This window comes from Lissotriton helveticus, chromosome 2_2 (genome assembly GCF_964261635.1).
Source record: "Lissotriton helveticus chromosome 2_2, aLisHel1.1, whole genome shotgun sequence".
Classification (NCBI taxonomy): Eukaryota; Metazoa; Chordata; class Amphibia; order Caudata; family Salamandridae; genus Lissotriton; species Lissotriton helveticus.
In genome coordinates, this window is record NC_136060.1 from 288,990,118 (window position 1) to 289,512,938 (window position 522,821).

At 46.8% G+C, this 522,821-nt stretch overlaps 1 protein-coding gene across 1 annotated transcript; it reads right to left on the bottom strand.

Annotated features, from left to right (window-relative positions):
- Positions 1-550: 550 nt before the first annotated feature.
- On the bottom strand, positions 551-453,724 carry NCAPG (non-SMC condensin I complex subunit G). Its single transcript, XM_078678420.1, has 22 exons — positions 453,617-453,724; positions 434,820-434,935; positions 388,991-389,215; positions 386,027-386,255; positions 340,877-341,022; positions 309,054-309,138; positions 300,724-300,916; positions 295,905-296,054; positions 268,769-268,909; positions 231,313-231,436; positions 222,265-222,354; positions 212,753-212,932; positions 212,027-212,137; positions 194,472-194,591; positions 185,633-185,878; positions 158,571-158,752; positions 127,995-128,169; positions 109,882-110,043; positions 88,526-88,667; positions 47,149-47,244; positions 46,063-46,141; positions 551-865 (listed from the first exon to the last, which is right to left on the bottom strand). The coding sequence occupies exons 1-22, from the start codon at positions 453,696-453,698 to the stop codon at positions 733-735; spliced, it is 3,207 nt and encodes a 1,068-aa protein (XP_078534546.1). The 5' UTR covers positions 453,699-453,724; the 3' UTR covers positions 551-732.
- Between the last annotated feature and the right edge of the window lie 69,097 nt (positions 453,725-522,821).

Genomic DNA, 522,821 nt, shown 5'->3' on the forward strand with positions numbered 1-522,821 from the left:
ATTATGCGATTTAATCTGTGTAAATTACATTTCGCCAGGGCCAAATGTCGGTTTGCATGCGTGTAAAGTGCATGCTCAGCAGATACTGTTGGGCATTGATAGATGCTGGTGTTGAGTCAACAGACAACACTGATATTACCACACAGGGCCTTTGTCCATCTTTGGACCCAGATGGGAAATAGGTTTTCAGATCCTCCATTCTAACTATTTGCTTTCCAGGAGCCGAATTTGATGTACTCGATAACATGAATTGGACTTCAAAGGGAAATGCTGACCTATTGCTTAGGTTATATCTGCTAGGGGGAGAGGAATACAATGTCTTCTGAAACATTTCTCCTAAAACTAAAGCTCATATATAAAAAGCTTTTAATTTTTAGGACTTCCAAGCGGTTGAAATACCAGAAAATTCCAGTATTTTTTTTCAATTCCTGAGGAATTCACATATAATAAAGGGTTGAACTGATTGATAGAATGACCGGAAAAAAGCAAGAGAAGTCCCTAATCGAACATCATATTATGTATCTATATTATAAGAATGGAACACTTGGAATTCAAGAGTGACTATTCGCTTTTATTATACAAATATAAAACATAGAAACAATGTACATTTATTTAGCATCTGTACACACCATACGAAAAATAAAAACAAGGTGTTAAAAATAAGACGACATTGGACAAGTAGATTCAAAGGTTCACCGTTTACAAAAGGCCATTTGTAACACAACGTTGGTTTTATTCACTATCTACTGCTTTATTCAAAAGAGGATTCAAATCCATTTTCGTTTTCGCAAGTGCTGCTGTTTTAGCTCTTCTTGAAGGTCTGGCATTCACCACTGGAGCAGGTTTATCATCTTCTTGATAATCACTATGAAAAAAAGGAACCATCCTTAGTTACACAATTAAATTGAAAAGAAAAGCAAAAATAAGAAGCACGTACATGTATACAAACTAAGAATGTTGATTACTGGATTTCCTACTACTACTTAATTTGCCTATGGGACTTTCTTCCCCGCCGTCGAGGTGGGAGTCCCACAGTAATTATAATTAGTAGTAAAAAAAAATACTCTAAAGTACTAGATAATAATATCAAACCCCATGAGATTGTATACCAATCCACATAATTCAAAATGCTAAATGTGCACATAAAGAATTCTATAAAATACTCAATGAATTTCGTAAACCAAATTGCCTAGAAGGAACTCATCACGTTACTCAATATTTCACAGACAACTGGCAAATCATTACACCGACAAAGCAGACACGTAGGACTCGTACTTAAAACAGAGGCAAATCACCAGCACTAACCCTTTTACAAAACAACAATCCAATAATACTCTAACTCAGCCTCTGCGTTCCTTCCAACACATTTCACACAATGAATTTATGGACCTGGTCAAAGCAAGCAGGCCTGCCGGCAGCCTTTCTGACCCGTGTCCACCGTAAACTTTCAAGACAATACTTGTAACAACCTCTGCTGCCACTCTAGTAAGAAGAATCATCAACGATTCCTTAACTACCGTAATATTTCCAGAAGACCTCAGAAAGTCATACATACGCCCTTTACTGAAGAAAACAAACTTGGACCCGCTGAACCCTGACTACTACAGACCCATTACAAATGGACCTCTCCTGTGCAAACTGATAGAAAGAGCAGTGTTCGCCCAGATGTCACAATTCATTGAAGACCATGCCATACTTTCAGACTTCCAAACAGGATTCTGTCTGGGAAGAGGCACAGAATCTGCCCTCCTTGCCATCTGGGATGACCTGAGGAACACAGTTGATGCAACAGGGTTGCTGCGCTTCTCCTCTTGGCTGTCTTTGACACGGTTGACCATGACACTCTGATACAAAGACTCTAGAGAGGACAGCTTTAGACTGGATCACGTCCTACCTCCGAAACTGAACTAATGTCATCCATACCAGACCTTTCTAGTCAAAACCATACTCCACAAAAGCTGGGTTCCCTCAAGGCTCGGTCATCTCGCCCATGCTTTTCAACATCTACATGAAGTCATTACCGGTACTGATCAATCAATTTCAACTCACGTGCTATAACTATGCAGATGACATGCAAATACTCCTTTAACTGGAATGCCCCAAAGACATTGAAAACTCGCCAATTTTCAGTTGTCTCAATGGATGACTTGGATCCATCTCAAATTGAATGCTTCCAAAACAGAAATACTCACGTGTGGCGATTGGAAACATTATGACCCGCTTGCCGCCTGATGAACTGGGATCACCGCCTAAAGTATTGACCTCGGAATGTCCATGGACTCCAAGCTATGAATCCCCAAGTGGACAAACTAGCAAGATCAAGCGTGGTTACTATAAAAGCACTGCGACAAATCTTCCCCCATTTTGGATTTCCACACAAGGTCCAAGCTACCATCTCCCTTGTTCTGTCCAAACTCGATTACGCCAATAGCCTCCACCACGGATCACCTTTAACGACTATGAAAAGAATACAACAGATTCAGAACTCAGCTGCCAGACTACTCTTCCATATCAAACAGCGAGATCACATCTCCCCTGCCTTGAAAACCCTGCATTGGTTACCGATTGCCAGAAGATCTACGTTCAAGCTGCTTTGTATCACCTACAAAGCCATACCCGGAATTGGACCGCTCTTCATCAGGAATAAAATCAACAAACACATTAATCATAGGAACCTCCTCTCTAGAGTGGCACCTAGCCTCAAAATCCCAAGATACAAGAAAAAAAACATGGGTGGCACATGCTTCTCTGTTCAAGCAGCCAAAATATGGAACTCTTTACCCCCCTACACAAGATCAACCGACAACCACCTTATCTTCAGAAAACTCCTCAAGAATTGGTTCTTCCTCACATAAGCACCATACTCAAACAGTAATATACAGCATATCCTGACTCTTCCCCTCCACATCCATTTGTACTCATCAAAAGCCTCCCACTACTGCTGACCTCCCCCCCCCCCCAAAAAGTCTAAATCCTTCACTCTTCTATCCCTCCACTATTCTTTTCAATCAAAATAACAGACTAATATGCCCACTTCTCAAATTTCGTATTTCACTATACTAATTCACCACTAATTCTTTATGGGTTCCGGAGTAGCGTGCTACTCGTCAAAAAAGCACAAGTGGTAAGCAGCGCTAAATAAATGCAAACCTTCTCCCTCTTCTATCCCTCTCAATACAAATTACTGATCAATATCCAACACTCAAATGCACAAGTTACTTACCTTCAGTAACGATATATCTGTAAGAAACAGTAGTTAGTGTTAGATTCCTTACCTTAGATTATCCCCAGGCGTCAGGCTAGATCCGGAGAGTTTTTGTCTATACACTATAGGTGTGGCAGGGTATACTCAGACATGAGTCCCTTTCTCACTGCTCCATCAGGATTCAAGCAAGCCGGGCCGAAGAGGCTGAAATGCCAGAAACCGGTCCCCGGTAGCTTGTCTCCTTTCTGGTGAAGAATTGGCTTGGTAGTTTGGTCTGCCCTGTTCCCATGATGCACTGGGCCAGGGACAGACTAATTTGCATATAGCCAGGTTCTGAGCTGGGATGGGGCAGTGAGATAAATAACGGTGATGGATCAAGCCCTGATCTTTGGACTGGGTAAGAGTGGTCTGCTTAATTCAGACACTCTGTTCATCACCACCCCCTTTTCTGTATCGGAGAGTTTTTGTCAGCAGTACCCTTGCGCGACAGTAGGCATAGTCTGCGGCTCCGCGTCCGTCCTCGTGATCGCCGGGATGATGTCATCGGATTACTTAGACGCCGCCCTCGCGCGCTGACGTCAGTTCTGTACATAGCTTTCGCGCCAGGAACTCAGAGCCATGATAGAAACCGACACTGGTGCCAAGAAACTAGGGCCCTCAAGGGAGATTCCTTAACCCTAGATATCGGTTCGCAGCACGGGGAGGATGGGTGGGGCGGTAAGAAAACTAACACTAAATACTGTTTCTTACAGATATATCGTTACTGAAGGTAAGTAACTTGTGCATCTGAAAGAAACCGGTTAGTTTTCGATTCTTTAGCTTAGAATAGATACCCCAGCAATACCAACCCCGGTGGAGGGTCTGAAAACCAAGATCACACCCGAAAGTCCTGGCGAACGGAACGTCCGAAAAAGCCATCTCTCCGGACATGGCTGTCCAGACAGTAGTGCCTAGCGAACATGTGCAGCGAGGCCCACGTAGCTGCCTGACAGATGTCCTGCAAGGGGACTCCCCGACCCAGGGCAGTAGTAGCTGCCGTGGCCCGAGTGGAATGAGCGCGCAGCCCCACAGGAGGCACCTTTTTCGCCAAGGAATAACAGACCTTGATGCACAAAACGATGGACTGAGAGATGGTCCGCTTGGGCACCGCCAGTCACTTCTTAGAGCTCACGTAAATAACAAAGAGCTGGTCGTCCACCTGGAACTGGCGTGTGCGGCCTAGATAGAAGGAGAGTGCAGGTTTTGGGTCCAGACGGTGGAGCCTCTCTTCCTCTTTCGAGGGATGCTGAGGCGGAAAGAAGGTGGGCAAGGTGATGGACTGCCCGATTTGCACGGCTGTAACCACCTTGAGCAGGAAAGAAGGATGAGTCCTCAGAACAATCTTGTCCGGATGGACAAAGAGGAAAGGAGGTTTAGAAGATAGAGCCTGGAGCTCACCCACTCTTCTGGCAGAGGTGATGGCAACCAGGAATGCAGTCTTAAGAGTCAGAAGACGTAGAGGACAGTTATGAAGTGGCTCAAAGGGAGCGCACATCAGATAAATCAGTACAAGGTTCAAGTCTCACTGAGGCATCACAAAAGGAACAGGAGGAAACATGTGCATGATGTCTTTCAAGAATCTATTTACAACAGGGGACTTGAAAAGAGAAGGCTGATCAGGAAGCCTCAAGAAGGCTGATATGGCAGAGAGGTAGCCCTTCATAGTGCCCAGAGCAGAGCCCTGCTGGGCAAGAGAAAGAAGAAAGAGGATAACCTCTGAAAGGGGGCAGAGAGTGGATCCACAGCCTTTGCTGTGCACCATGCAACAAATTTGTTCTACCTGCAGGCATATACCGATTTTGTGGAGGGACGTCTGGCTGCCAGAATCACATCACAGCCTCAGGAGGCAAGTCAAATGGCCTCAACTGTCGCCGCTCAATCTCCACGCATGTAGGTGGAGACTGGACAGGGTCGGGTGGAGGACCTTCCCCCTGCTGCTGCGATGGAAGGTCCTCCTGAAGAGGCAGACGAATCGGGGGATCGACTGACATGCTGAGTAGCTCGGGATACCAGTATCTTCGTGCCCAGTCCGGAGCCACAAGGATGACTTGGGCCCGGTCGCGCCAAATCTTCTTCAACACTCTGGGCATAAGTGGTATAGGCGGCAAGGCGTACAACGGACTGCAGCTCCACTCGTGACGAAAAGCGTCTCGGAGCGAGTGCCGCCTTGGAAATTCTAACACGCAGAACTGATGACATTGCGCGTTCTCTTCGGTAGTGAATAGATCTAACCAAGGCTCTCCCCACTGCCGAAAGAGACCATGCGCCACTTCTGAGTTCAGACGCCATTTGTGAACCATCATGCACCGGCGGCTGAGTTCGTCCGCCCTGGCGTTTAGGGAACCTGCCAGGTGTTGAACCACCAGGGTGACGCCCTGGTGTTCCAGCCATGTCCAGAGGCGCAGAGCCTCCTGACATAGGGTCCACGACTCCACCCGCACGGTAAACTGAAAGTGCTTGTGGCCTACCTTGAACCGCAGGTAGCGCCAGTAGGACGGGGATGTGGAAATATGCGTCCTGCAAGTCCAACTCTACCATCCAGTCGCCAGGGTCTAGGGCAGCTTTGTATCGCTTTGTTCGCCCTAAGTGTGGCAGGGTATGCTCAGACGTGAGTCCCTTGCTCACTTGGCCACTGGATTCAAGATAGCCTGGCTGATGAGGATTATGAATCCGAAACCGGTCCCAGGATGCTTGTTTCCGATCCAGGGAAGACGTGGCTTGGCAGTTCGGGCTGGACTGTTTCCATGAGGCACAGGGTCAGACTGATTTGCAGATGGCCATGTCTGAACTGGGGTGGCTGAGTGAGCTAAAGAATGGTGATGGATTAAACCCAGATCAGTTGACTGGGGGTGAGTGTTTGATTTGCTCAGACGCTCCGTCCATCATCCCCTTTTGTATCGCTCTAGGGCAGCTAGGACCTGAGCTAAAGTCAGCATCTTGAACTTCTCCTTCCGGAGGAAGCCGTTGACGCTCCGGAGGTCCAAGATAGGGCGTAGGCCCCCGTTGCCCTTCTTGGGTACCAGAAAGTAGTGGGAGTAGCAACCACATCCTACTTCTGGCCCAGGAAAGCGCTCAATGGCCCCCTTGGCCAAGAGGGCCATAACTTCCTCCTGCAGAAGTTGCAAGTGATCCCCCGACATGCGGTGGCATGGCTGGAGGGGTCACCTCGAAGGGGAGGGAGTAGCCCCTTCGGACAATTTTCAGCACCCACCTGTCCGACGTGATGGAGCGCCAGTGGAGGAGGTGATGTCGGACCCTGCTCCCCCCCTCCCCCCCTGCATCGAATGGGCCTGAAAGGTCGGACTAAGAAGGCTTTGAGGCAGATGATGCTGTGGCCTGACCTTGCCGTTGTCCCCCAGCACCGCCACGGCGGTTACCATGTCTGCGGCTGCGTTGAGGCTGGTTCTGCAGCCTGTGGCTGCAGGACATGTGGGGGTGCCCCTTCCTTGGCCACGAAAGGGGCAAAAAGCCGTAGCCCTGGAGTCCTTGAAACGCTCAAGCGCACTATCTGCTTTGTCGCCAAAGAGGCGACGGCCATTGAAGGGAATGTCCATGAGCGTGGCTTGGACATCACCCGAGAAACTGGGGGACCTCAGCCAGGCATGGCGGCAAACCGCCACTGTCGTGGAAATCGCCCTTCCTAGCGAGTCCGTGATATCCAGTCCACACCTGATGGAATAACGCGCTGCATCCAGGCCCTCGGCAAGGGCTTGGGCGAGCCGGGCCTCCTCCGGGCACTGGGGCAGCATGTCCGCAACCGTGTCCCACAAGGAGTGGGTATAACGGCCCAAAAGGCAAGCGGTGTTTATAGACCGCAACCCCAAACTCAATGAGGCGAACACTTTCTTCCCAAACTGATCAAACCTTTTGGATTCCTGATCCGGGTGAGCGGTTGGGAATGCGGTCTGTGACGTAGAAGCCTGGATTACCAGGCTCTCGGGGGAGGGGTGCATGGACAGGAAGCTAGGGTCGCCCGGAGCCGGAGTCGGACCACGTTCCGATCCACAGGGGACACTGTGGAGGGCATGGACCAGGTGCCCAACAGAACGTCTGTGAGGGCCTCATTGAACGTCAGTAGAGGCTCTGAGGAGCTTACTGGCGGCTGAAGCACCCCAGTGAGGAGGTTAGTCCTCACAGCCGCAGCAGGGAGCTTAAGACCCAAGGCCTTGGCTGCCCTGCGCAACACCGCACCATAAGTGGCACCCTCCTCCGTAGCCACGGAGGGAGGAGAGATGAATCCAGTGCCGGGCGATGTGTCCAGACCACTTGCCTCCCCTAGCTCGTCTGCCCAGTCCTGGCTCAACTGGCACTGCTGTGCCAGAGGATCCTCAGACCCCTCCCAGTCCTCCCCTTCATCCGTGTTCTGGTAAACAGGCTGGAATGACGGAGCCGGGTCGTGGATGAAGGCCTCATCCATCGGCGCCGAGTGGTGCCGTTCTGACGCCGGACTGAAAATGAGGCCGTCGTCGTCAGAGGACGGCGCCGGGAGCGACAACGTGGGGGTCGGTGCCAGCGGAGGGGTCGTAAGGTCAACTGGTGTCGACTGGGATCCAGGCACGCATCCCACGGGGGCCGGCGGCATCGGGACCAAAGTTGATGACGGCACCGGGGCCGAAGCACCCAACGGCGCTGGAGCCGGAGCCACCGGCCCGCCTAGGCCCTAAGTAGGGTCTGCGGGGCCCGAAGGCGCGCCAGTAGGCCTCAACGGAGGGGAGTCAGTCCTCATGGCATTGAGGAAATCACGAATCTCCTCCGGCGTCGCTCGTAGGCCAGGGACCGGAGGGTATGGGCCTCGAGGCGGCGGCTGTGACGGAGCAGCGCGGGCAGTGTCGCCCGAACCCTCAGCCATGTCGCGCGAGGGTTCGGGTGACACTGCGAGGGGAGTCTGAAGTGCGATATCGCCTCTTCGATGATTTCTTGGAGTGCCTCGACTTACCGGAGGACTTGGAGCCCGACGAGCGCTGGCGATGACTCAACGAGCGACGACTGCGGCTCCGCGACCAGTCCTTCGACCTCCTCCTCGACCAGCACGGAGCCGACTGCCGAATCTCGAGTAGCTTGCGGGACCGCTCCCGCCTAGCTTTCAAAGTCAAGGCTCGGCAGTCGGGGCACAACTTGTCGTCGTGGTCGGCACGAGGCAGTAGACACACCGATGGTGGGAGGCTGCCACCGACATCAGGCGGTGACAGGAGTCGCACGGCTTGAAGCCAGGCATCCCTACGGCACCAGGAGTCGAAGTCGACTCGAAAAAGATCCAAAATAGATCAAAAGTTAGTCCAAAAATGACTAAGAGTACTGCTCTCCCCGGATCTGCACTAGCTGGCGCGGAAAAAAGAAGAACTGACGTCAGCGCACGATGGCAGCGTCTAAGTATTCCAACGTCATCCCAGCGATCACAACGCCGACGACAGACGCAGAGCCGCAGAAGACGCCTGCCGACGCGCACGGGTACTGCTGACGAAAACTTTCCGGATCGATCCTGACGCCTGGGGATATTCTAAGGTAAGGAATCTAACACTAACCTGTTTCTTTCAGATTACTTTCGTATTTCACTATACTAATTCACCACAAATCCCTACGGGTTCCGGAGCCCCCAGCTTCTAGGCAAGAAAGTGCTTCAACACCCCATTAAGGGTAACAAGTGCTATATAAATGCAAACCTTTGTTCTCTCTTCTATACCTCCGCTATCCTTCTCAATCCAAATAACAGACTGATATCCACCACTCCAATTACTTTCATATTTCACTATTATAGTCCAACACTAATCCTTCATGGGTTCCGGAGAAGTGTGCTACTCGCTGAAAAAAGCGCTTCAACGCCTCGTCAAGGGTAGTAAGCGCTATATGAATGCAATTACAATACAATACATCATTTGAGTACAACCAAACTTCAAACAATCAGAGAGAAGCCCCTGCCTCATTCCTCTCCTACAAGCCACCACACCTCAGATTTCATAGCAGGAATGCATTAAATACAGCATACTAGTATGTCCATCAATCAATGTGGTGAGCGCCTGGAGGTGAGAGGGCAGCAGGGCAAGAAAACCTATAAAAAAATAATACATTTTGGTTGGGAGGGGTTCAGAGAGCAGCATGGGCTCTCATGCCCCTCTAGTGTTTAGCTCCCGGGTGGGCCAGGTACTGCGGCTTGCACCATCGATATATAAAATAATGGGGGGGTGTCCTTTCCATGGGGACCGCCACTTCTCTATGGCTAATCAAAAAGATATTGTTTTCTGCCCTGGGGGTGGCCCCCACCCGGGTCTGGCTCCTACTATGTCCCGGAGTGCCCATCTCTGGAACATTGTGGTTTGCTGTGGATTCGCGGGAGCTTTACCGCTCCCGCCAAGCCACAGCAAATGCTCAATTTCCAGCAAGCAACATCAGTGATAATTGCTCTACCTTGCTGGAAATGGAGGATTGCTTTCAGACAGAGGGAGCTGCATGTTCAGCAGCTCCCTATGTCTGAAATCAATGCCAGGTCACACAGGAGGCAGGCAGGGACTGGGTGCTCTGGGTGGGATCAGGACTCTCAGAATAAAGGCTGGACCACAGATCAAATTTTTCCCAGGGAGAGGAGCCTCGCAGCCTCCCCCCCCATCCCCCGGGCCAAAATCTGCCCAGGGAAGGAGGAGCCACGCATCCCCCTTCCCTAAATAAAAAAGAAATAAGTGAAAAACACCTGCTGGAGGCCCTACCCCTTTCTCCACCACTCTGCAAACGCAACTACTAGCTATAAAAACATTGAAATGCACTTAAAAAAACCAAAGGTTACAGGGACGTTATAGTTAGGCTCAGATTTCACTCGTACAAAACCATAGAAATTCAGCAGTTCTAGTTACCAAACTATAACTTACTTGATGTCACTGACCCTGTCATGAGTGATGTGATATGTGAGATCATAAGCAGCACATTGCGAAGGCTTAAGTTACAGTTAGCTTCGGTAACTATACTGCTGAATTTCTATGGTTTTGTACAAGTGAAATTTGAGCCTAAGTGTAACGTCCCTGTAACCATTGTTTTACCAGTGAATATATATAAATTGCAGTCAAGAACAATAACCATATATCAAGTTATACCACTAGCTCACCTCACTGAAATAAGCTACGAAGAACTGCTTAACCAACAGCAGAGTCTTGGTATGCGGTTGCATCTAGACAATAGTGCCTGGTAAATGTATGTCTGTTTGTCCATGCGGCTGCTCTGCAGATGTCGGGTAATGATACACCAGCAATAAGAGCTGTAGAGGCCACTATGCTTCTTTGTTGAATGAAAACGTACTCTAGATGCAAGTGATCTTCCTGCTTTTTCATGGTAGAACGTAATGGCTGCTGACATTCATTTCGCTACACCACTTCGTGACACAGCTTGCCCGTTTTGTGCTCCTGAGCCCCGGGGACCACCACTTCCCAGAAGCTGATCAGAATGTTTGTAAGTGTTAGTTCTTAAAAAATAAAATTTCAAGCACGTCTAGACATCCAATGAGTGAAGTGCCCTTTCTGCTCCATTTGAAGGATTCTGAAAGTGTTACTTTAAGACAATAGGTACAGTAAGGTGAAAATCTGTTGGAACCTTGGATATGAAATGAGGATTAGTACGTAAAATAACTCTGCCCAATTAAAATTGCAAGTATAGTCTTTGCACTGTAAAAGCCTATATTTCGCCGATTTTTCTAGTCACTGTAAGGGCTATGAGAAGAGCGGTCTTCCATGAAAGATACTTGATATTGTCTTATGTAAAGGCTCAAAAGGCCCTCACAATTGACCCAATACTGTTCAGCTCACAAGGAAATTGAGTTTTCTTTTTGGTTTTATTGAAGGATGGGTTCTAAATAGCCCTTTTAGAAATTCTTTTATTACCCTGTCTGACTCTAAATACTTTGGGTTCCTAGATCTCCTGAATCTCAATACTGCTGCAAGATTAAATCGGACCTATGAGATAATCCAGAGCGAGGTAAGATGTGTAGGTAAGGTAATATCTGTCCAGATGCCGAGAAAAAGGATGACAATTATTTGAAGTGCACAAATTGGAAAATCTTAGCCACTTTGCCTAATATGATTTATTTGTGCAATCGTCTCTGGCTCTTGCCAGTAGGTCTCTGCATTGTTGAGAGAACTTTAACTGATGGAACTTGTGTTCAGGAGCCAGGCCACTAAATGGAGTGATTCCTGATTTGGATGTATTACTTGGCCATTGTTCATGGGGAGCAATCCTGGGGCTGGTTTGAGTGGAATAAGTTGCTTTTCTGATATTAGTATGAGTTCTGTACACCAAAATTGTCTGGCCAGGCCGGGGCTATTAGGATAATTAAACAAGGTTTTCTTTTCAGTTTGTCTATAATCCGGGTGATCCGAGGCGGAAAGGTGAATGCCAAATTACCAGCCCAGGAGATAAGGAACACATTCCCCTGGCATCCCGTGTAAGAATCTGTTTGCATAACGTTGTCATTTCCGATTTAGTGGAGCAGCGAAAAAGTCCAGGGTCGGTTTCCCCTATTTGCCGAACATTCTGGATAGCTGTGTTTGTGACACTTGCCATTCATGGCATTCTTTAAAAGATCTGCTTAGATCGCCTGCTCACAGTTTTTTTTTGGCAGAGTTACGTGCTCCTCTCTCATAGAAACCTTGTGGAGCAAATACAACCCCAAATGTCATGTGCTTCCTTGGACAATAGATGTCATCTCATTCCTCCATGCTTGTTTAAATAAAACGTTGTAGTCATGTTGTCAGTTTGGGACTATACCTGTGATCCGTTCATTCTTGGCTAAAAAGCATGAAGCCCTAGAGCCATGGCTCTCGGTACTAGAAAATGTATGTGCCTCTTTTTCCTCTTTGGTTGACCATACTTCCAAATATTGGAGATGTGCTTTCCGACCCTTTATGGATGCATCTATTGGCATGACGTAACTTGGTGGTTTGCTGAGAAAAGTTAGACCCATTTCATAGCCTTTACCATTTTTGGCATTATATGGAGAATGTTGTCTAATTAACCCATCTCCCGTGTCCACTGTTTGTCCGCTTTCTCCTGTAGTGATCTTATGAACAGGCAACCGTTGGGGAACAGAGGAATGCAGGATGAAATCATTCCCAGGAACTATTTGTACTGCCTGACTGAAATGGACATTTTTTTCTTCAGAGGGTAGACACCAGTCTCATTATCTTGGCAACACACTCTTTTGTAGGAAAAATCCTTGCAGAGTTTTGTGTCTAGGATTGCCCCAAGGAATGTGATTCTTGTGTCTGGAATCAGGCAATGTATCTCCCCGTTTAGTCTGAGACTTAAATTCTTGATAATGTAAGGCATGCCTTTGTGGAAATTACTGCAGCCTGGTATGAAGTTGCTTTTATTAGCATGGGAATATCTGATGTGCGTTTCTCCTTAGGCAATCTGCTACAGGTGCCATCCACCTGGTGAATATTCTTGGGGCAGACTTTAACCCAAGAGGTAGGACTTTGACAACTAGCCACTTCGAATCGGAGATGCCTCTGTTTGAAATGGATGGGAATATGGACATAGGCATCCTATAGATCTATGATGCCATATGATCCCCTGGGTTTATCAGCTGAATGATATACTGCAGCATAACAAGTCTGAATGATTGTTTTTTGAGGTACTTGTTGACCTGTCTCCATTTGCCTTCTACAGTAGGAAGGAATTGGAGTAGAAACCTGTGCTCCTGCAAGCTTGTCGGACATCTTCTATTGCTCTCTTCAGCATAAGGGACTTTATTTCCTCTCTTAGCAAAGTTATTGATGCGGCCTACTACAAAGTAGTTTTAGAATAAATTCAAGGGTGTGTCCATGGTGGATGATATCCGACACCCAACTGTCTGAAGAGATGGTTTTAAAGTTTTTGTAAAAGTTGCCGAGTGTCTTTTACATGCAAGGAAGTTAACGGAAGAGAGTCGACCTATGTTATGATTTTGTCATTGCCTCCTAGAGTACTCCTGCCACAGCCGATATTCCCTTATTTGGTTGTCTAGATAAGGCTGTTGTTGGTAGAGGTCGATATTGCTGAGAGAATTGTTGGAGATATTCCTTTTGTTGATGTATATAGGTTTGATATTTTTTTTAGACTGATAGCCTCCTCTGAAGGAGAATTGGCTACTACCCGTAGCGCCACAAAATGACTGAAACTGTTGTTGTTGAGGCACTCCAAATGATCTTGCTGTCTCTGTATCGGCATTTATTTATTGAAGAGGATCTGCGATATGCTTCCCAAAAACAGCCTCTCCATTATATGGCATATTGAATTTATTTTAATGTACTTCAGGTCTAAACAACGTCACTTTTAGACTTCCCTTCTTAAAACTGCTGCTCTTGCCATTTGTCTAAATACAGTCAAGGCCAAATCCATCAGACTATCTATAATCTTTGAGGATGCCCTTTTCTCCCTCTTGACGAATCGATTTTGCCTCCGGTTTATATGCTTTCTGACATAAACAAACCTGATAAAGTATGTTAAATTTGACCACATTGGACGGTCATACCTGCCCAGTATGGCTAATGCATTGGATGCCCTTACAGTCATCACTGCCATAGCAAACAATTGCTTTCCAATAGTATCCATCCTCCTACTTTCGTTATCAGGAGGAGCTGAACATAGTGTTGTTGGTTTTTTTTGACTGACGTTATACTGCCAGCATAACCACCGAATTTGGTTTCGGGTGACCTATCATAGAAGCTGGAAAGTTGTATTTCTTGTCAAGTCTGGGTATTACTGCTGCCCCATAGCAGGATTTTTCATTACTATGGCCCTCGGCCCAAATATACTCTAAAATGAGTATAGATCGCACAGATTTTCTTGTTTCTTTGAAGTCATACAGGAAACAGTCGGTTCGCTGAACAGATACTGGGAAATCGAACCTTTTGCCAACTCTAAGAAAGCATGGAAGCCCCTGTTATCGTTTGGTGGCGAACTATGCGCTGAAGCAGTAGGAGGGGCAGATATTAGTGCAACAATGTACTATTTATTTCCTGTATTTGTGGCCAGATCATGGGGTATTTCCCCTTCGTCAGGTTCTTCTTCATCATCCTGATACACAATCATAGTGAATAGTATTTGGGCCTGGTGGCAGAGGGTAAACTTTGTTTGCTGAGGTTTGGTCTGCTCTTAATAATGGTTCAGCAATGGCCTTTAACAGAGCTGTCTATGAGGATAATACCTGGATGGTGAGGTCAAAGATGTATCTATCGACGCCGGCACAGACGGTTCGTCCATCAACAGTCAACGGAGCAGCTGTCTTCAGTGATGATGATGATGCAGTCTTGGAGGGTCAAGTCAACAGCGAATACATCTTCAATATTAGTCTTGATTACGCTGATGAAACCTCAGAAGTTGCAGACATCTTATCTGTTGACGGTTTTGTCATCAACATGTTTGATCTGATAGAAGGATCTGAGGTAGTTTTTCTTTTTTCAATATCTGCAGAGGCTAATGTCACCTCAAAAAGAGTGGAAGATTCAGACCCTGATTTCTTTTGTTGAGATGAGTCTTGAGTTGTTGTATGGCTCAACTTCTCCTGATCTGGCCTCTTTATCTTTAATCTTAAGTAATTTCTTAGGAGGTTCTCCACTCAACTCCTTACTATATTTTTCTCTTTACGTTCTTTGTCTCAGAAGGTAGGGATCCTTCATCTACACAGACTGGAGTTTCAGGTGTTTTCTTCTTTTGATGCCATAATAGAAGCCTTCTTTCTCTGTCTTTCAGTGTCTTGGCAGAAAACATTCTACAGTATTTGCAGTCTTTAGGCTTATGATCAGAATACAGACACTTCTGAAAATAGTCTCATCTTACCACAGGTCTTACAAGGTGTGAGAAGTTGGCCTGGTATATGATAATCACTATTCTAGTGATCCCCTTGCACCAGTCCAAATAACCCTTATGGTGATGGTTGTAAGTCAACCTTATAGACCAGCTATCCTAGTGGTAGGGTGGACAGAACAGTCTTAGGCTAAAAGACTCTAGAGGGCGTGTAAAACCAGCTGTTTTACCATATGTAACCCCTTGAATATCAAATGAAAGGACACCACACAGGATATATATATATAAAATATATATGTATTTATTTCTAACACACTCCTCTGAACTCTTTAGGAGGTCAGAGGCCAAAGCACATAACAAGACAGTTATTATACGTTAAGTTGCACAAATTACGGTTAGGCCCTAGGGGCGAAGCAAACCATATACTAAGAAAGTGGTATATGTACCAGGTCACGAGAAAAGGAAAGGCCTAGGACATCGCTGGGGCTACACTATCTGAACAGTAGTTTAGAAGTAGGAGGCCCACAGGCGGCGCGTGCAGTGTCTTTACACACACGCGAGAGTCAATGCAAAGTCAATGGGAACTTAGAAGTTAGATATAGAAGGATTTAGGACACTTCTGGTTGAGTTAGGAGGAAAAAACTAGAGACTTAGACACTTGGATAGTCAATACCCTTGGGAGCACCGAAGTACTCGCGTTACCTCACCCACGGACGGCGGGTGCATAGGTGTGAAGATGTGTCGGGTTTCGCCGTTGAGTCCAATGGAGACCTGAAGAAAGATGCTGCAGGCGACCAGGAGGAAGATGTCCGGGTGGATCCAAGGGCGGATCGAGGATGAAGAGGACCTGAAAGCAGAGGGGACAGAGTCTGTGTCACTAGCCAGTGACCGGGTGGAACCAGGAAGGAACCAGACGACGTTGAGGAGCAATCAGGTGCTGTCTTGAAGCTTGTCTTGGCAGCCACGTGGACCAGGAGGCGTCGATGACGACCAGGTGCTGGAGTCAGGCTGTCCCACGAAGGATCTCGCAGATGGAGGGGTCGACTTCCGGATTGGAGTCGACAAGCCTTGGCAAAGGCAACCCACGCAGGATATAACAAAGGCTTCTGGTGCAGACCAGCAAGGTCTGGGGTGCCTCACCTTTGCAGGGAAGCAAGGGCCAGTCTGGAGCACCCAGCCCAGCAAGGAGGTTCAAAAGGATTGTCGTCACAGAGGCTACTAGCCAACGGGCCAGCAACCGGACGAGTCAAGCAGAACAAAAGCAGAAGGGCCCCACGCAGAACTCGTGGAGTGTGGGGGGCTGATCTTCGTCGCAGATGGAGCTCAGGAAGGGGGCTTCTCAATCCCCAGTGCACAGCTTCGAGGGTGCCTCAGGAGCAGCACAGGTAGCAAGTTGCAGGCTTTTCAAGATGTCCGGTCCCACGTGTCTCGTCGCCTCCACGGATCCCAGCTATGCTGCAGTCGTGAAGAGAGGGTCAGAGAGGTCTGGAAGTCTGGGTCTTGTCAGGCTCTGTGCTCGGGTTCCGGCGGGAACGTCGACAAAGCAAGCCGTTGATTTGCTGGATGGTGCCTGGTTGCCCAGGGTGGTCACTCCCTGGCCACATGGGAGATTCTTCAGTCTTCAGCTTCAGCAGAACGTCGAAGGTCCAGAGTTTCGTGTCAATTTTCAATTCAGGATTAATCTAAAGTCTCAGGACTCAGCTCCTACCTTTATACAACTAAAAGGGGCTGGATTACTTTCTAGGTCCCTCCTATGGGTGGGACCAGAAAGGGGGTGGTTACACCCCCTTTCCTTTGTCCAGTTTCACGCCAGAGATGGGGCTGGAGTGCCCCAGCAACCGGTTTGAACTGGGGTATGCAAGGAGCACCTAGTGTGCCCCAGGCAGTGTCTCATTCTATTCAGCCCTCCCTGTCCCAAAACACAAAGTCCTGTCTGGGGTGGTGCTTGCACCTCCCCAGGCAGGAAACCTATTGTCCAAACCTCCGTGACTGGAAGGACTCCCAGCAGCAGGAGGTCAGACTTGTGTTGGTGGCAGGAGCGTCCATTTTGTGACGCTGGGGCTCTGGTTAACTTTAACCGGGATAGTCAGCAACAACATGTCTTCTCCCTCTAGAAGGGTGGAATGCTACCCCCATCGCCAGAATTGGCGAGGGGGTAGTATTCCAAAGCGTATGACACCTTACACAACATGTTTGGATAAAGCCAAACCAAAGTTAGCATTAACCGCGAGGATTATAATGCACTTAAGAGTATATGGTATGGCGATATCATAGAACAGCTATAAGGACATGGTTCCGAAAGCTGCAGACAGGCTCAGCTCATTCCAGAGCACCATCTCACACATAACCAAGCACTCTGCCGCCAGGATTGTTAAGACCTGCCATATGAGTGACTCACAGGTTACTATGTGTCTATATATAAGTAGGTATAGAAATACTATACCTAAGCAAGGGGTGATTACACGACCTTGCCCCAGCTGAGTGATCAGCCAGTTGTGTCTATTTGAGTGGCCAGCCAGGGGTGGCATAATACATGCTGCAGCCCCTGGTAGGCCTTGGTTACACCTATGCCCTGAGTACCTAGGGTACACTTCTACACGGGCTGACAAGGTGAACCAATTCCCAATTGTGGATGCACCTAGAGTACATGGTGTAAATTTAGAGAGAGTGCATCTGTGCTGTGGGTCTGATTAGCAGAAAAACTGCTAGCAAAAACTGAGCATCAGTCAGGGAAACTCCCTTTCACACGATGTTCAGTTAGAAATCTGAGGTGTGGTGGTTCTGGAAGAGAGGATTGAGACTGCTCTCTGATTGGTTGAAGTTGGTTCTCCTTAAAATGATGTGGATTGGTACACAGTCCAATGGGGTTTGACTTTCATGTCTAGTGCTTTTGAATTGTTACTGCTAATTATAATTACTGTGGGACTCATCGTTGACGAAACGGATGATTCAAGCATGTTAATCTATGAAATATGCAGTACTGGAGAACTTCATTTATGCATATTCTCGATGTTGCACTCCAAAGAAGAATTGACAGTCAATAGGTTTTGCTTTCATAGAGTGTCGAGCTATTGTCTTTGCCTATGCTTGTATGTAAAGTATTGCTTAAAAACAGAAAAAAGTGAAGGAAAATCAAACATCTCAATACATCTCCAAATTATAAACTGAATTCAATATTTTCAGCCTTTTTAAAAGTCATGTTCTATTTTTCACTAAAAACTGAACATGATTTGAAAAGAATAAGGAAGTTTGAATAAAAACACACCTACATCACTCTGCTCCTGAAAACAAACGAATCCAGATCCAGAGGTCATGTCCAACCACAGATCAATCTACGGGCTTCCATGCAATGCCACGGCTCCAACATTAGTGGTCACATCATTACTTTTTCCCCCCCATCTAAAACCAGGTTCTTACAGAGTGACTTCCAGCCTGTTTGTGCCTCCCCCACATGGTAAGGAAACTGCCATCTTAAACATCACATAAGAGGTGCCCACAGGAAGGGATAAATGAGAAGCGTGAGCATGGATACTCCTACACCTTCAGATGCATTTAATACAGTCAATCATAAAAACATCCTTGACTTGTTCATAACATGTGCAAAAGGGGGACCAGAGTCCTCACTTTCTCCAATTGTGTTCAATTCTACATACCTTCAATAGGACACCTACTGCATGATCACAATGTTGGCTCTTGTATGTATTCAAATAATAAAATAATCAGCAAAAGAGGATGTAGCCTTACGGCTAGAGTGGTCGACCTTGAAGCTGGGGAACCGGGTTCGAGTCTCGGCAACGAGGCTCAACGTGCTGCAATTGTGGGCAAATCACTTAATCTCCCCGTGCCTAACAAACTAATGTGGCCATCTGTAACGAAACTTGTGCTCATGTAAAGCGCTCTGATACCTGATGCGTTAGTTCTAGTTTGCGCTACATAAAAATCTAAAAAATAAAAATACCCAGTTTTATTTCAAACTGGAACAAAGCAGAGGGTCCCACCCTCAGATTGTCTGACTGAAGTATGCCAAACAAAAAAAGCAATAGATGGAATGCTGGAATTAATCTCACCCTCTAGTAATTAATCGCGCCACATTCCAGTCCATCCTTATTTTGCAATCCATGCCACATCAATGTGAATCCAGCCATATGCAAATGAGTCTCGTGCCTGTTCCCATATAAATTGTCCAGCCCACACACTACCAGGCCAGGTCCTCCCTGAACCAGAAAACAATCAACCAAAGACCAGTTTCACCCTCATTAGGGCTCACCAGGGAGGTACAGTTTGGTTCCAGTGGCACATTGCGAACGGAACCCATGTTTAGGCAGGTCCGTCCCACTTAGGGCACCACAATGAAGTATACAAAAAAGTTATAGATGGAATGCTTACATTAATTTCAATTCAGAAAAGGGGGTGGTGATGAACAGAGTGTCTGAATTAAGCAGACCACTCTTACCCAGTCCAAAGATCAGGGCTTGATCCATCACCGTTATTTAGCTCACTGCCCCATCCCAGCTCAGAACCTGGCTATATGCAAATTAGTCTGTCCCTGGCCCAGTGCATCATGGGAACAGGGCAGACCAAACTACCAAGCCAATTCTTCACCAGAAAGGATACAAGCTACCGGGGACCGGTTTCTGGCATTTCAGCCTCGTCGGCCCGGCTTGCTTGAATCCTGATGGAGCAGTGAGCAAGGGACTCATGTCTGAGTATACCCTGCCACACCTGTAGTGGCCAAAAACGATTCAGAAAAGGGGGTGGTGATGAACAGAGTGTCTGAATTAAGCAGACCACTCTTACCCAGTCCAAAGATCAGGGCTTGATCCATCACCGTTATTTAGCTCACTGCCCTATCCCAGCTCAGAACCTGGCTATATGCAAATTAGTCTGTCCCTGGCCCAGTGCATCATGGGAACAGGGCAGACCAAACTACCAAGCCAATTCTTCACCAGAAAGGATACAAGCTACCGGGGACCGGTTTCTGGCATTTCAGCCTCGTCGGCCCGGCTTGCTTGAATCCTGATGGAGCAGTGAGCAAGGGACTCATGTCTGAGTATACCCTGCCACACCTATAGTGGCCAAAAACGATTCAGAAAAGGGGGTGGTGATGAACAGAGTGTCTGAATTAAGCAGACCACTCTTACCCAGTCCAAAGATCAGGGCTTGATCCATCACTGTTATTTAGCTCACTGCCCCATCCCAGCTCAGAACCTGGCTATATGCAATTTAGTCTGTCCCTGGCCCAGTGCATCATGGGAACAGGGCAGACCAAACTACCAAGCCAATTCTTCACCAGAAAGGATACAAGCTACCGGGGACCGGTTTCTGGCATTTCAGCCTCGTCATCAGGATTCAAGCAAGCCGGGCCGACGACGCCTGAAATGGCAGAAACCGGTCCCCGGAAGCTTGTTTCCTTCCCAGTATAAGAATTGGCTTGGTAGTTTGGTTTGCCCTGTTCCCATCATGCACTGGGACAGGAACGGACTAATTTGCATATAGCCAAGTTCTGAGCTGGGATGGTGCAGTGAGCTAAAAAACGGTGATGGATCAAGCCCTGATCTTTGGACTGGGTAAGAGTGGTCTGCTTAATTCAGGCACTCTGTTCATCACCACCCCCTTTTCTGAATCATTTTGTCCACCATAAGCGTGGAAGGGTATACTCAGATGTGAGTCCCTTGCTCATTGCACCATCAGGATTCAAGCAAGCCGGGCCGACGACGCCTGAAATGGCAGAAACCGGTCCCCGGAAGCTTGTTTCCTTCCCAGTAGAAGAATTGGCTTGGTAGTTTGGTTTGCCCTGTTCCCATCATGCACTGGGACAGGAACGGACTAATTTGCATATAGCCAAGTTCTGAGCTGGGATGGTGCAGTGAGCTAAAAAACGGTAATGGATCAAGCCCTGATCTTTGGATTGGGTAAGAGTGGTCTGCTTAATTCAGGCACTCTGTTCATCACCACCCCCTTTTCTGTTACATTAATTTCAGTCACAATCAAGCCTTCTCCTACATCGTTCCTAAAATGTGGGACGACCTGCTGCTACACACGAGACTCCTCTTCACTTCTTTGACTCCAAACTGAGGACCAGGCCTGTCGAATAGTCCTACTGGGGCCTACCTGCTCAGTGACCAGATACCATTCTGGGCGACAGTGGACTCTACAAATAAGAATTTGGACCAGAAAGTAGCAGGAATAGCAACCATAACCTTCTTCTGATGCCAGCACCTTCTCAAGGGCTCTTTTGCCACAGGAGCTAGCACTTTCGGTCGCAAGATCAAAAGGAGGTGCTCTATCAATCGATATGGGGACAGTGGCTAAAGCTGCGGGGTCTGTAGGAAAGGTAGGGCGTAACACTGCTTGACTATCTGAAGCACTCATTTTTCGGATGTTATCTTGAATTTCTGCATGTTGATGAGTTTGTTAAGCACCTGTAGGTCAGGTTTAGGATGAGTCTGGGTTGCTTGTCCAGTTCTAGAACTAGAAAGCAAACTGAATAAACCCTGTGATTCTTCCTCCCAGTTAGTACCTTTTCTATAGCCTCTTTCTGCAATAAGTCTTTGACTTTTTGTTGAAGATGGATGATTTCCTGCTTGCACATCTCTGCCTCTGGACGGATCATTGGGAGTTTTTATAACGATTCTATAGTCATGTTGGAAACGTTACTTACATTTATAGGGAGTATTCTTTCAGAAGGGCCTCAACCCTCTGCTCCTGAACCAAGGAGGTAGGGTTAGTACCCATGGGATCTTTTTTCCATGTGAAGTCCTGATGAAAGATGGGGTAATAATTAATTTAATTATTTTTCGGCTGAAACATGTCGGCGTTTGTTTGCTGAGTGGAGGGGTAGGTGGCTCATTATAGTTGTCTAAACCACCATCCACAGGTCTAGTATTTGACCTTTCCTTTTAATTTGGACAGGGAGTCCATTAATAAAGTTAAATTGAGGACATCCTGTCTCCATTTTTAGATCACAGCTTCTGCACCTTTTCTTTCACATACGATCCCGTCCTATGTACACTTCATGTGTTGTATTGTCTTCCCTCCCTATTGCTCCACCTCCAGCGTTGGCTAGCGCAGAGGTGTGTTAGCAGCCCTATGATGAAGCATGCCACAGCGTGCTGTCTGTGAGGGCAGTTTTAGACATCTGGGTATCTTCCCCGGTACCTATTAGATTATAGCGATCTGATAGTATGAGTCCCATTTTCTCTGTGTCTAGTTTATTGTTGGAGGTCAAAGTGGGACACATATTCCTCTACCCTTTCATTTTGAGTGGTGAGTTGAGGGTACCTGCCAGGTGTTGAACCCCCAGTGATATACCCTAATGTTCCAGGAATGTCCAAAGGTGAAAAGCCTATTGACATACAGTCCATGACATCATCCCACCCTGTTTGTTGCATTATCACATAGCAGTAGTGTTGTCCATGAACACCTGTATCAGCCTTTCCTTTACTGACGATAAATAGGCTTTCAGTGCCAATTGATTGCCCGAAGCTCCAACAGATATGGAGCATGGCTTCTGCCGGAGACCAAAGTCCTGTGATCTCCACCTCCCCCAGATGGCCACCCCATCCCAGAATAGACGCATCCTTCACAACTGTAAGGTCTGGGTGGAGAAGGGAGAGGGGTCTGCCCTTGATCCAATCGCGGTCTGTTAGAAACCACTGCAGGTCTTTCGCAGTGCCCTTCGAAATCTGAACCAGGTCGGTGAGATTTTCAAGATCTCGTGCCCACTGGAACATCAGGTCCCACTGCAGAACCTACATGGTTCACAAGCAGGATGCAGGAGGCGAGCCCGCCTGTAACAACCAGTCGTCTAGATAGGGGAAGACTGGAACCCCTGATCTCTGCAGATTGACTGCAACCACCACCACCACCTTTGTGAACCCCCGAGGGGAGCTGGTGAGGCCATAGGAGAGCACTGCAGCACAAGTTACTTACCTTCGGTAACAATATATCTGTAAGAAACAGTAGTTAGGATTAGATTCCTTACCGTAGAATATCCCCAGGCGTTATACTGGATCCGGAAAATTTTGCGTAGCAGTACCCCTGCGCGTCGGTAGGCGTTGTCTGCGGCTCCGCGTCCGTCGTCGTTGGCACCGGGATGACGTCGGAGTACTTAGACGCCGCCCTCACGCGCTGACGTCAGTTCTTATACACAGCTTTTACGCGCCAGAAAACGCAGAGCCATGATAAATACCAACACTGGTGCCATAAAACTAGGGCCCTGAAAGTGGATGACCTTAACCCTAGATATTGGTTTGCAGAACGGGGAGGATGGCTGGGGCGGAAAGGAATCTAATACTAACTACTGTTTCTTACAGATATATCGTTACCGAAGGTAACTTGTGCATCTGAAAGAAACAGGTCAGTATTAGATTCCTTACCTTAGAATAGATACCCCAGCAATACCAACCCCGGTGGTGGGTCTGCAAACCAATGATCACACCAGAAAGTCCGAATAAGCCATCTCTCCGGACTTGGCTGTCCAGGCAGTAGTGTCTTGCGAACGTGTGCAGCGAGGCCCACGTAGCTGCCTGACAGATGTCCTGCAAAGGGACTCCACGACCCAGGGTAGTGGTAGCCGCCGTGGCCCGAGTAGAATGGGCCCTCAGCCCAACAGGAGGCTCCTTCCTCGCCCAAGAGTAGCAAATCTTGATGCAAAAGACCGAGAGATGGCTCGGGTGTGCACCGCCGACCCTTCTTAGCGCCCACGTAACCAACAAAGAGTTGGTCATCCACCCGGAACTGGCGTGTGCGATCCAGATAGAATGAGAGCGCACGTTTTGGGTCCAGACGGTGGAGCCTCTCTTCCTCTTTCGAGGGATGCGGAGGCGGAAAGAAGGTCGGCAAGGTGATGGACTGCCCGATGTAGAAGGCTGTGACTACCTTGGGCAGGAAAGAGGGTCGCGTCCGCAACACAACTTTGTCCGGATGGACAGAAAGGAAAGGAGGTTTAGAAGAAAGAGCCTGGAGCTCACTCATTCTCCTGGCAGAGGTGATGGCAACCAGGAATGTAGTCTTAAGGGTAAGAAGACGAAGAGGACAGTTATGAAGTGGCTCGAAGGGAGCACACATCAGATAAGTCAGAACAAGGTTCAAGTCCCACTGAGGCATCACGAAAGGAACAGGAGGGAACTTATGAACGATGCCCTTCAAGAACCTATTTACAACTGGGGACTTGAACAAAGAGGGCTGATCAGGTAGCCTTAAGAAGGCGGGAATGGCAGAGAGGTAGCCCTTGATAGTGCCCAGAGCAGAAACCTGCTGGGCAAGAGTAAGAAGAAAGAGGAGAACCTCAGAAGAAGGGGCAGAGAGTGGATCCACAGCCTTTGCTGTGCACCATGCCACAAATTTGTTCCACCTGCAGGTGTATACTGATTTCAGTGGAGGGACGCCTGGCTGCCAGAATCACATCACAGACTTCAGGAGGCAAGTCAAATGACCTCAACTGTCGCCGCTCAATCTCCACGCATGGAGGTGGAGGCTGGAAAGGTTCGGGTTGAGGACAATCCCTTGCTGTTGCGACAGAAGGTCCTCCTGAAGAGGCAGACGAATCGGGGGGTCGACTGACATGCTGAGTAGCTCGGGATACCAGTATCTTTGTGCCCAGTCCGGAGCCACAAGGATGACTTGGGTCTGGTCGCGCCTGATCTTCAGCACTCTGGGCAGAAGTGGTATAGGCGGAAAGGCGTACAACAGACCGCAACTCCACTCGCGACGAAAAGCGTCTCCGAGCAAGTGCTGCGTTCTCTTCTGTGGCGAATAGCTCTAACCAAGGCTCTCCCCACTGCTGAAAGAGACCTTGCGCCACGTCCAAGTTCAGACGCCATTCGTGATCCATCATGCACCGATGGTTGAGTTTGTCCGCCCTGGCGTTCAGGGAACCTGCCAGGTGTTGAACCACCAGGGTCACGCCCTGATGATCTAGCCACTGCCAGAGGCGTAGAGCCTCCTGGAATAGGGTCCACGACCCCACCCCGCCCTGTTTGTTGGAGTACCACATGGTGGTGGTGTTGTCCGTGAACACCTGCACTACACTCCCCCGGACAGAGGGGAGGAATGCTTTCAGTGCAAGCCAGATCGCCCGCAGCTCCAGAAGGTTGATATGCAGCCGGAACTCCGCCGGAGACCAGAGTCCTCTGATCTCCGCCTCTCCCATGTGGCCCCCTCAGCCCTGGAGGGACGCGTCCATCACAACTACGTGCTCCGGTTGGGGTAGGGAGTGGGATCTGCCGCTGACCCAATCGCGGTCCGTGAGCCACCACTGGAACTGTCTTGCAGTGCCCTCCGAGATCAATACGTGGTCGGACAAGTTGCCCTGATGCTGGGCCCACTGAAACTTCAGGTCCCACTGCAGAGCCCACATCCGCCACCGGGCGTGATGCACCAGAAGGATGCAGGAGGCCATAATCCCCAGAAGCCGCAGCGCCAACCTGACAGACACGGGATAACGGCTGAAAGATCGGAATCAGAGCCTGAATATCAATGTAAATGTAAAGGTATTTGTAGAGCGCACTGCCATCATGCGGTTTCCTGGCGCCATTACTCATACCGCTTTGAAACCCTTCCTGGCTTTCCCTGTGAAGTGTCCACTCCTGGGCACCCCCAGGGTGAAGCCAGGCATCCTAGCGCTGTTGGGGCCGGTGTGGAGGTTAAGCAAGCTATTGCCCAGAGTTGCAGCGTGGGGCCCATGATTAGAATAGGCACCGAGGCGAGAATTGTCAGGTCCGAGGAAATTGGGCCCAAGACCCGCCGAGGTGGGAATTGAACCCTGGTCCCGGGCCAGAACTCTGCATCAGGGTCTGCCGCTCTAACCATTGAGCCACACTCCTCCACCCGCTGTTCGGGAGGATAAACCTGAAACTGCGCCGAGTCTAGAACCGCTCCGATGAAGAGGAGCTTCTGGGAGGGACACAGGTGCGACTTCGGCACATTGATGGAGAACCCCGGCATGTGCAGGAGGTCGGCTGTAGTCTGGAGGTGGCTGACTACTGTCTGGGGCAAGCCTGCCTTCAACAACCAGTCGTCGAGGTAGGGGAAGACTGAATCCCCTAACCTGCGCAGATGAGCTGCGACCACCGCCATCACTTTCGCGAACACCCGTGGGGCGCTGGTAAGGCCGAAGGGGAGCACAGTAAACTTTAAGTGCTCGTGGCCTACCGTGAACTGCAGGTAACGCCGGTGGGCCGGCAGGACAGGGTTGTGGAAATATGCGTCCTGCAAGTCCAACGCTACCATCCAGTCTCCGGGGTCCAGGGCAGCCAAGACCTGAGCCAGAGTCAGCATCTTGAACTTCTCCTTCCGGAGGAAGCCGTTGACGTTCCTTAGGTCCAAGATAGGGCGTAGGCCCCCTTTGCCCTTCTTGGGTACCAGAAAGTAGTGGGAATAGCAACCACACCCTACTTCTGGCCCAGGAACGTGCTCAATGGCCCTCTTGGCCAAGAGGGCCGACACTTCCTCTTGCAGAAGTTGCATGTGATCCCCTGACACGCGGTGGTACTGCGGTGGCATGGCTGGAGGGGTCGCCTCGAAGGGGAGGGAGTAGCCCCTTCGGACGATTTGCAGCACACACCTGTCCGAAGTGATGGTACGCCAATGAAGGAGGTAATGGCAGACCCTGCCCCCCACTGGCATTAAATGGGCCTGAAAGCTCGGACTAGGAGGGCTTTGAGGCGGATGCTGCGGGAGTAGATGTGGACTGGCCGCACCGTTGTCCCCTGGCACCGCCACGGCGGTTACCACGCCCACCTGGATGTTAGATTGCGGCCCGTGGCTGGTAGGACGTGAAGGGGCGCCCCTTCCTTGGCCATGAAAGGAGCGAAAAGCAGACTGCTGCTGACGCTGCCCCGAGAGGCCCAAGGCCTTGGCAGTAGCCCTGGAGTCCTTGAAACGTTCAAGCGCATGATGTGCCTTGCCACCAAAGAGGTGGCTGCCATCAAACGGCATGTCCATGAGGGTGTTCTGGACATCGGCCGAGAAGTTGGCGGACCTCAGCCAGGCGTGGCGGCGAACCGCCACCGTCGTGGACATCTACCTGCCCAGCGAGTCCATGGTATCCAGTCCACATCGTATAGAGTACCGAGCTGCGTCTCGTCCCTACACGAGGGCTTGAGCAAGTTATGCCCGGGCCCCCTCCGGACACTCTGGCAGCACGGCTGCAACTGTGTCCCACAGAGTGGGTATAACGGCCCAAGAGGCAAGCGGTGCTGACTGACCGCAGTCCGCAGCTAAGGGACGAGATCAGCTTCTTACCAAACTGTTCATACCTCTTGGATTCCCGATCAGGGGGAGCAGTCGGGAATGCGGATTGGGAAGTAGAGACCTGGATAACCAGACTCTCGGGAGTAGGGTGGGTGGACAGGAAGCTAGGGTCGTCCGGAGCTGAGCGGTGGTGCCTGGCGACGTTGCTATCTACAGAGGGGCCTGTAGCGGGCCTGGACCAGGTGCCTAACAGGACGTCCATGACAGCATCCTTAAATGGCAGTAAAGGCTCCGGAGCGCCAGTCTGCGGTTTAAGGACCTCAGTGAGGATGTTAGACCTCACAGTAGCGACGGGCAGCGTAAGCGCCAAGGCGTTTGCTGCCCGCGTCAGCACCACACTATAAGCAGCCCCCTCCTCCGTAGCCACGGTAGGAGGGGAGACAAAGCCAGTGTCAGGGGAGGTATCAAGACCACTGGCCTCCCCTAGCTCCTCGGTCCAGTCCTGGAAGGACTGACACTCACGTGTCAGAGCGTCTTCAGACCCCTCCCAATCCCCTTCGTCCTCCATCTCCTGAAACTCGGGATCAAAGGATGGAGCCGGATCAAAGAAGAAAGGTTCTTCAGCCGACGTCGAATGCGGCGCCGGTCGACGCCGGATCCGGACCAAGAGTGGGATCAGGGACGGCGTCGTGCGGAGACGGCGTCGGGGGCAACACCCTGGGGGTCGACGCCGGCGGGGACGTGAGGTCGACCAGCAGCGATCCGGATCCAGTGCCGTCGGGACCGAAGTCGCCAACGGCGCCGAAGCACCCGGCCCGCTTGGACTCCCAGTCGGGGCCGCGGGGCCCGGAGGCAGAGGAGAGAGGGACCTCATGGCCTCGATCTCCTCCGGCGTCACGTTCAGCCCAGGGACCGGCGGGTATGGAGCTGGCCACGGCGCCTTCGGCTCCAGCGGAGTCGGTGTCGCCAGAGTGCCGGGGGGGGGGGGGGATGGGGGGGGGGGGTGGGGGGGGAAGAGTTCGAGAGAGTCAGTCAGAAGAGCGATGTCGTCTCTTCGACTTCTTGAGCCTCTTACCTGAGGACTTGGAGCCCGACGAATGGTGTTGACTCGTCTAGCTTTGATGACTGTGGCCCCGCGACCGGTCCCTCGACCCCCTCCTGGTCCGGGACCTCGAGCGGCACGGGCCGACTGCCGGAGCTCGAGGCGCTTGCGGGAGCCTTCGACGTCAAGGCCCGGCAGCCAGGCCATGACCGGTCGTCAAGGTCGGCCCCAAGGCAATACAGGCACCGGCGGTGGGGATCGGTAACCAATATCAGTCGGTTGCACTCAGTACAGGGCTTGAACCCAGGCATTCCCTACCGGCATCGAGAGTCGTGAAGAGATCAAAAAGATAAAAAAAAGTTTAGGTCAGTCAAAAAATGACTAAGGTACTGCTTTCTCCAGACCTGCGCCAGCTGGCGCGGAAAAAAGAAGAACTGATGTCAGCGCGCGAGGGCGGCGTCTAAGTACTCAGACGACGTCATCCCGGCACCAACGATGCCGACGACGGACGCGGAGCCGCAGACGACGCCTACCGACGCGCAGAGGTACTGCTATGCAAAATTTTCCAGATCTAGTCTGATGCCTGGGGATATTCTAAGGCAAGGAATCTAACCCTAACCTGTTTCTTTCAGATAATTGAAATTACTCATGGCCTACCGCAAACCAAAGGCAGTGATAATGGGCAGCCAGGACGGGACTATGAAAATAGGCGTCCTGCAAGTCCAGCACTACCAATCAGTCTCTTAGATCCAAGGCAGACCGAACCTGAGCTAGGGTGAGCATCTTGAACTTTTTTAAGAAAGTAGTTGAGGACTCTGAGGTCAAAGGCCTCCATCGATCTTTGGGGCCATAAAATAGCGGGAATAACAACCACAGCCCACTAATGGAAGCCTCTCTATAGCTCCCTTGGCCAGGAGAGTCTTGACTTACTCATAGAGCACGGCAAGGTGATCCTCCATCAGCCGATTGTATAGTGGAGGCATGGATGGAGGGATAGTCTCGAGGGGAAGGGACACAGCAGACAGGTGCAACACCCACCAGTCTGCTGTGATGTCCTGTGAGTGGAGATGATGGCGTATTCTGCCACCAAGTGGCTGTAAATGATCCTGGAGGATCGGACCAAGAAGGTTTTGCAGTGGAGGAGGGAATCGTGGTTTGGGTCGACTTCTGGCTCCCCCGATCCACGGGATCGGTATGACCACATCCAAGAGGCTACGTAGCTTGCCCTCTGGCCGTAATAGGGTTGGCGAGGTTGGTAGCCCCTTCTGTAACCAAAAAAGGAGCAAAATGCAGATGCCGGCTGGGAAGCTACGGTGAGGCCAAAGGACTTAGCAGTGGCCAGTGAGTCCTTTGGCCGCTCAAGGGCTGCATCTGCCTCGTCTCCAAAAAGTCGGGAGCCATCAAATGGCGTGTCCATAAGGTGAGCGTGAACATCCCACGAAAATCCAGATGTTCTCAGCCAGGCGTGGCGACAGACATCCACCATCGTGGAAATGGCTCTGCCCAGCAAGTCTGACGTGTCCAAGACCCATCTGATGACGAACTTTGCTGTCGCTCTTTCCCGTCTAAAATTGCTTGGGAGAGTAGAGCCCGGTCCTCCTAAATGACCCCGGGCAGCACCTGCGCAACCGTATCCCATATAGAATGGGACCAAAAGGCATGCAGTGTTCCCCGACAGCAATGCAAGACTGGCAGAAGAAAAATATTTCTTTCCAAAACTCTCCAGTGTCTTGGATTCTCTGTCTGGGGCTGCAGAAGAGAACACACCACGGGAAGTGGAAGCTTGAATCACGCTTTGTGGGGTAGGGTGGTTGATGAGGAAAAGTGGGTTGCTCAGAGCAGGGCGATGACGGCGGGCAATCATCCTATTCACAAGACCCCCTGTGCTGCGTTTGGACCAGGTACCCAGAAGGAGTTCCATTAAGGCCTCATTAAAAGGCAGCAAGGGTTCTGAGCTGGAGTCCCCAGGTTGCAGGACCAGGGCCTCTGCAGTCCTACACACCACCATAGAAAATGATGCCCCCTCCTCTGTAGGTGGAGATAGCATATCAGAATATGGGGAGGTGTCCAAACCATTGGCATCACCCAGTTCCTCATACCAGTCAATCTCTTGTGGGTGCTGGATTTCTAAGAGATCTTGCTCCCCCTCCTAATCCTCCTCATCCATCCCTAAAACTTCAGAATAGGGCTGGGTAAACGACATGACACCGTACGGCTCCATCAGCGCTGGTCTCTGCATCTGAGGATTCCCGACCTGCTCCATGTCGTTGGATATGAGCATTGCGGAGGCTCCGTCGGTGGGTGCCTTCGGGGTCGAGGACCTAGGCACTGGATGCAGTGCATGCGGGAGGTTGCTGTGGAGGTCCAATCGGAGGCTGTGACACTGGGGCCAGAGCCGCAGGAGCGGAACCCATGAGGACTCCTCCATTATCTGAGCCTGTGGGGCCCGAAGGCATGCTGTCAGGGTTAGACTGCCCAAATATGGCGCACATGGTGTCCTAAAAGGCTTTAAGCTGAACAGGGTCACTACCGGACCCAGAAAGGCAGGAAAGCATGGAGCCGAACGAGACACCCGCTCTGCAGAGCGAGGCCTCAAATACTGAAGTTCTTTCGGCAAGACGTGAGACGGATTGGGGTGAAGTTGAAGCACGCTTCGACTTCTTGTATTTTTTATGGTGCCTCTTACCTGACTTTGACGAAGAGGACTTCGATTCACCCGAGCAGTGCTCGGACCTTCCTCTTGACCAAGACCTGGACTGGGATCGAGACCGATGAGGTGACCTCCGCAGTACCGGGGTAAGTCCAGCTTTAGGGACCTCTCCTTCAAAGCCTTCGGCTCCATGGCTTCGTGCTCGAGGCACCAGAGACCCACTTAATGGGGGTCCGTAACCGATATGGCGCAGTGACAGGCACCACATGGCTTGAACCCCGAAGTCTTCTTACTTGAAATGACTCCTTACACACCAAAAGAGGTTGAAGAAAGTAACAAGCATTGGAAATGCAATAGGTCTCGCACCATTAGAGTTAGTGCTTTTAGAATTGTTTATGGGGTTTTTTTGTCAATGTTTAGCATTTTTGTTTCCTGTAGCCAATGCTAAAGTATTACAAATAAAAAAAGCCATAAACATTTCTAAAAGCTCTAACTGAAATGGTCTGAGAACTATTGCACTGTGTGAGGGTGAGTGAGGGTGAGTGAGGGTGAGTGAGGGTGAGGGGTTGAGGGTGAGTGAGAGTGAGGGTGAGTGAGGGTGAGTGAGGGTGAGGGGTTGAGGTTGAGGGTGAGGTGTTGAGGGTGAGTGAGGGTGAGGGTGGGTGAGGGTGAGTGAGGTGTTGAGGGTGAGGGTGAGTGAGGGTGAGGGGTTTTGGGTGAGTGAGGGGGAGTAGTTGAGGCTGAGTGAGGGTGAGTGAGAGTGAGGGTGAGTGAGGGGGTGAGGGGTTGAGGGTGAGTGAGTGAGGGTGAGGGGTTGAGGGTGAGTGAGGGTGAGGGGTTGAGGGTGAGGGGTTGAGGGTGAGTGAGGGTGAGGGGTTTTGGGTGAGTGAGGGGGAGTAGTTGAGGCTGAGTGAGGGTGAGTGAGAGTGAGGGTGAGTGAGGGGGTGAGGGGTTGAGGGTGAGTGAGGATGAGTGAGAGTGAGGGTGAGTGAGGGGTTGAGGGTGAGGGGTTGAGGGTGAGTGAGGGTTTGAGGGTGAGGGGTTGAGGGTGAGTGAGGGTGAGTGAGGGTGAGGGTGAGGGGTTGAGGGGGAGGGGTCGAGGGGGAGGGGTTGAGGGTGAGTGAGGGTGAATGAGTGAGGGTGAGGGGTTGAGGGTGAGTGAGGGTGAGGGTGAGTGAGGGTGAGGGTGAGTGAGGGTGAGGGGTTGAGGGTGAGTGAGGGTGAGGGTGAGGCTGAGGGGTTGAGGGTGAGTGAGAGTGAGTGTTGTGAGAGAGGGGTGATGAAGCCTGGTTGTTGTGAGAGAGGGGTGATGAGTCCTGGTTGTTTTGAGGTACAGCTGATGAGGCCTGGTTGTTGTGCGCTCTGTGTATTTTCACATGGCGTTCTACATTCTTAATGGAGTGCCTGTAACTGTATATTCCACTCAGTTATCTCCAGTTGCATCTGGAGATCAACCTGGGCGGACGCCTTAGCTGTGCTGCAATAAACCTGCTTGTCTTCTTATCGTGGATTTGGCATCATTGTAATAAAGTCGTTCACTAAAAGAATTACATGAAATTACATTGGGAGATGAGGGTTGGAGGCGAGCTAGTGAGAGAAAGAAGAGGGCCGGCTTTCTGTGTGGAAATGAACACAGAACTGCAGCGGCTCCACTGTGGCGTCTGATAACAAATATTAAACATTATTTATCAGCATTGGGAGCCATTGAGAATGTAACCAGTGATTAGTGCTTATCTACTTCCATCGGATTTCCATTGTCTGCTGCGCAGCGCTCCTAGAGCAATGTTTTGTGCAGCAGGCGCTTAACAACCCCCTTCCCCATGTGTAAATGCACACGCACTATAACTCACTGCAAAGCGTTAAATGTCGCTTCGCCCAACAAATATTCATGACTTGCTGATTGTAGCGAATAAAGCAGATATAAGGCTGGAGACATTGTAGGCGGTGTGAAAAAGCTATGCTGCTTTCTGCCACGCCTATTCCTAATGCTGACATGACATTTTTCGATTACGGCCCCAGGAACGTTTTGGAACTTTGTTTCCTGTGACCGCAAAAACGCAACAGGCTGTTGAACAGCGGCCACCACTGACAGCTTCTGAATGACAGCAAAGTAAATAAAGAGATGGGCGAGCCGCGCAGAACAAAAGAAAGGCATGCTACCGCCATTATTAAAGATGAATAAAGGCACGCGCCGCCATTGTTAATGATGAAGCTACCCAACAAAAAAAAAAATGCAGTAAAACTTTCATTGAATAATTAAAATGTATCAACACATAAAAATGATCATCACTCCCCTAATTGTGCTACTAGATTGCATTAACCAGTTTCGCTGTCGGTGCCCCTCAGCTGAGATTTCAGGGAGAGTGTGTACCCACTGAAAGAACCTCCAGTAACCTCTTTCTTGTTCGTTCTCTGAGGTTCACGGCACAGGAGGACGTTAGTTACGAAGAAGCTGTGGCATGCAGTTACTGTGATTGGAACCTCTGTGCGGAGGAGCATGCGTGGGCTGCTAAAGGGGGCTGGTGGTGTGAAGGTGGCTTAATAGTCTGAAGCAGTAAGGTTAGGAACACGGATGTAAAGGGTACAGCTACAGGAACGTGAAAGCCAGCAGCATGCTTGCCTGAGCCAGAGAAACACTCACAAAGGGAGGAGAGCAAGCATCTGTATACATTAAAGTAAGGCACCCATGAATTGGGTGCCGCTCTAAGCCAGGGAAACGCTCATTCAAATAAACAAGCGAAAGGATCGGAGACACGGCGGGTAAAATAAACAAAAAAAAAAACGAAGCCGGAGGGAAGAGAGGGGAGGGGGGAGGAGAAATGCGACACGGTGGGAAGGGGAGGGGGCGGAGCGGGTCAAATCAACAAACAAGCCGAAGGGAAGAGAGGGGAGGGGGGAGGAGAAATGCGATACTAGATTGCATTAACCAGTTTCGCTGTCGGTGCCCCTCAGCTGAGATTTCAGGGAGAGTGTGTACCCACTGAAAGAACCTCCAGTAACCTCTTTCTTGTTCGTTCTCTGAGGTTCACGGCACAGGAGGACGTTAGTTACGAAGAAGCTGTGGCATGCAGTTACTGTGATTGGAACCTCTGTGCGGAGGAGCATGCGTGGGCTGCTAAAGGGGGCTGGTGGTGTGAAGGTGGCTTAATAGTCTGAAGCAGTAAGGTTAGGAACACGGATGTAAAGGGTACAGCTACAGGAACGTGAAAGCCAGCAGCATGCTTGCCTGAGCCAGAGAAACACTCACAAAGGGAGGAGAGCAAGCATCTGTATACATTAAAGTAAGGCACCCATGAATTGGGTGCCGCTCTAAGCCAGGGAAACGCTCATTCAAATAAACAAGCGAAAGGATCGGAGACACGGCGGGTAAAATAAACAAAAAAAAAAACGAAGCCGGAGGGAAGAGAGGGGCGGGGGGAGGAGAAATGCGACACGGTGGGAAGGGGAGGGGGCGGAGCGGGTCAAATCAACAAACAAGCCGAAGGGAAGAGAGGGGAGGGGGGAGGAGAAATGCGACACGGTAAACAAAGACGGACATGCACGCGCCCGTGACTTTTAAGGTCAATGCGCATGCGCATAAGCTTAATGCGCATGCGCATTGACCTTAAAAGTCACGGGCACTGCAAGGAATCGCCACGATTCCTTGCAGTGTGGATAAAGAGTGGATAACTCGCAATACTCTCGCCTTGCTCGATGCGCATGCGCATCGACAGGCGAGACCTAAAAAGGGGGGTTGCTTTCTTTCACGTATCGGTGCTGGCTGGCACGGAAAGAAAAGAACTAACGTCAGCTCGCCGGTTATATTGAGGACGCAGGTGTCACCCCGACGATCATTACTCAGATGACGACGTCACAGAGTCGACAGACGCCACCTACAGGCGCGTAGGGGTACTGCTAAGAACAATCTTCTGGATCCAGCCTGACACCTGGAAGTTCAAAGGTAAGGAATGTGAGGCAAGATGAATTATGTTTAAGATCAATTAGTCAGAGATTATCACTCTCCACTCCTGGAAAATCCCTGTAAGGTCCCTGCTCCAACAATCTCTCTCTCAAATTTGAATATCTCTTCCTCCTATCTTTTTTTTCGTTCTGGTGTTAACGGGTGCTCAAGTTCTGCTTGTACCTAATCACAGGTTTAAGAGGAATTTGATTCTTCTCCTGAGCTTCTCCTGAGAGCATTCATTTTGACATTGATACATTGTTTTTGAAATCTGGAGCATTATGATTGGCATCAAAGCCTTCCTTCCACACCAATGAAATGAAATTAACGGTTTTGATGCAAGTACTTTTTTGTGGGAGTTGGTATTCTGGGGTTAGAACCAGGGTTTCCCCAGCCACACTAGGGCGGCCGGGTGCAGAGCACTGAGGCCCAATGTTATCCAATGGGGGACCTCCGGTTGGTGGCTGCTCACGAGCAGGCCACAGGTTGTAGGAGCAAAGCTCTTGGTGCACAAGTTACTACATGTGGAACAATATATCTGAAAGAGACATTAGTTAGTGATAGATTCCTTACCTTAGAATATCCCAAGGCATCAGACTGGATTCGGAAAGTTATTTCGTCAGCAGTACCCCAGCGTGTTGGTAGGTGGCGTTGTGCAGCTCCGCGTCCGTCGCTGGCTACGTAAGCGCCGAGATGACCTCACGGAGACTACTTAGACGCCACCCATGCGCGCGGACATCAGTTCTGTACACGACTTTCCGCGCCAGGAACGCAGAGCCATGCAAGAAACGGACCACTGGTGCCATGAAACTAGGGCCCTGAAAGGGATGACCTTAACCCTAGAAATCAGTTTGCAGAACTGGGAGGATGGGTGGGGCGGTAAGGAATCTATCGCTATTAATGTCTAATGTCTCTTACAGATATATCGTTACATAAGTAGTAACTTGTGCATCTGAAAGAGACACGTTAGTGATAGATTCCTTACCTTAGAATAGAATACCCCAGCAATACCAACCCCGGTGGTGGGTCTGCGAACAAGATTACACCAGAAAGTCACGGAGAACAGAACGGCCAAAGAAGCAGTCTCTCCGGACTTGACTGTCAAGGCAGTAATGCTTGGTAAACATGTGCAGCGACGCCCACATAGCTGCCTGACCAATATCCTGCAAGGGAACGACGCGTCCCAAGGCAGTAGTGGCTGCCGTCGCCCTGGTAGAATGGGCACGTAGCCCCACAGGAGGCTCCTTCTTAGCCAATGAGTAACATGCTTTGATAAACAGAACGACCCATCGAGAGATGGTCCGTTTGTGCACGGCCCAATTCTGGCGCACAAGTAGCCAACAAAGAGCTGGTTATCCACCCGGAACGGTCGTGTTCGCTTAAGATAGAACGAGAGCGCACGTTTTGGGTCCAGGCGGTGGAGCCTCTCTTCCTCTTTTGAAGGATGCGGAAAGAAGGTGGGCAAAGTGATGGTCTGCGCGATGTGGAAGGGCGTGGAAAGAAGGACGGGCCCTTAAAACCAACTTGTCCGGATGAACAGAAAGGAAAGGATGTTTGGAAGAAAGAGCCTGGAGCTCACTCACTCTTCTGGCAGAGGTGATAGCTACCAGGAAAGCCGTCTTGAGAATGAGAAGGCACAAAGGACAGTTATGAAGGGGCTCAAAGGGAGCACACATCAGATACGTCAAGACAAAGTTTAAGTCCCATTGAGGCAGTGTGATTGACATGGGAGGAAACGTGTGCGTAATGCCTTTCAGGATGTTGTTAACAACCGGGGACTTAAAAAGAGAAGGCTGATCTGGAAGCCGCAGAAAGGCGGAGATGGCCGAAAGATAACCTTTGATGGTGCCCAGAGCAGAGCCCTGCAGGGCCAAAGAAAGAAGGAACAGAAGAACCTCGGAAAGAGAGGCAGAAAGGGGATCCACAGCCTTCGCTGTGCACCATGCCACAAACTTGTTCCACCTGCAGGCGTATACTGTTTTATTGGAGGAACGCCTGGCTGCCAGAATGACATCCCATACTTCGGGAGGAAGATCGAAGGATGTCAACTGTTGCTGCTCAATCTCCACGCATGGAGTTGGAGGCTGGACAGGTTCGGGTGGAGAACCGTCCCCTGCTGCTGCTACAAAAGATCCTCCCTTAGAGGCAGTTGGATCGGGGGATCGATCACCATGTTGAGTAGCTCCGGATACCAGTATCTTCGTGCCTAATCCGGAGCCACAAGGATGACTTGGGCCCGGTCACACCAAATCTTCTTCAGCACTCTGGGCAGAAGTGGTATAGGCGGAAAGGCGTACAACAGACCGCAGGTCCACTCGCGACGAGTGTTGCCTTGGAAATTCCAATGCGCAGAACTGATGACATTGTGCCTTCTCTTAGGTGCTGAATAGATGTAACATAGGCTCTCCCCACTGCAGAAAGACCTTGCGCCGCTTCAGAGTTCAGACGCCATTTGTGATCCATCAAGCACCGGCGGCTGAGTTCAGACGCCCTGGTGTTCAGAGAACCTGCCAGGTGTTGAACTACCAAGGTGATGCCTTGATGTTATAGCCATGTCCAGAAGCGCAGAGCCTCCTATAAGAGGGTCTACGACCCCACCCCGCCCTGTTTGTTGCAATACCACATGGCGGTGGTGTTGTCCGTGAACACCTGCACCACACTTCTCTGGACAGAGGGAAGGAATGCCTTCAGTGCAAGTCGGATCGCCCGAAACTCCAAAAGGTTGATATGGAGCCAGGATTCCGTCGGAGACCAGAGGCCTCAGATCTCCCCAACCCAGGAGGGACGCATCAGTCACCAGTGTGTGCTCCGGTTGGGGAAGGGAGAGGGATCTGCCATTGACCCAATCGCGATTCGTGAGCCACCACTGCAATTGTCGTGCAGTGCCCTCCAAGATCTGGACGTGATCGGACAGGTTGCCCTGATGCTGCGCCCACTGGAACTTCAGGTCTCACTGCAGAGCCAGCATATGCCATCTAGCATGTTGCACTAGCAGGATGCAGGAGGCCATCAGGCCCAGGAGCCAGAGGGTCATCCTGACTGAAACCCGGGATAAAGGCTGAAAGATCGGAATCATAGCCTGACTCGCTGCTCGGAAGGATAAACCCGAAACCTCGGTGAAACCATAACCGCTCCGATGAAGGGGAGCTTCTGAGAGGTGCGACTTCGGCACGTTGATGAGGAACGCCAGCAAATGCAGTAGGTCGGCCATATTCTGAAGTTGGGTGACAACTGCCTGGGGTGAGCCCGCCTTAAACAACCAGTCGTCGACCACTGCCATCCCTTTAGTGAACAACCGAGGGGCGCTGGTAAGGCCGAAAGGGAGCACGGAAAACTGAAAATGCTCCTGGCCTACCGTGATCCGCAGGTAATGCCGGTGGGCCGACAGGACGGGGATGTGAAAATATGGGTCCTTCAAGTCCAACGCTACCATCCAGGCTTCAGGGTCGAGGGCAGCCAAGACCTGAGCCATGTCAACATCTTGAACTTCCACCTTTGTCCTTCTTGGGGACCAGAAAGTAATGGGAACAACAACCACGTCCTACTTCTGGCCCAGGAACGCGCTCAATGGCCCCATTGGCCAAGAGGGCCATTGTTGGAGAAGCGCAAAGTGATACCCCGACATGCGGTGGAACTTAGGTGGCATGGCTGGGGGGTAGACTTGAAGGGGAGGGAGTAACTCTTCCGGACGAGTTGCAGCACCCACTTGTCGGAAGTGACAGAACGAGCTGGCAGGCAGGGGCGACCCTTCCATGGCCATGAAAGGAATGAAAGGTAGACGTGGCCGGGTGCGTGGTGGAGACCCAAGGACTTGGCCGTAGCCCGAGAGTCCTTAAAACGCTCCAGCGCACTGTCGGCTTTATCGCCAAACAGGCGAGTGCCATCAAAGGGCATGTCCATGAGTGAGCTTTGGACATCTGGCGAGAAACCCGGTAGATCTCAACCAGGCATGGCGAAAAAAGCGCCACAGTCGTAGAAATTGCACTACCTAGTGAGTCCGCGGTGTCCAAACCACACCGAATGCGAACTTAGCCGCATCTTTACCGTCGGGAACAGCTTGGGACAGCACAGCTTGGACCTCTTCAGGACACTGAGGCAACACCTGTGCAACTGTATCCCACACCGCGTGGGAATAGCGGCCCAATAGGCATGCGGTGTTCACCGACCGCAGCCCTAAGCCAGCCGAAGAGAATAACCACTTGCTCCAGCTTCTTAGAGTCCTTATCCGGCGGAGCTGTGAGAAAGGCACTCTGGGATGTCGAAGCTTGGATGACCAGGCTCTCGGGCGTAGGATGAGTAGTCAGAAAGTCAGGGTCACCTGGCACCGGGCGATGACGCCTGGCGATGTTCTTATCCATAGGGGTTCCTATAGCTGGCCGCGACCAAGTGTCCAGTAAGACGTCAGTGAGGGCGTCATTAAATGGCTGCATGGGCTCCGACAAAGTGAACGCCGTCTAGAGCACCTCAGTGAGGAGATTAGTTTTCAGAGCCACCGTAGGGAGATCAAGGTTGAGAACCTCAGCTGCCCGACGGAGCACCAACGTGTAAGAAGCGCCCTCCTCCATAATGGAAGAGGGAGTGGCAAACCCCGGGTTAGAGGAGACATCAAGGCCGCCGGCCTCATCTAAGTTGTCTGCCCAGTCCTGCTCAGAGTCATACTGACGAGCAAGAGGGTCCTCAGACCCCCCCGCCACCCCAGTCGTCCTCCACCTCCGCCGTATGTGGTACAGACCGCGGCGGCAGGGACCGGGGAAGGAACAAACTGCCCAATGTAGATCCCAGGAAGGGACAAAATTGTCCTGGAACCGGGGGTGGCGCTGGGGCTGGAGCCGGCAGCGTGGGACCTTGTGGCTCCGGAGCCGGCAGCGCAGGTTCCTGCGGTGCCAGGGCCACCGACGGCTTGACAGGATCCGGACACCGGACCGCGGGGCCCAAGGGCGCACTGGCAGGAACCCGAGGCCTAAACAGGCTGTCCATAGTAGCAAGAAATTCTAGCACCTGTGCGGGAGTCGCCGACTGACTCTGATAAGGTGGGTAGGCCCCGGGACTCTCGGTCTCTGAAGGAGCTGCAGGGGCAGAACCCCTGTCCCCCTCGTCCGCATCCAGGGACCGAAGGTGCGACGTCGGAGAGCGACAATGCTTCTTCGAATTCTTTTTGTGTCGTCTCTTACCCAAATCCGAGGGTGAAGACTTGAAGCCCGAGGAGCGATGACAAAACGTTCAACTCTCTCTCCTCTCTGTTTTTAACCTTGCTAGTCTCCACCCCTCCACTACACCTGCAATTAATTGCACATCCAGCAAGGAGTCGAGAGGCTGCTTACACGGACGGTCTTGAAAGGTAAAGGATTAGAATAAATACATAGTAATGAGGGGTGCTAGCTAATTCTTAAGTGGAAGGTGATTGAATAGCATAGTAGAAGGGGTACAGCATTGAAATGGAGGAGGGTTAGGAGAGTATAAATGTAGGGTGAAGGGAGTTTTTTGTGGGTAGCCATCACATGGGAATGTTGAATTATGATTGCTAGCGGGAAAAACGTTGTTTTCGGAGTAATGTCACAAAAGGTGATTTTGAGATAAACTCGCAATCTAATTGATGTATTTTGCATTTGTAGAAAACCCCAGACAAAGGGCCGGAAAACAGGCCCGAAATGCATTGGCAAATACAAGATTTATGACCGTGGATTAATTGATGTATACAGTCGTGTTGCAGGCTAAGGCCTGAATGGGCATTTCTGTAATAATAAGAGCTAAGTGAAAACATAAATGCCTCTCTTGTGATGTGTGTGAAAAATGTAAAGACTGTAAAATTTGGATTACGTTGGAAAAAAGAAATAATAAACATGGAAAAGAAATTACTTTGTGCATTTGTTAAATGCAATTTAAAGCACGCTGTGCATCCGGATTGGGGTGACTACCCGCTCCAGGTTTTTGGGACACAGGGATATGTGCCATGTCAACTCTTCACTTTGTTCGACACCCACAAAAGCAGCCTGAAATGGCAGTGTGTATAAAGGTACATGGCCTCAAAGGGTTGCACAATAAGTGATGCAGCCCTTAGAGGCCTCCCTGGCCACAGTGCCCTTGGTAGCTATGGTACCATTTACAGGGGACTGACATGTGGCCAAAGCGTGCCAATTGGGTTTTGTTTCAATGCAGTTTACAGAAACATTGGTCCACGGTACCTGGTTGGCAAGAACACAGGGCACACTAAGTACATCTACAGTTTGGAAAACAATGGGGGCAACCATGCAAAAAGAGGGCCCTTTCTTACACCAGACACTTCTTGAAGCCAGTATCCTTTGACAACTACTTCCTTGGTATTTTCATTCTCTCCACCTTGATGGTTTACTCTGCACCTGAGCCTTATTTCTTTATTTATTATTTAATCTTGTAGAGCACGACAGCTACCCAAAAAGCGTTTCCCAGTGCTGGACAGGTAGGGTGCTATAAATGTCAACCGTCACATAGTTTTAATGGACAGGTGTGTGCTGATTACTGGTTAAAAAGCCAGGTCTTAGTGTTTTTACGAAATCGGGCATAGTTGGTTTCCGTCCGCAAGTGCAGAGGCAATGAGTTCCACAGTGTCGGGCCCAGGTAGGCAAAGGACCGGCCATCCATTCTGGCGAGTCTAATTCTCGGTACACAGAAATACTCCATAGAAGATGAACGGAGTTTACGCGGAGGGTTGTAGGGATTAACAAGGGCTTGAAGGTACTGGGGAGCTGTGCCTGCTTTGATCTTAAACATGTAGCTCAGGGTCTTGAATTTGATACGACTCTCAACCCTGAGCCAGTGAAGATCGCGAAGGGGACCAGAGATGTGACGGGATGTTGTTCAACAATCTGGCCGCGGCATTCTGGACCAGTTTAAGACGTCTGGTCACTGTTTTGTTTGTCCCTAGGTAGAGCACGTTGCCGTAGTCCACCCGGGACGTGATCAGGGCATGGATAACGGTTCTTTTGGTATCGGTGGACAGCATCCAAATAATTTTCTTAAGCCAGCGCAAAATTGTGAAGCAGATGGCCTTGTTGACTTGGTGTTGCATGGTCAAGGTGTTCTCAATAGTGAATCCTAAATTTCTGACAGATTCGGATGGCAGGGGGATGGGGCCCATCTCAGGAGGCCAATGTTTGGAGCTCCATAGATCGTTTTTTTGGCCTAAAATTAAAATTTTGGTTTTGCTTCCGTTCAGTTTCAAGAGGTTCTGGTTCATCCAGTCCGCAATTTTTCTCAGACCTGACCGAAGGGGGGATGTTAAGCCTTGGGTGGGATCTGAAAGGGAAAAAGCGATTTGGCAATTATCCGCATAAGTGAAAAGAATAAGGCCTTCTTGTTCCGCTATTAGGGCTAATGGTTTCACATAAAGATTGAAGAGAAAGGGGCTGAGTATCGAGCCCTGGGGCACCCCATAGGGAGACTTATGGGTATTTGAGGTTGATGAGTTAGAGAAGATCTGGAAGGTCCAATGTGAGAGAAAAGAGGCCAGCTAACTACGTGCAGCTTCACCTATACCTATGGCGGTCAATGTTTCTATGAGTATAGTGTGGGAGATGGTGTTGAATGCGGCACTGAGATCGAGTAAAATCAGTGCCACTGTGTCTTCTTTATCTAGTAGCTGGCGTACGTTTTCTGTGACTCCCAGCAGAGTTGTCTCAGTGGAGAAACCAGGACGGAACCCTGATTGTGAAGAGTGGAGTATAAGGTTGTCCTCCACAAACTGAGCGAGATGGGAATGAACATGTTTTTCCAGTATCTTGGAAAAGGCCGGCAGGAGCGAGATAGGCCGGAAATTGGAGAGGATCTTAGAGTCGGCTGTAGGCTTCTTCAGAAGAGGAGATACCATAGCATGCTTCCATCTGGCCGGGACGATAGAATCCCGTAAGGACAGATTAAGGGTTTTACAAATAATGGACAAATGGTCAGAGTCAAGCTGTTTTAAGACAGACATGGGAAGTGGGTCATTGGGTGAACCTGATTTTAAACTTCCTAACTTTTTAGTAAGTGAATCCAGATTGAGACTAGGCCATGTGTTCAGAATTGAGTCGTATCGGTAGATGAAAAACAGGTCGCTAGGTTCAGCTTCGGGGATTGTGTATGTTGGGTTCTATTGCACTGCTGAAGGGCTATATCTTGATAAATGGCTTCAATTTTTTGCGTAAAGAATAGGGCTATTTCTTCGCATTGATTATTGTTCAGTGTGGGGGGTTTGGCTGCCGTTTCCGAGCCCCCAAGCTCTTTTACCAGAGAAAACAATGTTTTGGATTTATTTGTGGCCTCTGAAATGGTTTTGGAGACATGGTTGGCCCTGGCAGTGGCACAAGCCTTATGATAGCTTTTTAATTCTTATTTGTAGATGACTGCACGTTCCGGGGAGTAATTATTTCTCCAGCTACGTTCCAATCTTTTGCATTTGGTTTTGCTACTTTAAGCGATTCATTAAACCAAGGGGCTGGGATCTTATGCATGTTGTATTTTTTCTTGAACAAGGGGAGACTGGCGTTAATGGCATCGGAGAGCCAGACGTCAGTCCTAGCTGATGCGCTTTCGACATCCTCCGTTGTGGGTAAATCTGGGGGAAGGAGTGCATCCAAGGTCAGCTTAAAAATATACATGTCTAATTTTTTCCAGTCTCTTTTTAAAGTGCTTGCTGTAGTCCTTGCGTTGGGAGTGCTTGCTGGGGAAGTGATGTTAAAATTAGCAAGGAAGTGATCAGACCAGTGAAGTGGGAGCGCAGGGGCGCAGTAAATGTGGAGAAGGTTGGAAAAAATAGGGTCAAGAAGATGACCAGCTTTGTGCGTGGGTCCTGAATTGCAGAGCAGAATATTCATGGCAGCTAGGTCAGCTATGAAATTCCTACTTGTCGAGTATAGGGGGTCTTCTAGATGCAAATTCAGGTGCCCTAGAATGGAAAAATTTGGGGCGTTCATGAGTATTGGGGCCACAAGGTTGGGGAATTGTAGGGCCCACTCATTCGAGGGCCCCGGTGGTCTGTACACTAATAGTTCTGAAAGAGTGAAATGCGAATGTAACGAAAGTTTGAATAGCGCCGCCTCGCAATTAGATGAGTTAAGTGGATCAAACTTACATTGAAATGTGTTTTTGAAAACTACTGCTATGCCTCCTCCTGTCCTGTTATTAGGTCTGTCTGCTCTGACAATCGCATAATTGGAGGGTAGAGCATCCACAATGTCAGGGCCTGAGCTGTCATGTAGCCATGTCTCCGTAAGGAACAGGGCGTCGGGTACTTCATTCGTTAGCAGGTCGAAGATGTCCCTTTTATGTTTGGCTAGGGAACGGCAGTTGAGGCTAAGAAAGGAGAAATTTAAGTCGGGTTTAATTTCTGGGAGAAACCGGCGGTACCTTTGAGAAGGACCCAAGAGAAATTTGCAAGAATTGCAGACTTTAGAGCACAAGGAGTCCGGATGGAAAATGTTGCAGTCAGGGTTATCCTTTAGCCTCAGTGTATGGAGTTCGACTGAGGAGTAGATGGTGGATTTAGTAGGGAAATGGGCAGGGGTCTTAGCCCCTAGGCCTGGTAAGGCGCAGACGGGCTTGCCTTCGGCGCGCCCGCTGCGCGGGCGCTTGTTCTGGGCTCTAAGTAGTCTAGCGGCCCCCAGAGACTGCAGCGCTGACCCCGACATCCGCCGGAAGTGTAGGGATTAGTGAGAGGATTCCTGTGCCAGCCCTCCGATCAAGCGGCACAAGCCGTGTCGGACCGGGGCTGCGGGAGAGTGTGCAAAGGATGAGGTAAGCACAGAGTCACGAAGTATTAAAATCACAGCCTTCCTCCAGTGTTAGCTATTTACTCTGTTTTCTTCATTGCCTGAGGTCTTTAAACAAGGCATGTTTCTGTGCTTGTGCCATGGTGGATTACGCACACCTTTTTTTCTCCCCAATCTTCGGTGTCCTTCGCTGAAACTCTGCATACAAATCACACCACTATGAGATGTGGTCCTTTGGCAAACAGAGGTTGCAGACTTCATGACTGTCCTTCTGGAGGAACTTGTAGTGGCACTTCAGACATGACCTAAAGATGGTAGGCTCCATACCAGTTTTTGCATTCTCCGATCCACTTGGTTAATACTTTTTCATTAAGAAAACCTTCATCTTCGGTGTACTTTGGTAGATTTGTTTTTTCCTCTAAGTCTGTGGCTATGCTGTCATCTCCCATTATCTGATTAGTTTTGGGTATTTTCGTTGGGAAAAATAAAAAAAATTCTCCAGAACTCTTGGCTATGCTTCCAGACCCAATGGTAGAAAAAGAATCTGAAACTGGTGCCCAAGCTGACGGGCTTCTAGAGCATACATCTGATGTGATCTGAGGAGAGATATAGCACTAAATAGTCGACAACGGGCTCCAGGAAAAAAAGGACTAAGACCATTCCAGACATAACCAGTAAAGGTGGAATAATGCACACCATATGAATCTAGAAAAGATTCACATTGCAAACCCAAGGATGTAAGACTTAAATTTGTCTAGGGAAAAAAACTGAAATCCAAACAGGTGGAAAGAAAAGACACCTATCAAAGACACTTAAGCAATGGGCAACACCTTTAGAGCTGACAGCCCAAAGATCAGATCTTTGCCTATTATAGAAGAGCGCATCACAAGGCGCCAAGTAAGGCAACAGTATACATAAAAAAAGTGTTTAAGTTTGAAAGCAATGGCCCATTTTTGGACGAAATGCAATATTTCTGCTAAAAGACTGCTTCATCAGATTGGGTAGTGAAGGGGTTAGGAAAAACTCACATCATCCGGTTCCACTTCCAATCTAATAAGTATTGACGTTGTGACTAAGATCCTTCACGGATTTAAAGTGGAACCTTTCGCTCTTTTCCATTCTTTGGTTTTTCAAGGTGTTGTAATACCACATGAGAAGTAGCACTACGGAAAATTACAACAGCATACAGGGAGTGGTAACTTGAACTACAAGCCTTTGTGCTGTTATCAGCCCCAATACCACAAGCACCAAGGTGTAGTCCCTTCCGCGCCATGTGTTCTGTACACTCCCAGTAAGGCTCAAAGCCATAAAGGGAAGCACTGATTTTACCCATAAGTCAGTAAGAACGTGAAAGAAAGTTCGAAAATAAAGACAGTGGCACACAGCAGAAAACACAGAACAATAAAGGGGCACAAATAGCTCTTCTGTGGATGTCCCCTTTTCACTTTTGAAGACTCACCTCTACCCCATGTCCACCACCCCAAATTAGTACAATATAAGACATACCTTCCTGAGTCTGAGTCAACTGGCTTGTATGTTTTTCTCTTATTTGCAGATCTAAGAGCGGCAGGTGTTTTCTTTTGCCCTAAAACATAAAACCATCAGAATGACTAACAAATTCAAAGGTAACTAAAACATAAAACATGCTCTGCAATAGAGTCAATTATGTTATCCAGGTCAGGATTGCCCTAGCTAAGAAATATAGATTCAAGGAGGAACTGATTAGTCCAGGTCAGAATTTCTATTATGCTGGAGTAATTTAGTTAAATCAGCATTACACTTTGGTGTGGAATTACAGATAATTATGTGATTACTCCTGCTTGCGTAATTAAGAATAATTTGGAGCGAAAAATCCTACCACATGACCATATTTAGCAAGAGCCGGCTCGCTATTCGTGCTCTGCTGCATTTAGTGCGGTTTCTTAGCACAAAATGCATCCTCACGTCTATTTTAGAGGCAAGGTAGCCTTTTGTGCTAAGAAGATAGTGCTAACTGCTGGTAGTAAATTGGGAGAAAATCGAACTCCAAGAGCACATTTAGGGAACTTGAGCAGTTGCTCGTGCTCACTATTCATGTTCTGTTTCATTTAGTGTTTTTTCTTAGCGCAAATGCATCCTTTTCTATTTTAGATGCTAAGGTACTTTTGTACAATAAGAAATAGTGGTAGAACTACTCTTCTTGTATAATATCGCTGAGTTCTTAGGTAGTTCCATGGGATTAAACTACACAGAATTACAAGAGTTACGTCCACCTTTAAAACTGATATGAATTGGAGGGCAAAGTAAATTTAGTACATTACTGAAAAACAAGATGTCTATTTAAACCTTTACATTAAAACAGAGAATGGCTACCTCTGACAAATCTGTCATTTTCACATTTCCTAGTAAGCAATGTTCCCATAAAGAATATAACTAAGGTCCTAAACTGTTGAATAAACTACACAATCTTAAGTCTTGGTAGCAAGAAACAGGTGCATCAGCATATAGGTATTAAACACAATTTACTTTTTGTGCATATTTTCGTGAAGTAGTGTAGATATGGACTGCGTTTAAATCATTGCTGCAAGAAGAAACCAAAAAAGTGGAGCATACCTGCACTTGACTTGGCTTTCGCAGATTTGTTTTTTCCGGTTTCATTATTTTGTCCTTGAGAAACATCAACTGAAGGATCGGCTTCGATATTTGTGTCTAGTAGTCAAAAACAAAACCATTTAGACAACAATATCCTTACAAATAAGAAAGGCAGTTTTAGTGATGTAGCACAGAACTTTCCTGGGGAGTTAATTTTAATTAAGCCTCCTTGATAATGGTTTCATACATGATTTACCCTTTGTGAACTCCTCGATTCATAACCAGATCAGGTCAATGCATCATTACATGTAGGCCCCCATATCTGTAGGAAGCTGGCTTTCTATGTAATGCACCAAAATGAGTAAACTATGCAGAAAGTCCAGACGACTCTTATTGGGTTACAGGGATTAAATTAATAATTCCCAAAGCTCTCTTTTGTGGTAGAATGAGCAAGCAGTTTAGGCTTATCAGCGGGTATTGTTAAGCATTTGCTGTACAGAGAGTCAATAAATGAGACACACTCAAGAAGAAACTAGAGAAAAATTAACAGATTGTTTAATATATTTTTAGACATCAAGAACTTTGGGGTCAGGTAAGTACTTTTATAGATTGAAGATTTTTACAGGCAAACAGTAGAAAATCACAGCGGTCAGATTTGAGGCATGAGCCTCGAACGTGGTAATGTTATCCTAAGGGAGAAACATTCACTGCATAGTGTCACTCACAATTGACTTATAGGACTGTTCTTTTGGACGGGAGGTAAATAGGGGCCAAGGTCCTTAGAACCGCCAGCAGTTTCAGTCTACCTGTCCTGGAGTGTCCAGGTGCAGAACTGCTGGTCGCAAGGGTAGTCCCGAACGCTATCGCTGAAGTCAATGGAGGAAAAGTACCTGTAAGAAATGGTTGCAAGGGATGATTGGGGTACCAGTCCAGGAGAAACCAATGGGGGTACGGTTCTTAGGGATCTTTGGGGGGCACCCTTGGTTTCCGTGGACTCGGGCTGTGGGTGCATAGGTGTTTTGTCTGGCGTTGTTCCATTTTCAGAGACTACCACTTCTTGGGTCCGACCCGAGCCTGGCAGGGTTTGGCGCTAATCTTTGGAGCAGGTCCTCTGTTTTCCTTCTTCAGTTCCCAAAAGTTATATCTTGACTTGATCTGTTTTCCTGGTGTCAGGGGGCCACCTAAATACTCAATTTGGGGGTGTTAAGGGGAGTGTATGGAAGTAGCCGCTGGACTACTTAACCCTATACTCCCTAGATTACCACTAACTGTGAGGAGTGGGCATCACCCTGTCCCAGAGTTCCTAATTTCACCACAACCAAGATGGTGAAATCCTTTCTTGGCAGTCCACTTCAGGCTGCCGACCCTAGGGGTGTGTCCAGCTGGATAGTGAACACGCCACCTGATTATCTAATTTCTCGCCTGGCGCCAAATGGGCCTAAGGGCAAGGGGTGCATCTCCCAGGTCTGTGGGAAGCAGAGGTTGTATCTCAAAGGCAGCAGAGCCCTCGAAGTCTCTGGCCTTGGTATGCAGATTCACTAGCCATCCTGCTGAAGGCGGTGATGACACCTCCTGCGAGAGCATGCATTGTTCCTAACCCTGTGAGAGCGCGGGCTCTCATCCTCCAGGGGGTCAGAAACTAGTTTGTGGTGGCAGGCTGGATGATACCAGCACACTAGAAGACTAGTAGGTTTCAGGGGGCACCTCTAAGGTGCCCTCTGGGCGCCTGTCATAATAAATAGTTTCAAGTTTCAAGTTCAGTGATTTGTATAGCGCACTACTCAGCCAGAGGGTCTCAAGGCGCTTGAGGTGGGGTGGGGGGGTGCTTTACTGATCGAATATCCAGGTTTTTAGTTGCTTTCTAAAGGAGAGGTGGTTCTGTGTAAGGCGGAGGTGAGTGGGGAGAGAATTCCAGGTTTTGGCCGCTAAGTAGGAGAAGGATCTTCCTCCCATGGTGGATTTATGGATGCGCGGAATAGCGGCGAGGGCTTGATTGGACGATCGTAGTTGGCGGGAGGGGGTGTAGAAGGACAGTCGCGTGTTGAGGCATTCGGGTCCTAGGTCGTAGAGGGTTTTGTGTGCGTGGGTGAGGAGGCGGAATGTTATTCTCTTGTTGACGGGGAGCCAGTGGAGGTTTTTCAGGTGACCGGAAATGTGGGCTTGTCGGGGGATGTTTTGGATGCGTTGGAGTTTTTTCTGTAGTTTGGCTGTGGTTCCAGCGTAGAGGGTGTTTCCGTAATCCAGTCGGCTGGTGACCAGTGCGTGGGTGACCGTCTTTCTTGTTTCGGTGGGGATCCAACGGAAGATTTTTTTGAGCATTCAAAGTATGTTGAAGCATGATGATGAGACGGAGTTGGCTTGTCTGGTCTTCGAGAGGGAGGGGTCCAGGATGAAGCCCAGGTTACGTTGGTGATCCGTAGGTATGGGTGCGGTTCCCAGGGCCGGTGGCCACCATGAGTCGTCCCAGGCAGAGGAGGATGGTCCTAGGATGAGGACTTCCGTTTTGTCAGAGTTTAGTTTCAAACGGCTGTTCTTCATCCAATTGGCTACTTCTTTCATTCCTTCGTGTAAGTAGGATTTGGCGGTGTTTGGGTCTTTGGTGAGGGAGAGGATCAGCTGGGTGTCGTCTGCGTATGAGATGATGTTGAGGTTGTGTTGGCGTTCGATGGATGCGAGGGGGCTCATGTATACGTTGAAGAGGGTGGGACTGAGTGACTGGCAACAGTACAGATTTATAAACAATTATTTTCAGTGAAGCCATTATGTAGCTAGGTAACTCATAAGGACCAGTGCCCAGTACATATTCTTAAGATGGCTTCCCTGTTCACTTGCAACATCTGGTAACAGAACTAGACATCCCAGTTGCATATTTGCTCATGCAGATATGTCCTCTCATGTATTATAATGCACCCTGCCTTAGGACACTTAAGGCCTGATGTAGCGGGGACTTTTCTATAATATATATGCAGTGTGAGAGCATTGCACACAGGGAGTGAGCAACATTGTTTTTCTGAAGGGCTTGCACCCTTTCATGCATCCAGCAGTGGCAGTTTGCATGTACTTTTTATGTAGGTCCCTTAGGGTTGCATTAGACATGCTGCAGCCCTTAGGAACCCTCTTTAGTACCCCTGCCCTGGGTAGCATTTCCTAGGGACTTATAAGGGTGCTAAAAGTCCTTGCCAGCATGTCAGTTAGTCCACTGGAGCCTGGTTAGCAGGCTTCAATGCACTGTAAGAGTCGAAAACCCAACATCTGGTAGGGTTTTTGACAAAATGGGGGCAAAAAGGGGGGTGGGGGGCATCTGCAAAGAAGTTCAGCTTCCTACAGTATCTATGGCCAAATCATGGTCAATGTGTTTCTCAGGGCAATAACGTAATCTTTAACAGTTAAGCTTAGCCATATGGTAGAGCTGTGAACATGGGTTGCCTCTGAAGAAGCTGCCATATTGTAAGAATAATAAAGGAAACTTTCTGGATTATCTTTATGCCACGCAAGTCTGTGCTAGATGAGATCACTATGTCCTTATCTTCGTTCCAGGTTGAAATCCCTTAGAAAGATGGTGATAGTATATAATGGAGTGTACTGTAATTGTTTCCATTAGTTTTTGGGAAAAATCGGATTATTCCCTGGTAGGTAGCAGATGAGGTGTAATTTTGCTGATGATCTGCCTACTGTGATGATTTCGACTCGTATGTAATCACAGGGAAGGGATTATTAACCAGGAAATGTCAGTGAATGACAGTAATGCTACTGCCTTGTCACAGCGGACAATGCACAAGTTACTACTTGTGTAACAATATATCTGTAAGCGACATTAGTTAGTATTAGATTCCTTACCTTAGAATATCCCCAGGCGTCAGACTGGATCCGTAAATTTTTGCGTAGCAGTACCCTTGCGCGTCGGTAGGCGTCGTCTGCGGCTCCACGTCCGTCGTCGGTGTCGTGGGCGCCGTGATGACGTCGTCGGAGTACTTAGACGCCGCCTCCGCGTGCTGACGTCAGTTCTTAGACACAGCTTTTCCGCGCCAGAAACGCAGAGCCATGTTAAAAACCCACACTGGTGCCATTGAAACTAGGGCCCTGAAAGGGGTAACCCTAACCCTAGATATCGGTTCGCAGAACGGGGAGGATGGGTGGGTCGGTAAGGAATCTAATACTAACTAATGTCTCTTACAGATATATCGTTACACAAGTAGTAACTTGTGCATCTGAAAGAGACACGTTAGTATTAGATTCCTTACCTTAGAATAGATACCCCAGCAATACCAACCCCGGTGGTGGGTCTGCGAACCAATAATCACACCAGAAAGTCCTGGAGGACAGAACGGCCAAAGAAGCCATCCCTCCGGACTTGGCTGTCCAGGCAGTAGTGTCTTGCAAACGTGTGCAGCGATGCCCACGTAGCTGCCTGACAGATGTCTTGTAAGGGCACTCCCCGGCCCAGGGCAGTTGTAGTAGCCGTGGCTCGGGTAGAGTGAGCCCGCAATCCAACAGGGGGCTCCTTTTTAGCCAAGGAGTAGCATGCCTGGATACACAAGATGATCCACCGGGAGATGGTCCTCTTGTGCACCGTTTTCCCCTTCTTAGCGCCCACGTAGCCAACAAAGAGTTGGTCATCCACCCGGAACTGGCGTGTGCGATCCAAGTAGAAAGAGAGCGCACGTTTTGGGTCCAGACGGTGGAGCCGCTCTTCCTCTTTAGAGGGATGCGGTGGCGGAAAGAAGGTTGGCAAGGTGATAGACTGCCCGATGTGGAAGGCCGTGACAACCTTGGGCAGGAAAGATGGCTTAGTACGCAACACCACTTTGTCCGGATGGACAGAAAGGAAAGGTGGAGTACAAGAAAGGGCCTGGAGCTCACTCACTCTCCTGGCAGAGGTGATGGCAACCAGGAAAGCAGTCTTCAAAGTAAGAAGGCAGAGAGGACAGTTGTGAAGTGGCTCAAAGGGAGCGCACATCAGAAACGTAAGAACCAGGTTCAAGTCCCACTGAGGCATCACAAACGGAACAGGAGGGAATGTGTGTGTGTGATGCCCTTTAGAAATCTATTTACAATAGGGGACTTGATCAAAGAAGGTTGATCAGGCAGCCTTAGAAAGACTGAAAGGGCAGAAAGGTAGCCCTTGATAGTGCCCAGAGCAGAGCTCTGCTGGGCAAGAGAAAGAAGGAAGATAAGAACCTCAGAAAGAGGGGCAGCAAGAGGATTCACAGCCTTTGCTGTGCACATGCCACAAATCTGTTCCACCTGCAGGCGTATACCGACTTTGTGGAGGGACGCTTAATCTCCAAGCATGGAGATGGAGACTGGACAGGTTCGGGTGGAGGACCGTCCCCTGCTGCTGCGACAGAAGGTCCTCCTGAAGAGGCAGACGAACCGGGGGATCGACTGACATACTGAGTAGCTCTGGATACCAGTACCTTCGAGCCCAGTCCGGAGCCACAAGGATGACTTGGGCCCGGTCGTGCTTGATCTTCTTCAGCACTCTGGGCAGAAGTGGTATAGGCGGAAAGGCGTACAGTAGACCGCAGCTCCACTCGCGACGAAAAGCGTCTCCGAGCGAGTGCTGCCTTGGAAATTCCAACGCGCAGAACTGATGACATTGCGCATTCTCTTCGTTGGCGAATAGATCTAACCAAGGCTCTCCCCATTGCTGAAAGAGGCCTTGCGCCACGTCCGAGTTCAGACGCCATTCGTTGATCCATCATGCACCAACGGCTGAGCTCGTCCGCCCTGGCGTTCAGAGAACCTGCCAGGTGTTGAGCCACCAGGGTCACGCCCTGGCGTTCCAGCCATTGCCAGAGGCGCAGAGCCTCCTGGCAAAGGGTCCACGACCCCACCCCGCCCTGTTTGTTGCAGTACCACATGGCGGTGGTGTTGTCCGAGAACACCTGCACTACACTCCCCGGACAGAGGGGAGGAATGCTTTCAGTGCTAGACGAATCGCCCGTAACTCCAACAGGTTGATGTGGAGCCGGGCCTCCGCCGGAGACCAGAGGCCTCTGATCTCTGCCTCTCCCATGTGGCCGCCCCAGCCCTGGAGGGACGCATCCGTCACAACTACGTGCTCCGGTTGGGGAAGGGAGAGGGATCTGCCGCTGACCCAATCGCGGTCCGTGAGCCACCACTGCAGCTGTCTCGCAGTGCCCTCCGAGATCAGGACGTGGTCGGACAGGTTGCCCTGATGCTGGGCCCACTGAAACTTCAGGTCCCACTGCAGAGCCCGCATCCGCCACATGGCGTGATGCACCAGAAGGATGCAGGAGGCCATCAGCCCCAGCGTCAACCTGACCGAGACCCGGGATAACGGCTGAAAGATGGGAATCAGAGCCTGAATATCCCGGACCCGCTGTTCGGGAGGATAAACCCAAAACCGCGCCGAGTCGAGAACCGCTCAGATGAAAAGGAGCTTCAGAGAGGGGCACAGGTGTGACTTCGGCACATTGATGGAGAACCCCAGCCTGTGCAGGAGATATGCTGTAGTCTGGAGGTGGCTGACGACTGTCTGGGGCGAGCCCGCCTTCAACAACCAGTCGTCGAGGTAGGGGAAGACTGAAACCCCTAACCTGCGCAGATGAGCTGCGACCACCGCCATCACCTTGGGGCGCTGGTAAGGCCGAAGGGGAGCACGGTATACTGAAAGTGCTCGTGGCCAACCGTGAACCGCAGGTAGCGCCGGTGGGCCGGCAGGACGGGGATGTGGAAATAAGCGTCCTGCAAGTCCAACGCTACCATCCAGTCTCCTGGGTCCAGGGCAGCTAGGACCTGAGCCAGTGTCAGCATCTTGAACTTCTCCTTCCGGAGGAGGCCGTTGACGTTCCTTAGGTCCAAGATAGGGCGTAGGCCCCCTTTGCCCTTCTTGGGTACCAGAAAGTAGTGGGAGTAGCAACCACACCCTACTTCTGGCCCAGGTACCCGCTCGATGGCCCCCTTGGCCAAGAGGGCCGTAACTTCCTCCTGCAGAAGTCTCAAATGATCCCCCGATACACGGTGGTTCTGTGGTGGCATGGCTGAAGGAGTCGCCTCGGAGGGGAGGGAGTAGCCCCTTCGGACGATCTGCAGCACCCACCTGTCCGAAGTGACGGTGCGCCAGTGGAGCTGGTGATGGCGAACCCTGCACCCCACTGGCGTCACATGGGCCTGAAAGCACGGACTAGGAGGGTTTTGAGGCGAATGCTGCGGGGGAAGGTGTGGATTGACCTCGCCGTTGTCCCCGACCGCCGGGACAGCGGTTCCCACGGCCGCCACCGCGTTGGGTATGACCCTGCGGAGCGTGGCTGGCAGCACGTGTGGGTACACCCCTTCCGTGGCCACAAAAGGAATGCAAGGCAGCCGATTGCTGGTGCGGGGCCGAGAGGCCCAAGGACTTGGCGTAGCCCTGGAGTCCTTAAAGCGCTCGAGCGCATGGTCTGCCTTGTCGCCAAAGAGGCGACGGCCATCAAACGGCATGCCCATCAAGGTGTTCTGGACATCGGCCGCAAAGTTGGCGGACCTCAACCAGGCGTGACGTCTGACCGCCACCGTCGTTGCCATCGCTCTACCCAGTGAGTCGGTGGTATCCAGCCCACACCGTATAGATTATTTGGCTGCATCCCGGCCCTCCACAAGGGCTTGGCCGAGTTTTGCCCGTACCTCCAATGGACACTCTGGCAGCACTTCCGCAACCGTATCCCACAGAGAGTGGGTATAGTGGCTCAAGAGGCATGCGGTGTTGGAAGATCGCAGTCCCAGACTAAGGGACGAGAAGATCTTTTTGCCGTACTGCTCGTACCTCTTGGATTCCCTGTCCGGCGGTGCAGACGGGAATGCGGTCTGGGAATTGGAGGCCTGGATGACCAGGCTCTCGGGGGTAGGGTGGGTGGACAGGAAACATGGGTCGCCCGGTGCTGGCGTCTGGCCACGTTCCTATCTACGGGCGAACGCGTAGCGGGCTTGGACCAAGTGCCCAGAAGAACGTCGGTCAAGGCCTCATTAAAGGGCAGCAGAGGCTCGGCGGAGCTTGACTGCGGTTTAAGGACCTCAGTGAGGAGATTAGTCCTCACGGCCGCGACGGGGAGCTCAAGGCCCAAGGCCTTGGCAGCCCTCATCAACACCACACTGTAGGTTGCCCCCTCCTCCGAAGCCACGGTAGGAGGGGAGACAAAACCAGTGTCTGGAGAGGTGTCAAGGCCACTGGCCTCCCCAAGGTCTCCTGCCCAGTCCTCATGAGACTGACACTCTCGGGTCAGAGGGTCCTCAGACCCCTCCCAATCCCCATCACCCATCTCCTGAAACTCAGGGTTCTCAACCAATGGGGCCTGCTCATAGAAGTGAAACTCCCCAAACGACGTCTGGAGCGGTGCCCATTGGGACCGTCCCGACGTCGGAACAGGAATGAAGGGGGCATCGGGGACGGCGCCGCCCGAGGACGGCGCCTGAGGAGACACCTGGTGGTCTGACGCCGGGGAGGTCGTAAGGTCCACCGGCGACGATCCAGATCCCGAAGAAGGTCTAGCGGCGTCCCGCGGCGCCGGGCCCGAAGGCGTCGGGCCGAAGCACCCGACGGCGTCGGGGCCGAAATCCCCGACCCGCTAGAGGCCCCAGATGGGTCCGCTGGGCCCAAAGGCGCCGAGGAGCCCGTCGGAGGAGAGAGTTTCCTCATGGCCATGAGGAAGCGCTCGATCTCCGGCGTCGCGTTGAGACCAGGGACCGGAGGGTGTGGAGCTGTACGCGGCGCCCGCGACTCAGACGGAGCCGCGTGGGCGGTGTCACCCGAACCCCCGGCCGCGTCGGGGGGAGTACGCAGAGCGATGACGCCTCTTGGACTTCTTGTGCTTCTTACCTGACGACGACTTCGACCCGGAGGAGTGAGGCCTACTCTCGGAGCTGTAGTGGCTCCGAGCCCGCGACCTGTCCCTCGACCTCCCGTGGGACCGAGGCCTCTCGCGGCGCGGGACCGACTGCCGGAGTTAGAGTCGCCTGCGGGACCGCTCCCGCCTGACTTTCGTAGAGAGGGCCAGGCAGTCGGAGCAGGCCTTGTCGTCGTGATCGACGCCTAGACAAGTTAAACACAGGCGGTGAGGATCCGTGACCGACATCGTGCGGTCGCAATCCTCGCAGTGCTTAAAGCCGGGCATCCCTACGGCACCAATCGGAGTCGATGACTCGAGAAATGATCAAAAAACAATCAAAAAGTTAGTCAAAAATTGACTAGGGTTACTGCTTTTTCCAGATCTGCGCTTGCTGGCGCGGTAAAAAGAAGAACTGACGTCAGCACGCGGAGGCGGCGTCTAAGTACTCCGACGACGTCATCACGGCGCCCACGACGCCGACGACGGACGCAGAGCCGCAGACGACGCCTACCGACAAGCAAGGGTACTGCTACGCAAAAATTTCCGGATCCAGTCTGACGCCTGGGGATATTCCAAGGTAAGGAATCTAATACGAACGTGTCTCTTTCAGATATATTTGTTTTATGATGAAGCTTAGGAATATCCATAAAGGGCGACGGATGAGATATTTAATAACACCGGTCAGGAATACCATTCCTAGCTTGTGTAATAGCACTGCTTGTCCTAGGTCTGTGGCATGCTTGGCCACGGATCTGCAGTTGTGTAACTGTTGTAGACCATTCTCTGGTGCTATGGGCGTGAGTGATCTAGTCTGGGATAAGCTAGACCAAAATCAATTTCTCATGGTTTACACACTATGCATCAACTGTGGTTTTCCTGTGATGGTGTTAGTTATCCATAATCACCTGTTCTCTAATAATTTCTATTAGGACATCTGTGGTAATGTTGAAATCAGTGGTCTCTACTGTAGCAGGGTTTCTGTTCTCCCACCGAACTGTGCACAGAGGATTGGAACCTCAGCGAATTAGGGTGACCCAAAACTCACCTTAGTACCCAGCAAACCCCTTACCGAGCTAGCTACAGTGTCTCATTGGTCATAACAAACTCCCAATGTTTAGACAAACCAGAACATGAGCTTACAATTCCTCAGGTTACGTGGAACACATGAGCACTCTTTCGTTATACAATCATTTCAAACCAGAACGTGGAGTAAATGAGGACACCTGGACATTTGAAATATTTATTTACTAATGCCGTCTTCTCAGGCGCAGTATCTTAGATAATACAAGGAAACATATTATCAGAAGCAAAGTTATCAGCATAGTTACTAGTCCATAGAAAGCAAATGGTGACAGCATGTTAACATGCTGTAATGAATAAGGGTCAACAACACTTATTTCTCACCCTCCCTAACACACATTATATTAATAGCTAAGAAGGTCTCTTTGGGTTTTAGCAGGGCGGGCCCATACCTCAGGATCCTAGAATGAAGAGATCACATCAGCATACACCAGCTCTCTCTGCATGCGAACAGCATCAAGTGTGTTTGTGTGCTTCAAGCAAAGCAATATAAAACCCGCCTAAAGCCCAAAGTTGGCAGAAGCTGCACTTATGTTATGTCTATGAAGGCGCGAAGATCAGACCTCATAACAATTCTATATCGTGTTATTCCTGAAGCTTCAGCACTCTCTGTACCGACATAGTTTATTAAGCCTTAGCCGATATCAGAGTAATAACATATTATTCTCATGTAAACCACAACGAACTACTAGGTTGAAAGCTAAATCAACAATTAAGTGTCGTGTGCAGAAGCAGCAAAAGGAAAAAATGGCGTTTAAACATGTAATGAGCCTATGCTAACTTAACGCATTATAAAGATATACAGCAGCTATATGACACCCCCCATGATCCGAGGACGGATAAGATAAGATAAGGGCAACTTCATGAAAGCAGAGTTCAAGAACTATGAACAACGTTATAATTATAAAAAACTACAGTAATCAAATCAATAGGACTGGGAGGTGAAAAAATGCAAAAAAAAGTGGGGCATCATCATCATAAACCAATAAGGTTCATCAAGGCAATACCGAATATGCAAAATATGCAGCAACAGCCTCCAACAGGAAATCACCGTCTTCATCCGAAAACAGTTCAGCCATCCCATTCAAAAGAGGAAAAGAACAAACGTGTTCTCCCAATACTGGAGCCTCTATTACCATCAGAGGACAACTCGGTGGGTTTTCAAGAAAGCTCATTGCCAAGAAATCCTGCGCTGCTGTAAAAATGTTCCAAGGACCCATTAGTCCATGCATCGCTGCTACGGCCATAATCCTGTCGCCAGTACAAACCAACTCGTGAGTAACGATGGGACTCATCAGCTGATTAAAGTCGACTTCAGGAGAAACCGGTCCGCAGAGACACAAATCAATGGCCCAGTCAAAATCACAGCTTAGGCAATGAAACACAGGCTGGGCACAGGTGAAGTAGGAAAATCGAAACGATAATCCATATGCCGTGCTTAAAATCGCAAGCGGCAGCGTGCCATAATATTCAAGCATCCGGTTGCGAAACAGCGCCAGGAGGGGCTGGGCGGCTCCTTCCACATGTGGGGCATCCATATTTAAGGAAGCAAACAACTACTAGAACGGCTGCCGCTAGTGCCAGAATAACCGGGAATCCACCAAACAAACTCGAAAAAATGGAATGGAAGAAAGCAGGGATGACTCCAAAGATTTTTTCAAATGAAGTTACAAGACCACTGCTAACAGACTTAAAAAAATGCGCCAGCCCAGTTGTGGAGGACGCGTTAAAGATAGAATGTACCATCTCGCTGAAATGCAATGGTAAATCAGTATTTAAAAGGGCCTGAACCTCGGTACGGGTATTAGCTATATGAAGAACGAAAGCTTCCCTAGCCGAACTCAAGGCCACTTCTTTCTGGGACAATAGAGCCCTTATTCTGCTCATGCCGCTGAATTCTGCTTTCAAGGTTGGGATGCGTGGCCAGATGGAAACATCCCTATTTTCATGTATGGGTGGGTACAGGACATTTCTGCAGCAAACTACACGCTCAGTTACGGTTACCACATAAGCTACACCTTTAATTAACCCGCAACAATCTTCATTATTTAAAAGCAAATAACTTCCGTTTCCCAACAAGGTAAAAGTCGGGGTGATTGCAGGTATTGGAGTCCCTTTTAAAACACAGGCTAAGTTAGGCCGGTCTTGGTTACAAGAACCGTGCAATTGTATATGCCTACACATTAGCGAATGGTCCGGTGTTTCTGTACACTCCTCCCCATTCAGATAAACCTCCTGTCCGTCTTTCAAAACTCTATAAGTGAAAGGGAGGGACGAGACTTCATGGAGAAACGCACTACCTAAGGGCTCATAGCGACCTATGGCAACATATCTCATACAATTTGTAAATTTATACAAAGCAAAAGGTAATGTTATCAAACCGTGGATAAGCCACGTTGCATCGTTGGCCTCTGCCACAGAAAAAGGCAAGGACTCCAATCTCTCAATATGTAACATAGAAAACGAAGCATCTCGCACGGAAAGCAAGCGCTGCTTGTCAGTCAAATTAAAGGGGGCAAAGAGAGAAGAAACATTCATGTAGGTTCATGGCACCTTGCCAGCTTTCAACGTTTGAAGGGTCCATGCAAATTGAATGATAGAACGTAATTGATTCTGACCATGGTACAACACAGACACTTCATCATGCACAATATCCACTACAGAAGACACAATATTATCTAAAGTGTAAATGCGGGAAGAAAGCATGTTAATACTATTATCTACCACAGCAAGCACCTTTTCTAGATTGGCTTGATCTATAGCTCTAAGGCGTGTCGCAGCCTCAACCTGTGATGTCTTCCAGATTTCATTGTAAACAGCATATATCCATCTTTTTGATCTACCACTAGCCGGGCCCTTTATGAAATCATTTAAATCCACATCATCATTCAGCTTTGCAAGATGTAATTTAACCGCAGACAATGTTGAATGTTTCAGCCAATTTTGACATAATTTACCCACAGAGTAAGTTGTGACAGAACGCTCGGTTTCAAAACGTGGATCAGGTCTGACCTGTGTAAAGCCATCAGATAAACCTAGAAAACGGCGCTGGCATGAATCAGCACTTCTGTGCCACATCAGTCAACCTTTCGGATCCATACTGGATATGTTAAAGGATGAATTCAGCAATAGGGTTTGCAAGTCCCTAATCGAAAACTGAGTATAATTACTCCAGCCTGAATATTCTTCTAACTCTGGGATGGTCGGAGAATTTAATTTTTTAGAAGTAGCCAATCCAAAGCACGTCGTTTGTGAAATAGAGGAATTCAAAAACAAAATTTGATTCGGGATGATACAAGCACGGTGCAAAGCCTCAATAGTTTCCTTCCATAATTCATAGCCGCCAACAGCCAGCTGATCAAGAAAGAACTTCGAATACAACAATTTGGTATCGGTAAGTCTAACCTTGGACATAGGCTTCTGTGTCATTTTGAAATAAAAGGACTCGGGATTAGACTGATTGAAGTCAGTAAAATAAGTGTACTTTTTCAAAAAAGTACTTGAACTGCCTTGTTTAGGAGCTGGGCAATGCTCCCACTGTGTATAATTTACAGTATTCCTTCTGGACGCTGTTTTATGTAAGAAGTGATTGCCAAAATGTTGAAAGCAAAACAAATCACCATAATTAGCAGATTCTAAGTACAAATCTTCCGCATCAAAGGCAGCATAGTATTTCAAATTAGAAAACAAAGACTCTACAGCCTTAACATCCCAATCATCAGAACGTATGTTTTGTTTCACTACATCCCCCATGTTAACTCTAAGCACATTGGGGACATTAACAACCTCGGTAGGGCCATGAATTTGAAACCTAACGGCATCCCACACTATCCCATCAAGGACAGGCCAAGCAGTGATGTTAACAAATGTCAAGTCTCTTTTCAATCTGTGTGCAGAATGCGATGAGGAAAGGGGGGCCAAAGTTCCATTAAGATGTCGAATGCATGTTCTTTCTTCGACATAGTGTCCATTCATAAGTCGGAAAAAATAAAACACAAACCCAATTGACATAAAAAGGTAAATTGAAAAAAGCACCAGCCAAATATATGTCCAAGGGGGAATTAAAAAATGTTTTTAAATAAGCTGGCATAAACTGCAAAACGTGAGGGTACTTTCGAGGCATTGGAACCAGTGTCAAATGAAAATCTGGATTCTGTGGCCAAACGGGCTTGCAGGTCAGGCATGGACAAGTCAGTGGGGTAAGTATAGTCTATTTCAGCAAGGTCTGTACCGGGCAAAGTACTTAATAAAGGACTGGAAATAGCAGGCAACTCGATTGCCACTTCAGTTTCAAGATTAGAAGCGGTGGGAAAAACTTAATTTCTCACAATGGAAGGACAGGAAACAGCCGGTGTCATGCTAAGAAGAATCGGCCACTCTGTGTATCTTGACATTGTCAATTGAGATAAACCTGTTTTCCTTACGACCAGGAAATGGTGGTAAAATGACTGTTCTTGTGCCCTTCACTCCAAGCACTGGAACCGGAGCTCGATAGGAAGGACCAAACTCTTTCTTGTTATCGATCTTCTCTCGAACCAGTTCTCCAACTTGGGGTAGCCAGCCGACTACCGGGATCTGCAGCGCAACATCCTGACGTGGAGGGCAAATGTTCCTTTGCAAGACTGTCTCTGGTCTTTTGTAGATCCTGTAAAACATTACAATGTTCATCTACGTCAAAGGTTGTGGCGCGAGCCACGCAGTCTAGACCGTCAAGGTTAGGCACGTACATCTTGATGCCAAAGAGCATTTCGTATGGGGTCCGCCCACCCAGAGACCTTCTAGGGAGATTATTAAGAGCACGCTGCACGCCATTGAGGTGGGTCAGCCAGTTTCTGCCAGTGCCTATAACTCGAGCTGTCAAAGATTGCTTTAAATCACGGTTCATTCGCTCCACTACACTATTACTCTCAGGTCTGTAGGGAGACGAAAACTTGACTTGGACCCCCATCGAAGTCATGGCATCCTTATACGCCTTAGAGGCAAAAGCCGGACCCTGATGCGAATGGAAGGTACCACAGGCAAAAATCCCAACAAAGATGCGCAAATCTCTAATGACAGTCCGTGAATCAGCGCTGGGATGGGGCCAGCCCACACAAAGCGTGTGCATGAATCAACTGCTACACTAAGATGTACTTATACGCAGTATCAGAAGAAAAAGGACCGCAGTGATCTAAATAAACACAACCTAGCGGTTTATTAGAAATGTACAACTGTGTCTGTGGCGGACGCGCAGCAGTCGAAGGTTTAATCTGCTGACAAATGTCACAAAGAAGGACATAATCACGCGTCTGTTTGTACAGTCCCCGCCACCAGAAACGTTGTTGTAATTGAGTTACAGTGGCCGAGACGCCCGCATGCGCAGACGCCACACCTTCATGAGCCGCAGTAATCAAGTCAGCCCTGCGATCCGAGTTGGGAATCAAACGTTCCCCAACTTCAGGAATTTTCACAAAAGGAACCTTCTCGGGACTTAAGTGGTACGTGTACTTCGTAGGGAACCCCGTAGGATGTTTACCTCCCTTCTCAGTGGCAGCAACAGCCGCCAAGATGTCACTATCAATCTTACTTTTGGACCGAGTAACTGCTGCAACTAAGTATGTAGACACCGCTGATTTCGCTGCTTCATCAGCAAGCGAGTTACAGACAGCGTGGACTCCAACACGCTGGTGGCCAAGAGTATGAATTACAAAAACGAGCAGCAACGTAGCCTTAAGCTCCGCCACTCGAACCCAGATCATCTTATGTTTTATTGTGCTACCCTTGGAATCACGAAAGTCATTCTGAATCCAAAAGAACAAGTTTTCATTGTAAGACTGGACACAGTAGTAAGAATCACTCACAATAAGAGTAGTAACACTAGGATCAGCGTACTCCAACGCTAGTAGGAGAGCACGAAGCTCTGCCAGTTGTGCGGTGCAATCTCCCAGAGGCAGCGTGTGCACCTCCCTGGATATGAACTCATTGTTCAACATGGCACTGACCACAATGGCGCACGCGGAAACGTAGGCATGTTTAGAGCCATGCGCAACCTGCGCCGAACCATCAGTGTAAATGATGCAATGGAAGTCCTCCAACGGTCGCATAGCTAGAGGGGCAGGATGAACAAACTCATACTGCAAGTACTCTTGCGACCGCAACGAGGCGTCAAAAATAAACGTGACATCCGTGGACGTCAAGGACGCAGCCCACTGAATCCACCGAGGGTGCAAAGCTTTTGAATTTGGTACACTGGCTTTCGTGACTGCCTCCAAATGAGGACAGGGTGTAACAACCAACATGCGTTTCCCCTGTGACAGAGCTCGTTCCTTAAGAATAGCCATCTGCACAGCTGATAAAACCTGTTCCACAGTGGGAAACCGCATCTCAGCCGAAGTGTACAAGTGTGACTTGTAAGCAATAGGTACTGTGTCTCCTTCATTAAAAGTGAGGTACGTGAAACCCACTGTCCCCGGTATTATTCTTATCACCAGGTTGGTATGGTTATCACGAGTCAGTAAGAACTTAGAAGCGAGCAGATCAGCCTGCAAGGACTGCAAGGTGGCTGAGTGCTCAGGCAGCCAGCATGATTTAGAAAAGGTTGGTTGTATCAAAGCATACAAAGGCTTGATACGCTGGGCATATTCCGGAATGTATGTCCTCCCGAAATTTAAAAAGCCCTGTAAAGACTGTAATTTTTTCAGTGTTGTAGGAGCGCGCAACTGTGCGCATTTCTCCAAGAAGTGAGGAGCCAAACCTCTACCTTCATTGTTGAGCTCATAGCCCAGGAACAACACCGTGTACTCAGCAATGTGCGATTTTGCAAAGTTAAATTTGTAACCCATATCTGCAAAGTTACAAATAATTGAATTTACACGACACAGATGCTCCCAAATTTCGTCGTCTGAGATATATGTCATCCACATACGAACAAGCATCTGGGTCGATTCTCTCCAAAAGAGAGACTATGCGTGCGGTAAATATACCAGGACTATTCTTATAGCCCATTGGGAGACGCCGGAATTGTTTTTCGACCCCAGCGCATGTAAAACTGGTCCATTGGGAGCTAAAGCTGTCCAATCTGTGGGCATAGAAACCGTTGGATATGTCAAGCGTTGTTTTAAAACGCTTACGCACTAGACTATCCACTAGGGCAGAGCCGTGAGTATTCTGTACTGCACAGTTACGGCAATGCGAGTTCAAATGCCGGTAATCCAATACCAAACGATACGATCCGTCAGGCTTGGTCACAGTAAAAAGAGGATTATTCATCGGTGACACACACGTTTCAATAACTCCCTGATATTCTAATTGTTCAAGGATCTCCGCGACAGAAGCTTTTGCCTCACGCCGAATGGGATATTGAGGTTGAGGCTGCGGCTGAGACCGCAAGGGAATTTCGTGGCAAGGGGACAATTTATCCCAACCACATTGGTTACGGTACAGAGCCGGTGCGAGAGCCCGAGCCCACTCTTCTGCAAAATGCTGCGCATGCTCTTTCGAGACAGTGTTCGCGAAACTGGGGAGGATTACCTCCTCCCCTCGCGGCGCGCGAGCACAAAAGGTGGGGGCCAGTCAGCCTCCGAAAGCAAAATATCATACGTAGAAGAAAGATTTTCCCAAAATACCCCTTTGATGGTACGCTGTATGTCACCTTCAATTAACAGGACAATTTCATAAAGTCTTTCAGGGGGAGCAAGTCTTGTATCGGCTGTTTCAATTACAACGTAGACATCAGTCGCTGTCACCCTCAGTAGTGGACGCAGCGCCTCTCTCACTATGGTAATCTCCGCCGCGCTGTTCAGCAAGGTCAGAGCCCACGTCAGATTCCGAAGCCGCGTTCTCACTATCAGTGGCATATCGATGCGCTGTTAAGGCTGCGACTTTCTTTTTCGCAAACTGCGGTCTCTTTGGCGTAGAATCCTCCTGCTTCGCTGCGCCGTCTGTCTGGCAGGACTGGCCAAGTCCTTGTTGGCCACCACGTCCCCTACCGCCTCCTCCTCCACCGGTCTTCGGGGCCGATGAGTCCTGAAAGGAACGAGGAGAGCGTTGATCAGAAACCTGAAATCGATCAGGTGATTTAATCATCGCGCGATCGCGCAAATCATAAACTCTCTGTCGGCGCAGGAACTTGTGGCGCAGGATAAGAATCCTGAGTCTGCTGTTGTTGCTTCCCCTGTTTCTGTTTTTGAGGCCAATTTTGTTTTTTGGACTTGGGCTGGACATCTGCCGTAGCAGGCTGCCCTTGTGGTTGTTTTTTCTCCTTGATAGGAAAATATTTCAGACCTTTACTTGTGCGACCTATAGTTTTATATGCGGCCACAACAATCTTCGCTAACTGTCGGGGTTTTTCGGCATCGGGTAGAGCAGCCAAAGCATTCGACACCTGAAAGTTCACCGCATCTCCCTTTATATTGGAGAGGATGAGATCGCTAACAATCTCAAAAGAACCACACATGCGCATACCCAATTCAACCGCTGCTTCCGGTCCGTGATCATCCTGAACACGCTTAACGATCGTAGGCAGTACGGACATAGACAGGGTGCCGAAACACCTCGTATAAATGGCCGCAAAAGTTTTCCCCCAACTTTCACAGTCAACGAGTTCAGGAGTTAAATCCTTAGGCAAAGTAATCGTCAACATTCTATGTTTATCAGTAGGAGTTGAATTCGGAAACACAGCCTCCAGTTGGTCAAATTTCTCGGCAAGCCAGAAAGGGAAATCATCTTTTTCATCGAGGCGCTTACCAAAAACCGAATTGACCATAACCGGATTGAGCCTTAAACCGCCATGTTCCGTTTGAACGGCCGGACCCCCCGGGGGACCACCCGGGAGATGACGACCAATGTATTGCACTAATGCACGAATCACGGCAATCGAGACAACATGTAGTCTGCGAATATCCACAAGGGGACAAGCGCCGTGATTCGGGTGCGGGGTGAATCCACCCAATGCAGGCCAATTTGTGCCTGGAATGGACAAAGGACCCAACCTCGCAGCGGACAAAGAGTGGGGTAGGGCGCCATCAAACCAAACGCAATGCTGCCAATGATCAATAGGTATTTCCAGTGCCCTGTACGGTGTATATTCAGCCGGTACAGGTGAGGGTGTGTAGGTGTGGAACACACCAGAATTTGCGTCCACTTCCGGAAACGTTACTCACGAATAAAACAGTTCGAAAGGGTACGCCGGATCTGCACACACCACTAAAATCACAGCCAAGCCATCTAACGGGACTTGGAAAGCTTGTAAATGGTTGCGCACCGCAATGCGACTATGCTGCGGGATGGCCACAGCCTGCGCCATGATTACACCGGAATTACTGAAAAACAAAGGAAACTTTGTAGCACAACTGGGTAGTAATTCAAAGAAACCGTTTTAGATAGATTCAAGCTTGAAAAGACCTATTTCAAAAAATAGGTAGGTTTCACCGACACCACCGTTTTCCGGAAACGACAGTGAAGGGGTTAAGGTTTGAACGATATACTACTCGAGTGTCATGATATAAGTCCACCAACGTATGGGCACCATGTAGCAGGGTTTCTGTTATCCCACAGAACTGTGCACAGAGGATTGGAACCTCAGCGAATTAGGGTGACCCAAAACTCACCTTAGTACCCAACAAACCTCTTACCGAGCTAGCTACAGTGTCTCATTGGTCATAACAAACTCCCAATGTTTAGACAAACCAGAACATGAGCTTACAATACCTCAGGTTACATGTAACACATGAGCACTCTTTCTTTATACAATCATTTCAAACCAGAACGTGGAGTAAATGAGGACACGTGGACATTTGAAATATTTATTTACTAATGCCGTCTTCTCAGGCGCAGTATCTTAGATAATACAAGGAAACATTATCAGAAGCAAAGTTATCAGCATAGCTACTAGTCCATAGAAAGCAAATGGTGACAGCATGTTAACATGCTGTAATGAATAAGGGTTAACAACACTTATTTCTCACCCTCCCTAACACACATATTATATTAATAGCTAAGAAGGTCTCTTTGGGTTTTAGCAGGGCGGGCCCATACCTCAGGATCCTAGAATGAAAAGATCACATCAGCATACACCAGCTCTCTCTGCATGCGAACAGCATCAAGTGTGTTTGTGTGCTTCAAGCAAAGCAATATAAAACCCGCCTAAAGCCCAAAGTTGGCAGAAGCTGCACTTATGTTATGTCTATGAAGGCGCGAAGATCAGACCTCATAACAATTCTATATCGTGTTATTCCTGAAGCTTCAGCACTTTCTGTACAGACATAGTTTATTAAGCAAAGCTGATATCAGAGTAATAACATATTATTCTCATGTAAACCACAACGAACTACTAGGTTGAAAGCTAAATCAACAATTAAGTGTCGTGTGCAGAAGCAGCAAAAGGAAAAAATGGCGTTTAAACATGTAATGAGCCTATGCTAACTTAACGCATTATAAAGATATACAGCAGCTATATGACACTACAGGTCGCATGTCTGCCAATGTTTCAGGCAAATGAATCCAATGGTCTTGAAGATGTCCTAAAGGAAAGCCTGTTAATTTTACGAAATTACCAATATTTGCACCAAAAACAAATCTTGGAGGAAAATTATGTATTCTGTTGCTTTTTAACAATAAAGGCATAGAAGTAGTCAGAAAAGAGTGCAAATTTGTAAGAGCATGCATTCAACATGAATATAATTGCATTAAATATTGTGGCAATAGCCTTCTGTCCTTAGAATGGGATGAGTATGTTGGACTGTTTCTGTAGTACGTTTTAGGTCTGACTTAAGGCAGGATATTTTGATTTTACTAAAATTATTTGTTTAAAGAAATTACTTATAAGCGACCCTGGTCATCTATTGGTCTGTTATCGAGTCGTTCACATTTTTGATCTACCCAGTACAGCATGGGGCAATGGGTCAGCCAACTCCAGTCATTGGCTCACTTTCGTGTGAGTAATAGTGTGCTACTTCACGAGGAGCACATACACAAACACTAAGTACTTTCTTGAAATGTCAGGGGATACTATGGCAATGTGTGTTATTTTAGATCACTTTATTTTGCTTTTAACCAATTTTTTTTCTTTTCTTTAATGGCAGCAACACCAGATCTATTGGTTTTGCCAGTGCAAAACCTAGCCTCATTCCCGGTTAACTGCCATTAAATATAAAAATACTTGAGACCTAGGTGCTAGGTTGACTTGTTGATGGCTAAACCGCATTATTGAAACACTCATCGTTCCTACTGTATGTTCCATAGTAGAGTCACTTTCCTGGCCTTCTGTAGGAAACTGAACTATAAGTGCTCGCGACTAACCTTGTATCACAGATAGCGTTTGTGGGCCGGCAGGACAGTGATGTGGAAATAGACATCGGGTGGCGAGAAGTTTGGCGTCTTCGGGTGCATAGCGCAGCAGTATTCAAACAGCTTGGAGTTCTGTCCCAGCTCCAGGTACCACAAATACACCAAGTGGGGGTTTGTCACCGACATCTGCCTATGATATGCCCCACATGGCTTGAAACCAGCCGGTTTCTTGGATGACTTCCTCACACCAGGAGATGAAATCTCACAAACAAGGGTGACAAAAAGTCAAAAAATGCCTGATGGTTAGCTCATTCCGTTAGTGCTTTTGAATAGCCTCCATTTCGGCTTGTATCGCTCCGGCACCTGGAATGGGAGGGGGTACGGAGGAGATGACCGATTCCCGGCAGATCGCACGAAGAACAGGTGCCAGCGTCGCCGGTATGGGAGGAAGACCTCCTGGACTTATGCTTGAGTTTACCCGCCTTCGAATGACGTCTACGGGAACGACCTCGGGAGTGGGCTCGATCCCGAGAGGTAAATGTATGTAAATGTATTGCGACTTATATAGCGCACGTATCACCCGAAGGCATCAAGGCGCTTGCTTAGGGAACCCGTCCTGGTATTCCCCTGTGAGATACCCCGACAGGGTATCCACAAGGTGAAAGCCAGGCATCCCGCCGCGAGGGGCCGTAGTGAAGATTAAGCAAGCTATTGCCCAGAGTCGCAGAGTGTGACCCCGTGAGTCGAGTAGGCACCGGAGCGAGAATTGTCGAGTCCGTGGAATTTTTTTGAGCCCGAGACCCGCCGAGGCGGGGAATCGAACCCTGGTCCACGGCCGATCTCAGCTTCCGGGTCTGCCGCCTCTAACCACTGAGCCACGCTTCTCCACTGAGAGGGAGAGCGGCGACGCGAAGGTGCAGGACCGGACAGCCGTGCGGCCAGCAATTTCAAATGGTGCTCCCTTAAGGACTTCGGTTTCATCCGCTGACAATCGTCTCACTCTTTGGAGTCGTGGTGCACCTCGAGACACCACAAAAATATGGCGTGCGGGTCTGTTACCGACATCTGACATGCACAGGTCTCACACGCTTTAAAGCCCGAAGGCATTGCAAACTGTTCTGGGACGCCGAAGGCATCGAGAACAACCAAAAAACAGGTCAAGGTACCGCTGGTTTTCCAGGATCCGTGTTGGGATGCGGAAAAGGAGAAAATTGACATCAGCTAGGGCGGAGCCGTGTGGTGCCGCAATCGGCGCCAGAGGTGCTGCTGTGGAAAGTTTTCCGGATCCAGTCTGACGCCTGGGGATATTCCAAGTTAAGGAATCTGCGGCTAGATGTCTCTATCAGATGTCAGTGTGCAGAGGTGGCCCAAATCTAGGGAGCATGCATGTCGTTTCTGGCACTGATGATGCAGAGCTGAATGGCGCCACCAAAGGCGTGCAGGGGTACTGTTTGAAAATATTCCAGATCCAGACTGATGCGTGGATATTCAAAGGTAAGGAATCTGCAGCTAGAAATATGTTGCACTGGTGTCTGCCCCAGCAGTATGCCTGGGTTTTTTGTTTTTCTGATTACCCGGTTTTTGGACATTTCACTGTAAGTGAGCCTCACTACCAGTCTCTCACCCAATGTAATCTCATGGTAAACATACTGCACATGTTTACCGCCAATGCCCGCATTTTAAGATAAGGCTTAATTTCTCCCCAGGGTGGACTGGGGGATGGTGCAAGAACAATGGATTTATCTTGAGGGGAGAGTCCCCTCCCTGTGTTCCTGTCTCTCCTGGCCGGATTTATGACAAAGGGTGCCAGGACCCAATCCCCGGAATACCACCAATGCAAGAATGTGGGGAAGAATGTGCTTCTTCCACTGAGCCAGGAGGGGTTCAGGCCCAGGATGCTGCTGGAGGCGGACTCAACAACTAACATCAGCCAGCTGGAGCAGGCAGACACACAGAAGCCCTGGCGGCTCCCACGGAAGCACGCGGTTGTGCTGCCAGAAGAGGGAGCGGGTGAGGGTAGGTGGGGTGGGCTCCCGTGCTGCCCTCCAACGACAGCAAGCTCTTGGGTGCCCTGGTAGGACTGAACACCTCCCCCATAAAAAAAGGTATGTGTGACGCAAGGCTGCATTATCGGTGAAAAACAAAGGAAAATCTCATTGTGGTACAGCAGGAGTCCCTGCTATCATAATCACTGCTTTACGGAGACTCGCCCCATTATGCTTTGCAGGCCCTTTTATTCAAAATATATTTTTGCTCATAACAGCCTGTGGTGGTCCTAGGACGACAGAACCACCATCAAACTGTTCAGCACAATGTACTCTTGCTTTGCAGGTCATCTTCTGGGTTCTCGCCTCAAGCTGGGAGTGGGGGGAACCCAGTGGTCAAGGCATTTTCAAGCTCCCCCAGGGCCAGAGCTTTTGCTCTACAGCTGGGAGTATTTCACTCTCTACGTGCTTTGTGTATGGCAACATTTTAAAAGGCAAAAAAATGTATAATGCACTTTTCATGTGGTTACTCCATTTAGGGACTGACAATATTGTTGCAATACAATGTTTTCTCACAATGCTATTTCACTGTGATGCTTAGCAGTTGTTCTGATCTCTACAGGTTAATATCAAATATATAAAAAGAAACCACAAACACAAAGTTGAATTTTGATAAATGTTTTATTGGGTTTTCATGATGATTGCATATGTCTTATTGCTACATCATTATCGCAATTATGACACTAATGTATGTCAAAGTAATAGAGTTACTACACAATGACTGTTGAAACTCACTTGATATGTTTGGGTGACCCTTCTAGGGGGGGTCACAAATAATCGCACAATGTCATCTATTGTATCTTTCATATGCCAATGTAGATTTATAAATTACAGCATAGTATTTAGTAGTGTGTGTAATAAGTGTACTTCTTTTTCTAAAGAAAGAGTACTGACAGGACAATCATTGATTGAGTGGTATTATTGCATGCCAGGGATTGGTGATTACTACCTCTCACCACCTCCCTTGAGTAGGCCTTGGACTGCTCTACTTCGCTACTCTGTGAGAGTCAATCGCTACAATGGGGTGTTTGGTTCCCGCCGAGGACAATTGTGGAGTTGTTACTTACAAGCGCCACACAAATAACAGCCCAATTTACAACAAAGTCTCGATCAGATTCTTATGTTATTACACTGCGAAGTTAAAATGGTTACTTTTTCCTGGAGAAACACCTTGCTCTGCAGGTCTGTCATCCTGTTAGTGACAGCAGAGGATGCTGCTTCCAGTATTCTTCGTAACCCTCAGGAGTGGCCAGCATGTCCACTGAAGGGACCTCCTGCCGGTCACTTCACGATAGACTACCTGCCTTGGAAGATTCAGATAACCAGTCCTAAAGTTTAAAATCTTAAAGTGATTTTTAAAACATCTACTGCAGTATATAGTGGAGGGGATCTGAAGTGGGACTTGATGAAAATATAAAACTTTCATTTGGGAAATATTAGACAGGTGCATATTCATGGCCACCCAAGTTTGAGACTCCTGGCAGTTGTTTGCCACTCAACTGGACGCTATCTCCCCCATTGGTAATGCTCTTACGGATGGACTCTAAACTCACATCAAAATGGGGAGCTGGAGTTTGTTGGCAAATGTGGAGTAACTGTCCTTTCTGCCAGAATGTAGTGTTCAAGTGTATGTTTTGAGTATGAGCTCCATCCAAGTGGAAGTCGAACATATCTGTAATAAGACCTGGCAAATAAGCTTCAGAGTAACCTTTCTAAAGAAAGACGCCCCCATAGGGCTACTAGTGGCTAGATATGGTACCCGTATACAACAGCCTTTTGGTCTCCAGGAGTAGGTGCATAACCTTACCAGGAATATCAGCTCTTCTGCATCATAGAGCTCATTTGGCTGGTGTCAGTACTTTTCTAAAAGCTCTTGTAGTTAAGCACTGACTGTGTAGGTGCCCTCAATGGCAATACATAAGCAAATGTTGAGCGAGACTGACTGTGAATGGTGGCTGGATGTTAAGCAAGGGCCCAAACTTATAACCAGATGACAGTGTTTATGATACCTTTGTCCTTTGGGTCCCTAAGTGGTTCTGACAAAGCCAAATAAAAGGGAGTGGAAAAAGTCAATAGCCCCTCTTTAAACCCAAACTCTCTCTCGATGGGATGGATATAGCCCTAAGAAGCTGCAGGTGAACTTCAAGTTGAACATAAGCAACATACAGGTGCCCACTGTGCGACCATATAGCTTAAGGATCCATTTGGAAGCCCTAATTGAATCAGCTCGAGTTGTACAGAGTGTCAGTGGTGTGGGATATTGACTGACATTCAATTTTTACTTTGACTATGGGGCCACAAATATAACATTTTTAAGGAACAATTGTAGGAAGCTGGTATTTTTTTATAATATACCAAAACAAGGTATATTGTGTAGAGAGTGCAGGTATTACTTGCTTTAACAATCCTAAGGTGCTTTTTTAGGTTTTGCCTGGCGAAAAGATGCGCTCTGCGCATCTTTTTCGCGCAGGCGAAAACCTGATGAGAACTGTAGTGTGGCTTGGGTCGGCCCTCGTCATTCATTGGCTGGCTCCATAAATGGAGCCTAGCCATTGGACGAGGGGCCTGTCCGTCAATGCCGGACCAGATTCGGGGGCGTTCCCGAGATTCTTTGGCTTTTGCCGACGTCACGCGACGTCAGCCGAAAGCCGGGAACGCCCCCGAATCTGGTCCGGCATTAGAAACACCGGAAGAAGATGTCCGGCCCGCCGCCTGGTTGTGGGCGGGGCCGGGTGGACGTGGTTTCGCTTCCCCCTTCCTTGGGGAAGCCATTTCCTGCCTTGCCGGTCTCCCGTGTTGTGAGGGAGACCGGAGATGCTGCCCGAAGCGAGATCCGGCCCGAAGGAAGCAGCCGTGTGCCTCGCATTAGAAACACCGGAAGAAGATGTCCGGCCCGCCGCCTGGTTGTGGGCGGGGCCGGGAGGACGTGGTTTCGCTTCCCCCTTCCTTGGGGAAGCCATTTCCTGCCTTGCCGGTCTCCCGTGTTGAGGGAGACCGGAGATGCTGCCCGCAGCGAGATCCGGCCCGAAGGAAGCAGCCGTGTGCCTCCAGCCAGGGCCGCGCTGGGATTGGCCCAGCCGGCCGAGCCTCCGCTAGCTGGGTGTCCCTTTAACTGTTTGAGGTACCGTAAAGTTTCTGGTTAGGGGGGTTGCCTTTATCGGTGTCAGTTGACCCTGGCAGAGGCATAACTCATTTGTAATAAACTATTCACCGGCACGCTTGTTTTTTTTCTGGAGAGAGGCCTGGAAGAGGGCTATGGAGAACTAGTGCTCGTTTGTTCAAACAGAAAACAATTCATTAAAAGCGAGAGGGGCGTAACTGCTCACTTGAACAGGTTTATCTTTAAATTGTGATTCCTCGTAGTAGTAGAAAATAGTTAATTTAATTTGGTCTGAATTAGTAGAGCTGGCGGTTGGGGAGCCCCCGAAAGCTGAAGCCCAGCTGTCGGAATCTCGAGTTTTTATGCGGCTTCTGCTTTTCTCCCTCGCTCCACCCAGGATGTGTGATCTTGGGGCCAGAGCTGCCGACTCTGGAGCCGGGGGACCAGGTTCAATCTCGGCGTCGGCTCCACATCCTGTGACTCCCAGGAAAGCCTTCATCTCACCCGTGTATACGCAATGAATGTGACCTAATGTAACGTGTTCATGTGAAGAGCTCTAAACTCGCTCTAAATGAAACCTCCAGAAACCAGCATGGCGGTAAAAGCAAAGCCTTAACATAATGAAATCAAATGCATACCGATTGACTGGCCGCTTTGTACAAAGCGAAACCAGAAAACATGCTTAATTATGTGATCTTGTGCACAATGTTCATTATCGCACGCATATGAAAGCACTTTGAAAGGTGGGCTGACTACAAGTTGTACGAATACCTGTTTGATTTGATACAAGTGTGGTTGCTGTATAATCTGGGCCCAGAACAGGGCGTAAACGAGTGACCCTATTTAAACTTGCACCATTAGAGAACTATCACTCTTGATACATTCTTATTGATGCGGTGTCATGTGCTTTATTTCAAAACCTTTCCATGTTGAAGAAATATACGAATTGAGTTTTGAATAGACTTTATCATGCTCATGATACTGAGTGATGGTAGTTGTATGATTTACTTAGCAAACCTTTTCAGGGTTCGTGCTCTGAGATCCGAGCCTGACCCTTGACTCGGCTCTGCCTGTTAATTTGTTGGCTCACCTGTGTCTGTTAGACGCAGCTGCCAAGTTTCTCCAGGCTGGCAACTCGTTTTGGGCTTTTAGCCAATGGGATCGTGAGCGCGCAATAAACCACATCTTCATGTTCATAGTCGTGTTTGTGACACTCCGGTCAGTTTCAGGCACATTGGGCTTTAAGGGGCGTTGGGTTGCAGTCTCCGCAGGTGACTGTAAGTTAATGTAACTGTTCTAATAGTCCTGTGTGGCTAATAGTTTATCCGATATTTTGCCAGTCAATGGCCAATTTGAAGTGTTTCTTTTTGACCTTCCCTCTGCTGCTAGGCACTTTCTGTGAAGTTGGTCTGGTCTTGCTCCTTAATAAACACGTTCCCATCGCGCTCATCCATGGGAGAGTACTGATTAGATACGTCATCCATGGGAGCGTACTGATTAGATACGTCACAAGTGTGGCTTTTCCCTATTGACTTATTCAAAGACAATAGATTGGTGAGCCCCACTATTATTCAACGTATTGAGGAGTGCAGAATACACTGACCCCCTGCTTCTTGGTCTAACTCAGTCATTGCCCTATTTTCATGTTGATCCCCAGTGTGTGTGGGGGGGTCTCGCAGTGTGTGGGGGGGTCTCGCAGTGTGTGGGGAGGGCTTGCAGTGTGTGGGGGGGGCTCTGTGTGGGGGGGCTCTGTGTGGCTGTGTGTGTGAGGCTCTGTGTGGGTGTGTGTGTGGGGGGCTCTGTGTGGGTGTGTGTGGGGGGGCTCTGTGTGTGGGGGGGGGCTCTCTGTGGGTGTTTGTGTGTGGCATTTGCGAGAGATTAAGCTATTGGCATTGTAAATGACAATGCCATTTATTTATGTTAGAAAAAACATAAATAAAAATAATGTCAAGAGCAATGCCAATAGCTCTAACTTTAACAAAGGCAAAACCATTGCATTGTAAATGCTTGTTCTGTGGTAGTTTGGTCGAGCAGCCTTAGGCTTATCAAAGAGCGTTAGACATTTAATGCATACACAGTCAAAACACAATACCCATTGAATACGGAGAGCCACACCGATTTAGCAAAACAGCACATATTTTTATATCATTTTTTACCTCAACATCGTTTTTGGGTAAGCACTTTTTAAAATAGCACTTTTGAAGAAAACAGGTAAATATACTTGTATTGTCTCTATTGCAGTAATGTTATCCTATGAGAAAAAACACATATACTGCATACGGGTACTTAGCAGCGACTTACAGGACCTAACTTGTGGAGTTATGGTAAGTATGGAACAAGGTCCAAGGCAGCACTAACAGGTCACCTCAGTAGGCACTGGGGCGTCCCTCTGCAGAGGTGCTTTTTGGCATCAGGTGCCCGCTAGTTCCAATGGAAACGGTCCTGGGGAAAAGAGGCTGCAAGCTGAGACTGGGTGGCCAGTCCTGTTGAACCCACAGGGGGACTCTGTTCTCAAGATGCTCGGGCACGTACGGACACCGTTGGTCCACTTCTCTGGCTGTGGGGCTCAAGTGCAGTGATGCTTTTAGGCATCAGGTCCCTGCTGCAGGAGACCCTCGCTGTTGAGTGTGCCTGCACAAAGAGCTACAGGCAGCGACTGGGAGTCAATTCCAGGCAAACCCAAGGTGGAGTTCGACTCTTGAGTGTCTCAAGACCTTGCTGGCCCACTTCAACTCAGGCTAGGGGCATGGGTGCAGTGAGGCTTTCCGGTGTTGAATTTTCGCAGTCCAGAGTCATCACGGCTCTTCTTCGGTGCCTGCAGGGAAGTTCTCCGGGGCTTTAGGAGGCAGAGCAGCTGCAGGACGAGTTGTTTTTGGTGTAACCGTCAGGGACAGCAGGCAGGCCAGCAGGGTTGCTGCTCCTCAGTTCTTGCTCTTCGTGGCTCTTCACGGTCCTCCTTCTCCGTAGGTCAACAGAATTTGCTTTTCTGGTGCCAGGGGCTCTCCAAAATACTAGATTTAGGAATGTTAAGGGGAGTCCAAAGTGGTAGCCAAGGGGCTGCTAACCCTTGGGGTCACGACACCCCCTATATGACCACTTCCTGTGGGGAGTGGGCATAACTCTGTCCCAGAGTTCCTAATTCTGCCTTCACCAAGATGGCGGAATTTCATAAGGTGGGGGAGGGGGCTAAGGTGAGCTGCTCATCTGGCAGCTCACCTTAGGGGTGTGACTGGCTTGATAGTGCACTACACCTCCCTGCATATCTAATTTCCCACCTGTCCTGGTGCCAAATGGGCCCAGGGCAGGAGATTAGGACTTCCCAAGTCTGGGGAAGCCGTGATCGCATATCAAAGGTGGCAGAGGCCTTTGAAGCCTTCTGCTTATTACTTAACCATCCTGCTTGGAGGAGGGGACAAAACCTCCGGCCAGAGCAGACACTGTTTTTGCACTGAGAGAGCGTAGGCTCTCACCTGAAGGAGGTCAGAAAGCAGTCAGTCTGTGGTGGCAGGCTGGTCAACACCAGTCAGCTAGCACACTAGAGGCTGGTAGGTTTTCAGGGAGCACCTCTAAGGTGCCCTCTTGGTACATGTATTAAAAGATACACCACTGGAATCAGGGTGAGTTTATTGATACCAGCTGTTTGACACCAAACACCATAGATTTCATTTAAGTGATCATGTAGCTGGGGGAACTAATTTTTACCAGTGTCAAGCACATGTCCTTAAAATGGCTTCCCTCCCTACTTCTGATATCTAAGAATTAACTGACATCACAGGGGCATATTTGTTCATGCAGATATGCGCACACATGTAGTATAGTGCACCCTGCCTTAGGACTGTAAGGCCTGCTGTAGGGGTGGCTTGCCTATGCCGAATTCAATGTCTGCAGACATGGCACACAGCCCTTAGAGGCCCTTTTTAGCCTCCTTGCCCTAGGCACCAAGGGTACCAATTATTAGGAACCTACAGGGGGTGCTAAAGGTATTGGCAATTGGAGAAACAATTGTACACATTAGGGAATGATCTTCACTGGGGACCAGGTTAGTAGAAACCCAGAGCACTTCTGTCAAAATTGCATCAGATACCAGGCAAAAAGTGGGGTTGACCATGTAAAAAAGGGGCACATTCCTACAACAACATTAATCCAAGTCATAAGTGAAAATGTCAGTCATTTAGCATCCTCAGCATGTGGTAATGAACAAGTTACTTACCTTCGGTAACGCTTTTTCTGGTAGATACAATATCTGCCTGTGGATTCCTCACCTTGTGAATATCCCCTTGCGCCAGCAACATTCGGAAATTCTTTTCGTAGCTTTGCGCCGACGTGGACGTCATAGAGGCACGGCACCGCTCGCGACTCCACTGACGTCACCGACGCCTATAATAGGCCCACGCCGGCGTGATGACATCAGTTCCGCCCTTTTTTCCGTGCCTTCGAGGCACACGGGTGGACCAATGACAGTAGACATATACCCAGTATACGCAGTACAAATATCAAGGTAACACACACAGTGTGAAGCAAATGCAACAAAACATTTGAAATAAACAACCCCTTGAAAATAAAACAAATACATAATAGAAACTCTGGCATAGAAGAGTGGACAACGGGGAGGCGGGTGGGTCAGTGAGGAATCCACAGGCAGATATTGTATCTACCAGAAAAAGCGTTAACGAAGGTAAGTAACTTGTTCTTCTGATAGATACATCTGCCGTGTGGATTCCTCACCTTGTGAATAGAGTCCCACAGCAGTCCCCACTCCCGGAGGAGGGTGTCCACTCTTCTAGACCAGGAAATCCTGAAGGACAGAGCGTGCAAAATGACCGTCCCTCCTCACTTCGGAATCCAAGCAGTAATGCTTCGCGAATGTGTGGAGGGAAGACCAAGTTGCCGCTCCACAAATATCCTCTACAGGCACACCTCTAGCCAATGCTGAGGTCGAAGACTTAGCTCTAGTAGAATGAGCCCTTATACCCTCTGGTGGTTCCTTACCGGCCAAAGAGTAGCAGATCTTTATACAGAAGACGATCCATCTTGATAAAGTCCTCATATGGACCGCTCTTACTCTCTTGCAGCCAGCAAAGCCAATGAAGAGCTGGTCATCCAACCGACAGTCTTTAGTTCTGTCCAGGTAAAAAGACACCGCCCTCTTGGGGTCCAGACAGTGTAACCTCTCCTCCTCCTTGGAAGGGTGTGGGGGAGGATAAAAGGTAGGAAGGGTAATGGATTGACCAAGGTGGAAAGGAGTCACCACCTTAGGCAGAAAAGCAGCCCTGGTCCTAAGAACCATTCGATCAGCATGAATGGTCAAGAATGGGGGCTTGGAACTAAGAGCTTGAAGCTCACTTACCCTCCTTGCTGAGGTTATTGCAACGAGGAAGACTGTCTTAAGAGTCAAAAGCCTCATAGGACATTTGTGAAGAGGCTCAAAGGGAGCATCCATCAGAAAGGTCAAAACAAGAATTAAGTCCCACTGAGGCACAATAAAAGGAGTAGGAGGGAACTTATTTGAGAGGCCCTTCAAAAACCTTAAGACTACAGGAGATTTAAAAAGAGAGGGCTGGTCAGGCAAACAGATAAAAGCCGACAGCGCTGAAAGATAGCCCTTCACTGTGGCAACAGCAAGCCCCTGCCGTGCCAGAGAAAGGGCAAACTGGAGAACATCAGATAAATGGGCCTTCAAAGGGTCTATAGACTTCTCCCTGCACCAAGTAACAAATTTTGACCACCTATAAGAATAGATGGACTTAGTGGAGTCACACCTGGCTGACAAGATGACATCCACTACATCAGAAAAAGAACTCAGGTTGCCCCGTTCAATCTCCAGGCATGAAGGTGTAAGGTCTGGAGGTGGGGGTGTAGAACCTGCCCCTCCATCTGGGAGAGGAGATCTGCCCTGTGAGGGAGACGGAGCGGCGGGTGAGAGGAAAGGTGGAGAAGGTCTGAGTACCACACCCTTTTTGGCCAATCCGGGGCGATCAATATAACTTGGGCCTGGTCTTGACGAATTTTCCTCAGAACCCGAGGAATCAAAGGTATGGGAGGAAACGCGTAAAGGAGTTGTGAGCTCCAACTCAACTGAAACGCGTCCCCCAAGGCTCCTTGCATCGGATACTGGAGACTGCAGAATAACGGGCAGTGAGCATTCTCTTGAGTGGCAAAAAGGTCCACCTGAGGAGTTCCCCACGTCCGAAAGACGTGACGAACTACCTCCGGATGAAGCCTCCACTCGTGGTCGGCAGAGAACTGCCGACTGAGACTGTCTGCACGAACGTTCTGAACACCGGCCAGATGATTTGCCATCAGACAAATCTGGTGGTCCTGAACCCAGGACCAGAGACGCAGAGCCTCTCTGCAGAGACACTGCGACCCCACTCCTCCCTGATTGTTGATGTACCACATCGCGGTCGTGTTGTCTGTTAGGACCTGGACCGACCGACCGCGAAGGGAGGAAGGCCTTGAGCGCCAAACGTATCGCCCACAATTCTAGAAGGTTGATATGAAGCAACCTTTCCTCTGGAGACCAAAGACCCTTGACCTCCAGATCCCCCAGATGAGCACCCGACCCTAGAGTGGATGCATCCGTTATTACTGTGGCCACCGGAGGAGGCAGCTGAAAAGGCTTCCCCTGAGACAGGTTGCCTTCCACGCCCCACCAAGACAGATCCGCCGCAGCTTCTCTGGAGATCCTCACTGACTCCATGAGATCTCCGTTGTGTTGATACCACTTCCTGCGGAGGCACCACTGGAGCGCCCTCATGTGCCAGCGTGCATGGTTGACCAATAGAATGCAAGAAGCCATCAGACCGAGCAGGCGAAGGACCTTCAGGACTGGAACAACCGCTCCATTGAAGAATAAAGGAATCATTTCCTGTATGTCGCGAATCCTTTGAGGAGGAGGGAATGCACGACATACAGTAGTGTCCAGTACCGCACCTATGAACAGGTTGCGCTGGGAGGGCACCAGGTGAGACTTGGGTACATTTATCGAAAAACCCAACCTGTGCAACAAATGAGTTGTCTCTTGCAGATGATGGAGCACCTTCTCGGGCGACTCCGCTTTGATCAGCCAGTCGTCCAGATACGGGAATACAGGAATCCCTGACCTCCTGAGATGTGCTGCCACCACTACCATCACCTTGGTGAAGACTCGAGGCGCAGTAGTAAGACCAAACGGAAGGACCGCAAACTGGTAGTGTTGCGACTCAACCGTAAAACGGAGATACTTTCTGTGCGACTTCAAGACGGGAATATGAAAATACGCATCCTGTAAGTCGAGCGACACCATCCAGTCTTCTTCCAGCAGCGCTAGAAGAACATGTGCAAGAGTGGGCATCTTGAACTTTTCCTGTTTCAGGTAAAGGTTCAAGATCCTGAGATCTAGGATTGGCCGAAGTCTGCCATCCTTCTTGGGGATCAGAAAATACCGGGAGTAGCATCCCTGACCCCTCTCCTGCTCCGGAACCACCTCTATCGCACCCTTTCTGAACAGTGCCAGGACTTCTTCCTGCAGGAGAAGCAGGTGGTCCTCTGAACAAAAACCCTGGCAAGGAGGGTAATTTGGGGGAAACTCCCGAAATGGAAGAGCATACCCATTCCCCACGAGATTGAGAACCCAAAGATCCGATGTTATCAATTCCCAATCTCGTAGGAAATGGGTAAGCCGGCCCCCCACTGGGACCACATGATCTGGAATGGCGGATCTAGGGCTGCTTTGCTGCGTTGGCAGGGGGCTGGGAAGGGGAAGAAGAGGAGGAGGAGGAAGCTTGACGGACTCTAGGACGGGCTCTTTGCCTGCCCCTGTATGATTTGTACAGCGTATTTTGCTGTTGCTGTGGCTGCTGCTGAGATGGTCTGTAGGAACGAAAGGAAGATCTGCCAAATCCTCTGAAGCGCCTTCCAGTAGTACCCCTGGACTGAAGGCCCAAAGATTTCGCAGTGGCCCTACTGTCTTTAAAATGTTCCAAGGCCGCATCAGCCTTCTTGCCAAACAATCCTGAGCCATCAAAAGGCAAGTCCATCAAAACAGACTGAACATCTGTAGAGAACTCCGACGTTTTAAGCCACGCGGCTCTCCTAGTGGCCACGGAAGAGCCCATGACCCTCGCCACCGAATCAGCAGTGTCCAACCCACTCTGAATCACCTGCCTCGCAGCAGCCTGAGTGTCCGATATCACCTCCTGAAAATCCTTTCTATCCTCCTCAGGGATTTTCGGAACCAACTGCTTAACAGAATCCATCAAGGCATGGACATACCACCCCATCAGACAAGTTGCGTTGGTTGACTTTAACACCATACTGGCTGAGGAGAAGACCTTCTTGGCAGCCTGATCCTGCTTTCTAGACTCCTTATCCCCAGGAACCTGTGGAAAAGCACCAGCAGACCTCTTCGAGCAGGCAGCCTGCACAACCAAACTCTCAGGCAGGGGGTGCGTTGACAAAAAATCAGGGTCACCAGGCGCAACCCTGTACCTCCTCGCCACTGCCCTAGAAACCGCTGGAGTAGACAAAGGCTTCTTCCAAACTTCATGGATGGGTTCAGCTAACGCATCATTAAAGGGCAGCATTGGCTCAATAGAAGAGGAGGGTGAGTGAATAACTTCAGTTAGAAGATTTGACTTATACTCAGCAGTGGGCAGAGTAATGTTCAATAAATTTGCCGCCTTTTTGATAACAGTGTGATAAGGCACCACATCCTTTGAAGGCACATTCAACACCGAAACCAAATCCCACTCAGGAGACAGTTCAAGCCCACTGGCCTCTCCCAGGTCCTCAATAGGATCTTCAGACTCCTGCAACTCTCCTTCCTCCATATCAGCATACCGATATTGTTCTTCCTCCAGAAGTCTCTGGGCTTCTCTCCGTGACCTTTCCTTCACGATAGAAGTCGAAGGATCCGGAACCGACTCAGACGGGGCCGGCATCGAACCCGAAGTCGGATGAGGTAGTTTCACACGAGGTCGAACAGAATCCTGCCTCGGAGTCGTAGGCACCGGCGTCGATGGAACCGGCGTCGACGGAGTCGGCGTCGTACGCTTCGGCGTCGACGACCCAGGCGGTGTCGGAAAATGCCAATGCGGTGGTAGAGCTGGCATAAAAGGCATGAAGGGCGCAGGAGCATAAGCTTGGGGAACACCCAAGTTAAAAGACATAGGACCCGTGGGACCAACAGGTGCACCAGACGGGTACATCGCCCTGGAATAAACACCAAACATGGCGTTCAGGAATTGGGATGGATCCTGACCCGGAGCCGGAAAATCTGGATACGGTCCTCCGGGCTGTTCCCGAGGAGGCGGAGTCGACACGAAGTCGACCTCTTCCCCGAGTCCCGGAACCGGGGTCAACGAACCCGCAGGCACCGGAACCTCGGCCTCACCAACCTTCTGCACCTCACCTTCATCCTCCTGACCAGAAGGATTGGACGGATATGGAGAAGGGACAGCCAACTGCTTCGGCGACTCGGGCGAATTCGGATGCGAAGCTTCACCAACAGAGTCCTGATCCTCCGACGCCGAAACCTCCGCTTCTTTATTAAGAAGTTTGACCTGTGACTTCGGCCTCGAACCAGAGTCCTTCCCTGAGTGATGACGTGACTCATGGCTCCTCTTCTTATGCTTTTTCCTTGAGGATCTTGAAACATGAGCTGAAGACGATTCCGAGCGCGACTTCGATCGAGACCTCGACCTCGAACGCCGAGATCGAGACTTCGAAGTCTTTTTAATCTTCTTACTCTTCAGTTTTGCCACGAGGAGTTTCGTCTCCCTTTCCCGCAGGGCCTTTGGGGTCATCTTCTTACAACAAGGGCAATCCTCGACGTCATGGTCGGAACTCAGGCACCAGACGCAGCACTCATGCAGGTCAGTAATAGACATTGTCTTGCCACATTCTCCGCAAGCCTTAAAGCCAGTCTTCTTCGACGACATCTCGAAGAAAACAGAAACAGCAATAATAGAACAAGAGTAACAAAGTCACCAGGAAGATACAGTACGATCCCAGAAAACCGTTAGCGTCGACGACGCAGAAAAAAGGGAACTGATGTCATCACGCCGGCGTGGGCCTATTATAGGCGTCGGTGACGTCAGCGGAGTCGCGAGCGGTGCCGTGCTTCTATGACGTCCAAGTCCACGTCAGCGCGAAGCCATTGAAAAGAATTTCCGAATGTTGCTGGCGCAAGGGGATATTCACAAGGTGAGGAATCCACACGGCAGATGTATCTATCAGAAAAAGAAAATTATGCTGAAAGTGCATATGGCACCTCAAAGAATTTGGAGTCCTTTGATGAAATTCCAAGGCCTGCTACTCGAGAGGAAAAATCAGCTGAAAGCATGTTAGAGAACAATTTTCAGAGCACCATCAACTCGTTTGAAGGTGTTACAAATGGAAGGTTATTAATGCAAAATATGACAAATATACTCATTTGAAGGGGTAAACAACCTCTTTCATGCCAGTGTTGGCAAGGGAATGACCTCTACATTGTAATGGACGTGCACCCCTTGTCCTGAATGCAACAACTGTACTGATATCTGGACCTGAACTGGTGAGACATCTATTGATCATGATCTTGTTGATTCTTCACAGTTTAGCTTTAGTGGCGATCACTATACAGAATCTGCATTCGTTGCAGCGACAGATGACATCAGAATGATAGTGGACGGAGGTGGAAGGGCAGCCATGGTTATGTTAGATCTTTCAGCAGCGTTTAACAGAAGGTTGGTACCAACTTTCAGAATTGTATGCATGAATTAGGACTTTGGATGACAAAAAACTGCCTCAAACTAATTGTGGAAAAAAAAGTAATCCTCTTTGGCAAGAAGTTATCTTTTTGGACGCCCAGATGGTGGCAAAGTGTGCTAGGAGTTCTGCCACCCCCCACTAAGGCAGTATGGATCTCAGGTATGATATTTAATGACAAATCGACTTCTCCGCACAGATCATCTAGACTCCCTAAACAGGTTTCCATATAATTCCAACACTTAGAAAGTGCTTTCCCTTTATTCCGATCTCAAATCAGTAACAGGTTTACTAACACAAAGTTCCTCTCACATTGATTATTGCAATGCACTTTACCGTAACATCAACCAGCAGTCAATAAATAAGATTCAGACAGTTCAGACTGCAGCAGCACACCTTATTCTTAATTTACCGAAATTAAAAATGGTGTTGCAGGAACTACTGAAGTTACACTGGCTCCCCCTTAGGAAGCAAATTATTTTAACGATGCTGTACATCACTTACAAGGCCTTGCATACCTGTGGTCCAGCCCATTTGAAAGCAAAATTCCATTGGTATCTACCTAAGCAAAACTTGTGCTCCTTAGAGAACAAAAATGTTATTCCAAGGGTAAAGAACCACAGATGGCAGAAGAAATTTCTCTCGGATAGCTTGAAATAGTGGAATGCTCCATTACTAGGTATAACATTTTTATCTTAATATATAAAATTTAGGAAGACATTGAAAGCCTTCTTAATGCGGTTCTCTTCGTGTGCTGTTCTTATTTATTCTCAATCGACTGCAAAGACTCCTTTGGGTATTCGTATTGTTTAGAAATGTGTTAATTCATCTCAAATGCTGATTTTTGGTGTACTAAACAAACACAGATCATGTGTGCGCCCCATTACATATGCCTGTCTCACAGACTTCGGTCTTCTTGGACCAGGAGGCGTTCATAGTAGTGAAAAACAACTGCCTTCACCAGGAATTAAGGAGCACGTGCGCAGTGGTGGCAGCATACAGTGAGTGATCAGTAGGACTGAAGAAGTCCAGTTTCGTCACTGGAGTGAGGCCTACGGGCTCCCGCATTCAAAGTTCCGTTGCTTTGTGCTTAACTGACCCCTTGGTCTACATCGGTTTAAGTGGTGTGCTGTACAGCGTATGAGTGGTGCATCTGCGCTGGGTGTGTGTGTCTGGGAAGGGTACAATACAGGGATAATGCACTAGTGCATAGTGCCTGCTGGTTAAATGAACATACTGGGTGTATGTGTGTCTGTGAGTGGTACAGTACACGAAGGATATAGTGATGTGCAGTGCGTTCATGTTAAATGCATGTGCTGGGTGTATGTGTACCTGTGCATGGTACAGTACATGAAGGAGACAGTGCTGTATAGTGCATGTATGCCAAAAACACATGCTTGGTATGTGTGTGCAGGTTATGGGTTACATTTTGGGAGACCTACGGCTGCATGGTGGAATGTGAAGAAAAGAGAGGAATCTCCCAGACAGACTTGTGTATTGCTGCATTTCTGTAAGCTAGGTAGGATACACTGGAGAAGGGAGAGCCATGTTTCCCCGATACACTTCAAAAGGGTGCTTTTTGATGCAGACAGAGGTTCATAATGAAGTGGCCTGGCCACATCCCAGGAAGGAGATGGGGCTGATAAGAGAATCAAAAAAGCAGGACTGGGACCCTTGCCTAACCTTTTGATAAACATCACTGTGGCAGACATCCAGGCATGAATTCTAGTTTCTCCCATGACCTGTATTGGGCTGTCAGCTGTGGAGTCACTCCTGTTGTGACAGACTGCTTTCAAGAGGAAGAAAGTGCAGAGGAGTGGGCCCTGCAAAAGGAAGCAGACCCCTAGTATAAACTACTAGAACAACTCAGACTCTAAATCACATTTGGTATATGTAAATGGAATATAAGAAGGGGAGCTTGAAAACTCCAAAGGTGCCAAGAACCCAGTTGGGCTGTGCAAGGAGGAGAAGCTCTGTAAAACCTCTGCCTCTGACCAGGAGTGGAGACAAGGGCTTGCTAGTTTCCCTGCTGTGTGAGGGGATATCAACCAGGGAATCTAAGACCTCCTGCCCTGGAACACCAGCACCTGCCTGATTGCCAAGACTAGTGAGCCCTGTGAGCAAGAGAAGAGCATTGGTGGGAGAGAGGCCCAGTGGGGAATTCTGTTGAGTGGGTTCCCTGAGCGAGGTGCGAGGAAACTGCTGTTGCACCAATTGGGTAGTTGCCCATGTGCATGACAGAGTCAGTGACCTCCGTATGCTAGAGGAGGTCTGCTGTGGATATGGCTGTGCCGATCTAGTTGAAGCTCGTATGCAGTAAGGGATCAGCAACCCCGATTGCCAGGAGGGATCGCTGTACAAGCATCTGCTATGTCGATAGTGTTGGTGCCAGCGTACAGTGGAGGTACGGTGACCCTTTGTGCCAGAGAGAGGGGTCACTGAGAGTAGCAAGCAGTGTGATCCGACCAATAGCATCACAGGAGTGAGGCGACGTAGGAAACCCACACCTACACTGGAACAAGAGATCAGCATCAAGAACTTTGTAATATCCCCCACCCCCTTCCCCACCATTTTGAGACAGACCAAAGACTCACCTTGCCAGGAGGAGCAGCATGTAACCTCTGGTCGCTCCTAGAGCATGAGCTAAGAACTCTGGAAGCATCAAGTATAGCCCATCTGGGCTGTGTAGTGAACTCACCTGAACCAGCCACTATCGCCACAGTACCCAAAGAGGGGATGCATTCAGGAAACCCGGATGCTCCAATTCTGAATGTAAGTCTGAATTTGGACCTATCAGTCAAAGTGGACTCTTGAGAAGCAGCCTTCTAGTGGGGGTTGCCATGGATGTTGCCTAAAGTGAATGAGGAATAACCACAAAGCACTAGAACGAGGACGGAGTGGGACAGAGAATGGCCTATGAAACTCTGATCTCAGGGGGCTGTGTAGCTGTTTGTGAATGTGTTTCTCCTTATGTTGTTGGTGCGAAAATAAAATACTCTCATCATAAAAAGGAGTATTTGGCAGGACAATAGTTAATTGTTGCTAAGCCACGTATTTAGAGTTATAGGCCTGAGGTCACCCCCCCCCCTGTATCCACCTCCCCCAAAGGAGCATTGGACTGCTTAGACTACGCTATTCCTGAGAGTCACGTGCTGAGGGAATACTTGGCTCAGTTGCTCAGGAACCATAGTAGGTCTAGCTCCGGGGCATCAGAAGTAAAAGACCTCAACCCTCCACGGTGGGGTGCAGTAACTCCTGAATGCCCCCTGGCCCTATGAACAGGGTTCTGATAGCCACGTTATGTTTATTTGCTTCCAAGGAAGCCGATCAACATTCTGCTTACTTGGTGACTTGTTGGTAGGATGTTCTTATAAAGCTGCATGGACTGTTTGCATAAGGAGATTTACTCGTAAAGGTTCTTTCTTACCCATCGATCCTCTAGGAACAAAATGACACTTGAGGTTTTGAACAAAACTCACAAAGAATGGTATTTAGGCAGGGTCATTTTGATTTTTGCACAGTCAGTAATCTCCTCAGGGATATCATTTGCACTTGCAGCATATTACACAAACTGCTATGTTGCTATGACATCAGGATGGCATTGAAACCCTTCCTCTCTTTCAATTCTTGGCCTCAGAAGAATTATGCTCATTTCCCCAGGTGGCAGACTCAACAATGGTTAATAGGAGTAGTTTTCTGCACACAAAATAGTAAAGAAAAGAAGTCCTATGATCCCGAGGGAGATTACCTCCTTGTTTTGCAAACTGCTGCATGAAGTGTTTTGGACTGCTGCATTTAGTAAACATTTTATTTTATACAGTGTATCACCTATCAAAGAGACATTGCAATATACTGAATGCAAGCAAGAGGACCAGTGCTTGTTCTTTGAATCAATGATATGAGCAAGTGGTCGAGAGCCAACAAGATACCAATAATTGCTGCTCAAACTGATCCAAAGTTAAGGGATGATTTGGGAAGCCAGAGAGGCAAGTATAAGAATTGATGTGCAACCGGCCGTTCCGGATGGTTCAACCTGATGGAACAGCCTACCAACTATCTTTGAGGATGGTACACTTTCGTTGATGGCCCCTGCCCACCCTACTAGCAGATGCAAAATAAATGATTTCACAATGATTGTTACCAACTCAGACTATGTTTTATTTGTACTGTCCTAAATAAAAAAATTTAAAAAACACATTTAATGGGTCAAGATTTAAACATGCGCATATTTCATAATGTACAATAAGCAGCATGAAAAAGTATGTCTAAAAATCGCTTTTCTCTTTGTTAAAGGCATTTTAAATTAGGACACTAAACACATTTGCATCAACTTCACATATAATCGATGTTACCTTCTCCATTTTGTTCAACTTGCTCAGACGTTGGGGTCTCCATCTCTGCTGTTTCAATCTGGTTTTTATTTAGGCAGTTACCTTTGCTGAGTTGTACCTTAATTTTCTCAATGGCCCGTTGACAAGTTTTATCTTTAACCTCCTGCAGAAAAGAATAAAGTAAACAGAGCTTGAGCATTACTGTCTTAAAGATTGCAATGTTGGATCCTTAAAGCTTCTTGAGATCGCAGGCATGTCGCACCTAGGCCAATTTTGCTCAAATGGTGAGGAAATAAGGAACCAGCTTTGGCAATGCCATTAGATCTAGCTTATAACTCAATGAGCCTCTTCGGTCACTGGTGAGTTTAGGCACTTGATAAACAAGTTACTTTTCTTTGGTAAAGGCATATCTGATGTAGACTATCTGGCCGCAGATTCTTTACCTTAGAATTATCCCTAGGCATCAGACATGAGCCAGAAATTATTTGAAGCAGTACCCTTGCAACCGGTAAGTGACGTCACACTGCTCTGCCACTCCATCTCACATACATCATTTTTTTCTGGTGATTTTCCACGCCAGGAGCACGGATCCACTAAGAACACTGACTACTGGTGAGGAATACTAAGGCCCTGAAAGAGGAACGCCCTGGCCCTAGAAATGCTTTCACAGAACAGTGTGGATGGGTGTGTCGGTAAAGAATCTGCAGCTAGATAAACTACCAGATAAGGAATTACCGAAGGTAAGTAACATGCTCATCTGAGAATTCCAGCTGCAGATTCCTTATCCAAGAATAGATACCCGAGCAATACCTCTCCATATGTGGGTCTGCAACACAAGTGCACAATAAAATGTTGTGCAGGACCGACCGGGCAAAGTGCCCGTCCTGACTGTCCAGACAGTAATGTTTTGTGAACGTGTGCAGAAAGGCCCTTGTTGCTGCATGGCAGATGTCTAGGACCAGGACTCTTCAAGCAAATGTAGTGGTTGCAGCCTTGGCTCTGATGGAATGAGCACGCAAGCCCTCAGGGGGGTGCTTCTTGGCCAATGCGTAGTAGGTCTAAATGGAGAGATCGCTCCATCGGGAGATGGTCTGCTTCCGCATAGCCTTTCCCTTCTTCACTCCGACATACCCTGTAAAGAGTTTGTCGTCCACCCGGAAATCTGTCATGCGGTCAAGGTAGAATAACAATGCTCTAACTAATTAGTGAAAGGACCTACTCATTGTAAAGGCCATCTTGTGGACCCTATGTTTTCAAATATTCCTGATCTTTTGGTTAAGGATCCTATTCCAGTGCCTTAGACTGACCATTTTCGAATTCCATTTTCCTGGATAGTACAGGATGTAATTGCTCCAGCCATGAAAAACAGTAAATTGGTGCAGGTCTGGTAGAAATTGTCCACGAAATCCTGAGTGACTATCTTGGAAGAAATGCGTTACTTACCTGTAACTGCAGTTATCCAGTATTAGTGTCTTTCATAGATTCACATGCCTGAATCATTCCCCGTCGTCGAGACGGGAGCCTCCGGTATATAAAAAAGTAATGTCCTAGAGACATACGTAGAAAAGAATAGGCCTAAGGGTCTCACCTTAGTAGCCTATCCACGTCCTTTTGCAGGAAGGACCAAACAGAGCAGGCCCCAAGGGTCCCACCTTGGTGGCCTATCTGGGTCCTTTTGTAAAAAGGACCAAATAAAGAAAAACAGCCAATCAGCTACTACCTCCTTCTAGAACCTTCCTGCCAGGAGCCCAAGTCTCTCAGATTTTCGTACGCACCAAGCTAGTTAGGCGTAAGCACATTAGAGAGAAAGGTGAGCCCTGCCAGGGGAGGCGGGGGGGGGTGCATGTGAATCTATGAAAGACACTAATACTGGATAACTGCAGTTACAGGTAAGTAACGCATTTCTTATCCAGTATTTGGGTGTCTTTCATAGATTCACATGCTTGAATCAGAGTAGCGAGCAATACATTATGCACATTCTGTATGGAACATCAGGTATGAGTATGTAGATAATACATATCACGTGACTATAAAGCACAAAATGCAATGGCATATAAATACAGCAAGAGAATGTGCATACCAGTAAAGGATGGAGGGATGTAGGAAGGCTCACCTCACTGAAATAGATGGCGAAGCACTGCTCGGCCCACTGCTGCATCCTTCATCAGCTCAGTATCCAGGCAGTAGTGCCTGGTGAAGGTGTGCGGGGACTTCCAGGTCGCCGCTCTGCAGATGTCCAGTATCGGCACTCCGGCGAACAGCGCCGCAGACGTGGACACGGCTCTTGTCGAATGAGCTTTGGCTCGTGACAAAAGGTGATCGCAGAAGAGATCCATCTTGAGATACTCTGCTTTGTCAGGGGCATGCCTAGCCGTGGTCTACTAAAGGCAATAAAGAGTTGGGATGACTTCTGGAAGTGTTGTGTCTTATCGATGTAGAATTTAAGACATCTCTTCAGATCTAGTGAATGCAGTGTTCGCTCGGCTGCAGTGGTAGGATTTGGGAAGAATGATCTAAGCACCACTGGTTCGTTAAGGTGGAAGTCCGAGGGGACTTTTGGAATGAAACGAGGGTTAGTCCGCAGAATGACTCTGTCTTCCCTGAATTGCAGAAAGGGATCTTGGATGGAGAGAGCCTGCAACTCACTGACCCTTCTGGCAGAGGTTAATGCCAGGAGGAGGGCCGTTTTCCAAGAGAGAAACTTGATCTCCGCCTTATGAATGGGTTCGAAGGGATGCTTCATCAGCTGATGAAGAACCACATTGAGGTGCCACGATGGAGGAATTGGTTGTGGTCGTGGAAAGGACCTGAATAGGCCTTTTAGGAATTGTTTGATGAGTCTGTCCGCCCACAGAGATGGTCCCGTAGCCGTCCTTGTGAACCTTGAAATTGCCGCTAGATGCACTTTGATAGATGCATGTGCAAGGCCTGATTGCGCAAGATGAAAAAGGTATGGCAGCAGCTGCTGTGGAGTGGCATGGAAGGGGTGCAAGCCATTATCCACACACCAGGAACAGAATCGCTTCCATTTTAGTGAGTAGGTTTTGTTAGTGCTGTCAGCTCTAGCTTTCGCAAGGACATCTCTGCACTCCTGCGGGATGTTCAGGTGGCTGAATTCGCGGTATTCAGGAGCCAGGCTGACAACTTCAGAGAGCTCAGATTCTGGTGGAGGACCTGCCCTTGGGACATCGTGATCAGGGCCCGAAACTGCTGCAGGCGAAGAGGGGGCCGGGCAGAGAGGCGATGAAGCTCCGTGAACCAGTGCTGCCTCGGCGAGGATGGAGCAATCAGGATCAGAGTGCAGGGTTCTGATTTCATCTTCCTGAGAACCCTGGGTATCAGTGGGAATGGCGGAAAGGCGTACGCAAATACGTTGCGCCATGCGATGGAAAATGCATTCCCGAGGGTTCCTGAGTGGTGATGCCTGCTTGCGAAGCTTGGGCATTTGGCGTTCTCCCTGGTGGCAAAGAGGTCCATTTTCTGGGTGCCCCACTCCTCGAAGATACGGTCCAGCACCTCCATGTCCAGTTCCCATTCGTGGGAAGGAGATCTCTCCCTGCTCAGTGCTTCCGCCAAGACGTTGTCCTTGCCCGGGACATACTCCGCTTTCAACGTTATTCCATGTTCCAGAAGCCAGTTCCAGACTCTTTGCGATTCTCGAGATAACGAGATCGAACGTGTCCCCCCTGTTTGTTCAGGTAGTGCATCGTCGTGGTGTTGTCCGTCCTGACGAGCACTGGGGAGTTTCGAATGCGTGGTAGAAACTCCTGTAGACCCAGGAAGACCGCTCTTAACTCCAACAGATTGATATGGAGCTTGGTTTCCTGTGTCGTCCATTTGCCATTGATCTGGAGTTCCTGGAGGACTGCTCCCCAACCTTCCAGGGATGCGTCCGTAGTTATTACGTGTGGTTCTGCAGGGAGCAGGAACGGTAGACCCCTTGACAGATGGTTGAGTGATGTCCACCATTGTAAGTGGTTGATAATGGGTCGAGTGACTCGTATGCGCTCCTCGAAAGAACCTGCGGCTTGTGTCCATTGCTTTGTCAGTTCCTCTTGGAGTGGACGCATTTTCAGGCGGCAGTGGGGAATGAGCAGTATGCATGAAGACATCATGCCGAGGAGGGACATGAACGTGCGGACCGGAAGAGTCTTCCGCGAAGCCACTGCCTTGGCCAAGGAGATGAGTTTGACCTTTCTCTCCTGAGAGGGGAAAGCTTTGACACGCTCCGTGTCCAGAGTCGCTCCAAGGAACGTGATGACCTTGGTGGGTTCCAGAGTTGACTTTTCGGTGTTGAGGGTCAGTCCCAGGCGGTGGAAAATATCCAGACAGGCGCTGGAGGATGAGGCTGCGGCGGCCGCTGTTGGTGCCTTTACCAACCAGTCGTCCAGGTATGGAAACACCTGGTGGCCTTGCTGACGAAGGAATGCTGCCACGGGTGATAGGCATTTGGTAAATATCCTCGGGGCAGATTTGAGGCCAAATGGAAGGACACGAAATTGGTAGTGTTGTCCTGCCACCGTAAACCTGAGGAACTTCCTGTGCCCTTTGAGAATAGATATATGGTAGTAGGCGTCCTGAAGGTCTAAGGACGTCATGTAGTCCCCTTTCTCCAGAAGACCAAGGATTTCTTGTAGAGTCACCATACGGAACGATTGTTTCTTTAGGAACACGTTGAGTGCCCTGAGGTCCAGGATTGGCCGCCACTTCTTTCCTTTTTTGTGGATTAGGAAGAAGTGAGAGTAGAAGCCTTGTCCCTTGCGGGCCCGTGGAACTCTCTCTATCGCTCCCTTCTTTAGCATGGAAGCTATTTCCTGAAGAAGTAACCGTAGGTGCCTGTGGGATCGTTGGCAAGGTGGTGTCGTTGGGGGGATTGAGGTGAATTCTAGGGAATGTCCAAATCGAATGAGTTGGAGTACCCACCGATCCGTCGTTATAGTTTGCCAATTTTTTAGGAAGTATGTTAGCTTTCCTTCAAGTCGTAAAGAATGTAGTGGTGGAGGGGCTAGCCGGGGAGACAAGTCATTGTCTGTTGCCAGCAGGTCGTTTTTGGCCCTTTCCTCGGTAATTGGATTTGCCGTAGGAAGACTGGCGTCCCTGTTGTGGTTGCCGCTGTTGAAATTGCGGTTTGGACTGTGAATATGAGTAGGAAGACCGATTTTGATAGGAACCTCTGTACGCAGGTTGGCCTCTTCCCCTGTTGCCACGAAAGGACTGGGTCCGGAATTGTAGAGTACCCAGAGCCTTGGCGGTGTCCGTGTCCTTTTTAATGGTGGTGAGGGCCGCGTCGATCTGTTCACCAAAGAGGTGCTGGCCATCGTAAGGCATATCTAATATCCTGGTTTGCACCTCCTGGCGGAAAGTGGTGGCCTTGAGCCAACCCTGTCGTCTCAGGACTGCAGCCCCTGCCAGTTGCCGGAAACCAGTCATGGCGGCGTCAATGGCACAGTCGATGAGCTCTGAAGCAGAGGTCTGGCCTTCTAAGAGAAGTGAATGTGCTTCCTCTCTGAGATCTTCCGGCAGATTCGAAAGATAGGGCGCAATGTCTGCCCAGAGTTGGCGATTGTAACGGCCCAGTAGAGCAATTGAATTAGCCACTTTCACCGTCATGGCCGACGTGGTAGTTAAGCGTTTGCCAACGGCATCCAGTTTCCTGCACTCCTTGTCAGGTGGCGTCGACAGAGGTGAGGCTGGATTTCGTGAGTTCTTCTGCGCCGCTTGAGTCACCACGGAATCTGCTTTGGGGTGACCGGTCAGGCATGCTGGTGCCGATGAGGTTGCCTTGTATTTTGTATCAAGCCTGGGCACTACCACCTGAATAGAAGCAGGAGTTTGCATGAGTTGTTTGCCCTGCTTCCATATAAAGTCAATGATTGGGATTGACCTTGTGGACTTCTTAGTGGGCTCCTTGAAATCGTAAAGGAAGCATTCAGTTTCCTCAGTTTCCATGGACATATGGAACCTCTTGGCAGCCCGCTCAATGATGTTGTGGAATCCACCGATGTCTGCGGGTGGAGACTCCGAGGTCTGTGGATCCGGAGAGGCTGGAGAATGTGCCACATAGTCCTGGTCTGCATCCGGGTCCGACTGGTCGTCATCGACTTCACCTTCCTCCTGTTCCCTCTCCTCTTCATCAGATGAGGGAGCGTCCTGAATTGGTACCTGTGCCTTTTCAATGACCAGGGGAGCTGGCTTATGGCGAGATGAAGGAGCTGGCGCCTGTGCAGCTGGAAGTGCAGGCGTAGAGGGTTTCTCCGGGAACCTTTCCTTATAATCCTTTATGAGGAATTGTAGGTCTGAGACGATGGATGCGGGGAGACACACCATAGGAGTAACCTGTGTCTGGGTTGGAGGTTGGACCGGTTGTTGTACAAGGTCTTCCTCCTCTTCCGGCTCCTCGTCTGTGGTTTGGCACTTCAGTACCAGGTCTGATGGACTAGTAGCTTGCGTAAAGGAGTCCACGTCCGACTCCTGACCTTGCAATAGACAGGCCGGAGGTAGTTGTTGTACCCTACCGGGCGACGTCTGAAGTGGCGTAATAGGGCGTTTAGTAATTTTGACCGTGACATGGCTCACTTGCGGTGGAAAGGCATCCATGGCGTGTGATAAGAGTGCAGACTCCTTCCATGGTCCTGTAGACGTCGACGCTGGAGTCGACGGCGCCGTGGCAGGTATTTTCGCCGACTGTAATTTACTCGTCGTCGACGGTGGTTGCGACGACGGTGTCTTCGTCGACGTCATTTTCGTCGACGGCAAGGTCCCCGCCGTCGACGGCGTACCCGTCGTCGACGGCTTTCCCACCGTCGACGGGATGTTCCTCGTCGACGAGGTAGACTTAGTCGACGGCGTTGTTGAACAAGTTACTTACCTTCGGTAACGATATATCTGTAAGAAACAGTAGTTAGTATTAGATTCCTTACCTTAGAATATCCCCAGGCGTCAGTCTGGATCCGGAAACTTTTGCGTAGCAGTACCCCTGCGCGTCGGTAGGCGTCGTCTGCAGGCGTCCCCTGCGGCTCCGCGTCGTCGGCGTCGTGCGCCGTGATGACGTCGCTGGAGTATATAGACGCCGCCTCCGCGCGCTGACGTCAGTTCTTTGCACACAGCTTTTCCGCGCCAGAACACGCAGAGCCATGTGAGAACTAACACTGGTGCCATTTGAAACTAGGGCCCTGAAAGGGATGTCCTTAACCCTAGGTATCAGTTCGCAGAACGGGGAGGATGGGTGGGGCGGTAAGGAATCTAATACTAACTACTGTTTCTTACAGATATATCGTTACCGAAGGTAAGTAACTTGTTCATCTGAAAGAAACAGGTTAGTATTAGATTCCTTACCTTAGAATAGATACCCCAGCAATACCAACCCCGGTGGTGGGTCTGCGAACCAATACAACCTACACCAGAAAGTCCTGGAGGACCGAACGGCCAAAGAAGCCGTCCCTCCGGACTTGACTGTCCAGGCAGTAGTGCCTCGCAAAGGTGTGCAGCGAGGCCCACGTGGCCGCCTGGCAAATGTCCTGCAAAGGGACACCCCGGCCCAGGGCAGTAGTAGCCGCCGTGGCCCGAGTGGAATGGGCCCTCAGCCCAACAGGAGGCTCCTTCCGAGCCAAAGAGTAGCATGCTTTGATGCACAGGACGACCCACCGAGAGATGGTCCGTTTCTGTACCGCCCTTCCCTTCTTCTCACCCACGTAGCCAACAAATAGTTGGTCATCCACCCGGAACTGGCGGGTGCGATCCATATAGAATGAAAGCGCACGTTTTGGGTCCAGACGATGGAGCCGCTCTTCATCCTTTGAAGGATGCGGAGGCGGGAAGAAGGAGGGCAAGGTGATGGACTGCCCAATGTGAAAAGCAGAGACTACCTTGGGCAGGAAAGAAGGCCGAGTCCGAAGAACCACCTTATCAGGATGAACAGACAAGAAAGGAGGTTGAATAGAAAGAGCCTGGAGCTCACTCACTCTCCTGGCAGAGGTGATGGCTACCAGGAAGGCCGTCTTTAAGGTGAGAAGACGGAGAGGACAGGAATGAAGGGGCTCAAAGGGAGCGCACATCAGGAAAGTCAAAACCAAGTTCAAGTCCCACTGAGGCATCACGAACGGAGTTGGAGGATACATGTGCGTGATGCCCTTCAAGAATCTTAACACAATAGGGGACTTGAACAAAGATGGCTGATCAGGTAGCCTCAAGAAGGCGGAAAGGGCAGAAAGATAGCCCTTGATAGTGCCCAGAGCAGAGCCCTGCTGGGCAAGGGAAAGGAGGAAGAGGAGAACCTCAGACAGAGGGGCAGAAAGGGGATCCACAGCCTTTGCTGTGCACCATGCCACAAATCTGTTCCACCGGCAGGCGTATACCGACTTTGTGGAGGGACGCCTGGCTGCCAGAATGACATCACAGACTTCAGGAGGCAAGTCAAATGGCCTCAACTGTCGCCGCTCAATCTCCACGCATGGAGGTGGAGACTGGACAGGTTCGGGTGGAGGACCGTCCCCTGCTGCTGCGACAGAAGGTCCTCCCGAAGGGGCAGGCAGATCGAGGGACCGACTGTCATGCTGAGTAGCTCGGGATACCAGTACCTTCGAGCCCAGTCCGGAGCCACAAGGATAACTTGGGCCCGGTCGCGCCTGATCTTCTTCAGCACTCTGGGCAGAAGTGGTATAGGCGGAAAGGCGTACAACAGACCGCAACTCCACTCGCGCCGAAAGGCGTCGCCGAGCGAGTGCCGTCTTGGAAACTCCAACGCGCAGAACTGATGACATTGCGCGTTCTCTTCTGTGGCGAATAGATCTAACCAAGGCTCTCCCCATTGCTGAAAGAGGCCTCTCGCCACATCTGAGTTCAGACGCCATTCGTGATCCACCGAGCACCGACGGCTGAGTTCGTCCGCCCTGGCGTTCAGAGAACCTGCCAGGTGTTGAACCGTCAGAGTCACGCCCTGACGTTCCAGCCATTGCCAGAGGCGCAGAGCCTCCTGGCAAAGGGTCCACGACCCCACACCGCCCTGTTTGTTGCAGTACCACATGGCGGTGGTGTTGTCCGTGAACACCTGCACCACACTCCCGTTGACAAAGGGGAGGAATGCCTTCAGTGCTAGGCGAATCGCCCGCAGCTCCAACATGTTGATATGGAGCCGGGATTCCGCCGGAGACCAGAGGCCTCTGATCTCCGCCTCTCCCAAGTGGCCACCCCAGCCTTGGAGGGACGCGTCCGTCACAACCACGTGCTCCGGTTGGGGAAGGGAGAGGGATCTGCCCCTGACCCAATCGCGGTCCGTAAGCCACCACTGCAACTGTCTCGCAGTGCCCTCCGAGATCAGGACATGGTCGGATAGGTTGCCCTGATGCTGGGCCCACTGAAACTTCAGGTCCCACTGCAGAGCCCGCATCCGCCACCTGGCGTGATGCACCAGAAGGATGCAGGAGGCCATCAGCCCCAGAAGCCGCAGCGTCAACCTGACCGAAACCCGGGATAACGGCTGAAAGATGGGAATCAGAGCCTGAATATCCCGGACCCGCCGTTCCGGAGGATAAACCCGAAACTGCGCCGAGTCGAGAACCGCTCCGATGAAAAGGAGCTTTTGAGAGGGACACAGGTGTGATTTCGGCACATTGATGGAAAACCCCAGCTCGTGCAGGAGGTCTGCCGTCATCTGAAGGTGGTGGACGACTGTCTGGGGCGAGCCCGCCTTCAACAGCCAGTCGTCGAGGTAGGGGAAGACTGAAACCCCTAACCGGCGCAGATGAGCTGCGACCACCGCCATCACTTTCGTGAACACCCGTGGGGCGCTGGTAAGGCCGAATGGGAGCACGATAAACTGAAAGTGCTCGTGGCCTACCGTGAACCGCAGGTAACGCCGGTGGGCCGGCAGGACGGGGATGTGAAAATACGCATCCTGCAAGTCCAACGCTACCATCCAGTCTTGTGGGTCTAGAGCAGCCAAGACCTGAGCCAAAGTCAACATCTTGAACTTCTCCTTCCGGAGGAAGCCGTTGACGTTCCGTAGATCCAAGATAGGACGCAGGCCTCCCTTGTCCTTCTTGGGTACCAGAAAGTAGTGGGAGTAGCAACCACACCCTACTTCTGGCCCAGGAACGCGCTCGATGGCCCCCTTGGCCAAGAGGGCCGTAACTTCCTCCCGCAGAAGTGTCAAGTGGTCCCCCGACACACGGTGGTTCTGCGGTGGCATGGCTGGAGGAGTGGACTCGAAGGGGAGGGCATAGCCCCTTCGGACAAGCTGCAGCACCCACCTGTCCGATGTTATCGCGCGCCAGCGGGAGTGGTGATGGCGAACCCTGCCACCCACTGGCGTCACGTGAGCCCGAAAGCTCGGACTAGGAAGGCTTGGATGCAGCAGCGGAGGGAGGCGTGGACTGACCACGCCGCTGGCCTCTACCGCCACCACGGCGGAAACCACGGCCGCCACCGCGCTGGGGAGCGTTCTGCGTCGCGTGGCTGGCAGCACGTGCGGGACCTCCCCTCCCTTGGCCACGAAAGGGCCGAAACGAACCCGTCTGCTGGCGCTGGGTCGAAAGACCCAAGGACTTGGCCGTGACCCTGGAGTCCTTGAAGCGCTCCAGCGCGTGGTCCGCTTTGTCACCAAACAGGCGACTGCCATCAAATGGCATGTCCATGAGCGTATTTTGGACGTCTGGCGAGAAGTTGGCAGATCTCAGCCAGGCATGGCGACGAATCGCCACCGTAGTGGACATGGCCCGTCCCAGTGAGTCTGTTGTGTCCAGACCACAACGGATCGAGTACCGCGCCGCATCCCGGCCTTCAACCAAGGCCCGGGTGAGCTTGTCCCGCACTTCCTGGGGGCATTGCGGCAAACACTCTTCGACCGTATCCCACAGGGAGTGGGTGTAACGACCCAAGAGGCACGCGGTGTTACAAGACCGCAGCCCAGCGCTCAAAGAGGAAAACACTTTTTTACCAAATTGGTCGTACCTCTTTGATTCCCGGTCGGGCGGAGCCGACGGGAATGCGGACTGTGAAGTGGAGGCCTGGATCACCAGACTCTCCGGGGAGGGATGGGTGGAGAGGAAGGCAGGGTCGTCCGAACACGGACGGTGACGCCTGGCAACGTTCCGGTCAACCGGCGCACCAGAAGCGGGCCTGGACCAGGTGCCCAGAAGGACATCCGTCAGGGCCTCATTAAACGGCAGCAGAGGCTCCTGGGGGCATGACTGCGGTTTAAACACTTCCGTCAGAATATTCGGTTTGACATTCGCGACGGGGAGCTCAAGGTGTAAGGCCTTGGCAGCCCTCATCAGGACCACCGAATAGGCAGCACCTGCCTCAGACGCCACAGGGGACGGAGAGACAAACCCAGGGTTGGGCGACTCGTCCAGGCCACTGGCATCACCCAGATCACCTACCCAGTCCACATCGTACTGGCAGGCACGGGATAGAGGGTCCTCAGACCCCTCCCAACCCTCTCCATACTCCTCCTCGTCATACCCATATTCTGGGTCGACGATATAGACATCGGGGTCAACGGGCCCCATCGGCGTCGGATCCGGCGCCGATCGACGCCGGTCCGGCTCCGCGTCCGGAGTCGGGGAGGAAAGGGGGGTGGCGCCGCGCGGCGTCGGCGCAGGTGACCCGACGCCGGCCGGAGCCGACGGCGGAGTCGCTGCACCACGCGGGGGCGGTACCACGGGTTGTCCCACAGGAACCGACGCCGGAGAGGCCGGGAGACCAGCCGGCGACGAACCAGAGGGAACCAGCGGCGCCGGGGCCGGAGCCACCGGCGGCGCCGGGGCAGGAGCACCCGAACCGCTCGGGCCCCCAGACGGGACCGACGGGCCCGCAGGCGCCGAAGGCCCCGCCGGAGAAGACCTCGCCCTCATAGCAATGAGGAAGGCCTCGATCTCCTCACGCGACGCGCCTTCCCCAGGGACCGACGGGTGTGGGGTAGACGGCGTCGGCGACCCATGCGGGACCGCGGGGGTGGGGTCACCCGAGCCCCCGGCCGCAGCACGCGGGCGTCGGGGGGAGTCGGGGGTGCGATGGCGACGCCCCGACTTCTTGTGCTTACCTGACGAGCCGGAGGAATGGTGGCGACTCCCGGAGCGCCCATGGCGGCTCCGCGATCGTTCCCTCGACCGCTCCCTCGACCTCCGACCGGACCGGGACCGCTCTCGACGCGGGGCCGACACCCGGAGCTCGAGAAGCTTGCGGGACCGCTCCCGCCTAGCTTTTCCAGTCAAGGCCCGACAGTCGACGCAGGACTCCACGTCGTGGTCCGCGCCCAGACACCGGAGGCAGAGTCGATGGTGGTCGGTGACCGACATCATGCGGTCGCACTCGTCGCAGCTCTTAAACCCAGGCATCCTACCGGCACCGTAGAAGATTAAGTTAAACAAACACTAGGTCAAAAGACCGGAGTACTGCTCTTCGGATCTGCGCTAACTGGCGCGGAAAAAAGAAGAACTGACGTCAGCGCGCGGAGGCGGCGTCTATATACTCCAGCGACGTCATCACGGCGCACGACGCCGACGACGCGGAGCCGCAGGGGACGCCTGCAGACGACGCCTACCGACGCGCAGGGGTACTGCTACGCAAAAGTTTCCGGATCCAGACTGACGCCTGGGGATATTCTAAGGTAAGGAATCTAATACTAACCTGTTTCTTTCAGATTTCGTCGACGGTGTCGTCGGTGTCTTCGACGATGGTCTCGTCGTCGACGACGATATCTTCGTCGTCGATGGAGTGACCGGGATGGTCGACGGCGTAGGTCTACTCGCCGACGATGAAGGCGTCGTCCTCGTCGTCGAGGAGGAAGCCGACGATGCCGTTGTCGTCGACACTGTCGTCGTCGACGTCGAGACAGTTTTCTGCGCTGAATGAACCATCGACGCTGTCGTCGTCGTCAGGACCAGCGGCTGCTTCCTGGGGACAGGAAGGTCCATGCCAGACACAGATGTCTTGCCCTCTGAGGACTTTTTAGAAGTCTTCATAGGAGGGGTGTCTGTGGGGCTAGGGGAAGAAACCCTTGGCCTCTTCAAGGAAAAATGCGAAGGTCCAGACACACTCTCACCTTCCGACACAAAGTCATCTGTCTTGGTCTTGAGTCTGTTGAGCCATAGTAGTAGTCGTCCTTCTCGGTCCTTGAGGGTCTTGTTCGAGAAGGTCCGACATATTTTGCAGCATCAACACCAGGCGAACCGCCGCATTCTGTATACGCTGTAGCCTCTGGATACACCTAACATTTGCTGCCAGATAGAGGGCGTTAAAAAGTCCATCCTCGATGTAACTAAGGCATGGACCAAGGATTTCCTGGCTGTAGTAGGTAATAGGTCCAGGGTCTTCCTGAGACCCCGCAGAATGCCAAAGCAGGTGCCTGCAACTCTTCTTGTGCGGTACTCGAACAAGATCTTAAAATCAAGCCATACTCCCAAATTTCTGACCTGTTCACTAGGTGAGGGTAGAGGGCCCAGCATCTGAAGCCACCAAGCCGAAGTCCACACCGACGGTGCCTTCCCGACAATCAGCACCTCGGTTTTATTACCGTTTAATTTGAGGCCGTTATTGGCCATCCAGACTGCCAGTTCTTGCAAACAAGAGGTGAAATTACTGGCTGCCCTCTCATCTGGTTGTGTCAAAGCCAAGACCGGCTGAGTGTCGTCTGCATATGACACAACTTCCACCCCAAATCTTTCGGTAATCTCCGCCACTGGGTGATAGATTCCTTGAGGATAGATCTTTTGTTGTTTTTGAAGAAGGAATTATCTCCAAACAAATGCCCCTTACGTACCTTCGGTAACGATGTATCTGGTAGAGACGGTGTCTAGCCGCAGATTCCATAACTTAGAATATCCCCAGGCGTCAGACTGGATCCAGAATTATTTTGCAGCAGCATCTCTGCGCGCCGGGGGACGGCGCCACACGACCCCGCCCTGACATCGTCCACGTACTTGACTTCAGCGAGGTCATATAAGTCCCTCCTGGCACACTGACGTCAGTTTTGTTTGGAGAAACTTTTAAGCGGCACAACGCGGAGCCGCCGACAAAAAAAACTGAAAATATGGGAACAGTGTGCGAGGGATGAAAAATCTGTGAATAATGAAGGTGGATGGTACAAGACAACATCGTTAAAGACAGAAGTAGACACTGCCTACATATAAGTGAAAAAGCTGTGGGAAAGAGCCCCGCAAGCTACGTGTAGACCCTTCCCCAAGTGCAACAAGGGAAGAATATCTCAACAGACAGAAATAAACTATCATTACCATGTGTAAATGTGTCGTCCAGCAAGAACGGAGTACAGCAAGAACAGTCCACTGTAGGAAGGTATGAAAAGATTGGTACTGCCCCTATTGTAATTGAGGTCTGAATCAGAGGTCAAAAGATCCCAAAGAAGACTACTGTAGAGAAGATCAGAACCCTGAGACAATAGAGAAAGTAAAAGGGAGGGAAGGCATTAGAAGAAAGAAGATCAATCTCCCAGTGAAGGTGAATCAGAAGGCACCATTTACAGGAAAGAAACCCCTTGGAGGGAGTCCACTGTATATGGCAATCTCAAAGGGATGCAACAATATGAGCACCAGTGAGTGAAAAACCAAATGTAACTGAAAGAGGCCAGTGGAGAACCTCACTTGGCAAGGTCCTCGTAGAACGGGAAGGCTGGGTGGACGGTAAGGAATCTGCGGCTAGACAACGTCTCTACCAGATACATTGTTACCGAAGATAAGTAACTCGTACAGCTGATAGAGACATCTAGCTGCAGATTCCTTAACTTAGCATAGATACCACAGTCATACCCGACGGGGAGGGGTGGGGGGGGGGGGGAAGGTTGTTAACAGGACAACAGAAAGCGCCAAGCACTTGAGCCGGCAATAGAGTGATGGACAATGGGGGAGGGTGTGGCAGAACAGCCAGCCAGCAACCTTCTAGCTCGCAAGAGGAAAAAAATAACAGGATGCAAGACATCCTAAAAATTCCACACCCAGTCCCAAAAGGGGGAACAGGGGCGAGCAGTAGCAATCTGAAGCACGCAGACGGGGGCCACCACAGAAACATGCAAAGAGCCAACAGCCACAGGGACCATAAGACTGCTCGACCAGGCAGCTTGAAGACTAAGGTGTGAACCAACACACGAAATACAGTTTTGCAGCGTGAATATTTCTGGATTCACTATTCTGTCCATTATTCCGCCATTTAGTGGTTGGGTCCGGAATTGTAGTCTTTTTTTCTCTTTTTTATCGTGGCCCAGGTGGGCGTCAACATACCACCATTTGGTGTCCTTCGTGAAGTCGACGAGCTTCCTCTGGAAGCTCCCACCTTTGGCCGCCATCTTCGGATTCTTTTTACTTTTCTTGTGTTATTCTTGTTTTTCCTTTATTTTTTAAGTCTTGTTCATTCTTAATCCCTTTCCTCCTGTCCTATCTTTCTGGCGGAGGAGGGTGGGTTTGCTAGTGAATCCAGAAAGTCTTCAAGCTGCAAAACTACACTGACAGGAAAGAAACTATACGTTTTCCAGCGTGAATCTTTCTGGACTCACTATGCTGCGCATAGACTTTGTAGTGGTTTGTCCTTATTGTGGTGGCTGGGTGGAAGCTGAGCACCGGTTACCGAATGCGTTGTACGACCTTCTGTCCCACTTGCGCTTCTTTGTTTATTTGGATATCCACACAGTAGTGCTTAGTTAATATGTGCACTGAAGACCATGTTGCTGCTTGGCAAATGTCTTGAATCAGTGTGTTAGCTAGAAATGCAATTGTAGCTCCTTTTTTTCTTTGTTGAGTGAGCATGAGCTGCTCCTTATAACTGTTGCCCAGCTTGTTTGTGGCAAAGTTGAATGGTTTGTGCAATCCATCGTGCAATGGTATTTTTGGTAACTGGTTGTCCCAAAAAACTGCTTGTGAAGGAAACAGAGTTGCTTTGTCTTTCTGCACTCCTTTGTCCTCTCTATATAGTGCACCACCACCCTTTTGGTGTCCAGTGTGAGCAGCTCCCAAGGAGGAGAGTGAGGCAAATAAGCAAGATGATCCATGACGTATACAAGATGACGCCAAGGCACAACATTGAACACCGTACAACGGCAGATAAGAGCACCAGGTGTCGCACAGAGCCCAAGGGATCTGTAGGCCCAGTTGACATGAAGCAGAGCTATATAATAGCATACAAGTACCCCACACGGAGTATGCACACCCCAACAACGGGGAACACCTCTTAGGAGAAGCCATAGTCAGAGGACCAGACACAACAATCTGTGGAACACTGCCACAGTAGGCTAACTGCCAGATCAAAACACATAATGCATCCAAAGGATGCCATGAAAGGGTATCTATCCCTGACCATGCGAAAGTAAGATCTGAGGCTTAACGCCAGCCTAAAACATATTCGGCTTGCTTCCGGGGATCCGGTGGCTCGTTCTGTCTTGCACCACCACCGTCCTGCTCCACACGACCATGCATTTATAACGCTATCCTGGTACCTAGAGACCACAAGATAGCACCACTGTTTTTACCTAGTCCTAGACCCATATTTAATTAAATGCATTTCTTACGGGTTCTGGTGCCTATTTTAAGTCACTTTCTGCACACCACTATCCCCTACTCATATTGCCCACGTGCACCCACCACATACGGCATACTCAGATCTAAAGAACTCTGCTAAAGTAGCCACCAGGCCTGTCAGACATTGAAGCGCCAGTCTAACGAGGAGCACTCTCTGATGAAGCACGACACCTAACAGGTGTGGGAGGCCATCACGATCTGAAATTCAGATCTCCCAGTGACACATACACCGGCCAGATAGCACCTATTAGTGCATCTGCCCGGTAGAGGAACTACCTACTTTGTGTGATGTATCTGATGCTAGTGGAGGAGCTCAGGAGTAGGACCTCTAAATAACTTGCTCTTCCGTCCCCCTCTTTGATTTAAGATACATCAAAGGGACACCAGGACACCCTGAATAGGGGGAATATTCTAAGGCTGCTGCAAGCAATTCCAACTCCCACTAATCTGAGCTCAACTGACCTACTCTCAATAGAATTCATTCATCCCAAAAAACCCTCAATGCCAGAGGCCACCAAGGCCACATGGAAATCAATACTAGTTGCCTAGAAAGTTTTAGCTGAACACTGCACCTTCAAAGCCTGGGGGATAGACATCGCACCGTATCTTATTCCAGCATACCCTTCACATTTCTCACCCCCATTTTGAGGCCAGCACTTAGAAAACCACAAGGGTGTCTAAATTCAGTGCTCAGAAGGGCTCTTGGCCAATCACCTCAACGGGGTCCTACTTGATGACAGATAGACAAAACAGATCTTGGGCATCACCTGCCCTAAGGAGCGGATCTCATGACTTTAGGTCAATCACTCGGAAAATATCCACCTCTGCTGGAAGGCAATGACGACCAACACAACCAATCTAGAGTTGGAGCAAACATCAACCCACTCCGCCTATGCTCGTGGAATATCAACGGCCTGTCAACAAAAATTATGGATCAGGAATTCCTGCAATACCTCAAACCTTTCGACATAATTATGTTGCAGGAAATATGGCTCCCTCTACCGCAGCACATCCAAGGTTACATGTGTTTTTCCACATCGGCCACAAATAGCGGTTTGACACCACTCTGGAGGGTTGGCAACCTACGTTTACCCTTACAGTGCTCTGTTCTTGTTAACATAAGCGGAGAGACAGTTGCTTCTCACTATAAGTGCATGCCAAGTGTTTCTGCACTTTTGTATGAGAGCGGAGTCAGGTGGGAGAAGAACCTAGTACCCACATAGCCTTCTAGTTGGATGTAGCATTTTCTGTATTTTAACAGCCTCTGGCAAGAGCCTTCTTTGCACTTAAATGGCACCAAGCTGCTAATCATGGCTGTGAGCCACCCAAACAGTAAATGCATCTCATTCTGCTTGTCCACACCACTACATGTCTTAGCTGACTGAATAGACTGTGCATCTAAACGTTGCAAGCAATTACAGAAGTTGCTTTATTAGTGGCCATCTGCTTCATATTACATTACACTCCTGCCTGTCATTTATAACTTTGAAACGCAAAGCACAGTTATTGGACCAATGGATGAATTCTACTCAGAGGGCTGAATTTTTAGAAACTCAGACAGCAAGTCTGCAAGTGGTGCATCCTGTTCTGGGCTATCTGTGTTGTGAGATTTACTGGTGTGCATGAGTTGCCTTGTTTTCCTTTTCACTCTCACCTCTGTAAAGGGACTTCACTGGAAGAACTGCAGGCTGCTCGATTTTGATTCCTTACTGGGCCATTCCACATGGGAAGGGAGTTCTCCATGGGCATCTTTTAGCTCCCATGTAGAGTGTCAAAAGAGGGTGTGTGAAAAGATTGCAAACTGCTGCAAAGACGGTTCCTGCTGTTTGTAATTGTCTTGATAGGACACTTCCTACCCAAGGTAACAAGGCACTTGAAGAACAAACCCAAAGCTCCACATTTACTGCTTACTTATTATCGTTTCCTCCACTGACATACTGTAATTTTCATTACGGTCTCTGCAGTCCTGTTAGTTAAGCTCGACCCTCACAAGCAAGGCCATAAACTCAGTCAGCTATAGATGTAATGGATTAATTAAATGTACGTGCTATCCACTGCGCATACGCGTTGAGCCCAGGCTAATGAAATAACTAAATGCGTGCCAATTTTCAACCGATCTGCTGTGTGCCCAGGTTAATGAAGTAAGCTCCAAGCAATCACTGTTCCAGCTGCACGAAACTTGCTTCATTCAAGCCTCTATGCCAACTTGTCTTAGCATGTTCTGTGTTGCCTGTGATAACCTGAAAATGCCGCTTCTCCGTCTTTCGTGCTGTCCTCCTGCTTACTGCGGCTTCACGTACAGCTGCAGGATGAGTGATCAGCCCTATTGCAAACCACACTGCAGGTGATTAGAAGTTCAGGGGCAAGAGGGACATCTACAATAGTATGCTTTGTTTTTCTAATACCCTCCTTTTGGTAGCGAGAATTGGTTTTCACACTGTCATAGAACATTACTTCTCTCTCCTTTGTGCAGAGTGACGTATAAGAGCATTTACCTTCGTCCCATAGGAATCAGCTCTTGTCCTAAGGCACTCACTCATTGTGTCCTGACACTCCTACACTAACTGAGACTTTCCTTCTCTCACCACTCAGTGAATTTTCTCACTGCTTGTTCTGTCTCATGATTTACTCCTCTTTCTGCTGAACATAAATTCATGTTTATTGACCTCCTAGATCACGATCTATTAATACTTAACCCTGGTCTCACAACAAGTGTCCACTATATCACATCATTCCCGGGAACTATTCCTCTATCAGACAGTGTCATTTTCATTCCACTCATCCCCAAACTCACATCCCCTATCTCACAGCACTAGCACCCAATCTCGTTTCCTGGCATCACACAACACTTGCTCTTTATTTCACTGTATTGTTGTTAGTCAAATGCACCTACTTGTCTTATGAATATCACACCCTGTTTCACAGCTGCTCTCATTTGCATCACACCTTTCACACTAAGTCCAATTACACTTATTCACTTCTCTCATGCTACTTAACCGGTCTAACACGCTCTCTTTGCCTTGGAGCACTCATCCTGCATCTCTCAAGAAGATCTACCAGACATACACCTGGGCTGAGACATGCTGCTAGGGGGGGCTCAGAAGTGTTGCCTGGGGGACATATCAATGCATCCGCAACCTGGGAGCACAAGGGCTCGGACATGTACCCGTGAGGTCAAATCAATGCACCTGCTTCTTACTTTAGTGTCCTGTATTATTACTAAAGCAGCTTTTAATGCTTCCATCAACTTTGCCCAAACCCGATAATCGTTGAGGCAAGAAGGCGCTATTAAAAACCAATACGATTTAGATATAATACCGCATCTGTGCAAAATTTGATCACGCTTTTAAACTCTCCCCAGACGAATTTGTAGTTCATAATTTGTTTACATTTTTAAAATCTTTTTTAAACCTGTATTGATTGTTTTATGTGTATAGTAACAGAAACTGTTTTATATGGAATTTGTTGTTCTCAGTAGAGGACTAAATCAAATCAAATTGAACTTGAACTTCCATCAACCCCTTAGAATAGATACATAACAGCTCCTTGTCGACTACCTCCCTGCATGCAACCCCAAGAGGCAAAAACATGACTTACAAAAAAAAACAGGTTATTATTAACATAGGCGAAACCTAATGCATTTACCAATGCTTATTAAAATTGACATCAACTGTCAAACTAAACTCTAACCTGAAGTCTTAAACGTCTAAACTAAATCAAAAGACTAAGGGCCCGATGTAGGTAGGACTTATTTACCGATTTTTAATTACCGAATTTTACCGATTCGGTAATTAAGAATCGGTAAATAAGAAGGGGGGGTATGTAGGAACATCCAGATGTTCCATTTACCGAATCGGTAAATATCTGTATTAACCGATTCGGTAAATACCGACCGGTAATGCTCCATTCATTCCTATGGGCTTTGAAGCCCATAGGAATGAATGGGGCAATACCGGTCGGTATTTACCGAATCGGTAAATACCGATTTTGACAAGGGTGCAGGGGGTGACACTTTGACACCCTCTAGCACCCCCAAAAAAGGTTCGGGGCCATGTGGCAGGTCTGCCTGTCATATGGCACAGGTGTGCATGCACACCTGAATCGGTATTTTAACATCAAATTGAATTTGATGCTAAAATACCGAATCGGTAAGGCTTGTGGGACTCAGAAGAGTCCCACCTACATACCAAATTTACCTAATCGGTAGAAATACCGATTCGGTATTTTACAGAATCGGTAAATTTACCAATCGGTAAATTTACCGATTCTGTAAAATATGTGTCCCTACATACCAAAGCTCAAATACCGGTCGGTAACGGCCGAAAATACCGATTTTCGGCCGTTACCGACCGACCTACATCGGGCCCTAAATCCCTAGTGTTGTGCTTTTCCATGGACTTTGGCATCGCTCATGCCACCAAATCAGCTCAAGCAGCTCTTTTCGCTCTAAAACATCTCAGACCTATCCTCAATAAATACATCTAACTTTTGTTCCATTATAGAAGTCATTGTAATCTTAAAAACAGACTACAAAAATGCTCATTGGCACCGCCTTCATTCAAATTGCGCTCTCTGGTAGGCGCGACCCAAAATTACCCTTACTCAGTAAACATGAATAACTGATGTAGGTAGCAAGCAAACATCTTCAGTAATCATGTCTGAAGTGCGATGTCAGTACATTCTGCGGGCACCCACATAAAGCTATCCTCCATTTTGCATTACATCTTGAAACTTTATAAATGGCATTTAGTAAACCCCCTTTTTAGTCTCAGATTTATAATTTGGCATACTGTATTTACTACAATTAATAGGGAAATTTATATGCACTTCAAATATATTGGTTCCGACATTACTTACCTCAAGAATTTCATCCAAGAGAGGTAGAACATCCTTTGCTTGATCTTTACTCATTTCTAAGGTGCTCAATGTCTTTGCATAAAGGCGAACATCTGGAGCACTTGGGTCCCGCAGGATTTCATTGCTGATTTTTAATGCCATGGTATCATGAACTGTAAAACTCTGAAAAAATAACATTTTCAAAAACAGTATGTTAAAATATCAAGCCCTTTATACCTACCTTCAGGATCAACTGGTCACAAAGCATATAATGCAAAACGTATATTTTCTGCCTACAACTTCTTTGCATTCATACAAAATTAGGAACCTTATGTATTAGTGTTCTATGAACAGTATCGATATGCACTGGTTTTATCTGATAAATTGGGAGTTTTATCTTTGCATTTGATTTTATACGGCAACTACCCCAAAACCGGATTAAAGTGAATGTTCTAGTGTAACTTGCACAGTAATAAGATGCAGCTCCAGTACTGCAGTATCCAGGCGATTGCTAGAGAAGGGGGCAGCTGGGGTAGAGTTTCCCATGGGAAAACTACAATGAAAAGTTCCAGGAGGAGAGAAGGGCTGACGCACAACATACTACTTGTGTAACCATATATCTGTAAGAGACATTAGTCATAGAATCCTTACTTTAGAACATCCCCAGGCGTCAGACTGGATCCGGAAAATTTTGCTTAGCAGTACCGCGTCCGTCGATGGCGTTGTATGCACCAAGATGACATAACGGAGACTACTTAGGCGCCACCCATGCGCACTGGCGTCAGTTCTGTATACGACTTTCCGCGCCAGGAACGCAGATTCATGCAATATACTGACCACTGGTACATTGAAAATCAGAGCACTGAAAGGGACGACCTTAACCCCAGTAATCAGTTCGCAGAACGGGGAGAATGGGAGGGGCGGTAAGGAATCTATCACTAAATAATGTCTCTTACAGATATATCGTTACACAAGTAGTAACTTGTGCATCTGAAAGAGACACGTTAGTGATAGAGTCCTTACCTTAGAATAGATACCCCAGCAACACTAACCCCGGTGGTGGGTCTGCGAACAAGATTACACCAGAAAGTCACGGAGAACAGAACAGCCAAAGAAGCCATCTCTCCGGACTTGACTGTCAAGGCAGTAATGCCTGGTAAACGTGTGCAGCGAGGCCCACGTAGCTGCCTGACAAATGTCCTGCAAGGGAACGCCGCATCCCAAGGCAGTAGTGGCTGCCGTTGCCCTGGTAGAATGGGCACGCAGCCCCACAGGAGGCTCCTTCTTAGCCAACGAGTAACAGGCCTTGATGCAGAGAACAACCCACCTTTTTTGGCGCACACGTAGCCAACAAAGAGCGGGTCATCTACCCGAAACTGTTGTATGCGCTTCAGATAGAACGGCAGCACACATTTTGGGTCCAGACGGTGGAGCCTCTCTTCCTCTTTAGAAGGATGCGGAGGCGGAAAGAAGGTGGTCAAAGTGATGGTCTGCCCGATGTGGAAGGGTGTGACAACCCTGGGCAGGAAAGAAGGACGGGTCCTTAAAACCACCTTGTCCGGATGAACAGAAAGGAAAGGAGGTTGGAAGAAAGAGCCTGGAGCTCACACACTCTTCTGGCAGAGGTGATAGCTACCAGGAAAGGCCGTCTTGAGAGTGAGAAGACGCAAAGGACAGTTATGAAGGGGCTCGAAGGGAACGCACATCAGAAACGTCAAGACAAGGTTCAAGTCCCATTGAGGCACGATGAACGGCACGGGAGGGAACGTGTACGTAATGCAGTTCAGAAAACAGTTAACAAACGGGGACTTAAAAAGAGAAGGCTGGGGTGCGTGGTCTCGCAGCTAATGGAGTGAGATGCGCGCCATCTCCGCTCCGGGCCGCTGCCACAGAATTTAGCAAATTATAATACGGCAGCAGCAATAAAAGTTCACCGACTAGGGAGATCTCGATACCAGAGTGGTTGGGGCAACCTCAGAAGGGTGTGAAACATTTCGGCAGTGGCGGACGGCAGAGAAACGAACCGCATGAGCAGGGCGGGCTGAGGCGAGACGGTGCGCCCGCCATTTTAACGGCCCGGAACCCGCGCAGCTGCCGCCTCGAGTGGCGTTTGAGGGCTGTGGGGACACGTCGGAGCCTCATGAAGTAAGATAGGTCATTGGCGGCAAACCTACACTGTTGGATAGTGGCCGCCCCTGCCCGGGTGCCTAGCGACACACCCTGGGAAGCAACCACCATTTTGGCCACCCGGCCTTTACGGAGCCCTGACGGAGGCCTTTGGAAGGGGCCTAGAAGAGATCGCATGCACTGCGATTGAAGCGGGGGAGCAGGAACAGCCCAGATGTCGCCCTCGTTAACGGGCCGCAGCTTCGTGGTGCCCAGGGAGACAGCAGACTACATCAGCGGGAGGGAGCGAAGCCCTTTGGGGACGCCGCCATTTTTGTCAGTGGCTCGACATCCAGAAGACTGCACCGGGGGCCTCTCGAGCTGTTGAGGTGAGGTCTTGGGAGTTACAGACAGGAGAGGAAGTCATCAGCGAGCCCATTTATCCAACAGCTGGGGGCCGGAGGAGGTGGAAAATCGCCACTGGAGAGAGGGACTAGTTGCCATCTTGCTACGTTGGGGAGCTACAGGCCTGGACAGCGCTGACTCATCACTGGCAGAGGGGCCCTGAGGCGTGGGTCCCATACAGGTACGGGGCAGGGGGCCGCTGCTACCACCGCTGGGGGGGCATCACTTGCGCTTTGAGCTGCCCGTGATTTTGTTTAACTGCCGCCCCCTTGGAGCCTAGAGCGCACCCCGGTGGCGGCGCTCCTGCCCTCTGCATCTTCACCAGCTGCGGCGCTACACGGACTAGGCCAGCCTAGTGCCGGCTACCTGAGTGCAGCCTGCCGCTCTGCCACCAGCGCTTGTGCCCTACGTGGAGGCCTCCTGCATGCTGGCAACCCCCCCTCCTGGGTCTCCCACTGAGATTTAATTGCGCACTGGCCGGCTGGCGTGGGAGGCCATTCACACTAGCAGACGGCCACTTGGTGGGCTCGAGGTGACTCCTTCCCTTAGGGAGGACTAGTGGACTGTGGCGACGAGGAGAGGTGTTGAACTGCTGCCCAGGCCCTCTGCTCATCCATTCAGCAGGGGCGACACGGGGTCTAATGCTGTACTGTACTGTCCAACCGCGCCAACTATTGCACCTCCCTCCCTGCAGAGACGTGGGCACTGTGGCCGCTCACAATTAAAGTACTGATCCTTTGGTCGGAGGGCCTGCAGACCCACATTGCCTTTTCCCTGGCCCCTGAGTGACTGCCGCATCCCGCCTTATCCCGGGGGCTAATTGATAGCTAGTAGACTCCTAGGAACACCTAGGCCCTGCATCCCCTGGAGGGTAGTGTCGCAGCTCGGCTGGTTTAGCCTCTACTCTCTTTGCGCCCCAGACGCCCTGGAAACTGGAGGCTCCTTCAGGGTACTCGGAACAGTGCTGCATTTCAACCCGGTCGTGGGTCTAGTATTCCTCAGCTACAGTCCAAGTATTGCCCCCAGGGTCCGGTAGCCGAGGGCTGGGGCAAGCCTGGAAGTCGACAGCTGCCAGTGGGTCAGTGCCTCCCCGGTGATCTACAGCGTAAGCTACCGCCAATTCATGAGCATGACCGGCTCTAAATCCGGGAAGGATCCCTCTGCAGCCCCCAAGGACGCTACGGTCATGGCCCTGTGGAACAAGCCGAGTTAGGCCCCGACACCTGAGACGACGCTGGTGGCGCGAGGACAAGCGGAGCCGGTTAGGCAATCCTTCATGGCCCTCTTCATGCAGTCCGAAATAGGATCGCTACTCACTAAAGTCCAGGCTTATGTAAAGGATCTCTTGAAGGATGTGGGGGAGTTGGGTGAACAAGTGGACGATCTTGAAAGGACCCTCAACAGCCGTACAGAAGACCAAGAACATCTATTGCAGCGGCTGGCCACCCTAGAAGATCACTGTAATAAACACAGTTGATGGACAGAATGTAGAACAATGTCATACATTCACCCCAGTACAAGGATCTGGGCCTAAATCCATCTTTTTTTTGCACTCCACACCACCCTGGGTTAGACACTGGCTATATGCAAATCAGCTCTGACCCTGTGCCTCATGGGAACAGTCCAGTCCGAACTACCAAGCCATGTCTTTCCCAGACCGGAATCAGGCATCCAAGGACCGGTTTCTGGCTTTCAGCCTTCATCAGCCTGGATAGCTTGACTCCAGTGGTGTGGAGAGCCTGGGACTCACGTCTGAGCATAACCAGCCCACTCGGGGTGAAAATTGCAAAAAACACAGTTGATGGACAGAATGTAGAACAATGTCATACATTCACCCCAGTACAAGGATCTGGGCCTAAATCCATCGTTTTTTTGCACTCCACACCACCCTGGGTTAGACACTGGCTATATGCAAATCAGCTCAGACCCTGTGCCTCATGGGAACAGTCCAGTCCGAACTACCAAGCCATGTCTTTCCCAGACCGGAATCAGGCATCCAAGGACCGGTTTCTGGCTTTCAGCCTTCATCAGCCTGGATAGCTTGACTCCAGTGGTGTGGAGAGCCTGGGACTCACGTCTGAGCATAACCAGCCCACTCGGGGTGAAAATTGCAAAAAACACAGTTGATGGACAGAATGTAGAACAATGTCATACATTCACCCCAGTACAAGGATCTGGGCCTAAATCCATCGTTTTTTTTGCACTCCACACCACCCTGGGTTTCGGAAGCTTATTTACGGTCCAGGGAAGGCATGGCTTGGCAGTTCGGGCTGGACTGTTCCCATGAGGCACAGGATCAGACTGATTTGCATATAGCCATGTCTGAACTGGGGTGGCAGAGTGGGCTAAAGAACGGTGATGGATCAAACCCAGATCTTTTGACTGGGTGTGAGTGTTTGATTGGTTCAGATGCTCCGTCCATCACCACCCCCTTTTGTACCACCCTAGAAGATCAAGCAGAAAGATTTGGAAAATAGGGGATGCCGAAACAACATACATATACGGGGAGTCCCCACTGGGGCTGAAGGAGCCGATATAATGAACTTTGTTGCTGAGCTACTTCACATTAGGGGAGATGATGATGCCTTGCCACCTGCCTTGGACCGTGCACACACAGTATCTAGACCGCCCGGAAGACCTGGTCTTATTCCCGATATCCAGACCCGGGTTCACTTTTTCACCGAAAAAGAGGCCATTCTCAAAGCGGCTAGAGACAAACCGGAGGTCCGGTTCAATGGCATGCCCATCTAGTTATTCCAGGATCTGGCCCCCACGACACTCAGACGCCGGAGGGACTTCCGATCAATAACAGATAAGCTCCGGGAGCTTAACATCCGCTATCAATGGGGGCACCCCATTGCTCTCATATTCCAATGGGAGTCCAAGAGTCGTGTACGGAGATCTTTCAGGGAAGCAGCCCAACTACTCCAAATCTCGGATACTCCCCCGGCAAGCCCTGCGCACATACCTCCAAAGGCTCGAGTCCAGCTGAAGCCGCAGTGGACCACAGTGCCTCATGCCTGACATCCATCCTCACGTGATGGCAGCAACTCATCCCAAGAAAAGCAGGACATAATCCAGCACATACGATCTCTAGAAGGAGGCCCGTCGCCCTCAGGTTCGCAAGCTTGCGCCACCAAATAACTCGCCAAAGTATGTGTTGATACGCTGGATATACATTATTTGTCTCTGGGGTGGGGGGTCTCCTGCCCACAACTTTGAAGCCGCTTTGCTCTTCCTTTTCTCGAATGTGGTGTGCTAGGGCCCGGCGGAGAGGTGGCCCGGCTGCTGTACTTCCCAGATACTCCTCCAGCGTGCCTTACACGAGAGCTTCTAAAACTCCAAGTCCCGCTGAAACTACAGTGGAATGCGGTGCGCCATGCCGGACACTCATCCTCATACGAGTGCGACAGGTCGCTCCAAGAACAACAGGATATACTACAAAATGCAAGATCCTTTGAAGGAGGATCATCGCCTCCAGACTTACAAGCGTCTGCCATCAATTGAATTGCCTCAACCTTGGTCGACATGCCGGATGCTAACCCCATACATGGGGACAGGCTCTGGACCACCAATCTGTAGCCGTCACACCCCTCTTTCCTTCACTCCGCAAGTTGCACTGGCGGACGCCTCGCCTATACTACAACAGTGGCGGTCTGGGGCTACATCCCAGTGATTCTGATTTACTACTCAGCACGATGATCGACCCCACTCCTATTCCTGCGAGAGTGACATCTCCGGGACAGCCTGTGCCAGAGTGCCTGGCTACTCCCTGGACTGGATTAGGAAATATGGGCCATTACAGTATTTGAGTGGTTTTATCCACACCTAGCCTTCCACCCTCTTTCCTTTTCTCGCCCATCCACCTGGCGGGGGTGGGGGGGGCACCAGATCACCTGGGAGAGCGCCCAGTGGATGGGAAAGCCCCACAGTTTCTTTGTTTGAGACAGCAACCCTACCCGACAATAGGTGAATAGGTCCTCCATACCTTGTTTGACTGTTATTTCCCTTAACGTGAAGGGAATCAATTCCCCCTACAAACGGCGCCAAATATGGAGGTTCCTCCTGTTGCAAAACCCCAACATAATTTTCTTGCAATAGACTCATCTCCTCAGGGCTAATGTAAAGCGCACGTCTCACCCACGTTTCCCTCACCAGTTCTGCTCATCAGCAGCTACTAAGACTGCGGGTGTAGCCATCTTTTGCTGGGTGGGAATCTCCCAGGGTGATACCAAGGTGGTTCGGGACACTGAGGGCAGACTTCTTAAAGGTGGAGGTCAGGAGAGGGCATCGCACACTCACTCTTTGCAACGTGTATGCACCAAATCAGGGTCAAGACGCCTTCCTGCATAGGATCCTACGAGAGCATGTAGTACCTGGGAGTACAGACCTCATAGTGGGGCAGAGACTTTAAATTGGTATGGGATGATGAGCTAGATCGCAGTGGGGGTGCGTTCCATGGGGTGGGTGCTATGTCGGCAGCAAAGAAAAAATCTCTTACTGCTTTAAACCTTGTAGACGCCTGGTGTTACCACTCCCCTGAGATTCGCGACTTCACCTACTACTCCCACGCGCACCGCTCCTACTCTCGCATTGACTTCCTCTTCGTGTCACATTCCCTGGTTAAGTACACCCTCTCCGCATCTACCTCCGATATATCGGTCTCCGATCATGCACACGTGGAATTACTCCTTCACAAGCGCTTCTCCCATCCCAAGCTGCCTACTAGATGGCGATTTCAGCTCCACATTCTTAGGGACCCGGTGGATAGGGAAGAACACCAACCTCCCATTTCATCCTATTTCGAAACTAGGGATCTTCCGGAAACACATCTGCATGTTTTATTGGATGCGTTTAAAGCTACGATCCGCGGTGCCCTTACGTCCATCGCTATTGCTAGGTCGCGAGAAGCTTGCTCACATGAGACCAAACTCACACGCAAAATCAAAACGCTGGAGAAATTAGATCAGGAGAGCCCTTTGGCGATACACAAAAGGCGTCTGGCTGTGCTCAGAGGACAGCTTCGGGCGCATAGAACAAACAAGGCTGAATGCGCATTACTTGCGTTGTGACAGCGCTATGACGGAGGGGACAGGGTAGGTACTGTTTTAGCATATCGCCTGAGAACTCGGGCAGCCAAAGCCCACATCGTGAAACTAAAGTTGGGGGACGGATCTTGAGCCAACACAGAATCCGACAAACTTCAAACGTTTCAAGACTACTATGCGTCTCTCTATGCTCATGATCCGACCGCCCCATATCTGATATCAACCACCTTAGACGTTTGCGCCTGGGAACCCCTGAGCGAGTATCACTCCAAGCTCTTAGAAGAACCCATCACTCTAGAGGAGCTCGCTAGTGTCTTAAAAGAACTCCCACTTGGTAAAATGCCAGGCCCCGATGGGCTCCCAGTCTTGTTTTATCGCACCTTCCTGCCGCAACTCCAAACATATATGTTACGTCTTTTCAACTCCTTCACCGACGCAGTAGGGCCTTCCCCGGACATGGCGATGGCGGAAATAGCCCTCATCCCAAAGCCTGGGAAATATCACACGCTCTGCTCTTCTTTTCGCCCCATTGTCCTATTAAATACAAATCTCAAATTATACACCAACCTTCTTGCTAAAAGACTTAGCGTGCACCTACCCAATCTCGTCAAGCCGGATCAGGTAGGCTTTATCCAACAACGCCAAGGAGCAGGCAATGTGCGCCGAGTCGCGCACGTTGTTGGAAAGGCGCGGCACTGGAAGATACTGGCCTACCTGCTCTCACTGGACGCTGAAAAGGCGTTTGATCTGGTGGACTGGGTGTTTCTCCGTGCCGTCTTACAGAAAGTAGGCCTAGGTCCGCGGATGATCGCGCACATCATGGCTCCTTACTTCTCATCCCTCGCCAGGGTGCGTGTAAATGGTCAACTCACGCAGCCCATCTCCATCCTTAGGGGTACCAGATATGGCTGCCCCCTGTCACCCATATTGTTCGCACTTGCAGTGGAGCCACTCGCTATTATGATATGCCGGTCGCCTGACATTCGTGGTATTACACTTGGGGGCATTGAACATAAGATTGACCTCTTTGCAGACGACCGACTTCTTACCCTATCTGATCCGTTACTCTCACTTCCAGAGGTGCATACCCTGCTCCAGACTTATGAGCAAGCCTCATGGCTTAAAATGAACCATACGAAATCCAGGGCCCTTAACCTCACGAACCCAGTTGATGAGATGGCGACCTTACAAGCCCTTGTTCCCTACCAATGGGCGACCAGCTCTGTAAGAGATCTTGGCCTTAATTTAACGTCAGACTTCGCTACCTGGTCCCAAGCCAATTGGCACGAATACAAGCATGGAAAGCATTGCCACTTTCCTGGTTGGGATGCCTCAATACAGTTAAAAGGACCATCCTACCGAAGATTCTTTACCTATTCCAAACTTTGCAGACGCCCATCCCAGAGCACCAGATTCAGGGGCTACAACGCGAATTGACCGCCTTCATATGGGGGGGGGGGGCATTTTTAATGCTCCTGCGTGATAAAGGTGGGCTTGCCTGTCCTAATCTGATAGAATACTATTGGGTGTCCCATCTTCGCGTTATACCAGAGTGTAAGGCATGGGAGAGCGAGAAGGTGTGGTTCCACATGGACAGGGCGGTTACTTGTCGCCCTCTCTGGGATGCATGGTTGCCTCGGGAAGCGCGTCATCGCAGCACCTACATGGCAGTTCCTACTAAAACGGTACTGGAGATCTGGGACAAAGTGGCGGTACATAGGGGCCTCACTTCCTTCCCGTCCCCGCATACCCCAATTGGTCGCAACCTGCAGTTCCCCCCTGCGTGTCGTCCACCTTATTTTGCAAACTGGACAGACAAGGATTGTGGGGCCGAGCTGGTGCCGGTTCCCAATACGTATCCCAGGTGGGGACAAATCCCTCCGGGAACCGGGGCAGAGGCGGAACCAGCGGTATCCACTGTGGCGCCCCGGGCGGAGCCGGCACTTGACACCTCTTGGCGCCGGGGCGCAGGATCCTGCGGCGCTGGAGTCGCTGGCCGCGCTGGGGCTGGATCCGCCGAAGGAGTCGACGGACCAGCAGGACCGTGGGGCCCGAAGGCGCACCGGCGGGAGCCCAAGGCCTAAACAGGTGGTCCATGGCAGCAAGGAATTCTTGCATATATGTGGGAGTCGCTGACGGACCCGGGTAAGGCGCGTAGGTCGCGGGACTCCCAGGCTCCAAAGGAGCCGCAGGGGTGGAGACCCTGTCCCCCTCATCCGCATCCAGGGACCGATGGGGGGACATTGGAGAGCAAAAACGCTTCTTCGACTTTTGTTTTACCGTTTCTTACCCGAATCTGAAGGGGAAGAGGAGTGGTGGTGACGACTCTGCGAGCGGTCACAGGAACGACCCCTGGATCTCAAAAGATGCGGGGACGAGAGCCAAACTTCCAACAACTTCCGGCGCCGCTCCCTCAGGGCCTTCGGGGCCATAGCATCAGTCCATACAGGACCGGGAGTCATGGTCGCGCTCCAGGCAGTAGAGACAGAAGTCATGAAGGTCCGCCGCCGACATATTGCGACGGCAGGTCCTGTAAGACTTAAAACCAGGCATACCTACAGCACCAGAGAAAACCAACACGAGACAAAAGTCTCAAAAAGGTAGTCAAAAAAAGGACTAGGGTACGTGCTCTGCGCTTACTGGCGTGGAAAAAGAAAGTACTTACGCCAGTGCGCATGGTTGGCGACTAAGTAGTCTCTGTGACGTCATCTCGGCGCATACGATGCCAGCAACTGACGCCGAGCCGCAGGAAGCCACCTACTGGCGCGCAGGGGTACTGCTAAGTAAAACTTTCCGGACGCATGGGGATATTCTAAGGTAAGGAATCTATCACTAATGTGTCTCTTTCAGATTCATGTGTACAAAACCCTGACTGAGGTGACGGATATAATTTGGCCTAAGGTGAAACTAATTTAATTTTTTATTTATTTTATTTTGAAAGTTTTATATAGCCCGAACAAGATCTTTGCAGATATCAGAGCGCTTTACAGAGCAGGGATACAAACAGGAGCGTGAATAACAGGCCATTAGGCAAAGCGTAGTTGCAGGTAATAAGTGGGGTGGGGTAGGTACATGAGGGAGCATAGTAAAACCGGTACATGATAAAAATGATAATAGTACAAATAAGTGGGAGCATAGACAGTCAGGTAAGTCAATAATACAAGTAATACAAATAATCAAAGGGATCGAACAGATAATACAGATCGATGCAGAGTCTTTAAAAAATCCACAGTAATAGTTCAAGTATATTTAGCCATGAGGATAGCTTTTACTTCTTTCTTAAAAAGTGTAGTGGAGGAGATGAGCCTGGTTTCAGGAGGGAGTGAGTTCCAGATCCTGGGTGCCATTCCTGAGAAGGAGCGTTTATAAGTTTTTTCCTTCCGGAATCTTCGAGGTTTCAGCAGAAGATTGTTTGTGCCTCTAGTATTTCTAGAGCCGCCAGAGATTGTCAGCTTCTGGGTGAGGTATCCGGGTGAGCTCAGGTGTATAGCCTTGTGTGTCATGCAGGCGATTTTCAGATGTATTCTGGCTTCAAATGGCAGCCAGTTCAGGGATTTCAAGTCAGGGGAAATATGCGAGTGTTTTTTCGACCCAGTGATGAGTCTCGCTGCAGCGTTTAGAGAGGCTCTTAAGGGTGCAGTAGTAGTTAGGGGGAGACCGCAGAGGGCGATGCTGCCGTATTCTATTCGAGGGATGACTAGTGCTTGTACTGCATTTTGGAAGTTTTTGGCTGGGAGGAAGGGTTTAAGTTTCCTCAGGGTATTGATTTGGTAGTTCGCTCCCTTAGTTGCCTTGCTGATATGTTGTTGCATGTTGAGATTGGTGTCTAATGTTATGCCTAAAGATTTTGCTGAGTCCACGATGGTGGGTTGGATATTGAGTGCAGTTAGGTGCTTAAGCCAAATTTGAGTGGTAGAGATCTTCGCGGGAGGTGAGATCAAAAGGAACTCTGTTTTCAGAGCATTGAGTTTGAGATGATTATCGGCAAGCCAGGATTGGGTGCTTCTGATCGTTGAGTTCAGGAGCAAAATGTCTTTGGGGGATTGTAATTTGAGATGTAGTTGGGTGTCATCGGCGTACATGTGAAAGTGTACATTGGATGCTTGTAGCAAGGTGGTGAGAGGTTCCATAACTAGGTTGAACAAAGTTGGGGATAGGGAGGATCCTTGGGGGACGCCTAACGATACAGGTATTGGCGAGGACATCAAGTTGTTGCTCTTGAATTTCTGCGACCTGTTGTGTAGAAAGGAAGTGAACCACTTGAGTACAGTCCCAGATAGACCCATTCTTGTGTTTAATAGTTCGAGTAAATTCTCATGTTTAACGGTGTCGAATGCTGAGGAGAGATCAAGAAGGATGAGGAGGCAGGTATCGTTTTGATCTAGGATTTGAAAGGCGTCGTCAATTATGTGAGTCATAGCAGTTTCTGTACTGTGTCCTGCTCGGAAGCCTGATTGATGAGGGTTGAGGAGATCAAACTGATCAATGTGTTTAGTCAATTGTAGTTGTGCGCATTTTTCTAACAGTTTGGCGAGAGTGGGAATATTGGTAATGGGACGGTAATTGTTTAGATCAGAGGGGTCGGCTGTAGGTTTCTTTAGTAAAGGCGTGACTTGTCCAACTTTGAGGGAGTCAGGGATGGTTCCTTGTTGAAGTGAGCTGTTGATAATTTTAGTCCAGAGTGGAAGGAGCAAAGGGGTGAAGTCTTTGACAGCGTTAGCAGGGAGGGGGTCCGTGAGGTGATTGGATGGTTTCAAGGTGCTGAGCAGATTGCCAATTTCTTCTTCCGAGTAGGTGCCAAAGGATGACCATGTAGCATTGTTTTTTGGTTCAGTGAGTGCTATGCAGTGTGGTTTGGAGTAAAGGCTTGCGTCAATGAGGAGATCGATCTTTATGTTGTCAGTTTTTTGGATAAAGAAAGCGGCGAAGTCTTCACAGGAGAGTGCTTCGCGCATAGTGCTGAGTGGTTGGGGTTGTTCCTTGGATTGTGTTCTGATTAGCTCAAACAGTTTTCTCGGACGGTTTTTTGCTTGGTCGAGCTGGAGGCTGAAGAAGTCTGATTTTGAACGTTTTATTTTCCTGAAATAGGCGTTTCTCTTTTTCTTCAGGGTTTTTAGGTGCAGTGCAGAGGGAGCTTATCTCCAGGTGCGCTCTGCCATTCGCATGGCTCGTCTATCCTCATTGAGACTCCCGTCGTACCAAGGATTGGAGATTTTAGCGGCGACTCTTTTTAGCTGCATGGGTGCAGCCTCAATTATTGAGGTCATGGCGTTGAGATAGTGGTCAGTCAGGGATTGGACGTCCGTAGCGCCGGTAGGAGGAAGTAGGAGGTTGCAGCTGTTAGGGGGTAAGGAGTTTGGGTTGAGTTTTTTCAGATCTCTTTTCCAGACTTTAGGCTTGGAGGATTGAACCGGGTTGAATTTGACTATTTCATTGATGAAGAATGTGACAATATGGTGATCTGACCAGTCACAGGGTTGGATAGACTCGAGTTGGATAGAGTCCTCTTTGGAGATGATAAGGTCGAGGATAGAGCCTTTCTCGTGGGTCGGGCTGTTGCATATTTGGGTGAGGTCAAGGGCGCTGAGGAAATTTTTAAGACTATTTACCACCGCGTCATTGTGATCGTTCTAGTGGAGGTTGAAGTCACCAAGGTATATTTGGGTGAGCTGTCGTCCGGAATTGGTTGAGATCATATCCATGATTTGTTGGGCGAAGGTGAGGTTGTCCCCGGGTGGGTGGTAAATGCCGTGAAGAGAGCATATCGGTTTGCCCTCACTAGTAATATTGAGGCAGATGTATTCACAGGAAGTTGGGGAGGGTAGGGAAGGGGCAGTGACTTTCAGAACAGAAAGGTTGTTCCTGTATATGCATGCGATTCCACCACCAATTTTGCCAGACCTGTCAAGTCTAATAATGTGGTAATTGGGGGGAACCAGAATGTCCATTATAGGTGTATAGGATTCGGTTAGCCAGGTTTCAGTCATGATGATTAGGTCAAGGTCCAATGTTAAGATGAGGTCAGCGATGGCGGAGGAGTGTCTAGAGGCCGATCTGCAGTTGAGGAGAGTGCATTTGAGACGGGGTGTGTTGAGGGAGGTAGAGGGTTCTAGAGAGAGGGGGACTTTTCTAAGGTTATTAGGGATGGAGATTCTGTTTAGTGTGGGGGGTCTACGGGGATTTGAGTATATCGTGGGAATGGAGAGGTGTGTGGTGGTTGTGTGGTTTATGGGAGCTAGGTCGTAGGAGCGGAGGAGGGTGAGTGTGTCGAGGTCCGAAAGAGGGTTGCATGGGCGACGAGGGCGGTTGTTGCGATTGTGGACAGGGATCGCGGTCCAGTGTGGGGGGTGTAGAGTGGGAGAGTCATCCGGAAGGTTGCATGGGCGACGAGGGCGGTTGTTGCGATTGTGGACAGGGATCGCGGTCCAGTGTGGGGGGTGTAGAGTGGGAGAGTCATCCAGAAGGGTGGGGGACATGTTGGGAGGAGGGGGGGTGGTGAGTGAGGGGTGTCTGGGGTGTGTGAAGAGTAGTTCTTTGATGGTGTGAATGTCTTTGAGCTGGAGGAGGGTGGCCATATTCTTGTCCAGCGTGGGATAGGTGTTGGTGTTGGGGATGGAAATCAGGGGTGAGTGACTGACCTGGGAATTGGCGTGTGGGTGAGGGGGTGGGTTGGTGTTCGTGCAGGGCTCCGTGGCGTCGGTGTACGGGTTGGTGTTAGGGAGGAGAGAGGGTTTGGGAGAGATGGGTGTGGATGAAGTAGGGAGGAGGTTGGTGGAGTAGGTGAGGGCATTGGTGGTAAGCGGAGAGAGCAGGGTGGAGGTTGAGTGTATGTTAGTGGTGATGGGGGAGCAGGTAAGGTAGTGGGGGCTGAGAGTGGGGGGGGAAATGGGATTGGAGATGGTCCTGTTGTGGGGAGGGGGAGTTAGATTAGTAGATGTGGTGTGCTCTGCGTGATTAGTTAGAGGGTGGTAGTGGGGACTGAGAACGGGGGGATAAAGGGTGGGATTTGTCGTTGTGCGTGTCGCTCTGGTGCTGAACTAGGCTGTGGTGTCAGGGGTGAAAGGAATGGGAGGTGGGGGGGCGGCTGGTGTATGAGGGGGAGAGATCTGTGTCTGTGATTGAGGAGTGTGGGGTGGTTACAGCAGGTGGGTGATTGACTAGGGTGCTGGGGGTAGAGGAGAGGTGCGTGTCGTTCTGGTGCTGAACTAGGTTAGAAGGGTTGTGGGTGGGGGCTGTGAAGTCAGGGGTGATAGTACTGGAGGTCCGAAGATTGGAGAGGTGCTCTTTGAATGTGGGGAACAGGTTGTCGAGTGGTTCCAGGTTCCTGTCTGTGGATTGAATTAGGACAATCCCGTTATTGTAGATAGTAATGGTGGTTCTGCCTGGGAAGAGTTGGGATGGTGTGATGGAGAGTGTTAGGCCATGAGCGGATTTCCTGGTGGTGGAGACGGTGAGTAAGGTGAGGAACGCTTTTCTCCATTGAGCTCTGCGTGTGGTGTGGAAGATGATATCGGTGTTCAAGGATCCATTGACCGGTGAGAAGTAGGTGTCGGCAAAGGGGGTTTCAGGGTGGGACCTCAGGAAGTTGTGTTTAAAGCGTTTAGCGGCTTTTTTGGTGAGTGCGGGTGGGTAGTTGATTTTATATGTGTGCTTGCCGATGGGATCTATGTTGGGATGGCGGTATAGGTGGGTGCGGGAGGGTGAACAGTAGAGACATACAAGGGCAAAGACAAATGCAAACAATAAGTTACATGGGACAAAAGTGACACTAGTGAGTGATCAAAATATATGAGGTAGCAATCGGTGCATTACAGGAATAAAAAGTGAAATGGGTGCAGTTTACAAAAATGTACATAAATATATGAGGTAGCAATAGGTGCATTACAGGAATAAAAAGTGAAATGGGTGCAGCTTACACAAATGTACAGTAAACAAGTAGAAGTATAATAATGATGATATACTGGAACAAAATACAGATGCCAACAAAAAGTTAATGAGTCAAAAGTGCCACTAGTGAGCAGCCAGAAATATATGAGGTAGCGATCGGTGCAAAAAAGTGAAATGGGTGCAGTTTACAAAAAATATACAAAGTAAAAGCAGAAGTATAATACTGCAATAAAAGGCCGACACTCTATCACAAGAAGGTGTAGATACAGAGCTATGTAAAGTGCGCGGTAGTTGAGATTAGTCTAGAAAAGTCCAGTTCTTAGGGTATGGTCAGATAGTGAGAATGACTAGTCCATGATGGCCGCCAAAGAGAGAGACCAGTCTAAAATGGTAGCCAAATAGGGGAGATAGAGACAGTAGTCCTCTGTTTGTTGTTGTTCCTTTGAGAACAGGGAAGGGTAGTTTCACTTTCTATTTGAGCAAGCTCAGTTCCTAGCTTGCTGGGAGGGAGTCTTATCTCTATTTTGGTGGTCTTGTGTGGAGGAGTTCAGTTGAGGAGCCTCGTGGGCATCGGAGGTACAGGAGGGGATTTATTGCTACAGTTTTATGACCCTAGCCATTTTGAACAAAGGAGGTTTAAAAAAAGGAGGTTTAACAAATGTGAACAAGCGAGTGGGGTGAAGTAAATACCTTTTTGTAATTTCTGCTCAGGAAGTACGTTGATGTAGACAGCAGAGTTTTGCAGTTATCGAGGGTCTAGCCAGAATGTGCACAGCTGCAGTGTGCAACGACTTCTGGCAGGTTGAAGGCTAATCTTCGTGCGCGGCCAGAGCAACTGAGCTGTAGCCCCTCCCACTTCGATAGGAGATGTTGTGTGTTTCCCGTCTGCCTCAGGGCTCCACTCCGGCAGCTCCCCTGGGCGACGGCACAACACTTCTGATCGTATCCAGCTCCCGGTGCAGATGGGGGCAAGCTCCAGTCGTCCGTCGTCCTTCCAGATCCCGTATGCCTCAGGGCTCCACTCCGGCAGCTCCCCTGGGCGGCGGCACAACACTTCTGATCGTATCCAGCTCCTGGTGCAGATGGGGGCAAGCTCCAGTCGTCCGTCGTCCTTCCAGATCCCGTATGCCTCAGGGCTCCACTCCGGGAGTTCCCCTGGGCGGCGGCGCCACACTTCTGATCGTATCCAGCTCCCGGTGCAGCTGGGGGCAAGCTCCAGTCGTCCGTCGTCCTTCCAGATCCCGACTATATATCTCCGATGCCGCAGGAGTCCGGGCCAGAAATCCGACCACTGCAGCCGGTGGCGGTGCTTACAGGCGTACCGGACGCCTCTGATGGCTAGAACCGCTCGGTCCTCTCGTGCGACGGTCTCAGCCTCCGTGGGGCGATCAGGGACCCCTAGAAGGCTCCAGGCAGCGCTACAGCAGGCTCCAGGCAGCCAAACGTCCAACCCAGGTTCCGCCGATGGCCAGGGGCAGCCCGGTGTCCGGAGAAGGCGGGGGCGACTCGGTCCTCTCCCGCGATCACAGCCTCCGTGTAGATGAGGGACCCTCAGAATACTCCAGCCACCGCCAGCCAGGTAAGGGTGATGCAAATGTTCCAGTTACTTGATGCAAATGTTCCAGTTACTTGAGGTAGTTATGTTGCAGTTGCGTTGCTCGAAATGCCCGGGATGCTGGGTGCTAACAGGGATTAAATCCAAAAAATGGAATCCCAAGCACTCGGAGCACTAACCTAGAGCTCCTACCAGGCGGCCATCTTGACAGTGCTTAATGATCAAATTGTGTGGTAACTGCGTATATAATATCTTTGAATAATTTGTTTTTTATTTTTTTATTTATGCCTTAGCATTTTCTTATCTTAATCTCATTTTAGTGAAAGAATACTTCAATGGAACAAGTCACGATGAAAATCTTTAGAACAAACATACTGAAAACATAACAGATGAAAAATATAACAGAACATTTTTCAGCCCTCTACCTTACCCTGACATCAAATGTGATCAAATATATCAATGTATAATCTTTTGGAAAACATCGCAGTGAAACTATTTGAGTCCCCTCCAAGCAGGCTTGGTGAGGAAGTAAAAGAAACTAAAGATACCTATAAAGTAATCATGTGTTTGATATAGTCACCTAAAGTCAGGAAGAGGTTCGGGTGACCTTACAAACTACAAAGTTTCAGACAGATGAAATATGACTGGAACCCAGAGATAGAATGATTAGACATACTGACGACCATTTTGATAACACTGTGTAAAATACATAATACCAAGTGCATCATAGCTTGACATGAAAACAAGTCATACTCAGACTTCTTAACCTCAGGAAACCTCTCAGTTCTGGCCCCCTGATTATAATGGAACACCATCACTGTTTCCTGGTAAAGGATGCCTTTAACTAGAGGTAATGTAACCCGCTGGGTTGACAAGCTTTGTAGGACTGTCACATAATTTAATAATTCAACTAAGACATCTCTCCCAAAAATAAAAACGTCCGCGCAAGAAGGCGTGACTTCAGAGCATACATGAAAAACACATTTAGAAGACCTTATTTTCTCATTAGCAGATGAACTGATGGCTTAAATCAGTTAGCTTAAAAGCCCAGGACCCAAAGCAATAGCAAGATGTTTTCCATAATACAATCCAGTGTGAAATGAAACAATGCACTTTAGTCACATCAAACTTACTTGGTACTCCACTGATTTTCCTTCCTGGTTTATCAAACCACTTGGTCTCGTAAGATCCACAAATAACTCAGCAACATTTGCAATATCAACATCAGCCAAAGGAGATGAAGCAGGGGCGTTGAATAAAGTGTGCAATGTTGGTAAGAACGCTTCTTCAAAAATTTCCTGATTATTTCTAATTAATACAAAAAAACATGCAAACAAAATTAAACTGCTACTGCAGTGCATTTTTTTAACAAAAAAGAGCTACCTCAAAGTGCCATTTTCAAACCTGCTCAAACATGACAACTGGGCAACTTTCAACCCTTCTCCCTGCTCCACAGTACCCAGCCAAAGTGAATGAGAACATCAAGAAGCAACTTACAACCCACCTCGAACTACACCATCTTCTAGACAAACTCAATCAGGATTCAGAAATAACCTCAGCACCGAAACAGAACTCATTGCGGCCACAGATGACATTCAAATCATCCTGGTCTGAGGAGAAGCAGTGGTCTCATCCTGCACAACCTCTCTGCAGTCTTCAACACGGTCTCCCACAACACCCTCATTAGAAGACTCCACAGGACTGGCATAGAAGTTCTCAAATGGATCTGTTCCTTCCTCACTGGAAGAACCCAAAGGGTCCGGCTGCTAACCTTCACATCAGAGACTTAGAAACTGATATGCGGAGTCCCACAGGGATCGTCCCTCAGCACCACCCTTTTCAACATCTACGTGACACCGCATGTCCACATCATACGATCACAAGACATCGTCATCATCTCCTATGCCGATGACACTCAACTTATCCTCTCTCTGAAGGATAAGACATCCACCACCAATACCAACTTCACCAAATGCATGACCATGGTACCACACTGGATGCACACTAACTGCCTAACGATCAATTCCGACAAGAAGGAATTACTAGAAATTTGCAACAAGACCTCCCAATGGAACTCTACCTGGTGGCAGTCTGAGCTACGATTAAAACCCACAGACCACGGAAGAAATCTAGGGATCATCCTAGACGACAAGCTCAACACGACGCCTTAAGTCGAGGTGTGCACCTCCTGCTTCCACATCCCACTTACATATCCGATACATGCTTTGAAAGATTTTCAAATGGTGCCCCAGAACACCAGACAGACAGTTACGCAAACACTCATCCCCCGCAGGCTGAACACTCTCTATGCCAAAATTTCCCAACAACTCCTACACAGACTCCAGACTAGCCAGAACACCGCTGCATGATTCATTCTCTAACTTCCACGCCACACCCACAGGAAGCTTAACTGGCTCCCCATTCGCAAGCCTAGCCAATCAAAACTTTGAACACACACATACAAAGCCCTACACAACACAGGACCAAAATATAGCCTCATACACTTTTACCAACCCACCAAACATTTACGCTCTTGCCTCACTTGCACATTCTCAACGTCAGCAAATGCAAAACTGGAGGTTGCTCATTCTCCTACATCGCACCCAAGACATGGAACAAACTCCCTCAACATATCAGAGCCTCCTGTTTACTTCCTAAGTTCTGCAAGAACCTGAAGACCTGGCTCTTCGTATAAGCACTTTGGGGACCACACTGCTACACACCAGCACAAGCTCCTGCATACACTCTCAGGTGATTAGTGCGCTATATAAATCAATATATTATGAAGTACAGACAATACCTTTAGAAAACATTGTTGTTCATGTAATAAAACTAGAAAAATTAATTTAATTTGTTTGAAGGGGATGTACAGGTAGCAGAATAACTGGGTAATTAGTTTGGAGAGTTGACAAAGGGGCATGGGAGGGAGCACAGGACAGGCCGGGGTTATGTGGGCAAAACTGTTGAACTGGGGTATTTTGCCTTTGGTCCTAATTCAGAGCAAGTACAGCACTAGCCTATCTGAGTGTCAGGGTAGTGAGGGCAAGCAATTCAAGGGGTTTGAGAGGTAAACATGGGTATTAGAGACTCAGAACTCAAGAAATCAAACACTTTAATCACCCACAGCTCAATACTATACATAAGCAATATGCAGCACTACCTGGGAGGGTATTCTATGGATGCTATTGTGGTTACTACACAAGTGAGTAGGCAGTTCTCTTAAGCGCAATGCAATAATCTTAAAACCCCATTAAATTTCTATTGTCACGTTTTCATTCAATCTTCTGTGCAAGTTTTACTTGAGATGATGAGGATTTGGGAAACTCAAAGCAGTCTTCAACCGTATGGAGCAAGCAATCATACTTGAGGTGGCAGGAGTTTGCTCAAGCAGTCACACCATTTTGTCTAAGCATTGGGCAGAAGAAAACAGGAGCAGCACAGGCAAAGGCACACCGATTGGGTAAGTCGGGCACTCAAAACAGAGGGATTCTTTCCTGTAGTGCATGGTGCCGTGCCACATGCTTGGGGTGCAGCAGAGTAAGCACCGGAACTGATCCATTGGGGAGTGAGTCTATCTATTCTGGTTTCGTTTTTTTTTTTAGACGTTGGGTGAACATGGGGTGAGTACCAAACGCAGCTGAGTGGTGGAGCAGGATGTCATCAGTGGCAGTAATGAGGGTGGTCTAGGTACTGTGCTTAGGCCAGATTCCAGATTTAGAGGGGTCCATGAGTGGTTGTCGTTAAGGTGGTCAGCCAGTCATTGGTTGATGAGTTTTTCCAGGACGTTAGCTGGGTAGGGCAGGAAGGAGAGCAGTCTGTAGTTTGCCAGAATGTTTGGGTCTGCTGAGGGTCTCTACAGAAGGGGTATGACAGCATGTTTCAAGGTGTTAGGGAAGGTGGCGGAAGCGAAGGAATCATTGAGTAGCTGGCTGAGATTGGTGCAGATTGGGTTGAGTCCTTTGGTCAAGATGAAGAACGGGCATAGATCCAATGGGGCTCCTGAGTGCATGGTAGTGGCAGTTTCTTCCACAGTGCTGGTGGGCCACCAGGTTATAGTAGTTTCCAGTGTGTTTGTCTCGTCATGTTGGAGGGAGACGAGGGTGTATAGGTCAAGTTGGGGAGCAAAGCTGTTGTATAAGGTGCTGATAGTTGGAAAGCTGGGTGAAGAGAACCTATGATGGGTTGGTAATCGGGGAGCTGGTAGTGGAGGAGGTGAAGTTCTTTACTACGGAGAAATATTATTTGGCTTTGTTGGAGCAGTTCTCAATGTATTTGTTCAGAGCTGAACATTTTGTGGATTGGAGTTTCTGATGGTAGAACCAGTGGGCTGATCTGTAGGTCTGTCTCCACAGGGATTCTAGCTACTTGCAGTTTGGAGAATGCCATATCTTCTGAGTACATGCTAGCTTGGGGACTGGTCTTTGACATGGTGATGGTTAGGGAGTCTGCAAGGGAGGTGACATGGGTGAGGAAGTTATGATTGATATGGAGAAGTTATCTTGGTGTGGTAGGCAGATGGCTTGGAGCTCTGTGGCCAAGGTTTCCTCCGGGATCATGCTCGAGCTGCTTCGGGTGGTTTTGGCGGGTAGTGTTCCCCACTGGTGGTGGTCGAAGCAGGAGAGGGAGTGGTTGGTGAAATCTGGGTCTAAGAGAAGTCCTGTGCTGTGTGTAGTGTCCTTTATTCGTTAGGTGAGAAAGAGTGTTCAGGGCTTCCAGGAGGTTGTTGGTGTTCAAGTTTGTGAGGTAGTCCAGATGGAAGTTGAAGCTAGAGATGAGAATGAAGGAGTTGGAAATAAGCACCAGGGAGGCGGTGAGGTCTGTGATGGTCATTACAAAGCTGGATCTTGTCCGGGGGATTGTCTGTAGAGTAAGGCTTCTCCCAGCATGGTGTTTCAGGAGATATGGAGTTTGAAGTCCTAGTGTTCTAGTAAGTCGCTGGAGTTGGCGGCAGTGATGGAGCAGTGGATGCTTTCTTTGTTATGTTATGTTATTGGGGTTGCTTATATAGCGCACGGCTACTCCAGGGAGTGTCCCGGCGCTTTCTGACCCCAAACTGAGAAAGAAGATGGAAGAAAACACAAACATAACAAGTTACTGCTTGTAAAGCCAGGTTTTCAGGGCCTTTCTGAAGGCAAGCAGATTAGAAGTACGGCGCAGATCCACAGGCAAGGAATTCCATAGTTTTGGGGCAAGATATGTAAAGGAACGACCACCTATCCTGACCCTTCTAATGGGAGGAACCATTGCCAGGCCAAGACATTCAGATCGGAGAGATCTGGTGGGTTTATAGAAAAGAAGCCGTTTCTGAATGTACGAGGCCCCTACCAAATGGAGTGCCTTGTGGGCTAAAGTGAGAGCCTTGAAAGTAATACGCTTCTTAACTGGGAGCCAATGAAGGGAAGAAAGCAGCTCTGAAGCCCGAGCTTGTCGAGGTAGGCCAAAGATCGCCCTTGCTGCGGAGTTTTGAACTACCTGAAGTTGGTGCAGGAGGTAGTCCGGTAAACCCAGGTAGAGGACATTTGAGTAATCAATCCTGGAGCAAATCAAAGCCTGTACCGTCAGCTTCCTGTGGACTAAAGGGAGCAGAGGAAGAAATTTTCACAGCATTTTTAACAGACCAAAACAGGTGTTGGAGAGACCTGTGATCTGTGTTTTCAGCGAAAGGGTGTTATCAATTTTGATCCCGAAGTTTTTTGCAACCACAGAGGAGGAGGAAGGGGGTGACATACACACCGGCCACCATTCCTGCCACGGTGGATCTGCTTGACAGCCGAAGAAAAGCACCTCAGATTTATCAGGGTTGCATTTGAGGCTGCTTCGCTGAAACCAGTCGAAGACAGCCCCAAGGCAACCCCGGATGTTCTCCCCGTCAAACTCCATGCCCTTCTTGCAGGTGAAGAGAAGCTGGGTGTCGTCAGCGTATGATATGATCTGGGCACCCATGGACTCCGCAAGTACCGCCAGTGGAGTCATGAAGATGTTAAAAAGGGTCGGGCTAAGCACCGACCCTTGTGGGACTCCAACATCCATAGGCGGCACCTCTGCGGATTACGGCGGGGCCCAGACCACTTGTCGACGACTCGCTAGGTAAGATCTCAACCAGCTCAACACCGTTCCACGGAGACCAATCTCGTGAAGTCTTCTCAAGAGGGCCTCATGCGGGACGGTGTCGAAGGCCGCCGACAGATCCAACATCACCAGCATAGCTCTTCCCCCTGCGTCGAGAACTTCCTTAATGGCTTCGTTTACTTCCAAAAGAGCGGTCTCGGTGCTCAAATTGGAGCGGAAGCCAGATTGGGTAGGGTGGAGTAACCCCTGGTCTTCCAAGAAGGAGGAAAGCACAGAGTGGACGTGCTTCTCGACGATCTTAGCCAGACTGGGCAGGAGAGATATGGGCCTATAGTTCGCATGTATCTCTGGGTCAAGGCCTGGTTTTTTTAGAAGGGGAACAACCATTGCCTTCTTCCATGCTGGCGGAACCATGCCACTGGACAAGGATGAATTCAAGATAGGGCAAATCAGGGAATTGAAAATCTTGGCATTCCTAGCTAGAAAACTCGCCGGACAAGGGTCAAGCGGAGAGCCTGATTTAATTCTGAGTAGGAGATCCAAAGAAGTAGATTCCGATAAAGGTGGGAACTCCGATAGAGTGGGGCACGTATCAGATGGAAAAGACAACAAATTTGAATCAATCATAGGTACATTGGGGACAGCTGGAGGAAAGGAGTCTTGGATGAGTTTGATTTTCATATTAAAAAAAGATAGCCAGCTCCTTTACCCAGGATTCAGAGAACTTATGCTGGACTGAACTCGATTTAGGAGAAACAAACTCTTTGACAATGGAGAAAATTTCTTTACACGAGTTTGACGCAGCTTCAATTCTGTTGGCGAAATAATTCTTTTTGGCCTCTAGAATGGCCGCATGATAAGATTTAATAGATGCTTTGTAGGCGGACTTAGCATCCTTATCGTACTGTTTCCGCCAAAGTCTTTCGGCTAACTTACAATTTCGCCTAGCAAGAATCAGTGATTTGGAGAACCAAGGAGCCGAGCTACGCTTAGTGGATGAGCGAGGCGTAGAAAGAGGAGCAAGATCATCAAGCCTATCCGTAAGCCATTTCTGAAAAGTTTCAAGGTCTCTTTCGAGATGGCCGGATAGGATGCAAGGATGTTCTTGATACGCTTGAACAAGGCTCTCCTGAGTAATTTTATGAAAGGGTCTACTGGGGTGCCTCAGTTGGTCAGAGTTATTACAAGAGATTTTACTTCTGCCTTGAATTAAAAAGCTGATCAGGGAGTGGTCAGACCACAAAACAGGAGTGGAACGGGACATAATGAGGGGAATAGTGGAGAACACTTGGTCAAGGGTGTGACCCTTATCATGAGTTGCACTAGAGATGTAGGGAGTTAGACCAAGGGGAGCAGTGATATCCGTGATTTTAATAGCTTCACTGTCCGATTCGACATCCATGTGAATGTTAAAATCCCCGAGCATTATGCAGTGTTCCACCTTCAGGCATAGAGTGGAAATAGCTGATTGAAGCTCCTCGAAGAAGGCACCACGCAGACCAGGAGGTCTATAAACTAGGAGCCCTGAGAAAGATTGGTGTGGGGTAAGTGTAATAGAGAAGGCGAGGGATTCGCAGCCGGAGATCGGTGAAGAAGGAATGATTGCACAAGCAAAAGATCTTTGAACTGCAAGAGCCACACCCCCACCTTTACCCAGTGCCCTATCCATTCTATAGACTATATAGTCGGGAGGAATGGCTGCCGCAATATCAGGGTTAGAAGACTCATTGAGCCAGGTTTCTGTAAGCATTAGACAAAGTGGTTTCTCAACGGTCAATAGCTCAAAAATGTCCAGAGCGTGTCTATGCAAAGAACGGGTATTTAACAGTAAACACTTAAAATTATTTACGGGGAGTAAGTGGGGTCCCTCAGATACCCGGTAGATGTTAGGGTACCAACCACAACCAGGACAGCGACATTTACCTTTGTAACGGCCTGGAAAGACAGGCCGACAGGACGTAATATTCAGGGCATAGGATAATAAATCCGTTGCAGAGTAGGTAAGCCTATGGCCAGAGTCTGCCGCCACGCCGGTCGCAGCCGTGACGCGGACGGGCGCAGACAGGCAGGACTCTGGCACGACTCCGGCACAGATACGGCGCTTCCGCTGCCCGCGTCCGCTGCGCGGAGACATCCCTGCCCGTTTTTATGACGCTGCCAATCGCGTCACGACCAACTACCCGACCCAAGATGGCCGCCAAAACCGGTGCTCTGCTCTCGGCGTCAATACTCGGCCGAGAGCAGGACCGGAGCAAGAGGGGAGGGGGTGGAAGGGATCTGAAGCGCTACTGAGCGCAGGGGGACACGGCACAACAAATATTGCTCAGATGTAGTCACAGAGAAAAATACACAATTCGATTTTTAAAAACAGCTAAAATAGCTAAAATAAAGTGGAAAGGCAAGAGACCTCCCGGCTTCCGCCTCAGGAGGGGGAAAAGTGCGTTTGCTGTCAGAAATCACCAGCGCTCACCCTAGCGTCCCTTTTATGACGCTGCCAATCGCGTCACGACCAACTACCCGACCCAAGATGGCCGCCAAAACCGGTGCTCTGCTCTCGGCGTCAATACTCGGCCGAGAGCAGGACCGGAGCAAGAGGGGAGGGGGTGGAAGGGATCTGAAGCGCTACTGAGCGCAGGGGGACACGGCACAACAAATATTGCTCAGATGTAGTCACAGAGAAAAATACACAATTCGATTTTTAAAAACAGCTAAAATAGCTAAAATAAAGTGGAAAAGCAAGAGACCTCCCGGCTTCCGCCTCAGGAGGGGGAAAAGTGCGTTTGCTGTCAGAAATCACCAGCGCTCACCCTAGCGTCCCTTTTATGACGCTGCCAATCGCGTCACGACCAACTACCCGACCCAAGATGGCCGCCAAAACCGGTGCTCTGCTCTCGGCGTCAATACTCGGCCGAGAGCAGGACCGGAGCAAGAGGGGAGGGGGTGGAAGGGATCTGAAGCGCTACTGAGCGCAGGGGGACACGGCACAACAAATATTGCTCAGATGTAGTCACAGAGAAAAATACACAATTCGATTTTTAAAAACAGCTAAAATAGCTAAAATAAAGTGGAAAGGCAAGAGACCTCCCGGCTTCCGCCTCAGGAGGGGGAAAAGTGCGTTTGCTGTCAGAAATCACCAGCGCTCACCCTAGCGTCCCTTTTATGACGCTGCCAATCGCGTCACGACCAACTACCCGACCCAAGATGGCCGCCAAAACCGGTGCTCTGCTCTCGGCGTCAATACTCGGCCGAGAGCAGGACCGGAGCAAGAGGGGAGGGGGTGGAAGGGATCTGAAGCGCTACTGAGCGCAGGGGGACACGGCACAACAAATATTGCTCAGATGTAGTCACAGAGAAAAATACACAATTCGATTTTTAAAAACAGCTAAAATAGCTAAAATAAAGTGGAAAGGCAAGAGACCTCCCGGCTTCCGCCTCAGGAGGGGGAAAAGTGCGTTTGCTGTCAGAAATCACCAGCGCTCACCCTAGCGTCCCTTTTATGACGCTGCCAATCGCGTCACGACCAACTACCCGACCCAAGATGGCCGCCAAAACCGGTGCTCTGCTCTCGGCGTCAATACTCGGCCGAGAGCAGGACCGGAGCAAGAGGGGAGGGGGTGGAAGGGATCTGAAGCGCTACTGAGCGCAGGGGGACACGGCACAACAAATATTGCTCAGATGTAGTCACAGAGAAAAATACACAATTCGATTTTTAAAAACAGCTAAAATAGCTAAAATAAAGTGGAAAGGCAAGAGACCTCCCGGCTTCCGCCTCAGGAGGGGGAAAAGTGCGTTTGCTGTCAGAAATCACCAGCGCTCACCCTAGCGTCCCTTTTATGACGCTGCCAATCGCGTCACGACCAACTACCCGACCCAAGATGGCCGCCAAAACCGGTGCTCTGCTCTCGGCGTCAATACTCGGCCGAGAGCAGGACCGGAGCAAGAGGGGAGGGGGTGGAAGGGATCTGAAGCACTACTGAGCGCAGGGGGACACGGCACAACAAATATTGCTCAGATGTAGTCACAGAGAAAAATACACAATTCGATTTTTAAAAACAGCTAAAATAGCTAAAATAAAGTGGAAAGGCAAGAGACCTCCCGGCTTCCGCCTCAGGAGGGGGAAAAGTGCGTTTGCTGTCAGAAAATGTAGAAGATTACCATTTGTCCTCTGGGTGTGGGGGTTATATCCTGTCTTGCAATCTTGAACCCGATGGGGATAGGGCCTGCCATGTCAAACACCAAAGTCAGGGTGTACCAGATTTCTGTCAGGAAAAGAAAGCACACAGGAGGTCCCAGATTTCGATGGCATGCATGATGAGGGAGTGAGAGTTGAGGAGAAGGTAAGTTAGGATGGGGTGTGTGTGTGTTGTGCATAGTGTGGTTACATGCTCGGGCTGAGTCTTGCGTGGGGGTGTTGTGCAGAGGGTACAGAGTAGCCCCATCTTAAGCAATGAAAATATTAAGCCGAGTAAGTGTGAAGCTCCGCAACTGCCTGAAATTTGCCTTCCTGGATGAGACACGCCAGAGGAGGACAACTGGACCAGGCTCCGGTTAGACACTTCTCTCCCTATAACAGCTCAATCTGCTGATTGGCCCCTATTTTCCCACCATCATTCAAACGGCAGTGCTCAGGAAAGTCTAATCAGCAATCTCCTGCTGAAACGTTTATAGCATAATTTCTAAAGGCAGCCTAATTACCATGCCATCACTCCAGAGCTACACAATCCAACTCAGAAATGCCTGTAGTTTACTTCTACTGTCTGGGGAGACATGTCTGTGCCATGTCAAACTAGGGACAGTCCAAAGAGCATCCCACTGGCTTCAGCATCCACAAAATCAAACAACACCGAGCCCAAATACTATTCACTATACATACACCTGCATTCCACATACACAGATGGATGTCAGTGCAGGGACTTGGTATGACACGTAGGCAGTCCTTTACATCTAATAGATTATAGGCATTAAGTTCTCACTTTGAATCAGGTAAAAAGGCCTGTCCAGTACTTTGGATTAAAAAAATACCACGTGGCCACCACAGCTCACAGCCCATGTTCCAAATGTAACATTGTCGGCTACAGAGTATATGTTTAGTGCGCCCCCAGACCTCAGAGGCAGGGTTTTGGGATTCAAGGTAAATTTTATGCATAGGCGTCCAGGCTGGATTGCGCATGTGCAGGGCCAACAAATAAAAATAAGGACCCCAGTTTCACCAAGGGCAGGTGTGCACATCGGTTTACTATGCAGGGGCTAGTCATGTGTTAATAACCAAAGTAAATCTGCATTGCACTGATGTGTCTATTTCAATAGACCAGAGGCTTCCTAACATCTGCATTGTCCCAGACATTCATGAGGCCTATACCTTGTCTCCAAGTGATAGAAGCATGATAAGTACATACGTTGTGAGTAGCCTCTGGGATCACATGCTAGGAGGGTTCCCACTGTATGTATTAGGCAATGGCTGTTTTACCAGTCGAACATTAAGGTGGGTTTCTTTGGCTTAGGTATTAATATAGCATCTAATAAATTGGAGTTGGTGTGGTTATCCCTTATTGTTATTGGTAAGGTCTGTTAATAATAAACCCACGATTATATCTCAAGACCGGATGAAGTACTGAGATATAACTTCAAAAAGGAACACCATATGGAATACAAACATTCTGACCTGTGCACCTGTCTATATAGGATATCTATTCCAATCCACCTATACGTTTTTAGACCTGGCTATAGACGGATTTGGCTGTTTTCATGAGCTTTTACAAACAAAACTACAACAAATACATGGGAAAATAATAATAATAATAATGAAGAAGAACTTAGAAAGGGGCCTTGGGTCAGTCCTCTGAGCCCCATGATTTTCTGAAATGTCAATCGCAATTCGAAATAACCCTCAAAACAGCCATTGAACAGTGAAAGTGTCAGTCAATTATGTTATGTTGTAATGCCTATGGAAGCTAGGACTGGGTAGCCACTGAATGAGTTTGCCAGGAGTTGATCTACAGGTAAACTTTCTTCTGTGGGTGATAATGTTGTGTCCTTTTTCTCTGTCCCATCTTCCAGTCTTCTCTTGATCACCCTTATTTCTCTCTTCTGGCTGTCACTCTAAAGACCACCTCCTCCTATTTCTCTCTGTGGTGTCTTTCTACAGTGTTTCCTTTCCATATTTTTCTCCCCTATCTTTGTAGATCTTCCATCTACATGCAGCTTCCCTCCCTTTCTCTTATCCCGTTAATATCTTCAACCCTATCTTCCATGCCTTGTTCTTTTCCCCCATGAAAGTCTCTCTATCCATATCTCTAACTCTACCCTCGTCCCCCTCAAACTCTGTTCCATTCCCCATTCCACTTCTCATAGATCTCCCAGTATTTCTCCTATGCTCTCCATGGTTACGTCTGCATGTGAATCCAGAACTGCTTCAAGCTGCAAAACGATTACAGCTATATAACTTTTTCCTTTGCTGCACAAATATTTTCTGGAGTCATGTGTTGTTTAAGGAATATGTAGCAGTTGTAATGGTTTTGAGGGAAATGCAATGATGTGTAGTTGCAAAAAGGTGGCTAAAAACCTTCTGAACCACTTGTTCACACCAGTGTGCATAGATAGCACTACAACAATGTTTTGAGAAAGTATGGATTGATGATCATGCGGTAGCCATGCATATGCCAATGGAGACATTTGCTTGAAAGGAAACTATTGAATCTTTTCAAAAGGTGGAATGTGTACTAGGTTTGTTATAGAGTGTTTTACCCGCCAAGGATAACATGTTTAAACGATCTCCACTAACTATCTTGCAAATATGTCCTTTGACACGGAGCAAACCCTAATTGCAATTACATGTGCGATAATAAAAATTTTAAAAACTTTTCCCTAGTAGATTTGCCTCTAGTAATTAATGCATTACCAATCTCCCCATGTTTAGCTTATGTAGTTTTCGGCATGTGTTTTTGTATACTTGAAAAAGAGAGGTGACTGGATTGATTGGTTCAAATGAAAATGTTATATAATCTTTGGAATTAAGTGCAGGATAGATCTCATGACCACTCTACTCTTGTGTGCCTGTAGTTGGGATTCACAGATAATGGAGGCCCGCACTCCACTTACTCTTCATAAGAATGTGATTGTGATCAAGAGGGCCATTTTAAGGGATCAACAATTCCAGGTGTAAGCAACAAATGGAAGTAGGCACACATGACTGATTTGGCTAGCCCTACATGGTCTGTGGCTATAGCTGAGTGATTAACTCTTATAGAAACATAGGAGTTTCTATTCATGTGAATGCATCAAGAATTTGATAACTATTGTGCCCCCTGTTACGTTATCTAATGGATTTCTTTCAAACACCAAGTATAAAGCTCTTCCCTTTAGCTCTATAGCATCTCCATGTGGTAGGTAGCCTTACGTCACTTCTATGCACTTATCGGATAGGCCAAGGTGCCAAAACACTTGTTTTCAGGAGTGAGGCACTATGCGAAGGCTGGCAGGCTTCAAATGACACACCTTCCCCTTTTGAAGAGTTAAGAGGTTTGGAAAAGGAAAATGCTACTTACCAGTATGCATATGTTCTTGGCATGTAGAGCTGCAGATTCTTACATTGTGCATAAGATCGCCACCTGGTGTTGGGCTCGGATGATTGCATGTTGTTGTCGTCTTGGAAGAAGTCTTTGTAGTCACGATATAGGCGACTCCTCCCTTGGACGATTGTGCGCATGGGCATCGGCTCCATCCATAGATTGTTTTTCGCCATGATGGCAAATTATGGAGTTTGTAGAAATAAAGAAGGGATGTCCATGCGTGTATATCTAATTAAGATAGAACTGGAACAGATACAGGCTCCGGGGAGGCGGGAGGGCATGTAAGAATCTGCCAAGAATAGATGTATACTGGTAAGTAGCAATTTCCGTTCGAGGCATATGAGCTGCAGATCTTACACTGTGCATTGTACAGCAGTGTCTCCTCTAGCGGTGGTCACCTGTATCTGTTGCAGTAGTTGAAAGAGGGGTTTGAGGACAGCTTGGCCTACTGCAGCTTGCACATCAACACAATAGTGTTTAGTGAAGGTGTGTGTTGTAGACCATGTTGCAGCCTTGCAGACGTCTTCTAGGGGAATGTTCCCTAAGAAAGCCAAGGAGACTCCTAGTTTGCGTGTGGAGTGCGCTCTAGGAGGAACTGTTAATGTGCGTTTTGCCTTGTAATAGCATATTTGTATACATTTAGCATTCCACCTTGCAATTCCTGATTTAGAAATGGGCTTGCCTTTATGTGGTGGCGAGAAAGCTACAAACAGTTGCTTTTTTTTACGAAAGGATTTGGTCCTATCAATGTAATAGAGAAGAGCTCTTTTTACATCTAGTGTGTGTAGAGCTCCTTCTTCTACAGAGTCTGGGTTTTGAAAAAACACTGGTAACTCTACTGATTAATTTAGATGAAAAGGAGTAATTACTTCAGGAAGGAATTCAGGATTAGTCCGTAGAACCACCTTGTTACGGTGTAATTGTAAAAATGGTGCTTGTATAGTGAAAGCTTGAATCTCACTAACTCTTCTAAGTGAGGTAATAGCAATAAGGAAAGCGGTTTTCCATGTGAGAAATTGCAGTTCACACTTATGTAAAGGTTCAAAAGGGGGCCCCATGACTTTTGTAAGCACAATGTTTAGGTTCCACACAGGAGATGGTGGTAACCTAGGAGGAATGATTCTCTTTAATCCTTCCATAAAAGCTTTGATTGCAGGTACTCTAAATAACGACATATGTTGTCTGTTTTGTAGATATGCTGCAATGGCTGCAAGATGTAAACGTATAGATGAATATGCCAGATTACATCTTTGTAAATGGAGAAGGTAACAGATGATATTTTGGATAGATGGATCAATGTGCTTGTTAGTGCAGTAAATGGCGTAAATGGCAAATCTCTTCCATTTTGCAGCTTAGCAAGCTCTAGTAGTAGGTCTTCTGGCTTCTTTAATGATATTCATACAGTCTGGTGGCAGGTTAAGGTAACCAAACTCTAAGACTTCAGGAGCCAGATCGCCAGATTCAGTTGACTTGGATCTGGATGCCTGATGTCTCCATGGTTCTGCGTTAGCATTGATGTGTCAGAGACAGTCTTTGGTGTGGAACTAGAGAGAGTTCTAGCAGTGTGGTGAACCACGGTTGGTGTGCCCATGTGGGAGCTACCAGGATCAGTTCGAGAGACTGATGTCTGAGCTTGCGTACCACTAGTGGTATTAGTGGGTTTGGTGGAAAAGCGTACGCAAATCTGCCTGACCAGTTCATCCATATCGCATTGCCCTTGGACAACGGGTGTGGGAACCTGGCGGCGAAGGTTGGGCATTTTGCGTTTTCGTGTGTGGCAAACAGGTCTATGTCTAGATGACCCCACTTGTGAAAGAATGGTTGAAGAACTTGCAGATGTAGTTCCCATTCGTGAATCTGTTGTGTCTGTCGACTTAACAGATCGGCTATCTGATTTTGAACTCCTGGAAGGTGTTCTGCAAGCAGATATACGTTTTGAGGAATGGCCCATCTCCAAATGTTTTGTGCGAGGTGGGATAGTGGCAGTGAATGTATGCCTCCTTGTTTCTGTATGTAGTACATGGCTGTCATGTTGTCCATCCGGATCAAGACAGCTTTGCTTTATATGTGTACTTGGAAGGACTTTAGTGCCAGGAAAATCACCAGCAACTCTAGGTGATGGATGTGAAGCACCTTTTGTTGAGCAGTCCATCGTCCCCGAGTTGTGTGGTGGAGCAGATGTGCTCCCCATCCTGTCAGGGATGCGTCCGTTGTCAGTACTATTTGTGGAACAGGTTCGAGGAACGGCCGCCCTCTGGACAAGTTTTTGGTGTTCCACCACTGCAGAGAGCGATGTGTGCGGCTGTCCACCAACACCAGGCCCGTCAGTTGTCCTTGTGCCCGATTCCACTGCTGTGCTCGACATTCCTGCGATGGACGCATTTGCAGTCTTGCATATGGCACAATCAAAATGCAAGATGCCATCATGCGTATTAGTTGCATGAACACACTGGCTGGGAGAGAGTGTTGGCTTTGAAACCTTGTGATTAAGGCTTGAATGCTCTGTATCCTGGCTGGACTGGGATAAGCTAGAACTGTATTGGTGTTTATGGTAGCCCCTAGGTATTGATGTACATGAGAGGGCTGTAGATGTGACTTGGTGTGGTTTATTGTAAACCCCAAGTTGTGCAGTGTCTGAATTATGTGAGATGTATGTTGAACACGCTGGTTGAATGACTTGGCTTTTATGAGCCAATCGGTTAAGTATGGGAAGACAAGGATCTGTTGCCTTCTGAGATGTTCTGCTACTACTGCTAAGCACTTTGTGAACACTCTGGGTGCTGTTGTTACCCCGAATGGAAGGACTTTGAATTGATAGTGTTGTCCTTCTAGCACAAACCTGAGATACTTCCTGTGAGAAGGATGGATGGGAATGTGAAAGTAGGCGTCTTTGAGGTCTAGTTTAGTGAGGATTCGCCTTGTTGCAATAATGGGAGCACTTGTTGTAAAGTGATCATGTGAAAATGATCTGAGTGTATATAGAGATTGAGAGGCCTTAAATCTAGAATTGGTCATGGTGTCCCATCCTTTTTGGGTATTAGGAAGTAGAGTGAGAAGACCCCTGTTCCTTGATGTTGCAATGAAACTAGCTCTATTGCATCTTTTTGTGGCAATGAGAGAACCTCTTGTTGGAGCAGCATTAGACATTCTGTGGACATTGGACGCTGTCTGGGTGGTATATTTGGAGGGGTAGCTGTAAGCTCTAGGCAGTAACCATTCTGGATAATCTGTCTTACCCACTTGTCTGTTGTGATGGAATTCCAGACAGGTAGGAACGGTGTTAATCTCCCCCCTACAGGAGTGGTATGCTGTTGGGGGCGCAGAAAGAAGTCACTGTTTAGTGGTGGAAGAGGATTGATTGTTGTTGTTACCTCGCCCTCTTCCCTTATTGTTATTACCTCTGTAGCCTCCTCTAAAGTATCCTTTATTAGAGGATGCTTGTGTATTAGTTTTTAAGGAAGCTGAATTGCCTGCTCCCGCTTTTTTGGAGCATCCTCTGTAAAAGGAGCGACGAAAGGAGCCTCTTGCTTGGATGGACTGCAAAGCTCCCATAGTCTTGGCTGTATCAGTGTCTTTTTTCATTTTTTCCAGAGCTGTATCTACTTCTGGACCAAACAACTGTTGTTGGTTGAATGGTTGATTTAAGATAGTAGTCTGTACCTCTTGCTTGAATCCTGAAATGCGTACCCACCCGTGACGTCTAAGAAGGACACTGGTGTTTATAGCCATGGATGCGGTGTCTGCTACATCTAGTGCGCATTTAATGGAGGCATTAGATATAAGCTTACCCTCTTGTATGAGGTCATCTGCTTGTGCCTTATATTGATCAGGTAGATGTTGTAAGAGCTTCTCTAGCTGATCATGGTGAGCCCTGTCATATCTTGCTATGAGGGCCTGTTTGTTAGCAATGTGCCATGCATTACTAGCTTGGGCAGCTATTCTTTTCCCTGAAGCATCTATGATTTTTTATTTTTTATCAGGAGGTGGTGCATATCCTGATGTTTGTGAGTTTGCTCTTTTCCTAGCGTTTGAAACTACTAGGGAGTCTAAGGGTAGCTGTCCCTTAATATAAGCAGGATCCCCAGGAGCTGGTCTGTACTTTTTTTCTATCCTTGGGTTTATGATTGTAGCCCATACAGGACCTTTAAACACCTCTGGGGCAGGTTTAATAAGTCCTTTAATCATTGGCAGTATTTGCACAGATTCTTGGGAATGTTCAAAAGTCTAGTAAAAAATCCTCTTATGCCTCATCTAAATGCATGGTGACATTGTGATAGATGGCAGCCCTATTAATTAAGTGTCCAAACCCAATATTGTCTTCTGGAGGAGAAGGTTTAGATGGATATATGTGTGGGTCAGGAATATCTGGTATATCCTGTGGGTTTGGATACACCCAGTCTGGTGAACCTGTTGGGTAGGGAAAGGGGTCATGTGGGTCTTTCCCTCCCCCCATGCTATACTGATCATCAGCAAACTGAGGAGGTGTATGTTGTGGAGAATGAAGAGGAGAAAGTTGAGGTGAAATGTTTAAAGGGAGAACAGGAGAGGGAGATACAGGAGAAGAAGGGTGCATAGGAGATGTGGCAGAGTCCTTCTTCTTGACAGGCACTGGAGGTGTAGGTGCTGTATCGGACTTCCTCTTCCTGTATGGTGTGGTGGAAACATGTCCTGTTTGTAGGTCTATGTATATCCTCTTTTGCAGCGGATCAGGTCTGAAATGCTCTTCTTCAGAAATTGCTTTCGGTGCCGATTTGTTCGCCTTCGGGCCTGGTTTTTGTTTGTCTTTAGCCTTAGGAGTTGTTGTATAGTCCTGTGGCGTACTTTTTGGAACCCGAGATATTCTTTTCGAAGTCGAGGCCTGGTTCGAGGGCTTGGAGGCATCGTAAACCGGCTATGTGAGTTTCGGCACCGAAGATTTCGGGTTGGAAGCAGGTTTCATTGGTTTCGGTGCCGTATTGTCTTTAAGAGTCAACGGTTTCTGGGTCTTTTTCGGAACCGGGACTTCTTTCGGTGTCGGTGCCGAGGGAGCTGGTCATATCGGCACGTGCGGTTTGTTTGGGAAAGGAGCTACCGGAAGGCTTTAATATTTTCTTCGGAGCCGGGCTCGATGGCGGGGCTTTCGAAGCAATGTCTCAGTCTCGACTGGCCCGAAGGCGGAGTTTTGACCTTAACCTTTGGTTTAGTGTTTGGGCCGGGGTAGGGGCAGTCGTACTCACGCGTTGACCTGATGGTATGGAGTCATCGGAGTCGTCTGCCTCAGATACGATCTGGAAATCATCTGAATCTTCCTCGGGGACACATGGACCTTCGCCGAAGATATCCACTGGTTCCGGAGCTGATCTCTGCATGTCGCGTCGACGGGCCCTCCGATCTTGAATGGTCTTCTTGGATCGAAAGGACACACAAGCTGTGCAGTTCGACTCGTCGTGTTCAGGTGATAAACACAGGTTACACACCTCGTGATGGTCGCTGTGTGTCAATTTTGCCCAACACCCGGGGCATTTTTTGAATGGTGTCCTTTCCATGAGGTGTAGGCCTCACCGCGTGGATAGGCCCAACGGCACCCGCGTTGACGACCGGAATCAAAGTGATGAGGTCGAGTCTATGTATATTGAAGTTAAAGTTTGTTTTTGAAAGTTTTGCGCGTCAAAGTCTTTGAATAGTGAATTTTCGAACCGGAGTGGAAAAATTGCATCTGAACCCAGTGGCGGAAAAAACAGTCTAAGGATGGAGCTGATGCCCATGCGAACTATCGTCCAAGGGAGGAGTCACCTATCTCGTGACTACAAAGACTTCTTCCAAGACGACAACAACATGCAATCATCTGAGCCCAACATCAGGTGGCGATCTAATGCACAGTGTAAGATCTGCAGCTCATATGCCTCAAACACTGTTTATCATTTTGTTGTCTGTCATTGCCTTCAGGTCCGACTGCCATTCTTGGCGTACCCAGTGTGGGTCTATTGGAATCAAAGTCATGTGTGCCTGCTTGCATTTGATGATCACCTACCATTGCAAGGACAACTCTTCCTTACCAGTCTACAACACTGCATTCTCATTTTTGAGGGATAGGTGGTGGGGGTACCTGGATGTAAAGTCATACCATTTTGCATTTACATTTGTGGTGAATAGGTCCAATTGTGTTGTTCCCCATGTTAGGAAGATTATATCTACCTTCCCTTGGTCTAGCCTCTACACATGTGAGATTCCTTCTTGCCTGCTTGATCTGTCTGCCTCCATGTTTAACTGTCCAAACAGATGTATCACCACTATGAGAATCCTTCTGTAGACTGCCCATCTCCACATGGCCTGTGCCATGTGGAGATGGGCAGAGATGGACACAGGGTGTGTGATTTTGTGCACCTGGATTGCTTTTATAGAATTGTGGTGGTATCTTTCTGGATCTGTTCTAATTTTCCTATAATCACTCCATGAAAAGCTTTTAGTGCTCAAAAATGTTTCTTCACTTCCAACACACTTATGTTTATTACTTCTTCTCGTGTCCACTGGCTCGATTTTAGATTCCCCATGTGTGCATCCTATGTGAAAAGCATTTGTGGTGTTGGTGACTGATTTTTATAGAGTAGAAATCATCTGGGCCCATGGGTCTCATTCCTAGGCCCCTTTTCCGCTGTTTTGACTGTATTCTGTATGAGTCATTGAACTCCTACTTTTGCAGCAGTTCTCCGATTTCTGCCTCAAGATGCATTTTTTTCTCTTGAACTTAAGCGCCTTTCATTTGAGGTCAATCACAGTCTCACACTCTCTTTATACGGGTAACACGCTCTTTTCAGTGGGTTGCTCTTTTTACTTCCACCAATCGTGATCCCATTTCGGAGTAGAGACACAATGCAAAGGTTTGCCCCCTCTGGTGTGTTTGGATTTCGAACCATGGGGCTTTTTGGTGTTGAATAAACTGCTGAATGCCTCGATATGGAAGGCTGTTAATGCGTTTTAAAGTCCAATGTTTTCAGTGTGGACACAACACAGCATTGTGGGTGTACACTTTTTCCGTGTGGACAGGTTCTTTCACTGCAATTTTCAACTTTCAAGGACACGGATACCAAATCCTTTAATGATGATCCTTGCTTTCCCCTGGACCTCTTCTGCATCATTTAAGATGTGCTTGTATGACAGACCCAGGTCTTTCAGATATATTTGATTTGCTTGGGAAATTGTGAAGTGCACGCTGGGTTATTTTTCTTTGACCTTTAATGTTCTTGGAAAGAAGTCCTTGTACGCCTTACAACCTTCGGACTTATGGCTCTTATGTAGGCACAGATTACAAATGTTATGAACATTCTGTGCTAATTCATGAGTGCAATTCAGACAAAACTTAAGGGAAGTCTCTTCCATCACTTGCAACTGTATTCAGAAGAGATACAGAAGTAGCCAACATCCCCCCCCCAGCTATGCATTCTCCAGCCCTATATGCTCGAAGGTCAACAACAAAATGGGTCTACTTTAACTTTTCAGATGGTTCTACTTTCCTCAACATCTGCTTGATTTGTTATTGATAATTTGTCTCCATCACCCGCTCTGAATCTCAGTGTCTCCTCCAACTCTTTCTTGACAACCGTAGACCTAAATCTCTGATCACGGCTTCTGAACTCAGCAGCAGAGAAAAGAATGTCTACAACATTCTGGGGCTTTGTGGGCTTACAATCAACATCATGGAGGCTGGTACACTTCTGGGCGATGCTTCTACACGCCCCAAACAACAAGTATTATCAAATCCAATAGGTCTTGCGTTTATAATGTGAGTGCCAAGCTGTTTGCAAAGTACTGATTCAAAAACGTAAAAGGAAATAAACATGTCAAAATAATGGCGGAAAAACAAACATCTTGCATCAGAAATTGTTAAATGGAATTCAATGTTTTCAATCTTTATAAATCATGTGGTCCATTTTCAAATACTTTTCTCAAACCTCACCACCTTGACCATCCGACAAACCCACAGCACCCTCTTGGGTGACTTCAACCTCCCAGACAATTGAACATCAAGAGGTACCCTCTCCAACCTAATCAACACACTCAACGTAGTACAGTATCGCACACAACCAACACCTTCCAAAGGCAACATCCTAGACCTTATCTTAACATCACCAAAAATCCACTGCAAGCCATTAATTTCCCTGGACTAGACCGACAACTTTGCCACCCCTATCTCCCTGCTGAGCGTTCTACCAATAAACCAATGTCAATAAAAAAAGAGAAAACTAAACATTCAGATACTTCAGACTTCTTTATAGACAAACTAATGTTTGAACTCATCTCTCACCCCAATCAACTTCATGTCTGACTCCAACAACTTCTAAACAACTTCAAACACTATATGAACATCCATGCTCCAACTGAAACATGCAAGTGCAAGCCGAAGTCTTCAACACCCTGGTACTCCAAATACCTTGCTGACGAACAATCCATCCCCAAGCAGAAAAGGAAATGGAAGATAAACAAAACTTCTGATAACCTCATGATACAAAGTATCTTTGCTTTTGATGAAATAAAGAGCTATCTGGGTGCTGCACAAAGTTGTATGCTAACACCATCAATTCAACCATCAACAGATGCAGAACACTTCAAGACAAAGCATTGCATCACCCTCCTGCCAGACTTACTACTCACTCCATAGAAGAGGGCAATGCCATCAATCTCTTCATCAGTGAAAAAATACAGATCTGACAGCGCAGATAGCACCAAGCCAGCTTTATCTCTTACACACACCCCATTCCCTTAGAATACCGCAATGGTCAGCCTTTAAAGGCCTATCTATCGCAGATCTTGCTGAGATATTCATCTCCCTCAAAATCATTTGTTATGAAGATGATGTCTTACCCTTGTTGGTTATCAAATCTCCCTCTCTGGGTATGCCGGGTCACCCCTACTCAACACTGTCAAAACCTTCCTCACTCAGGGCATCTTTCCAGCAGTCCTATCAGTCACCTACCATTCATCAGCAAGCTCATTCAAACAGAAGTATATGCAAGATAATATCAATGATAACCATCTGTTGCACGACTACCGGGCTGGCTTCAGATCACATGGATACCACCACCCTACATACTGTAGACTATAGCCTCCTGACCACATTGTAAGATGACACCTACCTTCTGATATTGCTATACCTCTCAGTAGCCTTCAACACAGTCAACCATTCTCACACTCATACGCATCCTGGTGTCTCAAATGGGATTCACCAGCAATGTCCTTCACTGGGTCTCCTCCTACCCTTCAAACCAACACCAGTTGGATCACATGGGTACCTCCAAGTCCCAAAAGATAACACCTGCAGAGTTCCCCAGTGTTCTACATAGAGCCACTTGCTGTTCTTTTGACAGACAACAGAATCAAAAGTCACCAATATACAGAGGAGAGACAACTCTACTTAAAATCTCCTCTGCTTCAGATATCCAACACCACAAACACTGCCTGTACATCATTCAGACCTGGATGTCCAGTGAAGCTCAACACCACAAAGAAAGAACTACTGTTATTTGCAAAGAACAAGCAAGAAACAGTACAACTTGGCTAAACTGCACAAACCTTCAGTTTCAAATCCCAATTTTCACCAAATGCCAAGTCACTTAGATTCGCCATGGACTCCTGCCTGACCCGGAAGTAGCACATTGTAAAAAACAGATGCCTTTTATTCCTATAAAAAATTAATCTGTTTCTCCAGAAAGCGTGCATACTCTCGCCAGTGGATGATAACCCCATTCTTCATGGCCTTGATGGCTCGACATTGGCACCAGTTTGAGGCACCCTACACGTTGCAGCACTTCTTATCCGGAACCTGAAGAAATGCATCACATCACTCCCATCCTGATGGCACTCCACTGACTCCCTTTGCCAGCCTGAACCATCTTCAAAACCAGCTGCATAATTTACAAAGCCATCACGACCAACACCCTGCTTATCTTTGTAAAAAAAAAGGTCACCATCTCTGCTGGTGCTCAGCCCACTCGTAGCCAGGCTATCATCAGACTGAAGACTAAGAAGTGTAAAAAACAAACAGAACAAGTCAGAGGGCAGCCCCCTTCCCCACCCCCCATACATATCCATCAGGAATGCCCAAAATGCTACTCTATTTTAGGAAAACATTGACTAAATTCTTTAAAGAACACTACATCACAATGCAATAACTGTCTATAACCCAGCTATCGCTCCAATTACTCACTGCCTTTATACTGGTCATAGTACTACACTCTGCTGTCTTTTCTAGGTGTGCACTATAGAAATGCAAGACAAATTTATACTTTTAACCTGGAAACTCTGAGCAGAATTTAGATGGAATATGGAAAAGTAATAATTTCACACGGACGCCGTTTCCTTGCTGCTGCCGTCTCTCTGCTGGTGCCCACGGACTTTGCTCTACACCTAGTGGAACCCGCTTCGCGGGTCCCACGTCGCTTGAGGGGGTAACCCGAGGCTGTGCTCTGCTTTGCTGCTGGGCGGTGAGTGTGCGACAGGGCTGCGAGCAGCAACCCGGACTCAGTATCCCAGGAGTCCCGGGTTGCCCAGGCCGTTTCCAGCTGGCCCGCTCTCCCTGACCGCCCCGCCCAGCCCCACCTGATTCAAAAGCGGCAGTGTTTCCCTTCAGCCTTGGGATTCACACGGACGCCGTTTCCTTGCTGCTGCCGTCTCTCTGCTGGTGCCCACGGACTTTGCTCTACACCTAGTGGAACCCGCTTCGCGGGTCCCACGTCGCTTGAGGGGGTAACCCGAGGCTGTGCTCTGCTTTGCTGCTGGGCGGTGAGTGTGCGACAGGGCTGCGAGCAGCAACCCGGACTCAGTATCCCAGGAGTCCCGGGTTGCCCAGGCCGTTTCCAGCTGGCCCGCTCTCCCTGACCGCCCCGCCCAGCCCCACCTGATTCAAAAGCGGCAGTGTTTCCCTTCAGCCTTGGGATTCACACGGACGCCGTTTCCTTGCTGCTGCCGTCTCTCTGCTGGTGCCCACGGACTTTGCTCTACACCTAGTGGAACCCGCTTCGCGGGTCCCACGTCGCTTGAGGGGGTAACCCGAGGCTGTGCTCTGCTTTGCTGCTGGGCGGTGAGTGTGCGACAGGGCTGCGAGCAGCAACCCGGACTCAGTATCCCAGGAGTCCCGGGTTGCCCAGGCCGTTTCCAGCTGGCCCGCTCTCCCTGACCGCCCCGCCCAGCCCCACCTGATTCAAAAGCGGCAGTGTTTCCCTTCAGCCTTGGGATTCACACGGACGCCGTTTCCTTGCTGCTGCCGTCTCTCTGCTGGTGCCCACGGACTTTGCTCTACACCTAGTGGAACCCGCTTCGCGGGTCCCACGTCGCTTGAGGGGGTAACCCGAGGCTGTGCTCTGCTTTGCTGCTGGGCGGTGAGTGTGCGACAGGGCTGCGAGCAGCAACCCGGACTCAGTATCCCAGGAGTCCCGGGTTGCCCAGGCCGTTTCCAGCTGGCCCGCTCTCCCTGACCGCCCCGCCCAGCCCCACCTGATTCAAAAGCGGCAGTGTTTCCCTTCAGCCTTGGGATTCACACGGACGCCGTTTCCTTGCTGCTGCCGTCTCTCTGCTGGTGCCCACGGACTTTGCTCTACACCTAGTGGAACCCGCTTCGCGGGTCCCACGTCGCTTGAGGGGGTAACCCGAGGCTGTGCTCTGCTTTGCTGCTGGGCGGTGAGTGTGCGACAGGGCTGCGAGCAGCAACCCGGACTCAGTATCCCAGGAGTCCCGGGTTGCCCAGGCCGTTTCCAGCTGGCCCGCTCTCCCTGACCGCCCCGCCCAGCCCCACCTGACGTTCGACGGCTCCTCCCCCTTACCTCCAGACAGTATATTTTGAGCCAAGTGCTCAGCCGCGCGGGAGCGCGCCGGGAGAAGCCCGGGACAAGGGCGGGACCGTTTGAGGCCGTTCGAGGACGGAGAGGACTGGACTGGGCCACCCTCTATCGCTTTTATCGTACTGGCAATCTTCCCTTGTCCCACAAGATATGAGTACCAGGGCCACTCGGAGTAAAGCCTCTAAGGCAGCATCGCAATCTAGCGGCCCTATGGACGATTTTATCACCCGCACCAATATAGCTATTGACAATGAAATATCTAAATTGCAAACCCGGGTGTCATTAGAATTAGGTGCTGCCAGAAGACTGTCGCAAGTGATAGCGCTCTCAAAAAAATCCTCCCTAGGCCATATAGCCACTGCGGTTACACCGGAACGCCCTGCCATCCCTCCATGTGTAGTTACACAGGCTGATGTCCATCGGACCTCTACCAACTCCATTGCCTCTCCGTCGCTAGAGCGACATTCTAATGTAGATGAAGCCAACTTTCCAGCTCCATTTTGCGCCCAGAACTTGACCCCCAACCCTCAGTTATCCCCAAACTCCACTACTGGTAACCCACCTAAAAGGAAGCGTCGAACAGGTACTGCCTATGCTCGCAAAAAAGCGAAAATTGGTCTTCCCCAAAACTTGAACTCCACAAGAGTACTGTCACCTAATGCGATTCAAGGAAAAAGCATAGGGTCTCAACCCCTTAGGGATGGAGGTACTGTGGACTCCGACGCCACCCCACCTAGCATCGACCAAAAGATCGAGGGATTGCAGTCTGAAGGGTTGGGCAACAATGAAAGCGAATTCATAGATCTGGTTTGGTTAACCTTAAAAAAACTTCTTTCCCCTCTTGACCTTAGACTCTCGAGAATAGAGAATAACCTGCTCGAGATGGAAAAAAGTATTATTGCCCTGGCCACTCTTGGGTTGAGAACTCTTGAAAACCAGGGCCACCCTGTACTGGATGTAACACCACCAATTCCTACCATTCCAGTGCAGGATGTCCCACTCTCAGCCCCAGCTACTTTACGGCCAATCCCCAAGCCAAGATCTGTGGCGGTGGACCAAATTCCCCTTGCCACTAAACCCAAGGTTTCCGAACGAGCCCCAAACACCCAATCAGGAAAGTCCAAATCCGGCGCTCAGTCCAAATCGACCTTGAGTACCGTGCAGGATCCTCCTACAAAGGATAACTTTAGAGGGGGGTACATTGACCTTCCCCCTGAGGCCAACGATTATGTGGTGGTACTAACGGGTGTTCCCCAGATTGGTGTAGACCAGCATGAGAACCACTGGTCGCTGGAAAACAAAATAATGTATTGGCTAAATATAAATAGACCTATCCCCAATGGCCGGAGAAGCAGAGTCCTGATGGTTCGAAGAACCCGCTGGGTGGGCCCAACAAAGAAATCCAGTCCAGGGGACTGTATAGTGGTGACCTTCGAGGACCCACATACGGCACAATTTATCTGCTCCTGGCCTGGTTCTGAAGGGTCCTCAGTTATACCCAGACCTCTGTCTTTCTTTTATCCACCACGTGTCCAGCATACCCCGGTGGATGAATGGTCCTTAGTTCAGCGCCAACCTTGGAAGAGCAATCCTAAAACTTATAATCAATTCCAACCACTTTGGAACGGCTTTCCAACTTCAAACAGATATGGCGGTCTGGAGGAGGTGGATTGACTTTTTAGCCAGTACACTCAACATAACCCTGGAAAATCTTTCTCCCTGCATACACGAAGGCCAGCTGAGCACGCACCCCCAGACTATCCATCGGGCCTAGTAGGAATTACAAATAGCGTAGACATTAAGGAAGGGTTGGTGCCTCCTGATATTCTTGGCCCACTTGTTTTGGAAGTTTTACCTAGTACAACTTCTCAACCATTAATCCGATGGGGCGCAGTAGAGGTGAACCATACTGATACAACCAAGGCTCTATCACCGCAACATTCTGTTTCATGTGTAAATGTTCCCAGAGGGGCTGCACCCGATTTTTCCCTACCTACTCACCCCTTCTCACAGCCCACCACTGGTGCACCGGTAATAAAGATCCTGAGTTGGAATGTGGCTGGGCTTGCCCGCAATTTTGAGAATCCAGATTGGATTGCCTTTCTAGAACCCTATAGCATCTGCCTTTTACAGGAAACCTGGTGCCAAGAACCAAAGCACAGAGTGGGGTTTACGTCCTACTTTGTTCCAGCCGTACAACAAGTTGGCTCTAAAGGTCGTCCTTCAGGCGGTCTACTGATTTGGATTAGCATTGCCTTAAGGCTAGGTGTTACCCAAAGGTCTACTAAATCACCTGACTTACAATGGCTATCACTGCATCGTAAGGGAGGGAGGACCCTAGAAGTCTTCAACATCTACCTGAGGGGCTCTAATGTTGGGGCCTCACGTTTATCATCAACAGGCCTAAGCAGCGAACTAGCCTCTTGTAACATCGATTCTTATGTCCTTCTTGCGGGGGATTTTAACTGTTGCTTTGAGCCATTGTCCAGGGAAGACATTCTGGATACCTTTGACGAGGACTCCAGGAGAGGTATTCCTATTTTAACTATTGATCCGATCCCTAAATGGACGCAAAGCGCAATAGATATCAATGCCCTTTGTCTGGAACACAATTTGAGACCAGCCAACGGCCGCTCCAAATCGGACCTTATGGGAGCCCATACATACAACAGAACGGGGCGAACTTCCAGAATTGACTTTGTCATGCTCAATTTTAATCTTTGGCCCTTCCACCAAGACATGGAGGTCATTGTATCTTGTGACAGTGACCATAACCCACTCTCCCTTTCGATCACCTTCCCATGGCAAGATGGGACTCATGTTAGCCCAGACCACAAGTGGAAAACCTCACGTGAAATCGCTCCCTCTAACTGTAGTAGGCGCTTGAAGTGGGCAAGAGTCTCGGCGGACGAAGAGAGGCTAACACAAGCTGGGTCTATTTTGCTAGAGGCTGATTCCAAGCTCGATACACTAAGCCCCACTGGTAAAAAGATCTTACCATTGTTTACAGAGACCATAGAGGCTTTGAGTGATTTGTTTACTATCTCTCAATCGAGCAACAAGGTGGGTCCAAAAGGTGCTTCCACGTCCAGAACTAAGTGGTATTCCTCGAAATGCCGGGCAGCGAAGGGGGCTCTTATCTCTGCAGTTAAAGATAATGAGCCAGATAAAGTAAGAGCTGCAAGGAAGATTTATAAAAGAGCTGTGACCGAAGCAAAAGAGGCATACGATCTAAATTTCTGGCGGGACTTGGCCGAAGCAAGTAAAAGGAAAAACGCCAAAGAGTTTTGGGATCTGTTAAGAGCCAGGGAAAAGCCCATTGATCGGCAGATAACTTGCAATATACCTGGTGCTGTATGGTTGGAACATTTCGCCAAGCTGTATTCCATCCCACTGGGGGCTTGCCACCACATCTTGGCTCCTTTACCTCGCCCTACAACTGTCCTCACAAGTAGTGATGGTCCATTTTCTAGGCAGGAGGTAGAAAATGCAATTAAGGGCATTGTTTCCAACAAAGCTGCTGGCCCTGACGGGATTCCGGGCGACTTGCTAAAAACCTATCCGGCGCGGTGGAGCAGATTGATCACTTCCCTCCTAAACGAGGCCCTGCTGGGATGGTCTTTCCCCGATTCTTGGAGGGGAGCGGAAGTGGTCCCCATTTTCAAGAAAGGCTCCAGAGACGACCCGGCAAACTATCGTCCCATCAGCTTGCTGGACTCTACTCAAAAGGTGGCGGGTAAAGTTGTCCTGACCAGGTTATTGCAGTGGGCAGAGGAAAATCAGATACTGTCCAATTATCAAGCAGGCTTTAGAACAGGATCTGGCACCATCGAGCAGACATTTCGCCTCCTTATGCTCTATTGGAAAGTTGTGGTGTTGGGGGGGGGGCAGCTTGTACTTGGTCTTCATAGACCTACGCACAGCGTTTGATTTGGTCCCACGAACTTTATTGTGGAATGTTCTTAATGAGTTAGGCTTACCACCTTACCTGTTAGCCTTACTGATCAAATTCCATGATAGCAATTTTGCCCAAATTAGATGGGGTTCACAGGGCGAAAAAACACCTCGCATTCCGGTGAACAGGGGCGTCCGCCAGGGTTGTGTGCTTGCCCCCACTCTGTTTTCTCTTTATGTTAACGGAGTGGTGGAGCATCTCTTACAAGATCCATCTGATGCACCGACCCTGGCGGGGAAGAAAATTCCGACGCTCCTGTTCGCGGATGACACCCTTCTAATTTCTAAGTCTCCAGTGGGTATCCAAAAATTGCTATCTAGTTTTAAGTCCTTCTGCGATGATAAAGGCCTGGCCATAAATATAGGTAAGACCAAGTTCCTTGTCCTCAACCCCCCAAAAAAAACAGTTGTTCCTCCTGTTCTAGACTCTGTCCATTTAGAGAGAGTCAAGGAATTTGACTACCTGGGCATACGATTATCCGACTCTATGAGCTGGAGGGCACACCATCAGAAGGTGTTTCTTGCTCACAAGAGGGTAGCTGGAGCCCTGCTTAAACAGCAGCGAGCATCGCCATTGAAACCCATCGGGGCGGTCCTAGATATTTATAGGGCAAAGGTTGTAAGCGCAGCACTATACGGCGCAGAACTGTGGGGCTCCCAGAAAACTGATACCCTGGTCTCCCTTGACAATTTTCATAAAGATCTTATGAGACTGCCCCACAGCACTCCTACAATCCCCATTTTTCTAGATGCGGGCTCCGCCCAATATGTGACCAAGCAAAATTACGACCTCTTTTATTATGGTCTAGAATCTGGAATGTCCCTGAACTCCACAGCTATGCAGATGCTCTGGAAGACCTTCTGTCCCTTCCAGGATGCTACAAAATTACCTGGCTTAGGGATGTTAAGTGCCTTCTTTATAAACTGGGGCTAGGTGATGCTTGGGATAATAAATCAGCTCCGTCAAAACAAGTACTAAAAAAGGCATACTGGTCGTGGGTGGACAACGAAAGAATGTCCAATACTAATCACTGTAAATCTGTCGCCCAGTTTTTGTTAACTAAAGAACTCCCTTTTAGGGAACCCTATTTGGATTCTATCCACAACTCAGGTGACAGAGCACTGTACATTAAATTCAGGTTAGGTGTACTCCCTCTTGGCCAATTTACCTCAACCTGGAAACCGCCCTTACAAACTGTGCCATTTTGTCCCTTTTGCGAATTGAGGGTTGAATCTGTTGCACACCTCTTGTTTGAATGCAACACCTATGTAGCACCTAGAAAGTTGTGGCTGAGACCCTTATGCAGGAGTCTGGGAACAAGATCCCATTCAGAAGCTCTGCGTATATTGTGCACTGACGCGAGACCCTTTTTTGCCTGCTGTATGGCAAAATTCCTAGGCTGGGCCTGGCGCTTAAGAACTGCAAAAAAACTGTTGATACAGTAGTATGCTTTCCTATATTTCTTAAAAACTATTTTTGACTGTTTTATATTGTATACTGCTAAATATGTTGCTCATTGTACTGCAAGTGCCATTTATGTTTTTATTGTTGTGAAGTGCAGCTTTTATGATATGTTTTTATATCGAAATAAAGCTTACAATTACATAATTTCAACGGAAACACTTCAAGGCCTAACTTACTTACCATATGAATCACTTATTTGGTCCTCTACAGTACTCCAGAGAGCATATTTACGGGCCTTAGGCCTTTGTGTGCCAAAGTGTGTGCTTTCATGCAATATGTGGAACGCACGACATAAACAGCTCTTAAAACCAGCACTTCAGCTACACCCCAGAAAAAGATGTCTGCTGCCCTGCGTTTCCCATCAGTGGTGAGGCGCAACACAAAGTGGGGACATGAGGAAGCGAGGTAGAACGCATGCATTCAGCCAGTAGATACAGAATAATCTGGACGGTGGCTATTTGAAAAGCAAGAGGGTGCCCCAGCTTACACTTAAATTGAAGAACTGTTTACACGTATGTGTGGTTTTGATTGCTATGTTTAATACCTATGCTTCCCAAAGATCTTTTCCTCTGCCAGACATGCACTTTATTAGTTAGCTGAACACAGGCTGTACTGTAATCATGATTCATATAAATCGGTCAGTAATACTTTATCAAATTAGATAAAAAAATGATTGCCAATACTCTAATGAACTTTCTAGGTTTTTACCGCATCTAAAAAAAATGTAAACATTAAGAAAATCTTAAGTATTTACTATATATGCTTTTAATAAATTCACAACCACACTTTTAGGAGCGTTTGAAACAATAGAAAATATTCTGGCAAAATAAAGAAAATCATTACCTATTTGCATACGCATAAAGGGGGAAAAATACTCCCAAACAATGCCTGAGCCGTGTGTCATCTTCTGTCACGGGATTATACCACAGTAATACAAGGCGCTGTAGCAGTTTGGCACTTATAAGCCTTCCTGAGAACATCAATTTTGCCAGCCCTTCTGCAGCTTCCGTCCTGAGTTCCGAAACCTTAGGAGACAGTCAAAGAGCAAAACAGAACTTTTATTAACATTCACTTTAACACTAGCGTATCACTGTACCAAAAAAGAAATACATCGGCATCACGTATTAATAAGTGACTGTTGATTTCGTCACAAGCCCATGTGAAGTATGTGCGTCAATGAGAAAAATGGATAATGAACAATGAATGGAGTGGAAAGTACCTAATTGTCTTGCAGTTTGCCTTGCAGCTTACCCAGGTAGGTTATGATGATCTCTAGAGGGCAGAGAGTAAGCATTTCCCCCTTATTTCCACCGGTTTCTTTTTTTATTTATCCATATACAAGGCAAATATTTAACTATACAAAATGTACAAAATCAGGAGGAATGGCGTGCTTCTAGATGGCGGCGAGCTTTCAGCATGCACTCTGGACCAAAACAGCCAGCTATACCCAATTTAAGACTTTCACAGGGTAAAGGTGTCTGAAACCGGCAGGAGTCCTCTCCAGAACTCCAAGACCCAAGAAAGCCAGGTAGGACACGCAGCCAAAATGGCAGCATGCACCCAAATCTTCGGCATGACCTGTTGCGCACTTTGACGCTCCTGCAGCACAAAACCATAGGGCAGGGGCGTTTGAGGCCGGAGGGAGCCGCCTATTACATGGCTGATCCCTGAACAGCCTTTCTCCTGCAGTGGCAAAGTAGTGAAACAAGCCAGACGATTGCGGGAGTGCAGGACAAAATAGCACCCGGAGCGAAAGTACAATGCTCTGATAAACAACGACGGACAAAACCTGACCGCTCCTGGGCAGCAGTGAGTGCAAGGTCGCTTAGGAAGGCTAAGCAACGCCTGTACAAGTCATATGGCAAAAACAGTCATATGGGGAATAAGCAGGTGTTCTTAACTGCTGTTCACTCAGCTACCTTCCAGCAAGTGATATGATGAAGAAAGCCCAAAGGCTGATGCTGTCCAAATTACAACCACCCACTGCAGCCCTCATACTACCACACCTCTCAGCATCCTTCAACATCATCTCCCGCCATACCTCCGCTCAGCCTCCATGACGCCGGTTAGCAGGGGACTGCCTTTGACTGGATTTGATCTTTTCTCTCAGGCAGAACACAAAAAATAAGACTCCAGCCCTTCCTCTTGGAGCTCACAGAGATCAGATGCAGAGTACCCCAAGGATTCTCCCTCAGCCCCACGCTCTTCAACATCTACATGGCTCGCCTTGCCACCATCGTCAGAAAACACTGACTCAACATAGTATCTTACGCCGATGACACCCAGATCACCCTCTCCCTCACCAAGGAACCCAACATCACCAGACATAGTTTTCAAGAAGGAATGAAGGACGTTGCATCCTGGATGAGCAGCAGCTGCCTGAAGCTCAACTCTGAGAAAACTGAAGTCTTCATCCTCGGGTCCACCCCTCCTCATGGGGTGACACCTCATGGACCTCTGCCCTTGGAAACCCACCCACCCCTACGGACCACGCCTGCAACCTCGGCATCCTACTAGAGTCCTCACTCACCATGAACCAACAGATCAATGCTGTGTCCTCCACATGCTTCAACACCCTCTGTATACTCCGCAAGACCTTCAAATGGATCCCCACTCCCGACTCCAGGATGACAGTCTCCCACTCACTCCTCACCAGCAGACCGGACTGCAGAAATGCACTCTATACCGGAAACAAAACATTCCTTCACAAACTCTAGACCGTCCAGAACGCCGCAGCCAGACTCGTCCTCAACAACCCACGGCAGGACCACATCTCTCAGCACCTCTGTGACCTCCACTGGCTCCCTGTCGAAAAAAGAATAACCTTCAAACTGCTCTCACATGCCTACAAAGCCCTCCTTAACACCGGACCTCAATAATTCAACAAAAGAATCTCCTTACACACCCCAAAGAGAAACCTCCGCTCTGCTAACCTAGCCCTAGGCACGGTCCCCCAGAACGGTGGCAGATCCTTCTCCTACATCGCGGCCAAGACTTAGAAGAAACTCCCCTTCAGCATCAGACGAAGCCAGACACTGCACCTATTCAGAAAGGACCTCAAGACCTGGCTCTTCAGATGACCACAGAGCTGCCGCACAACCCACCTGGCCTTGAGACCCTGACAGGTGAGTAGTGCACTTTACAAACCAGATTGATCGAGATATCGGTTGAATAAAACACGACACCCTCCTTCCGCCCCTGCACTTTGCTCACCACAACTAGCACCGCCTACATCAGTGAAAACAATACGCGATTAATCTTTCGCAGTGTACTTGGCCGCAAAGCCAGCTATACGGCCAGTTATTATACTGCAATCTGGAGCTCACCCTATGAACACGGTCACTCCACCCAAGTCAGTGGATTCAATAATTGCAGGCTCCGTACTAACAAAAACTTATTTCTGCACATCCCATAGACACTGATATTGGCTCAAGTGTTGTTCCGTTATGTCCTGGATCTATATCCCAAAACCACGTCTACAAACTCCACGCTCTACCGAATAAACATTAGCACGCGACCAATCCAACACGCTAAAAGCTTACATGCCTCCTACGGACATCTGCAATGGCCAACTCAAGGAAGTAAACATGAAAGAGAAATAAACCAAAGCGAACCATAAAAGCTCTAAACAATCTCCCCCCCCATTCCAGAGTCCCCAATGAAAGAATTGGGACACTTCGTCCACACTAAACATCATCTTAAAAAAAGTGAACATGATCTAGCCCAAAGCAACAAGACAAACACTGATCTTCTACAGATTGAAGTTGCTGGAATACGCAATGACTTTAAAGACTTAACATGAAAATCAAATGCTGAATCAAGAATTAGCTCAGTGGAAGACTAGAACAGGCAATCCAAAAGCATTCAAGGACTAGAAAGTGCAATGTCATATCTTAAATGTGAAATAACTGAACTTGAAGACCACAATCGGAGGAGCAGCTTGGTATTTTTGGACTACCAGAAGAATCGAGAATTCATCTACAACAACGGCAGACTTCTTAATCTGGTGGATTACCAAAGCTCTTCAAATTTCTTTCACCAAAGATTTTGGGATCAAAAAAGCTCGTAGAGTCTCAGCTTTTAAACCTAAAACATGTCTTCCCCACGACCTATGATCTTTAAGCTGCTGCAACACTAACACACTAAACAGATTTTAGCTCACATGAGAATTAGAGCGACAAAATATCAAAATATCAATATCTTACGACTAGGCAAAGAAATGGTTATCCGTTTAATAGGATTCCTAGCCCTAGGGAAAACGGAGACATGGAGATCCCATACTCATTCACTGGCCCATTGAAATTTAGAAACATCTCTAAAGGTCAAACGAGAATCTTCATAGATAGGCTGTCAAGCACTTCGTAAAAAGCTCAAAGCTGGGCAGTGGAAGGTCCGTCTCTGGGAAAGGGAGGGAAGCGCGGAGCCGTTCCAGGAGCGTGCTCCGAAGAAGGAGCTGGAGAGGGATGACGCTGTCGTCCTGCATCACGTTGGCCGACGGACGGGGAGAAGGCAAAGAGCGACGATGCTTCTTCGTCTTCTTTTTGTGCTTCGACTTACCCGATGAGTACGAAGACTTCGGAAAAGAGTGGTGGTGGTAGCTCCCCGACCGGTCCAGAGACCTTCCTCTCGCCTAGGACCTTGAACGACGCAGAGCAGACTGCCGAACCTTGAAGAGCTTTCGGGACCGCTCCCGCAAAGACTTCGGATTTATGGCCTGGTAGCCGGAGCACGAGTTCGCGTTGTGGTCGAGCTCCAGACACCAGAGGCACACAAGGTGGGGATCGGTGACTGACATCAGCTTGTGACAGGACATCCCTTGCGCACTAGGAGTCAAAGACTCAAAAAAGAGGTTGACAAAAGTCTAAAAAGTGTAGTCAAAAAATGACTAGGGGGCATGCTCTCTACAGATCTGCACTGGCTGACGCGGAAAAGGAAAACTTACATCTGCACGCAGGAGTGGCGTTTAAGTAGACACCGTGACGTCATCCTAGCTACCACGACGTGTCAACGGACACAGAGTCAACCGACGCCACCTACCGACACGCAGGGGTACTGCTACGAAAACATTCTCTGGATCCAGTCTGACGTCCGGGGGTAATTCTAAATGTAAGGAATCTAGAACTACATATGGCTCCGACTCACATAGGCTGCAATGGCAGGTCTGTAGTCACATTTTGAGTGGTCTCTAATGGGTGGCATAATACATGCTACAGCTCATTGGAGACCCCTAGTGTAATTATATCCTGGGTAGCGTGGTACCATATACTAGGGACTTAGAAGGGTACACCACCATTCAATTAGGAAGGTACCAAAGTACTTACTATAGTCAAATTTAGGTAGAAAGTACAGAGATTGGAGTTCTGATTAGCAGGATCCGTCAGACTAGTCCAAAACACACTGACCCCAGGTAAAAGTGGGGGTAACCATGCTATAAGGATCCTACCTTCCTACAGCACCCCTGCACCTGAAGCCCCTGGGCCTACGTGAGCTGGACAGATGGTGCCCCCTACACCTCTACTTACCTCTGCTGTGGTTGGTCTCCCTCCTGCAACCTCTGATGCGACGCCTGCAGCTGGTTTGTCAAAAGAAGAAACTATTGAAAAGTATTGGGGCCCAACTGTTAATATGCACCCTGAATCCGGCCGCCCCAGTGCCGCTGGTGGGGTATGTGGTGTGGTGCTGCTCTGTTCCCCCATGCTGGTCCTAACCCCTAAAGCTTGGCCCCTGCAACTGATCTACTTTCCAGTGTGGCTCTGGTATCCCCAGTCTCCATTGAAAGTCATTGGGCCGAACCCCGAATTTGACCTCGGCACCCGGCTGCAGCTGTTGGTGCAGTTCTGGTACTCACCTGACCCTTTGTACTTGCTGACCTTTGGTCCTGAAGACTGGAAATGTAAGTGTGATACTTACCTGTTTAACCGCAATACTGTTTTCCGATAGGATAACATTGAACTGTCCTGAAAATATTTTGTGTTAACTTTTGAAAGTGCAAAGTATTTTTATTCAAAAACACACTTACTTTATTGAGAAGATATTTGTCTTAAAATGAAATACAAAATATATTTTCCTAACATTGGTTTGGATCTCCTTTTTCAGTTGTGTGTCCATTATTGATCAATGTTGTGCAATACATTTCTTACACTCCTCTGTGTTGGGCCTAAATAGGTTTGCTCACACTACCACTAGTGGAGCACTTTGGGTTTTACATTGAGCCATGTACACTTTCAGAGAGCCCCTGGACTCTGTGAACAGTATTACCACATAGTGACAATATCATATACAGAGCCAGCTCCTTACAGTCGGCATCCTGAAACACAAGTCAAACAAGCATTTGCAATGCAATAGGTCTCGCATTTGCGAGAGTTTAAGCTGTTGGCATTGTAAATGACAATGCCTTTTATTTATCTGTTTTGTTATCCAATATACAAATAAATAGCATTGTCATTTATAATGCTAATGGCTCAAACTTTCACAAATGCGAGATCTCACTCCAAGGACACTGAGTGGGGTGGAGGAGGGCAATGCTGCCGGGTTGGTGGTGGGGTGGAATATAGTTCTCATCCTATAAGCACTGCAATGACAGGGGAGAGGTGGGCTGCCCGAAAATGCCGTAATGACCCAGCCCAGCAGTTTTTCTGTCACCACGTGTAGACTTCTACAAAGAAGTGTAGGACTATACCTCTCAGTTCAGCGACACTTCATTTATTAGCAGCTTTATAAAGTATTGCATGCATGTCACCACGTTTCAGTTAGTACAGAGCACTCAACGGAAAGAAAGTACTGCAAAACAGAGCTGCTCCAGCAACAGGAAGGAGGGGGCCACTCAAGGTTAGGGCGACCAGAAACAAAGAGCAAGTCCGCGAAGCTTTTATCAGCACCGCACGCCTCTCTGCAGACTCCCCCTGCATTCCAGAGAGGCGCGCGTCACGATCCGGTCTGCCATGCCATGCTGTGGAGACAAGACCTGGCCGCGCGCACAACGTTATCCTATGGGGAAACGCTGCGCGCGGCCAGGTCTTGTCTCACTTCGTCGTTCTCAGACTGCTGAGACGCCGACTATAGTTCTCGCAGCGAGAACGCGCTTTCAGCGCGTTCGGCGTAGCGAGACCTAACAAAAACCAGAGGTAGTGTGCAGATCTCGAATTTGGGACCTTTATAAACAAAAAAAGAGAATTTCACAGAATGAGAAGGCGGGAGGGTGGGGAGGAATCTGAGGTTAGAATATCCAACAGAAAGAGGCTTACAGAAAGTTAGTAACTTATTATAAGGGGTACTTCTAACCACAGATTCCCCAACTTTGGAATAGATACCAAAGCAGTACCACTTTAAGGGGGTGGGTCTGTGGAATGGCTCATACCAAAAGGTATTGCTGGAATGAACAGGCAAATGCTGTTCGCCGTCCTGTTCGACCTGGCTGTTAAGGCAGTAGTGCTTTGCGAAAGTGTGTACTGACTACTACATCACTGCCTGACAGAGGTCAAGGACAGCCACTCCAAATGCCAGCACTGTGGTAGCAGCCTTTGCCCTGGTGGAAGGGGGCTTCACCTCTTTCAGAGGATGCTTCTTGGACATTGCGTAGCAGATCTTGCAAGTAGAGGACTATCCACCTTGACCAAGACCTTTTTTGCACTGCCTTGCCTTTCTTTGCCTCAAAGAACCCCACAAACCGCTTATCATTCACCCAATGGTCTTTGGTACGATCAATGTAAAAGCTTAAAGCCTTTTGGGATGTTGGACTTGGCCATCTCAGCAGGGTAACCTCTAAACCTTCACCTCCACACCCTCGTTTCCTGAACTCGTTTTTGGCGACCTCAGTACTCCGTGCTCTTCACTTCTAATTAGTGCTAAAGTGCTAGTGCTCGCTCCATAAAACATGGTCAAATTGGATTACACCGGATTGGTCTATTTAGTTTATAAGTCTCTGGTAAAGTGGTAAACCATATACCAAGGGCGAGTACATCAGATGCTACTAGTGAATCTGCAGCACTTATTGTGCCACCCATCTTAAAATATATCTCAGACCTACCATTGCAGCCTGTGAGTAGTTTTAAACCGCCAATTTGACTTGCTAAAATAAACCTTTTGCAAGCCTAAATCTCCATTACATATAAGACACCCCTATGGTCGGCCCTAAAAAACCCATAGGGCAGGGTGCATTATATTTAAAAAGTTGGACATGTAAACTTAACTTTTACATGTACTGGTGAAAACAATCACAAATTTGTTTTTGACAACTGTGGGGCCTAATTCTTCCATAAGAAACACTGGGATACATTATTACATTTAATAAGTGAAAACGTTTGTTTGGGAGCAGGTAGAAAAGTCACATAGGGTGTCTAGGGAATTGGGATTTAAAATAAATCCTCTTTAATGGTAAAGTCAGATTTTGTGTCACAATTCTGAAAACGCCACTGTGCGAAAATTGGCACTTCCATATCCTAGCCATTCGGTTTCTGCAGTTTTCCTTGAATCACATGACTAGGTACAGTTGGCCTTTGTGTATGCCTCCCAGACAGCCACACAATAAAGAGCCTGGGTGTTTGTAGGATGGACCATCCAAGGCAGGATTGGGGGCAGAGGCGGGGGGTTTGGGTGGGTCACTAACCCACTTATATTTCAAAGTCACTGCTTCAGCTCACATTCAAAGATCTATACACTAGCCTATCATGCCTGGTGACAGACTGGGAGCAGGGATGGGAGGCAGGAAATTCTAGACACTACTGTAGGGAGAAAACTCTAGAAGTTTCTTCCACCAGGTATAAACATGGGACTCACAGACCCATATTTTAGTTTACTCATAGACCTGTGGAAGGACTCCCAGAGGACTGCCCTGCTGCATGTACCCTGCTGTGTACTTCAGTGGATTGCTCTTGTGCTTAACACCTGCTTTCCTACAGAACTCAATAATTCCAGAGTAAATCCAAGGGCAAGTTGGCTGGCATCCTGATCAGAGCCTTGGAGACAGAGAAGGCTCCAACCATCCTGAACCCGTACTTGGACCCAACTTGATTGAGTTCAGGCACTCCAAGTGGTGCTCCTCCAGCCCTGTACCCTCGGACATTGTGTTAAGGTGCCCAGATAGCTCAAATACAAAACTTGGGACTTGGAACATTTTCTGCTATAAAGTGCTATGAGAACCTAGAAACCCTATCTGCTCGCCAAACTGGCCAAGGTGCATTGGCAGTCAGCCTGACTTCGTGGCAGCTACCATTACGTTATCCTCCGTAGCAACAAATACTGTTCAGCGGCTCCTCGCAGGAAGGCTATCCAGCCTCATGGAACGCTCATTGTTACAGCTTTCCATTTCCTCCCACTGGAGATATTTGACTTCTAACATAAGAGACTAAGTCCGAATGAACAATTCTACAACACAACTTTGTCTAGCATCTCCCAGAAGAGAACGCCTCCTCCTCAAACACCACCAGCTACTTTATGTTACAGAACTTTACCTACTCCAATATTTTTCTTTAAAAATTCTTCAAAGTCCAACGGTAAGTAGAGACCAGGCCTAATTCACTTTGTGTATCCGACCCAGAGTCCATCGCAGTGTGCCATAATTTTCGACTTTGCCCCAGGTCTTGCACAAATAGATGTCCACAGTTGGCACTTTGATCTTTTAGGCGCCATTTTCCTCTTTAAACTTTGAACATTCATAACTCTGGTGCCACCGATTGGGTTTTTGTTGTTTTGTTGTCACATAATTTGGTAAAACGTACTCTAATTTTCTAAATTAGTGCAGGATTTTTCAAGTGTTGTGGTTTCACTTTATTACTGTTTGTGCTGCATAAATATTTCATACTTTGCCTCCAAGCTAAGCCTGACTTCCTGTGTGCCAAGCTACCGGAGGGTTAAGCACAGGTTAATTCAGTGACTTTTTGAAGTTCACACTGACTAGGATTGCGGGTGATGCTCGAGTAGGATTTCACCCCCCTCAACCAACAACCAAATTTCTCACATGGGGTCTAGCAAATGGTGGTCCCTCCCCCACTCTCAAGAGGCAAGGGAGAGCAAAGAACATTGGGAGAGCGACTTTTGCCAAAAAGGCTGCCTTGGTCCACAATATCCTTTTGACTGGGAGAAAAGTGGTATAAGGCACCTGCACCAGGAGAGCTTGAAGTTCACTCATGCAACAAGTCAAAATCCCCAAGACCAGAACGAGTCATCAGTCAGTAGATAGAGGGAATAGCTGTGCATTGGTTCAAATGGCATACACGTGAGGAAACCGAGGACCAATTGAGGATCCCACGGTAGCATTAAAAGGATTTGGCAGGAAACAAATGAGTCAAACCTCTTCGAAACCTCATCACACCATGTGATTTGGAAAAGAGCAGCTGGTCCATGTAGGCAAAGTGGGTTACTGTTGCAGAACACCCCCAGCTTTTTGCCACATTTCCGATGCTCTTTGTCTGGATGTGCTTTAGGTCCCAGCCAATCAGGTTCCCAGGGCCTGTGTCCTTTTCCAAAACTGTACCATTATTTTCACAATTGGCACATCGCTGGCCAATATACAAGTCTCTCGTAAAAGGTACCACTGGTATCACGGGCCTTGCGACCAGAGTGTCTCTGAGGGCTGCAGCATGTATTGTGCAACCCTCATAGACCCCCTCACCTAGCACATACACCCTGCCATTGCAAACAGTTTTTTGGTGCAGGCAAAACGTAAGAGTCGACATGGCACACAGCCCACAAACCACTGCCTGTGGCATATGTAAGTCACCCCTCTAGCAGGCCTTACAGCCCTACGGCAGGGTGCACTATACAACAGGTGAGGGCATAGGTGCATGAGCAATATGCCCCTACAGTGTTCATGCCATTCACAGACATTCTAAGTGAAGTGGAGCCATATTGAGTACATGGGCTGGGAGTTTGTCATTACGTACTCCAAGGCTCCATGATGGCTTTACTGAATGCTACGGAGTTTGGTACCAAATTCAGAACCTTAATCCTCAGATTTCTGTAACCTAAGAAGACCGAAGAAGATGCCGTGCAGCCCAGATAACGGCTCTAGCTCTCAGTCTTACCGGCCTGTCTCCCGCTGCCCGAGCTTGCAACGAAGACTCCTGTCCCATGGTCCGCAACTTCCAAAAACCACAGGAAGGCCAGTCTTCATTAAAGACCAAGATCTCCAGAGAATAGCAGCCCTGTCCAGAAAAACCTCCAAATTCAAGTACTCCCGATCCAGGCAGTTTCACGACCCTGCCCACTCTTCACCAGATGCCCGCAACCATGTCTGAGTGGCTTATCTGTCCAGTGATATCTCCCCAGCGATCCTGACCTTGTCTCCATCGGTGGTTAACCTCTCCTGGACCCCACAAAGTCATCTGCAGCCTCAACTCAAAAGGTGCCTGTGACCAGCTCCAACAAAGAAACCAGACACCAAAAGGTAATCCTGCATCCTCAGCCCTTGGCCGTGGGGAGCCCAACCAACAGTGTCTTCACCTCCCCCAACACTCCAACTTACCTGCCCAGCCGGTGGTCACCTTCGTCCAGCCTCCTGGACCAAGCCTGCAGCCTCTGTGCAACTGAGATTCCCCATTTAAATACATTGAGTGCCCGATGCAGATTGGCACCATGCACCCGGCTGCTTTGGTGCCACTGGTGGGGTAGTTTTGGTGCTGTCTTGTGGCCCCCCTTGTGCTGATATTAACCCCTGGGGCCTGTGCCCTGAAACCATGGGTACTTACCTGCAAACCGTACTTCTCCTAGGTGGCCCTAGTCTCCATTGATTTACATTGGGCCCAGTGACCTCTGCACCCGCCTGTCCTAGAGCTGCTGGTGGTGGTGCAGTACTTACTTGAATCAGGTCGTTGCCCAGTGTTGAGCTAAACCGCTGGAGACTGGAACTGTAAGGCAAGTACTTACCTGCAAACACATAACCCTGCTTTCCTTCCATTGGCTTATATTGCATTTCTTGTCCTATTACAAAAGTCTAACTTGCACTATTGCAAAGTCTATCGTTTCTAATTCAATACAAAAGTATTTTCATTCACTGTAAAGCATTGTTTAAAGCCTTGCAAACCAAGTCAAACTGTGTTTAAAAAGTATTGCTGCTTTTTGAAAAGGTTATTTACCTTCAACAGAGTTTCACTTGGTTCTAGAAATAAAACAACAAAGTATAACTCTTTATACAAACAATTGGTCTGGAATCAGTCTTCCAGTGTTTGCTATCATGTCTGCCTCAGTGTGTCTAATAAATGCGGGGCCAAGGCAAATTCAGTTCGGAGTCAGAAAGGACTACTGGGGCAGGGCCGTACTCTAACTGTGTCTGGCCGGCATTAAAGTCAAAGGGGCCAGCATGGATTTTGGTGCAAGATAGAAGTCAGCCTTGCCATCAGAGCAGAACCAGAGGCAGGCCCAGGAGACATAGGCGGGCCAAGTGAAAACAACAGGCCTCCATGAATCCTTGGATAACGAAATTAGGCCAGTAGAAGCAAGAAGGGTGCCAAAAACACAGAACATGGCCTTTTTACCGGAATAAATCTGTTGCAATGTTGTAGATGGCCCTGGAATGAGACCAAGAGGCAACCTGATGTTGTCATGACTTCTCAGGCTGAGACTGAAATGAGCACCGCTTGGTGTTCTTGTGCTTCTGCTTCGACTCTCTGGAAGACTTGGAACACAATGAAAACCTGTCACGGGAACGGGTCCACACCCACAACTTTGAGCAGAACTTCAGTGACTTTCTTCAGTGTGCAGCTTTGCTTCACGTTCCCATATAGGCTTCAGATTCATAAGGGCATTCTCCTTGCAGAACGAATAGTTTCTTACCTTTCGGTGTAGTTTTGCAGCTTGAATATATTTATGGATTCACTATGCTGTGCATTATTCCGCGGTCTAGTGGTTTGGTCTGGAATCGTAGTCTTCTTTCTTTTTTCTTTTTTCGTAGCCCAGTAGGCGTCAACGTCCCACCTTCTGGTGTAATTCCTGTGACGTCGGCACGCTTCCTGCGGAAGCTCCCACCTTTGGGGGCCATCTTCGGATTCTTTTTTTCTTGTTTTTGTGTTCTGTTAGTGTATCTTTGGCAATGTTTTAAAGTTCTTCTAAATGATTTTTAACTTTGTCTCTTAAAGTGTCTGTTTGTATTTTATCCCTTGTATTTCCACCTTCTTCTCCTGCCTCATCTTTCTGGTGGAGGTGGGTGGGTTCGCTAGTGGATCCAGAAAGATCTTCAAGCTGCAAAACTACATCGGCAGGTAAGAAACTATTCGTTTTGCAGCGTGAATCTTTCTGGATTCACTATGCTGTGCATAGACTTTGTAGCGGTTTGTTACATTTGTGGCGGCTGGGTGGAAGAGGAGCGTTGGTTGTTGAATATATGTTGAAGCACTTTCTGTCCTACTTGTGCTTCCATGTTCATCTGTATATCCACGCAGTAGTGCTTAGTGAACGTGTGCACTGAAGCCCATGTTGCCGCCAGGCATATGTCTTGAATGGGTGTATTTGCCAGGAAGGCTATTGTTGCTCCCTTCTTCCTGGTAGAGTGGGCTTGTGCCCCCTTTGTAAGTTCTTGACCTGCCTACTTGTGGCAGAATTGTATCGTTTGAGCGATCCAGCGTGCAATGGTGCCCTTTGTTACTGGTCTACCCAGGAAACTGCTTGCGAAGGACACAAAGAACTGTTTTGTTTTCCTGTGCTCTTTAGTTCTTTCCATGTAATGCATTACTGCCCTTCTAGCGTCCAGAGTGTGCAGTGCCCTCTCTGTGCTTGTGGATGGTTTCTGAAAGAAGCTTGGTATTTGTATTGTCTGGTTCATGTGAAACCGTGACACCACCTTTGGCATAAACTGTGGGTCAGTTCTCCTAACCACCCTATCATTGTGTATTTGAATGTAGGGTTCTTGCAGTGTTAGCGCTTGCAGTTCGCTTACCCTGCATAGTGAGGTGATTGCCACTAGAAAGGCTGTCTTCATTGTGAGCATTTGTAGTAATGCCTTATGAATGGGTTCGAAAGGTGCCTTCATAAGCTCTGTTAGGAGTGAATTAAGGTTCCATGCCGGCGGTGGCATCCTTTTTGGTTGTGCTATTCTTTTAGCCCCTTCCAGGAATCTTTTTACTACTTGTTATGTAAAGAAGCCCTTTCCTGTCTCTCCTCTTGTGTAGGCTACTATCGCTGGTAGGTGTACCCTCAGCGAGGTGGGACTTAGGTTTGATTTGAGTAGGTGCGTTACATTTTTTTTATTTATTTTGAAAGTTTTATATAGCGCGAACAAGATCTTTGGAGATATCAGAGCGCTTTACAAAGAAGGGGTACGAACAGGAAAGTAAATAACAGGCCATTGGGCATAGCGTAGTTGTAGGTAATAAGTGGGGTGGGGTAGGTACATGAGGGAGCATAGTCAAACAGGTACGTCAATAGAGCAATAGTACAAACAAGTGGGAGCATAGACCATCAGGTAAGTCGATAATACAAGTAATACAAAAAGGCAAAGGGATCGAACAAGTAGTACAGATCGGTGCAGAGTCTTTAAAGAGTCCAAGATAATAGTTCAAGTGTATTTAGCCATGAGGATAGCTTTTACTTCTTTCTTAAAAAGTGTAGTGGAGGAGATGAGCCTGGTTTCAGGAGTGAGTGAGTTACAGATCCTGGGTGCCATTCCTGAGAAGGAGCGTTTATAGGTTTTTTCCTTCCGGAATCTTCGAGGCTTCAGCAGAAGATTGTTTGTGCCTCTAGTGATTCTAGAGCCGCCAGAGATTGTCAGCTTCTGAGTGAGGTAGCCGGGTGAGCTCAGGTGTACAGCCTTGTGCGTCATGCAGGCGATTTTCAGATGTATTCTGGCTTCAAAAGGCAGCCAGTTCAGGGATTTCAAGTCAGGGGAAATATGTGAGTGTTTTTTTGACCCAGTGATGAGTCTCGCTGCAGCGTTTAGAGAAGCTCTTAGGGGTGCGGTGGTAGTTAGGGGGAGTCCGCAGAGGGCGATGCTGCCATATTCTATTCGAGGGATGACTAGTGCTTGTACTGCAGTTTGGAAGTCTTTGGCTGGGAGGAAGGGTTTAAGTTTCCTCAGGGTATTGATTTGGTAGTTCGCTCCCTTAGTTGCCTTGCTGATATGTTGCAGCATGTTGAGATTGGTGTCAAGTGTTATGCCTAAAGATTTTGCTGAGTCCACGATGGTGGGTTGGACATTGAGTGCAGTTAGGTGTTTAAGCCAAATTTGAGTGGTAGAGATCTTCGCGGGAGGTGAGATCAGAAGGAACTCTGTTTTCAGAGCATTGAGTTTGAGATGATTATCGGCAAGCCAGGATTGGGTGCTTCTGATCGTTGAGTTCAGGAGCAAAATGTCTTTGGGGGATTGTAATTTGAGATGTAGTTGGGTGTCATCGGCGTACATGTGAAAGTGTACATTGGATGCTTGTAACAAGGTGGTGAGAGGTTCCATAACTAGGTTGAACAAAGTTGGGGATAGGGAGGATCCTTGGGGGACGCCTAACGATACAGGTATTGGCGAGGACATCAGGTTGTTGCTCTTGAATTTCTGCGACCTGTTGTGTAGAAAGGAGGTGAACCACTTGAGAACAGTCCCAGATAGACCCATTCTTGTGTTTAGTAGTTTGAGTAAATTCTCATGTTTAACGGTGTCGAATGCTGAAGAGAGAGCAAGAAGGTATCGTTTTGATCTAGGATTTGAAGGGCGTCGTCAATTATGTGAGTCATAGCAGTTTCCGTACTGTGTCCTGCTCGGAAGCCTGATTGATGAGGGTTGAGGAGATCAAACTGATCAATGTGTTTCGTCAGTTGTAGTTGTGTGCATTTTTCCAACAGTTTGGCGAGAGTGGGAATATTGGTAATGGGACGGTAATTGTTTAGATTTGAGGGGTCGGCTGTAGGTTTCTTTAGTAAAGGTGTGACTTGTCCAACTTTGAGGGAGTCAGGTATGGTTCATTGTTGAAGTTAGCTGTTGATAATTTTAGTCCAGAGTGGGAGGAGCAAAGGGGTAAAGTCTTTTACAGCGTTAGCAGGAAGGGGGTCCGTGAGGTGATTGGATGGTTTCAAGGTGCTGAGCAGTTTGCCAATTTCTTCTTCAGAGTAGGCGCCAAAGGATGACCATGTAGCATTGTTTTTTGGTTCAGTGGGTGTTATGCAGTGGGGTTTGGAGTAGAGGCTTGCGTCAATGAGGAGATCGCTCTTTATGTTGTCAGTTTTTTGGATAAAGAAAGCGGAGAAGTCTTCACAGGAGGGTGCTTCGCGCATAGTGCTGAGTGGTTGGGGTTGTTCCTTGGATTGTGATCTGATTAGCTCAAACAGTTTTCTCGGACGGTTTTTTGCTTGGTCGAGCTGGAGGCTGAAGAAATCTGATTTTGAGCGTTTTATTTTCCTGAAGTAGGCGTTTCTCTTTTTCTTCAGTGTTTTTAAGTGCAGTGCAGAGGGAGCTGATCTCCAGGTGCGCTCTGCCATTCGCATGGCTCGTCTATCCTCATTGAAACTCCCGTCGTACCATGGATTGGAGATTTTAGTGGAGACTCTTTTTAGCTGCATAGGTGCAGCCTCATTAATTGAGGTCATAGCGTTGAGATAGTGGTCAGTCAAGGATTGAACGTCTGTAGCGCCGGTAGGGGGAAGTAGGAGATTGCAGCTGTTAGGGGGTAAAGAGTTTGGGTTGAGTTTTTTCAGGTCTCTTTTCCAGACTTTGGGCTTGGAGGGTTGAACCGAGTTAAATTTAACTTTTTCATTGATGAAGAATGTGACAATATGATGATCTGACCAGTCACAGGGTTGGATAGACTCGAGTTGGATAGAGTCCTCTTTGGAGATGATAAGGTCGAGGATAGAGCCTTTCTCGTGGGTCGGGGTGTTGCATATTTGGGTGAGGTCAAGGGCATTGAGGACATTTTTATGACTATTCACCACCGCGTCATTGCGATCGTTCCAGTGGAGGTTGAAGTCATCAAGGTATATTTGGGTGAGCTGCCGTCCGGAATTGGTTGAGATCATATCCATGATTTGTTGGGAGAAGGTGAGGTTGTCACCGGGTGGGTGGTAAATGCTGTGAAGAGAGCATATCGGTTTGCCCTCACTGATGATATCGAGGCAGATGTATTCACAGGAAGTTGGGGAGGGTAGGGAGGGGGAGGTGACTTTCAGAACAGAGAGGTTGTTCCTGTAAATGCATGCGATTCCACCACCTATTTTGCCAGGCCTGTCAAGTCTAATGATGTGGTAGTTGGGAGGAACCAGAATGTCCATTATAGGTGTAGAAGATTCAGTTAGCCAGGTTTCAGTCATGATGATTAGGTCAAGGTCCAGTGTTAAGATGAGATCAGCGGTGGCGGAGGAGTGTCTAGAGGCCGATCTGCAGTTGAGGAGAATGCATTTGAGACGGGGTGTGTCGAGGGTGGTAAAGGGTTCTAGAGAGAGGGGGACTTTTCTAAGGTTATTAGGGATGGAGATTCTGTTTATTGTGGGGGGTCTAAGGGGATTTGAGTGTATCGTGGGAATGGCGGGGTGTGTGGTGGATGTGTGGTTTAGGGGAGCTGGGTCGTAGGAGCGGAGGAGGGTGTGTGTGTGTCGAGATCCGAAAGAGGGTTGCAGGGTCGACGGGGGCGGTTGTTGCGATTGCGAACATGGATTGAAGTCCGGTGTGGGGAGTGTTGAGTGAGAGAGTCATCCGGAAGGGTGGGGGACATATTGGGGCGGGGGGGGGGGAGGTGGTGGTGGGTGAGGGGTGTCTTGGGTGTGTGAAGAGTAGTTCTTTGATGATGTGAATGTCTTCTTTGACCTGGAGGAGGGTGGCCAAAGAAGACATTCACATCATCAAAGAAATATAAATATTTTAGCACCGTTGATTTCCTTGTCATCTTCTTGTGCAGTTTCTCCTTGACACGCTATTGTGTGAATCTTTTTCATTTTGCCACATAGCACCTTCATGTGGTAGGCCTTGTTGCCTCTCGTAGCACCCGCAGTGTGCTCTCCAGCAGTTTCAGATGTGCAAACTATGTCTTCAGGAGCCATGCCGCTAGGCAGAGGTTCTCTGGCTCGAGTAACGCTCCGTAGTGCATGGAGAGTAAGTCTTTTCTTATCCCGAATTTGTGAGGCGGTCCCTGTGCCATCTCCACTATTTGTGAGAACCATGACTGCCTGGCCCACTGTGGTGCCACCAGAATCAGCATCATGTTACTGGTTCTGCATTTGCTGATTACCCTGTGCATCAGTGGTATCGGGAGAAAAGCGTAGGTAAATGTTTTCAACCAGCTTATCCATAGGGCATTCCCTTGTGATTGTTCCCCTGGTTGCCTGGATGCGAAGTATCGGCATTTTGCATTCTGGTGTGTTGCAAATGGATCTTTTGATGGAGTCCCCCACTTCTTGAATAGCCTTTGTGTTTCTTGTGCATTGAGCTCCCACTCGTGGAATGCCGATGTCTGTCTGCTGAGCCAGTCTGCCTCCACGTTGTCCTTCCCTGGTAGGTGTATAGCTAGGAGGTCTATTTTGAGTGGGATAGCCCATCTCCATATGTCCTGTGCTAGGTTGGATAGTGTGACTGATTGTGTTCCTCCCTATTTGTTGATGTAGAGCATAGTGGTGTTGTCGGTCTGTATCAACACTCTTTGCCCGTACAGTTGTTTCTGGAAGGCTTTTAGGGCGAGGAACACGGTCTTTAGTTCCAGGTAGTTGATGTGCCTGATCACATCTGTTGGAGTCCACAGGCCCCGCACCTTGAGTTGGTTCATGTGTGCTCCCCATTCCGTCTGGGATGAGTCTGTGGTGATGGTCACAGTTGGGTTTCGTGGTGTCAAAGGCTTCCCCTCTGTTATGTTCTCCTTGTTCCACCACGCTATCTCCTCTTGCACTGTGTGCGTTACAACCACTTGATTTTCCCAACTCCCTGTAGCTTGTGACCATTGTTGTTGCAGCCATTCCTGGAATTGTCTCATGTGTAGCCGTATATTGGGGACTAGGTGTATGCAGGACGCCATCATCCCCATGATCTTGCTCGCTGTCCTCACTGTCAGAGCTTGTCCCTTCTGGTACGGACGTGTCTCCTTCAGCAGGGCAAGTGTTCTCTTGTCGCTGGGGGACACTTTGCTCTGTATGGTGTTGATCTGTGCGCCTAGGAAGATCTTCACTTGCTCTGGTTCCATTGAGGATTTCCCCCAGTGTATTGAGAACCCCAGTTCAGTTAGCTTTTTTTTGACCCGTTGTGCATGTTTCTTGCATTGTTTGTAGGAACTTGCTTTTATGAGCCAGTTGTCAAGGTAGTGGTATACATGGATCCCTTCCTTCCTCATGTGCGCTGCCACAGCAGCGAGGCACTTGGTGAAGACCCTTGGTGCGGATTTTAGTCCGAAGGCCAGGGTGGTGAACTGGTAGTGTGCTTTGTTGAAGGCAAATCTCAGTAGATGTTTGTGCTGTCTGTTCATGGGAATGTGTAGGTAAGCGTCCATTAGGTCTATGGTGGACAAAGTCTCCGTCCCTTATCTGAGGAATGACTTCTTGAAGAGATGTCATCTTGAATTTTTGTGTTCTTATGTATTGGTTTAGGAACCGTAGGTCCAGGATGGGTCTTAGTGTTTCGTCTATCTTTGGTACGAGGAAGTAGTTAGAGTACACTCCCTTGTTTCTTTCTTTGAATGGTACTGTTTCTATGGCTTCTTTGTGGAGGAGTTCTTGAGCTTCCTCTGAGTAGCGCTAGTTCCTTTGCTGAGTGCGTTTTTTCTTTTCGGTTTACTGTTTAGTGGTTTCTTTTCCAGTTCCATGCAGTATCCGAACTGTATGATGTTCAGTATCCATTTGTCAGTTGTTATTTGCTTCCATTCCTCGAAGAAGTGTTTTAGTCTGCCTCCTACTGGTGTTACATGTGCGTTGATCTTTTGTTCGTGTGACCCTTTTTTGCTGACTTTGTTGTGCCCCTCCCCAAGAGGTGTTGTGTGGGTGGGCACGGTTGGTGGTGCGGAGTCACTTTGCAGTGGGTTGCTGGCCCCCCCTTCTTGTTTGTCCTCGCCCATTCACCCTCCCACGAAAGGACTGGCCCCGAGGCTGGTATTGCCAGGTTTGTTTTTGCTGGCCCTGCTGTGCTTGGTTGTCGCCCTGGTAGCCCTGCTGGGATGTCTGATGTGAAGTTCCCGGCTGGTTTCCCCCTCTACCGTTTGGCCTCCGTGTCAGTGTGCCTCTCCTCATTCCTCTGAATTGCAAGGCCCCCATGGACCTTGCATTTTCATTTTCCTTTTTGAATTGGGTGAGTGTCTCATCCACTAGTGCTCCGAACAGGGTTTCACCATTGAAGGGGATGTTCAGGATGTTATTCTGTACTTCCGGCTTGAAGCCTGATATTCTCAGCCAGGCATGCCTTCTCTCTGTGACCCCGATCATCATGAGCCTACTGGACAGGTCTGTCGCATCCAGGGCTGATTTTAGGCATGAGTTGGCTATATTCTTGCCTTACTCCACCAGGTGTGTTGCCCTCTGTTGGTATTGCTCAGGGAGGTGTTTGAGCAGTTGTCCGACCTCATTCCAATGCTGGTACGTATGCCTTTTGAGTAGGGCATTAGAGTTGGCAATGCGCCAGTGTACTTCTACCTTCCTCTCTAGCTTCCTTCCAGTGAGGTCTATCCTCTTACTCTCCTTGTCAGGTGGTGGGCCTGAGTTTGTGGGAACGTTGGCCCTTTTTCTGGCTGTTGCTGCAATTATAGAGTCAGCTGTGACGGATCCCTGGATGTAGGGAGGATCCTTAGAGGAGTGTTTGTATTTTTTCTCTGTCCTGGGTGTGACACACCTGCAGCTTGCTGGTTCTTTGAATGCCTCTCTCCCCTGGTCCAGGATGCTTGGTAGCATGGGGAGGAATTGACTCCTGGTTTGAGTGGGGAGCAGGGTCTCTAGGAGGAAGCAGGCTTTTGGTTTTTCTTCCTCCAGTTTCACTCCATAAGCTGTTGCCGCGTTCCTGATGACTATGTTGTAGATCTCAATGTCATCTGGCGGCGAAGGACTCGATGGATACGTCTCCACGGCCTCTTCCAGGCTTTCGGCGTCGAGGTCCTGCCAATCCAGGTCCTGCGCCACCGAGGATGCCGAGTGCAAACTTGTGCGCTGGTCTACTTTGCCTTCCTCGAAATAGTATAGGCCCTCTTCCTCTTGGTGTTCCTGGGGCTCGGGAGTTTTCGGCGGCTCTTCGGCATCGAACTCCTCCTCGACTTCGACGATAGTCGTCGCCGGCTTCAACGGGATGGTGAACCTCTTCATACGCTCGCCGAATTCTCTTTTCCTTTGCAGGATGTTATCCATTTCGGCCTCGAGCCTTCTCTTTCCATCTCGGCGGCCTGTTCGGCGTCGAGTGTTTCGGACGATCTCTTCGACGTAGACTTCAAAGAAGCCTTCGAGTCCTTTTCCTTCGGCGTCGAGTGCTCCTTTTCGGGGGCGTGCTTCAACGACCTAGGCTTTTCGTGTGTTTTCGCCGCCTGAGAGTCCTTTTCTAAGGATCCGCTGGGCTGTTTGTCCCTGGATGCAGCTGCGGCCGTCGAAATATTCGGCGCCAGTGCTACTTTCATGGACTGACTGTTTTTCTTGAGTCTGATTCAGGCTTTCGAGAGTCTGTCGGGGCTTATGGGGTCGACGTCTCTCCTACCTCTTTTGTAGATTTCTTATCGGTCTCTAAGACCGTGAAGTCATCTGGTCCCTCGGCGATGTTGTCCTCTTCGTCACTGGAGAGGCCCAAGTCCCGAAGCGACGGAGGTTGGCCTTTTCCTTGCATGCTGTGGTTGGCTATCCTCTGCCTCTCTCTAATCCTGAGGGTCTTCGGAGTGAAGACGGAGCAGGCGTTGCAATCCTTGCTTTCGCGGTCGACTGGCAGGCAGAGGTTGCAAACCGGGTGCTGGTCGTTCTGCGCGTACTTGTGGTGGCAGTTGCGGCAGAATTTGAACGGAGTCTTGTCCATTCCTGCGCTCAGGGGGCCCCTTGTGTGCGCATATTCCATTGTATCAAAAACACAGGGGGGAGGTAGAGCCAATCGTTGGATTTGTGCTCCAATGATATGCAAATAAACAAAAGAAATCCAACTTGTGCTGGGGAGGTTGAGTGATCAAATGGATAATGAAGCACTCATTGTTTGTGAAAATACCCCTCACACACCAACAGGCCCCTTGGTGTCATGCTTCATCATCGGGGTCTTCGCACCCCTCTATCGGGATGCGGCGTGCTGCGACCAACGGCTACGCGGGAGCACTACAGGTGTTGGCTATGTGTGGTGTACAGTGTGTGGGTTATGTTTATAAGTGAGTAGGGTGTGCGGTGAAAGTTAAAAAGTACCTGGCGCTAGAGTGAAAAAGAAAAAAAAAATTTATTCTGTGCTCTGGCTGGTACTGTTAAAAGAAAGTGCAGGGCGAGGTCAGACCTGTTATATTGATGAACAGGACCTCTAGTGTGCTTTTTGTGTCGACATGTTTCGGAGACAGGCTCCTTCTTCAGGACAGGGGCACAAACTCCCTTCCCTACTCACGTCTTCTTTTACATAAAAAGTGTATTTACATAAAAAGTGAAAATTTTAATCGGCTAAGTGTGCCTACAGCGGTCTGCTAGAGGCACAATGACCTGTAGAAAGACAAAAAGACAAAAATATGTCACCTAATGGTTACCCATGTAGCGGGTAGTTCATGCAGGTGCAGTCACCTGGAACCTCACCATTTTGCTTATATTAAGCTTTGAAACATAAACGACTCACAACACAAACAACATAAAACACATAGGATACTAGGTTTTTACTGTAAGTTTTTTCATACTTCTGAAGCTTGATTTGTTGGCTTCATGAGCAAATGGGACGTCGGGGTGTTGCATCAATGGCTATCTGCAGTGAAGAATGAGGCTTTTACAATTCATTCTGTTACACTTACTTATTTAGATGGTTTCAGGTTCTCGTGGCCTAATGGTGTTTCATCGCTATTGATACTCACAGAATCAGGACGCTCTGGTCACCGTCTTACCCCGCACGCTGCTCCGCTGATGTGGAGACAGGTAGCGGTGATCGTTTATTTATAGCCCATTTCGTTAATTAGGCGGAAGGAAAGAGCGTCCCATGTATGGGTATTCCGCTCTGTGGCCATACAGGGCGTCTGTATGTTACAGGCGAGGTAGCATAGGATCAGTGTCTGCGAGTGCCGCTGGTCGTTTGTGAGCATGCGCAACCACTTTCCACTGATCTAAAGTACATGCTTACTCCGAAGCTGTCTATGCTTCGCGCATGCGCAGCTCGTATGCGCACGCCAAGCTCCGTGGCTACAGTGCGCGTGTGAGGTCTGCAGAGTCCCGATCTAATCACGGCCTGGACGGAGAGACTAGTGTGACGTACTATTGGCATTATACTGATTGATAGAATCCTAGTTTCTGGGGTCGAAAAAGCAATGCCCTAATAAGCAGACTACCATTGATGTTTCTAGTGTGCGTGCTATGATTAGGATTATGGTGGCATGGTTGTGGTCCAAGGCTGGACGATCGGTTAGATTAATATATACCTATACAATGGACCATATGTATGATTTCAGAGTCTCAGATACTTGGAAAAACGTGGTCCTATTATATCTAACCCACCGAACATCATTGTTTAGAGTGGACAGTCATTATTCAGTGGTCTCTTATACCGACAATTGACTCCATGGGACGTCATCGTTAAGCCCATGCAGATGGGTGCCCAGACGGAACACCCAACGTTGTTCCTTTTGAAAGAGGCCCACATCAGAGGGTAACTGTTCAATGATGGTCCATTTTAGATCGTTTACGCAATGCTGGGAGGTCAGGAAATGAGCAGCCATTTTAGTAGTACTTTTTTTACAACGCACATTACTCTTATGTTCATTCATTCGCGTTTTCATGGCTCGTGTGGTCATGCCCACATATTCCAGATTACATGGGCATTTTATAAGATAGATCACATTTCTTGAATTACAATTTGTGAACCTCCTTTGTTCCCATGTTGAGCCATTGCTGAAGTTGAGTCTGGTACTTTTCGTGGTGAGATGACAGCTGCTGCAATTCCCGCATGGGTAATGTCCATGGATACTCATTGTTGGTTGTGTGGGTACCATTGTTGTTTTCGGTCGGGTGTTAACCAAAATGTCTTTCTGTGAGTATCAATAGCGATGAAACACCATTAGGCCACGAGAACCTGAAACCATCTAAATAAGTAAGTGTAACAGAATGAATTGTAAAAGCCTCATTCTTCACTGAAGATAGCCATTGATGCAACACCCCGACGTCCCATTTGCTCATGAAGCCAACAAATCAAGCTTCAGAAGAAAAAACTTACAGTAAAAACCTAGTATCCTATGTGTTTTATGTTGTTTGTGTTGTGAGTCGTTTATGTTTCAAAGCTTAATATAAGCAAAATGGTGAGGTTCCAGGTGACTGCACCTGCATGAACTACCCGCTACATGGGTAACCATTAGGTGACATATTTTTGTCTTTTTGTCTTTCTACAGGTCATTGTGCCTCTAGCAGACCGCTGTAGGCACACTTAGCCGATTAAAATTTTCACTTTTTATGTAAATACACTTTTTATGTAAAAGAAGACGTGAGTAGGGAAGGGAGTTTGTGCCCCTGTCCTGAAGAAGGAGCCTGTCTCCGAAACATGTCGACACAAAAAGCACACTAGAGGTCCTGTTCATCAATATAACAGGTCTGACCTCGCCCTGCACTTTCTTTTAACAGTACCAGCCAGAGCACAGAATAAAAAATTTTTTTCTTTTTCACTCTAGCGCCAGGTACTTTTTAACTTTCACCACACACCCTACTCACTTATAAACATAACCCACACACTGTACACCACACATAGCCAACACCTGTAGTGCTCCCGCGTAGCCGTTGGTCGCAGCACGACGCATCCCCATAGAGGGGTGCGAAGACCCCGATGATGAAGCATGACACCAAGGGGCCTGTTGGTGTGTGAGGGGTATTTTCACAAACAATGAGTGCTTCATTATCCATTTGATCACTCAACCTCCCCAGCACAAGTTGGATTTCTTTTGTTTATTCGCATATTCCATTGGACGTCGAAGTATTCGAAGTTCTCCTCCTTCTTCGTCGTCCCGGCGGTCTTGTTCCTGGATGTATTCTCCAAACTTTTTTGGTAGATTTCAGCTTTTTCCTCCTCCTTTTCTCCAAAAACTCTGGAACCTCTCGGTGACGATCCAGACCCAATGGCGGAAAAAAGAAACCGAAGATTGCTCCCAAAGGTGGGAGCTTCCGCAGGAAGCGTGCAGACGTCACAGGAAGTACACCAGAAGGTGGGAAGTCGGCGCCCACCTGGGCTACAAAACAAAAAAGAAAAAAAAAAAAAGACTACGATTCCGGACCCAACCACAAGACAGCGGAATAATGCACAGCATAGTGAATCCAGAAAGATTCACGCTGCAAAACTTGGAGTCGTGCCCTGAATCCCAACACCAGAACGACACCTTGTGGTGGTTTGTCACTGACATTTGTTTGCACCAGTCACCACAATGCTTAAACCCTGTAGTTTTGGAGGAGACATTGTTCCCTTGCAAATTGGGGGAAAAAGAGAATTTTTAGCACAAAAAAGCCACCACATCATCTAATGAGGATAGGTTGGAAATAAGATTCAGATCTGTGTACAAAGGCATGAAAAAAAGGAACCGACGTCGACACACAGGGGTGGCACATCTATGCAGCTCCATCTTCACTTCTGGGGCGGAACAAAGACAACGTGGAGAAGCACGGCACTACCTACCAGTGCATGGAAGGAATACTGTTAAAATCTTCTGTATTCAGTCTGAAGCCCGGAGATATTGTAACAATGCAGAATCTGTAGTTAGATGTATTAGAAGAAATAAAATACTGCCTCTATGTAGGATGTTTGTTATAATATAATTTTAAAAATAAGCAATTTCACCATTTAAAAAGCTTGCATACAGGTGGGATATTCTAATGATTGGGAATTTAAAGAAGATTCATGTTGTTGTGCAAGGGATTCAAATATTCCACCTATTTAACACCATTTCATTTTTTAGTGGATGTAGTGCACTGCACAAAATAGTTGGAATGGTTTGGCAGATTAAAAGCAAGACAAAGTCAACCCAAAATCTTGTAAATTGAGTGGATGTTGCTACTGTAAGATAAATTGTAAAAAAAAAAAAAAGAACACTTTTTTATGAATTGAAGGAGTTCCTTTCAAAGTCATTAGGACCATTTCGGCAGAGAATAGTCCTTTTAAATTACATCTACATTGCCAGGATAGGTTCTCTTGAATTGACCCATTTTGTTTTATAATAAATAAAATATATTTTTAGGCATTGTGGGGCAGTGTGAGGCTTGGTAGAGACTAAATAAAAATGCATTTTCAACTTGACAGTAAAATCTTTTTGTTAATGTTAGCAAGGCATCTAGGTAACATTCTGGCTGCAGGGATCTTAGAGATGTCTCTGCACAACGGTATTCTGAGTCTAGTAGATGGTGGCAAACTCCTTCATCAAGAACCTGTGTCTGTAGAAGAAAAACTTCCAAAGGTTACTTTGACTCACTCGAAAAATCAACAGATTATCTTGGGTTAAAAAGATCTAGTCATCCTTTGTCACATCGAGACTAGGCTAAAGATCAGCGTCTGTGAAATCAGATTAAAAAACAGTTTAGTGAGATGTACTGAAAACTGTTCGCTCTGTCGCTTACTAATTGTAAGAAAATTACTTTTTGAATGGTCACCCCTATTCCTATTTATACTGATGCTGCTATTTTTTTTTACTCTAAACACTGCTAACAAGGCCCCCATTGCATGTGCTCGGACTTCTAAAAGATATTGAAATTGGCTACACTCCTGATTAAAGCGACAATGCATGCCTCCAAGCCCGCATCTGCAGTCTAGGTGTGCAGTTGTAAAACTGTCAATTGGACCTGTCAAAATAACTTTTTTGCCAGGCCTAAACCTTCCTTTTTAATATTTATAAAACCATTCCTAAGGTAGGCCCTAAATGCCCATAGGGAAGGTTGCATGGTATTTTACCTCTTGCCTGCTGATGACGAGCCCAGCTCGTCATAACGGCCGCGCCACTCCACCGTGCTGCGAATTCCACGCCTGTGCGGACGTTCTACGGGAGTGGGCGGAGTCATGACGAGCCCGGCTCGTCATGAGCACAGCTGCAATGTGCCTCATGACGAGCTGGGTGCGCCACGGCTCCGCGCACGGCCCCTCCCGCCCTGCACCGCAGGGGAATTACCCCCGCGGTGAAGGGGTTAAAAAGTAAGGCAGGTATATTTTATGTTTTGTATGTTCTGGCACAGAAAAACCTCCAAAGACATTTTTCACTGTGGCAAGTCCGGCTCTCACATAGGAAAGCACAGGGTTACATTAAAACACCTTATAGTGCTTAACTTCAGTTTGGGAGCAACTAGAAAAATAGTAATTTAATAGTAATCTAAAACCTTAAAACTTAATGGCCAGGTCTGATTTTATATTACTATTTTGAAAATGACACTTCAAAAAGTTGCAGTTCTCCTGCATAAGCCAAATGTGCTTTCTGCGAGTACTCATTGTCATGTGACTACTGATGGCTCCCCTGCAGTGAGATATGTATTGTAAAGTAATTCTATGAATTTCATCCATAGCAATACTGAGCATTGTGAGTAAAATATGCAATTGAGTAGGAACTATAAGTATTGAGAGTGTTTTTCCTGCTCTGTTTCCACTTACTTTTAGACACAACTTATTAGACAGAATATCTCTCATACAAACTGTCTCACATAACTAGCAACTAAACTATTGAAAACCAAAGGGATATAAGGATTTAATATCAGGATACAAGGTAAACAACCTGCAAGGTTTTTCCGTGCAAGCACCTCTAACAACCTGTCCTGGACACCACCCTGTGCACTCTAACACGCCCATCACCAGAATCATTAAGTAATATAAAGTGAAGTAACATTAACATATACTTGTAATAAAATAATCAATATGGTAATATACCATTTACATACAATACCTCACTGTCTAGAAAACCGGACAGAAGCTGCAATATGTTATTTGCAGTAGCGGTCTCTTCTTCAGCTTCTTTACTTTGATCCTCTTTCTCTTCAGAGTCTTCATTTGTGTTCTCAGTCGCTTCACTTTCAGTGTCATCAGAACCCACTTTTTTAGCTTTGAAAGTTTCCATTCCAAACAGCATCAGCTGGTCGAAGACTGCTTTGAGTGCACTGATCTTTACCTTGACTTCATCAATTTGAGATATCTAAATTGAAAGGAAACAGACGTGCACACTAGGCTGAGCAATCAAAGCGGATGACTTTGAGGAAGTAAGAAACATAGCATAAAACGTCCTTTCTTTAAATATTTTCCAAACTAAATATGGCATTAACAAACAAGTAACTTGCCTCTTTCTAGTAGAGACCATCTACCTGCAGAGTTCTCACCTTTTGAATATTCCCCAGGTGTCAGATTGAATCCAGAATATCAAGCAGTACTCCTGAGCACCGACAGGCGTCACCATGGGGCTTCCTGCTGCGGTTGCTCTGCTCCGAAGTGACAAGTGGGGCCCTATTTAAGTGCCACCTATGAATGCAGACATCAGTTGCCTTCTCAACCGTCCGCACCCTTAGACCCAGAATCCATTCTCCAAACTGGTAGTTACCAGTATGCAGATCTGTAATGGGGACCTTTTTAAATGAAAATAATACAATTCAAAGAATGGGGATGATGGAAGTACCTTGTTCTGAAACGTCTAATCTGATCCTTACATTGTGAATAAATAGCAAAGAAGTACCTCCCAGGTGGTGGGTCTATGAACTGACTCAAACTAAAAAGTCCTAAAGGACTGAGTGGGTGAACTGCCCTCTCGACAGGCCTGGCTGCCCAGACAGTTGTGCTTCATGAACATGTGGGGGGACACCCATGTAGCCACCTGGCAAATGTCCAGACCAGGTACCCCGGGTTCTGATTTTTTTCTGAACTCGGGGCAGGAGAGGTATCAGCAGAAAGGCAAACAGGAGTTCTGAGTTCTATTCTATGCGGACCGCATCTCTGAGCGATACGCCTTAGAAACTCCATTGTGCAAAAGAGCAGACATCGGGCATTCTTGGTGGTTGTGGAAAAATCAAGCCAAGATTCACCTTATTTGCGGAAAAGTCCTGTAGCAGCTCCAGATGTTAATGCCATTTGTGATGTGCAAGACATCGATGGCTGAGTTGGTCTGTCCTGGTGTTCAGAGATCCCGCAAGGTGGCAGACCATCAGGAAACTTTCCTGGTGTTCCATCGTGTCCAGAGGCACAGAGCCTCCTGGCACAGGGCCCATGAGCCAACCCGACCTGTTGCAGTACCACATGGCAGTGGTGTTGTCCAAAAGCACCTGCATCTCCTCTTTACTGGAAGGAAGAAAAGCACCAAGCAGATGGCTCTGAGCTACAACAGACCAATATGAATTCAAGCGTCCACTGGAGACAGGAGACCTTGGATCTCCGCTTTCCCTATGTGGCCACCCCAACCAAGATTGATGCATCGGTCACCACTGCTAGCTCTGGATGGGGCAAACAGAGGAGCCTGCCACTGACCCAATTGTGCTTCTGCAGCCACCACTGTTGGTCTTTTGCAGACTTCTCCAAAATCTGGACCTGATCAAAGAAAACCCCCTGGTGCTGAGCCCACTGGGACTTTTGATCCCACTGCAGAGACCGCATATGCCATCTGGCATGCTTGACAAGCAGGATGCCAGAGGTCATCACCCCTGCAGCCACAGAGTCATCGTCCGAATGTCCTAACTCTCTGCTCTGGGGGATAGGCGCAAACCTGTACAGTGTCTAGAATGGCTATGAAAAAGGAAGGTATCTGCACATGAGTCAGGTGTGACTTCGGCATGTCAACAGTGAACCTCAACGATGTCAGGAGGTTTACCTTAGCCTGTAGGTGGGTGAAGACTGCCTGTGGAGAGACTACCCTCCACAGGCAGTTGTCGAGATAGGGAAAGACTAGGATCCGGACCTCCAAAGATGTGTTCCAAAAACCACCATCACTTTTGTAAACAACCGAGGGATACAGGTGAAGCCGAAAGGGAGCAGAGTGAACGAAAAATGCTTGTGGCTTACTTTGAATTGCAAGTAATGCTGGTGAGCCTGCAGGACATGGATGTGGAAATTAACAGCATGCAGGTCTAATGCTAGAAGTCAGTCTCCAGGGTAGGGGCAGACAAGACAAAGGGGTCAGAGTGAGCATCTTGAATTTAAATTTCCACATGAGGCACTGAGAGGGCGCGCATCTAAGATGGGATAGAGACCTCCATCTTTTTTTGGCACCAAGTAGCAGCTGGAGCAACAACTGCAACCAACTTATGGCACCGGCACCGTCTCTATGCCTTCTTTCGACAAAAAATCCTGCACTTCCTACTTCACTAGGGTGATATGACCCTCAATGAGCCATTCTGAGGATGGTGGAAGGTGTCAAGAGGTTGCAAAGAATGGTAAGGAGTAATCCCACTCAACAATTTGCAGAACCCACTTGTCGCCTGCAACCCTGGCAGAAAATGCTCCATCCTGCAAAGAGGGTGCCTGTATGCCATAAAGGACACACTAAAGCGGCTTCGGGTTGCAGCAGCTGGAGGAGCAGAAATTTAGGCTGCACGCTGCCCCTGTTTTGAACTACTGCTGGGCCAAAAGGGCTGGTGGGATTGCTGGCTGTTTGGGAAACCCCTACCATAGGTCATGGAGGGGGCAAAACTGGTGAGGAGTGGAGTGATGGACCAGACGGGCCATGGAAGTAAGCTGTGACCCTTCTAGCTTTAAAGCGCTCTATGCCAAGTCTGCTTTATCCCTGAAAAGAAGAGAACCACGGAAGGGCAATATCCACGAGGCCGATCTGGACATCACCCGAAAAACCAGTGTGCCACTTCCAGGCATACCTACAAAGTGCCACATTGGGGCCTATGGCTCTACCACGAAGGTATGTGGTATCTAGCCCATAACCAATTCTGAATATGGTTGGATTACAACCATCCTGTATGGCTGAGAGAGGATAGTACTCATTTCCTAATGTACTACAGGGAACATCTGGGCTACAGAGTGCCATGAAGTGTGAGAATAGCGGTGAAAAAGATAACTTGCACTCACAAAGCAAAGGGTCAGAACTTGCTGATGAGAACATCCAAAACACTCAGAACCCGAAGGGGGAGGGGAGGCGTAAGTATGGATGTATATATGTACGTATGTATGTAAAATAATTTGGCTTTAACTTCCAGAGCAGAGAGTTGAGGGTCAAGGTCCACTGCTGCCATCCACAAACAACCATCGCAAGGGAGGCACTTTCCTCTATTGCAAGGCTCAGAAGCAAGATCAACACAGTGCCTGGGAAAGTATCCAAACCACTGGTATTCTGGGGTCTTCATACCATTTTCCCTCACGGTACAGCAGGGAAAGGTCATCCTCAGCTTCATTGACAGAGTTATTTAAATCTGCGACTAACAAATCATGCAAGACATGAGCCCTTCAAAGGGCACAGAATTGGATTAGAAGAATGGCCAGTAGGTTCCAGCTCCATTAAAGCAGCGTGTGGCCTCTGTTGATGTGGCGCAGTGTCTGCATCAGACAGCACTATGGGTTGGCCACAGTCATCTGGTGTTAATGGTGCCAGTGGATAGCACACCAGCATGGGTTGCGGCACTGGAGAGTTAGCTGATACTGAAGTAGGTCTGAAACCCAAGGTGAAACCCAAGGACTTGACTGGCACTGAAGGCAGGCCTGCTGGCAGAATCCCATTTCGGAGGCATCTTTGATCTCTGGGCCCGAAGGCACGTAAGAGGGAGCAGAAAATATAGCAAAGAGACGCAGCATGGATTAACGTAATTCTTCAATTTTCTGCACCACCACCAATGACCCCGTAAGTTCGGGTTGCTACAGTACAAGCATCGAAATCAACTCCAAAAGGGAGCTGCTTTGGGCGAGAGACCCGGGGGCACAGTGATGCCCTTGTGCCTTCTCAAGAGATCGAGAATGGCGGAAAGGGGCTAAGTCCTGCTTGACTTACCCAAATATTTCAACTTTGGCAACAATCTGTTGTGGGAGCAACCTCAGAAGCAGGACCCGAACCTCCCCATGGACCTCACCCAGTCACGACGTGGCGTCTTTCAGTGTTTTGCAGCAAAAATCTTCACTTACCGATCCCAGGTGGTCTTGAGGCGCATCAACTGCAGGCCTTGGAGTAGTGGTCCAACAGGTAAAGTAGGTGCAGCTACAGATATTTGTTAGCAACAATCCTCATAATGCTTAAACTCTGTAAATTTGAGAGGCAACATTTTCTTTTTTATACATATTTTTAAATATAGGGGGGAATCGAAAATGTAAGTCTCGAATGAGACCAGGGGTAGCTGCAGATAAGAATGTCAGTGCGGAAAGAAAGGAGCTTAAGCCGCAGCACATGGGCTGTATCTATATAGGGCCTTGTGCGTCACTTCTGTTGCGGAGCGACGTTAGCTGCATGGCGCCAACTATGGGAAACGGAGGTAGTACTTAAGATTTTCCTAATCCAGTCTAACGCCTAGAGGACTACTCAAAAGGTTTAGAACCTGCAGTTAAAGTCTCTATCAGAATGTAAAATTTAATCTCAGGATTATGTACTACAAATCAGGTAGCATAATGTTCCAATGAGTACGATTTTCTTTGGTTTTCCCAAGATAACTAATTTCTAGCTATTTCAAATAAAAAGATATTGAATTGTATTGTGTTAGTATTCACACACCTTTTTACAGTGCTGTTGTATTGTTTGAGTACTTAAATGCTACTAGTAGTGTTGTCATCTATGCTGGTACTGGCTGATTATATTTCTCTCATGTAATGTGCACTCTTGTTATGCTCTTAAGATTCCAGATTCTGCCTGTTAAGCCTGGGCCTGTACACCTGTCTCTGTAATAAACATAGAGACTTCTCTAATTTGGTGTACCATTATTGTATTACAAAAAGATTAGCCAAGAGTGGGTCTACTATGGACACACACTACCATTTACTTTAAGGCAATGTGCAGTTTGCCTTAAGCCATTACTTAACCTATTTAAGTTGTCTTGTGTGCTGATTGATTAATATATTATAGGGGCTCCAGGCTCATTTGAAATGTTACCCTTGAGAAGCAGATTTCGGTTTATTGGAAATCCTGGCACACTGTAGGTGCAAGTGCGGTATTACCCTTCCTTCTTCATTACAAGGAGAGGACAGCCTGTCTGTCTTCACTCCCTGCTCCCGCCACCCCAGTCAAATAGGATTCATCTAGGGCTTGTAGATTGGTCAGTGATGCTACAGCATACTTAGATCAGCAAATACCACAATCTGCTTGAACTCAGTTTTCCTCAACCCCGCGCTTACAGCCACTAGTCTGACTGGCATGGTCGGTACAGCACAGGCAATATAAGTATCCTCTGGCACAACGAATGTGTGTGTCCCCGGGGTACTCTGGTATTAAAAAAAGGGCCCCTTCTGTAATACTGAAATGACAGGTGCGCATGTATCTCCAGTGCTATCCTGAGGTGACGTTTCCTCCTTTGCATTAGAAATGCAAATGAGGTAATACTTTGCCTCTGAGCTAGCACCAGACATGGATGCAGAGGCAGACATGCCCTTATGAGGCACACTAACAGTGCACCTCAAGTAGGTGACAGTGTGCCATTGGCAGACATGGATCACACCCAAACCTGCCTCATCTTTTGTCTTTAGAGCCAACCTGTCTTCAAACCCTGTGGGAGAGGAAGCTACCCCAGAACTGGTTTAGTGTGACCACAAAGGAGGGTTAGTCCATTATCATACCACACTTCTCAGTGGGCATAGGGAGCTCTGCACAGGGGACGAAATATCCTGCCATCTTGGTTTAGGTAAAGGGCACTATGGGATAGTTCACAGACAATGCTGCAAAAGTGGGTAGGTGCATCACTGGAAACCTTTATCACATTGGTTAAGAAATGGTCAAGAGTTTCCCTCACCCACAGGCTGGATCAGGGCATAACTGTGGTACGCCTAGAACACTTTCCAGACACCACTGAAGTATTGAAGACAGAAGATGGACTGCACTTACTGTTGTGACCTGTGATGAGGCCACGTGGTCCGGACCTGCTCCCACTTGTACCCAGGACTGAGAAGTAGTCTCCAAGGGTCAGTTGGCTGATAAGCTACAGGGACACAAAAACTGCAATAATTCCCCTTTTCTAAAGGTCCCAGCTGACCAGTTCTAACTGGATCTGCCATGGATCCTGCTGGTGGCTTAGCATGGAGCGAGTCCTGATCTCTAAAATGTGTCCCTAAGCTCTGAAGACCCTTAGATAAATGTCAGAGTACGCCTCCTGCCTAACCCTAGCATTTCTGCTTAGAGAAATGACAGAGGCCCGAGACCTACATGTCAGCTACATGACAGCTATTGAGAAGCATAAAACACATTGAGGTGACAAGTCAAGTCTTGCTACCTCCTAATGCCACAACCTCAGCTTTTGAAGGCACTAGGATTGATCCTCTGTAGGTTCTTGTAGTTTTAAATTAGATTACTTCAAATGCTAAACTATAAAAGAAAGTTTACACTGTGCAGAAGGGCATAAATGGTTTTAGTATGGTTGCACTAGGCAGATTTTTACTTATTAGACCTGGGAATAAGAGGTCTGAATCACTAGTTAAACAGTGTTCCAAGTAAGAATGGATGCCAAAAGGTTAGGAACAATGTGGAACTTTGTGCACATTATGAAGTTAAAGACCTATTGGGTATCTGTCAAAACAAACCTGGGAAGGTTCAACAGAATTGCACAAGGAGAGCTGTTGACTGTACAGCAAGGCGTGATGACACCGGGGGATGCTAGACCTTATGGTTTTACTTAAGAATTCTGGCCACAAAGAAATTTGGTAAAATAAGTCTTTGTATACATTTAAGGAGTTTAAACCATGCCTTATGAAGATCCTATCATGGTCATCCAAGCCAAATAATTTACAACATTAGACCTTTGTGCAGTGTACTATCAGTTGGAACTTGATTCAGAGTCTCACCATCTTTCGGCTTTCATAACACCTGATGGTACATTTCGATTTTGCCACACACCTTTTGGATTGGCCTCGATCTTCTTTGTCTACTATGTTCAAGAGCATACAGTATGCAGTTGCTTTTCAGCTTGGCATTTCCATGTTCACAAAAAATGGAGGCTGAGCACAACACTGCTGTGTAAAAGGTCTTGTTCATCCTTAAAGATAGAGGAATACACTTAGGAAAGGACAAATGTATCTTCAAGATATGGAAATTGATCAGATGTGGCCTATTATCTAGGGAGTTTGTCAGATTTAAGCTTTGGTTAGTTGATGACTTTATCATAGCTTCACACCCCAAAGAACGAGACCAGTTGCATCCATTTTAGGATTATTCAAGTTTTAATATAAACTTCTGAGAGACTTCACATATTTGACCGAATGTTATGTAAGCTTGTTCGGAAAGAACAATGACTAACTGGTCCAAGAAATATCAAATTTGAACTTCTCAAAAGAATCCTAGATTGAACACTCACTCTGCAGACCTTTGTGCATGGTTATGTAACCTATGTCAAATAACCCTAGATCCTATGGTTTAAGCGCATCTCTTTCCCATCTGTATGTAATTAATGAGGTTATGACTATTTTTTCAATAAGAAATCCAAAGGATGTAGAGAGATATTATTCATGTTTGCCTTGCGGTTGTTTTTTAAGCCCACTTATAGCATACTTGTTTTTTCTACACTTATGTGCTCGTTATCATTTATATAGATTAACAGTCTAACTGTATAACAATGTTTTCTTATAAATTGTTAGTGTATCAATAGCTTATATGTCATGTATATGTAATAGCATATTAGGAGATTAAAAAAACAGCAGCTTCAGAAGAATATGCAAGCTATTTCACATGTTTTTTTTGTTGTTCATGTTCAACTTCATACACCCTAAATCACAGATCAGGGGAGTAATTTATTTTAATGATAACGCTGAGGAATATTATTTAAAGTGGTGCGAGACTCTCTGGGAGAGAGAAGCTAAAGACATTTCAGAAGGAGCATCTATTACATTCTGTATCAAGGCTGCATACTGGCACTAAATATAGAGTTCCCTTCAGAATACTCACAAGCACCCGAGCAGGCTAAAGACTAAAAAACAACAACAACAAAAAAGCATTATGAGCAGGTTTAGAGTGTATACAAGTTAGGGAGCTCCTTTTTGACAAGCAAGATTTTGGTGCTAAATGTAAACATAAGTGTTTGAACTAGAGAAGAAGGATATTGATTTTATCAAAGATCGTCATTCACCATCTTGACAATTTTTAGATTATTTTCATGTATTGCCACCTTTATTTTTCTTTACACAACAGAATTACAATTAAAAATCCAGAGCGGATGTTTTTTTGCATGTGTGGACATCCTTTGGGGATGTGTAAATGCATGTATGCATGCACGGTACACGGTAACGCATGACCATGGTCTGAATAATAAATTTGGAGTCCAGTGCCAGCTCTGCGCAAGATGCCACAGTACTCCATACTCCAAAAGTTTACAAATATCCTATGACTGAGGGCAATTCATCTAATTATAAAAGTATTTAGGTAGTGTTAAGCAAACAAAATGGATAGCAAAGGATTTAACAATATAGTTCAATGACAATAGCAGTTTAAGAAAAGTTCTCATTAAGTGTATGTACAGTTTAATCCATAGGTTCCCACTTCAGCACTGTAACTATTTATACGTAATCCTTCATGAATTTAAGTACACTAGCTTGCATTTGAAAATATTTTTCCCCATCAATGGAAATCGTAGTTTGTTCCATTTGTAACCAAACATTACTTAAAAAAATAAATGAACACTAACCTGTAACAACAATGCTAGATGTTGTCTTGCAAAGTCCTTGTTCTGTAAGGCACTGCAACCCAAACATAAAACAGCCATGTTTCTCACTGATGGCTGGATGTTTGCAATCCCTGGCAAAATCTAGAGGCACAAAATTAACAACATCAGTTTCATTAAATGCATTTACTAGCGATCATAATCTAAAGATCATTCGAGCACTAGATGCTGCTAGTGTAACAGTGAAACAAACTTTCAAACAGCATTCGGTACATTGGCTCGCTACTTCTACTACTAAAAGAACTTACTTCAAATCTTTCGGTCTAGATAATGCCCCCTTTCAATTCCTTATAATAAAGTTGCCACTATCAAATCCATTGCCGGAGTAGTCAAGATTGAAATATCTGTGCTAGTAAAATAAGGGAGCACGATCTTGCATGCAAAGCCATGATTGCAGACAATCGTACTTTCCCATCCCACCCAGAGTTGTCTAAGACTGTTGAGCACAGGACAAGTACAGATGCACTTCCATCTGGAGAGTATAGGGTCAGCTCAACTGTGTCAGATGCTGCTGTTCATTATTCAGCGATGGATATGCCTACTTAATCGTATAATCTCAGGAGAAACTGGGACAAAGTCTAAGGCTTACATCAATGGCTAGAGTATGCGCTGCACAAATGGCATTCCAAAATGCAAGCACCAGTCTTAGTGAGCCAAAGGCAGGACAGACTTCTCAGTTTGACATTTCACCGAACATTGCTAATATCAGAGCATTAATTGATTAGCCGAATATCATGCCAAACACAAAGTGCAATGGTGGCCACTGCATAACGTACATATATTCTAATAGCAGACCATTTGAGCAACAAATAAGGGTTCATCTTTCATATGGTTCATACTCCTTTGAAAGAAGAAATGAATGAATGTGTATTTTAAGGATTGGAAAGTAGTTGAAATAAGTTTACTTTACTTTTGAATTTCTAGTTTCCGTTTAATTTCAAGTTAATGTTTGAACTATACGTCTTGATCTAAATGTGCTGTGATATCTTATTAAAAAGCCTCCCTTCTAGAAAATCATCGGATTTACAACCCAGACTGCGAAAACTATGCTTCACAGGCCATCTAAATGAGGCACCGATGTACATCTAGACTTATCAAGCATGCAACAAGCCATACTGATGTACAATTGTGTTTTTTTTGTTATTAAGGACAAATATTCACTCAACAAGCATCTTGGCACTAAACAAAACTAAGAGAAAGTCATCAAAAATCACACAAGCCGGAGGGGCGTGGCCAACACTACTGGGACATGGCCGCACACTAGTTGAGCTCCCGTGAAGCCGAGCCTTTTCCCTCCAAAGTCCTCTACATAAATCAGTCGAAGTGGAGCCAGCGAGGTCCGTTTCCCGACAGACGTCTCCGGTGGTACTGTTATCAACCGCAAAGGCCTGGGCATGCCCGGGAGCCCGGTGCGAAGCGCTGAAGGCGGGGCACCCGGCGGTGAGCAGGCCTGATCGAGCTGAAGCCGGGGCGGTGGGGGGTGCGGGCACCTGTGAGGCTCCATTGATGGAGCTGTGTTAAGTACTGCGACGAGGCTTTGTTGACACGAAGTTTTTAAATATCTGCACAGCGAGATAAAAGCGTGCCTGGCCGCTATGAGCATAGGGGGTTGACTGGGTCCCCAGAGGCATTGTAGGGACCGTGGGAGGGACTCTGCCTCTGAGAGGGCCATAAGGTTAACTGAATTGAAGGTCCAGAATAAATAGTGCCCACGGACTCTGCACCCTGCAGGGTGTACCGGTGGTACAGAAGTCATCCGTGAGGAGCTGGGAAGCTGTAATTGGCGACTGAGACAAGAAGATATCGAGGCCCCAACAAATAAGATCTGGTGACACGGAGTACAGCGAACAACATAATTGAGAGGAAAAGAACTGTATCTCGCCGGCAGCAAAGGAGAGAACAGAGAGCAGATTAATAGGAAGGACTGCCCCTTCGCCCCTGTGCAGCTGTGGGGTGAGCACTAGAGCAATGTAACATATCAAACCTGTGCCACTCTCTTTCTTCTGACCTAGTCAAGCTAATACACGCCGAGCAACGCCCACACAAAACGCAATAACCAAGACGCCGCACAGATAATCCAGGCCTTCCCTCCACAGGGACAACTGACAGGCCGTGGCGAACGTTCACCAAGCGGGCTGTGGGGAGTACCCAGGTAGAGGAGCCTTTGGACAAACGTCTCAAATGACACCGGTCTACACCAACCATGTGGGCAACAAAGGAGGGAGTGGGACACATCAAACTAAGCTAGACAAGTGTGCCCTACATAAAAGTATAGAAGAAGTGCATAACCAATCCAACCGCCCCATAGAAAAGGAGGAACCGACATTAAATAACGTCAGGGCGGCGATCAATAAAGTACAAACTCTATTGGAAGCACATATAATTCGGTGTCCACTGAGGTCTCGTTAATAAGAGCCGATCTGCACAACTTGGGAGACCGGGTACAAGAAGTCGAAGTCGTGACAAACTCATTGAAAGTGGACTCCAAGACTCTTCAACAACAAGTTCAACGATTGCAAAACACTAGAAACTAAGTTGGATTATGACCAAGGCCGCCCCAGAAAGAACATAAGAATTATTGGGCTGCTGGCACGGGCAGAGGGGCTAGCAGAAGATCTTTGTAGAAGAATTAATACCACAATACCTGCAACCCCTAGGACTGCAAATTACTCTTCTGCCGAAAGGGCACAGAGTCACAGGAGGAAAGCCCAGACCAGGAGCCCCGCTAAGACCGATCCTTGCCCGGATATTTAATTTCCGCGACCATGACATCATACTGCAAACAGCCCGTACAACTTCACAAGTACGATACGAAAGTGCATCAATTGCATTCTTCCAAGACCTCACACCCAATGTGCAATGGCAAAGGCGCAACTTCCTTGAAGTGAAAAAGGTGCTCAGAGACAACAAACTAAAGTACATAATGCTGATCCAAATTGAGGGTGGAGGCACAAGGTACAATTTGGTTCTTTTCCACTCCTGATGACACTTGGGAATGGCTAGAAGAATGGTGCACAGTGGGCAGGCCTAAGCCCTCGGACGACAAGTCAGGGAAGAGTGCAAACCGGATGACTACAACTGATGCAATGCCAGAAAGCCCCAGGAAATCAAATGAAGGATCGGACAAACATGAGTGAGCAGCTAACCGTAAGATTACATTCTTTAGTTCCAATATTAAAACAATCTGTTGTAGCCACAGAGGCGAATTGTATGTAGTACTATGGGGTCTGAAGCAAAAGGTCCTGCACTAATGTCATGGTAATTAACACAAAAATGAACTGCTAACTCCTCTGCGCTATTTCATGGAACAAGAAGAAAGCGGGAAAAGTATACAGAACTGTGAAATTGGCACCACGCAGTATTCATCATTGGGAGGAGTATGGGTGGGGACATCGGCTTGTGGGGGGCCTAGATTCCCCCGAAGTTTAATGGGGAGGGACCACAGGCACTCTGCAACGTTAGAGAGGCGGGCAGTTCCAGAACCGTCATGCAGGGAGGGGGATAAAACATTTCCTTTTCACAACAGTTAGTATTATTGTTTTAATACAGCAAGTTGGGGTAGCTGTAGCGTAACAGATAGATTAGCAGAAGTAGCACACTCCACATAGTTTCGAAACAGATTTACACTCAAGATCAGCTTAGCACAGGAAGCGACATACACAGCGCAACACCGCAAACATCAAGCCACATCTTCTGACAATGGGGAGAAAAGTCCAGAAGTACCTATTACCACAACAAGCATGACCTCGAGTAAGACCGATTCCACCCTCAGGTTACTCTCCTGGATCGTCAATAGGCTGGGGGACAAATTGAAAAGAGGAATAGCCCTAAAATATTTCAGACGTCATACACCTGTCGAAGTACTACTGCAGGAAACCCACTTGGTGGGCAATACATGTAAACTCTCTCTCTTAACCCCGGGTACTTAAAACTCTCACATATACAAGATGACTTAGTTCAAACTACAGAAATCTATTTGAAAGAAAACACAGACTGTTTCCTCCTCCCAGACACTTTGGGAAGCATTCAAAACTGTAATTAAAGGGCAGGCGACCTCCCTGATGATCAGACATAAAAAAGACCGAAAAAAGACCTTTTAGAGTTAGAAACGGAGATTCTACAGAAGGAAGCGCATGCTGCCCAAACGGACAGCGCCAAGGCTGCTCATGCGCTGGATATGAAAAGACAGGAATATAAAAATAGGTTAACTGAGGAAGCCAAAATTAAAAGACTGACTGTACTCCCCAAAATATATGAAAGGGTGAATTATTGGCTTGGTTTGATAGACGCGAACAAGCAAACAGATGGGTAGCATGTCTGAAATCCTAGAATGGAGCAATGATAAATGACCCACAGGGAATAGTGGAGGCATTTGCAACACATTTTAGACAGATACACTGTGGAAAATGATTATTTCTCGTAGGTTATGTCCCATCATACACCCTTTTCAGTCACGTCCCCGAGCCCATCATGCCGGAACACGAGCACACGAACAAGAACCGATCACGCGCTCACAAAGTTGCACACGCACTCTCCTTCCCCAAAAATTCAAAGGTACATCCTTATGGTCAAAGCGATTCCGAGAACCAGCTTCCTCACTCAAACCGTACATTTCTGTGGTCAAGCCGATGCCGAGAACAAGACCCCCCCCCATTTGTAACCATTTCCCTATAATCGGGCCGATTCCGAGAAATGGGCCCCATTCTGTTAAACCACGACAACCAATTCCGAGAAGAAGAACCCCCGAATGCTGAAACACGACAAACAGACATCCTGTCACGACCACCTCTCCCTTATCTAAGGAACCAGCCTAGTGTTACTTCTCCACATTTCTGCTTCTCTTGTGCTTCCTCATTCTAATCATGACTCAGCTTCATCTCCTCTGCCATGTTTCCTCTTTTCATGACACAGCCTCTTTCCTAGTCATGACTTCTGTTTTATTGCAACATATGATCCGGGCCTGCATTAAAGGGAAGCTCCTTCCTCTATTCTGTGTATAAATACATTGTGTTCTGATAATAAAGTTAGAGATTCTTCCGATCCTCCTCAGGTGACGGAGCTCTCCCTTAACTCGAGTTACTGAATAAAGACCCTGAATTCGAACCACCACGGACTCTGCTCTTCATACTTAACCTTATTGATATAGAAATTCTGATCAAGGTAAATTACTAAAATATTTACCACAGCAAATTGGCGCCCGAATAGGAACTTCCCTTTCTCCCCACACGCCGGTGATGCGGACCTAGACCGGTCTCTTCAAGACATCGACGGACTTCTACGTGCACACTGCAGGGTGTTCCTGCATGAACTCCTTCGTGTCCAAGAGAGGCTGTACCAAGATCTGAGCATCCATACGAGGCGGTGAGGACGACAGCGGAAGTCTCGACCCAGAGCCCGAAACCTGTGAAGATTGCCGAGTCCGAGGTCGTCTGAAACCCGACCAGTCCCTGTCCACGAGCGCTGCGTAATCAAGTGTCCAGATCTTCAAGATCTTCAAGTTCTCTGCACCTCGGTGAGTACTGCTGGGGGTGTATCAAGACGGGTTCTGATTTTCAGAGCACGGTCAAGACGGGTTCTGATATTTTCAGAGCACGGTAAAGACGGGTTCTAGGTTTCTAGAAAACGGTATGTTTGTACTCTGATACTCAGAGTATATCAAGTTTTTTCAAGTGTATATTTTATTTGTATCTAATACAATGCCTTTGTTCTCTAAACTGTGTAAACTGGGTACCCGGAAGGGGTTACTGGAACAATCTGTACCAGTCCCCCCCGAAGGATACTCCTGGTTACTTCATGTATACGAAGTATGGAATTGGCGCCATCTTGTATTTGGATCTTTGGGAAGGTTACACTAAAGATTTAGAGATAGCGATTAGATGGCCAAAGTGTGGTACATGGGATTTGAATTGTATTATGGCAATCGAGAAAAAATGTTTGGAAAAGAAAGCAAGATCCTCAATGTTAGAAAGTGTAGAACTATGGCGAAAAGAAGCACATCGAAAGGAACAGAAAGAACAAGGGAAAGTGGAGAAAGCAAAGAGAATGTCAGAAGAAAGTAAGATGAAAAAGTTACAGGATCAGAATGATATTTGTTTTGAACAAAAGAAAAGGGAGGTCTCGGCCTTAGTGACGGGTATGTATCCTGTCCTCTCACCAAAAACAGGGTCCGAGGTTAGCTCAGACTCTAGTACCCCTACGGCACCTCCACGTCCTAAGGTTCCTTCTGTACCCGACGATTTTATTACTACTTACTTAATGGAACCTCCTCCTGCTTATACTACTCAGATAACAGCCAGACGAATAGTTACTCAGACGGAACCCATCCCTGACACTTCGGGTGGTGATCTACCTATGTTAGAATGTGAATATGACCCAACCCCAGGGGAAGGTTCACAAGCAGATATCTCCCTCTGCCTAAGAGAGGCTCTAGAAGGTATACGGGAGGTTCCGAATGTCACAAATTGCCTAAACAAAATTTACGAGGCTCTCCGAACAGGAGAAAATTTAGAAGCCCTACAGGAAGCTATTAAAAATAGACCCATAGCACATAGAAAATGCCTCTCACGATTCATGATCACTTGTTTTATCAGAATGATAGCTAGCGCAGGAAAAAGAGTTCCTGATGATTTACTACAACTAGATCAGGCAGTGGTCACAGGAAATTACAATAAAATAAAAGAAATAGATCTCTTTATTCCACTCTTCACGAGCAAGGTTTCTGATTCCCATCAAAAAGATGCCCCTACCCAGGAAACTGAGAATGAGAGTACAAACGAAGACAGGGAAGAAGGAACTGCTTTTCACGGTGCCGTACGCTCCCGTATCCCTCGTTCTCAGAATAATGAACAATTCAAACTTAAAACTAAGAAATGGTCAGCCCCTACAGATAGGTTGTTCCAACGAACACAAGAAGCTCTAGATGATTGGATGGACGACGAGCCTCCACTCACCACACAAGAAAAAGAACTCACTAGATCAAGCACCCATTGGGTATCTCAATACTCTATATATGGCCCTGATATAGTTGCTCAAATGTTTTTATCGATCCCTCTGGCATCTCAAAGGCTAGCTAGCATCTATATGGTTCAACACCTCATTACAATGTACCAAGATACTGGTTGCCCACCCAAAAAGTTACATCCTCTCTTACGAGACTGTTTAGAAGGGAGGTGGGTGGCCAGGGGACAAGAATTCCTTAATATCTTCCTTGAACTACGACAGCGATATATTCAATACTTTACAGACAGTTACGAGACAAATCCCCATCACTATGACCGAGGACAGTTCCCGCTCCGAGAAGTACACCCCGTTGTAGATTCCGCAGGAAAGTTGCAACAAACGTTTGTTTACACTTCCTTGACAAAACTAGAAATACTAGAGATGAAGAAAATGGTCCCTTCCCATGAGAAAGACCCTTCGGGTTTCCATAGGGAACTCAAGGATATTCTTCAAATGGGTTCCTTTACTTATAAGGACCTCAATATTCTCCTCAAAGTCCTGCTACCTCAAGGAACGTATGACAAGCTAAAGGGAAAGGATTGGGAGGTTGAAGGGAAATAGGTAGCATGGGCAGATTTAGAGAAAGAAGACACTACTCGTGATCCTGGACAAGGCTTGGGACCTCTAGTTCAGGAACTCCCTCGCCTTCTCCCTAAAATACTATCCCAGTTGCTGACCACTAAGAAAGAAGATTGGGATGCTATCTCTGCATGCAAACAGAAACCAGATGAGGATATAGGAGACTATTATACAAGGTTAGAGAAATGTTTTCTCATCAACAGCGGCCTCTCCTCAGGTGGAGACGCCTATAGTCGATTATTTGTCTCCAAATTCGTAGAAAATGCCTTGCCCACGATCAGAAATAGAGTACTGAAGGTAGAGAGTACTTGGCAAGCAAGCTCCTCTTCACAAGCGCTTCAGATGCTCCAATATCACCAAAATAGAATTAGGGACGAACAAGAATAAGAAAAGGACAAAAGATACTAAAATGAAGGTATTGGTAGCACAAACTAATACGATCCAACAGACCCCTAAACAACCCCAATTGTCACAGGAAAAAGTTACTTGTAATTATTGTAAAAAGCCAGGTCATTTTGTGCGTGACTGTCCAGTATTACAACATAATATTGCCACTGGGAATACAACCTCGTAACTATCCCCCTCGACCTTCTGCTCCCACATCAGCTCCTCCAACTGATGCTAAACTTGCCACCCAACTCTACCAGTACCCAGTGTCATCCTATCCTGAATTCCCCACAATTTCATGAGACAGCTGGGAGGAACACGATAGTCGTCCACTGATCCCAGTCCTGGTTGACCAAGAGGGTCTCTATGTACATGCTAAACTCCTAGGTAAAGAAGCAAAATTTCTGATTGACACCGGGGCTAGTAGGACGACAGTACAGCACAACGAAGTTCCCAAGGTACCCCTCTCTGGCTCAAATAGTATTTCCTTGGGTTTTTCAGGTACACCTGTCATCAACAAAGTTTCTGAACCAATATCACTTCAAGTTGGTCCTCTTACAACTTCCACCGATTCCACCGATTTGGTGCTTACAAAGTCCTGTCCCGAAAATCTCCTTGGCATCCAGACACTAAAAGAACTAGGTGCTATAATATGTTGTTCCCCGGAAGGAGTCCGACTATTCCTCCGAGATTTCAAAGGTCATTTCACCACACGAGAACTAGATGCAAGACTAAGAGACATTCCTGTTACACTATGGGCTACTGATCCAACAATTGTAGGATGCATTGATATTCATTGATTCATTGATATTACACCACACCTAGTGACATTGAAGAAACGCGTTGTCCTACCTTGTGTCCGTCAATACAAATTACCTCCAGATGCAGAACAAGCCCTTATTCAGATTATCGATAATTTGATAATAAAAGGAGTAGTTAGAGTAGTTAGAGAAGTACCTTCCAACGTATGTAACTCGCCAGTTCTGCCAGTCCGAAAGAAAACTGATGATGCTGCGCAACCAGTCTACAGACTCGTGGTTGACTTACGTGAACTCAATAAATGTGTAGTACCACAATACCCCGTGGTCTCAGACATCAGTACTCTGTTAACAGCTATAGATCCTGAGGCCACACACTTTACAGTTATTGACCTTAAAAACGCATTTTTCAGTATACCAATTCACCCAGACAGTCGGTACCTATTCGGATTCTCCCTACAGGGTCGCAGTTTCTGTTTCATAAGAGCTCTCCAAGGTTACACAGAAAGCCCCAGTATCTACAGTCAGGCACTTAAAAGACAGTTAGACGACATTGTTCTGCCCGCCAATACGACATTGTTACAATATGTCGATGAGTTACTGATCACCGCACGCTCCGAACCAGAATGTGAGCAAGCATCACAAATTGTCCTAATGTTCCTTGCACAGCATGGCCACAAGGTGTCACCCTCGAAATTACAATTGTGTTTACAGCAGGTGGCCTACCTAGGACACCTGCTTTTAAAGGAGGGTAGGGAACTCACACCTGAAAGAATTCAACTCATTTTTAACATTCCTGTCCCCAAGACACAGAAAGAAGTCCGTGCCTTTATTGGCCTCACGTCCTACTGTAGACAATGGATTCCCCAGTTTGCATATTTGGCCAAACCCCTGATACAGCTAACGACCACAACCTCTTACAACCATTGCATCTGACCTCGGCCTGCCAGTGGCTATTTAAGCCCAAACCTTTTGTCCTCTTTGTCACAGAACGGGAAGGTACAGCCTTGTCAGTACTCACACAAACACAAGCCAACAAACATCGTCCCTGTGCTTATATTTCTAGCACTCTTGACCCTGTTGCACAAGGTTTGCCTGCCTGTTTGAAATCTGTCGCAGCTACAGCTCTAGCAATATGACAAAGTGATTCCATAGTACTAGGACACTCTCTTGAAGTACAAGTTCCACATGCAGTGGATCTACTCTTGAATAGGACACAGACACAACACTTGACCATTGCTCGCCTCACCGGTTATGTCACTCTTTTCCAACCCCACATCATCATCAAAAGATGCAATATCCTTAACCCAACTACGCTACTGCCTACTGTTCCAGTTGACAATCAGATTCATGACTGCTTAGAGGTAGTCGAACTAGTCACAAAACCCCGGTCTGATCTTACAGATGTCCCTCTAAGTACACCAGAACACACACTGTTTGTAGACGGTTCCTGTATGCGCCTCCAATCAGGCGAACTTTCAGCAGCCTATGCTGTCACTACAGAAAACACAGTCTTTTTAGCAGCCAGAATATCCGTACATTCAGCACAAGCAGCAGAACTAATAGCTCTTACCCAAGCATGTGAATGGTCCAAAGGAAAACGAGTCAATATCTACACCGATTCGCAGTACGCGTTCGGGGTAGTCCACAACTTTGGCATCCTTTGGAGGGAGAGAGGTTTCCTAACTTCTCATGGAACCAAGATCCAACATGGAGATCTTATCCTCCAGCTACTAGAATCAATACACAGACCCACAGAAGTAGCCATACTAAAATGTAAAGCACACACCAAGGTCATAGACTCTATCACTAGAGGTAATGCTCTGGCAGACGCTACAGCTAAACATGCTGCTCAGACAGAGACACTAAACACCGAAACCACCATTAGAACTATCTGTCCAGTTATCGATCCCACCAAAGATGTAGTAGACATCCAAAACCAAACCACAGAGACCGAAAAGAGAAAATGGGAGGAGGGAGGGAGGTTCACACACTGATCAAGATTGGGTAACAAAGGACAAGTCCAAATGGTTTCTCCCTGACCTAATGGTTCCTGTAATGATAGAAACTGCCCATGGTCCTGCAAACCTAGGAGAAAAAGGAATGTTAGACAGTCTGAATTTGATATGGCACAACAAGCATCTGCGTGCAGCAGCCAAACAAAAAGTACGAACCTGTATGATTTGCTGTCAGTTCAATCCAGGGAAAAGTGTCTCGGTTGAAAAAGGAGGGTTCCATCCTCCAGATCACCCCTTCAAAGTCCTACAAATGGACTACATACAGATGGAAAGATGTCGGGGACATAAGTATGTCCTCGTAGTAGTCTGTACCTTGACTCGATGGACTGAAGCATACCCTGTCCCAGACTATGGTGCCCAAATGACTGCCAAGCAATTAGTAAGGGAATTTTTCCCTCGCTATGGGTTGCCAAGAGTCATATACTCTGACAACGGACAACCATTCTCCTCTAGATTGATGGAGGCTGTCTCCTTACTGTTAGGATACACCTGGAAATTTCACTGTGTTAGGCATCCCCAAGCAGCAGGCCTAGTCGAACGACATAACCAGACATTAAAAACGAAGTTAGCAAAAATATGCGCAAATAGACTGGGTTACAGCCCTTCCGGTTGCCCTTTTCTACATGAGAATGGTGGCACATTCCCGGACGGGTCTGTCCCCTTATGAGATCACATTTGGGAGGCCTCTGAATATCTGGGGTGTCCCATCTCCTAAAAAGCTCATTGACATTGATGCAAATGTACTGACAGATTACTTGGCTTCTTTGATGTCTGCACTACGTTCTTGCCGTTCACAGGTGGCTGCAGCCTTTCCAGACAAGACCACGCCCGATGAGCACTCCCTTCAACCTGGCCAATGGGTGCTCATCAGAAACTTTGACCGAACCAGCCCTCTGGAAAGAAGGTGGACGTCTCCCAAGCTGGTGCTGCTTACAACGAGGACCGCCGTCAAAGTCGAGGGACGGAAAGGGTGGCTCCACGTGTCCCATTGTAAACCCTTCTACGGACCAACTCCTTCAGACGCAGTTGCTGATCCCGAGATCAGAGACACTAAAAAAATCAGACTTTAAAGACACTGAAACGACAGACTTTATTTCACCCCTTCCAGAACTCTTGCCCAAAGAAGAGTACAAATCGCGGCTGCGATCCTATCCAAAACAGACTTGAGGCATTGCATCTGACCTCGGCCTGCCAGTGGCTATTTAAGCCCAAGACGGACGCTTGGTGAAGCGGTTGCTGGGAAGTGTCCGGTCACTGGTGCATATTTTACTCAGACTAAGCAGCCGAAATCATGAAGATAAAGACTCATTGTGCGAAATTGTTACAGAACAAAGTTTCCATTTTCCTTTCTATCATGATTCTTATTTTCTGCATCATGGCTTGTCTAGGTTGGTTCCTTCATCTAGCTTTCCCACCGTCTTCCCCCACGCCTTTGAACAACACCGCTATGCATTCACACGTAGATCTTCCTCCACATCTCAAGAGCAGAAGAAAAGAGTTCTTCAATAACACGTTCATCTCCACACTCCACCAACACCAATTGGTGATTAACAAGACCAATTGTTGGGTCTGTGGCTTAATGCCACACTCCGTACACGGAGGAATGCCTTTTATTCCTCTCCCTTTTGGCTATGCTGGATCTACCTATGCACTCTCTATGATATTTTCCACCTCTGTTAGAAACATTCCTGAGACCCAGATCAAGAACGCTAGTACCTGGAACGAGATAAAAACAAAAACAGTACGAGCCGTCGAAAGGATGGTAACTTTCACAGCAACATGGGGACGAGCAGACATTAGTGAAAACACCAGTTATTCCCTCTTTAATGACACTACCTCCTTTAGGGAGACGTTCTCTGTCCAGAAGAGACTGACAGACCAGGGAGGATGGGCCGTGCCCCACAAGGGCCTATTCTGCGTAAGAGGAAAAGGCAAGGGTCAGAAAATGGGAGATAGTGAATGTAACAAGACATACACCCTACCTGATCCAAATTTCCCAACGATGGCCACTGCCCCCAACACCTACTTTATCTGTGGACCTCACGCACGCACTTGGCTACCTCAAGGCTGGTCCGGAAAATACTACATTGCATTTCTCCTCCCCCCTACCTACACCGCCCCAGCAGATTACCATCTCAGTGACATTCCGACCGTAATTAATAGACGGCGAAGGGGGGCCATAGACGCTGAAGATACAGCGGACCAAGAGGCCGGCGATTTCTTTAAAGGAGTCATCCCATTCTGGGGGCCTATGATCAACAGCCGCCACATAAGACAACTGACTCGTGTAGTCCAGGGAGCCATAAACGAAACAGCTGGTGCATTAAGTAACATCACCGCTGAAATGGCTGCCGACAGACTCATGACGTTACAGAACCGTATGGTCCTGGATATCATATTGGCTGACCGTGGTGGTGTATGTGAACTGATCGGGTCCAGCTGCTGTATATTTATCCCAGATAATGCACCCTCTGTGTATTCCGCTATTTCCCGCCTTCATACACTTTCCAGAAAACGAGATGTAGACACCGGTGCCTGGTCCCTGACGGGTTGGCTCTGGGGCCTCCTGTCCTCATGGGGATGGAAGGCGCTTACAGTTATAGGTCTTGCTCTAGCCATTCTTTTCACCTGCTGCCTCTGTATTCAGTGCGGTCCAGCACTCTGTAGTTTCTGTATCACTACCTGCATTCCCAAAACCCAGTCCAGAAAGTAAGAAAAGGAAAGAATCATGTTACAGGAACAAGTAAACAGCCTAATGAGTATAGAAGTGGATTAGAAAAGGAAAAATAATTTTAGAAGGGTATATTATGGGACAAGGAGGGAATGTGGAAAATGATTATTTCTCGTAGGTTATGTCCCATCATACACCCTTTTCAGTCACGTCCCCGAGCCCATCATGCCGGAACACGAGCACACGAACAAGAACCGATCACGCGCTCACAAAGTTGCACACGCACTCTCCTTCCCCAAAAATTCAAAGGTACATCCTTATGGTCAAAGCGATTCCGAGAACCAGCTTCCTCACTCAAACCGTACATTTCTGTGGTCAAGCCGATGCCGCGAACAAGACCCCCCCATTTGTAACCATTTCCCTATAAATCGGGCAGATTCCGAGAAATGGGCCCCATTCTGTTAAACCACGACAACCAATTCCGAGAAGAGCCCCCGAATGCTGAAACACGACAGACATCCTGTCACGACCACCTCTCCCTTATCTAAGGAACCAGCCTAGTGTTACTTCTCATTTCTGCTTCTCTTGTGCTTCCTCATTCTAATCATGACTCAGCTTCATCTCCTCTGCCATGTTTCCTCTTTTCATGATGCAGCCTCTTTCCTAGTCATGACTTCTGTTTTATTGCAACATATGATCCGGGCCTGCATTAAAGGGAAGCTCCTTCCTCTATTCTGTGTATAAATACAATGTGTTCTGATAATCAAGTTAGAGATTCTTCCGATCCTCCTCAGGTGACGGAGCTCTCCCTTAACTCGAGTTACTGAATAAAGACCCTGAATTCGAACCACCACGGACTCTGCTCTTCATACTTAACCTTATTGATATAGAAATTCTGATCAAGGTAAATTACTAAAATATTTACCACAGCAAATCCACTGCCCGGCCACTTCAGAAGACTCTAGAGTCTTACTTGCAGAAATGTGAATTCCCTCCCTAGCAGCAGATGACATTACTCTACTAGATAGTGACATTACAGACTAAGAAATCACAGGGGCTATTAATAGACTACAATCCGGGAAAGCAATGGGACATAATGGGCTCTCTAATGAACTATACAAATTGATCGCCACAAAAATCGCACGCCATCTAAAAGAAATGTATGAAAAAAGCATGCAACAGTTTTACTTACCCAGAGACCAAAGACTAGCTTCCATTGTAGTGATACATAAACAGGCTAAGCCAACTGAACTTTGTGACTAATACCGACCCATTCCGCTTCTCAATGCAGAAGCCACATTATTGGCAAAACTGCTGGCCAATAGACTGATGCCAGTGATCACAAAACTTGTACATCCCGATCAATCCGGCTTTATAACGGGGCACAACACAGCACTAAATTTTAGACGGCTACACAGAGTGCTGGGAAGAAATAACACCATTAAGGAAGCAGCAGCAATTCCATCTCTTGAAGCTAGAATGACGTTCGTCACCATCGAATGGCCGTACTTATTTGAAGTGCTAGACAGACTGTGTTGCGGCCCCAAATACATAACCAGGAACAAGCTATTACATGCACAGCACCTGGCTCACGTTAGTCTAAATAGACACATATCGAATCCCTTCCCCCTCAAACGTGTAACACGACAGGGGTGCCCCCTTTTGCCCCTGATTTGTGCCTTGATGCTGGAGCCCCTAGCGGCTTGGATTAGGGAGACCCTATAATCAGAGGCCTGCGCAGGACAGAGGAATGGTAGGACAGAATCTCCCGATATGCTGACAATATCCTCCTTTACATGGCGTCACCCCACTCATCAATAAGGAGAATTATGCAAATTTTCCCTAACTTTTGTAAATATTCTGGGTACACTTATCAATTGCTCCAAATCAATATTATTTATCCTTCCCAAAGTTACCGTTGGACTGCACAGTGACGGTGACAGAGGAAGGATTACGCTATTTGGGGATCTAGGTTACAAGATATCCCTCACTCTTCTACACACGTAATCTCATCAGTCCCTTAAAACGACTACAAGACGATACCCGACATTGGAGAATACTGCAGCTGTCCCCCATGGGCACTTTTTAAAATGATAGCACTACCAAGGTTTTTGCATGTTCTGCAAAACACACCACTCCCCATAGCAGATACATATTTTTCCTAAATTGAGAATGAAGTCAGAACATTGCTATGGGAGTGGGAAACCCCAGATGACAGCCGCAAGTAAACTAGTTAAGGGCTGGTACGACGTTGGTATAACCCTCTCAGATATCCGGTTGTATTATCGGGCAACTCAACTCGTAGTAATCAATCAATGGATATAAGGCCCACACTCGAACCCTGCATACCAAATGGACAAATTCCTAATGGGTCCCAGAGGTTACAGATGGGAACTATACACTAATCCCAAACGACAGGTGTTAACGGGGCCAACACTACAAATTGTCCATCTCTGGCATAGGGTGACAAAACAGCTAGGATGGGAAATTAAAATAAGTCAGATGGGACTCTGTGGTACTCTGAGAACTGATCACACAGCCAAGATTTGATAAATGGAATTTGATCGGTATTTCAATAGTGAGGAGCTTGTGGGCAAAAGGCAAAATTAAGCCTTTCGGGGCGTTGAGGGAGAAATTAGAGATGGCGACATCCAAGAATTACTGGTACTTAAAAATTAGACATGCAATAATGTCGGTTCATCTGTCAAGCTCAGCTCTCCCAGAATCAACCCCGTTAAAGGATAGACTATTATGTGACCAAATTGATGGTAAAGCCATATAAAAAAATCTACCAAAAGTTAGTGAACGTCATTACAGACCCCCTTACAAAACTGGGGGAACAATGGCAGTGTAATTTATGTGAATTAGAAGAAGGACTGGCAGCACGCTCTTGCTTCACCCAAAGTTGCCATAAGCTTCAGACCGCAACTAATACAACTCAACGTTCTACACCTGCAACATTATGACAAAAATGACACGAAAAGAGGACGCTATATGCAGACGACAATGTGTGGAGGAGGGTACATTCTTCAACATCATGTGGAGTTGCTCTCCCATTCAGAGATACTGGAGCGCAATAGAGACACCGCTACAGACGGTGCTAGGCAAATAACTACAACAAACACCACAACTATGTCTGCTCAATATATGGGGATTGACATCTCACTAGTAAGGAGCGTCTTTTCGTCACACTCAGTTGTGCAATAGGCTAACGAAACATCGCTAGGATGGGGGATTGGAGACAGCGCCCACCATGGCGGAATGGGAGAGAGATATGCACTGAGCAATGGTGGCAGAAAAGTCAGTCTATGAAAAAAGGGGATGCCCCGAGAAATTGGAACAAATCTGGAACAAGTGGAAAATTTACAGAGGACAAATATGTACCCCAACTGTCCTCTGGATGGGGAGATCCTATGATAGAAATCTAGCAGGAGCGTGTAACGAACTGTAAACTAATGATGTACTCTTGCTTGTCAACTGAAAGGATGACCCAATGGTGTTGATGGGATGTGGTTTACAATAACTGTTGTAATTAACTGTGTGCAACTTTAACAATAAAGAGTTGTACAAAAAAAAAACACAAGCGGGCCAATAAGAAATAACAGTATAGCAAGGACTTAAGATCTTTTAGAAGGGTAAGTGTTCTTTATAGCTTCCTTAGAGTTGTGCCCCCCTCTTATACTTTGTCATCCTGTTCAGTTTCTATAGCATTCCTACAAGCAGCACTTTTTACCTTTTGTATGCAAAGGTCTAAACGACAGAATGAGAAATAAAGTAAAGCTATCTCACAGAACAGGTAGTCTGTTTAAGACTGTATACCCTAAACATCTGACAGAACAATCACCTAAGCATATTAGTCATATTCAAGATACCAAGTCGTAAAATATTCACTATTCCCATCAATGTTTTAGGTTAAGACAAAAACATTGAAATGTATTATATTTGGAAACACTGGCATTTCTTGTCATGCCAATTGAGTTTCCAATTTTAAAAATGAGATTAATAATCGGACATTCAGATTTATAGCACCAGTGTACCACCCCTCGTCAGTAACATGCAAAAGCGACACTGTACAAAAGGAATGAACACCCATTTAGAAATACTTACTAGAGATTCAATAATTCCATTCATTGTTGCACCAATCCCCTTTGAAAGGGACATCTGCTTTAAAAGTTCATAACACATTGTCAGACATTTCAGCAGAGTGTCGGGGTCATTCTAAAAAAGAGAACATTTATTAAACAATTTAGTTGTTTTTGATCAACACAATTTTTCCCCATCAGTTATGAAAAAACACAAAATGGCAAAAAATTAGCATACATCCACTGGTCTGATAATTTACCACAAAATGTGTATTGTGGCACATTTAAAAGTTCCGAATATTGATGAAGAAATAAACTTCACAAGACGTATAATATAACAGAACTTTACCATCCATAACTACTTAAGGACAACCCATAATGCAGCACAATTCTACATTTCCATGTATATTTGAGTTTCAGGACAAGGACTACGTTTTCAAATGATTTTCATAAACACCACTAGAAGTGCATGTGACAAACTAAAATACATTAGAAAGGCTATCCTGCTTCAGTTGTACTCTCCACACAGCTGTGTGATCGTAAAGTTAGGGGGGGGTAATTTTAAACCTTCTACTTAACAAATCCTTGGGTAAGCGGACAAGTACGTCTAAAAAGCTAGTTGAATAAGTAAACAAAAGTCTATAGTAATTATAAAGCTAAATGACAAACCTCTTCTTACCAGCCAAGATCCTGAGGGGTCAACATAAATTTTAAGTGATTGCAATGAGGTGAGTAGTGAGAGCAAACAAACCTTTTCTACGCGTACTTCTTTAATTTCAGGCTCTTCTTCTTCTTTCAAAAGTTGTGCTTTTATCTTTTCGAGATCTGCTACTTTTTCCTTTAATTCAGACGCACGGCCAAATTCCTGCGAAGCAATGCATTCCTCCAACTCCTGTTTTGCTTCGTTAAGCTTAACTTTAACTTCTGCGATCTAAATATGAAATAGAGCAAGACGATTAAATTAAACATTTGTAAATACACAATACAATTCTGCCAGTGTGAATGATAACGGAGAATCATAGGCTAAGATGGCTTAAAACATGGAAGACTAGGCCTCTAACCAAATTGTGAAGGAGTAACGGACACAACAAGGCATGTAATGAACCAAACTTTGCGCGCTATAAAACCAGGTAATGGTAAGGTAATATTTTATTTGTATATGATTAATTAAAATCTTTACAAAAGTATAAAAGCCATATAACAATAAAAAGTAATGTAACTTTTTTTTTTTTTTTTTATAAATGCAACAGTTACTGTGGTCAATTCAAGCTTGTTACTAAGTCCCAATGAGTCTTTCAAGTGTGATTGAGTCTTTCCTTTGTTAGGTCAAAGAACTTCACAACCTGGCAGTTCAGTTTGATGTTGCTGGTGGTGAAACACAGTTTAACTGCCTGCCTACAGGTCCGAGCAGCATGTGATCTAAAAAATGGTAGCAGTAGGTTGTGCCTCAGATCCCTTAATCTCGGGCATATACATATCACGTGGACAATGTCCTCCTTGCCCGATTTACACAGGCGACACAAGTCCGAGACATGAGATCTCTTCCATGGAGGCAGGTGCGTTAATATCGGGATAGCCCCAAGGCGCAGTTTTAGAAACTTTTCTTTAACTTTTATTTTCATCCCGATGTTAAGATAGGCTTGTGGCCGTATTTTACCGTAATCTCCCACCGTTATCCATCCATGCGCTTTGTTGGCTAGATCTTTCTTGTCTTCTAATGTTGAGATTATCCGTGCAGACTTTTTGGCCAATTTTTTGAAGGACTGAAGGTCTATGGCTGTTTCCCAAATTTCAGATAAACCTAGCACTTCAAGAGATCCAAATAAGTAGTCCCTAGGCAATGAAGTGCGCTATAAAACCAGATAATCTTGTAGTTTAGTCTCAAAATCTGGAGAGACAACTCACTTATTACTTTAATCTTCTGACCTTCTGAACAGGGCATTCCGCAGCGGCACTCCATAGCTCACATTATTCAAGGTCGGGTAGAGTAAACACTATTAAAATGGCCAACAGGCACAAAAACTGGTGTATTGCCACCATATATAGACAGAAAACTTAACATAATGATCCATCAAAAACAGCGCCCCAGCAATGCCAATTGGTCTCAATTTGCCAGTGCTTGTTAGTTGTCAGCATTGGATTTGCTAAAGTAACAAGTATTGGCAAAGCAAATATCTGCAGTCAGCCGTCTTGGAATAGTATTTTATATACTTTCAAAATGGCTGACAAGATGTATGTTTGGGGTTTAACAAAAGTCAAAGGCCCAACAAGTAGAAGGGTTCCCTGGGTCAACCTGAGCCCGAGCGAAGAAAGTTGGCCACATCTAAAATGTAGCTCATAAGTGTTAGATCATTGTTTGGGACAGTATTTTGGCACATGGAAAACAGTGGAGAAAAGCAAGACTAGGAACCAAATATACAGGGTTACAATTATCTTAACTTCAAAGAGATAGAGCTGGGAGAGTTCCTTCCCCTTCTACAACTCACACTACTGGAAAGAGAACGCCTAATTTTCTCTTTAAATACTCAAAAAGAGAGAAAAGGAAGGTACGGCATGTGCTCAAAGCGAAAGTCTTTGTGTGTGAATATGAGCAAGAACTAAGAGTGGCAGATTGTTACGTTAAATGCTATTCATATAGTACGCATTAAAAAAAAGAAAGTTGACACAGGTTATGGCTCGAGACGTTTCCATTTGTAGAGCCTAAACATTGTACAGCCAAAATAATATATTGCTCTATAGAGTTATAGAGGTCTACTGTTTTAGCTTATTTAAGTAAAAAAATGCAACTAAGATATGGCTTGGAAAGTGATCTGGATAGAGGATGACTTAAGCAATGGTCAAAAGACCACACATTTCAATTCAATGGGCGGGAGAGAGAGGGCAGACTGACCTAAAAACCAACTAACCAGCCTACAAAGCTAATTTGTGATAACTATCTAAATATTTAATCAATTTAGACTAACGAGAACCACAATGTAAACCTGTTGATTGACTGGATTCAGTGCATTAATAATTTATTCAAGACGTACCTCTTTAAAGAACACTACACTATGTATTAATAATCCAAACTATCTACCTCTCTCCTGTCAAGTGTTGACTTTTAGCTCGTCTTTGACACTGTACATTGCTCAACTCCCTTTTAGCTACATTTGCACTACAGAAATACCATGGACACACATACAAGGTGGCCAACTTACTCCGAGCCGCTGGAATTATGTGATTCTGTAGCGTAGAGTTTTACACATAATTTCAAAAATAGTTACTATCTCAAATGGCTCATAGGTTACTAAAATCGCTACCACATGTTGCCAAGCAGGGGCAGGACTTTTGTTGCGTGGTGGAATATCACATTACAGTTGCTGATAGCTATAAATAGGTATTAAACTTTTATTAATGAGGTGAAACCCTTTCTTACACAGTATTCATTTGTAAAAAAAAAAAAAAAAGGTAAATACTACTTAAAAATGTACTGCATTGCAGCCCACAATTTGCCTTTTCTTAGCTTATAATTTATAAATCTATGCCCACTGCTGCATAATTCCTGTGGGCGTAGACTTTCTTGAATTCGGATGTAGGTCACTCGTGTCTTAATGCTGGTCCTCAATTGCATTTTTTTAATCTTGTTGACAGTTAGTGGAATCTATTGATGCATCTAGTTTTCTGTAAATGCACTCAATGTCCATTAATAAGCTGAACTGGCAACTGCAGGAGATAATGATTCTCGGTACGCCACAGAGTGCAGGGAGTTAGTAAACATCTGTTTGTGCACATGTAAGTACAAATCCAGGAACAAGGTCTCCATCAAGACAGTTTTGAGACTGATCCAAAGGGATGTATATTCTGTTCCTCTGGATCATTGGCATGTGCAGGTAAGCATCATTTTAAGACCATGGTGGCCATGTAGTCTCCTTTCCTCAGGAGTGGGATTATGCCTTGCAGAGTTGTCATTTTGAAGTGTTGTGCTCAAATGAATTTGTAAAGCTAACAGATCAAATATTGGCCTTGGATCCTGTTTAGGTACTAGGAAGTAGTACGCTGAGTAAATGCCTATTCTGGTCTGCCACTGCGGGACTGTTTCCATGGCTCGTTTATTGATGAGCTTCACAACTTTCTGCCGCAGTTGTGCTTATTCTTGAACCCTCTATGGCTATATGTTCTGCTCTTGGGAGAACAGGAGGCAGTTTCTCGATGAGTTCAATGCAGTAACTGTATATTATGTTTAGCATCCAATTTTCTGGGGTGATCCTCCTACTCTTCCCTCCCACTGGTGTTCTGTGGTGGAGCTGTGGGCACGGAGATTCAGTTGCTTGACTGACACTCCTGAACTCCTTAAAAGTTGGCCTCTTCCTCTCTTGGCCTCCCAAGAAAGGGTTGTCTTGCCAGGTGTTGACTTGCTGGCGGTGGGCCTGGTGTGTCGCCAGAAGCCTTGATGTGGACGTTGTTGGAGGGATGGTGAGAAACAACCTCTTCCCGTTGGTCTCCTAGCAAGCATCCCTCCTCTCTTGAAGGATATACTAAACTTCAGTGTGTTGCGTTTATGCATCTTGACACGATACCACATAAGTAGCATGGAATGTGCACGTGAGTGAGCTCGAGCTCTAGAATGTAATGAGCTCAGAGTGAGAGCACTGCTGGTGGTATGTTTACAGAGATGAGTGCAAGTGAGGGAACAGCTGATGGCAGGGATATGAGCAACTACAATAAATCATCAAAAGACACTGCGGTGTGGGTTAATGGACAAAACACAGAACGCCCATTGTTTGCGGTCTCATTAAACATCTAAATTTGCTGCAGTGCCTCGTTAACTGCTGGTCCAAAAAAAGGCATCTCCTGTGAAAGGCATGTTTGTGAGAAGTTGGCCTGGCATATGCTGTCCACTATTCTAGTGGGCACCTTGCATCAGTCCAAGCGACCCTTATTGATGGTAGGTTTAAAAACGACCTTTATAGAAAGCTATCCTAGTAGTAGCTGTGGAGAGCAGCCTTCAGGCTAAGTCTTAAAGGAACGAAAAGCAGCTTGTTTTACCAGTCTATAATCTCATAAATGATCAAATAAAAGGAGAACCACACCAGGTATATATAAAATATATATGTATTTATTCTAAACACACCCCTCTATTCTCTTTATGAGGCTAGAGGTAAAAGTACACAGGTTAAACTTAAGTAGCACACTGTAAATTAGCACAGTATACGTTTTGCCCTAGGGGCCTCACAAACCCTATGCTAAGAAAGTGGTATAAGTATCGCTGTGAACATAAAGACAAGGCCTAGGGCCTGTAGAACTGCTGGGGCAACCAGGAACCACTCAAGGTAGGGACGCAGGAGTCCCACAGGGGACGCGTGCAGTGTCTAAACACAGCCGCGAATCACCATTGACTTCTATGGAGAAAGTTGTGAATACGTTTTTAAAGAATGAGGACACTTAGGAGTGGACTAGGAACAAACCACTTCAGTACTGGACAGTTCGAAAGTCAAGACCCCCAGGAGCACCGAAGTACTCTTGTTACCTTACCCAGGGAAGCCAGGTGCATAGGTGTCTTTTCGTGTCTGGTTTTGTCGTCGTTTCCTACGGAGAGCTGCAAAGAAGTGCTGCAGGCGACCAGATGAAGTGTCCAAGGGTGGATTGAAGATATGGAGAACCTGAAAGCAGAGGGCACAGAGTCTGGGTAATTGGCCAGTGACCAGGGAGGCAACAAGAAGACGTCAGCAATGTCGGGTGATTTCAGGAGCAGGAGGTGAAGCTCGACTCTTCAGCCACGAGGACCAGGAGGCTTTGCCGACAACCAGGAGCTGGATTCGAGCTGTCCCACGTCGGATGTCGAGTGATGCAGCATCGGTATCCGGATTGGACCCAACAAGCCTTGGCAACAGCACCCCACGTAGAATGCAAAGATTGGCTTCGGTGCAGACCAGCAAAGTCTGAGGGACTCACCCTTTGGAGGGGAGTCAGGGCACGTCTGGAGCCACCAGGAAAGCCAGAGAAACAAAAGAGTTGCCTTCGTGGGGACCCACCAGTCGGCGGACCAGGCATCGCGAAGGAGCCTCAAGCAGAATTGCTAAAAGCGGGCCCACGGAACACTCGTGGAGTGTAGGCCCACAATCTTCGGTGCAGATGGTGCTCAGGGCTTGGACTACAAGTAGCCCACTGCACAACTTCGGGAAAGCTCAGGAAGTAGGTGCACGTGCAAATATGCACGGTGTCCAGGAGTTCCGGTCCCACGTCTCTCGTGATGGCTGCGGGTTTCAGCTTTGCTGGGATCTCGTGTCGGCCTCAGAGATGTCAAGAAGTCAGTGTCCTGTGTCGCAGATTCTTCGGGATCCGGCGGGAGCCTCGAAAATGCAGACCAGCAAGATTTTCTCTGGTACCTGTTTGAACAGGGGGGTCACTCCTTGTCGACAAGGGAGATCATTCCGTTTTCTAGTTAAAATAGAATGTCGAAGTTCCAGGATATAGGTTGCAGAGTTTCGTCCAGAGTAATCTAAAGTCCTAGGGACTTAGTTCCTATACTTCTACTAAGTTTAGGGGATGGACTAACTCTAAGGTCCCACCTATGGGAGGGGTTGGAGAGGTGGTGGTGGTTACACCCCTTCCCCTTTGTCCAGTTTCGCGCTGGGGCTGAGTGCCCCAGCAACCAGTTTGAACTGGGAAATGCAAAGGGACACCTTGTGTGCCCCAGGCACGGTCTGAAAAGCATTCACTGAATGCACCCACCCTGCCCCAATTCACTAAAGCCTGTCTGGGGAGGTGGTTACACCTCCCTGAACAAGAAACCCTATTGTCCAGGCCTCCCCTGCCGGAGTTTCGTCCAGCAGCAGGAGGTCAGAGTCGTGTCTGTGGCAGCAGCATCCATTTTGTGATGCTGGGGCTCTTTAAAACTATTACTGGAAAAGTAAAGGTGTACATGTCTTCTCCCTCTAGAGGGGTGGAATTCTACCCCCGCCGCCAGGACTGGTGGGAAGGGTAGGATTCCAAAGTGGCTAACACCAAACACAACATGTTTTGATGCAGCCATTTCAAAGTTAGCATTTACCGCGAGGTTATAATGCACTTAAGAGTATATGGTATGGCTGTGTCACAGAACAGCTATAAGGAAGAGATTCCGAAAGCTACACAGGGGCTCAGCTCATGCTAGGGCTCCCTCTCACACAAAACCAAGCACTCTGCCTCCAGGATTGTCAAGGCCTGCCATACTAGTGACTTATAGGTTTATATTATACATATACCTCTTTCCCTCCTGGCATATGCTCATTATTGTGACTTGGTGTCTCCTTGACTGTAAGTTATTATTTAACCGCTTAGGACCTCCTCTTATGCCTTGAATCAATGTATATATATCCTCCTATTGATGCTGCGTTAACCCATGTTGTGAAGCACTCCGATACCTTCGGGTCTGGTTAGCGCTATACAAAACTCTACAATAAATAAATAATGTGTCTGTATATAGAGGTAGATATAGTTATAATATATCTAAGTAAGGGGTGTAATCACCACCGTAGCAGACCTGTGGTGCCATTTTGGAAGGCTTCCCAGGGGTGGCATAATACATGCTTCAGCCCCTGGTAGGCCTCTGGGGTACCTATGCCCTTGGCACCGAAGGTACCATATACTAGGGACTCACAAGGGTAACCCAGTAACCCATCTGGAGGCTACCTAATGTACATGCAATCAGTTTAAGGAGGGAAACTGATTGACTGGGACCCTGGATAGCAGGATCCCAGCCAAACTAAGTCATAAACCATCAAAACACCAGGCAAAAAGTGGGGGTAACCATGCAGTCGGATTCCACCTTCCTACAATGTTGATCGCATATGCCTCCCCCTCTGCCTTAAATCTTAAGAGGCTTAGCCTGGCATGCCTTCTGAGGGTTGTGCCAGAGCACATCTGTCTGCTGGCCATTTCTGCCGCATTTAGTGTTTATTTGAAGCAAGAATTTGCAATTTCTTTCCCCCATGGATGACAGCTTTGGCCTTCTTCTTAAATTCCTCTGGCAAGTGTTGCAATTTCGTCCCACTGCTGGTGGCCTATTGGTTGAGGAGTGCACTGGAGTTGGCTATCCTCAATTGTGCAGCCACCTCCCATTTTTCTGCCCAATAAGTCCATCCTCTTACTCTCCTTCTCTGGTGATGGCCCAGTTGATGCGGGTGCATTGTTCCTCATTATGGCTGTTGCCACAACAATGGAATCCGCAGGCACATTTCCCTTTATATCTTGAGGATTTTGCATGGAATGCTTATATTTCTTCCCAACAAGGAAGGGAAATTACAGCACTTGTGGCTGGTTCCCAAAATGCCTCCTTAACCTGTTCCAGGATGCTGGGCAGCATGGGCAGGTACAGATTTGCCTTCCGTGATGGCATGAGTGTTTTTAGGAGGAAGCATGAGTCCTACTTCACTTCTTCCAGTTGGACGCCATGCGTGTCTGCTGCCCTTTTGAGGAGTCTGAAGGTGAAGGTGTAGAGGGGTAGTTGTCGACACCCTCTTCAGGGGATTCGGCAATGCGATCCTGCCACGTGTTGTCGAGTTTGGGCCTGGCCCACGAGTGCAGTCGATTCATCTTCATCCTAGTCTAACAAATCCTCCTGCTCCTCTTCACGTGGCTCCAGCCTCCGTATGCCTTAATTTTTTGTTGCTCGGACTCCACCTCTCAGCTCAGAGGGTTTTACAGGGATACGAAAACCCTCTATGGAGTCATAGAACTCCTCCTTTCTTTTTAGGAGAGCCACTATTTCAGCTTTGAGGAGACGTTTCTTCTGCTCAATGCAGAGTGTTTATTGCACGCTTCAGTCGTTGAAGATGCCGTATTTTTCGTGGGCAGCAGGTTTTTTTGCCTCCGCTCCCTTCTCATACGCAGACAAATCTTTTTGTTTATGCTGGACTTTAGTCATCGAGTGTTCAACCGATGACGCCACTGTAGCCTTGGAAGGCCTACAGTCCGCAACTTTCAGTAGCTTATTTACATTCTGTTGCTTCTTTTCACCATCTCTTGCCACCCTTCTCACAGCCTACACACTTTCGACATTAATGATGTTCTCTTTTGCATCATTCTCCTCCCTGTGCCAGTTCAGCCTCTTACGTGTCTTCTTCCTCCTAGGGAGGCCCAGATCCTTCAGGGACTTCAGGGACTCTAGTGTTCACTGGGTGTCGGCCATTGTGTGGTGTGCTAAACCCTGCTCAAGTCTTGCTTTCAGGCCTTTCAGGACAAATTTGGTGCAGGCTCTGCAGTCTTCGGTGCTGTAGCCGTTTAGGAGGCAGAAGTTGCAAACCTCATGGGTAGCTCTCTCCACAAACCTGTGGTGGCAGTTAGGACATAATTTAAAGGAGGTGTTCACCATGTCCCTTCGCTGCGTCCAACCTCGGAATTCTTTGCCCTTTCCATGCTCACAGACAGGGTGCCCTGTCGGGACTGATTAGGCTCCCCTACCTGGTCTTCGGTTTCCATGTGATCTTTTGTGTTTTCGTGGGCGGAAAAAACTATTTTCAATGATTCTTTAGAGCTATTCTGTCATGCTTCCAGACCGAAAGGCGGAAATAAATATCTGAATATCATGACCGTAAACTTCAGGGACACATGTCTGAAAAAAAGTTAAGAAACACGATTTTGGACCCTACCACTAAATGTCGAAATAAATACACATGTGAATCAAGAAAAGGATTCATTCTGCAAAACAAGAATGAATGGAAAGCAATAAAATGTCAAATCTGATGTTTAATTTGAACAAATGTGAAGAAAAAAAAACTTCTATGGCCCAGATTTTCACTTCCGGTGTAAAATATGATCCAGAGGCAAAAAAAGAACTTGTTTGCGCAGGGAATAGAAAACTTTTTTTTGTGGTTAAAACAGTACCCATGTAATTTCACCCTCACAAAATGTGCAGAAATGTACTCTTGGAAAACATGCGAGAGAACTCCAATATAATGCAGACTACCAGTTAGTAAACACCAATTCCATACATAATTCTTCAATTTTCAAAGATAAATCACACCCAGTAAGTACAATAATACCCTGGGGACTCTAGTACCCACCTGCAGTAGGAATTAACTCAGCCTTTACTTGCACACTTTGAATTAGGGCCTTTGTATCCTGCTTTAACTTTTCTCACACAAATAGTGCAACAAGAGAAGCGTAAGCAATATGAAAAAATGATGAGAAAATCATGTGCTAACAAATGGTCTGTCAAAGTGGCTCAGAAATATTTCACTTAAGCCTACTCCTCCAACTCCTGAAAACAAAGAGGATTACAAAGTTCATGGTATAATAACTCACCTTTATTTGTCGTTTCCTTGATTCAGCAGCATCTACAGGGACATCAACAGAAACGATTGGCTCACGAAGTTCAGAGATAATCTCTGCAACCTAGTAAGATTACAGAAAATTTGGTAGAATGTAACATGTTGCACATTTTTCTATTAGCAACCACGTGCACCCAAAACAAATGTAACATTAACATTTTCAGATCCATCCATAAAGATTTATCTGTGGTTATTACAAAACCATGTTCTTGGAACAAGATGGTTATCGCATTTAGACTAAAATTGAAATCTTCATGGGCATTTCTAATCAGGTCACTACTGGAGCCTTTTAAGCAACACTTTTCTACTGCAGAATATACTTCTGCCAGGCATGGTGAACGTAGCAGCACGTTTTTTTTTTAAATAACTTGTGTATTAGAAAAAAGAACCACTGGAGCTATCAAGTTTTTTTTTTTAAGTGGAGAAATACTTGCACAAAAGAATAAGTTACTTACCTGTAATCCTAGTTCTCTTCCAGGGGTATACTCATCAAAGTCATAATCACTGAATTATCTCCGCCCATGTTCGGGAACCCGGAACATAGCATAATACATATATATGTGTATATTGTAGAAAAGGAGTACATAGTACGAAAAAATGATACACATATACATGTATAAACCAATAATATGCAGCCCTAAACATATCAGATAGGCTAAGAAAGCCAGAATTACATGCATTTCTCTAGTAAGAAAATAACCCATAACATATAATGTAAGAGAATGACATGTACAGTAATTGCATTCCGCAAAACAACCTTTTATTTTCATCAAAGAAAACAGGTAATGACAGGCAATTAGCCTAAAGAAGGCTGTATACATAAATAACATCCCTGTACTGAAAAGGAAACTGGCACCTCGCCTTTAAGGCCTCAGAGAATCTGAACACTTAGCCTTTAAGGCCTCCAGGAAAACCCTGCTCCCATCATGCACCACAGGTGACAGTTAGGTCAGTTCTTTTGTCAGGAGAGCCGTGGTAGAAGCTTTTCCCCTCATGGAATGGGCCTTTGGCTTCTCTGGAAGGGATTTGTTGGCCAACTGGTATGACAGAAGAATACAAGAAACAATCCATCTAGAAATGGATCTTTTGGAAGCTGCAGATCCTGTGTTAACAGGACCATAGTTAATAAACAAACGGTCTGACTTCCTCAGTGTCTTTGTTCTGTCCAAATAAAACTTAAGAACCCTCTTGGAATCTAGGGAATGGAGAGATCTTTCTGGAGGATTCGCAGGATTCGGAAAGAAAGTAGGTAAAGTTATAGTCTGGTTAATGTGAAAGTTCGAGACTACTTTAGGCAAAAAACTAGGATGTGTTCTGAAAAACCACTCTGTTAGCGTGGAACACAGTAAAAGGTTCCTTACAGCAAAGAGCCTGGATCTCGCTCACCCTGCGAGCGGAAGTAATGGTCACCAGGAACGCGACTTTCCACGTTAAATGCTGTAAGGAAGCTTTATTAATCGGCTCGAAAGGAGCCCCCATCAACTTTGTCAACACAATGTTAAGCTCCCATGGAGGAGAGGGAGATCTGACTGGTGGGTAAACCTTTCTCAAGCCTTCCAGAAAATCCTTTACCACCGGAATTCTAAAGAAAGAAGTCTGGTTGGGGGACTTCCTATAGGCCGTGACTGCTGCAAGGTGAACTTTAATAGAAGCAAACTAAAGCCCAGATCTAGCCAAATGAAGCAAATTAGGTAAAATCACCTGCTCCTGACCCCGGATGGGATCGTGTCCATTGTTCACACACCATAGGAAGAATCGCTTCCACTTGAAGGCATAGGACTTTCTCGTGGAAGGTCGTTTCACTTCTTTGAGATTATCCATACAGTCTGGATTCAATTGTAGTTGACCATATTGGATGACTTCAGGAGCCATGCTGTCAACCGGAGGGAGGACAGGTTGGGGTGGAATACTCTCCCTGCCTGCTTGGATAGAAGATCCGGGCGACACGGTAACCTCTTGTGTGGCACTTCCGATAGTTGAAGGAGGTCCGGAAACCACCATTGGCGAGGCCACTCCGGGGCCAATAGGATCATCCTGGAGTTGGCCCTGTACAACTTGTTGATTACCACTGGTATCAATGGGATCAGTGGAAAAGCGTACAGTAAGTTCTGATACCATTCGATCAAAAGGGCATTCCCTTGAGATCCTTTCTGGGGAAACCTGGATGTGAAGACGGGGCATTTTGCATTTACTGTGTCTGTAAATAGGTCGATGTCTGGCGTTCCCCATTCTCGAAAGATGCTGCGTGCGACAGTCGTTGAGAACCCAATTGTGTGCTTCGACGAAGTCCCTGCTGAGGAAGTCCGCCTGAGAATTGAGGGAGCCCGGTAGTGGAACAGCTACTATTGACAAGTCTCTTGCCAGAAGCCAGTTCCATATGGTTTGAGCCTCTATGGAGAGCGTTCTTGATCAGGTACCTCCCTGTTCGTTTAAATAATACATTGTTGTTGTATTGTCCGTTTGAATTAAAATGGATCGATACTTGAACGACAGAAACAGGGACTTGAGAGCTAGATGTACAGCTCTCAACTCTAGCAGATTGATGTGGTAACTGTTCGGAGTCGGACCTAAGACCTTGTACTTGCAAAGGGCCCATACGAGCACCGCAGCCTTGGATAGAATGGTCTGGGTTGGAGGGTCCTGGTGGAAAGGGACTCCCTTCATCAGGTGTGATCTCTTCATCCACCACCGGATGGAATAATTGGCTGTTTGATGGAGAATTATCTGATCCTCCCAGCCCCCCGATACTTGCATCCATTGGTCCTCCAAACATTGCTGTAGTGGACGCATGTGTAATCATGCGTTTGGTACTATAAAGATGCACGACGCAATTGATCCCAGTAGAGATGACACCTGACGAACTGTGGAGAACTGCGTGTGACGAAGGGTCAGGCATTTTCCTCAGATTGATAACCACCTCTCCTCCGAAGGACACAGGCTTACTTTTTCGGTGTCCAGGAAGGAACCCAGATAACAGATCTTTTGCATCGGGTTTAATATGGATTTTTTTAAATTGACGTGAAGGCCAAAGTTGTGTAGCAGTTGAAGGCAGCTCGAGAGATGATCCTGCAGCAGAGCTGGAGATGAGCTCTTCAGGAGCCAATCGTCCAAGTAGGGATAAATGATTATCCTCTGCTTGCGAAGCAAGGCGGCCACCACAGCCATACACTTGGAGAATGTTCGGGGAGCTGACTTTAGCACGAACGGAAGAACTGAATACTAGTAATGCTGGACAGACACTCGAAACCGTAGAAATTTGCGATGTTTCTTTCATATCGGTACGTGGAAGTATGCGTCCTGCAGATCGATGGAGCACATCCAATCCCCTTGGTGAAGCTGAGGGAAAATTTGATGGAGTACTAACATTCGAAATTTCTCTCTGCAAATGAATCTGTTCAACAGTCTCAAATCCAGTATGGGTCTGGATTCCGTAGTGGGGCATCTTTTTTGTACAAGGAAGAAACAAGAGTAGAGACCTTGATTTCTTTGAGGAGTTGGAACTTTCTCTATAGCTCCTTTGCTTAATAAGGTGTTCACCTCCTTTTGCAACAATCTTTGGTCGCGCTGAGAAATGCCTTTCGGAGGTATAGATGGAGGGGTCTTGAACTTGAGAACATATCCATTTTGAACAATGTTGAGGACCCATTTGTCTTTTGTTATACGCTTCCACTCCTCCAGATGTAATGAAACACTTTCTCCTACCGGAGTGGACAACAGCTTTGGGGGAAGACCCATCTCATTGTTTCTGTGGCTGCTTTGGCACTGCCGACTGCTATTTGTTACCGCCTCTGCCCCGTCCTGGTCTGCGTTGTTTAAACTGGGACCTTTGTTGCGTTTGACCCTGGTTCTGCGATGACCAGTTGGAGGTTTGCCCTCGCTGCTGAAAAGGCCGCTTGTCACAGGGGAGAAAGCGACAACTAAACTTTCTTTTTTTCAAGGCCTACCGCCTTAAGAGTATCTAACTCAGTCTTCAATTTAGCCATTTCTTCATCTGCATGAGAACCAAACAACAACGATCCATTAAAGGGCAAATTAACGATCTTCCTAAGAGCATCAGGCTTGAGGCCCGTGAGGCGAAGCCACGCTGATCTTCGTGAACAGATGCCATGGGCATATCCAGGAGCTGCTAAATCAGCAGAATCGGCCGCCGTATTAATAATCTGGTTAGCAACCAGGCCTCCTTCCTGCACAATCTCCAAGAAATCCTTTTGATCTTCCTGGAGTAATTTCTACGCGAATCTTGTTAAGGAATCCCATAAAGATCTGTCGTATCGCCCCAGTAGAGCGGCTACACCGTACTGCACATTCTCCGTACCAAGGAGTCCATGTTCTTGCTATCCTTCTCTGGCGGAGCAGATGAGATAAAAGTAGCAGAATGTGCTTTCCTGGCAATGGAGACTATAAGAGAATCCGGTGGAGGGTCAGTATGCAGAAATAAAGTATCCTGGTCTGGAGCCTTGTATTTCTTTGAAATCCTTGAGGGCCCCAAGCCCACTGTGGCAGGTGCCAAGAAAGTCTTCATCGCAGGTTCCAGCAACCCTGGCACCAAAGGTAGTTGAGGCTTCGCTGAAGATTTATGGTGTAAAGTTTCAAATATAACAGATGAAGTAACTTGAGATATAGACATGGTTATGTTGAACCTGTTAACACCTCTACATAAAAAACTCACTGAATGTCCCAAGATCATCAACAGGGGAGACCCTGGAAGGTGGAGTTGATGAAATAGGAGGAGAATAGTCTTTATACGATGACCTTGTTGACATGGTCGTTGTAGGAGACCTCTGTCTTCTCCTTGGCGTAGTGATCTGGAGTGCTCTCTTGAGCGTGAAAGCCGTCTTAAAGGTGATCTGGAACGTCTCGGGGACCCAGTAGCAGGAGGTCTTGAGCACTCCATGGTAAGAGGCCTCATTAGGTTTGGGTTGCATCTTCCAGTGTCTAAAGTCCTCCATCCATCTAGGAGACATGTAAATAGGAGGTGGTTTGGGCAGCGGAGAGCCCTCCGGCGTACCTTGAAAAATATTTATCCCCAGCAAAGAAGAAGTCTCCCTCGACGTCTAGCGCCGTGATCTAGACGCTGGTCTTTCCAACTCTTCCACAGGGATAACTTGTCTGTTCCTCGACGTCGAACCAGAATGACCCACCATTGACGACGACCGTGGAGGCGACACTCTGGACGACGGAGATCTATGGGACGAAGCCCTCGACGTCGGCACCTTCGACGTCGACCGCTGATGATCACGCGGTATCCTAGACGTCGACTGACCTCGACAAAGACCTCAGACGGGTCCGAGAGGTTGATCTAGAGCGTCTCGACGCCGACCTTCGAACAGTTGGCGGTAATCTTGAAGTCGACCTCCTTGACTTCAATGGTCACTTCGACGTCGACTGCGATTTATCACGCTTCGAGCCCGAAGCATGCCTTGACGTCGACTTATGTCTCGACGGCGATCTTGACGTCGAGCTCACTTGCTTTTCAGGCCTCGACGTCGATCTACTTCTTGCCGGCGAACTGGTCTTTCACGTCGATCTTACTGGCATTGACGCCACAGGTCTCGACGTAGACTTACTTTGACGGCGATCTCGTCTTTGACGTCTATCTTACTTTTTTAGCTGGTCTCGATGTCGACACGCTATGAAGCCTTTGCTTACTTCTAGCTTCTGGTGAAGCAGATCTTTGCCGTTTTCTCGGAGAGGAGGGCCCTCCAGATGAAAGAGGACTCTGGGCCCTTTTCATGATGTTTTCCTCTCTCCAGTAAGTCAAGAAGTCTGATCTTCTCTCTCTCCTTCAAAGTTCTTCTTGAAAGTTGGAAGACAGTGGTAACATGTCTCTGTGTTGTGAGAAGAAGGTAAACACACTACACAGACCGAATGAGTATCGGACTTAGACATCTTCTCACAGGAAGGACATTTATAAAATAAAGGTGGCATATCTGACTAAAAAAGAATGACCAATTAGTTAGAAAAAGATTGAAAAATACCACCAGCAATAAGAAATATCAAATGAAGTAGGTAGAATATAAATTCTGACTGAAACAAGCCAAAATCAGTTGAGCTCAAGCTCGAGGTTCCTCTCAGAAAGAGCCGGAAAAAAGAACTGACCTGTCACCTATGGTGCATGATGGGAGCAGGGTTCTCCTGGAGGCCTTAAAGGCAAAGTGTTCAGATTCTGTGAGGCCTTAAAGCCGAGGTGCCAGTTTCCTTTTCTGTACAGGGATGTTATTTATTTATGCAGCCTTCTTTAGGCTAATTGCCTGTCATTACCTGTTTTCTTTGATGAAAATTAAAGGGTTGTTTTGCGGAATGCAATTACTGTACATGTCCTTCTCTTACATTATATATTATGGGTTATTTTCATACTAGAGAAATGCATGTCATTCTGGCTTTCTTAGCCTATCGGATAGGTTTAGGGCTGCATATTATTGGTTTATACATGTATATATGCATAATGTTTTCGTACTATGTACTCCTTTTCTACTATATACACATATATATGTATTATGCTATATGTTCCGGGTTCCTGCACATGGGCGGAGATAATTCAGTGCTTATGACTATTGAGGAGTATCCCCTGGAAGAGAATACATCATTCTTGAGTCTTGTAAAATTAACATGCTTGAGGTCAACACAATTAAGACAACATTTTTCTACAACATGAAAACAATAAAACAAAACTGTATTAGTAAATTCTCAATGGAAGTAAGCAAGATGCCGGGGACTGAAAGATGTGCTTCACCTCGCCTCCCTCAACTTAGGGGTTGAGTTGGCAGAGGTGGGCACCTCCTATTCTCCTGAGTTTTCCTGATGATTTTCTCACCCAAAGTGGTGGTGAAACCAGGGGCTGCCATCTGCTGCTAGCAGCAGATGCTGGGGGACACATTACAAAGGGGGCAGGCCTTTGAAGCTTCTCCCTTCAGGCACTGGCCCATCCTGGAGGAGGAGGTTTAACACCTCTGCTCAGAATGTGCACTGTTTCGGGTCCCAGAGAGCAGAGGCTCTCAACCCAGGAGTCCAGAAGCACATCTGTTGGTGAATGGCTGCCTACAGCTAGTCAGAGACCATACAAGGGTTGGTAGTTTTCAGGGGGCACCTCGGCGGTGCCCTCCGTGTACATGGCACAATAAATCAAACACTGGCATGGGTGTCCATTTATTGAGAGGAGTAGTTTGGTACCAAACACTCCGGTGTTCAGTGAAGCCATCATGGTGCAAGGTAACTCGAGTGGTCGAGTTTCCAGCCCATGTACTCTCATAGGGCTTCCCTGTCATTTACAATATTAAGGAATGGACCCCGATATTGTAGAGTCATATCTGTTCATGTGGTATAGTGCACCCTGCCGTAGGGCTGAGAGGCCTGCTAGAGGGGTGACTTACCTATTCCTCCAGGCAGTGCTGGCTGGCATGGCACCCAGGCAGGTAGCCATGTCGACAGTGTAATGTTCTCCCTCACAGAGGCATGCAAGCTGCAAGGGCAGTGGCACAGTCCCAGTGAGGGTGGGGGCCCAGGGGACCCTCTTCAGCTCCCAGGCACCAGGGTACCACTTACTAGGGACTTACAGGGGGTATAAGTACCAAATGGGGATATGGTTTTAGGGAAGGAGCACTGGCACAGGGGACCTGGATTCCAGGGACCGTGTACACTACAATTGAAATCGCATCAAAATCAGGCAAAAAGTGGGGGCTAACCATTCAAAAAGAGGCACTTTCTCGAAGTTCCCATTATTCAGTCTTGTGACTGAATGTCCAAAAGATTTTGCATCACCTAACTATATGGCCAAAGCGATGAATACATTGCATGTATTTCTTGTAGAGGTCGTCTTGGTAAATCTTCCTGTCGTACAGGACTGGTGGGTTTTAAATAAAGTTCTTGCCTTGATAAGCGTCACCAATTTGAACCATGTTCCAAGGGTTTTCTATACGAAATCTGCCTTTTGTGCGTTATCAACCCACATTTTCCATGGCATTTAAAAGGATGACATGCAGAAATGTAATCTTAACATGCCCTTATAGTGACGAACACCCAAAAGCTATTTTTCTCTGTGGTAGGCCTAACTGTTCTAAGAAAAAACCTGACTACATATTAAAATTCCAAATACTTTATCTCGGGGAAGGGAGTTGCTAGAAAAATAAGTTAAACAACTATATTTAAATAGTCATTAAAAATCTAATTTAAAGGTGAAGTTGGCTTTTAATAAATATTAAGGAAAAGTAACTTTTAGAAAGTTACCTTGCCATGTCTGAAGTTACTGAGGGCTACATTTGTTCTCCCACTTATGCCAGTCAGTAATTAGCATTTGAATATGTAGGAAAAAGGTGTGAAGTGCTTCACAGAATGAAACAATAGGGTTATCTGAAAGGGTAGTGCTGACCTCTGACATTCTCTGAACCAGACAGCGTCAAATTGCACCTAGGTCCTGATCTACAGCAACTGCTGACTATTACTAGCACTTTATGCTTCTTGACGCTAACACTAATTAAAATTTTAAAAATTCATATCTCATACCCCTGGTTGGATATTTGGATTTTTACTGAATTTCATTTCGACTTTATTACTGTTTTAGTACTGCATCAATACTTTACAAATTGCCCTCAGTCAAGAATGTCTGCTCTATGCCATAGCTACCTGGTGGTTGAGCGCAGGTTCTTTTAAAGACTTTAATGGTTCACCCTAACAAGGGTTGCTATTATTCCTAGAGTCGATAGTCATTCACCCTAAATATTAATTACATTTCTTACACTCAGCCAAACAAAAACGGCGAAAAAAATACTGTTTATCAGCGAATGGTGGTAAGAGAGATCCTAAGGGACAAACCTGAACAGCAAATGGAAATGAAAGGTGAAGATCAGAAGAGATTAGCAGACAACACACCATCACTCCATTCCATTGGTTGCAAAATAATCAGGCATGAAAACAAGCACATCAATTACTCTTCTACAAAACACATAGAAGGAAACATTCCTATACTTCTCAAAGAACTGTTTGTGTGATATGCTGGAAAATAAAAAGATAATGAACAATTACTTACAATCTGTATCCGTCTATCATCATCTTTGGTAATGCTGATTAGAATCTCAACAAGAGAAGCTATAAGGGACGTTGAAGTGCTTGGCAAAACTAAAATTTCCTGCAGAACCGCAATCAAACGTTTCCTGTAACAATAAATACAGTTATTCACATTTGGTGCAGGAGTATGTTCAATATGCAAAAAGAAAAATCAGTACCAATGTTCATGGTCCCATCAATGACCAAAAAATATTCCAGATTAACCAAAAAATGTAAATGAAAAAAGCAATTAAGAAAGACGGATACACATAGCACACCATTTAAATTAATGTATCTCCAATTTGCCACATTCTATATAATGAGCCGATTCACTTTGTGGGCTAACATTAAAAAAAACATTTTCTTAGGCTGAGACAGAAGGAAAAGTTTTCTATCAAAGGGTTTTCATTATTATTCACAAACAATGAACCGTCTTGCCCATGTGCTGGATCCCAGAATTCCTTTAAAAACGGAGATAAAAAACACTGCACATAAAGCAAAACCTATGCCATGCAAATACACTCACAGAAACTTGCTATTTAGTTCACATTTGTTTTTAAACTATATGTATGGCCTCTGCCCTTGTCTAAATAGCCAGAGTGGCACCAATCCCAGAGGAAGGAAAACCTATCCAAGAACTGGTTTTGTAGGGGGCAGTTACTAATTTCCTAATATTCACCTCTGGGTGTGCCCAGGGCTCTGACCAAGGGAAGAACGATTGTCGTGTTGGATTTTGGCAGAGGAACGCACTGGGATTGTTCAGGGCCATACCCCCCAGGAAAGGAAGTAAAAGTGGGAAGGTATGCCCCTGGAAACATTTCCGTTATTGGTTAGGGAATCACTCCAACACAAAAGCTAATACCAGAAATAAAAGGGCCACCCCTGGCTACCTTCAACAGAACACTGCTAGACCTGTGGAAAACAAACACTGCACCTGCTGAACCAAAGGACTGGAACTCAGAAGGAAGACTGAGCCTGCTATTTTACCTGGTGAGAAAACCCCAAGGGATGGACCTGCCCACACTTAATTCCAGGAGAGTGGACTCCAAGAGCTAGTTGCCTAGCCTCCTGTTAAGCTCTACAAACATAAATACTTCAAGAAGCCTGCATCGAAGAAGCCACTTGACTACTACCAACTGGATTTGATTCGACCCAGCTGGTGGCTACAGGGACATTGAATCCAAATTAACCAAGTGTTGCTCAAAAGCTCCTGGCCCTTTGGCTGATGTTAGTGTACACCTCCCCCCCCCCCCTCATGATTGAAAAAGTGGACACTTACCAGCTTTATCTCAACTTTTTTATAAAGGAACCATAGGCTGCCGCCAAACCGCAGCCCTGGTGATTGCATCGCCGGTCAGATTCAACCTGCCAGTTTGCACCACTGAATGCAGCTTGACTTCTAGACAATCTTTTAAGTCCCAATGAGGAGGATTTCACCGGCAAGAACACCGAACAGCACTATGCAGTCATCGAGCTCTCCATCTGAGCCAGCCAGCAGCCCGTTCCAGCAAAGAGAAAGTTCCTCTAGAAAACAGACAAAAGGGACCCTGGTCCCTAGAGTTGATCGACACTCAATCATTGTCAGCCTTAACTTCCGGCTTTGTCCTTGTAGACAGCAACCAGAGACCTACAGTTGGCGCTTTGTGCTTTTTTGGCGCTAAAAACTGTAAAACTCATAAAAAACAAATCTCAGTATACTTACTGAGGTCTCATAAGCACCCCCTCCCAGTTAATAATCCACTTTCACATATCCATCACAGTCTTACCCCACCGACCTTTTCTAAATCCCTGCTCCATTTGAATCTTTTGGTTTCATCTTTCATTCACACACCACTCAGACAGAGGTCTGTTCTTCACCATGTACAAAATGCTGCAGCCTCCCTCTTTCTCAGCTCAATCGACCTAGCCAAATCTTTCCCCACTAAGGGAATCCACCCCCCTCTCCCAACTTTTTGCCTGGTATTTGATGCACCTATGACTGAAGTGTACTGGGTTCCTGCCAACCAGTTCCAGTGTTCATTCCCTAAAAACGATACCATGTTTCCCACAGTTGGCAATACCTTTAGCACCACCTGTACGTCCTTAGTAAATGGGACTCCTGATACCTAGGGCCTGAGGTACTAAAGAGGGTCCCTAAGGGCAGTAGCATCAATTGTGCCACCCTAAGAGACCCTTCACCAAGCACATGCAAGACTGCCATTGCAGGCTGCGCGTTTTGGTGCAGGCAAAAGTGAAACACGACATGTCGCACAACTCTGTGTGCCAAGTCCCCTAGCACTGCATGTAATATTTATTAGCCACCCCTACAGCAGGCCTGACAGCCCTAAGGCAAGGTGCTGAATATTACATGTGAGGGAATACCTACAGAGGCCTATATGCCCCTGTATTGGTCAGTCTTAATACTGCCCGTACAAGTGAACCAGGAAAGCCATCTTGAGATATGTGCAATACACTGGTGAAAATGAGTTCCCCGGCTACATGATGAGTTCACCGAAAAAACATCTCATATTGGTAAACTCACACTGATCCCAGTGCTAGGTTTACCAATAAATGCACCCAGCCGGCACCTTAGAGGTGCCTCTGAAAACCTACCAGCCACTGGTGTACTTGCGGACTAGTATCTGTGAGCCTCTCACCCAAGACACTATTCAGACCTCTTAGGGTGAGAGCCTTTACTCTCAGGAGACCGAGAAAAAAAGCTGACCAGGAAGAGGGTTTAACACCTCCACCCACAGCGTGACCTGCTGATTAGCCTCCCTGGACCGGCAAGCTTCAAAGAAACTGTTGCCTTTGGAATTAGAATCTGGCTCCCGTCACAGGACAGGAAGCCACAGTCTCTGTCCAGAGCCCCCTTGGCACCTGGACAGGCAGAAAAATTAGCTAGTCAGGAAGGCATGCCACCTCCAGGCTATAACCCCCCTAAAGTAGGCTGCAGAGAGGAGGACACAACTTTTCAGAAGTAGCCATCTTGGTGATGGCATACTTGGGAATTCTAGGACAGGGTTATGCCTACTTCCCACAGGAAGTAATCATATAAGGGCATTTTGACCCCAAAGGTCAGTAGCACACTGGATACTACCCTATATTCCCCTAGCGTCCATAAATTTAGTATTTATGGGGCAACCTGGCACCACATAAGCATATGCCGACGACCACTAAGGAGGCCGCGAAGAGCCGCAAAAGCAAAGGACTGAAGATAGCACCTCACTTTGCCCCAGTCCTGCTGTCCCATCTGCTGTTCTCTGTCTAACATGTGCCAAAGACGACTCGTCCTGCAGCTGTGTGCCTCCAAAACATGGGAGGACTGCCTGCCTTCAATAAAGACCATGACCTCCGGAAGAACAGTGGAACTGTTCCCTGCATTCTGTAGGAACTCCCAAAGAAAAGACTGAGGCTTTCGGAACCGGCAAAACCCAATAACTGAAGCAATCACAGCTCGGGTCGCCTCCGATCAGAGTTGAAGAGGGCCAGTGTTGTCAACAAGGTCCCCTAGCCCTCCAGAGCTTCAGTCCATCATGTGCTCTCCCCTCTTGGACTCCCCGACGTTGCAAGCAGCCTCTGCACGCAGGCCACCTCGACCAGGACTGCTTTGGTAAGGAAAAACCTGACACATCTGCACTCGAGGACCAAAGGTGTTCCTTTGTTCCAGGGCATCACAAAGCCTGACCCCACTTGCTGTTTTAGCTAGACTAGCCTCGCCAGAGCCTCTTTCCGCAGTGACCAATCTCAAATGAAACGCATTGGGCTCCTGACACGGTTTTGCACTCTGCACCTGGCTGCCCTCGTGCTGCTGGTCTTCTTTCTCCCATAGGATAACATTGCAGAACTAAGAAATTTCAATGTGTTCACTTTTTAAAGTGAATAGAACTTCTATTTAAACACATACCTGAATGATGTTTCTACGAAGCCTAAACACATATAAAGATACTAGCTGGTCTTATAAATTGGTGTGGCTCTCCTTGAGTTGTGTGTGTCATTTATTGATCAGTGTCTATTTGCAAATGCCTTGCACTCCTCTGTGTTGAGCCTAAGGATGCTCAACCGCACTACCCCATAATAGATCGATTTCGTAGCAAGTCCCTGCCCACTTATAGGGAAACCCCTGGACTCTTTACACGATATATCAGATTTTTGATACATCACTAAGAGCCAGCTTCCTACATTGGTGGTGCAGTGGTGGATACAAGACTTGACCTTTGCTGTACCACTTGGTTGATAAGTGATTCCACAAAGGAATTCAAAATGGTCTCATATACATATATATATATACATACATTACCTACTGGCGGTCGCCAGTAGGTATATATAGTTAGGATTTTTTCCCTATGGGATTTTTGAAAATTCTATGTCTAATAACTTTGGCGTTTGTGGACGGAATTGGCTGAAATTTTCTGGAAAATGGAACATTTTGTTTCTGAGGAGCCCCTGAAAATTTGGGGGGGGGGTTCGTCCAGGGGGGGCCGAGAAAAAAGGGGGGTCCCAAAACGTGTTTTTAACATTGAGTTTTCCATAGGGCGGTTAGCCTCACTTTTAGCCCGAACGGCTGAATGGATTTGCACGAAACTTGGCTAAATTGTAGGGACTGGTAGCCCGATGTGCCTTTTGTAGGTCTCAATATATGTGCTGCAGTGGATTTTGAGAAATTAACGTTCAAAAAAAGATATATATCTGTAAGCGCGGACCGGGCAGCGCCCCGGTTCGCGGACCTTAAGCGTACCGGAACTTCGCGTAGCGAAGCTGATTGGCTCTCCGGTGTCTGTCAACATTCTAAACAGTCCGGAGCGGCCGCCATCTTGTCTCTCGGTAGGATCGAGAGACAAGAGGAGGCCAAAACAAAGGGGGAAATAACTATAAGGGGGCATAGTAGATCCTCGCTGACCCCCTAGGTTTAATGTGGAGGTTTTAAAGGGGCCCCGCGGGGCAAAAAAATAAAATAAAATTTTTTTGTTTTTTTTCGTGGTTAGCGCCCGGTCTGCGAACCGGGAAGCGTTCTGGGGAGCGTACTACAATGAAAAATGAATGATAGTCTTTTCAAATGCTGTATGTTAATTGATTGTTGGATTTTTTGATTATTTTTTATTTCCTTTATCTTCCCAGGGAGCGACCCGGTACGCGAACCGTTGAGCGCCTCGGTTCGCGGACCTTAAGCGTTCCGGGAGTCCACCATTTTGTGTTTCGGTCGAATTAAGATACAAGATGGAGGGCAAATAATGTTCGGAATGGGTAGAAGGGGGCACGGTAGAGTTATCTTGACCCCCTAGGTTTTCTGAGGGTGGCTGAGGAGGTTTATATGTGCGAAAAAAAAACATTTTTTTTAAAAAATTTCGCGAGGTTAGCTCCCGGTACGCGTACCGGGTAGCGCCCCAGGGAGCGTACTTTGTTGAAAATTAGTGAAAAAAGTTAGAGTAAAATAATAATTGTGAGTGATTAGATGTAGGGTAGCTCTGAGAAGAGCTTTTGGGTTTATGGTACATTTAGGTACTTATAAGTAGGTACCAATGCACATTCTTAAATTCAGAGTGAAAACTCTGTTGCCCTCATCTGAGAAGTGAACTCCATCTCCTCTGTAGATATCTTGCATGTAGTAACGCAAGTTATTGTTGTACAGGGAGCCCATTCCATGGTCTCTCATGTAAGCTGAAACAGATTTGTTTACATGCTTCCTCGACTTCTCAATTTGTGGACAAAATTGGTTTGACCACCTCCATTTCTGTCTTTGGCATATATTTGAATATACCAAGGCAGTCTGAGGAAAAAGTGCCATTAATTGCTCAAAGGTGTCCTTTAAAAGCATTTCCAGACCTACACCAGTCAAAGTGCCCAAGTCATTACCTCCACAGTGCACAATTAACAGGTCAGGTTTTGGCAAATGCATAAAGGTTTTCACCAATGGTATCAATTGGTGACATTTTAATCCTCTGTGGCCAAACCACTTAATTTCCACATCTTGTAAATTGAGGTTAGGTAAATTCCTGCTTTCAACGTACCTTTGAGCCCAGTGAATATAACTATGACCAACAATCCAGACAGAAAACATGGTGAGAGAAGGTTCTCCTGCAGTCAGATGAAGTGTGGCAATGAAATGGCAGTTGAAAAAATGAGAGTGTAAAATGAAAAAAAAACTGTGGAGTTTCTGTGTTCATGAAGCAGTAACAGTGATTGGTGGATTTTGATTGATGAAAACAGAAAGTTAGGGTGCACAGATGTGTTCTTTGAAAGATGTATTTTGAGTGGTCAATAAAAAATCATTAAATGAAAGAATGCACTGGATATGCAGGTGCACTGAGAGTTCAGAGTTCAATTGCAACATTGTTGTGTGAACTTGCAAACACCAGAGTTTTTCCAAGAGGTGGTTGCTATGGAAAATAGGCAGAAAGGGCAGAGGGGGAAGGGTTTTCATTTGAAAAAAGTGAGGGAAGAGTTTTGATTGGGTGACATGAGAAATATGTGTGAAGAATTACAGCATTTCTGTGCTTTTGATAGCTGCAGACTCTGGAGTGCATACCTTTTGTTCTGCTGAAGACAAATTGGTGTGTTTCTTAGACTGTTTTCAAACTCAAAGTATTTGCTAAGGTGAGAAAATATTTCTTTAATTTAGATAGAGAATAGTGTGCTTTAAGGAGAAAATTATGATTTATGTGGCGCAAATTGCTTGTAAATATGCTCTCACATGTGTATGGAAAATTTTGATTTTGAATGTTTGTGTTACATAGCCATGTTAAAAGTGACCCAACCATGCTGGAAAGCCAATCAAAAAATGCTTTCATGTGTTTTAATGACATTTTAAGTCATTTTCCCATGTGCAGTGTTTAGAAATTATGATTTGAAAATCGTTTTTGGGGAAAAGGAATTGTTTTTAAATTCATGACAAGGACATAATGGTGTATGCTTCTTTATAAGGCAATTGACTGTCCCTGATGTTATTTTTCTCATTTTAGTGTAAGACCTTTCTCTGTGGCGCAAATTGCTTGTAAATATGCTCTCACATGTGCATGGAAAATTTAGATTTTGAATGTTTGTGTTACATAGCCATGTTAAAAGTGACCCAACCATGCTCGAAAGGCAATCAAAAAACGCTTTCATGTGTTTTAATGACATTTTAAGTCATTTTCTCATGTGCAGTGTTTTGAAATTATGATTTGAAAATCGTTTTTGGGGAAAAGGAATTGTTTTTAAATTCATGACAAGGACATATTGGTGTATGGTTCTTTATAAGGCAATTGACTGTCCCTGATGTTATTTTTCTCATTTCAGTGTAAGACATTTCTCTGTGGCGCAAATTGCTTGTAAATATGCTCCCACATGTGCATGGAAAATTTTGATTTTGAATATTTGTGTTACATAGCCATGTTAAAAGTGACCCTACCATGCAGGAAAGCCAATCAAAAAACGCTTTTATGTGTCTTAAGGACAATTTAAGTAATTTTCCCATTTGTAGTGTTTTGAAGTTATGATTTGAAAATCGTTGTTGAGGTAAAGGAATGTTGTTAAAATGTATGTGCGCCATATGCCCCCAAATTTCTTTTTTAGGGTTGCAGCAGGGTGTTCTTGAGACACCCCTGCACCTTTGGAATAAATTCCTAATTTGTGATGAGCAAATTGTTAATCGCAAATTGCACCTTCATTTATATGAGCCTCCTAGCCCATGGAAATGAATGGGTAAAATAGCAATTAGCAATTTTCTCATCGCAAATTAGGAATGGTAAAGAATCGCTAATTATTCCTTAAAATTTGCTTTTTTGGAAATGCAAAATAGTTATATGATACATATGGCGGTTGATGTCTAACAAGATAAGAAGCTTATTGATTCATTTATGGTGACTGGCGCAATGAAGTAGACATCACTTACTTCATTGGTAGAGCTTTACATGTATTATCTCCTCTGTATTCTTCATCAAGCGTAAATTTAATCTGCAATCCTGAGTAGGCCTCACTTTAAACAAACCTCTGGATAGGCTACATCTTAATGTTATCCTGTATTAATCATTTAAAATGCTAGGGACAGATTTATGATAGGTGTATACCTCTTTTGCGCCACTTAGAAAACATTGTCCATGGGGAAATGACTTAAAATGTCCTTAAGACACATGAATGTGTTATTTTAAAACGTTTGCAATTTTTTTGGGTCACTTTCAACATGGCTATGTGACTGAAACAGTCAAAATCTAAATTCGCAATGCACAGGTGGGAGCATATTTACAAGGAATGTGCTTCATGGGGAAAGGTCTTATAATGTAATATGGGAAAAATGACATCAGAGACACTGAAATGCCTTATAGAGAAGCATACACCATTATGTCCTTGTCATAAATTTGCAAACCATTACTTTTCCCCAAAAACGATTTTCAAATTATATTTTGAAAACACTGCACATGTGGAAATGACTTAAAATGTCAATAATTCAAAATTTGCGATTCCTTAAATGCAATGTATCAAAAATAAAATATGTAAAAAATGATATTAAGGATTTGGAAACTACCACCAACTTCTAGTTTGTGGTAATTTGCGAATTCTTTTCAAAAAGCATTTTTTTCAACAAAAAAAAAAGGTCCCATATGACGCCCATACATGCCCTTAGGGCATGTAGGTGTGCCATATGCTCCCAAATTTCTTTTTCAGGGGTGCAGCAGGGTGTTCTTGAGATACCCCTGCACGCTTGAAAAAAATCCTATTTTGTGATGAGCTAATTGCTAATCACAAATTGCAACCTTCATTCCTATGAGCCTCCTAGCCCATGGAAATGAATGGGTAATTTGCAATTAGCAATTTGCTCATTGCAAATTAGGAATAGTAAAGAATTGCTATTTATTCCTTAAAATTTGCTATTTAGGAAATGCAAAATAGTTTGATGGTACATATGGTGGTTCATCTGTAACAAGATAAGAAGCTTAGGGATACATTTATGATGACTGGCGCAATAAAGTGCACATTACTTACTTCATTGGTAGTCCTTTATATGTATTATCTCCTCTGTATTCTTCATCAAGCGTAACTTTAATCTGCAATCCTGAGTAGGCCTCACCTTAAACAAACCTCTGGATAGGACACACTTTATTGTCATCCTGGATTAATCATTTAAAATGCTAGGGACAGATTTATGATAGGTGTATGCCTTTTTTGTGCCACTGTGCGTCACTTTTATGATGCAGCGGTGGTGCAAAAGATTTGCTATGAGGCGACAACATTACAAATTGATGCATTTAGGCAGATATGTCATGGTGTAAAAAAAACGTACCACATAAAACCCAAGCAGCAGTGATGCAAAAGATGCACCATGTCGCAAGACAGGCCTCACTTGGGGCCATATGTATCAAGCTAATTAGCATTTGCAAAGATCAAAATTCTATGAATTTCGGCCTTTGCGAATGTTAATTAGACAAATGGTATGTATCAAACAAGTTTGATGCAAAATAAGGAGTAGCAAAATTTGCTATTCCTTATTTTGCGATTGCACTGAAGCATTTGCAAATTTTGTGACTACTTAAATGCAATGTATCAAACAAAAACTATGTAAAAAATGACATTAAGGATTTGGAAACTATTGTGGTAAATTGGTGGTAATTTGTGAATTCTTTTCAAAAAGCTTTTTTTCAAAAAAACAAAAGGTGCCATATGACGCCAACACATGCCCTTAGGGCATGTATGTGTGCCATATGCCCCCAAATTTGTTTTTCAGGGGTGCAGCAGGGTGTTCTTGAGACACCCCTGCACCCTTGGAAAAATTCCTAATTTGTGATGAGCAAATTGCTAATCGCAAATTAAACCTTCATTCATATGAGCCTCCTAGGCCATGGAAATGAATGGGTAACTTGCAATTAGCAATTTGCTCATCGCAAATTAGGAATGGTAAAGAATCGCTATTTATTCCTTAAAATTCGCTATTTAGAAAATGTAAAATATTTTGATGATACATATGGCAGTTCATCTGTAACAAGATAAGAAGCTTAGGGATAGATTTATGATGACTGGCGCATCACCAGGGATGTGACAGTCATCCTGCGCCACTGTTCCGCCACCCATGTTGTGCTGCATTTACAATGCGGCGCAGCATGGGGCAAAAACGGCACAGATGCGTGACGCATCTGTGCCGTAAAGGTGGCGCATTGCTGGAGTTGTATCGCAAGTGCGATGCAGCTCCAGCAAGGCTCAGGGGTGCCCCATCTCCACAATGCTGCGTCAAGACCTATGCCAGCTTCAAGCAGGCGCAGGGTTTTGACGCAGCTTTCTCCTATCTGATTGTAAATGCGGCACACCATGGGTGGTAAAGCAGTGGTGCACATTAACTGGTGCATGCCTGGGGATGTGCCATTTAATATAAATCTGCCCTTTAACATTTAAGTATGTGCAGGGGACACAGAGTCGGTGAGGCTTATCCAAGGTTAAGAAGAGATGAGTCCTGTTCAGTGAAAAATTAGACATAGGCTTCACCTGCTCAGCATTGCTGGACATGGCTAAATAATAGCTGCAAAATGTTAATCTTGTTAAACAATTTTACTATTATAATCTCTGAGATTTGTTTCTTACTCTGCAACATCTCATTGTTGTTATCTTTCTTTAAAGATAAAGACAACCTCAACATGAGCGACAATCTGCAATCAGTTGATTTTGACCTCATCATTGAACTTGTAATTGAAACATCAGTGGATGTTGATCCTTTGGATGATTTAAATCCTGAGGATGAAGAAGAGCGTGATGAGGATGCAGATTTGGCCGAATTATATGATATAGGATGGGAAGCTGACCTGCTTGAGCCTTTGGAAATATAAACATTTATTTTTAAAATTTATAATCAATAAAAAGTAAAAAGGTAAACCGTTTAATTTAAAAATAAAGACACCTTCAAAAACAGGTTATGTGTAGTGTCTTCAATAAAATATTAAAATATGCTCATAAAATTAGATCAGATTCACATATAAAATAGCATAGGTAACATAAATATAAATGTCATTTCTTTTCTGGTATTTCTGTATTGTAAAATTGCCAATGACTAAAAAATCTTCAAATTAAAATGTCAAGTAGTGTGTTATGTTTTTGATCACTATTACTGATTTACTGTTTGATAATAATGTTTATTAACATTTTTTATTATATTTTTCCACAGATTCAACTGCAGATCATTTCAAGATTTCACCATGCCTACAATACAAAGACAGATAAAGGCTGCAAAACGTCAAAGACAGCAGGTGAAAAAAAAAACGCAGCAGTCCTCTAACAAAAAGATTTCTCAAGCCACGAAGAAAGCACCGGGTAAGAGCTCTAAATATTTCATAAGAAATATTTGTAATAAAAAAAATATTACTACAGAAAATGTTTCAGTCCATAAAACGAGAAGGAAATCAAATGGAAAGAAAAGGACAATGAAAAATGTTACTGCTAGAGCAAGAGATAAATCTGTGCATGATAGTAGAAGGAAACAACAGTTTAGGGAGATTCGTAAACGAATGTTCCGCAACAGGATAATTGGCAATTTGTTAAAAAATATTAAGAAAGGTCAACAGAAACTAGTTTTTTATAAGAGAAAAAAAAAAGTTGAGAAAGTTATTGATCAGGCATTTGAAATTAAACGTAAGTTATTTATTTTGATAATCAATAGAATTAGGAAGCTAAACAAGGCAATTTTTGATTTCAAAAGAAATAGTAGATGGAAGAGAATAGTTAATCGTAGTAATTTTTGTGAAGTTTTTTCTGGAGAATGGATGCATAGTTCAAGCTGTGAGGCATTTTTTAATGAGGAGAGTTATTTCCAGGATAATGATTTGGTGCATGCAGTTGACACCAGTGGTCGTGCTTATGAAGTGAAAGATGGTTGTCCAGTTGAAAAAGAAAAACTTGTGACAACAGAGGCAGAAGAGTTGTTAGGTAATGAGGTTTTAGGAAGACGTGCTAAGGGTCCTGTGTACACCTGGAAGTGTAGTAGTATTTGCAGTGTGCGACAGGATTCCATCAATTTGCTTTGTGATTTTGTACGGTCATTTAACAAAAAAAGTTTGAAGCAGAAAATGATGTTGTTGCAAGAATTAGATCCTTGCAGAGTAAGAGAAGTGACAGGTTTGCATGGTCATTCACTGGCTTGTCTTTCCAGGAGAGTATGCCAGAGTGTTTTTCATCATTTCAGGATGCTAGCAGTGCATCATAACAAAGTGAGGAAATTAGTTAGAATGTTGTATTATGCTAAGAGTCCAGCAATTATGCTGAAACAATTATGCGCTGCTCTTTTGCATGGTTCTGAAATAGATGTGAAGAATATATGTGAAGAAATTGAGTTTTGTTACTTTGGAAGTAAAGAGGAGAATGTTGAAATTGAGCAAGAAGTAGAGGGTCATGTGGAAGATAGTGTACAGGTTTCCAGTACAGATAATTTCCAGAGGGAAATTGCGACGTTTGACGTGAAATCAAGTGAGAGGCCTAATTTCACTTGTGTGTGTTGTAGACGCACTTATTATAAGAATCAGACTAAGTTAGTGGATTTATATGCAAAAAGTGAAAGGGAAAATAATAGTGAATGGAAGGATTTTGCAACATACTTGATGGTAGAAAATTGTTTTGATTTGGGATTGGATCAACGTGTGTGTACTTATTGTTGTAACAAATTAAAACAAAAACAGATGCCTGCTAGAGCAGTTCATAATAATCTGGAATTGGTTGAGATTCCTTCTGAATTGAAGGACTTAAATACTTATGAATCTATTTTGATTCAAAGTATCCATCCCTTTCAGGCTATTGTAAGAATGGAGCCAAAGACAGGGAAATTGCCTCCATCAGATTTACAGAGAGGATTAAAGGGAAGAGTTGTTTATTTGCCTCTAGATTTCAAGAAAAACATTAACACAATTGGAGTAGAAAAAGTGGAAGAGGAACCTCTGGTTATCTTAGTTAATGGGGTTCCGACAAAGAATAAGAAAATATGGCAAGATTTAGTAGATGTTAGGAAAGTTAAAAAGGCAACATTGTATTTGAAAAAAAATAATAAATACTATAAGAATGTATATGTTGCAGAAGAGGAAGTAAGTGAGGAAGAGGATAGCGATTTGTGTGCTGGTCAAATTGAGAAAGTAGAACCCTCTACTAGTGAAGAAATATATGAACATTATAGTGTTCATCCTTTGCATTCCAAGGAAGTCATGGGGAATGCTATTGAGTTGTTTCAAATGAAACAAGCCAAAGGGAGTCCCATTAGTGTTTGGGAGGAAAGTTTGGAAGCTCGGTGTTTCCCACAGCTTTTTCCAACAGGTCAGGGAGGAAGATATGATGAGCGACCTCATCAAATTCCTGCTTCTGAATACCGGACTTTGCGATTGTATGCAGGAGATGCTAGGTTTCGACAATGCATTCCTTATTTGTTTCATCTCCTGTTTGAAAGCGATCTGTCTGGACTGTCATATGCAGTGAACCACATCTTGAAAAGTGGTATACACATGCAAAACATCTCGGCAAGTGATTTTATGGATAAAGTGAATGTCCAAGATAGTATTTTGGATTCTCACCTGATTAATCTCATGGCGTGTCAGCGTGGTACTAATGAGTACTGGTACCGTCGTCATGGTGATTTAAAATGTATGCTGAGGAACTTAGGTACTCCCACATGGTTCCTCACTCTGAGCTGTGCCGAGTATGGCTGGGAAGACTTACTTCAATTTCTACGAGAGGCAAATGCTAACGTAGATAACATCGAATTCAAGACACCCGGAGAACTGTGCTCTTTGGATCCAGTCAATGTATGTAGGTACTTCAATCATAGATTTGAAGCTATGATGTCTTTCATCATGAATAAGAAGAATCCACCTCTTGGAGAGGTGTTGGATTTCTTCTGGAGAAAGGAGTACCAAGCAAGAGGTGCTCCTCATATACATATGTTGCTGTGGATCAAGGATGCACCTAAATTTGGAACGGATCCAGAAGACTCAGTGATGAGTTTCATCCAACAGTATTCTACGTGTGCTGTTCCAAACGCAAAGGAGAAGAAAAGCCTAAGAGAAAAAGTTCTGCGTTTCCAAAGCCATCGATGTGGAAAGTACTGCCGTCGTAAATTCCGAAACAAAGACAAGTTCTACACCAAATGTCGTTTCGGCTTTCCACGACCGGTGATTTCTAAAGGAAGAGTAAACAGTTTGATGTCTTCGCTGCGACATAATGTGATGAAGAAATCACCTAAAAACACATACAATTTGAAGAGGAACGAAGAGTCCAAGTACATCAACGACTACAACCCGGTGATTTTGTCCATGTGGAATGCTAACATGGATATACAGTTTGTGGCTGATAACTGTATGGCTGTGGCTCGGTATGTGACGTCTTATATCACCAAAAAAGAGAAGACAGAATTGAAGGATATGTGGGAGGACATTTCCCATGAAAAGAGCCTCAGCAAGAAGTTGTACAGTTTCAGTCTGAAGATGTTGTCGCATCGAGAAATCGGAGCGTACGAATGTTCTGACCGGTTGTCTTCAGCAAGTCTCTATGCCAAGTCCAGGAGTATCGTTTGGGCGAGTCTTGGTCTTGCTGCAACGCGTAATCGAGTTCTCAAACCTGTGCGGGAAATTGAGTATTTGGCGGAAAAGGAGCCAAACAGTACCGACATTTTGAAGACAAACATGTTGGATACATATTATCCAAATCGAAGCAGTCACCTCGAGAATGTTTGTCTGTATGAGGTTCTTCAAAATTACATATTCAAGAGGAACATCAAAGAAGATACTGAGAAAGGAGTGTATGCTGTAATAGGAAGTGAGGGATGTCTGGTCAAGCAAAGAAAATGCCACTTGGTAAACCATCGAAAATTGAGTGGCGAATCTCCTGAAAAAAAGGAGTTTTTCTATTTAGCACTTTTGCAACTTTTCAAGCCTTGGCGTGCAGAAGAGGAACTGCTTGGAGATTTCCTCTGTTACGAAGACTGTTTCACTGCCGCCAAGGAGACCATAGAATGTCCTGCTTTTCCCAAATATGTAGAAATGTTGAATGCGGAAATTGAGCAGGAAGCAACGATTGCAGCCGAGATTGCCAGAGACAGTTCTCAGGACAGTCAGAGTTCTGCTTCATTGAGTCAGGATCCACTAGGAGGACCTCTTATCGAAAATGAAGCTGCCACTGCTATGAATGAAGTGGAAAGAGCCATGGCACATGCTCAAGAGGATGCGGTTAACTTAGAAGAGTTGGAAAGGCAACTCAACGTTGAGCAGAGGAAAATATATGACGAAGTTACCATGCAAATTGATCATGGATTAAGTCATGATAAGAAAGAGTGCTCATGTACGTCGTTGAAGCCTGTCCGACTGTACGTGAGTGGAGAAGCGGGAACTGGAAAAAGTTTCCTCATTAAAGCAATTTCATGCTATTTGCAGGAAAGGACAGAGTCATCGCTGTCTTGTGTTGTCACTGCTCCAACTGGACTGGCAGCACATAATATTAAAGGGATTACTTTACATCGTTTACTGATGCTGCCAGTGGAGCATGACAACAAATTACAATATCACAAGCTATCTGGAGATGCTTGTTTTGAAGTTTCAAGAATCTTGAGGAAAATGAAACTTCTTATCATTGACGAAGTAAGCATGGTTTCCAATGTCATGCTTGCCTTTGTGCATTTGAGGATGCAAGAAGTTCTCAAAACAGAGTATGATGTGTTATTTGGTGGCAAACACATCATTGTTTTCGGAGATCTTTTGCAGCTGACACCAGTGAAAGGGCAACCTGTGTTCAAAATGCTCACGCATGAAGATACCAGGAAGTGCCTAGGCAGCATTGGCAACGTCAATATATGGTTAAACTTCAATTATGCTGAACTGCATGAAAATATGCGTCAGGCGAAGGATGAAGTTTACAAGACTATTCTACAAGATGTTAGAATTGGAAAAGTGACCGAGCATGGGAAAGAAGCTTTACATGCACGATTACTGTCAAATTTATATCCAGAACAAGATGTTGTGCCTGAGAATATTTTTCAGAAAATTACTGAAAAGAAATCTGGAATATGTTTGATGCCAACTCTTGCAGAATGTGCCAAATTTAACAACAAAATGTTGCATTTAGAAAAGCAAGAGATTGTGAAACTGGAAGCTATTGATAGAGTAGAGCATATGGGATCAACAATTATTTTGTCTGAGAATCTGAAAACAAAATTGGATTCATTAGAGAAGAGTATATCTAAAACTGCAGGTTTTGAAAAGACTCTGAATGTGTGCTTGAACTGCCGTATAATTTTAAGAAGGAATTTACATGTTGAAAGAGGTCTGGTAAATGGATCAATGGGTAATGTTGTTGATTTTGTGAAATACAGAAATAGAGATGGAATTGAATTTTTAAAAATTAAATTTGATGGCATTGAGGAAGTACAGCTAATTGCTCGTTGTTCTGCTAGATTTTTGCTTGTAAAAGACTTATATGTTCGCCGTAAGCAGTTTCCTGTTTGCTTGGCATATGCGGTGACAATCCATAAATCGCAAGGTTTAAGTGTAGACAGTGCATTGGTGAATATTGGCAGTTCTGTGTTCAAGGAGGGTATGGCATATGTGGCATTGTCACGAGTTAGAACTTTATCGGGATTGTACTTGATTGAGTGTGATGTCACAAACATTTGTGCAGATCTAGATTGTGTTAAGGAATACAATAGGTTAAGAAGAGAGTATGCGCCACATTTGCCTCAGTTTCCTTTGTTTGAGAAACGTCTGGTAGGCCGGAAACGAAGAAATGAGAACAATACTGGGGAGGTTATGGCAAAAAGACGAAAAGTCGATGAACCTAAAATTACAAGCAGAAACAAAAAGGATTCTGTTGAAGATGTTGTTGGTTTTCAGTTTGAAAACAGTTCTGGTGTCAACTGCTATGCTAATGTAGTAATTAATGTTTTGTTTTCTCTAAAAAATGTAAAAGAAGAGATTGTGGTCAATTCTGATCAAAGATTTTGCGGTTTGTTAAATTCTGTGTTAGAGAAATGTACCACTGATAGAAGAAACATAGAAAGTGTGTCTGAAATTCGAAATCTGTTAGACAGATGTTCAGGCCAAACACAATTCTCTCAAAATATTCAGCAAGATTGTCAGGAGTTTTTAATGTATATGCTTGATGTATTACATGCTGAAGGTGTAGATGTAGATCAGCTGTTTGGGCTTTCTTATCAATGGCAGCATGACTGCGAGAACTGTATGATATCAAGTACTACTAGTGTAGACTCAGAAAGATTTATATATTTAACTTTGCCAGACAGTAAATCAGTCTCCTTTAATAAGCTAGTAAAAGCTGCTAATCACAACATGGAGTGTAGCCAATGTAAATCTGAAATGATGTCCACATTATTTATACGAACATATGGCCAGTACGTCATTTTAATGTTCCAACGATGTAGGCCTGATGGAACAAAATTGACAACTTTAATAAAAAAAATTGTAGCTTCGCAGTTGTCAATATCAGGAAGGACTTTTGTAACTACAGCAATTATATATCATGACGGCCCTTCAATATCATCAGGACATTACACAGCTTATTTAAAGTCTAGAAATGGCTGGTCATTCTGCAATGATTCTGTTTTAATTTTCAAAAAAAAATTGCCGTATGACCTTAAAAACTCTTACCTGGTGTTTTTAAAACCAAAATTTTAGGGAAATAATCTCGGGATGTGCTCTGTGGAATTTCAAGAAGTTCTAATGGCTCCTACACAATTTGGCCTTGAGGATAAGTGTAGTTCAGAGACATAACTTCTAACCATAAGACTGGACATCATGGAGATATATGTGCACTTTGAATGAGTTCAGAAAAACTGTTTCTTTTTATAAGCTAATTGAAGCAGCCAATCAAAACATGGAGTAGAGGGAATGTAAGTCTGCAATGCTGTCTACTGTTTTACATTGCTTTGTGATTAAAAGTGATGTAGAGAATTAAATAATTGTAGTAGTCATAGAGGTAGTGTAAGTCTGCTTCATATTAAGCAGTATCAGTGTCATAGGAAATGTAGAACATGACTGAGCAAGAAGGGGAAGATATTACTATTCCAGGATTGTGAAAATGATCTTCAACATTTTAATTCTGAAAGTTGCGGAAATGCCAAATGATGGGATTGGCTAACAAGAAATCCAAGAGTTATACATGGCTCTGACAAGATTTGGCCTTGTGGAATCTTGTGGTAGAGAGCAAGAAGTCATTTATTGTATGTAACATGTTTTTAAAAACGATGGAGATTTTCTTTCAGAAAGTGGCGGGCTGAAAGTAATAACAGCACAAAAGAGTGTAAGCTATTCATAGGACATCCTTGGACGTCATGGAAAGTAAGTTAACTTTAAGGAGTTCTGATTTTTGATTTCTGATGTTGTATGGGTTTTTTAAACACAATCATTTTGATTGTGTTTTTTTTTCCCCGCTGTTACATGATGAATACCTTCAAGTCACTGTTTTTAGTGAATTTTGATACATTCTGAGAACAGCAAAAATAAACCATTTAACATGTATAATTAATTCTGTACTGTTTGCATTTATGATGTATATGTAGAACTGTGTAGGAGGCATGGAGAAGGTGAGGCTTCTGTAAGTGTCAAAGTTGTTGCATGCAGTGCTGCACTTCTGCGTATTCTTTCATATGCTAGACTACATCTGCACAATGAGATACCTAAGCAAAGGAAACACAAGTGATGTGATTGTGAAATGAGCAAAATAAATTGCATGTATTTCAATTACATCACCTGTGTTTCCTATCATTACGAATCACATTGTGCAGATCAAGTTTAGGTCTGTCCAGGGAAACATAGGAGGTTTGGACTTTGTTGAAGATTGCAGTGGACATGACTCACTTCATTGGTAGACCTTCACATGTATTATGTCCTCTATTCTCTTCAACAACTCGAAATTTCATCTGCAACCCTGAGTAGGCCTCACCTGAAACAAAACTCTGGATAGTAGACATCTTATTGGCATCCTGAAGCAATTATTTTAAATTTTAGTGTCTTGCGACACTTTTCTGAGACAACAGCAATGCAAAAGATGCACCATGTTTTAAGATAGGCCTCACTTCATCTGCATCAAGATAGTGTTAGTTTAAAATGTATATCTTTAGGACTGTGTAGCTTCTGTAAGTGTCAAAGTTATTGAAAAACTGTTTGTCCTTCAATCTTTGCCCTTGTCTTTTGTAATTTTTTAATACATGTTTTTATATTTTTCAAATGTTTGTTCTCTCTTTCACAGATTGAAAGTATAAAAATTAAAAAATGAGTAATTTAACGACAATTATAAGGTAAATATTTTGTACTCTTTTCGTTACATTTCTATCACATTGAACTACTATTAGTTCCACTGCTTCATTTCTTTAATCCTCAGTTTCCTGCCTTTGCTACTTCCCTCATTCCTTTCTCTATTACCTACTTACTCAACTCCTTCCACTCTTTTTGTCAGTCCCTCTCTTCTCATAGTTCCTCACTCTTGTTCACTCACTCCGTCTCTATTACTCTTAGTGTCTTTGACTGATCACTGTATCACTATTTGTTCATAATGCTTTCTCTGTGTAGTTGAAGCACACTAAGGGGCATATTATGAATGCAGCCAATAAAATTATTGCTCTTTTTATTGGCAGAAAACTGGTGCAAAAGCGGCTTTAGCGGCAGTTTTCTGCCGCAAAAGCAGCTTTAGCGACACATTTCTGCCGATAAAAGCTGCAAAACTTTTATTGCCTATGTTGATAATATGCCCCTATGTTATTTACATTAGGGCTATATTGTCCAGTATAACAATCAAAATTGCTCTCCAAAGACACCAGGCAAAGCAGACACTCCCTCAAACAGATCACCAAGCGCAATTTACCCTACTTACAGCCTAGCCTGTTCTCTGTCGAGACTTTAGCAATCTTTAGAGCACAAGATAAGATCTTTTCACATGGAAGAGCCAGACGTATTGCAATTCTACTTAAGAAACAAGCATTGGCATAGACAATAGGTCTCGCCTTTGGGACCTTATACGTGTTTAGCCATGCAACAGTTGATGTTGCTGCACCAAGGATATTATGCTGCATAACTAAATACTTAGAAGGTCCCAAAGTCGATACCTATTGGCTATGCCAATGCTTGTTTTTCTTTCACTTCGTCATCTATTTTGTTTTTCACAATTATACCCTCTTCTGTCTGTTCTTTGGTAAATAGATCTATTAAACAGTATCTCTTCTTTACTCCCTATAGCTGTCTTTCTTGAAACATCACTCTCTGTTTACTTTCCTTATACTTACACTTTTTAAAAAAAAAAAAAAAATTTTTTGGTTAGCTCCCGGTCCGCGTACCGGGAAGCTAACCCGGGAGCGAACCAAAAGAAATAGAGCTTGCCAGAGTGCTAAACATTGTAGCAATTTTTTTGGAAAGGGAAGGTAGTTCTGAAAAGAACTTTTTTTTAATATTTTTGTTGTTTTATATTTTTTTTTTATTTTTTGAACATTTTTTGTTTTTTTTGTATTTTTTGAACGATTTTATAATTTTTTTTGTTTTTTTTGTGGGGGGGGAAACAACAAAAAACAGGCGTTGAAAAGGGCTCAACAGGAGCAAAAAAAAATTACTGGGGGCGGTTAGGGCAATCATGGTGTTCATACGCCAGGTTCAGTGCATTGATGCTCATGTTGCCACAAGCTATTAATGCACGACAGTGCATACATAAGTGAATCATGTGCCCAAAATTTGGTTGGATATTTGGCACAGTTTCCCGTGCCTCCTCTGGTGATAAAGAAACCGATGTTGTTGGTCTCGCCACAGGAGTTGGTCGAGGATTGTCCATCATATCCCTTGATTCCGCCCGGCTGTAATTTAGGGGATGTTTCCTCGTCATGTGCCTATGCATGGTATGATTACCATAGCTGTATTTTTTGTCCGTCCCTCTGGACAATTGTTCCTTGCATATGAGGCATGTTGCGTACCTGGCATTGACCTTTTTTTGGCCACGAGGGATGGAAAAAAACTACCAGATGAAACTGGGTTTCTTTCTTGAAACCCGGGGCAACTCTTCCAGGAATTGTGGTTGTTCTCCCTCCTCATCCATCTCTTCATCTTCCTCCTCAGTGTTGGTAACCACCTGGGGAGGTGGTCCTCTCTTCCCATGAGGAGGTGGAGGTGGTGGTGGGGGTGCACCAGCTGAAGCAATCAGTGAAGCCATTTTCATACAATCAAAATAGGTCTTCCAAGAAGCAAAATAGGTCTTCCTCTCACAATAATGAAAGTCAGAGTGAGGAAAGAAGGAGTGGTTTTCATCATTTGGAAAAAACAATACTTCTCAACCAATGAAAAGTGTTATTTTTAGGTCACATGACCTAGCCTTCCATAATTATGAAACTAAAAGTGAAATGAACCAATGAAAAGTTTTATTAACAAGTCACATGACCTCTCACGCTCATGTTACGCGCTGCGGAACGCTCCCCGGTTAGCTTCCGGGTCGCTCCCCTTCGCGCCGCGGTCCGCGCCCCGGGACACTTCCGGGTGCGCTAACGCGATACGTCACAAGACGCATTTCGCGGCAACGCGATACGTCGCGCTTTCGCGCCGGGGATCGCTTCCGGGGAGTTGCGTTTCGCGCCTCGGTCCGCGCCCCGGGGCACTTCCGGGTGCGCTAACGCAGTACGTCATAAGACGCATTACGCGGCAACGCGATACCGTCACTATGTTGATTTGTTACCGGTTCGCGGACCGGATCGCGGAATCGAATTGAGCTAACGGGAAGCTTCCCGGTTAGCGGACCGGGAGCGAAACAAAAAAAATATTTAAAAAAATGTATTAATAAACATATAAAATATATTTTTGGATTTAAAGAAGAATACATTTTACAGCTGTAGATATTAGCTTTTAAAAAACCAATGAAATTCACTGAAAAAACCATAGGTTATAGACCATATATAGTTAGGAATTAGCATTTACAAAACCTTGAAAATTCACTGAAAAAACCATAGGTTATAGACCATATATAGTTAGGAATTAGCATTTAAAAAACCTTATTTTACTCACACAAAACCATTGAAATTCCATATATAGTTAGTTGTACTAACTATATATCGCGCACCCGCAATCCACTGCTGATCATGTCACATATTACATCATTCATGACATGGTCAGTGACATCACTGATGACATCACTGATGACATCTCAAATGACATCACTGATGACATCACTGATGACATCTCAAATGACATCACTGATGACATCACTGATGACATCTCATTTGACATTACTGATGACATCACTGATGAAATCATTCATGTGATAATACGATGAAGCTCTTCAGACTCTAATATAACCTTAGATACAGTAAGTGTAAACAGACACTCACAGACTGTCACTCATCCATAGAGTTACACACACACCTAGTCAGTCATGCAAAGAATCAATCACACATCCATTTTCTCAACTATACAGTTATACACACCTTACTTATTCAAACATATACTAACACATATTTACTCTCTTATACAATCCCTGATACAAGTTCACAATGATCCATACAGCCACTCACACATTCACTGGCTCTTATGCACAGTTATTTATATATGTCAACTCTCACATGTACTGTGTTTTACATATGTACTTACTTTTACATGTAGCACTGAGATATCCATTCACTCAGCAATACACTCATGCACACAGTCAACCGCCCATACAGCTGTTTCCACATGCACGTTTGAACCCATACATCTAGTGAATCAACTGCTCACACATCTATGCACAGAGTCATACACCTCCCAGCCACCCATACACACTCTCAGTCTCCCATACAAATACGTAGGCAACCAATCAATAACGCATATAGTTAATCATATAGCTAATGATCAACACATGCAGCAGTTTATAGAACAACAGACATAATGATGCACAAATTGAGACAGTTTAGTCACTAACCCATGCATTCAGTGAGACACATTTAACCACTCACTCATACAGTCAGTCATGCACCTACTAAATCCTTCATCCAGACATTTATACATCCACTCATTCTTAAATATGTAAGACATATTTTAACTTTACAGAATTATACAGTCACTGGATGACGTCATCAGTGATGTCATCAGTGATGTCATTTGAGATGTCATCAGTGATGTCATCAGTGATGTCATTTGAGATGTCATCAGTGATGTCATCAGTGATGTCACTGACCATGTCATGAATGATGTAATATGTGACATGATCAGCAGTGGATTGCGGGTGCGCGATATATAGTTAGTACAACTAACCATATATGGAATTTCAATGGTTTTGTGTGAGTAAAATAGGGTTTTTTAAATGCTAATTCCTAACTATATATGGTCTATAACCTATGGTTTTTTCAGTGAATTTTCAAGGTTTTGTAAATGCTAATTCCTAACTATATATGGTCTATAACCTATGGTTTTTTCAGTGAATATATATATATATATATATATATATATACATACATATATATATTCACTGAAAAAACCATAGGTTAGAGACCATATATAGTTAGCTGGACATTTTATTGACATAAAACCAATGAAATTCCATATATAGTTAGTTGCACTAACTATATATCGCGCACCCGCAATCCACTGCTGATGATGTCACATATTACATCATTCATGACATGGTCAGTGACATCACTGATGACATCACTGATGACATCATGACACACCAATACCAGTTACTACATACGCACTCACTGATTCCTACGTCTACACACACATTCACTCATTCACCCATACAATCACTCATACATACAGTCACTCATTATTACAACACTATCATATGCACTCATACGCCTATGCAGACACTCACACACTGCCACTCATCCATGGAGTTACTCACACACCTAGTCAGTCCTGTAAAGAATCAATCACACTTCGATTTCCTCATCTATACAGTTAAACACAGAACACCATACTTCAGTGACATCACTGATGACATCACTGATGACATCATGACACACCAATACCAGTTACTACATACGCACTCACTGATTCCTACGTCTACACACACATTCACTCATTCACCCATACAATCACTCATACATACAGTCACTCATTATTACAACACTATCATATGCACTCATACGCCTATGCAGACACTCACACACTGCCACTCATCCATGGAGTTACTCACACACCTAGTCAGTCCTGTAAAGAATCAATCACACTTCGATTTCATCATCTATACAGTTAAACACAGAACACCATACTTTTTCACACATATACTAACACATACTTACTCTCTTATACAATCACTGATACAAGTACACATTGATATGCACAGTCACACACCTCCCAGCCAGCCACACACACACTCAGTCTTCCATACATCCACTCATTCTTCAATATGTAAAACATATTTAAACTTTACAAAAACACACAGACACTAGATGATGTCATCAGTGATGTCATCAGTGATGTCATTTGAGATGTCATCAGTGATGTCACTGACCATGTCATGAATGATGTAATATGTGACGTCATCAGCAGTGGATTGCGGGTGCGCGATATATAGTTAGTGCAACTAACTATATATGGAATTTCATTGGTTTTATGTCAATAAAATGTCCAGCTAACTATATATGGTCTCTAACCTATGGTTTTTTCAGTGAATTTTCAAGGTTTTGTAAATGCAAATTCCTAACTATATATGGTCTATAACCTATGGTTTTTTCAGTGAATTTCATTGGTTTTTTAAAAGCTAATATCTATATCTGTAAAATATATTCTTTATTACGTGACGTATCACGTAGCCACGTGAGACGCCTCATGACGCGTCGCATAACTGTGACGTATCGGCTCTGCAGCGCACACAAAACCCGTAACGTAAGCGCGCCGGAGCACGCTTACAGATATATATATTTTTTAACCTTAATTAGACGCTACCCGGTACGCGAACCGGACGCTCCAAAAACACAAGATGGCGGACTCCCGTTACGCTGCCGGTTAGCTGCCCGGTTCGCGTACCGGGAAGCGCCTCTACTACGAAAAAAATCGCAACATTTTTTTTTTTTTTTTGCCCCGCGGGGGACTTTAATATCCCCCTCATCAATCCTAGGGGGTCAGGAGGGGTTTACCTTGCCCCCTTTCCTTCATTTCCCCCTTCGTTTTTCACCACATCTTGTCTCTCGAACCTACCGAGAAACAAGATGGCGGCCGCTCCGGACTGTTTACAATGTTGACAGCTACGCTGCCGGTTAGCTGCCCGGTTAGCTGCCCGGTGAGCTGCGCGGATGATTCGATTTTTTTTTCAAATCTGCCGCTAGAGGCTCGGTAAAGCCTCTCTGCAAAACTGTTTAGAATTTAAAAAGTAGTAAGTTAGGACTTTAGAAAAGTACTTCGCATTGTTTTGGTAAGTTCCCAAAAAGATCCCAACTACTTTAAAAACCATGTCTGCAGAAGGGACCTCCCAGAAACTCACCCTGCTCCCTAGGGTACCCAAGCGCAAGACGCTCTGCAAGGCATGGAAACTTGCCAATGCAAAGGTTCCCACACTGGGGTGGGTGAGGAAGGCCAGGAGGTGGATGAGGGTGACCCGGACTCCACTACCCCCTCAGAAAGCAACTCCACTGGGAGCACTCCTAGTAGTGTCCCAGAAGAGACAGACCCCGAAGATGCAGATCTTCAGAAATTAGCCAAGACGATAGCATTAGAGGCTAAACTCCTGGATACAGAGAAGGAAAGAATTGAGATTGTCTAGGACCTAGCTCTGGTGGCAGCAACATTTTAAATAGGGATGAAGCTGTCGACCCTAAAATCCCCAAAGGGATTTCCCCAAAATACTCAGAAGGTAGATCACCAAATCTACCAAATACGTATTGCCTACCAAACTTTTTAATCTTTTATCTTTTTAACTTTTTTGAGCTGTTTTTATATTCATGTGTATACAAACATTTCTATATTGGTGAATTGAAAATGTTTTATATGTGCTTTTATGGTCTTGTGAGGCCGAAATAAAGTATCTTTTGACTTGAGATCACCAAATGGTTTACAGCCTTTGAGAGGGCCTGTAAAATGAGACATCACAATAAAAAAATATTGGGCTCTCTGCTCTGGGAGCGGTTTGCAGGAAAGTCTAGAGCTAGGCTCCAGACACTGAATCAGGCAGCTGCAGAGTCCTATGACCTCATGAATGGACACCATGATTGAGGGCTTTGGACTCACCACTGACCAGGAGCAGGGAGGTTCAGAAAACCCCCAGTCAGTCCTGGGTTGATTTTGTAGACTTTTCAGTAAAAAGAGTAGGTGGTTGGTTACAAGGTAGCAATGTGCCGGATTATGATGGGCTTTATAATTTAATTCTAAAAGAGCATCTGTTAAGTAATTGTGTTCATGAGAAGTTACATCAATACCTGGTAGATCTGGGGCCAGTCTTTCCCCAGGAATTGGGGAAGAAGGCTAATCATTGGTTCAAAACTAGTGTCTCCAAGACAATTTATGGAGGGGGTGACCAAAAGAAAGGGGTTGACACGCCCTCCCCCTCCCCCCTCTTCTCCCCCCCATCCCCCTGGAGTAAAAGGTGGACCACTCTAAAGACAAAGGCCCCAGAAAACCTGTTATGGAAGGTGGGCCCTGAGACACCTCATAAAAAAAAGGTGGGTACCAGGTTAAGAACTGGGACCCCAAGAAGGCTTGGTGCCTTTAACTGTAAACAGACAGGTCACCTAGCTGCGGAGCCTTGCTGTCCTAACAACAAACCCACTAGTATACCTCCAGGGGTTGCCAGTATAGCCTTTGAAGGAGATCCCTCAGATGAGAAAGCCCTTCTAGCTTTTAAATGGAAAGTGGGACATAAAGGTGAGTTTGAATTTCAGCGGGAAGCAAACACTTCCACTCATAAGGGAACCCCTGGACTCTTAACAAGATATATCAGATTTGATATATCACAAAGAGCCAGCTTCCTACACCCACCTTGCCATTCATCATGGTCTTCCAATTGAAAATCATTTTTTTTTAAGTGCTTAGTTTCTACCACTGTGCAGCCACTTCACCAGATAAACCATCTGCGGTCCTTACATTGCCGGGCAGTAAGTTTACTTTCTATTCTTTGCTATTGCAGTGGAATCCTCAACCCCTGCTCACCTTTAATGCTTTATTCCGCCAGAAACCCAAACCCTGACTTTTCTACAACAATCTTCCAAAGGCCTCTGCTTTCAATTCCTCCTTTTCAGCCTCATCTGTGGGGCCAAGCGCTATACCCTAAATGAATAGTTTTTGATTATTTTTTTTCAACTACTTTCAGTCCTAAACCTGGTTCCCAGTTTTATATGAAACTTTTTCGCATGGTTCACTCAATATTTGTTTTTACTGTGGTTATGTATATTCCACAGTACATATTTACTCTTTAAATTTCATACGAGAGAGTCAGCTTAATTTTGGTCTTTCATTATTTATCACAAGGGATTTTGTTTGAGCATTCAGTTTTTTTCCCTTCTATAGCTTTCACCTTGTGCCTGTGAGTCACTGTCCAAGGAAGGGATGTGCTTGCTAAATCATTGTCAAGATACCTTCCAGGCTCAATGTGAGTTTATTACAAACGCGTTATATAATATTTCCTTTTTGGCACAAGGATGTTTTCTTTCAAATCGCTCAAGTATACATGTGTCTCGAGGGTTGGCCTTATAGCTTTTCATTGTCTTTAGAAAGGGATGCGGTGGTATATTCTGGTCAGTGTTTATAAATATTAATGACAAGCCCTTGTAAGAGAAAATGTTACTTACCTATAACAATAGTTTTCTATTGAAGGCATCCCTATTAATTTCTTGAATAAACCTTCCTTCTCCCTTGGTGAACCAAGGAGATTGGAAGCAGAAACCTACATATAAGATCCTATGACCTCACTGTACCATCAAAAAGAACTGAGTGGCTGTCAACGTGGCAAACAGTCACTGAGTGGCATGCAGAGATAGAGGAAGAGCAAGGGCAGCCTTAAAATGACAGCACTGTTTTTGCCTTTATGAGGATGCATGGCTATGGACACATTTGTATTTCATTTACCCCCCTTTTTAATTGGAGAAAGAACAATGTTTTGTGTAAGATTATTCAGTGCTTATGAATATAATGAGGATAGCTATGATTGAGAACTGGTGTATTGTGTAGGAAGCTGGCTCTGTATATACTATACCAAAGTAAGGTATAGTGAACACAGTGGATATATCGTCACTTCTGGGATGCAACAAAGTTAACCTGGTGTTGCACAGCACCACCTACCTGTGCTTGGGAAAAATCTTCTGGATAAAGTCTGGAGCCTGGGACTATTCTAAAGGTCAGGAATCTGTGGTGAAGGTTCCCACCAAAAAGGGCATTACATCAGGTAAGGAACTTGCTCATTAAAACCAGTTAGCATTCAACCTTGACATGAACACTCTGCAAGCTACTAAGAAAGCTTCCTTCAATGGGAGGTGTTGGCAGTTTCACATAATGAACAGTTTCCAGAGGTAGCTCCATTAGTTTTTAAAGGGTTATTTTGAATTCTCATGGAACAGATACCTTTCTAACTGAAAAGAAACCTCTTTAAGGCTCTTGTTAAAATATTTAATCATTCTGCCATCGAAGGGAGACGCTTGAGAATGACTTGGTTGGAAATTTCCGATGGCTGACAACATACTTTAATGAAAAAAAGCAATTAACCACATTTAGCAGGACTAAGATATGGTAACAGTCACTCCTAGCATATTGGCTTTTTCAGGTAGAGATGCAGAACCTATTCCAATTAAAGACATATACAGTCTAAATACATTGGTGTTCTATTCGATATTCATGCACTCTGGGGTGATATCCAAATGTATTTGAGAATCTGGATTAGCAATGGAAGGCTTTTGTGCTGCATTTTGTCAACGTTTTGAATAGGAAATCCAGTCTGCATGCAGTATTCCATTCAAAAGGTGGACTGAATACTTTGCTTTCTTGCTTGGGCAGTGTAGGAAGCTGGCTCTGTATATACTATACCAAAGTAAAGTATAGTGTGCACAGAGTCCAGTGGATCCCCAAAGGTAGGCAGAGGTAAAAGTAGATGTACAAGTTACTTACCGTAACGATGTATCTGGTAGAGGCGATTTTTGCCGCAGATTCCTGAACGTAGAATTATCCCCAGGTGTGAGACTGGATCCGGAAATCTTTTCTTTTCCCCAGCATCTCTGCGCGCCGCGTGACTCCACCCTGTCGTAGTCCGCGGGTGTGACGTCAGCGAGGTCACATAAGCCCCACCCCGGCGCGCCAACATCAGTTTTCTTCTGGGAACTTTTCCACGCCACAATGCAGAGCCATCACAAACAAAAACTGTGAGACTATAGGAACATATGAGAAGGCCCCATACTGGAAACAGCAGAGTGTAGAGATGCAGGAGCACCCATGAATCTACCAGTCAAGGACCAAAAGGAGGGAAAGGATGCAAACCCACCAAACAAGCATCCTGCTAGGGAGGAGTGAAAGAGGACACTCGCAGAAGACAAAGCACCCAGCAGCAGGCGAGTGCCTAAGAGCAAGCTAAGGGCCCTCACAGAACAGGGAGGAAGGGCAGGTCGTGAAGGAATCTGCGGCTAGAATCGTCTCTACCAGATACATCGTTACCGAAGGTAAGTAACTTGTACACCTGATAGAGACTACTAGCCGCAGATTTCTTAACGTAGAATAGATACCCTAGCCATACCCACAGGGAAGGAGGGTCTGCGAGAGGACCCACCAGCCTGGACAGAACAGAAGGCCCTATAGGGGACAAGTACAACGGAGCCCTGTCCCCACAGGCAAGGGGAACCCCTACAGTCAGAACACCACCGATCCCAAGGGGGATGCGGGAAGAAGAAAGGAAGAGTAAGCCCGTTCACACTCCGCAGAGGAAACAGGGGCAAGGCAAGAGGAGGTTGAAGCACCCCACGCCTACATCAGCCAACAAAAACCTCCATCCCGGGCCAAGGTACGGAAGAGGAAGAAGATCAACCTAGAGACCACAAGGAGACGAGGCAGAAAGAAGGCAAGTTCCCCCCCCCACCGTGAACACACCCATGAAGAGGGCAGCTGAGCCTACCACAGCTAGAAGTCAATAGACCAGAAGAACAGCGCCTACAGCAAAAAGAGAGCCCAGGGACACCCAGGAAGACTGGGCAGGGTGCGCCTGAAACAGGGAGGAACAGAAATACATCTCAGCCCTCAAGACACTGGGCCAGAAGGCGAAGAAGGCCCTAGACACACACACACACACACAACACAAAAAGACGTGGAACCAGAGCCATGACGCCAGGCCGCAGACGGCAGGGCAGACCAAGCTAACAGCGCAGCAACCCCGGAGAAAGACACCCCGGGCGCTGCCAAAGCATTTCAAATACCTAGAAGGGAACTGTACCTGCCATGTACTTCAACACCAGGGAGAGCCAACACAGCTTCCAGGCATAGAGCAAGCTATATAACAGCTACCACTAACCCACCTAGGGAATGTTAAGTCCGAAGACATGGGAACCCTCTTAGGAAGAAACTTCCGCAGCAGAGGACAACAAAAAGATCTGCAGGAGAAAACCTCCCGCAGAAGGCTTGTCAAGCAGCCAAGAAGAAACAACCAGAAGGCCTAATCAGAGTGCCAACCTGGAGTGGATAACCCAAAGGAAAAAATGTGTGTCAAGAAGGGCCGGCCAGCAACCAACAGAGCCACAGTCCCAACAAAAGAGGACTCGCAGGCACATGAACCACACAGATCACACAACAGGGGCAACCCACCCAAAAGAAAGAACAGCTCCCAAGAACCAGATCAACGCACAAGTCACTGAGGGGGAAGAGGAGGAGGAGGCCGAAGCCCCGCAAAAAACTTCCGGATGGCCGAGTCTGCCAGGACGTGGAACAAAAGAGTGCCATCAAAGGGAAGATCCACCAGCCGTTCCCAAGCATTTTCTGGGAACACACTGTCCCGAAGCCAAGCATGGCGGCGAAGGGCAACTGAGGAAGCCATGGCCTGACCAAGCACCTCCGAGATGTCCGGAGGGAAGCTAAGAAAAAACGCCGCCAGCTCTCTGCCATATAACACATGGTGCCACAAATCAACACCAGCACCCTCCTGAACAGCTGCAGATCCAGGGGACTTCGCCGAGTCCCACAAGCAAGAGGTGTCCCTAGCCAACACACAAAGTGTTAAGGGCTCGAAGCAAACATATTGCACCCCCAAGAGTCCAGCCAGTGGGCCTCCCGTGATGGTGGAGACAACAGACGGCTAGGAGGGAAAGTCAGTCCACAAAAGGGGCCCACTAGCAGAGGGGTGGAGGGAAAGACACACCGGGTCACGTGGTCCTGGAAGGTGCCGGTGCAGAAGGTGTTGGGGCACTGAACCCCCCCCCCCCCCGGGCAGGGCGCCCCCCAGCCCCCATCAGGGAAGAATGGAGCGAACCCTCAAAGGTAAGCAGCAACTCCCTCCCACCAGAGCCCTGGGAAAGAACCTCCAAAAGGTGATCTGCAGGGAAATGAGCAGCAGGCTCACCCGTGCGCAAACTTCCCACAGCCGGGGAAACAGAGCAGGCGAAGGCCGCACCCGCCTCCGTAGGGCCCCGTGGTGGGGAAAGCAGCTCCTCTGTTGGCGATGGCTGCAAGCCAAGGCGACCATCCCCTAAGCCAATCAGAGTGTGGAAGGGCCAGGTCCGGAAGGGAGACCGAGGCGCCGAGGAGTGGGGGACCTGTGGTTCCTCTGGTGAAAAACACAGCCGCTGTGACGGTGAGGAGTCGGCCTTTGATGACGTCGGGGGAAAAAGCAACGACGCGGCGGTCTGTATCCGACGAGGACGACACCAGCAGGCGTACACTCTCCGGGGAAGAGGGAACGTCCGAAGATGAGTCCACGACCTGACGCCGGTCCGGTGCCGTAGAATCCGCAACCTGGAGCAGGGCGTCATCGTCGTCTAGTGCCACCGGAGACGCCAGACCGGCCTCCGCCGCATCACACAGCACCGGAGACCGGGGCGGGACCAGAGCCGAGGCGGCTATGGGATGGATCCGGCTCGACCATTGACAAGGCAGCCGCCTGCGTGGAGGGACGAGAGGCGGCCGGGAGGTGGCAAGGAGCCCCCCGCCAGCCACGACCCATGAGTGGACGAGAGGTGACCGCCAACCCCCATGGCGGCGCCAAGGCCGACTCTATCTCCGGCGAGGCAGCCGCCTGCGCAGAGGGACGAGAGGGGCCCGCCAACCCCTGTGGTGCCGCCAAGGCCGACTCGACCGCCAACGAGGCGGCTGCCTGCATTTAGGAACGAGAGGGACAAGGGGTCCCCCGCCAGCCTCAACCCATGATGGGATGAGGGGGGTCCACCGACCCCCTGTGGCGCCGCCATGTCCAGCAGCTGCCGGCGCCGTAGCGGCGTCACCTCGGCCTTAGACAGGATCACCTTGTCAAAGGTCCGAGAGGGGCCGGGAATACGACCTCCTGCGCCACCACAGGGACTCCCGCAGAAGTTTGCGGCAAAGCCGGGGTGCCGTGGTCCGAAGGAGTGTCCGCTGAAGGGCCGCACCCCAACGGCACCACATCCTCCAAGCTTCGATCCGAACCAGTCTACGCCGGAGCCGCTGGCGACGCCACGGAGGGCCCAGCACAGTGCAAGGGATCCGCTGACGCCGCAGGAGGGGAAGGAGGAGGAGGAAGAGAAACCAGCGAGGCCTGTAAAGCCGCCGCATATGTCTCCATCTTGGCTCTCGACGCCACCTCACTGGGAAAAGGTGGATAGGGGTACGATACGCGGGGCCGCATCACCCGCGGAGAGCCCACGCCCCCAACAGGCCAGAAACCAGCCCTCGGGGACAAACTTCGACACTTACCGACAGGGGAGCGACGCTCTTGCAGCACAGGAGAGGGATGAGGACGAAGACGGCTGCTTTGAAAACCTTCCGAAGAAGCTGATCGAGGGGACGAAGCCGACCTGGACAGGCGAGCCGAGAGAACTTTCATCCGGCGTTCCCGCCGCAACTTCGGCTTCAACCGCTGGCACGTCTCGCAATCAGTGGAGCCGTGATCTTCCCCCAAACACCACATGCAAATGAGGTGACGGTCCATTGCCGACATCAGGCGTCCACAAGACGAACATGTTTTAAAGCCCGAAGGCATCCACACACTGTTCCCACAAAACACAATAGCTATAGGAAAGGTCCAACAGGCCCAGAGCAAGAACCAGATCTGCGTTGCACGCGGAAAAGGAAAAAACTGATGTTGCCGGGCCAGAGTGGGGCTTAGGTGACCTCGCGGACGTCACGCCTGCGACGACATCAGGGTGGAGTCACACGGTAACGTTACCACTACCCCGCCCCCCCCAGCGCGCAGAGATACTGGGGAAAAGAAAAGTTTTCCGAATCCAGTCTCACGCTTGGGGATAATTCTACGTTAAGGAATCTGCGGCTAGTAGTCTATCAGATAATATGTTACTCTCCATTTGTGGTAGTGTGGGAAGCAATAAGGTTTAAGCATTTATTGTACACACACAGACAAGAAATGTCCTCACACACTCCGAGACTGAACTCAGACCCATTTGCTTGTATAAAAAATATTATTCAGTTGTATTTTATGTCTAGAACCAAGTCCTTCCTTGTATAGGTAAGTGTCATCACACGTTGCAAGAATAATGCAGTTAAATACAATTTGAATGCAGTTGAATGCAATTGGATTGGTTACAGGTAAGTCACTTGTTCAAAAACATTATAGAATTACTTTTCAATTACTATTGAAATGAGTTTTTAAGTTACTTTTTCTACTCAGTGTGACATGCCTAGATATCACATTGCTAAGGGCAAAGGGGGGGGGGGGTTCAAGTTAGCACCCAAAGTGCACCCACAGCATCACAGGGCAGCCGGGTGCTGTTTTGGTGTCGGTGCCCTGTTTTAAATGGGAATTCTCCGGTTGCAACAAACACTGCAGGCTCGGGTGCAAGGCACGTATGTGACAAAAGGATATCAGGCCAAGAAACCTCAGAACACTCTTCAATGGAACACAAGGAGGAGCCAGAAATGTCAGGCTCATAACCTTAATGTCCAGGACTCCTTGTGGGGGAGGAAAGGCCTTGAATGCCACTGTATCCAGGAAAACTCCTAATCTTCAGCACAGGATACAGGTAGGATTTCAGTTCGTGATGGAAAATCCCAGCTATGACAGAAAGTGAATCATGGTCAGTAGGTGGTCCACGACAGATGGTGGTGAGCCAGCCTTTAGCAGCTAGTCGTCAAGGAATGGGAATATATGTATCCCAGATTTGCAAAGATGGGCTGTGACCACTGCCATCACTTTAGTAAACACTCTGCTGAAGGAAAGAATGGCAAATTGGAAAGGCTACAACCTCACCACAAACCACAGGAAGAGAACTGCAGAATGAGCTTATGAAGCTACACATCCTGAAAGTCTAATGGCACCACTGAGTCTCCTGGATCTATTGGCGAAAACCATGGGTAGTTATAATCTTGTACCTGTTCTTAGAAGGATGCTGTTCAAAAGTCAAAGTTTCAGAATTGGCCTGAATCGTCCATCTTTTTGGGAACAAAAATAAATAAATAATGGGAGCACCATCACTTGCCCTTCTCTGCCCCCAGTATTTGCTCTATTACCCCTTTGGACAGTAGCGACAGCACTTCCTGCTCAAGGATGGTTGCATACTTTGATGCAGTCTGAATTAAAACAGGTGGTATTTCAGGGTGATAGATTTAATGGAGACTGTGTCAACTAGTTGAACGATCTGCAGCACCCACTGATCTGAAGTTATTGCATGAAAGCCAGGCAGGATAAAGAGACTTTCCAACTAGAACAAATAGTGCAGCCCAGAGTTTATCGTATACAGGTAAGCCATCGGTCTTGTGCTGTCCAAGCAAAGGCTTGCTGAATTAGTCAGTAATAACTGGTAGGGTTTCACTGGCCATGTCCCACAAGGTATGCATGTAGCATCCCAAAAGGTAGACTGCCTACAGGGACGTCAGGACCAAAGTGGACGAGGAAAAGGCTTTCCCAAAAGCGTCAATGTGCTTCTGTCCGAATGCACAGTAGAGAATGTATTGGTGAAAGCCTGAGCGACCAACTTCGGAGTCTGCTGGAGTCAAAAAGGTCGGATTTCTATGGAAAGAGCTAAGACACCTAGATAATGGGTGACTTACTGGGGAGAGCTGAGCACGGCTTAAACCAGGTTGATATCAAGGTCACTGTCAGAGCCTCGTTAAAAAGCAATAAGGGCTCTGAAGTACGAGGCCCAGACTGCAAGCTGTCAGTAAGTTTACCTCTATCTCTATAGTTCATCAAAAACAGTGATCGATGGAATGCCTGAAATAATCTCAACCAGTAGCAATTGCTCAGGCCGCATCCAATTTCATTGTTTTTCATCCACCATGCCACCTCAGTTTGCGCCCAGTCACATCAGTCTCGACCAAGCTCCAATGGGAACAGTCTAGCCCGAACATCAAGGCAAGATCCTCCCTGAACCTTAACACAAGCAACCCAGGACTGGTTTTGCACTTTTTTAGGTCTCATCCACCAGGCATAGCTTGGTTCAAGTGAGACGTGTGCACAGGATCCATGTCTGGGCATACCCATCCGACTTAGGGTGACACACTAACTGTTAGTCTCAAAGGCACTACAAAGGGAGCTAAAATCAGTCTGCAAAGCTGCAGCTTGGCCACCCTAGAAGCCTCGATCTGCTGGGTTGGGGTCAACGACAGCCGGGGGAACTCAGTGACCAAAAGCCGAAGGGACTCAAGAGTTGGATAATGGCAAAGTCGGTCTTCTGACTGCAGAGAACACAACTTCTCAGCAAAGGAGGAGTGGCGGAAAAGGGAGAAATCCACTTGGGTTTCATGCACTTGTGGCACAAATTGCCCCTCAACTTCATGCAAGACATCCTGGAAAACAGCAACCTGGAAAGGGAGCAGAATCAGAAGCAGACCTGCAACTTGGATCGGCAACTTCATCGCTTTCTGAGTTAAACCATGTGGATATTTGCCTTTGGCTCCCCGATTGCCTTCGAGTACATCATGGAGGATAGGTCATGTGACTTCAAGTCGTTAATTGATTTAGTAGTGTGGCTGTTGCTGAAGCATCTGTAGAAGGTAATCAGGAAGGTCTTGTGTCTATTAGTCATAATACATACAGGATGTGGTTTGAAATAGTACTTGACAGCTTGGAAGAAAGTTTATTCTGGTTGTTGGTTTACAAGACTATTTGCAGAAAGATATCACATTTTGCTCGAGTGCTGGCTTATTTGCAAGCAGTTTTCGTTTTTTACTGTTGGGGATTTCTGCTCTCCATTTTCAAGTTTACATAGCCCCCTCCTATAGACAGTCAGTTACAGAATGTACGAAGAGGGAGAGTATTGGCATACACACTTGGTGTACTGGAGCAAATCAGGTTCATAATTTTCAGAAGAGGTGCAACGTAATAGTCAACAAGTCAATATATGGAGATTTGGTAGGTTCAGTGAGCACAGCAAGTGCTGAAGTTCTTCCAAGGGCATATTTTAATGAATCATGTTAGAACCCTGAAGGGTTTGGGGTTGGCTTCATGGTTTTGTTTTGTGAAATACGGTGCAGAAAATGGTGTGAGGGCCCAACAAGTCATGGGGAGAAAGGGAGAGGAGAAAATAGAGGAGCAGTTCTAATCGGTTTCCTCAGGAGAGAGAAGTGGCAATGTGGGTGATGAGGTACAGAGAGGTTGTCATGGAGAGGAAGGACCAAACACTACTTCCCACACAGGCTACAACAATTCCAGAATGCTGCAAATAGACATGCTTAAATACAGACTACATCATCCTTGCTCCCCAGAGTGTGCACTGAATTTCAATGGCAAGACCTGGCTCTACCAAGGAACTTCATATCATTCATTCCTCCATTCTACCATCAAAGGTGGAACCTCCAATGCAGAATTGCCACCACCTTATTATCTATTCATTATGAGTAAGCATTAGCTAGAGTTCTTTCGCCATAAATGTAACAAAACTCAGGAATTATCACCCTACACAAACCAAAATGATTACCCACACCCACGGCAAACATTGCTGAAGACCTGATTTAACACATGATCCTTCAAGCCAAGCTTACATCATAAAAAAGTACATATACACAACAAACCTATATCCCACATTCTTTCACATTGCCTCTGATATAGGTGATGGTGTAAGTCAAGACAACCACAACCTGAATTGAGCACACTTCCAAACCTTGTGCATAGCATCCAACATTCAACACAGGCCTCCCCCAGTAAATCTACACACTATCAACCATTCACAACATGAGCAGCATCCTACTCCGCTATCTTGGCAAGCAATTAATGCCTCTTTAAAGGTGTACGGTGTTATACAAATGTTATGATCCAATCAATGGTACCATAAATGGCATGCAGGTAGTACACCTTTTCAGTAAAAGAAATTCTTTCTTTAAAAACCTTTTAGTGAGTGTAGTGCCTTGACTGCAAGAGAAAAAAAGATCTACAGAAAAACCCAAAAGTAACCCACAATTTCACCACATGTTCAAAGTTCTTTTTTTAAATTCTGCAGATGATTTTGTTTAAACAATCCTTAAACTGTTTATTTTACCCACCTTCCACCTTCTTCAGTAGTATCCAAACAGCTTATAATATGAATTAGCTGCTGACCAATAAATTCTTTGGTCATTGAGTCTTCAATTCGGTTGAAGTCTGCCTTTTCCTCTTCTGTTAGGACAGGCAAGCTCCTGAGATAACTGCCAAAAGAAGGAAATGCACAATACATCAGTCACCTTCTTCTTTAATTAACCTCTACAGCTTTAAATATCTACAAAATAACATATCCCTGAAATTCACTGGAAAAAAAATTAAAAGGTCAGTTAAGGTTTAGCAAACACCAAACAGAAAAAGCTCTAAAATTCACCACTTAAGGAGGGCAATGCACAGAAAACATCAATTTGGTGTTGGCAAATAGGTGTTTCAAGAATGGTGGCCACTGCTTGTTATGGCACATTATGTGCATCAATAAACTGCAAAATGTCTGTGGATTTACAAGTTTGGATCAGAACTATAACTCCGTTTTAAACACTGGTTTAATCAGTGAATTTCATAGGATTTTGTTACTCAATTTCCAAATCCCACTAGGGCTATGCTCTGCTACTAACAGGTGGCCTTAGCAGAGGGCAAGGCTTGCTGCAGGGACTGCGCACTACCTGTGTCCATCCAAGCAAAACCAGACACTCATGAGTGTGTTTAACTTTGCAATTGTTTTTTTAACACGACTGAAACATCCACAATGGCTGCTTGCTAGTTGATTTCAAAGGGCATTTCAGTTCTCTGCACATTGGCCCTGCGATCCAAGAAAAGCAGACACTGAAGATTGTGTTTGGCATTGCTTGCAAAAAAAATAAACACTTCCAGAAACTCTTAAAAAGGCAACTCACCATATAACTCCACCTCACACACTTTTTTCTCTGTAGTGCTATGTATCTTCCTATTCACTGCCCTGGGATTGGTTACCTTTAAACTTGACACCCCCTTGCTATCGAAATTTGTTTTCTCACAGGGTTAAATTCTTGAGTTGGAGCAGTCAAGATTCAAAATGGCAGTTGGTGGGTGGCCGGGGGGGGGGGGGGGGGGGGGGGGGGGGGGTCGAGTGGAGCAAGGCACCTATCCAGCCAATCATCTTTATAAAAAATAAAAAAAATCTAATTGTAATTGCTAGGATTTATGAGTAATTACTTGCATGTTAAAATAGGTGAGCTATACAAAAATCATAGTTCTTTTATGCCCACTCAGAACCCTTTTTTAAACTTATATCCCAAAGGTACTGAATAAATTTACACTAAACCAAAAAAATGCATTTATTCAGAGTTAAGTTCTACTTTAATGACAACCAACTTTAGCATAAATCTGTGCAGCCCAGGAAAGAGAAAATGGGAAATAGCTAGTCTTAACACTTCCCATACATATATGTATATTGTTGGACCTGGCCCTTTTGGCAGGTTCACCCCGAAACTTTTTGCTTTTTCCTAGCCTATTTCTGTAACCTGGTGTTGGTGATTTTAGGTCTCTGCACACTTTTTCACTGTGGTCCAGTGTAAAGTGCGTGCGCTCTCTGTGTGTGTGGTGAGAGTGACCTGCCCTACCATAGGAATGCATGAGGAATATGTGTGACCATGGTAGTTCCTGATGTGTGGGGAGTGCATGGTCGAGTATGGTATGTGCAAACTCGTGAGATTGAATGCTGCGCAATGATGTATGCGGCATGATTGTGTCTAGTGTGGAAGTGGCACTTAAAGTTGGCATGTTAGTGTAATTTGTGTCTGGCGTGTGATTGGCTGAAGCTGGCTGGTGAGCCTGGCTCCAGGAGTCAGGATCGGTCTGCCCCGGTGGTGAATGGAGAGATTAGCATGCTGATGTGAGGGAGGGGCGGCACCTGGGACCTGAATAGGGCTGGGCTTTCCCCACACAATGCTGGCTCCACCCCCTGTGGTGCGTCTGATGTCCCTAGCCTGGCCAGTGAAAGGAGTTCCCCATAACCAGTTGTAGCTGGTTCCCACATTGCCTGCACCCTGCTAGACAAAGGATTTGCTGTATAAAAAAGGGGCTGTGACCCCATGAAGTTGTTCTGGTTTCTAACTGGAATCAACCAGGGGCGTGCTGCTGCTTGGGCCCAGGGGAAGGCTTGCCTCCCTGGGCCCTGCCCAGCCCCTGGATACCTGATGGACTTATCCTGGAGGACTTCTTTCGGGGGGCCCTTTCTGCCTGGCCTGAGGATGGCTGGGAGACTTTACTTGCCCTAGAAGCCTTGTCCTGTAATGCCCTGCTTGCTGCTGGGACCCTCCTTGCTGTGGGGGTCCTTTCTGGGGCCTTTTTGTGATTTCTGGGCCCCCCAGCGCCTTGTGGGCGCTTTATCCCGATTGCTGGGCAGAGCGCTGTTGTTGTCCCTCGGGGGGCCAAGCCCAACAATATAGTTTTATGCCTCGCAGGTGCCTACCCTGCATTATGATCGCTATTTTTATTTGATGGGTGCCACCCCATTTATTTAGTTATGTCACGGGTGCCCACCCCGTTTCTGATGTTATTTTACGCACCGAGGGTGCCCACCCCTCATTTTCCGCCGTGGAAATCACCGCAGGCCGGCCCGGGACACCCCCGTGATGTCATTCCCCGGGCCGCGCTGCGATTGTCTGCCGGCCCGGGACCTGACGCGGAAGGAAGGGAGCAACAAACATGGCGGCGGTAGCAGGGCTCCCATGTGAGGGGGAGAGCCCTGCCAGTGTGCAGTGAAGCCCCGGGTCCCAGGACGGGGCCCTGGTGAAGAGGCAGTAGGGAAACGTCCCAGCGAGGCTCCTGTGAGGGAAGAGGAGCCCCGCCTGCTGCCCCGGTGAAGCTCCGCGTGTGCTGGCAGCCGAGACCAGAGGAGCCGGGAGACCGAAGCGGAGTCCCCAGAGAAGCCGCTGAGTGTCACGGGCTGGGGGAAGCTCCGGGGACGCTTGCAGTGCCTGAGAGAGGCACAGTGTCTGGAGGCGGGTCGAGCGGCCCCGTTTGGTCAGTGGGCGCTCCCACAAGAGGCACCTTTTCTGCACGAGTCCCCGAGCGGGACTCAAACGTACTAAGGGCATTTGTTTACCTAGAGCCCACGAGCAGTTGCTATTTTCGAGTCCCCAGAGGGGGGGACTCCAACGAAGGGGGCCATTGTTGTTAGAGGGGGCATCGGGGCACATTGCCGGTGCCCGCCCCCCCTCCTGCCTGCGCTCATTATGCTTTCTGAGCCAGATGGCTCCAGCGCCCCCATGCTTCTTTCCAGAGCCTAGAGGGCTCCAACCATTTGCGGGCATGTTTTATGTCAGAGCCTGTGTGGCTCCAACGTTTGGGCGCAGTTTGGTTTCTAGGGTCAGTGAGGACCCTGTCGCAGTTTTGTTGTCTCCCAGCTGCCCAGCAATTAGTGGGCAGCTGCACCATTTAGGCGCCAAGGTAGAGAGAGTACCTGTGTGGGACGGAGATGGCACAGAGGTGCCAGGCCTTCACAGCTGCACAGCACTTAGTGCCAGCTGCAGCGTTTAGGCCCTTGGGATTGTCATCAGCTGCCCAGCAGGTAGTGGGCAGCTGCAACGTTTAGGCTTGCGCCGTTGGCACACCCCATGACTGGCGCTGCGTGGCAGCGCGCCCTGACATTCTGGACACAGGGCATTTGAGCCCCTTCTTGAGATGGCCAGTTGGCCAGGGGGCTGGTATGTGGGTAGGGCGCAAGGCCCTAAGGTGATTTCTGCGCAATTTGACTTTACTATGTTTATGATGGTAATTGCCTAATGTTTTTTTTGCGCAATGTGATGTTACTATGATTATGAGGTTATTTTACCTATGTAGGTTTATGTTAGTGAGATTAGGTTTCACCGTGAGTTACGCCCCTAAATGTGATTTATTCTTAGGAGGCAGAGTCTAATGTGTTTAGACTAGTGAGAGATTGCCTACTGTAGTTATACTGTTTAGGCCTAAATGTGATTGCTGCGTAATGTGCTTTGCCTTTATGCTTGTGTTATACTTCTAAATGTGCTCATGCTTAGAAGTTTGCTTTGCCTAGTATGTTATACTAGTGAGTTTGTGTCCCTGCGTGATCTAGGCCTATGGTTATTAGTATTGCGTAGTGTGTACCTACCTTTACCAGTGGTTACCGGTTGTGATCTATAATTGTGATTTGGTGTGACAGTTATTCTAAGTGCTAGTTCTACTAAGTGCTGATTCTGACAGTGGCCCACGTGGCCCTGTCCTAATGTAAATAATCCCTTGCGAATATTGCCTGTGCCAGTTGGCGCAATGTATATTGTGTGATTACTATCTGATGTGTTTTGACAATACAAAAGTTATTTTTATATAACCTTGTGTGGAGTTTCTTTTATGGTGTGCCTGGGATGTTGTTGCTGTTGTGTGCGTGTGCAAATGCTTTACACATTGCCTCCGGGATAAGCCGGTCTGCTCGTGCCAAGCTACCAAGGGGGTGAGCAGGGGTTATCTTGGCGTGTGACCCCCTTGCCCTAACTAGAATGGTGGTTTCTGCCTGGCTTTGGCGTAAGCCTTAGTCAACCAGAAATCCCAGTTCTAACATATATAATCTCAAAATGATAATATTTTAAAATGTACCAGCTGTTGAGACTGAGAAGATGGATAGGCTGTATAAACAAATGGGGAAAAGTGATGCTGTACTTATGCAGACGTCTTTTTTAACTATTTTTTATAATCTTTAAAAATATATTGTACTTCAAATTACAAAAAGGCCTCGCTTTCCCTAAAAACAGTTGATTACTAGGGAGTTAACTGACACACAACTGTTGGTGTTGGAAGTACATGTTTGTCTCTGCCTGTCAGAAAGGTTTACTGAAATGGATGAGGATTTTTTTATTTTATTTTTATTTTGCGTTTTATAGAGCACGAACTTGACCTATGAAGGTATCAGAGCGCTTTACATGGTATACAGTGATACAAACAAAAGGTTTAAAGTGCAGAAATATACAAGATCAACATGTAGGGTTACAATCACTAAGAAAGTTTGTAATAGCACAAGGACCCGTATGATCTCAGCGTGAGGAGTTGGTGATCTGGGAAAGCGGTAGTCTTGGCTTAGTCAGGCAATGCGGTGGTTGCGTGCAGGCCTTAGACGAGGAATTTACCCATGAGGAAGGTTTTGGCCTCGTTTTTGAAACGTGCTAGAGAAGGGATTCTTCTGATGGCAGGTGGGAGAGAGTTCCAAATTCTTGGTGCTGCTCCAGTGAACGCCCGGTTGTAGGTTCTTTTTTTCTGAAAGGAGGTGGGTTGGAGTAGGAGGTTTCTAGCGGACCGGGAGTTCCTGCTTCCTCCAGATATCACTAATTTCTGTGCCAGATAGGGGGGGGGGGGGGGGAGTTTGTGTATAGGGCCTTGTGTGTAATGCATGCAAGTTTCAGCTGAATTCTGGCCTCTAGAGGGAGCCAGTTCAGTGCTGTCATGTGTGGCGAGATGTGGTTGAACTTCCTGGTGCCTGTAAGTAGCCTGGCAGCCGCGTTGAGGCAGGCTTTAAGAGGCACTAAGGAGATCTTGGGCAGTCCAGTGAGGGTGGAACAGCCATATTCCAGTCTGGGGAGGACTAGTGCTTGAACTGCCATTTTTAGGTCAGGAGCATCGATGAAAGGTTTCAGCTTCCAAAGGTAGCTCAAGTGGAATCTGTCTGCTTTAGCCATTGAGTAAATGTGGTCTTGCATGTTCAGGTTCAGTCGAGGATTATGCCCGGGGAGTCCACAATGGTCGGTGGGCAGTTCAGGCCTGTGATGGCCTTGATCCACCTTTGAATCTCCGGGTTGGCTTTTGAAGGGGAGATTAGGAGAAATTCAGTTTTCTTTGCATTAAGTTTGAGTTGGTTATTGGCTAGCCATTGGACGGTCAGTTTCAGGGTCTCATTCAGGTAGAGGATCTCCTTGAGCGAAGAGATATTGATGTATATTTGGGTATCGTCTGCATACATATGGTAGGAGATGTTGGCAGTACGGATAACTTCGGTGCGTGGCTCTAGGTAAAGATTAAAGAGGGTGGGGGACAGGGTTGAGCCTTAGGGGACTCCGACCGTGACAGGGGTGTGAACTGATAGGTTGCCATTAATGAGGAATCTCTGATAATGGTTGTAGCGGAAGGACCTGAACCATTCTAGTACCACGCCATCCAAACTCATCCTGAATTTGAGGCGTTCAAGTAGTTTTTCATGGTTGACCGTTTTGAAAGCAGAGGATAGGTCAAGGAGGATTAGAAGGCAGGTTTTGCCTTGGTCTAGGGCTTGGAGGGCATCATCCACGATGTGGAGCATAGCAGTTTCAGTGCTGTGCCCTGGTCTGAATCCAGATTGAAAGTCATCAAGTAGGTGGAAGTTGTTGATGTGCTGACTTAGTTGCTGTTGTACACACTTCTCCAAAACTTTGGCTAAAAGCAGGATATTGGAGATGGGTCTGAAATTGTCAGTGTAGACTGGGTTCAGTGAGGGTTTATTAAAAATGGGGAGGACTTGGCCAGCTTTCAAAGGGTCTGGGATCAAGTCTTGCTGAAGAGAGGCGTTGATAATTGTAGTCCAGCAAGGGACGATGGATTGGGAGACATCAGCGAGGTAGTTGGAGGGTAGCGGGTCGTTGAAGTGGTTATTTGGCTTTAAGGTAGAGAGGATTTTTTAGATAGTATCTTTGTTATAGTATTCAAAGTCAGTCCAGTGGGCTTTATTCTTAGGAGAGGCTAGGACGGTTGGTGCGGAAGAATGGGGCAGGACAGGAAGAGGTTGGGAGTAGGTGGTGGTACTGAGTTCAATTCCTAGTGCCGAAATGTTATCAGCGAAGAAAGAGGAGAATTCATCTGACGATATTAGCGATTTGGGGGATTCTTTCGGTGTTTTTGCCAGTTTATTAGATTGGAGTTTGACCAGTTCGAAAAGCTTTTGAGATCTATTCTTGTCGTTCCCCAGTTCCGATCTAAAATATTATTTTTTGCAATTGAGGATGTGCTTATTGTAGGCATTTCTCGCCTGGCAGAGGGGTGTTGTCTCCAGATTCTTTCAGATTGCCATAGGGATCTCCTCTCCATATTGAGGGAGCCAGTGAACCATGGGTTTCTGTCTTTGATTTGAGATCTTTTCAGTTTAAGGGGGGCAAGGTCGTCCAGAATGTTTGAGATGGATGACGAGTAATGCTCATTGAGGTCGCTGACCATGGTTATGTGCGAAGGGGGGGTGAGGTCGGATTTGCAACGGGCCGCTAGTCTCATCAGGTCGAGATTCTTAGTATCTCTGGTCCAGCGTTTAGGAATGTTATGTTATGTTAATTTATTTTATAATGCGCACAGCTACCCAACAAGGGTTTCCCAGCGCAAGCCAAAAGAAGCTCAACAAAGATCTGACATTAGCAGTGTTGATTAAAAAACCAAGTTTTTAATTATTTACGAAAGTTGGGAAGCAGCTTCTCCCTCCGCATTGCAGCGGGTAAGGAATTCCACATAGTGGGCCCCAGCAAAGAAAAGGAACGACCTCCCATTCTTGACAACTTAATCCTGGGAATCACAAAAAGCTCATCTGAAGAAGAGCAAATTAGTCGAGAAGGATGGTAAACATATAGCACAGGGCTTTACATTTTATACGATGTTCTACTTTAAGTCAATGCAGTTCTCTCAGACCGTTACCCGTGTTAGACAATCTAGGAATCCACATAACAATCGGGCTGCAGAATTTTGCACCACCTGAAGCTTACGCAACACATCTCTGTTGGACCCCAAAAAAAGGACATTACCGTAGTCCAGGCGAGATGTTACAAGCGCCTGGACTACCGTCCTTTTGGTGTCCACAGGGAGCATCCAGATTATTTTTTTTAGTCGTTTTAAGATGGTAAAACAGGTGGCTGCAATTTGAACTGCCTGTTTCATTGACAATTTATTGTCAATAATAAAGCCTAGATTGCGGACTTGAGAGGCGGGCGTGGGTAAAGGTCCCATTTCATCTGGCCAATGTTGAGGGCCCCAGTGTTCAGAATTTTTTCCAAAGATAAGCACTTCCGTTTTATCCCCGTTTAACTTAAGCAAATTGAGCTGCATCCATGCTGCAATAAGCCCAATTGCAGAGTAGACGGGCCCCGTTTCTTATCAGCCGATAAAGAAAAGATGATCTGAGTATCATCGGCAAATGAAAACAGTGTAAGCCCTGCTGCTTCAGCAATCACTGCTAGGGGATGCACATAAATGTTGAAAAGGAGTGGGCTCAAAATAGAGCCCTGAGGTACTCCATACTGGGATGTAAAAGACTTAGCGGTGGCCCTAGAGGAGAACACCTGGAAGGTTCTCTCCGATAGAAAGGAGGATAGCTAGCCAAGCGCCGAACCAGCGATGCCCAATGCCTGTAAAGATTTTATTAATACGGTGTGGGAAACCATATCAAAGGCGGCACTTAGATCTAATAATATAAGGGCCACTGTATCACCATCATCCAAGCGCTGACGTAACAATTCAGTGACACCCAGCAATGTGGTCTCTGTAGAAAATCCTGGCCTAAAACCTGATTGTGATGTATGCAAAAATTGAGAGGATTCCACAAACATAGCTAATTGGCCATTCACATGCTTCTCCAAAACTTTAGAAAAAGTTGGGAGCAGGGAAATAGGTCTAAAGTTAGACAGCATGGCCGGATCTGCATTTGGCTTTTTTAACAGTGGCAGGACAATAGCATGTTTCCAAATCATTGGCATTACTGCCTCCATGAGAGAAGCATTTAGTAGCTCCATGACTACTCTTAAAGCAGGTTCTTCCATCTGAAGAAGCACTGAGGAGGGGATCAAGTCACATGGCGAGCCCGATTTAATGCTCGCTAAAACATTTTTTAAAGGTACCAGTGTCCAATAGAGACCACTGCTCTAATTTTAACTGAAAGCCTTCAAACATGGTATGCACCCGTTCACTATCAATCTGAGCCGGGTTTAACACACCAATTCCACCTAATGTCTGATGGATTTGTTCCACTTTATTTATAAAGAGGTTAGCTAGAGAGTCACACTGTGGTTAATCAAGAACAGGTGGACTAGGTTGGGTCTCTGAACCAGCTAACTTCTTAACCATTGAAAATAAAGTACGAGGACGGTTTTTTGCCCCCAGAATAGTAGAGGAGACATAATCCGCTCGTGCCTTCTTGCATATAGCATGATATTATTTCAATGCGGCTTCATAGATGTTTTTGGAAAATCACCGGTTGAGACTACTTTGTCTTGCGGGCCACAGGTAAAATAAAACATGGAGTGATGGTCAGACCAGTCACAAGGGTCTATGGAGATAAACTTGACTGCGGAGTCCTTAGAGATGATCCAGTCGAGGATGGCCCCTTTTGAGTGGGTTAGCAGTGAGCAGGCTTGAGTCATGGCTAGGTCACTTAAGAGGTCTTTGATGGCGTTGACGTGGGGATCTTTAGTGTCGTTCCAGTGCAGGTTGAAATCACCCAAGAAAATCTCTGGCATTGGAGGAAATCTTTGTTGTCAAGATTTCCAAGAGGTGATCAGTGAAAGAGTCGTTGGAACCTGGGGGGTGGTAGAAAATGTGCAAGTTACAAAGGTGTAATGAGTTGCTGCAGATGGAGAGTGCAAGGTATTCGCAGGAGTCAGTGTAGACCGTTGTGAGTTCTGTGACAAGAAGGGAGGATCAGTAGATACAGGCAATGCCTCCTCCTTTCTTGTTGGAGTGTCTGTCCAGTCTGGCGATGTAGTAATTAGGTGGGATTAATAAGTCCAGGCAGGGGGAAGAGTATTCGTGTAGCCAAGATTCAGTTAGTATGGCTTGGTCTAGGTTTTTGTCCAGGACGAGTTCAGCAATATCAGCGGCATGTTTTACTGCTGAACGGCAGTTGATTAATAGACCAGATAGGGAGGTGTCTGGAGGAGTGTCAGGAGTCTGGGCGGATAGAGATACAGGCACAAGGTTGCTTTTTACCACACTTCTGTTATGGAGGGTGGCTCACCTGTTAGGGTTGATGGGGACTGTGCTGATGGGGTGTTCAGGACTCGTATCTAGCAGACAGGGGATGGCTGGGACAGAGTTGTGGTCTTGGAGGATGGCTAGGATTTCGCTTCCTGTGAGGTCTAGAGGATTGGAGGAGGTGATAGGAGCGTTGTAGTAGAGTGCGAGAGCGAGGGATTCCTCCTCAGAGAGGAGGCAGGGCGGTTTACGTGGGCGAAGATGTCTCAGAGGCAGCGGGAGTGGGTGTTTGGGAGGCTCGGTGTTCGGTGAGGGGGAAGTAAGCAGTGGTTTGAGGTTAGCAAGTGAGATCTCGGCAAGCTGAAGGAGGTTCAAGAGGTCTAGAATGGAGCTATGAATGCTCTGGGTGAGTTTAGCCGCTCTGGAGTGCAGAGCTTCAAGGTCGTTATAAACAGGGGGAGCTAAAGGGCAGGGGTTCAAAGTTTCAGGAGCAGTCACAGGGGCATGTAAAGGTGGAAGGGGAGAAGGATTGGCTAGAGCAGGCTCCGGGGTCTTTGGGGGAAGGAGTATCTAGCTCACAATGTTGGCGGATGGCTGGCGGGGAGGAGCTCGGAGGTCATGGGGCGGTACTGTTATAAGTGCCGGGGGACGAATTATGATGGAAGGGGTGAATAGTGGTGGTGGTGGAAGGGGAGAAGGATTGGCTAGAGCAGGCTCCGGGGTCTTTGGGGAAGGAGTATCTAGCTCACGATGTTGGCGGATGGCGGGCGGGGACGAGCTCGGAGGTCTAGGGGCGGTACTATTATAGGTGCCGGGGACGAATTATAACGGACGGGGTGAACGGTGGTGGGAGCTGTTGGAGGGCTAGCTTTCTCAGAGACAGGGGACAATGGGAGCGTATCGGTCTCCCCATCAGTGGGGGGCACTAGGTGGGAGGAGATTACAGGTGTAGGGGAGATTCTGTAGTCAAGGACAGGAGACATGTTGCACAAGTATATCTGTAAGAGACATTAGTTAGTGATAGATTCCTTACCTCAGAATATCCCCAGGCGTCAGACTGGATCCGGAAACTTTTGCGTAGCAATACCCCTGCGCGTCGGTAGGCGTCGTCCGCTGCTCCGCGTCAGTCGGCGGCGTCGTTAGAGCTGGAATGACGACGCCGGAGTACTTAGACGCCGCCCTCACGCGCGGACGTAAGTTCTGATACACAGCTTTTCCGCGCCAGATACGCAGAGCCATGATGGAACCATAACTGGTGCCATGAAACTAGAGCCCTGAAAGGGGATGACCTTAACCTTAGATATCGGTTCGCAGAACGGGGAGGATGGGTGGGTCGGTAAGGAATCTATCACTTACTAATGTCTCTTACAGATATATCGTTACACAAGTAGTAACTTGTGCATCTAAAAGAGACACGTTAGTGATAGATTCCTTACCTTAGAATAGATACCCCAGCAATACCAACCCCGGTGGTGGGGCTGCGAACCAATAATCACACCAGAAAGTCCTGGAGGACGGAACGGCCGAAGAAGCCATCCCTCCGGACTGGACTGTCCAGGCAGTAGTGTCTCGCAAACGTGTGCAGCAAGGCCCACGTGGCTGCCTGACAAATGTCCTGCAAGGGGACTACTCGGCCCAGGGCAGTAGTAGTCGCCGTGGCCCGAGTGGAGTGGGCCCTCAGCCCAACAGGAGTTTCCTTTTTAGCCAAAGAGTAACATGCCTGGATGCACAATACGATCCACCGAGAGACGGTCCGCTTGTGCACCACCCGTCCTTTCTTAGCGCCCACGTAACCAACAAAGAGTTGGTCATCCACCCTGAACGGGCGTGTGCGATCCAGATAGTAAGAGCGCACGTTTTGGGTCCAGACGGTGGAGCCTCTCTTCCTCTTTCGAGGGATGCGGAGGCGGAAAGAAGGTGGGCAAGGTGATGGACTGCCCGATGTGAAAGGCTGACTACCTTGGGCAGGAAAGAGGGCCTTGTCCGCAGCACAACCTTGTCCGGATGGACAGAAAGGAAAGGAGGTTTGGAAGAAAGAGCCTGGAGCTCACTCACTCTCCTGGCAGAGGTGATGGCAACCAGGAAATCAGTCTTCAGAGTAAGAAGGCGAAGAGGACAGTTATGAAGTGGTTCAAAGGGAGCGCACATCAGAAAAGTAAGTACAAGGTTCAAGTCCCACTGAGGCATCACGAAAAGAAAAGGAGGGAACATGTGTTTGATGCCCTTCAAAAACCTATTTACAATAGGGGACTTGAACAAAGATGGCTGATCAGGTAGCCTTAAGAAGGCGGAAAAGGCAGAAAGGTAGCCCTTGATAGTGGCCAGAGCAGAGCCCTGTTGGGCCAGAGAAAGAAGGAAGAGGAGAACCTCACAAAGGGGGGGCAGAGAGTGGATCCACAGCCTTTGCTGTGCACCATGCCACAAATCTACTCCACCTGCAGGCGTATACCGATTTTATGGAGGGACGCATGGCTGCCAGAATGACATTACAGACTTCAGGAGGCAAGTCAAATGGCTTAATCTGTCGCCGCTCAATCTCCAAGCTTGTAGGTGGAGACTGAACAGGTTTGGGTGGAGAACCGTCCCCTGCTGCTGCGACAGAAGGTCCTCCTGAAGAGGCAGACGAATCAGGGGATCGACAGACATGCTGAGTAGCCCTGGATACCAATATCTTCGTGCCCAGTCCGGAGCCACAAAGATAACCTGGGCCCGGTCGCGCCTCATCTTCTTCAGCACTCTGGGCAGAAGTGGTATAGGTGGAAAGGCGTACAATAGACCGCAACTCCACTTGCGACGAAAAGCGTCTCAGAGCGAGTGCCGCCTTGGAAATTCCAACGCGCAGAACTGATGACATTGCGCGTTCTCTTCTGTGGCGAATAGATCTAACCAAGGCTCTCCCCACTGCTGAAAGAGGCCTTGCGCCACGTCCAAGTTCAGACGCCATTCGTGAACTATCATGCACCTACGGCTGAGTTCGTCCGCCCTGGCATTCAGAGAACCTGCCAGGTGTTGAACCACCAGGGTCACGCCCCGATGTTCCAGCCACTGCCAGAGGCGCAGAGCCTCCTGGCAGAGGGTCCACGACCCCACCCCGCCCTGTTTATTGCAGAACATCATGGCGTTGGTGTTGTCCATGAACACCTGCACTACACTCCCCCGGACAGAGGGGAGGAATGCCTTCAGTGCGAGTCGGATCGCCCGCAGCTCCAGAAGGTTGATGTGGAGCTGGTACTCCGACGGAGACCAGATGCCTCTGATCTCCGCCTCTCCCATGTGGCCCCCCCAGCCCTGGAGGGACGAGTCCGTCACATCTACGTGCTCCGGTTGGGGTAGGGAGAGGGATCTGCCGCTGACCCAATCGCGGTTCGTGAGCCAACACTGCACCTGTCTTGCAGTGCTCTCCGAGATCAAGACACGGTCGGACAAGTTGCCCTGATGCTGGGCCCAGTGAAACTTCAGGTCCCACTGCAGAGCCCGCATCCGCCACCGGGCGTGATGCACCAGAAGGATGCAGGAGGCCATCAGCCCCAGAAGTCGCGGCGTCAACCTAACCGAGACTCGGGATAAAGGCTGAAAGATCGGAATCAGAGCCTGAATATCCCGAACCCGCTGTTCGGGAGGATAAACCAGAAACTGCGCAGAGTCTAGAACAGCTCCGATGAAGAGGAGCTTCTGAGAGGGACACAGGTGTGACTTTGGCACATTGATGGAGAACCCCAGCAGGTGCAGGAGGTCGGCCGTAGTCTGGAGGTGGCTGACGACTGTCTGGGGCGATCCCGCCTTCAACAACCAGTCGTCGAGGTAGGGGGAAGACTGAAACCCCTAACCTGCGCAGATGAGCTGCGACCACCGCCATCACTTTCGTGAACACCCGTGGGATGCTGGTAAGGCCGAAGGGGAGCACGGTAAACTGAAAGTGCTCGTGGCCTACCGTGAACCGCAGGTAACGCAGGTGGGCCGGCAGGACAGGGATGTCGAAATAGGCGTCCTGCAAGTCCAACGCTACCATCCAGTCTCCTGGGTCTAGGGCAGCTAAGACCTGAGCCAAAGTCAGCATCTTGAACTCCGGAGGAAGCCGTTGATGTTCCGTAGGTCCAAGATAGGACGTAGGCCCCCTTTGCCCTTCTTGGGTACCAGAAAGTAGTGGGAGTAACAACCACACCCTACTTCCGGCCCAGGAACGCGCTCGATGGCCTCCTTGGCCAAGAGGGCCGTAACTTCCTCTTGCAGAAGTTGCAAGTGATCCCCCGACACGCGGTGGTATTGCTGTGGCATGGCTGGAGAAGTCGTATCGAAGGGGAGGGAGTAGCCCCTTCCGACGATTTGCAGCACCCACATGTCCGACGTGACAGTGCTCCAGTGGGAGTGGTGATGGCGAACTCTGCCCCCCACTGGCGTCACATGGGCCTGAAAGCACGGACTAGGAGGGTTTTGAGGCAGATGCTGCAAGGGAAGGTGTGGACTGGCCTCGCCGTTGTCCCCTACCGCCGCCACGGCGGTTTCCACGGCCGCCACCGCGCTATGTATTAGCCTGCGGTGCGTGGCTGGCAGCACATGTGGGAGCGTCCCTTCCTTGGCCACGAAAGGAAGGGAAGGCACCCGTTTGCTGGCGTGGGGCCAAGAGGCCCAAGGACTTGGCGGTAGCCCTGGAGTCCTTAAAACACTCAAGCGCATAGTCTGCCTTGTCGCCAAAGAGGCGACGGCCATCAAACAGCATGTCCAGAAAGGTGGCCTGGACATCAGCCGAAAAGTTGGCGGTCCTCAACCAGGCGTGGCGTCAAACCGCCACCGTCGTTGCCATCGCTCTGCCCAGTGAGTCCGTGGTATCCAGCCCACACCGGACGCAATAGCGCGCTGCATCTCGACCCTCCGCAAGGGCTTGGGCGAGTTTAGTCCGGGCCTCCTCCGGACATTGTGGCAGCACGCCCGCGACCGTGTCCCACAGAGTGTGGGTGTAGCGGCCCAAGAGGCATGCGGTATTGACTGACCGCAGTCCCAAACTCAGGGACGGGAACACCTTCTTTCCGAACTGTTCGTACCTCTTGGATTCCCAATCGGGCGGAGCCGGTGGGAATGCGGTCTGGGAAGTAGAGGCCTGGATGACCAGGCTCTCGGGGGTGGGGTGGGTGGACAAGCAGCAGGGGTCGCCCGGAGACGGGCGGTAGCGTCTGGCCACGTTCCCATCTACAGGCTGACCTGTAGCGGCCTTGGACCAAGTGCCCAAAAGAACGTCACACAAGGCCTCATTAAACGGCAGCAGAGGCTCAGCCGAGCTTGCCTGCGGTTTAAGGACCTCGTGAGGAGGTTAGTCCTCACGGCCGCGACGGGGAGCTCTAGGCCCAATGCCCTGGCTGCCCGCGTCAACACTACACTGTAGGCAGCCCCCTCCTCCGTAGCCACGGTTAGAGGGGAGACAAAACCAGTGTCTGGCGAAGTGTCCAGTCTACTGGCATCCCCAAGCTCATATGTCCAGTCCTGTTGAGACTGGCACTCCTGTGCCAGAGGGTCCACAGACCCCTCTCAATCTCCATAGTCACCCATCACCTGAAATTCAGGTTCAACAGATGGGGCCGGTTCGTGGAAGTAAAAGTCTCCATACGACGTCGAGAGCGGCGCCCAGCGGCGCCGCTCCGGAACCGAATCAAGGGCAGGATCGGGGACGGCGGTGCCCGTAGGCGGCGACACACTAGGGGCCGGCGTCGGTGAGGTCGACCGGCGACGACCCGGATCCGGATCCAGTGAGGGCCTGCGGCGCCGGGACCGAAGCACCCGACGGCATCGGAGCCGAAGCACCCGACCCGCTGGGTCCGAAGGCGCCACAGAGCCCGGCGGAGGAGGGAGAGACCTCATGGCCATGAGGTACCGCTCGATCTCCTCTGGCGTGGCATCGTGCCCAGGGAACGGAAGGTATGGGGCAGGTTGCGGCGCCCACGACTCCGTCGGAGCCGCGTGGGTGGTGTCCGGGTGGGTCGGAAGAACGATGACGCCGTTCCGACCTCTCATGCTTACCTGAGGACCTTGATCCCGAAGACCGACGCCGACTCTCGGAACTACGAGGGCACCCACCCCGCGACCGGTCCCTCGCCGTAGGAGTCGTAGCGACTCGAGAAAAACAGATCAAAAGATCAAAAAAGTTTAGTCAAAAAGTGACTAAGGGGTAGAGCTTCTCCAGATCTGCGCTAGCTGGCGCGGAAAAAAGAAGAACTGACGTCAGCGCGCGAGGGCGGCATCTAAGTACTCCGGCGACATCATTCCGGCCCTAACGACGCAGACGACGGACGTAGGAGCCGCGGACGACGTCTACCGACGCACAGGGGTATTGCTACGCAAATGTTTCCGGATCCAGTCTGACGTCTGGGGATATTCTAAGGTAAGGAATTTATCACTAACGTGTCTCTTTCAGGGGGGGGATAGGGTGAGCAGAGGAAGAAGCCCTTGGAGGGTTGGCCTGTGGATGGCTAGGCATGTTAGGCTGGCAGGACGGAGGGTCATTGGTGCGGTTGTTGGTTACTCTATCAGAGTTATTCGCGTGGTTTATGAGGAGGGGGAAAGGTCTGAGAGGTTGTTGGTTGAGGCTTGAATTAGAACAATGCCGTTTTTGTAGAGGGTGATGGTGAGGTCAGTTCGCAAGGTAGGGGAGGGTGCTATTGTTAGCTTGGTGCCATATGGAATGTTCCTGGTTTTATAGCTTTGTGTCTATCAAGATGGCTTCAAGTGTACCACACTTTTTGTCATAAATACAGAATGATCAAGCTCTAGTTGTTCATTAGAGCACTCTGGGAAGCGGCAGCAGATCAAAACACGGGGGAAATCACCTGAATGGCTGCTACTGGTTGTGAAAGTACATATTTGACTTAGAATATCAGTTTTTTCTCACATGGCTGAGGAAATTAATGTGAACTTAAAGAATAAGGGCTCTCATTTTAGCTTCTAGAGCGCCTTCCATAACCTCTATAATCTTTAGGGAAAATATTAAGACAAAAGTGTTTTCTTTCAAACTTTGTATCAAATCCCATCAGCGGTCAGCATTTTTCACACACTATAATCGCCTTAGAACACACTACAAATTTTAATCCCCTTCATGGCCATCACCAGCACCTCTAAGCCCAAATTCCTGAAAAACTGCTCAAGGTATTTTAACCAAATAATGAAAAGCACCCTTTCCGAGTAAAGTTGTAACTTTTTTACATATTTGGTGCAATTCATTTCACTTGTTTTTTTTAAGGTCGAGCCTGAGCCAGCACGCAAGTGCTGCTCTAGCGATCTGTTGTAGGATGAGTGTGGAGGAGAAGCCCCACACACTTCATTGGCTTGTGTCTTTGCCCTTCGTAAATGCTGGGGTCTGATTCTTTAATAGGCTTGCTAGTCCCTCCTTACTGCGGCCATGTCGTCATTGGTATCCTCTAATGGCTACTGGCCCCTTTACTTCGGTTGTTACACGGTACGTGTCTTGTAAGCACTATTTTTCTTTATTGAGTTTCAACTATTTCAGGCTCAACGAGTGCTTCGCTTACATTGAGCGTGGGAGGGCGCTTTCAATTTCCAAGCAGCAGGGCCACTGTGCTTCTTGTTTCAGCATGGTAGCCATATCACTTTTACTTTTATCTACAGGGTGGCAAAACACAGGTGAGGAAAAACCCCCCTTTTTAATTGGAATATTTGATTCTTGGATAATGTTTCGTTTTTGAAGGAATAATAAACTTGGGTAAATGCCATCCACGGCCGCCGCACTTCTGGTTTCAGCATGGCCGTGCGCATAACTTTACTTTTATTTCTTCTGGAAGATGCTATGCTTTGAGTCAGGTGCATTTGATCAGCACGGTAGCCGTGAGAGCAGCGCCCGCTTCACAGAGATTTGGTCACAGATAGCACGTTTCGTCAGGGGAAATGCTTGGATCACCTTTTAAATGTTAACACTGCATGAACACATTCCTGTATCTGAAGTGGCATGGCTAGTTTGACTTAAGGTGTAAGTTCTCTAATATATGCAGTACAGAGGTAGGCAGTATACGCTTAAGTGCTTCGGGCTTAAAACAAACAATGGAAGCACTATATCAACACCCTTTCTATAAACGCTCCAAGTCTAGAAGGCTCCAAAGAGATCAGGGGACTTCACTTTACTCACAGACAATGCTCCTTGTTGCATATTAAAACTTACACTGTGCATGAGACTCTTGGGGGTTTGGTGAGAGGGGGGGCACAAAAAACCCTGCTTTGATCTCTTATGTCTGCTGCGAGCTGTCTGGAGCTTCAGTATCCAGCTCGGGAGATCTTTCAGGTTTCCTATGGTTGTAATTCAAGCCTATTTTATGCAGCACGATGGCAGGAAATCTCCCTCTCCTTGCACAGTGTAAAGCCGCTTGCCTCTGGGAAGCAAAGATAATGAGGGTCCCTCTCTCTGAAAGGGCACATGGGAAGGTAATCACTCGAGAAGATGGCTAAAGGCTAGAAGCCTATTTTAAAGATGAAATTAGCGAGAGAGCATAATTGCCCCATTGCAGAGTGGTGATGGTGGTAGATCGTTGTGTACTGTGTGACCCCTCCCAGCACCCATCGCTTCCTCTTGTGTGTTTATCTAGCTTGCTATCTCCCTAATCATCTGCAGCGTTTTCCCAGTGTCCGACAGGCTCAGTTACCTTTGACCTGTTGATATGTCATGTATGCAGGCCCTCAGGAGGTCACCGTTGCTGGCTTTCTGCAGTCTCCCTGCACCCTCAGGAGCTGTAACAGGAGTCTCTTGTAAAATGCTAATACCTGCCTATTATCTGTTTTCTTGCTATTTCTTCTCAGATGCTGCGAGTATGCTAATTCAAGCTGTGGAAACACCAGCTGTTTTGCTTGAGATTCTAAGCAAACACACATGATAATTTTGCAATGTATAAGCAGTGTCACTTTAGCGTGATTTGTCAGTCAAATGTACACCCCTCTCAAATAAGTGCAACAATCACCGATTAATGTAATTCAGTTTGGTTGTTATCAGTGTGATGTGGGTAACAAGCATTGGAAAAAACATGGTAGTATATTTTCACTTGATACTGGGGTTACCTCTTAATAAAGAGCTGGAGGGTATTTACAGCATGCAGAGTTTCACTTCCTGCTACCATTTTCACCATGAACCAGGACATTGTTGGTGATGTTGCTAGGTATACCCCTGCTAGCTACAGCTCACTTTAACCTCCTCACATGGGTTCAAGGTCATGGTATAAGCTCGTCCTACTTTGCTAACAAACTTACATTTTTCTCTCCTACCAGATATTGCAACCTACCGACTTACACCATCTTCAACTCCAAAAATGTCCAATCCACAACACCTATTTTGGCACCAAACCAAAAAATACAACTCAACAACATAATTACACAAAACGCCACCTACATCCAGTCCACAACATACAATTCTACATCATGCCACAAAATTCAACGGCACAACACATAATTAAACTCCACTGCATACTACTCCACAACACAAAGTACCATTCCACATAAGTACACTCCTTAACACACAATCCTACTCCACATAACTCCAGTACACTCAATACCACATGATTACTATCCACATAATTCCACAGCACACCATGCCATAATTCTACTACACAAATCCACTCCACACAATTCCACACCACACGATTCCACAACCAATACAATCCAAACCACATAATTCCACTACAAACCAGATGCTTATACTCCATAACACATAGGTAAAAAACACTGCCATTTACAATTCCAATAGCTCTAACTCAAACAAATGCGAGAACGATTGCATTTACAATGCATGTTCTATATAGATTCCCAACATTTTCAATGGGTATTTTTTTTTTTAAACTTCATTTTTTCAGCAAGATGTACAACATAGTCCCCCCCCCCAGATTTGGCATCGGTAGAAATAAAATACATGTGTACACAGTTCATAGTCCTAGTACGGCTCCAGCAGTTGCAGATATAACAGGAGATACAATAGTCAAACCCTCGGGATGCAAAGCAATTATAGAAACTGACAGTAAGGAACCTTGTGCGCAGTCATCAGGGCATTACTCCAACACCAACTCTCCCTCCCCACCTCCAGCCTCCCCGTCCTCATGTCCCGATTCCTCAGAGGATAACAATTCAGCACTGGTTGCATCGGAATCGCTGCCAGCCGACCCCACAGCGCACATCATACGCCATGCGAGCAAGTCCTCCTGCAGCCGCTCATCCTTACGCGTATGCCGCATGTGCGTCTCCTCAGCCAATGTCCATTCCCCAACATCCCGAAGCCACAATGACATGTTTGGTGCCCTCTGCCCCATCCAGGTAATAGCCACCCGTCTCCTAGCCAGCACCAAGAGCAACTGCAGCATTTTATACGATAGGTCCCTCCTCCGAGGTTTGGGGACCAGGGCCAACAAGCAGTGAAGTGGGGTCAGGTCAATATGCAGGCTCGTGACCTTCCGGATGTGGACTACCACTGCCCTCCAGAAGTCTCCGACCAGCGGGCACTCCCAAGCCAGATGGAGAAATCCAGCTCTGACTGTACCACATCTAGGACAGGCATCCGATTTATCCGCGGCAATGCGGTGCAAAGCAACTGGGGTCATGTAAGTGCGGTGTACAAAATTAAAATGGATCAGTTTGAAACGTGCGTTACACAACACTTTCCTGGTAAGTGTCCCTATTCGTTTGCGTTGTCCCGGGTCCAAAGCGACCCCTAGATCCGCCGCCCATGACGGGGATATCGGGGGGACCGAATCACACCTCATCGCCGTATATAACAGCGTTATCAGTCGCCGTCCCGTGCCGCACAACAATAGGATATTCAAAGTATGGGACACCTGGGGCGCCTCCGGGAATTGTGGCCAGGTCGCCCTCGCCATGTCCTGCAGGCCTCTATAATGGAGATACTGACCCCCAGTGAGACCAAAGGCCTCCGTAGCCCTTTCCAGGGTCACGAAGGAGTCGTCCGGATACAGGTCTGCCAAAGTTGCACAGCCGCCCTCACGCCATTCCCGGACCGTCATGTGTTCCTCCATTAACGTGACCGGTGCCAAGATCCACACCGGCAGCTCACTATGAAAGGGGGCCCGTCTCAACACCCTCTCCACAACTCGCTGCCAAAGTCCTGCAGTGTGTCGAACAATGTATGGCAGGGATTCATCCGCTCCTCTACCCCGCATCAAGGCCACCTGTAACGTCCTCTCATCCGCGCTACCCGGCAGGCGTCGCAACTCCCAATTGTCCGTACCCGCGAACCAGCGCGCGGCCGGTAGAAGTTGGGCCGCATAATAGTACAGATCAAATCGTGGGGCCTCTATGCCCCCCTCTTCCCAACGTCTGACCACCATGCGCAATGCAACTCTGCTGCGCCTGCCCGCCCAAAGTAAGGAGGTGAGAAGCGTATTAAGTCTGTTGAAAATGCGAGGAGGGAGAGGGCACAGGGTATTCTGCAGAGTATACAACACTCTCGGCAACATCACCATCTTCGAGACGGCCAACCTTCCCATGAGAGAGAGTGGGAGCGTATTCCAGAAGGATACGGACTGTTGTAGGGAACAGAGCACTCGGTCGGCGTTCCGGGCCAGCAACTGCTCATCAGAGTCGGCCACTTGGATTCCCGGGTATCGGAAGGCCTCCATTTCCCACCTCAGTCCCAGGGACAGGAAACCCACTCTGGGGTCCTCACCACAGCCCGCAAGGGGGAAGATCAAGGACTTTGCAGGATTAAGGCGCAGCCCAGAAGCTGCACCAAAACGATCCAAGTGTCGTAACAGGAGCGGCAACGACTCCCGAGGGGAGGTCAGGTAGAACAGTGCGTCATCGGCGTATAGCGAGACCAAGTGCACCGCATCCCCCACTCGTATCCCCCAGGGGGCCATCTCCGCACGGAGTGACACCGCCAGGGGCTCAATCGCCAGTGCGAATAGGAGCGGTGACAGGGGGCACGCTTGACGGGTGCCCCTGCCCAGCTGCCACTCTTTCGATCGGGCCGCCCGAGTCTGACCCTGGCTGTAGGCGCACTGTAGAGAATTCGGATCCAGGCGCAGAAGAGGGGCCCCACCCCGGCCATCTGAAGCACCTCCAAAAGGTACCCCCAGCTGACCGTATCAAAGGCTTTAGCCAGGTCTATCGACACCAGGATCTGAGGATCCTCCCTATCACGCACTTCATGGAGAACGTGGTTTAAGCATCGAAGGTTCATGGCGGTGTTGCGGCCCGGAATGAACCCGCACTGATCCTGATGGACTAAGTGCGCCATATGTGGCGCCAGCCGGGTGGCCAAGATCTTAGTGAGGATTTTTGCATCTGTATTAATTAGAGTGATAGGTCGGTAGGCCGCAGGATCACAGCTATCCCCACCTGGCTTCAGAAGCATGCAAACCTCACCCTGTTGCATGGTGGGTGGGAGTGTGGCGCGCTCCAACGCTTCATGGTAAACCTGCAGGAGATGGGGAGCGAGGGTATCTGCAAATGCCTGATAAAATTCTGGTGGAAAACCATCTCCACCCGGCGTCTTAGCCGTCGGTAGGGCGGCCATCGCCACTCTGACCTCTTGAAGCGTCACCGCAACGTCCAGTTCCTCAGTATCCTCCCTAGAGAGGGTCTGGAGAGTCAAACCGCGAAGGTATGGCTGATACGATGCCTCTGTCACTAGGGGGTCTGCAGTATACACCTTCTGCAGATGAGCGCGAAGCACCGCAAGGAGGTCCAGCTCCGAGTGCACCAGGTCCCCAGCGGGGTTTCTCAACGCAACGATCCGTGCAGGTGCCGATTCCCTTCGGAGAATCCAGGCCAGCAGGCGGCCCGATTTGTCCCCTTCACGGTGGAGTCGCTGGCGATATCGGCCAAGAGTAAACCTATCCAGCCGGGTGAGGATATCATGAACGCCCTCACGGGCCGTCCGCTCAGAGTCTAAAGTCGACTCATCCAGGTCCGGAAAGGATTGGCAGTGGCAGTGGCGCTCCTCAGCACACTTGAGTTCACGGAGCAACTGTCTCCGGACTCCATAAGTCAGGCCCATGCACGCGCCCCGCACAACCGCCTTAAGGGCATCCCATTTGGTCGCATAAGACATGTTGCCAACTCCCCAGTTCAGATCCAAGTAGGTACGTATGGTCGCCTCCACATGTTCCCGTCCCACCGGATCCTGCAGGAGATCCCCCGGCATCCTCCAGGTCCGCGGGCAGGAGGACTGGTCCACCCATTGTACCACGCACGTTACGGGCGAATGATCGGACAAAAACCGAGCCTGATGAGTGACCGATAAAACAAGGGATGCGCTGACATTGGCAGCAAGGACTCTATCTAGCCTACTATGGGTATTGTGCGTGGGGGTATAACAAGTGTAAAGCTTCAGTCCCGGATTACTGAGGCGCCACACATCGACAGCACCCAGGTTCTCCATCACCTCCCGGAGACGCGCCGTCATCCGTGGTTTCGTGCCCGCGCGGGGAGGATGCCTGTCCAGCAGTGGATCCAGTACACAATTAAAATCTCCAAACCAGAGGAGGGGGGCATCTAAATCCGACACTATAAGCTCCTGTAAGCCGGAAAAAAAACTCGGGTCATTTACATTAGGGGCATAGGAATTCACCAGCAGGAAGTCCCTCCCATCCAGCTTCACCCGTAGTAGAAGATATCTGCAAGTGCCCAGGCCACGCACGTTCCAAGTAAAAAATTTGTATCCCATAAGCATTGGCCTTGCCCATCCGGGCAAGCAAGTCTAGCATCCGCAAGCAGCCTCCCAGGGGCCTGAACAACGGTACACTCGATGCAAAAAACAGTTTCCCCCCATAACCCCCCCAACCCCACAGTTCCCCCAACCACACAAGCTCTGAAGAAATCCCCTCCCTCCCCCACCCATGAGCAGGAGCAGCGTAACAAGAAAACATGCCACCCTGCCCTCCCCCTGCCAGTGCCAGCCAAAAACAGCGGAACTTCGAACCCCTGCAAAAACAGTCTCCCTACCCCCACCCGCGAGCAAAAGGCCAGCAACAACCAAAAACGCTACCTGCCCTTCCCCTGCCAGTGCCAGGACGTACACAGCCACCCCATACAACCCACTCAACCCACACTCACACACAACCAAACAGACCCGCCCACCCTCCCCCCCCAGCTCCCCGAGGACCCAAAGTTCCAGGACAGTCTCCGGGGACGTCAATTGAATACAGTTTCTATGCTGGGCGACAATTCGCCATGGACTCGTGGACCCCACACCACGTCTCCCCGTCCAACGGGGCACCAGTCCTCTGCTTCAGCCAACCATCCAGGGCTCCCAACACCAGGGAGAGACAGCATTGGTCTAACAAAGATCCAGGAAGGGGGCCCCCCCACCTCGGAGGACAACAACGCTTTAACAAGACAGTACCTTAGATCAGAGCTCACTCAAGCTGTGGTTCAGAAAGGCCAGTTTCCGGGATCACCGGAGCAGCGGAGTCCGTATCCGGCAAAGTTTCCTGCAAGGTATCTGGGACCAGGATCTCACCAGGTGTAGTCGCCCCAGGGGACTCCGGGGCGGCCCCCGTTGATGATGTTCTCATGCGGAGTGCTCCATCTTCCCCCACGGTTACCCGGGGCCCAGGAGAACCCCGGGATCTGGATCTGCATCTCCCTCTATCTCGACGGCGCCGCTGGGGGCCGGGTCCCCCAAGTCTCGCGGGGGCCGCCCCGCTCACCAGGGGGTAGGTCGTCTCCCCGTATCTCGAGCCACTCCCACACCTCCGCCGGGGACTCGAAGAAGTGAGCGGGCCCTGGGAGAGCACCATGAGTTTAGCTGGGTAGAGGAGCATGTATTGGAGTTTCATTTCCCGGAGTTTCTGCTTAACTCCCAAGTAGGACTTCCGCTGCTCCTGCACCTGTTGAGTATAATCAGGATAGATGGAAACTCAGCTATTTTCGATTGTGAGGGACTCCATTTCCCTCGCGGCCCTCAGGATACAATCACGATCTTTATAGTTCAGGATCTTTGCGATTAGGGCTCTGGGAGGCTCGCCCGGCCGTGGAGGGTGGACAAGGGCCCTATGCGCCCGTTCAATGACACAGACACTGGACAGTCCGGTCGGGCACAGTTGGGTGCGGATCCATGTCTCCAAGAAGCGCTCAGCGTCTCCCGCCTCCAGGCGTTCCGGTACGCCCAGGACCCTGATGTTACTCCAATGGGCCTTGCCTTCCGCGTCCTCAGCTCTTCTCTCCAGTGCACGGGCAGTGGATGTCAGGTGTGCAACAGATTTTTGCAAGGAAGCCACTTCAGTCTGCAATTGGGCAATATTGCCCTCCGCATCTGAAACCTTGTCCGCTACTTTACGGAGATCCGTCCGGAGCAAATTGACATCTATGGATACAGTCTTGATCTGCCTCTCCAAGGCAGAATGGGATCCCTGAATAGCCTTCAGGATCTCTGCCCGGGAAGGCTCAGGCGGGCCATCCCCCCCATCTTCCGGGCCCGTCTGTCGCGTAATCCTCTGCGATGGCAGACGTGGGGTAGTATACTGCACAATGGTGTTGGGTTGGGAGGATTTCGCAGACCTATCCTTGCGGGACGCCATCTAGAGGGGTAGATCGTGTGCCCTCCCAAAACGTTAGAGAGTTCCTGCCAGGTCCCACCGGCTAGGTACAGAGCACAGTGGTAGTCCAAAGACGGGATTACCAGGTGAAATGGCAGCTCATTAGGTGGCGTCAGGCAGTTGCGATCCGAGCGGTGTCCAGCCCAGGTAGGCCTCGGTGTAGTCTCCCCTATAGGGGTGGGAGCCCGACACCCTCCATGAGAAAGGAGAAATGTGCAACTAGCAGTCCACGATGCACCCACCGGGCCAGGCGGCAGGATCTCCGACGAACCGGCCGATATAATCAAACCGGCACCCCCGCTAACCAGTGCACTCGGTACGTGCCCCTTCACCTCCAAGGGGCAGCAGAACAATCTCCAAGCCTCCAAAGGCGCCCCCTCGGGAGAGCGTAGAGGTACGATTCAACGTGGGCCAGGGGTATCACAATCCGTATGCCGCTGCAGCATATGGAGGAAGGCGCCTCGGCAGCCGGGCAAAATGGCGTGCAGATGGGGGAGGGGCGCCAAACCACTCGCATCCTCCGCGGTATAGCACCTCAGGCCGCCGCCGGTCTCACCGCCACCGCGGGCCCCCCCGTGGAAGGGCCGCTATAGTCCATTGTCCAGTATAGGGGCAGAGGCCGTAAGCTCCACACCCGCAAACAAAGAGGGACAGCCCGCTCAGGCCGCGCGGTCACTCAGCGCGGAGACGGCCTCCGATGGCCACCAGTTCCAGCAAGGATAGAAGCGAGCCCCGGGTCGCCGCACCGCCTCAGCCCTTCGTCAGTCTTGGAGAGCCCCAGGGATCAGGCAGGTACTCACCCGGGGCAATGTTCCCCGAACGGGAGCTCCTGCGTAGCAAAGGATCGAGGGGGAGGGGCGGGCGCCGCAACTCCCAACACGGGCCGGCGGGAATCGCCGGGCCCCAGGTCAGCCGTCAGCCACTCTGCCCCGGTCGCCAGTCACCGTCCCCAGTATTCGGAGGTCTGCAGTGGACGCGATCAGCCTTGGAGCAGGGAAGCGCCTCCTCCGAGCGGGCCACCCGCACCGCTAGTCTCCTGCGCAGGCCCAGACCGCGGTCTCGCGTAGATCCAGGTGGAGCCGCAGTCCGCCGCCCCGATCTCCGGCGGCGATTGTGGGGGTTCTGGAGGTCGTCCCGGCAATGTGGGGGTCCCCAATGCGTCAGGACTGTATACGGTCCATTCGCTCCCGCTTGGAGAGCCCAGCAAGGATCTTTTCAACAGGATAATTGGGTCCTCGGGACGGAGCTGGTGAAGCTCACGTCCCGTCGGCCATGCTGCTTGGCCACGCCCCTCGGGAATCATTTTCAATAGGTATTAACATGAGAAATCAGCATGCTAGGAATCCCTCCTCCCCTCCTTTTCTTTGCTCCTGCTTAATGATCACCCTGAAACTGGAGCAGGAGGTGGATGATTTTTTTAAAATGTAAGTGTAGTAAAGATGTGTCTAACAACGCCAAAGTTTTACCGAAACAAGATACACAGGAGCGACCACCACTGTGTAATATATGTATTTTCTTAACACAAACATCTAATCTGCACTAACAGGTTAAAAATATTGCCCAGGACTGAAAGCCTTTGAGTCTTAAACACAAAGAATCACTGGGAAATAAGTACAGCCATGACCGTGCGCAACTAAGTAAGTTAATATTAGGACTCCTGAACTCTAAGTGCATGAGATCTCCATGTTATGTGCCAGATAGATGTCCTGTGAATAAAAGGATGGGAAAGAGTTTAAAAATGTTAGCTTTAACACCGTATTCTACGCACCTTAGCAGATACTCCGCAAACACTGCTGGCTCCGGCAAAATGTGTTCCAACGAAGATTCACCTTCATCACCCTTTGACTTTAGAAATTCACAAAGGGATTTCCAATAAAGTACGTTTTCTGGTGTTAGCTTCTCTGTAGGAATCAGTTTTCTAGGAACAGAGAGTATTCATTCAAAATCTCTTTATTTCGGCATAGTTGCCATAAAAGAGTCACTACACATACATATAATAAAAAACATTTGACATAAAAAACAATCGACTAAAATACATTACATAATAAAAGTAAATCAAAGCACAGACATCAATAAGATACTAGAGAAGGAAAAAGACCCCCACTAGTTGCTATATTATTCCTGTTTTTATGAATAAACTTTATTCACAACTGTTGACCCTTTTTTTTCCTTAGGAAAAAGATTGAATATAAGAATCTACTAACACTAAATATTATTGTTTGGTTTGTGTTAGTTATAAGGATTCTCAGAGCCTGTGTACATGATCTCACACCCAACAATAGGCATATTGGTTTTATCCATCTTTTCCTGGCCAGTACATAAGCAGGACAAAAGAAGAAAATATGAGACTCATTTTCAATCTGGTGGCATTCACACATGGAACAAATTTCATCAGTCACTAAGGATGGGGCATTGGGCCTCTTTGCCCAGCGTGCCAAAGTTGTTTTTAGTAAAATATTCCCATACCTTAATTTTAAGAATAAAGTTTTGGCAAGAGGGGGCTCTATCTCATCCATAAAGGTCTCAAATAGTGGTGCATTCTTAAAGCTAAGAAAATTTGTTACTATGGTCCCAGCAGTTGAGGCACTTGTTGTCATATTAGCAATACAGCTCCAGAAAGCCCTTTTTAAAATTAGTTTCGAGTTGGGCGGTAATTGCTCAGGGTTCTCCCAGAAATGTTTTAGGACTATTTTACTGAACCAGTTTTTGACGTGCTTTAACCATGGGATAGTTTTTTAATTATCTAACTCCATGATTTCTTTTAGCCCGTCCCTATAGTCGTGTAATTCTGGCACCCGCCATAGTCTGACCCATAACATCAGTGGCCGGATTATAGTGTGGTGATCGGTTCTTTTGATGTTTAGGTCTAATTGAAGGGGCACTAGAGGAGTGCCTCTTGGGACCCTTACCAGGCTTCTCATGAATTTATTGTCCAGGACACAAAGTATCCTTAGACCCTGGACCCCATATTTCTGCGCCATATAACACTGCTGGTTGTACCTTAAATTTAAAAAGTTCAATCGCCGGAGACACAGCTTTGCTAGTGCTTAGACTTTGCTCCCTAAGGATTGGCTTTGCATTCTGAGCGAATGCCACTTTACTTTTTTCCATTTGTGCTTTCCATGAAAATTTGGAATCCAATGTGACCCCTAGATATGAGAATTGGGAGACCGATTCTAGCCTTACTCCTTCCAAGAATAAGCAGCCTTTGTCAGTTTTTGTTGGATTTAGGGCCATACATTTAGTCTTTTTCCCATTTATCTCCAGTCCTTTCTTGCTACAGTATTCGCTAAAAGAATTCAGTAGTGCCTGGAGTCCTTTCTTAGTTTAGGAAATCAAAATAGTGTCATCAGCAAATAGTAGAGATGTTACCCTTTCTCCATTCAATTTTGGAGAATCATTTTTACATCCCTCTAGGTGTGACGGGATGTCATTCACAAAAAGAGAAAAGAGCGTGGGTGCCAGTATGCAGCCTTGGCGAACACCGCGCTCGATAGGGATTTTTTGGGTTAGTTCCCCACTTGGGCCCCATCGAATTTTCGCAAAATTCCCTTCGTGTAACTCTTTTATCTGAACTAATAAACTAGTTGGCATCCCTACTCCACTCAGAATGTTCCATAGGAGGTTGCGTGGCACTAAATCAAATGCTGCCCTCAAATCAACAAAAGCAACATATAAATGACCCTTTTTGATTAAAACGTATTTCCAATAAAGGCAACAAAGTCTAAATATCTGATCAATTGTGCTTACTTTACATCGGAAACCAGCTTGGAATTTAGTTAGAATTGCATTTCCATCCATCCAATCACTGACACGAGATAAAATGTGTCGTGAGTAAATTTTCTGGAGGATATCCATCAGGCTGATTGGCCGATAATTAGAGGGATCCATCCTATCCCCTTTTTTAAAAATTAAAACAATTTCAGCTCCCCTCCAACTTTCGGGGAAATCTAAAGTAAGGGATAACTTATTGCACAAAAGGTTAATGTATGGTACCCATACTTTTAAATTGTGCTTGTATAAATCCCCAGGGATCTTGTCTAGACCTGGTGCTTTGCCAGACTTTATTTGGTTAATTGCCAGCTCGGTTTCTCCTAAAGTGAAACCCAGGCAATCTGTGGGGTGATCGTAGCATGGGACATCCGAATCCATATGAGCATCATCATATTTTTTATAAAGACTAGTAAAGTGATTAGTCCATGTTAGCTCATCCAGGTAGATGTCCTTAGCCACTCTTCCTATGTGGTTTCCGTTGGCTACTAGCCTCCAGAAGCCTACGTTATCTCTTGTTTTAGCAGCCAGCAACATATCGGCCCATTTTTCTTCCTCCCAGGCTATTTTAGATACCCTTTGAACTATCTTATAGTTATTCCTTGCTGTTTTTATGTCCAACGGGGACTTAGATTTGATTGCTGATAAAAGAGCCCTTTTGGATTCTCTACAGGATCTGCCATACCAAGGTTTACTATGAGACAGATTCTGTGTCTTTTGTTGGTTCTTCTTGGGCATTTTAGTAACAAACATTTTTATTTCATTAAAAAAGTTTTTGTGTAGTGACATAAAGTGAATTGGATTTACCTCCTCTATCATAAGGCCTATGTATAAACCAAAGGTTTCTGCAAAGAGAGTGTATATTTCTGCGAGGATCTCACCATGGTCTAGTATAAATGGCCATTTGAGTGCTCGTCTGTTGTTGCTTATATGGATCTCAGCATTGTCGATATTACTACCATCTGCTAGAGGAGAGGAAATTACTCCTTCAAACAAGGCGGCTTCCATTGAAAGACTTACAGGAAAGTGATCGCTTTCTAGCCTATCCTTTACCTCAAAGTCTAGAATGTTCGGCCAGATGGATATAGAAGCAATCACAAAGTCCAAATTACTCCTGCAATTATTCCTAATAAAGGTTGGTCTTTTCAAGCTGTCAGACGGAAAACGTCCATTGCAAGCCCTAAGGCAATACTCCGTACATAATTTTGTTATTTGGAGTGCCAAAACCGAACATTTTACGGGTTTCGCATTCTCCAAGGCAGGGATATTATTGGCTTGATCTTCCTCTTCGAAAATATCACAGACCCAAGATTGGTTCGTAGTTACAATTTAGATCACCTGCCAAGATAACATAGTCCGCCCTACCCTCTAATGTATTTAAAAAACAATATAATTTGGATAATGTTAGTGAGTCTCTTGATGAGGATGTTGGTCTATTATAGACATTTATTAGGACAAATTTTTTCCCTTCATATGAAGTTATTTTTAAAGCTAATATATCAAGAGAATTTGCATCCAACACCTCAATTTGTACCCTTAGGTTTACTTTCACCCAAATTAAAAGTCCACCCGAAGGCCTTCCACTTCTAGATTGAATAGCACCTATCCCAAAAGACTTATAACCAAGTCTATGTGGTGTGACTACTGCCCAATTTTCCTGTAGCAAACAAAAGTCAAAAACATCAATGAAGCTTGCCCATTCTGGGTCCCTTAAGTTTTTTACAACTCCAGCTATATTCCAAGAGACCAATTTTACAGGCTCCCTTGTTCTAACTAGGATCTCTGGGGCTAAGTTAGATAACTCCCTTTGTCTAACTGGGATCTCAGGTTGGGTCACCAAGGGTACTTCCCCAGTTGTTAACATTGTACGGCCCTCCCCCTGAATAATTCCATCCCTCACAACCAGATTGAACAAAGGTGAATACCCAGTATTCCCCAACACTTCAACTCCATTGACAACACCCTTTACGCTAGGAGAGTATTAGTCTAAATGCTTTACCAAATGGGATCAGAGTTCAGTATAACTGAATTGCTCATTTTCACCTATTTAGTTTCCATTTCTCCCTCAAAGATCATTTCCTCTTGCATCCTCAAATTCAATGTTACATTTTTCCTCAACAACTTGACTGCCTGAAAGGTGCAGAGCACAGTTAAGGCTGAAATAGGACCCTCTATAAAGATCCACCTGGCACAGTTAATGAAATCACATTATTCCAGTTTGAGTAGTATCACAAAAAGTTTCTTACCCAATACAATTTTTCTCCAGCACTGATATTAAGGATGCACAGTCTTGGCTGAAAAATATCATGGAGTCGGGTGTTGACCCCGCTAAATTTTTAGAATACTAATTACTAAAGAAATCCTCTTTCATCCGTTCTACCGTAATCTAAGCACTGTCGAGCATGACTTTAAAGAGGCTATTAATAGCCATGCACAGGCAGTTCCTTAGTTTTCTGAAACAAGGACATATCCCTCAGATTCTTTGGATTTTAAAAGTGAGAGTTTAGTGTACGCTGATATTTCCTACACACTGCATATTCGTTCACGAGCACGCTAGGGAAGTACATTATGTTGGAACATGTGTGTTCACGGGAGCTAGTGAAAAGAACACTTGGACTGCCACCCTATCACAGATTAGTCAAATTAGTGTGGTTTCTGAAGTGTCCAATGATGGCTTCAGATACAGAACTTTAAAGAGTACATACATACTACAATGTAAAGACTGCTTCGCATTTTTCAAAACTAAGGGTGTGCTTTATTGCAAATTCAAGCATGTTCTTTCAGTCATTTCAATTATATGTGGTAAAACCTATTACCTATCATCAATGTTTTTGCAATTTTGCACCAGCTCCTGAAGAGGTGATACTGAGAACATTGAATTTAAAGCAGAGACTGCTACTTCAGGGCAATTTTCTACATCCAATCTGTGAAGAAGTTCCAAAACATCTCCCTCCGTCAGACGAAGCCAAGCTTGAAGAAGTTTCTTCTGCATCACCTCTTTTACAGCATCTATTAAAAACATAATATACTAAACATGTAAAAAGGAGCTGGAACAAAAACTTTATTATAAAAGGAAGCAGTTTGCTTTGTTATTTTAATGTTTTTATTCATTTCTACAAAAATAGAAACCGTGCTGCAATAGTGTATAAAATGAATAATGTACATTGCATTCAAAGGCGAACAGTACAGCATATGACATATATAGTATTGATCGTAACAAATACATCTGCAGTGCCAGAGAGACACAGGCAAACCAGGAAAAAGGGAAAAGTCAGTTCAATTATCATTGGCATTGTTTGATAAATTCAGGTCCAATGTCACAAGATATACCCAGAGAGGTGCTCACATGTCTCTAGGCCTGGAGGTTGTAAAGAGGCATAAGGTTTAGCTGGTCATATCACAATACTGCATAGCTCTAAGCCAATCATCAGTAGTAAGTGGTGCATTGCTACCCCACTGTAGGGCTATTCACCGCTTACCAAAAAGCAGGGCCACAGCGGTGAAGAGAAGAAGTCCCACAGTGGATCAGGATACTTCTTTTTCGACACGAGTCAGACAATGACAATTATGATGAAGGGGATGATTATTTCCCACAATATGGTAAAAACTGGTACGAATAACTCCAATATACTAGTGGTCTGGATACTTCTTCAGATAATACCCTTGTGTTTCCCCTTGGTCTTGCCACAAAGGAAAGTGCCTCTTTTGCGGTTATTATACAAAGAGCGGCAGAAGTCTTAGACCTGCACCTTTCCACTAAAAAAGTTAAACAAATTAAATGCTGACTGAGGTAATTCAATCAGGTCAGGCCACTATACACCCTTACAAATGGGGGTGGGGTCGCACACTACTCACACACCGGCGGTGTCGCCCCTAAGGACTCTGGTCAATGTAGTAAAGTGTTCGCGATGCATCATCTTTCGATCTTCTGCTATCTTCGCTGTCTTCGCCATCCCTGGACACGTATTTCGGGGTATTACCCCTCATCAGCAGGGATAGGCCGTGTACTGGGGTTGCCGATGGCTGCCAATATCTGCCAGGTATAGTACCACTCAGGCGCGTAGGTGCGGGATCCCAGGCTCGTCAGCCCGCTGCTCAAGGGAGCTTTAAAGTTTCTGCTATCTTCGCTGTCTTCGCCATCCCCGAAACACGTGTCCAGGGATGGCGAAGACAGCGAAGATAGCAGAAGATCACAAGATGATGCATCGCGAACACTTTACTACATTGACCAGAGTCCTTGGGGGCGACTCCGCCGGTGTGTGAGTAGTGTGCGACCCCACCCCCATTTGTAACTTTAAAGCTCCCGTGAGCAGTGGGCTGACGAGCCTGGGATCCCGCACCTACGCGCCTGAGTGGTACTATACCTGGCAGATATTGGCAGCCATCGGCAACCCCAGTACACGGCCTATCCCTGCTGACGAGGGGTGATACCCCGAAACACGTGTCCAGGGATGGCGAAGACAGCGAAGATAGCAGAAGATCACAAGATGATGCATTGCGAACACTTTACTACATTGACCAGAGTCCTTGGGGGCGACTCCTCCGGTGTGTGAGTAGTGTGCGACCCCACCCCCATTTGTCACTATACACCCTTCATTGCTATTGAGGCCATCACAATACTCTTTTGGGTACTTGGGCGTAACCATGTTTGTGTCCACCTGTTAATAGGCAGGTCGCTTGTTGCCATCGTCCTGCATCAGGCGACTCAGCCTTTCTTACACAACATCCAACACTGAGGTGTTTAGTGGTAAAGGCATTCACCAGCAAAGTAAACTCCAAGGCTTTTCCTACCACTCCACTAGATTGTTAAATCGAAAAGACAGACAAACAATGTGCAAACGGATTCTCTCCTCTACAAGCCTTGCTCTGACATCAGTGAACAGTAACTGCATTTTAAGCTGCTACGCTCATGCTCTTTCGGACACAGTGGTACAAGCTTTAGCAGCTGTTCCGTATGACCTTCAGGCGTTCCTTAAACTAGCAATTCAGCATGGTTGCGAAGCAGGCACATTCATAATAAACTCATTTGGACACGACCGATTGCTTAGGTCGAGCAATATTGGTCAATGTGGCGCTTTGGCACCACACCTGGGTGAAAAAGTGTGATGTCCAAGTGTCCATTATGTACATTTCGTTTGATTGCTCTAGCCTTTTTTGGCCCTGGATCAGTTTGAGGAGAGCAGGGTCAGAGCTCATTCCTTGGGCTTTTCAGCTCCTTCCAGACAATTCACACACAACAATTTTGCCCCTTTTGTGACTATGGTCAGGGGTTTTCAGTTTCGACAATGCCAGATCCCTCAACTAATGCAGAGATGGTCCTTTCGTGGCCAAAGCCATGAATCTCAGAGACGATGCTCAGGATAGAAGGGAAAACGTGTAGCTCGGTCATCTGCCTCTACATAATTGGAAGCCACAAAATTGCTTTAGTGTGTCTTTTTCAGCACAAGCCACCCCGTTGGAGGTATGATTCCATATTACCTCCAGAGGTGGCAGGCCATCATTTTAGACAATTGAGTTAACTGTAACCACCACAAGACCATGCTTTAGAAGGGACAATGTACATCTCAAGATGATGGACAGGCTAGATGTAAAAGTAAGATGCTTTCTTACTCACAACCCTACACGATTTGTTGCAGCGGCCGGAGTAGATTGATCTGGTGGCAGGCTTATTAAGTGATGACTACTAACTCATTTGCTTTCATCAGAAAAGCAAATTGGTTCGAGCGGACACAATCTATCTCTACTTATCCTGCCACAGCATCTGGGGGTCAGGTGGACCTGACCTTTCAGCTGTAAAGCAGATTGGCTACGAGTAGAAGGGGAAGAGGAGGCTAAATGCTCAGTGGCAACAGATCAGCATACCCGATCCTGCTCTCCCAGTATGTAGCAATCAAATCTGCTACCTCCTGCATTTTGCACAGAACGTCAGACAGAAGCAGGATTGACAGAAAAGTGTAGAGCAGGCCAGAGACCAATGTAGCCAAAAAAACATCACTTGGGAACCCCTCTGAGGAAAGAGTATGGCACAAAACAGATGACACTTCCTCTTCAGGGCAACAGCATAAGATATACAAATGGAAATTCAACTGTGGAGAAGATCTCTTCAATCACACATGTGTGTAGGTGTCACTCTTGACCCTTCCCGCGCTGCAAGAGCTGGCTGAGGGAATTGAATCTCACATTGAGTGAGTCTGCAAGATGAGCCACGCTGGAAGACTACACATTGCGCATTCATGTCCACAGATGAATAATTTCCTAACACAGATGATCAAATCTCACTCCTCTCAAATTGTTGATATAATGAATGGGAGTATAATTGTCTGACATAGCCTGGATGTTGCTTCCAGACATGGAAGAGAAATTGCTTTCAGGGTAAGATGGCCTACCTGAAGCTTGGGTACATGTATGTGCAGGAGTATATCCTACACGGGCCAAAGGCCCTACGCAACCATTTGGTTCAAAGGAGGAGCCCAGTCCATGGAGCAGGCATTCATGACCACAGCAGCCTGACCCTGCAGAGGGATGAGTGGGCAACCCCTCAGATGGTTGGAGGGGCCAGTGCAAATCCTGATAAATGAGAAAAATCCACATTTGAGCCAAGAGACTTAATGCTGCAGCTACTTCTTCCTCAGACAACACTGGAGGGTTTTCAACCACCAGCTTACCTGAAGTACCAATACAAGGCCTGCAGGACAGAACCTAAGGTCGGCCCAGACACAATGGAATGACTGCCCGAATATCTGCGAACCTACGAGAAGGCTTTTGTGGGGGACTGAGGTGATACATTCGGACATTGATGATAAAGCCTAAGTAGTGGAGTTGGGTCACCGTCCTCTGGAGAGATCTCCTAGGCCAACAGCAGGGACAGTGTATACACCAGCAAGTTGCCCATGTGTGTGAATGTATGGCACTCCGATTGACACAATGAACCTGCAATCATTGCCTGCAACTTCATGAAGAGACATGGATCCATTGACAGTCGGAGAAAGAAGGACCCCCAACTGATAGTGTTAAATCCCACACTTGACCTCAAATAGAGCCTGCGTGAGAGTAGGACATGAAGATGGATTTGAGTGTTCTGGAGATCCAGGGACACCAACCAATCTCCTCAATTCACGCTCCAGAATACTTGTTCTTAGGGACAGCATTTTGAACTTGTCTTGCCAAATGAACCAGTTTGGAAGCTGGAGAACCAGAATAGACCACAAGCTTCTGCAGTTCTTGGGGACCAGAAACTAAAATTGACAAAATCCAGTGGCCCGCCTTTTTAGCACAAATTATTTCCTGAGAGAGGAGTATAGCTTCTCTCCTCCCACTTATGGAAAAAAACTATTTAGACGTCAGTGTCCTCCAACAACTATAGGCTGATCTCCTGTTTGCCATTTCCAGCCAACGTAGTGGAAAAGGTTGTCAATCAGGATTGGACCAACTTTATAAATGCTAATCAGATCCTGGATCCACGCAGTTTGGATTCCGTAGTCAGCACAGTGTTTGCATTGATCACCACTGAAGAAATCAACCAGACCATAGATGGCAGGGGAAACTCAGCCCTGATTCTACTGGATTTTTCAGCCGCATTCGATACAGTCAACCATACTATCCTTGTTGACCAGCTTGCCAGATAGGAATCAAGGATAAAGCCTTAGAATTCATGACATATTTTCTAACAAATCGAATCCCAGCAGTGAACCTAGGAGATTTTGTGTCACCATCTTTCTCACTGCCATGTGGGGTGCCACAGGGGTCTTCTTTGAACCAGACACTTTTTAATCTATATGGCACCCCATTAGCGGCATTGATTAAATCCCATTGCTTTGCCTTAGTTTCCTATGCAGACACTCCACAAATCATTGTGTTGGTAACTGGGAATTCAGATACCACTGCAGTTAAATCTCAGGACTGCTTCGAGATATAGGCAACTGGATGGGGGATAATTGCCATAAATTAAATTAATAAAAAACGGATGTCCTGCTATTTGGAAATAACCCATCCTTTTGGTCTCCAATTCGTGGCCTCAGAAGCTTGGTACTCTTCCCACACCAAGTGTTAAGGTGAAACATTTGGGGGTGATTTTTGACACCAAACTATCTTTTGAAGGCCAGATAAACCACATCGCTTCATCATGCTTCTTCATTCTGAAGCTTTCTAGAAAGGTTCTGCCTTATAGTCCACTGACACTACAAAAGAATGTAGTTGCTGCCCTTATCACATCCAAACTGGACACTTCTCCAGTGATGCGACAGTGTCTGCTGCGACGGCGACACTCTTCTCCGGTGATGTGAGGCGACACCCTTCTTCAGTGATACGACAGCGGCTTCAACGGCATCATGCTTCTTATCAGTGACTCTCGCTTCCAGCTCCCTGCGACACGCAGTCTCTCAGAAGGCCCAGCACAACAGTAGGCACTTCAAATTCCCAGCAAGGGAATTCAGGGGAGCTGGTTGGTGAAGTCTGTTATCCCTGAGACTTCAGCATGAGGCAAGCTCAATTTCCAAGCTATTGGGGATTCTTTACAGGTTGATGAAAGTAGCACAAAGTTCCTTTCTCCTTTCTTTGGAAGGCAGGCAACCACTGCAGGCCAATCCCATAAACAGCACTCAGCTTAGGGATATTCTGCACCTTCAGTTTCTTTCAGGCTCCTCTCCTCAGTAAAGGTTCTCATGTTTCCCAAAAGTGATCTAAAGTTCTGGCGTCTGGGCCACCATATTTATACTAGCAAGTTATTTGTCCTATGAAGGCAGAGGGTCCTGTACCCAGTCCAAACCAGTTCTGTGCAGTCCTGGATCACTTTGTTGACAAGACTCCTTTCCTTTGACAGTGTGGGCCAGGGACAACAGATGCACCACAGGAGGTGGAGTCAGCATTGTGGAAGGCAGGCACAGCCCTATTCAGGTACCAGGTGCAACTCCTCCCACCCATCTACATGCAGATAGCTCTATTCAGCCCTGTGCTGACTCACCCTGTCTCTTGGAATCCCTCAGCCTCCGTCACTCAAACTCCAGACAAGGAATACACAACCTAGCAGAGGCAGCCTTTGATAGTTAGGCAAGAAAATACATACTTACTAAAAGTGTTTTTTTCGAACACAGAATGTTAAAACCAACTTTACTAAAAAAGATGTATTTTTATCATTCCGAGTTCAGGCATACTAAACTCAAATTTCTACCTAGTTCCCTGAGTCAGGTAGGAATATAAGATATTATAATCAAACTGCCCATTCGGGCCCATAGGGAACAGGTAGCCTAGCAATAGTGAAAAATAAAAATGGCTGTAATTCACCATCAGGACATGTCACACACATCAGGGCATGTCCTACCTTTTACCTACAATGCACCCTGTCCTTGGGCCTACCATAGAGATGACTAATATGCAGAAAAGGGAAGGTTTAGGGGCTGGCAAGTGGGTGCACTTGCCAGTCAACATGGCATTTCCAGATTGCACACAGGCTCTGAAATGGCAGGCCTGAGACACTTTACAAGCTGCTCCGATGGGTGACACAAGCAGTGCAGCACGCCCACCAGCAGCATATGATTTAAATGCCCTGGGTACAAGCAGTGCACTGTACTAGGGTCTGACAAGTAAACCACATAAGCCAATCATGGAGTCACTAATCCATACATCGATTTATAATAGGGAGAGCATATGCACTTTAGCACTGATCAGCAGTGGTAAAGTGCCCAGAATCATAAAACCAACAAAAACAGGTAAGACAAAATACAGGAGGAAGGCAAAAAGTTCAGGAACAACCCTGCAAAAAGGACCAAGTTTAACAGCTGCGCTCTGGAAAATTTATTTTTATTTCTCTGGAGCCCTGTTTTCCATTAAGGCAAATACCTCTATCTCCAAGAAATCCTGATTAGCAGGGCAATGGTCTGCAAGCACACTATGAAAGACAGGGGGTGGGGTGCTCCAGCGATGGGTAGGATATTAACATGGTAGCTCAGCTGACTGACCCATGAGTTTGTAATGATCTAATTGTGATAACATTGAATCTCTCTACGCCAGCCAGCTTGAGGAGCGGATTACTGATGGTTTTGCCACTATCCATAAAGTTCAGCAGCCCAAAAGGCAGGTGGCACTGGAAGAGCAGAAAGCAACGCTGGAGATAAATACCATGCCACCAAAAGCATCACGTTTCTCAGATTCTATGTCTAGAGGAGCAGAATGGAAGATATTTTGCTTCTGCTTTGAGAACACTTGAACCCCCAGACTCTCTAGTATTGGATGGGAAGAGCTGCTTCTTTAAACTTTAGATATTCTTAGACTATGCAAAGATGGTCTGTGCTGAAATGTGATCAGCTGCAGCATCCACAGGCAAGGGCCTAGCACTAGATAAGACTGGATGTTAAGAGCCCTCTTGTTACATATACAGTCTAGGATTAACAGAGTTCCCTTATACATTCGAACAATGGCTGTAGAAGCCAGAGAATCAGTAGGCTTACTGTGGGGCTTTGTCAGAATTATAAATGCTCAAGCACTTGAAGTTTGGTGTAAAGGCTGTGGAGATGTGTACTTTTGCAACAGCAGATAGGATCCTACCATCGACGTAAGCAAAAAGGAGGCACTTGTGGCCATAAAGTGAACTTCCCGAACAGAATCCGCTATTTGTGTGGTCCGAAGAAGGGTACTGTACATTAGTTTAGTCTCCAGAAAAACAATCTAAACTGCACAGGAGTTTCCAATATGCTTCTGGAGTACAACAACAAAGTAGAGAATCAGATGCATGGCTTTCCGCAAGGCAAATAAAGTAACCCGCTGTAACAGTGCCCCTAGAATACATTCAAATGTCTGTTTCATAATACAGAATAACTGATGTTTGTTTGTTATCCAACTCAATAGCACTTATTTTATCCACCTTAGAAGAATGAAAGGAGAGTGGACTTGCTGAGATTCCTACCGATGACTATCAGGTCCTGCAGAAGGAAGTATTAGATTGGTCCCTCAACCACCAAACCTAGCAGTACAGGAAGTGGAGTGAGCCACGTGTATAAACAAAACTTCCTTCCTTTATAAGATCCTGTTCTGGTGGTAACAAATGGCAGTAACAAATGGCAGTAAATATCCCCAGCACAGTAATTATGCTGCTGAAATGCAAGGGTATTATAAACATTTGAAAACAGCCAAAAGAAATGTGAAATATTCTCACCTGATCTGTCATTAAGTCCCTGCTGCAACAGTTTTACTCGCTGGGCTATGGACAAGGCTCTCATGTGAACCTTTTCCGCTAGAACCTGAAATGTAATACAAACACTTTGAGAAAGAAACCTTCAAATATACAACTGTACAATTTAACACAAAGTCCGACACATTCTTCTATGCAGAACTCATTGGGGCCTATTCACAAACAGCATTTCATAGTACATAAAGTAGTACTACTCACGTACTACAAATGTCTATTCACAAAATGTTAGACCTTTCTCAACTTTACTGTGCAGACATTGTCGCCACATAGGCATACATTTTTATATTAAATGCGATAGGGACAAGGGGGATTAGCTGAGAAATGGAGAATACATTACTAATAAATGGGAGGCGATTAGGAGGGGCATGCAAATACAAACACTCACAAAAGAGTAAGACTACTGCTATTCACAAACTATGCTCCTAAAGTTACTACAGCTGTGTAGTGAACGTGCTGTCAAAACACATAAATTAACTCCAGTGCAGACTTGGAGTATGTTAAGCACCACACATGGCCCCTCATAGGTATTGCTACTGCAACACTCCTACAGAAAACAAAGGAGGGAAATAAATATAACGCAATAGGAACTAATGTTAAATTTATGCTTAATTTGTTTATTAAAAAGAGCAAAATAAACTGACAATATATTTATTAAATGTAAACAATTTTTAACAAACCTTTGTAAATATTAAAAATAAAGTGAAAAGTCAGGGTGTTTTTTTAAATTGTTTAAAATGCACTTTTTAATTAAATTGATACATTTAAATTAATATTCATTAAAGTTGATACAATAAAATGTTGCAGAACATTAATGCATTGATTCTGTTAGAAATAAACACTTAAAATTAATTTACATAGATTATTTCTGGAAATGCTGGATAATCTCATACTCTAATATATATATATATATATATATATATATATATATATATATATATATATTTCGAATGTTGTCACTTCCAGGCAAAAAACAAGAATTCACCAAAGATATCCAGTAACAAAGAGTCGACCCAAGCGTGCTGGTGCAAGGTAGTTTAAATTTCGTGAAGCCAGCGCTGCCGCCATGACGCGTTTCGCCTCCAGGGATGCTTGATCACTTGACAAGCTACACACAGTGAGCAAAGCATTTAAAGTGACAGTGCAATAAAGTTTGTCATAGATATGGAAAAAATACTGTGTAGTATGACGCTGCATTCGTGCAACTAATCGAAAATTGCAAAGTAAAGCAATTCATTTCTTTCGATAATAGTAGCATCATCAATGAAATCATGTAAAACGATTTCACTGGCATAGGGGCATATTTACAGGGCAAAAAATGGTGAAAAAACAAATATATATATATATACACACACACACATGCACATTTTTGAATGAATAATAAACTTTAATATTCACTATACTTTCTCATAGGGAGAACACAACAGCGGCAGAGATCTGCACCTAGATGTGCTAAGTTACTAGTAGAGAATTTTTTACTTGCTAATCCTGTTGCAGGGGGCTCCAAACCCATATTTGAGGCAGTAGAGATATTCAAGTCTACACCTAGGTGTAAATCTACTCGGAAATGATAAATTGCAAAAGCTGTAGAGTTACACATAGGTCTAGTAGTACATATATATCTGCATTTCCACCTTTGTGTCACAAAGCCCCAGATATTTTTCCCCATTGCATACTTAAAAAATGGAGACCAACAGCAGGAACCCCACGTGGGGGGGTGTAACACGGTCTATATAACCTAGGATTTACTTACAAGCGGGTAACCTCAGTGTAGCCCACATGGAAAAATCTTCGGAATCCTTTGAAGACCTGAACCCCTGGCCACAGCTTAAAGCATATAAATTATTTTATAATTACTTAAGACACGCCACTTTTTCTGGCCAATGATTCAGAGTAATTCTAAACCTGACAATTCAGTTAAAAAATCTGGACTGTCACATAGATTACGTAGTGCAGTTTAACTTTCATAACTGGGTGAGAAAGACAGGTTGCATTATTATGGAAGCCTGGAATAATATTCTCCTGAAACATGAAATTCAGGTATCATCAAGTTCAATAGTAATATATGATAACAAAAACGGTGGGTTAGACTCCCTTTCATTATGCTCATATTTATGTCTGGTGCTACAGACCGCTGCAACTGTCTTGCCAGACGGTGGCGCCTCTCCTCTTCCCTGGAAGGGTGCGGAGGCAGAAAGAAGGTGGGAAAAGTGGAAGGGCGTGACAACCTTTGGCAAGAAAGAAGGACGGGTCCTTAGAACCACCTAGTCAGAATGAATTGAAAGGAAAGGAGGTTTGGAAGAAAGAGCCTGGAGCTCACTCACCCTTCTGGCAGAGGTGATAGCTACCAGGAAAGTCGTCTTTAAGGTGAGAAGATGTAAGGGACAGTTATGAAGGGGCTCAGAGGGAGAGCACATTAAGTAAGTCAGGACAAGATTCAAGTCCCACTAAGGCATTACGAAAGGCACGCGAGGAAACATGTATGTAATGCCTTTGAGGAAACGGTTAACAACCGGAGAATTAAAAAGAGAAGGCTGATCAGAAAGCCTTAGAAAGGCAGAGATGGCAGAAAGATAACCTTTGATAATGCCCAGAGCAGAACCCTGCTGGGCCAGAGACAGAAGAAATAGAAGAACCTCAGCAAGAGGTGCAGAAAGGGGATCCACAGCTTTTGCTGTAAACAATGCCACAAATTTGTTCCATCGGCAGGCGTATACTGTTTTAGTGGACGGACGCCTGGCTACCAGAATGACATTACAAACTTCGGGAGGAAGGTCGAAAGCCGCCAATTGTCGCCGCTCAATTTCCACGCTTGGAGGTGGAGGCTGGACAAGTTCGGGTGGAAGACCGTCCCCTGCTGCTGCGACAGAAGAGCCTACCGAAAGGGCAGACGGATCGGAGGATCGATGCTCATACTGAGTAGCTCGGGATACCATACTCTTCGAGCCCAGTCCGGAGCCACAAGAATGACTTGGGCCCGGTCGCACCTGAGCTTCTTTCTCCAGCACTCTGGGCAGAAGCGGTATAGGCGGACGGCAGCTCCACATGACATGAAAAGCGGCTCCGAGTGAGTGCCGCCTTGGAAATTCCAATACGCAGAACCGATGACATTGTGCGTTGTCTTTGGTGGCGAATAGATCTAACCAGGGCTCTCCCCACTGCAGAAAGAGAGCTTGCGCCACGTCCGAGTTCAGACGCCATTCGTGATCCATCATGCATCGGCGGCTGAGTTTGTCCGCCCTGACGTTCAGAGAACCCGCCAGGTGTTGAACCACCAAGGTAATGCCTTGATGTTCCAGTCATGTCCAGAGGCGCAGAGCCTCCTGACATAGGGTCCACGGTCCCACCCCACCCTGTTTGTTGCAATACCACACGGCGGTGGTGTTGTCTGTGAATACCTGCACTACACTTCCGGAGACCGAGGGAAGGAATGCCTTCAGTGCAAGTCGGACCGCCAGCAGCTCCAAAATGGTTGATATGGATCCGGGACTCCGCCGGAGACCAGAGGCCTCTGATCTCCGCCTCTCCCAAGTGGCCTTCCCATCCCAGGAGGGACGCATCCGTCACCACTGTGTGCTCTGGTGGGGGAAGGGAGAGCGATAGGCCACTGATCCAATCGCGACTCACAAGCCACCAATGCAACTGTTGTGCAGTGCCCTCCGCGATCTGGACATGATCGGACAGGTTGCCTTGATGCTGCGCCCACTGGAACTTCAGGTCCCATTGCAGAGCCCGCATATGTCACCTGGCATGTTGCACTAGCAGGATGCAGGAGGCCATCAGGCCCAGGAGCAAGAGGGTCATCCCGACTGAAACTTGGGAGGATAAACCCGAAACAGCGTCAAATCCAGAACCGCTCCGATAAAGGGGAGCTTCCGAGAGAGACTTAGGTGCGACTTCGACACATTGATGGAGAACCCCAGCAAATGCAGGTCGTCAGCCGTAGTCTGGAGGTGGGTAATGACTGCCTGGGGCGAGCCCGCCTTCAACACCCAGTCGTGGTAGGGGAAGACTGACACCCCTAACCTGCACAGGTGAGTTGCGACCACCGCCATCACTATCGTGAACACCCGAGGGGCACTGGTAAGGCCGAAGAGGAGCACGGTGAAGTGAAAATGCTCCTGGCCTACCGTAAACCGCAGGTAACGCCGGTGGGCCGGCAGGACAGGGATGTGAAAATACACGTCCTGCAAGTCCAACACTACCATCTAGTCTCCAGGGTTGAGGGCAGCCAGGACCTGACCCAGAGTCAGCATTTTGAACTTCTCCTTCTGGAGAAAGCGATTGACGTCCCAGAGGTCCAAGATGGGGCGCAGGCCCTCCCCCTCTGTCCTTCGTGGGGACTAGAAAGTAGTGGGAATAAAAACCACGGCCCATTTCTGGCCCCGGAACGCGCTCAATGGCCCCCTTGGCTAAGAGGAACGTGACTTCCTGTTGGAGAGGAACCAAATGATCCCCCGAAATGTGGTGGCACCGAGGTGGCATGGCCATGGGGGTGAGGAGGGGGAGATTGAAAGGGAAGGGAGTAGCCCTCGCGGACGATCTGCAGCGCCCACTTGTCCGACGTAATGTCAAGCCAGTGGTGGAGGTGGATCCTGCCACCCACCGGCGTGGGGTGCTCCGCGAAGCTCGGATTAGGAAGGTTTGGGGGTAGAAGCAGCGGGGTGGAGGCGGACTGACCCGCACGCTGATTCCCAGACCCACCCCTGCGGAAGCCGCGACCACATCCGCGCTGAGGCTGGTTCTGCACAGGCTTGTTGGAAGAACGTACCTGGGTGCCTCTCCCCTGGCCACGATAGGAACGAAAACCAGGAGTGGTCGTGTTCTTTACAGAAAGACCCAAGGACTTGGCTGTGGCTTGCGAGTCCTCAAAGCGCTTCAGTGCATGATCGGCCTTATCGCCAAACAGGCGGGTGCCATCAAAGGGCATGTCCATGAGCGAGCACTGTACATTGGGCGAGAACCAAGTCGAACGCAACCAGGCGTGGCGTCGCAACGCCACAGTAGTAGAAATCGCCCTGCCCAACAAGTCGGCGGTGTCCAAGCCATACCGAATGGCGAACTTAGCCGCATCCTTGCCCTCAGCAATCGCCTGAGAAAGGACAGCCTGGACCTCCCCAGAACACTGAGGCAATAGTATCCCATACAGCATGGGAGTAGTGGCCCAATAAGCAGGCGGTGTTCACCGACCGCAGCCCCAAGCTGACCAAAGAGAACAATCGCTTACCAAACTGTTCCAGTTTTTTAGAGTCCTTATCTGGTGGAGCCGTGGGAAAGGCACTCTGCGAAGTCGAGGTCTGGATGACTAGGCTCTCGGGCGTTGGAGGAGGATTCAAAAAGGCAGGGTCGCCAGGCGGTGACGTCTAGCGACATTCTTATCTACAGGGGCCCCTGTGGCCGTCCGCGACCAAGTGCCCAAAAGAACTTCATGAGATCAGAATGGGAGCAGACTTCTCAAGATAAACAAATAAACGTTGCAAGACCTTTCTTTCTTTTCAACCTAGTCTGCGTCAATTAGACATCAAGTATGGCCTTTTTTAACCTGCACGTTTCTCCAAGAATTCTTTAATCTTGAATAATTCTTAGACCATCTTGCTCCTTCACATATGGACTGTGCTGTGTCTATACCTGAGCTTGAGTCTCCACTCCTTCCACTGAACTCTAAGACATCCTCTGGTGGAACTCAACTTAATCCAGACCCGTGCCAAAGTAGGGGACGAGATCAAGATCAACATGCTCGAACCTTGGGAGATAGAGCGCAGGTCCTTCAAGCAGTAGCTGCCCTCACACAGGAAAGAAATCAGGACAAAACACGCTCTCCTCTAAAACCCCCCCTCATCATCTGAGGAGGGTGCGCCTTGATCTCCGAATCATTATTTGATTGTTTTACGTTGAAGATATGATGTAAGTTAGCTACCTATCGTCTGCTGAAAAGACGATTGGATAAGTACCAGAATACATATCTGCTTTATTATGCAATGCTTCCTTTGAAATGTTCCTACTTTACTCTATTTCCCTTTCCACTGTCAAGATTTCCCGGGCTGCGACATATTCCCTCCAGCAGGGTGGGAATCATCAGACGTAGAGACCCGCAGCAGCTTTCCTACAGTTTGCTACTTAAGACAGCTTGGGCTCCAGCTATAGGGACCCATTCCTCCATTTAGGTGCATTCCACACTTGTCAAACCTTTAGGGTATAGGGGTCTGTGTATACTTGTTCCTCCTACCTAGGTATGGCTCACCTGTAGTATGGGTGGCTATGAATATGTGCCTATCTTTCCCATTTGTTTTCTTCCTTGATTTATCGTTCCTTTCGGCCTGCTGCAGACGATCCATGCGGGGCCTGTGCAGCTGGGGCTGCACGATCGGCAGTAATAGCAGCCCCTTAGTGGCTGGACACGCATGTATGTCACATCAATGACAGCAGCTGAGGCTCACGCTACAGGTATTTAAACGCCGCCTAGCAACGCCCCTCCTGCTTCTCAACGCAAAACAGCCCCAGAGCGGTCCTGCGGTTCTTCTCTCCTTCAGTTGGTGTTCCTGTTGGAGATTCCTGACGGGAGCAAGATCAGCCATCGGAAGCTAAGTCCTTAATTCAACATTCCCCTTCTGACCCTTGTATTTACGGCCATACTATTCATGCCTTGCTCACTCGTACAGTAATTGGGGATCAGCGTAACAGGTCAGCGGAAGGCTTTCCGGTTTATTACACTGTTACTATTTTATCTTCTTTTATTACTAATATCACATTGAGGCTCACGAGACTTCGCCTGTGTATGTCATGAATATTCAGGGGCTTGCCAAAAAATTACTGACGGTTATAGAAAGTCGTTATTGTTTATTTGAATATTATATTTCCTTGATACAAATATAGTAGTCCCTGTTTGCCTAAGGGTTTGGTAACGCTCCCAAACATTTTGGGGATCCGCTCTCAGTATTACTCAGATTCATAGTTTTTGAAGAGTGTTTATGTATATGTGGGTATAAGGGTGGAAGAGTGTTAGTAGAGTATTTACTTTTTCTCTCTGTGTAATTTCCCTGGCGTCTGTGTCTGCCAACAGTACCTCCAGATGTCTAAGAATCAGGCATGCCTTAATGTTTGTCACAAGTAAGGTCACCAGTTTTCTGGTGCATTTGTTTTACTAGGAGCTGATCTCCATTTTCCCCTGAAGGAATGGATCTTACAAGAGGATTCAGTGACCCAGCGTTTCCGTTCTCCATCAGCACGTACGTGCACCAGTTGTTAAATTCTTTATTTTATCTTATTTTAATTCTTTATTTTTGTTTATTGTGTGTTCCCAAACCCCCTTCCCTTCAGGTCATCTAAAGAGTACTGGTGTTTTCGGATACAGTACTCATTGGATGATTTCTGGGGATCGTTGGGTTACAGCTGCCTCTGCGAGAGCAGAGAGAAGAACGCATTTCAACGTTCATCCCAGCTTCACTTCTGATACCTACACCCTACCCCCTTCTCCTCCCCTTTCCTAACAAGTTATATGATAAAAATATGTTTGACTGCATCCCATTTCTGATCATTTCAATAGGACATAGACGACCCTCTTCTTTATCTCCCTTTCTTTCCCTTTTTCTCCCTTCTCCTTTTTTCCTGATCTCCTCTTCTTTTCTAACACTGTACCTTCCTGATATTTGTCCTTTTCCCCAATCTCTCGGACTTCTAAGTCTATCCCTCATATTATGAGTCATATTCTTGAATATCCGAGCACTCTTACACTCTCAACTTCAATATTGTAATTACTACAGCATAGGTACATCTTTTCTATTGATTTTACGACTGGACGGGGCTCCTCCGGCGCACATAGCCCAAAATTTTAGACCCGCAGTCAATAGTCATGCACCCCTAGTGCTGGACTTTATCTGCACAGCACATTTTCCATTTTTCTTTCTTAATCGCTCTCTCTTTTTCCCCCTTCCTCGTTACGTATACATAAGTGACACTCTTATTTTTCCATCACAGCTTTCAATCCTCTAGTCTGTTAGGAACTATCTAAGAGGAATATTAACCTTTTATTTGATCTGATTTATGTTCCTTGTCCTGAGTTTTGCTTCCTCTCCAATCCTCCTCCCTTACATAAATTATCCCCCATATCTTCTTATGCTTGCCTCATACTCCCTCCTTTCCTGTATGGCTTCTGCTTTATACCCTGCTTTCTTCTCTATTTTCATCTTTATAATCGACTCTAAAACCAACCAATCTACATTTTCAACACTTACATGGCTATGAACACTTCTTCCTCTTGCCCACTTCGTATTGTCTCATGGAATGTTCACCGTCTTACGCATTACAATAAACGGAAAAAGAGCTGACTTTGCTCTTTTACAAGAGACGCACTTGGACGCTTTGGAATCTTCCAAACTATGACGAGATTGGGTTGGTAAAATCATTCATGGAGGACAGACGACACGGTCGCCTTCTAAAGAGAACCAGCCATGAAAATGTGGCATGGCTATTCTTTTGCATAACTCCTTGCCTGGCTCAACTGCTAAGACCTGGGTTGATCCAGACAGCAGATATGCCTTGACCAAGTTAAAAATAGTTGCCAGGACCCTCTGCGTTGGCTCAGTATATGCTTCAACGGAAGCTAAACGCTCTCATCTGCTCAGTTTGAATATCCTACTGGTGGAAATCAGAGCATCCACCTACATCATTGGGGGAGACTGGAATCTGGCCAGCGATGCAGTTTTATATGGAACAGGGCCTTTAGATAAGTGCAGAGAGGCAGATAGAGCATTACTGGGAGATATAACATCGGACCATGGACTGGTGGATCAATTGAGTCTTTACCAGTAGATCAGGAGTATACATTCCTCTCCTCTGCGCATGGTACCCATTCCAGGATTGATTATTTTCTCATTTCTCATTCAGTAGTTGCAATCACTAGTGAGTCACAAATTTTAGAAGCTGCTCATTCTGACCACTCTCCGATTCTCCTTGCTTTAGACATAGGTTTAGTCTCCCCAGGCCGCAAACCATGGCGTATGAATATTCAAAGATATCATTCTCCCCAGGGTAAGGCTCAACTAAGCTCTCATCTGTCTGACTACTTAATCAATAATAAATCATCAGTTACTTCTTGCAGAACCATTTGGGCGGCTGCGAAAGCAACTATCCGCTGGCAACTGATGAGAGATGCTTCTGTAGCCAATAAGAAAGCGTCTCTTCATCATACTGAACTTTAGGATCAAATTATTTCCCTCACGCACCAATACTCCTCTCATTGCACAGTGCCCAACCGTCGATGCCTACAGCCAGCTAAAATGGCGATCGTTAACTTGTATACCTCCAAAGCAGGGTATGCCCTTCAACGTCTAAAAGGTAGGCATTACGAACAAAGCGAGAAAGCAGGTAGACTGCTTGTAGCACAGTTGAAACAGGGCAAAGCAGCCATGGCTATCCCTGCCAAACGATCGGAAACGGGTGCGATTTTTACTGAACCACAAGACACATTAACTACTTTTGCATCATTTTATGAGAAACTTTACACCCCTGAGAATCCTGCAACTGAAGATCAATTAAACACCTACTGTGCGTATATTGACCATCCATACCTTACAGATGAGGGTAGAGAGTTACTTAATGTAGATATTAATAAGGAAGAAATTGCTGTAGCCATTGCTAAATTACATTATCTCAAATACCCAGGAGAAGATGGTTTTCTCCATGTTTATAAATGGTCTGGGTAAGACAATTGATACTCTACATTCAGCCTTTTACAAGGCTATTCAGACATCCTCAGTAGGCCCTATTACTAATAAAGCATTGATTGTGGTCATCCCTAAGCCGGGTAGAGATCCGCTTTCTTGTGATAGTTATCGCTCTATTTCACTTATCAATGGAGACGTTAAAAATGTTGCAAGTATTTTAGCGGCACAACTTCGTAAAGTCATTTCATCTTTTATACACCATACAGATTGGTTTTGTCCCTGGCCGTTCTTCCAGGAATCCCCTTTGTACATTAGCCCACACTTTATGGGCTGCACAAGAGGACGGAAGATACAATTGCCCTTTCTTTGGATGCAGAAAAGGCGTTTGATCGTATTGACTGGGGCTATCTCTTAACCACCATGAAGCGCTTTGGCCTAAGTGATCAGTTTATTTGCATGGTTCGCCTGCTATATGATAATCCTGTAGCCCAGGTAAATTGTGGAGGTTTTATTTCAGACCCTTTTCGAAATTTGAAGGGGTACCAGTCAAGGTTGTCCGCTTTCTTTTCTTTTATTCCTGCAGGCGATGGAACCCCTTGCTTCCCTTATCCGCCACTCAACGCAAATACAGGGTATACCTATTGCAGGGGGCATTTCCAAGATTTGCCTACATGCTGACGATCTACTCCTTACTTTAAAGGATCTCTCTCATTCATTACAAAATCTGCTGGAGATTATCAACAGGTTTTCAACCCTCTCCGTTTAGAAGTTAAACGGAGATAAAAGTGAGGCGCTTCCATTACCATCGGGTAACACAAAGGCATAAATTGATGGTTACCCCTTTTGTTGGAAATCGTCGCAACTAAAATACTTAGGAATTCTGATTAACCAAGGCTTAGAAGGAATGGTTTTAGACCATCTATCACCCCTCATAGTACAAATGGAAACCGATTTTGCTAAATGGTCTCTTTTGGGTTTCACTATGTGGGGAAGAGTCCAGGCTTCAAGGATGCTTACTCTGCCTCATTTTACTTCTATTCGTGCCATGCTTCCGATTGTAGTTCCCCTGTCTACAGTCCATCTTGTAGATGCCCGTATACGAGCCTTTGTCTGGTGATCTATGCATCCTCGTTTAGCTTCTGCAAAGGTAATATCTCACCGATCCCATGGAGGTTTCAGTTTATCATCTCTGGAACATTACTCTTTAGCTTTACACCTCTAACAACTGGCCTATTTATTCCCAGACACAACTGACCTCCCCACAATGGGTCAAAACGTAACACTCACTACTTAATCAAGACGACGGCCTTGCATTCTTATATGGAGCCCATAATCCACGAATATCCCCTCCACACCCATTGATGAAATGTACATATCAAGCATGGCACCGAGCACATCGTCTTTTAGGAATTGCTTACCGTTTACATTCTAAAGCCCCACTTTGGGATAATGAGAGCATAAGATTAAATGGTTGTGCGCTTAGCTGGCTTAGTTGAAAATCAAGAGGAATCCCTCTCCTCCTCTTCTATTTCCTCTTTTTTCTTACTGCGCTTGCATCTTCCCCTTCCCGCTTTCTCCTCTCCCTTCTCCTGCCCTCCCCCTTCTCTAGTCCCCTCTCCTTCTTTCCTATGTTCCCTCTTACTCCGAATAAGGAAAAGGCAAACTCTTATTTATAACCACCCAGTACGTTTTAATGATCATCTTTAATTCTGTTCCTCATACCCATGATTTACTCTATCTAATCTATCATGTTACTATGAATAATGAACGTTATGGGTTACTATGCATACTATGTGTAATATTCCTTTTCCCCATTATCTATTTCCCTTCTTTCCTATCTGTTCCTTCCCTTTCATTCTCCTTTCTTTCAAATCGCACACAAATCTTTATTATCAATAGACTCTTGTATGCCTATTACGTTGTACAGAACCTATATGTATGCTTTTAAATTTCAATAAAGAATTGCGAAACAAAAAAATAAAATAAACCAAAATATATATGTACATATGTTTCAGACCTCTTCAGGTTACTTGTCTGTTCAAATGCTATTCACATTTCGTTTACACCCACCACAGAATAGAGTATGGGGCAAAAGGTCATCCCACTTCAGTCAATGGTGAAGTTCCACAGCGAGTGACCCAACTTAACTTGTGCACATTGGCTGCCTCGGGATATGGGCTGAAACTGGATTGTTTAGGTTATTTTAGAGAAGTTATAAGGCATAGCTTTTACACTGCTGTTTGTAAATCACTATAATGGAGGATAACAACATTCATAAAACTTTGTAAATGGAACCTTGAGCCCCATATAGCTCAATCGACTCGAACCCAAGATAAGATGGCGTCCTTGCTTCACACGAACTGCTGTGCAATTAGGACTATCCAGCCCTCTGATGGATCCTGGGCGCCAAAAGCTTCGACAATAACCCAACTACTAAAACACGTCTCTAAACTATAGAATGGGCTGTTAATGTTTGCTTCTGTATGTAGGTTAGAAAGTACATCTGCAACATCAGAAAGGACCAGTGTGTGACTTGCACCTTTCACTATGGATGGTCTTGGGTAATACTTTCTAGGTGAGATAATATACCATGTATATCTTAAGGTACTGCAGAGTATCAGAAAGAAGCATTGCTTCCCCAAGATGATTGCCACTTTTCACAAGTAGAGCAGACTCCGATAATTACTATACATTATAATTAGTTAGCTTTCGAGATGAGCAGTCAGTCTATTTCTGCAACACTATACATTTTAGTCGGACACTTCAATTCTACCAAATAAGTGTCATTTGGACCATCATAGCAGCATTATAGAACTGACTGGGATGTACTACAGTGCTTTGTCTCACTGGTTCTAACACAGCTTAAAAGCTGCGATTTTAGTCACATTTCAGCCACTCCCAAGGTTCTGAACAGCGCATCTGGTAACTGTATACCATGTTTTGCTTACCAGTGACATTTTAGAGAGAAAAACATCACCAAAGTATAAATAATGCATTCATGAAATGCTAGTATTTTAAGATTAACTCCGTACTCAAGATTACTATTCAAGTCCTGCGTGGCACAAGTCCTAAAAAAAAGTGGGGGACTAAAAAGTTAGACAGTACACAATTGACATGGCGCGTGACATCACAGTTTAGGACATGGAACATGACATCGCACATGGCCTAGTAAAAAGTGACATCACAAGAAGTGACATCAGATATTGTTGTATGGCGTTTTAGGCTCCAAGCAAATTTTCTCCTATTCATGCCCTTATATAGGTACAATTCACAATGCCCTTACTTAGACATGCCCATGCAGTCCAAATACAGGCTTTGCTACTTCCACCCGTACCAAAACTTCACAAGGAATTCTTGGAAAATCGGCATAAGCAGTCAGGGACCTCGCCTTGCTTGAATATTGATTTGTCCAAGAACTCATGGAGTTTACAAAGAACTACTATTCCCTTGGGGTTCTTTACGGACGTTATTATGCCCGACTTTACGTCAAACTAGGCACCTTCAAGGTATAAATATGCCTTCACTTGCTCTAGCAAGACACAGTGGTTCGGAGCAGTTCGACTATCTACTTCCCCGACGCAGCTCGCTACAGCAAGTGTCAAAGGAAGCAGACCCTCCAGCTGACGCACTGATGGAGAAGCTGTCCTTTCTCTCGCTGAGAATCCAGCTCCAGTGTTTCCAAACTCCCCTTGCAGGGTGTTGGGAAATCGAGTCCCGAGACCGAGATACCTGACCTCCTTCATTCTAAACTAAGGTATGGAGCTGATTAGAACCTAAGAGAAATCTTGGATAGATTCTTGGCAAAGAGAAGCAAACCTATGCTACACAATACTTACTCCCTCCCGCGTACAAAACATAGGTTAGGTACATTGGGGTAGGAGTATTTTAGAAGCACCAGTTGAGTATTTTAGCCTATGTATTTATGTATGTATTTTGTTATGACTTAGAAACCATACAATGCTTTTACTGTATTATTTTATAATACTATTCTCGCTGTACGCATTATACTTTGCAGCCTGCATTACGATTGTAGCAGTTCACTTTACTTGCATGAGAAAGAAGACTGTTCAAAAAACCTTTTATTGAAAACGCCCGTCTCTCTAGTTCTTTGCACCTCTGTTGAAACGAAGCATGCACGATTGACTGAGTGAAATACTTATCTATTGTTTCCACAACTCTAGAGGTACAATTCTTATTTTTGGGAAACAAAGTTGTCATGTTTATGCGGTTGTCAGAAACTAATCCCTTCTTGTGAATTTGAGAAAGTTTCTAGCGACCTATGAGTTAGCTGGCACTCACAATTAAGTTTAGTATATTCGATAGAGACCTAGTCGACATAAGTCTTACGTCAAATCTATAGGATATACTATTACAATGCGCAGAGCCTATTGGGAATATAGGAACAACAATACATGGCGCCCAACGTTTGGTAAGGCACTAATTTACCGCTAAATACTAGAGTAACTCAGTTGTGCTATTTACAGAGACCCCTTTTTTCCCGTAAAATACTCCAATAAATGTCTGGAGTGGGTAAACGTCTGGAGTGGGTAAAAGGATAAAATATCCGCCATAACAGAGTAGGACGAAAATCCTATATATTAGTTTTTGGTTTGTTCAACGTTGAAGGATACAGTGTTCCAAAATATTGTGCAATTTATCTTTGTTTCCTTGAAAGTTGCTCTAAAAACTCTCAGCCAACAAAATGACTGAAAACTGGACCGGTGGAGCTGCAGCAACTGCAACGCAACCGGGCTTAGACTTTACAGGTTTCCAACAAGACCACCCGGATGCTATAATCATCACGGAAAACCATCACTATAAAACTTATAACAAATGGCCTATCATCAAGAGGTGGTAGGGTAATTTTTGTCATAGAGGCACATGAATATCGGCAGACAGAGGTATTCTATTCATGGATTATCTTCCCTGAAGCAAATCCAGTATCACATGTGTTTCACTTCTACAAAGTAGAGGAACATCAACGGAATACGTTCATTTCGAGGACATTGAAATTCCACTAACTTACCAAGAGCATGCGCACTGGTTTAAAGGCGCCCTACAACATCAAAATCACATTACCAGGCTCGGTCCACTAGGTAGACTAGGAGCAACATGGCAGGTACTAGCCAGCTATACACCACATCCTGATATTGAAGAAATGTCAGGGGAAGAACTATTAGTTCAACTGAAACAACTGATTAAAATACATGGACAATTGGTTCAATATGTCATGGGGACTCTAACAGTCCAACCTCCTATAAGGATTCCACAACACACCCCTTACCAGGGGAACACAAATAAAATCACACCAAAGACTATACAAACCGGGAACAAATTCCATTCTGGATAGCTCAAAACATTACTCAAATCGAGGCAGTATTTTGTGATATTAGCCCTCACGAGAAATACAGGATTCTAACAATCTGTTCACCAATGGGGATCGCACCACCAGTGGGGGACTGCTACACTGGGTGTACAGTCTTTGCTGCAATCTACACAAAAACATATGGTGTTCAGTTTATGGCAGTAATACCAGATGTCCTGAAACAGATTCAAAATGAATACAGGGCAGAGCCTGCTTTAAATCTGGGTATGAAACTACTGAGAGATTTCAAACCGGTCTCAGCTATAATATTACCTAATAGAGATACTTTGGGTGAGAAACCAGTTAAGCTCCAACTAACTGAAAGTCCTGAAAAGGTATTTATTAAAAATACTCTCACTGTTAATAAAAAGAAGTGGGAGAATACTAAAACTTCTAAAGAGAAGCATCCCCAATCGCGAGGTAGGTCTCCTCAAAAGGAGCCCTCTGAAAAGAGTTATAACCTCAGGAACAGGGATAATTTGAGAAAACCTGATAGATATCAAGATACTGATATACGCTCCTCTCGTAACTTTCAGACTTCATCACAGAAATCAGAAAGAAGAGGACGGTTAGAACACAAGGAAGTACGTGAAATGAAGTCCGAAGACAATCAACACGTTCCTAAAAATAAGAAAACTCAATTCACCAAAAAGAAGGTAGCAGGTCTAAAAATCAGACATACCGAGGATCTTGAGGACACAACTCAAGAACGGGAAGTGGGCCTAGACAATGCTGGACAGCGCAGCAGGAGTAACCATAGCTCGCAGGATCATCTGGAGACAATGGACTTGAATGAGTACATCCAAGTTGAAACCGCTGATCCCAGGGTTGGTGTACCCCATAAGTTATATAAAGTAACACTCCGGATGGAGGGAGATATAACAAGAAAAATAAGAGCTCTCTTTTGGGAGAAGCTCTGTAAGGGTTATGACATTCTTCTAGCTGAACAAGACTGGCCACCAAAAACATGGCGAAGACACCATTATGCCAGCCTTCTCCAATCACATTCCAATTCATAAAAAATATACATATGCCAGAAAATGGGCAGTAGCCTAGGCTCCAGCATTGTACAAAAGTCATGTAGACTGGGATGATGATTCTCCTCATCATAAAATCCAATTGAAAACACAGCCAACTGCACAACGGCAGTATCCAGTTAAGCAAAAAGCTAAAAAACAGGTCAGGGAGATATTAGATCAACTTGAATACAAAGGGGTGATTGAAACATGCACCTAGTCAATGAACAATCCTTTGTTTTCAGTCTCGTTTTCAGTCTCCAAACCAGACAATACTAATCGTCTAGTCTTGGACTACAGACATTTAAACTCTTGTTGCAAAACCTTTGCAGTACAAAATGCACACAGTGCAGCACTAATGAATAACATTGTGCTTAAAAAATTATAAAACCACATTAGATATTTCTAACAGTTTCTTCTGTCAAAACATTGCACCTGAAAGCAGGTACTTAACCGCTTTCTCAATTATGGGGAAACAGCGTCACCTCTGTCGTCTCCACCAGGGATTCAAGAATAGTCCAGGGTTATTTTCAGCTAGAGTAACAGAGTTACTACAAACGTATGATGATGAGGCATTTTCTTATCTCAACGACATCTATCTAACAGACGACTTGGACAGGCACTTGAACAGAGTAAATACCATTATACTTGGATTCGCCTCTGAAGGGTATGAATTCAATTTAAAAAAAATCAAGAATTGCCCACCTAAACTTCCTTTTTCTAGGATACGAGTTATCAAGTGAAGGCAAACGCCTGGAACCCAACTTTTTAGAAAAGTGTGCGCTGCTCCAACCTCCAAAAACGCTGAAAAACGTAGTCAATTTTAGGTTTCCTGAATTTCGGAATAACATATATGCTAACTTACTTAGAAAGGGTTAAAACTCTACGAACAAAACCTGATTTCAAAACAGCTGATTGGACTCAAAAACACACAGAAATTTTGCATTCAGTGCAAACAGACATGTTAGCAACAACACATTTACAGACACGCGTAAATGTACGGAACCTTGTAATCCGAATCATCCCAGGAAGATGCAAATTCACGTACTTAACCTTTAATGAAGGTGAAAAAGTACCAATTGCATATAAATCACACTTGTACACACAAGCTAAAATGAAATCCACTTCTACAGAAAAAATTCTGATGGCGGTTCAAACTGCGGTAGCAAAAGAGATAGCCCTAGCACAAGGAAAACGCATTATGGTCGTTACTCCTGTACCTGCCTTAGAGGCAGTGACAAAAGCGAGCATTCCGAATGCAAAGGCTTTACATCCGAGATGGATGCAATGGGTTAATTCTCTTGCTGCAACAGACTTTAAATATGTTTTGACCCATACTTGAAAACACAAGAATTTCTACAATACGAACAAGAATGTCCTCTGCCAGCTGAGATTCTGCCTCTTGAACAATATGAATGTATAATATACACAGATGGATCAGCACAGCCCACAATTGGGGGTAAACGAGCTTATAGTGAAGCATGCGCGATCATTAAAGGTTGCTGGCGCAATGGTAAATTCCGACCTATGGTGACAAAAACACAATCTCTCGGAGATTGTACAGCTCAGCGAGCTGAACTACAAGCATTTAAGATGGTGTTTGAAAATACCGATTGCGAATTCCCCACACTCATAGTGTGCGATTCTTATTACTGCGTTCAATCTTACAATGAATACTTAAAGAACTGGATTCAAAACGGTTTCAAAGATGCAAAAGGTGGCACAATCAAGCATAAGTTGCTTTGGGAACAAGTAGTTCAGTTACAAGGGGGCGTGGCTTCGGCGCGAGGCGGAACGGCTGCCTCTTGAGGGAGCTCCGTCAGCCAGAACAACTATCCGTTAGTACCATCCTTTAATTCACCTGTGCACCCGCTGGGCCTGTGGGCTGTGTGCGCAGGAGGGGAGGTCTCCGAACCTTCAGCCATTGTGTGAGCGCTTGCAGGTGGCTGGTGTGTTACCAACGAGGCCGGGGACAAAATGGCGACCTCCCGGAATCCGACGGCCGAAGAGTGAGCTGCCGTTCGCTGCGGGCAGAGATCTGGCCATATATCTTGCTGCAGAGGAGGAGGATGAATAGCGGCGCAGAGGGCAGAGCATTTGTGGAGGTGAGCCTGTTCGGAGAGGCAATTGTGGCAGTTGCGGGTACGTGGTGCGCCCGTAGCCGCTGCCGAGAAGAGGGAAGGTCTTGGTGCGAGTGACGGTGGCTTCCCCCGGGCGCGGCTGACGCGGAAGTGAGGTGGGCTGCCATTGTGCTCCCTGAGGACGCCAGTGAGAGGACCCTTGTGGTCTGAGGCTGGAGATTGACTTCTGAGGCATGGGGAGCAGCGGTGGAAGGACGGTGCTGACACAGCCATCTGAGAGTCTGGGAAGGAACCACTGAGGAGCCTGGTGCTGCTGCTGATACCGGACGGGTGACACAGTGAGTGGGGTGTGTTGCGCGAGCTGGGCCTGGTGTTGGCTGGGTGGCGTTATCTTGCCTAGCTGCCACAGGGCATCTGTGTGGTGGTGCTTAGTGGGATCGTGACTGTCCGGTACTCTTGGGCGCGGGGGCGTGGCACTCCTCAGCGCTGGGGGCAAGCGGGCCTGCACCTCTGTGGTGGGGGGGCATCCACTGGGGTGGTCCAGTGCGTTAGCTGGCCAAACTACTCGGGCCGGTGGGCGGGGAGCGCTGCAGGGGAGTGGGCTGCGGCAACGCCCTTAGCGCTTGTGAAGTCCTGAGGCACCTGTGATACTATATCTGGCTCATCTACAGGACTAAGCTGGCTGCTGTGTGTGGCGTGGTAGGCCGGACCCCCCGCCCCCCTGCGCACTGTACGTGGATACCTGGTGACGGACGCCGGTCTGGGTGTTGCAGTGACCTGATTGTTGGCTCCTATTAGCGTTGGTTGATTGCTACGCTTGGGGTTCTGGCTGGCACGTTACGGATAGCGGGTATAGCGGCTGGTAAACTGAGGGCTTTGGGCCAGGCTGCCTTCAACTTGAACTGTCGCTGGGGCGGTTCAGTGCGAGCGCATTGGGCGAACTACATACTGAAGAAGTTAGAACTGCAGGACGCCTGTGGGTAGACAAGGCTGGAGATCGCGCGGCAGCTTGCAGACACCGGGTCCAGTATGGGAAAGTCGGACCCTAAACAGCCCAAACTGCAATTTGAGAACAAACGCAGTACGGATGCTAACGAAGCAATGGGGGGGGGGGGGAACAACCCAGACCACAGTGCGCTGGCGGGCCGGGCGAGGACTTGGAGGATGACACCAGGACCATTCTGTTGGAACTGCGCGCTGGCATGAAGTCTATTGATAGTAAAATTGACACACTGGCGACCGGACTAGACGTTGTCAAGAAGAATGTAGACAAACATGATCACAGGCTTGATGAATTGGAAAATGGGCTATCTGACACCCATGATTCACAAGCTGAGTCTAGAACTCAAATTTTGCAGATTGAGAAGGGCCCAGAGGTTATAAGGGCAAAAAATGAGGATTTAGAGGCGCGCTCCAGGCGCAACAATCTTCGCATCATTGGCCTGCCGGAGTCCACCGCCATTTCCAAAATGGAGTCCTTCATAGACTGAATGCTGAGAGAAGTGTTTGGTTCAGTGCTATCTCCAGTGATGATAGTGGAAAGGGCCTTCGCTCACTGGGTCCTAGACCTAAGCCAGGTGCGCCTCCCCGCCCGATCATTGCACGCCTTTTGAACTATGCTGACAGGGACACTATCCTGAGGGAGGCCAGAGCGAAGGCCCCGGTACAATATAAGGGAGGACACTGTCATTTTTTCCGGACTATACTCCGGTGGTTCAGGCAGCTAGGAGGGAGTTGTGCCGGCGAAAAAACTGCTGCAGGCCGCTTCTGTCTCTTACTCCATGCTGTACCCGGCAAAGTTAAAAATTGTGCATGATGGGCAGACGCACTTCTTCACTGACTCAAAATCGGCCTTGAAATTCACAAAGCATATTTTTAAGACTGGAAATCGACAGATCGGGGCAGAGTGCGCAGCACTGACATCAGGATTGGACGAAGCAGACTGACATTGATGATCCTGTGTACCACTTGGTGCTCATGACCGAGTTCCTTTTTTGTCAGTTATTATGTTACTGAGCATATACGATAGTTGAAATGTTCCTCTGTGTGGATCAGTGCATAAGACAGTGGTCTTAACAGGTTTTCCTTTATTTTTATCACTGTGCACAGGTGACATACTATGTTTTACTCTGGCGACCACCCTCTGGTGTGAGTAATCGTTGCTGATCCTCTTCCCCTAGCGGGTATTCCCCCAATAGTAGAGTGCAATGGTTAATTGGGTTGCTAAGTGGGTGGGGGGCAGGAATCGATCTCTACCTAATTGGGAGGTTGGAGTGGGGGGATCCGGGGATGGACGGAGGGAGGGTTATAGTGTTTTGTACATTTTTTTTGTTTTTTGCACATGTTGTATTGAAGTCAGATGTCGCGAAATGTGTGAGTTGTGAAGGATCGTCTGGGAATGGGATTGAGAGCCCCCTATTGCAGAAGTTTGTCAAATCTGCGATCTCGGCACTGTTTAATGGTAAGGCACCTGGGAATGACGGCCTGACGGTGGAATTTTACAAGAAATACGCAGACCTGATTGCACCATACCCGTTGGAGATGTATGCTGAGGCGCATGAGTCAGGGAAATTACCAGTCATTGCGACAAGCACTGATAATTACATTACTTAAAAAAGATCAGCCGCCGGACAGATGCGACTCTTATCGTCCCCTGTCACTGATTAATATAGATGCGAAGATTCTGGCAAAAATCTTAGCGACTCGATTGCAGCCTCTGATGACCTGTCTGGTGTTGCCAGACCAGTTACCTGACCGATCTACGTCGCATATTCTTCGTACCACATTTTCGATGTTGCACATACTTGAGCCAAACAGGTCAGCTGCGGCGGTGTTACTCGATGCAGCGAAAGCGTTCGATTCAGTGGAATTGGGTTTTATGTTGTTTGTATTGCGGCGGATGGGCTTCCCACCTCTTTTTGTGCAATGGATAGCAGTGTTCTATGCGGACCCATCGGCTATGGTACAATTCGGAGGATTGATTTCTGAGTTGTTTAGTATAAGAAGGGGCACGCGTCAGGGGTGCCCGTTGTCCACGCTATTATTTGCTATCATACTAGAGCCACTGTCGTGTGTCATTCATCAGCACCATAGGGAGACGGCACTGAATTTTAACTACCGGCCAGTAGCTATCTCCTTATACGCAGATGATATGGTACTCTTTGTTCGCAAGCCTTCCCGTTACTTGGCGCAGTTACTCCGGGATTATGTTAGATTCGGTTGCTATCGGGTATTTACATCAACTGGGACAAATCTATCATTATTCCGCTGACAGAGTCCACTACAAGGCCTGATATTGAGTTCCCGCTGGAGTGGTCCACGGAACCGGTAAAATATCTCGGTGTATGGATTCATCGAGATGCTACCACTGTGGTGCGAGAAAACTATGGGAGGGCAAATGCCAGACTGGAGCAGCAGGTGGATGTATGGATCTCCCTGTAGCTTTCACTGGCGGATCGCATTGCTCTTATTAAAATGGTGGCCTTACCACAATTTTTGTATCTGTTTAGTAACATTCTGGTGGTACTCAAGATGGGGCTTTTCAATAATATTCGACGGGCTTTGTTGCGGCTAGTATGGGGAGGTAAAAGCGCTCGTGTGAAATGGTCTACGCTCACCAATGGACATGACAGGGGAGGGTTCGGGGCTCCGGACTTTTACATTTACTATTAAGCGCACAGGCGCAATACGTATATTATTGGATGAGACCGCATGCATATACCCCACATGTTGCAGTGAAGGAAGGAGATACCTCTCTGATTCCGCTACGTAGTATGATCACTCACCGGACCCGTGGCACACCGAAAACGGAAATAAATACAGTGGACGCGACCATAGCAGCATGGCAGGCAATAGTGCGACTGGCGTGGAAACTACCGCTTTATGCACCAGCCATGTATATTGAACACCACGCTGCCATGTCGGTGACTCATGAAGCACCGTCGATGCGTTTACTCCACGAGGCTGGGTTCCACCGTATGCAGGATGTGCACCCGGATGGAACGTTTCTTACGCCAGACGCTCTTACATTTATTAGTCACCAGCCACTACTGTTCCGGTTTGCGATGCACAGGTTGAGACATGCGGCTAGGGTATATTACACCACCTATACCCAAGAGCCTCCTGTGCTCTTATCACTGCAGTTTGCCCTCACCACTCCCACTAACAAAAAATTGATCTCCATATTATATAAGTTAAAGATGAATGCGCAACTGAACCGGACAAGAGCAGGCAGAGGTGGAATATCTGCTTACCTGAGCCAATCGTGCAAAAAGACTGAAAGCATATCTGAACTGACAGGGACGCTTAGTATGAATGGTAATCTACGCATCATACATTTTAAATATATGCACCAAGTATACTATACGCCTGCGTGGCTAAATAGGTTCGGGATGCGCGAGTCTGATTTTTGTGTTCGTTGTGGTCCAGGAAGTGCGGATTTCTTGCACTTAGCTTGGGGTTGTAGCAAGGTGCACGAGTTCTGGGAAGGGGTGGTGAGACACTTAACGACAATGTCGGCAGTGGAGATTAGGTGCACTCCGCTGGTTTGTTTACTTTGTTGTGTGCCGCACATCAGAGGAGTGACTGGGAAGTTTGTGCGTTTGTCCTTGTTGATGGCGGCGCGCAGAGTGGCGGTTGTATGGGGGCGGGAAACATAGTCCAAAAGTGGAGCATTGGCTAAAAGACTTCGTTTATTGTAAGGAAAATTTGGAAACCGTCCTATGCAGAAGAATTGCCAACAATTTCGAGGCCGAGAGATATCTGGGAGCCACTGTGGGTATTCTTATTGAATAAGGTGGATGCCGCTGAGTAGGTGGGCGCATAAAAGGGATTGAGAGAATAATATGAAGAGCAAGGGGGGGGGAGAACTTGACATGACGATCTGATGATGATGCATTGCTTCATACTGAATGTTATACATGAGTGGGACCAATGTGCAGATGTGTTTTTCTTTTTTTTTTCCGTTATCATTAGTGGTTTCATTTTTTGGCATCAGCTATCTTATTGATGAAGACATGACGATAATGTTGTAATTGTGCTTTTTTTCCTTATGTTTTTATTATTTCTTGATGTGGGTTGCCTATGTTTTTCTTTTTCTGAGGGAGTTGCATTGTAATGTCGTAGGTTTGCTATTGGAAAAATAAAAAATTAAAAAGTAGTTCAGTTACAAAAAGAACTACGTTCACGTTGCAGGGAACTCATAGGCTGATGAAGCCGCAAAGGCAGCTGTGCAAACGGCTTCGGTAGCTGCAATCACTCGTTCAAAAACAAAAATAGACAGCGAAATAATGCAAGCTGTCACTGCTTCCAGCAAAGACAGCGGTAAAACATTACCAAAAGGCTTTCCACTCATATTCTCGTATATAACTGATGCAAATAATGTTCCGTTTGCTCTGGACTCTGTCTCCAAGTGTGTGCATTAGGGCCTGCCTGAGTGATTTCAATAAATGCATAACACACTCTATATAAGCCTAACTGCTCGCCCACACTACCACAAAGTGTTAGTACATATCTAATTTAGCCTTTGCTATACCTCTGGGGACTCCCTGGACTCTATGCACACTATACCATACTTTGGTGTATTAAATACAGAGCCAACTTCCTACGCACCCTCTTATTTCAGACTGGGCTACCAGTTGCATAACCGAGACCCATGTGGAGGATTAATGTGTGACACCTTCCGGCTCAAGAGTGTTCCAACTTTACTGAATCCGAAATCCATGCTCACTTGGAGGTGTATGAGAGCTTTGTGGAGTTGGCGGGTACACTGTGGGAAGCCAGTAAACCCACTCTTTGTAGTTTGATTAAAGAAAATGTGCAGGACAAACAGCCAAATTAATTGGAGACGACAACGTTTCTTGAGGCCCAGATACTATCCATGGAAAGGAAGGTCCAGCAGCGACATTTAGCGGCCCTTGAGCGTCGACTGGCATGGGCTTGCTCTCGCCTACAGCAGGTCTCGCTGGAGGAAGCCCAACAGTGTTGAAGGGCTACGACACAAAGGGTCTACGAGCATGGGGACAAGTCTGGGAAGCTTCTCTATTGGCTGGCCATCAGGGAGGTCACTTTCGGTGGTGCGATAAGTTGTGGACGCCAGTGTGCAATTGTGCCTGGAGGTTCCAGCTGTGGAGCAGGCCTTTGCAGATTGTGCCCTGTATGCAGGGCACCCTTGCCTTCTCATGCGATCGAGCTCCCGGTGCTCAGGGACATCACGCTGCCCTCGATCCCCCAGTCGCTGGCCAAGGAGCTGGATCAAGCACTTACGGTGGAGAAGATCAGAGAGGCGCTCCCAATATGTCCTTGCGCAGGACTCCCGACCCCGATGGGGTACTACCAGAGGGTCCAGAATGCCCTGCCACCCCACCTTTTGACAGTATATGGAGAGTCTGCTGCCCAGGGGGTGTTCCCTTGGGAACTAGCCAGGGCCACAATTGTGGTGCTCCCCAAACCGGGCCAGCCTCAGGATAGATGCTCCTCATAGAGGCTTATTTCTCTGATCAATTTGGCATTTAAAATTAAATATTTGTCAAAGTGCTAGCTAATCGGATACTCTGTGCCTTCCCTCTTTGAACCATCCAGACCAATGCGGCTTCATGCCAGACTGAAGTATGAGGCACTCTGTCCGTAGAGTCCAGGTAGCCCTCTCTCAGGCTCTGAGTCTTTGTGGGCCTGCAGCTTTTCTTGTGGTTGACTCTGAGAAGGCTTCTTTAAGAAGTACTGGTCCTTAAATGCAGTGCTGGAGAGGGCTGGGTTGGGGCCCCGTTTTCACTCATCAGTTTGCTTTAGTCCACCCTACGGTTAAAGTATGTGTTAATGGGGTTTTGTCTACCCCATTTACAATCCGTAGGGGCATCCAACGGGGTTGTCCTTTAACACCCTTGTTATTCACCCTACTGATTGAGTCACAGGAGCGCCTCATTAGGTGCGACGCTCATATTCAGAGGTCGCCCTAAGGAACGTATCACACTGTATGTAGATGGCACCCGGTGTTCCCAATGTCCCCGCAGATGTCAGGCCCACATTATTTGGAGATCCTGCAGGTGAGGTCTGAGGCCTCAAAGTGAAGGAGTCCAAGTCTCTGTTGGTCCCCATATCTAGCAATCAGGAGTTCTGTGAGTGGCAATCAACGATCCCCATTTGCCACCTTTCTTTTAAATACTTAGGTATTTACAGACCACATCGCCTGGACTGGACTTGGAGCCTTAGTCTAAAAACTTTGGTTTTAAGGATGAGGGAGGATCTACAGAGGTGAGCTTGTCTACCGCTTCATGTCTTGGGGAGAGTAACTTTGTTCAAAATGATGGTCCTTCCGTGTTTTCTATACATCTTTTCAATCCACCACCCCAACCAATTTCCAGGAAGTTGTTCCATAATATTACTTTGTTTTATCGTACCTTTCTGTTCACGTGTGGTCGCCCTCAGTGGCTTTTGTTAATTAATGTTGTTCTCCCTCGAGGGAGGGATGGATATGGAAGATCTGCATGGTTATTATTTGATCTCGCAGCAGGTTGTAGTTAATGACTGGTTCCATGGGGGGTGGGGAATTGGCCCTGCTTGGGCTTGACAGGCTAATTTCCCGATCCCTCCCTGACAGCACCTGGGAGGTATAGCTGTGATGGAGGGTGTCGCTTTGGTATGTGGGCTGGGATCGACGGCTCAGAAGAAAGATGCCCTTATAGCACAGAATTTGGATTCAACATACTGCAGGTATGGAGCGCTTTGTGCAGTGGAACAGGATAGGTATCACTCATCTTGGCGACGTCTCATCAGGTGCACACTTAGACGTTTCAGGAGCTACAGGAACAGTACCAACTATCACGTACTCAGTTCCATAAATACCTGCAGATGCGGCTTAGTCTGTTGGCGAATATTCACCCAGACATGCAGATTCCAAAGTTTAATCCTCTAGAAGCCAAAATGTTGATGGGGCGACTAAACAGAGGGGCTCATTTCCATGATTTATCGTTCATTTATTACTAACGCCCCGTCTCCTTTACGAGGCTGCATAGAAAAAGGGAGGCCTAGGTAGGGGATTTGGAGGATGAGAAGTGGATGGAGGCCAGAACAGCACCCCACAAGCTTGCTATCTCTGCACACCTTGGACTGGTCCAGCTTAATGACTTGAATGTCACATAAATGACACCCTTGTGGCTTCGCAAGGCCAGCGGAGCCCACCAGGGAAGCTGTGCTAGTGTTCTATGTCTTTCATAGCGTGGTCCTGCGGTTTCCCTTCTTGCAGGCTATTGAGAGGAAATTGTTGGCAGTCCTGGATCGCTGGATTCTCTATCCCCCCATCCCCCGATCACCCCAAGGTGGCTTTGCTGGGGTTGACTGAATATTGGGTGAGGGTGGAGGGGGCAAAGAATGGAACTCATTTTTATTGGGGTCGCAACACTGGTGGCTGAAAGAGTTATCACCAGTAAATTGAAGGCCACAAACCAACCCCCCCCACTGGTGGAGCGGCGGAGAAGAATGGGTCCGCATTATCATCACCAAGGGCCAAGGCCCGCAACTGGACTAACCACTCAGCTCTCCACTGCAGCCCTACCCCACACATGGCCTCCTCTGATTACTGTAGCTCGCGTAGAAACTTACCCTTACAATCAGGCAGCGGCGCAACTGCATAACTGACCGGTGTCGCTCCTATAGTACCCACACTAGCCAACATGGCTGGGCCCAGCCTAAATGATACTGGGAATTTCCCTCTTACTCTGGTCTACCCTCCCAAACTCTCCAAAGCTGCCGCAAAGACCTTCAAGCATTCCACCCTGAAGAGTCACCCCGAGACATTATTCTCAGACCTACGTTACAGCACAGACAATGGCACAGTCATCAATGACCTAATCTTCTACTCCAGAAGAACCCCCTACTGGCGCAATACCTTTGTGCACCTCCTCAACGTACATGCAACCAGGAACATCCCTCATGGTACTAAGCTTACAATAACACCCTCCGCAACCCTGCGAGCTGACCTCACAATAACAGATTTGCAAGCTTTTTCTCAAACTTCAGCAACCATGTGAGCAAATCTAACAGAGTATCTACCACTTACCCCAACAACACTCTGACCAGCCCGACTAGTGCCCCTCGACACCCTCCAACCAGTCACCCTTTGACTCCCAACATAGATCATCCCATCCCCCCTCGCACGGCTCCTGACCGTACCAGGAGAACCATCATCCCTGCACCTCTGGTCTCCTCCCCTTCAGCTCCCCGCTCCAACTGCGAGCCTGATACACCTCCATCCACCTGCGACATAGATCGAACCTGCCCACCCAGCCCACAAACCACCACTCTAAGAGTCTCTACCACCGCTCCTCCCAACATCGCTAACTCATCTCCTGGCCTCGCCAATAGACAGACCTCTCACCAGACCTTTGGTCCAACACGCTGACCATGAGACAGGTCAGTCGCCGGAAACCCACGTCACACCTGATACTAAGACTCGAACTCTAACACCCTCCGCCCCCCCTTTACAGTGAGTCCGATAATACCATCCCAGAGCCACTGCCACCCTACCTGCTAACGTCTCCTTCCTATAGGGATTTCGAAACACTGCACTCCAGAGCGACCAAACTAACTCAGAGTATCCACACCTCCATACTAGATCTTATGAACCTCCACCTTGCTGAACTCTCCCTCGCCAACATCAAAACCCAGTGGAACTCCACCCCCCCTCACACCACAGGGTTACCCAAGCAACCTCTACCACTACCCTGGAGATACCTTCGCCCTCGCAAGCACACCCCTGGGTCCGCTTGACCTTACTGAAGAGAAAATCCTTGCCATCCTTAGCAACTACAACCCGGACCCAACCACCCTTTGCCCGCTAGGCATGAGAGATGAACATGCCATCCGCACAGTCTCTATCAACACCAATAGATAGGCTACTTTCCGCAACAGAAGTGTGGTCAAGAGTAACCTTGCGCCTGTACACTTATCCACCCTGACTCCTGACACCCCTGCAGATTCCTTAATTAACTGCAGATCGGCGTTTAAGCACGCCGTTGACATTGCTGCACTCATCCTAAACAAAAACTTCGACCTAGCTATTCTAACAGAACCATTGCTCAACGAATCCTCATCTCCTTGCCTGGACCTCTTAGTCCCTCCCGGCTATTACATTGCCAGGCTGGACAGACAGACAATCTAGCAAGAAAGGAGGGGGCATTGCCTGCATCTACCTCTCTAACCTCAGTATCTCTGAATGTCTGGCTGATTCCTCTGACTCTTGCGAATACCTCGCACTCTCCATTTGTAACAACTCCACCCTATTGTGCAACCTACACATCATCCCCCTGGCACGAACGATTCCTTCACCGACCACCTCATGTAACTTATTACTGCTAAGTTCTCCGCCGATACCAAAGATATTCTCCCGGGCAATTTCAACCTGCATTGGAATGACCCCAAGGACCCTCATGTCAACGCCATCAAAGACCTCCTGTTCGATCAAGCCCTGACCCAAGCCTGCTCTCTCCCAACACGTTCAAAAGGGGCCAACCTTGACTGGATCATTTCCAAGGAATCAACAGTCAATCTTATCTCCATAGACCTGTGCGACTGGTCGGACCACCACGCCATCGCATTCCTGCTACATGGCACCCACAAGATAATGGCCCCTCTACCAGTGATTCCCAAACGCTGGATTAGAGATACTAGAAACCTGACCTCCCCACCACATTGCTCAACGGTCAATGACCTCAATAACCACTACTCCGCAACTATCTCGAACATTATGGATGACCTAGCCCCACTAAAGCTAAAAAGAACCCAAACTAGAGATAGGAACCCCTGGTTCATTGGACCACTCAACAATGAAGGAGATGCCTCCGGCAATCCGAAAGAATCTGGAGGCAGGACACCTACGCCGTTCATCTGAAACTTCTCCACCAGGCCAGAAATGCCTACAACAAGAACATCCTGAAATCAAAGAAGGAATTTTTCAGATCCGAACTTGAGAATGCCAAGAACAGACCTCGTAAGCTCTTTGATCTGGTCAAACACCAACCCAACAAACTGGTCAAAACCTCGAAAGAAGCCCCCAAGGCTTTAAAATCATCTGAGGAATTCTCCTCTTTCGCGGACAAAGTCACAGCCTTAGAAGATGAACTTAGTGCCGCCACATACTCCCTATTCCTTCCTGGCCTGCCTCCCCCTCCTCCTACGATGCCCCCACAATCTTTACCAAAAAATCAAGCACTCTGGACTGACTCCAACCTCTATGACGAAGACTCAGTTTCTAAAATCTTATCGTCCCTAAACCCGAATAACAATTTCAATGACCCGCTCCCCTCCAACTGCCTAGCGGCTGTCGCCCAATCCATTATCCCTAGCTGGACCGCAATAATTAACGCCTCGCTCCAGTAGGGTTCCATTCCTGACTCCCTGAAAGCCGGCCAAGTCCTCCCCATTTTGAAAAAAACATCGCTGGATCCAGCCATCCCCGAAAATTTCAGACCTATCTCCAACATCCCCCTCCTAGTCAAAGTGTTGGAGAAGTGTGTACAACAGCAACTAAGTCAGCACATCAACAACTTCCACCTTCTTGATGATTTCCAATCCAGTTTCCGACCTGGCCACAGCACTGAAACGACCATGCTCCACATCATTGACGATGCCCTCCAAGCCCTGGACCAAGGGGAAACATGCCTTTTTATTCTACTAGATCTATCCTGGGCCTTCGACACGGTCAACCACGAAAAAATAATCGAACACCTCAAACTGAGAATGGGTTTGGACGGCTCTGTTCTAGAATGGGTTAAATCCTTCCTCCAAAACCGATCGCAGCGACTCCTAATTAATGGCAAACTATCTGCTTCCTCGCCGGTCAAGGTCTGAGTCCCTCAAGCATCAACCCTGTCCCCTACCCTCTTCAACCGTTATCTTGAACCACTTACCGAAGTACTACGCACAGCGAAAATCTCCTACCATATGTATGCTGACAACAATCAGCTCTACATCAAAGCCTCCTCTCTTGAGGACATTCTCTCCCTGAACGAGCCCCTGAAATCAACCGTCCACTGGCTCACCTCCAATCAACTTAACGCCAAGAAGACAGAATTTCTCCTAGTCTCCCCTCCAAAAACGAATCCCGAGATGCAGTTATGGGTCAAGGCTATCACAGCTTTAGATTGCCCACCAACCATTGTGGACTCAGCAAAATCTTTGGGAATAACCCTGGACTGCAATTTGAACATGCGAGACCACATCAACTCGATAGCCAAATCAGCCAGATTCCACCTGTGCGACCTCTAGAAACTGAAACCCTTCCTTGACACTACCGACCTAAAACGCGCAGTCCAAGCGCTAGTAATCTCCAGACTGGAATACGGTTGTTCCACACTCTCAGGCTTACCCAAGATCTCCCTGGCACACCTAAAAGCCTGCCTTAATGCCGCCACCGGACTTCTTAGAAGCTCAAAAGATTTTGACCATATCTCTACACACCTGAAAGCTTTGAACTGGCTCTCACTCCAGGCCAGAATACAACTCGAACTGGCTTGCATCACACAAAAAGCTTTATACTCTAACTCCCCTGCCTACCTTGCACAGAAACTTGTGGTATCCGGCCGAAGCAGAACCTCCCATGCCGCTAGAGACCTTTTACTCCAACCTGCACGGTTCCAGAAAGAAAAAAAATGTATAACCGTGCTTTATCTGGATCCGCTCCAAGAATATGGAACTCTCTTCCAACCGCCATCAGAAGAGTCCCTTCTCTGGCACCCTTCAAAAAGGAGGCCAAAACGTTCCTTATGGGTAAATTCCTCTCCTAAATGCTGCCTCCTGCAGATTCTCAGACCTTGACCAATACACAGGCCTTGACTAAATACTTACTAGCGCCTTCCTTCGGAATACCGACCTACCTCTTCAAGAAATCGAGGGCCTTATCTGGAGTTAATTATATGTAAACGGTGTCATACGCGTCCGCTCAACTATTGTGATTCCTTGCCTATTGAACACTGCTATGCTCCCCTGTAAAGCGCTCGGAAAAAAAAAAATTAGGGCATGTGGTGGACAGATCATGGCTTGGGCATGGGGATTGACATAGATGGTATTGTTCGCTATAATAATGTTGGTTCAGTGGACTAATTCTTCTTTTCCTTGAGTTGTTGGTTAGTTTGTTGTGCAAACATCTATAAAAATGTAGTTGACAAAACCCTGAAAGTCTCAAAAGGCCTTTAAAATACATATTTTTGAATCTTATCTTTTTGATAGACATACGATTTCAGAATTCATTTTTAAATGTATGTACAAAACACAGAAAAGATTACAAAAAAAAGGGAGGTACCCATTCATTAAACAAAAAACATTGCAATATTTATCCTGAATTTTGTGTACATTAGAGATCAAATAAAAATGTACCAAGTTAACAAGTTGACTCACCTCCAACATTACTTCCTCTTGAGCACATTATTAGAATAGGTCGTAGGTCAAGTGTTCAATACCCAACTATACCTAATATAGCAACATATTCCAACTATGCTTGTTCGCAATAATTAAGACTTCACCTTCAAATACAAGCATTCCAACACACACAAATGCCAATGGGAATTCTGACAATTCAACACTTTTAATGGGCATTAGAGTGGGATATAGCTAATCGGCACGATTGCCACAACTTATCAGTACAATGAAAACTAAACTTTTGGTATTTCAGATTCACCTGAAAGGCCAGTTTTCTGACCACTTCCTTTATATCCATTGTGCGACCTACGATTTTTGATAACGTCTTAGCACAAGGAGCTATACAGGACAACACAGCGCGTCTCACTTCTGGATTGGAATCATTCTCAAGCAGAAGCATGTAAGCTGAAAATAACAAAAATAAAAAATAAATCACAACTTTGTAAAGTAGAAAAACGTAAAACGTTAACAGTCCTGTAAACGCGAAAGCTTGCACTTTCAAAGTGTTAGGCAGAGGTGGTCAAATCAATATAAACACATTGTAGAAAAAAAGGGACATAACATTTAAATCTGTCGGAATCCGTTTTTAGGTTGTGTGCAACAGCGCATTGAGGTTCTTTAATTTTGACTCCATCTTACATTTGTCATCAATTTGTGTTGCCTTTACACAGACTGCTCTATTCATTAAGTGTTTCTGCCCTTTGGACTGCAACGTGTAGAACCCCCCCCCCCCCCTGTCCTTGCTTTGAAAGCAATCTCAGACACTAGCTGGCCTAACTGCATACAGACGTGTTCTGCCATTACTGATTGACCTATAAGTGCTGTAATTGATTGACTTATGGGTTGGGCAGAAACACGACGTAAGGGGGACATTCTGGTTACATGTTTTTCTATTGGCTAATATTTTGCAGATCTTGTATGTCCATATTAGGTATTTTGTATGCTTGCAGAAACTAGGACTGCCCCTTTCTTTTATGCGGAGTTTGTAATCCTAAGCATATAAAAGACCTCTGTGTTCTGTATTCTTTAGACTGCCTCATTCAGGTGCTAAAGGCTCCTGTGTGACGTAGTCTCACTTATTAAGTTTAATAAAGATGACTTTTAATATTTCAGCTTCTGTGCCAAGTTCTTTTGTATTAGTGAGACCCCTGAGAATGAAGATTTCAGTTCTTCAGATGGCGCGGCCAACGCGGGCTTCATCAGAGAAGTGACTTTCTGTGGGAGTGATCTTGTCAGGAGACAAAAAGCTACTGAGGAGGACAAGACAGGATTCTACTAAGAAGGTACTCTGAGCACAGGGATTCTGGAGATTCTTCCTCTCTGCAGCCCACTGTATTTCTGCTCTTCCCGATTTTGATCCTCCACATGTCGTCACTCCTGACTGAGAACCCTTTTTGGCGTGAGTATTAAAAAAAAAAAAACAAAGAGACCGTTAGGTCATTTAGAACTTGACAGTTAGAATTTGGATAACCTTTTTGATTGGTTAGAGTAAGGTAGTTTAGTAACCCTTACTGTAGCTTTGGAAGAGTAAGGTAATTTAGTAATGTTTACTGTAGCTTTGGAACTTTGGAATTTGTGTTGGCCAACTTTGGATTTGTATAGGTTTGTATATGCGAATTGCAATTTATGTAGACAGGTAATGAGGAGAATTTTCTCTATTTAGTTTAGTTGAACGGTGCACGTACGAAAAGTACATTAAGCACTATTTTGATTATAATATTGTATATTTTGCAATATTTTTGGGCATGCCTGTTTAAAAGCTCACATAAGAAGAATGTGTTGCTTTATTTTGGAAGGTACCATGTTGTGATGTGAAGTAAATTAGCCGGCTTCCCTAGAGGGAATATCTAAATAGGTTTAGATTTACAAACATATTTCTTCCATGGTGATTTTGTATCCCCAGGGAATTAAAATATGGACATAATACATACAAGGATCCTTTGTTCTGTGCAATTTTATGAATGAAGAAATGCAGAGCGATTTTTGGTGTTCTGCTAGTCAAAGCTAGTGAATTGAGTGTATTTTCGCTTCTTGGATATACATCAGTCTGTTGGGCTGTTTTTGCAGTCTTTTGGAACACAATTGAGAAGCGTTTCTTGTAAATATGACTTACAACTAGTATTTACAAATGGTTTGGTTTAAGTACAGTCTGTGGGCTGTCCTTTATTTCTGTCCTGAGTATTGATATGTGGGTTAAATGTGTGTTTAAATGTCTATGTGGCTTTCCCATTAGTGCAATTTCTGTAAGTGAATAGCGATGGCGCTATTCACGAAATGCATGGCTAAAAGCGTGCCGTATTGTGTGTCCTGAGAGTTTGACCCCTTTCTGTTTATGTCTGAAATGAGCTCAAATGTGTGTTTGTGTTTCTTTTTGATGTTTTCAGTCTATTAAGCAAGATGTCTAAATGTGTAAAAACTAAAATGTAAATTCACATTCACTAGGAATAAAAAGCCCCCAAAAACGAAATTGGGTGTTTTGCAAAAAAAGAAATAAACTTACAGCATTTTCCTTAGATACATTGTGTTAGGTATTAACAGGCAAACAGATGAGCTGAAGTAAATTCCTGCTGAACTCAAAATATTATAGAACACGCATTGATATGTTTTAGTTTGAAAAAGACTGCCAGCTGCTCATGTTACAAGCACTTCGAGACAAGCTAAATAAACAGTAATATTTATTCAGCCAGGATTTTCCCCTCAGTTGCACAGGTGAAAACTTTGCATTTCAGAATGTTGTTTTAAAAAGGTTCCAAAACTAAGGTTCATTATTTTGTATTATTGGAAGACATTTTAATTAAGGGGTTTCCTTTCTTTAAGCATTTCTCTAAGCATATTCTTGGCTCAGTTGCTAAATAATAATTAACCCATGTAATGAAGAAACATTTAAAAAGAAAGAAACCGCAACAGATGCTGAAACACGATAGGGCAAGTCCAAGGAAACTAAAAAGTTAACGATGTCTTGAACATTGATTGGTAATCTCAGATAAAGATCAATCAGGGAAATTGGATTTGCAGGTCAATTTCGGGTGACGAAAGTTAGTTTCTTACAGTTTAATCTGGTTAATGTGTACATGACCTGGGGAGGCCAAGCCACTTTGTTCGTCGGCCCACGTGGCACAGAGAAAAAAAAAAAGAAAAGAAAATGAAGTCAGATTCAAGGTATTACAGAGCCTTAATATGTGGAATTATCAAAACTGATTGTGTTATAAAAATAAGTGCTACAAAATTCGTTTTTTACTATTCATGAAGCTTAGGCCCACATGCATCATTGTGACATTTTGCACTTCCTAATTTGCGAAAAATAAGGAATCGCAAATTAAGAAGTGCAAAATGCTATGCATCATTATTTTCGGTATTCATTTGTGATTCGGTAAAAATCGCAATTTTTACTGAATCCCAAATGAATACCGAATTCTTAAGTTAATTTTCGCAATTCCCATTGATTCCTATGGGCCAAAAGGCCCATAGGAGTCAATGGGAAGGCATTAGCAAATTGCGAGTGGCACTTTGAAAATTTCATGGGTGCAGGGGGGGGTCCAAAGGACCCCCCCTGCACCCCTGAAATGTATTTTTCGCATCATGTTTCACACACACGTCCTAAGGACATGTGTGTGTGAAACATGAATGTTGAAAAAAAAACATTTTCAGCATTTTAAACACTTTTTCCAAATTTACCGAGTGGTTCAACCACTCGGTAAATTTGGCACCCTAATTGCGAATTTACACTTTTAAAAGTAATGATGCATTGCTTTTAAGAAATCGCACATCTGCGACTTCTTAAAAGCACCCGCAATTTTAGAACTCGCAAAAATGTTACGAATTCTAAAATTGCTTCATGCATCCCAAAAAGCACTTTTGCATTCGCAAACGGCCGATTTTAAGGAATCGCACCGTTTGCGACTACAAAAATGCTTGATGCATGTGGGCCTTAATACTTATACTGTGACCTCCTAGCATTATAATTTAATTTAAGGTATGGTATACTGCATAATAAGGATATTAGCATATAGAATTTCACTTGACCAGGCGTGAAAAACTCATTTTTCTCAGGATTTGCAGGAGATATGTCCAATGTCCAATCTCTGCAATTTGTAAAGAACATTCTGAGGATGATTAATATGTAACATTATTATAGGATATTTATTTTTTAGTGCCCCAAATATCAAAGTCTAATTTGGGTAAAATGTAGGCATTTTTGCCATTTACTATAGCTTTAAAGTGCTTTAGTTTTCAGTAAATGCATACATTTAGGTATAATACAAATTTGCAGGTTGTTCTCATTTGGTTTTCCTTTTTTTATTTATTTATTTTGAAAGTTTTATATAGCGCGGACAAGATCCTTGCAGATATCAGAGCGCTTTACATAGAAGGGGTACATGAGGGAGCATAGTCAGACAGATAAATCAATAGAACAAACAGTACAAATAGGTGGCTGCAAAGCCAATCATGTGAGTAATAAGACAGCTAATACAAATAAGCAAAGGGGTCAAACATGTGGTACAGATCGGTACAGAGTATTAACAGAGTTCGAGATAATAGTTCAAGTGTATTTAGCCATGAGGATAGCTTTTACTTCATTTTTAAAGAGTGTAGTGGAAGAGATAAGCCTGGTTTCGGGAGGGAGTGAGTTCCAGATCCTAGGCGCCATTCCTGAGAAGGAGTGCTTATATGTTTTTTCCTTCCGGAATCTTCGAGGTTTCAGCAGAAGATTGTTTGTGCCTCTAGTGTTTCTAGCTCCGCCAGAGATTGTCAGCTTCTGAGCAAGGTAGCCGGGTGAGTTTAGGTGTACCGCCTTGTGTGTCATGCAGGCGATTTTCAGATGTATTCTGGCTTCAAAAGGTAGCCAGTTCAGGGATTTCAAGTCAGGGGTAATATGGGAGTGCTTTTTTGACCCAGTGATGAGTCTCGCTGCAGCGTTTAGAGAAGCTCTTAGGGGTGCGGTTGTAGTTAGGGGGAGTCCGCAGAGGGCGATGCTGCCGTATTCTATTCGAGGGAGGACTAGTGCTTGTACTGCGGTTTGGAAGTCTTTGGCTGGGAGGAAGGGTTTAAGTTTCCTCAGCGTATTGGTTTGGAAGTTCGCTCCCTTTGTTGCCTTGCTGATATGTTGCTGCATGTTGAGATTGGTGTCGAGTGTTATGCCTAAAGATTTTGCTGAGTCCACGATGGTGGGTTGGACATTGAGTGCGGTTAGGTGTTTAAGCCAAATTTGAGTGGTGGCGATCTTCGCTGGAGGTGAGATCAGAAGGAACTCTGTTTTCAGGGCATTGAGTTTGAGATGATTATCGGCAAGCCAGGATTGGGTGCCTCTGATCGTTGAGTTCAGGAGCAGGATGTCTTTGGGGGATTGTAATTTGAGATAAAGTTGGGTGTCATCGGCGTACATGTGAAAGTGTACATTGGATGCTTGTAGCAAGGTGGTCAGAGGTTCCATAACTAGGTTGAACAGAGTTGGGGATAGAGAGGATCCTTGGGGGACGCCTAGCGTTACAGGTATTGGCGAGGACATCAGGTTGTTGCTCTTGAATTTGTGAGACCTGTTGTGAAGAAAGGAAGTGAAGCACTTGAAAACAGTTCCAGATAAACCCATTCTTGTGTATAGTAGTTCTAGTAAATTCTCATGTTTAACGGTGTCGAATGCTGAAGAGAGATCAAGAAGGATGAGGAGGCAGGTGTCGTTTTGGTCTAGCATTTGAAGTGCGTCGTCAATTATGTGAGTCATAGCAGTTTCTGTACTGTGTCCTGCTCGGAAGCCTGACTGGTGAGGATTGAGGAGATCAAATTGTTCAATGTGTTTAGTCAATTGTAGTTGTGCGCATTTTTCCAGCAGTTTGGCGAGAGTGGGAATATTGGTAATGGGACGGTAATTGTTGAGATCAGAGGGGTCGGCTGTAGGTTTCTTTAGTAAAGGCGTGACTTGTCCAACTTTGAGGGAGTCAGGGATGGTTCCTTGTTGGAGAGAGCTGTTGATAATTTTAGTCCAGAGAGGGAGAGCAAAGGGGTAAAGTCTTTTACTGCGGTAGCAGGAAGGGGGTCCGTGAGGCGATTGGATGGTTTCAGGGTGCTGAGCAGTTTGACAATTTCTTCTTCCGTGTATGTGCCAAAGGTTGACCATGTAGCATTGTTTTTTGGTTCAATGGGTGCTAAGAGGTGCTAGAGGCTTGCGTCAATGAGGAGATCGCTCTTTATGTTGTCCGTTTTTTGGATAAAGAAAGCAGTGAAGTCTTCACAGGAGGGTGCTTCACGCCCAGTGTTGAGTGGTTGGGGTTGATCCTTGGATTGTGATCTGATTAGCTCAAACAGTTTTCTCGGGCGGTTTTTTGCTTGGTCGTGCTGGAGGCTGAAGAAATCTGATTTTGAGCGTTTTATTTTCCTGAAGTAGGCGTTTCTCTTTTCCTTCAGAGCTTTTAGGTGCAGAGGGAGCTGATCTCCAGGTGCGTTCTGCCATTCGCATGTCTAGTCTATCCTCATTGAGACTCCCGTCGTACCATGGATTGGAGATTTTAGTAGAGACTCTTTTGAGCTGCATAGGTGCAGCCTCATTAATTATTGAGGTCATAGCGTTGAGATAGTGGTCAGTCAGGGTTTGAACGTCCGTAGCGCCTGTCGGTGGGAGTAGGAGCTTGCGACTGTTAGGGGGCAAAGAGCCTGGGTTGAGTTTTTTCATGTCTCTTTTCCAGACTCTGGGCTTGGCGGGTTGAGCCGGGTTAACTTTAACTTTTTCATTGATGAAGAATGTGACAATATGATGATCTGACCAGTCACAGGGTTGGATGGACTCGAGTTGGATAGAGTCCTCTTTGGAGATGATCAGGTCGAGGATAGATCCTTTCTCGTGGGTCGGGCTGTTGCATATTTGGGTGAGGTTAAGGGCATCGAGGAAATTTTTAAGACTATTTACCACCGCGTCATTGCGATCGTTCCAGTGGAGGTTGAAGTCACCAAGGTATATTTGGGTGAGCTGCCGTCCGGAATTGGTTGAGATCATATCCATGATTTGTTGGGAAAAGGTGAGGTTGTCCCTGGGTGGGTGGTAAATGCTGTGAAGAGAGCATATCGGTTTGCCTTCACTAATAATGTCGAGGCAGATGTATTCCCAGGATGTTGGGGATGGTAGGGAGGTGGAATTGACTTTCAGAACAGAGAGGTTGTTCCTGTAGATGCATGCGATTCCACCACCTATTTTGCCTGATCTGTCAAGCCTGATAATGTGGTAGTTGGGAGGAACGAGAATGTCCATTATAGGTGACGAAGATTCAGTTAGCCAGGTTTCAGTCAGGATGATTAGGTCAAGGTCCAGCGATAAGAGGAGATCAGCAATGGCGGCGGAATGTTTCGAGGCCGATCTGCAGTTGAGGAGAGTGCATTTGAGACGGGGTGTGTTGAGGGTGGTAGAGGGTTCTAGAGAGAGAGGGACTTTTCTAAGGTTATTGGGGATGGAGAATCTGCTGTTTAGTGTGGAGGGTCTAAGGGGATTTGAGTGTATCGTGGGAATGGTGAGGTGTGAGGTGGTGGTGTGATTTTGGGGGCCTGGGTCATAGGAGCGGAGAAGGGTGAGTGTGTCGAGGTCAGAAGTAGGGTTGTGGGTGCGACGAGGGCGGTTGTTGCGATTGCGAGCTGGGATTGAGGTCCGGTGTGGAGAGAGTTGAGTGAGAGAGTTAATCGGAAGGGAGGGGGACAAGTTGGGCGGGGAGGTGTAGGTGTGTGAGGGGTTGCAGGGGCGACGAGGGGGACGAGGGCGGTTGCTGCGAATATGAGCAGGGATTGACGCCCGGTGTGGGACGTGTTGCGTGAGGGAGTCAGCCGGAGGGGTAGGGGAAAAGTTGGGAGGGGAGGAGGAGGTGGGTGAGGGGTGTATGGGGTGTGTGGAGAGTAGTTCTTTGATGATGTGTATGTCTTCTTTGATCTGAGTGAGGGTGGCCATGATTCTGTCCATCGTGGGGTAGGTGGTAGAGGTGGGGGTGGCAGTCAAAGGTGAATGACTGACCAGGGAATTCGCGTGCAGGTGGGAGAGTTCTAGTGGGCTGGTGTTCGAGCAGGGCTGCGTTGTGTTAGTGTACGGGATGGTGTTAGGGAAGAGAGAGGTTTTGGGAGGGAGGGGTGTGGATGAGGTAGGGAGGAGGTTGGTGATGTGAGTGGGGGCATTGATGGTAGGCGGGGGGATCAAGGTGTAGGCTGGGAGACTGATAGTAGTGGTGGGGGTGCAGGAAGGGTAATGGGGGCTGAGAGTAGGAGGGGAAATGGGATTGGAGATGGTCCTGTTGTGGGGAGGGGGAGTTAAATTAAGAGAGGAGGTGTGTTCTGCGTAGTTAGAGGGTAATGGGGACTGAGAATGGGGGGGATAAAGGGAGGGATTTGTCGATGTGCGCGTCGTTCTGGTGCAGAACTGGGTTAGGTGTGTTGTGGGTGGGAGCTGTGCTGTCAGGGGTGAGAGGAGTGTTAATGACAGCTGTAGGTGTGAGAGGAGTGTTGATGGTATGTGTGGAGGTCCGAGGGTTGGTAGAGGGGGTGGGGGTGTGAGTGGTGTATGAGGGGGAGCGATCTGTGTCTGTGTTTGAGGCGTGTATGGCAACTGCCTGGTGCTGAACTGGGATAGAAGGGGTTGTGGGTGGGAGATGAGAGGTCAGGGGTGGTAGGTGTGTCCCTGATTGAGGAGTATGTAGTAGCTAACTGGCGCTGAAATAGGTTGGAAGGGTTGTGGGTGGTGGGAGCTGTGAGGTCATGGTTGGTGGGACTGGAGGAGATATGAGTGTTGGTCCGCGAATTGGAGAGGTGCTCTTTGAAAGTGGGGAACAAGTTGTCTAGTAGTTCCAGGTTCCTGTCTGTGGATTGAGATAGGAGAATCCCGTTATTGTAAATAGTGATGGTGGCTCTGCCTGGAAAGAGTTGGGATGGTGTGATGGAGAGAGTTAGGCTGTGAGCGGATTTCCTGGTGGAGGAGACGGTGAGTAAGGTGAGGAACGCTTTTCTCCATTGAGCTCTGCGTGTGGTGTGGAAGAGGATATCGGTGTTCAGGGATCCATTGACCGGTGAGAAGTAGGTGTCAGCAAAGGGGGTTTCAGGGTGTGACCTAAGGAAGTTGTGTTTAAAGCGTTTAGCGGCTTTTTTGGTGAGTGTCGGTGGGTAGTTGATTTTATATGTGTGATTGCCGATAGGATCCATGTTAGGATGGTGGTTTAGGTGGGTATGGGAGAATGCACTATAGTGGTACGCATGTGTAGAAAAACAAATACATACAGTAAGTTACAAAGTACAGAAGTGGTACTAGTGATCAACCAGCATAACCCAAATATAAGAGTGTGCAGAAAAACAAATACATAAAGTAAGTTACAAAGTACAAAAGTGGCACTAGTGATCAACCAGCATAACCAAAATATGAGTGTGCAGTAGAGCAAATACATAGAGTAAGTTACCAAGTACAAAAGTGAAGTATAATACTTCAGATAGAAGTATAATACTGGGACAAGATACAGATGCAAAACAACAAGTTACATGGATCAAAAGTGACCCTAGGGGGCAGAAGTGACACTAGTGAGCAAACCAGAAATATATGAGGTAGCAGTCGGTGCATTACAGGAGAGAAGAGTGAGAATGGATGCAGGTTGCAGAACTGTGCAGAATAGTGCAGAATACAGGAGAAGTATATGATATATGAGGTAGCAGTCGGTGCATAGAAGGAGAGAAAAGTGGGAATGGGTGCAGGTTGCGGAAATGTGCAGAATAGTGCAGAATACAGTGAAAGTATACTACTGAGAGAGTATAAGAACAGAATACAAATGCAAACAACAATTTACATGAATCAAAAATCAAAAATCAAAAGTGACATTAGTTAGCAACCAAAATATATGAGATAGCAATCTGTGCATTACAAATGTTCAAAATACAGGTAGACGTATAATACTGCAATAATAGGTAGACATTCTTTCACAAGGAGAGAAAAGTGGGAATGGGTGCAGGTTGCGGAAATGTGCAGAATAGTGCAGAATACAAGTGAAAGTATACTACTGATCGAATATAAGAACAGAGTACAAATGCAAACAACAATTTACATGAATCAAAAATCAAAAATCAAAAGTGACATTAGTTAGCAACCAAAATATATGAGGTAGCAATCTGTGCATTGCAAATGTTCATTAGTTAGCAACCAAAATATATGAGGTAGCAATCTGTGCATTACAAATGTTCAAAATACAGGTAGAAGTATAATACTGCAATAATAGGCAGACATTCTTTCTCAAGAGGGTGTAGATACATAGCTGAGCAAAGTATTCGGTAGTTGAGATTAGTCTGAAATGATAACTTCTTAGTGTATGTTCAGATAATGATGAAAATGACTAGGCCAGGATGGCCTCCCAAGAGAGAGACTAGTCAAAAATGGCCGCCAAATAGGTGAGATAGAGACAGTAGTCCTCTGTTTGTTGCTGTTGCTTAGATAGCAGGGAAGAGCAGTTTCCCTTCCCATTCATGCAAGCCCCGTTTCTAGCTTGCTGGGAGGGAGCCTTATCTGAAGTTGTTGAGGAGCCTTGTGGGCACCTGGAGGTACAGGGGGGATTTATTGCTTTAGCTTAAGACCCCCGCCATTTTGAACAAAGGAGTTTTAAAAAGAGTGCAAGCGATTAGGGTGCAATAAATACCTTAGTTGTGATTTCAGCTCAGTAGATACGCAGATTTTGAAGTTGAAAGAAATGCAAACCTCGAGGCTTTTGTCAGAATGTGTGCATCGATTTCTGGCAGATTTGAGAGCAGGAAGGGGAGTTGAGGCTATACTTCGTGCTCCTCTGGTGTAACCTCGATGTTTACCAGTGCTTGCAGGTCCACTCCCAGGGACACGGTAGTACGGTAGCAGCAAGGGGTGTGAAGCCGCGGTGGTATGAAGGAAACCTTGTCGGGATCCAGTTCCTGTAGACCGGTGCAGATGGGGGCAACTCCGCACTTCTGCACTTCTGCAGGCGCTGCGCTCCGGTCATCTGCTCTCCGGTCATCCATGCAGCGCCCGCCGATGCCAGTGTAGTGCAGTGCCGTAGGGGTCCGGGCCAGAGATCCGTCCCATGCAGCCCGGTGCCGGTGGCGGTGTAGGCGTACCGGCTACCTCCGGTGATTAGAGCAGCTCTGCCCGGGATCTGGACTTTTAAATAGGTCAGTGAGCCAATGTGCCTGGTGCAGAGGTTTGAGTTTAATATCAGGGTGGAAGGTTTTAACTTTTGCTGGACCTAACTGAGCCTTCATCCATTTAAGGTAGATGAAATGAGTACCATTGCAAACAAGCATTTGTTCTAAAAACTGGTATGTGTGTTAGTATGTTCTGCGAATTATTCACAGCAACTGTTTTAATAATTTAAGTATAGAAATAAATTGTAGCCCCTAACAGGAGTAATATATATATATCATGTGTTTTTAAATAGGGTTGATTATTGCAGGTTAGAAAGAGTTGGGAAGGTTTTTTTGTCTTTTTCAGCCTTAGAGTGAGGTGGGAGTTAGGAGTAAGTGTAAAGAGATGGAGAAATTATTGCTTGGAAAAGCAGGGCCTCAAAGGGTGTTGGCGCACGGGACACGCAGAGTGTCTGTGAAAAAGTTTTTGGAAAGTTAAAAAGGTTTAGCATGTTTTCAAAAGATGGTTGTTACAGTTGATATTTTGTGTGTTATGTGCAGAAATGTTCGTGCGTTTTACATATTTTTGCATTTTATCATTTTATGAATTGTTCCTGCTGGTCCTGTGTGTCAGAAGCGACACAGTTAGTTGTGTTTGACAGCCAAATGTCCACTAACTGGTGATCTGCTGTCAAAAGGAGGGTGATGATTTTAAGCCTGACAAATTAAGCAGGCCTGAATATTCTGTTTTGAGCTGCAGGTTCACAGTGCATAAAAGTGCATGCAATCGTGTTGTGTGTTACCGCTTATTTACATATGCTATTGTTTTGTCTATGCTTTTTGTGCTTGATATACAGCGCGTATATCTGAAGGCTTGGCATGTGTGTGATTTTTGTTGTTTTTTTTGCGCTGATACTAAATTTCACAGATATGATTTTTCATGCTGTGAACAAAACAAGACAACACTTCTTCAGTGTATGTCAAATTTGGCTTTAATGGTATTTGAAGGAAAATAAAAAGGAGATATACAGAATCAAAGTGTGTCATCTGCAATTAGTCACGATACTGTCCTCTTCCCTTAAAGGAACAGGCAGCCCTAAATGTATGTATCCTGATTGGACGTAAGGATAAATTATAGATTTGTGACTCTTGTACATGGTGACCTAATTTCTATATTACATTAGTCAGTTTTGTTCTGCTTCCTAAGTAGTGTATGGCTTTGTACTATAAAGGAAACAAGGCTTCATTTTTACCTAGTCCCATTTACCTTTTCCAAATTCCTTTCACCAGTTGATGTATTGCTCAGGTTCACACTTCCAGACTGCAGTAATATACCAGAGACCCCATATTATGTATAATTCCCTTTTGTATGACCAGACTGGTTTTCAAAAAATTTCTTTAGGCCTACTCTGATGTTTTCCAGTTTGACTATTAGGGTAGTGATGGACTGGTTAACTGACTCAATACTATAGTGAGAAGTTTTCCACCTCAATAGGAGACACCTTACGTTTTTTTGAATATGACAAATTCAATGCCTATTCTAATTTGGTTTTTAGTTCCTTTTTCCTGCTGCTTTAATTTTTGATGGATCAGATGTATTTTAAATAATGGAAATACCAGGACTCTCTAGTTCTTGTCTTTTGTTTCCACATTTTGATAATTAGCTTTTGCATTGCAATAGTCCACCTGATGCAATTATTAAAGGGAGGTATCTACATGTCCCTGATAAAATGTATTATGTGATCTCTCTTTTGAGGTGCTCTAGATAAGGAATTTAGGAACACCTATATGTAATCATTTAGAGGGAAAAAAAATGTGTTTGCCCCATTAGACAATGCCACCATGTGTGAGGACATCCACTCAGATAGAATTCCCATGTCGCTACCTACCCTTAGATGGTAGAGGATATGCTCTCACATGGAAACCCAATTAAAGAGGCTAGAGGCACTGTTTTGCCTACTCCTTTGTCTTTGTATTGCCTTTGAGAATGACTGTGTTCTAGACCAGAAATGTCCCATGACGTATGGTCACTCCTTTAAAGATTGCAGGCCACTTGCTTGCAGTCCCTTGTTGTACAATGAACTGTTTTTGTACTTAATTGAAGGAAACAACGGTGTCACATTTTCTACGTCACTAGGTTCTGCGGGATCTTCCAGAGTCAAAGGGAGAATGATACCCTGCAGAGCGGTGATAAAGATGAGTTCTAATTCTCATCAGTGACAGCTAACAGATGAACAGTCCCAACACCCAGAAAGTGCTTCATCAGTGATATCTCCAACGTATTGTGCTTGCTTCATCAGAAGGCGTTGAACATCAGAGAAGGAGGATCTGGTTTTGCCACAGAACCAGAATTTCAGTGCAAAGAGAGAAAGAGAAGGATTCTTGTTGTTTGAGGCTTCAGTTTTCCACCCACCTGTCATGTGCTGGTTAACCTCTGACAATGTGCAGTCCCTTGAGCCCCTGACAATGCCTTTTATTTTTGTTTTCGTTTTTAAAACATAAATAAAAGGCATTGTCATTTGCAATGTCAATAACTCAAACTATGCAGTCAAAGAGATATCACACAAGGCCATCAAGTTAATTGGAAAATTGCCACAATTTGGCACCTGAGTCTTCTGGCAACTGTGCAGACTCCCTCATATCCAAGCCTAAGGTGACTGCTGAATTCTGTACCGCCGCGCTCCACTGAGCCTCTACTCAAACATTTTCCACTGCCGCGACCCCAACCGACAGAACAGCTACTATTTTGTTGAAGCCGGGATCGGAATTTATGGGGCAGATTCACAAAAGCATCTGGGGGTACCCTTTCGTGCACTTTTACATGCCCTGTGACTCACCTCTGAAATGACCAACCCTCTATTAGTAAAAGTGAAAAGAGGGCACAGCCCTTTCTATTTTAAACGCCTAAATATTCAAATTCAAGATATTTTGTGGGCGATTCACCATTGGATACAAGAGTACAGAAGCGCTCCTTAACTCACTTCATAATGCTTTTGAGAAGGTCTCCAAGCTCTACCGCTAGACCACCTGGGAAGACTAGAGAGAGCGAGGGGGCAGAGAGACGCCCATTGCGCGAGGAGAGTGGGTGGATATCAGACAATAAATGTCTTTATGAAAATCAAATTATTGGCAGAGGCAAGATGGCGTCCGTTCGAGTGGACACGTAGGATGACCTCTCCAGCCTCCTCACAGAGATATACAGAGAGAACATAGAGAGAACACTCGCTTAGTTATTCGGCGGTGTGGAGGACGAGGCAAGTGCGCTGCCGATGGTTGGCGTTTTCGTTGTGCCTTACAAGCTTTTGACACGATACCGTTGTGCGTGGTCGCTGGTAGTCAGCACATCTGTTGGCGGTTTACGGAGCTTGAAGAGTTTGGTGAGTGGCGTCCGAGCAAGCACCAAACATCGCGGTCGGAGAATGGCTCCTAAAGGCACACGAGCAAAACGGAATCAGGAGACGCCTGGGGCTGCTACCGGAGCCGGTTGTGAGAAAGCGGTGGAGGAAGGTGTCAAATCGGGAAAAGCAGCCGCCGTCGAGAAGAAAAGTGAGTTTGGCAAAACTAAAACTACTACAATACCAGCGATATTTAATGCGGCGGAGAAAAAGCACAAAGGCAGAATAGATGTTGCTGTAGCTAACACACAATCTCGGATGAACTCGAATGCAGCTGTGGCCGTTAATGGCGATAATTTGGAAACGGGTGAAAGTTTAACTGCTGAAATCAATGCAAATGCTGGAGTGAACAGTCTTGATAATGTCGACGGCAATATACTGACTATCAATAGTGAAACTGTTCTGAGCAATATCGAGGCTACAGATATGCCAGTGCTAGATGAGAGAGAAGAGAGAGAGAGACTAATGGCAACATAGAAGCAGTGGTGGATAAAGATACTGTCGTAGGAGACATAACTGTAGTTAGCTTGGGAGATGTGAGTAAAGCACAAGCCGCGGCACACACTCAATTAAAACAATTAACGCCACCACCACAAGCTATACCAGAATATCCTTCAGCAACAGATGCTGAATCAGGAGATTTTTACTCTCTATCGGAAGGTTCAATTTCATCCTGTGATGATTTAACTGCACAATATTCTAGGCAAATGAATATGGTAGTTGATAGCGAAGATGAACTAGAGGACTCTGCTGATCTAGTTGAAGATAGTCCTGCTACCATACGGGAAAGGGGACAATCAGTAGATGAAAGAACGACAGATAATAATTCACCACCAGAAACACACAGTGGTAGAATAGCAACACCGACAGCGGAGGACATTACTTTACATACTATTTACCAAACTATCCTTTCACATATAGACAAGACTGAGCAAGAGAGTTTAAGGATACAAAATTCTTGTCGCAGACTGCAGAATTCAATAAGAAGGTTGGCGAAATCTCAAACTGATTTTGGAGAAAGAATTGTGGAAGTTGAAACTCGGATCTCTAACATTGAGGATCAATTAGTACAACAGAAGACTACTACTGAGCAGCTGAGTGCGAATAAAGATGATGTACAATGAAAATTGGCTGATTTTGAAAAACGCGCTCGGCGCAACAGTTTGAGAATCATGCAAATTCCGGAGGGAAAAGAGGGACAAGATCCACGTAATTTCATTGTACAACTATTTCAACAGGCTTTCCCTGAGATTACCAAATGGAACTAGGACAGAGAAATAGAGCGGCCACATAGGCTCCCATTTAATATACGTTCACAAACTGGGGTATCTAACATTAAACTTAGGCCCTTTTTGGTAGCGTTCAATAGCTTTTTGGCTAGGGAAGATGTATATTTACATACACGTCCTAACAAGAAAAGAAAGGGGGAAGGCTTTGAGTTTTTTGCAACACCAGATTTTTCTAAGTACACAATGGAGACTAGATGGAAGCTACGACAGATGGTTTTACAGTTCCAGAGTAAGGGGGCGCAAGCTTACATACTGAATCCTGCTAAACTTAAAGTGGTTTATAAAGAAAATTCACGTTACTTTACGAATGTGGTGGCTGCAAGGGAATATGTGATTGGGTTTTTTTTTTATTTATTCTTTTTTTATTTTTTTTATTTTATTGCACAGAATAAGGAAATTCAGTTATCACAGCTTCAGGCCCACAACCCCTCCGGGGCCGGCCGCAACACAGTTATTAGCCGTAAACACCGTACAGGTAGTACACAGCCTCAGGGCCGACAACCCGGGGGTCCGGCGGCGCATGGGTACATCTGAGTTTCATTATGCTCGAAGTATTAAAATATGCTCCTTTAAGGTGTCTGGCCTTAATAACGTGAAAAAAAGGAACAGGGTTGCATCGGAGCTTCGCTATATCCAACCAGACATTGTATGTCTCCAGGAGACTCATTTACCGTGGAGCAATCGATTTGTAGTAAGCGATTTGGGTTATTCCTTCATTTGTGCATCACAACAGACTACTTTGACTCGGGGTGTTATGATTTTAACAAAATCACGTTTATGTACAATAATCCGCACCCTAACAGATAAATGGGGAAGATGGGTTATTGCGGAGATAAAAATCAAATCGTCTCATAACTTTGTGCTCAGTATATGGGTCAAATTTAGATGAACCGGAAGTGCTAGTAAATTTGAACATGGAACTAGCAAACTGGGCAACTCCGTTGATAATATGTGGAGATATGAATATTAATCTAAAAAACACAGAGCTTGCAGGAGCCCCTGATAATTAGGATGGTCGGAAACCACGAGTCTTCAAGGCTCTATATAATCTGGTAACAGATCATGGTCTGGTAGATACCTGGGGCAATTTGAAATCTGCATTGCCCGGTTATACTTATTATTCGTTTCCACATAAAAAAATGGTTCAATTAGATTATTTTTTCTCCCCTTTTTCGATATTAGCTGCAGCGCATATTGAATTATTTCCTAAAGTAACATCTGATCATGCACCTATTGTGCTAAGCATACCGGATTCCTCAACTGATTCTGGTACAAGATCTTTTTCTTTTGATAGGAAATTATGTCTAGATACAGAGTTTAAGACAACTATGGTAAACTGGATAACCGAATTCAATAATTTTAATGTAGATACTGCTAGTATTGAAATAGTCTGGGAAACATTTAAAGTGTGTTTCAGAGGGGAGGTGATGAGTTATGGCAAATTTCGGTTGAAGAAACTAAGGGGGGAAATGCAAGACTTATATAGGTTATTAAAAACTTCTGAGGAGAACTTACTTTTGGAAATTCAAAAAAGCAGTTCCCAACGAAATATATAGTAGCTGCGGAGGATAAGGTTGCTAGAAATTCTTCTGAGTCAGCCAAGAACTTGGGAATTAAAATAGATAATGGGCTTACTCTTAAATCCCAGGTGCTGACCCTTACAGGAACATGTTTCGGTATCCTCAGGACGTTGCGGAAGTTTTTTCCGCTGCTTTCTGAAGACCACAGGAGAATAATTGTTCAGGCCCTCATCGGGTCTAGACTCGACTATGCCAATATCTTGTATTTGGGCCTGCCGGAATACCTCTTACAGCGTATGCAGGTGGCCCAGAATGCTGCCGCACGTGCCATCTTCGGCTTGCATCGACGAGTGAGGGCGTCAAACTTACTGCGAACTTTACATTGGCTCCCCATCCGGAAGCGGTTAATGTTCAAGGCTATGACATTGGCTCATAAAGCCTTGCATGGCGCGGGGGCCCAATACTTGCAGAAGAGGATGGCTTTCTATCTGCCAGCACGATCCTTAAGATCAGAATCACTGGCATTGGCAGTAGTCCCCCGTATAAAGAAAGCCCGTATCGGAGGGCGATCCTTTAGGCTGCTGGCCCCTCAGCTTTGGAACTCCCTACCTTTGTCCCTGCGTTCCATGTCCAACCTATCTGCTTTCAGGAAGAGCTTAAAGACCTGGCTCTTTACTGGCTAGAGTCTCACAACTCCCTTTCTGGCCATGCTGTTCTGTCCTTTTACTGTTATGTGGTATATGTCTCTTTTTTTTCGGTCTGGAGCATAAAGTGCCGGGACACTACTTTGGAGTAGCCGTGCGCTATAGAAGACCTATAATAACATAACATATAATAACATAACATAGATGTCGAGCTAAGATAACGGGAGTGTGGAGTAATGACAATGCGAGGAAGTATTTGGTACATAAACGACACACGCATGAATATGGGGAGGCAATTGGGAGAGCATTGGCCTTACGGCTTAAGATGCAATCAACTTCTAGGTCTATATCTAAGATGCAAGATCAATACGGTAACTTACAACAAGACCCAGATAAAATCCTTGATATACTCCAACAGTACTATACGGAGCTGTATACACGACAAAAAATTGACAGAACAACCGCAAGATTTGATTTAGGGGAGTGTATACAATTGAACGACAATGATAGGGAATGGTTGGATAGTCCATTTACTATGGAAGAACTGGAACTTGCGGTTAAAAATATGGCAAATGGTAAAGCAGCGGGACCAGATTATATCCCCGGGGAGGTCTATAAATTATTTTTTGAACATTTAAAATATATTATGTTGGATACTTTTAGAGCTGCACAGAAGGGAAATCCACCAATGTCATGGAACGATGCCCTGATCGTTGCGTTCAGTAAAAAGGGTAAATCTCCAGAACTTCCGGGATCATATCGTCCTATCTCTTTACTAAGCTGCGAGAGTAAGCTATACTCAAAATTACCAGCCAACCGAATTTCAAAAGCTATAAGTCCATTGGTCTCATTAGATCAACACGGGTTTATTCCTAAACGAGGTACTGTGACTCATACAAAAAAGTTATATCTTTGATGGATATTGCTCAGGCCGAAAAGCGTGCACTTGCTCTAATATTACTTGACGCTGAGAAAGCGTTTGACCACGTTGAAAGGCACTATTTATGGGAGGTCATGAGAAAATCTGGATTTGGTGATAATTTTTTGACAGCAATCCAGGTACTATACTCCGCTCCAAATGCAAGAATTGCTGCAATGGGGAGGAAATCCGCACTGATCAGTATTACAAGAGGTACGAGGCAGGGGTGCCCCTGCTCCCCATTATTATTTTATTTATTAATCCTTTATTAAATAGATTATCCAATGGCCCTTTAATTAAGCCATTCATAGCGCAAAATATTGCACACACGGTATTCGCATATGCGGATGATGTAGCAGTTATGACTGTCAACCCAGGTGAAGCATTAATAGAGATTGAACGGCTGGCTTTGGAATTTGGCTCAATATCAGGTTATAAGCTAAATTCTGGGAAGACTCAAGTACTATGCACTGAGAACATGCGATTTAGTGATCCAAGATTCGTATCCGAAGTAACATATCTTGGTATAATAATTAAAACTTCTATGGAAGATCTTGTGAAAGCCAACTGGACTAGTACATTTCAACACATTAAACAGTCTTTAGATAGGTGGGGAAGATTGCAGTTAATTATAGGAAGAGGGAATGTTTAATAAAATGAGCATTTCGTCAAAAGTTCTTTATATGTTTAGAGCTATACCATTAGAAATTCCAGTTCAATATATACAACAGCTTCAGTCCACTTGTGCAAGATTCCTATGGTCTCCCGGAAAACCTCGAAGGGCAATGAGATTGATGACTCTCCCGGTTGAGCGAGGCGGTCGGGCTATTCCTGACTTTATGCTATATTTCAATGTTTGCTTTTTACAAAGAATGCGATTGCTACTAACAGGGAAATCGATGGAGGATATGTCAGAAGCACCATCTATATATTATTTATTGCTGGGAACTTACGCCAAACGCAGTCTATTTAAAGAGCTAGAGGGGAATTACTATAAGAGAACAGGTTATAAGGTATTGGAATCAGCTTTTACAATATGGAGAAGGGTGGCTAGAATGATTAATATTGAGAAAGTGTCATATTATACTCCATTTAATGCAGAGAAAATATTACCTTAAGTGTTTCAGGACGGGGTTGCTTTAGAATGGACACAGCGTGGGATAGCGCAAATTGGGGATTTGTTTGAACTGAATGGGTCACTTGTTACTTACGAGAGATTGACTCTAAAATACCAATTGACCAAATCGTCTTTTTTTAAATATCTTCAATTAAGAGATTTCATTAATAGAAGGCATATTTGTGTTCGGATCAGTCCCGTAGTAGAGGCGATTCGCAAAGGGGAGAAAATTGGGGTTTTGTATAATATGTTAATGGAATATAGACCTGATGACTTGCATAAGTTTAATTTGTATTGGCAGGTTCAGTTGGGGGAATCTTCTTTACTAATAGAAGATGCATTAAATATGTCTAAGGAAGTTTTCCTATCTGCTAATTTGAAGGCTCAATTCTTCAAAACTATATTTCGCTTATATTATACTCCAGAGCGTATGATGAAGTGGGGCCCACGATATGATGGGAAATGTTTTCGATGCAAATTAGACAATGCAGATAGTATTCATATATTTTTTAGTTGTAAATTACGTCAATTTTTGAATCATATGGAAAATTCTTTCTATGATTACAAAATCTATAGTAAAAATTTCTCCAGCCAGTGAAGGAGCAGTCCGCTGTTCTTTTCTTTCTGGTTTTGGGTAGGATGAGCAGGAAGGAGTTAGAGCTTCTCAGATTCCTGGCTTGGCCTGCTTTTTGGAGTTTATTTGCCAGGTATTCGGGTTTGCCGGTATGGAGGGCTTTGTGTGTTAGGCAGGCCGTTCTGAAGTTACTACGCATTTCTACTGGGAGCCATTTGAGTTCCTTGAGTGCTGGGGAGATGTGGTCCAATTTTTTTATGCCGGTAATCATTCTAGCTGCAGCATGTAGTGTTGTTTTGATCAGTGCCAAGTTCGATTTCGGGATGCCTGTTAGGATTGCGTTCCCATAGTCTAGCCTTGACAATACCAGAGATTGAGTGGCCAGTTTGAGATCCATGTTAGGAATGTAGGGTTTGATCTTGTTCAACAGTCTGAGGTTAAAGAAAGCACCTTTGGCTGCATTCTTGATGTGTTTTACCATGTTTAGTTTGGGGTCTATGATGATGCCAAGAGATTTAACAGAGTCGGCTAGAGTAAGATTTCCTTTAAGCGCATCGATAGCTTTTAGCCATTCGGTGATTTGAGGGTTGTCTTCCTTGTTCGAGATGAGGAGTGTCTCAGTTTTGTCTGGATTCAGTTTCAAGTGATTGTTTGTCAGCCATTGTTGAACATCTTTCAGGACATCATTTAGTCTATGTATGTCAGTGAGAGAGGAAGTTTCCAGATAGATTTGTGTATCGTCCGCGTAGAGGTGAAAGCGGATGTTGGCTTTTCTGAGTTGCTTGGAGAGTGGTTCCATATGGATGTTAAAGAGCTGAGGCGAGAGCACCAAACCTTGGGGGATGCCCTTATTGACCTGTTGGATTTCGGAGGTGAAATTCTTGATTTTTATTATTTGTGTTCGGTTGTGCATGAATGAGGAGAACCATCTGAGAACTACTTCGCCGAGGCCAGCTCTTTCTTGAAGAGCCTTGGTGAGGAGTTTGTTTTATGTATATTATTCTTTATGTTATTTTAAGTATTTCAAATGAAATAATTTCAATGCAAAATAGGCATATTTGAGCCTAGTATTATGGTTTAGGCTGCATAATTATATATATATATATATATATATATATATATATATATATATATATATATATATATATATATATATATATATATATTTTATATATTGGTGTATATGCATATATTTTTGTTATTGCTCCGGGGTCCCCGCACGTGGGCGGGACTATTCAGTGCTTATGACTATTGATGAGTATCGCCTGGAAGAGAATGTTCGATTACTTTTCAGATTACTTAATGGATTACTTTTTCTATTCTGTGTGATATGCCTAGATATCACACTGGGACATTTCCTAGAGGAAAGTTAAGTAAAACAGTTTCCAATTATTTGCAGTTTTTCAAGTTCCCATACAAAACCAACACCACACTTAAAACAATTTCAAGGAAAAACAGGCAATGTATTTCTATGGATAAAATGTGGTTATTGGACAACAGGTAAGTACTTGGTTGTGGCAGTTGGTATTCTGAGGTAAGAACCAGGGTTCTCCTAGGGTCAAGGATGCACAACCAAAGCGGCCGGTTGCAGGGAGCTGAGACCCAATGTTTTAATGTTATCCAATGGGGATAGCGAGACTCCGGTTTGTGGATGCTCACAAGCAGGCCACAAGGCTGTGGGACCCAGGCTCCTGGTGTTAGGCTCAGGGCAAAAGGGGAATTAGAGTTAGCACCCAAAGTACACCCGAAGCAGCGCAGGGAAAGGGTGCAGGGTGCTGCTTTGGATCCGATGCCCTGTTTTCAATGGGGATTCTCCAGTTTTGAAACAAAGACTGCAGGCTAGGGGACAAAGATCTTTTGGAGGTATCTGCTGGTTTGAGAGGTACGTTGGGATGCCTGGGGATGCTGGGACACCGATGGTTGGGCCACCCAAGGCTGTGAGACCTCGGGTGCAAGGGTGTCTTTAGGCATCTGTTTTTCTTACCAGCTCTGGTTGCAGTCACGGGGGTCCTCCAGAAAGACTGCAGGCGCTGTTTGGAGTGTCGAGGCAGGGCAGAGATCACCAGATCTCCAGTCAGGATTGACGGGGAGACCGCCTCGTGGTGTTGAGGAACTCGGACCATAGGCATCAGGTGCAGTCTCACGGTTTTGGCTGGGGCCAGTGTCTGTTGGTGAGCAAATCTGGTGCTCACGGGAAACAAAGTCTTTGACTTGGAAGGCAGGGCAGGTCCTCTGGGTTCTTGAGGTTTCTGGGAGAAGGACCCCCTGGGATTTTGCTGGAGCAGGTTCGAGGTAGGGATAGGCCAGTAGGGCTGGGGCCAAGTCAGAGGACGTCCTCTACTTCTTAGTTCAGCATGGGTTCTTCGGTCCTTCTTCTTGTCGATTCTTGTCTGAGGAGGTAAGGTTCAGGATTGCCCCTAAATACTAGATTTAGAGCTGTTACATGTAGGTAACGGTTGGGACAAATGGATCTCTTCCTTGGGGTGGGTACATCTGCTAATATGCCACCACACTCTGGTTGGCTGGGTCCCCCATCTGCTTCACCTCGCCTCCTCCATTTGAGGGGTGGAGTTAGCAAATGTGGTCACACCTCTCTTCCTCGCTTGGTTTTCCAGAAGACTCTACAGCGCAAAGTGGGGGTCAGAACCGGTGGGGGCAGTTGCTGGAAGCAGCAAAGGCCTGGGGTAGCTCACAAAGGCAGGAAGCCTTTGAAACTTTCCTTCGTGGACCCTGCCCATTCTGGAAGAGAAGGCTTGGCACCTCATCCCAAGCTGTGCATTGTTTCAGACCCCTGAGAGCAGCAGGCTCTCGACCCAGGGGTCCAGAAACATGTCTGGTAGTGGCAGCTAAGATGCCCTCGGAGTGCATTTTTCATTAAATCCCACACTGATGCCAGTGTTGGATTTAACAAAAAAAGCACTGAGAATGTGCTGAGAAGTTTGATACCAAACTTCCCAGTTTTCAGCAAAGCCATTATGATGCTATGGAGTTTGTAATGACAAACTCCCAGCACCATATACTCTTAATAGCATTACTGCACTTACAGAGTCTAAGCCAATTCTTAGACATTGTAGGGGTACAGGGCTCATGCACCTGTACCCTCACCACTGGTATCGTGCAGCCAGCTAAGCTAGAGGGGTGGCTGACCTATGCCAGGGCAGCAGGTTGTAGGCATGGCAGACAGGGATGTGTGCATGTCAACTCTTCACTTTGTTCTGCACCAAAACACGCAGCCTGCAAAGGCAGCGTGTGTGTGTGTGTGTAAAGGCCAAAGTATAAATATGAGGAGAGGTACCCCTTAAAGCTATCAAGGGAATGGAGTTACATGTACCAAGAAGAAATGAGGTTCCCTTGACCCAACAATTATGCAAAAATACTGTGGTTAACTAAATACTGAATGCTTCAAAACTACATGATATCTTACATTGATACTTTATTTAAAATGTGTAATAAACACAATAAAAAAGTCATAAAGTTATACAAATAACACAATTAAATCAATCCTTGCTTTATATATTTTTTTTAAAAACATAGTTCCCATAAAAATAGACCACTTACACATGACAATTATGACATGCATAATTCAGACAGACAGAAAAATTGTAAGACACAAAACCTGTCAAATACCAATGTACATCAAATCTAATTCGAGGACACCATGCCCAATACAACGAATCAATCTGTATTTAACACAAGTGTGCTAATCCTTTCGATTGTACTCCTATTGGCGTCGACGCGTTTCGATGGCTTTCCACTTGTCACACCATCTTTTTTAAGACAACAAATAAATCGGTCTCTGCATGGATTAATACTTTCCTCCCTTTTGTCTCGGGGTTATTCTATTCCTTATATCACTTCTGGGTGTTTCACTTGTGCTCGTTTTTCAAGAATTGAGGGGTGTGTGATTATTTCTTTTTGTCTTATTGTTCCAAGGCCTGCCAGGTATTTGCATAAATATAGTCTGGCTTTGTCGCACACGTTACTAATCCGTGGCTTCTTGTTATAAGTAACTCTTAAAATCACGTGCAATTGTGTTCCACCTCTATCGTTAGGTTTGTTACATGCGTTTTCTCCGCCCCCTTATTCGGACGCAATGTTGAGATTCCTCTTTTAGTAGTGCCGCTTGGAAATGACAACGTTTCAGCCTCCGAGTGTTGGATTCCGCGAAATTCTGCGTGTGTGTGTGTGTAAAGGTACAGGGCCTCTAAGGGTGGCAAAATAAATGCTGTAGCCCTTAGAGGCCTTCCCTGGCCACAGTGCACTGGATTCCTGTAGTACCATTTACAAGGGTCTGACTTGTGGCCAAAGAGTGCTAATTGGGTTCTGTGCATCATGCAGTTTAGGGAAAGAACTTAGGCCCTGGGTACCTGTTTGGCAGGAACCCATGGCACACTCAGTCATAGTACAACCGCAGTTTAGCAAAAAGTGGGGGAAACCATGCAAAAAGAGGGCACTTTCTAACAGCTGGTCCTTTCTGGAGCCGTCAATTTCTTTAGAGCTGCAGGCCGGTAGGAGTGGGGCCAAGTCAGTTGGGCCCAGAGTCTTCACTGCTACAACATCTTCAGGACTCCAATCTCCTTAGGTCGTTATGAACTAACTTCTAGGTTCAGGGCTGCCCCCTAAATACTGTATTTAGGGGACGTTTTAGAGGTCTCGAGGTAGTAGCCAATGGGCTACTGTCTTTAGGGTGATAACACCCTTAGTGTGCTCACCCCACATAGGGGACTAGGCACCATGCCTATCCCCATCTGCAAGATGGCAGGCACTGAAGAGTGGGCATCACCTCACCTCGCCTCGCCTCCCCCCCACCTGAGGGGTCGGGTTAGCAGAGGTGGGCACACCTTCTGGGCTGTCCTGGTTTTTCCTGCAGATAAGGAGGTTGGACAGGAAGGAGGCCTGCTCCTGATAGCAGGAGAGGTTGGAGGCCGCGTTGCAAAGCCGGCAAGGCCTTTGAGTGTCCCCTGCCAGAGATTACTCTTCTTGAACTCGGGGAGCTGTGAACACCTCCTCCGCAGAAGAAAGGCTTTTATTCTGAGCCCAAGGAGTGAAAGCTCCCACCCCAGTGGTCAAGAAACTTGCCTCGTGGTGGCAGGCTGATGTTCACCAGTCAGGAGCCCACTAGTGGTTGGTTTAGTTAAGGGACCCCTGAGTGCATGAATAAATCTGACACTGGAATCAGTGCAGGTTTATTCATCTGAGATGTTTGATACCAAACATCCCAGGATTCAGTAAAGCCATAATGGTGCTAGGAAACTCGTAGTGACCGGTTTCCAGAGCATATACTCATGATGGCTTTACTGGGCACTTATATCCAAAAATGACCATAGATATTATAGGGACCTGTCTGCTTATGCAGCTAGGTCCTCACATGAGATATAGGGCACCCTGTCTTAAGGGCGACTTACCTATGCCGCATGCTGTGCTGGGCAGGCATGGCACACAGGAATGTGTGCCATGTCGACTCTTTACTTTTAGCTGCACCACAACACGCAAGCTGCAATGGCAGAGGTGCATGTTGGCGGTGAGATGTCTGTGAGGGTGGCATAAAGCATGCTACAGCCCTCAGAGGTCTTTCCCTGGCTACCATGCCCTTGGGACCATGGGTATCCCTTACAAGGGGCTTTCAGGTATGCCAGAGTTGTGTTAATTGTGAAAGTATTGGTACAGGTTCGAGACAGAACAAGTGTCCTGGGAACCTGATTGGCAAGGACCCACGGCACATCCATTCTAAGAGCATCAGAAACCTGGCAAATAGTGGGGGATCACTACAAAAGAAACCCACTTTCCTACACTGGCTGTGGACCTCTAGCGTCAAACCCTGCCTGCCTGTACTAAGTCTTAACAATCAAGACCATCGACACGTCCTACAGCAAACCAGCATCCAAGATCCCAGGAGACTGGCAGTCCTTTGGAAAATGCCAGCAAGATCTCTTGGAGCAGGAGGAGCCACTCCCCTGCAGCCCGCATGCACCGAACAGCAAAGTTGGGATCACTGAGTTGCTGCCCACTGGCCAGCCTGATGCAGCAGCCCATAGGGAGAGGTACAGGTGCTCCTGAAGGTCAGATCTGTGTATCCACCAAGTGAAAGGACACCATGACCAACTGGATCTGCATAGTACCAATAACCAGGGAACTACACCCATATCAGCAAGCAAAGACAGAGTCCATTGCAGACTCCAACGACAGTCGTCAAGGGCCATCATTACCGCAGAGAACGACTATGGTAGCCCAGCTCTTCTGATTTTGCACCCTAGACCAGCGAACACCAGCAACGCAAGGCCCCAGGACGCACCAAGCCCAGCTGACTTTTTCACTCTGTACCGAGCACCCCAGCCCGGGTACCGATCCAATGGCGCTTTCTAGTTCCCAAGACCCTTGTGACCAGATTTGTTCCCAAGTCCCCCTTTGCAGCCGGTTTCTAGGTGGCCGACCTGCTTCCTGCAGGCATAGCAATCGCCGCTACTAACCCGATCAGCACCTCTGCACCTGGATGCCTTAGGGTAGGTAACTAGTAATTGCTGGTGGTATTTTGGGCCTTGGCCCCTTAGGAGCAAGTCTCGAAGGAGCCCCCCAGCAACCAATTGCAAATAACTATGCAACATATGCCTTTTCTCCCCTAAGGAGGCATTGCTGCGCAAAGAAGCATTTAAGTGAACTATTTACTTACCTGTACTAATTCATACTTTAAAAAATTACTTATTTGAAAAAGAAGCTCTTGGTATCAAAATTTACATGAAAATACCGCTTATTTTTCAAAAAAGGTCTCGGATTTATTCTGGAGTGTTTTGGTCTACTTTATAAAGAGCCAGCTTCCTACAGACCTCACTCAAGCATGCCAACGAAGGAGCCCACTTGAGCCAACAGTCCTGCTGTGGGAATCATGGTATCCAAACCTATGCAGAGAACATATTTGACAGTGTCTTGTCCATCATGAGGAGCGTGTATCCCCGTGGTAGCCACACCTCTGGGGGGGTGGTTAAGGTGAGCTCAGAGTGTCGAGACAGGGGTCTCGGCATGTTGGGAGATGCAGAAGGGTGCATCCTGTGATAGCCAGATGCCACATTCCTAAGGAAGTGGTCATTAGGAGGGAGGGAACCTGGTAGCCCATTGACTACCAACCACAACCTACCCGGGGGGCACTTTCTGAAACTAAACAGGGCACCCCTGGTAACCAAAGATCAGAACTCAACTGACCTGGAAGAAGGGTCGAAGAAGGGCTGGCCTGCAGCACCAAGGGACCAGCAAAGAGAGGCTGCACTTACTAGCACGGCACCTGGTCAGTAGGGAAGGAAGGGACTGTGCCTGCTGTGTCCTGCTCAAAGAGAAGTCATCTCCATAGCCCAGTAAATCCAAGAGACTCCAAGTACCAGCCGACTGGCCTCCTGTTCGTCGCACAGGGACACAACAGCTGAAGAAGCCTGCTGGGGGAAGTTGGTTGCCCAAAACCTTCAAGTAGCTAGCACTGCTGCCATGCAGCAGCAGGGACCAAGACCCAATGCAAGACCCAACCCAGATCATCATATTGTCTCCTTCCTTATCAATGAAAACATTACATTTAACCTAGTTCAACCCTCTAAGCCCAAAGTTTGGAAAAGGGACATGAAGAAACTCAACCCAAACTCCTTACCGCCTAACAGCTGCAATCTCCTACTTCCCCCTTCCGGCGCTACGGACGTTCAACTCCTGACTGACCACTATCTAAATGCTATGTCCACAATAATCAATGAGGCTGCACCCATGCAACTGAAAAGAGCTTCGTCCAAGATCTCCAACCCATGGTATGACGGGAGCCTCAATGAGGATAGACGGGCCATGCGAATGGCAGAGCGCACTTGGAGGTCAGCCCCCTCTGCACTGCACCTAAAAAGCCTGAAGAAACAGAGAAACGCCTACTTCAGGAAAATAAAACGCTCAAAAGGAGATTTCTTCAGCCTCCAGCTCGCCCAAGCAAAAAACCGCCCAAGGAAATTGTTTGAGTTAATCAGAACACAATCCAAAGAACAACCCCAGACACTCAGCACCATGGGCGTTACACCTTCCTGTGAAGACTTTCTCTGCTTTCTTTAACCAAAAAACCGACAACATAAGAAGCGATCTCCTCAATGATGCAATCCTTTACTCCAACCCCCAACACACAGCAGCGCCTGAACCAAAGAACAATGCTACATGGTCATCCTTTGGCACCTATTCCGAAGAAGAAATTGGCAGATTGCTCAGCACGCTGAAACCATCCAATCACCTCACTGACCCCCTTCCTGCTAACGCTGTAAAAGACTTTACCCCTTTGCTCCTCCCGCTCTGGACTAAAATTATCAATAGCTCTCTTCAACAAGGATCCATCCCTGACGCCCTCAAAGTCGGACAAGTCACACCTCTACTAAAAAACCCAACAGCAGACCCCACTGATCTAAACAATTACCGCCCTATTACAAATATATCCCACCCTCGCTAAACTGTTGGAAAAATGCGTACAGCTACAACTGACTAAACACATAGATAAGTTTGATCTCCTCAACGCTCATCAGTCAGGCTTCCAAGCAGGGCACAGTACCGAAACTGCCATGACTCACATAGTGGACGACGCCCTTCAAATCCTAGACCAAAACGATACCTGCCTCCTCGTCCTTCTGGATCTCTCCTCAGCATTCGACACAGTTAAACATGAGAACTTACTCGAACTGTTAAACACAAGAATGGGCATATTAGGGACTGTTCTCAAATGGTTCACCTCCTTTCTACACAACCGGTCACAAAGATTCAAAAGCAACAACCTGATGTCCTCTCCGGTACCTGTATCGCTAGGCGTCCCTCAAGGATCCCCCCTCTCCCCAACACTGTTCAACCTAGTGATGGAACCTCTCACTACTTTGCTACAGACATCCAATGTTCACTTTCACATGTATGCCGACGACACCCAACTTTATCTCAAAATACAATCTCCCAAGGACATCATGCTTCTGAACACCACGATCAGAAACACCCAATCCTGGCTTGCCGAGAATCACCTCAAACTCAATGCCCTGAAGACTGAGTTCCTCCTGATCTCACCTCCCGCAAAAATCTCTACGGCTCAAACATGGCTTAAGCACTTAACGGCTCTAAATGTACAACCTACCGTCGTAGACTCAGCAAAATCTTTAGGCATAACACTTGACGCCAATCTCAACATGCAGCAGCACATCAGCAAGGCAACCAAAGGAGCGAACTTCCAAATCAATACCTTGAGAAAACTTAAACCCTTCCTTCCAGCCAAAGACTTCCAAACTGCAGTACAATCTATAGTCATCCCTCACATAGAATACGGTAGCACCGCCCTCTGCGGGCTCCCCCTAACTACAACGGCACCCCTAAGAGCGTCCCTTAACGCTGCAGCGAGACTCATCACTGGATCAAAAAAACACTCGCATATTTCCCCTGACTTTAAATCCCTGAACTGGCTACCTTTTGAAGCCAGAATACATCTGAAAATCGCCTGCATGACTCACAAGGCTGTACACATGAACTCACCCGCCTACCTCACTCAAAAGCTGACAATGTCTGGTGGCTCTAGAACTACTAGAAGCACAAACAATCTTCTACCGAAGCCTCGAAGATTCCGGAAGGAAAAAACCTATAAACGCTCCTCTTCAGGAATGGCACCCAGGATCTGGAACTCACTCCCTCCTGAAACCAGGCTCATCTCCTCCAACAAACTGTTTAAGAAAGAAGTAAAAGCGATCCTCATGGCTAAATACACATGATCTATTATTCTGTATTTCTCATGAATCCGCTCCGAAATACCTGCCTGACCCCTTGGTCTACTTGTACTACTTGTATTATGACTTATTTGATTGTATACGTTCCCTCTTTGTATATTGTTATATTGTTGACGCACCTGTCTGACCTTGCACACTGTACCTACACCACCTCAAATATCCCTACTCTTGTACTACTGATGTACCTGTGTGACTATACATCCTGCACTCACCTACCTCAACTATGCCCACCTTTAGGTTATCTCCAGAAAAACATTTTAAGCACGCTTAAAAAAGTATATGCTTATTTTTGTACTTTTATATTATTGGCGCAACTGTTTGACTATGCACCTTGTACAGACACTACCTCACCTGTGACCTACCTCTTGTTTTTTTGACCTACCTATGTAACTATGCACCTTGTACCTAACTACCTCAACTATTACCTCAACTATTACATTCTATTACTCTATCACCCCCGTGTCCTGTAAAGCGCTCTGATATCTGCAAAGATCTTGTTCGCGCTATATAAAACTTTCAAAATAAATAAAATAAATAAATGCACGGAGTTGTATCAAAATTTGCTGAGCCTGGGAGTGCTGTGGGAGTGCTGCTCGGACCCTCAGAAGGAGAGTTATTGACCCAGAAAGGATTGGCCATTCATCGCAACAGCGAGCGACTGGTAGTCCAGTGGCGACTGAAATTTGGACTGAACTACATGGGACGTCAACTGTGCAACCAGGACCCCTCACCATCTTCATGGACTGAGGAATTCCCTCAGGAATATTCCCATCAACAGCATTGCATCCACAGCATCCCTGAAGCATCTTCAGCATCCTTCATCCCCTTGCACTAGAATCACTTCCATTGGAAAAGTTTGCACCGGATGAAAGTGCCTGGAACTGAAAGAAGGTTGCTTCACCTGTTGAGGAAACTGTTCTTGAGGACCTGGTTGGTCCCTCTGACTGGAGTTGGTCTTCTAAAGTGACTCCAGGTAACCTCCTAGCCCAACTTTTTACTGAAAAAATTTGCAAGTGTCAAATACGTCGAATTTGCCAAATTATTTTGTGGTTAAGTGAATGGTCTTGATTTATTTATTCTGTTAAAATCTATATCTCTGTAACCCTCCCGTGGATCTATTTTGTGTCTAACTTTATATAAAAATACAGTCTATTTTTATAAATTGGTGTTGTATTTCTTGTGTTGTTTCGCTTTATTCTTCAATTGTTTTGGTGCCGTTTAACTAATTTACACTTGTTCTTTCATGTATGACGTTCTGCTCAGTGCCACAGCCACCCAGGGTTGTGCTGAGGGTTCGACAGACGAAACCTACTGTACCTAAAGGGGTTGGTAAATGTATTACATAGGGAGATCGCTTAACTGTCCTACCTGTGTTTGGTACTCTTTTGTACTCTGGTTATATTGAGCTTTTATGTTTGTTCTAGTTGATTCAATGCCCATTAGATTCCCAATGTTAGACTAATTGTCTGATTTGTTACCTTTGCCTCAAGTTCTAAAGCACTCTGATATCCTTCGGGATCAAGTTCGCGCTATATAAAACTTTATAAATGAATATAATTTACCCCATTTATTCACAATAAGTTATCATCAAAGTAAAGAGGGGGAGAACAAACTACCCCCTCACCATTAATCCTAGTGGAGTGCACCCTGCACTGGCACAGTTCCGAAACAGGATAGAGTCAGAACCAAAAGATAATGGAAGTACGTTGATAGTTGAGATTCAGAAGAGGCACAGGATTAGAGTCAGGCCGCATGAAGACCCATTGCGCTCTTGTAATTTTATAGCTTCACATCGGCCGAGCTCGGGCGGACGTTAGTTCAGGGTCTGACATAAGTGTCAGCACTTGATCGTCTTCCACCAATGTATTTTAAAAGCTTTTTTATACGTTAAAACCCACTATAAACGAACATGCTTTAAAAAGTTTTTTATAATAAATCAGCAATTGCAAGCTAATACGATTATTCTGAATTTGCTTTTTAAAAAAAAGCGTTATCAGATTAGTAAGTCTGAAAAACCCCGGTCTATGTGAATGCTGAAACTCTTGCTTAAATGGATTACACGTACACCGCATTGGGTTCATGGTCAGAATTGGGTTATATTTGTTTTTATCTCATGTGTGTCGACCACCATGGTGCGGTCATCTTATTATGGGACGCAACGCTTAGCAGTGTGATGAATAAAGAAGCATAAGAGTGAGAGGTGAGCCTCTTAAGGATGTCAGTAAGCTGCCAGCTTCGAACCACTCTACAGGTCCCCTTTATGGTATTTATCATCATACCCTGCTTAGCTGATTATTGTACTGGGCTGTCCATTCTGAGAGGTTTTGTTGAAAATGTATGTTCCTAAGCAGGCATAGGTTTAAGGGAGAAATGTTGGCGAGATCTGCTAGGATAGACTTTAATATCCCATATCTTATTGTCATTGTGAGATGTTAACAAGCAGCCATAGCTGGTTGGGACTGGCAGTGACAGATTAAAGTCATTTGCATGTGGCATGTCTCTTCGGTTGATTAGTGGTTTAATTGCTGTGGACTGGCACAGTACTGGCTGATGGACATGACTCTAGCAGTTTTCACACTGTCAATCAGTATAATGGGGTTATTATGCAGCCTGTATGGACAACAAATGAGTGTCAGTGTGGGCTGGGAGGGTTACATATTGAATTTTAAGTATAGAGCGCTTACTTCTCTTGTTATTGTAGCACTTTACTCCGGACAGTACAGTACTCCATAACCCAGGATACGTGGTTTTTCAGTGGTTATTGTTGGTTAATGGGTCCTGTTCCCATAAGGAAACCCTATCATACATTTACTCCAGGTTGTTTGTGGTGGATTCAATTATCAGGAGTTAGATGTGATGTTTAGTTTGGAGGAGGGAATGTGAATTCATGCAAATGCTTGGCGGTAGTAGTTAATGAGCTACAGGAGTTTATTTATTGCTAGGTTGTACGGGTATGACTTTTAAAGAAGAGGTTCAATCAATCAATCACAGCATTTGTAAAGCGCACTTCATACCTGTGAGGGTCTCAAGGCGATGGGGGGAGAAAGCTGCTACAGTTCGAAGAGCCAGATCTTGAGAAGTCTTCTGAAGGTCAGAAGGTCTTTGGTCTGCCGTAGGTAGATAGGGTGTTCCTTGTCTTGGCGGCGAGGTGGGAGAATGATCTTCCCCCGGCGGTCACTATTCGGAAGCAGGGGACGGTGGCGAGGGCGCGGTCTGCGGAGCGGATCTGGCGGGTGGGGGTGTACAGGCTGAGTCGGCTGTTGAGGTACGCTGGTCCGTTGTTGTGGAGTGCCCTGTGTGCGTGGGTGAGGAGTTTGAAGGTTATCCTCTTGTTGAAAGGGAGCCAGTGCAGGTCTCTCAGGTGGGGTGTGATGTGGCTGCGGCAAGGGATGTCGAGGATCAGGTGCCCGGAGACGTTCTGGAGGCGTTGGAGCCGTTTCAGGAGTTTGGCCGAGGCTCCTGCGTAGAGGGCGTTCCCGTAGTCTAGTCTACTGCTGTTGAGGGCCTGGATGACCGTCCTTCTCGTTTTGGTGGGGATCCACTTGAAGGTTCTGCGAAGCATGCGGAGGGTGTTGAAGCAGGAGGAGGAGACGGCATGGACCTGCTTCGTCATGGAGAGGGTAGAGTCGAGGATGACCCCCAGGTTGCGTGCCTGGTCGGTGGGTGTACCTAGTGCAGTCAGCCACCAGGAGTCGTCCCAGGCCGAGGGGGTGGATCAGAGGATGAAGACCTCCATCTTGTCAGAGTTCAGCTTCAGTCGGCTGTTCCTCATCCAGTCCGCTACGACCTTCATTCCTTCCTCGAGGTTGGTTTTGGCGGTGTGGGGGACCTTGGTGAGGGAGAGGATCAGCTGGGTGTCGTCAGCGTAGGAGATGATGTGGAGGTCGTGCCGTCGTGCGGTGTGGGCGAGCGGAGCCATGTAGACGTTGAACAACGTTGGGCTGAGGGATGATCCTTGGGGTACACCGCGGATTATCACAGTGGCTTCAGAGCGGAAGGGGGGTCGGGGGAGTAAGTGGACGCTCTGTGTTCTGCCGGAGAGGAAGGAGGATGTCCAGTCTAGGGCCTTCTCCTGGATTCCGGCGTCGTGGAGGCGTGTTCGTAGTGTGCGGTGGCAGACCGTGTCGAATGAGGCTGACCGGTCCAGGAGGATGAGGGCCGCGGTTTCTCTGTTGTCTAGCAGGGTCCTGATGTCATCGTTGGCGGCGATCAGGGCTGTTTTGGTGCGGTGGATGCTGCGGAACCCGGACTGGGAGAGGTCCAGGATGGTGTTCTCCTCGAGGAAGCTGGTCAGTTGTTTGTTGACGGCTTTCTCTATGACCTTTGCCGGGAACGTGAGGAGGGAGATGGGTCGGAAGTTCTTGAGGTCCTTGGGGTCCGCTTAGGGTTTCTTCAGTAAGGCGTTGATCTCTGTGTGCTTCCAGCTCTCCGGGAAGGTCGCTGTCTCAAAGGAGATGTTAATGGTTTTCCAGAGATGGGGTGCGATGGTGCTGCTGGCTTTGTTGAAGATGCGGTGTGGGCAGGGGTCTGCCGGGGATCCGGAGTGGGCAGTGTTCTTGATCTTGATGGTGTCGTTATTGATGTTGCTCCAGGAGAGCAGGCGGTTGGTGCAGGTGGTGGTGGTCGTGGGAGCGGGGGTCTCCGTGGTTGCCGGGGTGGTCACTGCGTTGAAGAGGTCGTGGATGTCTGCGATCTTGCAATGGAAGAAGGTGGCTAGTGAGTCGCACAGGTCCTGTGAAGGTGGGATGTCGTTGGAGCTGGGGTTGGAGAGTTCCTTCACGATGTTGAAGAACTCTCTGCTGTTGTGTGCGTTATTGTCTAGGTGGTCTTTGAAGGAGGTCCTTTTGGCGGATCTGATGAGGTGGTGGTGTCTGGGGATGGCGTTTTTGTGGGCTATGTAGCTTACCGGTGTTCATTCACGGATCCAGTTTTTTCGAGTTATCGGCAGGTTCGCTTGGAGGTCTTTAGGTCCTCGGTGAACCAGCTGGCTTTCTTGCTGGTGTGGGTGTTGGAGGGCTTCTTGAGCGGGGCGAGTGTGTTGGCGCAGTCGTTGATCCACTGTCCAAGGTTGTGAGCGGCGGCGTCTGGGTCGGTCGGGTCTGCGGGTTGGCCGTGGGCGAGGGTGGTGAAAAGCTGGTCTTCTGCGCCTTTGCTCCAGCAGCGGCACGGCATCTGTTGGGTGCGGTGGACCGTGGTGGGTTTACGGAAGGTGAAGTGGATGCAGCGGTGATCGGTCCAGTGGAGCTCGGTGGTGTGGTTGAAGGAGACGTGGGAGCTTGCGGAGAAGATGGGGTCAAGCGTGTGGCCGGCGGAGTGGGTGGGTGTAGTGACGAGTTGTCGGAGTCCAAGGTTGGTGAGGGTGTCGTTGTCGAGGTGAAAGTTCAGGTCCCCGAAGAGGATGTAGTCCGTGGAGGCGAGGGCGTGTGTGCTGACAAGATCGGTGATGGAGTCTCTGAACTGTGCTCGGTGTCCGGGGGGTCTGTAGACGAGGGTACCTCTGAGGGTTGGCTTGGGATCGGTGTGAATCTGGAAGTGTAGGTGTTCGGCGGTGCTGAGGGTGTCGTCGGTGTTGGTTAAGACTTTGAGAGTGTTCCTGTGGACTATGGAGATTCCTCCTCCTACTCCATTGTTGTGGTCCTTGCGGGTGATCTTGTAGCCTTCCGGGATGGCTATGGCGATGTCGGGTGACGAGGAGTGGTTCAGCCAGGTCTCCGTCAGGAAGGCGACGTCTGGGGTGTTGGAGTCCAGTAGGTCCCAGAGTTCCACGGCGTGTTTGCGTGCGGAGCGGATGTTGAGGAGGATGCATCTGAGGTAGTTGGGGTCTTTGGTAGGTGGTTTGGCGGGCCGCATGCTAGTGAACGAATAGTTTTCTTACCCGTCGGTATAGTTTTGCAGCTTGAAGATCTTTCTGGATTCACTATGCTGTGCATTATTCCACGGTCTTGTGGTTGGGTCCGGAATCTTAGTCTTTTCTTTTTTTTTTTGTAGCCCAGGTGGGCGTCGGCGTCACACCTCCTTGGGTGTATTTCCGGTGACGTCGGCATGCTTCCTGCGGAAGCTCCCACTCTTGGGCGCCATCTTCGGATTCTTTTTTTCCGTGTTTGTTTTGTTTCCGAAAAAAATGGCAATGTTCCATTAAGTGATTTACCGCTTTTAACCTTTAAGTTCTTTTTTTTTTTTGTATTTGTCTCTGTTTTTAACCACCTTTTCTCTCTCCACCCTCATCTTTCTGGCGGAGGTGGGTGGGTTCGCTAGTGAATCCAGAAAGATCTTCAAGCTGCAAAACTAAACCGACAGGTAAGAAAACTATTCGTTTTGCAGCGTGAATCTTTCTGGATTCACTATGCTGTGCATAGATTTTGTAGTGGTTTCTCATTTCTGTGGCGGCTGGGTGGAAGATGAGCGTTGGTTATTGAATATGTGTTGGAGCACCTTTTGTCCGACTTGTGCTTCCTTGTTCATCTGTATATCCACACAGTAGTGCTTCGTGAACGTGTGTACCGAAGTCCATGTTGCCGCCAGGCATACGTCTTGTATGGGTGTGTTAGCCAGGAAAGCTATTGTCGCACCCTTTTTCCTAGTGGAGTGGGCACGTGTCCCCTCTGCTAGTTCTTGTCCTGCTCGCTTGTGGCAGAGCTGAATTGTTTGTGCGATCCATCGTGCAATAGTCTCTTTGGTTACTGCTTTCCCCATGAAACTGTTGGCGAATGACACAAAGAACTGTTTTGTTTTCCTGTGTCCCTTCGTTCTCTCAATGTAGTCCATGACTGCCCTTCTGGCGTCCAGGGTGTGCAGAGCTCGCTCTGCGCTAGTGGTTGGTTTTTGGAAAAAACTCGGTATCTGTATAGACTGGTTCATGTGGAATTTGGACACCACCTACGGCATGAAGTGTGGGTCATCACAACCCTATCATTGTGTATGTGTATGTAGGGTTCTTGTAGCATTAGTGCCTGAAGTTCGCTTACTCTGCGTAAGGATGTTATTGCAACCAGGAAAGCTGTTTTCATAGTTAGCATCTTTAGGGAGGCCTTGTGAAGTGGTTCAAAGGGCTATTTCATGAGTTCCGTTAGGACTATGTTCAAGTTCCATACAGGTGGCGGCACCCGCTTTGGTGGTGCAATCCTCTTCGCTCCTTCCAGGAATCTTTTCACCACCTGTGATGTGAAGAAACTCCTGCACGTTTCTCCTCTTGTGTAGGCGACTATCGCTGCCAAATGAACTCTCAGCGAGGATGAACTAAGGTTCTTCTCCAGCAGGTGCGTGAGGTACTTTAGCACTGTGGAGTCCTTCTTCATTTTATTGTGAAGTTTTTCTTTTCTGCAACACATTGTGAATCTTTTCCACTTCGCAACATAGCACTTCAGAGTGCTGGGTTTTCGTGCCTCCCGAAGAACCCTCAGGGTGTTTTCTGGCAGTTTCAAATGTGCAAACTCTATGTCCTCAGGAGCCATGCCACCAGGCTCTCTGGCTCTGGGTGCAGCACCTCTCTGTTCTGCATGGAGAGCAGGTCTTTCCTTTTGCCGAATCTGTGGGGTGCACACTGTGTCATCTCTATGATCTGAGAGTACCATGTCTGTCTGGCCCACTGCGGCGCGACCAGTATCAGGGTCATGTTGCTCGCTCTGCATTTGCTCAGTACTCTGTGCATCAGTGGTATCGGTGGAAAAGCGTAAGCAAATGTCCTGGACCAATCTATCCATAGGGCATTCCCCAGGGATCCCTCCTCGGGCTGTCTGGATGCGAAGTTTTGGCATTTTGCATTCTGGCGTGTGGCAAATAGGTCCACTGATGGCGTTCCCCATCTGTCGAACAGCCACCTTGTCTCTTGAGCATTGAGCTCCCACTCGTGGGATGCCGAAGTCTGTCTGCTGAGCCAGTCTGCTTGTATGTCGTCCTTCCCTGGTAGGTGTATGGCTAGCAGGTCCATCTTGAGTGGGATGGCCCATCTCCATATCTCCTGCGCTAGCGTCGAAAGCATGGTTGACTGTGTCCCACCCTGCTTGTTGATGTAGAACATCGCTGTGGTGTTGTCTGTTTGTAGCAATACCTTGTGCTTGTACAGCCTTGTTTGGAAAGCTTTCAGTGCAAGGAAGATTGTCTTCAATTCTAGGTAATTGATGTGCTTTGTCGCATCTGCTGGCGTCCACAGTCCCCTCACCTTGAGCTCCTCCATGTGAGCGCCCCATCCCTTCAGGGATGCGTCTGTGGTGATGGTCACTGTTGGTGTTGGGGGCGTTAGAGGCTTTCCCTTTGTTATGTTCTCCATGTTCCACCATGTAATTTCCTTCTGCACTGAGTGTGTTACAACCACTAGATCCTCCCAACTGCCTGTAGCTTGTGACCATTGCTCCTGTAGCCATTCTTGAATGGGTCTCATGTGGAGTCATACATTTGGTACTAGGTGGATGCATGATGCCATCATGCCCATGATCTTGCTTACAGTCCTCACTGTCCGAGCTTGCCCCTTCCGGTAGAGGCGAGTTTCTTTCACCAGCGCTCTCGCCCTCTTCTCGCTGGGGACCACCTTGCCCTTTAAGGTGTTGATCTGTGCTCCCAGGAAGATCTTCACTTGTTCCGGCTCCATTGATGATTTCTTCCAATGGATGGAGAACCCCAGGTTTATGAGCGTGGTCGTCACTGTTTGTGCGTCCCGCTTGCATTTCTGGTATGAGTTTGCTTTCACTAGCCAGTCGTCCAGGTAAGGGTATACGTGTATTCCTTGCCTTCGCAGGTGCGCTGCGACTGCCGCGAGGCACTTTGTGAAGACCCTTGGTGCTGACTTTAGCCCGAAGGCTAGTGTTATGAACTGGTAGTGGTTTTCTCCGATGGTGAATCTGAGCATATGCTTGTGCTTTCTGTTCATTGGGATGTGCAGGTAGGCGTCCTTGAGGTCTATCGCGACCATGAAGTCCCCGATTTGCAATTGCTGGAGCACCTCTTGTAGGGAGGTCATTTTGAACTTTTGCGTTCTTATGAATTTGTTCAGGAACCTTAGGTCCAGAATGGGTCTCGTTGTTTCGTCTACTTTTGGCACCAGGAAGTACGTTGAATATACCCCCTTGTTCCTTTCCCTGAAGGGTACCGGTTCTATGGCCTGCTTCTGCAGGAGCTCCTTTGCTTCTTCCTGAATACGCTCTAGTTGTTTGTTTGCTAGTGGTCTTCTTTTTGGTTTTCTGCTTGTTGGCCTCCCCTCCAACTCTATGCAGTATCCGAATTGGATGATGTTGAGAATCCATTTGTCTGATGTGATTTCTCTCCATTTTTGGAGGTAAAATCTTAATCTTCCTCCCACTGGTGTTATGTGATCGTAGGTGTCTAGTTTGTGTAACACCTGATCTCTCTGTACGTGCTGCCCCCTGGGATCTTTTCTGTGGGTGGGCACACGGAGTTTTTCGAAGTCACTTAGAGGCGGGATGCTGCCCCCCTCTTTTATTCTGTCCACGTCCATTTCCTCTCCCTCGAAAGGACTGTCTTCTTGGCTGGTACTGCCAGGACTGCTTATGCTGACCATGCTGCGCTTGTGAGTCTGCCTGGTGCGTTTGCTGGAAAGCCTGGTGTGATGTACCTGGCTGGTTTCCGCCTCTCCCGCCGGGCCTTCGTGACGGGGTGCCCCTTTTGCTACCTCTGAACTGCAATGCTCCCATGGACCTTGCCGTTTCGTTATCCTTTTTCAGTTGACTGAGCTTCTCATCAACTGTTGTTCCAAACAGTGTTTCGCCGTTGAACGGTGTGTTCAGGATGCTGTGTTGCACCTCGGGTTTGAAACCTGAAATCCTGAGCCAGGCGTTTCTCCTTTCCGTGATGCCCATCATCATGAGCCTGCTGGAGGGGTCTGCTCCATCCAGGGCAGTTTTGAGGCAAGAATTTGCCGCGTTCTTCCCCTCCTCCACTAATCTTTCGGCCTTTTGCCTGGCCTCCTGGGGCAGGTCTTTCACCAGCTGACCCAGTTCCTCCATAATCTGGTACATGTGCCTGTTGATCAGGGCGTTGGAATTTGCCATGCGCCAGTGGGTCGCGGCATTCCGTTCAATCCTCTTGCCCACCAGGTCCATCCTCTTGCTTTCCTTATCTGGTGGTGGCCCAGAAGTAGTGGGCACGTTAGCCCTCTTTCTTGCTGTGGCTGTGATGATGGAGTCTGCTGAGACCGTGCCCTGAATGTAGGGTGGGTGTTTTGAGGAATGTTTGTATTTTTTCTCCGTCCTGGGAGTGACCGCCTTGCATGTTGCGGGCTCCTTGAATGCTTTCCTTCCCTGGGCCAAGACGCTGTCGAGCATGGGCAGGTGCTGGCTCTTTGTTTGTGTGGGGAGCAGTGTTTCCAGAAGGAAGTCAGCTTTCTGCTTCTCTTCGTCGAGCTTGAGTCTGAATGCTGCTGCGGCAGTCTTTATCACAGAGTTGTAGGCCCCGATGTTGTCCAGCGGCGAGGGCCTCGAGGGATATGTGTCGACAACCTCCTCTGGGCTTAGGGTGTCGACATCCAGATAATCCACCTCCTGTGATTCAGAGGGAGCCGACCCGGCGTCCGTCCTGCTGTCCTCTTCCTCCTCATAGTCGTAACTATAGTAGGGACTCTCTTCTTCCTGGTCGATTTCCTCCACGTCAGGCGCCTGTTCCTCGGCGTCAGGCGCCTGTTCCTCGGCGTCAGGCGCCTGTTCCTCGGCGTCAGGCTTCCTCCTCGACAACCTCCACAACCTGTGGCTTTGTTTTGTGGGGAATCGTGAAGGCCTTCATCTTGGCGTCGAATTCCTTCTTCCGCTGCAAGATGTTTTCTATTTCGGCCTCGAGGCGCCTCTTCTTTTTCTCCATCTCCGCTGCGTGTTCCGCGCCGGATGGTTCGGCCGCTCTTTTCGGCGGCTGGCACGGCGCCGAGCAGGTCTTCGGCACCGAAGACTTCGACGTCGAACCGGATTTTGTGCCTCTGGTCGACGTTGGTGCTTTAGGGTCCTTCTCCCTCGGCGTCGATCGATCCTTTTCGGGAACGAATTTCGACGACTTTTGCTGTTCAACAGCTCTCGGCGCCGGGGACTCCTTCTCAGAGTATCCGCTAGGCCTGGATGTAGCCGCGGGCGCCGGAGTTTTTGGCGCCGGCGCTTTCGAGGCCTTGCCCTCGTTCGTTCGAGACTCAGAGTCTCTCGGGTTCTTAGGGGCCGTAGAGTCTCCTACCTTATCAGAAGTCTTGGTGTAATTGGTCTCTACGACCGTGTAGCTGTCGTCTTCGGCGGCAGCGTTGTCCTCTTCCTCGGAAGACATCCCCAGCTCGTAAAGGGATGGAGTCAGGGCTTTTCCCTGCAGGGTGGCGTGCGCTACCCTCTGTCTCTCTCTCACACGAAGGGTCTTCGGGGTGAAGACGGAGCAGGCGTTGCAGTCCTTGCTTTCGTGGTCTACCGGTAGGCAAAGGTTGCAAACCAGGTTCTGGTCCTTCTGCGCGTACTTGTGGTGGCAGTTGCGGCAGAACTTGAACGGCGTGTTGTCCATCTTGAGCGCCCAGGGGGCCCCCTGGTCGTGCGTTCGTCGACGGGCGTCGAAGTTCTCGAAGATTTCTCCTTCTCCTTCTTTGGCCCTTGGTTGATTAAGTCTCCTGGAGTCTTCTGAGATGTTCTCCTTCCAAATTCTGTATTCTTCTTCTTCTTCTTTCTCCAAAAATGTCTGGAGCCCAAACGGGAACGATCCAGACCCAACTGCGGAAAAAAGAATCTGAAGATGGCGCCCAAGAGTGGGAGCTTCCGCAGGAAGCATGCCGACGTCACCGGAAATACACCCAAGGAGGTGTGACGCCGACGCCCACCTGGGCTACAAAACAAAAAAGAAAAGACTACGATTCCGGGCCCAACCACAAAACCGCGGAATATTGCACAGCATAGTGAATCCAGAAAGATTCACGCTGCAAAAACAGCAGTTCTGGCAGGAGAAGGGTCCATGGGTGCGTTTCAGGGTGGCTAGGCAGCAGGTGCCTGATCGTCCGGTGTTGAGTGCGTGGAGGGTGCTGGAGTCGTAGCGGATGCGGGTGTTGTGGCGCTTGCAGGGGCCAGGGGTCCTGTCACTGGGTGCAGTCCAGGCACGGACAGGCTTGCCTTAGGCGCGCCTTCGGCGCACCAGCGGCACACGTCCGCTGTACGGCCTCCATATGTGGGGATGTGGGAGGAAGGAGCAGGGCAGCGAATGGGATTGCGGGGTGGCTGGGCCGCAGGGGACGCAGCGGCGGGAAGCGCGTGGGGGGGAGCGGGCGGGTTTTACAGAAGGCAAAAGCGGGCAACGGGAGAATAAGACGAGATAACAGTGCAATCTGTGGAATGAGGAAAAGGGCAAGACAGCAGTGCAGGATGCGGCAATACAAACAATATAAATCACAATCACAATAATATTGCGGAAATGAGCGGGGCACAAACCAGTATGAAATGGCAGCAGTGGGCTCGGGGCACACAGGTGGCGCTGTGTGGCAGAGAGAGGAGTGACCTGCCTGGTGACAGGGTCAAGGGCTGTGATCTGTGAAATGCTGAGAGTGCACTTTGTAGAAATACAATAGGGATTATGGCAAATATGCATTTGACTTGGAGTAGGCTCTGTTCAGAGAGGAGGAACGAAGAGGATGGAAAGTAAGGAGAAGTTAATTTGGAAGAAAAGGGGAGGTAACCATTAGAGATTTTAAATCAAGGTTAGTTTTCAATGGAATACAGAGGTGGCTTGGCTATCCTAGGATTGTGAACCAGCTTGGTTTGTAGGGCCAGTGTGGTAATCTGTATGGGCCCGGTTGTGGGTCCAGCAGAGCCTCACGTGCCCACTCTACCATAACTTGACAGGAGGCCCCTGCAGTTCCTTGGAAGGAGCGCCAGAGGGAGCCAGAAGCAATCTGAATATCTGCTGCATTGCCTCTTACAAGGCATTCACCTGCTGTGATGTCGACCGTCTGGAAACCTGGTGCTTGTTTGGATCAGATGATGGGTCACGGTTGAATCCCACTGCTTTTTTATGCTCATATTTGGGCTTGGACCTACCAGAAGACTGAGTGAGAGATCGTGTCAGAGTCCAAGCCCATGACTTGGAGAAGGACCTATGCTTTACATCTAACTTAATAATTTAATTTAGCCACTGGATTCAAGTTAGCCTGGCTGATGAGGGGAGTTACCCCAAAAGTGGTCCCAGGATGCTGGTTTGCTGTCCAGGGAAGACATGGCTTGGCAGTTTGGGCTAGACTGTTCCCATGAGGAACAGTGTCAAGACTGATTTGCATATGGCTGTGTCTGATCTGGGGTGGCGAAGTGAGCTAAAGAATGATGATGGATTCAACCCAGATCTGTGACTGGGAGTGAGTGTCTGAAAAGTTTCAGCGCTCCGTCCAACATCTCCTTGTGTTTGCTTAATTTTTTAATCCAACACATAGAAACTGGAGTAAATGTATGGAATACTTTCCTTACGAGCACAAGACGAATACCAATAACCACTGAAAAAACACTAATCCTGGGTTCTAGAACAGTGTATTAACTGCCCAGAGGAAAGTGAAACAAAGCAAAGGATAGTAAGCGCTCTATACATCCAATTACAATACAATATGAAACCCTCCCAGCCCACACTAACACTCCGTTGTAGTCCATGCAGGCTGCAAAATAACCCTATTATACTGCTTGACAGTCTTACACTCACACATGGAAACTGCTAGAGGGTCATGTCCATCAGCCAGTACTGTACCAGTTCATAGCAATTAAACCAGCAATCATCAACCGACTTTAGTTTGCCACTGCAGATCCCAATAAGCAACAAACTACGGCTGCTTGTTAACATCTCACAAAGAAAATCAGATATGGGATTTTAACCAAGTCTATCCTATTAGCTCTCACTAACATTTCCCCCATTAAACCTATGCCTGCTCAGGAACATAAACCTCTCAGAACGGACAGCCCAGTACAATAACCACCCAAGTGGACTATTATGATAAGAAATACCATAGAAGAGCCTTCAGTTGTACAAAGCTGCCAGCTTACCGACATCCCTAAAAGGTACACCTCTCACTCTCATGCTCCTTCATTCATCACACGGATAAGCGTTGCGTCCCATAATACGATACCCGCACCATGTTGGTCGACACGCATGACATGGAAGATCAAAACAAAGACACTTCCCACCATGCAGCCTATGCGATGTACGTGTAATTCATTTAAGCAAGAGTTTCAGCACTCACATAGGGGTAAGTAAGGGCTCTATAAATGTTGCAATACAATACAGTGTGCAATGAAATTGTGTTTGGTTCCGACCGGGGGTTTTCAGACTTACTAATCTGATCATGTTGTTTTTAGCAGATTCAGAATGATAGTGATAGCTTGTTATTGCCTATTTTGGAAGTCTGTTCATCTTAGTGGGTTTGAACCTAGAACAAAACTTTCAAAATACATTGACGGAAAGGCTAATGTCTAGCAACCATTGTTTCCATCAAGTCGTATTATCATAAAATAAACTTCGAGAAAGTTTGAGTTTAACGCAGCAATTTCAGGTTCGGTGAAACAAACATTCGTATTTGCTGATGTTGTTTTCATTTGTCTGCTCAAATAGATTTTCAAGGATGAGGCGGGAGCTCTGTGCAGTTCAAAAGCAAGCATTTGCACTGCAATAGATCTACCTGCATTCGGCAGTTACATTTGTATTTATGTGAAAGGGTCTCCACTACCCATCGACACTGAAAAACGGGAATCTGGAATACAGACTTACTACCAGGAAATGTAATTATGGTGGAAACAAATCCTAGAGAGAGAACATTGTTCGGGATATATTCTCACAAGTGCCTAAACAACTTATTATTGCCAGGGAGGCAGCATGTAAAAGTTAATAGCCAATGTAGCAGTTCTTATTTCTTAACTCCTTTTCGAAAGTGGAAAAGGAGGTCAAAACTTTTCGCCAGAAATATGGTATTATTTGCATATGTAGCTATGAACATATTTTGAAAAATAAAAAAGGGGGATAAAAATGATTTTTATGAAAATAAGTGTTGTGTGATAAAATGCACATAATTAAAAACCCAAGACGCCAGTATTAGACAAACGCTAACACTACATTTCCAGATTTTTGCTAGAGCAGTAATAAGAATTTTACAAATAGAATGGAAACTGTATTAAACAAATAACTCACCGTTAATCACTGGACAGTTCTCATTCTGTGGATCCTGAAGTCTAGCCAAAGCTAGAACTGCATGGATTCGCACGTTTGGGACCTTGTCTTTTATTCTTATCAGCATGGCTTCATGAATTCGGTCAAACAAATCATCATCTATTTGGGCATTTTCTGGCAAACTTCCAAGGACCTTGTTAATAAGCTGGCACACTCGGAAGCGCACAGGCTGGCTGTTCGCATTGTGTGACTAGAAAAAAACATAAGATTGCCACAAAAAAAAGTTGAATCAGAGATGCATCCTACATGTGTAAACAGTGTCAATATACTAATACCTAGCAACTAGGATCATCGTAGCAATTCAATGATAGCTATCCTACAGGCTCAGTTGATACTGGAGCATTCATTCCAAATAAATGCATGTGTTTGAATTCTTAAACAGTTTCAAGTGTCTAAAAACCATTATTCGCAGTTGACCCAAGTCGTTTACATGCTAAAGTCATCACCATATAATCTGCAAACAGTCTGCTGCTTGTATAACTACTCAATAGTACTGCAGAACTCAACTCAGTCAAGATTACATCCCAGGACTTTATCTTTCCTTGCTGTGCAAATCCTACAGTGCATCTCAGACTTCTTATGGATGTTCAAATCTTACATTATTGTTTACCCATTATTGTCATTTAAGCAAGATATTCATCTTTCAAAAAATGATAAACCTCTACTTAAACCATACCTGCTCCAGCATTCTATTTTACCCGCCTAGCTTACTATTTGGTTACTCAAGTCTGCTCCTTAATTCGTTTTTTTAAGGCAAACCTTGTCTGGTGCTGGCCTTTCTAGATGGTTTTTACTTATTGTTCAGACTAGTCTGCTGCAGTCACCATAGTCGATCACTCTGTTGTTCTTATTGCTCTATTCTCTTCCTTTGAACTCTGTTCTTTCCTCTTGTCTGTTTCAGCACATTTGAGTGATAGGAACTCTTTAAGCACACATGATCCGGAATTACATGCCTGTAGCGCTTCAATGGACAATGCCAGTTTTGTTTGTTCTTTTTTACTCTTCACCTAGTCTGACTGTGTCCTGGCTGTGGGTGTTCTAAGAGTCCCCAGAGGTGGCAAGTTTGTCAGCCAGCTAGGCAGGGTTTCCATCATGATATTTTGTAGATAATGCAGCTGGTTTTGAATTTGTGCAGGATGGCGTGGGGAGGTAGTGGACACCCATCATGGTTTGGCCATATTTCTTCTGGTCCTTGAAGAGGCATGCTGTGGATTGTAGAATGCCCGAAAGTGTGAGCCAGGTTGGAATCTGGGAGGACGTGCACATGCATATCCACCATCAAGATGCAAGCATACAAGGACATGAATGTAGTTCTGAAGTTGCTTTCTGAGCGGAATGGTTCCACTTTCTTCAGTAGAGAGAGTAAGAGCTAGGCCATCTTTGTTTTCTTGGTTATGGTTTTGTTAAGGATAAGGTAAGTTAGAAGGGTGAATCAGACAATCCTGCTAATGGGTGAAAGTTGGGATTTGAATCCTTCCAGGCTCATGCTGTCTTTTTGCTGCAGCAATCTGATGCTGGACTGGTAGTCATGCAGGAGATGGTTCGTGTTGAAGTGAGCTGGAAGTGTGCATAGACTACATTTTTAGTGATCTTACTAGTAGCTGTCAATGTCATCAGTGACTATTGTGGATTTCTGGAGGAGTGGATGATCTGGTCTGTATGGAGAGCTTCAGAGATGATGCCTGGAGTGAGAAGAACACTGAAGATGGCGAGTTGCGGTGACAGACGGCTCAAACCTGACTGTTTGGTACCCAGGCATACTCCTTTGGTAGCCTATACTAGAGAGGGTGCATACCAAGCTCAATCAGTTTACATATATTCCAATTTCCAACCTAAGGGGGGTTTTAAAAGGGCCCTCACCAACACAATCCTGTTTGTGGCATGCTTCATCATCGAGCCCTCACCCTGTGTAATCACAACCACCGGAATGGGCTCAACCCCACTTTTTGAGGGAGCATTTTAGTAGCTACCAGAAATCAATTGTTATTGCAGTAGGGATTCTAAGAGGAGAGCTAAAAATGCCTATGGATGCTACACAAACTTTTCTTCATTCTGGGGCTCCCTTGGCAGGTTAAAAAATAGAGGCGATGCTATTAGAGCATAACATGTGCCTTTGCATTTAACGGGTCTGCATGTTTCAGCTGGTAAAGTTCCCCAGCTGAAGTACTGTACTAGGGCTACATCTTAGAGATTTCCTTGAGGAGGACCACAACAGAATGACGTTCCTCATGCCAGTGTTCTTTGCCATCATGAAGTTAAAGGAGTGTTTTTTTTGTTTTTTAACTATGAAACAAGAGCTACAGCCCATTACGGTTAGTCAATCAAGCATCAAGATCTCCATTGATCGCCCAAAAGAGTATCAGGAGAGAAAAAGAGGAGCTTAAACCACTGTTTACACAGATGGAAGTAATCAGCACCAAGTGTGGGATGCAAGGAAATTGTCTTCCCACTGAAGACGAATAATGCTTCACCAGTAGGAGAAGGTTGAGAGCAACTGAGAATTCTTAGGAGTTTTCTGCTGCTTAGTTGGAGGCTTACTCAGAAGAGATACTGGTACAAATAACAAGAAAAGATCTGAAAATGGTTGTTAGAACCACTTGCCCCCAAAAGTAATTGCAACACAAGTGAGATTGCCGTTCAAAACAAAAATCTGCCTCATGATTATATGGGTGTCAGGGTCTGCGATATGGCAGGCACCCATAAATGAAACTGGTCTGCAGGCCTGTGCAGGGGAGGAGTAACTGTCTTGTGCCAATTATGCATGTATAAAGATAGACAGCCCAAACAGTCTGTGCACAAGTGAAGACGATGCGTCTTCTAAATACGTCATCTGTTTCACACATAAGCCATTCCTAGCAATTCACATTAAGTCATGGGTCAGCTAACAAATACACACATAGCCCTACATAAGTAAATAGGTTATACCTTAAGCAGAAAATTAAACAAATAATTCACAGGAGAGTTATCATCATCTTCCTCCTCCTCCTCTTCTTCTGCATTAACATCTTCACTCTCTGGTTGATGAAATGATGTGACAAACCGTGCTACAAACTCAATTACTCTCTCCACAGCAGGCTCACGCTTGTAGATAACCATAGGATATTTAAGTAAATGCACAAATTCTTCATGAAAAATAGATTTGTCTTCCATCTAAAAAGGAAACAAATGTTGCAATAATTAAACATCTTTGAAAGTGGACTGAGAGAAATTTCAATCCAGTATACACTCTCCCAAAATGTAACAATATTAGTCAAATACACAGTTCTCGCTAAGGGTCCTGGATAGTGTATTAAATATCCAAAGGATGGAATCATTAGCTAACTAGAGCGCAAGCCCTCACAGACCCAAAGGTGGCATGCTTCATCATCTGGCCGCGTTCCTGGTTGGACCCCCTCTGCATTGCCCAACACATACCTCTAGGGGGCTCTTTGCCGAAGATCTTTTTATCGCTAACCAGGCTGCAAGCATGCAACTCGAGTGTCTCCAGTGCTGAAAGAAACTAAAGCCTATCTAGGAAGAGTGGCGAAAAGTGAATTAAACTATAATCTCCTAATATTACCATGTATTAATTTCCAGAGTCTATGTTAAGGTTAACAAGCATTGGCATAGCCAATAGGTCTCGTCTTTGGGACCTTATAAGTGTTTAGCCATGCAACAGTTAATGTTGTTGCAGTAAGGATATTATGCTGCATAACTTAAAACTTATAAGGTCTCAAAGGCAAGACCTATTGGCTATCCATGGTGGCGCAAGGGTGCTTTTACGTGTTGCAAATTAACTGGCGCATCTCTGCTAATATGTAGAGATGCACCAGTTCTTGTAAATCTGCCCCCAGATGTTTTTTAGCCCAAGTAATTTCCACTTTTAATTGTTTATTTTATTACTGTCTGACAGTTCCCTATAGAAACATGTCAAAGGGGAAGTAGTTAGGTAATTTTAACACACCCTGTGTGAGAGCTCAGCTGAAGAGCAGTGCTTATTTAATGTGTAACTTAATTAGCTGTAGCTGCCGCTCTTTGGAAAGAGAGCTGGAAACGCCTGCAGCTATTTTACAATGATATGCATAGTTCGGGGCGGGATGTGTTGTTGGGGGAAGATACAGGGAGATTATGTGAAGTGGAAACCGTCCTGGGGCGAGTAGAGGGGGGAAGGAAAACAAATATGCCGAAAAGCAATCCTCTTATTTGATCAGTAGCTCACTTGTAGCATGTAGCTGCCGAACTTTACACAGACATCTCGATATGCCTTCAGCCATCTCACGATGCTGCGGACGGGAATTGTTGGAGGAAAGTAAGAGAAGATTAAGTGAAGCTGAAGCAACCCCCCCTGAAAGGACCATGCTTTCAAATGCTGCGCTGATCGTTTGACAAAGGAAAACAATGCAGTCTGAGATTATGGTAACAAGCAGCAATGCATATGTAACACAGGTAAAATAACACCTACGAGCAACTATGACTATTGGCATTATCAATGGTTGCCACAGCACAAATATTTAGAACAAGCTACAAGGAACTGCAGATGGCTGGGCTGTTCCAACTGTATTAAAGGAATGGATCTCACGGCCTGCCGGCCGTGAAGTGTGAAGCAGTGGGCGGGGAAGCTTTGAAGCTCTCGGAGGCCGGAGCGCGGGAAGCAAGGAATGGATCTCATGGCCTGCCGGCTGTGAAGTGTGAAGCAGTGGGCGGGGAAGCTTTGAAGCTCTCGGAGGCCGGAGCGCGGGAGAGCCTGGTGGGGGGGCGGGAATACGAGCGACGGGAGGAGAAGTTGATGCAGGCGGAATAGGGAGATGCGCGTGCTTGTGTGGTCACGTGACCCGCTTTTGTGGCCACGTGACCTCACATGCACTGTGAAGAAACCGCAGTGGTTTCACTAGTCGATCGAGCACTTGAATTCTCGATCCCAAATGCACTTGCACGCATTGTAGGTCACGAGACCTAAAAACAGATCAGAGAATGAAAGGGAGACTAAGGTTCCTTGTATTCTCCATAAATGATTATTAGTTGGTAGTTAGTCTAAAGATTTTTAATCAAGGAATTTGTCAACATGTCCCATGCCTTTTATGTCTGTCAGGATCTATGGCAATTCATTACGACCCAACAGCTACGTAATCTTCTGGTAGAGTTCCTAAACTGGTCACAAGACAAGTGAACCCTAACCTCTGTGAAAAACAGTAATAGTTGACCCCAAGTCTTACAGCCCTTTAATTAGGATTGTAGTCAAATCACCATTGACCCGATTTTCTGGAGAAAAGTGCCCCTTGAAGCACGCGGAGTTTGGACCATTCCCAGGTTATTTTCCTGTGGGAGAGTCCAGGCTATTGTGCCTACCTTCTTCCACGTTGCCGAAGAGCTTGTGCTCCAATGAGCTAATGTAAGCATCGACTTAGATGGATCCAGATATTTAGTACCCTTTCTAGGACCCTTAGCGTAACAGTATACACTTTATCAATATTGTAATAATGAAACATGTTTTACAGACAGCAGGAGATCATCATTCAGAAACAGCTGTTGGATTACATTGCTTTCTAGAAATGAGGTCAACGATACACCAAGAAATCAAAAGTAGCAGACGTACTACTGCTTATTTTTTGGCATCTGGGAACTCAAACCAAATTCATTAAAATAAAAACTTCAACAATACTGTTGCGGTGGAATGGTGTTTTGATTAATTAAAATCAGTGAATCAAAAAAGTATTCTTATACTACTGAAGTACTTCATGTCCTAGGCTGTCTCCGGGTACCAACTTCTGTCAAACTAGTACCACCAGCACCACTTTGGAAAAGAACCCAACATCACTATTCAAAGATGAGTTATACGTCTTTGTGTATATATACAGACCCTATCAAATGCAACAGCCCCCTTTCTTTTAACATACTTGGCTAGTTACATTAATATTACTTACAGCTGTGAGGTTAAGGAGGGTGAATGTTGTAATGGGAGAGTTTAAAATCAGAAGTCCCAACAACACCACAAAGCAAATTAGCTTTATCCTAGCAGCTTTCAGGGAAATTAAGAAAGTCACCAATCACCCATCCAAGCTCCACCCTCATGAACCTGGTTTGCTGACCAGCCGAGATGTGGATAACTGGAATATTGTGTAAAGATAGATTATCTTGACGTCTTTGTTTTTAAGCTTCCATGTTTAATAAGTCATAAACTGCACCATCTGTAAACGTTAGTTCCAAGTATCTCACATTACAAAACAATCAATCAGGGAATTGTGAAGCGCGTTACTCACCTGTGAGGGTCTCAAGGTCCTGGAGGGGTGGAGCCAGGGAGAAGCGGGGCGGTGCAGGTTCGAGTCAGCCAAAAAGCCAGGTCTTGAGGCTCTTCCTGAAGGTGTGCAGAGTAGGGGGCGCGCCTGATGTTGACCGGGAGCTCGTTCCAGGCCTGGCATAGGAGAAGGCTCTTCCACCTGCTCTGGTTCTGCAGATGCGAGGGGTTTCTACTAGGGCAAGGTCAGTGGAGCAGAGGATTCTTTAGGGTACGTGTAAGGAGACTCTTTCGTTGAGGTATTTGGGTACGGTGTTGTGGAGCGATTTGTAGGCGTGAGGGAGTTTGAAGGTTACTCTCTACACGACGGGGAGCCAGTGTAGGTCTCGCAGGTGTTGGGTGATGTGCTCATGTCGTACATAGTCCACCATCACTCTTGCAATTACTCAACTATTACTTCAGAACTTACCTCTTCCATTAGCTCGCCAGCCTCTTTTTTTGTTTTTAACTTTACAGTTAAAGTTCCGATGACATCTCATTTTAATGCTTCCCTCATCACTTAACGCAACCATTAATAAAGATTCAGTTGGTAAACAGGATATTCTTTTGTAGAACTTTAAATTCATTTCATGTAAGTTATATTATGACAGGTTTTAATGGTAACACAACCTGGAAATTATGGAGCTAATCTCCAATCACGAGCTCAACATCCTCTTTATCACTGAAACCTGGGGTGATGCTGCCTCAGGGCCGGACTTTTGCGCACCTACCCCTGATGGTTTCTATGTGATTAGGCAGGATAGACTCTCAGGCAAAGGGGGTGGGCTAGCAATTATTCACAAAGCCCAATACCACATAAAAATAGAATCTGTCAGTCGCCTTGACTGGGAGGCCTTTGTTTTTTCCATTGCCCTCAACAATAACCAAGCTTTTAAAGGAACGCTCTTGTATCGTCCCCCTGGTCCTCGAAAGCGCTTCCCTTTAGCTCTGGACGAGCTCGTTGAACCTTCCCTGGGATCCCCGGACTACACCATACTGGGTGATTTTAATTTTTACTTAGAAGCTCTCAGCGATAAGGACACAAATCAGCTTATCGCCGATTTGCAAGCAGCTGGCCTACATCAGCTAGTCTCAGGCCCCACCCATCAAGCAGGTCACACTCTTGATAGGCTGTTCACCAACAACCCCGATATTACACAGCCCATGGTCTTCCCCCTGGCATGGTCCGACCACGCCGCAGTCTTGTTCACTGTCAAAGCACATAACCCTAATCCACCTCAGTTCAGAGCGCACATGCCTAAGACCACCCGAGCCTGTCAAAATTTAGACATCCAATGTCTGTCCAACACCCTCACCACCTCTCGCTATGAGAGCTCTGCCAAACCTAGTCTACAGGTATTATGACTGGGTCCTGGACGCGGTCAACCGGCTAGCCCCCATTAAAGCTGTCTACCCCAACCGGATCACGCCATCTGCGCAATGGTTTACAGAGGACCTCAGACTTCAGAGGCAATACTGTAGGAACCTCGAGCGACACTGGCGCAAACATTACAATCCCTATGAGAAGCAAACTTACAAAGCTGCGCTAGCATCCTACAAGCGGTCCATTGTTGCGCATAAGAGCTCTTTTTTTCAATCCCAAATTGAGTCTGCGCGCAACTCTGCAAAAAAGCTGTTCCAAGTAGTGAACTCCCTTGCTAGCCCCCCGCCCGGACATTGAGCCATCCCAAGATCTCTGTAATTCCGTAGCCAATTTCTTTTCCTCCAAAGTTGTTAATATATACTCAGCCTTCGCTTTTCAACATCGTTCTGAGGGCTCCCCTTCCTACCCCCTGTTCTCACCTTTGCAACCCACTTTGTCCAACTTTCGTGCAGTTTCCACAGAACAGATCAGCAAACTTGTCACTTCCATCAGATCAGGCTCTCCCCTAGATCCGTGTCCGCCTACCATACTTAAACTCATCATGGAGGTCATTACCCTTCCCCTCACGGATATCTGCAATTCCACCTTCTCAACAGGTTCCTACCCGGATATATGGAAAAAGGCAGTCATCAAACCGCTGCTAAAAAAAAACCACCCTGAATCCTTCAGACCCCGCAAGCTACAGACCTATTGCGTGCCTCCCCTTCCCCTCCAAAATATTTGAGTCACTCATGAATCAGCAGCTCTCGGTATTCATTGATCAAGAACAGCTCCTGGATGATACCCAATTTGGGTTCAGAAAGGGTCATGGGACCGAAACCGCCCTTATAAAGGCCTCTGACGAGATCAGGGCAATTCTGGATCAAGGGGGGGTGGCGGCTCTCATTCTTCTGGATTTGTCCGCCGCCTTTGACACGGTTGATCACTCCATTCTGATCGACCGTGTCTCAACCCTGGGGATTAACCACCTGGCAAAGGATCTCCTTGCATCCTTCCTGGCTAACCGCACGCAAACGGTAAAGTTGGCTGATTATTACTCGCCCATCTTCACTCTTCCTTGCGGGGTGTCCCAGGGTTCAGCACTAAGTCCGACACTATTCAATATATATGTGTCGGACCTGGCAAAGGTCATCAAGCAACACGGGCTGAGCCTAACCACCTATGCGGATGACACCCAGTTGGTGGTAGCAGTGCATAAGGATGGGCCATATGTTGCTTTAAGATTCCAGGAGGGGATGTTTGCCATAGGTTCCTGGATGTCGAGGAATTGCTTGAAGTTAAACTCTGACAAGACCGAGGTTATGACCTTTGGAAACCTCCTGCCAAGATGGTCTTCCATCTGGTGGCCAAGCGAAATCGGCCCTCCACCAGTCCCAGTGGCCAAGGTCAGAAACCTCGGGGTCATATTCGATGACAAACTTCAACTTAGACATCATGTGAACTCGGTGGTGTCTGCCTCCTTTCACATGTTAAGGAAAATTAAGAAACTACTCCCATATCTTCCCCCATCTGCTGGAAAAACGTTGATTTCCACCCTTGTTTTTTCCAAATTGGATTATGGCAACGCCCTTTTCCTTAACGCACAAGAACAGGTCCTTAAACTGCAATCAATCTAGAACGCGGCATCCCCAAACGTCATCCAACTTCAGCGGCCATACGTCAATTGCACTGGCTACGGGTCAGAAATAGGATCAAATTCAAGGCGCTGTGCATTGCCTACAAGGCAGCTCACAACGTAGGACCACGGTTCCCGAGGAACGTTTTTCACATCTATGTCCCCAACAGACGGCTGCGCTCCTCCGCCTCCTGTCTCCTTTCAGTCCCCCGTACTAGAACATCTACATGGGAAGACAGACGCTTTCTAGTGGCAGCCCCCAAGCTTTGGAACTCGCTCCCTTTGTCCATTAGATGCTGTCCCACTCTCACTAGCTTCCGCAAACAGCTCACGACCTGGTTATTCGATCAATGATTCATGTAGCGTGATCTGTCCTGATAAACGCATGCGCCGAGGCACCTCCGGGTAGTTGCGCGCAATACAAATCACTAAAACATAAACAAACATGAAATATAGTATTTATGTTATTAATTCATTTTATTTATATTTTATGAAATTGGGTTTGCCTAGATGTAACCATATTAAAATAAAGTAGCAGGGGGCGTGCCTTAGCAGCTAAGCGGAATGGCTGCCTGAAAACGCAGCTCCGCTGACCGAGCACAAAAATCCGGCAATAATCCATCCTTCTTGACCCTGCATCTCGGATCTGCCGACCGCTGGGACTTCATGTGACCACCCGCTCGGTAATCCTGCGATATCAGGGCCGTGGCGACAGATGCGGTCCTGTTGACGTTGTTGGCAGCGCGGCACCGTGGTGAGGCCTGACGGAGCTGGTGAGGCCGGGGACTAAGGTGTCGGACGGCCCCCGAGCGGCGTGCAAGGAAAATCAGTGGTGGAGCGGCGCTGGACTTGGTCGCCCTGTGACACTGGAGTGGGCACTGGATATCGCAGTGAGCACTCATCGGAGCTGCCGGTAGGGGCAAGGGAGGACATAGCTGCTCTCTCGCGACTGCGGGCCGGATCACCGGGGTTCTCCTGCGGCGACGCTGCGGGATCCGAGAGACGCGGTCGGCTTCGGCGTCAAAAGGTGCTGGGAGGGCGTTAATTAGCAGTGCACTCGTGAAAGTACAACGCACTGTCGATTGTGCATGCGGCATGGATAATACAGTACGCTCCATTGTGCTGGAACACTGCAGCCATTAGCTTACGCCGACTGCAATATTGAAAGCCGCCATTTTGGGTCTGTTTCGGAGCCCACGCCTCTCTGGCTAGACACAATCTACATCTCTTGGGGGGACATGGTGGGACCCACGCGTCTGCTGGGCAGTGAGGTATATGAGAGCTTATGTGCAGCACATTGCCGATAAGATATACCATAACTGGCGGCTATTTCTCAGTTTGGCAGTAAAAAGAGACAGACATTGAAGTAAATGGTCTGGGTGCGCGATGGTGAGATCCCCCTGAAACTGTGCCCTGTTGCCTGCGGATGCCGTGGGAATCTGAAACATTACAGACTCGATGAGGGGATACCTGCCACTGTGACACACTTAAGGGGATTGGAGCCGGTACGCCTTGGAATCGAGGGACTGGTGTGTGGTGACGCCATCAGGCCGCATTGATACCGGAAGACCACTAACGGAGTTTTGGTGCAGGTGTTCTGGGGTAGGCGCGAAATTCCCTGATGGCACTTGAGGATCTGCAATTGCTTGCTCCGTGACGGCCAAGCCCACGAGACCGCGCTCAGAGCTATCGGAAGGTGTGTGTTATACTGCGAATTGGGCCCCAAATAGTGCGGTTGCGAGGGTGCCGCCATGGGAAAACCGGGCACTCGCCAACCCAAAATAACTTTTGATAAGACCAGACAAAAGACATCAGGTCAGGAACAAACTGATCAAGAAATGGCAGGAGAGGGCGCAGCTACAATACCGGCTGAAGATGTCAAGTCCATGTTCCAGGACCTGAAGGCGGGCCTGCAGGGCTTGGGCACCAAGATGGACACACTGGCCGCCAGAATGGACGGTATTACGAAACGCATGGATAAATAGGAGGGCAGGGTGGCCGTTTTGGAAACGCGAGTTACTGAAACAGAAGAAGGTCACACGGAGCTCGACAAGAAAATGAGAGGAATGGACAAAGTGCTAGCCCTTATCCAACAAAAAAAATGAGGATTTGGAAGCGAGATCGCGACGGAACAATGTACGCGTAACGGGAGTGGCAGAATCCACGGACATATCAAATATGGAGCGCTATATCGAAACAATGTTGAAAGATCTATTTGGAGATGGCTTGTCCCCGATGTTCTTGGTGTAAAGGGCACACAGGGCGTTCGGACCCAGACCTAAACCGGGAGCGCCGCCAAGGCCGATACTAGCCAGGATACTGAATTATAGGGACCGAGACACTATCTTACGCATGGCAAGGGACAAGGGCAAGATTCAATACCATGGAAATGACATTGCTTTATATCCGGACTTCACTCTTCAGGTACAAGCGGCCCGTAGGGAATTTATCCCAGCAAAAAAGATCTTTCAGCAATTAGGCACTAAGTATGCTTTGATATATCCAGCGAAATTGAGAGTGCAGGGTCCTGGCAGGCCTACCTTCTTTGTAATGCAGCGAAGAGGGTTTTTCAACACAACTCAGTAAGTGGTCCGTTCACTGGCAAACGGCGACCGGGAAACTTCGGAGGAGGGATACCACGTATCAGAACAAATCGCCAGGACTGTGCGATACAACTGTCCAGAGGACGAAAAATGTACTTTTAGTGGATCCCCTCCCGGTTACAGCCTAATACACACATGTATTAAGCATACGGATACTACCTTCAACTCGACGGTCTTACTATTAACAGAGGCATACACACTTGCCTTACCATCTACACAACTTATCGACTCCCAGTGAACACTTGATTGATATCTACATGAGTATTTACTCTACTAAACCTGCTCACGTGCAGGCTTGCCACAAGCCCTGAAGAGTCGTTGTGAACTATACCCACACGACGAAACACGTGTCGGCTGATTGTGGACCTATTAAAACGACCTACCTTGAGACACACTTTCAAGATTCTGCATCTGTCCTTTTATGATACTGTTGTTGTGTTTGAATTAATCACTTACCAGTGGCAAACCCTATGTTATTTGTGTGCGAGAGCAACGCTGTGCTACCTTCTTTGTAGATGCGATGGCCGCACTCAAATATGCAAAGCAACTGGCCAAAGATCAGAAACGACCGACGGATCCGGAGGAGCAGGAGACGGCTGACAGGCTAAGTGACATTGAATAATATATATAACTTGGTAAACATTGAATCTGACTTGTTATTGTAATGCAAAGCTCTCTTTGGAGCTCACCTGTGCATCTGGTGTATGCGGTCCCTGGTCGATTGGGAGGGAACTCCGATGGGTGGCGGGATCTCCATGTCCGCGCTAGCTGTATTGGTGGACCCGGCCGGGTGGGTCCTTGAGATGCAGAGGTTCTGTCAGAGCTTGGTCACCCTGTACTTGCAACAGGGAAGGTCAGTGGCCATCCTGTGTACCCCCTGGGATGATTCCCATTGTATTGGAAGTTTTTGACTGTTGTTTCACTGTACGGCGGGATGTGGTGAGGGGTGGGGGGTAGGAGATTCACAACCTAGTTGGGGGGTTGGTGTGGGAGGGGGGAGGACGGGGTATCTGCTGTTATTCTTTGACTTATTGTTATTTACTGGGTCATCATGCATGCCAACAAGTTGGAACGCTGAGAATGTATGTTTTAAGATGTATGCTATAAGTTTGATATCCGTTGGATACGGACCTCTTGAGACGCCACTCGGCAAGTCTGCACAACAATTGAAATATTGGCGGATTCCACCTGCAGATGCTTTTACATGGCCTGAGTGATGGCAGAAAGCACGGACGTTCATTCTATGCACACATTGAAATGTCTCACGTGGAATGTACGGGGCCTTAATGATCGACGAAAAATCAGACTTACGCACTCGTACTTGACAAGGCATTGTATTGATATTTGTTTCTTACAAGAAACTCACCTACTAGGTACTGACGCAACAACACTAAGGAACAGGAGGTGGGAGGTGATTGCCGCGGCTGGGTTCTCTAGCTACTCCAGGGGGGTGGCGATAATGTTAAGGAAGGGACTACATTGGCGCACACAACACAATTGCGGACAAAGATGGCAGATACATAATACTGGTAGGAGTGCTTTATAATACATCTATTGCCCTAGTTAACATATATGGACATAATACTGACAGCCCTGATGTTTTTTGCACGATATGGTATGAACTTCAGAAGCTGGGCCCTATGGCAATTCTATGGGGGGGGAGATTTCAATATTCCCCTATCTGCGGAACTTGACAGACAGGGGGCCTCACGCGCGCACCACCCTAAGGCAGCAGAATTACTACATGAGATAATAGACGATCTCCTTCTGATAGATTCATGGAGAGCCACACACCCGACATGCAGGGAAGGTACTTGCATAACGCACCACAGAAACGCGTGGTCGCGATTAGACTACTGGTTGCTTACCAGAGACTTACATGCCTGGGTGATTGAGTCCTCGCACCTCGCTCGCACCTTGTCGGATCACGCCCCTGTACAGATAAACATTAGAATACCCCCGGCATACACCCAGCCTTTTACATGGAGGTTCCCGTCCAGAGCCTTACTAGACCAAGTCTTCCGTGAGGGCCTTCGAGACAAAATTGAAGACTACTTCACTCTAAATGAAGGCTCGGTGAAATCACCTGGGATGTTATGGGAGGCCTTTAAGGCTGTCGTGAGAGGGGACTGCATAGCCTTGAAGACTGGAGTACTACGAGACATACGAAACACTTTACAGAGACTGGAGCGAGAAATACAAGACCTCGAGAGGCAGCAGGTAGCTAGGCCATCACATGACAAACTCGCACACATAAGGTCCAAACTTACTGAATATCAAACTGAGGTGGAGAGGGAGGTGGCATATATACATAAACACGCGCAAGCGAGGAGCTATGGCGAAAGTGACAGACCTGGCAGGACACTTGCAAATTTACTTCGGGCACCCAGAGGCAACTCTTATGTAGCAGAAATACAGACATCTGATGGTGCGACAGTACGTGCGCCCCCGGACATATTGGAGGAGTTTGCTGGTTATTACTCAGAGCTTTACACTTCTAAAGTATCCCCGTCGCAGGCTGATCTGACTAACTATTTAGATGAGATATGTCTTGCGTGGTTTAATGACGGCGCACGACAATACATGGACCTGCCGTTCACGGTAGAAGACATAAGAAAGGTCATAAGTGCTATGCCGGGCGACAAGGCCCCGGGGGCGGATGGATTGACAGCTGCCTTTTATAAGGAATATGCTGAAGTGCTGGCTCCCCGGCTGCATAGTATGTATCAAGAGGCACTAGAGATTGGTAAACTGCCGCCCACTGTTCGAGAAGCCATAATCATTACGATTCTGAAGCCAGATAAAGACCCCACTAAGACGGATTCACTCAGTCCGCTGTCCCTTATAAATCTCGATGCTAAGATCTACGCTAAACTGCTCGCAGATAGATTGACACCTATGGTACCACAAATTGCATTGACCGATCAGTCGGGTTTTGTCTCGGGCAGATCCACAGCACATAACCCGAGAACCTTTTTTGGTATGCTTCACTATTTGGCCCCTCACGTGCAGGCAACAGCTGCCCTGCTGGATGCCACTAAGGCGTTTGATTCCCTGGAGTGGGATTTCTTGTTTACCCTGTTGCGTCGGCTGGGTTTCAGCCCTCTGTTCCTAAAACAAATTCAACTACTATACACTGAGCCCTCTGCCAGAGTTCGAGTGAATGGTCGCACGTCTCAGCCCATCAGCATAACTAGAGGCACCAGACAGGGCTGCCCTCTGTCCCCCCTGCTATTTTCTATCGCGACGGAACCCCTGGCAGCCAAATTAAGACAGCAACATGCCCATAGAAGCATAGGGTTCACTACGCGTGGAATACTCATCTCACTATACGCAGATGACATTACTGTTTATCTCAATAACCCTCGAGATAACTTTGACACGATAATGCGAGAGTTCATTAGATACGGAGGCCTGACAGGCATACAGATTAACTGGGCCAAATCCACTATGTTTCCACTTACTGATGAAACGGCTCCGATTACCTCAGAATTTCCTATAACGTGGGCGACTGCGGAGGTGCGCTATCAGGGCATTCAGCTGAGCCGCTCGCTACAAGAACTGTGGACACTGAACTATGGTAGAGCGATAGATTGGTTAGAGAGCAAGGTAGCGGGGTGGAAAAAACCTTCTACTGTCTCTGACGGGACGCATTGCCATAGCCAAGATGATAATTCTCCCCAAGCTGCTATATCGGTTTGTAAATTCGCCCATACCTCTGAACTTGCATTTCTTCACACGCTTACGCACCGCGGTGCTAGTCCTGATATGGGCGGACAAACAGCCGCGAGTTTCCTGGCAGGTGTTGACTTTAGTTTCTAGAATAGTGGTAGTTTGTACTAGGTTAAAGGCGCCACTGGGAGATGTGCACTTTTCTTATATGAGGCTGCCTCTTACACGAAGCAGAAGGGACGAATCTTAATCCCGCGAAGAAAACGACTAAGAGCTTGCAGAGAGTGAACCATTATTTGAAGTTCACATCAATGAAGCTGGAATAATAGGAAAAACGACATCAACACCAGAACCCCATTGAGGGTTGGAAGTATCACCTCAATCTACAACGAACTTCAACAACGGAGAATAGCCTTGAAAAAGTCGGGGGTTACATTCCCCAGAACGACGAAACACGTGTCGGCTGTGACGTCTCCTTCAATAAACAACGACAAAACCCTGAACAAAAGGATTTAGAAATTTATTTTGATGTTGTATGAATTGAATTGTGAAAACACTTGTATTTAACAACCATTTACAATACTAAACGTGTGCTAGGGAGTAACAAACAGGTGTTGACTTTACCCTTTACACAGGGTGGCTTGGGGGCACCGGACTTTGAACTCTATGCTTATAGTGCGCAAGCCCAGTACCTACATTATTGGCAACATCCGGTTCCCTATCAGCCACATGTTGCGATCGAAATAGATGGAGTCTCCCCTCTTCCCTTAAACACGGCGGTTTTTCAACCTTATAAACACCCACGACAGGATGTTTACACCACTGAAAGTGTACGATGGGCCTGGGGTAAGATAGCGAAGAGAGCACACATTAATAAATTATATGCCCCATCAATGCCCTTGAAAGGGAATCCACTGCTTACACCCCTGACGGATGAGGCAATAGCAAAAAGAGCAGACACACAACTTACACAAAGGGGGAGACCTATTCCTGGCAGGGGAATTTCTAACGCTACAAGCTATGTGTGGCACGGAGGCCCCCACAGCATCCGATACCTTACTTTACTACCAGTTGAGAGCTGCATGTAGAGCCACCTATGGCGACTCTCCCAGTGAGCCACCTACGCTACCAGCGCTAGAGAACGTACTAGCTAATGCCTCGCCTTGGAAGCTGATTACACGTATATATAGTATAACACAAAAAGAAAACCCACTCACCAGTATTAAGTCACGGGAGGCCTGGAATGGTGAGGCGGCCTTTACGGAGGAACAGTGGGGCTATTGCTGTACCCAATTGAAGTATCTATCGCCCAACTACAGGCTCAGGCTCATTCACTTTAACTACCTACATGGTCTATATCGCACACCCACTCAGATGCGCCGCATGGGGCTATGCGAGGATGACAAGTGCTGGAGATGTAATGTGCATACTGCCAACTTCACACACATGGCATGGGGCTGTCCTGAGGTCTCACGATACTGGGAGGAGGTCTTCAAGCATATTGAGCACATAATAGGCACTGCTATTGAGAAGTCGATTAGACTGGCGCTACTGGGATATGTGAGAGATATTCCGGTGAAGCAGCGTAAACTTACTGCAATGCTGCTGCTGCTGGCTAAAAGACAGGTGGCCATCCACTGGCGGAAGAGGCAACCGCCGACAGTAGCGGCCTGGATAAAGGCGGTCGTATATTGTAAAGATCAGCTTGAGGGGTATTGGGAACAGATGCCGGAGAGTTCTAGGCCTGCGGATATATGGTCCCCATTTGCGGACTGGCTGAGACTGAGAGATGCAGACCTCCAGACAGAATAATTATCACTCAGCCAACCATTATACTGCCACGTTCACACTGTGGAGAGTAATTACAAAAGACACAAAGTGTACTTACATAGTGATATATTGGCGAACCGCATTGAGGGAGGAAAGAATCTGTATGAGAACTACTGCCAATTGTAAATTTAAGTGATGGTTTAGAAGCTGTAGATGCTGAGCTTCCTGATGTTCCATAATGCACTGTGATACCTACGATTACATTTCTGTGTACATTCTTACAATTGATTGCTACGCTGCCTGCCCCGAGGTTGTTGGCCATATAGCCGTGTTCTTAGTTAATGTATGATTGCTGCCGGCCTCCGGGTTGTGGGCGATAAGCTGTGTTCTGTATGATGACCCAATAAAGGTTTTTGAAATTTTTTAAATAAATAAATAAATAAAGTAGCATTAAATGTGATTATTTGTCACCTGAAATGTTAATGGCCTTAATGACAAGATTAAGAGGGGGTGATGATCTCGTATGCCAGGTGATATCACCCAGCGGTTCTCATTCTCCAAGAAATGCGCATCCTGGGGACTAACTGCTACATGCTGGGGTGGTTTTTGGTATACAAAGAGTCTAACACTCTGGCTACACGAGGAAGTCAAGGGGTATGGCTATTTTGTTCAAAAAGACTTTCCGCTAGTCGTACAGGATGTGCATACAGATCCCCAGGGGCGGTTTGTGGTTATACATGGTACTCTAAGGTCTGGCATGGACGTTGGGGAGTGTATATGTTCCCCCTCAGATGTTGAGCATGACTAGAGATGGTGGCCAAGCTCTTGATAGTGGCTCCGCCTGGGTTTTTATTGCTGGGGGAGATTTCAATGCAGTGATGGACACAATCTCTGCCTAATTCATGCGCACTCCACAGGCCTTGGGTCCTGAACTGTGACTCTGGGGTTGATAGATGCTTGGCGGATGCAGCACTTTCTGCTCCCCTTCTCAGACTTCTGGTTGGTTACACAGTCCTGTATCCTCACACAAGGTCTCTCAGATAATTCCCACGTGTTGGCAGTGGGGGGTAGATGTCGAGGTGAGCATGGTAAGGGGTGCTGTAATGCCTGGTGTTTTCAGGATTGTGACTTTGCGGAGGAAATCAGGGAGACTTTCACTGAATACTTTGACATCAATAAAGAAACCGCCTCTCCTTCCTCCCACCCCCAACACCCTACAGAAGGCATTTGAAGCGGTCCTCAGAGGACGGGCTACCTCATCCAGAGAACTTAGAGACGGGGGGGGGTCTACTCCGGCTAGACAATGACTTTGCCGGCTTTGAGCGATTGGTGCGGGTCTCATTCTCCCCATCCATGCAGTGTAAGCTCGGCCAGGCTCATCTGGCTCCTCATCTGAATCTCTTAGATTAGGAGAAAGTGGGCTAGCTTTATTCGCAGGTTAGGGTTTACAAGATGGGGACAAGGCAGGAGAGCTGATCTATTGGCTGGCGATGGCTAGCCACCCACGTTGCCTTGTGATTGAGCTGCGGACTGGTGCACGTGTGATGCTGCGAGGTTCAGACATCCTGGCAATTTAATGCACTTCACATTTTCTGGCCCTATATGCTGACTGAGCGCTACTCACACCAGAGCGCAACAGGCCCATCATACATGACCTGCCCCTGCGATCGCCCTCAGCCTCGGGGAGTGGAGATCAGCAGCTTCCCCTAACAGCCGAAGAGATAGAGTAGGTGATCTCCACTATGCCTTCTGGGAAGGCCTGAGGTCCAAATGGGTTCCCACTGGAACTTTCTAAGAGATACACTTCCTTGTTACTTCTGCATCTGTTGAAATTATATGAAGATGCCTATACCAGCTGGGGGCTTCCCCGAGACCCCAGGAGAGCGAGTATCTCCTTAATCAACTTGGAGGTGAAAATCTTAGCTTATTGGGTATGCGCCTAGCCACGGTGATCCGATCGGTTGTGCATGCCAAACAGAATGGCGTTATGCCTTGCAGGAGCACTAGGCATTGCCTGCGTCGCCTACACTTGGCCCAAGCCTGTACTGATGAACTGCCGGGGGAGGTGGCGCTCCTCCTGGTTGACACTGAATGGGCCTTTGATGCGGTGTATGGGCCATATTTCTCTGCGGTCCTCCAGAAAATGTGGTTTAGACCCCAGCTCAGGTGATGGGAATCCTATTATACACCTAGCTGTGAGCGCAGGTCCGCGTCAAAGGAGCTCTCTCTCAGATTCCCTATCGAGAGGAGCACTCGGCAGGGCTGTACTTTTTCTCCTCTATTATTCGCACAGGTAATGGATCCACTTGCGGAGTTAATTCGGATTGATGCCAGGTTGGTGGCTTGGAGTGGAGCAGCAGAGGACTGGGTTTCTCGGTGTGCGGATGCTATGCTCCTTATCCTCCAGAGGCCCAGTGATACTGCTTATGGAGATCCTGGAGTTGTATAGGGAGGCCTTGGGGCTCAGTCAACTGGGGAGGGGGTGGAAACATATCTAGTGCCTTTACGGGGGTGATGGACCGTCATTTATGTGTAGCAGAGGGTACTTGTCGTCATTTAGACAGAACTGTGGCTCTTACCCTCAACGAGGTAAGGGGAACTTAATGTGATCCCACTGCTGGCCAGGGCTCAGCAGGACATGAAGTCGTCTATGCTGCTGCTCTCAGTAGCATGCTGTGGTGTGCTCTTTAAGATGTTGTCCCTCCCCCGTTTCCTATAGTTCCTAGAACCTACCTCCTTATCCACACTCAATCCCACCTAGTTTCTATCTTGTTTGCAGACACATATCACAAGTTTCTTATGGGCAGAAGAACCACCAAGAGTGTCCTTCGAGAAGAATCGACTCCCTCCATTTGAAGCCGGGCTAGGATGGGCGGATATTCATTTATATTATTGGGCCGCACAGTTGATCAACATCAATGACTGGTTCGGAGCCGACAGAGGTGACCCCCACTAACAGGTTGGAGCACCCTCATGGCTTACTTCCGCTACTGTACGGCAGAGCTCTCCTCCACTCACTTCCAATTGTCATGCAGGTCCCTGTGCGTTGCTGGCACATGGCCCTCTGCCACATGAAGTGTTACAGCACTCTTACAAAAGCGACTTCTCTTTGGCATGGACGTGGTTGTCAGAGATGGCAGGCCTTGCTGGGTTTTGTTAGTGGGACCTTATTGGAGTCTCTACGCTGGGATATGCAAGAGGGAGAAGCACATTTCAGGACCTGGCGACGGAGTTCCAGCTGCACTTCTAGCAGTTCTATCGATATCTGTAGCTATGTCACGCATTATAGGGCTACAGGTCGAGACTAGGTTCCCTCCCAGAATTCAACCCACTAGAATGTACCTTTGCGATAGACGAGCTGGGCAGAGGAGATGTTTAGAGATTGTACAAATCGTTGGTTGTGAGCACGCCTGACCCCCGCGGACCCGGAGGTCCAGGAGAATGTGGAAGCCCTCTACTATAAGGGATGGGTTGAGGCTAAAATGTTCTCTAGGTTGTTGGCTATATCTATACGGTTCAGACTTATCCAGCTTAATTATTTAGATAGGCTTTACTATACCCCAGCACATCTGTGGCGCAGGGGCCCGACTGCCTGCAGTGATGCGGTTCCACAGGTTCCCTGTATCACATACTGGGGGATTGCCCAGTAGCACAAGAGTATTGGAGGAATTTCAATTATAGGACTGCACGGGTAGTGGCCTTGCAGTTGGCTCTAAACCCCAAGGTTGTACGGTTGGAGATTAAGGAAGCACTGGGAGACTCGAGCCATTTAGTAGACAAGAGAGACCTGGCCAGGCATTGGAAGGACATGCAAGCACTGTTGCCGCACAAATGTGCTCAAGGTATGGCTAATTGTGCGGCAATAGGAAATTGGTATTTAAGGCACAGGCGGGTCTGCAGAAGTATGAGCGCTTCTGGGGCCCCTTGGCTAGATTTAAAGGGCCCATGAACTGAAGGCAAAACAGGGTGTGTAAAGGACCCATGTTTTCCTGTTGGTATATCTGCAATCGGTCTGGCAACTGTAATTTGCATATGTGATACAGATTGATACCTTGTGTGTTGTACTGCACTTGAACGTGGGTCTAAGTTTCGTTAATTGTTTTAGTTGCGATAGGAAACCAATAAAATGTGTTATAAAAAAACAATTATCATTTTAATCAATTTACCCTTTGTATTACATTAAGGACCACTACTCAAACAAAATGTTTTTTAGGCAAAATATTTTCATGCTAACATTAAGTAGAGGTAAAAGTTGAGCTAATTTTATGTACCCCAAGAACGTCAGTGCACAATTTCAAGAAAACAGCTTTACCCAAGTGTACCAGGCCAACGGGAAGGATGTACAGTACCATTTAACCTGTGGTAAATAAATAAATAATACCTCTCTTTTTGACTAGACATATAACATAACAGATAGCTCAATAAATAAGAGTCAAGATTCGAGGTAGTAGGAGTTTTGCAGGTTTAATACAGCATAAGGACAGGAACAGGACAACCTGCATAGGAATAGGATGACAGGGCCCAGCAGCTGCTGGGGCTGGGTCTGGGATGAGCGCGCTGGCTTTTAATAACAATACATGAGCATATATACATAACGCAAACACATAGCATTACATTGCAGTAGGCGTAGCAGTGGGTGGAGCAGAAGGCGTGACGCGTAGCAGTCGCGAAAGATAAGGGCGAAAGTAGGTGTAACTGGGCGTATACATGGACATGTGATGCAAACGTAACAGGATATGTCATGAATGGGGGGGAAACCATGGAGGGGGCTACCTGAGGAGCCGGGACCTCTAACCTGATGGTGCGCGCAAACTGGCAATGACGTGTTACTAGGAGAAGCTGGGGGCTATGAACTCTGTGCTAGGAGCAGAGACTGAAGTCTGGAGAGTCAGGGCGACATGTACCTAAACAGTATCTAGTATCTGATGTTTAGAGAACATGTTGATATAAACTAGAAGTCAGGAGGGGAAAAGTTAACGTGATTCTGAGACTGGACCATGCATTATTCTACATGTAGTGCGTGATGAAGAATATTAAATGACCATTAAATGCAGTATTTCTCTAACGTGGAGACGTGAAGGCTAGACAATGACGGAAACTATTGATGCAGTTCAGTAGCTTAGGAATGCAGAGAAGGAGGACTGAACTGATAACTGGAACTATAACATACTTTTGGCAGACTCAGAGGCTGAGCCAGGCTGGACCGGGCACTGCGAGGCAGGAAGTAAGTGAAGGGTCGAGGATACAGGTGGGGGCTGTATCGCTCCTCAGCGAGGCTTCAGGAGACAGGAGCTGAATCTGGTGTCCAGGCCCTTTTGAGGCCTAGAAACGGGGACTTTACAATGGAATAACGTGCACACTGAGAAACGTGGCAACGTAGCTTTACATAGGCCTGATATTCGTAGTATTCACGAGAACTGGAAACTGGCATACTAGAGGTGGACACAACTGTAATTGCGTCATTAATCGAACATGGGGAATGCATATGCATATTTAATCATGCACACATAACATATGATGGATGACACGTAGGGACACAGAACATGGCAAAATTTACTTTTCCACATTCCCTCCTTGTCACTACGTTTCCATCAGGAAACATCAATATTCATGATACCATCTATCATTTCATACAGTATCATTTGCTCGTCTCGAATTATCCTGGAACGGGATTTAGAACGGGGCTTGGGACTAGGAATACAAGAGGTAGCACAAATGCCGCAAATCGCAGGGCCACATTGTATACAGAGGCAGCAGCTGAATATGATCGCTACTGCAATACCTAGAAAGGACAATATTTTCCATCCCCAGGCGGAAATTATATTCCAGAACCAACCGGACCATGTCCAGGTGCCTGGATCTTGGTGTATCAGATGGGCAATTTTATGGAGTCTGGTTATAGCTGAATAAACAGACGGCGCGTTATTTGGAATGAAAATGCAGCAACTAGATCCGATGACTCTACAGGCCCCGCCCCTATCGGCCAGTATGACGTCAAGGACGAGACGATTCTGTAAAACGACAAATCTCATAGCAGATTGCTCTTCGGTTAAGTTACCTAGAGCAGAGGCAGTCTCATTTACTACAGCTTCGAGGGTTCTGGTTAACCTACGGATCAGTTTACTATTCTGGATAGGTCCTATAAAGAAAAAGAAACCTCTGTTGAAATCTGTATACTGTTCTAGAGCAGTTTCAGTATAATCGACAATTGGGGACTCCCTTTTATGTCTAATGTGTACTAGATGTGTGTTTCTATGATAATCAGGTGGGGCTAGGAAAACAGGTGGCAGTAGGAAGGCAATGTAACAGGTTCCCTCCCAATCGAGGGGCAGACGAACATATGCGGTTTGACCACAAATAAAATAAGAATGACGTGAAGCTTTAAAGATAGATTTCCCACTGTCACTATACTTGACAATAGTAGTACATTCACTATGTCCTACATGTACAGAACCATAATTTCGGACACATAATTCGCCTTTGACTGGTAGTACTGAAATAGCAGGTAAGTCTGGAGTAGTATCAGACTGAACATTCAAGACCATGAAATTCGACGAATAATTTCCTAGATTATATACTTCATTTTCTAGATCTAAACCTGTTCTGTGGGGAAGACCTTGCTTGTCTGGAAAACATGTACTGTTAAGAAAAGACATATCTGTTGAGGATGACGTTAACGTGGACCATGCACCACACGAACCATTATGTGAAAATGGATAAGGAAAAAGTGGCAGAACTCCCTTCGGTGTCTGGAAAGGGGGGAGTCGACCACACACCCAACAATTAGTGGTATTGCTGGTCTGGTGTGAGTAATGTAACATGCGGATAAATGAGTTATTTCGCATGGCGAGGCGGTAAGAGAGTTCATGAGGAGGCAGATCACTAAACGTGTGCTCTACTGTAGCATTAGCAGACTTATTTACATGTGAAACTGGGAAACATAGGTAAAATGCATAACTGGTGCAGGAAATCATAAGGCTGGAAAACAATATGAAACATAGAAAAACGATACATCGGATTGAGTTTTGACTAACTCTCTCACTATGGGGGTCTATTTTATACATGTCAGAAACAGTCTAACCGTTTCACCTAGGGGAGGACTTAGACAATCAAACTGACTGACTTATTTTACTAGACCGAAGTTTTAGCTTGTACTCCTGTTGCGGAGTTTTCTCTAACAGGGGAGGGGTTGTAGCAATGTCTTTTGCGGGACAGTCCTTGAGAACAATGCCTTGGCAATCGTTCAAATCCTGGGAAATGTTCTTAAAGACGGGTTTCAGTCCATTAAAAAGTTTAACATGAGAAAGGTGTACCCAGCCTTTGCGTCCTTCCAACTTCACGGCTGTACGGGTGGTGAGGAGGACCTGTCGGGGCTCTTTCCAACGAGGCTCCAGCGGACTTGATCTGTCAAAGTTGCGGACCATCACCATGGATCCTGGAACGATTTCATGCGGTGCCAGCTCGGTATTGTCTGGAAATGCGGCAGCAACCTGTGAACGACATGAGTTGAGGGCAGACATCAAGGAAGCTAGGTAATCTGTCAGCATATTACTTGAAACATCGGTAATACTTCGGGGTCTAGGAGTACCCCACATGTTAGGGGGGCGGCCGAAAACAACCTCATACGGGGACAGACCTGATCTGGAATGTGCGACCATGCGCATATAAAACAAAGCGACTGGTAGAGCTACTAGCCAGTCCACACCTTTTTCTTTACACACTTTTGCAATACGGATTTTCAGGGTCTGGTTATGTCTCTCTACGAGACCGGCTGCTTCAGGATGGCGTACACAATGGAACTTCCACTGGTACCCTAATAAAAGGGAAACATGCTTCATGAGTTCAGATGAGAATGGCTGGCCGTTGTCAGAATATACGACTCTAGGGAGTCCATAACGGGGGAAGAACTCACGAACCAACTGCTTGGCAGTGGTCGCGGCTGTGTAATCTGGGACTGGATATGCTTCTGTCCACCTGGACAAAGCGCATACAACTACAAGGACATACTTGAAACCTCGACATCGCTCCATCTGAATATAATCCATCTGGAGGACTTCAAAAGGGTGGTCAGGGGGCTGGAATCCACCTTGTTCCACCGGGACACTTTTACCTGGATTAAACTGGCAACATATCATACAGGTACGGACTTTCTGCTTGGCTGCAGCTCGTAAATGCTTGTTGAACCAAATGTTCTGGATACTGCCTAACATAGCTTTTTCTCCTAAATGTGCTGGACTATGTGCGGTATTAATAATGACTTGAACCATAGAGTCGGGGAGAAACCATGTGGCTCTACCCTTCGTTAACCATCCTTGATCTGTCTGGACCCCTCCTTGTTCGGACCATTTCTTGATTTCATCGGGAGTAGCATGTAACTGGATATCTATGACATCTTGTGTAGGGTCCTTAACTGTCATACATGTAGTCGGATCTGGAGTATGTGTCATGTTAACTGGAATGTCTGGAGTCTGTGCTGTAAGCTTGGCGGTGCGATCTGCTAGATCGTTACCCTGGGAAATAATGTCAGTGACTTTCGTATGTGCTTTGCACTTCATGATAGCAATAGATGTCGGCAAGTGTATGGCATCTAACAGAGCTTGAATAAGGAGACCATGCTGAATCTTGGTTCCATGAGAAGTCAGGAAACCTCTCTCCTGCCAGAGCACTCCGAAGTCGTGTACGACTCCGAATGCGTAGCGTGAATCTGTGTAAACATTAACTTTCAAGTTCTTGGCGTGTATACAGGCTTGTGTCAGAGCAACTAGCTCTGCTGCTTGAGCGGACAGGGTATCAATACAGTGTGTTTCAATAACTTCAGTGTCAGTAGTCACTGCATACGCGGCGACTAGTTCTCCTGTACTTGTTCTTAGGCATGAACCATCCACATAAAGTGTCAGGTCGGGGTCTGGTAACGGAGTATCTGTCAGATCTTGTCTTGGCTTTGTCGTAATGTTAACTACTTCCACGCAATCATGTGTGGCTGGATTCGAAGTAACTGATGGTAACAGTGTAGCAGGATTTAAAATGTTGCAGCGTCTGATTTCTATGTGTGGCTGGAACAGTGTCAATTCATAACCTGTTAAACGTGCAATTGTCAAGTGCTGAGTTTGTGTTCGGTTTAAAAGAACTTCCACAGAATGTGGAACTTGTACTGTCAAGGAGTGTCCTAAGACTATGGAATCACTTTGTCTGATAGCTAGGGCTGTGGCTGCAACTGACTTGAGGCACGCAGGCAGAGCCTGGGCTACAGGATCTAATGTGCTCGAAAAATAAGCACAGGGCTTGTATTGTCCTGCTTGATCTTGTGTGAGAACAGATAATGCTGTACCTTCACGTTCAGTGACGAAAAGTGTAAAAGGCTTACTGTAGTTCGGTGTCGCTAGAACTGGAGCTTGGCATAAAGCTTTCTTTAACTCATTGAAACTAAGTGTATGTTCTTACATACATTGGAGTCAGTTTCTACAACCACTCCTTGAGCCATGAGCTCGTCAATAATTTTGGATAAGGCAGCTACAGCCTCAGGTGGCAATCTGTACTGTCTGATTCGTGGTAACACTACACCTGGCTTGAGAGTCACACGATAGGGTGTGATTTGCATGTAACCTACATCAGTTGGACCTTGCGCCCATAAGTGCTGCGGAACATTAGACAGTCTTGAATCAAAATCTCGTAATACATAGTGACCCTTGAAGTCACGTAGGAATAATCGTATTCCCTCTGGGGAACAGCATATAACTGCACCCAACTCTTTCAGTGTCTTAATGCCTAATAGGTTTTCTGGACATGACTTAGTAAGTAACAGATCAGTAGTGCGGGACAATGGACCTACTTCTAGAGTAACTGGCTTTGAAATCTCATTTACGATAAGTTTTCCTGAAAATCCAAGGGAAACATTTCTTGAGCCTGAGAGCGGAGCCCCTGGAACTTCGGCGTGACTAATTGTGGTCCTACTTGCCCCTGTATCAATCAAAAACTTTCTGTCTTTCCCTAATACTTGACTGTGAACATAGGGACCTTCTTGATCTACAGGTATCTCGATGAGAGGCAAGCCTACCTCCCTCTCTAGGCTGTTTCATGAATACTGCTGGTACTCTGGATACTCAGACTGTGCATACTGGTACATCTGCGATGTAACGTGCTGTGTTGCAGCAATAGGCTGCGGAGCTGGAACTGTCTGTTGTGCATTCTGTGGCTGAGGAATCTGTGAAACTTGTTCTTGTCTAGGCGGACGTGGTCTTTCTTTAGTCTTACCAGTAGCTATGTTGTGTTTCAGAACTGCACACTCATTTATAAAATGACCTGGCTGTTTACAATAATTGCAATTCCCTTTAACGGGAGCTGCAGGATGACTGGCTTGATTCGGACCCCTCTTCTGACTGTCTTGAGGAACAGATTGTGCAACTAGTACTTTCATTTTCGTGTCTTTCATACGTTTTCTCTCGTGTTCTTGCTCTTCTCTGATTCTATTCTGGTGGTATTGGAGCATTTGCAACATCTGGGACGGGGTATTAGCTTGCCAGGTACTTTCGACTTTCAGAACTCGATTTTTAATTTGTGGACTTGAATTCTCGACTAATTTAGTAACAAAAAGGTGAGGGTATGACTCACTACTTGTCTTGAGGCCACTGTTGATACTGAAACACTTTTCAAATCTAGAATAAAAATCACTAATATCCTCATCTTGTTTCTGTTTACAGGCTGAGATTGCATCCCAGTCTTCTTTTCTAGTTGTCAATAATCTAGGTAAAACTTGTATTAATAATTCTGGTAATTCTTTACATTTATCTCCAAGACCGGTACCTGGTACTCGTGCCTTGTCTTCAGCTTCTAGAACTGCCCAATCGATCTTTTTCTCTCCCACCTCCCATTCTTTTTCCTTGAGCTTTTCATACACCCCTGCGGGCAGCAGAACCTTTAACATTTTAATTATATCTGGGTATGTGTATTCTCCCATACGGAGCATGTCTTTTAATTCTCTATGGAACCCTCTGGATCTTTGTCATGACAGGGAATTAATTTCTTCATCTCGAGGAGTTCCATCTTTGTAATCGGAGTGTATACAAACACTCGCTGCATTTCGCCACCCGTTCCTTTAACTGGGTGGACTTCTCGTAACGGATTCTGTCTCTCCATGTAAAATGGTTTACCTTCTGGAGGTGAGGCATGAAACAAATGCGGGTTCAGAAACGTTCTATATTTATGACGCTGTTCTAGAATGACACTAATTAAATCGGTACCTAGACCTCTCCATCTATACTGGAGTAACTCGTTCAGGATATCGTGTAACGGACCTGGATCAGAATGCTGACCCTCATACAAAGTAATGAGGTGCTGGATCATATACATACCCACCAGTCGCTGCTCGGCTGGGGGCATTTTCAGAAACATTTGTGCCACTATTTCGTCTGGAAAAGTGGTAGAATCAGTAATCCATCGGACTGCTGATCGGGCTAGTTCTTGTTCATGCATGGTACTTAACTCACTGTAACCGATTCGTGATTTCAGAATGTGATCGGTAGCTTGGAATACTTGTTCTAGAGAACCTTGTTCTGGTGCTGGATGATGGAAAATAGACTTGTGTTCTAGGCGTAAATGGCGATCTGGAAATCTAGATTTTCCTACATACGCTATTCTGGCGGGATTCTCGTCCTCTACCTCTTCAGTATCAGAGTTACTTTCTTTCTCGCTTACTTGTGCTGCTTTACGTTGTTCGTGTATCTTTATTATTTCTCTACGGATTTTCTTGTACATACTCTCCATAGCACCGACGGTCTTGTGCTTACCCTCGGCTATATTATCACTCCACCTTGTCAGGATTTTCATTTCGGCCGGATCTTTAGACGGGTAATCTTGTTCTCTTATTAGACAATTGATCAGAAACTTTAATATCATGAGCTGGATCTCGGCTTTCCTTTGAGACATGGCCTCGCTAATACTTTCTGGATCATCCCCTGTACGGATGAAACGATATATTCTGTCTAGATCTTCTTTCATATTCGGTAAGGTGACTAGATACTCGGCCGCCTTTCTTACGCGGAATGAATATAAAACCATATTATCCTCGCCTGGGACTGGATCATAACAGCATTCGGCAAGGGATTTTCTTATTTCTGCTACAGTCTGATGTCTGGGCGTACGCTGTGACGCTTGTGCATGTAATTCGGCTGTCGTTAAACGCTTGTGTGGCGGCGGGGTTTGAGGAGGACCTCCCCCTGCGGCCCCTAAACTGGAGTCTAGGTCTACTGAGGCTCTTCGTCCTGGCAGAGTGGGAAATGGAAATGTAGGCTGGACTTGTATGACGGACTGGACCGGGGGTACCGTAACAGGTACTCCGGTGTCTGGAGGAGCGGGAAGTGCCTGATTTACAGGGACTGGTGGAGCGCGAACAGGATTTGCATATTCTGGGACTGTGTCGTCCAAATAGGACGAAATAAAAATATCAGCTGCGGTCTGTTTGTGACGTAGCTTGGTCGGAACTAATGGTGGCGGGAAATTACTGGATGCCTCTGGGGTCGCTTTTGGCAAGCCCTCGGCAAGGAGAGGATACATACCCCTAATAAGGGCATGCCTCTGTCTGTCTGACTGTTCGGCTTTGACTTGTTCACCTATCTCGATTAGTTCTTTTTCTTGTGCTCGTTCTAAGGATTCTCTACTTAATTCTGACTTTCTGATTTCCTTTTCAGTTCTTTTATGAGCTTCTTTACGCCATAACTCGATGGCATCTTTCTGTGACTGTCTGGCTTTCTTTTTCCATAATGCTTCTTCTACTCGCATGATGCACTCCGCATCCCATGTACCCGATACGGGCCATCTATACTTTTCTTCTAACTGTTTGGTATACTCTACCCATAAATCTAGATACAATATGGCGCTTATGCCATGCTTCTGATACATAAAGTGACCTGGACTGTCCCTCGGCGGGACAGGAACTGCTTCTTCTAACAAACCCTTTCTAGTTTTTAGCTGACGTAATCTCGAAAAGAGAGACATTGTAAACTTGAATCGGAACACAATACAATACACGAGAAACAATAACAATTTGGAGAACAATTCAGGCATACCACGACATTGGAAATACATTGAACAACATCATAACATAACAGTTCGGACAGAATATTACCTGGAATACTGAGAACAGAAACACAAGAATTTCTCGAGAACGGAACAGACTAGAGTTTACTGGATGCACTGCTGAAACAGTACGGAACATACCGGTCCCATAAAGGGACGCATCAAGACCCGTATCCACCTAGATGAACACTTCGTTTGTGAGTCTGTGTACCACCAACCCACGGACCAGAGTCAATTTAGATTGACCCTGTCTAGATACTACCCCAGTAATGGTACTCACCGGGCAGCAAGAACGGAAAGCCTCGGACTGGACTGGACTGCTACGACGACGGACGACGAACTTCGGACTTCAGTTACGGGTGGGCCTCCGGATACCTCGGACCTTGGACTCTTGGCTTGGGCTCTGGTCGGGACTCGCCGCGTTCCTCCACCGTCTCGTTTGGATGCTGGACCGCCTCCTCCGTCTCCTCCGTGGGCCTGAGGGATACTTGAAGCAGAAATATCTGCCGGTGCACAGAAGAGTTCCGTCACGACTGCAGAGGGTCAGGGGGTCGGCGTGGCTTCACCGACGCGTGGGAAAAGGGCAAGGCCCTGTTCGGGCGCCATTATGTGGTAAATAAATAAATAATACCTCTCTTTTTGACTAGACATATAACATAACAGATAGCTCAATAAATAAGAGTCAAGATTCGAGGTAGTAGGAGTTTTGCAGGTTTAATACAGCATAAGGACAGGAACAGGACAACCTGCATAGGAATAGGATGACAGGGCCCAGCAGCTGCTGGGGCTGGGTCTGGGATGAGCGCGCTGGCTTTTAATAACAATACATGAGCATATATACATAACGCAAACACATAGCATTACATTGCAGTAGGCGTAGCAGTGGGTGGAGCAGAAGGCGTGACGCGTAGCAGTCGCGAAAGATAAGGGTGAAAGTAGGTGTAACTGGGCGTATACATGGACATGTGATGCAAACGTAACAGGATATGTCATGAATGGGGCGGAAACCATGGAGGGGGCTACCTGAGGAGCCGGGACCTCTAACCTGATGGTGCGCGCAAACTGGCAATGACGTGTTACTAGGAGAAGCTGGGGGCTATGAACTCTGTGCTAGGAGCAGAGACTGAAGTCTGGAGAGTCAGGGCGACATGTACCTAAACAGTATCTAGTATCTGATGTTTAGAGAACATGTTGATATAAACTAGAAGTCAGGAGGGGAAAAGTTAACGTGATTCTGAGACTGGACCATGCATTATTCTACATGTAGTGCGTGATGAAGAATATTAAATGACCATTAAATGCAGTATTTCTCTAACGTGGAGACGTGAAGGCTAGACAATGACGGAAACTATTGATGCAGTTCAGTAGCTTAGGAATGCAGAGAAGGAGGACTGAACTGATAACTGGAACTATAACATACTTTTGGCAGACTCAGAGGCTGAGCCAGGCTGGACCGGGCACTGCGAGGCAGGAAGTAAGTGAAGGGTCGAGGATACAGGTGGGGGCTGTATCGCTCCTCAGCGAGGCTTCAGGAGACAGGAGCTGAATCTGGTGTCCAGGCCCTTTTGAGGCCTAGAAACGGGGACTTTACAATGGAATAACGTGCACACTGAGAAACGTGGCAACGTAGCTTTACATAGGCCTGATATTCGTAGTATTCACGAGAACTGGAAACTGGCATACTAGAGGTGGACACAACTGTAATTGCGTCATTAATCGAACATGGGGAATGCATATGCATATTTAATCATGCACACATAACATATGATGGATGACACGTAGGGACACAGAACATGGCAAAATTTACTTTTCCACAAACCCCACAATTTATTCTCCAACCTCTACACCAATCACCCTTCTATGTAGCGGGTGTTCATGTGCTCTTATCTCTTATAGCACTATTCATGGTTTCTGCTAATTAAATTTCAACATGGTCCATCAAGGGAGGGGGTCCAACATTGCTGAGCAGGGCTGGGCTACTGTTTACATGAATAGGAAATCCAAAAGAAGCAGGAGCAGATGAGCTGTGCTTGAGTGAAGCTGCACTAAAAGCAGGTGACGCCCTTCATGGTGGGGTTCGTAAGGGTAATACAAGAAAAGTGGCTCACTTGATTGAGAAGGCACAGAGGAAAACACCACAGCCAATATGATGGCGGCATTCAACAAATTGCATTGGGAATTCGTAGAGCAGGGGTCTCCAACCAGTAGCTCTGGAGCTACTGGTAGCTCACCAGCACCCTCAAATTAGCTCTCGGAGGTGAAGCCAAACCAAGCCAATCTCAGAGATTCTGTGTATATTAAAGAAGGCAGCACTGCTCATTTCACTTCCCATAAGAGTTACAGACAGCCAAACCAATGGCAGGGGCCTGTTGATAACACTCAAACACTCTGTGGTGGACTATCAATCAATCAATCAGGGATTTATAGGGTATAGAGTGCACTACTCATCTGAGGGTCTCAAGGCGCTGGGGAAGTGTGTGGAGGGGATAAGGGCAGCTCAGGTAATTCAAAAAGCCAGGTCTTGAGGCTCTTCCTGAATGCTTTCAGTGTGGGGCTTCATCAGATGCTGAAGGGGGTTTGTTCCAGCTCTTGGCCATGATGTAGGAGAAGGGTGTGCCTCCTGTTCTAGTTCTGTGGGTGCAGGGGATTTCGGCCAAGGCCTGGTCAGCTGAGGTTTCTTATGGGGGTGTAGAAAAATTATTTTGTTGAGGTATTGGGGTCCGGTGTTGTGGAGGGATTTATAGGTGTGTGAGCAGCTTGAAGGTCTCTATTTTTTCGATGGGGAGACAGTAGAGTGCTCGTATATGCTGGGTAATGTGGTCTTGTCGTGGTATGCGGAAGAGGAGTCTGGCTGCGGCGTTCTGGACAGTCTGAAGTTTGTGGTGTAGAGATGTGTTGATTCCGGCATGGAGGGCGTTCCCATAGTCCAGTCTGCTGTTGATGAGTGCATGGGTGACGGTCTTCCTGGATTTGGGGCGGGGGGGTCCATTTGAAGGTCTTGCTGAGTATGGGGAGGGTGTTGAAGCATGTGGAAGCTGCAGCGTTGGCCTATGGGTCTGCCACATGAACCATCTTTATCCAATTTAAATCTGCCTAAGGAGATTGGCCGTATTATTCGCCCTGCTCGATCAGTCGCACTGTGTGAGACATCAAAGATTAGTAGCAGCAGTAACCTGGGCTGACCCACCAAAGGGTGTTAGTTGGGAGCATGATCAACCAAAGAGCTGAGGAGAAGAGAGTATGCATCCAGGGCAGAGAAAATGTAAAGCATCACATTCATTTTTTTGTGGGTGTGTGACATTGTGTCCTTCCTAAATAAACAGTGTTGATTCCTTAAAGCTACTCCTAGCGTCAAGGACTGCTAAATATGTATGCTCGTCTCCATCATAAGAGTATTTTCTCTGAGGCAATTGACCCCATTCATGGTATAATTGTGCCATATCCATAATATTTTCGTCCATGACTATTTTGGGCATACAAGTCTAGTAATTACATACTTGCTGCCATCACAGACATATTAAGAGCATGACTGGCCTGCTTTTAGCCATTACTGACAGAGTGGCAACCGCTTCTCCCATAACAATAGCCATTACTGATATATGTTGGGCATCCAGCTGTGGCACAGTGGTACCCTGGTTTAATGGTGGGCATTATTGGCATAACAGAGGCATTTTTAGTGTTATGGTGAGGAAGCATGGCCTATGGTTCCAATACCTGGGTACTTGAAGCATAATTTGTCCATGAGAGGCATTTTTACATAGCGGTACTCAATGAAAGCAAAAAGCTAATATTTAGGGACTGTGTATTTTCTAACGTTGAAAACTGATTTGATTTTTTAAATTATGCTTTTTCAGAAAAGGTTTTTCTTCTGGAAAATTGAGTTTGATTGCTCAAAGTGGAAAGGGATTTTGATAGGAAAAGGTGTATTTTCAAAAACGAATATGATAATGATTACAAAATATTGCAATTCTAAAACACATTTAAAGTCGTTAGCTGAATGATAATACAATTTGAGTTGGGGAGACTTACTGCTGTGGTAATACCCTTTGTGGCACACAGCATGTGATGATTTGAATTTTACTTGATTACACGCATTTAATATTGATAAACGTTTTCCTAGCATTCTGCTAATAACTTCACCTGGAATTTTTGGGTGGTTACTACTGATAATTGTGCTTAGGGTGGTCATAATGTAATGTTAATACATATCATCAGCATTTTACAGTGATAAAATATGCTACTAGCTCTGCAGGACTTTCCTTCAGCAGAATTAGCTCTCACTACAGAAAAGGTTGGAGACCCCTGTCGTAGAGGATGTTCCAATACTGGGTCATTCATGGAAGGACGGATGATAGCCATAGATCATGAATAATGAGGGAAGAGGAGTTGACCTAACAGCTAGGGCAGTCGACCTCGAATCTGGGGCACATGGTTTGAGTCTCTGCAATGACTCTGAATATTATGTGATTCTTGGCAAATCACTTAATCTCCCCTTGCCTAACAAAAATAAATGTGTCCTCATGTAATGCAACTGGTGCTATGTAAAGCGCTCTGATACCTGATGCCTTCTCTGTAATATAAAAAATATTGGCCTGACACCGGATGGGGTACACTTCCAGACAGATCACACATGGTTGCCTCCGAGCCAACAGATTCTGTCAAGTCTCTCTAATTTATTTCTTTATTTGAAAGTTTTATATAGCGCAAACAAGATCTTTGCAGATATCAGAGCGCTTTACAGACGAAGGGAACAGCGTGTGAGTAAACTAGCAATTGGGGTGGGGAAGATACAAGTGGGAGCATAGTCAGCCATATACATCAATAATAATACAAGTGCAATATAATTGATAGCGTAAACACTCAGGCAGGTCAATAACATGCGTCATACAGAAATGCAAAAAAGATTAGTAACACTGAATGGTGTACCGTCTGTGAATATCATCCCCAGTAATAATTCAAGTGTATTTAGCCATGAGGATAGCCTTTACTTCTCTCTTAAAAAGCATGGTAGAGGAGATGAGTCTGATTTCAGGGGGGAGTGAGTTCCAGATCCTGGGTGCCATTCCTGAGAAGGAGCGTTTATACGTTTTTTCCTTGCGGAATCTTTGGGGCTTTAGCAGAAGGTTGTTTGTGCCTCTGGTGTTCCTAGAGCCTCCGGAAATCGTCAGCTTTTGGGCGAGGTATCCGGGTGAGCTCAGGTGGACAGCCTTGTGCGTGATGCAGGCGATTTTCAGATGAATTCTGGCTTCAATAGGCAGCCAGTTCAGGGTTCTCAGGTCAGGGTAAATGTGTGAGTATTTTCTTGAACCGGTGATGAGTCTCGCTGCAGCGTTTAGAGAAGTTCTTATGGGTGCCGTGGTAGTTAGGGGGAGACCGCAGAGGGCGATGCTGCCGTAATCTATTCGAGGGATGAACCTTGGACTGTAAAAATGCACACCATCCCATACATGCAAGGCTTGCAATATGGTGCAGACTTACAAAACATCTACAACTATCTGTATGTTGGGAGTAGGGAAACAGTTTAATAGCCCTTTAGGGGAAGAAGAGGCCCATACCTGCTGCAATGATCTCAAAACCTGTGGCAAACACTAGCACTTTTTAGTACGGCAGGACAATCAATTTATAAATCTTGAAATCAATTGATAAAATATGAGCCAGAGATGGAGAATACAAGATAGTGCCTTCCACATCGGAGGATGATCAAACTGTTGTCTAAATTAAGGAAGAATGTACATGATTGTACAACGAAGTGTCATGAAAGACTATTTCGCTAGCAAAATCAAATCAGCAGACTATTCATCCAAGGTGCTCTTTCAAATTGTGAAAGATTTCACCAAACCTACGGCCCTCTCCCACACGACAGAGCCCTGTCAAGAACTCTGTGATGGACTGTCGGATTTTTTCCATGAGAAAATTAATCTTATCTATGATTCTTTCAATGTAGCTAATAGACGTGACACCGAGGTCACACCTGGGCATACTACCAACAAGGTTATTAGGTTAAGTGCATTTAAAACTATCACCTCAGACGCAGCATTGAAGAAACTTCAGCTTTGTAAATCGGGTTCACCTTTAGATCCCATGCCCGCCCAAGTCTTTTCTGCAGTTGCCCCGGCGGTGGTACAACCCCTTGTAACAATATGGAACCCCTCTCTATCTGGTCAGTTCCCGGAGACTTGGAAACAGGCCATTCTCATCCCCCTCCTGAAAAAACCAGAAGCGGACCCCACAGTACTCGGTAACTATCGCCCGATATCATTGCTTCCAAAACCAGCTAAAATCTTAGAAATAATAGTCCAAGAACAACTCTCTGACTATCTAGAAAGCAATGATCTCCTTCATGATTCACAATCCGGATTCAGGAAAGGGTATAGTACCGGGACATCACTTTTAGAGGTCTCAGAAACCGTGCGGGAGAGTGTGGACAGGGGCGAGGAAGCCATGCTTGTGCTCCTCGACCCGTCCGCAGCTTTCGACACGGTCTCCCATGCCAGCCTCCTAAACAGACTCCGCGAGATGGGGGTCTGTGACACCCCTTTAACCTGGATCACGTCCTTTTTTTCGGACCGTACACAACAAGTATGGTGCCGACCTTTCTGGTCTGAGGACAAAAAAACACTTGGCTGCGGGGTGCCCCAGGGATCTGCTCTCAGTCCCCTCTTTTTCAACGTGTATATCGCACCCCTAGCAAAGGTGATTGAGACAACTGGGGTTAGAGTGATCTCATATGCTGATGATACTCAGCTCATTTTTCATTTTTTCCATCAGAGACCACTCACCCCTTGGTTTTATAAACCTAAAAACCTGTCTCTCGAACATTGTAGCGTGGATGACCATGAACACGCTAAACACGGATAAAACAGAGGTACTGTTTTATAATCAAGCAAACCCCATGCCTCCCATTACCTGGTAGCCAGCAGAACTTAATCCACCACCCTCTCCGGTAAAGACTGCTTGCAACCTTGGAGTTCATTTCGACAATGAATTATCTTTCAAAACCCAAATCCAGAAAGTTACTTCGTCATGCTTTGGTAAACTACACATGCTAAAAAAGATCTCCCCCTTTCTCCCCGTTGAGGCTATGAAGACAGTGACCCACGCCTTGATCACTTCACACCTGGACTACGCGACCAGTCTGTATCTAGGAATCCCTGCCTACCTACTACACAGGCTGCAGATCGTGCAGAACGCCGCAGCTAGGCTGATCTGTAAAGTCCCCTACCGCCACTCCATTACACCCCCATCTTAGGAAGTTACATTGGCTCCCAATCGCTGCTCGCGTCAGATTCAAGGCCCTCATACTAGTCTTTAGGGCTCTGAATGGTAAAGGCCCCATATACCTTAAACAGCGATTGAAATTAGTCCATTCGTCTCTCAACCTCAGATCTAACCACCTTCGGCTCTTACTCCCCCCCCAGATTCCGCCTTGCAAGGAAGGGTGGCAGAGCATTTGCAGTAGTTGTATCAAAATTGTGGAACTCCCTACCTATCAGTCTCCGTCTCGTAGACCTTGAATCTCAATTCAGGGGCAAATTAAAGACCTTTCTATTTTCTGGCTGCTAATTCCTCCCTCCTGTCGTTCGCAATCCTCAGCGCCGGGACACCCCCGTCGAGGGTAGCCGTGCGCTCAACAAATGTCAATAATAATAATAATAATAATAATTTGCCTTACGACAGAGTGGCTCACCAGACGTTTTCAGTAATTTCGAAGCAAACTATGTCTGGAGAATGAGAACCTACGACACAGAATTCATATATTCCCTACATGATTCCATGCAATGATCTTATCTTGTGATTCAGAAAAAAACATTCAAACTGGTAAAGGAAGCAAGAATGTCATCAAAATGAAAGTGAAAACAATAAACACTTTAATTACGGTTGACTCCAAGCAAAACTAACAAGCACATAGAAATGTAATGAACCATGACTTTAAAATAAATTGCGAAACTGATACTACCTTACTGGTAGTCCCTGGCGGTTTTTAATAAAATGTGAATTTACCCACGGAACTATTAGAAAATCCTAATGGCAAGCCTCATCTTATTTTAAAGTTGAAAGCACATTTAAAACTGGAATCACATCAGCCGTCAACTTAAAATAAAATAACTTAATAGGTAGCACTCATGACCAGAGGGAATCCTTAAAAAGAGCAACATTACTGCCACCACAGCAGTACTCTTTGGAGGCCAATACAGCCCTGTTCATGTGAATTTCAGAGACAATGTTTGCACCACTTGTAAAATAAAGACCTCCACCCAGCTAGTCATGGAAGAAACAGACCAGAGGAGTTTCGCAATAGAAATAAAACGTCAAAATGATAAGGCTTGAAGTCTTGTGCCATATTTCAGTGAGCCTGTAAGTAGTGGCACACACATTTGAAACTCCATTTCAATGTTCTAGGACGTGGACTACAGCAGGCACTACATTTTACAAATAACATTATATGGGGCTGTCCTAAGGATATCATTGCAAACCTCTCAAATTCACTCACAAGGGTGACATTAGGCATGGAGAAAGAGGTTTTCTTCCTAATCTTCCAGCTGCTTCTCCATTAAAAAATTATTTGTTTCAGTAAAACTGAGAATTATCTATTGTCAGGATTTGTGGATCCAATTCTGTTTTTTTTTTCTCAAAAGAGACGTGATAAAACAGTGTTTGGGAGAATGATATAAGCAAGAAGACAGGCAAGAAGACAGGCAAAGACAGCTGTCAACTTTGAAGGATTTTTTTCTATTGTACTTGCCATATTAATTGTAGGCCGGTGCGAAATTTTAATTACATTGGAATAATCTGTGTAATTTCGCCTTACTGCAAAATTTCGTACTTGAGTCCGCTTGTGTAATTCAGGGTTAAAAGGATCAAAAATATCTACAGCAAGAGAAAAGGAATAGAGAACGAGTGGCTGATGCAGTTTTTATGAAAACTGTTTTACTTCGCTTTTATCTTGGAAATGTTCCAGTGTGATATCTAGGGATATCACACTAAGTAGAAAAAGTTATCCAAAAAGTACCCTAATAAGTAATCAAAAGTAATCCAAAAGTATTTCAACTGCATTTAGATATTTTCCAAACCTGTAAGTAAAGTAATTCTCATCCAGCTTGCTTGTTGATCAATCTGTCTTGAAAAGTACAATTCTATCTATCTGTACCAAGTCCTGCTTGGTTCTTAAAATATTTATTTATTTATTTAGCGATTTATAGAGCGCCTGGTGACCCGGAGGCATCCCCGCGCTGTAGCATTTGTGGAGACCAGAGGGGAGAGGGGACTTTATTTTGGGAACAGCAGCGTTTTCAATTTTTTCCGGAAAAGGAGATGGCTGGGTTCCTGCCTCAGGGGGCGAGGAAGTGAGTTCCATCCTGAGGATGCTTTTACAGAAAATACAACTAAAGAAATATTTTTAATACAAACAAAAGGTCTGAGTTCAGTCTGAGTGTGTGACATAATTTCTTGCCCGAGTGCGCACAATAAATGCTTAACACTACCCTCTGATGAAGCCTTACTGCTCGCCCACACTACCGCAAATAGAGTAAGGTATTCTCTACACATCTCTTATTCGGGTATAGTATGAATTCTAGGCCAGGGCGAAATTTTTATTACATTGGAATAATCTGTGTAATTTCGCCTTACTCTTGTAATGCAATTTTTTTTACTTGAGTCCACCTGTGAAATTCAGGGTTAAAAGGGTCAAAAATGTCTACCGCAAGTGAAAACAAACAGAGCGAGAGCTGATGCAGTTTGTGTTTGATGCATTTAGCGCTATTTTCTTTGCACAAAATGTACCCACAGGTGCATCGCATTACTGCAAAGTAGATTAGTTTTAGTGCAGGCACTCAATCTAAAGGAGATGAAGCTCCATTTTTAATTTTAGAGTTTACCCAAGTACTACAGCTGTCGAAATAACTGGAATCCATTTCACTAGAGCTTTCAAGTGAAAAAGTGACTGGACCAGCAGTCACAACTTAGGTTATTCTACTTTCTACCAGTTAAAGTGTGTATCACTGAGGCCTGGCTTGGACGGCAATGAGGAGAGCTGCCTGAGTCCAGAGCTCCGCTACACCCCGGGATAAAAAACGAGACTAAAGCGCGATGCCAGCGTGCTAAACGAAGAAAAGAACTAGCACAGAAGCAATCGGAATACCCTGCGAACAGACGGCCCTAACCGGCGACAAACAAGAAGAGCAGCAAGAGACTGAAAAGCAAATTACTAGAGGAGGACGCCCAAGAGAAATGGCGATCCCCAAAATGGCGCCCGCTATTTGAGGGACCCGCACAATACACAACACTGCGCAACAGCAAGCAAAGGAGGAACAGAGAATTAGAGGGCCTCCAGCCAGCGAGGTCAGTGCAAGACCCCCCCGTGAGGTACCCCCTGCCGATAATAGACCGCTAAGAGCCCAAGCGCCACCCCCCCACAGAATACAACATGGACTAGGAAGACAAAGAAAGGGGGCAGAACGACCGCACAATTGGAACTCCCAACGAACAAACAGGCCCAATCTGCGACAAACAAGCAGCAAGACAAGAGACGGAAAAGCGAACAAACAGAGAAGGGGGACCACTGAAAAGACGATTCCCAAAATGGCGCCTGATATCTGAGTGTCCTACATAATATACAATAGCGCGACAGCAACCAAGGAAGGAACGGAGATCCAGTGGGTCTCCAACCACCGAGGTCAGTGAAACCCACCCGCGCGAGGTACCCCCGACGATTTTGGAGCCCGAGCAACCCCAATAAAGTCCCAGGCAAAAGCGAAACCGAAGGAAATACAGGGGGCCGCCATCTTGGGAGACACATCTTGGCAGGCACAGCGCTAACGATAACAAAATCCAACGCGAGCTCGAGGGATGAATAAAGAGGGCAACACAATCGCACACTCGCAAAGACAATCTAGCAACTGCCCGAAAATCGAGCACTACCCGGACGCCCGTAGCACGCGTGGCGAAATCTAGCGGAGTGACCCAATCAAGTAGAAATCGAAAATCAAGAATAAGGAGACCGCCACCTGAGGGGAATACACTGCAGGAGGAGAAGCCTCTCAAAGGGCGCAAACCGCAGGAGCACTCCAGCAAGCCTGCCAAGGGGTTCGTTTGGCCCATCCAGTCAAAGAGAGTCCAGTCACGAGGAAGTTAGACAGACTAATCTCAGCGACAAGCTCACGTGAGTAACAGGAAAGAAAAGCTGTAACCCCCCCCCCTGCAGGTCATACGCAAACTAAGGGGTAGTCACGGAAGGAGCCACACCATAACCATACCGGTACAGGTCTACAGCATAAGAAATAGTGTCGGCAGTAAACGCGCCCTGCAGTGTTCCATCACACAAGAAAGCCAACGCCCCAGGAGTGCCAGAGCTAACACAGAGGGTCAAGGGGAGTGTCTTGAAACCAAAAGACAAAAACAGGCATCATAATCACAATGACGGCGGGCCACAAGCTGAGCCCCCACAAGAGTACGCAAACCAGCAGGCACCCCAGAGAAGGAGCAGGAGATTTGAGCTTCACCAAGCAAAGTGAGGGCTAACAAACATGGCCGGCAGTGAAGGCAAAATCTCTCAGCTACCGAAAAAAAAAAAAAACAGAAGGACATGCGGAGTCCCCCATCCAACACAAACCTGACATCAATAGCACACTGGATAGTATACTTAAGAAACTGGCTGAAGTCCACAACCTAGCCAAAACAATCAAGCAAACCACAGACGCAATACAACTTGAACTGGCTGCAGTCAGAGCAGACATCCACGCTGCAAACAACAGACTAACAGTGGTGGAGCAGCGGGTGAGTGATATAGAAGACGGGGGCCTTCACTCAAACAAGGCGATCGTCACTAAGACGACAACAGACCTCCAAAAACAAGCAGTGGAGTTTGAGGACCGCAGCAGAAAAGGAAATATAAGGATCCTAGGAGTACCAGAAAGAGAGGAGGAAAAAGAAGGCTTGTGCATGACACCCATACAAAACCTTATACCCAAGCTCACGAATCTCAAATTCAATAACCCCTTGGAGCTAGACAAGGCATGCAGAGTGTCTGCCTTCAAACTAACAAACAGAGCGGGCCCGAGACCCATAATCTGCAAACCACTACGCTCACACCACACAGATGCCATTTTTGGAGTAGGAAGGAAAAACCCAAACCTACAATGTAACGGCTACAAAATAATCCTTACACAGGATTACTCGAAAACCACAATAGACATAAGAATAAGATTTCTAGCCCAGAGCGACAAATTAAGGAAAGAAAACATCATGTTCTCCTTTGTTGGCCCCACTAAATTTAGAATAAGCAACAGAGGGAGGTCGCACACATTTGAAGATCCGATGGAACTATCAAGATACCTGCTCGGACCAGTCCAGCAGGAAATGGAGACTACAACGACGTCGTCGAGCAAGAGGAGCGCATCACCTGATATAACGACGGAGTAGGCAGGAGCTGCAAGGAGCAAAGAAAAGAGAGAAAAGCAACGGACACTCAGGAGTAACCTACATGGTCCATGGCTCTAAACAGGAGTTCTGAATGAAGCAACTTTAAGGGACAACATATATACCTCAATATAACAAGCACTACCTCATGAACACGCCCAAGCAGAAAAAGCTGAAACCCGGCACTCCGAAGACAATAAGACATGGTTACGGAGGTCAGAACCTCGGAACCAAAAAGAGGAGTGCCCGAGCCCAGTGTACAATGGGGAGAAATTAATTACGAGCGGCTAAATGACTGGTATATCCTTTCTACTTACAACAAAGAGGGCAGTTAACTAGATAAATATGTGTCTAAGTGTCAGAAGCATAGTCTAAAGTAAAGTAGAACCACTATAGCCAGCCAACATTTCCCGGGGAAGGGGGGGGGGGGGGATCTTGCCGTCGCACGTCTACAGTATGATGTTCTAGCTCGGGGGGGTGTCTGTTCTATCCTATACGTCTATATTGTCTTGTCTACGCAAGTGTCCACGTTATGCCTTTTGGTAGACCGTCCTGTGCGATTTTGCTACTTCAATCATCTACCCTGACACACGCCACTACGCCAAAAGAGTCCAAGTGTTGCAGCCAGCAACCCAGCACAGATACCGAAAAAAAGGGGCGAAGTCCACACACTGTAAGCCATGACACATAACACAGCTACGCCCCAAAACAGCACAGCCCTGCTAGCAGACCTGAAGATAGTCTCCCTCAACGTAAAGGGCCTAAACCACCCGGTTAAGAGAAAGAAGGTACTTGACTACCTAGCAAAGACCAAAGGAGATGGTATACTTTTACAAGAAACCAAACTCTCCATGGAGGACGCGACCAAGCTTAGGGCGAGATGGATAGGACAGGTAGCCTGTTCACCAGCACTGAGCAAGAAGCGAGGGGTTTTCACACTGATAAATAGAAAATCAAAGATAACCATTGAAATCGAACAACATGACGAGGATGGGAGACTGCTAATAACACACTTGAAGAGAGGCAACTAAACCATACTAGTAGCTAACACATATGCCCCTAATACTGATGACAGTATACTGGGAGGGAATAGCGAAGAGACTGGAGGAAAACTCCCCAAATGACATGACAGCACTGGCAGGAGACTTCAACCTGGCACTAGATTACACCCTAGACAGACAGTCGATGTCCCATGTCCGGCCCCCAACCTCACACAACACTTTAAAGAACAAATGCAATAGATTTAACTTGAAAGACCCTTGGCGACTACAACATCGCGACACCAGGGACTACACTTTCTACTCCAACCAGCACATCTCCTACAGCAGAATAGACTACATCATCATCTCAGGCTCACACATACACTTAATAGAACACACAGAAATAGCGGCAAGAACAATCTCCGACCACTCATGCATCAGCCTACAACTAGCAGGTCGTCATAACAAAAACCCACCCGCAGATGGCGGTTTAACAATATAGTCATGGCAAGAGGACAAAGCTAGAGTAGAGCAAGCCATCAAGGACTACATCACAGACAACGATACTCCAGACATAGACCCCAAAACCCCGTGGGACGCGCTCAAAGCGACAGTTAGAGGGACACTAATAGAAATCAAAGCAAGACGAGATCGGGTAGCAAAAGCACACCTAGACCAACTGGAAAGAGACATCAAGCGCCTATAAACAATACACATCGGGGACACTACGAACGCCGACATTCTAAAAGAGCTCACAGGAAAAAAGTATGAATTCAACAGATTACTGAGTGAACGAGCAGGCCTGTGGATAAAAAAATACAAACAAATTAACCTATGCGAGGCAAACAAGGCAGGAAAATCCTAGCGTCATACCTTAAGCACAAACAAAGACAACACACAATCTCATCCATCACAGGCACAGACAACAACACGCACACCCAACATAAAGACAGCCTACGCACGTTCAGGGAATTCTACCAAGATCTTTACAAAAGAGATGAAACTCTAGACCAGGAGGGCTGCAATGCCTACCTAGACAGACTTAACCTGCCCAAGATATCAAACGAGGAGGCCCGGTCGCTAGGACAAGAAATAAAAGCTAACAAGATTACAATGGCGGTCAAGTCCCTGAAAGTCAACAAAGCTTCAGGGCCAGATGGCTACACGGCCTCCCAATCATGAAGAAAGTCTTTAACCACTGTGAGAAAGAGGGGGAAGTAACGGATTCCATGACTGAAGCAAACATAATAGTCATACCCAAGGAAGGCAAGGACACACAGCGGCCCTAAAACTACAGACCCATCTCACTTACCAACACAGACTGCAAGATATATGCCAAAATCCTAGCAACAAGATTAAACAACTATATACAGTTATGCTCTCGCTACTACAGTAAAGTATCACACAAACAGTACAGTGACTGGTAGTTATTCAAAGAAACAGAAGCAGATTCTTTGGTGTGTTCTTGGTCACAGCAAGAAGATGGTTTATTTTCTCCAGACTCAAGGAATGTCATACAAAGCCGACACGTGTTTCGTCGTGTACAGTTGAGTCAACACGACTGAATCTAACAGCTATATGCGCGTAATAGCGCGGTGCTTCAAAGATGCACATTACAACTCGGATTGATGTGCCCAAAGAGGTTTAAGTAAACGAAATACCTGACTTCTGGTGTGTGTCAGGCAGTAGCCGGGAGGGGATCCGTCTAGTAGAAAGCTCACTAGAAACGGGTGCGTTTCTTGTGTGGCGATGCGCTGCAAAGGTGAGAAGCAAGAGCACGAGTTAGCTCTAAGAGAGCCCGGTTCTGTGGGTTTCAGACCGTACATTTGTGAAGGAAGGAAATTGACTCATGGTCTGTCTAACCGCTTACCCGTATTTCGGTATCCCTCCTCCTATGGTTCCCGGTCGCCGTCTCTCGGTACAGACACGTGACCCAATGGGAGGGGTCGTTTTGTAAAAAAAAGTAGACATCGAGGATGTCCAAGTAAAGGTGACATGAGAAAAAAAATAAAAAAATAAAATAAAAGGGGGTTCGCCATCTTTGAGTGGTAAAGTTACATGGCGAAAAATACAGTTCTATGAAGTTATCGTCTCCTATGGATGGAAAGAATGTATTTACATTAAGGTACCCACAGTATGTGAACCTCCTTGAAAAACAATCTGGATTCTCAGAGTAAAAATGTCGCAGGTGTAGGTAGTTAGAACGCGCGAATGGTAAGAATCTCAGAGTGTTGGAGAAATAAAAATCCACATCGTTGTCGGTTGGAAATAGTACATGGAGAAGTTTATCGGCTGAGAAGTATTTCATTTCACCAAGCATAAAGAGGTGAAAGTGAAGACATGAGACAGTAACTGGTTTAAGGTAGGGGGCGCGTCATGGTAGTTAGTATGGGTGTACATATTACGATCACAGAAAAATGAGTGCGGTAAAGATCGTGAATTTTAGTGATCTAAGTCATTAAATCGACGCATGCTCAGTGGCCAGATTAAACAACGTGATCCCACAGCTGATTAACAACACACAAGTAGGCTTTTGAAAACACGTATGTTCCATGATAACACAAGACTCCTTTGCCATGTTCTCGAACACTCCTCCAAATTTGACAAACCGGCGGTAGCAATCAAGATAGACGCAGAGAAAGCCTTTGACAGTGTGTCCTAGCACTTCCTGGAAGAGAGCATGCGAGCGTACAACCTGGGAGAAAGCTACTTGAGGAAAGTAATGGCACTATATAAAACCCCCAAGGCACAAATAGCCATAAATGGGTCAACTTCACACCAATTCAACCTTCAACGGGGAACGAGACAAGGTTGCCCCCTATCCCCTGCGCTGTTCCTACTAGCACTCGAGCCCCTGATTAGAGACATCTTAGCCAATAGAAATATGATGGGAGTCGCCATCAACAATACCACAGCCAAACTTGCAGCCTATGCGGACAACATACTCATAATAACAGAGGACCCAGAAACATCTATCACAGCCCTTATGGACACCATAGGTTTGTACGCTATCTACTCCGGATACAAACTAAACAGAGACAAATCGGAATGCATGCCACTCAACATACACACAACCAGAGAGGTAATAGGCGTCTCAGGATTAACCTGGCAACCCGAGTTCGTCAAATACCTTGGGATCCAATTTGGGAAGAACCTGAAGACCACTCTCGAGCAGAACGAGAAACTAACCCTAGGAAAGATGAAAGGGCTGCTGGAATCCTGGTCGCCCAAATTCATCACTTGGTGGGGGGAGAATAGACACCATAAAGATGATGATCACACCAGTGGTAAACTACCTGGCGGGAATGCTCCCCCTCACACTCACAGACAAATTCCACCGCAAGGTAGACCAAATGATAAACAATCTCATATGGCTAGACAAAAAACCTAGAATAAGCCTTCCAAAACTAAAACTAGAGAAGAGACTAAGAGGGCTAAACGTGGCAGACTTCAGGTAGCAAGACAGGGAATGTACTGGATACTACCAAACCAGAAATACACGCCAATCTGGCTCACCATCGAGAAGGCCATTCTAAACAACACCGACCCTATAGCTCTCCTCACCTCCAACAAGTAGGCACAAAAGAATAACCCTATATTTAAAAAGCACGAGACACGCGCTACTTAAGGGAGACCAGAAACTTGACCACAGCATTAAAAACTCGAACTGGGAAGCCCTCTGGGCAAACCATAAGATTAAATATAGGGGGAAACCCCTGGACATAGAATCATGGAAAAGACTAGGGTTCTCATACCCTGCACATCTGGAACACGAGGGAAAGCCATGCACTTTTAACATCCTAAAAACACGACATAACCTACCAGACATAGAACTCTACAACTTCCTCAAAATCAAAACAGCCATAGCAAAATCAAAAATAAAGCACAAACACTTGATCATTCAATACATGGAAAACCTAAACAAAGTGGGCCGCCAGGTGTCCCACTCATACAAACTTCTCCAACCTGACTCCTCCAAGCTTAACACCAAGAAAAACAATTACTGGGAAGCACAACTAGATACCACGCTCACCGAGCAAGAGTTACACACCCTCTGGGCGTTCCCATCGAAAAACATCATCTCCCCAGACAAAATTCTGGCTACTGCACCAAACATACTGGACCCCAGCGCGCTTAGCGTCGATAGGACTTAAAAAAAACGACCGCTGATGGACCTGTGACTTAGAAAAGGGGGACCTGGCGCACCTTTTCTTCCACTGTATTAAGGTTAGAAAATTCTGGAAAAAAGTCTTCGCATTCATAAATATGGCCTTAAGCTGTACACTAAAAGAATTTGCCACTATCACCACTGCACTCATAACGGCAGACATAGCAACACAACAAGACCGAAACCTCCTAGACTTCCTCCTAACGGCAGCAGCCAAAACAGTGCTCACCAAATGGAAAGACACAGCCAAAGCAACATTCAAGGGGTGGCTGAACTGGGTGACATACCTTAGAGGAGCAGACAACAGCGCTAAGAAACGCACCATGGAAGAACCCCAACAGGGGGATGTGGGCAACCCAAGACAAATTCCTAGACCCATACGAACCCCCATGAACAACGAAAATCAGTCTGTACTAGCAGGACGGCACACCCACAAAGTGATCGGCTGAGGCAGGTTGGTGTAGGTGACGGGACAGGGAGATAAGATAGACAGTAGATTCAAGCATCCCCACCAGGCCGACGGTCAACCCTAAAATAAGCGCCAATACCTATATGTTATGTGTTATATGTTTGTACCTCTTAGAACCTGGAACAAGCGCAAATATCTACATGTTTTATCTCAAATGTTTGCAAGTCAGAAGGGCAAGTAAGCACAGGCAGATATGTTCAAATAGAAAGTCCCATAGAAACCAGCAGCCAAAACTCAAAGCCAGGGGCCCCTGCGAGAACAAACGCGAAGAGATGATACATGTTATTTGTAATATGTTGTAAGTGTGAAAATACCAATAAAAATTATTATTAAAAAGTGTGTAACACTGCATAGATACCTTGTTGTAAGTCTGTTTCAATGCCACCACCAATTTAGCATGATTTTGATGCGGCTTCTGGGCCAAGTTAAAAGCCTCCTTGATTTGAAGTAATTTCTTTTCCGACGTCATTGTACCTAAATTGAAAATACAAATAAAATAAATGCATAACAATTTCCTTTCAAAAACAACTTTCAGTTTACAGAACAATGAAGTCAGTACATAGGTGCTGCAATTTTACTTGATTTTAATTAAGGATCCTGATATTTTTTTTTTTTTAATAGAAATCCAGGGGTGTTGGGGGACGGTGTCAAGGATCTATTTGCCTTCTGCATTTTTTATTTTTTTTACAAAAGGACAAAACACAAGATCGGGGAGGGTTGGGATGCCCTCATCTCCTAGAATACTACTGGGTCTCCCACCTATGCTACCTCTCATAGTGAGTGGTACGTGAAGGCGACAAGCATTGGTTTCACATGGACCGTGCTGTGGCCCGACACCCCCCTCTGGGACTCGGCATGGCTTCCCGGGCACGCGAGGCTTCGAAACCCCTATATTGCCACCTCCACGAAAACGGTCTAGAAATATGGGACAGGGTCGCGGTCAAGTGAGGTACCACCACCTTTCCTCCGCACAACCCTGACTTAGCTCATGCACTTCAGCCTCATTCTTAGAGACATTGGAAAGAGGGTGACTGCTGTACCCGACAGGACCTCTGAGGGGGAATCTGTTAAGTCATTTGACCAACATCACCAGAGTTCTGCGCAGATACATTGCACAGTCGAAGCGATGCGCCGGTTCTAAGATTCAGTGAGGCTGTGATGAGAGGGCCTGCGTCGTCGAGGATCCCATCTACAGGGCTTGCAATGCGAAGTCCAGGGCTGAGGATGCGGTGTGCAGTCGGGGCAATGCGTCGGTTCAGAACAGCTACGATGGTGAGTCCAGTGGTGTCGGCGAGGGCCAGTGCCAAGGTGCATCATGCAGTTGGGGCAATGTGGTAGTTCCGGAGGGCTGTGATGCGCGTCTCTGCAAAGGTCCATATCAGGCCCGAAAACCCCCTAATTTTAACACCAGGTGATTTGTGAGTACACTTGGTAAAGATTTGTTTTTAACATTATTTTAACATTGAATCTGTGTCCACATGCCTTACAATTTATTTAAAAAAATAATCACTCACCGTCATCTTACCTACTTACTTGTGCCGACACACAGGGCACTAACACCCACTCACTTCCGCCGCGACATGGTCTAGAGGTTGCGGGGACCACAGCAGGGCTGATTGTTGGGGTGAGGGAGTGCTCATTAGCCGGGCTGGAGCGGATGCGCGCAGCGGGCACGCCGCTGGCGCCCTGAAGGCAAGCCAGTCTGCGGCAATCCGCGTCCGAACGGGGCCATGACCCCTAGTCAAATCCAGGCCTACTCAGCAGAGGAGCTGTGGGTACTAGAGCACAGGGATTACCCCCTGGACAGGCTGGAAGACAAACTGAGGTCAGAGAACATACTTGCTAAACATGGGAGATGAGTGAGAACTGCCACGCTTTCCCATTTCCCTGAGGGTGCGGGAATAGAAAACCTCCCGGGATTAAGGGCAGTAGTACTAAATACACGATTCCTCCAGAAACATAACCTAGAGATCTTCTCAATACTAGATGGAGGCTCTGGTCCAGATATTTTAGCGGCCCTTCCCATGGACTATGATGTCCTATGACATAACAGGCAGGACAGAAAAAGAGGGAGTGTGAGGGGGGGTATGTGTAGCGCTGTTTTACAGCAAGCAATTAGTATTAGAAAGGTTTGTTGCAGAAAGCCTAGACGGTGCAAAACTTTTAGGGGCAAAAATAGCCCCATGTCCTCGTGCCTGACAATAATGGTGGGATACCGCCCCTCCCCCTTTTCCCCCCGCACCCCTCTCCCCGTTCGACCCCCCTGTTCAACGAGCTACTCACTGAAATAGTGACCTACGCTCACGGTACCAACAACTCCTGGTGGTGGGAGACTTCAACTACCACTGGGACCAGATGCCCAGAGAGTCACATGCCAGCCAGCTTGAGGAGGCCATGGCCAAAATGGGCCTACAACAGCTTCTCCCCACCCACGATAAGGGACACACCCTAGATCTTATCTGGACCACTCAGCCACAGGCCAGTCTGACAGATGTCAGACCCTGTAGCTGGTCAGACTACTATCTGATCAGGTTCCTGGTCCCTCTCGCCAGGCGGCCCAGGCACCCACCCACCCCCGGAATGGAGGGTAGTACGAAGGTGGAGCAAAATTGAGGCAGGCAGTCTAGGGGATGCTTTGAGGGGAAACTCTCCTAGGAGGTTCCAGCCTGAGGACCTTGATCAGGAGAGTGAGTCTCTCACTTACAGGCTGAGATATGCCATCAATAAGGTGGCACCTGCCCAGAACGAAAGGGTGATGAACAAGGGCAAGGAGCACCTTGATTCACTGAGGAACTAAGGGGAAAGAAACAAACCCTACACCAACACGAAAGACAGTGGCGCAAATCATACGACCCAGAGGCGCTCAAGGAATATAAAGCCATGTCAGCCATATACAGAAAAGCCATATTTACAAGAAAAGTGTAACTGCAACAAATGATGGACGGAATGCTGAATGGTTTCAAACATTCTTCCCCAGCCAAGAAATCTGGGTGAAATCCATCGTTCTTTTAACCACTACGCCACGCCAGTTTGGACCCAGCCATATGCAAATAAGTTTTTTTTTATTCTTTTTATTAACAACCAACAATGTCAACAGTACACACCATTGAAATTACAGAAATATCAGCTTTGAATCTTGTGGTAAGCAAGGGTACAACCATACATGGTACAGAACAGTGCAATAAGATGTTAAGGCGCAAGTTGGTCATCAGTGTCTGGAGTGGGGGGAGGGGGGCACAGATACCCCCTCGATAGTTGTTCCATTAGTCCCAGATGGAGGGCCATTTCCGGGGGCACCCGCGGGAGATATATACTGTTTTTTCCCTAAATATGCACCAGTCCGTGTCGTTTTTGCAGGAGATCACCCCGGGTGGTTCCCTTGCCGCCCATGCCTGTGCTATGTTACGCTTGGCTATCATTTGGCCCAAAGAGACCCACAGTTTTCTCTTCTGTTGAGGTCCATGGGCCCCCAGGTATTCAAAAGGCACTGCTTTGCCTCCGGACGTGTGACCACCCCTGTAACCCAACCCCTACACTCAAGCACCCTGGACCTGTAAGATTCAATTAAGGGACACTCCCAGATTATATGCAAAAAGGAGCCAATCTGTCCACAGCCACGTCGACAATCGCCCTCATCCATCTTGCCCATTTTAACCAGTATCTGACCAGAGATATAAATCCAATGTAGGACCTTTAATTGTGCAAGACAATCTAGAAGAGATGGCGACTTCCTTAGGGGAGGCCAAGGCCTCCTGACACTCCTAATCGTCTATCTCAAGCCCATCGTTTTCCCAGCACTGTCTCAGGAGTGCACGGGGGTCAAGTGTGTTGTTTACCAACTTCTTATACGTCAAGGATATGACCCTATCTGGTAAGTATCCATCCAGTAGTCTGTCCTCTAACGGCGAGGCTTCCATCAGGGAAGTACCCAAAGTAATGTTTGATTGCAGTGCATGTCTGACTTGTAGATAGCAGAAGCGCTCTGAGTCAACAAGATCGTGACTACAATGCAGGTCCTCAAATGACACCATTCGCCCCCCCTCCACAGGTCACCAATGGTTGAAAGACCATAAGATCCCATTTGTCGAATCCCTTGGTGGTGCCGAGAGTGCCCGACTTCTCCTATTCCCATGGGGGGTTGCCAGAGAGAGTTTCCCATCCCACCCGAGGCTTTTGCTCACCGCGTGCCACACAGTCACCGAGTGTTTGGTGGGCCGGTAAGCCGATAACGGCGAGGTCTGGAATAAAGTGCTCTATGGTATGTGCCTCCCGGAAGCAACCATTTATCCAACCTGTAGGCAGGGTCATCCTCAGGTTTATATACACAATGATTGATAGCCACCAAGCGCGTTGTCCAATAATACCTCCGTATGTTTGGTAGACAAATACCTCTATCATATCAACCCAAATCAATTTTTGGAGTGCTATCTGAGGCCTGCCCTCCCACAGCAAATTTCTCTGCAGGGCTTCTATTTCTTTAAATAACTGGCCTGGACCAGATCAAGGGAATTCTGCAGGGCGTACAGAAAACGGGGCAATGACATCCTTTTGAATAACGCCGCCCTTCCCAGGAGCGAGAGCAGGAGCTGTCTCCACACCTCAACATCAGGTTTGAGTCTCAGTAAGGGGGGCAGTAGGTGTCTTTCATAACGGAGCAGAGGTTCAGCAGCGATAAATATGCCCAAGTATCGAAATCCCCGCTCGCCACCTGCATGGGCAGTCACAGGGAAAGGATGGAGTATCCCCGTTAAGGACGTAAAGTAAAGACTTGCTCCAATTTATTCTATAGCCCGAGTACCTCTCGAAGACATCAAGTACTTCCCATATAGAGGACCCGAGGGAGGCGAGAAATAGGAGGATGTCATCCACATAGCGGAAATGCGGTCTTCCCAGCCCTAAGCCATTGGAGTCCTCGAACTGAGGGACACCAACGGATCCATGCCGCCAGAGGCTCCAGGGACAGGGCGAAAAGGAGAGATGAGGGCACCCTTGGCGGGGTTCCCCTACTCAGTCCAAAAGTTGCAGACGGTTTGTTAACTACCACTTGCGCCAGGGATTGCGAATACAAAAGCTGCACCCAGCCAATGAAGCCCGGTCCGAAGCCCAACTTGGTCAGGACTACAAAGAGATAGGACCACTCAAGTGTGGCAAATGCTATTGTGGCGTCCAACGAGACCACGACTGAGCCTCTCGGATGGAGTCTAGTCGGCCCAGAACGCGATGTACGACCGCAGATTTAATGCAGTATTGCGGTGGGGCATAAAGCCTGACTGGTCGGGGTGGATGAGGTTGCAGATAACTGGTAGCAGGCGGTTCGCCAGCACCTTGGCGAGAATTTGGGGTTTGGCATTCAACAGGGAAATTGGCCTTTAGGAAGATGTGAGGGTACGGGGCTTACCGTCCTTGTGGATTGTCACCAGTGTGGCATCACTTTGATTGTAAGGAAGGAGTCCATTATCGCAGCTTTCGATGAGCATATTAATCATGTGGGGAGCTATAACGTCCAGTCTCAGTTTGTACAGCTCTTTCAGCAATCCCTTTGGACCGGAAGCCTTGGCAGTGTGGAGGCCACGGATCGCCTGTGCCAGTTCGTCGTCTGTAAGGGCACGGTCAAGCATGTCGCGTTCGTCAGCCGCGAGTCAGCATTCTGATATTTCAGAGGCGTTGCTCTGTGTCTGCAACATTGAGGCTAGAAGTGGATCGGTACAAAGAGCAATAATAGTCAGCGAACAGTTTTGCAATTGCTTGTGAGTCGGTTATTGTGTGCCCCCCTTCGACCATCAATTCCGGGACGAGCCTGTTCGCCATTTCCTTCTTATCTAGCCAAGCGAACAATTTCCCCGCTTTATCGCCCAGGTCATAAAGTCTACTGACTTTCTCTCTCTCCCCAGTGGTTTGCTCATCTCCGTGGCAATGCTCCTGTACTCCTCTTGCTTAAGTTGCAAATTGTGGAGCGCCTCTGGCGAAGGATCACCAGCCTCTGAGTCTTCGAGATGACGGATCTGCTCCTCCACCCGGACCAGGTCTTTGACCCGGTCTTTACGTAGTCTGACGATAGAGCGATGGATTTAACCCAATCCTGCTGTCTAAAAGACAATCTTGAAGGCAATTACTAACTAGGGCCCGACCCCGAATCACCGTCTCTAACGCCTCCCATAGGACCTGGGCCGATTGGACCGTATCCTCATTTTCAGTAAAGTAGACAGTAATTGCCTACAAGATAGTATTTTTGACAGCAGGATTGCGGAGGAAACATGGATTAATCGGCGCTACTCTCCCGACCCTCCCAGAACCATATGTGCCCAGATCGGGAAATGGTCAGAAATACCCAGTGCCATATGTCTGACTTCCTGAGTTTCTACGAGCAGTTATGCAAATCAGTCTTGACCCTGTGCCTCATGGAAACAGTCAAGACCGAACTACCAAGCCAGGTCCTCCCTGGACCAGAAACAAGGATCCTGGGACCGGTTTTGGGTTATGTCACCCTTCATTAGCCAGGATTGCTTGAATCCTATGGCACAGTGAGCAAGGGACCCACGTCTGGGCATACCCGTCCCACTTAGGGCGAAAAGTGTAACTGCAACAAATGATGGACGGAATGCTGAATGATTCAAACAGTCTCCCCCAGTCAAGAGATCTGGGTTAAATCCATTGTTCTTTTACCCACTACGCCACCCCAGTTTGGACCCAGCCATTTGCAAATCAGTCTTGACCCTGTGCCTCATGGGAACAGTCCAGATCGAACTGCCAAGCCAGGTCCTCCCTGGACCGGAAACAAGCATCCTGGGACCGGTTTCGGGGTATGTCACCCTTCATCAGCCAGGCTAGCTTGAATCCAGTAGCACAGTGAGCAAGGGACCAAAGTCTGGGCATACCCGTCCAACTTGGGGCAAAAAGTGTAATCACAACAAGTGCTTACTCATGAGCGGCACCGCTGATTCACCCTTTGGCTTCGTTTTTTTTCTGTTTTCAGTCTAATATTTATGTGTTTCTCCCATGGATAGGTGAGCTGTTATGGATCATATGTAAACACTAAGCATCTCGGGGTTATAGGGGACCTGTATTCATTATATTAGGTGTTTCGTTATCGGATTTGCCTGTGGTTAAACCTGTTCACATACACTTTTAAGTGGTTTGTGTTTACATTCACTCTGGTGAAAAGCTTGAATCTTGTTATACATTTTTCTTTCTTGGATGCACCTATTTATTTACGGAATACTGTATATTCCTGAAAAGCCTTAACATTGAATTATAGTATAATTTAAAAGTAGGACTGTCAGTACCTCAGAAACAGTAAGGAATGTAATGTATTCTTGTTACTTTTAGTGTTCACCTGACGAAGGACCATCCCGAAATGAATTGGGACACATAACACTACATGGAAATTGTAATGCTACAATGAATTTGAAGTTGAAGATTACATGTACAGATTTACTTACTGTATTATAAAAGAAGAACAAACGGTATGAGAAATGTTGAACCGATGAGTTCTGGAATATTTAGATGCGACATGTTATTTAAGAAAATGGTGGATGTGATTTCATTTCCATGTCTTCTCATCAATTTTGTATATTTTGTTTAAAAACTGTTAAAAATTGCAGAAAGTACCGCCATTGATAGGCTTGTGAAAAGTGCTCCTTGTAATTATGTGACATTTTTGTGTGTCAATTGATTGTGAATCGCAAATGTCTCAAGACAGACAGACCAGGAAGAAGCATGTATGTAAATATGTGGAATCTAGGCTAACCTAGATAGAGGCAACGTGTTTTGGGTACAGCTGAGAAGGTAGAGTGGTTCCTAAGATTGTAGGTCGCTGCTTAAGTTTCAGAGTGGAGTCAGGCACTATTGATGGTGTTTGAAGACAGTGTTCCTTGAAGTGGTGGAATTTTTGCTTTTTTTCCTGATTTGCAAGAGACATGGACTGCTCTGATCAAAACGATAATGTTGCTCCAAATCATGGGTGTGAAAATGGAGAACACCCGTTTCCTGTTCTTCTGCTATCTTCATCGCCACTTTGGTGGGGTTCTGGCTGCGCATTCATCTCGAGCCATTGAATGCTGCAGCCATGACAAGTACACACATTTTAAGCAACTCTGAAAATCAGTCTTTCATCCAACAAATAAGGCATGTTTCTGTCCCACTTAATCTCCAAAGTAAACCACTACCTCTGCCATTACCCAATGGGTGGTTCTCCCATGTTCCTACTTCTACTGCTATTTTCCAACAAGCATTTACAATGCAATGGTTTCGCCTTTGGAAAAGTTTGAGCTATTGGCATTGTAAATGACAAAATATGTATTTATGTGTTGGTTTTGAAACAGATAAATAAATGGCATTGTCATTTACATTGCCATTAGCTTAATCTCTCGCAAATGTGAGACCTATTGTACCCTACGGACGAGCTCAGCAGACAGCAATTACTACCACACACACACAGAGCCAGCCACACACACACACACACACACACACCCAGAGCCAGCCCCACACACACACACACACACCCAGAGCCAGCCACACACACACACACCCAGAGCCAGCCACACACACACACCCAGAGCCACACAAAGCACAAGTCACTTTATACTGTTTTGCCCCTTATAGACTGATTAGAGGCAAGGTTATTTAATTTCTGTTTCAAAGACATAATCTGGTGTACTAAGGCGAAACTCTTCTGATGGTTAAACAAATACACGTTTTGAATTCTAAAGACATCTTATCATATTCTAACATGATGTTTGTGGAATGATTTGCGTGCCACCTATTTTCAAACCTCGGCTCGTTCCAGGGCTCTTCGAGACAGAGCCGAGCCTTGGCTCAACTCTCCCTAATAATTTGTTGCCCCGTAGACCCCAATCTGTACGAATATATAAAAGATGAGCATGTTCCACATGGACTCCAAGTCGCCTTGTTGGAATCGACGACCCCCTATAGAGATTCTGTAATGTCACGCTGTCCCTTTACCCCAGTCTCCGTCCTATGCGCATGCCTCCGTGCTCCCCGCAGCGCCTCTCCCTGCCCTTGACTCTGCCTGGCTCTTACCTGCCTCGGGACGGGCGCAGCAGCACTGCCCGGCGGCGGCGCCCCGGAGCTGTATCCTGCCCATCGGCTCTCCCGCAGCAGGACTGGAGCTGGTGCCGGCTTCCATCCTGGAGTGAGGGCGGGATCAGGGGCTCAGACCGTGCCCCCTCCCTCCCCCCTCCGGCCATCCCAACTCCTCAGCGCTGCCTGGGAATCAGCAATGCAGTGGACCCGCCGACAGGAGCGCCCTGGAGAGGGGGGTCTGGAGAGGGGCAGAGACTGGCGGGGGGGGGGCAGAGAAAGGGGGGGAGTGGGTCGAAGAGGAGAAGCACAGGCTCTTGAACAATTGGGGCACAGTGATTGCACCGTGCGAGCAGGAGGGTATAAAGAGAGGAGGCGCGGCATGCAGAGGTAAAGGGGCGCCATAGAGGGGTGACAGCAGCGCCACTTGGGGTGAAAGCAGAGGTCAACGTGGGGGGCTATTATAGAAAAGCAGGAAGGGGGAGGACGGGGTGTTGGGTATGGAGCAGGAAAAGGCAGGTAGGGTAAGAGAAAGGTAAGCGGAGGAGGGAACTGCTCGAGGTAGTGGCAAGGTCAAAGTTCATGGAGAGTTGGGAGAAAAGGAGCGAAGGCAGAAAGTGTGGAAGGGAATGGGGAGATTGGGGGGGTATTTTTATTTAGGGAAAGGACATGAAAAGGAAAGTAAAACGAGATTGTAATTCAAGGTGTGTCACAGAAAAGCAGCATTTCGAGAGGTGGAGGTGAGCAGGGAGGTACGGGGGGCGTGAAAGACACCTTGAAAGAGGAGAGGTACAGTACAGGAAGGAGGTGAAGAAACGGCGAGCGTAAATCAGTGGGAAGAAATCGCGGCAGAAGAGGAGAGAATGTAACAGAAAATACTGGAGAGTAGAGGCAAGGGGGGAGGTGGAGGGGACACACTACGCAGCAGAAATTGAGAGAAACGGAGCAGAGAAGGAGGCAGGAGCAGGACAAGGTAGAGGAGAGAAACCCCGAAGGAGGGCACGAACGGAGAGCGAGAGCCCTTGGGGTGAAATACATGGATGGAATAAAATAGGACAAGACGAGAGGGCAGTGTAGGGACATTGGCACACTCACGAAAGATAAAAGATAACGCATAGGTAGTAGGCCAAAGGCGGTGTGTTTTATGCGTTTCTATGGAAACGAGAACCGCGGAGTGACTGACCCACTGGAGGGCGCTGGCACTCGAGCTCCTTCGCGCCGGCCGCTCTTGCCCCCCCCTTGTCTCTTGGCATCATCCTGTGGCACTTATGATGTTTAGATGTATCTGCCCAGTAACTCTTGCAGTATGTACACAGAAGTGAAAATTAGCTACAAACAACTGAGCACAGCAAACAAAGGGGTATAATACAAGACGTAGAGGAAAGATGTTAGGGCTGGCTGGAATAGAGTGTTTAGACAGCAGCAGTCTCGTACCAGAGGGAAAAGGTGGGCACTGTCCACCGCTGGTTTACCAAAGAAGACAAGGGGTAGTCACAGGCAAGGTGACGTAAAAAAAGGTCATCTTCGGAGGGAGAGCATTGCGAAATTACGCTGGGGCAAGATGTTGCAGCACCCTTCTTCTCTGTAGTCAGACTGAGTGGCCCTAAACTCGTATAACCGACCTTAGCAATAACAAGTCAAAGGTACCTGTTCTCAGACCGTGAAGCAGCTACCCTATTTGGAGATCCTAAAATACCTAGGACAGAAGAGCCAAAATACATATAGTTACTGTGCATATTACCTAGCAAGGAATCAGCAGTACATGTGGTGAGGAAACTCATGCCAAATGCAGCGAAAGGTTTGTCATATTTTGTTGCGTCGGTAGAGCTGGGAACGCAAAACAAATTCTATAATAAAAAAAACAACAGTGCCAGTACAAATTAGTAGTGTTCTCTCGCTGTCCCATGTTAGGTGCGAAGAGTCCTACCCGCTTTATACAATATTTATATAGGAAAAAGCAAAGCCCGATGTGGGCTACAGCAGAGATATACAATTGCCAAGCCGTTGTTTTTAAAGTCGAATCGTTAAATTTTGACTTTAAGAATCTATTCTTCTTTCCATTTACATGCACGAACACAATAGTTGCCAAAAACCCACACCACAGTCCAACCCATGCTTTTTCAGTCAGCAGCACTTTGTATACTGGTTTGTAGGGTCATACATATTCCTTTTTTTTTGCTGTGCTAGGAATTTTCGTTTCATATTATTTGACAGGCATTTATTATTTTCAGTGTGCCTCGCTGTGGCTGTAAAATGCGACTTCCCTGTATAGTGCAATCGTGATAGTCTTCTCTATCCCCTTCGCAATTTCCCCGTGTATGCTCCTAATTGATGGCGATCTTATGTATATTTACTTTCAGCTTTTGTAAAGTGGCGTGTGCTCTTCAGGCTCTGCCCGGTTCCTTATAGTCACGTCTAGATCTTTGCCACCAATACTGTTGGGCTATGTTCTCCTATGCCACTGTTGTGTAAACACCACTTCGTTTGCTCTTTATTCCTGTCAATACTTCATGCTATTGCTGTTTTCAAAAGTTAATGCATTTTGATATACATCACCTTTTCTTCCTCTGACCCTTCACTGTACACGCCTTTTTTCTACTTAAAGCACCTTTGCTGTTAGTCTGTTTTCAATGTCTTTTTCTGTGACAGTCTTGTTTTCAGCTGCCTTAACCAGTGCCCTGTTAGACTGCCAGTGCCCATGTCGGTGCCATTTAAACGATAGGCTCTCTACAATCCCGTCTGCTGCTTACCCCTTCTCTGGCTCGCCATGAGCTGACCTCCGTACAGCACTGTCCGCAGCCTTGGTCCAAACCTGCACAACACACGACCCAGGGGCGTCGCCATTTTGGAATCAGAAACGCTGGGCATAGGGAAAAAAACACACACAAAAAACAAGCACCTACGAGGACACGGGGGGCGGGAGAGGACACGGACGGCGGGAGGGGGGCGGGAGAGAACACGGACGGCGGGAGGGGGGCGGGAGAGGACACGGACGGCGGGAGGGGGGCGGGAGAGGACACGGACGGCGGGAGGGGGGCGGGAGAGGACACGGACGGCGGGAGAGGACACGAACGGCGGGAGAAGACACGGACGGCGGGAGAGGACACGGACGGCGGGAGAGGACACGGACGGCGGGAGAGGACACGGACGGCGGGAGAGGACACGGACGGCGGGAGAGGACACGGACGGCGGGAGAGGACACGGACGGCGGGAGAGGACACGGACGGCGGGAGGGGGGGGGGGAAGGATCACGGCTCACGCACATTTCTAAACAAAATGCTCCTTACCTGATCGCCTCGTGGGAACTCGAATCTTGCAGCCAACTCCAACAACAGACACTTAGCAAAAGAAGAAAACAGGCGGACTCCAAAAAAAAAAAATCACACACACCCACCACCGTGATGACGAACAGAAGTGGGTGGAGAGGGAAAAAATGTCGGGAACGCCCCCGAATCTGGTCCGGCCTTGACGGACAGATCTCTGTTCCAATGGCTAGCCTCCATTTATGGAGCTAGCCAATGGAACAGAGGGCGTATTCCAAGAGTCCCTTACTGAAGACTAGAGATTTCTCCTGGAGGCGGAGCTAACGCTCCGTGCTCCAGGCGAAACCTAAAAATAAGCCAAGCTAATTCACATAATTTTGTGCATTCCTAAAAGATCCTTTTATATCAAGAAATCCCCATCTGTTAAAGACATTCAGACTACCTTTATTCTTTCAGGTCTGAGGTGTGGGTTTAAAGTGCAACTATCTGCACGACCTATTGCTTACACTAAACAGAGTTGGATTTGAGTTAGTCGCCTTCAACCATTGGCTTATTTGCATCAGCCTATATCAGCCAGCGGTTTGAGACATCAATAACACATCTTACAGCAGTGCAAAAGGGCATTTCCAGCTCACTATCATGCTATTAAGTGCATCGTTCCACCATGTATTGACTACTTTCATTGCACACGAGACTATTTCACATTTACAAATACACTCAAACAAAACACTGTCATTTCAGTACTTTATCTCATATTGCGCTGTTTACAGAAAAAGTGGGAAAATAGATAATAATTCCCCCACAGCAAGTGCATTTGGGAGACTGGGGGAGGTGGGGGGGTCATTTTGGGTGCGTCTGTGCACAGGAGTCTATTCATGTACACTCTCTAAGTACAACATGCCCCCATACCCCAGCCAAAAACGAAGCTGTTTTAATGTATTACGTTTATAAAAACATCAAGAAAATGTTAATGCCCCAAAAAAAATGTTTGGCCACAATACTAAAGGATATGGAGAATATTCATCTCATTTTGCAGCAAGATATATGCCCATAAGTTTGCCTCAGAAATGTAGTTCATTCAAGCACATTACTGAAATTCCCTGGTGGCTCAGCAGTATTTTCCCCGTCAATACTGCTGAGCACAGTATTCTTCCCGTGCCCAAAAAACTAATGCTTTACGGTTGGGGCTGCAAATGTTTGGCCCCTTCTGCATTACCCATTGCTTGGGCGCTCATTTCACTCCTGTGAAAGCTCAAGAGGGCAATTTCTCACTTCGATGGATATATCATGCAAATGAGGAGAAACTATTGCCTAACCGTCTAGGCCATGGGCACTCACAAACTTTCTCTCGGGGGCCAAATGTACAGTGTGGTTTGTGTCCGAGGGCCGCACCGGTGGGGGCGGGGTCAGTGGAGGAGGGGGAGGGGCTAGAGCAACAAAACAAACTGACCATGAGGTTGAACACAGGTCCCTGCAGCGGACGCCTTCGTCCGCTGAGCCACCAGATCCGGCATACACACATCTCTCTCTCTCTCCGTCACCCTCCTCCGTCCCTCCTCCCTCCCTCTGTCTGTCACCCTCTGTCTCTCTCACTCTCCCTGTCTTCCTCCCTTTCTGTCTCCCTCCCTCTCCCTGTCTCCCTCCCCCTTTCTCTGTCTCCCTCCCTCTTTCTCTGATTCCCTCCCTCGGTCTCCCTCTGTCTGTCTCCCTCTCTTTGTCTCCCTTCCTCTGTATCCCTCCTCCCTCTGCTTCCCTCCTCCCTCCTCCCTCTGGCTGTCGCCCTCTGCCTCCCTCCTCCCTCTGTCTTTTGCCCTCGGTCTGTCTCCCTCCCTCTGTCTGTCTCCCTCCCTCCCTCTGTCTGTCTCCCTCCCTCTGTCTGTCTGTCTCCCTCCCTCCCTCTGTCTGTCTCCCTCCCTCCCTCTGTCTGTCTCCCTCCCTCCATCTGTCTCCCTCCCTCCATCTGTCTCCCTCCCTCCATCTGTCTCCCTCCCTCCATCTGTCTCCCTCCCTCCATCTGTCTCCCTCCCTCCATCTGTCTCCCTCCCTCCATCTGTCTCCCTCCCTCCATCTGTCTCCCTCCCTCTGTCTCTCTCTGTCTCCCTCTCTGTCTCCCTTTCCCGCCCTCGCTCGCTCTCCCTCTGTCTCCCTCCTTTCCTTCCTTATCTCACTCTCCCTCTGTCTGTCTCCCTTTCCCTCTCCCTCTGCCTCCCTTTCCCTCCCTTGCTCTCCCTCCCTCTCCCTCCTTTTCCCTCCCTCCCCCTCTGTCTGCCTCCCTTTCCCTCCCTCGCTCTCCTCTCTCCCTCTCCCTCTCCTTCCCTCCCTCCCCCTGTCTCTCTTTACCTCCTCCCTCTCCCTGCCTCCCTTTCCCTCTCTCCCTCTCACACCCTTTCCCTCCTTTTCCCTCCCTCCCTCGCTCTCCCTGTCTGCCTCCCTTTCCCTCCCTCCTTTCCATCCTTCCCTCGCTCTCCCTCTGTCTGCCTCCCTTTCCCTCCCTCCCTCTCCCTCTGTCTGCCTCCATTTCTCTCCCTCCCTCGCTCGCTCTCCCGCTCTCTGCCTCCCTTTCCCTCCCTCGCTCTCCCTGCCTCCCTTTCCCACCCTCCCTCTGTCTCCCTCCCTTTCTCTCACTCCCTCCGTCTTCCTCCCTCTGTCACCCTCTTCATCTCTCCCTGCCTGTCTATGCCCGGGCTGAGACAGCTTCAGGGCGCACACACACACACAGCCACAGGAGCACTTCACAGGTATTTAAAAGACCATTTGTATGTTAATGAGGCTTTTTTTGTCTTTCACCTCTTAGCGCCCCTGCCCCTGCAGCTCCACTGACTATCACGGAATGCCCGGGCCCCCACAGAGCAGCAGAATCTCGGGCCCCAGTGTTTGCAGACACTGTAATTCTTTTTTTTTTTAACACAGGTAAATTGTCTGCAAGGTCCGCGGGCCGCCAGGGAAGGCTTGCCGGGCCGCTGGCGGCCCGCGGGCCGTACTATGAGTACCCATGGTCGATGCAAGAAGAATGTCTCCAAATTGACACGCCATTTCCTGTTAAAAAACCATGGAGAAACAGATTTTACATGGACTGTGTTGGAAAAACCCTTTATACCTGCATATGTCACGGATGTGGCTAGTTTCCTTTTTAAAAAGGAACAAAAATGGGTTTTCAAGTTGTGCACTGATAAACAGGGGTTGAATGATGACATACCTTGGCTAAGCATTAAATGAAAAAAGAGACTTTATTTGCACCTAGTTACAAGCGATCACACCCGATTCCATTGACTGATTCTGATGGATTGGGTGTTAGATGGTGTTTGAACTCTTGACCGACATTCAATTAGAGATACCTGGGTTCTGAATACGGTATGCACATCATATTGACAATTTGAAAACTGGCGGAACAGGAGTATACGTGCGGCGACAAAATTGCTTGCCCCACTAGTGTTCCTCTCACCGCACAGTGCTATTAATCTTAAACAATGAATAGCGAGGCTCACTCTGTACTTGTAAAATACACTAATGTCGAACGACAGGAGTATAGGGGCTCATTTGCCTTGCACTATGCCATTCTATCTGATGGTGGGCAAAATTCAATTAACTGAACCACCTAGCATTATTGAACTACAGCAATGGACGTTATGATGTCATACTGTAGTTCGGCACAGTCCCGAGAAGACCATGAGACTCTCATTGCTGAGTCCCATAGGGCATTACACACGGCACAGTCTAGTCTCGTGGACACTAGTCCAACGCTTCACAGCACCACTGAATCCGGGTGAACCGGATTAGTCGTTACCCTGACTAGGATTGTGAAAAACGAGACAGTCATAACGAGAACTACAAAAGCGGACGCTGTGACGTCAATTTGTAGTTCATGAGAAGATCGCGAGATTACGCGATGTAATGGCACTATCGGATATCCCTCTCGAGCATTGGGACATCGAGTAGAATCACTAGTCTATCCAGAAGTGGGAATTTTTAGACATTAAGAGACTTGCACTGAGTCACAAACGGCACTCACACACGACTATGTGAGAAACTATAGCAACTATTGCAACAACCACTGATTGGCTGACCGTTCTACCTGGTCCAGTCAAATAGAGCGTTGCCGGCTGGTCTTTTGCCTCCCCCTGTCTCAGCAAAGGCTCGAGGCAACGACGGACAGGTAAGGGGTCAGGCCGGGTTGTAATACTGGGGTTGTATTTTACTTCACTTTACTTTAGAAGCCCGCTTAGAACAACTTAAGGGCGGATAAGACAGTAACTTCTGAAAAATGTTTATCAGAGGGATCTAGAGTATTAAGTAATAGCGCTTATTGTCACTTAATAACTAATTTAATAATGAGAGGAGCGGCAGATGTGTATGGGGGGATGGGTGATGTCCTAGGGAGCAGGACTTAAACATCACATAGTTATAATGAGAAGCGAGACTAACGCACTGGTTGTTGTTAAATGGGGGAATAAGTAGGAAGAGTGAGTCCTGCAACCCTGTTTTCAGCTCCAGTGCCCCTTTTGCTTTTCAGAGCGGGGTCTCACTACGTCTGAGCCAGGTCCTGGACGAGGTGAGGTCTCCTCCCCGGGCAATCTGGGTGAGTGGTTATATGTACTATTGTTAGACGTATACTTAAGGCAATTCAGTGAAGAAATTTTTCCTGAACTTCAAGGTGGTTATTCTCGTTGCACGGTATGTTTATTTTCTCCCTCCTTAGATCCCACAGTGATACCAGACGCTAGAGGAGAGAAGTAACACTCTTTGGAGACACATATCCTTTACTGTTAGAGATATATATCTTTGTAGTATTTTGTTTTCGATTGAGTTTTTTCACCAAACACTAGTTTTTGCAGTCGCATTATTATAAGAACAGAGGCCCTGATGAAAGCCTGGGGACTATATCCCGTAAGGCAGAAACATGTTGGCCCCTATGCAGATATTTGTTAAACTGCATGAATAATGTTTTGCGCTGTTCTTGTTTTTAATTAGGAAGGGGTCTTGGCTAAATAAAATACTGAAATGAGATTCTCTATCCTATTTTAAACCCTCACACACTTTCCTTTTTTTGCACTGCACTTACCCGTCAGATCAGAGTCTATGGTTTTCCTAATGTTGGTATTGTGAACTATGAGTCCAAATAGGGTACTATAGGTGTCTCGGTGATCTAGAGACACTAGACCCAGGACGGAGGACCAAATGATAATATTGATCACACATGGTTTTTTATGGGAATCCTAACATAGGTATACACTCCGCTAACACGAGGATAACCATCTTCTGTATGACGTCTTGAATCAGAACCCGGCTTTCTGATTTCATCTCAGCATACCTATGAGTTGCTGTTATGCAGTTATCAGATTAGATTCTCAGGTGTCAGACCCATAGGTTTGTTAGGTTGTTTATATTAGTACAGGGAGACACAACCTATGCAGGTCTTAAAACGTCTCTCAGGCCCTCCCTAATGGTGTGTGTTATATATACCCATGGTCTAGGCCATACTGATGATGCTCCCACATACTAAAAGACTCAAACAGACCTCATGAGAGGCCAGTTTCACTTATTTTCCTGGAACTACTAACCTCTTATGTCTGTGGTTAAATACAAGTCCATGAATTCAAGAAAATTCCCGGGCTGGATAAGCTACTAGTGCATCGAATTGGGAAACTTGAGAGCTCTGCATCACAACCAGCACTACAAAACCACCACTAATACAACCGACATGAATACCACCACGACCAATGCCAGAGCCATCACCAACGCCAGACAACCAGCAATCAGACACCACCCTTCCCACATGGTCACCACCACGATTTCAATTTCACTAGCACCACTACAACCTTTACCAAGCATTAGCAAGTCAATAGGTCTGGGTTTAACGTGCCATCATATGAGAATGCCCTTTATGCATGCCTGTGTTTACATGAGTTGACAAATTAAATCCCAACCTATTGGCTTTGCCATGATTGTTGTGTATGTATTTCAAGATGTTTGCATAACCAGTCCTATGAATTCCTTCACCTTGCCCAGTACTCAAGGAACCACTGTTGGGGAAGCTCTTCCCCTATTTGTAATTCCGACTTGCCCGACTTTTAACTATTATGGTTTGGTCTAAAGTCTCGGGGAATTCATTCAAGTCTCAGAAACTTACGCACATTACTTTTCCTTGCGTTTCCATTTGCAATATGTCAAGACTTTATCTGAACAGGAATTATGTCCCTGAAAACATCACAGTACTCGTTATAATGCAAGGAAGACAAAAAAAAACTAACGGTTATGGTCCCTCTCTAACAAGCAGTGCTCTTACGCTTTCATAAGCACATCAGACATGAAGATATACTCCAACCACACACTGAGCATAAAAGGCTAACGCTTCTAAGTAAATGAAAATGTAATCATACATTGTATACGCAAAGTTAACAGAGGCTACATGCCACTCCCAGAAAATATAGTGACCATCTCCCTATGACTACTACCTTATTAGTCAGACGTGCTCACTAAACACATTAGCATACATGTTAACACTTGGAAAGTGGAGACAGTGATATTAAAAAAAAGTAATGGGGGGGTATTTTGCCCACTTACTTGTAAAGAAGTTGGGGCAATTTCGGGGAGGCGAAAGCTACTTTAAAGTCAAATTTGGCTTTACAAACCTATTGTCTGAATTAGGTATGTTTTTGTGTTGTCATCTAAAAAAGCACGATCCATCCTGGCTTATTTCCACAAACCCTGCTTTTTAATCAAGATAAACAAGTCAATCACGCACACCAACCCAAAAGTTAAACGCAGTCTGTAATATGTTCCCAATAAAGCAAGCATCGCGTACTCTTGAGTATTGCAAGAAGGAAATCGCTTGCCACTGCCAGCAGGTACTTACCGGCAATTAAGCTACAAGGATCTTTCCCTTTCCTTAAACCAGCCGCCAATTTCAGTTCAAACTTGCACCCCGTCACTAACATCCACCGGAAGTGAATATCTCGCGAGATTCAACAGCGGAAACACACTGCTGTCCTACGCAGTTGCCATCTTATGATCAGGCGCGCGTCATTTTGCTTATCCTGCCTTCTTTCGTCCTTTCAAAGTTTGTTTGAGGCCATTATTTCGCCGCTAAGACCGGACACTATGAGAGGTACGTACACTTTATTTATTTATTTATGCATTTTTATATAGCGCGGACTTTACCCGAAGGCGTCAGAGCGCTTCACACTAGGAACAGAAATGAAACATAATGAGAAACATTACAAAAGAACAGATTACAAAAACATACGTTACTTACATAAGGTAATAGTGACAATTGTGAGCAAACAAAATACATGAGGTAGTAAAAATTGTGAGCAACCAAAAATACATGAGGTAGTAAAGGTAATAGTGACAATTGTGAGCAAACAAAATACTTGAGGTAGTAAAAATTGTGAGCAACCAAAAATAAATGAGGTAGTCAAAAGTGCACAAGAGGAAAAGTGACAAGTGTGCAGTTATAAGAGAAAACAGAGTATAATTTGAGGTATAGTACTGCAATAAGTGCTAGACACTCAGGCACAAGAACACGCGTTACGTAGGCAAGGTGGCACTTGTGCAAGTATCAAAGGTAAAAACATGTGAGAGGTAGCAACCGTGTGTTACAAGGGCAGAGTGGTGTGTGCATGTTACAAAAGGGCACCGAACACCAGTACATGGAAAATACTGCAAAAAGGCAGACACTCCAACCACAGGAATACACTGGGACGGCACTTCCATGGTCATGGAAAGTAGAAATTATCAGTAGTGGGAAGTCTTCCTCACAAATAGCAAGAGGACGTGAATTACTTTTGGAGGTGTCTCTGGAGGAGGAGAACTTTGAGGTCCCTTTTGAAGACACCCCCCCAGTGTCGGGTCTCAGAGTAAACTAAGAATCTCTGACATTTGAGTCCATGCATCGCCCCTAGAGCTCTCAATTTAATCGGTGAATACATCCCTTGTTTAATTATTTGTATTTCAATACGTTTAGTCAGGGCTTTAAGTGGAATTTAAAAACAAGGGGATATCGCAAATGGGCGTAGCCCATTTAAGGGCGTGGCTTACAAATACGTATGCGAAAAATCTGTGCCATTCTGCAAGAACTGTAGCATTCTTGCTAAGAATGACAGACATGGGTCAAACTTTAAGGAGTTTATATAAAGTATTATCGAGCAAGATATAGGAAATCTATCATAAGTGTGGTTAGCAATAAAGGACCTATATCATAAGCACAACTAACCCAGTAATTAAAATTCAATGCAAAATCCAGCATAGATTCATTCACCTTACAAAGTGAGCATGAAGAATCCTAGTACAGTGTTCTGTTTCTGATGTGTACAAGAATTCAACTAATCTCGGTGGCAGCACTAGCTCTGACACCTGTTTACTTTTCAGTTTGATCAAGTAGTGCTGTCTGTGCCTACCTGGAAATGTAACTTATTCTCTGAATTGGCTGCAAGTAGTAATGCATCCAGCAGCACAGTGACACACTTTTTTAACTCGGGCAAAGGACATCTGTTTTTCAGTCTGGTCAAAAAGCTATAACGTGGGCTGAAAAGACACTCAGTCCTTTGAGCGCACATACATCTAGTTACTGGCCTTTGATGTATTTATTTCAACCCTCTGTATGGCTTGGTAGCAGTCGCTTTTAGGCCCTGGCTAAGTCACACCCATGGCCTCCTTCTCTGGTGCTCCACACTCGCTCTGAGGCCACCCCCGGCTCCCTCCTAGCTACTTGTCGTCCCTGCTGCCTTTTGATAATCAATCAATGGCCTACCTTGTCTCCGCAGTGTAAATGTCTAATCCACGTATTTTCACAGATGTCCTTCTAGCTACCATGCGTTTTGCAGTAAAAGTTAATGCCCCGGTTACTTACCGGTAATCTTCATTACTCCGAGTCCTTGTCTTCCTCGCCACAGTATTAACCATTGAGCCTCCGGCTCCCACAGAAACTCCAAGCAAACTTTAGCGTTCTAGTCTCCCTCTCCCTCCTCCAAGATGGCCCCTAGTGGCTACAGCTAATCCCATAAAGGGACATAGAAAACAGCCAAACGACCTGAAAACCAAGCCGCAGACATGAAGCCACCAACGGGGCCGAGAGGGAAGGGAAACTATACTGTGGCGAGGAAGACAAGGACTCGGAGTAATGAAGATTACCGGTAAGTAACCGGGGCATTACCTCATCGTCCGTCTTCCTCGCCACAGTATTAACCATTGAGCCGATACCAAGGGTTTGTGGCTGAAAATATAAATGAAGGGTTTTTTGTTGAAGGTTTTGATGTAAATGCAGGTATATTGAGTCACAAGCATGTTTTGTCAAAGGGGGGTTCAGGGGCAAACAATTCTTCTAGTATGTTGCAGACGTCAAGAGCTGACAGCGCCACGGAACAAGAAAGGCGTCATGGTCATCGTCGACGTGGTGATCCACAGGAATTTCAAAAGCGTTCCGCTCAGTTAACGACAGGTAAGCCTCAGTGGTGGGCTTCTTGGTCACAACCATTGGCAGGCAAGCATAATACATGTTCTGTGGATGTTGGTGATTCACCTGTGATGAGGTTTTGGGGTTCGGGGTAGGGGAGGATGTGGTGAAAGTAACGGATCAGTCATTGTTAATTAGCAGTGTTGCAAAGGCAAATAAAGCTTCAAGTCAAGACACACAGGCTCAGGGGTTGATAAATCCAGTTTGGGGCAGGAATCGGTCATTGATAATAACATTCATTATAAACTCGCGTATATGGGTTTAGCTATGCCATTGGGGACGCATCTTGCATATAAAACAAAGAAGAAAATTTGGCAACATGAGTTTGTTGATGTTTTCATAGACACATTCAAGCTAAGAGGGTTCCAACGAGGAAGAATGGGAGCTTTCTATACGTCCCAGAGTCCCTAAGACTATTGAGAATTGGATGGCTGCATTTTTAATATATGCAAGTGTATATTGTGAGAGACATCAAGATAGGGCTGTGGCCATGTTCAAATACATGGATACTCTTCGTAAAGCACAATTGCACTTCGTTGGCTTTGCATGACTCAGCTATGACGAAGAATTCAGGGCTACAGTCAGTATTTTTCATGATAAACCTTAGGGTGAGGTTGACCAGGAACTTTGGCTTCAGTGGATGTCCTCTACTCAACCGCCTGCGACGACCCATACGGCAAGTGGTCTGTCAATTATTTACCGGCCCTTTCTGTCTCGCTCCGCCCAAATTGGGGCGGGTGGATTTGGTAGTGGACAACTGCCAACATCTGGCTCCTGTTGGAATTTTAAGTGGGGCGCATGCACCAGGCAATTTTGCAGGTTCAAGCATGAATGTTCCCAATGTGGAGGAAAGCATGCCATTATCCAACGTTTCACTAATCAGAGGTTCCAAAGAGTAGGGGTGTGCAGTTCCTCAATTTATGCCAAAGGGCTCATACGCCAATTAAGCTGCTGTTACTGATACCATGGTTGGACGAGTATCCCGACTCAGAAACTGCTTCTAAACTTTGTTGGGGATTTAAGGATGGTTTCAAGATAGGTTACCAAGGGCCACAATATAAAATATGGGCTGAGAACTTGAAATCTGCCAAAGTATTGCCACATATCGTTCAGAAGAAACTGGATGTTGAGTTAAAAGCTGGCAGGATTGCGGGTCCTTTTTGTCAGTGTCCCTTGCAGAATTTGATGATATCTCCTTTGGGTGTAGTTCCCAAGAAATTGGCGGGAGAATTTAGATTAATTCATCATCTATCGTGGCCGGAGGGCCAATCTATTAATGATTATATTTCCCCTGCTGACTCTCATATGCTTCTGTTGATGATGCGTTATGATTGGTGTTGATGGTTGGGGCTGGTGCTGAACTAGCAAAATGTGATATTCAGTCAGCTTTCTGTTTATTACCTACTAGCAGCCCGTCCCGACGTTGTCCGGGTATGAAGAGTTGAGTGGGTGACAGCTCGCGCTAGAGACGCTGCGCGTGTGGGAAAGTGCAGTCAGTTTCAAGGTTAGTGTGCCAGCAGGGCCGCTTAGTCGCATCAGCCGGCGCTTGAGGCCGGCTACAGCCCTGGTTGATGTTGATGTTGGGCGCCGTGTGTAAATTCGTTTATGCAGAGAGTTGAGTAACAGCGCGCAGGAGACACTGCAGTTATTGTCCCCGCAGGTACGCTCAGTGGAGTGTGCCCCCGCTTGAGGCCCGGCTCCAGCGGCGACCGTATTACCATGCGAATTAGGTGACCCATGAAAGTTATTTCCCGGTATTATTATTTTTTTTAGGACCCACATGGCGTGATGGCAGGAACGTAATGGCAATTTAGTAAAGCACCGACGGCAATCGGCCCCAGTCTGTTTGACACGCACCCAGCACAAGGCACACACTGCATTCGACCCCAGTATGGTTGACACGCCCCCAGCACAACGTGCAGGCCCACAAGTGAGTAGAGCGAACGGTTACTTACCAGGCCTCCAGCTGAAGCAGACGCCCATTTAACGCACACGCCCAGGTGCGCGATTGGCATCATAATTTAGGAATGTGGCGCGATTGGTGTCAGCCCATTGTCCACGGCCCTTGCTCCCGTGCAATTCTGCAATTGCCGCGCCCATTGTCGTTTGTCTTGCCCCTTGCTCCCGCGCAATTGCAGCGCCCATTGTCGTTTGTCACGCCCCAGCACACACCCCCAGTCTTTCTCATGCCCCCAGCACACGCCCCCAGCACAACGCAACGTTTAAGGAACGCTTTTTTTTGTCATCATGCCGCGCCCCGCCCACGCACACACCCTCAAGGGACTACTTTGCTGGCAAGGTTCTTTTACCTTTCAAATGTATATGGTGGCCATCTGTATAGCCTATGTCCTTCTGCTGCAACTGCCCTTTCCAATGCTGTATTGGGTGTTGTGATTGGTGCTGTGGTTACTGAGATTACCCACCTCAAAGGTTAGGGCTCTCTCTTTATAATATTATTAGTATTAGTATAGATACATCCATCAGATTTTGAGCTCCTGGGCATGTTTTTTAATGGAGCTTTTTATGTAGACAGAGTCCTCCCTATGGGTTGGTCAGTGTCTTGTGTTTTGTTTGAAATGTTTAGCACTTTCTTACAATGGTGTTTTTCGACGAGAAGGGGTCACAAACACGTTTGTCATTATTTAGATGACTTTATGTTAATTGGAGAGGCACATTTAGATCAGTGTTGCAGAGTTGTATGCATTTTTCAGGACATTGCTGAGGAGTTCGGTGTTCCGCTGGCTCCAGAAAAAACTGAAGGTCCTTGTACCAAACTCACTTTTTTGGGTATAGAGATCGATACTGAAGTTATGATGGCTCGTTTACCGGTGGCAAAGGTGGGCGAAATCCGGTCCTTTCTGTTGGAGGTTATTGACAAAGGTAAAATTGAGCTCAGGCAGGTTCAGCGTTTGTTGGGCTTCCTCTTTGCTTGTCGGGTGGTTAGGGCTGGCAGAACTTTTTGAATACAGTTGGGGATGGCAATGTCAGGAGCATACCTCCCTCATCACAGGATTAGAATTACTAAAGCAATCAGGGAAGACCTTTTGATTTGGCTAATATTTTTGGAAGACTTCAATGGAGTCTCTTTCTTTTTTGTGGAGGATAACACTATTTGGCAGTTTCAGATATTTTCAGATGCTTCTGGGGCCCATGGTTTTGGTTTGTTTTGGGAGGGTCGCTGGTGTGCAGAGAAATGGCCTCATCAATGGCTCCAACAGGGACGCAGTATTGCTTTTCTGGAATTGTTTCCTCTCATTGTGGCTTTGTTAGACTGGGGTAAGGAATTTCGGGACGGGTGTGTGCTGTTTCATATCGATAATATGTCTGTGGTGGAGCTCATTATTAACCAAAAGGCAAAAGATCTTCAGGTGCTACGCCTTTTGTGGGTTTTCATGCTACAGTGCCTCAAATTGAATATTGTTTTCAGGGCTAGGCACATTCTGGGCATTACCAATTCAATTGCAGATGCGTTGTCTCGCTTTAATTGGCAGAAATTCCGCAATTTGGCGCCGGGGACGGACAACTTCAAAACTTCGATCCCGCAAGACACCTGTGTGCTGGGGGAATAAGTATCATCGATTTGGTCGAAAAGTCTATAGCCCCTTCCACCAGACGCAGTTATCCACAGCCCTGGACTGAATTTTTAAGTTATGCTAAATCTCACAGCTTCGACGGGACATCAGTTGGTATCAAATGTTTCATTTTACAGTTTGTGTTGTATTTGATTAGCAGGGGTTTGTCTTACACAACCATTTCTGGGAAACTGGCTGGGATTTCTTTCATATGTTGAAGGGTTTTAGTAGAGAATGCTCTTATTCTTTTTATTCTTTGCCGTTGCGTGAGCCAGTTACTTTTGTTCTTTTGCAGCAGTTGCTAGTACAATTATCAGTTTGCTGTTATGACATGTGGGAGTTTTCTCGTTTTAGGCTTTGCATGATATGGTTTTTTTTTGGTGCTTTTAGGGTTTCAGAATTGTTGGGGTTGAGGGATCAGATGGGTATTCAGTCCAGTGAGGTTCATGTTCAAGGAGGGAAATTGAGGACTGTTGAGGAGGTCTAAAACTGATCAACTAGGAAAAGGCACATGGATTCATTTAAACAGTAGTGGTGTGCAGGAATGCTGCCCTTGGTGGAATGGGAGTCATTCTTAAGTTCTGCTAAGTTTCAGCATGGGGTTATATTCTCTCATCGCAATGGGAATAAGATTACCAGTGCTCATTCATTGGCTGGGTTACATAAATCTTTGATCTTGCATGGGGAAAACCCCTTACTGTTTGGGACTCCCTCTTTCCGTATAGGGGCAGCTACTGAAGCGACCAGATTGGGTTGGGGTTGGGAGGACATTAAGAGGATTGGTAGGGGGAAATCTGCTTGTTGTACTCGCTATGTCAGGAAATAGTAGCAACTGTTTATTACATGGCTGCAGTCTAATTTTTGTTTTTTCCACCTAGATTGTGTAAAACGTTCCTTGTCAATGAAAATGCGTACTTGGATAGTAGGCCACTCCTTCATGAAATGGTCGGCCATCTTTGCAGAGCAGCAGATATATGGCAGAGCACTTGGACTTCCCAGCAAAGGTCACAAAGTTTTCTGGAAAGTGAAAGGTGGGATGAGGTGGGAGGGTTTGTTTCACATATTATCAGAGCTGTCGCCTGCAAGAGGATCCCCAGATTTATTAATCATTCACTTAGGCGAAAACGATTTAGTACCATTGTGCGGTCTATCCCTTTTAAAAAGAATGAAATTGGACCTAGGAGTGCTAAAGAACAATTGGATGGGTACGTTGTTGGTATGGTCAGGATTTATTTACAGGCACCATTGGAGGGGGGCTCACAATCATGCTGCGATGGAGAAGGCTCGCAGGAAGCTAAAACGTGCAATTCATTTTTTTCTCCATGCAATGGGTATTAAGGTTTTGACTCGCAATAATATCACAAGTGTTGAGGATCATCTTTTCCGGGAGGATGGGGTCCATTTATCCCAAATGGGTCAAGCATATTATGTAATGGAATTGAGGGATCTGTTGGCAGGTTTTTGGAATGAAAATCTTTGGTGCACTAAAAATTAAATGTAATTTTCTGTTATCACAAGTTCTGGGAGTGGGGCCAGGAAAACTCTTTGGTTTTCCTGGATGGTGCTTCTTTGGGGGGTTTGGATAGTCTGGAGCGGGCTTATCTTTCCCTCTGGGGTGGGGAGGTGGGACGAAAAAGCTTGATAGAAAAAATAAAAGGAGGGGAAAGGAAATGATGGGTTTGTGCTGTACATGGGTTATTTCTGATAATCTTGTTGGGAATATTGTGGTTTCTATTTATAATAAATATTTTAAAGCATAATGCCAATGTGACATTTTTGATATAACAATGTTTGCTTTAAGGAAGAGTATTTCTGTTTACCTGTCTTAATAAAGTGACCTTTTCTGCTAAGTCAATAACGGTGTGTGGATTGTTGTTGTTGCGCGAGTTCAATTCAAGCATTTTAGAGTGAATCATTTTTATTGAGCGGGAACATGGCATTATACACAGCCCAGCTGCCTCCATCAACTTGCCGGCAGGGCGAAACCTCAGTGCAATGACACAGCGTATGGGTCTACATCCCAGAGGGCGACCCCGCGTTTCGTACCTGGGAACCGTCCCATCAAAGCTACAGTGTCCACTTTTTATCAAAAAGAACAAACAGTCAAAATAGGAAACAAAACAGAACATAGACTCCCCCCCATCCCCCCACCCCACTCCGTGTCAGCCTCCCTCGTCTCAGGGCACCTCCTCGATTAATTAGTCAGACGGTGAACAGGCAGCCCCCTTCCGAAGTCACTAATGGTTCCAGGGGTATGAGTTGCAGAATCTGCAGGTATTTCGGACTTGTTACTTCTCGAAGGTCCTTCGGTAAAAGCTGCAAGAATGGACCCCACATTTTAGCATATTCCGACCCTTACCCATCCATTCCCATTGACAGCCGCTCCATGGCTAATATGTGCCATATATTCAAGCATTTTAGAAGCACAACAATAAGACACATTTTACAGTGTGCACGGCAGCCTGTGCAAACTCTGCCCCACCATAAGAAGCACTTGTTTAAGGTCACAATGCTGGTTGAGCAGTTTCAGGTAATGCAGCACGGCATACATCACAGGGCCAGGACAGCAGACTATGTAAATGTTTGTGTCAAATACCAACATCACATAATTTACTGGCTAACCTTGTTGTATATCCTCCATTGTTGCCAAACGGTTGCCTTAATTATGCTAGAGGAGATTTTATCTTTTCATGCACTGGTACTTTAATGGACTTGAGGAGCGTGTATTTACCAGGCTCTTATGTGCACATTAAGCATTATGCTTATCATTGTTGTTGATTTCCTTCCAAGATGCCCTCCAATGTCACTCATCCCTTCTGTAAACTCCAAGCAGCTCTTTCTTGTTTCGCTGCCTGCCTCCTGATGACGTACCTGGTACTTCATGAGACTCATGAGCTTGCAGTCTGCTTCTAGGTATCAGGGTATTTTGTTGTTTTACATTTTATTTGTAGTTTTTTATAGCACAAACTGGTCACAAAGGTATTGGAGCGCTTTACCTGGGCACCAGCAGCTAAATTACACAAGGTCAAATTAATTGTTTCAGGGACTAGAAGATTAAATGGTTTGTCCAGAATAACAGGATGTTGAGCCAAGACTGGAACCTGGTTCCCCACCTCCAAAATCAGCAGCTTTCTCCCATATCGCCTCAACCTCAGTGTGTGTTTTTCTCTCCCCAATCCATTGTGCCAGCAGTCACTATAAAATATAATTATTATGTCCCCAACAAACATTTTGCTAAAGCTGACAGGTAAAGTATTCAGACAAGCGTAGGATTGTTTGAAGCAAGAAAACTGGCTTTGGTATTAGTCGAATAGTCTTGTCCAGCTCATATAAATCTAATTGTAAAAGGAATTCATGTTTTTTTAACTACAAAATGCATTTTTGTAAATCATGGCACTCATTTTGTCCCCAAGAGTGGATTATAGGGTAGATCTTTAGTCATATTTGGCTTGGGAGGTCCATTGAGCTTGGCACATGCTAATAAATATTTAAAGAAACCCGGTACAGCTTTTTTTTCCTCCTGATGCAGACAGCGAGAGCAGCCAGAGAGAAGGGAAGGCTGCACTTCCCGCTGTTTGCTTTTGCCCCTGTTGCGGTTTTACACATTGGTTGTACTCCGAAAATCCATTGTTCTTCACGTTAGGTGAATAGCTAATTGTAAACAATTTATGTCCATTCCTTCCTTAGCCATAAAGATTGAAATTCAATCTCAAATACTTTGGCTTAACATAATAAAAAGTATTTTAAATCCTGATATGTCAGTTACACTGCAGTGGAGCTACAGAATTCTGTAAAAATCTTTGTCATTTATTTATTTTAAAGTTTTATAGAGCGCGAACTAGACCCTTGAGGGTATCAGAGCGCTTTACAGTATTAAGGGTGGTGTACAGAGCGAAGGGAAGGGAGGGATCAATTGGGTAAAAAAGGGGATACATAATGTAAGGAAACAAGTAGTCAAAGTCCCAGCTACATGTGGGAAGGAAATTGCAACAGGTAGATGCATTGTACAGGAAAGTACATAGTCTCAACTCTTGGGGGAATGCCCAGTATCCATAGAAGGATAATAAAGTAACGTGTTCATTAGGAGAGGTATTTACCCATTAAGAAGGTATTTATCTCCTTCTTAAAATTTGCCAAGGACGGAAGTCTTCTGATGGCGGGTGGGAGAGAATTCCAAATCCTTGGCGCAGCCCCAGTGAAGGCCCGGTTGTAGGTTTTCTTTTTTCGGAAGCATGCAGGTTGCAGCAGTGGGTCATTGGCAGAGCGGGAGTTTCTGGGTCCACCTGATACCACGAGTTTTTGTGCCAGAAATGCAGGGGAGTTGTTATAAAGAGCTTTGTGAGTAATGCAGACCAGTTTAAATTGGATTCTGGCCTCTAGGGGAAGCCAGTTCAGCGCTTTGAGGTGGGGAGAGATGTGGTCGAATTTCTTTGAGCTGGTTAGTAGTCTGGCAGCGGTGTTGAGGCAGGCTTTCAATGGGGCCAGAGATTTTTTGGGTAGCCCTGCAAGGGTAGAGCATCCATATTCTAATCTAGAAATGACTAGTGCCTGTACTGATGTTTTAAGGTCAGACACATCGAGGAAGGGTTTATTTATTTATTTATTTATTTATTTTGAAAGTTTTATATAGCGCGAACAAGATCTTTGCAGATATCAGAGCGCTTTACAAGGGCATGGGGATAAAAATACAAAGTAATAAAGCGTAAATACAAAGTAATATATGAGGTAGTTAGGTACAAGGTGCTAGTTACATAGGTAGGTCAAAGGACATGAGGTAGGTCACAGGTGAGGTAGTGTCGGTACACTGTGTATAGACAAACAATTGCGTCAATAGTATAAAGTACAATAATAAGGAGCATATACTTGCTTAAGAGTGTTTAGAATATTTAGAGTTTAAAGGTGGGCATTTGATGGATGCCTCATTAAAAATAGGTTGAATGTTTGGGATCAGCTCCTGTGGTCGCCCCCTCACCGATGCAGTTGCTCCTCCGGTTGAAGTAGAGACACCATCTCTTGGAGCCTCTCGTGCCAGAGCCCTGACACTCTCCCGGGCATAGTTCTGGGGATGCCTTCTCTGTACGTGGCGAATCATGGTAGAATTACCAAAACTGTACTTCCTTCGGGGGTCTCCTCTGGAAAGTACAGTATGGCAGATCTTACATTCCATCTTTGCAGCATTTACTTTTTTAAATCCCTCAGGAACATCAAAAAATTTCCAGATGAAATGTTCTTTGACCTTCGGCTGAGGAGGCTCTTCATCTATGAATCCATCAGAGTCATCACTGCTGCTGGATGCTCTGGCAGCCATTGTATCCACAGATTATAAGCAGAGAAAAAAAGATTCTTGCTCTCACCAAAGTGAAAGAAGAAGTGAAGGAATAGGGTGGGGTTTTCATTCTTTGGAAAAAAAATCTGTTAGCAACCAATGAAAATTGTTATTTTAAGTTCACATGACTTGACGCGCTTACGCTAAGCGCACCGGAGCGCTTCCGGGGGCGCTCACGCGGCGCGAACGTAGGTGCTTCCGGGGGTGCTTAAGCGGCGCGCCTGAGTGATGTTTTGGTAGCTTTACGGAAATGCAAAATAATTTTCATTCGGAAAATCAAAAATACTGCTTTATAAGTATGGTACAGAATGTCTTGCATTATTATTTAGTTTTCATACGTATTTTTTTTTACGGACGCAGAAATAGCGCTCTCGCTGCGCTCTGGGGCGAGCTTACCAGTGCGCGCACCCTGAGCGCTCCAAGTCAAAATGATACGGGTAAACTTACCGGTGCGCGAACCCTGAGCACACCAGGAAAAAATGATAAAAAAAAAATATATATACATTGAACAAATAATTTTTTTTTTTTAATATAATTATTATTTGTAAAAAACAGTTAATAAAAAAAAAAAGAAGCGTAGGTTAAAAAGTCGATATACAAAGGAATTAGCTTTTCAGGTTTCTTAGGTAGTTCAGGTAGAATCTAGCCGTTTTGACCATCGACTTTATATGGCCACGCATTTTCAGGCTGCCGTCCAGGGTTATTCCAAGGGATTTCGCCGAGTAAACAATGGTAGGAGGGCAGTTTAGTGCTGAGATGGTCTCGATCCATCCCTGGATGTCCGGATTGGGTTTGAGTGGAGAGATTAGAAGGAATTCAGTTTTATTTGCGTTGAGTTTAAGCTGGTTCACGGTGAGCCAGTGGACTGTTAGCTTCAAAGCCTCATTCAGGGAGAAAATGTCCTCAGGGGAAGAGATTTTTATGTAGATTTGAGTATCGTTGCATACATATGGTAGAAGATGTTAGCGGCACGTAGAACCTCAGTGAGAGGTTCAAGGTAAAGGTTGAAGAGGGTAGGTGAGAGGGTTGATCCTTGGGGAACTCCAACTGTGACCGGAGATGGGGTGGATAGATTACTGTTGATGAGGACTCTCTGTTTGCAGTTTTGGAGGAAGGATCTAAACCATTCAAGGACGGTGCCCTCCAAACCCATCCTGAATTTGAGGCTTTCCATGAGAAATTGATGGTTAACCTTGTTGAAGGCAGAGGAAAGGTCTAGGAGGATTAGGAGACAGGTTTTGCCTTGGTCGAGGGCTTGGAGAGTGTCATCTACAATGTGGAGGAGGGTGGTTTCCGTGCTGTGGCCTGATCTGAACCTGGATTGGAAGTCATCTAACAAGTGATATTTGTTGATGTGTAGGCTCAGTTGCTGTTGTACACATTTTTTCCAGAACTTTGGCTAGGAGTGGGATGTTAGAAATGGGTCTATAGTTCTCAGCGGAAGGAGGGTCCGGCATGTTTTTTTTAGGATGGGGACAACTTGGCCAGCCTTGAGCGAGTCAGGAATTGAGCCTTGGAGGACGGAGGTGTTGATTATTGCGGTCCAGGAAGGGATGATGGCTTGAGAGGCTGCAGCTAGGCAGTTAGATGGGAGAGGATCGTTGAGGTGATTGTTCGGGTTTGAGGAGGCAAGAATTTTCGAGATAGAGTGTTCGTCATAGATTTTAAAATTAGACCAGTGCGCTAGGTTTTTGGGTGAGGTTTGGGAGGACAACGCGGGGAGAAGAGGTAGAGCTAGCAGATTTTGATTTTGGTGTTGGATTGCGGATTTGAGTTTGTTCCCTAGGGCAGAGATTTTGTCGCAGAAGAATGAAGAGAATTCCTCACTTGTTATTAGGGGTTTAGGTATTTCTTTTGAGGTTTTCGCTAGTTTGTTGGATTGGTGTGAGACCAAGTCGAACAGCTTGCGAGGTCGATTTTTTACGTTCCCCAGTTCCGTTCTGAAGAATTCTTTTTTTGAGTTTAGGATTCTCTTATTGTAGGCATTTCTGGCCTGGCGGATACGTTTTAGATGTGCTGCTGGAGGGTGTTTTATTTTTGTTTACTTCTGGTTAACACCCTTTTTGTTTTCTGAATGTCTTATAGACCTGTTTTTTAGTTATGTTTTGCGTGTTTTGCAATTCAAATGATTCTCTAGTTCTGTGAAGGAGAAGAATTTGCTTTACACCCTATTCAAAGCATGGCCCCTTTGACACATGCACTACGGCCCCACTTGTGGTGGAAGTTCAAGAGATCACATCTTCACTCCAGTATGTAATTTTGATGCACATTTTCACAGGCATCACTGAACAGCGAGCAAACCATTGGTGCAAACCAACTTTCACTACGACAGTGAGTGATCTAATAATTGTACAATCACAGGACCCTCATTAGGAACTATGACAGTGGGTGATGTAAAGATTCTAAATCACAGCTCCATTCGGAATTTTACGCTTGGTTTAAAGGTGGGGAGAGTGTAAGCATCATGGAATCATTTTGTATTTTTTCAAGTTGTTTTCAGTCAATAACATGGTATGCTGTTGTATTGAGTTAATACTCTGTCCTGCCAAGTCACTCATGTCACGGACTCAATATGATATATGTCTTGCCTAAACTTGAACGACAGTATATGAGTATTCTTGGTTGTACACTGCAATTGTTTCACAAATGTTTGCTAGACAGAGCTACGTGAAACAAAGTCACACATTCTTAATCAAGGCTTTGTAATGAGCAGCACGTTGAGTTGCCACCCTTCCCCCCAGCATGGATGTGTTTAACCCCTATACACACCTTTACTGTGAATTACTATGTATACCACTTGCACTGATTGTTTCCCATAGTGCTCCCTGTATCGTCACCACTTGTTAAATCACTTCACAGAGCTCTCTTATATATGTATTACTCCGTGTATCGCATAGGTTAAATAGACATGCACTGTATGGTTGTGCATCATCTGAATGCAGAATTGAATTACACCACCTCTGTCCATGTGTATGTTATTCATGGTATTACTTAGCAGAGCCTTATCTTGGAAAATTCTATAATGGAGGATTTGTTTTGCTCAAATCATCTTGATCAAGTTTTTGAGGCAAATCTCCATTAGCAGATGTTAATCTTTTTTTATGGAGGGCAGTCTGGGGCAGGGAAGAGGAGGCTTGGACCTCATCTATCCTTTTATTTTTTGCTTCAAGCAACACTTGATTAAAAAAATAATGTGTTCTTTGTAATTGGCACCTGACCCCAGCGCAGCAATTTCCTGTTAAGCACTGTACTGTGACTTGCAAGTTCACTTCTTTATGTTCTAACTGCATGAATTGATAGGAGGAATTGTGGGACACAGCCTTCCACCTAAAGTCAAAATGGCTTTAAAGATATTGATGCTAGAAAATAAGGCAGTAACTAGTTCAATCGTCAGTGACTGGCTCAATCGTCTGCATGCTGTTGGTGATGTTTAATCAACAATCTTTTTCAACACCTATTTTATATCAACTTTTAATCATAGATTTTTCTTCATTAATTCATAATTCCCTAGTTTGAGTGGCTGGCATTTGGTACCAAGGAGCAGGGTTTTCGTAAACAGGAAGAAATGGCACTCTGCTAATTGACGTCAATGTGTGTGTGTCTTGGACAAATTAATATGGTGCTAACTGGGATGGGGAAACCCTAATAACCCCTTAATTTGTGCAGGGAAACCCTACCACATAACATAGATCAACAATCCCGTGCACACATATAATATTAAAACAGGCAATAAAAATTTGTTAAGAAAGCAATTGGAGCAAAATACGACAGAGAAATCTTGGTGTTCTTTAATTAGTTGTTAACAAAGCAGCCAGCCGACACGTGTTTCATCAGAGAAACCGTGGTCTCTGACTCTTCAGGGCTGTATGGTCTGATCCAAGCTCGGTGTATTCTCTGGACCGTGATAATTCCAACCCGGTGGGGCACAATTAGTCAACATAGAAGGTACTTTCACACTGGAATAGAGGTGACTGAAAGTTGTGGGCCACAGATGGCGTAAACGTGAAGTCGTTGATAATTCCAAACCTTCACCACGTTGCTCAGTCAACCTATGTGGATCCAAAGTGTAACAAACGGTCTTCAGATGGGGATTTTAAAAAAAGAGCTGAAAGAAAATAATGGGAAAAGTATGGTGTGATGATCACCTCCCCTTGGCTGTTCAATCAGAGTTAGTATTTTCATACGTTTGAAACATTAATGGGTGGTACTAGCATACATAAAGGTATAATTGAGGTAGTTTAGTTAGTTAGTTATGAAGTTCCAGAAGGAGATGCTGAAGTCCAGACCAGGATGCTGTCAGAGTCTCGATCGATGCTGTAGAAGAATTGAATTACAGAGCCAATCATCTTAAGCAAATCAATTTAGAAGAAGATCGCGGAAGAATCTCGAGGAGGAAGAAAGTGTCAGAGAGGGGTGCTACGCAAGCGTCGGTGATAGAGAGGTCATCTGTCCTGTCCTGATTCCTGTCCTAATTCCTGTGCTGAAGCTTTTGTTCGCCAGATGTTTCCTGGGGGACCCTTTCCAATTCCCAGGCCTGGGAGTTGGTTTCCACACTATTCTTGGTAATTATAACTATATCTGTGTATGCTCTTATGTACTTTTCTCTCTATTCTCTCCCTTTCATGCAGTGTCATTGCAAAGTATAAATGAATGCATTTGATTGATTATTTGAATCTTCCTTCCCCTGAGAAATGGAGTTTGTTCTGTACTGTGTAAGTGGTTCACATGAATTTAATCTGAAATAAAATTCACAAATACATCCCATCTCTGTGATCATTTGCAAGTTGTAAGTATATTGAAACATATGTCATTTCACCATCAACTAGTTCCAATTAATGGTCCATTGACCAGAGGAAAGAACTTTTTGATCAGTGAAAGATTAGTTAGAGACTAAAGATAACTAATCTAGAGAATTACAAAAACATGACCCCCGCGGTTATTGCCAGTGTGTAGTGAATGAATTTATGGGCCCAGGTGAGTATGTGGTGTTATATTACCTGTTGCTGGTAACCAGCTAGATTAAAATGCCCAGTGGTTAGTGCACTTGCTGCAGAGATTTGTGTGAAATCTGGTCACAGGGTTTACTCACATAAAATAACACAGAACAGTGCTTTAAGTGTAATGATAAAGTTGGGGAGTCTCTAAAAGGGGTGTGATATCAGAAGCTAACTAGAAACCTCTCCAATTAGCATGGGCCCAAGGAATTAAAGGAGAAGTTTCAGAGATGAAAACTAAAATACTCTGGTTCACACAGTTTGCCACCTGACAGGTATTTATTTTGGATGTCTCTTTGAGGTCTCTGTTATTGCAGATATTTAACAAAACGCTTTGCCAAAGCTTGTTAGCAGTGTCAAATATACGAGTAACAACACCATGATTTGTTATGAATAAATAGACTTGAAAACTTTCATTTCAAGTAGACTGAAATATACAATACAAAGGTCTGTGGCCAGGTAGTCTTCTGAGTGGCTTGATTGTTCTTGGTCTCCCCTTCAAACCACTTTCCTCTGCAATCTCTCACTTTGTTAGACACTAACCCCCTTTCTTTCTGAAATTCTCCTATGCATATCTCACATGTCACCTCTTTCCTCTTCAACATTGTCTTTCCACTCTCTGCTGCATGCTCCTCCTTACATCTCCAATTAACCATCCTCCAGGGAATAGTGCAGATACCTAAATGGATTATGAAGGTAGAGAGCACTGCATTATTTCGTTGTCATTCTGCGTCACACATTACACTTGAAAACATCACACATCAGTACACTGCATAAATAGGAAAGTCGCACATGGACAAAAAATGTTCCCACCCTTTTTTACTACAACTGAAGGGTGATACATCCCTTCCAATATAGATTAAAAGTAGAACTGGCCCCTCAACACCCATCAAGAGCATGGCTGGTGTCTCATCTCAGAATAAGTGCAGAACTGGCTTCTGGAGGGCAGGACTGGCAAGTACATGTGGATTAAGATAAGGACTAGTCTCACTTTTGATCAAGAGAACTAGTTTCCTCCATGGCAAAAGGACAGAACTGCACCTTTGTCATGTATTAAACGCTCTCACTCTGCACAAAATGCTTGGCAGTCTTCCAAGAATAAAGGGCATGACCGCTTTGTACCCATAGTCGAAGAGCAGGCTTGCTCTATCCAGTGGTAGATTTGTGAACAATAAAAGCAGGGGTTCAAAGTCTTGGGAGATCACCGCCTGCCAGGGGCGTAGCTTCAGGGAGGGTGTTTGGGGTGTCACACACCCTCAATAAATGCCAAGTTGGGTCACAAGGCCATGTTACTGTCAAACTGGTTGTCGGTGCAGGCAGGGCTGGGGCGCAATTCTTACCTCTATAATAATTTGTACAAAACCATCTTGTTCATGGTGCTCAGTTCCAGACACACCTTTACAGCAAGTAAAGTAAAGTTGGGTCTGAGTTCTTGCAGGGCAATTTTTTGTTCTTTTTCATTTTAGGTCTCAGGTATGAGAAGGGCTTATCCTTGTGTATATGCAGCGCATGACAGCTGCTTTCCTCTGCAGTGTAATTCACACAGTGAAGGGACTACTCTGAGGGGGCACTATGGCTGTGTTAAACATCGTGCACCAGGCAGACTCCAAAACAAGCACATTTATATCGAGCAGCGTATTAACAATACTTTGTTATAGTGGTACATGCTATCCGCACTACGATTCTGAAGTGTTCTATTAATAAGTGTTTCTAGTGACCTTTGGTGCAAGGTAACTCAGGTGGTTAATGTTCATGTTTCTATCATAAACATATGTGTACAGTCTCTGGACAACAGTTTCAGTAGACTGGAGGGCTAATGACCCTGCTTCAGAGTATGCATGCCACACTTCACATTAGTGCTGTATTTAATGTAGCAACCCAGGCTGCAGAAGCACCGTAATCCTGTGCCCGCCATAGCTGGTAAAGTGTCTGTATTATGTACCTACAACCTTTGATATATCCCAATACAGCATCTATATGTACGTATATGTGTGTAGGCTGAGGTACCAGTGAGCTGTGTGCGCAGTGCTGCTTGTCCTGTCTCTATAATGTGCCAAGACGTCTGCGCAATGCACCTGCATCCTGTAAACTGCTTGTACGGATGGCATGCCTATATGTTACCTGCGGCCTGCTGGGTGTGTGTACTTTATAATTATTGAATGGGAGGTGCCTCTACAAAGTGCATGTACAGGGCGCTTTTACACTCTCCATGCAACCTGTACCTTTGTTGTGCTGCAGGACAGTGGTTGTCTGCACCTCTCTCCCTGTTACTCCCTGTCACAGCCTGTACCTTTGTTGTGCTGCGGAGCAGTGGTTATCTGCACTCTCTCCCTGTCTCTCCCTGTCACAGCCTGTACCTTTGTTATGCTGCAGGCCAGTAGTTGTCTACACCTCTTTACCTGTCAATCCCTGTCACAGCCTGTGCTTGTGTCCTGCTGCAGGGCAGTGATTGTCGCAGCTCTCTCCCTGTCACTCCCTGTCACAGCCGATGCCTTGGTTCTACTGCAGGGCAGTGGTTGTCTGCACCTCTCTCCCTGTCACAGCCTGTGCATTTGTTGTGAAGCAGGACTGTGATTGTCTGCTGCTCATCCGTTTGCTCTGCATTGTGTCCCTAGGGTATGACTCCCCATGCAGCCTGTGCCTTTGTTTTACTTCAGGAATGTGGTTGTCTGTGCCGCACTCCCTGGTACTGTATTGTTATATTAGGGTATGGCTACCCATGCAACTCTGTGCCTTTGTTTTACCGCAGGGCCATGGTTGTCTCCCTGTCAATCCCTCGCACAGCATTGTGCAATTAGGGCATGCCTACCCATGCAGGCTGTGCCTTTGTTGTGCTGCAGGGACCTGGCAGCCTGCACCTCGCTCCCTGGCACATCATTGTGCAATTAGGGCATGGCTCTCCATGTAGCCTGTGCCGTTGTTGTGCTGTAGGGCCCTGGTTGATAGCATCTCGTTGCCTGGCACTACATTGTGTCACTAGGTCATGGGTGACCATGCAGCCTGTGCCTTTGTATTGCTGCAGTGCCATGGTTGTCTGTACCTCTCTACTTGCCAGTGCATTGCGCAATTGGGGCATGGCTCCCTATACAACCTCTGCCTTTGTTATGCTGCAGGGCTTTGATTGCTTGCTCCTCTGCACTGCATTGTGCCATTACGGCATGACTCCCCATGAATCTTGTGCCTTTGTTTTGCTACAGGAACATGGATGTCTGCGTCTCACACCTGGCACGGCATTGTTTCACTAGGGTATGGATTCCCATGGAGCCTCTGCCTTTGTTGTGCTGCAGGGACCTGATGGCCTGCACCTCCTTCCCTGGCACTGCATTGTTTCACTAGGGTATGGATTCCCATGGAGCCTCTGCCTTTGTTGTGCTGCAGGGACCTGGTGGCCTGCACCTCCTTCCCTGGCACTGCATTGTGTCATTAGGGCAAGGTGCACCCCATTGTAGCCTGCCCCTTTGTTGTGCTGCAGGGACCTGGTGGCCTGCACCTAGTCCCCTGGCACTGCATTGTATTATTTGGGGAAGTGGCACCCCCATGCAGCCCGTGCCTTTGTTGTGCTGCAGGGCCCTGGTTGTCTGCGTCTCGCTCCCTGGCACTGCTTTGTGTCATTAGGGCCTGTCGGAATCAGTCTTTTGGTTATGTTGCACAACTGCCTTATTATGAAAGTTACCAATAGTTTGCAATAAAATGATCCAACCCTGAATACCCTACATTGCAAGCACCTGGAATTCTGAAAGCTGCTCAAACACAACTACCTTAAATAGGGCCCATTATTAATTCTTTTAGGTCACGTCAGCATCACTCTAGATACTAGAGGTGTGCTTTTAATGGTCTACGCACAACCTATCCTCCCCTTTATCCCTTATCGTTGCCAAGATATTCTTCACTCTGCTCCTGTTATGCCCCTTTCATGTCTCCTGTAGAATCACTGAATTAGCTTCTGTAAATAGCAGTGTCTCAGCCTTAAGCAGAGGAAGACTAAACGTCTTGTAAAGACTACTACTAACCTAGATGTTCAGGAAAGACTTCCAATGCAGAGACATGAGAACAGGGCGAAAACTTACTCATTCCAGTTAGAGTCCAAGCCAATGTGACCTGTCCTAATTTCAGCCGAGGGTTTACATCTCAGGAAGACATCTTAAGCAACCAACTTACTATATCTGGATATAGTTTCCAGTTTAGAGGGCAAAGTCTCTAGAAAAAACACAGGGCATTTGGGGTTTCCGTCTCCTATTGGGGTGAGGGGTTTGTTAGTAACCATGTTCAAGCTGGGTGATAAAGGTCCTTCCTATGGTGTTGCAGCTCAGATGGAGCTGGAGGTGAGGAGGGCAGAAGTGTTCTTAAAGTTGATTTTCCTTGATACCATGAAGAGGCTCAGCAGGAGTGCTGGGTACCTCAGAAAGCAAGAGAACATGGTAGCCTCAATAGAGTGATTTTCCATGTGTAGGGATCCTTATCTCAGATAACGCAGTGGGACAGGCTCTTCTTCAACAAGTATGGAAGGTTAGAGTTCGAATGGCCGAAATGGACATGCTCATCTTAAGACGAGTTTCTTTTCCACATTTGGTGGACTCTCTTAAATAGGGCACAGGGACAAGATCGCTTTGGAGCTTCTTTTTTGAGTATGGTTTCAAATTAATTAAAAACAATTTCCCTAATCCCTCTTTTACTGTCCGGCCAGCTGCCCCAGTTCAATTCTTGATTGGGTACATAGATACCTTGTTGGGAAGTCTCAGACTCACGCTCCCCCTATCATTTGTGCCTTAGTATAAGTCTCTGCAACCAGCAGGGCTGAATGCTAGGGCTATCAAATACTGGGGCCAGTGAATGCCAATAGTAGATTAGGTTGTATACAACTCACTACCATGTTTTTCCGCTAATTGGATGTGACAGGTGACCACGCCCCACTGGTTCCCATGGCTATATTGGAATCGGTCCACATCTGTTTTTAATCGGTTCTTATAATGTTTTGATACGATTATCGCCTTTCGCTGTTTTATTGGTTAATGCTAATTTGTGATTCAAGGCTTTTAAAATGATACAGTGATGAAATTAAAAGTGTATAAAATGACAAGGTAGGATTTGTGAATTAAGGCTTATAAAATGATACAGTAATTAAATCAAAAGCGTATGATAAGATCGTATCCATAGATTGTGAGGCGCATGTCTTGTTTTAGGGGTGCTTATGGGGCTCTGTAAGCCGGATTTCGGAATACTGCTACGATATTTGGTAAGTTTCATATCATCACATTATTGAAAAGAATGATGATGCATTTTAGAACAAATTGATTTTATTAAATGTAAAACAAGCTCGGAGAAGTTTTATTTTGAGACAATATTTGCAATGTAATTAAAAACATCTTTTACATAACAGAAAAACACGTTTTTTTTAATGAGCAGACAACAAATCTGCGGAAGTTACATAAAAAAAGAGGAATCCCAGCTTATCGTTGTTAACTGATAATAATCACATATTTAAGCTTACAGTTGAATAGTGAGGTAGTGGTAGTTATCAAATACATAATACACAGTAGCATATAAATCACAGTATCAACACTGACAAGAAAATGAGGTACATAAAAATCAAGAAACCATAGCATATTATCATCACCCAGTAAGACACAGTATGGCCACCAGTTATAAAATCATACAAAACTACACGCAGTGATAACAATTAGATAGTTACATAAAAAAATTGATTATTTTGTTACCCAGTAATAAACACAGTTTCCTATTATACATCTGTGTGCGCTTAGCAGACAACCAAAGCAATCTCTTTAATGCTTTTCTCTTTTTGGGGGGGAAGGCTTGGCTGGGTGTGATTATGGGCTCATGAGGATTGTCAGAAATAACTCGGCAGTCATGTACGGGTGCTCTTTGAGGGTCAACTGGTGAAAATGGTGATGCAGGAGGAGAAGGAATAACAAAAGGGGCAACAGCACTGTTTTTTCAATCTTCTAAGTAGATACGATGACCACCATGTCCCAGCACCGATGCCGGAATGTTCAGTTCTGCTAGGCTCTGCATGAAGGCATTCCAACCGACAGGCACTTTATTATTAGGGAAGGAGTGTGTTTGTATCACGCCTCTGACCAAGTCGTGCAGGTTCGAACCACATATAACAATGACATTCCAAGATTGGGTCCGCTGTAAAGTACATTTTTGAGCTCCTGCAAGGCTTTTATGCTTGTCACCATTTGCTACCAGGTCATTGATATCAATGTGCGTCAGCTTCAGTACAGGCTTCACCACAGAGGAAATGTTTGGGATCCATTATTGGCAATAGCCAACCATGTCCAAAAATATTTGCACTTCTCTCTGCAGTTGGAAATTTCATTTTAATGACTGTCTCAATGCATTCATGGGACACTTGCCTCACTCCCTTTTCTAACTGATGTGTCTGGTACATGAGTTATTTTTGACAAAACTGTAATTTCTCAGGAGACACTTTATACCCAGTTTCAGCCAAGTGGTTGAGTAGAGCAATTGGGTCTTATCTGCAGGCTTCTTCGGACATTGATGCAATTAAAAGATCATTGATTTTATGGATTAAGGCCGAGCTGCACTGTACCTGCAAAGATTCCATTCTTTTCGAGTATCTGATAGAAATAGGATGGACTTTCAGTATACTCTCATGATTCATGATATCACAAGAGAGTCTTCTCTTCTTAACAGAACACAAAAGAAACTGTCTCGCTTCATATATGGGAACCAAGAAGAAGGTCTGATAGAGGTCTATGACGGTGCACCATCTGGCCTCTGGGGAAATTTGAAACAAACTCACATCAGGGTTCGGAACCAAAGGATAGCATGGAATGACAATTTGGTTAATTTTCAGTGATCCTGAACTATCCTCTACTTTTTGTTTGCCTTTTGTAAGGCCATGATCAGGGAGTTACATGGACTGCAGATGAATTCCTTTAGAATGCCCTGCCTTATCATGCTCTCGATGACAGGGTTGATTCCTGCAATAGCCTCTGGGGTCATCCTGTATGGATGGGCTTAAGGAAAAACAGCCCTGGGTTGAAGGGTGATCTTTAGAGGTTAGGCACCCTAAATTAATCCAATTTCTCTCCCAGTGAAATCCAAACATCTTCTATAACTGTTTCTCCACTGGTAGACCCTTCTTGGTAATGACTGGATACAATTCAATGATAGAGTCCAGCATTTGTAGCTTGAATTCTGCATCGGCTGATTGGGTCTCAATCTCAACTCCATCCTGCATACAGTAAATGAAGCAGTTGAGTTTGCAGAGAAGATCCCTTTCTAGGAAGTTTATAGGACTTGAATCACTCACTATGGACTGGTAATGTTCCTTGATATCTCCTATTTTTATTGGGTTAGGGGCTGTAATCTGATTGGTACTCTGTTGATTGGGGATGCCTACAAATTGGACTTCTTCTCCTGAGAGGGCTACTTTAGGGACCTCAACTGTTCTGATGGTCGAGGGAGTAGCTCCTGTGTCTATCTGGAAAAAACAGAATGTCTGGTAACCTCTCCATCCATGTACGGTCCACTCTGGTCTACTTCTAGGACCGAGCCAAGTTTGCACTCCTCCTTCTCCTCCATCAGGCACCGTCCTTGGTCCTGATCAAAGTCTCAAGAACTCTCAAACAGCATGGGAAGTGGGCCATTCTGAGACCCAAATGGGTTCTGGGGAACTCTGTGACTCGGTTGGAACTGGGGAATTCCTCCCTGCATCTGCATGAGGCCAGGGGAACTCTGTGGTATGCCAAATGTCGGGATCATTGGGGTTGACATAGGGGTTCTCGGTATCAGAGAAAGATCTCCCTGCACTGCAAGATTCGCAACTTGGGCATCGATCATAACTCAATCTGGGTTATAACGACACTCCCGATTCCAATGCCCGACCTTGTTGCAGATATGGTAAGGGGTAACATTCTTTAGGGCACTCATGCTAGTTCCTGATGCATTTCCTCAGACTCTCCCTACTCCCGTAGCATTTCCTCCATCCGCCATGGAAACTCCTTGCATGCTCATCCCAATGCTAGGGTTAATTTTGGGTCCCAGTGAGGGTGCATTAAGTCCCTTCATTCCTCCATTTAATGTCAGTTAGTCTGCAAAATCATGTAGTTCTCTTTAAACCCCTTTCGATTTGCTTCTAGCATGTCACTACAATATTTTGCATACTGCAGTATCTCGTCAAGTGGTTTACTCTGCCAGCAAAGGATGATCTGATTGCTGATTTTGGGTCGTAGTCCTTGCAAAAAAGCAGCAAGGAATCCTCCCATATTGTATCCAAGTGGATTATTCAATCAGCTATGCTCCCAGTAAACCTGAATTAACCTCTCGAAGTATGCATGCACATATTCCTTAGGTTCTTGAGAGGGTCATAAAATCTTGGGCCAATTTTTTTCCCTTTGGGGAATCTTAGTCTTTAAGTGTTTTATAACTTTGTTGTACTTAGTGCATTTATTCCTACTATCCTTGGAGGCTCCTGTGTTGGCCATTTAGCTGCCCTCTTGAATCTCAAACAATACATCAAATCTTCCCACAAGACTTTGGAAATGGTAACAATCTGTTCCGTCTATGTGCACCACTTATCAGGATTTTTCATAACTTAGGAAAATAATTTGTAAAGTGGAAAAGAGCTTTTCTGGACCACGGATCATGTGCATATGCTCCTCCCTGTACTTACCTTTAAGGGTATTCTATTACTACTTCTCCTGTGGCCCTTCCCTCATGTTCCTTGGCAGTTTCTTTCAGTTTATTGTCTTTCCCCTTTCTTTCTTGGACCACAGCTCCCTAAATTTCTCGGTTTCGCCCCAATCCCTAAAGTTCTCAATCAGATCTCTCACATGGGTTCTCAATCCCAACAGCTTTAACAGCTTCAATTAATTTTCGCTCCTCATAATCCTAATATTCTGCCATAATTTCTTCAGTTGACTGGTGCAACATTGTTGTTGACAGCCAATCAGATCTCATCTGTGGCGTGAAATATCCAACGTTTTTGTGTCCTAATATCTCAAAAACTACTGGATGGATTTACACCAAATCACAAAAAGCATGCTTTCTGGACCAAACTCTTGCTTTCCGCTGAATTTGGCTTAAATTCGACCCACCATGTGGGCTGTAGCTGTGTCTAGATTTCCTATGGAAAAATGTATAGGGAAAATGTGTTTTGGAACCGCCCTCCCTTTTATCCAGCCCCTGATTGATGGATAACTCCAAAACTTTCCAGGAAGGAGCTGAGCTAGATGAGAAATTTTTTTGTTTTGGATAGTTTCATGCAGATTTGGCCCCAAAGGCGATCCTTTTTCCCCCTTTGGCAACAAAACCTGTGCTTCCTTGCTTTGATCAGCCTAAAATTGCCAGATTCGTTGCTGATTTCATTTTTCATACAGCTTACTACTGTTAATTTTCAAGATCTTTCCTGGAATCTCATTTGTGTGTTGAAACCAACATAAATATTAGGATATAAAGTAAGGCTCCCGGTTTTCCGTTTAAATGGATTTTTGCATCGAAATACAGATGGGAAAATATATATTTTTTGTCTGTATTTATAAATAGAAACAAGAAAATACCAATAAACCTTTGCTGCTGTGTGCCAGGAGAAGAAAAACCTGTGCCAGGGCAGGACGGGAGAAGGCTTATCAAATTTTAGCTGAGCCCATAACAAAGGTCAACATTAAGGGGCGAGTATCCTGGCTGGAGGCCATGAGGGGCTGGTGAGGAGGAAGACCAGGGCCGGACTGGCAATGCCGGACACTGGGCAATCCCCCGGTAGGCTGGATGGGGTGGGGGGCGTTTTTTTGGCAGGTGGCCGGTTTTGGTGCTGGGGACGATTTTTGGTCCGACCAGGGGGGTTACGTTATTCAGAAAAAGAAGTCAGTAAATCAAACTTTCCTTATGCTCCTCTCATTCCTCCCTCTCCCCCTCTTCTCTACCCCCTTCTCCCCTCGCTATTTACCCCGATTTCTCCACAAACCCATTGCATCTCCCTCCTTCCCCCTACTCCTCCAGCATTGCTGTGCTACCCCCTTTCCCCCCTTGGTAACCCTTCCATTTCCCTACCTCTGGCCCAGCACAACCATTTCCTTTCTTCAAGTTCCCTTTCTCCCAACCCCCCTCACTCTGCCAGATGCCCGTTGCCTCACAGCCACTTCTCCTAGTTGACAGGACCTCTCCAACCACCTCCCCTCTATTCTTCCCAAACCTCCTACATTCCTATGATTCCACACAGTCCTCCCCTCTCCTTCCACCCCTGCGCCGTGATCCGCACTCACCTCCCCTAATTATGTCCTTAATTCCTGTCCTTGCAACGCCAACAAAGACAACTCCCCCCTCACTTCTGATACACCATCTCCCGCTCTCAACCTCCACCTTTCCCCACCTATGAACCCTATTCCCCAACTCTCCTCCTGTCCCCCACCTGTCCCTGCCTTCCACCACCAATTTCACCCCCTCCTGTTTCCATCGAGCCACCCAACCATCCGTGCTCTGCCCTATTCTCGCTGGAAAATAAGCTAGGCTCTATCACCTCCATCTCCCAGCTTGTAGCTACCATTTCACTTTTAAACTCCAAGATTTCATCTTTTCCATTCACCTCAACTCCTTTGGAAAGCTCTCACCTTCCCCCGAGATGCACCTCACCCCCTCGCCCCATTATAGTCGAACCTAACCTGTCATCTGCAAATATCACACAAGCCCTTGAACGCCACCCTTCTCCAACCTGCATCTCATAGTAACCCTTCTATCTACAATATTCTGACCATCTCCTCTGTCAGAACCAAGCATCCACCTAAACCCCCCGGGCACCCCCGTATAAGCACATTATCCCTATCACCCTTCATAGCTCAAGTGCCCCCGTCACCAAAACAGTCTTGACAGAGCTGCGATGTCTGCTCCACAACTGCAGATCTGCAATCAAACACAAACTTGAAATCTCCGATACCATCACCCTTCATCGATGTTGGGTAAGTAATATATATATATTTTTTTTATTTAAATTATTTTATTGAACAAAAGCAGAGTAAGTGATCAGTTGGCAGTCATGAAGTACAAAATTGACATAGAAGGCATTGATGGAGCAAGAATTCGCACGTAAAGCGTCTTGCTTGTACTCATGAACCTTGAATAACTATAATGGACTAATTCAACATGTTTGTCTTACTAATTTCCCTTTTATTCTGACATTTTGGGTGTCCCAGAGACGCTTGCCTATGTGTTTATTAACCTTAACAAAGCTTGTCATTAAAATGGCCGCTGCTTGGCGGGGTTTTCTTCTGCGCATGCGTTAGTCACACTCACGTGATGTGACGTACTCGCAGTTCTGGTCGGAACTTATCCTACTTGTGGACCAATCGAAATTGGGGATTCTGACACTTGCAACATTTGGGGGGTGGTACACTGACCCGAAAACAGTATAACTAGCCTAGGTTTAGCTAGAGAAATTGTCCGACTTGTCCGAATAGCTGACCTGTCACTGACCCTACGCACTCAATAGCTGATCCTGAAACAGAGGTGCTGCGGAGCACTCTGTTCGTAAATTCCATAGACCCAAGGGGGTTTGTTGGGAAACGTTAAAGTGCTGGCGGAGCACTTTGCTGGGGAAATTCTAAAACCCAATCGGGGTTCTGACTGATAGCTGCAGAGAGGGTGGAGCGCAGGCGTTGCTTTCGATCTGCGGGTGCTGGTCTTGCCTTGGTGGTCCTGTCCTGATCCTAATCTGGCTTTCCTGTCCTGTCCTGGGGTGTCCATTCTGCATCTGCTGGCCTACTGGCGCCTGTCTTTCCTTGGGGTTCCTCCTGTCCTTAACTGACCAGTGGCCAGGGTTGGTTTCCACACCATACTAGGTAAATATAGTGCTGAGAAATCTATTCTGCAATCTTTCTATTTTTCTGTCTTTTGCTTTAATAAAGACATATTCTTGCATATATTGAATTTCCATGCTTTTCGCGCTGCTAAATGAAAAGATCATACATTATCGTTGTTATATTAGCATGTTCCAAATTTTTCCCCTTCCTTAAGCACGTACCTACATACTGTTCATGAAACATAGATGTTCCCTTTTCTTTACCTACCCTTAGCTGAATGAAATGTTGGTTCTAGACTTTACATTTGTCTAACTCAGTTACATGGTATTCTCAGTGATTTCGTAAATAGAGACTAAAGTGCTTTTCCATAACCGACTTACAGGGGTGATTCAGCTATGACTTTCTAGCATGTTCCTTATTTTTCCCCGTCCTTTAGTCACACTACTATTACGTCTGAACTCTGAAACTGTTTGTTAGCATATTCCCTGTTCTTACCTTCCTTTAGTGTCTAAATGGTTGGTCTGATTTATTTCCTTTATGGATACGTGCTCTTTTTAGTTTTTGTTATTGACAGTTTAATTGCTGTGAACCTAATGTTTGATGAATTTGATGAACTTTAGATAAAGGTTTTAAAACTTCTTGAGTTTGTGGTTATTATATGAGTGCAAAGAAATTAAATGAAAGTGGTATATTTGGTATCTGCCTTTCGTTTACAGCTAGCTCCCTGATCCATTGTGATCATAGGTACCCGTAACGATGGATTGGTTAGTCGGGTACAGGAGAAATCATTAGGAAGGAACAAGGGTTACTAGTAGTAGAGTGTAAGGTCACCCGATTAATACATAAAAGTGAATTGAATTTATGGGCCCGATACGTATATGGTAAAATTGTAGGTTGGGTGACCTGCGCGCTCTATCAGTAATTTTTCTGGTAGCAGAGGTGATGGTTAGGGACTAGTTAAAGTTAGGTAGGACTAGTTAAGATAGGTAGGTGGGTTATTTGCTGCTAATTGTGAACATTTTGCTGCTAAAAGTTACAAATGTTTTATTGCATTGAAAATTATGAAATGTTTTAAATTGTTTTTCTTGCTGCTATATTGATATATGTTCTAACAAACCTCGTTAGTGATTGTTATATGTTTGTCTGGAATCCCCGGGGAATTGAATAGCGGGTGGTGAGGAGAATCCACGCCGTAGTGAGGTCAGTGGCTCGAGGAAAATTGGTGCAGGTTAGGCAGAACTGGAAGCACTGATTAGGGTTTTCTGAATGCATGTTTGAATAAATGGTAGCAAAGAGTTCGCTGGCAAAACTTCTATTGTGATATAACCTAGTAAGGGTCACACGGAAGGAGTAGCACGTTCGTCTAAGCTTGATTGGTAGCAACGGCGTTCACTGGTGAAACTTTTGGCTTAGTATATATCCCACAGTGGATGAGTCGAAGGAGTAGCAGGTTCACTAATGCTTGTGTGAAGAGTAGGCAGAAGGGATCTACTCGCAGTATTTGAAAAGTAAATAGAAGTGGTTTACTTGCAGTGAAACAAAATCTTTTCTTTCTAGACACTCGAGTACAGTGGCGAATGTGTTTTCGTTGTTAATTAAACTGAGCACTTGCACTTCAAGGGGAAGAAATTGTAGTGTTTCTTACCTTGTGAAGGAGGGCGTCAGTTGCGGAGCTGCGCTGACGTCACTCAGTGCTGCGCTGGTATTAGTCAAGACAGCGGGCGTGTAGTGGAGGAGGAATTGTGAAGGAGGGGTGAGCACAGGAGCGTGAGAACTCGCTTGCGAGAAACGCCGCGCGCCCATTGGCTGAATCATTTTGAATTCGCACATTTGATTGGTTGCACGAAAATAAAAGACGCTTTTGCATTGGAAGTGATTTAGTAAACAAAGACAAATTGCGGAAAAGTATATGTGGTATCCAGAATTCTTACCTGATCCGAAGTACCTAGGGTTTGCAAAAGAACAGATGCTAAAAGGCAGACCTTATAATATGTACGGAATCAAGAGAAAAATGACTTTAGTAGACAAAGTAAAGAATTATTTAAAAAAGGACAAGCCTATCAAAACTAGAGAAGGGGTTGTCATTCCACCTCCTAATACTCCCGCATCATTCATGATGTTTGATAAAGGGTATCATACCTGTGTATGGTTGAAAAATTGGGTGGAATATACTAAAGATGACGGGATTTTGGCATTTCCGTTACATGGTACTTTTAATAGTCGGATTCTATTTAACCTGAGAACCCGAATGAATGATTTGCATCCCAGACCTCGACTTACGCAATATGAGGCTCTAGAAGAATGGGAAATAGAGGCCTTTGAACGAGATAGACCCAGAATTGACAAGGGAATTGTCAGGTTTTCTCCACAGGATCCAGCTGCCGAATAGTGGTTCCACCTCCAAATGTCACCAACACCCTGTGTTCGAGCCATTAGGTGAGGGAATAATCAAAATTAAAAAAAAGGAAGGGAAAGGAAGGGGTCAGCAGGGAAGGGATACCTGAAACGACAAAAAGATACCTGCATGAACACCTCAAGTATACAAAAGGCTACACTCATAAATTCTCGCTAATAGGAGCCAAATATACCTGCGTAAAGAAAAAGAATCAGGCCATTTGTTCATATGATAACTTCACTCTCCACAACTGTCCTAGTTACTCCTAAGGGAACATAAACAAGAACATACAGTCACAAGCATTAATGAATTAAGACGAAACACCTAAATGAATCTCTCGCTGCCTATGAACCTACCACTAGACAACTTGGAGAAATCGTAAAGAGGGATCCTGTAGAAACAACTTATAGGAATAAATTCCAAATTGAAATGGCCTTTCTGTAAAGATATAGTTCCGGACACGGCAGTGTGTAGGAAGCAAAAACCACAACACTCCGCTCCCAGTGTTCCACACAGAAGTGATTCAAAAGGATTAATTCAGTAAGGATATGAATAATATGGGACAGCACAGCAACGCGCAGTTGCGACCACTACAGCGTTCTGCTCCCTTTCATCCAGCCAACAAAGTTTAGTTAAACACGGCAACGCGTAGTTCCTGACACTACAGCGCTCCGCATTTATCCAGCCAACACAGTTTAGTAAAACACGGCAACGCGTAGTTCCTGACACTACAGCGCTCCGCTTTTATCCAGCCAACACAGTTTAGTAAAACACGGCAACGCGTAGTTCCTGACACTACAGCGCTCCGCTTTTACCCCTTGAATCCACAAACACAGAAATGCCCCAGAAGTCACGCAGCAGCACAGGATCACTAGCACCCCACGCTCCGCAGAACGTTCAAACCTTAGTCACGACTGGAAAGTCAATCTCCAGTAAAGAAAAATAATTAACAACACCCCAAGTCCGAGTCCGAGCAACGAGGCATCTTACCAGACGCTCCTAGGGAATTTCTCCACGGAGGGGAAAACATCTCTGCAGCACAGAAACCGGAGAACAGCAAACAGGGAATAGACGTGCAGAGCGAAGGCTCCCACCTCCGAGAAACAGGAACAGGAACCGGAATAACACGCACCAGGAAGCGTGCGTTCCAGACTTAAATTACTTCCTGGCAGCGCCGCTATGAATCCTGGGAAGCGTAGTTTTACTGCACCACAGGCAATGCAGGCGCGGCTATGACGATTCTGACAGGAATAAGTAAATGGTACCCGAAAATGCATAGAGAAGCTAAAGAGAAAAAAATGAAGCAGTGGAGACAGAATATGATAACGGAAGGATTGTACCCCGTAATTACCCTAGAAGCCCCCATGGGAGAGAAAAGGACAGAGAAAACAAAGCATTTGATGACCAGTGGGGATTCAGATGATGATTATTTGGAGGAAATATTAATGAAAAACCCACCTCCTTATAATGAGGGGTTAAGGCCCATAGGTGCCAGAGATACCTGTCTGAGACCACCTTGTAGTGAAGAATCAAGATACTCAGGTGAGAGAGACTTCTGTTCAAGACCTCCTTATGAGGAAGAACCAAAATCCTTAAGCACAGGAAGCCTATTCCCGAAACCTAACTATGGTGAAGGACCAAGTATGACACATCCGACTGCCCCAACTTATACTCCAACCCTGACTCCGCAGGTAGTACATGAGAACTCCCTGGAAAGGGTACTGCAGGAAAGAGAGCGAGAGGCTCTAGCCAAACAAAGAACCGAGTTAATACAGAAAATCTCCCAACTAAATACAAGTCCTGAAGCCCTGACCATGTCAATGTAAATGTAACTGTAAATGTACAGGAATTTATATAGCGCAAATCACCGAGCGGTTTCTAAGCGCTTGCTTAGGGAACCCGTCCTGGTATTCCCCTGTGAGATAACCCCGGCAGGGTATCCGCAAGGTGAAAGCCAGGCATCCCGCCGCGAGGGGCCGTTGTGGAGATTAAGCAAGCTATTGCCCAGAGTCGCAGAGTGTGAACCCGTGATTTGAGTAGGCACCGGAGCGAGAATTGTCGAGTCCATGGACATTTTAGGACTCAAGACCCCGCCAAGCCGGGAATTGAACCCTGGTCCCGGGCTGACCTCTGCTTCCAGGTCTGCCTCCTCTAACCAGTGAGCCACACTTCTCCACCATCCCAGTAACTATTGGACCAGTTGTCCCATTGTATGGGGATAAACAGGGGAGTCCAAAGACTCCGATTATTACCCCAGCTGTAGTGCAGCCAAGAAAAGAACCTTTAATTGTAGATGATCAGGCGAGTGAATGTGAATCTGAGGTTTCTTTAATGGATTTACCGATCAGGGAACCAGGAAGGGGTTCGCAGAGAAGACACATTCCTTTCTCTTCAGGAGAAATTCAAATGGAATCAACTTCAGGTACTAAAAATGTCACAGTAGTAACTCCTGAAGAGATTGAAAGATGGAGTCGAGAATTAGAGAAACAGAATCCCCAGTCGAAACCATTAGATATTTACAAATTAAGAATAGAATTGGAAGAAATGATGGCTGGAAATGTGGGGTTGGATAGACTGAATACCTTCTCTGAGGAGGAGTTACTGTTTATTTGTAAAAGTATCACCCGTAATACCAGAGTGTTCCATGAGAAATTAACAGACACCGCAGCTAGTATGGGGATAGATATTGGAAAATCCAAAGTGTTGCAAAAACCCTACAGAGCAGAATTTTCAGACAAAGATTTAGAAAACATGAATGTGTCAGGGAAAAAGGTACAGATAAGAGAATTGTTGAACCTGTTGCAAAAATGGGGAGAATTAGAAAAATGGAAGGCCAGGTGGGCAAAGAAAAAGGAGGAGATTAGGTCAAAACAGATGGCTTCTGAGTATGTCTTAAAAGAAGCTGACAAAGCAGAGAAATTGTATCCTATGAGAGAAGTGCCAGGTGGAAAGTATGTGCACGTTCCATGGTCCCGACAGGATATTGTGTCCTTTACAAACGATTTCCCTAAGTTGCGAGAGAAACGTGTAGAGTGGTACCGACAGGTTGAGAGGTTTGTGAAGGTTCAGAAATGCCTGTGGAAAGATTTAGATGGGTTTTTCGACATTGTGGTGCCTGTAGATTTGTGGACAGAATGTAAAATTGCAGTTGATTGGCCTAGTGAGGAGTACCCGAGAGACCCGAATACAGGGGCACCCTCTGCTGACGTGATGAAAAAGTACAATCGGGTAATGTTGCATTTGAAGGGAAAGGTATCTGCAAAGGAAACTGATTGGACTCGAATAGACAGAACTACCCAGGATAGATATGAAACTGTGCATTCCTATTATGAACAACTGTTACAGGTGTTCAAAACGTACAGCGGCATAGATAACATTGAGATGAAGGACATGACTCACTTTATTTACAGGTTTGTGACAGGATTAAGACCTGAAATTTGCCAATGGATCAAAGACAATAAAATCTGCTGGCAGTCTAAGAAAATTGATGAGGTGTTAAGATATGCCAAATATTGTGAGGATGAGATGGCTTACAAACGAAAAGCATTAAAGGAAAAGGTCATGTGGCCACAAGTAAAATTAGCAGAACAACAGGAACAGCAGTTGAAGAAAATGTCCAGTAATCAGGGTCAAGGCTCCGGGGGTGGGGGAAAGCCCAGAGTAAAAATGAGTAAAGAAGAGGCCAAAAAGAAGTTACCCTGTCACGGGTGCGGCCAGATAGGTCATTGGAGAGACGAGTGTCCATATGCGCTAAATGGTAATGTCAAAATAACTGATTTAAATCCACAGACGCAGAACGAGAAACCACGAAAGACCCAGCAACAGGTAAAACAGAATCAGTTGCCTCGTGCACCTAGGCAGAATTTTAAAAGCAAAACACAACAGAGTGAAGACACTGAAGTGTGGGAAGGAAGGGAGGATAGCGATGTAGCTGTTTCACAATTCCTGTTAAATGACACATTTCTCTGTGATGACACCTACTGACCGTGCCTGAGAGGGGAGGACGAGGAGTGCGTACTTGGCGCCTCCTTGCCGGTGGACCAGTCAGGGCCATACATTGAAGGAGAGGTTGAAGGAAATGACATCACCTTTCTGTTGGACACTGGTGCCACCCGTTCTACTGTGAGAACAGCAGACGTTCCAAACCTACCCCTCTCGGGAGAAGCCATCCAGGTAGTTGGTGTTTCTAATCAATTAATTAGCACCCCAGTCACAAAGCCTATAGAGGTTAAAATTGGAAATTTTAAAGAGATGCACAGATTTGTCGTTTGCGACACCAGTCCTGTAAACCTATTAGGAAGGGATTTGCTGTGCAAAATGAATTGCACCTTCTTTTGCACACCAAATGGTGTTGAAATACAGACCCCAGATGAAGACGGAATTTAAAAATTAATGTTAGCAAGACCCGATTCAGAAACTAAAAAGCTGACCATAGCAGATTTACCTGAAGAACTCCAGGAAACAGTGAAACCAGAAGTATGGGATTTTACAGGAAAAGATGTAGGATTAATGGCAAATGTCGACCCAATTAAAATAACCATAAAAGAGAATGCAGTGTACCCAAACATTAAACAGTACAAAATGAGTGCAGAAGTAAAAGCAGGAGTTGCCATTGAAATAAAAAGATTGTTAGAAGCCAAAATCATACAGGAAGTGATGAGCAGTCCATGCAATTCGCCCATAATTGGAATCAAGAAACCTAGTGATAAGTACAGGGTAGTACAGGACCTGCGAAGGGTTAACAAAATTGTGGTTCCCTGCTGTCCTGTCGTGCCAAACCCTGCAGTGATTTTATACCGAATTCCATGGAATGCTGGATGGTTTACCGTCATTGACCTATGTCATGCATTCTTTTCAATCCCATTGCATCCAGACAGCAAATTTCTATTCTCATTTGAATTCGACAGTCACGTGTTTGTCTGGAATCGCGTCCCTCAGGGGTATAAAGAAAGCCCCTCTATTTTTAATCAGATTCTGAAAAAGTGCATTGAGACCCTAATTTTGCCCGGAAAATCAGTTCTGGTACAGTACATAGACGACCTCTTGCTGGCGTCTAAAAGTCGAAAAGACTGTGTGACTGACACATAGCCTTGCTAAATCATTTAGGTGAAGGAGGGCATAAGGTATCACCTGAGAAGCCGCAATTCTGCTCCACATCAGTGAAATATCTGGGGCACCAGAGGTATCAGGAAAGTCACCTCAGAGAGAATCAGGATAATTCGAAACATGGAATGGCCAAACACTCAGAAGGAAATCAGGATGTTCCTTGGAGTTGTAGGTTACTGCAGGCAATGGATTGTGGGATTTGCAGTCCTAGCAAAACCATTGATAAAAATGACCAGGAAAGGAGCAAGTGGAGTGGTATGACGAAAGCATGTCAGCTTTTATCAAATTGCGAGATTGTCTCTGTACTGCTCCTGCATTAGGTATGCCCGATTATTCCAAAGATTTTGCACTGTTCTGTGACACACGAGACAATTGTGCACTTTCAGTCCTGATATCACTCGACGTACAGTGGCATACTTTTCTTCCACATTGGACCCGGTAGCAGCTGGATTACCTGGGTGTTTGAAAGCTGTAGCTGCAACCTGCATGAGTCTTGAACAGAGTGAGTCCATTGTGATGGGACATCCAGTAACTGTATATGTTCCACATTCTGTTGTGATTTTACTGACAAGGACAAAGACCCAGTATCTCAAACCTAGTCGGCTGACAAAGTATGAGAGAATCCTTGTAGGTGCAGGAAATGTAACCATCGAAAGATGTAACATTTTGAATCCTGCTACCTTGCTACCTAGCTCATTTGCAGACGAAGTGAGGGAAGAATTTGCACATGATTGCATTGACTTAACTGAATTCAGTACAAAGCCACGCCCAGACATCAAAGAGCACCCTTTGTACCATGGAGATTATGAGCTGTTTGTAGACGGCTCATGCATGAGACACGAGGACTGCGGCTTAAGTGCTGCCTACTCTGTGTGCACTCTGGATCGCCCGGTGGAAGCATCTTACTTGTATGGGGTTAAGTCTGCACAAATAGCCGAATTAATTGCATTGACAAAAGCCTGTAAATTTGGTAGAAATTTGAGAATAACCGTGTATACTGACAGCCAGTACGGTTATGGGGTTGTGCATGACTTTGGCCAATTGTGGCTACAGAGGGAGTTCCTGACTTCTTCAGGTACCCCTATCCGTAATGGAAAATATGTTCAGGATTTACTGGAAGCAATCCAGTTACCAAAAGAATTGGCTGTGGTCAAATGCGCTGCTCACAAATCTGGCAATGACGATGTGACAGCAGGTAATTGTTATGCTGACCAGTTAGCCAAACACTGTGCGAAATACAAAATCTCAATCAATATAAGGGTTGGGGGAACTGGAAGCAGCTGCCAACTTTTGATGCTAGAGGGAGTGAATACATGGGAGCAGGTGAGAGACTTGCAGGAAGCAGCAGAGCCACAAGAAAAACAGGGATGGAGAAACTTTGGGTGCCGCAGGAGAGATGAAGATGGTGTCATTGTATACCTTGATGGGTTGCCTGTGTTGCCAGACTGTATGCTTGCTCCTATGGCTAGGCTGATACATGGAGATACACATGTGGGCAGAGATGCGATGATTCGCATGTTCCGTCGAACATGGTTCAATTCGAATTTCAGAAGAGTAGCAGAGGCACTCTGCCAGAGGTGTTTGACCTGCCAGCAATTTAACCCTGGAAAGAAAACCATAGTGTTGCCAGGAAAAATTGGAAAGGCAGAAGGCCCCTTCATTAGACTACAACTTGACTTCATTCAGTTGCTTCCTTGTCAAGGAATGAGATATTTACTTGTCATTGTCTGCCTGTTTTCAAAATGGGTGGAAGCTTTCCATGCACGTAGAAATGATAGCATCACAGTAGCCAAAGTATTGCTTAGGGAGCTTATACCTCGTTACGGTTACGGTTTCCCAGTCTTAATTGAATCTGATAGAGGAAGTCATTTTCAGAATGAAATAATAAAACAAATCTGTGAAGCATTCAAAATCAAGCAACATCTGCACTGTGCATATCGTCCAGAGGCTTCTGGAGTGGTAGAACAAATAAATGGCACAATCAAGTCAAGATTGGGAAAGATGTGTGAATACACTCAACTGCAATGGCCAGATGCTCTGCCTCTTGTACTAATGGGACTTAGAAGTATTCCAGACCGGAACACAGGCTTGAGTCCACATGAGATCTTGATGGGAAGAGCAATGCGGCAGGCATGGTGCCAGGATACAAGATAATAAGCATATCTGATGATTTGGTGCTGGAATATTGCAAAGAGCTGGCTGACCAAGTACATTCTATCTCTCGCCAGGTTGGGGGAGAAGACGTCGCCAGGCCAACGACTCCAACACATAACCTGAATCCTGGTGATTGGGTCGCAATTAAGAAGCACACTCGGAAGAGCTGCCTTGAGCCCAGGTGGGGAAAGCCACGACAAGTGATCCTGGTAACCACCACAGCTGTAAAGTGTGCAGGAGTACCTCGCTGGATCCATGCCAGCCACACGAAGAGAGTGACTGAACCAGACCTGAATGAAGCCGAAGGTTGCCCAGCTGAAGGATCTCAAGATGTCAATCCTGAAGTAGCTGAAGAGGAACAACCGAGCTCCAGTCAAGAAGATTGGGTTCCACTCATCGATCTGACAATCGACCCAATCCGAACCAGAAGTCAAGCCCAGCTAGACAGACAGTGGGATGGTGAGGACGAGACAGGTGAAGAAGAAGCTACTCAGATCATCAAAATCCATGTAAGATCTGATTCTGAGGAGGACCAGATAGGGGAAGGGCAGGTAATTGTCACTCCACCAAGAACACCTGCACCAGAAGAGGGACAGATAGAAATTAGGGCGGAAGTTCATGCGGAAGAAAATCAAGAGTTCGAAGAGCATGAACAGGAACAGATAGGATTAGACAATTGTGTTCAGGAAGAAGAGATCCAAACAGATCAAAGCCAAAATCAGCATACACCTGAATAAGGCCAGTTTAGGGACCAGGCAGAAGAAACAGAAGAAAGACCTGGACCTAGTCAGGTAGGGAACACTGCGGAAGAGGAACAAGACCCCAATGTGCCACAACTAAACGAAAATAAAAGGATATTGGACAAAAGCCAAGAGACAGTGCCATTTAAAAGACTCCGAAAAGGTGATTCAGTACCTCGATTTGTGAAAAGGCTGAGACTACGTTTGAAGACGATAAACGAGGAGCCTGAACAGATAAATGAGGTTTTGAGTCAAACTGACCCAGTCCACACAAAAATAAAGAGAAGAAGTGCTCGCCTAAAGAAACTGAATAACAAGTACGCGAGTCCTGAGTGGACATACTACGTATTGGAGGAGTTTGAAAATTTGGAAATAAGTGACGAAAGTGATGAAAGTGACGAGGAAGTGATTACTGAGCAGATCAGTGAAGAAGCAAACGCAACCTGAAAAATTGCTCGAGTAAGCAAGCTGTGTATATTTACAAAGAGGGGTTGTGACTTCTTTTAAGCTAAAATGTCTGATTCTTTTGAGAATGGGAGACCGAGACAAGGTTGTTGTAAAACATGTTGCAAAGTATGTTTTTGTAGTATAGCCATAGTACTGATACTGTGGATAGGACTAACAATAACTATTCCTTCTATGATGAGCAAAAATCCGAGTTTGTACACTAATAATGACTTACCTGATGACACTGTAGAAGCCCACACTAGAAGTACACCACGAAGAGTAGATGCACTAGACAAACCACTTAGCCTGAAACAAACTAACATAGGTTTAGAAGCACCAGAAGAGGAAGAATTACATTTTCACAGAATTAAGAACAAAACTCATCTAAATGTTTTCGCAAACCTGTTAGTACATTATGTAGAAACTATGGAAATAGAAGATTGTTATGTCTGCATGAAGCTACCCACTTCAGTAGCTGAAGGTGTAACTTATCACCACTTACCCTTAACCTATGGAATTTCCTGTAGCATTTTAGCTAGTTTATTTTTCAAAAGAGGACCGTTACAGTACTATTACTCTAACTCAGATGTGATATTTTCTGAACTCCCTATACGTGGAAATCTGAATCCTGTACATACTAAGAGTGATGTAACACGTTATATGGGAGAATATTTTCTAACTATAGGTACAATAGATTTAGGAGAAGCTCACAAAAATAACTTGACCTGTTCATTACATGAACAAGAGAAAATGTTTCTAAATATGGCAGAAAGGAGAAGAGAGAGTTTCCAAAAGAAAGCAAATGACAAAAAGCAGAAAATCCCTAAATGGGCTGAAAGCATAGGGAACACCCCAAATGGTGGAGCTGATGCTGCACTACTTCTGGATTTCGAAAAGAAGGGGAAACTTTGTCTTCACCGAGAAAAGACTAGTTATTATAATAACATTTTCATTGGTTCCAGTCAATGCGAACATAATTACAAGGTAATTGGAGGATGGGGTTTCAAAAATGGGTCAGAACCTGTGTTTCCCGGAATATATTATATATGTGGGAACAAGGCTTATTTCAAATTACCGGATCACTGGTATGGAAGCTGCTATTTTGGAATTGTCTTCCCGAAAATATACCATGTGAATGAAGTTGCTGGAAGCAGTGAAAAAACTAATAGTTTAGTACGTGGAAAAAGAGAAAGTATAGGAGAAATAATGGGTGACATATTTAGTGCATTGATACCTGCAGTGGGAGTGGTTCTGAACACACACAGAATTTGCAAATTGTCTACAGTAGTGGATCGGTTATCTACTGACACTGCTGGAGGTTTTCAGATGATCAATACCGAAATGGTTGCGGTCAGATCTATGGTTTTACAGAACAGACTTGCTCTTGATACTCTATTGGCAAAAGAGGGCGGAGTCTGCAGAATGTTGAAAGCGCAACATTGTTGCACTTACATACCTGACAAAAGTGTAGAAATCAAAAGGTATGTAAGGAACATTACAAATTTGGAAAAAGAACTCAAACCACTGGAGGTTGACAGTGCCTGGAAGAGACTTACTGATGGTCTCTCCACTGTAGGTCATTGGTTTTCTAATTTAGGTAAAAGTTTTTTGATTAAGGTACTGATGCCAATTGCAGGAATAGGTTTGGTCATATTCCTCATATTTGTCTGTTGCAAATGTCGCAAACACCAAAAGAAATATACTGTGAACAAGAGAGGAGTGAAACGGAATGTGGATGAACTTGAATTAGAGGAACTGAATAATCAGATTTATAAAAGGGTGAAAAATTCTCACCCTAATAAAGAAACCAAGGAGAAATTGAATCGAATGTTGGAAGAGATTGAATTGGGAAAGATTTGAAAAGTTGGCATCTGGTTCTATTGTTTTGTGATGATATAAAATATCATCAAAGAGGGGATTGATGGAGCAAGAATTCGCACGTAAAGCGTCTTGCTTGTACTCATAAACCTCGAATAACTATAATGGACTAATTCAACATGTTTGTCTTACTAATTTCCCTTTTATTCTGACATTTTGGGTGTCCCAGAGACGCTTGCCTATGTGTTTATTAACCTTAACAAAGCTTGTCATTAAAATGGCCGCTGCTTGGCGGGGTTTTCTTCTGCGCATGCGTTAGTCACACTCACGTGACGTGACGTACTCGCAGTTCTGGTGGAAACTTTTCGCGCTTGCGCACTTGACTTAAGATGGCCGCTTGGTGTTCTCACATGCTGAAGCTTGTTCTGCCGCTTTATGCTTTCTGTTTTGTATCGCACTAATGATAACGCTATATTGTGGAAGAGGTGTGGCGCTGCGGCCAGGGCGACTGACGCTGGAATCTGGGGATCACGGTTCGATCCCCGGCTCCGGCGGCAGGTTAGCCCAGCACCATGTGACTCTGGGCAATAGCTTGCTTAATCTTCCCGACGGCCCCCAGCGCCTAGAGACCCTAACGGGTGATTGTGCGCTTTACAAATGTGTATTATTATTATTATAAGTAGTATAAAGTAAGGGGAGTCATTTAGGGATTCCTGGTATACAGTGTAATCATTTATTTTGTGTGTTCTAAATTGTTTTTGCTTACTTTACATGTATTGAAAATCCGCGAGCATGAGGGATGGGAATACTCCATATTGAACAGCCTTTCTGCGCATGACAAGTCTTCTGCCGATGGCATTGAACAACTGCCAACCCGAGGTCCCAGCCAAGATGTGCCTGGGAAGATGCACCTTCGTCTAGCAGAAGAAGCTGACTTGTTCTAAATGTATCATAATTCATAGATGCGCTATTGTAATGTTAAGATGTATGTCATGGGAACCCCAAATTCAATAGGCGGTCCCAGAGTATGCTAATTAAGTCTAGTAGAAGTGAAATGTGGTTGGTGTGTTAACCTATCCTACTTGTGGACCAATCGAAATTGGGGATTCTGACACTTGCAACATTTGGGGGGTGGTACACTGACCCGAAAACAGTATAACTAGCCTAGGTTTAGCTAGAGAAATTGTCCGACTTGTCCGAATAGCTGACCTGTCACTGACCCTACGCACTCAATAGCTGATCCTGAAACAGAGGTGCTGCGGAGCACTCAGTCTGTAAATTCCATAGACCCAAGGGGGTTTGTTGGGAAACCTTAAAGTGCTGGCGGAGCACTTTGCTGGGGAAATTCGAAAACCCAATCGGGGTTCTGACTGATAGCTGCAGAGAGGTTGGAGCGCAGGCGTTGCTTCCGATCTGCGGGTGCTGGTCTTGCCTTGGTGGTCCTGTCCTGATCCTAATCTGGCTTTCCTGTCCTGTCCTGGGGTGTCCATTCTGCATCTGCTGGCCTACTGGCGCCTGTCTTTCCTTGGGGTTCCTCCTGTCCTTAACTGACCCGTGGCCAGGGTTGGGTCCACACCATACTAGGTAAATATAGTGCTGAGAAATCTATTCTGTAATCTTTCTATTTTTCTGTCTTTTGCTTTAATAAAGACATATTCTTGCATATATTGTATTTCCATGCTTTTCGCACTGCTAAATGAAAAGATCATACATTATCGTTGTTATATTAGCATGTTCCAAATTTTTCCCCTTCCTTAAGCACGTACCTACATACTGATCATGAAACATAGATGTTCCCTTTTCTTTACCTACCCTTAGCTGAATGAAATGTTGGTTCTAGACTTTACATTTGTCTAACTCAGTTACATGGTATTCTCAGTGATTTCGTAAATAAAGACAGGGGTGATTCAACTATGACTTTCTAGCATGTTCCTTATTTTTCCTTGTCCTTTAGTCACACTACTATTAAGTCTGAACTTTGAAACTGTTTGTTAGCATATTCCCTGTTCTTACCTTCCTTTAGTGTCTAAATGGTTGGTCTGATTTATTTCCTTTATGGATACGTGCTCTTTTTAATTTTGGTTATTGACAGTTTAATTGCTGTGAACCTAATGTTTGATGAATTTGATGAACTTTAGATAAAGGTTTTAAAACTTCTTGAGCTTGTGGTTATTATATGAGTGCAAAGAAATTAAATGAAAGTGGTATATTTGGTATCTGCCTTTCGTTTACAGCTAGCTCCCTGATCCATTGTGATCATAGGTACCCGTAACGATGGATTGGTAAGTCGGGTACAGGAGAAATCAATAGGAAGGAACAAGGGTTACTGGTAGTAGAGTGTAAGGTCACCCGATTAATACATAAAAGTGAATTGAATTTATGGGCCCGATACATATATGGTAAAATTGTTGGTTGGGTGACCTGCGCGCTCTATCAGCATACATTACAGCGGTGCATTACAAGTGCGAGTTCGGGGAGGACCAGTCCTGGTCATCGCCATTTCAGTTGTAGGGGAAGTACAAAGTTCGCCTCTATAAACATTCCAATGCCCCCATTTCTTATCCCAAGTTCCAGGACATCCCCTGACCTTGTATTCAGTTTTTTCAGACAACATACATACATCCATTGCAGCGACCCATTTAATCAAGAGCGGTTTAGTTGGCGAGCCCCATTGCATTGGAATTTCACGTTTTAGTAAGAGAAAGCCCAGAGTCGCCCATTGTCGTTCTAGTGCAGTGAGATCTGTGGGGTCCCACACATTAAGGAGTCCGCTTTTGGGAGACAGAGGAACAGGTTTTCCTAGTGCATCAGACATCTTGCAAACAGCTCGCTGCCATAGGTCTTGAATCATCGGGCATTCCCAGATAGTGTGGTAGAAAGTACCAACCTGCCCACAGTTACGGAGACAGAGATCGGTTGCGCGCCTACCAATTTTGGCTAGGAGGGCAGCAGACATGTATTTTCTGTGTAATATCTTTAATTGTATAAGCCTAAATCTGTGATTGATAGCTGATTCGCGCGGGACATCAGTGCCGCTTGCCATTCAGCATCTTCCATGGCACCAATGTCGCCTTGCCATTCGTCTCTCAGAAGTTGGAAGGTGTTGGGCATGTTATTGCAGAGCTTGCGGTAGGTATAGGATATCGCCTTGGCCTGAAGGGGTTCTGATAAGAGTCTATCCTCAAGAAGCGAGGAATGTGGAATAGAAGAGAGATCAGGGACATTAGCGAGTATGGCATGTTTGATTTGGAGGTAGCGGAAGGCCTCAGATTGGGCTAAATCATATTTCTTCTGGAGCTCTACGAATGTCAATAGTTTGCCCTTGTGAAGCATGTCTCCAAGGGTAGAGATGCCGATCATGTCCCATTTGTCAAAGCCCTGATAGTGGCAGAGGGAGCCTAGCGTATGTGAGGTCCAGAGCGGAGTGGATAACGTAAGAGTGTCAGACCAGCCGAGTCGCTTATTCGCTCGATGCCAGAATGTTAGTGTTTGGGACATCGGGCCTATATAGCGGGTGTGGGAAGGTTTACCATATAAGGCCCCAAGTTAGCCCTCTCGGCCCGTCAGATATCGTTCGAGGTGGAAAGCAGGGTGTGTCGGTGGACCATATAACAAAGAGTTAGTGGCAGTCAATTGAGAAGCCCAATAGTAAAGTCGAATATTGGGCAAGGCAATACCACCATCGTACCACCCCTGTTTGAGTGAGGGAAGAGCAATGCGGGGAGAACCGCCGTCCCAGAGGAGGAGGCGGAGGTCTCCTTCAAGTGTGTTAAAATAGGAGTCGGCAATGGGAAATGGGCAATTCTGCAAGGCATACAAAAAGCGAGGGAGTGCAAGCATTTTAAAAAGGGCTGCTCTGCCCGGGAGAGACAGAGGGAGCGATCTCCAGTGTGATATGTCATTATGGAGTCTTTGTAGCGGGCCCTTTAGGTTACGGTTATAGAAGATTTTGGGGTCTGGGGTGACAAAGATGCCGAGGTACTTGAATCCGTCCTGGGCCACATCGATCGAGTATCCCCTCGGGAGAGGAGGGAGTGGGCCGTGTAGCCCATATAGTACTGATTTGGACCAATTGATGGAGAAGCCCGAATATTTGCCAAAATTAGTGATGACGTGTGTTGGACCCGGTCCTTTGGGCAGGTTCACCCCGTGACTTTTTGCTTTTTCCTAGCCTGTTTTTGGAACCTGGATTGGTGATTTTAGGCCTCTGCGCACTTTTTCACTGTGGTACAGTGTAAAGTGCGTGTGCTCTCTGTGTATGGATGGTGAGTGACCTGCCCTCCCATAGGAATGAATGGGGAATATGTATGCCCATGGTAGATTCCTGATGCGTGGGGAGTGCAGGGTTGAGTTTGATATGTGTGAACTCGTGAGAGTGAATGCTGCATAATGGTATATGCGGCATGGCTGTGTCTAGTCCAGAAGCTCCACTTTTAGAAGTTGGCATATTTGTGTCGTGAGTCTACTGGCACGTGATTGGCTGATGGGCCTGGCCCAGGAATGCCTGGGCCTGCTGGTGGATGGACTGTCTGGTGAGTAGGACGGGGTCTGCCAGGGCCCTGGAGGAGGGGGTCTGAGTCAGCCGTAGATGAAAGGCCCCCATCTGCTGTTAGGGAGGGGAGGAAAGAGCGTCTGGTGGAACCAGGCTGTGCCTGGCGGCCCACCCCTGATGGCTCTCCCTCCTGATAACCCACTGTCACCTCTGACCTGAGGCTGACAGGAGAGGGAAACCAGATACACCCAGGGCTTAGGGCTCGCTTACACAAAGACTTCAAAAGACTTCAAAGCCTTTTCTGTGTATAAGAAGGGGCTGTGTTCCCTTCCAATTTGTTCTTGTTTTCTGACTTGAATCTGCCAGGGGCGTGCTGCTGCTTGGGTTCAGGGGAATCCCTGAGTCCTGCCCAGCCCCTGGACTCCTGATGGACTTTCCTGGACTCCTGGGGGACCCCTCTGCCCTGCCTGGGCTGATGGGGGGACTTGGCTTTGCCCCCCTGGGAAGCTCTGGGGCTTTGGCAGCATGGAGGAGCTGCATTGTCCTGTGGATAGCGCTGGAACTGTATTTCTAGCGCCTGGAGGCGCTGAGCTTCCTCCTGAGCGCCTGGGAGCGCTCTGCCTGTGTTCTAGCGCTTAGGAGCGCTTCATTGCACCCAAGCGCTTGAGAGTGCTTTTTCTGGACTCTCTAGCGCTTAGGAGCGCTTTATGCTCGGTGATAGCGCTGGACGCGCTGAGGTACGAGAGCCCACCTCGCTTTATCATTTACTTTGATCGCCGCCCGCCTGCCTGTCTGGATCGGGCCGCCGCGCTGCCCACGGCGGCCCGGAAGTGATTGACCGGCCGGCCAATCCTGTCGCGGCCGGCCGGAAGTCCCGCCCCGCAGTCCGCGGGAGAAGAAAGGAAGGCGCGGGAGATGGCGGCGGTGGACGGGGCTCCTCTCGGGTGAGGGAGCCCCAGGGAGACGAGGCGGCCGGTTGGCAGGGCTCCCGTGTGCCGAGGGAGCCCTGCAGAGAGGAGAAGACTCGTGGTCGGCTGCTGGGGGCTCCCGTGTGCAGAGGGAGCCCCGGCGAGGAAGAGAGAAGGCCGGCGCGAGGCTCCCCGCATGGAGGGAGAGCCTCGAGGGAGCAGAGACCTGCTGTCGCCCCGCCCGCGATGGGCTGCCGGTGAGTCTGGGCAGAGTGGGGCAGAAAAGGGGAGGGGCGCCGGGGCACGGTGACGGTGTCCGCCCCCCCCAGTGGCGCGAGCTCGCGCCTGTTGCCAGTGTGAAGCCACGAGGGCTTCAAGGGCGGCCCCAGTTGGCAGTGGGTCGCCCCAGCGTTTTGCGAGCCCAGTGAGGCTCAAGGGGCCTCATCTTGTTGGGCAAGCCCCGAGGCTCGTAGGGGCATAATGGACTTTGGTGCATCTCGGGCGGCCCCAGTTGGCAGTGGGTCGCCCCAACGTGCGTGAGCCCAGAGAAGCTCAGAGGGGCCATATTTTGTTTAAGAGCCTGTTTGGCTCCAACGACCCCACAGTTGTTCTAAGAGCCTGCTAGGCTCAGGGGGCATGTTTGTTCGGAGCCTGTGTGGCTCTGCTCTGGCCAGGTGTTTGAAAGTTCCACGGAGGACTTGGGGGCGGGTGTATTTCTAGAGCCAGATGGCTCCAACGCCCCCCAGCTGTTTCAGAGCCTGTGTGGCTCCAACCTTTTGCGCCGTTCGTTCTAGGGCCAGTGAGGGCCCCGGGGCAGTTTGGAATCTCCAGCTGCCCAGCAATTAGTGGGCAGCTGCACCGTTGAGGCGCAATTTCAGGAGAGAGTCCCTGTGTGGGACAGCGAGGGCACAGTGGTGCCCGGCCTTCCCAGCTGCACAGCACTTAGTGCCAGCTGCAACGTTTAGGCCCTTGTGAGTGTTCCCAGGGGCCCAGCAAGTAGTGGGCCCCTGCATCGTTTAGGCCCCTGACATTGAGACTCAGGGCGTTCTAGCCCCAACAAGGCCAGTTGGCCTAGGGACTGCCACAGGTGGTGGCTTATGTAGGTTTTGCGCAATTGTATGGTTCTTGCACCTCTGAATGTGATTTCTTGCATCATGTCTTATTCCTGCACCTCTGAATGTTTTTAGACATCATGTGACTATTGCGCTACTGTATTATTCTGGTACCTCTGAATGTAATTTTATTGCATCATGTGCTTTATTCTTAACACCGCTGAATGTGTAGGTTTATGCATTATGTGTTTTTCTTTACTATTCCTCTGAATGTATATTTATGCATCATGGGTAATGCGTTCTTTCTTAGACCCCTAAATGCTGTGTGATACTTAGGTGGCTTTCCTTTACTACTCCTCCGAATGTGTTTCATACATCATGGGTAATGTGTTCTTTCTTAGACCCCTAAATGCTGTGTGATACTTAGGTGGTTCTTTTTAGTACAGGTGGTCCTAGTGAGGTCCTGGTCCCCTGCGTGACAGTCTCCTAAGGGTTTAGGGTTGCGTAGGTGGTACTTACCTGTTCCCAGTAGTTACTGGATGTGATCTATAACTGTTACTTTGTGTTACAGTGAAGTTTATATACTTTTATTCTAATTACTGACAAGTATTTCTATATCTGCAAAGTGTTGATTCAGACAGTGGCCCATGTGGCCCTGTCTTGCAAATAATCCCTTGTGAATATTGCCGTGCCAGTTGGCACAATGTACATGTGTAATTTCTATCTGATATGTTTTTACAATACAAAAGTTATTTTAATATAACCTTGTGTGGAGTCTCTTTTGTGGTGTACCTAGTATGTTGTTGCTGTTGTGCGCTGGCGCAAATGCTTTACACATCGCCTCCGAGTTTAGCCTAGACTGCTCGTGCCAAGCTACCTAGAGGGTGAGCAGGGGTTATCTTGGCGTGTGACTTCCTTGCCCTGACTGGAATGGTGGTTTCGGCCTGGCTTGGCGTCAGCCTTAGCCTACCCGAAATAGCCGGTTTCCAACATTGGTGGGTCAGCGGTGCGGATTTGGACTTGCGTTTGCCCAGTGCCATAGCGACAACTGGCTACATTACAAAAACTCTGCGTTTTTCAGATAGTCACATATTTGGGATTATTGTTTTTGATTTTGTTTTTCCTCAAGAGTGTCATTTTCAGATGGTGTTCCTGCGCTTTATGTTTAGTGGCAGATGAGAGAAAATGACAGGGCGGGACGCCAGTAGATAGGGGAGGTTCCCATAGGTTAGGAATCCCTTGCTGGGTCCAGTGTCCAATCCCTATTCCTGTCCCTGTGTGGGTAGATGGAAGAGAGGGAGGGTGGAGGAGAAATTGCTTGCTCAGGAGGGTGGTTATTCCCTGAGTGTAGTGTGTGTGTGTCTGGATTCCCCAGTATGGTAGGATCCAGTGGTGGCAGCTTAAATGTGTCCAGTGCGTGAAGTCCCATTCCCAGTTCCCAGAGTATGGTGCCTGGTGCTCAGTAAGAGGGTGACAGGTTGAGAGTCAGAGGCAGTGAGGAACTGTCTCACCAGTCTGGAGGGGGAGTGTGTGGATGTGTGGTGTCTTGAACGTGAGTTTTTTTTTTAAGGAGCTTGCACGTGAGGTGTACCTCTGGTGGTGTGCAGGAGATCCTGCAGAGGCATTGGACAAGAAGGTTGATGTCTGGCGGTGTGCTGGATGTCGTGCAGAGACATTAGAAAGTGATTCTAAAAGTAGTGGCTTGTGTATCTGATGATCCTGTGTAGGTGAAGAGGTTCATGTGTAGCCCAGCTATGTCCCATTAGGATGGTAGGGGTGTAGGGGCTCACGTCCTGTCTCAGTGGAGGCGGAGTGAGTGTGGGACGGTGTCCCACGTTAGCCCGAAACCCTGTCTCGGGGCCTGGAGGGTTCCCTAAGGGAGCGCCAGGTCAGGGGCCTAGGCTGTACTTACAGGTCATTTGAGGAGGATCTTCCTGTGTCAAGAGGACGGGGAGTTTCTGTAACCAGAACTCCGGCGGTCCTAGTGTTGGGCTGTACCGCTCCTAAGTGGAGGGTGCAGAAGTCCTGGTTCGCTGGGCATTTGACCGTCTAGAGTGCTTGACCATTTTTTTTGGGCCCTCTGGAGGTCGTTCCCCGAGGAGGGGGGAGGCCAGGTTCAGGTTCAGCCTGACCTGGGGGCAAGGGCATCTGTAGTCAGTGTCCTGACCGGTTGTTGGCTTCCAGGGGTACCGCTCCCAGGTGGGAGGGTGCGGAACTCTGGAGGGGGGTGCAGAGGGACGGTGTCCTTACTTCTGACCCCGGTGGGAGGAAAGTGTGTTGCTGATACGCCGCTGGCGTGTGCTCTGTCTAGCCGGGAACATACTGAGAGTCACCCTGTGATAGGGAGTACTGGAGGGGAGTGTGTCGCTGATACGCCGCTGGTGTGTGCTCTGTCTAGCCTGAGACATACTGTGCCTGTAATAGTGGAACTGGAAGGGGGTGCAGAAGGACGGTGTACTTCTGACCCCGGTGCAACTTAAGGGTGTAAATCCTAGGTTGGGAGATTAGGAAACTTCTAGGTCAAGAGGAACTCTACCAAAGTGAATCAGCTGAAGAGACCGAGGGGGCTGCCCTTGCTGTGTGTTCTTGGGCCCGCCTGCAGTTTGTTGTTTCCACTAAGGTAGAGGAAAGGGGACTTTGCTGTGTGCTGTGTCCCCCCCACCTGCTTGAAGAGGGACTGTGCCGTGTGCTTTGTACCTCAGAAGTGGAATCGTTTCCAGGTGGTAGATCAGTGACGGAGTGAGGTCCTGATCTGGTAGGAGAGTTAGTTTCTGGTGAGTGCTTCCCTGTGAGGGTTATTCCTTCACCCTGACTGGAAGCAAGGGTCCCTACTTGGTCTAAGGTACTTACCTCTGCCAACTAGAGACCCCCAGTTCTAACATTGGTGGAGTAGAGGTAGGATGGGGCATGCTTGCCCGTGACCTCTAGTCAGCCTGAGGGTGTGGTCCCTAGGTTGTAGGATCAGTGGTTGTGTAGCTACCTTGAGAGAGAGAGTGGAGATTGGCTATTGTGTGCCAGGGGCTTCTGCCCCCACTCTGTGGATTGGTTAGGCCCTGTGACATTGGGATGGCCTAGGGCCTGGCCCTGGCTGGGGATGACTAGTGTGTACCAGTGGGGTATCCTAGTTGTGCCAGAGAGCTGTTGTTGAGGGAAATCTATGTGGGTTCAGAGTGGCGAAAAAACTGGAAGTTGGCCCTGCCGTGCAGGCCCGTGTCCGTGGTTTTTGTCGCCCAAAGCAGTGAAGACCATCAGTGTAGTGATTGGTCTACCCTGCGTTTTGGCTGGAAGGGGGATGTGTTGGACCCGGTCCTTTGGGCAGGTTCACCCCGTGACTTTTTGCTTTTTCCTAGCCTGTTTTTGGAACCTGGATTGGTGATTTTAGGCCTCTGCGCACTTTTTCACTGTGGTACAGTGTAAAGTGCGTGTGCTCTCTGTGTATGGATGGTGAGTGACCTGCCCTCCCATAGGAATGAATGGGGAATATGTATGCCCATGGTAGATTCCTGATGCGTGGGGAGTGCAGGGTTGAGTTTGATATGTGTGAACTCGTGAGAGTGAATGCTGCATAATGGTATATGCGGCATGGCTGTGTCTAGTCCAGAAGCTCCACTTTTAGAAGTTGGCATATTTGTGTCGTGAGTCTACTGGCACGTGATTGGCTGATGGGCCTGGCCCAGGAATGCCTGTGTCAGGTTGTAGGTCCAACGCGCCTACCGAAAGAACTACATTTCCCAGCAAGCTGTGGCTTTCAACTACGGTACCCAGAATCCCCGGCGGGATCAGGATATCCCTGGGCGGAGCCTGAGGTCCGGTGCTCGTGATTCCAGTTGAGTCGGAGGTAGCGGCTGCGCCTCGGCTCCTGTCTGATTTCTGGCTGTACTGTGGGGATTGTTTTGATTTCATCCGGAGCCAACGTCTGGTAATATTGTTGACGCGCTGGCTAGCGCGTCCATACTACCGAGTGCTATTTGGACGCTTTATGCGCAGAGGGAGCGACGCTGGTTGTCTGCTATTAGCCTCGCGGCTGCGAGGAAAGAAAAAGCCTAGCTCAAGACTTCTTTGCTAAACGCGTTAGCGGGCGCGTTAGTCTAACTGTTTAGTTTTTGTGTTCTCTGATTCACGTGGAACCGCTCTGTTGATTATTCTTGCCTCGCGGCTGCGAGGGAGTATTCCTGTGTTTTACTGGCAAGCGCCAGGAGAAAGCCATCTGAAGTGAGCTGTTACCTGGTTATTCTGGAAATACAAGTGGCGGAGTGCAGGGGGGGGTATAGGACCTTCACACTACCGTCACGAAGCATATGGTACTTGATTGGACTAGTGGATATAAATACCAAAGCGGATGACAGTAGTGAAGGAACTACGTCATGCCGTGTTTGGGGTACATTATCTTGGGTTCAAGGAACAAAAGGAGACTATTGACCTGTCTCATACTTTAGGAGGTTCTTCTTTCAGCGTTACTGCACAGGCGTGCTTATTAAGTCCTAGTGCAAGCAACTGATACTGTGGATCTATTCTTCAAAGCCTTTTTTGTGGTTCTATGGGGTATGTTGATATAGACAAAAAAGTTTTTTTCTTTATGAAGTTCTTTTGTGTTGTGCAGGAAGGAAGGAAGACGGGAGAGACAGCACTAGGGTGTTTTGGGCACGTTTGCTACAGGTGAATCTAGGGGTTATCAAATTAGTGAGAATTAATGAGAGTAGGGTTGATTATTATATTAACCTTTGTATTTTTGTCTTACAGTTTCTTTATCCCTGCTGTCCCCTTCCTCCTCTCGTTTTATTCTTTCTGGGGTTTTTCCCCTTTTGGGGTTTTTCCCTCACCGTATCGTCTGAACACCCTGTGTTTATACTTCAGGGTGTTCGGAGGGTCCGGAGGTGGAGCATTGTTGCTGCAGGCGGATCCCGTGGAGTGTGAACCTGATAGAATCACGAGCCCAAGAATTTCACTCTGCCTGGTCCGTTTGTAGCAACAATGGCGTCTATGGAGGATGTGTTGCATGCTTTGGTCCTGGTACAACAGGAATTGACCTCCTCTAAGGCAGAGACGGCTGCATTGAGGGAAAAGGTGGAACGTTTGAGCAGTAATCCTTTTAACGCTTCCGCATCGTCTTCTAACGTCCAGGTCACTGTGCCTCCGCCCATTCCGTTGGCTACTCCTGAACGGTTCTCAGAGGACGTGTTTATGACACAAATACTCATGCATTTTTCGTGTAAACCTTCATCGTTCCCCACCAATCATTCAAGAGTGGCTTTTTTGATTGCATATCTGGTGGGGGATGCGGCTGACTGGGTGGTACCTTTGGTAAAAACGAGACGATCGTCTCCTGACTGATTGGGCAGCATTCAAAAATGAATTCGAGAGGGTTTTTGACAGGCGAGCTACTACATTACTGCTTTTAATAGACTTGTGGCAGAAGCAGAATGGCCCGAAGAAAAAAGGTTATCCTTATTCTATCAAGGGTTACATGATGACTTAAAAGATGTAGTGGCTCAGGTGGATCCACAACCTACTTCATTTGTGGATATGGTGAATTTGGTACTACGGCCGGACAGCCGTCTCACGGACAGGGGAAGTAACAGGAGAAGATGGGAAAAAGGAGATTACAGTGGTGAAAGGAACACGCGGAAAGCCTCTGGGGGCGCTGACAGTCTTCCTGAACCTATGGAGATCGGAGCACTCAGAGCTCCTTTGTCGAGAGAGGAGAGGGAAGCCAGAAGAGTACAGGGCCTATGCATGTACTGTGGGAAGAAGGGGCATTATGTCAGGGAATGTCCATCCAAACCCAAGTCTTCGGGAAACGTTAGTAGATTCAAAAAGGTGGCTGTCTCTAATACAGTACCGGAAAAAGAGCAGAAAGAAGACAACAAGTCTAATGTAGAAGGGGGACAGGAGTGGAAACTTACGTCTTTGTCCTCTATGGGTAATAAAGAGACAGAGCCTCATTTGGTGGTGGTAATGACACTAGAGTATGACCTAGAAAGACGGCAGGTGAGGGTAATGTTAGATTCGGGAGCGACTGGTAACTTCGTGGATGAAGGTTTGGTGAGACGTCTAGCTTTACCTCGTGTCTCTAGGGAGATTCCTGAGGACGTGCTGGCTGTTGATGGGCAGCCCTTAACATCAGGTCAGATTACTGAAAGAACAGGCGAGTTGGGGTTGTCAGTGGTGACACAAGGACATGTGCATTCTGAGGTGTTATCTCTAAACATCATTGACGCACCTCAGTATGAAATCATTTTGGGGATGCCTTGGTTACATAAACACAACCCTGTGGTAGATTGGCAGTCCAAAACGTTTCAGTTTGTATCAGAGTATTGTAAAGATCACCTAACACCATGTGTGTCTGCCAATGTTACGGCGTTAGCCACCCCGTTTTTGGTAGCTACCGCTGCAGAAAAGGATGTCCATCTACCAGCCCAATACTTATCTTACAGTGATGTGTTCAGTGAGACAAAGGCAGAAACTCTACCCCCACATCGGGAATATGACTGTCGTATCGACTTGGTGGATGGAGCTACGATACCATCTGGTAGAGTGTATGCTTTGTCAGTACCTGAGACCAATCATTTGAGAGAATACATAGAGCATTATTCTCGTTTGGGGTTCATTCGACCATCCCGCTCCCCCGCTGCTTCTCCTCTCTTCTTTATAGCGAAGGCCAACGGGGACTTAAGAGCATGTGTGGACTATCGCGTCCTGAACAGAAACACCATTCGAAACCGGTACCCTCTTCCGCTCATCTCTGTTCTGCTCGACCAGGTGAGAGAGGCCGTGATTTATACCCGTCTAGACCTACGGCGGGCATATCACCTGGTTAGAGTAAGAGAGGGGGATGAGTGGAAGACGGCGTTCAAGACGCGATTTGGCCTGTACGAATACTTGGTGATGCCTTTTGGGCTTTGTAATGCTCCTGCAGCGTTTCAGTTTTTTATAAATGATGTTCTGAAAGAATACGTGGATCATTTTGTCGTGATGTATATCGACGACATCTTGATCTACTCACAGGATGTATCGTGTCATACTAAACATGTTTGCAAAGTCTTGGACAAATTAAGGGAGCACCATTTATACGTAAAACTGAGTAAATGCGAGTTCGGGGTGCGAGAGGTGGAATTTTTGGGTGTAAACCTCAGTCCTGGCGGATTGCAGATGTCCGAGAGGAAGGTACAGGCGGTGAGGGATTGGCCAGCCCCTAAGAACGTGAAGGAGGTGCAGAGCTTCTTGGGGTTCGCCAATTACTACCGTCGGTTTATCTTGCACTTCTCCCAGACAGCGGTCCCCATCACTAGGCTTTTAAGAAAAGGGAAGACGTTTGTGTGGACAGGAGAGGCTGAGGAGGCGTTTAGAGCACTGAAAGAAGCTTTCACCACAGCACCGGTGTTGGCTTATCCTGTTTTGGAACATCCTTTTATAGTCGAGGCAGATGCTTCGGATGAAGCCATAGGGGCAGTTTTGTCTCAGAGAGATATACACTCGGGTCAGCTTCATCCGGTTGCTTACCTGTCAAAGAAGTTGAGCTCGGCTGAGATCAACTATTCAATTGCGGAGAAAGAACTCTTGGCAATCAAAAAGGCGTTCCAAGAGTGGAGGCCTTATCTGTGGGGGGCTTGTCAGGCAGTGACGGTTTATACCGATCACCGGAACCTCCAGTATATGTTTTCTGCTAGACATCTGACGCAAAGGCAAATGCGGTGGATGCTGTTCTTTTCCGAGTACAACTTTGTGGTAACTTTTCGTCCTGGCTCGGAGAACAGGAAGGCGGATGCCCTTTCCAGACAGGAACTCCCTTTAAAACAGCGTGAGGAGGAACAATCCATCATTCCTGCCACCAAAGTGGTGTGTGTGATCAGGGCAGAGAAATTTCTGGATGACATCAAGGGCTCCAGGTCTATGTTATCCTGGGTCCGTTGGGCAACTGCTAAACCAGGCAGGAAGGTGAGACAGGGATTGCCTTTCCAAGGGGAGTGCTTATTTCTACCCAATGAAGAGATTAGAAAGAAAGCTTTCAGTTGGTGTCACGAAGCTCCAGCGGCAGGACATCCGGGAATAACAAAGACCGTGGAACTGCTTAGGAGACATTTCTGGTGGGAGTCTATGGTCAAAGACACCACTCAATGGGTAGGGAAATGTGACACCTGCGCCAGAGCAAAGGGGGAAACAACAAAAAAGAAGGGCTTGTTGATGCCTATGCCCACGCCTGATCGTCCATGGTCGAACATAAGTCTGGACTTCATTACAGGTCTCCCATCGGACAAGGGAAACACAGCGGTGTTGGTTGTAGTGGACAACCTGACGAAGATGGGTCATTTCATGCCGTGTGTGACCCTTCCCACAGCCAGTCAAACAGCCCAGTTACTGGCCTCTCAAGTCATTCGTTTGCATGGCTTTCCGAGAGTCATTGTGTCCTATAGGGGGCCACAATTCATCGCTCGCTTTTGGCGTATGTGGTGCAGGGCATTGGGTATAGAGTCTGCGTTATCTACTAGCTTCCATCCCCAAACAGATGGACAGACAGAACGTCTGAATCAGACATTAAAGAAGTATTTGCGCTGTTACTCTAAGGAAGCACATGAGTCATGGGTGGATTTACTGTGGATGGCGGAGCTGGCATATAACAATGCTTGGCACAGTTCCACAGGCATGTCACCGTTCAGGGCCAATTACGGTTATGATGTCCACACCTTGCCGATTCATATACCTGAAGATTTGGCTAATCAGCCATCTGTGAGAGAGCAGGTTCTGAAACTGAGGAGGGTGCACAAAGCAGTACAAAAACATCTGTTGAAAGCCAAAGAGGTGTACAAACGTTGGGAAGATAGACATCGAACACCTGGTCCTCTGTTTGAGGTGGGGGACAAGGTGTGGCTCTCAACCAAGTACATTCGTTTCAAAATGAGAAGTATTTTTCATCCGCGATTTATTGGGCCATACCCTGTGGTGCGAAGGATCAACCCTGTCGCATACAAACTGAAGTTGCCCAATACGTTGCGGATACATCCGGTGTTCCATGTGCATTTGCTAAAGAAAGCCCTCACATCACGCAGAACTGCGTCTCCTGTTGTTGCTAGTGACGGGAATCAGGAGTACGAGGTGAGATCTATCCGTGATTCTAAATATCGCAGAGGGGTGCTTTGGTATCTGGTTTCATGGAAGGGTTATGGCGCCGAGGAGGATTCATGGGAACCTGTACATCACGTTCATGCTCCTAGGGCTGTGCGATCCTTCCATGTTGGATGTATGACGTTACAACGCATACTTTTACAACGCATACCGTTACAACAAATTTTTTACAACGCAAACACTTTTACAACGCATACCATTACAACGCATGTTTTTACAACGCAAGTACCTTTACAACGCATACCATTACAACGTAAGTATTGGTAAGTATATAATATTTTTTTTATTTTAAATTAATTGTAATTAATATAATTTAATTTAATTAATTTAATTTTTTTTTTACCCTGTACCCCTGTACCCCAAAAACCCCAAAATAACCCTGAACCCTAAAAATACCCCTGTACCCCAAAAACCCAAAACTGACCCTGAACCCTAAAAATACCCCTGTACCCCAAAAACTGAAAACTGACCCTGAACCCTAAAAATACCCCTTTACCCAAAAACTGAAAACTGACCCTGAACCCTAAAAATACCCCATTACCCAAAAACTGAAAACTGACCCTGAACCCTAAAAATACCCCTTTACCCAAAAACTGAAAACTGACCCTGAACCCTAAAAATACCCCTTTACCCAAAAACTGAAAACTGACCCTGAACCCTAAAAATACCCCTTTACCCAAAAACTGAAAACTGACCCTAAACCCTAAAAATACCCCATAAAAAATACCCAAACAAAATAAAATTTTAAATATAATTATATACTTACCAATACTTACGTTGTAATGGTATGCGTTGTAAAAGTACTTGCGTTGTAAAAACATGCGTTGTAATGGTATGCGTTGTAAAAGTTTTTGCGTTGTAAAAGTTTCGTTGTAATGGTATTGCGTTGTAAAAGTTGCGTTGTAAAGGTTGTTTCCCTTCCAGGTTAGATTCCCTGCGAAGCCTGGGCCTCGGAGGCGCTTGGGAGGAGGGCATACTGTCAGGTTGTAGGTCCAACGCGCCTCCCGAAAGAACTACATTTCCCAGCAAGCTGTGGCTTTCAACTACGGTACCCAGAATCCCCGGCGGGATCAGGATATCCCTGGGCGGAGCCTGAGGTCCGGTGCTCGTGATTCCAGTTGAGTCGGAGGTAGCGGCTGCGCCTCGGCTCCTGTCTGATTTCTGGCTGTACTGTGGGGATTGTTTTGATTTCATCCGGAGCCAACGTCTGGTAATATTGTTGACGCGCTGGCTAGCGCGCCCATACTACCGAGTGCTATTTGGACGCTTTATGCGCAGAGGGAGCGACGCTGGTTGTCTGCTCTTAGCCTCGCGGCTGCGAGGAAAGAAAAAGCCTAGCTCAAGACTTCTTTGCTAAACGCGTTAGCGGGCGCGTTAGTCTAACTGTTTAGTTTTTGTGTTCTCTGATTCACGTGGAACCGCTCTGTTGATTATTCTTGCCTCGCGGCTGCGAGGGAGTATTACTGTGTTTTACTGGCAAGCGCCAGGAGAAAGCCATCTGAAGTGAGCTGTTACCTGGTTATTCTGGAAATACAAGTGGCGGAGTGCAGGGGGGGGTATAGGACCTTCACACTACCGTCACGAAGCATATGGTACTTGATTGGATAAGTGGATATAAATACCAAAGCGGATGACAGTAGTGAAGGAACTACGTCATGTCGTGTTTGGGGTACATTATCTTGGGTTCAAGGAACAAAAGGAGACTATTGACCTGTCTCATACTTTAGGAGGTTCTTCTTTCAGCGTTACTGCACAGGCGTGCTTATTAAGTCCTAGTGCAAGCAACTGATACTGTGGATCTATTCTTCAAAGCCTTTTTTGTGGTTCTATGGGGTATGTTGATATAGACAAAAAAGGTTTTTTCTTCATGAAGTTCTACTGCTTGGTGGTAATACGTTCTTTTGTGTTGTGCAGGAAGGAAGGAAGACGGGAGAGACAGCACTAGGGTGTTTTGGGCACGTTTGCAACAGGTGATTCTAGGGGTTATCAAATTAGTGAGAATTAATGAGAGTAGGGTTGATTATTATATTAACCTTTGTATTTTTGTCTTACAGTTTCTTTATCCCTGCTGTCCCCTTCCTCCTCTCCTTTTATTCTTTCTGGGTTTTTTCCCCTTTTGGGGTTTTTCCCTCACCGTATCGTCTGAACACCCTGTGTTTATACTTCAGGGTGTTCGGAGGGTCCGGAGGTGGAGCATTGTTGCTGCAGGCGGATCCTGTGGAGTGTGAACCTGATAGCCTGGGCCTGCTGGTGGATGAACTGTCTGGTGAGTAGGACGGGGTCTGCAGGGCCCTGGAGGAGGGGGTCTGAGTCAGCCGTAGATGAAAGGCCCCCATCTGCTGTTAGGGAGGGGAGGAAAGAGCGTCTGGTGGAACCAGGCTGTGCCTGGCGGCCCACCCCTGATGGCTCTCCCTCCTGATAACCCACTGTCACCTCTGACCTGAGGCTGACAGGAGAGGGAAACCAGATACACCCAGGGCTTAGGGCTTGCTTACACAAAGACTTCAAAAGACTTCAAAGCCTTTTCTGTGTATATGAAGGGGCTGTGTTCCCTTCCAATTTGTTCTTGTTTTCTTACTTGAATCTGCCAGGGGCGTGCTGCTGCTTGGGTTCAGGGGAATCCCTGAGTCCTGCCCAGCCCCTGGACTCCTGATGGACTTTCCTGGACTCCTGGGGGACCCCTCTGCCCTGCCTGGGCTGATGGGGGGACTTGGCTTTGCCCCCCTGGGAAGCTCTGGGGCTTTGGCAGCATGGAGGAGCTACATTGTCCTGTGGATAGCGCTGGAACTGTATTTCTAGCGCCTGGAGGCGCTGAGCTTCCTCCTGAGCGCCTGGGAGCGCTCTGCCTGTGTTCTAGCGCTTAGGAGCGCTTCATTGCACCCAAGCGCTTGAGAGCGCTTTTTCTGGACTCTCTAGCGCTTAGGAGCGCTTTATGCTCGGTGATAGCGCTGGACGCGCTGAGGTACGAGAGCCCACCTCGCTTTATCATTTACTTTGATCGCCGCCCGCCTGCCTGTCTGGATCGGGCCGCCGCGCTGCCCGCGGCGGCCCGGAAGTGATTGACCGGCCGGCCAATCCTGTCGCGGCCGGCCGGAAGTCCCGCCCCGCAGTCCGCGGGAGAAGAAAGGAAGGCGCGGGAGATGGCGGCGGTGGACGGGGCTCCTCTCGGCTGAGGGAGCCCCAGGGAGACGAGGCGGCCGGTTGGCAGGGCTCCCGTGTGCCGAGGGAGCCCTGCAGAGAGGAGAAGACTCGTGGTCGGCTGCTGGGGGCTCCCGTGTGCGGAGGGAGCCCCGGCGAGGAAGAGAGAAGGCCGGCGCGAGGCTCCCCGCATGGAGGGAGAGCCTCGAGGGAGCAGAGACCTGCTGTCGCCCCGCCCGCGATGGGCTGCCGGTGAGTCTGGGCAGAGTGGGGCAGAAGAGGGGAGGGGCGCCGGGGCACGGTGACGGTGTCCGCCCCCCCCAGTGGCGCGAGCTCGCGCCTGTTGCCAGTGTGAAGCCACGAGGGCTTCAAGGGCGGCCCCAGTTGGCAGTGGGTCGCCCCAGCGTTTTGCGAGCCCAGAGAGGCTCAAGGGGCCTCATCTTGTTCGGCGAGCCCCGAGGCTCGTAGGGGCATAATGGACTTTGGTGCATCTCGGGCGGCCCCAGTTGGCAGTGGGTCGCCCCAACGTGCGTGAGCCCAGAGAAGCTCAGAGGGGCCATATTTTGTTTAAGAGCCTGCTAGGCTCAGGGGGCATGTTTGTTCGGAGCCTGTGTGGCTCTGATCTGGCCAGGTGTTTGAAAGTTCCACGGAGGACTTGGGGGCGGGTGTATTGCTAGAGCCAGATGGCTCCAACGCCCCCCAGCTGTTTCAGAGCCTGTGTGGCTCCAACCTTTTGCGCAGTTCGTTCTAGGGCCAGTGAGGGCCCCGGCGCAGTTTGGAATCTCCAGCTGCCCAGCAATTAGTGGGCAGCTGCACCGTTTAGGCGCAATTTCAGGAGAGAGTCCCTGTGTGGGACAGCGAGGGCACAGTGGTGCCCGGCCTTCCCAGCTGCGCAGCACTTAGTGCCAGCTGCAACGTTTAGGCCCTTGTGAGTGTTCCCAGGGGCCCAGCAAGTAGTGGGCCCCTGCATCGTTTAGGCCCCTGACATTGAGACTCAGGGCGTTCTAGCCCCAACAAGGCCAGGTGGCCTAGGGACTGCCACAGGTGGTGGCTTATGTAGGTTTTGCGCAATTGTATGGTTCTTGCACCTCTGAATGTGATTTCTTGCATCATGTCTTATTCCTGCACCTCTGAATGTTTTTAGACATCATGTGACTATTGCGCTACTGTATTATTCTGGTACCTCTGAATGTAATTTTATTGCATCATGTGCTTTATTCTTAACACCGCTGAATGTGTAGGTTTATGCATTATGTGTTTTTCTTTACTACTCCTCTGAATGTATATTTATGCATCATGGGTAATGCGTTCTTTCTTAGACCCCTAAATGCTGTGTGATACTTAGGTGGCTTTCCTTTACTACTCCTCCGAATGTGTTTCATACATCATGGGTAATGTGTTCTTTCTTAGACCCCTAAATGCTGTGTGATACTTAGGTGGTTCTTTTTAGTACAGGTGGTCCTAGTGAGGTCCTGGTCCCCTGCGTGACAGTCTCCTAAGGGTTTAGGGTTGCGTAGGTGGTACTTACCTGTTCCCAGTAGTTACTGGATGTGATCTATAACTGTTACTTTGTGTTACAGTGAAGTTTATATACTTTTATTCTAATTACTGACAAGTATTTCTATATCTGCAAAGTGTTGATTCAGACAGTGGCCCATGTGGCCCTGTCTTGTAAATAATCCCTTGTGAATATTGCCGTGCCAGTTGGCACAATGTACATGTGTAATTTCTATCTGATATGTTTTTACAATACAAAAGTTATTTTAATATAACCTTGTGTGGAGTCTCTTTTGTGGTGTACCTAGTATGTTGTTGCTGTTGTGCGCTGCCGCAAATGCTTTACACATCGCCTCCGAGTTTAGCCTAGACTGCTCGTGCCAAGCTACCTAGAGGGTGAGCAGGGGTTATCTTGGCGTGTGACTTCCTTGCCCTGACTGGAATGGTGGTTTCGGCCTGGCGTCAGCCTTAGCCTACCCGAAATAGCCGGTTTCCAACAACGTGCAGTAGACTATTGATAGAGGATTTAGGGGAAGTGACGTAGATGAGAATGTAGTCTGCGTATAGTGAGATCTTGTCAATTGTATCATCATTCCACCGGAGGCCTCGGATAGAGTTGTCAGTTGTAACCCAATGTGCCAGAGGCTCCAGGGTGAGCGCGAACAATAATGGGGACAGAGGACATCCCTGCCTAGTACCCCTGTGTAGAGTAAATCGTCTGGATGTATGATCATTGACATAAACCTGTCCCCAGAGATCAGTATAGAGCAGTCGGATCCACTGAATGAATTTGGGACCAAAACCATTACGGAGTAGGACCTCGAAAAGGTACGACCATTCCATAGAGTCGAAGGCCAGTGTGGCTTCGAGGGAAAGGATAGCTGCGTCTTCTTGGAGATATGGTATTCTACTCATAACGTTGTGGACCCTACGGAGATTAAGCGCCGTGTTGCGGCCTGGAAGGAATCCCGACTGATCCTCGTGGATTAAGGCGGGGAGGACTGTCATGAGTCTGGCAGCGAGGAGTTTCGCCAGAATTTTCACCTCAGAGTTAATGAGGGAAATCGGCCTATAGGTGCCGCAATCAGTAGCCGGTTTATTAGGTTTGTGAATAACAACTATTGATGCCAACCGTTGGTCTAGTGGTAGGCATCCGGCATCACGGCTCTCCTCGACCATTGCCTTCAGGTGTGGGAGAATCTCACCCGCCATGCCCTTCAGAAATTCAATAGGGACACCTTTGGGGCCCATAGCTTTACCTGACTGTATGGCAAACAATGCATTGCCAATCTCCTCTGTTGTGACGTCTGCCTCTAATTCCTGCGCGTCAGTCTCGGAATGAGTGGGTAGTCTCATTTCATTCAAGAGTAGTCTAGACTCCCCGGCACTATAGTGTGCCCTGGCTGTGTATACTCCCTCTAGATGGGCTGCAAAGACCTCCGCTATTTCCTGGTCCGGCCAACTCTGGGATCCATCTAGAGCCTTGCTCGCGTTTTTCGAGCCACGCCAGCATTTTACCTGCTCTGTCCCCCAGTTCATACACTCGGTGGCGAGTCTTCAAAAGTTTGGTCTGTGCTTTCTCCAAGGCAAACGCTTTATATTCTAGTTGTTTCGTTCGGAGGCGAGTTGCCGTCTCGTCTGAGGGGTTCGCGTTGTGGGTTGATTCCAGGTGGACTAGGTCCACCTCGGTCTGGATGAGGTGTTCACTCTGTTTATGTATATAGCCAGTTTTGAGAGATAGTGCCTTCCCTTTGAGTACAGCCTTATAGGCCTCCCAGATGGTTATGGCCGACTTCACGGATCCGACATTTTCTGTGAAGTAATATTCCGTGTTTTTCTAGTAGGCAGTCTTTTATGTCAGGGATTTTTAGGAGCCAAGGGGTTATAATTATGGGGCAGCAGGATCTCTGGCGGTGGTGCGTAAATTCTACAATATGTGGGGAGTGATCCGAGATTCCTCTGGGGAGCCCCTTAGGGTGGTGGAAAAGCTCTATATCAGTTGTGGGGGAGAAAAGGTAATCTATGCGAGAGCTACTATTGTGGGCATTAGAATAGTGTGTAAAGTAAGAAGTGGTTGGATGAAACGAGCGCCATATATCTTCAAGTCCCATCGCCTGTGTGAAATCTAGGAGATCAGAGCCCTGTCTGTGTGACGTACGCTGGGGGTGTTGATCTTGGGCATCGTTCATTGTCATATTGAAGTCACCCCCAATAAGCAGGGGTCCGTGTGGGAGATCCAGTATTCATCGCTGCAGGGTCTGCAATGCGTCCATGCCTAAGGTTGGGGGAATGTAGACTGAGATAACATTTAACGGTTTTCCCTCCCAGACGGCCTCTACCACAGCGAAACGACCAAGTGGTTCAGCCCATGTCTTCATACATGTTAGTGCAACATTTTTGCGAACAAGGATACCGGTCCCTCTGGAACCGGATATAAATCCTGCGTGTACGAGCAATTTGTAACCACCCCGGTGTAGTGCTTGACACGTGTTACCCATCAAGTGTGTTTCCTGGAAGAGTACCAGGTCCGGAGCGTGACGTTTGAGATATTGCATGACTATCCCTCTTTTTATTCTACTGCCCAGACCATTGACATTCCATGTCATGAGTGGGAGAGACTTAGTCAGAGGGGGTGTTATGGCGGTTTAAAGAATGGAAGGTATTTACGGATTATAGGCCTTTGAGGCACAGAGTGTGTCTCAGTGCTGATAGCGGACCTGAATCGGTCGATGGCGGAGTCTAGGAGAGACCTGGTGTATCCTAATGTTAAGTACGGGATGCCTTGTGAGGGCACGTAGCGCTGTGTAGTAAGCTCCATGCCTAAAAAACCTCTGCAGCGTGTAAACAAAAACAAAGACAAAAACAATATCAACATCCTAGCAAACTTCCCAACTACCCACATCCCTCCCATACCCACCCCCCGTCCCGCCCCCCTACCCCCAGCCCCCCTCCCTGCCCCCCTGCCCGCGGACTTAAAACTATCCACTCCCCAACTAGGCAGAGTGCCTGTCACCCTCCTGAACATTGATGGGGTGTGGGTGCCCTCGCTTGAAATTGACAGGAGTGTATTGCCTAGTGCGACTAAAAACAACTTGCATCAGTAATAACATTCACATAGTACAGAAATGAATAAATCAATCTGGATAGTCCACAGTGGCCGGACCCGGAAGAGGATATGTGGAGTCAAGGGGTGGGCATCACTCAGTGGGCCTCAGGCCGGCCCAAAGCAGGAGATCCAATCAGTACCAGATCAGGCACTGGATAGTGCCCAGTGGCAGTAACAAAGGTAGGTGCATATTAGGCAATATCCATCTGGACCAGGGTAAGTGAGCTTTGCATTACTCCACTCTCCGACTAGGCAGAGTGCTTGTCACCCTCCCAAGCATCAGCGGGCCGCACGGAGAGCCAAGAGTCGCCCCCGTTGCGGATATACAAGGTTAACTAGTCTAGTGTATCATAGAACAATTTACAACAGCAATATCATTCATGTTATATAGAAAAACATCCAAATGAGCAGGACGCTCAATATTGTCTGGACCAGGAAAAAGGATATATGTAGATCAGGACGAGCAGCAGTCAATAAACTGAGTCCAATCAGGAGAGAAGGGTCACAACAGTCAAGGGTTGGGTTCCGGGCGGCGACCTGGAGTAGCAGCTGGAGGTACGAGTCATCGAAGAGGTCACGCCCAGGGAGTCAAGATGAAGTAGTCCAGTGCAGATCCAGTCAATGTGGACAGTCGCAATAGCAATACAGTTTAATATTAGAACAACGAATGAGCGGATCCTAACACAGAGACCAGCAGAGAAATCGCATGAGGAGTAGGAATGAATAACAGGCATCCCAACATAGACGGTCTAAGGCAAAAATGCTCCATTTGAAGTGGCAGGTCTTAAGCATATGAGTCTGCTCGTGGGATGACCTATGGAATAAGGCCAGAGGAATGAAAGCTTCACTGATCATCCTGAGTAATGTCCGTGAACAGGTCCTGGCTTTTAGGTAGCACTTCTGGGCCAGAGTGATCCGCTGATTTCCTCCGACGATTTTGAGTGGCTGCAGACTGACGCCACCCCTCAAGCCACTCCCACACCTCAGCAGGGGATTCGAAGAACCAAGTCTTGCCCTCCGATTCAATGCGTAGTTTCGCGGGAAACAACATAGAGTATTTGATAGACTGAGCACGGAGCGCCCTTTTTACCTCTAGAAAACTGCTCCGACGAGCCTGCACCTTTACCGTAAAATCTGGGATGATCGTGATCTGTGCGTTGTCGATTCGCAGCGGTGGCCCCGCTCGCGCCGTCTGGAGGATGACATCTCGGTCACGGAAATTAAACACACGGGCAACGATAGGGCGGGGGGGAGCGCCCGGCTTCGGTCTGCCTCCGGGAACCCTGTGTGCTCTTTCTATGGAGAAGTAGTTGGACAGCTGTTTTGGCTGGAGATGCTGCAAGACCAAGTTCTCCACAAAGAGATCAGCTGGCTGCTCCTCAAGGCGCTCCGGGACACCTAAGATGCGGAGGTTGTTGCATCTTGCGCGCCCCTCATAATCATCAAGGAGCACCTCCATTTGCTGCTGTTGCTTTTGGAGTTGAGTCACTTGTTGCTGAAGAGTGGAGGTATCATCAACAAGCGCTGAGGTTTTGATTTCTATATCTTTTACTTTAGTGTCCATTTTACGAAGATCCGCGCGTAGCAGCGTCACTTCTATGTTCACTGAGTCTTTAAGGGTCTCCAATGAGGAACGGACTCCAGCGATCGCCTCCATAACGTCATCCAGGGTGAGGGGCCTCATCGGTGGAGGAGGAGTCGCCGTTTTAGATACGGTATCAGGGACAGTGTCTTTAGGCTCTCCTTTAGAACCCCATGACAGTTTGTTGATCTGTCTCTGGTTGGAGGGTCTATTTCCTTTGCCGGAGGCCATCATGAAGTTCAGACTGCACAGTAGGTGCCACTGTCGCAGAGTCAAGGGGTGCGAAAGCAGGGGGGTCCCCCGTTAGCCGCAGGGGGGGAGCGCAGCCCTCGCACCTTCTGGAATTGACGCCTCAGGAAGACTTGAGAGTCTGTGGGGTCCGGGGAGGCGAGGACAAGGTGGAGCAGGCGCTCTACTCACATTTATGCAGGCCTTATCTCCTGACTTTCTGCCCAACGGTGGTGGGGGGGGGGCAGCCCCTCTGGTCAGGCCGAATGCGGGGGGGGTGGAAGGGCCCTCCAGGGCCATCTCCCCTCGCGGAGCGCTCGGGAACCACAGCAGAGGTCGTAGAGGCGAGTCTCAAGCCGGCTTGGAGGTAAGATGTAGCCACTATCGAATCCAGTGTATGGCTCGAAGTGGCGCGTAGCCTGCACCAGGATGTCCCCTCTTGTCGGCACCACCGACCCAGGGAGGGCCAAACACCCCACAGTGGGAGCCCCCCGAGCTCCAACAATCTCCAGAAGTCAGGGTGGGCACAGAACTCAGACACCGCGCCACGGAGGAGGAAGGGCGAGCGCCGCCCACCGCGCCCTTGAACAGGTTCCAAATCGTTGCGGGGTCATTCACCAAGCGCGGCCCACACGAGGCGTGAAAACCCCCCTGACAGCTCCAGCCATGCGACCAGGCAGTGAGAGGTGGGTCGCCAGGTGGGACACTGTGTCCGTATGTTGAGTTATGGAGCAGGGGATGATCTGGTGTCACCGGCAGCTCTAGGGCGGTCCCCGGCTGTAGGCCCAAAGCAGGGGACTCGCGTGATTGTAATCGCGGGCGGCAGGGAGGGCCTGTTGTTGGCTACACTGTTCGTCTCTTGAGGGGGCCAGCAAGGTATGACCAGGTGTTATCGACAGGGGATCGCCCCCACAATCCTCGACCGGACCGCCCAGAGGGACCAAAGGCCACTAGGCATCCGGAACGGCTCCGGTGCCCACAGCAGAATGTCCGGTGATCGCGGCCGCCATCTTGGGCCGAGGGAGAGCCTATCGTCAGACTCGAGCACCGGTGTCCAGAGGGCCCGGAGGTCAGCAGGGGCCAAGCAGGGGAGCCCAAGTGGTTAGCGATATTCTGTCCACAAATCTGGGGCAAAATGAAGGCACCGGCACAAGATAAGCGCTGAAGTGACAGCGAGGGCCGAGGAGCCGCCTCAAGGTGCGACTATTCCCTTCGGCTGCAAGCCACGCCCCTCTTGGGTAAGTAATATTGATGTAAAAATATTGAAGTGTTTAGTATCATTTGCAAAAACATAGATGTAAAAAATATCGAAGTGTTTAATATAGTTTGCAAAAATATAGATGTTAAAAATATCGATTTTGTATTAATGCAATTATGTTTATATTTATTTTGTATGTGTGTGATGCGTTTATTTTTGGTATACGATTTGTTTTTGTTTTTATTATCTGTGTAAAAATGTTAGTACTTATGACATTTTTTTGTTCTAATTTTGCATTTTAAGTTCCATAGTGGGATGTGGGTTTATAGGGGAATAGGGTGGGAAGTTATTTAATTGCCTCAAATTGTAAAGCGCTCTGATATCCTTCGGGATCAAGTTTACGCTATATAAAACTTTATAAATAAATAAATAAAATTGTAATGCCCTAGAAAGTCTATTCCCAGATTTCCCTTAAATATTTCTTATTACATGATGTGATGTGATGCAATGCTATCAATAAAAATAGTTTAAAAATACATTTCTTCTTATCCTTTTTTGAGCTAATCAACGTTAAATGGCTGTGATGTTTGTCCTGTGCTTGGTCGGTTGACTGGTAGGTCTGCAATAATCATCTGGCTTCCTGTCACAGTACTAGCCAAACTCTCTACTTGCAGGGGTCATAATGATTGCTATTACTTTGTGCTTGGTGTGGGGCCCTAGGGTACACTTGGAGTAAGTTGACTTGGTAGAGTGCTAACAAGTGCCTCAATAGGGGAAGTGACTGTGGCACCCTAAAAAGACAAGGTGCTTACTGCTATGGATGCAGAGGTCTGAGCGGAAAATGAAACAGTAGTTTCTGAATAACTTGGGGGTGCACAAGCTTCTGTAGGGGGTTCAGTGACAGTCCGAGTCTCAGCTGCTATTGAGGGTATAGCGCTCGATAAAGCAGCTGCCTCCTTTTTAGGTTTCCCCTTTTCTTTTAGTTTTTTTATTAAATGATCAATCAATAGCATTTGTAAAGCGCAGCACTGTCATCCCTTGGGACATCTGGGTACTGTGTCTTCGAAGAGCCAGGTCTTGAGTCTCTTCCTGAAGTCTGTCAGTGATGGGCTATGGGGAGATTGAGGGGAAGGTCATTCCAGGAGTTGGCAGCGATGTAGGAGAAGAATGGGCCACTGCTGTGGCTGCGACAAATGCAAGGGCTGTGTGCAAGGGCAAGTGAATAGGAGCCCAGGTGTCTAGTGGGATGGTTTTTGAGGTAGGCAGGTCCAAGGTCATAAAGGGCTTTGTAGGTGTGCGCGAGGAGCTTGAACTGGCATCTTTTCTGGATGGGGAGGTAACAAATGTCTCTCAGGTGGGGAGTGATGTGGGTTAGTTTGGTGAGGTCAAGAATTAATCTGGCTGCAGCGTTCTGCATGGTCTGGAGTAATCTGAGGAGCTGGATAGAGATTCCGGCAAAGAGGGTGTTGCCGTAGTGAAGACGGCTGGTGACTATGGCTTGAATTAAGATCTTTCTTGGGTTGGTTGGGATCAATCAGAAGATTCTGCAGAGCATGCACACTGTGTGGAAACAGGAGGAGGTGACTGCGTTAACTTGCCGTTTCATGGTCAGTGGACTGTCAAGGATGATGCAAAGGTTGTGTGCGTGATCAGTAGGTGGGGGTTTGAGTTCTGCAGGCCAACAACTATGGTGCCAGGTGGAGGTGTTCTTCCCGAAGATCAGTACTCCAGTTTTATTGGAGGCAGTTGTCTCTCATCCTTTTGTCTCCATTGGCCATGGCATTCCAGAAGTTGGTTTTGCTGTTTGAAGAGTCCTCAGTGAGCAAGAGGATCAGTTGAGTCATCTGCGTAGGATATTATGTTGAGTTCATGGGATGTGACGATGTCTGCAAGGGGGGTTACATAGACATTAAACAGGATGTGGCTGAGGGAAGTTCCTTGGGGTATGCAGCAT

Excerpts from the sequence above, each read along its gene's own strand:
- NCAPG (XM_078678420.1), bottom strand. The coding sequence starts at position 453,698 with ATGTTAGTGACGGGGTGCAAGTTTGAACTGAAATTGGCGGCTGGTTTA. Across the intron at positions 341,023-386,026 it reads GAACTGTCCAGTGATTAACG|CTTACATGCTTCTGCTTGAG; the intron begins GTGAGTTATTTG and ends TGTTATTTTCAG. Across the intron at positions 309,139-340,876 it reads TCAGAAAACTGGCCTTTCAG|GTTCTAGCGGAAAAGGTTCA; the intron begins GTGAATCTGAAA and ends ATTACATTTCAG.